Source organism: Zonotrichia leucophrys, chromosome 12 (genome assembly GCF_028769735.1).
Source record: "Zonotrichia leucophrys gambelii isolate GWCS_2022_RI chromosome 12, RI_Zleu_2.0, whole genome shotgun sequence".
Lineage (NCBI taxonomy): Eukaryota > Metazoa > Chordata > Aves > Passeriformes > Passerellidae > Zonotrichia > Zonotrichia leucophrys.
In genome coordinates, this window is record NC_088182.1 from 6,663,707 (window position 1) to 7,240,422 (window position 576,716).

The following is a 576,716-nucleotide window of genomic DNA, read 5'->3' on the forward strand; positions in this document are numbered from 1 at the left end:
CCTGGTGTTGTAACCTGGACCCATTATTTGTTGTTAAAAAAGCCACATCACAGATTCATTAAGGTTGGGAAAAAAACTCCAAAATCATTGAGCAAGAACAACCCAACACCACCATGTTCACCGCTCAAAGATATTCCCAAGAGCCTTATCCACACATTTTGAAATCTTCACCTGGTAAAAGCCAGCACAGCTCAGCTGAAATCCCTGCTGGGCCTCTGGCATACTGGGGGAGACTATCAACCTCAATGTATAAATAAATGTATAAATAACAGCCTTTTCTTAGAAGTTCACAGATCTTTCCATGTTTTCCAAAACAGACCTGTTAAGCTGGATAGGGGTATTGCTTACAGCAACCAATATGACTCTGTAGCTACAGGTTATTCTATAATATATAATTAATATGTACAGTTTAATTCATTGTCAGTGATTAAAAGCACAACAAATGTCTGTCAGCTCTGGTACAGCTGAGCTGTTCTTGTGCAGCAGGAGCTTGGGTAGCTCAGCAAATGGTAAAAAACTCATCCCAGCCTTTCTCCCTTCCCTGCTTGCTGCCTCTCCCCAGGGGTAACAGAACAAGTTTAGAGAAGAGACTCCATGCAGCAGAATTGCAGCACTCTGCACAGGCAGTTTGTCTACTAAAATCCCAGGCACAGTGCCTCTGTTCACAGAATGATTTTGCTGCTGGAAGCAACTCTTAAAAATTTGGTTCTCACTGCAGAGCATCTCTGCATCCCTGCAATGCACCCCAGTTTTAATGCAGTGCTGGAATTGGAACAGATGGGCAACAAAGAGGAGAAAAGGGTCTCTCAGGTGATGTTCCCCTCTGATGGACCCCTCACCAGCACCACAGAAAAGTGGCAGATCACATTTTCTAGGAAAGTCAGAGTTGGTACAAATTTCAGCAATAAATGCAAATGCAGCTTCCAAACCCTTTTGATTTTTCATATGGGCTCCAGAAGTCCAGTACACTTCGAGGCACGTGATTGAAAAAGAAAAAAGAAGTTGGGGGTTTTTTCTGCTTAGCCCAGTTGGAGTATGATTAACCATTTCTGACAAACCCACTGAGCTTGAGGGATGGAGCTACAAGTCTGTAAAATCTTGCTCCATTGCCATCTGGCCCTGCTGATTCCCCTCTCTGTGCCTGCTGCCCCTGGAAGCGGGGCCCGTGTGCTGACGTTGCTTTTGCGTCTCCAGAGCGGCTGAAGGTGACACCACCTGAAGCTCAGGGTGAGTGTCAGTGGCTCCCAGTTCCCTGGGCTCACCTGCAGTGCCCCTGCTTTGGCCAAGCTGAAGGTTTGTTACTGGGCTCCTCCAGACAGCTGTGCTGCCAGAGCCAGCCTGGCACACTGTCACTGTCACTTACAAAAATAATTCAATCTGATTGCTACGGTCTATTGCTACCACAAGTTTCTTCTGGAAAATCTCTCTTTTACCCCCTTTTTTTCTCCAGAAAGCCCTTGGCAAAACCCAGCCAGTGTTACCTTGGGATGGGCTGGTGTTAGCCTCCATTGCAAGGCCAAGGTTTGCATCACATACTTGGCTATGACTTGTGATGGTGGGAGCACAGCATCCTTCACATCCACGTTCCCCAGCAGACATGGAGGGCTCTCTAAGGTCCCTGCAACACCTGAAACACCCCAGCATGACAAAATGTTGGCCCAAAAACCATTAGAGCTGTGCAGGGAAGCTTCTAGCACACCTAAGGCTTGTTTTTCAGGAAGCCAAAGGCCACACAGCCTTGAACCTGGCAGATACATCATAATGAGATGAACAAAGCCTCTGCAGAAAGATCAGAAGTGTAAAGTTAGAAATATTCAGCAGCACTTTGTCTGGAAATTATCATCCACAGATAATCCCACATTTGCTAAAGGCCCAAGTGACTCTGGCATAGCCCAAAGCACTCAGTGGCTTTGAAAACCTAATTGCTTATGAAGGGAGGGACAGCATTGCTGAGTGGAGGGTTAATAAATTATTTCAGTTTGGCAAAGACCAACTGCTCCTGAGAAACAGACACATTTACCCTCACAATTTAACACCCCAAAAGTCCATGCCTGTGCAGTAGGGGGCTGGCAGCACCCACCTGGCTCTGCTGCTGTGCCCCTTCCCCAGCTCTCAGCTAGTCTGGGCTCCTGGGCTTTGAACTGCCCTGATATCTGATGAACTTTGCTCTTTCAGGCTAAAAAAAGCTCCCAGTTCCTTGCATTTACATACAATTGTGCTATTCTTGAAATCTAGGCTGTCCTCGTTCTCCTGAAGATTATCTGCCACCTATTAGATGGCCATCCTCCATGTCCAGAAAAGCTCATTAACTTAGAGCAATTCCAGAGGATTTTATTATTAAGATTATGCTTTTTTTCTTTTTTTTTTTATGCAATACACTTTTAACCTAGATCCTTAAAACTATTTAGGAATTCAGATCCGGTTTGAGTACAAAGGGGAGTCACTGGAGAGCTGGGGCCCCTTTCCAAAAGCATCCATGAGTTTGTCTGAATCTCTGAGGAGGGAAGAAAAATTTCAAAGTTCAAATGATTTGAATTTGCTGCCTCTGCCCATCAACAATGGACTCCAGTGTTGTGCTTTGTGTTAAAGCATCAGCTCCATCTGCAGCCAGGCTGCATCCTCACTGGGAGGAGCAGAGGAAGCCAGGTTACAGGCTTTGCCACCTATGGGACACTGGTCCTTAGGTCAGGGACCAAAGGCAGCTCCACCTTTCTGCTTCTTCACTTCTTGTTAAGGACCCAGCAAATTACCAGTTTCCTTGTTCTAGGCAAACCCAGTCAGTTGCTAAAGCATTCTCAGGAGAGTTTTCCCCTTGTAAAAGCAAATATTTATATCTGCTGTGCTCTTAGAGGCTCTGGATATGATCAACTCTTAAGGCAAGATTTAGCTGAAAGAGATGATTTATTAAAATGGATAAACAAAGCCCTGTGAAGCAAGTTAATTCAGTCTAAATAAAGCATTAAACTCTGAAGAGCACACATCAGATCACGGTATATATCTATATGTACATATCCCATGTGATTCCTGCAGGCAAAGCTCAGCCCTCTGGACTGGGATCCCAAATCAAGCCAGCCCTGAGCCATCAGGCCATGGACACATCAGCACATGCCCTGCTCTCTAACAAACCCAGCCAGGCAATCACTGCCACCCAAACACAGGGATCGCTTCAGCTGCCAGCCCTGCGTGTGCCCCGTGCCTCAGTTTCCCCATCTCCAAACCACCATAATCAGGCTTTGAACAACAAGAAGCTTAAAATCTGGGGTGAAGGAGGCTGGCAAAGGAGTTCTGATTTAAAGCAGTGGCTCAGGGTTTGAGCCTGCTTTGTTGGCACTGCATGCCAGCAATTTCTATGAGAGTTGTTTCCTCCCTTAGATCTTTGCTGCTACAGAGCTTTAGCTCTATAAAACTTGGGGTTTTTTCTTCTTTTCTGTAAGTTGGGCCTTAATTGTCAATTATCTGCTCATGAGAACGCTTTCATGGCTGATGCTGGAGCAGACTCAAGCAGTTTTTATTTTGGTACTTGGATTAATTAGCTTTATTGGAAGAGGGAGGCAGGGCAGGGATTCATTCTCGCTGCTCATCACATATTCATTATTTACATTTTTCGGTATCCCAAGTAACTTGGCACAGAAAACAAATAAATGAGGACTGAAACATACACAAAACATCTGGAGCTGCTGCAGTTCTGTAATTACCACTGCTCATTCACATTGCACAGAGTGCCTGTTGGAAAGGCCATTCATGTATTGGCCCAATGGAGATTTTTCCTGTCAGAGGCTTCCAATGAGCTCCCCCATCCTCCTGCCCCATCTGCCTGGCTTGGGTCTGACCTTGACTCCCCACCAAAAGCCAAAGCAGCAAAATTGCTCCTTGTTGAGAGCAGCAGCCTCTGGAGCTCCTGGCCCAGGACAGTAAACACAGCTGGGCACATTAGGGCTGCTGAATAATTTATGTGATGACTCTTCAAAATAGTAAATCCTGCTTCTTCAATCCACTCCATCCCTCATCACGTGCCTGCTGAGCAGTTTGGGAATATTTAGGAAGTTTTACTAAATTCATAGACTCCTGTAAGAAACAGTTTTAAAATGTTGAGTGAAACACTTGCATCTCACACTGCTCTCACAGGAGCAAAGGGGAGCCAGGGAGAGTCCCTGCAAAATCCTCGAGGCTTAGATGAAAATTTTCAAGATTTTGGTCCAAGAGATGTGATGTGTGGGGAACCTCAATAAGATCTTCCAAAAGTGGTGATGTGGCCCCAATCTGGGGTGGAGATGGCTCAGCTGACAGCACTGGTGGGGTCTGCCAGCCTGAAGGGAAAGGAAAAAAGGGAAAGGGAAAGGGAAAGGGAAAGGGAAAGGGAAAGGGAAAGGGAAAGGGAAAGGGAAAAGGGAAAAGGGAAAAGGAAAGGAAAAAAGGAAAGGGGAAGGAAAAAAGTGAAAGGGGAAGGAAAAAAGGGAAAGGGAAAGGAGAAAGGGAAAGGGAAAAAGGGAAAGAGAAAGGAAAAAAGGGAAAGGGAAAGGCAAAAGGGCAAAATAAATGGGAAAGAGGAAAGCAGAAAGGCAAAGGAGAAGAAGTGAAAGGGGAAGGGGAGAAGCTTTCTGCTCGCTGGGCACACAGCAAGGCAGCCCCTGGGCAGGAGCACCAGAGCAGCCTCCTCTCCCAACACTTGGCCTTCCAGCAGTTCATTTTGGAATTCACAGTGCTGGGAACAAATGTGCCTGGCTTCACAGCCTGGCCCAGTTGTGACAGTGGAGGGTTTTGCTAGAGGAGGCAAATCTTTGCATATTTATGAAGATAATTGTTTACGGCAAAGATACAAAGAGGAGAAGTTGATTTGGGATGCACAGAGAACTGGAGCAAACAAGCCTGGCTCCCCACAGGGCTCCATGCAGCCCCAGAGATCCCTGCCTTTAATGCTGGATTGTTAACAGCTGGGAGAGGGTGGGGAGAGCTTTTCTAGGGGGAAACAGGCAAAAATCTCCCAGTTTCACTTTCATAATTTGGAGTTTCAAACCAATGTTTATGACAATGTCATAATTGCTGAGCATCCACTGGGCTCAGGGAATAAAATTCCTTTTATTCATCTCCAATGTCAGGATTTGCAAGTGCAAGAGATTTTCAAGAGCTTTTCTCAGTCCCTGTTTGTATGCAAATCATGTTGTAACATTTCTTAGACTAAAAGACCTGATTTTTGCTGTCATCAGTCAAAGCATCTGTCAGCCTTGTCAGAAAAGAAAGACTTTGATTCTTTCAGGTCAAAACAAGCTAAAATTATTGCTAGAATATTGAGATTGCTTTAAGACATGAAGATTACAATGAAAATTGCTCAATTCTCATTTTTCCTTTCAGAGAAATTTAAATTTTGATTTTATTTCCACGTGCAATGCAATTTTTTTTTCACAGGTGCCAGTTTTAAAATCAGAGTTCAGTGTAATATTCTAGACCTCCATAATTGGGCAGGGAACAGTATTGGATTCAATCACATGTACAGGAGAAAACTGGGATGAGGAATGAAACAAGCTAAAGAATGGGAAAAAATAATAGAAAATTGAGTAGGAGTTAGTGCCAAGGCTTGAAGGCAAGATCAAACACTTCCAGAGATGCTGGAAGCACCAAGTGCTTGGGAAGAGGGTTCTCTCCAGGAGGTAAATCCTCTGTCCAGAGAGGATTGAGCCATTGTCCCTGCACATGTGGACCCCAGAAGATTGAGGTTTTGCTCATTATAACAACAAAAAGGGCTGCTTCAGCTGACCACTGCGACCACCTGAGCAAGCAGCCTCTGCCTGGCACTGAGCATCCACCTCCAGCACAGAAAACAGATGGATTTTCATTTACAGAGACACAAGGCTCTCTCTCCTGCCCATGCACACACAGACATCACAGCCTCCACCATTTACATGAGGAACTGTGAAGAAATAACATGTTATAATAACAGCATGGATATATCCCTCAAGCTCTGAATGATAAGGCAGTAATCATTTCACCAAAGTGAAGAAAGATTTCCCAGCACACTTTCCTAAAGATAAGCATGTTCTGGGAGCAGCATGATACCCTCTCCCCAGCAGCATGCACATTCTCCCAGAGCAATGATGTTCCCAAAAGCCACTACATTAACCTGTAGGCAGAACAGCCAGTTCCAAATCAGCTCCAGATGTGCTTCCATCTAGCAGCCCTGATAAACACCTTGCCTGTATTTTCATACTGCATTATTTATTCATGGAACCTTGGGAAATGAGGAGCCCTGGGAGCAGTGGGAGGACACTACAGACCCACAAAGTAATATTCCCTCTCACTGATGCATTACCAGCACTTTCCCAGCACAGGACTGTGCAAATGGATTGCCCACCAGCACCTTCCCAGGCCTCTGCCCACCTGCAGAGCACACACTTATTCTTCTCACAACACAGCACAAGGCACAGGAGGCATTTTCTCAACTTAACTTTCACCTGATTGCTAATTTCCTCCCTCAGTCTGTGTGTCTCTGTATTTCAGAAGCCTGAATTTCTGAGGTTTGTGGCTGGCTGGCTATCTGTCTATCTATCTATCTATCTATCTATCTATCTATCTATCTATCTATCTATCTATCTATCTATCTATCTATCTATCTATCTATCTATCTGTCAAATGCCACTGGCACCAGCAGGTTTGAACCTTTGGCTGGGCAAGCACTTGAGCACGAATGTGAATGGTCACTCCTGGGTGTGCAAACATGACTCTGCAAACATAGAATCTTAGAATGGTTTGGGGTGTAAAGGACCCCAAAGATCATCCAGTCCCACTTTCCCTGCCAGGGAACACCTCCCACCAGAGGCCCACATGGCCCATCCCACCCACACACAGCAAGGATGAACTGACAGCTGCAATCATGGGATAATATTTTGATGCTACAGAATTTTGCCCTTCTAAATTAAGCACATGAAGTGAGTAGCTGGTATAAAGTACAGCTGGATGTATGTTGGTGGAGATTATAAACTCCAATTTAAAATGGAGGGGGAAAAGCCCAATGGCTTTCCTTGACTTCACCCACATTTCCAAGGTCAGTCACCCAGTCCTGAATACCAGGAGGGAAAAGCAAACCTTTCCAACTGTTTTTGGAAAACTGAAACATTTAATGCCAAGGCCATTTGGTCCTTGTCTCCAACTCTGAGCTAAAAATATACTGATTTCTAAAAGGCTCAGGTGAGAAAAGAAAAGAGCATCTAAAGTTCTTTGAGGAAAAAAAAATACAAAGAAAAGGAGATACAAATCCCTGTGAGATTTTTACCTATTTCATACCACAGCTTCAATCCCATAATTAGGTCTCCTGTCACTTCACTTGATGCTCTGTCCCATTTATCTGCAACTTTTTGACCCTGTTTTCATATCTGGTAATATTTTTTTCCATTACCATTCTCAAAAGAAGACAAAAAAGATTTTCTTGACCTTCATTCTGATGACTGAAATATGTAAGAACTGTTTTAACTTTCAAAGGAGGTGATCATTGTGTCAGGGCAGGATATTTATAAAAAGTCGGAGATATATAAATATATATATGCAGATATATAGAGATAGATGATAGACAGACAGACAGATAGATAGGAGAGGGCAGTACTGGGTGCAAGTCTGATTTTTTTGGCAAACCACAAATGCAGGCAGTGGCTGCAGTGAAAAGCTGGGGCACAGAGGGCACCTGCTTATCTTGCAATTAAATCTCAGTCAGAATTTATTAACAGTGAAGGACCTTCCTGCCTGTGAAATGGTACAAGCTTCCAGACAAATCCAGGCAGTGAAACCATGTTCCCAAATGCCAGGTCTCAGAATAGATGAGCCTGATGTCAACTGCATCACCCTTTTATCTGTTTATTAAGTGAAGACAGAATATCTGTTGCATAAAAGCAAGCCAAGCCACCTGCTGCCAAGGAGCCACCTTCCCTCTGCCACAGACAAATGTCTTCACAGCTAATTTATGCTCAGACTGTACTTCATGTCACACTGTGCTTGCCAGATTTTGAAAGACCAGATTTCTCACTGCTACAACACAACCCCAAAAGGAGTTACTTCCTCCTCCTCCTCCTCCTCTGGGTATGAACACCCAGTGACAGCCACAGCTCCTTGGAGCAACTCCTGGCCAGGTCAGTGAGACCAGCCAGAGAGAACCTGCAAAAGGCAGGACCCAGAATCTTTGGGACAGAGATCTGGCGTAGCCAACCTTCCTGTGGCCGATCTCCTTTTACAAATGTACATCTCAAACATGTCTGTACTGTTCCCAACAGCTTCACCACTGGGGGTGGGTCCTGCTCCAGCCTCCAGCACCTGGCTTTGATCCCTCCCTGCAGCACAAAGGCCCAGCTGAGGCTGCTGTTCCTCCCACCCCAGCCCAGTGTCAGGCTGTGTGGCCGTGTCCCCCAGGAGGGATGAGCCAGCAGCAGCAGGAGCACTTCACCTGGCTTACAATCAGTCCTGGCATCTCCATGGCAACTCCAGCAGCTGCTCTATCCCTAATGGCTCCCAAGGAACCGCTGCACTCTCACAAGCAGCGGTTGCAATCAACTTCTGCCTTGGTCATCTCCAAGGGAGCAAGAGGATAATGCAGAAGAAATTATTAAGAGGCACTGAAAGCACTTTGAACAGTGTAATTGCCTCAACAATTCCTCTGGATTACAATTAGTCTGTTCCTTAGAATGCACAATATTTCTCTCAGCTTTTGTTCTGCTGCTGCTGCTCACTGCTGCCCTGTGCACATCCATGGAGAAGGCAGAAGGGGACTGTCTCAGTTTCAAGACAAATTTCAGGAGGAAATGCCCTGGAATCAGCATTTCCCTTAAGGAGAAAAGGCTTCAATATCTCTCTTGGCTGCTTCCCTTACACAGCAATGGTGGGCACAGCCAGGAGAGGGATGGAGAAGGAGCTGCCTTTACAGCTCACAGGGACAGCTGGTCCTGGTGCTCCTCTAGATGGCAAAAGGGGCTCTAGCAGGAACCTTGGAGCAGCAAGCTGGAATGGCAGAGCAAGAGGCAGCAGAAAGTCTGCAGCTGTACCCAGACTGAGGGACCTCCTGGCAGGCAGAGGGTAAAACAGCTCCAGGGTAGCAAAAAAACCCAGAGCAGCAGTAGAGGCATGGCAGAGACTGGGCAGCAACAGCCTGGCCCACAAACTCTTTCCAGGAACCCCAGCTCAGCTCCCATTTATTGCAGCAGCCCCAGAGCCAGACAGGATGGGGGCTGGGGCAGAGACAGAAACAAAACAAATCAAAACCAAAAAAAATTGTATGGCATAAGAAACCATCCCCAAGACGGGGGCTGAGTGGGATGTGCCATGTTCAAATGGGGTTACTCTACCAGGATGAGGTTTCACCATCAGAACATGACAGATCCCAAATGCAAGCATGGAAAATCCAAAATCGTTACCCTTCTGTGCCTTTCAGCTTCAGCATGTCAGGGGGAGAAGTGTTTGAAAACCTACTGGAGAGTTTTTTCAGTAAAAACACTAAAATCAGTCTCATTGTAAGACATAAAAGAGTTCTGACTTAAATTCTGCATGAAAGGCTCAGTTCTGCCCACAAAAGCACCTCAAATCCCCAACCAACATGCATTTTTCCAGAAATCTTTCACAGGTGGATGATCGTACTGCAGCAACACCCTGGGGATTTTACCTTTTCAGCTAAATGAAAAGTGTATTTTTTCCTCATGCAAAGCTGGCAGCTCTCCCCACAGGCCACAATGACACTGGAGTTTGCACCCAGTATTGGGGCAGGAATACACCTGACACCACCCAGGCACCCCAAGGGATGTCTCCCCTCACTGCTGGGGTGCATCCCTGAGGATCACTGGGCAGGATTTGGTTATCCATCACTGCTCAGGAGCCAAAAGCCATTTCTGCCTCATGGCCCACATCTTACTCACCCCCAGGCTCTGTGGTGGGAGTTCTCCCTGCCAGCTCCACACACCAGGATTTCAGAAAAAGCAAATTACGCTGGTTTTAGGGTTAACATGTTTGCATTCATATTCCAAGACTTGCTTTCACATCTATAACTCATTTTCCAGCATCTTCAAGCAAATTTCACACTGTTGGAAAAATGTCAAGGGTTTAATCTGATATGTGTGATACTTACTGATGCCACTAGGGAGGGAGATGATCGTATCTTCCACTTCCCATCATGTTTCTTGCAGGAGTGAAAACATGTCAGGAGAATTCACTGGGTTTCACTATACTTGGTACATGCAAATGAACACAAATCAAATTCTCTGAGGAGCACAGACAAATAACTTTGCATATAAAGAGACCCAAGCTTATTTGACTGAAAGCTTATCTGTTTTTTCCAGTTGCATGAGACAGTCTGAGGAAATGTGGCTTTGCCAATGAGCCTTGCCATGGCTGTGACCTGCATCAGAGAGCAGGACCTGAAGCTAGGACCAGCTCCCTGCAAGCCTCATGCTTTGCTTCAACTGGATTAAGAGAGGAATAAATACAGCAAGAAAAAGATGAAAACTCTAATGAATACATCAATACTGGGATTTTTGCTCAGATTAGTGTATTCCCTGCAATAACAGCAGGAAAAGATTCCTCCAAATCTGCAAGAAGTTCAGAGAGGGCTTCCACACACAGCAGAGAAGTCAGTGGCAATCTTATGCCACAAAACAAAACAAACAGAAAAAGCAAGCAGGAATGAATGTTCTTTCTGTTCTGGATTGGTTTGAAACCCAGAGTTTAAACCAAAGTGGCTGCAGACTGGAAGTGAATGGTTTGCAGAGCTGTGGTGGGGCTGGGCTCCCGTGGGGTGTCAGAGAGGGGTGGCAGGGCTGATTTGGGCACAGCTGCCCCGTGCTCTGGGCATGGTTACTGGATGAGCAGCCAGCCCACAGAGCCATGCAGGAGAGTTTGTGCCATGAAAACAGCTGAAGGATCTCAGCATGCCCAGTGCCAGAGGCAGCAGGGACATGCCACAGACTGCAGCCCCAGCTGCTCACACTGTGCTCAGGCAGCCAGGCTTGCACCACTTCACATCCCAGCAGAATGCAATGGCTCCAGTTAAGCCCTTTGCTGTGGCAAGTCCTTTTCTCCACTGAGAAAATACATGTTCTATTTTAAACCTTGAGATCTGGCAAACAGAGAAAAAGAAAAAAAGATTTAATATTTGAGTTTTGGTCCTAGCCTGACCACCTGCAAACCCAGGGCAGGGCAGGAGGCAGGGACAGGCACCAGCACCAAATGGTGGGGAGGACACCCATCACTGGATGTAGGGGACCAGGCACATCAAATGTCACCCAGGCTGTCCAATCCAATCCCCACATTGCTGCTGGCAGCCCTCATGGGCCTGGGGATTAAATTCAGCTATCACTAATGCATGGCATTATGCTGATACCCAAATATCAATCAATATTATTGACTTCAGTAAATTCTCCTCTGAGCTTATAACTGTAATTTAATTTTGCCCAGACCAAATTAGAAAAAGGAGGCTGCAGGAAAGCAATATTCCTACGGCTTCATTTCGGGAAGACATTTGGATCTCAGAAATAGGACTTGAAGTGTTTGTAGCAAGGAATATGCTTAATTAGATTCATGTCTGAGAAGTCCCCAGCTGTTCTGCAGACAAACAGAAATATCTGAAATTTCTTCCAGCTCTATGGAGACCAGAGATTGGCTTCTCTCCCTGTTGCCCCAGTCTGAGAGATTTGCACTTATGATTATTATCTGGTGCTGTTTCAGACAATACAAGATGCCACACAACCTCTGAGCACAGAGCAAATATTCCAGCATTTGTTTCATGATTACTTCCACTCTGTTCACTTCAGCATCTGAAATATTCTTTCCTTTTTTTTTTTTTTTTTTCATGTGAAAGGCTTTCTGGAAGTTGGACGTAACATACATTCATTATGAAATGAAAATACCTCATGTGTTCAGGATGGAAAAAAAAATCCCTAGCTTTCAAGAAAGCTTTGTGAGCTTATTAAAAACAAGAGTGCTTGCTATGCGTGTTATTCTGCCAAATGAAAAATTCCGTCCCTGCTTCTCAGGCTTGTAAGCTGCTTTGTGTGCTCAAGACATCTCTTTCCAGTGTCCAGCACATTTTCATCATTAGTCCAACTTGGAATAAAATATTAGCTGCCTTGTACCAACAGAAGGGACTGTAGGGCAGCCACACTTTGGCTCCATCTTCTTTGGAAAGGAATTCTGGAAAAGTCGCCAGTGACAATGCCCATGAAGCCCTCAGACTTTGGGAGCAGCCCCTGTGGCACAGGGAACCTTTATATCCAAACCCTGCATCTGGGGAGATGCTGAAACAGGAACTGTGCCAAAACCACAGCAGGCCATAAACACCAGAGCTCGAGAAAAGGCATGACTGCCTCCAAAATCCTCATCCCTGGGGCACTGTGGCAAGTCCAACCACACAGCGAAAGATGCAGTCTGGGAGCTTCAGTTCCAGATGCAATTTCCAGGCCCACCTCACCAGCCTGGCTACCTTCCCCTTCTCTTCCTTGTCACCCCTTTACTCAACCTTTACTCACCTTTTGCTCACCCTTTTTTTAGGGATCCCAACCCCACTCCTGGCTAATGCTTTGAGACAAATCTGTGGGGCATGGCGGGGGCTGGTCAATGTACATGTTGGTCCGCCACTCCTTCTTTCCTCTGATTTCTTCTGCTACCACTTGTACCTCCCCATAGCCCATCCAAGAACCCAGGCTGAGCTGGGAAGAGGTGTGGATAGACACTGTCAAACCAGGCAACCAGCCACTCACTGCCCATGGAGGAGCCCAGCTGGGCATCCTGGCACAACCAGCTGCCAGGCTGCTGGGTACAGCCCTGAGCATGGGGAATTTTGGGAATAGAGTCTTACCAAGGTTGTTCCAAGCAGCTGGGGCTGGATACACAGCAGAGCATGGGGACAGGAGAACACCAAACACCAGTGATCCTCAGGAAAGGGAGGTTAACCCCTTACTGCCAAGGGGGTGTCTCTGGTGAGGCACATCAGACAAGGAATGTTGCCTCAAACCCTGCTGCAGCTGGGCTGGATCTCACAGTGAGCAATCCACAGAGCAAGGACCAGACTGACAAAATGCATCTATGCACATCAGCTCCAGCAGCCAGTGGAACAGGTCAAGGAACTTAGCCAGCAATTCATCCCACATGACTGCAAAACCCTGCATTTCATCTGACTAAGGATGAGTAACAGCAAATACAAGGATGAACAAACATTTCAGGAGCTTTGAAGAGCTGCTCTCAGTAACCAGTAGCCACATTCATTATCCCACAGCCACCTGAAATGGGAGCTCTCAGTCTCCCTTGCTGCACTACAGGCCAAGTCCGTGCATTGGTCAGTGGTGCCATTTGGGCCATTGGTCAGTGGTGCCATTTGGGTGGCTGGGTTGGTAATTTGGGGCCATTCAGTGCTGAATCACTCACAGCTCATGTGCTGTGGAAGATCACACTCTCTCTGCAAGAGCTCTCTTTCCCCTAGTTCTTCATTCCCATTTATCTTACAAACAATTAAGGCTCTTTAAGAAGATAATCAGTTTGGACTTTGAAGCTTTTTTCTCTGATCTGCGCTTTTTCCTTAATATAACTTCAAATATTGTGGCATTCTGGATGTTTTCTCTTTCAGTAACAAGCTGCTAATTGTAATTAATTTTATCATGTGGAAATTCAAAAATCTGCTCTGGATGCATTCCTTTGAATTTAGTTAAAAGGTATTTTTTGAGCTGACAATCACTTTGACTGTAGCTTGTGAGAAAGAATCAAATTTTAAACTTACAGGAAAAGCTCATTTTACTGTAGGGCTGAGAATCCACTGTCCCAGAGCTCACTGGCATTGAGAGGTGCTAGTGAGAGCCAGAGCAAATATTTCTCTGGGCTTCCACTTTCAAGCAGTATGTTTTAGATTACACTTAAGTGGATTCAGGAGAGGAAACTGGGGGTGGTGAGTGGAAAGGATGCAAGTAGGTAAGAATGAAAGGAGGCAGCACATGGAAAATTGGAAGGAAACAGTCAACTAAAGAAAAAAAAGAGATGCACAGAAAGGGTGAGGAGGTACTGGCAGGATTGAGAGTAGATCATACAGAAAGCTCAGTTACACGTACCAGACTGAATAGATAGGGATAATAAGGAAATGTATGAGGCTAATATATCAAAGGATTGCTGCTGGGCACTTCAAAAATTGCTGTGAGTCACTAGAGGTGGGATGGAGAAAACAAGAAAAGGAGAATGAGCGAGAGAAAAACACCTAAATGATAATAACATTAAAAGAAATTGAAATATATATTGAACAGTATACAGTTCAAAATATTAAAAGTACATTATTTTCATGTTTGAACAAGTGTGCATCCTGTGCCCAGGAGGGAGTATGTGGCCAAACAGAGGCTGTGCCCAGTGGGGAGCTGGTGTTGGGGGACAGGGGCAGCAGGCAGCCAGGGCTCAGGTTCTGCACAAACCCACTGTGCCCACCCTCCTCTTCCATCCTGCCAGGAACCAAACCTGGCTCTGCTGCACTGTGGAACAGGGGTTACCTGGCACCAGGTGAAGTTAATCCTTTGTGTGAGTCCTTCTGGGGACATTGTATCCTCTTTCTTCCACCAGCCAGAAAAAGCTTCTCCTTTTGAGGATGGATGTCTCTGCCCTCCAGATCATTACCGTGGCAAATAGGTAGGATGCAATATATATTACAGCAACCTGCAGAACCCAAGCAGAGTTAGTGGGATATAAAGAAGTTATGAAAATAAAAAAAATTGTATTAAACATGAACTTCTCCACTCAGAGTCTCAAGTGGGCAAGAGCAATGGCTGCTTTGCAAAACAGCAACCGAGGGCAAGGCTGCTTCTAACTCTGGGGATAATTGTCATGGAAACTACAAGTAAAGTAGCACAAAACAGAAGTAGGTATGAAAAAGGTAGCTGAAAATAGCTCCTCTAAAATATTTCTTTGCAAAGGTTCTAGACATTAAAAGGCAACTGAATAAACAGCTTAGTAATTTTAGATGTTCTTGGAAAATGGATTTTAAAGGGGAAAATGGGGCAAACCACAGAACTGTGGCTCAGGGAACACTCCAGGAAAAAAAATCTCTGAGAGAAAAATGAGTGCAAGTATGACTCCTACAAGATTTACAATACACATACACAGATGTACAGACAGACAGATAAACTAATGCATGTGTGTGTGATTACACAGAGCACATATTTTTAAGTACATAGAGTGTGCATACAATATATATATGCACTATGGGGAAAAAATACTGAAAAGCAAAGGCAGCACAAATGAAATCCTTCCTGCATCCAACTGAAGACGAGAGGGTTTCTCAGAGGTTAACTTGACTGAAGGCCAAGGCCTTGAGCAGGAAGGCAAGTTGTCTGATGAGTTGGAGCAGTGTCTAAATGGCATCTGCCCAAGGATGGCTGTGACCAGAGCACACACAGAGAGGGTGAGATCCAGCACCAACAGCAGAATGGATTTGTGCCACAGAGCCTCCAGCCAGCAGGGAGGCAGCAGCAATTCCCAGCAAGCAGAGATGGCCACAAACCAGACACCTTCAACTCTGCTCAAAAAAGCAGCAAACTGCATTTCACAAAGTGCCTTTTCCTTGCTCCAAGGAACAGCTCCCTGTGCCAGACGGATGGTGGCACATCCAGGGATATTCTCCCAGCCAAAATTGCCAGTGCAAGGAGCTGCAAGCACAGGGGAAGGAGCAGGGGTGCCAGTCCAGAAAGTGGAGCAGCAGGTACAGCCTCATGTAATGGGGCTGGGAATGACAGGGCAGGATTCAGTGTGAACACAGAGGAAAGCAGGTGAGATGTGGAGGTACTGTCATGCAGGCCACAATAGAAAAACATTAAAGGGTGGTTTATGCACCTGGAGAGGAATGAATTGTTTTGTTACAGAGAAAAGTGTTAGCTGGAAGAAGCTAAGAAAAGCAGCAGAATATGTTACATCACTCAGCAATACTTGCTGCTGGCTGGGACCAGGATAATCCCACCCCACTTCTTGTGCCACACTGGAATAAACAGTGAATTAACCAGGAATAACTCTGCAACAGCAAATTCTATATATGCCCTAGTAAGTGTCAATCAGTGTGTTTCAGCAGGCAAAGACAAAAAGAGTTCAAGGTGAGTACCAGAGGTGTTCTGGGGCTCCGTTTGGGGCTGCTGGTGCTGTTGTTTGTTTGTTTGTTTGCCTTGTTATACACCTGCACACTAGTAAAGGACTGTTATTCCTTTACCTATATCTGAAAGTCTCTTAATTTCAAAGTTATTTGGAGGAAAGAGGGTCATATTTTCCATTTCAAGGGAGGCTCCCACCTTCCTTGGCAAACACCTGTCTTTCAAACCAAGACAGTTTGTCATATCCACACCATGTAAAATATAATGATCAGTAACTCAAGTGATACCCCAAAAGGAGGCAACAGCAGAACCATTCCATTCACCAGAGGTGATTGCTACTCCCAAGTGCAAGGAACTGGGAAAAAAAAAGGGTCCAGAGAGCAAAAGATGAGGAGAGGAAGGTCAAGGGAGAGGTGAAAGGAGAATGGAAATGGAGAGAAAAGCAATCCTAGCTAAGAGGCAATTCTAATCAGTCACAGAGAGATAGAATTCAACACAGCCCCAGCTGCAGAGCAGTGTGCTGTGGGGACAGGAGGAAAACTGCACAGCAGCAGAGCTGGATGCTGCAGCCATTCAGGGCTTTACAGGGCACGAACCAGGTCTTTATGAAATACCATAAAGCACAGGTTCCTTTACTTCTAAGAGGTTGCAACATAGAAAGATACCAAAAGGAATTAATTACATGGGATTTCTTGCTCAGTAATGTCAAGTCACAGCTCAGGAAGATTAAATATGCAACCAGAAGTCACCTCCATTGACGTAATGCCACTAATAACAGTAGCATTTATAGAGGGCTAAATCACACTTCCCTTGCTTAAGGCCTTTCTCTCTGACCTTTGAAGGCTTGATCTCAAGAAATGATGTAAATCATCTGGAGAGTTTTCTTCACCTCTACCGGGTGAAGGATATTCCTACTCAGTGAAAGCACAGTTAGTCTTGCAAATAAAAGAAAGAAATACACTGGAGGTATTTATCTTTCAGGGCACCCGAGTTCTCTGCTTCCCAAAGTCACTCTGTGCAATGGCAGAGCTCCTTCCATCAGCTGAGGAGGATCCTCTAGCACTGCACAGAGACAGACTCTCAATTCCAGATGGTTTGAATTTTCTGCTCACTTATTAAAACCAACATTAAACCTCCTAAAGTAACAATCCAGCTATTTTCACCAAAACTGAAGTTTCTCAGGCTAGCAACTTGCCCATTAGTAAAAGCAAAACATGTAGGGAGATCAGTGCCTGGGCAGGAGGGCACAGCACTGTGTGCACCCTGAAATCCCACTCACTCGGGGACTCAAAGGTGCCCTCAGGAGAAGGAAACAAGAGCACCTTCCACAGTTAAATCGGTGTTCAAGCCAATGGGCATTTTGCAGGTACTTTCCAAGTGTTCCAACAGTCTGCAGAAACAGCCAGAGCTAAATTCCCACATATTTTAGGGAAATGCCTTGTCCTGTGAACCAATCAGGATGTTCAGACTGTGGTCACTTCAACACTGGGTTTATTTTAGAACACAACACAATATTAAATCATCACACTATTGTTTGTGTCAAACACCCTCTGCCTTAATTAATAGATGTGAGCTTGGTTTGCTGTGAGATCTCAATAGAAATTGCACAACACTTCTCAGCCAAGTGCTTTTCCTTGCATGATGTGAAAATCACTTGTGTTATAAAGAGTGACAAAAAAGCCCCAAACAAAAAACCCCAGGCTGTGTGTTCGAAAAGAAGCTGTGGAAAATACATCAATATTTGCAATTACAGTGGCAGCTGCTGCTATGTGAGCAGTCAGGGATGAAAGCTGCTTTTCCATGGATCCCATACCCCTTCTCCCCACTACAGTGACACTCCCAGCTCTTCCTTCCTCTGCTCCTCACTCCTGTGTATTTCCCATCCCTCCATGCACCCTGCAATGGCCACACAGCAATCCTCCCTGCTGGTCACACACAGCAATCCTCCCTGCTGGTCACGCACAGCAATCTTCCCTGCTGGCCACATTCTCTAAACAGCAGCTGAGCAGAAGGCACAGGAATCCCCTCACTGCAGGATGAGGGCAGCATGGTGTGGGTTAGCAGAATGGCTAATCCTCCCAGTTTGGATCTGCCCTCCCTGATCTCCCCTAACTTCGAGGAATTGGATGTTACTGAGAGCTCATGACATTGATCAGATTTGGTTCAAGCTGACCGAGGGCTTCAAAGGCATTAGAGCACAGAAACACAGGCTGATGGCAGAGGGTGTAATCGCATGAGACTATTGCTTGAGAAAAAGAGGCTTAAAAAAATCATCAAAGGACAAAAGTCACCCTGGAACTGCAGGGAAGGCTGAGAGGGCTGAGCTAAGGAGGAAGAAAATGGAGTAGCTTCCCAAGTGACTGAAAGATTTCAAATTCCTTGCTCTTCATTTCAAATTACGTCAGTAAACTGATAACTATCACATCAACCCACCAACAACCTGAGGATTTAAACAAGGTTTTTGCCACCAGCACATATAAACCCCAGTGTATTCCAAACAGATGGTTTATTTAAAGATCACATTATATGTACTACAGTCAATATCCAGATTGTGTCAGGCCTGCTGAAAGGAAAAAGATATCATTTTAGGCATGTAAAACCCCTCCAGTTTGGACAGAGGCTGGGCAAGAGTAATCAGCTTCTTAAAAATATAATGAAAAAGCTGAAGTGTGTGTAATTACCAGTGAGAGGCATTGTAGCAAAGCAGATAAAGTTAATTATACAGTGCAGGAACATTTTCAGTTGATGTGGTAGTAATCACAGTCAACAGAGAAGTGCCCAACAGAAGGATCCATAGACAACAGCAGTAACCATGGGGTGAAAGTGTACTGCACAAATTACCTAAAAAACAAAGGCAGAACTGACACATAGCTGGAGCCACCAAATTAATGCAGAGTTGTTGATTTCTACACATAATAGGATACTTCAAACAGCAGCACACCTTACCCTGTGCATGGTACCCCTCTAAAACTGTCACATCAGTCGGAGGAGGTATCAATATTTGTGCTCCATGAGGGCCAGATCCAGCACCAGCCTGTGATAATATTGACACCATCTATCATGGGAAATACTAGGTGCTGTTGCTTTGTGTATGAAACAAATACATCAGTGGGTTGGTCTAGAGTATCTGTTTTCTGAAACGAAATTGATACTTAGGAGACAAGACCCAACAAACAGACCTCACTTTGATTTCAGGCTCGCAGGCTGCCATCTCCCATGGACCCTCCTTTCTGCATTTAACAGGCAAGATGGAACACAGGATCTGAAACAAAAGGTTCAAGCATAAAACATTTGTGTGTGTTTATATTTACAGATCTCCATCAATGTCACTGCAGTGTCTCCTGGTTTGATGCTGGGACAGACCCTGAGCAGGATTTCAGGATTTCACTTCCCTGTGCCAGCAGTGCTCTCTCCCACTGCCCATCCCAGCCATTTCCCCCAGGAGCTGTCACTTGCTGCTTGTCTTCATGGCACCAAATCCACTGGGTTCTCACCTGCTCAGAAAGAGCCTCTCCCCTGAGTTTTCCTGAGGCAATGGTGTTAAATATATCCAGCCCCAGGCAGCAGTGTGCCACCACCCTTCCCTGCACCCAGGGCTGCCAGAGGTGTGGAGCAAAGGAAGAGGCTCCTCCACTGCCCCTACCTGTCAGTTTGATTTCTCATGGCCATTACACATTAATAGCTTTGCAGATCTCTAAGTAACGATGCAGGAGCCTTCTCTTCCCAGGGTAATAAACTCCCCAACATGTCTGTTTGTTGGAACACCCTGACTCTAATGCTGCAAAAGACTTAATTTGGACACTATGTAAAATGTTGTCCTTCAAAACAAGAATTTACTGATTTGAAAACGTGCAAGGGAAGAAAAGACACTAATTGCTGTGAAACAAATAGTTGGCTGATCAGATGCAATTGGTAACACAGAAAGGATGACAAAAGAATATCAGAGAGGTTCAAGAGATGCAGAAATCCCACTCCAAGGCATTTTTCTAGCTGTTTTTATGCTGGTGCCAGGGCTTGTTTAACACCAGCCAGCCTGTGGAGCTGCACTAGCAGAGAGCTCGACCCTGTGCTTTTCACTCCCTGCTGACACAGACCGCAGTTTCTGAGAGCCAGACTGCCTGAGACAGCAGCCATACCTATGCCAACAATAATTACCTAGGAAAACAGGCAGCTTCTAGGAGCTTATTCAGAAGAAATCAATGCCTAACACTTGTATGCTTATACAGTGCCACTGTGAGTATTGCTGTCAACACTTCCACTACTGAAGGGCGAAGAATGAAGCCAGATGTGATTCAAGTGCCATCTTTTCCCAAGTTCAGTTAAACCAGCCCTGCAAATGAAACAAATGCACTGGCCTTGAAGATGCCTGAGGATGACAGCAAGGAATGAAAGCGTAATTGGTATTGCTGAGGTGAGCCTGCAGCTCACAGCATGGTGGCTGCACACAAAGAGCTTTTTGTTAGAGCATGGACAGGTCCAACAGCTCCCAGGGCCCTTCGTGCCTTCTACAATGGGAATTAAAGGCACTCAGCAGCACTTGGGCCCAATCCTGGCTCCTGCTGCACATCCTGATCTGCTGGCAGAGGATGCTCACAGTGCCAGGGTGGTCCCTGTCTCTGAAGCCTGGGAGAGCCAGGGAGGGCTGCAGGACCTCCTTGGAGAGGAAAGGGGAACACTCTGTGAGCTGCTGCTGGAAAGTGCCACATACCCTGAGTGATGGGAGCTTTTCCCTTTATGGGCTGGGAGAGAGGAGCCCCTGCACTCAGCAGGGCTGGACAAGCAGAGGGATCAGTGACAGACAATTCCCTGGCTCCTTTGATGACACTGGCAAGCAAAATACTCAGCTCCTGACACTGCCATAAGGGGTATATTATACATCCCTGCCAGCAGCAAAGTGGTGCCTGGCTGGACACAGGGGCTGCAAACCAGGCAGTGGCTGGGGAGGGGACACAGCAGGTTTTGGGTGGTCTGTGGCCCTGCAGAAGGCTGGCACTCCCCAAAAATTTCAGCCAACACTCAGCAATAGCAGGGCTTCACTTGGCACCGTGAAGGGGGAAAACAGCCCAGCAAAGCACTCAGAAGGCAGAGACACCGTGCAGCTCCTGCTCTGAAACACTGGCACCTTGTGGCAGCTCAGCCCCACACGGGCACGCTGTGTCTGACTGTCCTGCTGGGCACCGGGGTGGCCTGGGCACGGCTCCCAGAGCCAGGACACAAGCAGGAGCAACATCACACAGAGGCATAAAAAGGCACCTTGCTCTGAGTAGCATTTAGTAACTAACAGCTGGGGAAGGAGGAGATCTGGAAATCTGTAGTTGCACTTCCAGCCCTGTTTGTGGCCTCGCACAGCTACCAAAATGATAACCAGGAGGGTGGCATTGCTTGGGATGCCCGTGATCACTGCCTGGGGCACTGACCACACAAGATGTGTCCAAGCCAGGAAACTGCAAGGAGTAAACAAAGCTCTTGATGTGTGTGAACACCACCAGGGCAGTGTGGGGTCTGGACCCCACCTGCAGCACATCCACACTGTCACTCTTCAAGAAAGAGGTACCAGGGCCATCACGGGGCTCCTCACTGCCTGATGCATCTTGTAAGGAAGGAAACAATCATTTGAGATCCCTTTTTGAAAAAAAAAAAAAATTATTTGGATGCTTTTGAATGCTGTAAGGCCACGTTAAATTATGGTCACCACAAGGCCTTATTTCATCATTTAAATATTTGAGATATAAGTATTCTCCCTGAGGTTTTCTTTCACATTTAGTAGTGAATGTCACATGTGTGTACCCAGCTCGTTTTCTCCCTGTTACTGCTGAAATACACGTAAATATGAGAATATAGGCAAATATTTACAGGCAATAAATGCTGTGTGGGGTAATTAACTAGTGTTTTATATGGTTACAAACCAAAACACGACATTTCAGTAATAACTAAACCCAGGAAAATGAAAACTCAGTTCCCTTACTCTTCTCACACCTAGCAGCTTATTTTTTAGCTAATTAAAAAGTGGCAAATCCAGAAATGGGAGAACGAAGACATTTTTCTCCCACAGTACATAATGAATCTGTGGCTTTTACTGCCACAATAAGCTGAGGATTCCAAATCCAGCGAGGCTGACAGGGTGTGGGTGTTTCTGTGGACAGTGAGAATGGCCAGAGCTATAATGGTTACGAATGATGTGAATTTTGGAAGAGGGCAGACCTCCAGCTGTGGCTGCAAACCAATCTTTATTAGGGATTAGGAAAAGAGCTATGGTGACAGCCAGGTTATCTGCTTACAAGGGAGCTGCACATACTTTCCACCTTCCACCCGCGGCTGGAGGGACTGTCTGCAATAACTCTGTATTGGAACTGGTTCAATTTTTTCCATCTTCAATTTTTGTGAGCTAATCCCAGCTCAGCCACTCACACAAGCCACATTCACCCGTGTGTGCAATGCCTGAGCCCTTGGAACATCAGCCTTACTTAGCAGAAAAAACCCCAACCATCCTTTTCTTCCCAAACAAGGCATGCAAAGAATAAACAGCATTCCTTAGCTCCAGAGCACGCTGCCTAAGGAATAGAGCTGGGGACAAGATGTAGAAAAAAAACCCAACCAACCATGCAAGATGTCTAAAAGTGTCTGTCATAAATAAAACTAATTAACAGGCCTCTGAGCAAATGCAAAGGCCAAGAGGCAAAGAACATAAACACTGCTGCAAGAGATCAGCGTGCTGTTCCCTGCAAAGCATCACAGCCACCGCTCCTTGCGCAATCGATACAAAAGTGATTGTGGCTCCAAAAGAGAAACAGAAGACAAAGGAAAAACTGACTGCTCCTAAAGAAACAAAGGGACTGCCCAACTTAATACACAGTTTTTCCTTTGTTTATTCTAAAATACTGTAACTACAAGCCAATAAATGAAAGGGGGGGGGGGGGAAGTCAGAATCAATGTAAAAAATACTAGCACTTATCAAAAACACAGCAGGCAGTTGTTTCTTCCAGCCATCTCCTCAATAATTCATGCCCAATATACAGAAGCCAAGCTTGGGAATACACAGTGCCAAAACAGCCAAGGGAACTGTTTCTCCCATCACCCAGATGTAAAGCACAACTCCAAAATAGAGGCACCAGCCAAAAGCATTGTACTTAAACCCCAGTTCCAGCAAATAACACCAAAATGTGTCTGGAGGAGTTCAGCTGGACAGCAAGCATGGCCCAGGAGGTTGGGTGGGATCCTGCATCCCACAGGATAGCCCTGGGCACCCAAAAATGCCCTTTGCAGGAGCCAGGCACCCTGTGCCTGCCCAACCACCCAGCTGTGTTCCACTCCAAAAGCACCAACTCTGGTTTTATATCATTGCCAGCTTCCAAGGGAATACAGTGCGTGATACAGATAGAGCTGTAAGGATAAAAACAGGGTTTGGCTTCAGGTATCAACTGGGGATGAACCTCAAGGGCTCCACACACAGGGCCATGGAGGCACAGGCAATGTGCACCTGTAACATGTGGCACAGACGATTTGTGGGCAAGCCCTGATGAGAAGGGAGAGCAGGGCAGGGCCAGAGCCAGTGGGGACACATGGGGACCACCCAGCTCTTTTGCCACCATCTCCACTTGATGGAGGGAACATGCTCCAGCACTGGCAGTGCTGCGTGAGGTCAGGAAAGACAAATTCAAAGATATTTAATAAACAAATGGAGAAACATCAAGAAAAGCAAAATGAGAAGTAGATGAACACAGGCCAGAGTCAGATACGACTTCCACACCATCCTGGATGAACTACAGCTGAAACCAGGGCTGTTTAGGGCCCCCATTATTTGCCTTCTATTTGTTCTGAGCCACAAGCTCTGGTGTAACACATTTGAGCTCCTTTCTGAAACTACAAAGGCTACAAACCCACTTTTTCCTGTGACTCCTTCAGGGTCTGTGTCCTTCCCCTGTGCTCAAACACCAGAAACGCTCTTTCAGCCTTGAGGAGAGAAAACTGAGAGGATTCCTCATCGTCTGCCAGTGTCTGCAGGGAGGGTGCCAAGAAGGTGAGCCAGGCTCTACGCAGTGCTGCCAAGCAAGAGGACAAGTGACAATGGGCACCAAGTGATGCACAGGAGGATCCACCTGAAAATGAGGAAAAACTTTCCTGTGCAGTGACTGCACACAGGAACAGCTTGCCCAGAGGGCTGTGGAGTCTTCCTCACTGGAAACATTCCAGAAATGTCTGAACACAGCCCTGCACCATGTGCTGCTCTGGGATCACAGAATGGTTTTGGTTGGAAGGGCATTTTGAAGAACACCCAGTTCCAACCCTGGCCATGTGAAGGAACACCTTCCATTAGACCAGGAGCCCCTTCCAGCCTGGCTTTGGACACTTCCAGGGGTGGGGCAGCCACTTTCCCTGGGCAACCTATGGCTGTGGCTGTGATTTAGCGGCTGTTTCTGTGTTTGTTTGTGTCCCCATGTCGCTCTCTGTGTTTGTTGGTGTCCCCGTGTCGCCGTGTCCGTACCAGGCCCGTCCCGCCGCTCTCCGCCAGGGGCCGCCCATCTCCTCTGACCGCCGGGATCCTCCGCGCCGCCAGGGGGCGCCTCGCGGCGGAAGCACGGGGCCGCTTCCGCCGGTCGCGGCTGAGTCACTGGGCCGCGCCGCCTCCCGCTGCCCAGCGCTGCCCGTCCTGCCGAGCCCCGGCCCCGCGGCCCCCGTCCCGCCGCCGCCATGCCGCTGGAGAACCTGGAGGAGGAGGGGCTGCCCAAGAACCCCGACCTCCGCATCGCGCAGCTCCGCTTCCTGCTCAGCCTGCGGCCCCGCGCGCCCGACCCCGCCGCGCGCGACGAGCTGATGGCGGCGGTGCGGCTGCACAGTGAGTGGGGCTCGGGGGAGGCTCTGTGTGTGTGTGGGTCTGTCTGTCTGTCGGCCGGCCCCGGCTCCCACCGTGTGTCCGTGTGACCGCCCGTGCCCATCGGTCCGGTTGAGTACACGTTCCCCCTCAGTTCGGCATCGCTGTGACTCCCCCGGGGCAGCCCGAGGGCCCCGTCCCCAGTCCGAGCGCTCTTCCATCCTGCTGGGACTGCCAGAGCTGGAGCTGAGCTCCGCGGGCTGCTGTGCTCACAGCGGGATAGAGAGAATCACAGAACGTCCTGAGCTGGAAGGGACCCCCAAGGATCATCAAAGTCCAGCTCTTGGTCCCGCACAGGATGCTCCGCTCTGCCTGAGGGCATTGTCCAAGGGCTCCATGAGCTCTGCCCTGGGGAGCCTGTTCAGTGCCCAACCATTCTTTGGGGCAAGAACCTTCTCCTGATATCCACCTGAAACCTCCCCTGACACAGCTCCATGCTGTTTATTCAGCTCCTGTCAGGGGTTTCCAGAGAGCAGAGATCAGCTCCTGACCCTCCACTTGGTCTCATGAGGAAGTTTTAGACAACTTTGAGATCTCCCCTCAGTCTCCTCTGGGCTGAACACACCAAATTCCCTCAGCTTCTCCTTGTACACCCCTCCCAGACCCTTCATCATCTTCATCATCTTCATGTCCCTCCTTTGGATGCCTTTTAACAGTTTAATGTCTTTCTGGTATTGTGGTGCCCAAAACTGCCCCAGAACTAGAAGTGAGGCCACCCCAGCGCAAGGTACAGAAAGTGCAGATGAGGTCAGTGAAAGGAAGGCTTGCAGAAGCAGGGGCTGTGCTGTGTCTGGGTTCAGCAGGTACCTGGTCACAGAAGGGACATCTCTGGTGTTGACAGTCCTGTTGTCCTTTTAGGAACAAACACTCTCTCGTTGCAGCAGTGAACAGCAGAACCCTTCCTGCCTCTCTTTCAGACATGGCTCCATACTATGAAGCGCTGTGCAAGTCTCTGGAGTGGCAGATGGACACAGATCTGCTGAACAAAATGAAGAAAGCCAATGAGGAGGAGCTGAAACGTCTTGACAATGAATTAGAGGATGCAGAAAAGATCTTGGGGGAGAGCGAAATCCGGGATGCAATGATGGCCAAGGCTGAGTACCTGTGCAGGATTGGGGACAAGGTTGGTGACAGCAGAGGCTTTATGGACTCCTAGAAAACAGTGCATGGGAACCCTGCTAGCTGGGCAGGTCCCAGTGAGCACTGGGGGACTTGCAGAGCATTTTCTTTATGGCACAGGTCACACGTGGCTGGCAGAAAGGGGAAGGTCTTACTGAAATATAAATTATCTAGAAACAAAACAGTCCTTGAAAGAAATTTTTTTTCTTGACAATGAGAAAAGTTTGCAGACACCATTATTTACTTTCCTTACACTTTTAGACTTTTCCAAGCTATTTAGATTGTGCAGCTGAATTTCAAGTTACAGAGTAGATTTTCATAGTCTTTAGCTTTAAAAGATATGTGAGGAACAGCTTTTCTAACTTGATTTAAACTTGGATACATTAAGATTATTCAGAATGCATAATGTCAAAATTACAACTACCAGTGGGAGACAACACATGTTCTTACAACAGGTATTTTGTGAATGTTCTGGTTGCTTTTAACATTCTTACAGCAGCAAATTGTGTTTTGCCAGGAGGGAGCTCTGACTGCATTCCGCAAGACTTATGACAAAACTGTGGCCTTGGGACATCGCCTGGATATCGTGTTCTATCTGCTCAGGATTGGCTTGTTTTACATGGACAATGACCTCATCACTAGGAACATTGAAAAGGCAAAAAGGTACTGCTGGGGTTATTTGAGTGCAGTAAAGCATTTTGGAAACAAGCTGTAAAAAAAGAAATGGAAGAGAAATACTTTTTTGTCCAGAAATGACTGGGACTGGTTTGAGAGAGAATCAGTGATGGGTGGGTGTTACTTTGTTTTAGAGCACTTCTTGCTCCTGGATTTTTTAATGGGGCCAAGGGAAAGGTTAAGATTTTGTGGTGTCTGTTTTCTAGCAGCTGGCTCAATTTGTTTTTGCAGCCCAGCTCCCACTCCCTCTTGGGGTGTGGCTGCTCCCAGTGGCACCCAGCTGGCTGTGTAAAGAGGGAGCTTTTCCTTTTGGAGCAAGAGTGGCATGGTGTATTTTGGTGCCACTGGTTGCTTCACTGGTCTCTGTGCTCCCAGTTCCTGTAGAAAGCTGTGGTTCCATTCTCTCTGCTGCTGCCATGAGACACCAAGGCAGAGGAGGTTTCCACTTCTCTTGTTCCTTGGGCAGGGATAGTTTGTGTTGCCTTCTCAGCAGTTTTGTCTCATCCCTGCCCTTCTTACAGCCACACCAGCTTTGTGCAATCCTTAAAAAGAGGCAACCTGAATCTTTTTTTCTATGCTGCAGCTTTGATTTTAGCAGCAAAGGCAGTGGAAATCTGTTGCCACAGTCCAGGCTGACAGTAATATTTACCTATACGTCCACAGAGACTGTTGTCACAGCTGAAGAGGCTGTAAACTTTTCCTTTCAGCTGAAACTTGCACTGTGGAAAAGCCTCTGGCCTCTCCTGTCCCAAGGAAGCCACTTTCCAACACCAACTGTACAAAACCTGGGCTGTTTCAGCAAGCTCTAACATAAACCAAGTTATCACCTCTCTAATCTCATGGTATCAGTTGATTTGTACGTGTTTCATATAACTTATTACATGACACATTTACATGAGTAAATATTCTTTGTTCTATTTTAAGTCTAATAGAAGAAGGAGGAGACTGGGACAGAAGAAACCGTCTCAAGGTGTACCAGGGCCTTTACTGTGTAGCCATTCGGGACTTCAAACAAGCAGCAGAGCTGTTCCTTGATACAGTTTCCACATTTACCTCCTATGAACTGATGGATTACAAAACCTTTGTAACATACACTGTCTATGTCAGCATGATTGCCCTGGACAGGCCTGACCTGAGGGAGAAGGTAAGGGGAGCATGTGGAGCACTGCTGCAAGCTGACAGAGCCTTAACCTGTTCATCTGAAGGGGCTGGTGGTTAAAGATGTGTGTTTGTTTCAGGTGATTAAAGGAGCAGAGATCCTGGAAGCCTTGCACAGTTTGCCAGCTGTACGGCAGTACCTGTTCTCTCTCTATGAATGTCGTTATGCAGCCTTTTTCCAGTCCCTAGGTAAGGCTGGGTTCTGTCCCTCAGCACTGTTTCAGATCCTACACAACTTTTGTGGAGAAGTTACAGTCTAAAACTAGAGCTATGTGCAGAAAAAACAAACTATAGACATTTTTGACCTAAAATTTTCTGCTTTGATTTTTCAAACAAAGAAAGACAAATTTCTCATCCAATGAGCCTTGTGAAAGGCCACATCTGATTAGGTGAAAAAGCACTTTGAAAATGGCTTTGAAACACCATCTTACCTGAAGAGCCAGATCAGGAAAGATTTGGAAACTTTCTGTGTAAAAGGGTGACACCAAAGAAAAGCTCTTCAGAAAACCCTCATTCTTGCCAGTTCTTAGACTGCTTGTTTTTCTTCTGTGAGAGAATACAAGAAAATGAGATATTTAGAAAAATAAAGGAAGAGCCCTTGATTTTGTGGAAAACTAGGCCTGATGTTAAAGGGCAGCATCTTCCTATTGCCAGCCTCATCCCAATGAGAACCGATGCTGTGAAGGAAAAAAAATCACTTCAGTGCCTGGAAATCCTTGCAACTAATTTAATAGCTAGTAGCAGAAAATTAATGTTGTGTCCTTATACAGGTGTGGGTAACAATGTTTCCTGAAGGAGTTACATACCAAGTCTGCTTGTTACTCAGCTCTGCGGGCGGCAGGTCCTGCTCTTGCCTTCAGAGAGGTGGTCTCTCCCCATGAAAGAAGGATGCTGTGCATTTTTACAGGCTCCCATTAGCTCTGCCACAACATTGTTTGCATGTTCTTACACTCCTGATTGCAGAACTGATACAGATTACATGAGTTTACTTCTTTTAGTGCAGAATCCCTTTCATATCCTGAGGAATGCAAGAAAACAACATAGTTATGGTCACACTTAATAACTGGTGCCATGTCTTTCGTTTATATAACTGATATGTGACATTTCTTAGAAGTTATTGACTTATTTTATTTATTTTGCTTCTTTCTTTCTCTTCTCAGCTGTTGTAGAGCAGGAGATGAAGAAAGACTGGCTGTTTGCACCCCACTACCGATACTACGTGCGGGAAATGCGGATCCACGCCTACAGCCAGCTCCTCGAGTCCTACCGCTCCCTGACGCTAGGGTACATGGCAGAGGCCTTTGGAGTCAGTGTAGAATTCATAGATCAGTAAGTTCTTGGCCTTTCCCAGTTCACAGACATCTCCCTTTATACCCTTTAAATATTTATGGTGATCTCATTGTGAGGAAAAATCTTTGTTCGCTTGTATTCTAAATATGCCAAGTTACGTTTCTATGGAAGAGTGTGAGAAGCTGCTATTTTATATTAATTGTAATAATAATTTTTTTTATATTGCTGTATTTATTGACCTCCACATGCTATGGAACTTTAGATTTTAGACAGCTTCATTCACAGTTATGCAAAATCTGAGCTGTTCCAGCTTTGGGGATCTGCACATTTTTGTACTCTGCCAGTCTCCTTCTCTCATTTTGCTTGGTTTCTGTTATGTGGACAGGACCTGATGTTTTTCACTTAAATTAAGCATACTCTGCAGTTCCAATTTGAAATTATTTTCTAGAATAAAACCAGCAGATTTAGATCATGATAAGAACTAAGTGGTGAGTGAAGTAAGAAACTGACTTTTACTCTGTGTACATGAAGCACATTATTTTCAAATGTCTTCCAAAGAGTTATTCTTGTTTCAGAGAGGTTTCAGATTTTCTAACATAGAAAACTTACAGAAATATTAAAGTGCTTGAATTATTCAGAAATTAGTAAGTGTTTCAAGAGAAACCAAATACCATTTAACTCAAAAGTAATTTTCTTAAAGTCATTCTATGCTTATGTTTCCTGTAATTTATAATGATTTGTAACTTACCTTACTGTTGAGCATAGGAATATTTTCCTCTACCATCAGTGCTGTAGACCACCAGTTGATTAAAAAAACCAATAATAATAAAATTTTAAAAAGCATTAAAAAAATTAAATATTATTGAGATACTTTTCTAATTAATTGACTGGCATGAAGATATTTACCTCAGGATAAATTCCAAATAGCCGCTCTGCATTACTGCTGCCTTTGGATTTGAAGAGTAGTTGATACAAAGCTCAGTGATAAGTTTCACTAACTCAAGTACAACACTTTGGCCTGAGGAGAAAAAACTAAGAGGTTTTGTGTTCAGGTCACTAAAATGATTGTTTTTGTGTGGAATGTCCAAGCCTTAATAAGATGAGGATGCATAAGATACCGGATGAAGATCCATAGGCTGTTGCTTCAGAAATAGAGTGTGGTATAACAGCAGTTTCAGTGCTCTTAGGTCTACAAGGCCCTGGTGAAATTAACTTTTTTTAGAATTTAACTAACTTTTTTTCTTTATTTAGGGAGCTTTCAAGATTTATTGCAGCTGGGCGATTGCACTGCAAAATAGACAAAGTAAATGAGATTGTAGAAACAAACAGGTATGTAACAATTCCTGGAGGTTGTTTTTAACAGACCAGTTGAATTCTATATATTTTGATGACATTTACTACAGAAATGTTTAATGCTTTGGTATAAATCATATTCTCAGTTCTAACCCCCTGTTTTTTCCCCCATGATTCCTAGGCCTGATAGCAAGAATTGGCAGTACCAAGAAACCATCAAGAAAGGAGATTTGCTGCTAAACAGAATTCAGAAACTTTCCCGAGTAATTAATATGTAATTTTTTTAATGCAAGGGAATGCAAAATTTAGATGTTTAAAACATTTTGGAAGTAACCTATAAATATATTGCATAACTTGGTATACTGTAGGGAAAAAAATAACTAGCAAGAAAGGTAGTGTTTTTACTTTCCACTTCATTATGTACACACTGTTCTGTTCTGGTGTATGGAACCCAGTTCATTTATTAAATGTATGATACCGTTGGTGATCTCTTGTAATAGACTTTGTTCCTTTCCTTGCCTGTATATCAGTGTTCCATGTTGAACAGCAAAGCAGGCTCACTGCCTGTGAACACAGAGAGCTCATGGCCACTTCATGCTTGCTCTTTTAAGACTTTCATATTGGAATCAGAGGTGAAAACAATCAGTTGCATAGTATTAACATGATCAAAAGTTTTAGTGAAGAGTGCACCCTGTCCAGACAGGAGGGAGTCTTGCAATGAAGGGATTACAGCTTAAGGCAGAAGGAATAAGGATGCAAGTGATTGGGGTGAAGCAATGATACAGCCACAGAAACTGCAGGGCTAAAACTTTGGGAACAACTGGAACAGAAGTAGCCTCTCTCTTTAAACTACTTTTTTGCAAGCTGTTGAAAAGGAAGCCAGTATGTGAGCAAAGCATTACATTTGTAATTCCTGCCTGAGTTAGATCTGCAGATGTCAGTGATGGTGGGAGCTGTGGAAGGGCCTGCTGCAGTCTGGCAGAGCTGATCAGGTACTGCAGGGGTCACAGTTCCTTTCCTCCCAGCTGCTGGGGAATGAATGTGTCACTAGGCTGCTGCCATGCTGATGACACATGGTTGCTGCCTCCAGCAGCAGCTGCTGACCCTGCTGGCCTGCCTTGAGAGGCTTTCTCCCTCCTCCCAAAGAAGTCCTGTGAGTGAGTTCTGTGAGCTTTTGATGCCACTGCATTTGGAACATTTACAGCCTGTGTGCATTGCAGTTTCAGTGCTGGAAGGAACCCCAGCAGGTAGGTGTACCAAAGAGCAATCCTAGCATTTGGAAGCTACTGTGCCACAGACAGGACTTGGAATTTCCCCTGCCCAGCCCTCCCATTGCAAGGTCACAGAGGTCTCCTGTCCTGGAAGGGACCACTTCTATTTTCTGATGAACTCTTCTGAAACACAAAATACAACCCCATGATTCTGGGGTACTTTCACTACTTACTGGAAGCTGTTTTGGTTGTTTCCCCCTCCAAGAAGCAGCTATTTAGCCAGAGTTTAAAGATTTGCATTTCAGATAGTACCAATTAGAAAAAAATTATCATCTTTCTTCAGAGTTATAAACAAGAACTCTAGTTTACCATGTGTTCAGCTCTGAGTCTGTTTCCTGTGTTCACACAGATACCATTTCCTATTAAGTTTTAATTGATAAAACCCAATATTCAGACTTTTCAGACCTGCAATAAGCTCTCTTGTTTTTCTGTTCCTTGCCAGATAAGTAGAGCTAGCTAGGAAGGCTTTAATCAGTCTGACTTTTGGGAATATCTCCACCTTCCATAGGTGCAGGTGTGAAGCCTGTCAGAAAACCATACTGTCTTCATGCCTTCACTGACTTGAGGAATTTCTATTTAGTGCATAAATTTACCTTTCCAGCATATTTATACATGAAGTGACCTTAATTAACTGCATCAAAGTTTCCATTCAGCATATGTATTGCTATATATTTCTTTAATTGTAAATTAAAGGGAATAGAAACCTACTCAAGAAAAATCAGGCTAAAAGAGGCTTCATGTGTTCCAGAGAAATCCTGCTGCTCTCTTAGTGTAGGTAAGAGCAGCAGAAAAAAATGAAAATCCCTACTCTGTGTGGAAAAAAAAAGCATTGCTAAAGAGTTTTAGTGTTTTAAGATACTTGCAGAGCTATCAACCATTTTATCTTAACTGTGGCCATCATCCTGTGGGAGCCAAGCACTTCAGAATCTGATGTTCTCTGCTCAGGTGGGTGAAAAATAACGTTCCAAGCAGAAGTACACAATCCTACTACAGCAAAGACCCCAACTTGCCTGCACATTTCCTGGTGCCAGCCTACATCCTGTAAAAGAGGATCCAGGGAGAGCCTGGAGATCTTCTGGACAAAGATTTTTGTGCCACAGCCTGGTAGGAAAGAGTCACAGCAATTTTAGCTGAACCTTTTAAGGCTCTGTGCAGCAGTTCAGCCTGTAAGCCATGCCAAATAGTGGTGGGATAAAATAGTGGTGGAATAAAGGTGAAAGGCAGCACCTCCTGAATCCCACAGCTGGAGGCACACAGTTTAGCCAGCATGGCTGTTCACATTGTTCTCCTGAAAAAAAAAAAAAGGAATCTGATGCACAAGTTTTCCAAAGAGTAAGTAAATGCTGAGGGGTCCTGGGTGGTCAGACCTTGTGCTGATCAAGGGCATAATTTTGTCTATTCTGTTGTTTTAAAATGCCTTCTTCCATCTCTATGTCAAATCAGAAGCATTAGAATTTCTACTTCCTGAAGTAATTTCAAGTTGATTTTTACTATCCCGTGATCATGTTAGTTTTATATTCTGTTTATCTGATCTCATAATTTCCCTTTATTTAACTCTGATTGTGAGCAGCACTCCAGACACAGGCCTTCATGCCTTGCTTTTGACACCTTTCCATGGATTTATAGTCCACATGCCAAAGTTGTACATTCTCTCTTGTAATTTAAGCTTGGGCAGTTCCTTGAGCTAATGCCATTCTCCAATTTCGCTTTGCAAGGCTGACTTGACCCTCTCTACAAGATAGCCAGAACCAGACAGAGATTTCAAGCCTCAGCTTGAACTTCTCTCTGCAATTCATTCCCTGCATTAATGGTGGGAGAGCAGGTAGGCAGGGCAGGAGATGGGGTGGTTTAGGATTTGTTAGTAAAGCTCTGATAAAAAGCAGTGGAAATGTCATTTCTGTGCAGTTTCTGGCTCACCTGCCAACACCTGGTGCTTCTCTTGCTGAACACCGGGCTCCAGAGCTCAAGGTCCAGCCTTGCAGGCCAGGGACAGGGCACTGGCTTTAGGAAAAGTCACCTGTCGTGAACAGGAAAGGACTCAGGTGAAGGGAGGGACCTAAACTGCAAAATGGATAACAAAAAGCTCTCAGCATTGTCAGAGACCACCAAACCCAGGCAGCAACACAGTCCCTGCTGATGCTGAAAAAAACGTTTTTGTATCAATTTGGGCACAAATATCAACACCAGCTATTTCTCATAGGCTTGGACAAAGCTATTTAACTGCATTTCTCAAGCTGTTTTTCCTCCTTAGCAATAAAGTTTCAATCCACATTAGTTTGAACAAGTTCCTTAAAGGTTTTTGAAGTTTGTTGGGTCAGCAAAACCCCAGGCATATGCCACTTTTCCATGACAAAGCTCCCATGCTGCTTGTTAGGAACGAATCCAGCGGCTAACACAGCTCTGAGCCAACGCACTGAAAAAAGCATCCAGTCAAAAAAAAAAGTCCCACGGTGGATCCTACAAGCCACATGCGTTTGATTATTTGTTGCAGCAGAACGTGATAATAATGCACCAGCAGGAATTTGCATTTAAAAAAGCCAGGGCAAGCCCTGCTCTGGGTTGTGTTGGTAGTCGGTGTAAACAAGGCGCCCACGGAGCGGCGCTCCGGCCTTCGCAGAGCCCGAGGGCAGCCGGCCAACCCCGCACCCCGATCCGAGCTGCGAGCACAGCCAGGGACTGGCTGCAGCCTTTGAGCCCAGCGCTGCTCCGCCAGGGAGAGCCGAACAACCTCGGGCTCCCGGGACACAGCTCCCCAGCTTTGATACCAAATGCAAAGGGCACTGACAAGATGTACAGATACACAAACCCTACACACAGGGAACCTCTGACCCTGGGCTTTCATTGCATTGCATGCATTGGCAGTTTCCTACATCACCAAGTTACTGTCCCCAATATAAACTGGAGTATTTTCCTATGAGGCAGTCACTGATGGAGGGAAGCTTTTCCACCCGGTTCAGGGACATCTGTGCTTACTGAGTTCCACTTCAGCACCTGGTCAGAACCATTTTTCATCACTAACTCCTTCAGTGAGTGGAGTCACCAGGAGAGAGAAGCCAAGGAGCAGCTCTGCTCTGCCCCAGGGTCAGGGCTCCCTGCACTGCACTGCACCAAATGCAGCAAAGAAGGGGAGAGGGAGAACACTCCAATTCCACAGAGCCCCGAGAGCTCAGGGTTACATAGGGTGAATGCACTTTTCCCTTCCTTAACCTTGTCAGTTTTAGAGGACACTGAACCCCATATGAAATGCAGTAAAATGCAGAGTTATTCCTTCAGCGTTGGAGCAGAGTCACGAACCTGCCTGAACACGATGCCAAGCTCAGGGCTCTGCACTCCCACGCGCTCCGGGCTGTGGTCACTGCTACAGCTCTGCAGAACCAGCTGCAGCCCCAGCAGCTCGTGCAGGATGGCACAGGTGGTAAAAACTGATACTGGGAAGGAAAAGGATTTGCAAGAAGGCAAGACAAAAAAAGAAATTGAAATACTTAGTAGCACAAAGTAAACATGGAATTACTAGAGGTGCTTATTATAAAAAGATAAAGCAGAACTTGCCTGTTGTCTGAACCCTGTTGGTACCTTGCAGCATTTATTCTAAATATTAAGAAAAGCTTGTTTTAAGAGGGGAAAAAAACCAAAACAAAATAGAGACAGAATAAAGGAAGCTTTGCCACAGATGTCACTCTGAAGTCCTGTCCCAGTAACAAGAGCTTTACTGGTTTTACAAACTGCTCCGAAATCGCCCACAACACACGAGTCCCGAGTCACATGCAGAGAAAAGCTCTGCAGGAGTGCTTAACCTGCTGAATCCACACACTGGAACTTCAAACTGTGAAAACACAGAAGACACTTTTAGGAGGAAAAAAATCCAGGAAACACGACAACTCAACATAACCACATCTGGGGCTGTAGAGGCTGCTGCTCATTATTCTGATTAGAAAATAATATGAAGTGTGAACCTTAAGTAACAGAAGGTCCTTTGCACAGAAGGAAAATGCTGCAGAGGTGACACAGGCACTGCTCAAAGCCAGGTACCAGCCCCCTGTAGGACGGGAAGCTCTGAACCTACCGGGCTGACTCACGATGCTGAGGGACAGTGAGAGAATTTGACCACATCCAATTCTCTGAAATTAGTTCACATAGGCACCAATACAGATAATGTTTTCCTTTAATAGCGAAGGATTTTATAATGAAGCAGAAACATATAATATATTCCATGCAACCAACCTCATTTATTGAAAAGTCCTAATTTTATTGCCTTGTTTAGTAACATGTTTGTTCAACAAACTAATCTTTTTCATGAAGCAAAGCACAACTTTTTCTTATAAATAGTATAAATTATTTTATTTACAGAAACTTGTTACAAAACAAATAGACTATATATTTATTTTTCTTTTAAATATCCAAAGTAATTTTTCTATCCCATGACATTTGTTCATGTACTATACAGCAGCCAACACAGAGTTCAGCTGATCAGATGCTCTTGATTATGTATACAAATTATCAAACTATTCACACATTTTACACAGGAGATTGCTTTTAGAACCAGGCTCAACACCGAGCAAGATGCTTCCAAGGCCTACATTCACATTGACATTATGTAGTGCTCATTTCAAAATTATCTTTAAAACATAAAATATCTCGCACAAAAGGTAAAAATGATTATTTTCTGCTGAACAGTGAAACATTTAAGAATCTTTCTAAGCCCAATTCCCTCCTCCAGGACAGAATGAGTAAAAGACGAGAGATTCCTTGGCAAGAGAACTCTTACAGGAAGACAACTGCCTTAGAAATGTCATTTGGAAATCACATCTTTATTTTTTCATGGTTTAAGAGGTACTTACTAGGGTTTTTTTCTTTGTATTGGAATACCAACAATTTGGAACATTTTCTAAATTATTTGACTAATGAATATTGCTCCCCCCCTCCCCAAAATGAGTTAAATAAACTGCTGGTTAAAACCATATTTCAAACTCTTGGCATTATACTAAATATGAGTTATCAATGGGATTGTTCCAACAGAAGGTATTCAAATTAAAAGATTTTACAAAAGCTACCAGTATAATTTGCTTTCTTTTATCAACCCATCTCATTAATTTCAGATATATAGATATATGCATGTGTGTGTGTATATATACACACACACACATATATATTATATATAGGTGGAAAAAGCAAGCTCCAAAATTTCAACTGAACATTCAAGTCTTTTAAGGAGAAGCTGTCTAAACAGTCCAAGCTTAAAACTAGTTATATCAGGCACTTTCAGTTTTTCCGTTAGTTTGAAACCACATGAGACCCACACGGATGCGCACGCACACACACGCACACGAACACTAAAAAAAGAGAAGCAGTGTGTCACTTAGCTATGGATCTGCTGGGAGTCAGGCAACTGAGAAGCAATCAATGCCACACCAACCACGAGGGCTCCGGGCTCGGCATCCTCGGCGTGGATCCACCCACTCCCAGGACAGGGAAAAGGGACACAGCTTTCACAAAACGGAGGCATCCCTTACATTGCAAAGTAGGCATGTTAACTATTGGCTTGGCAGTGAACCACTTCAAATTATAAAAAGGTATTTGCTTTTTTTTTTTTAATTAATTAATAAATAAATACTAGATGATCTCAATTGTACCAAAACTGGATATAAGAAAAAAAGACCTGTGCAAAAATACATATTTAAATATGTACAATCAATTAACAAAATATGTCTTCTGAAATAGGGATACTTCAATATTTATAATAGAACAAGAAATTCCAAAATAAAGATACAAAAGTATGTTTTTTTTCTTGTATAATTCTTTGTTCATCATTGCAGCAATTTTTTAGGTTAAGAAAACTGCAGGAGTCATAACGAGAAGTTGGAAAGACTATAAAAACTGTATCTCTTAAATTAATACCAAAATCTGTCTAGAAACAACCCAGCCACTGCAAATTCAATTTTGCAAGGAAAATTAATTTTAAGCTTCCTTAATTATTTACAGTAAGAACTATGTGACAATAAAAGCTTCAGGAACAATGTTCTGCTTACAACCAAGATCTAAAACATAATATTTAGAGCAGGTCTAGGGCAGGCAGAATTTATGCTCGGATTCTTTGCTCCAGTGGCTCAAGCCCACATGGTGCAGGTGGCTGCACCCACTGGCTCTGGAGGAGCAGCCATCAGGAATTCACTTTGTACACATCTGCATGCTACTGAAGGAGCACAAATTTGCCATTTTGCTTTCAGATCAACAGAACCTTAAAAACCAGAGGACAGTTCAATCACAAACTTGTCAAATTTCTGTTTCCTTTTCCTTTGTTTCTACCAAGAGTCAAATTGCACTTGTGACTGATGCTATCCTGAAGTGGAAGCTCTGCCCCAGGGACTTTCATCAGAGCATGGATTTCTCTCCAAACGTGCAGGATTTAATACACTTGGATTTCTTTTTGAAGCAATTCACTTTGGTTCCTTTTACATTAAACCAATTGCAGTTCTAACAATCCTTTCAACAGGGCATCCTATTAAATACGAATCCTTTTGTTCCTGAAAAGTTGTCTACTGGTTTCTTTTTAAAGTTTGCATAATAAGAGTCTCTAGTACATTGCTTTCTCAGTGAGATCTTTTGTATCAATTCAAAGCTAAAGTGTCTGCATAGAGGCTTCTTGTTGTTTTGCTGTATAACAATGATTTCATAGGAAGTTCAGGAGAAACTGAAAGCATTGTTAGGTAAACAACTAAGCAACTGCTACTCAGAGTGGCTTTGGATTCCCTGATGTACTTACTACTTGCCACCACAACGGGGAGAAGGCTGGGCTACGTGAACAGCTGGACAGGCTCAGATTGTCTCTTCTCAGCAATAGCTGATGCCCCTTTAAGGCAGAAAATAAAAATCTTCTTCGTTAGGATTTCATCTTCCTTTGCTTTGCCCCCTTAATAAAAGTTTAGTCAGTTTTGAGCCTTTACCTGATGTTTAAAAACGTAACAAAAACATCCAGATGAGTCAAACCATAATACAATGAGCCCTTTGGCGGAATTCATTTTTGAGGTGTTTTGAAGCAAGACAAAATACTTCATAAAAATTGGCTGGGTTATATAAAACTGTAAAGCCTCCCATGCTCATAAAGCCTGGGTGGGTCTGGGATGACTGTGATGCACAAACCAGTGCTTCACAGTGAATTCTGCTGTCAAATTGGCATTTATTCCAGAATTTTGACTAAAAAACCCAAACTTACTGAGTGGTAGAAGACATCACACATCAACAATTTTGTTACACAAACAAGGCAGAAAGAAACTGACTTTTATGGTTGTTAAAAAATATTTAAATATTTTAAAAACTCATTTTTAAAAGGGCTAATTTTATCTGCTGGAAGAGGAAGACAAATCCAGCCTAATTTCATCAATACAGTTTTTCTTTTAAAAAAAACAAAGGCCTGTGGTATACAGTATAGGTCAATAAATAGGTTCTTTGGGCATAGAGTTTTAGAGGTTATTTGCCTTTGTCTGTTTGATATTTTTTGGAATTTTTAAAGAACAAAATTAACTTTTCTTCCACAATAAAATCTCATTCAAAAGAATAGAAAATAGGTTTTTTATCACACAAATACGGCATTTTTATACTTGTTTTCTGAGCAGTGGCCTCAAACAAGTTTTTCTGGTTTTGTTGGGTTTGTTTTGTTTTAAACTCCTGATAGCTTCTTATCCCAAATTACCTGCAAAAGGCTGGGCAAAACAGACTATTTTTTGAATTGTGCTATTTTTTATATTCCATTAAAGGAACATTGCTATAAAAACACTAAAGCCATATTCCCTTCTTGAGGGCTTCTTTCCATTGTGCCTCACACATTTTTCCCCTTGTCACGGGGTCCTCTCCATTGAGGGTGTCTGTCTGGTTAGCTATCACCTACAAAAGACACCATCAGTATAAAAATAAGTCCACAGTAATGTTTATTTCCCCCCAGAAAACATTCCTTTGCCCAGCCAAACTATGTCAAATAGTGGCAAGATGATGTACTCCTGTAAGGAAAATCTCACAGATTTGTAGCAAACAGTCCAGACCACTGTTAACACTGATAAGAGCAATTATGTGGCTGAACTTCATCCAGTGTCCATTTCTAGTATATTCACTGCTACAGACATGGCTTCAGGGAAATTCCTTGTTTAAGTGACAGTCCAGTAGATTTCCACACCTGAGGACCATGGGAAGTTGGGAAAACTCAAGGCATCTTGGAGTCCAGAAATCCAGATGGAGGTTTTGCTTGTAGTGAAAACTGTCCAGTTTGTTTCTCACCTTGGTGCCTTCAGCTATCAGGGACGGGCCTTTGGCTTGGGGGCAAGAAAAGAGAGAACCATCAGTGCAGGCACTGAAAACAAACTTATTTTGTGGCTAACAAGAGCAAATTTGGGGGAAAATCTCAGGCACAAAGCAACCTTGATAACCTGAGGTTGGTCTGTCTGAGACTTGAAAATCCTCAGCTAAACCTCTTCGAATTTGTAATGGTTTTAAGCATGCTTTCCTTCTTAGTTCACACAAATCATATTGCTTTTTTACTTATATTGCATAGTTGAAATAGTAATTATTACATAAGTCCAAAAATAAATTCAGCCATATGAAGGCTTTTTTTCTTAAGTAAACACACAAAAAGGTGAAAATCTTCCTCTGTGGCTGAAACTGAAAATTAAGAAACCACTCTCAAAAAGTTCTTACTGACCTCCTGGCTCTCCAGCTACAGTGATTTCAGTTTTTAGCAGCAGAGAAAACAAAGTTTCTTGGATTTTTAATCCTGAATGCACTACTTTTCCAGCGAGATTTGTTTCAAAAAAAAATCAAAACCCCAAACTAATTTTTAAAATGAGATCTTACATACTCATGAGATCTGCTTCCTTTATAGCATATCTATTTGCCTTACCAACTAAAAAGGTTTATTATCTGATTTATTACATTTAATCTCATTATTACTAAGAAGTTAGTCAATGACATCTTGGGATAATAGGCTTATTTTATCACAGTATCACAGTTCTGTTATCAGCATCATTATGTTCTACTTTGTAGAATATTTATTCCTGACAAAGAAACAAGGAGTCAGGCTGAGACACATAGCTCAGTTCCATGGCAGGCTGGCAAGATTATTTTTTAAAATTATGGTTTAAAAATAAGAGGAATGAATTTTATCTGAAAGCAATTCACAGGCAACAGCATCTAAGGAATTTGAAATATCCCATATAAAGTTTATTTCCTAAAGTATAGCTTTTTTATTCAGAACATTTATAAATATCTTGAATAAATGTACCATAAAAACACTGAAAATGAGTACTGGACAAAAAGAAGAACTACCTTTTACTCGAGCAGGATCTGCAACTGGCTATCTATTTAATATTAAAGAGAAGACATGAATTATAAGCATGTGAGGAGGCATTTCATGCTGGCTTAGTTTGAGACAAGACTTCCTACCTGATGAAACAGAGAATTGTTCATCAGTCCTTGCGTCCCTGGGATTGCACCAGTGTGTTTTGCATGAACATTGTTCACCGATGTCAATTTGGCAACTTTGTTTGATTTGCTGCTGCTGCTGTTGATGCTGCTTGAACCAGGTGAGCACTTTCTTTTCTTTCCTATTAATTTGTCAAGGGAAGTATGTGAATGTGAAAAACTGCTGTGTGAATTTACAGTCAGCTCACTAGACTGATGAACAAAGGGCCCTAAGGAGAGCGTGGAGTCGCTGCTGTTCATCATCACACTCATTCTCTTGATGGACTCTGCAGGGCTCCCGCTCGGAGGACCCCTCCCTGATTGGTCATGTTTGAGGCTAACAGAGTTAGCTTTGCTAGTCATACAGTTGAGGCCAACGCTGTGGGACGAAGCTGTCACTGAGGGATGATAGGAGGTCCCAGAGTTTCCAGAGTTAACCACACAGTTTTTTCTAAAGGACTCTGTGGAATGAGAAGGTGCGAGCAGTGCGGAACTGTTTTTACGCTTCTTTCCTGAGCCGCCGCTGCTACTGACGCTGCCGGTGCTGTTACAGGTGCCGCTGCCAGCAGGAGATTCCTTAGGTTTAAAAGATTTGCTGGATTTCATTTTCTGAGGTTTGCTGGCCATAGGTGAAGGAACAGAGGAAAGCACTGTAGGTGTTGAAGGGGAAGAAGACACTTGTCTTGATTGCATACTGCAGACGGGATCCACGGCACCCAGAGCAGCGGGGTTGGCGCTGAGCGTCGTCCCGTGGGATGGCACCGATTTGCTGCTCAGGGACACGCAGGAAGGAGACACCAACGCTGGCGATGACATAACCGTGGTGGGCAAGAGGAACCCTGCTGCACTGACCCCGTGCTGAGAGGCAGGCAGCAGGTTTGTCCGATGTGGGGCACGGACTGATGCTGTGGTACTGGATGCTGGAGGAATTTTCCTGCAGGTGAATAGAAAAAGAAAACTAAAACCTCACATAGCCACCATTCTTCAGACTAATACCCATATATACTAATAATGCTACCTGAAAATGGTTGTATCTTAGGGTTGATTAATGCCTCTGATTATATTAAACTGATAGTTAATTGTTGCAAAAAATATAAAGCACAAACCATCAACCTTCAGTTGGAACACAAGATTACTTTCTCTAACTAGAATCACAAGGGTTATATACTTCTACAAACACCAAGAAGAATAAGAACTCTTTCATTTCTACTCACTTCCACATCTGTGAATTCAGATGCTTCTCCAACATGAAGTCAAGTGCACATCGAATATGGTTCCACCGCTTGTCAAAGACGTAATAACCTCTTCCAATTTGCTGACTACCAAATGTGCAAAACTGAAAAGACATGATTTTTATTGGTGTTTTCTGCTTTCAGTGACAACTCTCTGAATAACAATTTGTTTATGATAAATATGATTTTAGATGTTTAAGTAGAGGATCAAAACATAAATTAGAGCTTTTATGTCTGTGGCCCAACAACTATTTAAAATTTTTGGCCTTGGTATATTGAGAATTTTCTTGTCTTCTGATGCACCCATACTTAATAGAAGAAGTCAAATTTAACTTTAATCAAATCCTTTGATTAAACAGAGAAGGTTAGCAGTATGTCTGTTTATGTATAAACATTATACACACAGACACATATTTATATAACATCTGCTTCTGAGGACCTACCAGCTATCAGCTAGAAGTCTGTTTCTGAAAAAAATATAATTTGACATCCAGGACAATAAATTTGCTTTTAGTTATACTAACTAACTTTTGTCAAAATTTAAATATTAAAATACCTTACTGCTATCTTTAACATGATGTTGGTAACTTGAGTAAAAAATGTATGTGGGTGTGGACAGGGGAGTCCAATAAGAAAATTGCACCAAAAAGACACTGTTTACTTATTCCAAAACCACAGCCCTTTAGAGCAGCTAGCAATTTCATCTTTAGTATGCTGGCATTTTGTTTTCTTTTAGACTGGGGAAGTGAGCTATGAACACATTTTTTTAGCATGTTTATTTTGTAACTAGTTAAACCTTCACTGCCTACTAGGCCACAAAATAATTTTCTCAAAATATAGGGAGGGGAAAAATAAAAAAGAAAAAAAAAAAGAAAAAAAGTATCACACACCTCACAGAAAACCACCCCTAAAACCCCAAAGTAACTTGTTTACACAATTAGAGCCAGAGACAAACTGAGGTTAACTTTGCAAACGTACAGCGGCTGGTTGAGGATGATGACCTGAATAATGACAATCCAGTTTTTCAACAGGCTCTTCTTTTTCATCACATTCTCCCTCATCACTGGATAACCGAGATGCTGGCTCAGCTGCAGGCAAGGGAGGGTGTGGGGACTCGTGGACAGAAGGAGACTCACTGGGGGCATTTCCACTGTGCTGGGCTGGACAGCCTGGAGGCCTGGCAAGGCAAGCAGTAACCAGGTGTTATTGAACCCAGTCCAGTTAAAAATTCCACCCTTTAAGTGCTTATTATTACTGAAAGAAACCTAAATTAAGAGATCCCTGGTGTTGTCCACCTTGTAACCTGCCAAGGGCAAGCACAGAGTATGGTGGTACCCCTGGAAAAGCAGCATTGCCCAACTGTTGCCCAACCACTTCCACTGATTGCAAGTCAGCTTTTACTACTCCAAACAGTAGTTTTACTACTCCCTCCTGACCAGGAGTTACCCTCAGCAGGTAACTGCTAATTGCAGACAGGCACCAGGCCTGCAGCAAACACACTGCCCCATCCAACAGATCAATATCACTCCCTTATCAAGCTCCCAGTGTTCATTTCATACCACTGCATCTGCAGATTTTCCTTACCTTGGAAGACTGGGGGGGTGAGGTTTGGGTTTATTAGGTAATAAAGGCTTTGATTCTGTAAGAGTAACTCCATGAGAATTTTGGTGCAGCTCCTGGGAAGTTTTAGTAGGTGAGGGATGTGGTTCCCTGAGAGGGGGCATCTGCTGATGATGATCCGAATGTCGAAGAAGTTCCTTTTCCCTGGTTTTGCTTTTGTGCTCAGCTAACAACACATCAAATCGTTTTCTTCGACCCTGTACAGCCCTCCGCTGGGTTAAGGAATGTGTCTGCAGAACCAGGAATAAATCATTAATCCCAGGCTATGACATTTGTGCAAGTCAAACACTCAAAACATGTGTAGAGAGCTCCAAAACAGAGAAAATCATCACAATCCTGGTTTAGTAAACAAATGGAAATATGACTTAGAAAACAAACTTTAAAATTGCTTGGTGGATGATTATATCCTTGTCTGATACAGAACAACTAGCCCAGCAATTTGGTAAAAGGCATCTTTCAAATTTCTTTTTAAAAACCAAACTGCCAAATTTTTAATAAGGTTAAGACTAGAACCAAAAACCGTTTTTTACATTGATATTTCAACTGCCAACTCCTGCAAAATCAAGAAGAGAAAATATTTACTTCCACTTAAAAAAATATTCAACAAAATAATGTTTAAAATCAGACTTCTAATGGGAGACCTGAAAAATATTTAGAAAAGTACTGTGCTGCCTCCTATAAACTAATATATTCCTTGAAAACTAATGTAATCAAATAGATATTGAGGAATTCAAAATATCCAGCAGAATCCAGAGTCAGGGAGGACTCAAAGTTGAGTGTCCTGAACACTACAGACAGTAAGATGTGTATGTGTATAAATGGCACCAATTCTAAGTAAGGTGAAGTAAATGGAAGCTATTTTTCTGAATTGTTAAATTCAGAGGTGTTCCATATACACACAATACCTTTTTAATATGGCACAAAGGATTTGATTTGGTTCTTTTTAGTAGGTAAAAATTTTTGTCACATAATTCAGACACAAATAGCAATTCCAAAAGTCATTTTATGAGTAGTATATTCTAAAGAATTCCTGAGAAATGTTTTTACTCTTTCTTTTTCACTTTTGATTTGCCTATATCTCTTGTAAAACCTTGCAGCTTTTCCCTCCTCTATTAGCAAAACAATTTCCTCCCCTCTGTAATTCCAAAAGGGCAATGTGTTCAAGTTCAGTTCCTCTGGCTCATTAGTGCCAGCTTCATGTACCTTTGTTCTGTAGGCGGTTTATTTACCAGACCTTTCCCAAACTGAGGGTAGAGCTGCTTTGCAGGAAAGGACTGAAATCTTTCACAAGTGCAGGAGATCTGGATTCTTGGTTCTTTGGGAGCAAGTGACAGCCCTGTGTCCCCCCAGGGTTTTGGAGCCAGAGGATCCATTTTGTCAGACTGAAAGTTTTTATGATTATTTAATTTAGAGTTTGACCTCTAGGTGTGCTCCATGGCTCTTTCAGGAGCTGGCTGCAGCAGTACAACCAGCAGCATTAGCATTTACACAAATTCCTACCAAGAACCTGCTGCAGACTGCTGGGGGGGAGAGGAAAGAGTGTGAGAAGGGAAGAGCTTGAATGATTTAAATCCTGCATTAGGAATATTTTCAATGCTTATGAGGAATTTTAAAATTCATGATCTACAACTGGAAGGTTACCCCAAAAAAGAGGAACACACTGCCCCTGCTACCTACATGTGGAGAGACAGTTTGCTCCATGTCAACACCCATGTTTGAAGGGTTTATACAAAAATACAAATCTCCAGGTTACTTTGAGAAATGCTTTCTGAATAAATAATTAACTGAACTTCAAAACCAATTTCTTTTTGGTTCTGAGCAACATGTTTTGAGAGGTACCACTTACAGTGGTAATTACTAACAGCAAAATATGCAGTTCTCTGTTTTTTATCATGTTTCCCAAGAATTTGAATAAAAGCTTCAGATAATCATATCCTGATTCAGATATCCTACCTTGCATGTTAAAGACCTAGTACAAGGTTTCCTGGTTTCCACATCAATGACACCACAGTATATATCAGGATCAAATTCTCTCTCTGTCAAAGACACAGTATTGAAAAGTTAGCAAAAGACATTTTCAAATACTAAGGTTTAGTTTCATCATAAAATTAATCATATTGGAAACTTCACAAATATGACACAGTACATATAAAAATGCACAATAAAAGTATACAAATGAATTTTTCTACACTCTCAGCAAGCTTATGGGGTGCTGAAATACAGATCTTAAGTCCACAAACACCTGTAAGTGTCCTCAAAGGAGGATTTGATGCTCCCTGTTAGGAGTAGAGATCACCATTATGGATTGTGGCAAACAAATGGTGGATTTTTGCTTGTTGGCTTTGATGTTAAGAACTTTTCTACCATTCTACTAATACTTACAATAATTGTGTTAAAAAGTGTAAAGAGCAGACTGAGTTTGCATTTTTCAGTTTATCAGGTGCTAGTTTTTCTGTTTTCTGTGTACATTTGGACCTTCCATATAGAAAGAAGGAAACTAAAATTTTTGGAGATAGTAAAAGAGTGTAATTTTAAAACTGTAAGAACTGACAGGCGTTTGAGATCTGTACAGGTTTCTGAAAGGAAAAGTCAATTTCAAGGTGTTTGTATCCTTAAAGTGTCTGTCAAATTATAGATATAAATTATAATATTTAAAAACTCTTACAACAATTTACAGTATTACAGGAGTTTTAAGTTACTTCTGGAACTTATTTCCCTATATATATTCTACTAAAAGAAATATAGCTAATAATAATTTTTAAAAATTACCTGACAATCTTTTATGTAAAAATTTCCTATTATTCGTATTTTCTTCAGGTTTCTTTTCCAAAAATGGAGGCACAGAGAGAAGACCTTTACCATTCAGTATCTGTCCAGGGGAAGGCAAGGGTGGCTTTGGTATTGAGGGACAATTAAGGCCAGTCTTTATTGAGGAACTCACAGTAGTAGAACAAGTTGGACCAACAGCAGCTTTCAGTTGGGCACCATCTATCTTTGGATGAATCTTTTCCACTTTGACAGATGGAGTCATACTGTTATTTATGAAAAACAAAGAGAGAAAAATTGGAAAAAAAATAAGCTAAAATATGTTATTATTTAACAACACTCTGATCTATTCCCAATATAATTGCAAACCTTCCTCCTACTATCTTTCTAATTTTCACATTTCTTATAATATCCATAATCTCTCCTATCCTTTTTTCCCTGACACTTCAGAGTGTCCAGGGATTTCAGAAACCATTACTTGCATTCATGGGCAGAGAGCATCACTGCAACCTGTCCAAAGCAACTGCAATAGACCCATTATGTCCAGTGAGAAATGCACCATTCTGTAGCAGTAAATTTTACCAGCATTGCTGGCATCTCACATGTGCAGGTTGAAAACCACCTGAATCAGAGGTAAAACTCCCTTATGATCAAAGTATGCAGATTACATCAAAGAATTAGGAGCCTCTAGTAAAATGACCTTTATTCCTGATGATTTAAGATGCAGCTTTGCAAGAGCTCTTCCTCAACACAGACATGAGCATTAACTATAATCTTTGACTAGGCTGTGGGAAAAGATCTGGAGGAGCTTAAAATTATTTTCTAAACCAAAAATACTTTGAAACAAAAGGCAGCTTTCTTGACATAGCAGTGTCTATGCAAGTAATGACATTTAACTCTCTTTCAAAAGGCACACTCACATTTTGTCATGGGGAACTTTGCTGTGCTGTACCGAATGCATTAACCTGTTGTTTCCGCTGATCTGCAGCTTGTCTTTGGGTGATTTCAACAACTTGGAATTTGATGATGATGCACTAGTACCTCCACTGGATGAACGACTGCTCCCACTTCCACTGCTACCTTTGTTTTTTGAAGGGAAAGATGAAATGAGGGGAAATACTGAAGAGGAGGGAGGAGTCAAAGGCGGCTTGCTGGAGGAGCTGTGTCTTCTTTCTGTAAGAGTGAAAAAGGGTTTTTAGCTCCCATATAGAAAGAATTTGTAAATACTTCATGTCATTTACTCCATTAGCATTTTTTCTTTATTGTCTTGGGAGGTTCCTGCCACACAGAGAGCATAGAGGATTCAAGCCTCTCTGTAACCCATGAGGTTCCACTCAAGGCTGGTCTCCAGAGGGTTATGGGAATCTCTCTGAGCTTTGGGAGCTGCACATCTCAGCCAGAAAAGCTTAGCTCTCCCTCCATCTCAAACAATCAGCTCTGGACCTCAGACACACAAAGCCAAGAGAGCCTTGTCCTCAGGCCAGGCAAGCTTAAATATCACATTCCCTTAAAGGATAAGAATTATCTGTAAGTATGTCTCCTAATTGTTAAAATGATATTGAATCCAACATTTTCACTTTTACTTCATGACAAACTTCTGGTATGATCTACCAGACCTCCAGTATGGAACACCTCTGAAAACATCAGCTCAAATATTGACCTACACTGGGCTTTTTGAGCATTCTTGGTTTTGTTTGGTTGGGTTTTCCCCTCTTGCTTCTATTTAGCAGCAGCACCACCAAAAGCAGCAATACTCTTCAGCAAAAACCTGAGTATCTGAATTAAGTGAGGTCAGGTTCCATCACTGGACATGTTTTTTAATTAACACCAAACCATGAAAACTTCTATGTTTCTAGCACCACTCCAGGTAAAACAGTGTCTGTTGTAAAGGTAGGTTTTTAGAACCATGAACTCTCAGAACACCTGGCAGCTCCCAGCTCTGCCTACACAGACCGTGTGCTCACTGACACACGGACACCTGTGATTCCTCGAGGATCTGTGTCATCAGCGCCTTCTTAAAAGACACGTCTGGCAATCAAGTAAATGAAAACCACAGTTCTAAGAGACAAGAAAGAGGCCTGTCAGGGGAGTGCAAAGGCAGTGGGAACACCTCTTTTGCAGCCAAGTATTGTTAGAGGTGCCCAAATCCACCACAGATCAATCTCAGGATCACCTTACAGATTTTGACTCGAGTGAACTGTGGAAGCAGCAGGCTACTCGTGAAGCTACAAATAGAGCCAAGAGTGACAGCCAAGTCCAGTGCAACCTGTGCAGAAGCCTGTGACCCTCTGGGAAATGTAAATTAGTACATCTGTGTTCTATGACCTATTTGGAAGTAGCACTTGAAATGTGTTCATTAGCTTAGAAAATAAAAGTAATGAATGAATACAGAGATTGGACTAAGAAAGAAAAGAAACCAACTCCTGTGTGTTTCTCTGTTTAACTGCAACAATGGGTGCAAACTACCTAACAAATCTTCTGCAAAATTTTGCAAAATACTCATCATTTCTGGATTGGTAATTACCAAGAAGTGGAGAACTCAAGTGTGAAATGCCCAACAAAAATACCAAACAATTCAGTAACTTATCATCCATCTCAAGGAACAACTGCTTTAAAATTGTAGTATTTAAAACAATTAGTTATCAAAATCATCCACTTCGTTTTCTAGAACAGCTGCCACTGAAGAGACTGTAAATGAAATATTTTAGCATATTTATGCTCTAGTAAATTCCTGTGCTTCTAGTATGACGCAGTGCTTATTGCCAAATGGCTTTTTATAGCAATGGCAAGAATCCCTGAGCAGCTCTGTTCAGTTACTATTTGAGAGTTCAGTGATGCTACACCCTGTGACATAATGAGAAACATTACTCAATGCTCTTCCACATTCTGTATATTTAGAAAATTAAAATCCAAGTGCTTATGACAGTTACAAATAAGCTCAAATAAGCCAGTGGATGACTAATGCAATCCTTGGGAGGTTGTTATGATGACGTTGTCTTTCTGAAGGAAGTGAGAGTATTACTTTCTTGAAAAAAACCTAGCAGATGAAAAGAAGAAGGGACTAGACTAAAACTGACAACCTCCTTGCATTCCATCAATTAGGAAGAAACTAGACAAAATAGTAATCCCAGCTATTTATCTGGATACTAGGAGTATTTCTCTTCTGGCAACTGCAAACTGAGATGCTACTGCTATTTGCACAAATGTTCATTCAACAGGCTCAACCAAGTGAGTGTTTAATTGAGTGTTTTAAATTGGTGATAACAAAAAAAAAAAAAAACCTAAGAGAACTAAGGCTGATCACACACAAGTTTACTGTCTACCTGTCAGAGAGGATTTCCATACACAGACACACACACCCAGAAAAAAATCCATCAAATTAACTTTTTTTAGAATTCTGGGACAGTTTCTGAAAGAGATATTGTAACACTGCAGGGCTGTGAAATCTTCACTTATCACTTCTGTGCATAACCACGACTTATGTTGTCTATCAACAAAATAAGAAGAATTTTCAGCTCATTTTTCATAACCTGGCTAGACCTACTTTTTTTGTTGACATACACACAAATTGAGGTAGGGCTGCTACTACAATTTGCTTATATTTAATGTTTCAGTCTTTTTATAACATTCATGGTTTTAAATGAAATCTACTTAAGAAGTGTTTTACAAACCATGTGAAGAGCACTGAAGTCTCATCTTAATAGAGAAACCCAATATTATTTTTGAAACCAGACGTGTTAAGAATTGCATATTTGATCTCATGAATATAGTTACAGACAGATTGCCACAGTTTTTACTGGAAAAATGACTACACAAACTGTCACTGAATAATCAAGACCACCATGCTTTTTATGCTAAGCATATTACAATAATAAATTCTACTAATCTTCTGCCAATTTAACATAGTTCCCATTTGTCATTAATTCTGTCTCAGCCCGAAAACATTTAAAAATATAACTATCTCCAGGTGTTCAGTTTTCAAATTTTAAAGGCTGCCAATCACATCCCTTCCCTTCACGTAACTCTTAAGAAGAAAACAATTTTTTAATGTCATGATTGCTTATATAGCAGATCAAAGTGATATTCCCATTTCTGCATCTGTGTATGATGATTCTAAACCCTACTTTAGGGGAAGGAGGGGTTTTATTGTTGTTGTTGGGTTTTTATGTTGATTTTTTTTTTTTGTTGGCTTGTTTTGCTTTTGAAATATCAGAAAAAAGTACGTTTTGGCTTTGGACAAAGAACTCAAAAGTATTCCTTGATGCCACAGCACTGGAAAGAATCTGATCTAAAATGACAGCTGTGTTCAACACTAAACTTTAACAGATAAACTCCTCCTTAAACACCTTTGCATTTATACAACAGGTTTGTGACACTGTGGAGAAGGGCTGGACAGAGTTAGAAAGCTGTGAAGAGAGATGGCATCCCATGTCTGCTCCATGACAGGCAACTGTTAACTATCAAGTTGGAAAAACACAGCATTTCTGTGCTATAGCTGAGCAAGTATCATATATGCATCAGGCCAAAGAACACAGGACTTCCTGATAAAATATAGATAAAATAGATAATATAGATCTCTTCCAGAGCTTAAAAAAAGCTTTACCTGGCCCTTAGTCTGGCTGCCAGTTTTCTACCAAAATCCTATTTTTCATTGTCTATTTCCTACTAAACATGTAGCAATCTCTGACAAAATGCAAAAAAGTAACCTGGAAGGGGCAGGGAAAAAAAAGATGGGGAAAAAAAGGAGAAAACTTTCCATTGTGTTTGGGTACTACTGCTTACTCTTCTATCAATGAGTAAACAGTTGGACTTACTGCGACTCATAACTTATTGCTATATTAAAAGACAATACCCTTTTATTTAAAAAAAATATTTTTTCATAAAATGCCACTTTGCTGCATGTTTACAAAAAAAAATTAATTTAAGAGTAATAATAATCTTAAAAATTTAAGACATTCCTCCCAGATTTATGCTTATTTCCAAAAAGCTAGCAAGTATTTTGTGCTGTTCATTCTCTCTGGGCATCAATTAATAGCTTTGGGCAGCAAATACAAGATGTACAGATCAAGTTTCATAAACCCATTTTTTTTTTACTGACTCCTTACATAAGTACTGGGCAAAAAGTCAAAGTGCCCTGTGTCAGTGCTGGTGCAGCTGCAGTACAAATGAAGCACACCCAGGAGCATACACATGAGTTTGGTTCAGCTAGACATGCTGGAACTTCAGTGAACATTCACAAAAAGTGTAACACAGGTTAAGAGTATTGTGTAAAGTGTTAGAGTACTCCTCAAACTATAGGATTAGATGTGTATATTGAAACAAAGCATAAAAAAGCCTTTATGCTTAAGTAATTGTTATTTCATGTCTGTATCACTAAATGCAAGCACAATAATCATGAAATTTAAACTTGTCCTTTATCATACTGAGCTACTGTGTGTCTTGTCATCTGAGAAATTTAGACAGGCATATCAAAACAAACATCTTCTACCTGAGGATAAAAAAACTTATTTTCTGTCAGCAAGAGTATTTCATCCCTAGAATAATGGAGAGCTAGCTGACTTGGAGAGCTAATTGCCTTTCTCCACGAAGCTCAGATCCATGACATGACAGCAGAGCACAGACACTGCTACGGAAGGGCACCTCAACATAGCTCTAGATTTTACTCAGTAAACAACTAAAATCTCCTTTGCAGCTCTAGGCCACCAGCACTCTGATCTCACCATGACAAAGATAAAACAAAAATTAGGTTCATGAGGATTTTGCAGGAGAAACTGGGAACTAAAATAATCACAGGCATGGCAGGCAAATTACTCCTCCTTTGCTGCCACCCTGGCAGTGTGCAGCTGCTTGGTCTGTGCAGGAGCTTGATCTGCTGCTCACTCACTTATTGCTGCTTCATTATCCTGCTCTAATCACGGGACCTAGATACCAAGGATTCTGCCTTAATCTTCCACTGATGTCCCTTTAATCATGCCATCAATTCTGTGCACACTCCAAGTCAGGATGAGGTCGCTCCAACTGGGGGGTGTTTGATCTTACACATTCAGCTGAACAGAGAGCAGCTGAACAAAGCCATCTTCACTTCAGCAAGAAGGTTACAAACCAGAATATTGATGGAGCCCAAGCAACCAGTATGACAGACCAACAAGGGCTGATGGGCACCAGTGCTATCTGTCATGTCCTGAGACGCTTTGTCTCACTGTTTCACAAAAAACCATTGGTTTGCATCTGGCAGCTGGTATTATTAGTTTATCAGTGTCAGCAAAACCACAAGAAGAAACCAAACTGTCAGTCACATACTCTTGTAGCACCGAGAAACAGCCATATATTATATCTTTTAAACAGATAATGGCCAAGCAATACTGAGGCAACCTTATGTCTTGCACTTCCTCACTTGAGAAATACTCAGCACAGTAAGTTTATAATTTTCCTTGACATTTATTTTGGAGAACTAAAATCTACTCACAAGTGATCACTGTGCAAAATATGTTCAATAAAGGTGTGTTGAATTATGCATAAGCAGGGTCAGTTTTGTTGCTGCCATTGAAGAAAAGAGAGAGAGAAATGGAAAGTGATCATCCTCACTAGTAAGACTCTGAATGCCAACTTCAGTACTTTGAAATATTTCAAAGAAGAGATAATTATGTAACTATAATTTAGGATAAATGATGATTTTGATGGTATAACTACAGCATAGCTGGGATGGGTTTTAATTCTCTAGTAACACACTACCTGGGCAGGAATGCCATCTCCTCTGTGATATCTGCTGCAAAATGGCCCCAAACCCAGCACACCTCCCCTTACAGCCAAGATTGCCACCACAGGAATGAGTGAGGAGCAGATTGCAAACACAGTTATTAGGAATATAACAATAAATTAATGTATTTCAATAAATAACCTTCAAATATCTCCCTTTCCCAACTGCTGCCTCTTCACAATCAGTTTTTAAATTTTTCCTTATTTGTTACTAATCCTTTCAAAACCCCCTTGTATTCAGCACAGAAGTAATTCTGTAATCAATTTCCACAGGATTTAAAATTCCTCTATATAAAATACATGGGTTTTCCCCTGAAGCATCAAGCACAGTGCCATCCCAAGCCTGCAGGTTTTTTGTGTTGTGTAGTGGCAAACTGGAATTAAGGACACTCCCATCAGCTTTGCTATTCAGAGCCCCCTCAGACCAGTAAAACTCTGGAGAACAGAGCGGGAAAACTGATAGAAGCAGGGCACAAAATTATTCATGGAGCAGAACCACAAGCAACAATGGAGCCAGGGAGACCAACTGTTGGAACATTTCCCCTCATCATGCAGAGAAGGATGTTCTCCTCATCCTCCTCGTTCAGGCAAACCCAAATGCAAGCCCTTTAACATCCAAGCCCAAACTTCTGGTACAGTTCCCCAATGAACTTGCCAAGAGGGGTGGTTGGTAACTGTCCTGTAAACCTGTTAGGCACTGAAATATAAATATGGCAGAGTTATTATGGAAGGACAGTAGAGTGTCTCAGATGGTAATGGGGCCATGGAGAGATTACAACATCCACACTATGAACACTAATCTCTGTAGCCTGTTGATGACACAACAATACCTGTCTGATTAAAAGGCAGGTATTGAGTCAGTAATTCTTCCACTATTAAAAAAAACAATTCTTATTTGAAATAAACTTCAGAAAAGCCACAGTGATGACAAACAAGAGCATCAAACAGACAGAGGTAAGCAGTACAGATCAGTAGTGCCTCAAGATGCACTGAGGGTCAGCTTTGACACTCTGGGTCAGCTTTCTCAAAAATACAAGACAACAGTTTTCCAGTTGCTTATGTTTACCCTGAATGACAATAAAGAAAAGGTTCAGTTTTTCAAAAAAGGTATAAAGCAAATTCCAAATAAATGCCTCACCCCAACACCATTGCAAAGTTTAATAAAAACTTTGGTAAACAAAGGATTAATAAAGAATGGTGTGTTAAAAGACGCAAATAAAAAAGGGAAGAACCACCAGCGAATTTCTGCTTTTCTCTCTCTCAGCCCACTCTCTACCCAGAAATTAGATTTCTATCTCTAACACCATGTTCTTCCTCTTCAGCATCAATAACGTTCCTGAGAAAACCTTATCACATATTATAATATTGTCATGACTTCAGATGAGCTCACCTATCCAAATGCCTGGCTGGCTTTCATCTTTCTAATGTTTCTATTCACACCAGAATGGGAATTAAATGTTTTCCCCTGTAGCTATTTCTTTACACCTAGCAAATTTTAAATGTTGTATGTTGACTGTCAGACTCAGTTCTGCTACAAAAGAAAAGGTGCTGACAATGAAAACTTGCTTAAAAGCTGTTAGTGAACCAAAATACAAAGGGGGCTACAGCTAACTCAAAGTTCTGAAGATGGGTATAAAAGAAAGGCCTTGAAATGGAAAGCTCTCCACACAAAAGAGATCAACAAGAGGGAATTGACTTTGTTTTGAGCCTGGAAATGGGAGGAAATATCATAGGGTGTACACGAAAATAGTGATGTCAGCTAAGGAAATCACATTCTTTGATTTTGTCACTAAGAAACTAGAGGATAAAAAGACACAGCACAAATATTTTTCTTATATACTGCATGACTAACTAGTGACATCCACTGCCATGATACGAGAGCTTTGTAAGATTAAAAACTAAAATATAAACATGTACGTGGCTATTTGAACTGGCCAACCTCAAAGCTCCTCTCTGCTGATGGAAGTGAGGAGGGAGCTCCCGGGGCTCTCTCTGATGTCACACCTGTGTCACCTACAGATGTGAAAACCCATGTGCTTCCCCTTGGCAAACGGGGGGTAGTGCCCACCTGCAGGAAAAACTCAAGAAACGAGAACAGCACAGGGTTCTGCCTGCACAGCCAGCAACTCTCTTTCTGTTCTGAGGTTTTAAGCACAAAATGTTTAACTCTTTCAAAATGGAAAAGAATGATGGGAAGCAAATCAGTGGTATTGCAATATTTTTCAAATTTCCAAAATTTGAAATCCCTTGAGATGAAAACACACAACTTGCAACATCAGTGGAAAGCAAATAACTTGGTTTCTTAAGTAAAATCCGTACAATACTTTACCCCAATTAAATGCATAGACATGGGAACATTAGTATTTAGTATCTGGGGTTTATGATTTAGTATTAATTTCTAAGTTTTACCCCATTTTTAGGCATTCGTAAGTTTCGAAGGATAAAAAAAAGATCATTGCTGCTTATTTCATTATCACTGATCGATCACAATTGGCATAAAACAACTGTTTTAATGTTTAAAAACACTGATCATGTTAAACTTTACACTAATTAAAAATTTACTGCAGCAAAATCCTAGGGAAATCACTAATACAGTCAAATGAGGGCACAGACCTACTGTGCCTGCACAATAGTGTCTTTCAAATTAAATATTACCAGTCTTTTCACACTTCCTTTTGAAAGAATGGAGCAATGCTGTAATTAGGATGTGCTAACTAAAATGTTTGTGCAGTTTAACCTTTTAAATGAAAAACATGACTGCACTTGACACATGCAGGCTGTGCCTGCATTTCCCATTTCCTCCGGAGCCCAGACCCTCCTGCCCACAGCCAGCCATCCGCAGTGTAACACCAGTGTGTTTGCCCTCTGATTTACAAATTACACGGGTGAGCACGCCCAGGAAAACAAGCTAAAATGAACACACTCTTACTAGTTTCTTTAATTAACATTTTGATTAACAGCCGCCAATTTATCTAAGGGGCTGACGGGACTGCAATCGGCTGTCTAATGTTTGACTGCTATTTTTTTCTCTTGCCAGTCTCCCCATCTGAGCTGTGGCTTTTGGGGATTTTCAGGTTTCAGCAGGGAATGAGCTCAAAGCAGCAGCGTCTGGCGCTGAGGGGCACTGCCCCTGCCCAGCCCGCAGCCCTGAGGATCACAGCTTCGGGCTTTGTTGTCACTGTCCGTGGCCAGCTCGCTGCCCGCCCGCTTCTGGAGCCGTGCCAGACGGCTCCGGTGACATTTCAGAAGGGCTCACGGGGCCGCTTGCAGTGTTTAATCCCTCGCTGTGGGATTTTCCACGCCGTGCACAGAGCTCGCCGAGGCCCGCGGCTCCGCAGGCAGCGCCACCGGACACATCCGGGCTGGCCATGGCACCTCCGGGCCGGCCTCGGGCACCCCCTGGCCACGGGAGCTCCGGGCTGGCCACGGGCACCCCGCGGCCACCATGCCCCCAGACCTCTGCCCAGCCCTGGCTTTACCCACAAACCTGCTGCCGGCCACTCTGGGGGTGGCATTGGCACCGGTCAGACACAGCCAGGCGCAGGCTCTGTGGATGCTCCTGTGATTCCCACCGAGAGCTGCCAGGCCTTGCCAGCGGCTCCAGGACAATTTCTCCAGAAACGTGCCTGTCCACCAGCCACCCCGGGGACACCCAGCACCCCCAGAGCTGCAGCTCCCTTGGGTATCCCTGCTCCGAGGGACAGTGTCTCTGCACCCAGGCAGAGACTCCTGCTGTGCTTTTCCAGCAGCAAAAATTCACTCCATTATTTACTAGCCTGAACTTCCAGATCAGTCTCCACATCCTAAGTCTCCATGCTCTGAGGTCTGACTGTCAAGGTCTGATTTCCACCCAAAGCCAGCACAGGGACAGTAAAATCTAATTTTTACCAAATGATTAATTTCTGGATCATTTCCTAAGTAATCACTTATAAAAATTATAGCATATCTGCTGACAAAAGGAATAGAGAAAACCAGTTTGTGGCTTTTGCTCTTATTTTAAGTAACCATAATCAAAGCTGAAATTTTTGGTTTTCCCTCACTTATCAAATTACACACAAATTCATTTTTAAAACCAAGCAAATTACTTTTTCACTAACATAAGAAGTTTGCCAAGAAGAGAGGCAGCTGGCTTGTACAAACACCTTTGTGTATTAGCATCAGTGTGTTATAATACTACTTTTCATCATTAAGAAGGTTTAAACAGAAGAAGAGAGTACCATTTCAGCAGACTGGGCTTTGTTAGGGTTGGGGTTTTTTTTCTTTATTTAAAGAAACTTGCAGAAACCTGGAGGTTACTGCTCCTATTACCAAGCTTAGAAATTAATACTAAATCCTAAACCACAGATACAAAATACTACCATTCCCATGTTTATGCACTCAGAATACTAGACAACAACCAGCTCCTCTGTGGCTACCAATTTCAAGAAGTTGACAGCTCATGTCACCTACCCATTAATTGTTAATGACAACTGAGAAATACAAAGACATTTCCTTGGATTATGCTGTTTTTAAAACACTACTTCTTCCACCACTAAAATTAGTACCAGAGGCATGTGTGTTTTTAGAGGATTTGTTTCTACCATACACCCCTCTACTTCACACCCATAATTAAAACTGGGTAAGTCTCCAACAGATTTTAGTGGTTCACAAAATTCTTGACTTCAAAATACTATGTGGGGAACCAGCACTGATGTATTTGTTAGAAACTAGAATTCTTAGTCTTTGATTTGGCTCATTCTTATTTTAGGGACAAGAGGGCAAGTAAGTTTTATTTTGTTGCTTGTTCCACAAATAAACTGACCAAGACCAGGCAATGTAATTCCCACATGGAACAATGCAGAAAGCTGTCTCCCTTCTGGGTAAGAGTGAGGACAAAGAACCCAACTGCTAAGAAACCCCAGCAGCTGGGCATCAAGGCAGGAGCTGGAATGGAAGGGAGAGGCATGACGGGACACTCACAGGGAGAGAGCAGCCTGGGCCCATGGGAAGGCACACAATGGCACAGAGAATACAATGGGATTTTTTTGCCTGCTTATGTTATAGCAGGAGTTTAGATGTCAACTGCCTCAATCCAGGCATTTTTACCTACTATTTTCCAATGTCTAAAGGCTTCTGAGTAACACTAAGCAGTAAATATGCACAAGGTTTCACCTTGAGATGGATTGTGCGTGTGGCACAGTGAAATCATGTGCTGCCAGTGTACTGTGACAAATGCAAAAGTAATTTTACTTAACGTAGTAAAAGCAACCCATTATGTAAGGCAATGAAATTACTAAGTTCTTTTCCTGGTACTAAATATTGCAAGAGGTTTTATTTTCTATCAACAGTACTTGGAGCCATTGAAAAAAATCCCCAAAGCATCAACAGCATTAGATTCAATATAAACACTCATACCATCAGTTAATACCTGAGTTCAGAAGGCTAAAATTAGCCCTGCAAGCTGTGATAATGCACTGTGCAGATCCATACACAAAGAACACCCACCTGCACACACAGGGAACGAGGCTGCAGAGAGGAGACTCCTACTCTGGCATCAGGACAGTGCAGGAGGGAAAGAAGCAGTTTGATATCAATCACTGCACAGAACCCAATTTCCAGGTCTTTGGAGTTACACAATCACCCAAGAAGGACAACTTGAACTGTGCCAAAACCATTGCAATGGAAGAAAGTTTGCTTCCTACCAGTCCAGATAAAGAACAGCATCAATCCCCTCTTTTTTTTATTTTCTCACTGAACACATGAAACACAAAAAGGTATTTATATAATTTGTGATGCTATCACTACACACACACATACAGCAGCTCCCTTTTATGAATGAGTACTGCAGAATGTCAAGGAACTGAAAACAAACAAACAAGAATAAAACTGGGGGAGTGGAGAGAATCCAAAAGTTGAAGTATCCTGCTTGTTTTGCCAGGAAAAGTCATTTTAAGAATAAAAATTTTCCAGCCAATCTTTTACTTGCATTACATTTCTTGTCTGGTTTTGTAAACCGAGATAAATGCAGGTCTATCACATCTCCTTCCATTTGTCTACATGCCAGTGTTCTGTATTTCAAAATTAGGCAGATTGTAGTAAAACTGAAGAGCTGGATTTGAGACAGTGCCCTCCCACCCCCTGCTGGGAGATGTTCTGAAGATACTGGTGTTTATCATTAACAATCAGAGCTGCATTCAGACAGCAAAGGTAGGACTTCTTGGTACTGGTACACAAGGAAAGCAGGAAGATCTTTGCTGGCTGGACACTATGAGCACATTCCAGCCCAGTCGTGCACTTATTAAATTGGCCAACAAAAAAAAAAAAAAAGGCAAAACACAACATGAAACCTGAAGCTCTGTCTGTGCACAGAGCAGGAGGTGCTGCAATGGGAGAGTGATGGCAAAACACACGGGACAAAGCCACAGACAACCAGGCTTCACTGTCTTCACCACATATTAAGAGTCACTTATCCTTTCTCAAAATTTAGCAAACTCAGGCACCGGTTTCACAACCACTTTAAACTGGCTGGTGCGAGCTAATACTGCCACAGGCAAAAAGCATTCCTGCCCTCTCCCCAGTCCTGACCACTCAGTCTGAGCCTCTGCACCATCTGCTCTGTCCACAACAAAGAGCAGAGCCATCCTCTCAAAGGCCTGACAGTGTCACAGACCAAATGCCTGCTTGTGCCAAAGCTGGCAGTGAACTGAGCGAGGACTAGCGAGAATTAAACTGTGACTTGATCCCAGGGACAGGGCTGCAGGCGTAAGAACTGGGCACAAAAACCAACTGGGTTGTGAGCTGCAGTAATGATAAGTTTGCCAGTGCCTAGAAGCTTTGAGGGGTACATAGAAAAAAATCAGACTTCCAAGGAATTTCATCTGATTGATATCAACAGTGCATAAGCTGGGCTTGCTTACACTACAGCCTGCTTATGTTTACATTTAGTACTGTCTAAGATGATTTTCTTGTAAATATTTTGCTTTAAAGAGATTGTTTGGTTACTGGCTACTATTATTATTCTTCCTGGAAGGAAGAGAATAATGGGCTTTGAGCCAACATCAAACATCTTAAAACTGATCAATTGAGCACTCCAGCGTGGTTACTTAGAAAATCAACTTTGCTCCTATAGGGGGTGCATGGAAAGAACCCCTCAATTTGCTATATGACACCACACAAGTCAGCCTTAGCAAAAGAACAGCAAAATCACAAAAAAAGTAGAGCTACTGCCTTGTTTCTGGAAAGGAGTGCTCTGAAGTACCAGCATTAATCAAATTCCCAGAACCTCTAGAACCACAAGGCAATGGATTCTGAAATACGTGGATTTTTTTCTCTAGCAGCTGGAGTGTTTTACATACTGCAGAACAAAACAAATATATTGGGCAAGATTACTGGTTTTGATGTTTTCTTTTCCAAGTGAGCAAGCTTAGAAGTTCCTCAGGTTTCAGAAAACTGGAGCGAGTCCAAAATAAAATAGATGACTGAGTACAGAGGAACAACTTGACAGGCTTGTTGGTGCACAATCAAGTGACAGCATTTTATGCCTTAGTATCAACTCCACTTACACAACATGCTTGTTTACACCAGAAAAACAAAATATAACTGCTACTCATGCAGCACAGAATAAAGGTTTCTATACAGAATTATGTCATTTCCAGGGACTAAAATTAGGAAAGGACATCGAGTCCATTAGATTTCAAGTGTACAGCCACAGCTATTGTGAATCTCTGCCACCTGGACAACTGGGACAGGGCAGAGGAAATAGCAAACAGTCCAGGAGCTCTGCAGGGCTTTCACCACATCCTAACTATCTGCCAACTCCAGCCTTCCTAGATATGTTCTTGTAATCACAGAAAAAGAAGATAAATATGGCCCTAAAGGTCAGTGCCATCCTCAGTCTGAATAGAGACAAATCCTACAGAGATACACACTTGGCACTGACCAGTTCCTACATGTCCTTCTCAGTCTGTGGCAAGCAAGATGTGAGCATCAAGCCTTGCAATACCACACACATGTATAAGTTTATATAATTTCTATGGCTATTAAAGCAGTGTCAGATATTTTTAGAAGCTAGCTGGTGGATTGCTTCGTGACCCACACAGTGACCTTTGGTCAAATAGTACATGTCACTGTGATGGGAGGGGACTGAACTGTGGCAGTTTTAAAACCTTCCCTCTGACCTTAGAGGCCAGCAGAGAGCCAGTGTGGCATCTTTCCAGGCATGTACATGGCTACATGTGGCTTGTCAGAGGCTGCAAGCCAAAAGGAAACTGAAGAAAATGAGTGCTAGCTAGTCCCATGCCAATGATGAGCAGGGCCAGAGCTTTTACAGAGTACTACAGGGCTTCTCATTATACTCTAGAAAAGTGAAAGAACTAAAAACAATTACTTCATGAAGCCCACCCTAATACAGTAGAAAACTAAAATGTTTAAGAACTCAGGTGACAACTTCAACCATACAGTAACAAAAGAAACACAGCCAATTTTCCTCTTAGCAAGGAGAAGAGCCATGAATTCCATGTGAGTACCATATGTACCATCACACAGTGATGAAGAGCTCTTAAAACTCCCAGTGTACATCACATAAAAATGACAGCTCCAACCCAGCTCTACAGATAATCTACAAACATCGGAAAGTTTTAGCCTCAAAGGTGGAAGGGTGCCCTGAAAGGGGCACACCTTCTCCCTAATGCACAGAATTCACCACAATGCTCCACAGAAACCAGGGCTTTTCCAAGAGCCAGACATGACAAACAGGTTCTTTGCAACCAGCAGGGTCAGACAGGGAGGACACAGCACAAAACCGCTCCTGGCCCGGCAGAGGGAGAAAATCCTGTGTGGTGAAAACGTAAGAAAAGAAAACACTTCCTTTCAGAAAGCTACTTCATACAGAATTGTGAATTAGAGGTTTTGTGACAATCTTGCCAAACAAGAAGGAAAAACTCAGTTATGTAGGAACTGCTTCAACCCTGCAGGAGCCTGGTCTAATTGCATCCTTTACAAAGCAGTGCAGAGGGAGAGTGTCATACCAACCTGGGCAACTTGTTATCAGGGGAAGAGAGAACAGAAAATAGGACAAGAATCTCTTGACAGTGGTCCTTCTTTCTCTAATGCAACTTGGTGAAACAAAGAGGATTGCTGCCTCTGTGGGCAGCAGCACTCTGACACAGCAGAACTTGCATAAGGCACAAATGTTTTTCCTGTATTTTTTTGGTATTGTTGAAAAGATTAACCTGCTTCCCAGCTGCACAACAACTGCAGGAATATATACACAAGTTAGAGTAAAAATAATTATTTTCAATACAAACACTACATTTCATATTTGTTTCATCAATAGGAGATAATAAGGTTTGGAAGTATTTTGGCTGTTACTGCCTGAGATAGCTAATGATGGCCTATTAGAGCATAATATTATGACAAACTTACATAAAATTACATATAATATTTATCCCTGTTTATTTTCTAAATTTAAAAAAGATATTTTTAATTGATCCATACTGTTAGAAGCTCTCACAGAGTTGGATAATGCAAGAGCTAACCAAAGACTGATACTGAAAAGCTGTTTGAATTACAGGTAGACTCAACACACCACTTAGAAATCTGAATTGCCTTCCAGGCCATTTACATTACTTGGATATAATTATTTAGTGTTAAACTGAATTAAGCCTAATGAGAAGCTTAAAAAGGTGGCATTAATTGTGTTATTTTGAAAGTGAATTTGACCCTGCAGTTAATAAATAACTTTTAAAAAAGCCATGTGGTTATTGATTGCTCTTCATCAATAAACTTACAGGTTTCATTGTATAGAAGGTGTTATACACTCCCTCTTCTGGTTATATCTTAAAAATACAGTTTCTAGACTTAAAGTGTATCATATGTTAGTTTTTAAGTGTATCATATTGCTTGGAAGACAAAAACCGTCAAGGCAGTATCATGTTTCTTTTTAAAAAGCCAGCAAACTGGTGATCAAAACCAAATAAATAACAGGTGAAAACTACTTGACACAATGCCCAACTAAAGTAAGTAGCAGCTACTTTTTAGCTGTGTCTAAAACCAAAATGTTATAGATTTCTTTTAATTTGGTAAGAAAAATATTGTCCCAAGTCTTTCTGAAAGCTTGACTCATGCCTAATGCCTGGTTACCATTCAGTGCACTATTGCTGTAGGTGAGAATGTAGATTTTAAAATGCTGCCTATTTTTCCAGAGGTGGAAGTTGAAGTTTCTGCAAAGCATTGTTTTTATGTTGGTCCAGCAGGGATAACTTTTTTCCACCTAGTACACTACACCTCATCTTCCCTGGGGGGGCATTCTTCTAATAGCAAAAGCTGCTGAAGGCTACACATACATCCTACTGTCTAAAAAATATTATTCACAGTATGGAAAATGAGAATTGTCGAATAACATTAAGAAGTCCAAACAGAAACAGTAAAGGCAATGCAAAAGAAACTAAAAGATGAACTATTAAAAGGTGCACACACATGCATGCATCCATCTCTTCCCTTGATGCTCAGTGCCTGATAAAGCCAGATCTGTCTCAAGCAGGACACATTCTTGTTGCCCTCAACCCCACCAAAATGTGCAAAATCCAAGAACATCACAGCATTACACAAACCACTTTAATAGTATTGCTGCCAAAACATTGAGAGAGGAAAAACTTGTGAAAAAGCTTTTGTTTGTTTTGCCCTGTTTAGCCTCTCCTCCTTTCTACCAGTTTTATCCCTTGTTACAGAGCAATAAAACCAGCACTGTACCTACTTCATTCTCCCTCCTCCAAGGTAATTTTGTCCTACCTTCCTTATTTAGCTTCCTCCTTATTGTCTTCATCTCTTTCTTTTTACATGTCTTTGACTCAAGTTCTTTGTTTTACATTTCCCTTTTTAGCTATTCCCCAGTGTCCTCTCTTTCCCCTCCTCGGACACACACACACAGACTGCAAACCACTTAATTCCAGCTGTGCTGAGGCAGCCCTGCTAAAGCTGGGCACCACTGCCCCAGGCAGCTACTGCAGAGCCAGCTGTACTGGGAGCACTGGAACCTTCACAAGAAGCAGTGTAAATGATGGTTGCTGATGGGATTTCCTATCTGACCTGTGAAATTGGGCTTGCAGAGAAAAAGAGACCATCCCAAACAGCAGTTCTTCAAGAGTCTGATGCTGGGATGAGAGGGCACAGTCTGTGCAACTGGAAACTATGTACTTCCATGGGGAGGGGGAAGGCAAAAAACCAACCAAAAATTATTTTCTTCGTGACAGTTCAATACTCAAAACAATTTTACAAGCTTCCCAGAATACTCCTCCCTGGAATCACAAAGCGCTGTGGTATTCACTGAGGTTTGCAGTTCTTGGAATAATCTACACAGTTCATGAGAACACACTTCTCCCCAAAAAACAAATGAGAAAGTCCTTATAAATAATTCATCTGCATGTGGTTAGCTTTTGAAATGAAACTACTACTAACCCCACCCTCCAACACTAAGTTTGTATCTCCATGACTCTGACACATTCCCATCTCTCCAGAAGAGCAGAAATCAGTCTTTGTTTTTTCTTCAACTCAGGCTTCTTCCGCCTCCCCAGCTCTTACACGGGTTGCAGCTCGGTTCTCCTGCACCCAGCTTGGGGCAGTGTGCCAGAGCCTGCGTGCCCATGGCTGCCCTCAGTGTGTGCCACCTCCCCTGGCTGAGCTCCAGCCCGGAGGAGTGGCCTAGGCGGCAGAAAGAACCCTTTTAGCTGAGAAGGAAACCTTCCAAGGATGTGGATCACGTAAGCTGATGCAGAGTGGCCTTCCCTGACCCTGCAGAAAGTCAGGAATGATGGCTGGGAAAGCTGTGTCCTGCTCGTGCTGTTTCCTCTCACAAAATGAGTTCTGAGTGATGAAATTCAACCTTAATTCTAGATTAAGTCCTCTCAGTGTCATTTTTTTGTCACGAAACAAGTCATTTTTAATTTGCAGACCTGATGCAACTATCCCACCTGGCTACCCTCAAAGTGAAGCTGTAGTCATATACACTCAATAGCAACTTTTTATTGGAATTACTTGTTCTCTTTAGATCTTATTCCAACCTATTGATCAGCATGCTTTCTCCCTCTTGCTGAACTCCTGTTTCTGTGATAGTGAACATGGCACTGCTTCTTCTTTTCCCACAAAGATAAATATTTGTTTTTCGTTCTTTCTTTCCACTTGTTCTTCCCCATCACCATTTGTTTTGAAAAGAGAGCAGTCAGTCCCAGTGTCCAAACAAATATCCAGCAAGGAGATCACTATAAAGGAGCAGGGTTCTCATGGAACCCTTGCATAATTTTGTATGTTAGACTAGTTTTAAATATTTTAACATTTCAGTAAGAATAGAATAGAAAAAATATACTGTCTCTTCAGCCAATATTAAACCAAAAGGATTTTTGCATCTAGGTCTTCTGCTATGGCAAAACAGCATAAAATTAATTTCACATTAACCAAAGGTAAGAAGAGCCTAAAGCACACCAATCATTTGCAGTTTGCAGTATTTTAGCACACACAGGGCTATCGAGAGAATAACATGAGTTACATGGTAAGCAGTAAACTGAATAATCAGTATCTCCTAAATCTGAAGCTGAACATCACCTTTTTTCTTAGCTGATACTTAAAAATTGCTTTGTCTTCAACCAGAGCTTGACAAACTCATGTACCCACAAAAAGGAGGAAGTTGTACTAGAAAACTGCCATCAGCTTCTCCAACAGACTCCCTGTGCTTTCATGCAATAAACAAAGACCACAGCCATTCTGTGTACAAAAATAATCTTCTGCATGTGAACAGTCTGTGATGATACAAGTAACCACAGCACCGAACTCCACCGCTCTGTAGAATCTGCATGGCACATTTGGTATTCAGCTAATGGCTTGGGGGTGCACATTTCAAAGCTCAAAGCATGTTTACAGAGTTTCTTTCCACATTATAATAATTTCTTATTTAATGATGTATTATTTAAAAATTACTAAATAGCCAGCTGAAACTTTTCCTTCTGAAACAAATCCTGTGCTGACCTCTGAGCACGTTCCCTGCTATATGCCAAGACAATTCTTGCAAAAGCTACAGAATTTCACAAATTTCTACTAGGAAATTAAACTAGTTGTTGCTGGACCCACAGATTAAGATCCAGCTGCTGGAACCTGGACTGTGTGGAGGACTGTGCATTTAAACAGAAGCTGCTAATGATAATTTGTTAAAACATATACATTAACCGGAGCCATAATATGCCAAATGCCACCTGTGCATGTTTGGCAATATGCTTGGCAGATTGCTCCAGCACAGCTGTGACACACAGAATATTCAGGTTTATTTTGGTTGTTACACTTCTACAGAAGATCACTGATACCCAAGAAAAATCTTACAATTTATAAAAAACCTTTTCACACTGCTTTAAAAAGACTTCAGTGAGCAGTGGACATTAATTACTGAAACAAATTGCTTGCTGCCAAAAGTATGCAGGCCACAATGAAGACTTATCCCTCCAAAATGAGGATGAGCTCAAGCAATCTCCCACGAGAAAAAAAAAACCCACAACACTCAAAAAAAATATCCCCAACCAACCCAAAAACCAAGCAACAACAACCCAGTCCTCAGGTCCAATGGCTTTGGAACAAGATTCAGTACATTCCTTTCTTTTCTTATCAGCTTCAAATGCTGCCTTGTACAGACACTTTATCTTTGACTTTGTAATCCATGAATTCATGCTAAACATGATCTCTTATTCTACTTTAAACACGCAATACATGCACAACAACTTAAAAACATTAAATATTGACAGATTTTTCAGAACAATTAGCTGCTGCCAAATTTAACAAAAACACAGTAGGACAAATTTATACTCAATTCATAGTGTGAGAAGAACTCAAACATTTAACACTGCAGGGACTGTAATACTTAAGTTATGTATCATACACATCCAAAACACATCAGCACACCAACTGAGATAGTTAACAGGTCATTTTTCTCAATTAAAATCACAAGTATCACGTGTTCTCTCTGAATCCAGACACTTAACACCAACACAAAAAAAACCCTTTAGGACTCTTGAAGCGGAGACCTGTAAATGAAAGGTGGGTGTGGGCCCTGGCTGGGGGAGGAAGGACCTCGGTTACACAATCAGATGAAGGAGAATCACTAAAGACCTCAAAATGACTCGGAGGATGGACCCGAGTGACCAGCAAACATCTCTTTCTCTACTGCCAGGATCTGCCCTCCAAGTAAAGGGTTGTGCGATGCTCTACTCCAATTCCACAACTTCCTAGAAACCACAACAGATGATGGGCATATCTGTACAGTAACCCTGCTTCTGATTCATACACTTCATGTTTAAACCTGCACTGATTGGAAACCAGAATGTTTAAGCAATTCCCCATCAGCTCTCAGGACAGCAGCAGCAGGCAAAGCTCCCGGTGGTTGCTCACCTTTGCCACTGTGCCAAACCCATGGAAGTTAATCAAAACACTTGACATAGCTTTTTAATGACTCAACAGCCCAACACTATCATCATCTCTTTCCAACATGTACTGTATTCATGGTTTTCACAATCACTACATGAGTCACAGGCACTCTCAGTGTAAGTTTTACAGGTATAGCCTTCATTATTATTGCTGAGAGTTTAACCCTACTTTGTATTCATGGAAACTAAGGCACAGAGGGGGAAAAAAACCTCTGGAAAAAAAAGACAAGTTAGAAGGAAGAAACCCCAGACATGTCTATGCTGATGCTACTTTCACACTGCTGAGCTCTCTCAGGCACAGAGCAGCCCAGCCAGGGCAGAGAAGCAGCTCTCATTAGCCAGGAGGCTGATAACCACAGGGAGATGAGATAAACCTGTGGAACAGCTGAAATGCCAACAAAAGGTCACACAGCCTGAAAACCACGGCACTTCAGGGCTTCCACGAACAACCTGAAATAACTGTCACCATGGCTTCCTCAAAGAGCAACCTTTGGGTGCAGCACAAGAACTGCATCCACCATGTCTTGGGGGAGGAAAGAGCAGAAATCAAAGGGAGACAGGCACATCCCGCTGTCCTGAGGAGTGTGACAGCTGGCACACCATCACCCAGGGTGTAGAGAAATACTCCTGGAGAAAAACACTTTCTGAGAATAGGTCATCAAGATAACTGATCCCAGGGGCTTCACCCACAAGACTCAGTGCCTGTACATTTTATCTTTTTTCCATCTTTCACCTCTGGACTGATCTTGACTCATCTAAGGAAGATGCTGATGCCATGAAAGCACAGCCATTCACAAAGCAGCAGCAGGGACAGGAGCAATAAAGGGCAGCCATCACTTGCCTGGCCCCCAAACGAAAACAGCTGTGATTTGACAGAACACAGGATTTGTCTTTAAACAACTTTTCTTTGGCTGGCTTGCTCCTGCCCCACCATGTCCCCAGCACTGCTGCCACCCTAAGCCAAGGGCCAAAGCCATTGGACTGCCCTGCAGGCCAGTTACTGTTCACAGGCTGGAAGGAATGCCACAAGCTGACTTCAGACATCTCATTATATTGGATTGCTCTAAAAACAAACCTGCACGTGGTGTTATGCATACCAGCTTTACGAATCAAGCATAGTACATATATCATAAATTATTAAAATGGAAATTCATAGCCCAGACATATGCTTCGATTGCCTAAACAAGTAGAATTTTATTTTACATTAGTATATCTTCTAGTCAAATGCATGAAATAGAAAAGAATCAGTTACATAAACAAATCTGTCATTTGTATCAATAAAGTATTTTACTGAAAAGGTTATATATTCTAATTAATAAGGTTACATTTGAATTATTTCTGACTACTTATGGTCCAGAGAAATAAGCCAGCATATGTCCTGCAAAGCACTTTCAGCCTACCTAGTTAAGTAGTTTATCACAAATATGCTTTGGAAGAAATTAATTAGCTCATTAGGTTTAACTAATAGTTTGTTTAGCTTTCCTCTGACAAAAGCGACATTTTAACAGAGCATATTCTACTACTTCAGAAAACAAAATTTCACATGACAAATTTCAAAGAACACCAAGTACAGCAACACACATCACCAGGAGCTATAGAATATTTTAAGAGATTAATACTTCTCAGGCAACATTTAAAAATAAAAGATCCTAAGAACATAACAGAAAGATACATTGATGGACTGCAACTTTTCAAATTTTTCAATTCCTGAAATCATATAATCAGTAAAAAACTTAATTCAGGGTGAACTGACTGTGATGAATCCAAAGAGTGCTTTACCTTTTTGTTATCATGATAACACACTTTTTGTTTTAAAATAACCATGTTTTGAGGACTTGAGCAATTTCCTTCTCCTGAGCTATACTGTTAAAAAAATTAGATCATTGTCTGGTAATCAATCACCTGCCATATTTATCAGCTTTTATATATTAATTTTCTAAATTAAGGGACAGCTGGGAAAGGATTTAAAAAATGGGAAGGCTGATAGAAGGCTTGGAGAGCTAGTGCTACACAAAATCACCAAGTCAGCCTCCTTACCTTTCTGAGGCTATTAGATTGGCAAACTAAGGTCCTTTAATGACGTTCACCCCACCCAAGCCTGTTTTTCTCATCAGAATGACCCCGCCTGTTTCCTCTGCACGCCACAGCCCACGCCAAGGCTCTTCATTGTTCAGAACAAGCTTAAGAAACACTAAGAATAACCTCATCATTTCTATCCACTTCTTCTACACTTCTAAAGTATGAATCTGCCACTGATGTAAGAGCTTGTATTAGAGAAATGTTCACATTTAGGGAATGGAAAATAATACTTCTATAAAATAATACAGAATGGAAATGTTATGTTAGTATTTATTATGACTTTAAAAAATACTTTCCATACCTTCATTTTGCAGTTCCCTGTTCGCTCTGTGCCTTTTAAATTGCAAACAGTGCTTACAAAAGAGCTGGAATTAACTTCACACAACAAGTCTAACAGCAGTCCAAGCAGCATTACAAGATGCCGTGTTTCCATGTCCACGCTCAAGACAATGCTGCACCTATTCAGCTCCTGAGCTGCTTCTGCCACCTGTCCACAGGGACAAACACAATGCTGCTTCCCACCAGACACCTGTTTGTCAGGCAGTGTTTGGGAATCACCTGCTTATTTCATAAAGACAACCTTGAGTGTCTGCAGCTATCCACAGCTCTCTGTCACTACAATATTACTGACCTCAAGAGGGAATATTCAATATGCCATCACTCAGAACTTGGTATCATCCAGTCCTCCCCCATAAATTTATTTTTAGCCATCAGAATCAGTTTAATATGATATTTTAGAAGGAGTTATTGGACATCTTAAGTTGATATTGTGACATGGGAGGAATCTCACTGGCAAGGGGTACACTTGCTCATGGCTAGTGGAAAGGCTTACAGCAACCAGAACAAGAAAGGCAAGAAAAGATGGCCTCTTCTTCTTCTGGCTCCCAACAGCTCTGGAGACTTAAATCCACAAAACCATGGGTTTAAAAAAAAATTATTAGTACAGCCATCCACAGAGTAACAAGCAAACTATTGAGAATTATGGCACAAAACCTATTCAGGTTATTTTCTGAGTCATGCTGTGTGACACAACTGCAGGATCCAGCAGCAAGGGTAGGGCTACATAATCCATAAGGCAATATAACAAAAAGCCAAGTTAGAGGGAGAAAGATAAGAAGTTCACCCTCTGCACAGCCCAGAAAGGCCCTTCTCCAGCCTTGAGGAAGCAGAATTGAGTATATCTTTTCTTCCCAAAGCACTGGATTTTATAAGGAGCACAAAAGGTTATCCTTTTCTCTCAACTCTAGAAGAGGTTCCCTGCCCATACCCAGCTTGTATCCTATAAACATCAAGCCATCCAGTAGGGGCACTGGCCTAGAGAAAAGAATGTACAAATACATGCACACATGGGGAGGAAGGATTAGTTCAGAGGATGCTTTGTCCATCATGTTTATTAGGAGTTGGTCAGAAAACTCCTCATGAATTTCTTAATAAACAAAAAGCTGAATTCTAAAAATCTTCTTATCCAAATATTTGCATTAAATTGTTTGTGGTTAATTTCTAGTCTTGAGAGGAGCATGGAAAAGCAGAACTGTCAACCACCCCCAGTCAGGCTTGGAGGAAGTAACCAAGCACTTGAACTGGCACAGCACTTCACATTTTCTCACTCCGCTCTAAACACTGGCCAACCAACAAAAAACAGCTTCCTTATATAGTTTATATACAAAACCACTGGACCAGTAAAACAAATACAAATTGATAATTCTGAAAATAAATAAATAAGCTTACTGGCTATTGGAAGCTTACTACATTTTATAAATTCTGCTGTAAGTTTAGCTTTCAGTTCTAGTTCACACTGTACCAGAACCCATGTAAAAATAATCTGTATAAATACACAAAGAGAAATGACACACAGAGACACAAACACACTACACATATTGGCTGTGAAATACACTAGATATGTCATTTTGAAACTGAACTGTAGCTATGCAGCATTTTAAGAAAACAAAAAACCAAAAAACAGATCTTTATGTAACTGCATTAAAATGTATATAAAATTATCAAATACAGGTTATGTTCTTTGACATTTTTTTATAATTTAATGATCTATTTACCATCTATTTAAAAAAAATTGCCAGGCTTAATCCTGATTTAACCTCACCCTTAATTATTAAAAATAGTTAAGCACTTACCATAATGTGATTGAAATGCCTGTGGTTTTACGACCTGATTACAGTGGTTACACATCACCAAATAGAAATCATCATGAGCCGGGCAAAGACCAAATATTGGCATATCTAAAAACAAAAAGACAAAATGGCATCTCTCAGCTGCTGACAATTATAGAAAAACAGTTTAATTACAGAGCCATGACACTAGTGTTGAAGCAAAATTTTAGAGACATTTGTATCAAATTTGAAAATGAGGAAAAAAGAGCATATAATGCAATAGATAATTTTGTGCTGGAGTATTACAAAAGCAAAAATCTTACTACAAAGATAAATGTAAAATGAGTGATTACTTGTAGAAAACATCTATTAGAAAACTGATTTAGGACTGATTATTTTATACCAGATGCAATAATGCAATAAAAAAAGACTGACTTCAATTGAGACAAACACAACATAAGAGGGGATGTTTTATGTATTCTGAAAAGGGCTTTGGATTTTATTCCAATGTCATTAAATGAATTCAAAAGTGAACTTCATTTGCTATTTAATTTTTTTAAACCATTTTAAACACACAGTCATTCACTGGGCAGAATTACATGCCTAATGGTTTTATTTGTTTAACAGTGCATTATAGTCCAGCCATCTGCTGCCAGAGATCCATGGAGCAGCTACACGGGAGACAGAACCAGAGATAACAGTATGTCAGAGCATGTGTGGATTGCAGAGATAACACACATACTTGGAGACTTTTACCAATAAAATTAGTTTCTGTATTCTTCCATTTTTCTGTATTCTGTATTCTTCAATTTTACTTTGAAGAATACAGTTTGTTAAGAATATATTTAACAGTTATAACTGCATTCAGAGACTACTGGAGCAATAAATTCAGCATTCACTACAAAACTTAAAGGTATATTACATTTATATAACTAAAAATGTTATTAAATCATTAAAAGACAAAAAATGGAACCTGCAAACATAATATGTGGCTATGGATCTGTAACACTATATAAAGGTTAAAAACTGATATAAGCAAACTTATTTTCTTATAAAAACCCTCAAGTAATAGATTTATCTTAATAGAAACAGAAAATAAGTTAAACTTGTTTACTCTTGTGCTAGAACTGACCCCAGAGTTTTGTTTTACAGCTACTAATTTGCCTGTGTATACTTTTAGCAACATCCACTGCTTTGTTCATTAACAGAACAGCAATTATGAAATAGAGTGTGCTTCACATTTAGTGTGCCATGATTCAAGGTAACTGCTCAGAGAAAGACACCATCAGCCCTGTCCACTTTGTTTCTCACAGACAGAGAATATATCCACACTAAAACTACTTCCAGAATTAGTATGTATCTTCAGCATAAAAAAATTCAATACTTTTATTTAGAAGACATAAGGTTTATCCCACATTTTCCACACATCTTACTAGTGCTACACAAAATTAATCATGACACCTGCAATAACAGCCCCAACTGGATTTTGCAGTTGGATGCAAATGCAATGACCAAAGACATCTAACTTGGCTGAGATCACAGTTACCCTCACCTAAATCACAGACACCTTTTCACAGCTGAGGTTACATCAAATTAACAAATCGTCTTGTTTGCACTTTAAGTAGCAACTCTTGCTTATTTATTTATATGATATTTGTTGAATAAAGCATGAAAACTTGTGACACACCCAACTACTGCAAGCCAGGAAAAATTAGTAAATATATGCTGAGGAAGGGAAAATACAGATAGGAATAATAAGCTTCTATTTTTCAATATCTACTTTCTGTGATGTAATATCAAGCTATGTATGAAAAGAAGTATAGGCTTAAATGTCATTGCTAATATTTCATGCAGGAGCATTCCCTTTGGGTATGCCCATGTATCAAAGTTTATACACACAAGCAAATACTCCAGGGTCACTTTCACCAAGAGCTGAGATGAATGGGACAGTGACAGCACGCACTGCCTGATATTTACATTGTTAACAGCCCACAGAGGCTGCTGCTGGGTGATGCCCTGACAACTGTAAATCCACACCCTGGAACCTGCTCCCATAGCTGTGCCTTTCACACTGTGCTGGATTCTCAGACTTCACACCAGCTTTACTGAATGCAGGGGGAATTGTTAACAGTGCAAGAATTGTTAACAGTGCGAGACAAAGCACTCCTTCAGACCAGTCAGAGACACCACATCCATGTGCCATCACTCTAAGAAACCTTCCATGAATATTTGCTGGCAATACAAAACTGTAATTTTAAATGGTAACTGAGACAAATTGACAGAAATTGATGTAAAAAAAAAAGGTGTTTTCCTAGTTCAGTTTGAGGATCCCAAGAAATCTGAATAATTTACAAAGGTCCTTTACACTGTGAAACACCTTCAGTTTTAAAATCTTAGCTCCAGGTGACAGAAAGCAATGACAGAATACCAGGAAATACACAAACTCACAAAGGACCATTCTAAGAGTAAAGCCACTTGACACATAGAAAAGAATTTGCTGCACACACCAAATCACAACCTGATTTCAAAGGAAGTCATGCACAAACTCCAGCCACTTCATACAAATCAATACAAAAGATCTTGTACCCCACAATGGTCTCCTACAGCACTGATATCAGAATAGCAACCAGTGAGAGAGTTGCAAAGGTAAGGGGCCTAAAAGTAATTTAACAATGGCTTTGAAACTGTAAGGAGTTTGACCCAACCAAGATTATTTAAGGCTACTGGAAGAGACCTAAGCCCCCACCTCCCAATCCAGGAGCCTCAATTTCAGGCAGGTAAGCTCTCACATCTTTAATGTGTCCCATGCTATTAGCTGAGCAGGGCAAGAGCAGGATTTAGGCAAATCTTACTTCTCTTTCTGTGTTCCAAAAGGACTAACAGCTATGTGGCACTGTTAGGAAGTGACAGATTAGACCATGAAAATTTTAGAGAACAACATACAGAAAAGTTCAACAAAACTTACACAGTAAGTATGTACCAGGAGTAGGTGATGGATGCCCAATTTTTCTGTCCCCTGTCAGCTACTTATGGAAGCTGAACTTATGGAAGTTCACATCTATTATGCAGTTGGTATTCTAACATCTAATACTTTACACCTGAGCCACTTCATGACATGCACATTCTCTATTTAGAAGTCTAATGAAGTTTCTGGTATTTCACCAGTGTCATCTCAATGCACTATTACTCTGGATTTGAAGATTACTTTTTGAAATACTTCACCTTGTAAAGCCTGTGCCTCTCAAGGAAGAGCCTGGCAACTGTGATTCATTTGTTCCTCTTTCAATGCTGGGCTCATTTAACTCTCTCCATCTGGGAATATTTTTCAAGGTCAAACTAAAAATTTAAATCAAGACCTCAAACTTTCAATGTATTTTCCAATAAATACAGTACTCATTGTATCAATATATAGACACTATTATAAGAGCTGTTAGTTACATTAATTCTATTAACACCAGAAAGAAGAACAACTTCATTTACCTCCATAATAGGAAGCCTCTGGACACTGATCTCCAGAATTCACTTCTCCTTTCAAATGTAACTGAATTTTTAGAAAAACAACTTTAAATGATGCATTACTGCACTCTTTACCAAGACCAGAACAAGCCCATGCCATACACAATTCTGAGATAACTGCATCAGTTGCTGAGCATGTAATAAGGAAAATGCTTCTTAATTGGAAAAGGTCAATGTAGCATCATTTTCTAACAAAAAAAGAAAAAGCAATAATGGATAATTTGGCACACTGTACATCAAGTAAAATGGAGCTCAGCATGCCTCATCTGGAAAGTTTTCTTACACTGATCTGCCATCTTTTCTTCTCTGAAACACATTGTGGAAACACACAAATGATTGAATAATTTCTTAGTATTTCTAGCATTCTCTTTCAGGACAGCTACACTGAAGAAACTCATGCTCATTAAAACTAACTGTGCCTGCATACTCTCAATCCCTCATTTCTATTACTTAATATCACACAAAACAGAACAGATAAAACAGGCTAAAACTACCTCAGAGAACAGGCCAGCAGCTTGCATTTAATTACCCATTAGATTTCAGTGACTACCACAGCTATCTATTTTAATTGGATTTTTCTTTTCTAACTCCCCAAATGTATCAAATTTCCTATAAATCTTGTATCTTTTCAGACTGGGACCATTGCACAGTCCATCTATCCTAGTATCTAATAAGACAACATCCCCTCTAGAAATGAAATTAAATATAATCAAAAAAAGTGAGGTTAAGATCCTCTCCAGGACAGCAACTGCTGGAGGAAAAGAGTAAAGGCAGCCTGTGTGCAGAGACCACAACAGCAGTTTCCTATTTGCCAGAAGTCTGCTTACTGCAATTCAAAGAAGGTGGAGAATGAAAACTGAATGAGAGGAAGAGAAAGCAAAACTACCAAGAGGTGAAAGGGCAAAGAACAAACTATCAAGGTTATGACAAAAGAATAGAAAGCTTGATTAAAAAAGGCAAAAGGAGTATGTAAAAGTTCTGCAGAAATGTTTTTAAGCCAGAGCATTGCTAATGCTCATTCTCCCATATCCATTCTCAGCATAAACATCTGCTTATTAAGATTAGTTTTAAAGTCCAAGCCTGATTTACAACAAAGATGTACAAAGATGTACATACTACTCACCACTAAGTGTAATTTGACAATGGACACTGTAGGCTGATGCCTGATGTGAACAGTAAAATGTTTTGGCTACAAAGATTCCACAGACCAGCATAACGTGCCTTCAGCACTACACCAACCTGGTTATACTTCCAGAAAAAGTTTAATCACTACAGTTAATATTAGATGCATTAAAATCATAATGCCCTACACTATTAAATTTATACTGACAGCTCAGATATAACTCCCAAATACAGAGTTTGTTTTTAGTGGAGTCTGATCCAAATCCACCTTAAGTAAATGCGCCAACTTTTATCAATTTACTAGGTTTTACATTAAGACATCAGGGAATTGTTTCAAGTACTATATAAGGAAATTGTAAATAGATCCCATTATTTTGAAATGTTGCCAAAATCTGGATTGTTTGAACTATTTACTTCACAGACCAAGTTTAAATTATGTCCACCAACATCTATCTTGAATACATTTGCTCTGCACTAGCTGGGTTTTGTCTTCTCATTAGGAGGTAATTAGTCTTGATCACACTAAGGTAAAAAATATTCCAGTACACCTTGTTTTAACTTAACTAGATCTCTTTCTCTACAGGACACTCACAGTAGAATTTTTATTTAAGACAACACAAATCTCCACTGACATCTGAGAAATTTTTGAAAAGGGTAAAAAACACCACAGTTGTAGTAACAAAGTAGTTGACATATTGCAGGAAAAGAAATTTTGTGATAACTCCCATAATTTGCTTGTAACACGTGTCTCAGGTACTGTCAGATCCTGATAAAGTAATAAAAATATTTACATTTTTTTATCCTTTATGGCTGTGGTGAACATGTCATTTAGTATGTGAAAGCAGACAAAACCTCCCAAATTACTATTTTTAAGAGCTTGTGATCTGAGGAAGAGGCACGAGGAGGGAGAAGAAAGGCAACTAACCAGCACTGAGGACCACATGAAACAGGCTGAACCAAAACCAGGCAAATTTCAGAGAGAAAGCTCAGCTCTTTTACCACCAGACTTGGAGTCAGCCCAAAAAATGAAACTTCTGCCAAGAAATCTGCACAGCAGGTAAGCAATAGATTCACTGCTGAATCTATTACTGACATTAAGTGTCAATACAAGTATTCTTCAGGCAGAAGGAGAATCTTGGCTGCAAACTGAGGCAGCTGCAAACAGCACTGGAATGTATCTTAACTCACCTGGTTATCTTAAGTAAAGCTCTCATCTATTTAAAGTAATACAGGTCCTCATTTTAACTGATATGAATGTTTCATTTAAAAAATTAAAGTGATCCAAGTTAGGTACTCAAAACTTCCTTTTTATACACAGATACTTCACTTTCTGCAGATAAACCATTATTTTCTAAACAATATCTTCCAAACTATTTTGGAGAAACACTCAAGTGCTTATCATTCATGAACAGATGTGGTTTTGTATACTTATCAATGCTGATGTAAAATTAAACTACTGCACTTTTTTTACTGTGTACCATGCAAGATGATAACAAAAGAAGAATATTTCTAAACACATATTGTGAACAAAATAACTAAACCCATACAGAAATTAGAGTGCTCTGGTTTACACAAGTTTGGAACCAAAGTAAGAGATTCTAGCAAAACATACTTCAGGGTATTCTGCAAAATTTCAAGTAATGAACACTTAGGTATTAATAGAACACAAGTATTTTATGAACCATATGTGCAGGCCTAACCAATTTGTGCCTGCAGAGAACATACATATAACCAAACGAACAAAATATGAAATGATCAAATCTACACCCAGAAACACTTTAAAAAAAAAAATCTCTCCCATAAGGTTTATGCTCATGTTGCCTCAGATACAAAACAGCCTTTTAATACAAAATAAAACAAACCAAATGCACATTCCCATATCTGAGCTGTTTCATTGAGCTGTTTCATTTAGGTTCAGAGGGAAGCACTGCTGAAGTATTTTCTTCAACATTACTCATCTTTAAAATTCCTTGCCAACTCCACTCTGTACATTAAATAACTTACATTTCCTGCACATACAGCTTTGGAAGTCCAGCTGCTTGAGGGGACATTTGAAAGGCAGAGCTCTCCTTGGGTTCTGAGCACAAGTGCATGAACTCTGTTTCACTGAGTAGTTGCTGATTGATCAGCTGAAGGAAGGAACAGCTGAAGACTTGATTAACTGTTTTGACTGTGTTTTCCACTTCAGCAAATACAGCAATTACCCAGCATTTTATTGAATCCTCAAACCTCAAAGTTTTGGCTCAGGGAAATGATTTTCAGTGCAAGACCAAAAAAGCCCACAATCTGGTTTAACTAGGCACAGGAGCCGCATTACAAGATTTGATCACTGTCATAAATCTCTACTGTTAGAACACTTGGTTCATCTCTAAAAGGGGTGTCCTCTCTGTCAGGTGTCCTTTCAAAACTCAGGTCAGCGTGCCTTTCCAAAGCTACAGCTCTCTAGATTTTACTTTGCTTTTCCCAAATTCAGATTGCCCTGCTGAAGGGGCAAAGGATGACCTACCTCTTTTCCAGAGGTGCAGCTGTGTTGCATTCCCAAATCCCCATCCCCTTGAGCTTCACCTCCAGCAGAAAGTTTGCTGCAGGAGCAACACTCCTCTGTGCACACACAGATCCAAACAGCCATCCTTGTGCAAGGCTGCAGGCACAGCCATTCCCCCAGAGCCCTTCCTCCCTCTCTCTCTGCCAGGATGCAGATTGAAACACTAAATTTTAGCTCTCTAAAATTTAACAGTTCTGGGAAATGTCTGTGTCTTTTACCCAAGGATAAAAACTGAGCAACAGATACCAAAGAGAAGTGTGTCATGCACACGTGCACCTGCAGCCTACTGCACAGCTGGGAGTTCTAATTTTAGGCTCCCAAGATTTCAATGTTCCTGTAATTATATATAAAGCATATTAAAGTAGACATCTAAGTATTCAGTTAAATTCTTTGTATATGAATTAATCTGCACACAATTTCTTTGAAAAAATCGAACACAAAGCGCATGTCAAATTCCTCATTCAAGCTATTAAACAGGTTTTCTAAGTTGATTGTACAGAATAATAAATAATTTCAGTGAAGAAGCTTACAGAAGATTGTCTGCAGAAAGACTGATGAGTAAATTTCTCAATGAAACACAAGTAGCATATTTTAATCTGAAAAGCTTTATAAGTCTCCCCACTCACATCGTATCCTGTTACATCAATTTTTCATCAGCAACTTGAATGAAGTCAGTCATCTGCAAAAACCATTCCCATTTGCTTTTTAATGAGTTTTCAGGCCTAAAGATATTTTTAATTTCTCCAACCAATTTGTATATTACACAAATGTTGAACACATAATTTGTCATGTAAGATATCTTCATTCAAAGTCATGCATTATTTTTAGTTGGCATGATCTCATAGTGCCACTGCTGTATTTTGGGAAAGCCAACAAACTATTATTTATATTTTTCTGTAAAAAAACCCAAACAATTCTAAAATAGCTTTAAGGAACCCTCAAAAATGAATTGAGTTTTGCAATTATGACACAAAAATGAAACTGAATTCAGGGAATAAAAACCCTATAATTTGAACAGTAAAATTAAAATCTGGACTAAGCTAATATGAAAGTGTACACAAAAACACTTCAATTATTATGCAGAAAACCTACCATGAGGGGGGAGAAAAGTTCTGGATAAGCCACTAGTCAAACAAAGCCTCAATTAAACTGAAATAAATCACCCATAGAATATTCTAAAATGTATCTTAAGTCACAGCCTGAAGCACACTGCAATTATGAATTGTTCTAACATCAACAGGTTTGGTATTTTTCTCCTGTTTCACACACAGCACTCCGTGTACTCTGCAGCAGCTGTACTTCTGGAGTAGGAAAAAGGAAGTTTGTTTTATTTAAACCTAAACTCACAGTTTACATAAAGCTGCAGAAGTATTTTGATACGACGTGACTGCAAGTGGTGAACATGTTCCAGGCTCCTCAGCCCCTCCCATCTCCTACCTAGGCATGCTTTTAATGGAAAACAAGCCTGGCACAAGTGTGGCACTTCTGCCACTTTCCAGTGTGCCTGTCCCCATCCAGCCCTGTGACTGGTGCTGCCTGTAACTCAGTAAGTGACTGAGCACAGCAGTGACAGCCACTGCCATTTACACATTTTCTTACTGGTGGGAGCTGGAGGAACACAACTGCTACATCTCTTGTGATAGAACACCCCAAAATTTAGCAAACATAAAGTTCACCTTTTTCCCTGCTACCTGGGACATGCACAGTGCTCATCTTTCCACCTCTTCCCTCTCTTCCCTGCTGGTCACAGCCCCAACTCCTGTGTGACAGCAGCAAGGTGTTAATTCCTTAATTGTGCAAAGACAACACATCTTCATGCAAAAAATACTCTGTCCACTTTTAACATCATGCACCTGATACCTGAGGGAGCAAATCAGCATATTTAAAAAAAAGAAAAAAGTAAGGAAAACAACACACAGGACCTGTCAACTGAATTGTATATCAATATTTTCTTTTATTAGGCAAGCCAACCACCTAAAACCACCCCACCCCTGCCACTCCCATTTTCTCCATGCACTGGAACATCCACCTCAAAAATAAGACTGTTTCAATCGTGCCTCATATAGCCATAAGGAAACTGATGCCTGTTGATTTTCACATACCAGCTTACACTTCCTCACTCCTCTCAATTTGGCAGGCACTATTAGTTTTTTCAGTAAAATTTACTTCCTTTGCTTTGCAGATTTACTGGGACTTGATTTGATACAATAAAAAAAATAAAAATAATGTAAGTTGCACAGCAACAGGCATATAAATGTACTATAACAAAAAAACTCCAACAGCACTGTGATAGTTAATAAGATCAGAAGTGTAAAATATAACAGTGTTTTTGTTGTTGCAGTGCAGTAAAAGAGCTAACTTGTTATATATTTGAACACACATGTAGTTACAGTATTTTGAACTTGGCTATTGCATAGTTTTAGACAAAGAAATATGACTATTTCAATTCTCTAGCTGAGGAACTGGTAAACCCTGAGTCTTTACATCTTACAGTTGATATATTCCAGCACATACAGAGCTACTGCCATCAGAGATTTCCTTCCAAGAGGGGACCCACCTGTGCAGAAGGGTTAGGCTTTAAATCTGTGCTAGCTGCCCTCTGACACACAGTTATATGAATTAAATAGGTAAGCAGGGAAGAAAAATCAGGCTACACATTCAAAGAATAAGGTCAGTAATTTCACTGCTGGTTATTTGTGATATAACACAAACACAGTTCAGCCTAAAAAATCTTTGTGGAAGTGCTTTTTTTATTGTTATGGAATTTTGAATTGTTTTAAAGAAGAAATTTACATTTTGCCTTTGCATGTCACCTCCCCTTTAGATTAAACCCATTGCTATCCATATTCCAAAATGTATTTCTTCATTGTTAGGAGATACTTGTTTTATTTTTGGAGCCTGTCTCCACAAAATCTTCCAAAATTCCATCTCCAAACATTACACACAAAATACATGATATATGTGTTACAGAGAAAGAAAAAGGAAAAAAAAAAAGACTTTGAAACCACTGGGTGAACAAATCTGCATGAGGTATTATTCTTCCATATCTGGCACTAGCTCTCCACTACTGAAATCACCAATTTCACTCTCCAACAGAAAGGGGTTGGGAAGGACTGCATCTTGTAGTATTTTTAAATTAAGATGTATTAAAAAATTAAGATCATTTAGATCATTATATACATGCAGAAGATCTGAAAGGACTGAACTGTTTTAAAGTAGTTTTTCTGCTCTTTCATGGTCTGGGCCTCTTTAACATAACCAGAACCACTTGTGATGTACACAGAAAGTAACACCTTCAGCAGAACACAATAAAAGGAAAGGAGAAAAGAATTTGCTCAGACTACTTAATGTTTTGATTTGGTTGGTTTGGTCCAACTGACATTTTTGACAGATACTTCTAAGACTACTTCCCTCCTCTGGTCTCTCTGCAGACAACAGTACTCATCACACTTGGGAAGAAAGTATTGGATATGTATGAATGGACCTAAACACACATTGGGAGGTGAAAAAAAGAATTTTTCTCCCTTTCTTAGGCCAGCTAGGGAGCAAAATGCTCTACTCTAAGAAAAAAGTAGTGAAATAGGCATCAGCTTTAATTTCTAGACATCTCATGTCAAAAAGGACATGAATCTGCATAAGGATGACTGTTGTGCTTCTTATATAATCAGGTTTATTGGTTTTAAGATTAGACATATTCAGAGCATGACTGTGCAATGAGACACAGGCAAGTGGTGTCCTGCTCCCCCAGGAAACCCCCAGACCTCAAGAGGTGCTCCTGATGCACTGTGTTACAAGATTGAGCCTATTTGCAAAGGGAAAATCACAGAAGACACATGGGGTCAGTATTAAGGAAAAGGCACAACAAAGAACACAGAGTTGGTATTTCAAAAACACCCAGAAAAAGACACTTCAGAGCACCATTTAACTGCCCCGGATGACTCAGGATGAAAACACTAAGATTAAATAGACAACAGAAAACTGAAAGGTAAACAGGATCCTTTGATATTTTAACAAATTTGTAGAGTTTACCACCCTCCAGTACACTGAAAACAAATAGAACATCCACCTTCCTGAAGCAGATAAAAGATAACCACTGCAAACATATCCAGGATAACAAAACCACGGTTTACAACAGAGGCAGCTCCTCTGCCAGGCACAGCAGTTGTGCACACACGATTTTCAGGACCTAGGCTGGGATCCTCAGCTCAGACTCACTGGGAGACTGAGGCAATCTCTACTGGTGCCTATCCAGGGTAGGCAGGAAGCCAAAGCTGCTGCTGCCAAACTTGTTGATCCAGTCCTCCCAGCCTGGCCCACAATGCACTGCTTTGGGTTTGGAAATGGCTCAAAAGCTTTTGCTTCCAGCAACAGCGTGGAGCACGTGGGGAAAAGTGCCAAAGGAGTCCAAGAAGGAGCACTGCCAGGCCACCATAACAGTGGGGACACCCCAAATGCTCCCGTGAGTCAGTGGCATCACCCCGGGCACGGCGGTGACAAACGACGCCACGCTCCCTGCACGGCCTCGCTCACCAAGTGCAGGAAAAGTCCTGAGGGGATTAAATTATAAATAAAACTGCTGATGCTGCACCTTACCATCATGTCTTCCTATTTCATAAGGAAGAGCACCATCTAGCCAGGCTGTGATTTTTGCCCTTTCCTGGGACAGGGCCCTTTCTTCACATTGTTGTGGCTATCCATGAGAATTTTGGATGGTGTCAGCAGGAGAACAGAATTGCACTGTTGCACAGAGAACCCTTTTTGCATCCCAAGCAGTTGTAAACAAGCCTCAGATGAGACATGTTGACAGCACAGTGAAGATTTTACTCCTGTGCTCTACTCTGAGGATAAAAATAGTATTCTTATCTCCAAAATATCAAGCTAACACTTCAGATCATTAAATTCAGGCCATAAAAACAAGAAAAGGAACTTATAAGTTTTATTCCAGCAAATGACACAGTGGTCAGTGTCCCTACATTTCAGGGCACAAGGTGGGAGTCAGGATGAACCAAAAGGAAACTTCCCAAACAAGGACTGATGCATTTAGGACTTCTCCAAACACCCCACAGAAACAGTGGTGCTGAAAGAGCCAGGCACAGTCAGCTGCTGTTAAAGCAGGTTCTGCAGAAGACATATCACACAAGGAGAGGGCTCTGTCCAGCCCAGATACAAACCAGAATCAAACTGTATCAGGCACAGCTCAGACATTGATATTTCCCCTAAAATCTCACAACACAATTGGTAGAAGAAGTCTTCCCTCAATCACTTGGCCACAAAAAGCCCCAGCCCTGTATTTAGGACAAGAATTATAAGCACATATTACACTGCCTTTGGTAGGTAACACAGATCTATTGAATTTGGCTCAAAACCTCTCCTCTATAAATTACAAACTACAACATGGAACAGAAGTTCCTTAAAAAGCAGGATTTCTAGACAGTTGATTTGATTAACACAACTTCACAGAAATGAAAAACAAATTTGCTTTTGGGAATTCATCTTTAAGTACTTCTATGATGCAAATGCCGCCTATCAGAAAATTAATTTAGGCCTTTCCTCTCAAATACTTTTATTTAGTACCAGTGAGAGAAGGACGACTGCCATCTCTCTTAGCTGAGCAGAACAGACACCTTCAAACACAGACTCTATGTTTAAAAAAAACCAAAGTATCTGAATATCTGTGTTGGTTTTGCACAGCCTGCTTTTTGGTACTGGGGGGCCACAGAGGTGGCCTCTGTGAGAAGCTGCTGGAAGCTGCCACCATGCCCAGCAGAGCCAGTCCCTGATGCTCTGAGGATGGACATGCTGCTGGCCAAAACTGGGCCAGTGACAGAGGCTGGTAACACCTCTGTGATAACAGATTGGAGAAGAAAATCAAAACAAAGTGGGACACAGTTTTTTCCTAGCCAGAGGAGAGGAGGAGGTGAGAACATGTGAGGGAACAACATGGAGACACCACAGGCAGTGAAGGAGGGGCAGGAGGTGCTCCAGGAGCCAGAGCTGAGATTCCTCTGCAGCCACGGTGAGACCATGGTGGGGCAGCTGAGCCCCTGCAGCCCCTGGGGATCCACAGGGATGCAGAGATCCACCCACAGCCCCTGGGGATCCATGGGGACACAGAGATCCAGCCCCAGCCCGAGGGGGAGCTGCCCATGCTGGAGTGGGTGGGTGCCTGGAGGAGGCTGGGATCCAGTGGGAGACCCCAGGCGGAGAGAGGGCCCTGCTGCCAGTCTGGAGCAGCCTGTCCTTGCAGGACTGCACCCCGTGGAAGGGTGACCCACACTGCAGCTGTTTGGGGAGGGCTGTGTGCCCCTGGGGGAATTCACATTGCTGCAGGTGCTGTGGGGCTGCTGCTGGTGAGAGTGGAGCCACACTGGAGAAGTTCACAGGGAACTGCCCCCCATGGGAGGGACCCCACGGCCTCACAGGGGAAGGACTCCTCTCCTGGAGCAGCAAAAGAAAACCTCAGTGATGAACTGACCAAACCCCCATGCTCTGTCCCCCTGTGCTGTTGGTGAGAAAGAGGAATGGCTGGGGGGAGAAAAAGTGTTTTAAGGACTTATTTTACTTCTCATTATCCTCCTGTGACTTTGTTAGTAATAAATTCACTTTGTCTCTCTAAGTTGAGCCTGTTTTGCCCTTAGAGTGTTTTCTCCTGGTCCTTATCTGAACTCATCAAGGGTTCATTAAATTTTTCTCTCCTCTGCCCAGCTGTGACAGGGGAGGGTGAGTGAGTGACTGTCATGGGTGCCTGGCATTGGGCCAGTGTCAAACCATGACACTATCCTAAATCCCAAAATTGTATTTGTTATAAACCGAAGCCTAGCAAAGCCTTCTAGTTGTCAGAGGCAAGTTAAACTCCTTTAATATATTAGAGTGGCTAGAGTCACTCTAATTGAACAGGAATGAAATAGGTGATTTTAACATTTCCTGGGAAAAGTGGAGAAATTCTTTGGAAAATGTATTATTTTGAAAAGTGCTTTCCAAATTATTTTATATGGCTGTCTCAATAATCCAACACCCACACTGCCTGACTATTGGGAACACCTTCTATTCCTTTGACATGCCCATCAAAAATACTGCCAGTTAACCCATATCTTTGCAGCATTTGAGGCTTCTGGATATTCCACACGAGTATAGATTTCTTCTGAAGGGATAGAAGGAGTATTTGGTATGGAACACATTTATGTATACTGTATAAATGATGCTTCTTTCTCTTTTTGGCATAATTTGTAACAGCCCTCCAGTAAAAAAGATAAATGATGCTGTAAGTCTTGTTCAGCATAGTAACACAAATTCAAATGGCATTTTCTCCAGTTCACAGAGTTACTGGGAACCACCTCAAGAATGTAAGAAAAACTTCCAATTTCTATTACCTGGCCTCCTGATATAACTAATTATAAAAAAGGAATTTTTTAAAAGAATACTAACTAATAATAATAACAACAACAACTAGTTTTTACTTATTTAGTTTTTACAATACACCACTTACAACCGGTCCTGATTTACACTGTGGTTATTCACTGACATGACACCTTTAACACTCAAAGATATCCAAGATACAAGATCTATTATGCTACACAGTCTTGTAGGCAGACATGCAAAAATCAGATGAGGTTCACTCTCAAAAGATACATAATTAAGCACAGTCCAATGGATTCTAGATTAAGGTTCTCCATTAAGCAGCCATCACCTTGTTTTGGAAACAACTTTACAGTTAGAACACAACTATTATTTCACAAGTGTTTCACTCAGCAGAGACAGGAGCTGCTTAATCCAGCATTACTAGGAGGAAAAAAAAAAAGATTGTAGAACCACACCCTAGGTGTAAACTGATACAGATTTTCCTCTGTAGTTTTGCCTGAAACAATAGCCAGAGGGTGTAATTTAGGATATATACACCTTGACAAAGCCGTGGCTGTAATATCTAGGGACTGACAATTAAATGTTTGCATAGTGCAGTACCTTTGGTGTCTGTGTGATGCGAGGTTGCAGTGAACACGGCTGTCTCCTCTCTCACCCAGTGAGCCCCACAACCTGGTCCTACACTGTCCTTCCAGTCACAACAAAAACTCTGCTGACTTCAGTGGCTCACAGCAAGACCTCACATCCCCAGGTAACACTTAATAAACCATGAGAATTCTCATTTTCCTACTCACAACATCTACTACACCACTTAGGCAGTCAATGAACAACACATAGACTGAAAGTTAAATTTATGAAGGGTAAAATACAGCAGAATTTAATGTCCATGGAAAGCAAACATCCAATTTACTGTGTATTTGTCAAAGGGCTTGATTTTCAAATTTAACTCTTTAAAGCCTCCACACTTCATTTTAAGGCAAGCTGCTGTAGGACTTCCAGGCAACTGTATCAGTGAGAAAGCATCCAACCAACTTGCTTGCAAAGAAAACAATGAGAGCTCTAGATTTCAGAACCAAAGCAATATGGACTTAACTTCAATTGCTCCCTACAGGATTTTAGTCCTTCAGCTCCTTTGTACATATTTTTTCAGTGCCAGTTGAGAAAGCTGCATTTTCTGTTGCATTACAGACAGCTGATGAAGATTCAAGTCCTGCTTAGCAACAGAAGGAAGAGCAGATCAAGAACACTGCATGTTTTCTGCCTGTTATAATCCCCCCAGCAGAAAAACAAGGCATAACCAATTATCCTTTTCCCCTTGTATCACCAATCAAGTTTATCTGTGGGCTATGCCAAAGCTATCAGAAGTGGAGAGCAGGGTGAGCTTGTAAATAAACCATCTTTCTCATTTGGAACATGTTACCACAAACCAGCTTATTCCACAGGGCTGATGGGCATGTGCACACACAACTAACTGAGCATTTGAGTATTTCTAATCTAGCTGAGCCAACAGCCCAGAGTATTTGCCATTTGCAACCCAGCAATCATGACTCCAAGCCATGTGGGAGCAGCTGCATGTGCAGTTTACTCTGATGAAGTCACATCCTGTCATACCCTGTCGTACCTGGGCTTCCCAGGGTGTCTGACCTGCCCCAGGAAGCAGTGTGAGAGCCACCTGCACCAGTCCTGGCTCACAGCTGCACACAGCCTGCACAAGCAGGGAAGGATTTTCACTGAGCAAAGCCTTCTAGCAGTGGGAACACAGATTACAATAAATTTATTGCCTTCTGTGACAACTGCTTTTATAATCATGCCACTTTGCTACATTAGACTTTGAATTCCCTTTGTCAGTTTAGCATTTGCTGCTAAAAAACTTGAAATGTAAGTACAAAGCTCTATTCATCTCTGTGCTGTCACCTACCTTGTAAGAATGCCTAGGAAATAGCACTGAATATTGTACATATGGGGAACTTCCACAGCAGTGGTTTATTTCATTCATTACACAGGAAGAGAAACAATTTTCAAGAGTCCTAGAGATTATTTAGAATAGTTAATTACAAGTCAAATATTACAATGGTTTGTGAAAGATGAAATCTTTTCTGTCTTGTAAGAGACAAGAGATCACACCTATCCCCAGACAACCTTCAGCAGCTCCAGCCACATAGCCAGGAGAGCTGTAAGAACTGGAGACATTCACTTTTATAGATCTGCTGCCATGGAAGAAATACCTTTTAAAATAGTTACCTTACAGAGAGTAATCTGCATCCTCTTAACCCAATTTATTTAAAAGTATCCTTCACTAAGCCTTTTTGTCTTTCCTGCTCTACTTAGATGACAAAGTTACCACCTTGTATTAAAGTCACATTTCTACATATTTATTACACTGTTCTTCTCACTGCATTTTTGTTGTTAAACATAGCACAGAAACACTACAAAAACCAATATTTAACTAAGTATTACCAAGACATCACCTCTTCTGCACAGGGATAACCCAGCTAATCATACATACCACTTAAGAAGGATTAGATAACAGTGAATTCCTGACTGTTATGTATGTGTACAGACAACCATTTCAAAAGGTTCTCATAAAAAAGAAAATATCCTGCCTCCTCACATATTATGGACAGATCAAGACAGTCTTGAGGCTGCCCTTGCAGCCAAAGTCCCCAAGGCCTTGCAACACCACACTAATATTATGGTGTTACCTAAAACCTGCCAAGTGTCTTTAAAACATATGAGATGACACAGTTCTAACTTGCAGTCTAACATCACAATATTCTATTTATAACACCTGACTCATCCCATCAGAAATAATTAAATATTGTAAACAGAACTTAGATTTAAAGGAAAAAAAGAACCAAGTAAAAAATTAGGGCCAATCACTGCAATTTCAGAAGCATCCTTTCAAATTGCATTTTTTTCAAGTAATCTCATAAAACCTCCACAATCTTCCTAAACAGTTCAATGCAATTTTAAAGTCTCCCTGTAATTGTTTTACGATAACCAGTCCACAAAACCTTAAAACAATTTGTGTAAATAGTCAATTAAAATGCAATGAAATGAAGAAGAGATTTATCTGATTACAGACTGTGATGAGCTATGCAGAATGTCAAAAAAGAAGCAAAGCACCTTGTACAGCTACCTTAAAAAATTTATTTCAAATTATTAAAAATTCTCACAAGTGTATTTGCAGGTAGTCAAGGATTACAGAGCCCTTTAAGCATCTCTCTGATATGATCTGACACAACAAAAAATCAACTCGACTAAGCACCTCCCAAGGCTGAATAAACACAAATTTAAATTTGAAATAAGATGCTGTCTCTTACTTGTATTTACAACTTAATATTGGAACAGAAGTTTCAGCAGTGCTTTAATTATTTATGGAACCTGCTGCTGGGAAAATTCTAGACCTTGGGTCTATGTGATAAAGATGCTTCTAGTGAGCCTCCCAGGCCTGGATTTCACTGCTCAGCCCTGCCCAGAAAGAGCTGAAGAAGAACAAGGGTTCATCACACGGCTCTTAGTACTGTCACAGCTCTGGTAACTTCCATTAATAGTAACTAATATAATCAAACCTCAAAGCTTCTGCTGAATGCCCTAGAGGTTCACAGAGCCTTTTTTATTTTATCCCCAAGATCTATGAGCTGTCAAAGACCAGAAGTTCAGCTGTTACCAGGTGACACAACGCTGAACAGAGTTTGCTCCCACCTGCTCTCCTGACTAATTCCTACTGTCACTAAACCTTCCAGAGTGCCTTCTGAAGGTGCCCACCAAAAAGTGACAATCTGCATTCCCACAGGAAACTCACTGCTTGCTTTATTAAGACAGAATATTCTAAAAGCTGTAAGACTGGTACTGTGCTACACCACCCCACAGCCAACACCAATTCTGACCTGGGACCCAAGTTACAGATGTTCTGTCATCTTCGTTCTCCTCTACTTTGTTGCCATTTAACTCTAAGATATGGTGGCACTACAAGTGAAGTGTTTGAAATAGACAGCAGCAAGGGATTCACCTCTCAAAGGATGTAACACACACAAAAATACCCAAACAAACTAAAAAAGGGCTGTGTAAATGAAAGAATGAGGTGCTTAAGCTCTAGTAAAGACACCATAGTTTCAGCATGCACTGAATACTCTTAAAAAAACACTCAATTTTAAATTGTCTAGCCAAATCTCTTTTTCTGTTCCCCATGCTTTTATTTTCCCATCTGAGATGCCATAGTTTCTTTTCTTATAATTTTAAGTATTTCAAAGTTATTTTATGAGTCAGTATAAGAATACAAGAGACTTTTATCCTAACCACTTCAAAAGGGTTGCACAAATTAATAAGTAATGGTGTATTTAATGATGATGTACATGGGTTGTATCTCTCTGACTCTCAAATACAGATTTGGGGGTGGGGATGGCTTGGTTTTAGGTTTCTTATTTTGGATTTTTTCCCCATGTTTTTGTTTTATTTAAAGGAACATACATGATAACCTTTAGCAATTGGTTGAGGGGAGCATCAAGAGTTCCTTGGTGGTGGGAGAGGGTTAGGCCCTCAGCCCCAAGAAACAACTTTGGTCCTCACTGTTTCTATCCACAGCTTCTCTACTCTTTGACAGAGCAAAATGAGCCAACCTGTTGTTAAATTTTGCAAGAAGCAACAGTTGTCTCTGCTGAAGCCTGTCAAAGTCACCACGCATGAACTCTACACTCACAGGCACAGTTCTATTTAGAGATGCTCTTTGCAACAATGGGCTAGAAAAATCCTTAAAAGCAAACTAAATTTGGCACAAGTTAGCAAGGATCTCCAGAAAAACCATTTCAAGCACTGATTATGAGGTTTGACATGAAAGAATAATTTTTTTTTCAAATCAAACAGTGTCAGGTACTACAGACACATCAAATTCCTTTTAAGATCTACTGCACCTCCAAGATGAACTGAGTGACTGAAAACATTTTGGCTGCATCTGATGGCACTTGCTCCCACTATCACAAAAGTCTGGAAGATGCACTTCAGCAAAGTTTCATTTTAAAATACAGGAAAAATGCATGAAGAGGATGAGATTTTCTGCCTTGCTGTTTTGGAATTCATCTACATATTACAATGCAACATGCTACCCTTGCTTCATCACAGCACAAGTGAGTGGCAGGGGATTCACACCTTCAGCTGCTTCACAGAGCAGTAAGTAATTAAGTGACTGCATGAGCCAAGAGATTCTGTCACATCAATTACATATGAAAATAACTAATGAGCACAATCGCTTCTAACATGTTCTTACCTTGATAGGATTGCTCAGCAGAAGAAGGTATCAGTATATAAAATCAAAGTAAAGTTTAAGGCTTATTTTAAAGTAAAATCTTCCCAACCCATTGGGTATCCCTCTCTCACTTCCATCTCCTGGGATTTTCCATACCAAGAGCAAGTCAAGTCCATTGGGCCCATACCTTATTCCTGCAGCTGATTTCTACATCAAAGCTCAGTGTGGACTGTTACTGTCTCAAAAAGCAACATATAGGAAAGTGTCCAGTCAGTTTCTCACTTTGATGAGGGTCAGTGAGGATCCCAGCAGGAAAGATTTAATATTATGTATTAGCAGAACAGAAAGCATGTAAGAGCAGTGAAAAAGAAACATGGAAGTACACAAAAACGGGGAGTTTGGGAAGCCTAAACTCAAATTCTAGTTCTTACTTCAATGTGAGCTTGGTTATGACAAGGAGGGTTAGATACAGAAAAAAACAAACATGTTGCCTGATCCCTGCGTAGAACTAACATCATTAACAGGTATTAAGGACTCATCAGGCTTCACAAACACTAAAATGCTCAGAGAGGAGCTGCCTGATCAGCACACAGAAAGCGCCAATGACAAAGGTGTGTCTGAAATCCTGCCTCTCTCCACTGCTTGCAAATATTGCCCTGGAATTACACAGTTACATCCTCCTTTATTCCTTTAAAATAGCATCCATCATTCTTTGCCTTTAAAGCTTAACAAAAGGAGAGGCTGGCAAATGTCAAAGCCCCTTTTCCAGTGTTACAAGAGGAACACTCACTCTTCATTCAGGAGACTCAAACTCAGCTGAAAGGCTGTGAGGTTGAAATCCACCTCTTACCATTAGGCATGCTGAGGATGAGGCCATTCCCACCAGGAGCTGCAGAGAGCAGCACATGGGAAAAGAAACAACCACCACCCATAGCCCAGTGGGGACACAGGCCAGTGGGAGCCTGACAATTGGTAAATAAAGAAAATGGTTCTTGGTTTTGAACCCAATTCTAATATGTGGGCAGTAAAGTCATGTTCCTTCTTCTGCTCCCTCTCCAGGCCATGAATATTTAATTATTTTATGCAAACTGGAAGAGTTGCAATGCAAGGTTAAATTAGCCTAAATAACCTTGAAATCCTGTTGTGAAGTTGGGCCTCAGAGTCAACTCCCAATCTGTAGAGAAATAACTTCCTTACACAAGGAGTTCTGTTGTTACTTGTATTTAAAATACTGTGGGGTACCACGACAAAAGTCTTGAGGTTAAAGTGGATTTCACAAAATTTATACTTTTGGTTCACCTTTCTCTGTTAAGAACCAAGGTTTAGAAAGTCCAATTACTATATAAATGTTTCTTCCTCAATTATGAATGCAAAATTTTTCCTGGGAAAATGAATAATTTCAGCATTTTCAAAGTTTTATTTGATAACACATACATATGCTGGCATGTTTGCTGCTCCCCTAGTTCCTTAAGTTAGGTTAATCTAAACTTAATTAATTCTATTTTAGCTCTATTTTGCAGCAGGCCAAGCTCCCTACAGGCCAGCTACAGGTATATGCCAAGTCAGTGTCTCATTCATATGTCATAAAGCAACCAAAATAAATAGACTTCTGGAAGCCTGACAGGGCTACTAAGTTTCACTTTTAATTCTCAAAGTATTTTATGAAATTCCTTCAACTCACAACCCTACAAATCATTCACATGGTTGGAGTCAGTGCAGAAAAGCTGTGTCTCAGTGATCAGCCTGCACAAAAACAGTTTCATGATCTCTCTCCAGTGGGAAAAAAATAGGATAGATTATTCTTTACCCTGCCAGCTAATCTTTAGAATCTGGAAACCTTAGATGCTTGCATTTTAAGAGGTAGAAATAAGAGCAAATGTTTGAAAATCCTTATTGGTAAAATCTTCACTAGGATAATGTGCATGTTTTATTGTTGTAGATGCTTTTTTAGCATTTGAATGATTTGCCTATTCAGAAAAATGAATTACATATCCAGCACAATGATTAGATTGGAACTTGGCAATGAAGTAATGAAGTGATTTTTCAAGTGCCTAAGAACTCACAGATACACTTAAGAAGATGACAAAACAACACAAGTGAATCTGCACGCTGCAGCAGATGCCTACTGCATATTTCTTCCATGCCCCTGACCACTGACTCTGACCCTAGAAACTGCACTTTCCAAATTTTACCAACACTGGGAATTGTACAAAAAATAGCCATTTTGATTCAGGCTCAACATGGATCAGTGCCTCCCAACTCTGCCAGCCTGTGCCACCTTGCTTTAGGTTTCATTTGCTGCCTGCAGCTCACCAGTCAGTAAGTGCTGAATCAGATCATCTCCTAAGGTCGCTGGCAAGTTCTGCTTCCCAGGACTGTAAACCATGTCTACAAACTCAGTCTTCCATTTCTACAGCATCAAATAAATGACTTGGGTCTAACTGCTCTAGTATTTAAAACAGCTGGGCCTGTTCTCTGACACACGTCGGAGGGAACCAAGAACCAACAATATTAAGAAAGGTTCTAAAACTTTCTCTGTTCTAAAACAATCATTAAACTAGAAAAACAAACAAACAAAAATTAACATAATAAATCACACTCATCGCTTCCTTTTTTCCACTGCCTGTTGGAAAGTAAATAATAATCTATAGCTTTCATTCATCATCTGCTTACAACTCCAAGTAGCATTGTTACTCTTGCAAGAAACTAGGCCGTAATGGGCTTTTGCTAATCACAGGTGAAAGGTCACTCTCATTTAGCAGAGTACCAAGCAATAAACATAACACAATGACATGACAGAGGAAGGGATTGGTATAGAAATACTGACATGGATCATACCAAGAATAAAAAATACTGTAACTCAAGAGAAGATTTTATCAGTGTTGGTCACAGAGCTTCCTTAGGACTATTTATAGTCTAAAGAAAAAAAAACAAACAACATATAGAAACACAGTAAGGACAAACTATGCCCTAACTCGTAGTTTTCAAAATATGTAATAATTTAATAATAATGCAAATAACACCAGTCACTGACAGGCCACCAGTCCTAAATCCAAACCGACAGGAAACTTTGACCCTTTCTCTTTCCCGTGCCTGCCCCTCTGCTAAGTAGTTATGAGGAAGAAAACTTCTTGCACTTTTCTTCAAGAATGAATTGCACTCACCTTCTCGGCAAAGTCGCATTGCTTCTCGGTTTCTCCCGTATTCCTTGAAACTTTCTTCTAATGCTGTTCCTAAAACCAAAAAGCCACAAGATTTCAATCCACGGAAAAGCCCGAGGGTAGGACTGAGCCCCGTTCGTGACCTGTAGCCCGTTCCCCCGTGGGCACCGTAAACACGGAGCGGAGGGGCCGAGGGCAGCTGGGCCCCGGAGCCGCTGTCAGCGCCGGGGATGCCTCACCTGCGGCGGGAGCTCCCCGCCCCACGGGCGGCTCAATCCAGGGCAGGAGGTGCCGGGCTCCGGGGACCGGCTCCGAGCCGCTCGCACCGTGTCCCGGATTACAGGAACTGGGGCAGGCGCTGCCCGCTCCGCGCCGCTCCCGAGCCCGCCCGGGGGGCGCGCACCGCACAACGAACTCGGCCGCGACCGCCGGGGGTGGGAACGGACCCGGGCTCCCCGCCGGGCCCGGCGCCCCGCCGTGCCGTCCCGGGGCACCCGCGGGCTGCGCCGGGCACGGCCGGGGGGAGGGGGGTGGGGGCGGCGGTGCTCGGCGGCCACTCACCGTCGTTCCCGTGAAGTTTAGCAGCATCGACCCAGTGGCTCCAGGGCTGCCCCAACATCGCCTCGGGGCTGGGCAGGGACCTGCGCTCCCCGACGGCCGCCATTGCCGCTGCGGTGGCGGCGGGGCCGGCGCCGCTCCCGCCTCCTCCGCCTCCTCCCTCGCCGTGGCGGGGCCGCCGCTGCCGCTGCCTGGCGGCCGCGCCGCGCTGCTCCCTCCTGACGTCACCCGCGGCCCGCGCCGACATTCTTTCCGCTGCTACAATGTAACGAGAAAAGTCAGCGGCCGCTTAAGGTGGCGCCCCGCTCTTAAGGCAGCGCCGCGGCGCTGTCAGCCCGCCCGCTCGCTCGGCTTCCTCCCCGCGGGGAACCTGCGGCCCTGCGGCGGTGCCGACTCACCTCTGCGGCGGCCCGGGGGGCAGCGCCCGGGTGCCCATTATTGTGCGGGGAGCGCTGCCTTCCTCTTCACCGTGTAGGTGAGGCGCGCTTGTGTTCGCGCTAACAAAGCGGCCGAAGGGAGCGGGGGCGAGCGGGGCTACGCCGCCTGCCAGGCGTACCCCGGCTCCATGGGCCGCCTCGCTACCTCGGCCCCGCGACCCTACAAAAACAACGGCCGCATCACAACCCCGCCTGGCACCCGCTGCCCCGGCCAGGGGGGCGGACCGGAGGGCGACGCGGCGGGCGGAGCCGGGCGGGCGCGCCCCGCCCTCAGCGCCGGTCCACCTTAAAGTCGGCGCCTCCTTAAAGGCAGCGGCGAGCAGGAAGCGCGCTCCGGGCGGGCGCGTCCCCGGCCCCCCCGGCTCCCTCCCGTCCGTCCCCTCCCTCCGCTCCCCGGTACACGGGGACACCGAGCGAGTTTCCTGCGCGCTGCTGCCCTCGCTATCCCGCAACCTGTCTCCCAGGGGGAGGGCTTTCTCATTCTCATTTCACGTTTCTTTTTTAAAACAGCTTTTTTTTTTTTCTGCCTCTTGCCTAAACTTTGCGATGACGTCGTGCCGTGTCAAAAGCGAGGATTACAGGATGCTGTCGTACCTGCTAACTCCAAGTAATAAAGTCTAAGCTTTGCAAAATCAAGCTCTTTGATTAAAGCTCCTGGGTTTAGAATTAATTTATCACAGAGTTTTCTCCACTAGAGTGTTCAAGTACCAATGTCAAACTATCAGGCCATGATCTGCAACGATTTCTGGCCACGCTTGATGCCACTGTCAGTAACAACATCCTCGAAGAACAGCTAAAAAATGTAAATCTGATGTGCTGCCTCCTCTACAGGTACTCGATGGCACTGTCAGTGGAACTGCTGACAGATCCCATACCTGTATTTGCAAAACCACACAACAGAAATCAGAACTGTAAATAAATTTGTTTAACCCACAGAGGTGCACATACACACAGGCTTAGCTAATTTTCATTTTCTATTTCAAGTGTGGGACTATACAAGCTAAAGATGTTTCTTTCCAAATTTATGCATATAAAAGATCTATAAATTCAAGCTCATCAGATGGAATAGCGTAGGCTGTAATTATAAGAATAGTTTCAGTGTTCCACCCAACTGATAATTTATGTCACACTCAGAATGTATCTCGTAAAATTGCAGACCTAATACAAGCAGCTAGCGTAATTTTTCTCTCCTCCTGATCAACTTGAAGTCTAAGTTAGCTCCTTCATAAAAGGCCAACACCATAAAATTTAGGTAAAGAGAGCAACACTGACTTCTACTGCAGACATTTGCAGCAGGATTAATTATCAAAGGCCATCAGCCTCTTGAGCTGGGCCCTGGAGTGTCAGACAGTTACACTGCCCTGCCTGTAGCTTCCCAAAATTCTTCATCTTAGCCTGAGAATGAATAAAGGTGTTCATGGAATAAAGATTAATGGAGTGTATTGTTTGAGTAATTTTCAAATAGCAAACTTATAATATAGAAAAACTACTTATAATTAAAGCTAAGAACATCATTGGAAGAAAAATGTCTGTCAAGTGCTAAACAGCTTCTGAACAGAACCTAATCTTTTTTGTGGTGTAGAAGCCAGACAGGAAAGAAGCCTATGCACGGTTTCTTTCAAGCTTAGTTCTTCAACAGTGCTTCACAAATGCAGTCTAAGATAGTGTCCATAGCTGAATGCAGACTCCAGGCATAGGATAAAGCAAGTTCCAGACAGATCTATATTCTCTGTGTCAAATATTCTCATTTATATTACAAACTTCATTCATGCAGCTTTCCTTTGTCCTGGAGTAAGTGGTCAGAAAGCTGCCTCAGCTGCAGTTTGAAAAAGAAACCTTGGTATGTCCAAGCGTCCATCAAATTCATAAAGGGTTTTTCTATTATTTACTTTACATAAATCATAAAGCAAATATAGTGACAAGTGACTAAACAGAGTCATAGAACACCATCACCTACCCTTTAACAGTGACAGAGTTGACCAAGGCAGAACAATTTCATGTTGACACATCATGTGGTTCTTTTCTTTAAACATTACCAATTGGCAAAAATTACATCAATTAACTAACTGCATTAACAAGCTAATAGATTATCAACTTCTTAGTTTCTAAAGCTGACACTGATCAAGTTACTCATAAGTGCCAGCCACACAGGTAAAAAAGCACACGCCACTGTTATTTCATACAGCTCTGATTATCTCCTTTATGGCTCTTCTCTGCTCTTTCAATTTGGCTGTTGCATTTTTAGCCTTCCTCTTTCACAGCTTTTCTTCTCTGCCTATATATTCCCACTCAAGATCTAATTCTGCAGCCTGGGCCTCGGGCTGTCCTTTAGTAAACCTTCCGCTGCTGCAGTATTTTCTCTCTGTGCCGTGAGTACATCAGTATTCCAGCAGAGGGAGGGAAGTGGCAGCACAAGGATCAGTTCATCAGTTCAAGTGCACAAGACCGATTAGTCAGACAGCAGGAATAGGGACAGATGAAAAACTGATTTTACAGGGACTGGAAGTGGCGAGAACTTTCTTTCCCCACAAAGTCATTAGGCTGAATACAATGTTTGGGCTCTTTAAAGCACACTAGTTCAATTTTCTTACATTGTTTCCATAATGCTGTAGATGGATGCATTGATTATTTTAAGTAAAAATAGGGAAACCCCTGAAAATCCATCATGTTAGAAGGAGATCAGAATTGAAAACACATGTACAAGCAGGAGACTTTAACAGAGGTGGCTGTTACAAATCTGAGACATCCGGTTAGAAGAGCTGTCATCCAAAGCTCCCTTGGTGGTCAGCAGAGAGGAAGGGATACTTCTGGGATCAGTTTGGTCCCTCCTGGTGCAAACCACTATTTGAAGAAGCCCTTCTCTTCCCACTGACCACAGAAGTAGCCATGGACAACCACACACATAAATTAGGCACCTGCATTAGACATCCAGAGTTCAGTGGGGTGAACCTGGCCAGGAGTGGGGAGAATATTCAAGTGTGTAAAACTACCTAGAAACCAATAATTCTCTTTTACACAGCAAAAAGTAGCTTGGAAATGCCCTTGGTTGGATCTAAGACTTATCTGAGGAAGTAAAATAGCCCAAGCAGTAGCGCTGGGACTGAGACAATGTGTGAAAAACCATGAACTGCTCATACCTGTGAATGAGAACAAGTATTTGGAGAACAGAGAGAAAGCACAAGGAGGAGTTAAGCTCAAAGAGAAAGTAGAGAAGGAAAAATATGAGGCAGGAAAACAGCAGAAAACAGTGGATGATATGATGTAGAGAAAACAGTCAAATAACGATGTGAAGAAAGCATAAACATATAACATATAACACAGCCTGCAAAAGCAAAGAAAGGAGACAAAAATAGGAAACAAAACATACAGAAAAGGAAAACTCACAGTTTTAAAGCTCACTAGGTAGATTTAACAATAGATTAAACATGGCTGGCAACACTATGATTAAATGTGTGCCTACAAACAGCATGCAACTGCTGAAAACTGCAGCGGATGGTGATTTCATGGCATGACACTGCAGGCATTTTTTCACCTGTACCAGCAGGTTTCATTCTTTTGCCAGGTGGTCCAGGAAAGCCATTCAAACAGGGAACACCTACTTCAGCTGTTCAGTTAGAATCTGTATGACAGCCTCTGTATAGGACCTGAGATATGACAACTCTTAACTGGAATGAAAAAGGAAGGATGAATCTGCAGCCGAACTCTTTCAAGAGCAGAAGTACAATGATACCACTCACCGATGATTTTCCACAATGGCAGTGAAAGGATGTGAGAGCTGAAGTGCAAAGGGAGAGACAGGGAGAATCCACAGGGCTGTCACTTTATCAGTACTCAGAAGAAAGGGAAATAGTGAATTCATAAAACATCTGTCAAGGAGAAGCTCTGATGGGGGGGCATTATGGCACTAAAAGAAATCAAGTAAGTTAATTCTAGCCAAAGATATGAAATAACCAAGAAGGGCATAAAAACTAAGAAGAAATGTCATTATTTGTTGGTAGGTGGGATTCAGGATGAAGTGACAACTCAAGAAGCTGACATGCTGAAGTCCTGACCCTCCCATCACCTCCTGCTGAAAACACTGGAATGGGGAGCACATTCTATGCATTTTAAAATGTATCTCCAGTATGAGAAATATAAGACTGTAATTGGGCAAGTATGGAAGCAAGAGATAAAAAGTTTACATAAATCAAAACATCCAGATGAAGACAGAACTACCTAGCCATACCAAACAGACCATTTAATTTAAGCCCCATTATGGCAAAATATTAATACACTAAGAAAAACACATTATGGTTATCTGTAGTTCACTCTGACACCCAGGAAATCAGCGACTTCTCCCTTTACAACTACACACAAGATTGTCATCCTGCAAAAATAATACTAATCATAAGCAGCACACAATAAAAAAAAAAAAAGAAATCATGCTAGTTTATTATCCTTTTTCTCATGGATCCTGGAGGTTGATGTGTATAATTTTATTTATGAGTAACACTTCAAAGGTGAAACTGGAGATGCTCAGAAGAATTGGAATACAGCTACTTTAAATGCTGGAATATAAATTATTGTGCATGTCTACTACAAACCACCTGTACCAGGGGAAAGAACAATATTATTAAGATTAGAGGAGTAACTTAAGGTATCCTTTTCTGAGAAGTAAGAACTGGGGAATGGAGGCTAATAAGTACATCTACAAATAATTCTGCATTAGGGTGAGAAAGCAACAGATGCACTTATAGGTTTATCCAAATATCACAATAACACTTTTGCATCCAAATTATCAAACAATGTTATTATGCATTAAGAACCTAGCAAAAGGCTACAACCACTTCCTTTAGTTAGAATAGAGGAGCACAGATCTTTGCCCTGCTTAATGACACCACATACTGTCAATTCTTGAAGGGAAATTTACAGAGAAAACGCTGTAGTGATACAAAGTTTCCAAGTGTTAAAGGTAAATTGGCAAAACTACACAAAATACACACAGTTAATGATCTGGAAATCAAACTAATGTTTACTAATTTTACATAAGGTATTGAAATTACCTTTTGAATTTGGAAATGTTAAAACTATTTCAGCAACCTAACGGTGCAGATGAATCATTTTAATCAGAGGAATCAAGCAGGTATGACCTTTCTGATTCTAATTTATACACAGAGAATATGATATTACAACTTAGAATTACTCAAGTACACATCTGTTCAGGCCAATTGCAACAAAACATTAGTGCTGGATTTCCATTTATTGAAACCAAAGCACTTGATGGGGACAATTTGGTACTACTGATCTGCTGGAACACAACTTCCATGCAAGGTTTCATAACCTTGCCAGGTTTCTTGTCAGTTTAAGACTCTGGGTCCAAGCACAGCTCACAGGACTTGAGTTTCTTGAAGGGAAGCTGCTGAGGCCCCACAACTTCTGATGTGCTTTAAACATCCAACCAAGGATCCTAAGAACCCTGGTACAAGGACATTCAAATTTAAACTTCCTTCTCATGTTTTGACTGCTGCCTGCTGATGCTTTGCTGATGCTACCTGCTCTGACCACATGCTTAGCAAGTTAACAACAAAATATTACACAAATTGGACATGGGCAGGTCTGTTGGACATGACAGGATGCACATGAGGGTGCTAAGAGAGTTAGTTTGAAAGGTCAGATGGGGACCATGAGATTGCCAGCAAACTGGCTAAACTGCTGTGCTCAAAGGGTGGGAATGGCTCAAAATCAAATGGCAATCAGCCACAAACAGAGCTCCTTGGGGATCAATATTGGGCTCATTCATATCCAATATATTTTAGAATTATCTGGATGATTGGAATAAATACATCTTCAAGTTTGCAGGTGACATAAAAACTTGGAAAACAAACAGATCCACCCAAAGTGTCCCAATGCATGGAGATTGTGACAGGCTGGAAGACTGAGCCACTTCAAGAGACACATTAAAAAACTGGACAGGGTCCAGCAGAAAGACAACAAAGTGATCAGAAGGTTGGAAAACTTTGTGAAAGAATTTAAAGGAATTGGGTTCATTCACCTAAAGAAGAGAAGATTCAGGTGAGATGTAATCACAGTCTTCCAAGAAGTACAAGATAATTACAGAGAAGATGGAGGTAACTCTCTTCACAAGGAACAAAGTGATAAGGCAAGAGGCAACAGGCACAGGTTGGTTCTGAAGTTCTGTCTAGATGCAACAACAAAATATTTACTGTGAGGACAATTTCATATTGGAACAGGCTGCCCAGAGAAATTGTGAACTTTCCCTTGACAAAAAGATTTAATCCTTAGCTTGACCAGGCTATGTCAAGATGATGTCCAGAGGATTGTTCCAATCTAGACTTTCCTAGGATTATATGAAGCCTGATAGATGTTGTGACCCTATTCAGTGACGAGGAAATAGAAAGAACAAAGCCAGTTTTTGCACCCAGACACTCTGGGCTCACTAAAACAGCCACATCTCAGGATGCTGGAAAATCCAGGGAAGCATTTTGCTATAACAACTTCAGGTATTACAGCTTCAAATGTTACATATTGCAAGATCCAGACAGTAACAAACATTCCTCACAGCCCTTGAGTCCAGGCTAACTCTGCCACTTAAACAAGCTCTGCAGGCCAGATCCATGCTAACCATAATGGCCCTTTCTGCTGCTGCAATCTATTTCAAAGTATATTAAAAGATGTTTTGCCCAGCAAATACTGGCCAGGCTGTAATAGTCTGGATTCTTCATATCTGTGCATAAGAGTGAAGTCTTTTTTTTCATGGAGTTAAGCAAAAATATACAAAATGGTGAAATGCACGTGATGATATAGAGTAAAGATAAATGTAAGGGAAACAGAGAAAGAAACAAATAATCTTTCAATGAATTAGCAGTACCTGATATAATAATCTGCACTAGCAGCCCTTCAGACAAAATTTCAATTTATTATCATAATTTTCTCTTTTTTCCAACATTCTGCAATGAACACTAGTCATGCAGAATAAACCCACTGTGTTAGGCAACTGTACAGTCTTATCTCAGATTACAATTCCACTTTCTCAACTTGTAAAATAATAGGACTGATGCAGGTGGTAGGCTATGGCATATGCCAGAGCCTAACAGCCTTCAAATGCTTTAACATATCATGGAAACACGTAAATAGAAAAAAATAATTATTCAGAAAAGGAAGATTACTTCTTCTAAAATATAAAAAATAAATAAATTTAAAATATTGATTCTACTATATTCCCCATCTGCCACAATTTACTTTTCCAAATCACCTAATTGATTGAAAGATACAATCCAGTTTAGTTTTATCTTTTAAGTTTGGCAGTTGCATGCCAAGTGGAACTCCTTCTGGGCTGACTGCAACATCACTTTATTTCCCACTGAAACACACATTAAACATCTGCATTTTAAAAAGTCTCCCCACTGCATCTGGTAACAGTACAGACTTGCTTTGCAACTATGCTAATATTCTGTTTTCTATGTTTCTCACATCTAGAGACTGAGAATCTTATGCTTAAGGAAAATATTTGGTTAAGCATGTCACAGTACCTTGAAAGTATGGTGAATCGCTGGGTTGATTTATCAATTGATCTTCATCTGTTCAGATTTTGGAAGCTTTTCCTAACTTGTACCTGATTAATTCTGAAAGAAAAGAAAAGGAAAAGAGTACAGCACTAAAACATTTGAAACCCCAACTCCGTTTCCTAATGATAAACGTGTCTATTTAAAAACGAATACGAACCATTTAATCAATTTTACAAAGAGAGTTTGTGCAATGGATTTCAAACTGAAAGGTAAGCAGGGAGCTGTTATGGTGTGTTCTGTCCAGGGGATCTCTAAATGGCAGCCTGACATTACCACAAAGGCATGCATCGGATGAAACCTCAATCTTCAGCCCAGTTACCGCACTCGCGCTGGCTCCCGCTGCCCAGGTTCCGAGCACGCGGCCGTGTCTGTAGCACAGAAATTACACTGGAAATACAACAATGCTGGGCTTTCTGCACAGGGCTTTTCTGAAATACAGCATGGCCCAACAACAGGGGCTCTCAGCATGCAGCCACTGACAGCTCAGCTTCACCACCATGCCACAGAACATGGAGAGGTAAAAATGATCCCTCACGTAATCAACATCAGGGACTGTCCCTGCACCACCGATGAAGAATTTAGAGAAATGTACAGAAGGAGGCCTTCCCACAAACAGCACCTCTATCATCTCAAGCTCAGGTTTTTAAGATCCTTTCATTCAATAAAATTAATGCTTATAAACTTGTTTATATAAACTAAACTTAATCCCAGTTTGCTTTAGTTTAGCATAAATCATTGCTAAGGCTAAACCAAAGCCCCATTAAAACTTAGAAAAAAGTTCTAACCAAAGCTAAACCAAATCAGCTAAAGCTAAACCAAAGCCCCATTAAAACTTAGAAAAAAGTTCAACTATTTTTGTGCACAGGTTATATTCAAGATCTATTAATTGATTTTTACAAGTGATTTGAAATAAAACTGGTGATTTTTTTTTCATCACTAAAAAGCCATGAAGATACATATAAATTAGCCAACCTAGAACAGGGACTGGATGACACTTCAGAGATAACTATTTTTTCCCCTTAAAGGACTAAAGTCCAGACAAGAGGAATGCAGTCCAAGAGGGCACCTGAGCTGTCCCCCAGCCTGTAGGGCTCTGCTCCAGTGGAAGGTGCCAAATGAAGCTTTTCCTGCCTTCTGGCTCTATCCTGTGGGAAGATGTCTGCCAACTAAGTTTGTATCTTTTAAGTCTTTTTATGCACTGAGGATAAACCCTTTTTTCATCTCTTCCTTTAAACTGCAGCAAAGCAGCTAACATTACCTTGACTGAGATCCTCTGGAGATATATTTACTATTTCTAAGATTGACTCTGCTCAGTGACATAGCTGATCTAAGAAGAACATCCTCACTTTCCAGTTACTGCATAAAATCCAAGTTACTTTCTAGTTACTGCATAAAATCCAATAAAATTCTAGTTACTACATAAAATCCAAATTTCTCTTGTTTTCAATGGACAAGACTTGAGAGCAAGTCCAATATTATTTTTTTTTCTCCCCTCTGCAGGCACTGTTTTGCTTTATGCTTAATAGACGTGATTCTCAGTAAATTTCTACCCTAGTAGAAGTCTCAGAAAATGTTTGTTACACATACAAATCTCACTGAATACTGCAGTATAAAACTTTCTGTTCAACTCCTGCTGCTGCTAACTAAGAAAATGCAATGCAGTGTTTACCAAGAATACTTTCTGTCCTTTAGTAGTTTAGGACAGGAGACTCTGAATTTATATGGATCATCCCCTTCCCAGCACATCATTCAAGGTTTAGCCTCAAAGTCCCAAGCCCTTCAAGAATATGACCTACCTGCTGTGGAAGTAATTCCACAAGTAATTTCCACAAAGGAAAATCCTCCTCCATCTCTAGCCCAATTTCCTTAGGGGATATGAGAGCTTTGCATGCAAAACATTCTTTCTTTTATCCTGATGTGTTACTTTTTTATAAAAGGCAAGTTCTGTTGCTTCATGAAAAAATGAAAACAAAAACTATAAAGCAGAAGACATCTCCAAAGACTTACAAATCTAGAAATAGGGTAGTAAAGAAATGGACAAGAGCGAAGGAAGGATCAGCAAAAATTTTATTCCTGTGTATGAAAGACCAGAGCATGCTATGCCACCACCTGTGAATTTTGCTGTAGGGATTACACCTGCAGTTGAGTTTGAAAGAAGTTAAAAGAGTAAGTCTCAAAAGAATAAACTGACAGCTTAATGACCCTTTAAAGAGAACTCTTTCCCTGGATAATGGGTGGCAGAGAACAGGAACGATTCTTGTTGAGAATTTACAGCAGGTCAATTACAACCACAACTGTCAGCAGAGTAACACAAGGAAGTCATGGGATGATTGAGAACAGGCCAGGTGGAGCTCTCTCCTTGGTACCCTGGAAAAGGGAGAGCTGGGTGAAAGGTGGAAAAATGACAAAAAAGCCAAAACAGCCATTCAGCAAAATGGAAAAAGGTCTGCATTTCCAAACCAGTGAAGCATTAAGTCTCTCTCATTGCCTGACTATCAAAGAAACTTGGACAAAATTGCTGTTTGATACTTTGAGGAGTTACTGATATGCAAGGCAGGGAACCACAGCCTGGCAGAGCAAAAGCTGTATACCTCAGCCAAAACTATATCCACACACATTACATATAATATAGGCAGTTACAATTACAAATGCATATTATTGATTTAAGGAGAGACACATTTACACAAAAATTATAATTGCAAATCAACTCATTAAAATAAAGAAAATGGAAATGTATGTGATGGAGCATCCCTAACTTTTGAAAGCATCAAAACTTATGCCTCAGCTATTGAAGGTCCTTTAACTCTGTTTCTTTTCAGATGCCAGAAATTTGGTGTAGAAAATTGCACCAAAAAATGTGCCAAAATTTTGGAACACTCTTTCCCCTATGTTACCTACTAAATATTCAAATTGAAGATAAAACACAAAGGCTATATTTATATAAGCAAAGCTGTGGACATGCAGGGTATAATCACACCCAGCTGTCAGTCTGGGGATGACCTCAGGAGGTCTCTGGCCCTCGGAGAGGCAGCAGCAGGAGGGTGTGCAGGGGCAGGAGCAGGGCAGCAGCAGCCCAGGGGCTGCTCTTGTGGCCAGCTGGCAACTCCAGGGCAAACCCCAGCAGCTGCCAGGCTAATCCTGCCTGTGCTGGACCCTGACTCTGAACCCCCCAGCTGCAGAATCCCAGGGGATCAAAGGTGGTACCAGAAGCACCAGGTGCAGAATTGGTCCTGCTTGTCTCTCCAGGAGACACAATGCTTCACATCTTCACAGACTGAGAAACAACTACCAGCCTCATTCAGAGATTAAATACCAAACTTCCATAAACACCAAGTGCAAAATTACAGCTTCTCAAGATTTCATGTATTTCCTATGTCTACCACTAGCAAGAGTTTCTCAGAATTACCTAAATATTTACTATTATTTGTGCAAACACAAATGCCACAGAATATTTGGTGTAAAATATAATAATGATACAAGTTATTCTGAAACTATTTCAAACATAGGTATCTTAATAATGAGAAAGATCAAACTTTAGTAACTAATCTTTCAGTTGCTACATAACTCATACCTTAATCAATGGAGAAGCAATAACACCATTTGGATAATTGACAAAAATTGCAAAATGATTATGCACAGCAAAGTGCACTTGATGGGTCTTAACTCTGACTACTGTAATTTTCCTTTGTCTAATGACAACAGGCAAAGACCAGCATTCATTATCTTCCTCAACAAATCATGTCATCACCGATTTTATCTTCCAACAATTTCTCTTTTAACTTAGAAGTCTTCTTCGGCAGCAAGATTAACAAAGTCGTAAGAACCCTTTGCATATTCCACTTCAACAATTTAAGTAAAATGACACAAAGCATTGAACAAAAAGGTAAAAAAATACCTCATTTCAGAAATAATGCAAGATTTTCTATAAGCAAGTATTTTGTCCTATATTTCAAAACACCCACATCTTGCAGTATTATTTATGCCACAATTTGTTTCAAAGTTCAATCCCTAAAACACATTATCTTCTTGCAGCAAACTAAGATAAATATGGACAGTTGGAATTATATTTATACATTTCTTTAAAAATTGTATTTATATATGTCTGTAGAGAAGAAAAAGATATGTTCTGCATTTTAAGCCACAGGAATATTTCATACCAATTACAACTTGTATTACATCAGAAACACAAACAATGAAAGCCTGGTAGCTAGCAGTAAGACACTGGACATCAGGATTTTCCATTTTTAAAACAAAACAAAAACCTGATTGCATAATTTAAAAGGGTGCATGAAGTAAAACAATAATGAAGTAAAAAAACTAAGAAAAATATACAAACATATAATATAAACATACTTTTATACAAACATATAATATAAACATACTTTTCAAGACAGAAAGGCACAGCTAATCAAGGCAATTGAGAGTACATGAATAATAGGATTTGCAAAATTTATTACTGAGCTTCTCTGTTAAAGGTAACATTATTCAAATGACACCGTCACAGTTATTGCAGATTAAGGATTTCAAATTAGCTTCTTGTGTATATCATTATTTTGAGTAGCTGCATTTTATCTGTCTAATTTTAAATTACTGCAGGCAGATGAAAGTCATCCTAAAATCTGACTCATAATTCAGGTACCATAGCACTAACCTGAACAGAGATGCTGGTTCCTACACAGGTACAACACTATTCCCAATGTAAACAAAGGACACTGGCATGCACCCCAGGCTAAGGATGTCAGCATTTTTCAGACACCTTTCTGACTGTTCCATTTTATGGTGATGCAATATGACCTACATTTTCAACGGCCAAAGAGAGACAGAGAGATAGAAAGGGAGGAGATAGAGAAAATAAAGACAGACAGACCTTTGCTGTCCTTATCCTCCACCAACTACAGCTTTAGCTGTCCCTCATGGGGGTAGTAATGGGCAAGAATAAAAGCAGAATAACCTTATCACAAATTCTGAATGAGAAGCTGAAAGATAGGCAAGTGTAAGAAACAGCAAGATTTTTTCCTACAATCCTGTGAACAAGTACATAGTGACACCCTCAATAGGAAAGAACAGCAGAATCAATAATTTTATGATCAATTGCCAGAACAAAGCTGTCTGCAATACAGATGCATATTTTACTACCTTGTATTTCCTCTCATGTTCCTACCACTTCATTTCCATGTATTCCCTTAAGATCTCGAACAAAACACAAAATAATCCTCATCATTATCATCATTTTTACAGGGAGAGGAATTGAGGAAGGAGTGATTTGCCTACAGTTACATACCAGGCCTAAGGCAGGCTTGGGAACACAAAGCATCACTCTTCATTATCTCTGTCCTCTGCAATCTATCAGGGACTGTGATACCTGTCACTCTAATATATAATCTTGACATAATACCAGAATTATCTCTATCTTGTATTTCTCGCACATGAACTTCACAGAGAAATCTGTACTAAATTATTATTAATAATCCTAACTCTCAGAAAGCTTTCCCTCACAAATGGTGGTCCATATTTCTCAGTCTGGCTCTGGAAATGCACTTGACTGAGCTGTAAAACTCAGCTCTGAAAATGTTAATGGTCTTTTTCATTAGAAACATGTGAAAATATAGAACTAATAAGATCTTTGGGTGGTTTTTTTTTGTGGTTTGGCTTTTTTATTATTTCTTTTCAAACATCTGTAGTTTTCCACAGTTAAAACTAGTATTTAATAAATTAAAAGCTTGTTGCTAAGTTTGTTTTAAGCAAAAATCAAGACATTTTAGTTTTTGGTTATTCTTCTTTAGGGCAAAAATATCCTGCAGAATATCTGCAAAGCACTTAGAGCTGGTAGTTAATACAATATGCAAAATAATAATATTTAATTTCTTTATGTTTAAAACTGAAAGCCAAAACATGATCTTAAGTATATCTCTGTACATCCAGAATTACTTCAGATATTTCCAAAGAGATTCTTGGGATTTGCACATAGATAAACAAGACTGTAATTTGGCATGGTATTTGAAACCAGAGATCAATAAAATGTATAGACTAATCCTAGGTTTGAACTGTGATTTTATGATAACAGCAGCTTTCTTATCAAGCAGCATTCATCTCATGAAGTGCAATCAGCCCTGCACAGCAAGGGGTGAGAAACTGTTGCTCATTTGCTTGAGTGCCTCTGCCTTTTCCAACAGCAACTTCCTATCAAAATGTTTAGCAGCGAGGAGTTAGGGAGGCAAACAGCACCTACACCAAGAGTGAGAAAGTAAAAACTTAAAGCCCATCCTATTTTATAGAGAAGAGACACGGAGAATCAAGGGACAGACAGCTACCAAATACGAGGGAAGGGAAATAACCTGTGTAATGATGGGGAAAAGCCTGGAAATTGAGAAAGGATGGACACTGCAAAGGGAGGATGGGATGCAGGGGGTAGGGTGAAAGACACAAGGTCTTAAGCAAGAAAGAGAATTATTTCTCCTTCAACACAGGCCTAAAAAAACTGTGGGGAAGTCCTCATTCAGTTAAATGAAATTACAATCACACATTTCTCCATTCCTATTATCCCTGACTGCACTTTGGTCAATCTATTTTACTCTTTTAAATTGAATTTAGTGAAAAACTGATATTTCTTCCATTATAAACAAACTTATTTCTGTTAATCTAGGACATACTTGTGCTGATATAAAAGAAATCTCTTCCATATTGTCAGCATTACTAAAGCTCTCCTTTGTGAATATTTCACTTCAGTATTTGCTATCATTTTTTTCCTTTTTTTTTCCTTTCTTCATAGTATCTCTGTCACAGTTCAGAAGGGAAAGAAGCAGAAGTGGCACTTTTATTGCTGTCCAACACCATAAAAATTTCAGCTGGAGAAGCCAGTCAGTGCAGGCACCAAGCCCAGCATCCATCCCAGAACGAAACTTCCCTTTGCCTACCAGTGACTGCCACCTAGAGCCAGAGTGCACCAAGCAGGACAGAAATCAATGTTACAGCAGCAACAGAAACGTCAGCCCCAGCCAAAAGAAAAATATAAACCAAGAACTCACACTCTAGAAAGTTACATCCAACTGGAAAGATTAAATCAGTTAGGTTTCTCTTCTTAACATGCCTTCTGAATAATGAGCATTTGGCTCATGTCTCCCTGTTTTTCTCTGAAAACTGGTATTTAGTTATACATTTTGAGTCACATATGTGGGAAAATATATATAAAATAGCACTATACTGCTTTTTAAGTACATCCTGTGTTTCAGTTTGTTTGCTAAAAAATGTGCTGGGCCACGCTAAGAAACTGACTACAGAATTTCATCATTAGTTGAAGATGCAATGGTGACATTTCAAAGACTTACCTGTATTAAATGCTGACAAGGCTTTAACATTCATGACATTAGTGATATTAATAAGACAAGAAATGTCTTTTTAGTGGCATCAAAGTTAATTAAAAACCCTAATATTTTCATTTTAAGAAATACACTCATACTCACCCAAATATACCAGTGGCTTGAATGTCTACAAAAGCCCACCCAAGCAAACAGCACTGCTGACACACTATAAGCTTAACACATATTTATAAACTGTATTAATTCATAGCTGCTTATTATACTGTATAAAATCATATCTTTTTCTAACTACTACTTATGTAACTATTAATAAGGTGCCTAATTCTCAAGCATTAGTCAAACAACCACTAGATACTCTTTAAGAGAATAAAAGGAAGGATTTTTTTGTTATCATTTACCTGGAGAATATAATAATTTGCATTTTAAAATATTCCCAGTAGCAGTTCCCTTCTCTGTGAATTATACACTGCTGCAAAGGCAAAGCTGTGTGAGTGTTAGCATATTCTTTAGCTATTAAAATAATTTATTAGCTATGACTAATAATGCCTTGTGAAGAAATCAGTTCTCCAGTTTCCTCACTCTGCTGCTCATGGACAGGCAGACTGGTAACAGAGCATTGGAAAAACAGAGGATTTCTTCTCACATTTATCATTCCATTAGATACACAACCTCCAGGTTAGACACTACCCCTCCTTTTACTGCTAGTCCCACTAAGAAATTAATTTTTCCCAAGGGGCTACATGTTCACAGATAAAATGAAATTAAATGGAATTACAAACCTCACTGTTGAACACAGCTACCTAAATATGAACTAAATGTCAAGCTGTAGTTACTGAAATCAACAGTTTGAGTGCAGCCAGCTGGAAAAATTGCTCATTCTGATCCACACTCAGGACATACTTTCCCCCACAAGGCACTCCACGAATCCCCATCATTTTTCCAAGCAGAATAACAATTCTGCAACTGGCCTAGATGCAACACTGCAGCAGAGAAGAATATTTAAACAGCAGGATGACAGGGACTCACTGTAGAATTGTCCTGGAGGACGACATGAAAGAACTGCCAAAAAACCCAAACCCGTTGAAAAACACAACATTTCCTTGACAACTACAGCTTTTCTTACAGATACAACAAATTCCACTTGAAATAGAACTGATGAACAGGTCACAGAGCTGGAGAATAGCTTTCAGCATGATCCTGTTAAAATGTCTCCAGTTAAGAGATCTGTTAACCAAAGGGGAGACAGAAGGAACCTCCAAAGGTCAGCCAGTCCATCCCTCAGCCCCAAGGCATGATAACTCAGCTACCTGGTGGGAACAATCCAAGCAATCAAACCTGTTCTCAAAGACCTGGGGCAATGGATAAGCCATTGTCCCACGGGTGATTATTCCATCCTTTCAATACTTCCACTAGAGAACTGTGTTTGTCTGTGATCAATCTTCATTGCTTGAATGTGACCTATTTATTTCTCCCCCTGCCACAGCCCCCTGCTTTGCAATGCCCTCCAACAGATCTGTGTTCTCACCCTCTGAGTCCCCTCTTTTTTATTTTTACTTGTAAGGAATTTTGCAAGGAATTGCATTCTTGTGGCAGACACACATTGTTTATGCATCGTGGTTTTTTTAAATCTTCAAGCACTGGCATCTCCACACCTCCTCTCTCCTAATTTCATTCAATACAGACCTGATGTCCTCCATGAGTGCACTTAATGAATACTTTATTTCAAAACTAAAGCAGATCAAGCAGACTTATTTCCACAAACTCAGAATCTTTAATATTACATAGATTTACTTTGTTTTTTTGTCTAAGGAAGTTTACAAAGCTCAGCTAAAACACAGCATGCACCCCTACTCTATGCAGTGATTTCACAGATAAGTAAAACAAATAAAAGCATAGATGATATTCCCATCACTTTAAAAATTCAAGTCTTGTTCATGAGTTAATAAAATGGCACTATTATGGTGTGAGCACGAATATAAAAAAGAGCTTGGCCCAATCACCCTGCAACAAAACTATGCAGTTCCCCATTGTTATCAGAGATGGTGCTCAAAGAACAGCTGTGAAAAACCAGAATCACAAAAAAATACTCATCAAATGGCAAGAAAAAGTCATAAATTGATCAGAAAGCTTCAAAGTAAATCTTCACAAAATATGACCACATGAAAGTAAGGTTTTTCTTTTATATATCCTCCAGTATTATATTTATGTGTGTAAAGTCTCAATAGTTATGTTTTCTCTTTTTGAAGTATTTCTTTTTCTAAGGCAAATATCACCCTTAAGCTTTAAATTCTCTGATGACAACAGACAACTGTATCTCATATCAACATTGCTCTGGATGAGACACTTGCCTGGGAAGATCTTTGACTCCAGAGATGATGGAATTTCCAATTGCTCCTCCCTCCTTTCCCAACCAAAGGATAATGGAGCATTGCCAAGTCTGGGCCCTGCTGACAATTGGATGAGCACAAACCATTCCTTTAACTGCACTCACACAGAGTTAAGGAGATATTTTCCTATTTCTTTGTAAAAAAAAATTACATTTTGTTGTGAATTGCTGTACATTTCTTAATCACAACACACAGAGATGTATCCTACCCACACCTCTCAGAAGGTGCCTGTGCCAGGGCTGCTACTTATTTTTCCCCAAGCCATGACAATTATTGCAGCTGCTTAAAAGACACCACCTGCACAGAAGCCAGCAGAGAACAACTGCTTTTCGAAGACAACTTAACTTTTAGAAGCCTTTGTAAAGAAGCAACACATTCTCATAGCATCCATCTCAAAAAGAAGATGCAGGGCAGCAATTTCACTGACTGCTATTAGCAGAAAGAGAAGAAAATGTAGGTTGCAAAATGGCTGTCTTAGAGTTGAAACCCTGTGCCAAATTTAGTAGGCTAGTCCTAGAAAGACTGGGAGACAATTGCAAACTAAGATTTGATAAGAACAATCCAGTCATTGGGAAATTTGTTACCTGTGTTATCATCATAAGTCTACACTAACATTTGAGAAGATGAGTAAGGTTCAAAATCCCTTCAAGGGCTTTTAAACATTTGAAAACAGCAGCTCTTGAGCTATTTCCTTCCATTTGTTTGATGACATGAACTACAGTTACAGTCAGTCATTCCTTGTGCAAGCCTTTCACATAACAACAGGATAGAAAAGCTCCACCAGAAAATCTGACAATAAATATCCTCCCATTCCAATCCAGGCAAAGTAACTGCAACTCAAGTGCAATTTGGGTACTTCTAAAAGTAAATTTCAAATTAATGACATTAAAAAAAATCTCATATGTTTCATTTTAATATACATGTGCACAATTTTATTTCAGGATATGTTATTGTTCCACACCATCCTAACTTTTTATATTTACACACACAGAGCAAAAACCACAAGCAGTTCTCAGAAATGCAAAAAAACCAAACCACCAACTCATAACTGCCAAAGTGACACTGGAATGAAAACTGAAGTGAAAATATTTACCATGAGCCACAAAATCACAGGTGCATACTTATTAATAGCATGGCTTTGTTTTACTCTAATCTCCTACAAGCCAATCTTTATTAATCTAAGTTATAACATCCAATTTTTCTGCCTTGCCTGTTTTATTAGTTCAATTCTCTCTGTGTATAATCAAAATTTAATTTTTTATTAAAAGAAAAGCAAAAGACAGGGGATCAAAAAGAACTCGTGATTTTCAAGCAGTCTGCACTAATGTTTTGCAAAAAAGAAAATGCAACAAGCAAATCTGAATAATTGTTTACAAAACATTTAAGGAAAAGTTACCTTGTAACCTGCTTGAAATAAAACATTGCAATAATAGATACATTGTTACCTAATTTCATAACTACTACTAAAAGAAATAACACTTTGGGCTTAATGTTTTGGGTACACGTATAACCACTTCCAAATCTCAAATGAAAATGTACATATATGTATACATACATATGGATACACATATACTTTATAGATAATGTATTTTGTGTCCAATTCCTCTGTTTCCTGATGTTTGACATTAGCTTGTCTATTTACCTTTTGTAACTCACCAAAACATTTTATGAAGCTGATTATTTTATTCCACAATTTGTTGGAGTTTTTCTTCCTGTTCTTTATACTTCTCAAGTTCAAATTCTATCCCTGATGGAAATAAAGTACAGAAACCACCAGAGAGGCACTTGTACATCTTTGAAAAGAACCTGACCTGCAATGCAAAAATTATCTTGATTGTTCTTTTCTTGCACTTCTGAAATTACTGGTTTGCTCTTATGAATTACTCCCTAAACACCTTAGTCCTCAGTCACTGGATATCTTTTGTGTTGGGTCTCACTGCTGTGTTCAGTCTATCATTCTGACAGCAACACCACCTCGTACTAGTCAACAGTCTGGTGATTACAAAATTCACTCTGATGGAAAGAATTACGGGCATTAATCCCCTCAGGAAGGAGGAGAGCTGGGTTGAAGTCTCCCACACATGTGGTGAACAGCCCAGCAGATAACAGCTCTGCTAATGATGAAAAGGGAACCAGAACCACCACCACCTCCTGGGTTTTGAAAGCAAAGATTGACCTTTGCTCCCTTTTTGAAAGAAAGGGCTTATGATCCTAATTTCAAGAGAGCATGAATCCAAAATGCTCCCTGGAGAAAGGTGCTTAGCCCTGGCAAGAGGCAGGATTTAAGCACATTCCTACTTCAGCTACTGCATAGAAAATGTGCAGATTCATCATCTCCTTCAAGCCTTTCTGGCTGGTATAATTTTAACAAAACACCAACAAACACTAAAGAATTTGGCTCCCCACCTTCATGGAAACATGACCCAACTGGCCTCAGGCAGACCAGCCTTCCCTTTTTGACCAGCCTGAGCCACAGCCTGGATCTGCCCCTCCTGGGTCTGACAGTCTCTGCTGGAAATGCCCAGTTATCCTCTCATCACATTTCCCTTGAAATATTTGTTTAAACCATCTGTTTAGACAGCATTTGAAGCAAGTTTAGAAGCTACATTTGGCACACCAGAAAGAGAAAGTGAAGAGAATGTGCCATCTTCCTAAGGTCACAACTTCATTTTAGGGTTTTACACTGTTTCCAGTCCTTATTGGGAGGCCAACAGTGGTCAGAAACAAAGTTCAGTGTTTTCACAGGATCATGGAATCACAGAGCCACAGAATATTATGAGCAGGAAGAAACCCATAAGGATCTATCTATCTAACCCAACTATCCCCCCTGTGCCTGAAAACATTGTCCTAACACTCCTTGGGCTCTGGCAGGTTTGGGGAGCCTGTTCCAGTGCCCAACCAGTACCCCCTGTATTTCATTCAACATTTTACAAACAAAAACCTGAGCAGGCATCACCCAAGCATGTAATCATGCCTCCAATTATTTCTATTTCTCTGCTCAGGCTTGTACCTCAGAAATTGGGGGTGAGAACGTGTGTCAGTGTATCATGTTCAATGCGAACAGTAAATTTTAGTTGTGTTTGAACATTACCCACTGGCAGAGTTTCTCTATTACAAGAAAAAAAACTATTAAATAATCCAAAGCAAAATATAAACCTCATTTAAAACAAGAAGCAGATGTTTATCAATAGACCTGATACCCTTTCTCCATCTCCTGAGACAGAAGCCTTTCTTTCAACATCTCCCCATGATGCAGCCAAGCTCAAAGCCTTGTAAAATTTCTCTGTCTTCTCTCGGTGTTCGGGACTGCTTTTAAAAAATAAAGAAAACAAACTTAACCAACCAATTTTTTTTAAACTTCAAAAAGCTGAGTCAGAAGCTGTGCAAGAGCTCTGATTCAGCTTTCTTAGCTGAGCCAAAGCATCCACGTGATGCAGAGAACACCGCTCTGGAGTCGGGCAGGAGCTCTTTCCAAAGGAGGAAATGCCTGGCTTCCCTCGCAAGTGTTGTGCAAAGTTTCCTCAGTAGCACTAACAGTTATTTATTTAAACTTGATACAAGTCAATATGATATTCACAGCTCTCTTATTGTTCATCCAATGTTTCAAACCACAGCTAAATAAAAATATTTACCATTTGGCCCCATGCCAGCGAAGACAAATTCTTCTAAGTCAGTGGTAAAACCTCATTAAACATCCACCTCTTCCTCTGAAAACCCTGGCACAGCACTGAGCACTAGCACAGCCATGAACTGAAGGACTGAGGAAGGAAAAAACAAAAATATGCTCTCTTTCCGTAGTAAAATAAAATAAAGCGAAAACATCCTACCAATAAATTAAGAGAATGCTAGAAAATTGACTAATCTTCTGAAAAAAACCTCCAAAATAATAAAGTCTGCTTTCTTACAAAACACATGAAACAGAATCCCAGAACAGCATGAAATGCCACCCCAAAATTACCTGAGTCTCTTTAAATCACAGAATGCAGACATCATGTGGGATCTCCGAGCCACTGCACAGGCAGTCTACAGTATTAATAATTTTTAAATTACAAGAAAATTCTAACCAGCTTATCTGTCCTGCAGTGACACAGAGTTTCTCGAGACACTTGTTAAAACACCTTGACTCTCTTGCTAAGTGGGAATCCCAGTCCCTGTGCCATGCACAGGGTGCCACTCCTGCTAATGCCACTGCTCCACCAGAGCCCCTTTTGGCACACACACACACAGGGCACACCTTCCTTGGCACCCCTGCACCTGAAAGCTCTGGCTCCTGCACTCAATACCTGCACTTCCAGTATCAAGAAATTTCAAGCTGAGTTTGACAAGCTTTAATAAATTAGTCACAGATCATCCTGAAATGTACAATAATTGATCCTCAAGCTTCATGCATATTCAGAAGGATCTGGATATGAAATTTGGAAAGCTGTTAGATAATTCCTGTGAAGATAGCTGAAAGAGGACAATATCAGAATGCCACCTGTGTAATTGAGATTAACTAAGACACAGAGCCCTTACTTAGGAAAAAAATATTTCAAAGGACCATGCAGCACTATTATTTTTTTACTAAAATAAGCTTTTCTCTCTTCAAGAGAAAATTACTAGTGATAAAATGTCTTTCTAATGAACAAAATATTTCCAGGACTAATATTTTTTAAGGTGCTTCCATCAAAACTTCTGGAATTTTACAAGCTTCTTCCAGTTACAAAATAAAAAAATAACAACTAAAACCAATACTGTAGACCACAACTTGTGGTTACACTATTATCTGAGAGGAGCCTGGATTTTAAAGTATGGGATTAACAGTACATTTAATCAATCTTGGTAACACAGGCAGTAGACAGCAAAATTGATTATTGTTCAGATAATAAAATGTTGCATTTTAAAATTATTGGTACTATCACTACAGTCACAACAAGTATTTTCACCCTCCCTTCTCCCATTCTGCTGTAACTCTATGAAAATGGGCTGGCTCTGCAGAAACACAAGAGTCCATGTCAGGAAAGCTTTCTACAAGGCTAAGAACCACTCACTACTTTTTATACCTCAATCACTGGGTTGAAATATTTCAGGTTTATCTGCCAAGAGTGACTATTTTAATATCTGCAGAATTAGACAGCCAGTGTCTTAGAATTTTTACAGAACAAGATGACAAGCTCTTGGAACACTGATGCTAATTTTCAGTAAATGCTGAGGCTACAAAAGACTGCAGAGAAAATAAAGCTCTAACATAATTTAAAATGAGAAAAGCAGTCTGATAGGTTAGCTTGGTATCAGTCTTGCACAGAATCCTGGTATATAATCTACAGAAAGATAAAGGATGGTGGTAAAAAGTAATGCTAAACATAGACTTACAGAAAATAGGTCTCACTAAATAAATTTGGTATGGCTTTCTGACAAGAATATAGGTTGGGCTGGATAAAAATACCCTGCAGTTTCTGACCTACTATACTTAGATCTCTGTAAGATTTGGTGCTACACAAAAGTCTGATTTAGAAGTTAGTCAACATGAAGAAAACCTGGAATCTAAAACCACCTCATAAATTATTAGGGAGGCTAAAGAAAAATATTTTAAATCCACCTTGTCAATAGTTAAAAGCTGTTTTCTCAGCTCTTAAAAATCATAGCTCATTATAGCCTGCAATACTATAAAAAGCTTCTTCCCCTTCAACTTTTTTTGTGGTTAGGAAAAAAATCATATACACACAGAGTTAAAGAAAAAGGGAGGAGGAATACAGTCACTTTAAACTTTTGCTCTCATAGATGGTTTCTCAGGAAAGAAAACTTCAGCACTAACAGATTTCCTCAACAAAAAAAACCATCAGTGCACTTAAAAGCCATATTTTCAGGAAAAACAAGTATACATATGAAAAATCAAAGCCAGTTGCACACACGTGTAACATCTTGCAGTACTAAACTTACCTAGGTTATACCTCTTGCATCCAGAGTCACCTGGAAACATTACAGAGGATCATTTAACACTTTTGACAAGGACAGATGTGCAACAAATTATTATGTATAAGCTGCTCCAGGGTCTTACCATATGGCACACATAAAAGAATTCAAGGAAAGAGGGAAAACTGTGACTTTTTAGCTTGGTTGAAAGCACACACAGGTACTTGTTCCAAAAGAGTTGGCACAGTCAGGTGCTATCCCCTGTGCAAGAAATTTTTCCTATTGTGTGAATCTCCACTACTGATGCTTTAGGGAAGGTCCAGAGCTACTCAGTGCTCCTGCTGGTCACTTGAAGGATTATCTGAAAGACTGCAGCTGATAGAATCTGCACAGGGTACCCAAAGTGGTGAAGGACAAATAAATAAGAGTAAGTCAATCCTCTTCCAGACATCTACACCATCCATCACGCTGAATTAATGGCAAAGACATGGCTTTGGGTATGCAGCCCAGTGCAACACCCGCCTCACATGAGAAACAAGGGTTGTTTCACACTTAAAGATGAGGAATTCTACTTGGAAATGGAGCAAAGCAAAACAAAAACTCCTAAGGCACAATGAATTCTCAAATGCATACAGGAACCCAGCAAGCTGGAACTGACTTCCCAAGCAAAAACATCCCATGGATATTCAATATGTCAAATGGAGCAGGAGAGAAAACAGGCTGTTACATCAATACCTGCCCTTAGTGAGATTCTTGATGATGTATTTACCAAGTTCTACTTGCATTCTAAAGGAGAAAAGTTAATGAACATTGGTGATGCCTGAAAGCTCTGTCTTAAAAAGAAAAATAATGGCTTTGTTCTCAAAGTTGTTCTTATGAGCTTAAGACCCAGAACAAAAAATTTCATAGAAGCTTGTAATTAGTAACACATGAAGAATGGAACAAAAGTCATTAAATATAATAAACTAGTCATATGTGCTGCTGTATTCTAAATTAATTACTCAAGGACTATCTATTTGTCATTCCAGAGACCTTAATAAGACTATCTGACCAAGAGTGGAATGATGAACAAAAAGTGAGAAAAGATTGTATTGGATTAAATGACAGAAAATTACAGAAGTTTTGAGATTATTAAATAAATAATTGTGGATTTTCACTGACAACAGTCTTCAGTTCTGACCAACTTCTCTGTGTGATAGCGCTCAGAAAATGGAAAGAGCTCAGAGAGGTGTAAGAAAAATATTAAGTCTTGATTAAATGGATGTTTCAAAATGCTTAAGACTTCCAAAAGGAAGTAAGTGGATAAAGAAGAAAGGCAGTAACTGCACAAAATTTGCATAGAGAAGTTCAGCTAGGTCTTCTCCTCACCCTTTAGCAAAATACTAGGTTGTACCATAGTGACCAAAGCCTTAAGAAAAACAAAGATTTTAGTCAAACCAACTAAATGGAACATATCAGAGTTCACAGAAGTGAGCACCTTCAGTACAGCTTACACAGTTCATGAATGCATGGCCCATTCTTTGGCCCAGACCTGGGTAACTGGATAGGTCGTTAGTTTTTCATATAAAATGCTATCACCCACCACGAGTACATAAAAATTCAAGAACAGAAGCCACTTATCCAAGTTTTCCATGTTGGAAACGCTTTATTCCTAAAAGTTCTGGCGGAGTTTTAATGACCACTCCCAGTAATGCTTCCCCACCAGCACCTTCCAAAGGGCCTGATCAGTTAGTTGCCTATTGAAGACAAAGTACCGACTTGAAACAATCTACAAATCCGTAAAGAGCTGTTATATGCCTCTATCCAGAACAAGAAAGCGCCTTTTAATCTCTCACAGCTCTAAAACCAGGAACTAACAGATTACAGCACATATTAACTTTGTTCTTTCCTCACCCTGATTTTCCCCACCACCCTAAAACTGTCCATGAGCAGTGCTAAGCAGAACAAGGCAGTGAGCCACTTAATTGTCCAAGTCAAAATAAAGAGGGAATAGAAAGGTGTCAGGCTCTGGTAACGCCTCAGCTACTGTGATATACACTGCAGTAACATTACCAGCACTGCCCAAGCATCCAAGCCTATGGACCAAAGGCCTCAAACTCAATACATGGGAACACCTTAATATCTCTTTTCTCCAGACGCCTCTAGGCACTTTTTCCAGCACCAGCTTAGTTTGCCAGGACAGGAAGAAACAACTATCGTTCCTATCTGCTGATCATGTCAAACTCACCAGGAAACATCAGAATAATTTTTGGCACACCCCAGGCCCTGCTGCTTGTCCTCCGAGCATCGAGTGGGGATGAGCCCAAGGGCAGCCAGGGGAGGCCAGCCCAGCTCCCTGACACCTGCACCATGGGCACATCCTCCACACCCTCATCGGGAAAAGGCATTGTGGAGGCAGTGCTCCCTCTCCATCACCCACAGGGGCTGGACAGCCACCACAGGGGACCCCACCGCCCCCACAGTGCCATGTCAATGACACCGGGCACCGAGACGGGACCATCCGCCTGCCCGCTGGGTCATGGCCAGCACGGCGGGACCGTCCGCCCGCTCCCCTGTGCCATCGCCACCATCGCCGCCGGCGCGACGGCACCGCCGCTGCCATGCGGGACCCTGCGAGGGGAGCTCGGCACCACCGAGACCGATAGTGACGGCACCCCGGGGAGGACACCCCGAGCCGGGGCCGTGGCGGGAGGGCAGGCGAGGCGCCCCCGACCCCGGCGGCCTCGATGGCGCGGGACCATGTGCCGGGGGCATGGCGGGGCGGCCGGGCGGGGGGCGGCGGGGCCGGTGCGGGTGGCGGGGGCGGGGAGGTGGAGCCTGGCTGCGGGACCGCCGCTTCCCTCCCCCGTCGGGCGCTCACCTGGCGGGGCCGCCCCTCGCCAGGGGGCCGGTTCCACGCGGGGCGCGGGGCTCGCCCGCCCGCCCTCCCCGGGCCGCGCGTCCGCCGCCCGCCGGCTCAGGCCCCAGCAGCCGCCGCCTCCCCCTCCATGGCCGCCGCTCTCGCCGGCTGCATTGTGGGAAGCTGACCTCACTCGCTGCTGCCGCCGCCCCGCCGGCTCCGGCACTCGCCGCCATGGGGGCCGTGACCGACGGTGAGACCTCCCTCCCTCCCTTTCTCCATCCTCCTCTCCTTCCTCCCGCCCCGCGCCGCGACCCCCGCCGGGGCTCCCCGCAGCGCCGCGCCCCCCGCCCGCCCTCCGGGGAGCGGCTGCCGCGGCGCCCGGGGCCGCTCACCCCGCAGACGGGCCTCCATCGCGGCCCCGGCCCCGCCGCCCTCCATGCTCCCCCGGCCCCGCGGCTCAGCGGATCCGCCCGCTCTGGCTCCGGGAATGGTTTCCTGAAGGGCCCGGAGAGGCCCGGGCGCGGCGCCGGGAGGCGGCGGCCATGGCGTGAGGGCTTAACGGGAGTTTTTCCCCAGATGAAGTTATCCGCAAGCGGCTGCTGATCGATGGCGATGGAGCTGGCGACGACAGGCGGATCAATTTGTTGGTGAAGAGTTTCATTAAGTGGTGTAATTCCGGATCTCAGGAGGAAGGGTATCTGTTGTTTTGCTTTGGTTTTTTAAGTCTTGGAACTGCTTAGCTTGCGTCTCAGTGGAAAGCAGGGCTCGATCCATTTGGAAGAGATCCGCGTTAAAATGCGCACAGCTGCTTTTCTTTGGCTCTGTGGTGTTTCCAGGAGCAGCGCCGAGGTCTGTGCTGGGAGAGGAGGGCTGCAGACGGGTCAGGAATCGCTGGGGGCTGCGGGCTGTGTCCTGAAATCTGCCAGCACCGCTCCAGTGCCCGCAGGATTGCTGTGCCTGCTGCGTGAGCCAGCCGGGAGTCCCGCTCTTATAACAGGATCATGACTCGGATATTTTAGTTGGCAGTTCTGCGTTTGTTCTGTTAGGGAAGGGAAATACTGCTGGTATTTCTGCTGCTGTCGTTTTCTCTCTCTCTCTTTTTTTTTTTTAATGTCTAAATTAGTAAGGTACGAGTGACAGCCTTCTGTGGGGTCTCTGTTAGTAATGGATAGAAATTCCCAGAGATCACAATATTACCAGTGTGTAGACAGAGAAGCACTGCTGTATTAAAATACTAATTTGGTGGCCACAGAACCAACCCGAGCTGGAAGATTTATAAGCTCTGGGTCAAACTGCTCACTGCTTTAACTTAACGCTGATAAGGACATGATGCTGCAATTAATGTGTACAGTGTTTCTAACTGCACTTCCAAAAAATTATACACTGAATCTTTGAAGTGTTTTCTTTATTGAATGATTGTTATTTAGCTGTCCCTTATGCTACATGAAGTTTTGTTTTCTTGCTCTATGAAGTTAGGAACTATTTTTATGCTGCTTGAGAGTAAATGTCTTGTCTGTTTTCAGATACAGCCAGTACCAACGAATGCTGAGTACTTTATCACAGTGTGAATTTTCAATGGGAAAGACTCTCCTGGTGTATGACATGAACCTGAGAGAGATGGAAAATTACGAAAAAATCTACAAGGATATAGGTAAATATGAGAAAACGTTAATGGTTTCTGTTTGACAGTTTCTCTTCTGAACAAGCTTAAGCCTGGTGAACATAATATATACATCTAATGAGTGGTTTGGAGGTTTCTTGAGATTTTTTTTTTTTCTTACTAGATAGAACTCATATGTGCTATAAGCATCTTGTAATTACATAGAATACATACAAACAAGAGCTTTTTAAACCTATTCATGTGTATATAGTTTTTAAGCTGATGGATCTAACAGCCATGTCACAAACAGCTCTTTTATAGTTCAGCAGAATAGCTTATTTACATGTACTGTTTGAATTCAATATAACTCTGTATCTTTCCTTTTTTTTTCCCTAAAGAAAATAGTATAGCTGCAGCCCATGAGAAGATCTCTGAATGCAAAAAACAAATCCTGCAAGCAAAAAGGATTCGAAAAAATCGCCAGGGTAAGGTGCCATATTTACAGTGGTGAACTTCATTGGTTTGTTATCTTTTAGAATACATTGTATTGGAAAATAGATTCTAGATTTTTGAACATGCAAGGCATCATGATTACTATACTCAGCCTGGTGGGTTCCACTGACTACTGAATGTTTTGGGTGGATGACACAGGCAGGATTGAACGAGATCTCAATGACATGCAGCATCAGGAAAACACCTTTCTGAACACCTGTTTTAAGAGGTGTATTTTTTCCCTACTTTTAAAATTGTATACCCATAAATCATTGAAACCTACAACACTCTAAAAGATGAGCAGTTGATTAGAAGCAAAAAATTGTTTTTTCATGATAAATGAAATGCCAAAAATTTCAGAAATATAATATGAAATGTTTTAAATACAACTGTTTGATCCATGCTGTGGATAACTTTGAACTCAACTGGAAATTAAAATAACCTTAACCAGTAGGAATATGGAGCTCTTACATCTTCACAAACATAGGTCTGAAGTGTTTGCTTTTTAATATGTTCTGTCCAGTCTGCAGCACAAATTTTTCCAGGTGAATGAAGTAGATGTCATCTGTATGGTCTTCCTATCAGGAAATGGCTGTGTTAGTTGCCTGTATAACCATAATATTATTCTTCATGTGTAATAATTTTTTTAAAAAAATGCATGCCGCATTTTATACTAAATTTTATGCTAAATATTTTTCTAAAAATCTTTAATGTTCGTGTGTAACATCAGCACCATTTTCTGTATATATACATTTGATTGTATCTAAATCCAATGTTTATGAATCAGACACAGAAGACTAAGTGTGCAGCAATGCAGAGCTATCTTAAGGTGTTTTGAAAAACATTAAAACAGTTTTTCAAGGAAAAAGAATCTGCCATTCTGTGATACCTGAGTTTGGGTTCTCGAATCCATATTTTAGAAGTATTTACATCAACTATTTAAATGTCTTTCAGAATATGATGCATTGGCCAAAGTCATACAGCATCACCCAGACAGACATGAAACACTGAAGTAAGTATAAAACTACACTAAATTATAATAGAGCAGTAAACTAGAAGTCACCAGATTTGACATTTCCTTGATTTCAGTTTGACTTTCCCTCATGTTTATATAATTTCTTTGACACAATAAAAACTTGTGTTTCTCTGTCTTTATGAGCTTTCCTTAATGTCCCATCCATATGGGTCAGAAGCATTGCTAATTGTTCTGTAGTTGAAATTTTTCCACTGAAAAATTAAGGTGAATAAGTGAACTGAGATGAAAATGCACATCTCAGAAAAGGGAGATTGTGGGAAGTCCTTTAACTTACACCAGCCAGATTCAGTGGTCACTCGAAATGCATAACACACAAGCAAGTAAAGTGGAATGAGAGAGAGCAGGAGAAAGCTCCTAGAGTTCTTTTTTATGTTTTCCTTCTGGTTGTTGTTCCTGCATGCCCAGTTATAAATGGCTCTGTGGTTTGCCACACATAACCTGCCCTGGCATGCAGGGCAGACCTACCTGTTGTCCAACTCGTCCTGTGTGTAACTCACAGTGCTGCTTGTCACATTCTGGGTTTGCATCACTGTCTGTGCTTTTGGGGCAGTTGTGGGGAGATTACTGAGCCATACAAACATTCTAGGACTTATTGCATCTATGAGTTTGTTGTTCTTAAACTGATTAAAGAGGTGGTGTGGAATTACTGTTCCCATATAAGTGCAGCTGTGCACTTATCCTCTTCCCACTTCCAGTGAAATTGCCAGGGGAGGCTGTCTTTTCATATTCCATAGCCTTTTATAGCAAATGGAAATGATTTGGTTATACTATTACCCTAACAATAGCATTTTTATAGCTATGAGCCACTGACAATATTTCACACATTTCTGTCTTGTATGTTGTTTTTCTGTGCCTTGATTTCATTACCCCAGCTTTGATTATTACAGGCAATTCTCATGAGGCTTGACTACTTCTTACTTCATTAGTCAGCATATGACATTTATCAAGTGAGACTTTAATAAAGAACTACCAAAAATGCAGTTTCTCAGATAAGTTAATTAAGAATAGAAATAACTAAATGAGAGAAGTTGTGACTGCCCAATCCCTGGAAATGTTCAAGGCCAGTTTGGATGGAGTTCTGAGCAGTGAAAGATGTCCCTCCCCATGGCAGGGGGTGTGAACTAGATGATCTTTATGGTCCTTTCCAACCCAAACTATTCTATAATTCTGTGATAAATGTTACTTTTTTATCTTAGAGGATGCTGGATTGTTTAGGTTTGGAGGGATTATTCTAAGCTTGCTTAACACATCCAAGCATAAGTTTCTTAAGCAGAGCTAGAAAGCATGGTAAGTTATAGCTGGTAAGGATGCAGTCTGTAGGAAAGTACACAGAAAATGATGCAATGAACCAAAGGCCACCCTTAATTCAGAACAGAGGAAGCCTCACTAACAATATCACACTTTTCATGGAACTCTTAATCACTGAAAACACTTGAGAAAACTTCTTGTGAGAAGAAACAGAAGGGTTTCTTGCAAGAGTTACATTTACAGCTTTTGCAGGTTATCTGGCACAATAGGACAAAGTTTAGAAAAATACTTTCTTTGTGCTCTTAAGAGTCTTTTTCTTGGAACAAGGAGTCATACAGCACAAAAGAACTGTTAACAGCTTAGTCACAAGTAGTGCACAGGAGCCAATTCAGGAAGTGATAGGAGCAGAAGTACTGAACAACACTGCCCACAGTGTAATTAGATGCTGTATCAGAAGAGCTGTTCAGAGAACCAAGAAATGACACAGTCTTACAAAAAGAGATATGAAGGTAAGAAGGCTAAGCAATGCTTCTCTGGAGTGTAAAGTAAAAGGAATAAAATTCCAGATGTAGCTTGGATATTACTAGGAAAAAAAAAAAAGTCTGTCCTCTCACAGTCTGCTACCTGACAGCACAGTGTAAACAGCAAGATTTGGGCAAATAGAAATTTTTCAGAAACTAGAAACCAGATGCTTCCAGAATCAGTGTATGAGCCTGTAAGCTGAAGAGAGGGGAAATGTCACACACAACTCTCAGGTATTCCCATTGAGGTACCAAGCATGCTTGCTCAAAAAAAGACAACACCCTCAGGTAGCACTAAAATAACCTTTTCCCATCCACAATAAGGTACTTGGGACTGGAGGGCTTTCTGTGGTTCCCTACCCAGACTAGCTGCAGCAGCTGTCAATGGCTTCAGGAAAAAAAGGTTGATTTCCTTGCTGACCCCTCTATGACTCTGCCTGCTAATTAATCAGGCTAATTAATCAGCCTCAATCCACTTCACCTTTAAATGAGCATTTTGCTGTAATTGCATGGTGCATAAATTATGATAGGCATTGGAAGTAGAAGGAGCAAACTGGGGGTTTGTCTGTAAGAGTTGGTGCTCCATTCTCATTTGAAAGGTATATTATGGTACCTGCTGTTCTTGGCCTCAAAAAGGGTCCATGGTGAGCTCAGGTGAGAGCAGAAAGTTCTTCCCCCAGAGTGTGATTGGGCACTGAACAGGCAACCAGGGAAGTGGTCACAGCAGCAATCCTGACAGAGGTCAAGGAGCATTTGGACAATGCTCTCAGGCACAGGGCATGACTCTTGGGGTATCCTGTGCAGGACCAGGACTTGGAGTTGATGTTCCTTGTGAGTCTGGCTCAGGATATTCTAAGATTGTATGAATCTGCTTCTTTGACTTGTATTGTAGGGTCAAGTAAATAACATGTTGTGTCAGGACTGAATTGTTACAAATGCCCAGGGTACAACTGTATTCCAGCTTGGAGGCCTAAGTTTTTGTAAATATTGTGAAATTACAAGTCTAGAACATAATAGTTTAAAATTACATGAAGTGACCTTACCTCTAAATAATTCCACTTGTTTTGTTTACATAAACAGTACATTTTAGAGTTCTTTCTCCTCTACTTAGAGCAAATCTGTTTTGCTAGAATTTTACAGAATTTTTTAAGAATACTCTGACAATCTCTTTTCAGGCAGCTGGAAGCTTTGGGAAAAGAACTGCAAAATCTTTCTCACATTAAAGAAAATGTTGAAGATAAGGTAAATTTTTCATAGAGATGGTTATATAATAATTTATTAGGAATACAATTAATGTAGAGTCTGCTATGGGTTGTTTGGCTGTATGTGCTCTCTGTTTCCTACAACATGTATTTTATCATTCCAGTTGGAGCTGAGAAGGAAGCAGTTCCATGTTCTCCTGAGCACCATCCATGAACTTCAGCAAACCCTGGAGAGTAAGTGCTGTTCTTTGGTAATAGATATAACTGGGTTGTGTTTTAGCAGATCAAAAGGAATCACAACTTCCAGCAGGGGGATGGCTCTGTGCAATTGAGGCTGGTGACCTCTTGCATTGGCAGAATTTTTTCCCAGTAGTAGTCCAGAGCCTGAGACTGCTCTGAGTTTTTTTTCCTCTACAAGCTACCCACTGTGCCATTTCCTGACTAGATTCAGGTTAATTTGTAGGCAGCAGAATTCTTTAAAATGTGAGGATGGAGAATAGCTTTTTGAGTTTTGGGTTTTTTTTGTTGGGTTTTTTTCCGTTTGTTTGTTTTTTTAACAGAAAGTGTTTCTTACAGAGAGTTATTCTTGTGCTGATTTCCAAATTTCATTTTATAATTCCTATTTCAGTAGTTTGGAACATGTCACTACTACCATGGTATCAATTGAGGCTTTACTAAAAAAATTTAAATACAAGGAAGGTAAATGACAACCTACTCAGACTATGAATCTGTGACAGAGCAGATAAAACTGTCAGACATCAGAGCTACATTCAGGAATTACTTGTACTCATCTTTTCTCATACAAATACTTAATATTTTCAAATCAGCACTAACTTTTTGTGCTTTTATATGTATAATATTGTTTTAAATATTTGCTGTGTAATTTCCCTGTCTTTCAAAGACAGAACAATTGGTACAGCTTCTGAGCATGACCTGATTAAATGCAGAGATGGCTCTAAGAGCAGACTTTCATTCTCTAAGGCCATCTAGATCTTCTTAAGCAGAATGAACTGTTAATCCTAGGTGCACTTTAGCAGAAGGTTATTGTTATTATGTGTTACTAACACTTGCTTAAGTATTACTCTTGAAAATGCATTTTCATGTGAATATATAGATCACTTTTCAGGGTTTTGTGAAGGAAGTAGCAGTTTAGTGAAAAGCACAGCTTCAGTATAAAATAAATCATTAGCAGACAAAGAGAAAGAAGGGGTTAGAAGCAATCTGGTATCATTTGCTTCAATTGACACTAGAATTTACCCCATATTTCCAGTAACAGCTGTTAGAGATAACATCCTTAAAAACTGGAGGATTATTTTGTTTGTTTGAACATAGCATTTTTTAGAATGAGATACTCAACTGCACATTTAAAGCAATCATAATAAAATATTTAAGTGGGACAAAGTTCTGCAATATAGTTTATATATGACCAACAGTTTGACTAACAGTAATATTGAATTTTAGATGATGAAAAACTTTCAGAAGCTGAGGAATCACAAGAAACTCAGATGGAAGCGGAGGCCAAGCAGTAGATGCCATCTGAAGACTGACAAATACTACTTAAAGTCCAAGTATCTTCACTTTCTGTTGTAATCAACAGTAAGAGAGATGGAGCTGGAAATAGTTTTCTCCTGCTTCTGTGAATTTTTATACAAAAATACATGTTTTGCATATGTTTCATGGGAAAAGAGTTGCAGATGTTTGCAGGCAGGCACTCAGTGTTAATCCACAAACTTTGTAATTTGTGACAAATATACTTTGTTTCACAAAGGATGAGGCTTTTACACCATACTTGTGAACTAAGGTGTTTGTAAAACTTTGCCAATAAAAGGTGTTTTCACAGATTTTCCTATTTTTAGTAGGGATTGAGCCTTATTATAAGGGCTTCTTTTCTTACATGGTATCAGACTGAGGGCAGTGCATCTTTTCATGAGTCCCAGTTGCCATACCCTGTTCTAGATGGGACCTAAATCTGAACTAAGTTGGCTCTTAGTTTTTTAAAATAGCTGCCATTTAGAACTTACTGTGACTAGACTAGAATTTGATAGTTTCGTATAAAATAAATTACTTCTATAGAATGAATGCTTGTTAGGGGTTATAAAAACTTAAAAATGATACTCTACTATCTTTAATTTTTTCCTCAAAGTGATGCAAAGAACTGCAATGATCCAAGCCTTGCTCTGCTGTATTTGTTGTACCATATCAATAGTCACATTTTGAAATGGCATGTTTAAAACTTCAATTTAAAAGCTTTGTTCTTGAAGAACCAGGAATCCAATTCCAGTATCATTTATAATCTGCTTCTGGATTTTATCTGTCAATTGACTATTATCAAAATACATCATAATTTCTGAAACAGATGGTGGAACCCTTCTTTTCTCATGAAAAACTGAAGCAGTAGAGAAATAATAATGATGTTAAAGAATCAGAGATACTTTTATTATTAGTAGGCAAAGTGGAATCTATCCATCCACCTGGATAGTTACTTCCCAACAGATTGCTGCGTGAGCACTCTGTTGGGAAGTAACAAAAGTTTCAACCTTCCCCAAAAGAGAAGAGAATGGAATATGCTCTATATTTTGTAAGGCAGGGAGGAAGGAGCAAGGGGCAGCAGTAGGTCATGTTCTGAAAACACTCACTAAATGGAGCCTTGCAGTGGTTTGGGTAAAGGAAAACACTTTGGCTCTCACTCAGACTGTGCCATAAGCATACCTGGTTCAGGTGAAATAACAAAGTTACATGGAACAGAGCTGCTGTCTCACTGGGTGACAGCTGAGGGGGATTTCCACAACTGAGACTTCAGACATTTATAAGCTAGATGCTGTGTAATTCCCACTCTCAGTGGATCTGGGTGGATTGGGCTGAGCAGACATATCTGAGCTTGCTTTGCTCACATTCCAAGTTTGCTGAAGGCAAGCCAGCTGAATAAGAAGTCACACAGCTTCAGTAGCACAGTGCAGCCCTGAACTAATAAGCTGTCAGAAGTCTTCTAGTTCACAGCTGGTCAGCTCAGAGCACAGGGAAGCTCAGCTTTGCCTGATGAGCCTGTGCAGACATGCACTGCTTCTCATGCACTATGAATTTGGCAGGTTGAGGGGTGGCTAAGCAAACAGCAGGCATTCAGTAGAAGTACACCATCAAAAAGTATTAACTGTACAGGGTTGTTCCCCTCACAACAACAGGGAATGGTAAAATATTTTGTAAAGCAGCAACACTAAATTATTGCCAAATCAGGGAGGAGTCATGAATATATGAATTATGAAGATCATAAGTGACAAGGACTCAAGGACAATTTTAAAGCATATTAATTTTTCTTTGTGGTTGAAATGGCCTCCATGAGCTGTCTGGACTGTATTTTGATGCAGTATTCACCAGTTAAAAACAGTCTCTGTAACAGTGAAAATCTCAAATTTTTCCATTCGTTGTTTTACATGATCCTTTGGAAATTACTTGGATCATCAAGTGTCTTATCTCAGAACTTGCACTGCTCTGTATAGAACCTGACCAGAAACATGGCAACACCTAAGTTTGTCCCTCTGGTAAGGAATATTTACAGAGAAATAAGAGTTGTACACAAGAGAAGCAATAGAAATGCATGGCAAAGGAATATATTCTACTTCAAATTACAACGATGCAATCTTGAAAATAAATTACTGCCCTGGAAAATCAAGTTGCCCTAGTGCAAGGTGGCAACAAGAAAGTGATGTCACCAGGCCAATCAAAGAAAAATGTAAAATCAATTCATTGCAAACACAGCCTCAGTTGAACACCCAAAATACTTGCTCCTATTTTTTCAGTATTTATACCTCTAACCTCTTGAACATTAGATTTGTACCAAAGCAGAAAACCAAATGGAATTCATATACCAGCCAGTATTTAACCTGCCTTCTAACCAAGACTCCAGAAGTTTTTTGTGTGCCATTTTTGCAGGGCACTGCACTGGTCACTGATGGTCACTGTTCCATCCCTGCCTAGAAAGCTCTGTTCTGTCATGCTGCTTACCTGCATTGACTCTAAATGTACATGTAAAAAAACCTAGGTACATCAATTCAGAATCTCAACAACCACACTATTTTAAAAAGCTGTTTCCTGGATTTATGATTTTCCTTGACTCTATCTAGGCTGAAAAATTTTTATATGCCTAAGTGGTCCATCTCAGTGCCCTTGTCATGTGGATGCAAAAACAGAAGGAGAAAGAATTGCTGAAGTGATAAACTGACATTTTCAGTGCCAGGACTTGTTTTTCTGTCCTGTCCAAAGAAGAGCAGCAGAGGGAGAGTGGAACATTGGACAGAATTGGCAGCTTGGGCAGGACTTGTTAAGACAGATTTACCATGCTTCATGAAGGGATGGAAGAAGGAGGAGAAAGGATGTCACCATGACACACTGTCAAATGATGGGATATCTCTGAAACCATGTGAATTTGAAGAAAGTTGCTGCCAGAAAAGAAAATTGAAAAAAAAAAACCAACAAAAATCCCAAAGATTTATGAGCTAGAAATTACGAGTTGAGATACTTGTAAGTTTTTCAGATGTCACAGCTGGCTTGTACCATGCTTTCCCACTCAAGGCTGAAGTGGGTTTCCTTTTCACTCGAGTTTAAAAAGCTAAGAAAAAAATTCAGAAATGCAGGCAAGTACAGTTAGTTCTGCTCTGGGAACCTGTGTGGCTTTTTCTTTCTAGCAGGGACACATCCAGTGTATGAATCACTTTACAGACCAATATGCAACAGACCCTGGGGAAAGCAAGTTAGCAACAGAGAAGTGCTCCACCTTTTGTGCTTCACTCCAGTTGTCAAACATGTGTTTGGGTTACCTCAGCCTTCATTTCCCAAGTCTGTTTTAATAAAGGTTGTTAGCACTGTTGCAGAATTCCCTCTGCTCATAGCCCAGGGCTACACAACACAGCTGTGTGTGGCTGGGCCCTGTGCAAAGGCTGCTGAAAGGCTGTTCCTGTGTGCTGGGCACTGCCACAGCAGCCACGAGGCAAAGCCAGATTTGGCTTTGGCTTGTGTCCACCCTGGCCTCGTGTGATTCACCTGTAGCTGGCAGCAAGAAAGTATCAAGCAGGAGCTGGCATGGCATGGCAGTGTGAGCTGTTCAGTGATGTGCCAGAGGCACTTGGGGAATGGGACACCAGGACATCCCAGCCAAGGAAGCTCAGCATCCTTGTTCCAAGGATATTCAAGAGCAATCCTAAAGCCAGGGATGCAGAGTGATGTGGACTTTGCCTGGGCTAGCAGAGTCCTGAAGGGAAGGATGAGGGGCTTACACCTCTGTGCCAGGTGAAATGATGGAGGGCTTGTTCAGTGGAAAGAGAGCTCTGGACCTGTCCTGGCTGCCCTGGTTGTGTTGGGCAGCCATTGCTGTCTGAGTGGCAGGAACTGGACTTAACCAAAGAACCCACGAGGCAGGAACTTGGGGACAGACTCGTGTCCCCACACTTGTTACATGTATGTCTGTGCAGCTTTTGTGAGGGGCACGAACCGCGCGGCTCGGGGGAGCGGCGGGCCGCGGTGCCGAGGCGGCGCTGCGGGGCGGGGCCGGCAGGGGGCAGCAGAGGCCGGGCTGGCCGGGCGCGGAGCCTCCCGCGATCCGCGCATCCCTCCGTGCATCCCATCCCATTCTTACCGGCCCGTTCCCGCGATCCGCGCATCCATACGTGCATCCATCCATACATCCCACCGGCCCGTTCCTGGGATCCGCGCATCCCATCGGCCCGTTCCCGGGATCCACGCATCCCATCGCATCCCATCCCACCGGCCCTTTCCCGGGATCCATGCATCCATCCGCACATGCATCCATCTATCGCACTGGCCCGTTCCTGGGATCCGCACATCCATCCGTGCATCCCATCCCATCCCACCCTGCCGGCCCGTTCCCGGGATCCGCGCATCCATCCGTGCATCCCATCCCATCCCACCAGGCCGTTCCTGGGATCCGTGCATCCCATCCCCCTGGTTCTTCCCTGGGATCCGTGCATCCCATCCCACTGGCCCTGTTCCCAGTGCTTCCCAGCCTTGTGAGCCCTTTGCAGACGTTTCCTTTTTCGTTTTGCTACTGTTTCCCAAGCACAGCCAGTCCTGCAACTGTCTGGAGGGGTTAAAACCCTGGAGAATCGTGGATTATCCTGAGTTGGAGGGACCCACAATGTTCACCGAGCCCAAGTCCTGGACACAGCCCCAAGAGGGTTTTCCCTGCTCTCCCCCACACTTCATTTTCACTGTGTTGTCTGAACTACCCTGATTCTCAAAGCCTCTCTCTAAGATGCCCCAGAACACATAAAACACTGCCAAGGAGCAGAAGGTGCAATCCCAAAACCTCCATTCCTTGGGATGCCACATGACACAACACAAGCATATCCAATACTTCATTTTCCTGCTGATTATGACAGATCCCAAACCCTCCACGCTGCCTCCCCCATGCAAGGGCTGGAGGAGCAGTCTGGCAGTGTTTGCAGCAGGAACAGAGCACCCTCTGGCATGCAAGATTCTGCTGCCTCAAACACATCCAGCCCCATCATCCTGAAACCAGGGCAAGAGTTGTTTCAGGATCATTACATACTGGTTTGCTCTGAATTTGCATCATCATAGAGAGAAACTTGGCAAAAGTTTGCTAAAAGCATTATAGAGCATGAGAGTTCCTAAAATATTTAACAGCAAAAAACTGGTGTTTTTAAATTGCTTTCACAATAAAGGGAAAATAAAAAGTAAACTACCTAAACAACATTTTTTTCATGTTGTGTCAGTTTGCTGACAATGAAAAGTCACCATGAAGAGAATTTAAAATGATGATTTATCTCCAAGGAGGAAAGGCGATGTGTCTTCTCAACACAAAATTTCATCAGAAGTGTATGCTGGAAATAACAGTGTGTGCTGCATGTAACAAATAGGCCCCACTAGGACCCCATTTGGAATAAAAAAAAAATATATAATTTATGATATGGCAGGGCAAACTGACTGTAGACACCTTCCTAAAGATTTACATAAAATATTACTACACTTAAATCTCATATGAGCCTAAATGAAATTCATATTTACATTTGCTGCACCAAAATCCTGTCCATGAGCTCCTATTTCAAACTGTGTATTTTCCCAAAAGTGCTTTATTGTTGCTAAAATCTCCCAAACAACACTAAGCTTTAAAGCTGAAAACAGAAACCTCTGGTAGATTACCAAACATAAAACAGAAATTTAGACACAAGACATGGAAACGACCACCACTGCCCAGTGCAGCTTCTCCCAGTTACATTAAGCAAATTTTAAATACCTAGTGGAAGTTCAGATGTGAGGATGTTTTAACTTGTATGAGAGAAAATATGGGGGAAAAAAATCTTGTGTTTTTTTTCTTAGTGCCTCTTGATATCAGTATCTTCTGACTCACTCTGCATGCATTCACAGAGAGCTTTCAGATCAATTCTTTTGCTCTGTTATTGTGGCTGCAAGAGATGGGAAGGATCACAGAGCTCTGGGGCCACCACACCACGTTATCAGTGTCCCCTGTGCCCAGCAAGGTGCAAAACTTCAGTGGGGACACCTCCTGCAGTGGGAGCACCCAGTACCTGCCACAGACCCATGAATCCCTGGGGTCAGAGACTGGTTATGCTGGGCTTGTCCCTTGCTGGCTAACACGTGCTGGTTGTTTTTCAAAGCCTGTGAGATTTCTGCCCTTCTGACATGGTGGCATGTCATGTTATTGAGGTGAATTGAGGAGTGATTGAAGGCAAACTGGTGGTTTTGATGACAGAAACCTTCCCTGGGAGACCTGTGCCTCAGTCAGATAAAATGTGAGCAGCAAAGCTATTTGCTGGTGTGTGACAGCAGCAGGGTTCACTGGAGGAATGAGAGAAATCCCGCACCTTGGGACTCGGCTTGTCAGGGGCACAAATTCATTCAATTTCTTATATAGAAAAACAGGTTCTTCCCAGCACTTCAGCCAGCCTTTCCCAGCCCACAGCACTCAAAGTGAAGGAAAGCTTTCCCCTGTGTGGGCAATGCCCCTGGGTGCCTTTGGTTGTGTACATGGGCACAGGGTGGCAGTGAGGGGGACAGGAACTGCCCTGGCCAGATGGGCACTGCTCTGCAGGACCTGTCTGAGCAGAGCAGCAGTGCTGAGGAGCTGGGGGAGCAGACAGGCACATTTGGGATGTGTTTGGGTTTGACTTGCAACCACTACACATTCAGGATGATGGTGTTAGAGTCAGCAAACCCCTCTTTGAACAGACAGCTTGTATTTGTATTTAGGTCGTGATTGTTTCTCTCCTTTTCTCTTCTTTACTGTCTAACCCACCAAATCTGCACTAAGCACATCAAGGGATGGCAAAGGATCTCAAGGCACATGGGGAAAACCCTTGTGTAATCTTGTTCCAATACAATAAATAGCCAGCATATTTACCAAATGTAGAGAGGTAAAAAGGGGATTTGGGCTCCACTGCATCATCTCTCAAGATGCAGGTAGAGACATTCTCTAAATTTGATAGGGCTAAACCAGACCCCAACCCTACAAGAACATCAGCTAACACTGTGCCATCCTACGGCAAATCAATGACAGAAAACTGTTCACCTTTATCTCAGGCCTCTCACACAATGCTAATTTGCTAGATATGATATAAGGGCTGCAGCCAGCACCCAACAAGCAAGTTTAAGGGAGGAAATCACATCTCCTGCAGTCTGAGTAAGGGGCTGTGCAGAAAATGGTGCAGGGAAGTTGCAAAACTATTCAGATTTAAAAAAAAAAAAAAAGTAAGAAAGAACAAAAACATCACAGCATATTTAGAGACCAAAATCCTGAGGGAAGCAGCAGGGTTGTTTGGCAGCACAGCATTTCCCTGCAGTTTGGGAGCAGGCTGGGCTGAGCAAGCTGAGCAAGCCCAGCCTTGATGACATAGCCAGGGACTGCAGGCTCTGCCCAGGGCTCCCTGCTCCCTCAGGCCCAGGCCTTGCCAGTGTTTACTTGGCCTGTGGATCCTTCTAAATCCAATGTCATAGGTTTTCAAGTGTGCCAGTTGCTGCTGCAGCCTGGTGCCAGCTGATAGATGGTTTACGCTACTAACAGCCTGAGGAGGGGAATTGCTAAAAAGCAGTGGGAATATTTACTTTCTCCTGCTAGTGCAAGTGGCAAGCAGAGGATTTCAGAACCCTTGTAACCTGCATGCAGTCAGCGGCAGACCAAGCCTGGCTGGGGGCAAACAGAAACCACGGGATACAGCGCCATAGGGAGAAGCAGCAGTGAGAACACAACAAATGCTCAGGGCACAGTGCTCAAAGACAGGCTGCAGCATCACACCACCGTGCTGCCTGCAGGGAGTGACCATGGGAGGGATGTCAGCAGCGGGCTTATTGTCTTGGAAGAGCAGAAAGGAAGCAAAAAGAAAGGAAAAGCAAAGCCAATTAACTGTGAGCTGATTGTCCATTCCTTGTTCCCTCTCCAGGACAGGCCCTGCAGCCTCTCTATGTGCATACATGCAGGCAATATGTGAACATTTCCAAACACACACATCCTCTGCACCTGGAAACCTTGCAGATTGCTGGATACACTGTGCAAAGCACATCTGAAAGCTTAAATTGATTAAATCAACACACATCTCAGTGACTCCCATTTTCTCTGACAGTAGCTCACAGCCTCACACCCATCACTACCACAGCTTCTCAATCCAGCCAGCCCAGAGTCCCCTCTGCTGCCTCCACTCCCACGCTCCCACCAACAATAGAAACACAGTAAATACTTGGCATTATTTGTCTTGACACTTGGGGAAGCACTGCGAAGTTCAGCTACCTTGCTATTTCACATTGCCCTGTTACCACCCCTCGTCAAACTTCCTCCTCCTGTTTGCTTTGCAATTGCTCATCCCTTGGGGGAGCAGCGGGAAGGAGACTGGGCACATGGAGCAGAGAGCTGCAATTTCACTGAGAAATAATAGCACCCGAGCAAAATGTACTGATTGCATGGATGCATCAGCGCAAATGAGACAAGAAACATTCCCAGTTGTGTTATTTCCAAATTGCTCCCTGCCAGTCTCAGTGCCTGTGATTAACCACGTCAGACTCAGCACCCCGGCCTTCTCCTGCTCATTAATTCCAGCAGCCGTCCCCGGGGCGTGAAATGGCAGCAGGTTTTGTTTGTTTGCTAAAAAGCTGTAAAGCTCCGTGGATGGTGGGCTCAAGCCAGCAAGACACTGAGTCACAGTGAGCTGTCTGTTCCCGGGGCTCCACAGCAGCTCCTGGTGTGCTCTCCAGCTCCCACCATTACTGTGTGGATGCTCCACATCCCCACATCCCCTCCTGCACCTGCTCCTCTTTGCCTTCCCTTGGCTCACAAGGAAAAGTAAGGTACCTAAACTGGACTTATAGGATCATGCAATTATTTCAGCTGAAAAGACTTTTTGGAGGTGTCTAGTCCCACCTCCTGCCCAGAGTAGAGCCAGGTTCATATTCAGGTGAGGTTGCTCTAAGCCTGAACCTGGGTATTTGAGTGTCCCCAGGGATGAAGGACCCACTGGCTTTATGGCTCCTGGTTCCAATATCCAACCATTGTGAAATTTTTTGGCCCCTAAGAGTACATGTCTGCTACTGCTCATTTAGACAAAGCATTGAACAGGTTTAAAAAGTTCCCTATTGATTGTGCTCTGGTTTTCCTTGTGGCACAATAAGAGATGAAGAGTTAGAGCTGCACATAAAACATGATCTGAGCTCTCAGGCAGTGTTATCATCTCCCTACCACCAGCGCAGCCACCCCAGCTTTTCAGCAGCCAAGGGAGAGATCAATCACAGGATTTATCATGTCAGATTCTACTCTCAGATCAGACTTCATGGCTGAAAACCTCACCCTGATGTTTTTCTCTCTGGAAGCAGTTTTTCCTGCAGAGTCACCTGCTGAGCACTCACACAGTGCACTCACACTCCCCTCACTAGCAGAGACACAATCAATGTATCCTTTCAATAATATTTTATTTTAAAATCTTGAAGAAAAATAATTACTCATGCTCCCTAGCAGAAAGGCAAAAAATTAGAGTGGTGAATGATATTGAAGCAATGCCTGTAATTAAGGAGCTGGCAGCATTTTAATTACAAACTAATATCTTCAGTGGCTGACAATCCAGCTGTTCAGCAGACCCAATAAAAGTGAGATTGCCAGTTCCAGAGTTACAGACCAGCAATTAAAGTTTTAGGGAGGTTTTCTGTACTTCTTGCTTATTAAGATGCATTTCTTGCTTGTTAAGGGCTTTGGGGAAATTTCAGTAAAGTCCTTATGTGAATGAGTAGTGAGCTTTCCTTTCACTTTCAATGATTCCTCTGTCACAACATTGGGTGGGGACATCCTGAGACCAGCAAATGTCTCACCAGGCTTTCCCCCATCACATTAAAGCCAGCTCAGTGCTGCTTTAACATTTTCCACCTTGAAATCTTTGGTCCAGCTATTACCTGGTATGACCAAGCAGCTTAGCTGAACCATTTTAGAGGGTACCTCAAGCACCAAGCACCAGTGGGGGTTTATTTAGTAATTACATAAAATTTAGAACTACATTTTAAGCACTGAAACATCATCAAGAAGAACAAGCCTAAGAACTCAGCAGTTTGCAATATTAAAAATACTGAATACAGGATGAAGCTTTATCACTTCCCCAGCTTCTGCTTCTGACCCACTGCAGAATGAAACTGTAGTTCAAACTGTATGTTTTTCTTCATTCAGGAATTTAGAGAAAGTGTTAAGGTGTTGTAGAAATGGAGTCCATCTGGGCTGTCCCTACAAGGATTCCCACTCTCCAAGGAGCCACCAGAGATGGTCCTGAGAGTGCAGGTAGCAGGCACCAGATGCTGCTGGCTGCTCCCAGGACACAGAGGTCACAGCAGGAACAGCTCATGGCAGCTGATTTACCTGCCTGCAGGGCAGGAGTGTGCAGCCCCTCCATCTCCTGGCACCCAGCATGATGGGCTGTGCTGTGTGCCTTGCACAGCCAGCCCTGCCCAGCCAGGACATGCCCCCTCCTCACCTCCCTGCCTGTTCAGCACAGCTCTCCAGTGAGGATCAGCTCACAGCTTTTCCCTCACCCCTCGCCTGGGGGCACCCAGGGATGCTCTCACTTCCCACTGGGATGCTCAGTGCATGGAAAATCCCCCTCTGGCACTGCTGAGAACACATTTCCACCCTGCAGGGCTGGCTCAAGGGAAGGGTCCCCACAGAGCTCAGCAGAGACAACCCCTGGGAATAAAAACCTGCTGAACGAGACCTGCTGTGGCTTAATTACACAGAATCAGTATTCCCAGCATCCCCAACACCAGGATGGGAAAATAAAGATGTGAGGCCTGTCAGGCAGGGAGTTTATCACAACACACCCAGTGCAGTGCAGGAGTCCCTCAGGTGGACGAGGCTCCTGCTGGCACCCACAGCCTCCCCCATGGGGCATCACACCCCCAGTGACCCCCACATCTGCAAGGGAAGAGCTGTGGTTAGCATCCAGGGGCATCAGCCTCAGCTACAGGAGCTGCTGGGCAGAAAGTTCATTCATCCAGCTCCTTCCCACCCCTCCTGACCCTGCAACTCTGCTTCCCCAGAGCTGCTGCCTTCCTGCCTGGCTGTGCCTGCCCTCCCTGAGCACTGCACCCCTTCCCCTCTGCCAGCTCCCTCACAAAGCAGAGGAACAAAGCTGTGCAAAGCTCTGCTGTTGCCCCAGTGCCTCAGCCTCCACAGGAACATGAAAAGGTGTTTTCCACAGGTGTCTGTGGTTTCCAAAGGGAAATGCAACCAAGATTCCTTAAAGAGTGGTAATCACGTTAGTGGAACTACCTTTACAAAGAGAGGATAAAATACATACATTCTAGACAAAAAGAAGATGCCACACAAATTGTTCCTGTATCAACAGCAAATGCTTTGTGCCTGCATACAAGCTCTAGTTAGCTCTGTCACACACGAAAAGAAGGATGCTGCAAGTTCTATGGACATAACCCCCACATTTCTTAGTGTACTACATTCTGAAGACATTAAGCCCAAGCCCAAGACACTAAACAGCAATAAAATCCCAGCCTTCACCCTTTGCAGTGAGTCTGTTCTCTACTAGCATCGGATGTCTCTGCAGCAAAGCTTGAAGGAAGATCTACACTGTAAAACTTCATTATAAGGTTTCAATAATATGAAAACAAAAATCCATGGCAAATGTTAGGGCTGACTGGTGTTCCGAGATGTAGTTATGCAAAATCTGCTGCCAGTTCAAATTAACATATCTCATAACTAGCCCTGGAAAAAAGAAGTGATCATCTGAGTGATGAACAAGCCCCAGTTTCTGTCCTTGCTCATGACCTGCCTCAAGGCTAATCCTCCCTCCTTCACCACAACTCCAAAGCTTGTGGAAAAGGTGTCAAATCATGGTTCATAAGGTTTCAGCAGGAAACAAAAGTGCTTTTTTATAGCTTAAATGTCACTAGTGCCTGCTAGAAGCCCACATTTGGAGTGCATTTGGTGCCTGCATTCTTCTGTGAAGGTGGGCAGACTCTGTCTCCCCCAGAAGAGCCCTGGGCTTATCTCTGTCTGGACAGTAGGTAACCTCACCTGGACCTGCTGTCCCTGTGCAGGGCTCAATGCTGACAGCACAGATCCTTTGTGTTTGGAATAAACTGCAGGATTTGGGAGGTACTGGGTGCTCTAACAGAGCCCATTTGGTGTTTGGGCTATCCAGCATAGAAAATCATGCTTTAAAACCAGAAGTTTAGAAAAATACTTTGAAATGTTGAAAACAGGTACTTTTTCTTCTAACTGGATAAAACCTCTTGGACCCTAAAGTTGCATCTTAAGAAGACTGATGGCAAACCCTGAAGCCATTCATTTGTTCTGCACATACACCTCTTTAGGCATCACGAGGTTCTTACTTATTTACTTCCATCTCTTTGCTCAGGCCCCTTATCTCATATTTTAAAAATAAAAATAACCAAGAATGAACCCTGTGAGAGGACTTGTTTTCCTCTCTGCACAGGGCTGCCTTGCAGCCTGCCCTGCCCTTGGCCACCTTCTCTGCACTCACATCTCAGCAGCACTGGGAGCAGAGCTCTTCCAGCCCTGCTGCCCAGGAGCAGCAGAGATCCTCAGCTCCAGGCACCCACCTGCTGCAGCCTGGCAGGTTCTGCCCTTGCTGAGTGATGCCTCACAGCCCTGAGTGTAAAAGAGCAGCAGAAACAGGAGAAAGATTGCTGCTCTTTGCTCATGCTGATTATGGGTGGCACTTTCAAACACAGTGTTAATGTCAGGAAAGCACATTTCTGTCCTGTATCTTCCCTTACTTATTCAGCACTCTTCTTAGGGTATAGGAGAGAGCAACTCCTACATGCAATTTATATATATCTGTAGATATGTGTGAGAAATTGTTAATAAAAAGAGGATGACAGTTGCCACGGGAAATGATGAATACATGCATATATACATTCACTCAAATATGCACCCTGAGCCTTTGAGACCTTTCAATCTCTTCAAGGAAATACTATTTAAAGAAGTGTGATGCCCCTCTGTTGGATCTCACCCCAACCAAGAGTTCAGCAGCAGAAAAGGGGGTGAACCTGAGTCTTCCTCAAGACTTCTGATATAAGAGAATATGTAAAAAAAAACCATGTAAAGAGAACATTTTGTGACATGGGTATGTGAATAAGTTGACTCCAAGTCAGCCCTAGCACAGCTGCTCTAATAAATATGCATTTACCTTCCAGTTACTGCAAGGTAGGACATGTGGAGGGATAACTATTTCTGTGACAGCTGTGTGCATCAGCTGTCCTCTCCTGTAGAGGAGAGTTGGTTTCACATCTTCCTCACTTTCACTGCAGCTAACAAAGGTATGAGGCAGCTCCACCTGAGAAATTACATTGAAAACCTTGGGCTTTCATGTTCTTCTAAAACCCCTATAATTGCTACATTAAAAATCAGTTTGGTGTAGAATGGTTCAATCAATCTGGCCCTGGGAAAACACAAAACAATAACTTGTACAAGCTGCAGAGCAGAGTCCTTATTAAAAAACTACATCAAAACCTGTGTCCAGTCCAGTCTATTCACATCATTGCTCTTGTTCTAACCATGCTCATAGACCAGAGAGTCCTGGTGGATTGGAGCTGCAGGAGGCAGAGCAGCAGATTGAAGAGGTTAGATGTATTTCTTTGTAAATGGGCCTGATGCTGTTCAAAGCCCCCATAAAAATTCAGCATGAAGATCTTCCTAAGCTCTGGGCCCTCATGAACATTCAGCCTTTAAGCAGATACAAAGAAAATTTTTCTCTGCCTCTCTCTGAATATATCCATCTCCTCAGAAGCAAGGGAAAGACTTTTATAGAGAACTTGATAAAATTCCTGAGACAGCTCATTAATTCCAGTCACTTCAGCAATGACTTCCCTGCCACTTGTGGCACTCAAAGAAGTTATAGATTGCCTTAGTAATAACAAATCCTATTCATTAGCCATGTCTCTGCACTTGCATATTAATATTTTCTGGCCTTGTTAAATATAGAAGCCTATTCTCTTCAATCTGTTTTTAACAGGCATTTTTCCCCTAAGGTTAGCCATGAAATAATTGATAATGATAGTCATCCCACCTCCAAAAATCTTGTGAAATTCCTTAAAAGGCCTCTTATTGCTGCTGGGGAGCTGGGGCAGGCCATCTGCATCTGTAGGTATCATAATTTTACCCCTATTTTGATGGGAAATTTAGACATTTTTGCACTGTCCCTTCTCCACTTTACAGAGACATAATTTAATCAGCAGAACTTTCGTCTCTATCAGATGTGTGCATCTAAACAGGATCCAGTGGTGGGAGCAGGAAATAATGACAAGCAGTGCAAGTGGAGGGCGTGAAGGGCTTTGCACAACCCCTAAACCTCTCTGGAGCTCCACTTCACACAGCACAACCCAAGCAGGCACCACTCACCACACAATCTCAGGATGGTTTGGGTGAAAAGGATCCTAAAACTCATCCAGCTTCAACCTCCCTGCCTTAGGCAGGCACACCTTTCACTAAACCAGGCTGCTCCAAGTCCCATCCAACTTGGACATGAACAATTCCAGGGATGAGGCAGCCACAAGTAACTCAAGATACTCTCAGGTAACTCAAAAGCAGAAAGGCTTGCCAGCAGAAGCAGTAAGTTGATATCAAAGTCTCTTCTACAGGGAAAAGTGAGTTGTTTTCACCTATTTGTCCAAAATGAGAGCTGGTTGAAACCTCTCAGCTGTGTTCTGTTGAGCAAAGCTTTTCATGTAGATGTTTTGAAGGACCTTGGAAAGAGGAGGTGTGCTGAAGGAAATATTGCTCTCTTGACAACAAAAAGCTTAAATCTTTGGAAGCCTCTGTGAAAATTATGCCTCTTGTGCTGTTAGTGTTAGATCATGAAATAGGAAATGGGATTTTTCAGCTCTTTTATCAGCTTCCAAGATTAGTAGCTTGGAAGAATCTGGCAATTTTAGAAATTCATCAAAAATATTTCCCTCTTGCACCTTAGATTAGATATAAAGGAAAAAAAAGGTTTTTTACTATGAGGGTAGTGACCCACTAGAACAGGTTACCCAGAGAAGCTATGGATGCCCACATAGCAAAATATTTAGGCAAAGTGGACACACAAAACCTTTGCCCTATTTTGAGTTAATTTGGCCATTCTGACAAGACTACAGGAAAAGAACTGAAGACAGAAGGGTTGCAGGGGAGCTCTCAATTATCAGGTGGCAGCCAAACCCTCCCCCTGTTACTGGCAGTGCACCATAAACCAGGAGCAGCTCAAACCCATGACTGTTGGTGTGGCAGAGCTTTCAATATTTATTATACTGAGGAGTTCCTGATGAACTCTTGCTGCTGTTTATAGCACAAGCCCAGGTATAGCTCATTTTTCAAGAATAGCTTTGGCAAGATATCAGTATCTGTTGCAGCCTTTTGACAGCTTATAAACATGGTTGAAAGTGCAGTGGAGTTCAGACAGCAGAGCAAATAATTTCCCAGAGTTATCCACCAGGGCAGAGCCCTCCCCATCTGAGCACCCATGGAGAAGGGAGCATTCCCACTGCTCAAGTTCCTGCAGAGTACTTGGATGAAGAAAAAAACCAAAAAGGCACTTTTTTCCCTTAAGAAAAAAAAAATCAGTTTTCTCTCCTCTACAGCCTTTAGTGATTTTCTGCATGCTAAAAATACACCAAAATTCCCAGTGCTCCTACACAGCACAATGGTGGCTGTCAAGCTGAGTCCCCAGGAGCCCACAGCTGTGAGCTGGAGCCCCGATGGTGATCATTGCACTCCAGCCTTTAATTCTGCACTGGTAGTGACTCACCTTCTGTCATCTGACTCAACACACAGCACAGCCATGACAAAAGTCCCTTTCCTGCTCTTTTGGGAGTCCTGCCCACCCTCAGTACCTGTGCCTGATTCACTCCATTCAGACTCTATTAACAATTAATCAGGTCCTCTGTGTTTTCTGAAGCTGGCCCCTCGTGGGGCTGCACAGACAGCTCTGGGACAGCAGAGTGAGACACAGCATCATTTAAATAATTTTAATAATTTAAACCATCTAAATCAGTGCTGACTTCAGTGCCAGAACAGCTGAACCTGCAGCCAGCAAATTTCACCACTAGGTTGATGCAAGACTGACATAAATGCAGTCACAAGTGTGATTCATCACTTTTAGAAGCTGATTTGCTGTGTTTTTCAAGAATCATGACACTCAGGCATATTTTACCAAGAAATCAATTACCTGCTAGCTATTACATGTAGCAGAGCAGGTTTCCAGGGATGTAAATGAGCATCACCTTGCTGGGGCCATGGCCAGCACCAAGCCCACCCCCACAAGCCAGGCAAGCAGTCTCCTATGGGGATGGATGGCAAAATATGAGCCTTGTACAGCTGACAGACATTTATGGAGGATAATTATGGAGATGCAAGTGTATCAGTTACTCTGACAGGTTAATGGTTTCTTTTTGATTACATGCATGGGCTCAGGGGTGACTGCAAATAATTTGCTTGTGTCTTTCCCAGGACAGGTCCCCAGATGTAGCTCATTCTGTGCCAGACAGCAGTCCATCAAGGATCTTTAAGCAAAATAAAGGCTGGGAACACCATCTGGGAAGTAAAACTCTGCCCAAGTGCCTTGTTGGCAAAAAACCTTCCTGGTTTATGGTGGAGTCCAGCCTGACCCAAGCCCATACATGGCTGGAAGCAAAGTGGATAATGCACAAAGCAGTTGGTGCCACAGGGTTTGGGTACACGGGTAAAGGAGGGAAAGGAGGAGAGATACCTGGGGAAGGGGGTGGCTTTGAGCAGGAGATTTATTTTTGCCTCTAACATACTGTTTTCAGAGTTTAAAAAACCCCAAACACAAATGCTCTTTTGTTTTTAACCTCATATATGAATACCTCATAGAATTACCTTGTCATTATATGGAATATAACAAGCACCTAGAACTGGAGGTCTGGTTTGCTTTATCAAGCTTTCAAGGTCACTGAGGAGTGAATTTATGAGGATGCAACTGAAGCTGCAGGTGTCAATGTATATGAAATGATGGTATCTGTAATGTGACATGAGGCCTTTCCACACAGGAATATTTTTTATGTTAACTCCTTTTTTGAAAAATCCCGTTTTGCAGATCCATCTCATTTTCCTATCCTTCACACCCATCAGCTGCATTTCACTGATGAAACTTCAATCCATTTCCAAGAAAGCTGGCCAAAGGAGCAGCTTCCACCACAGACACTACAGCTGTGTTACAGTGACCAATCATCATCCCCAAGCTCCCCATCCCCAGGAATTTCTTCTTTGCTGTCTGCAGTGAATGCTACTGAGGAAAAGGCAGCAGTGAGTTTTGAATTGGTGTCCAATCCCTTGTTTCTAGGAGTGGGATGAAAAGCTGGCTGCATTTCCAGAATGGTTGCTGACTCAATGAGTTTTTGCAGTGTCCTGTAACAATCCCACTGGCAAACATCATTCCCTACACTGGCACCATGAGTGCCTGGACATGTGGGAGTGCTAAACCTACACGGCTTCCGCTTCTCTTTTTTAACCTAAATGAGGATAAGGAAGCATAGCATGGAGAATCCCAGTTTTGCTGAGATTTAAGGCAAGAAAATCCCCCTTCATCCCCTGTTGCCTCCAGCAATCTCAACAAGAAATTGAGCTAATTTGTTTAGTGTCAGCTGTCCTTGCTCAGAAAGAAAATATTCTTTCAAGGCACACAATTACTACACATGGCACCCATAAACAATGCCATGTTTAGCAATTTGTAGCACTGAGCATTGAAAGGAATTTTATCTGATGGAGTTTGACAATTTTGTCCAGAAAAAAAAATCATTTCTGTAAGCTGCAAATAGTCTTTAATGGAAACAGATTTAAATACAAACTATAGTTCCTTCACACTGTGCTGTAAATCACAAGGGAGACATAATTCATTTGCAGCAGTTTTCAACAAGAAAACTTGGCAGTCTTTCAGCAAGTTTCATAATTGCTCTATTTTAAACTTCATCCTGAAAAGACTCAAGATAGCTTTTAGTTTTATTGAAAGGTTAATTTCACACCTACAGAAAAATACCAGCTTTCCATTAGACCTAACAGAGTGTTAAATGCAAAAATTACAGTCCCTTCCCTATGAATGTACGAAGTTTGTTGAATTTTTAACCCACCCTGATTTTCCATTCTTTCCTGGGGGAGCCAAGGCACAACAGGCACGGGGCTGCCTGGAGCACCAAGACCAAGAGCACCTGATCCCAAATCAGCCCTGGGCCAGAGCTGCAGAAATTTGGGTGCCAGCTGTGCACACCTGAGGAACACCCAGCACAGAAGGCAAAAGGGGACATTTCCCTGGGAGAAGGCTTGAAAAATACTAATTCTTCACAGATCTATGCCAAGCTGTCTCAAAAAGCACCACGGCATCTCTGGGCTCACCTTATTGCTGGGAAAGTACAAACAAGAAGAAAAGAAGAAATTTGCTCATTCCTCATCCCATCAGCTGTGTGTTCTGTTGGAGTGAAAAATGCCATTGGGAGCCAGTCTGCTCCCATGCTCATCTCCCACTGGAGGGGTGAGGTTAGGGCACAAACAGTGAAATAATTCTGGTGTCCTGTACATTTGGTGCAGCATCCCCTGTCACCAAGGCACACCAAGTCCCTCACTCATCCAGGCTGAGGCACTGTTTCCCTGGAGCCAATCCTGAAGAACCAGAGGAGTCCCAAGAGGACACTTTCCAGCATTACACCTTGATGTAATTATTTTGTGACCCAGCCTGAACTTCAGCCTCCCATGACTTGAGAAAGTCCCTGAAAATGCAATGCTTTAGGGGTTTTGTGTCTGGCAACCTGCACTTCCCCCAAACCAGCACTTCCCCCTCTCCTTCTCAGAATTTAAACACAGAGAGCATTTGCAACAGTAGTTTCAGCTACCCCTGATGGATGCAGACACCTCCTGGCTCCCAGAACCATCATTCCTCCATGCAACAAGTGCCTGTGTGAGCGTGAGCGTGCACAGTGCCGGAGGGGGCGGATGCAGGCAGAGAGGAGAGGGTTTGTGCTGCCCTGTGCACAAGGAAAACCATCAGGGAAAAGAATGGGGTTTGCCTCCAGGAAAACCATGATTCAGTCATTACCTTATGGGAGGGAAAAAGTCACACTGAATTTCATTTAGGTATTTTAAGTTCAGTCGCACCAGAAACAACTTGTCAAGGGAAAAGGGAGAGGATTAATTTATCCCAATGAATGCTGGTACCACGGCTCTGTGCAAGGTGTGCTTGTCACTGCACAGTGCTCCCTGTCATTGCTAGGGGCTCCTCCTGAGGAGCAAGGGGCAGAGGGACAGTTACCAGGGCTCAGAGATGACTGAGGTGCAGCACAGGCCACTGACACACACAGTTGGGATCAGTGTGTGGGCTGTTCCCTGAAGGCAAAGGATTAATGCAACAGAAGAAACAGGTTTATTGGCTGTGAGTTACAGCCTGCCTGCTTCTCTGTGGCAGGGCAGGGAGGTACAGGGGAGGCACCAGCACTGAAGCACCTTCTCCTCCAAAGCCCCTTCTCCAAGTCCATCTTGTTCAGAAACAACTCCCGGGCATTGTGCCATTGTGGCATTTTGGCAAAATTTCATTGCAAGCCTTAGATCCATAACCCCAAAGAAATAACTGAGGGCATGCAATGCTCCTCCCTGCAACAGCAAAGCCAACCTCAGCGTGGCAGAAAAAGCCAGGCCTGCAAACAGCTCACTCTGAATCCATCACCAGCAAGGGGATAGAGAAAACAGCTTGGAGAAGCAGCCTTCAGCCAGGTGTGGAGGCTGGGAGCAGCCAGTTCCTCCCAAGCTGTGCTCTGGGAGAGCTGGGGCCTTGCCTTTGTGAAGGCTGGGAAGTGAGGCACAGCCCTGATAAGGAACTGCCAGGCAAGAGAGTGATAACTGGGTTTCTTTAGCTGCTGGCATTCTTTTAAAAAAAGAGCTATAATTTCTCCCCACAATTATGAGAATGAATAAATTCAATGTCTTGGATTCTGTTGTCTAGAAACAGCAAGAAAAATGTAGCTTAAGGAAGAAGTACTTTCAAAAGTAAGGCTTCCTTTTAATATTTGCAAGTTATCAGCATTGCCAGGATCCTGGTAGCAGCAGGTGAGCTATCCTGCAGGAGATGGATGGGTAATTGCTGAACAAAGGCTCCTGCAGTTTGGCTGAGTTAGTGAAAAGTTCATGGAAAAAAGAAAACGTTCAGTCAATACTGAGAGCACCTCTGAAAGTCCCAGGTGAGCAGCATCCCTCATCCCAGAGGCAGATAACCTTTATATTCCTCTCTGGCATTCATTCTCCAGCCTTTAGAATTGCTGCTCTTCCAATCTTCCTCATGCAAATCATCACACTTCCCCTTTTTATGATATTCTAATTAAGAAAACTGTGATAACAGTAACTAATTATGTCCATAACACATTTTGAAGTGCTCTCTCCGCCTGTCAACACTCAGAATGGGAGTCTAAACTTTGGCAAGTGTCCCAGAGCCAAAAAAGGGTCTCGAGCAAGATGCCACTAACCTCCTGTCATTAATCTCAGATAAAGAAGTTCCTATGAACAACCAGCAACTCCTTTGCCATCAGACTTGGGGATCCTTGTTCAGCTTTTCTGCTACAGCTCAGTTACATTCTCCTAATCACTCACTCCGAGGCAGGCAGTCACATTTTTACTATCTGGTTTTCCTGAGCAAATGATAGTTGTGTGGAAGGATTGTGAATTAGGAGGAACTGCAAAGCAGGATTTTTTTTTCTTTTGGGAGATTCTGAACTGTGCCAATCCCTTAAAAAACAAACTACAGAGCAGGGGAAGGGAAGAGCTTCCCCAAATATGCACAAACTGGTCACGCTTTGTCACCTCAATGTTTTAGATGCAACATCTGTCTGAGAGCTGCTCAGTGCAGCACATCTGCACCAGAGGAAGCAGAGCCTGGGGAGCCCCTCTTGCTGTGGCCAGAGAGGAGAGCTCCCCAGAGTCCCAGGAGAAGTGAAGACAACGATTTTAAAGGTTGAGGGAATACAGTTTCATTTTAGGATCATGCAACAGCAAAGCTCTTGATCCCATTTAACAGCCTAAGAAAACAAACACACACACACACAACTCTAAATTTCAGAAGTTCCAGCAATGAGCAGGGACTCTCACACCTGCTTTGCTGGCCTTTACCAGAGAGGTGGTGGTCACAACACATTGTGGGAGGCACCTCAAGGTGTTGCCATCACAGAGCAGCTCCTCTACCTACAATTCCTTCACATCTTCCTCTACCAGCAAAATGCTGGAGCTGTGACTTCAGCCCCTCCTGACCAGTCCAAACTGGGACATCTGTCCCACCACAAAGCACTGCTGGCAGCTGGAGCCCTGCAGCACCTCTGCCTCCACAGGGGACCTTTGTGTTTAAAATGATGGCAAACAGATTCCTGTGTGTCAAATAGGGGGTTCAAGTTCCCCCTATAGCATCTCTGGCTAAAGATGTTTATACCATTTCCCTCCATGGTTAAAGTCCTGAGAAAAATCATTTAACACACTGGATTTCATACTGCTAAAAGAGATGTTTGAACTATTTGAATGGCACAGCCCTGGGCTGTACCTGCAACATCAAAGGAAACCCATTTTGACAACTAAAGGGTGAAATCTGCAGGTGTCTGGCTGTCTAGATGGTGGGCAGTGCCCCTCTAGGGAGTTTTAATATTTTGGCCATGTCACTCCTGCAAATTGCAGCTTTTTGCAGTGAGTAAATTGATTATGTAGATTCCTGTGGTCTATAGGACCCATGATGTGCACAGAAGGTGACATAAATACACATTGCAGTGCCAACAGCTTGTTTTATTTCAGTGCCTGACAGGTTACAACTGACATTGAAGGGAACACTGATGAGCAGCCACTTTGTGAGCCCTCCCTGTAAAAGGCAATTGCATCCATCAGTGGGACTGGTGGGACATTAGGTATTTCCTAATACCCAACCTAAACTCCCTGGTACAACTCGAGGCTGTTTCCTCTTGACCAGCCATTTTTCACCCAAGACAAGAGGCTGACCCCCATCTGTCCACAACCTCCTTTCAGAGAGCTTTGGAGAGAATAAAATTTCCCCTGAGCCTCCTTTTCGCCAGGCTGAACAAGGAGCAGTTATTTCCTGTTCGACTTCACACACACAATCATCTGTCATGGGAGATTTTTTATTCCTTTTATTCTATTCCATGGCAAAGCAAAAATAAAAATATTGCCAAGCTAGAACAGCAGCCCCATGTGAGCACAGCTGGTTACACTCTGCCCAAGGAGTTTACAGCATCACTGGTGGTGCTTCCCATGGGAGGATGGCAGTTTTTGGGGGTTAAACCATGGCTGGGCTCACAGGAACAGTTGGGCACAGCCAGCACCCTGCAAAGGTTGATTTGTTTCTACACAACACACCTGGAGGGGTTTCACCTGATCCCAGCAACAAGAACAGGAAAGACTCTGTGGAGTCTCTCTTAGGGTAATTTTGCACTAGAATGCAAGTATCTCCTAAAATAATGTTGTTGGGGGGCTATAGTGGCCTAACTGGGAAAAGCGAAGGAAAAATTAAAAGAAAAAAATCTAGGCTGCAAAAGAAATGTACTTAATGATTAAAAGAATCTAAAGAAAGAAAGAATTGTTTTCTCCTGCTGAAAAAACCAACTAACCAACCAAAAAATGCTTCAGAACCTTTTCATTTCACAGACAGAAATTATTGCCTTATATCTAGTGATCTCTGCTTCTTCTGAGGAACTGAAATTTTGCAGAATGAGACAACTCTGTGAATTCTCAGTTAATAGAAAAGCAAAATGTTTGGGGATAATTATTTTCTGGGAGTTTTAACCATACAATGGGGATGCAACACAGCATCTGCTCCTTTGGCAAACTCTTCCCTCACATTTGTTTTGGTATATCAACAGCTTTATTCATTATTAGGGATTATTCACATGCCAAGGAGAGATTGGCATTTCTGAGAGATGCTCACAAAATTGCCGTGAGTTTTAGCACATGCCTCCTTATTCAGTTTACACCAGAAATATGGCACCCACCATCCTCTTGTCCTTAAAAATATTTCTCTCATTCATCAGCGCATGGTTTAGATCAAAACCAGAAGGCAGGAACAATTCCAGTCAATGATCTGTGAGCAGTCCCTTGTCTGAAGCAGACACATCCAGAAGTGATGAGTTGTTGATCACTTAGATAAAAAAAACAACAAAACTAAACCAAACAAGGCTTTGTAAATTAACTGCTTATTGAGAAAGATGTAATTTGCAGCTCATCACCTGACTGGGTCAGCTCAGCCCCGGTTGCTGCTCCCACCTGGCTGGTGTTTGGCGCCTCTCCCCGAGCCCAGTGTGATGTGATGATGCTGCTCCCTGCCCAGGGTGTGCACACTGGAGGTGTTTCCCCAGCTTTGTGCACAGGGGGTTACAGAACAGGCAGAAAGATGATTAAACCATCGATAAAACCAGGCCCTGTCCCTGCTCTGCAATGAGCTGCCTTGAAATGTGGGTGTATCCTGGCACGGGTGCCCTGGAACTCTCCTGTCACAGCCAGAGGAAAATCCAGCTCCTCTGTACACAAACCCCTCCCTGCTGGGCCTTCAGGGCTGGGCAGGCACAGAGAGGTTTTGCCCAGCCATCACCCCAGTGCTGGCCAAAAGACAAGACAGCATCACTCTCTGTAGGAAAACCTGGCCAAAAACACAGAGCAGAAGATAGAACTCTTCCCAAGATAAGTGACTGAGCTCCATAAAAGCCAGAACTGATTCAGAAAAGGCAATGAGAGCCCCTCCATGAGCAAAGCACAGGGCTGGCCCCTTTCACACAAGGCCCCAGGAAGTGTAAACTGCCATAATCCTCTCCCAAGAATCCTTTTTAAGCCACAATTTCACAGACCTTTAAAAACCTGAATATTTTCATGCATATAAAGGCCTGCTTCACTCCCCTTGTAGGATAAGCCCAGTAACCAATAATCCCCACATGAGAAGGGTATCTGCTGGCTGCAGTATTCCCATTCCCAGGGATGCTGTGATATCTCAGGCATCTATGGATGGCCACAGCTCCAAGCTCAGCAAATTGTGCCAAGCTGCATCAGCTGTGCAATAATGTGCTCATTGCCCAGTGCAGCAGCTCAGCAGCTGCTCTACAGCCAATTGAGATGTCTCTGCCTCTGGCAGGGGAAAAAAGAAACCCTACAAAGGCACTGCTTGTGAGTTCCAGCCCAAGCACACAGTTATGTCAGGCCCCAAGCTAAATCACTGCAGGAAAGAGCAGTCTTCTCCCCCTGCACATACATTGCCATATCCTCTCCCTCTACTCACAGGATGCTCTGTTTGCATCCCTCAGCCCCAGGATGTTCCTTTTGCTGGGTGTCACCATTTAGCAAGCACAGCACACTCTCCCTTTCATTGGGTCAAGCACAGGAATTAACATTTATCAGCTCTCTCAGCCCACCTGAAGTATCTCTCCACGACTAAATAGGGAATCAAAGCTTTCTCCAGTTTGGATCACAGCCAGCTGCAGCATGGTGGTTTTTTCATCAGGCAGGCTTAAAGTCTGCATGGAACCCTGCAGGCAGGGCTGCCAAGAGCTGAGAGCCAGGGCAGAGCAGGAAAGATGCACATGCTGTTAGGGCTGTAGGGAAATCCCTGTGTTGATGACCACTGCTTTGCCTGCCAGTTGTTTACATTAAGGGACATTTACTCAGAGGAGGCTCCTTTTTGGAGCAATGTTTGCTACAATATCTGCACATGTGCTTTATGTTGTAAGCTGCTTTCAGCATTTTCTAGAAGACATCTTACCTGAGTTGCTTGAGGATACAATATTGCAAAGCCAAGGTTATTCATATTTATATTAGGAATCATTTACTCTTCAGAGGAAAATGTGCTACAGAGTCAAGGGAAAAAGTCATATATAAGGTGGGGGTAGAATCTGTTGTGCATGAGACACAGATTTCTGCAATGATTTAATTTAGTGAAATGTTGTACTTGAGTGTTTAAATTAGAAACCTGCTCTGAGCTGAGGAACTCTGATTAGACAAAGAGAACAGTAATCACTTGGAGCACTGCATGCAAGGGGCAAGCAGCCACTTAGAATCCCTAATTTGTAACTTATTTATGCACTGCAGAGCCCACACACCTTAATGGTTTAGATATTCTGCTTCATGCCAAATGACTCAACACTCCTCACGTGAGCAGACTGTCACTTGCAGTCAGGTCATTTATCTTTCAAAAAAGCAACAGAGCAGTCTTGTCCTCTCTGCTTGGAGGTCTCTTGAGACACAGGCATTTCAAGGTGGCTCCATTTCAATATGCATCATTTGAGAACCTGCTGTGGGCAAGCTCAACCAGGCAGGAAGCTGTAAAGGTGTTTTTCCATATGCAAGCCATGATTGTTATTTTATGCTGTGAAAGAACCAACACATCACTGAGCACAGTGACCAGGTGAGAGCTGCCTCTGGAAACACTGTAAAACCCAACAACAGACCCCTATTTCTATCATTGAGTGGTTTGGGTTGGAAAGGATATTAAAGATCACCCAGTTCCAGCCCACTTGCCATGGGCAGGGCACTGTCCACTAAATCACATTGCTCCAAGCCCCATCCAACCTGGTCTTGAGCACTTCCAAAGGTGGGACATCCACATCTCTGGGCAGCCTGTGCCAGCACCTCATCACCCTCACAGGAAAGAACTTCCTAATATTCTAAACCTACTCTTTCAGTCTAAAGCCATTCCCCCCTATCCTATCACTACATGTCCTTAAAATAGATTTTGTAAAATTAGGTATGTGTGGAAAGCCTGGGGCAGTGAGTTACCTGCTCAAATACATCAGGAACAAGGCAGTGTCTCCCCTTTGGACACTTTAACCTGGCTCTCAAACACAGTAACAGGAGCATGACTTGTCTTCAGATCCAGATCTCTCTGCGGCTGAATTGCAGATGTTGGAGCTGAGACCTTCTTTCCTCAGGCTCCAGCACTGGGCAATCAAAGCTGATGCTGGGAAGATGCACCTGGGCAGCCAGTGCAGGAGAATCACAGCCTGCAGCAGGCTCCAGGATGGGGTTCATCCTCCACAGCTTTAAAAGAAACCCTCTGGAAGGGAGGTTTGAGAGTCACATTCAATGTGGGCACCTCTGTCCTGGGCAGTGGAGAGCAGTCCCAGCATCCTGCACTTAATTCTCAAAAATAATTCCCCAGTCTTATCCAGGAAGGAGAGAAGTGAAAAGCTACAAACACCTTCCTGTGAGGCTGCACACACACTGCTGTTATCTTTATGGCAGTTTTCAGTGGCATCAGCACATCCCATGCTCAGCAGCACGGCTGAAATCAGTCATGTCTGGGATCAGCAGACAGATCCTTGCCTGCTGTCTTTGCTGGTACATTAGCACTTTTCACATTAATTCATCAAATTAAGAGCCCTGCAGTAAGCAAAGAAAACTTGCTGGGGAAAAAAAAAAAGCTTGTTAAATATTCCCCACACTTTTGTTTTGGATACTTCAACCAATAGCATCCCTACCCTGTGGTGCTGCACTCAAGAGTCTCTGGGACAGTCTGTGTGTGGGAAGCCATGGAATATTTTAGGCTGGAAGAGATCTCTACCCCTACTGAATCCAACCTCTAACCTAACACTGCTATGTTCACCATAAAATTACATCCCTAAGTGCCACATTCACATATTTTTTGCACACTGTCAGGAGTGGAAACTCCACCACTGCTCTGGGCAGTCTGTTCCAATGCCTGACCATCCTTCCAGTGAGGAAATATTTCCCAATAATCAGTCTAAATCTCCTCTGGAGCAACTTCAGGCTGTTTCCTCTTATTGTCACTTGTTACCTGGGAGAAGAGACTGACCCCCACCTGTCTGAGCCTCCTTTCAGGGAGCTGTAGAGAGCCAGAAGATCACCCTGAGCCTCCTTTTGTCCAGCTGAGCCCCCCCAGCTTCTCCTCATCAAATTTATGCTCCAGAGCCTTCCCCAGCTCCATCCCTTCTCTGAACACACTCCAGCCCCACAATGTCCTTCTTGTAGGAGCTCCAGCCCCACAATGTCCTTCTCTTGTAGTAAGGAGCCCAAAACTGAGCCAGGATTTGAGGTGTGCCCTCACCAGTGCCCAGGACAAGGGGACAGTCACTGCCCAGGTCTCACATGGCCACAGGACCAGGGCACCTCCTGAAATCAGGTCCTCACAGGGCATCTCCAGCACATCTGTTCTTGCCAAGATGAACCCTTTGTAGCTTTGAACTCTATTTCCAGACAGGCTCCTGACAGTCCCAGCCTCCCTTAGCTCCCCGGGGAACCATTAGCTAATGAATAATTGAAATACAGGGTTTGGAGCTGAGCACTTGCAGCTCCTGCAGCTGGGGAGGAGGTGTGGGTGTGTCTGGAGCAGGAGCTGATGCCTTCACTCGGTAATTGCCTCCAGCGAGAGGCAGGCAGGGCACAGCAGCGCATCACAGGCGAAATGGCAAAGCAGCCAGGCTCTGCTGTCATCGTGGCCCCCCTCCCTCCAAACTAATGGGCTGGATTAAACTGGAGGAGCTTGTGATGGAGAAAAGGGAAAAAAAGAGGAAAAGGGAAAAAAGAGAAAAGGAAAGGAAAAAAAAAAAACGGAAAAAAAAAAAAAAAAAAAAAAAAAAAAAAGGAAAGGGGGAAAAAAAAAAGAAAAGGGGGAAAAAAAAAGGGAGGGGGGGAAAAAAAGGGGAAAAAAAAAAACAGGGGGAGAAAAAAAAAAAGGAAAGGGGGAAAAAAAAAAGTGAAAGGGAAAAAAAGGGAAAAGGGGAAGAGAGGAAAAGGGGGAAAAACAAGAGAGGAAAAGGGGGAAAAACAGTGATGTGTGCCAGGAAAGTCCCAAACCCTCATGAAATATTTGGCACCCTTTGGGTTCTAACTAGCAAGAAAGGAGAGAATAGAAATATTAAGTTATGAATAAGACTGGCTTTGTACTCCTTACACTCTCACCGGCAGTAAAGCAGTCCTCAGCTCACAGATATTAAAAAAAGAAAAAAACCCCTATTTTTCAAGGATCTTCCACTACAGATCCCAGCCACAGCTGCCTGTGGTGGGCAACGACCCTGCTCTCATTAGCATCAATACCAGAGACAAGAGAAATGACAATTGTGAGATGAGGTCTAAGAGAGAGCTTACTAAAGGTTAGCAGACCAATCCTGCAAGCTGAGGAAAAGCTTTGTCAGAGGCAGCAGCAGCAGGGAGGGCCCAGGATGTCTCCTGGCAGAGGAAGGCTCTGTCACACCAGCAGAATGATTGCCTACTCCACTTAGCAGCATTTTAATGCCAAAGGGCTTTTAACAAAGCCCCTCTCCAAGGCACTTAAAGCTGCTAGGATGTCACAGGATGAGAAGGAGGATCTTTTAATGCATTAATAAATAGAGGGATAAAAAATCCCAAACCCCACAAGACTAGGAATAAGCCCCAGTTTTTCAACAGAAAAGGAATGTATCAAGTGATTTGTACTGCTCACTGCAGTCTCAAGTGGCCTAGAAAGTCATTCAGAAGCAAAATGAAGTTTTTAGGCGAGATAAAGTCAGAATAGTGAAAACTGGAAGAGGTTTCATGTGTTTATATGCACATAAAGATAGTTTATAAGTAGCATGTGTATCTTAGTGGTTATATATTGTACATATTACATATATATTATAGGTTGTGTATAGATAAGTCAAAATATATAATATACATTTTAAATCAATATATTTTATATACAAACACAGGTCTACATAATTTATTACCCCACCCCATTTTGTGCCACCTTTCCCTGGGCTCCAGGGCAGATGTGCAGGGAGGCAGCACAGCAGCTTGTGGGGCTCCATAGGAGAACATCAGCAGGAGCATCTTAGCAACAAGTGAAATACATTCCTTCAGAGCAAACCAAGGGCCTGGGAAGCCAAAGCCTCTCATTCCCCCCCGGGGCAGCCCCAGCACTCAGGGAGAGCCACCACAGCTCCAGAGGGCCCCTGAGGGCAGCGTTCACTCTCCAGTGGTTACAGACACCCGGGGGGCTGCAGCAATCGGGACACAACAATTTCAATCCATTTGCTTATTATCTACAGTTCAAGCTCTCCCCGTTGCATTGACAAACTGACTGCCAGCTCCAATCGATCTCAGGGCATCTCTTGGCCCCTGTAAGCTCCTGGTACCCACCAGGATGCACGCATCTAGCCAGGAATCTTGTTATGGAACAATTGCCAACAGCAAGATGCTCCCAGGTTGCAGCACAGCACACAGACAGATCAAGTGGCCTCCAGCTCAAGGGGACAGTCCTGCCTTTCCTAAGCTCTTGCTGCTTTTTTCTTTTTTTTTCCAAAGTAAAAACATCTTACTAGATGTGGCTTTATCAAGTGCTGTGTTAGTACCAGGCAACATACACAAAAAAAAAAAAAATCTCCCTGGATCTTTCTAAGGATAGCAGGATGAAGTTCTGTGCTCAAAACAGCTACACAACGGCACTAGGTCATGGACACCAACAACCTCCCCTCTCCACTTAACACCAGCATTTATTTTATGTTCTATTAACAGATATCTAGAGCAATGAGGTGTTTCACATACCTGTAAGGCAGGACAAAGCAGCTCTCCATGTGCTCAGCCTGGGAAGGCCACCACCCTGACCTCTCTCCCAAGAGCTCTGTAAATAAAGGGTGTTTTCCTTTTATCAGAACTCCTGAGCGGATTGAAAGATGTAGCAGCTGAGAGCTGCCAGTTAAACACCTGAGAGAGAACTGCTAAACACTTCTCAGGGCTAAAAAAAAGGAGAGAGCCAGAGCCAAAATGTTGTCCTGGGAAGGCTCTGGTTATAACAGGTGGGATGGGGGCAGCAGGTGTGTCCAGAGCTTGGCTGCTACCTATGAGAGCTACAAGCCAGTTTCCTCAGGAGTCCTGTGTTAGATGTTATGCATCAACAACATAAGGAAAAGGTCTCTTGTAGCCTTTTTTCAAATCCAAAGTTCACTGTCCTGTCACCTCAGCGGTCTCTTCACTCCCATCCCAGACCCTGCAGCACAAACCTCCCTCTGCTGCAGCCCTGGGCACTGCCTGCTTGTCCCAGGGCACCAGCAGACCCCAGACACCCACCCCAACACCCCCAGCCCCACTTTGCACCCACACACTGCCCAGGCTGGGGGCAGCTCAGAGCACCACTGCTGCTGCAGCATCCTGCACACAGCACAGCCTGGGAGCTGCTGCATGAATTCAGCTCCCTGAGGAAGAGCTTTCCTTTTGACCTCTGTCATCCTCTAACAGGGATAAGAAATCTGCAATTCTTCTGCAGTCTCCAGGGCTGGAATAGGTATTAGAGAAGAATTAAGCATTTCTCTTTAATTTGCTGTGCTTACCCACTCTTTCCTTCACATGTACTTGAGCACTCCCAGCATTGCTTGGCCTCAGGCTGCATTCAGCAGAAGGCTTTAGGTGCTCATTAATTAATGCTTAATTTGTGTGGGCCTCTGCTTACAATTCTTATGCAAATCCTTATCAAATTGCATTCTGGTTTCAGCTGAGCTGGATCCAAGCCCTAAAGAGCTAAAAGAGGAATGACAAATTGAGGAGTAAATGTGCAGGTAATAAAGCCTTTCCTGTCCTCAGAGGCTTTGCAGTAACCTTGGGTCATGTGTACTACAAGTATAAAATTAGAGGAGAAATAAAGAGTGCCTTAATGTTTGAGTCTTGCAGAATGTGCAAGAGCTGTTGTTGGAAAGCAACTACCAATAAACACTTACTGATGTGTTGGTTATTAATGTGACATTTTTATATAAATGCTTCTTTCCCTAGAAAGAAGATAGGTTTTTACCAGAAGAGGAAAAAATGAGTTTTTTCTGTATAGTTTAATCATTGTGTATGTTGCCTGGTACTAACACAGCATTTGATAAAGCCACATCTAGTAAGATCTGGTTTTAATTTGTGTTCTTTATTACAGTTTGTTGTAGCTGCCTAATTAAAATTTGTCAGGGAAGTAATCAGCCTTATTTCTGCAGTGAGATCAGTTTAATAAGAAAGCAATTTTGCAATTTGGTTTCATTAATTAATTAGGCAAAACACTATACAATCCACGTAGTGGTGTATAAACCCAGGGATGCCATGACACCAGCCACAATGTCCCAAGAAAAAAGGGAATTTACCTGTGGATATTCCGTGCCCAGTGTGGGTTTTGCCCCTGCCAGCTTCAGAGAAAAAAGCTGCCATTTAATGCTTAACTGAATGTGTCTGCTAGTGCAGGTTTTCTTCAGACAAACCTCAAAAGAGCATTATGTGGGATGGAGGAAGAACAACTGGATCAAGAAAAATTCACCAACAAATGGGTCAGCATCTGTACACAGACTTCCTCCAACTGTCCCAGGTGCCAAAGCAAACAAATCTCATACTCCTGGGAAAACAAATCAAAGAAATAGTGGGAAGGCTGTCTGGTGAACCATTGGAGGAGGAAGGGTCTCAGGGTTGGGTTGCAGATGTTTCTGCTTGTCCCTGCTATAAGAATACTTGCCCAGCTTCATTTTCCAAACTCAAGCAGAGACCTGGCATCCATCAGTTTGGATGCCAAATCCCAATGGCACAAATCCCAACACAACCCCCAGCACACAGAGGTCAGGTCTTGGCTGCCTGCTCTTCACACCACGTTCACTTCTGGGCTATCAGGCTCTGCCACCATGCTCCCACTTGCAGAGGCAGAGGAACCTGAGGATTCCATCAGCTCAGCTGCTGCTCTGCTCCTCGGCCCTTGCTGGGCTCTGCTCTGAGAAATCAATGCTGAACTCTCTGTGCTTCCAACAGGAGCAAGCAAGGAACAAAACAAAGCACAACAGCAGCATGTGAGCGAGCTCAGAGCCTGCTCCCTGAGGAGGCAGCCAGACATGCTGACTGCACCAGATCAGCTTCAAAGCCAGCAGCTGGGAGCGCTCAGGGCACAAACACTCTGAGTTAATAAAAGAGCATCTTCCACAGTCATGGTGCAAATTTCTGCCTCCTCGTAACTGGAGGAAGATGCTGGGGCTGCTCCGAGCATTTCCTCCTGCTTTCGAGCATCAGGTGGGACTTTCAAGGGCTGATGCAGATTGAGCCCCATTCACCTTGTTCAGAAACTCTTGCAGGAACTGTCCCAGTGCCTCAGCCTCTGGGAGGAGCCCAGTGCAGGCTGGAATCCAGCTCTGCTACCTCTGCTCACTTTGTTTTCCTGTGCCTCTGATTCCTTCCCTGCCATTTGAATATCTTTGCTATTGAGTTGTTCAGGAATTGCTTCTTACTTTGAATTTTCACTGTGCTTAGCACAAGGGGGCTTTTGATCCAAGCCAGGGACTCAGGATGTTGCTCACAACACACCAAATTGGGATAAAAAGGGTTTGCACATGATGAGATGACAAAGTGAATAAGGCTGATAAAAGGCTCTTAAGTCATTAATTCAAGTTATGCAAGATCTAGAAACATTTCAGCAACAACAAAAACTCTGTTAGAGCCTTAGCAATTTCAAAGAACTTTTTCTTAATTGGCTTCACAATATTTTTTCCTTTCAGTCTTTTTTTTTGGTGACAGAGGGATATTAGCAAATTTATGCTTCCAGCATCATCAGTGGCTCCCAAACAATCTTTTCAGGGCTGTGCTGTGTTTTCTTTGCCTGAGTAATGGGAAACCTGCCCAGACTCACATTCAGTCCATTTCATACCCCAGAAAAGGAGCATCAGCTGATATTTTAGGCTTTCACAAATCTACCTGGCCAAAAAACAGGGAGACAGGGAAAGTGACTGAGCAACACCAGGGACAGAGTATCAGTGTTAAAGTGTGATAGCAAGGTGGGTGATCCCACCCTGGGAGGCTGGATGGGCACCCATGGGAGCAGGCACCCTCCCAGCACTGGGACAGCAGGGGGATGCCCCCTGGGCGGACAGACAGACAGAACAGGACAGACAGAAACACTGCATGCTGGCTTTGTCACCTCTTGCCACAGGCTGCACGCTGCCTGTTCTTGCAGCCACCATCACAGCAGGGGCTTTGCTAATCAGAGGTTTAATTTGTAGTAGGATCAGTTGTGAATGTTTAGCCTCCAGAGCAAGCCTGCCCTGGCTGAGGTCCAAACCAGCACCTTACCTGCTGAGCTTCATTTCAAACCCCACCACATCCATCTGCATATCTTCTTTCAGCTCCATCCCACACTGCACAGAGACCTTCCTTCTCCAAACAATTGGCTGCTGGTCTTCTATTGTAGTCTTTCCTTCACATCAAAATCCATCACAAAACATCATCTTAGCCCCTGAAAACACTAAGAGCCTTTTTGTGTCAAAGACTTAAATCTCATTACTCAGCAGGCATTAATTTCCCTCTTTTAACACTAGAGGGTTTGATCCCTTCCTGTTAAAAATTTATCCACCAAAGCTAAATCATTCTTGTCTTCCCCTTTCTAGCCAAGGAAGAAGAAAAAAATTTAAAAGGCTCCAACATTTTGCTGGCTCATTTATCTTGGTAGATTCTTATTAAATCCTTACAGGGGCTGTTCTATTCCTGGGGCACGAGATTGTTTTTTGTGCCCTAAAGGGACACAGTGGGATAAATACTGGCTCTGAGTCAGGACTTTGTAGGTAGGAATCAAACCAAATATTAGGATGATGAGCATTAAATGCTTAGGCTCTGGCCCTAACCAATATCACTCAGTTCCAAAACAAACAATTTATTGGCCACCTTTGTTCCCACCATCCCTGGTCTGGATCACCTCTTATCTGGTTTCTGCTTTTCACATTTTCATGGCACAGCAGATTCAGCTGGCTGCCATGTTTGGGTCACTCCCCTGGTCGTACAAGCACAGCACTGCCAGGGATGCCCTGCAAATGCTGGACTTGAAATTCCTTCCATTGTGATCTGTAAATGAAGAAAGCAGTTGGAGGAGGAAATAAAACTAAACAAATGCTCCCTTCAGCAGGGTTAATGGTGGGGTGGAAACCACTCAGACTAAAATCAACCTTTACCTAAGACAGGAACAGATTTTGTGGTCATTGCCCATTGTGAAGCCCATCACTGGTGACCCCAGCTCAGGGGTGACAATCCCTGGGGTGGCTGGGAGAGCCCAGGGAGCTGGGCAGCCCTGACTCCAGGGAAGCTGCACATTTGGGCAGCTGCACATTTGGGCAGCTGTGTCTCCATCATTCCCCACACCACCACAGGGAGAGGATGGAGAGCCTGGGCTGCCTTTTCTGGCATCAAACTGGGCTGGGGGCTGCCCCCAGCAGGAGCCAGTCACCCAGTCTGCAAAGCACAAATGGAGGGGACACAAATCCCTGAGCACCAACTTCATGGAGTGTTTCAAGAGAGGAGTAAGTTCAGCCAGGTTTGGACACAACTTTATTCCATTTAAAAGGGACCAGCACAGGGAACCCAGGCACTCTGTGTGTACCTCACTCATGCTTTCCTCACATGCTGCCAGGCCATTTCTTCTTTAAAATCACAAATCATTTTGTGGTTTTCACATTTTTGATCTCCTGCAGCAGGTCAGACATCAGAGTGAGACTGACTAACAAGATCATGAAGTCTTCAAAATTAATTTTGTTCTCTGAGTCCTCATCCAAGGAAGAAATTATTTCCTGGTATTTTGGTTTGTTTTCTTGGCCCTATGGAGGATTTTAAATGAAAAAAAAAAAGGCATGAAATTCCTTCTTTATTGCATCACTAGAAAAAAAGAAAGACACCTACTTATGTAAATATTAATGTATTTTTTATTTTCCCATTCAGGTTGTTATGTCAACATTCATATTAGTTTTTCAAGAGAAATTCAAACAGAAATATTATTGTAGTCAGAAGGGAGAACAATCAGTCCTCAAAGTTTCCATCAGAATCCAGAATATATCTTTATGTCTAAAAGACACCTAATTATGACTGAAAATCTGACAATGATGATGATATAGCTGGTAACTGTTAAATAAAAAAGGGAGTCCTGTGTCCTGATAAAACTGGGAGGCGGAAACAACCAACCCTCTTAAATTTAATATTCAAATATATACAAATACATATTGTGAAGGTCTCAGAAACTGTTGATTTTACAAGCATAACTTTAATACTGCTACTCCTGGTCCTCTTGGGCATTTCTGTTGGAATGGATTATTAAAATTCTGTAACATATCTATTATTTATATTTCCTAACAAAAAAGCTTTGCTAGAGTTCCAGGTTAGTTTTTTAGCTTAATAATTTCCAAACCATCTCAGGATCCCGAGCTTAATTGCTTCCAGTAATATTTTCAATTCTTTTTCAATAAGGTGCCTAGTTTCTAATTTGGTGCCAATTTGCCCTCCCCAACCAGTCATGTGATTTCATTATTTTTGGAAGTAAAGGTATTACCTCTCTCATTTACTTATTTGAGTTCTTTTTTTATTAGTCCTATATAGCTTTTCCTACCACTTGATAATTGTTTTGGGTGGGGTTTTTTGGGTTTTTTTTTTTTTTTTTTGTTTTTTTTTTTTTTTTTTTTCAATTTATGGAGGGGAAATAAATCCCTGTGGGAAGTTGAAAGCCACAAGTGCTGCTGTGATGGTTTTTCACCACACCTTTCTGCCCCTGTCTCCCAGGAACCCCACCAGTGACAGCAGTGGACACAGAACATGGCTCTGCAGCACAGGGCTGGCCCCAGTGCTCTGGCAAACCACCAAACACCTCAATAAGTACCATGAGTTTCTTCTCTTCCTAAAACTAGCTTCTTGTTATCTTCCAAGGGTTTTAATTTAGTTGGTTGGTTGGGTTTTTTTTGGTTTTGGTTTTTTTTTTGCAATTGCCCTGTTTTCTTTAAACAAATCCAAGCAGCAATCAGCTGTGGTTTGTTGCTGCGCCCCTCCTTTGGCTCTGTGTTAGGCTCAATGTAAAGCAGCTCAGTCACAGAATGTTTGTACCAAACCCCTCAAGTGTCCCTTGGGATGACCCCATGGACTGAGTGATGCTGGCCAAGCTGCAGGAGAGAGCCTGAGCTGCCATTCCTGCACCCAGAGTGCCCAGGGCTGTCCCAGTGCCACCCAGCCAGCAGACCCCCTCACCTGGATGAAGTGCCAGAACTGGGATTGCAGTAAGCTCTTGGTTTCAGACTTGCTGAGCTTGCTCTCAGGGTCAGCATGGTTGTTATACACCAAAGCTGCTGTAGCAAAAGCCTTTTCAAGGTCTGAGCCTTTTCTTAGAGCTGGAGGGAGGAAAAGTTTATCAAAAAAAAAAAAAAAAGGCTTTTGAGATATAATTGAAAGGAATCTGTTAAAACCATCCAGGGTGGGTGGAAATCTGTGTAGTTTCATTAAAGTTAATGAGACTGAAACTGTTTATACCCACAGAGGATCTGGCCCAGATTTTATTTGGAATGGGCCAGCACCATGCCTCATATCCCATGCAATCACACCCTGAAGGGAGCTTTCCTTTAGAGCCAGGGCTGTGGCACAGCACGGGGCTCGGGACCCACCTGGCCTGTCCTGGGCATCCAGCAGGGACCTGCCACACCACGGGGACAGGCCATGGTGGCCATCCCCTGGATGCATTTGGAGCCCCAGAGACCTGCACCAGGGAAAACAGGGCCCCTTTGGGAGCATCCCTGTCTGAGCACCAGTGCTGCACCTCAGCATTATGGCAAACTTGGGATCTGGGCTGCATTCACCCCCCTTGTGCATGAGTCTGAAATACTGATGCTCACAGGGGTTATGCAGATGATTTATGCTGTGATTTTTTACGAAAAGACAGCACAGGGCACAGGGACCCATGAGACCCTCCTGACTTACACCAGCTGAGGATCTGCACGGCCTCTGCAAGCCCTGTGACATTGCCAGAACTTTCTGCACATGGGCTGTGAAGGACCTGAACCCCAAAGGGGCAGTGAAGGGCTCCCCTTACCTTTTATTGATGCCAGCTGCTTGGCAACGGGTACACTGGTGGTGAGAAAGCAGAGAGGCACAATTATCACTTGGTAAATTGTGTTGGGTATTGAGTTTCTCCATGAATGAGCTTGCTCATTTCTGTTTTATTTAATCACCTAGGAACTCAGGGCTTCCCAAGGGACAGTGTCTTTCCTTCACAGTGGAAAGGAAAATGGCCTCTACAAGAAGCACAAGAACATCACACAGCTTCTAATCCCTCACCTGAGTGAGTAGCCTGGAGTTGTAACTAAAGCTAATTATTAATTTTAAGTGAGGGACATTGCAACACACTCCATGTAATTTCTTCATGAACTTGAAAGAGGCCCCAGAGGTTTCTCAGTTTTATACCTATAACCAGGAAAGTGGAGAGGGGTCTGCCATCCCCTCCTCACCAATGCTGTCAGTTTGGAGCAGACACATAACTTTTATTTCCAGCAGGACTCACATTTGTGAGAATCACCCCCCTGCTTTCAATCAAAACCTAAAACCTGCTTACCTTGTGCTGAATTGCTGGAAACTAATTACAGAGCATGTGATAGAGACAAACACACCCAGATGATGAGTTTCCACACAAATGGCAGATCACCCAGATGCCACAACAAAGAGATGACTTACCCCTTGGGCATGCCTGCAGCAGCTGGAGGGCCTTTTTTGGCGGCAGCAGGAGCAGGCTGACTGACTGAGTACTGCTTCATACTGGGAACACTTGTTCTGCAGCCACACATCTCCAGGCCAGGCTGTTTGTGATCTCCAGGCAACAGGGTAATAGCAAGCAGGTGGATGGAAGCTCTGCCCCGTGGAAGCAGCCTGCTTGTAGCCATGCCTATCAATAATGCAAACACTACCTGGGAATCCTGGAGCCAGTGAAATACCCCGGTCTCCAGCAGGAAGGCACTGCTGGGCTGGCAAGCAGTGGGGCTTGAATTTCACAGGAGAATTTGACAGAAACAAACCCAACTCATAATGGAACCTGGATCCTCTCAGACCTGTGGGGTTGTAACTTTGCATCGGGAACAACTTTGACACTGCACCCACTCATCTATACAAATTATCATTTTAATGAGAAACATTCCTGCTGTGGGATAATGTAACTTGCCCCAAGCTATAAAGTGAGTTATTCCTGCAGCCAGAGCTGGAATCCAAGCATTTCCTAGCTCCTGATCCAGCGTTTATCCTAGGTGAGCACACTCCTACTCTAATACTTATTCTATTTCCCCATCACGGTGCAAAGAGCCCTGCTCTGCCTCCAAACCAGCTCCAAGGCAGCCCCAGCAGGGAGCCTGGGCTGTGCTTCCCACCCGAGCAGGGAGTGCTGCTTCCCCAAGCAGCTCGGAGCCATATGGCAGAGCAGGCGTGCATTAGAGGAACTGGAAGGGCTCCAGTGAACTTTGTTATTTATTGGCATGGATATTGCTATTAGAAAACACAGCTTGTCACACTGCCTAGCTCCACGCACGGGCTCCTCTCTGCGGATCCTTTGCCTAGAGGTGTCTAGACAGGATAACTTCAAGTTTAAAGACAAAGCAGGCAGTTTAATTCCAGGGTGGTCTCTTAATAGGTGGTGACTTCAGCTACCTCATCCAGCTCATCTTTCCTGGTGAAAGGATACAATACTGATGTTAAAACTGTCCATGATGAGACTTTATGTAACGGGACACACAAAGGAGACTGCAACAGATGGCCCAGAGAATTAAAATGTTTTCCTCATTTAGTAGAAGCTAAATTACTGAAGGCTAATGAATAAGGATGTTCACCACCTTACCGTTCCTGGATTTTAATTATCTTAAAAAGCATGGGAAAAGAGAACCTTTAATTTTCCATCTAAGAGTGTCATTACTCAAACAATTCAGAGCCTTTTTCTGAGAGGTTTAAGCTGTCTTAGATCTCTAGTGCATTCTTTAGGACTGGCTCATGAATAAAACAGAGCCTGTAATTGCAATGACGAAGCCAAAACACATATAATCAATGCTCATTATTCCATCAATTAACACACTAAAATTAAACAAGAATTCAGGCTTAGTAATCTGCCATCAGCTAAAAAAAAAAAAAAAAAAAAAAGAGAGAGTCTTGATATCATGTTGAAGTGATAATTCCCTTTCACATCTGTTGAACCATACAAGGAGGCATGAAAAGCCTTACATCCTGGTTAATATGTGGAATGGGGATGTTTGGTCTTAGCATCCAAGGTAAAAAATGAGAGTGAGAAACAGACTCAGTTTCCTGTTTATCAGTGGCAGGCAGTACTGTGAGCGGGCTGGCAAACCCAGCCCTCTGTGTTTTGGGATCTTTCCACTGCAGATCAGATTTCAGCTCACAGTTGTTTTAATCTCACCGACTTTTGAGGGCCTGAGCTCTAGAACAGGTGATTTGCTTTGCTGGGGTAGTAACAAGTTCAGACAAACCTGGGGTTCATTATCCCTCTAGGATTCACTAATTAACGTGTGCAGGAGCGTTTGTGCCTGACAGATAAGGGGTAGCATGAGGATAACCCTTGCCTTTGCAGATGATCAGCTTTGAAGATTGAGATTTTGGCTGTGCGTGTTGCTCGAGTATTCTGGTCAGCAAGGTGTGTGTGGAGCCAGGCCATCTGCTCTGTAGCTATTTTGGTACACACTATTTATGTTTGAAATATCCAGGTGCCTTTATTGGTCAATTTTTAGCATGTTTCACACGTTAACAATCCTGTCTGTGCAAATACGCAACCTGCCACTTCAAACTGCAAAATCCTTACAGGCAGTTCACTTAAAATAATTGCCACTGCAAAAAGCCACAGCCTCTGCCTCACTTTTGGTATTTTCCTGGAGACTTCCTCCTCCTTTTTTTAGGAAATGCTTTATGCATTTCAGAAGGCTGATATTGTGAAACGTGTGTGTGACAGAGTCCTGACTCCCTTAGAGATGACCTGGGTGGGGCAGGATCCCAGGGACACAGATAGGAGGGAATACCTGAAACAGGAGACACACTCTCACCTCCTGGCCTCTCAGGTTTCATTTCACCTTCAGCAGGTGCAGGAGAAGAGCTGCAAACATGCACCCAGGCAGGTAACAGCTTGAATTCTTCACCCAGGGCAGCTGTGGCTGTCCCATCCCTGGAAGTGTCCAGGGCCAGGTTGGACAGGGCTTGGAGCAGCTTGGGATAGTGGAAGGTGTCCCTGCCCATAGGAGGGAGGGTGGAACCAGATGAACTTTAATCCTGAAAATACTATTGCCAAGTAATTTTCACTCTGAGAATGTTTTATTATAGGATATTCAGATTTCAGAAAGGCAGCTATATTCTTAAAAACCTAGAATCTCATTAATGGGGGACAAAAGAATAAAAATGTAACAACAGGAAGTAAATGCAACAAACAGGATGTCTTCTCACTGAACTTATAAAATATCATATAGAAATGCTAAGGTCTTCATAATAAAGATAGATGTCAGTGACAAATGATGGGATAATCAGCACCAGATATACTAACAGCAAAATACAAATTCTTGCTGATGTTAGAGAATTCCAAAAGGAAAGCTCTTGGGTTTAGCAGAAGTAGGGAATAAAAAGAAATCCTAAAAAAGAATATTGAAGTTAGGGGAAAGCATGAGCTAAGTAGACCATCTATTCACATACATAACAAATTTTGACTAAAATCTTTCTTAAAACCAGTGGACAAAGGACTAAATGCTTGTGACATGATATGGCATAATGAGAAGAACTTATTTCAAAAAAGGATTAAATAATACAGTGGCACTTTTTAATCAGTAGCTCTTAATCTGTCTGTCATACTAACTGTGAAACTCTGGAGATATTGTCAGGAGCAGACTACAGGGAGGTGCAATGCATGTTGATGCCACTGCCTCTTATATCAGCACATCACAGTTTCAGCCAAGATTGATTCAGGGCTACAGCCTGGATTGCTCTTTCAGTTTGAGAGCCTATAAAGATTTGAAATAATTAACCTAATCAGGTCAGGCAATTGTAACATGAATTCATGCAACAAGAGCACAAACTTTCTCCAAGTCTTAGCCATCACTGAGGCTCTGTTATGTGCAGATCAATGGCCACAATGAAGGAGATCTGGTCATCGGGAAAAATATCACACACAAAAACCCCAACTCTATCCAGCCAGGGCAGAGCCCCGTGGGCTGTGTTTGCATCTGAACCCACCCTTGTCTCCCTGATGTGCTGGGCAGGAGGTAGAGCAGGCTCAGAGCCAGTGGTACCCAGGGCAGGGGATGCACTCTGCAGAGCTGGAGGGAGCATTGGTGCTCCAGAAGCAATGGGAGAAACCCAAACCAGCAGCTGAATGTGCCCCTTCCTTGGCCTCTGAGGCACCTGGAGAGACAGTCCTGTGCTCCCCCTCCCCACCACACTCACCAGAGGTACCTGCCTCTCCCCCATAGCTTCACACTTGATAATGCAAATGTGCTCCTAACTTGGGTACTGAGAAATGGGCTATAAAGAGAAACACATGGGAAAACAGGAGGGACAGCACAAAGATCAAGGAACATGTTTTTTCTCTCCCAGGCTGACCTAGTTATTCAACTAACTGGCAGAGATACTCTAATGATGAAGCAGGGAAGCAAGGAGGCTGCCAGCAGCAGTTTCACAAAGGATGCTTGAGTTTACTTTGTTATTTGTCTTAAATCCAGGTAACATCAAATACAGCCTTTTTCATAAGTTGCTCAACCCTTGGCTATGGAATCCCCATCCCCAGCAGAAATAAACTTTCAATTTCTCAGCAACTGCAAAAGGATGAGACTCAAATCTAGAGGAAGACAGAGGAAACATTCAGATACATTTTCTTACATAACACAGACAAGTGCATGCATCATTTTTGTTTTCACTTTTGCTGCTGCCATACTTTATTAACCTGAGAAGCTATGGATAGAGATTTTTCTTCCCTCCTAATTCAGAGTGAAGATTACAGTTCCTAAAGGATAACAACTGGCTCAACTGTTCTGTACAGCAGCCAGGAGCTGAGGTACCTGTAAATATATGGCCACCAGGGTAAAGCAAGGGCCAATCTTCCATTAAAATATGTGCCTCTTACACTACTTTTTGTTAACTCTTCCACCAGTTCTGCCCTTCATGAGAAACCCTTAGAACTGGAGTTACACAAATAGTACCCAAAATATGACATAAACTTAATTCTGTTCTAAGCCTTGTATCAAAAACTGCCCTTTCTCCAGGGCTGTGAACTCCAGAAAGCTGCAGTCCTGTGCTCACATGGTCACACAAGAATTTCATCTGGTTTGAAATGCAGGAATAAACCAAAGCAAAACCCATTTTCATCCCTCAGCATTGGATAGAAAAGTTTAGTAATGGGACCCTGCTGATTTGAGTGGAAAAGTTCATGAAGAGAAAGCTAGTTGATACAAGAACTATTTCTAGAGGAGAATCTTAGATATGGGAGCTCAGCTTGGGATATTCCTCATCAATTAATAGAAAGGGAATTTAGAAGAACAACAATAACAAAAAAAAAAAAAAAGGAAAAAAAGAGCAGAAGCAGGAATATGTGGGAGAAGGCATGAAGAGCACACATCCCATCACACCCCTTGCCACACATACAGGTTTCACTTTCTCCTGACCTGCCAATGTCTAATGTTTTTCCAAACTTAAAAGAAGAAAACCAACCAACCAAAAAAAACCACCTCCCCCAAACAAACAACCCCAAACCCCAAATAATCACATAAATCAAAAAAACCCAAACAAATTAACCAAGAGCCCAAATAATTAATTTAATTTTTTGTTAACCCAGAAAATTGTATTTTGCCCTCATTTGGAATATGAGAACATTTAGATATTCCAGTTTGTTTTCTCTACAACTCACACCTAGCTTTCCAGCAATCCTCAGAACTGGGATGGGTGGCACACTACTGGGCTAGTCCTACTGACAGTGGAAAGAGAGGTAAAGAGGCAGGCAGGTATTAAACTGCACACTTTTAATTTTTTTAAAAAACTTGTGATACTGATCTTTAATGACAGGTGTCTGCAGAAGTGTCGTACTCCACTGTACATTAACACAACCCCCATAAAAGTGTTGGAAAACAGTAAGAATATGACCAATAAGGTCAGGCATAGGAATAGTTATTTTTCTTTAATAGTTATCTTCATTATTTGGCAGTGACATTTCAATATTAACATACTCTGAAAACATGCATTGTATGCAATAACTTTATTAGGGTCAAATAGATATCACAATATAGATTCATCCACTGAGTAGCCATAAATTGGTTACAACAATCATAGAAGAGACTAAGCTGTTTTAAGCTAAGATGCTTTCAACATTACAGCTCATACAATAAGATTATATACTGATACACTTTGATCTAGAAATGCAGATGATCAGTTTTGATTAGTACATTGTGCTTCAGGCTTTCATTTGTGTCAATGCATCCCATATGCTGTAGTGAGGGAGGGCTGAATTTCCCAGGGAGGAATCCAAACAGGCTACAAGGCTGGCTCTGGCTCTTTCAGGACGAGTTCCTCTGAGCCTGGGTTATTTGGTCAATCCAGTTACATTCTCCATTAGCACCAAGCTAGCGCTCAGAGCAGCAATCTAACAGAGGGATATCTAACAATCTTGAAACAGCACGGACAGAAAGGTTTTCTTCCCATCAAAGGGCATAAAGGAATATTTATGCTTTGTAAGGTCACAACAATACGTGCGGTTTTCATGTTGCCATGTCAAGCAACAGGGCGTTTCCACATGATTTTGTGTACTGATATCTGCACCTCTGTTATCTTAGTTAAATAAATACCTTTGTAAACATATAACACAGTTACTTGGTCCTTATTCTCCACAGCTCACGTTAAAAGATTCACAAAACATCCATAGAAATAGTGATTTATAGAAGGAATACTTAGCTGAGTTAAATGGAATAAACATTGGTCAGGTACCATAGATACTACTGAATGCCATTTCAAGGAAAAACAGTTTAGTTACAAAGCATTCAGAACTTGGGTAAGCCATATATTCAACTCTGCAAAATATATAAAAGATGCATACTTCTTTTAAACAGACATTTAACAAAATGTAGTGGCAGAAGTCGAGAAGTTCCATTTACACAGTCCAGACATTTGGTAGTATGAAACTGCTTATCCATGCACTAAATTACAGATGGATGACTCAGTTAACTCAAATAATAGTAAAATCTTCTGAAACAAAAAGGTATGACCAAAACAAACTCTCTGAAGAGTCACAGACAGGCAGTTCTGAAAATTTAGGTGCAATGTTACATGCATGGATATACAGAATAATCTGTAGAAATCATAGTAAAACACTTCCGTTTTTCACCAAAATGCAGAAGGAAATTCAATTATATTATGCATATTAAATACTACAGACTTGAGGCTACAAAAAGCTTCTACCATCTTAACACATACAAAACTACCATAAAGTTATCTCTACAGTACCTACTACAACAGCAACTCCAGGTCACTGGCGAGGAGCACATCCCCTGTGTCTGGCTAGTCAGGGAAAGAAAGGCCAACTCCAGCCCCCTGGCCACCTCCCATCTGCCAAAGGAGGTGGGCTTAGACCTTCAATGGACATTAAACACTGTGTTGTAGTATGAATTTATGTAGAACCCTTAAAAATCTGGTGCCACTGAAACTTGAGACCTGTTAAACTCTCTACTTGCAAGGGATGCAAGAGCTTGCACTGCGTGAACCCTAAATTTGATTAGAGAAGGAGGTTGGCCCGCTCTGCCCATAGCTCTGGGACTGGCCATATTCACCCACCTGGCCATAGGAGCCTGGCTGGTTGTAGCCACCAGCTGGCCCATAGCTGTCTTGGTTGTAGCCACCTTGGTTGTAGCCCCCGGGCTGCTTCTCCATGGTGTCCGCAGCGTGCCGCTGGCCCGAGGAATGCCAGCCCGTCTCCTTAAACACAAACCAAATGTTGCCTGCCCACAGGATAAAGTTCAAGTAGCCAAAGACCTGGGTGGGAAGAAGAGGAGCTCGTCACCAGCAGCCACAATCTCACAGCTCAACCTAATGTAATGGTCCCCACCATAACACTGGGTCCTGGGGGAAGGCAAAGCTGCTCCCAACCTCTCCTTCCCAAGGACAAGAGGAAATGGCCTCAAGTTGTGCAAGAGGAGGCTCAGATTGGTTATAAGGAAAAATGTCTTCACTGAAACTATTGTCAAGCACTGGAACAGGCTGCCCAGGGAAGTGGTGGGGTCACCATCTGTGGGGTAAGTGTAGATGTGGCATCTGGGGATAGGTTTAGTGCTGGACTTGGCAGTGCTGGCTTAGTGGTTGGACTCCATAATCTTAGAGATCTTTGTGGTCGGACTCCATAATCTTAGAGATCTTTTCCAACCTAAATGATTCTCTGATTCTCCCAAAACCCACAGGAAAATTTTCTCAGCTTTGGAGCAAATTGCCAAATTCACCTCGCTTAGCTGTAGCTCACAAGGTGTCTGCTTTGCTTCTTGTTTTCAAAATAAAGGTCAAATTTTTAGAGCAAAAATTTTTTTTGCTTGAAAACATAATCTAGTTTAAAGAAAATGTGGAAAGATAAAATTGAAAGAAACTAATTAAAAAGAGAGCTCTTAATTGGTCAGGTGGCCTAGAGGGATTTTTTGTGTTTATTTTTTTTTAACATGCTGAAGTCCAATTTTATGTTGGTTTTTTGGAGGAATTTTAGAAGAATCTGTAAGGCACAAACACTTCCTTCTAAAGGAGCACACAGACCCCTTTGCAAAAGAGTTGCAGTGAGCAAGTTAAAAGCAGAGGGGCAACCAATGCCCTTGGACAGCCACTTTGCCTTTTCCCCATCCCAGCCCTGCACACTCACCCTGCTGCTGCTCCATGGCAGAGCTGCTCTGAGTCACAGCCTGCCTTTCCCTGCAGCAAGACTGCACTTCCAATTAAATCATGTCAGCTAACTGGTTTACACCAGTCAATTTAGGTCAATACACGGCTAAAAGATGAAAATACACTGCAAGGTAAGGGTGAACAGCAGCAATAAAAGTCACTTACAACCGAAGTGTTGAGGCTTGACATAACAGGGCTGCGAACAGGCAAGCATTTGTTGGACTGCTGTTTGCAGGCAGACATCAGCAGCAGCACTTCATCAGGGTCAGTTGCAACCTTTACATCTGACAGTCCTTTAGCCCAAGCAGATGAGCTCACTAGCCACAAGAATGAGAAGACCACTGTCACAATGAAATCCTAAAAGACAAATTAGTTAGAAGCATTATACTGGTGTGTCCATTGGAAAGGAAAAAAATATTAAAAATCACCAGAAAACTCAAAGCTTGTGTCAGAGGAGAGAAATACCAAGAGCTTGTTACTTAGTGGAAGGTTGTGTTACTGTCATCACCCACAGAGCTAATTTTCAGAAGTGCTTTACACGCTTATAGGGGCAGAGCCCCTGGGCTGACATTTGTACCAGAGGCCTTGAGGCAAGATTCCCACAAACACGTGGCTGGTACCCAGGATGCTGAGCTGCCTTGAAAATGTGGCAGTTCAGAGCACCAGGCTGATGCATTGGGATGAATTACAAAATACAGATGCCTGTAAAGAAGCTGGGCCCTCCTGAGAGCTGGGTCTTGCCCTGGGTACTCCTACAGACAGTCAGGGTGGGTTTCCAATAGGAAGTGTTTCTGTCTTAGGGAAAACCTGAAATTGGCTAATCCTCAGGTACCAGATGAGGAGTTTTCTCACCAGCCACAGGTAAGGCCAAATGTCCCTGCTGCATAAGCCATGCAGCCACTAATTACCATGAGTGAGCAAGTAAACAGCAACACTTGCCAAGCAGAGACTCCTCCCTGGCCTGGTAAAGCACTGGCTCCTAATTCCCATCCACGTGAAAAGAGGGGAGAAGGTGGGGTGGTCCCTCCAGGTTCCAGCAGCTCTGCTCTGATCCACTCTGCTCACTTTCCCCTTGAAAGACTCTCGGGAGCATGCACAGGCATAAACTTCTCCTTGTCTTAGCCAGAACAAGTGGCCAAGTGACACTGTTGTTGTGTGGGTTTGGGGGGAAAGGAGGGAGGAGGTGTGATTTTTCAAGCTTTCTTGTGTCTTGCTAAAACAGAAGAGCCTTTCTGCTGTCATATTTCATCCCATCTGTCAGCCCACAACAGATGGCAGAGGTGCCAAAGTCTAACATACCACTAACTGCATCGCTGCGTCTTGATATCCCACCTCCCGTGGGGCTGCTTCCCCTTCCCCCTTGCAAAATAAAGGTGTGCATGGAAGGGAGGGAAAACATTCATTAAGAACCCAGTGTTTCAGGTTGCTTCTCAGAGAAACAAGCAATCCCTAGGAAACACCATTCTCATGTACAGCACAGCTGACATTTGGGGAAGGAGCTCTCCATGGCACCCCAGGGGTGCAGGGCGTGAGCCCCGACATGATGGATGAGGCACCAGTCAATAAAGGGAGCCTTGAACAAAGGATGTCTCCACTGACGCAGATGGGATTAAATTAACTGTGCTTGGATGCTTTCCCAAAGGATACATCCTTCTCTTTTAACAATTTGCTTTCTGCAGGCCTGTGTCTGCCACCGAGCTCTGAGTTCCTCTGACCTCCCTCGTGCTGCCCAACTGGGCTCTCTCGAAGAGCGTGAAGCCCAGGAGCTGACAACTCCCTTAGCACCCAAAGAGTGGGCAGAGGCATATAGCCCAGAGTAATTCTTCTTCTCACGGAGATTTCCAGCAAAAGAAATTACTGTATCTCATATGTCTTAGCAGTGAATGAGAAAGAGATTCCTAGAGGCAACGGTTCAATTGCAAATGTTCCCTAAAAATTCCAGCTGGTAGAAACACGAGATGTCTGCTGAGCTGTGGATGATGATGGGAGATGCTCTTTATTTGCTGTGAGGTTTGACATGCTATCAACCCAGATGCCAAGCCCCCATGCAGCTTTGGACTGACACAAGAGATGGGGACACAGCAGAGTTTTGGGGAATATATTTTCCAAATGCTAAGCAACCCTCTCCCAATGCCACCACACTTGAAGCAAACTAAACCCAGCTCTGTAATCAGCGCACTGGCAGTGTCAATTAAAGAAATGCATAACAGCAGGTAGAAATTTGATGCAAACAGAGACAAACTGACTAAAACTAATGCAACACAGGAGATCAAACTTGCTAAAAAGAGAGAAATTTTAAAAGCAAGCAAAGTTCTTGAAGCAGGTGACAGCAGCAGGAGTACAGACCTGCTGTTGAGCTTACAGGCCCATGTTGGAGAGGCTCATTGCACAAATTACTGCATCTGCATGATGCAGTCTGATTGCTGGTATAGCCCATGTCCTGGGCTGTAAGTCCTAGATCATCCCATGGCACTGTGCAGCTGAGGGGATGGCCCTAAAGGCATTAAGTATTTCATGTTATTTCTCAGGTCTTGCCTTTCCCATCACACACCATGCTTCTCCTGACTTCCTCTGCTCCCCTGTGCCAGGGTGTTCACAAAGTCTAAAATCCTGCCCTCTGTGCTACAAACTCCCCTATTTCAGAGCAGGTCAGAGCCTTGGATAACGGGTTCTTGCTCCTGGGGTATCAGGATCAGCTCTTGTAGAGAGGACCTCCCAAAAACTGTAAAGTCTGGCTGGGTGCAAGAAACACACTGAACCAGAAGTGAAAGATGGCACAGTGGGACTCAAAGAGGAAACCATGCAGCCTGGCCAGCAGCTGGCCAAGGAGACAGGACAGAAAGGCTAATGGAACACTGGGATTTTTTCAGTAGGTGCTCTCATCAGGGCTACATGGCCGGACTCAGGCTTCTTCTGCCTCCTCTCTACAATGCAAGGATCAAAATGTATGATTCTGCATCTAGAGTGAACTTGCTTCTTCCTATTTGTGTTGAATCTTTGAGAACCTTCAGCTTTGGCTGGAACCTGAACCTCTCTTGTTTTCAAGTGGGTTTGCATTCCTGGCTGAACATTTTCACAGCTCTGGGTGGAACAGAGTTACAAGATAATGACATGCTGAAAATAAAAGTGAATTTCAAGCTAAGCTGTTCTGTGGCTTAATGTCTATCTGGGGAATTTCTCCTTGGTAATTAAGGCCAGAGTGCCTGCATACTGAAACATACTAAAACAAATCTTGCATTTCAATGTTTAATATCCCTATAGCATGGGTGAGTCTTTTTTTCCTTTGGAACAAAATAATTTTTTGTAGTTGCTCTCTTAAAATGATGTCCAGATCTCCTGAGTGTGTATTCTTGTATGATTACACCACACTCCTAATTACTAAGTTTCTCACTCAGATCTCAGCTGAGATACTTTGCTCTGCCTACAGATGCCTTTGGGAAAAAAGGAAAACACGAACATGTAAAGAAAGGCAAAAACTGAGATTGAAAATACTGAGAGTATACAAAGAGGGACTTTTTAAGATCCTGAAGTATGTGCAAAAACAAAAAAAAAATTCTCGCTGCCTTTTTCAAGTCGAAACTTGTTATTACTGAGTTTGCCAAAAATGTCTACTTGGAACAATTTTATACATTACACATTTTAGAATAGAACTGTGAAAACCTTTTCTTTTTATAACAATTGAAATATTTCTCCTTGCTATGAAGCTACTTACTGGTTTCTGCAAAATGTCCCTCTTTGAAAGGGGCAGTCACTTACAGTCACTTAAGCCTCCTGAGCAGAGTTTTGGATTGCCCAGTGTCTGGCATGACCTCACCCAGCCAAGAGCCTCACTCAGAAAGGGGACGTGCTTCATCTGTTCCAGGCTGGCCAGCGGCTTTGCCAGCCCCTGAGGGCTGTGACACACGTGTCCCTGCGTGCACTCTGTGCCCTGCTCTCCCTCCCAGCCAAGTCTGCCAGGATGGGCCTGGGCTGTCATGGCTGGAAACAGGCAGAGCCTCAGCTCTGGCCTGGCCAGAGCGCCCCTGGCATCCCTCCTGCCTCACAGAGCTGCAGCTGCTGCCTCGTAACTGGCTGCCATGCAGGGCTCATGCTACAGAACCTTTCCATTTGTGAAAACCCTGTCACACATTCACAGCCTCCAAGGGAGAAGCTCCTCAAACGCTGAGGTCCACAAACGCTCCTAGTCAGAGCCTGTCTGGCACTGCCAACAGGCTTCATGGCCAGCCACGCAGCAACAGAGGGAGATTTCTTTACCCAGCAGAGGCAAACCACTCAGGGGATTTGCTTTCACAGTCACAACCACCCTGAAATTGAAGAAGTACCCCAGCAAGAGGCAGAGGCCTGGTCCCAGCCGGGCAAGCGGCCAGCAGCAGATTGCCGCAGGCAGCAAACGCCTTCCCACGGTGGCATTTTAGCTCTTTTTTGGTTTGAACCAGGTCCCACCCCAGATTTTCTGCCGAATGAAGCTTTGAAAGAATTACATGCTTCTTGCAATAGTGTAAGGCCTTGCAAGCTTGCTTCACAGGGAAGTGCAGAGCCTTTTGGGAGGCACCAGCATGTACAGCAAGGTCACCCTGGCTCGTGCTTTAAAGGGAGATGACAAGAGCAGGCTGAAACAGCTCTTTGAAATGCAAAGAAATACTCAGGTTCTTCCTAATTTCATTTTTCAACTGTAAAGGATTCAGTCTTTTTTTTTATAGATGGCTCTTTATTCTTTTCCTGTCTGGTTTTTAGACAAGTGGACATTGGTGAGGAAGTACAACATTTAATCAAAGAGGTGTCCAAAGAACAGACCTGGGTGCACTTAACTCACTCAATCTGCAACATATGTAAGGAACCAAATGCCTTTCTGCATAATGTGATTATTCATGGGACTCCAGATGCAAAAGAAAGATCTCATCTTCTTAAGATATAAGCATCTTTATGCACCATAAGAATGAGATTAGCAAGTAATCACTATAAAAATGAAATATCTCTTTTCAGGGCTATATCAGTCACCTTTCTTGGCTGAATAATTGTATGCTTTTATATTAATTGACTGGAATATTAATGAAGTGATTTACATTTATACATGAATGCATGTGGTTCCTCATGGCCAAGCTATAACTTCCAGAGACAAACCTGAAGGCACCTAGGGTGTCAGCATGTGGATTTTCAATGGAACACATATGGGGTAAAGAAACCATAGGAAAAGTAAGAAGCCTGAGTGATGGGGACTGATACACATTGACTGTGACTATTCTTTCTTTTCTGAGAGACATATGGAAGCATCCTATCTCTGATCCCCTACAACTTCAGCACAGCTGGGTTGGTTACTCTCTGCTTGCAAGAAGCTCCAAATGCACAGACCTGAAGCAGAGCATCAACACAGGGGAAGGGGTTGGCAGCCCCAGGGTGCAGCTCATCTCTGCTCTCATCACAAAGCAGCAGTGCCTCCCCAGGTATGTGATGTCAAACATATGGGAACCAGCTTAGGTTGGTTTGGCCTGAGAGATGGGGATGTACTGAAAACTGTTGGCATTTTGTACATGGCATTCTTTAAAATCTAAGTCACCACCTCCAATTAATTTCTTTTACATTTTGTCTCTTGAGCACTAATCAGTCACTGGAGAAGCAGCCTTGCCCCCGTTGTACCCACCAAGGTGAGACCCAGCTCCTCACTGCACATGTGCACCAAGTGGGAGTTCACAGTGGAAAATCACAGCTGTGGTTTGCAGAGCTCAGAAACACACAGCATGTTTCTATGAGGTACTAATCCCTGGTAACCTCTCCTTGTTCCTTCAGAAACTGGGACTCCAAGGTCCTCTCTTAGGCTCTTCTGTCTGTATGAACCCCTCATGGAGCCAGCAAGGGAAGCAGAGGCTGAAGAGTGCAAGGACTCATCATTCCCTGTGGGAATGGGTGAGTAACACAACCAGGGCCCTGTGTGACCAAAAGGAAGACTTTTTCCCCCAAAACCTGACAGGCAACATTAGCAACAGAAATGGTTTGCTGCATAGTGAATAAACACACCCCTGCCAACCAAACAGGCAGGGAGCAGTTATCTGCTTCTCCCACTGGAAATATTTCCTTGCTATCATGCCTCACTCCACACTGAATGCTAAAATATTTTTCCAGTTAAAGTGATGCTTTGCTGAGATCTCAGCACATGCAGTTCATTTCCTTCTATCTGTATAAACAAAGTAATTTCAGTACTTGTGACTGAAATTTTCCCTGCAAGTTTCTTGTGACTTACTGGTCATTAAATTCCTTATAATCATATCTTCTGCACCCAGTCAGGCTTCTGCAATTTGGTAATGCATTGATGGTGACTGCCTGTGCAGGGGCCTTTTGAAAAATATTATAAAATTTCAAGTGAAAGGGGTTTTTTCCTCTCCCGACTTCTCCTGTCATACTCATTTTTCAAATCCTGAAAATTTGTCAGGAGAAAAAGGCAGTTCTGAGAGGGTGCTGCTTAAAGGCAGATGTCATCCCAGACTGAGAAAATACGAAGCCAAGAGGAAGTAAAAGGCTTAAAACAGGAATGGTTTTAACCATGAAATTGTGATCAGGCACTGCAGCAGAAGCAAGGATGGATGAAACTATCATCTTCAAACTCTTCACTAAGAGAGAAAAACTGGTAGTCTGGACAAGGTGCCTGATGCACTGATCCTGCCAGGTGATGAAACAGAGTGAGGGCTGCCCTGCCTCCTGCACCAACACGTGCTGCACCAGAGATTTCTGCAGCACTTTTCTTTGGAAGGAGCCATCTCAGGGATGAGACATACTCACACATCTGATCTGATACACGTCAGCTCAGAGCAGCATCTGCCTGGAGCTGGAGGACACATTGCCTGCCTCCTGCACAGAGCATGTGTCATCCCTTAGGTGAGCACTGCAGCCCTGAGAAGCTCCTTTTCACTCCATGTTTTCTTTTTCCTTGACCACTGAATTCCTCCTGGCTACAGCTGCCAGCCTTTTCTCCAACTGGGGCTCTGCATTTTCCCTACAGCTCCATTGCACAGAGAGACTCACACCTGTCCTCAGCCAGGCTGTGGTGCTGCAATCATTGCACTGGACAGTGTCCAGGAACACCAGCAAGGATGTGCTCCAGGCAAAAAATGGTTCTTTTTTTCTAAAAATGCCAAATAAAATGGAGCTTGCAATGCACAGGATTTGCAGAGCATTTGGCTGGGGAAGATGGGACTCTCCTCCTGTCAGGCATAACCTGACCACAACCCTCAGAACCACTCACCAGCAGGAGCTGCTTTTGCTGTAGGACGAACTCAAAAGCATCTTTATATTCTGAAAAAATAAGGTCATATAGCCTTGGTTTAAATACTGTGAAATTGCAAACAGAGGCTTTGGTGACAGACACTGGTTAAATTTAACCTGTAGATTCAATTACTATCCATTACACAGAACAAATTAAGTCAATGTGATGTTAATGCTGCAGCAGATTGTGCCATGCATCCTGTGACAGACACTGCAGCAGCTGTTTCAGAAAAGTCCTAGACAAAGGCAAGTGGCCACATCATGATGTGACACAATAATACCATTGTTTATCTTTCCTTTTTCTATTGCTACAGAGGATAATGTGGTTGGTCAAAAGCAAGAATTATTTTCTGCAAGAAAATTAAGATGGAAGAATTCTGTAACAAATCTTTTGATGAGACTTTGAAATGAGATCTTACTTGATACCAAGAAGAAACAAGGCACTATTTATTTACTCTTTAAATAAATAAAGGGGACCCCTTTATTTTGCCTGGATTTTATCTGCTTTTTGAGGATTTCCTTACATTTCCACACCATTTTCTAGGAAAGGTCCCAGTGTGTTGGTTTGGCACAGTCTGATTTTTGGTAGCAGGAGAGGACTACAGGGGTGGCTTCTGTGAGAAGCTGCTGGAAGCTTCCACGATGTCCAAGAGAGCCAATCTCTGATAATCTCCTCTTTCCTTTTTTCCCCACCAATGAAGCTCTGCTATCATAGGGCTGAGATCCTAATCCTGCTACCACTCAGCTACATGTTCATTATTTGTGTGATCATCATCACCGTGGGCATTGGGAGAGAAGCACAGGATTTCACAAGTACACACAGGACTAAACTCCTCCTGCATACAGCCTGCATTACCTTTGATGTTAAAACATTACATCACCATTAAGACAAAAAAGCAGGTGAATGCAGAGATGCTTTGGGCAGGACACCTGGATCTCCCACACCATGCCAAAACCACAACAACTGAGAAAGCAAGAGGTGAAGACCATGCCTGAAAACACTGGAAATGCTGCAAACACTTACAATTAAAGGCCCTCTGTTGTTCTCACGGTACTTGTTCTGGAAGAAGATGTAAACCACAGTGGCAGCCAGCGAGTAGAGGAAGGCGAAGACCGCGATGGTGACGAAGAACTCCGCCGAGGAGGAGAAGTCCCCGATCAAGGCGAGCGTCTCCCGGCGCTTGCCTTCACAAGTGGGAGCCTCAAAATTCACTTGATGCAACCTGGAAAACATCCCATGGAGCAGCAGGTGAAGCACAGAAAATGGGAGCTGTTATCTGAATAAAGGTGAATACATTTGCTCTGTCTTGTTCCCAATGCACATTGATCCCTGGGAATAACTGGTAGCTGTGGGCAGAGCCCTGCAAGTGCCAGGGTGAGACTGAGCACATGAACACATCTTTTAATCAATCCCAGAGAAAAGTTTATGTTCCAGTGGTTTGGTACAACCCTCCCCGTCCTCTCTGGGGTTTTGCCATGGCAACAACTGAAAAAGGATAACAGGAGAAACAATTTGATTCTCAGATTCTTACAGTCCAGGCAGCAGAAAACAGAGTCTTATCCTCAGTACTAAGCCCATGGGATACCCGTGTTTGGATGTTCACAATTCCTTGCATCAAATTGTCTGGTGCAGAGCTACCTGTGGCTGTTAGCCCATAGGGCTGCAAGCCACACAGTGCTTCTACATTAAAGGCTTTTAAAACCAATCCTGCAGCAGAAATACACAACTTGGATCAAAGAAAAAGTCTGCATGCCCTGGTTTAAGCAACCTAAGCTCTAACTTCATACTCATGACTGTTTATGAGTGACCGAACCAATAGATTAATAGTTCTGTCTGGAAGCTTCTGTGACAGACATTTTTCTGCGATAATTTTAATTTCTAATTAAAATTAGAAATTAAAAGAAAGAGGAAAAGAAAGAAAAAGAAAGAGGATCCATGGAGGGGTCTTTTGGCAGGTCCTGTTGCCTGGCTCAGATTTACCGTGGGGACATGGAGCCCAATGAGGAATCACGTTGTTCTGCCCTGCACAGGCTGAGTGAAGGGGACAAAGCCAGCAGCAATTAAAGAACTGATGATCTGGTGCTGAGAAAGGATTAGGCCTTCTGGGAGACATTCCTCTGCTCAAGGGCAATTAATGTGTGCAACAGCAAGCCAATGGGAGCAGCAGCCATAACTATATTTGGCTAAATAAAAAGTTAATTCCCCAGATGAAAACAAAGAACCCACAGCAGAAATCACAAGATGGATTAATGGTCATTGGAGGATTGGATGACTTTTTGCTTTTGCTGGTCCTGATTAAATGTACCCAAACATGTAGGCAGAACCTTTTCATCAGTGGTTGATGAATAACACCAGTTATTTGCTCCAGAGGTTTTATTCCCTGTCATTGTACTAGTGGTGGGATGAAAAGAAAAACCAAATCTGCCCAGACTGCAGAGATGAGCAGTGGCCGAATCACCTTTCCAGTGTAAAGCCAGCAAAGCCTGATGAAATCTGAACACGAGAGAGATCCTAAAGCCAGTGATGTTTCCTGACTTCACTGTCTTTACAGCAGTTTTCTTCCCCTCCCCAGGAGCCCTGAACACAGGCTGGACAGCACCTGGTGCTGCAAGCACAGCTCAAAGTCCTGTGCATACCAAAGAGGAAACTACTTAGGGAATACTTCTACCAAGATTCAGACTTGGAGTTGCTGCCCACCCCTGCCCCTCTGACTGTCCATTGTCAACACAGCCCAGTCTCATCATCACCACCAGCCTTCACAAAACATAGTAAAGCAACTGAGACCATGTTCATTTTCTATTCTCTGTTTTCCTGACTGCACCTTAGTTCTGAATCATAAGCCAGAAAAAAATATTCATATATTAACACCCCACTTGTACCTTCCCAGCAGTGCTTTTATGGCCAGGCACCTGTCAGGGATACGAGATCACAGAAACCTTCCTCCATCAAGTTATTTTTATTCACTTGCTTTTCCTTTTAGATTTCCTTGGTCTCTAAGAGGATGTGCAGTAATTGGTGCCTCTTGTGGCCACCTCACCTCTGTCAAAACAGCCGAGATCTCTGCTCTGCAAAGGGCCCCAAAATAGACCATGATTCAGACCTGGGAAGAGGAGCTGTGACAGGCAGGAGAAGTGAGGCAGTCAAGCCCTGCGGTGCTTAGGGTGGATGCTGACTGTACATGATACATCTGAAAAGTTTCTTTAAGGCAGGGGAGGATCACTGACAGAAAATCCACTTTCACTAATCAAAGCCTTTTTGATCTGGAATGGCATCTCCAAGAGAAAGCTCTGATTTTCCCCCACTGATGTTGCTGAGTCAGCCTTTCTGGGGGCAGGATGGCTTGGGGATGACTCACAAAACGTTAATTGCCTCCACCTCTCACTTTTGATACAATTCTACCTGTCTCTTACTTCCCCTGACTTACTCTTCTTTCATCTTCTCTTATCTCTGTTTACACTCCACCTTTTCCTTCAAGTCACCCTTGGCCAGTGTCCTCCTTCTGCTGCTTTTCCAATTTCCAGCACCACCCCTCCATTCCACCTTCGACTCTCCATTTTCTAAACAAAATCAGGAGCCCCAAGAGTGACCCTTTGCAATCACACCCTTTGCACTTTGTTAACATTTGTTAGGCTGCATTAACAGGAACGATTTTCACTGATTGATGGGCAATGCAAATAAGGAACACAACAGTAATGAATTTACTTAATTAGGGAAAACTTTCCCCCTGTAAGTTCCTCCAGGGTTTCTTTGGCCTTGTACTGCAGTGAGTATTGCTATTAATTCAGAAATAAAGCTCCTGGCTTTGGAATGTGACCTTGCATCCCACACTCAGCAGAGCTGCACTAAGGTCATCCTCGCTGCCCATGGTTACCAGCACCATCCTTTTGTTAACAGCAGCTGCCATGGCCAAGCCATCCAGGCCCAAATTCCCCCAAATTCACTTCAGTCTGGAGTAAGTCCACCAAAGGCACTCAAGTTTCACTGATGAAGTCACAGTAATTAAGGGCTTCTGAGGCTTCTTCCACCACTTGGCAAACCTTGCATTGCCGTGGGAAATATGATGACAAGACAGCTGTATTGTCTAGCTTGACAAGATCAAAGGAGGGCAGGAATGTTTTACAGTGAAAAAGGGGATTTTTTCATTGTTCCACAGCAGAGAAGAGCAGTTACATTTTCAGATGCTAATTACCCTTGCTCTGAAAAGAATACATGAAGCCAGACACATTGAACAAAGCTACAGCTGTTACATGTGCATGGGGGAGCAAAAGTTGTGCTCTCTCCATGTGAACATGAAGTTCCCTTTTCTTCCTGAATTTCCTCAGTACAACACTGAAGCCACAGCTTTCTTTTACTCATAGCTCTCCACTTTTTTTTGAGCAGCTTAATTCCCCTGATGATCCTTGAGCATGAAAATAGTCAGAGTCAACCTCCCCAAAGACCTGTCTCACTCCACCAGCAGAAGGGTGAGTGATCTAATATTGTCTGATTCACCCCTTTCAACAATGCACACAGGGCTTAAACTTGAAGCCAACAGAACACACAATTAACACAAGAATGTGCTCAAATGTTATTGATGAACCAGCATAGATTTCCTCTCATGGGCCTTGATCAGTGTGTGGATTAATAAATAACAGATAAATTTCTGCCTCCAAAATTCTCAATGGGGGTTAGTGTTTCTCCATTCCTTTAGCAGGATCTAGTGAGAAACAGGCAAAAAAAAAAAAAAAAAAAAGCCCTGTTTTGGCAGGTTGTCCTATTTTCTGAAAATAGCATCTTGTAATCCACCCTCCAACTTGTCTACAACATGCTGGAATAAAATCTGCAACACCCACACACGTGCTTGCAAAAACCCAGAGATCCATTATCTTTTCACTGGGCTCTATTTCCCCCCAACTTGTTTCTGGAACTCTAACTGTCAATTGTCTTTATTGTCTGCAAATCCCTGAGAGAAATAAATCACTAGAAATGACTTATTGCAGTAGTGCTTGTGGAGGGGTTTCTTGGGAAATGTTTATCTTGGCTGATAATCTCCAAAATGAGGGGAAAATGAAATTTCAAAATACAGTAGTGAAATGCTGACATGCACAGAGCCCCTCAGCAAGTCAAACTGCTCTGCTGAGGCACAAAAACGTGACAAAGGTTTACATCTTCCTTTCTCTGGGATACACAGTAAAGGCATTTCTTTTAGTTAGCCCTGGAAACACTGGAGTTCCCTCATTTCAGAGGACTGTGCTGGTGTGCTTTGACACCAGTGCCTCCAGCCAGCCAGTCCCTGGGCAGGTGTACTTTTTGAGGGACCAAATATGGATTTTTTCTGTAGGCTTAGTGGAAGAATACAAATAAATGGGAGCCTTTCCACACACAACAGAGCTCATCATTCCTGCAAAACTTCTCTAGAGATATTACCTACATTAAGAAAAACACTTTGAAAGTCATCTCTAATAGTCAGGTCAAAGCAGAAATCTGCCTGCAAATGAAAAATCTTTTCTTTAAGGTAACTGGGGTCCACTGACTCTTCCAACACTCTTCCCAGCCTTCTCTTCTCACTGCAAAGAACACTTTCCCCAGAGCTGTGCATTCCTGAATGTTTGGCATTAAATCCTGGCTATCTGCAATGCTGCTCACCCAGCAAAGAACAGATTTCCTTCCAGGCTTCAGGAGGATGGATGGAGTGAGCTCTGCATTCTCATCCTTCTCCTCCCCCCAGATCTGCTCTGCAGGGACAAAATCCTGAGTGGGGGGACCCTGCAGCATCAATACCATTACCCAGCAATTCCCATGGGATCTGAACTTTTGCACCCAGGAGCTGCTGAAGTTAGCGTCAGGAAGAAATCCTGTTAATACCACATTTGAACACCTTGGAGCCATTAATGCTGAAGTTCTCTCCAGCCTTTCAAAGTCAAATAGCTGAGATGTTATTCAAGCTCTGGACACTGTGGGGATGGGAGGGGGTTTGCCCCCCAGCAGGACAGCAGCTACCATGCATTGACTGCTCCCTGGCTCTTTTGCACCCTGTGCTATTCTGGTAAAATCAGAGGTTTTTACCCTTTTGCTAACAATGACAAGGCTGTTTCTCACCCCAAGCTGCTCTCCAACAGCTCTTTCCCTAATGAAGAAATTACCTGACTCAAGTATTCCCAACCCTTGCCTTTACATTGCACTCTGCCATGACACACATCTCAGCGCTGCCTGCACATACCACAGCCTTTCAAAACTGAGATGTTTATCCATCCTTCCTAACTATCCCAGCAGTTTTCCATACCTCACTCTAACAGCTGCCCCAAAAAACAGCACTCTTCCAGACTCCCCAGCACCCAAAGGTGCCTTCAGTACCCTCCTCCCCCACACAGCAGTAGCACATTCATTTCCACTGCATACCTGCCCCTAAAAATCTGTTCATTTTTATCTGGAGAATTTTGCAGAAAGCAAAATTAAAATTTGCCATCTGACTCAGCAATCCAAGCCTGGTTTTTTGTTTCTTTCCTTGCTAGAAGAAGAAGGGATAGAGTTGACTGATCAAAGAGTATTTGAAAATATTTCACTTTGAACTTCTGTCCGCTCAATAAATCCTCTCCATTTATTACCAAAAAATGAATTCCAAAGCCCACATCACTCTAGAATTATTCAACACTACCAGTCATTTCACACAAATACATATATCCTTGCAAACATTTATTTCTAGGTCCTATCCTGGACATTTGAACATCCTAAAGCTCTCCCCTTTGTCATAGATGATTTTAGTGGCTTATACTCATCCAAATCCATGTCCAGAGCAGCATGACCAAAACAAACCCCAGATGGTACTGCTGGGAAGCTAACCAGGAAAGCTGTAGCAACCTACACTCTTTTCTGGTTCATGTCCAGTCAAAATAATTAAAAATATTTCCCTCCTGATACTTTCAATTTCCTAGCTTGCCACGTTCCCAGCCCTCTACAGCACATAGCTGTGCTGCAGATGTTTGTCCAGCACTATTTCCCTACAGTTCTGGTTTATCAGGACAAGCTTCAGGCACAGCTGCTGTGCCAGCACACCACACTGTGTGCTGCCCTGGGACAGGGGCAATTCCCCCAGGGCAGGCAGCTCAGAGCAGGTTCACCACGACACCTGCCCAGAGCTGGGCACCTCATGGGTCCCTGCTCCATCCCTCTACCCCACATTTAATTTCTCCTGGTAAGACAGCGAGTCTGAGACCCTCTGAGGTGCTCAGGCCCCCAGGAAGAGAAGCTACACAACCCCTTTGAGGGTGGGTTCTGAAGGCACTGGAACAGGGACAGCGCTGGTGGTGGGCAGAAGGCAGCAGTGCCATACCCCAGCTTGAGATCCCCTGCAGGACCCACTCCCAGTGATTGTGTGCACAAAGCTCTTGGGAAACAGCCTGCACAACGTTCCTGGGGGAAGGAACATCTGGAGTGGTGCCAGCCCTGGGAAGGAGCCTCCCCAGGCTGTGCAGGAGTAGCAGGAGTGCAAACCCTACTACTCCATCGTAGCACCAAAAAGCCAACAAAAAGGCTCATTATAGAACACATGCTGCTGGGAGTGCTTGCTGAGCTGAGTGGGTGATCCCAACCCCACTTCCAAGCCTTTATCCAAGACCCAGATTTATCTCCCAAGATAATTTCACAGCTCTTCTCAGGAACACATGCTGTGCAAGCAGAGCACAGTGCTCAAAGACATGTTCCACCAGTCTGTACAGCCCAGATACCTTCTAGATTGGGCACTTGCATTATTTGTGGTACAGACTAGTGGCAATATACTCTGATTTCCCTTCACTGGGATATTTTCTTGGGACAAACTGCTTTCTAGTCTCTGGGAAACTTTGCTACTGTCTCTGAAGGAAGGTAACCCTTAATTATCTTTAAAAAAAGGCATCATGTTCATGGAACAAGGCAAATTACAGGACCTGGAAATGCCACTGGCATACATTTACATCACCATATAAATAAATATCCAGGGTTATCTGGTCCCATCATGATATCCTGGCTGAACCCATGGCTCTTATGTCCCTCCTGCTGCCTTCTCCTCTGAACAGACACAGGAAACAGCTTCCAAACTAAGAAGCTGCTGTCAGAGCCAAACAAAAGCTTCCATTTGGAGAAAGATCTACAGAAATCTAAACATCTACAGATGAAACATGAGCAGTAGAATCATAAAGAAAAGCCATTGAATATAATAAGACTATTCCTGAGAAGTGGATGTATCAAATCCCTGGGCAGTGTTTCTGCATGGAGCAGTGTGGGACTGCTGATCTGCAATTCCTGCAGCTGCTCATACCCCTCCAGTCCACCTCCCCTTCCACCATCCAATGGGCTATGAACTCCAGGGAAAAGAATTCCAAATTCTTGGGCATCACCTGGTGTTCAGCCAGACCCACCCGAAAGCACAAATGCTTCATCCTGTTACAAGCAGTGTCACACACATTTTCATCTAGATCTAGACCCTGAAAGCAGCAATTTCACCCCCCAGACCAACTGATACAAATACAAGAGCAATCACAGAAGATGCAGCAACATTTACTCCTTTGTGCTGTATTTCAATATTACTTTGTATTTAACTATAATTTTTCTCAAGTATATTGTCCTAATGTACCTACAGCAATCAAATTGAGTTCTCTGGAGAGTTTTATGGGATGACTCCAATGAAACTCCCATTCACAGCATGTACATTTGGAAGGATATGACAAATCCTTTCCTCAGGGAGCTGGTGGGCTGCAGCACAGGCTGAGCACACTTGTGGGTCTGGTGATGGACCTGCAGACAAAATTCCAGCACCTTCACACCTTGAATAGCCCAGGAGGTGTGAAACCACAGAGGACAGCACTGAGTAGGGATGGGATGCATGGGCTTGGATGCACATCCTCTCCAGAGTCTACTGAATGAAAAATATTCCATTTATCTCCTGGCAAATAAATTAATGTAGAATCCAGGTGTGAGAGGAGAACAAAGACATCCCATGCATCCCATCCCCTGCAGTCCTGGGGGAATCTTCATGACCCCTGCACAGCAAATGCACATTTTGGAGCAGGGAAAAGGGGAAGGGGATGTGTTTGATTGTCCCCCTGCTGGGTCACTATGTGCCATACAGGGATCAAATGCCAAACAAAGCAAAGCCAAAGGGTGGCTGCTTTGGTTGCTTCTGTACTGACAGCATGAAAATGTGCAAAAATAAATTTGCAAGGGAAGTTGCCTAAATTCTGACTTTTAGGAAAAGCCTTTGTGGCAGGCACAGATAAAACACTATCACTGCACAATACTGCAGAGACTATTCATGAATATATATTAAAAATTCAAATGGTGAAAAGCTGCAACAAATCCAAAATCAACTTCCACTTAGAGAACAAATTTGGCCTAAAAAATTAATGAAGAATTTTTCTGGCACTAAAATAGTGTTTAACATAAAATATAGCCCCTATGAAGAAAAATCAGTCAGTATGGACCATCCAAATTCAGGAAAAATCCAATTTTCAAGTGCCAAAAGAAAACCTCTACAATTTGCAAAGTTTCAAGAAGCTGTTCTTTCTTATCTGCAGCAGACAGCATCTCCAGAAGTTTCCTACCACTCTCCTTCCCCCTCCAGCTGTGTGCCCATGAGCTCTGTGTTCTTGCAAAGTTTGTACATGGACACCAGGACAAGAACTGACCAGTCTGAAGAGCTGTGACCAAGACAAGCCTCCTCTATGGCCCCAGTTCAACATTCAAGGATGTTTGTTCTGAGTTTTAAGGGATTAAAAGCTACAGAACACTGATGACAGCAGCAACTGAGATGACCTCAACATCTGGAGAAGTCATCTTGCCTGGACCCATCAGCTTGTCCTTGGTTAACAATTGTCCCTGCAATTAAATGGACACTTCATGGTTTTACAAATCTTCCTCCCCTGACCTCCTCAAGCCCTGAGTCCCTGCTGAGCTCTGAACAAGCAGAGGCTTTGCCACCCCTGGGCTGCAGCTTCTTGGCTGTTTACAAAGTAGTTTGACCCAGAAGCCATCCAGACCAGCCATGAAATTGTGGGGGTGGTGGGTGGTCTCTTGCTTCAACAACACAGTTGTGATGAGGACCGCATGCACAGGGTCAGCCCCAAAGAGAAGCTGAAGATGTGGCTTTATCAGATTTCTGGTAAATCTGATTTTATCAGATTTCTATAGATCTCATGCAGGAACAAAGGGTGACTTGAAGCATCTCTGATCCCTCACTTGTGAGGAAAGAACACTTGCCTTTATCCACAGTTCCAAAAGTGCAAACTGGCAGTAATGACCATTCTTTGCCAATCTTGAAGATTTCTACAAAGTGGCTTTTGAAGATTGTAACTGGGGTCAGGAGGAGGCTTTCAAAACTAGAGAAGTCACGAAGTCATCCATATTTGTATCTGTTTTAATCAAACCAGCAGTAGTTCCATCAAACTCTGACAATAGGAATTACACTGTACATTGTACTCATGGACAGTTACTGCAGACCACAGCTGTCCAAGTAAAAAAGCCCATTTTCTCTCATTTCCTTCCATTTTCTCTTTTTCTAAAGACAGTATTTCACAGTCAGTGTGGTCCTTGAAGACTTGTGGAAATTGGAGAACACTGATTTGCAGTTTTCAATTACTTCAGTGGTCTGTAGCCATGCACAAGCAAGCAAAAATCACATCAGGGCTCTGAACTATGGGATGCACTCTTTAATCACTACAGCCAGTTATAAAAATATGAAATATTTTTTCCTATTACAAACTATGCTCATTCAAAGCTGAAAAGAAAAGTACTTATTCTGCAGACCTGGATCACCTTTTCCCCAGCCCAGGAGACAATCTAAGAGCAAACAGCTCTAACTAAACCAACAGCTCATTGATCAGTGCTCAGCTTGGCTTTGCAAGCTCCATGTTCAGGCTGCTTCCAGACTTGCTTCAATACAGAGACTTGACCAAGGTTTCTGATGCCAGGGAAGTGCTGGGGCCGTACTTTAAATAGCTCACAAAGTTCTTGCATTCACATCAGAATGGCAGAAAATCTTTTAACTGGCTTTCCTTTGGGAGATTTTGAAAAATTGAGCTGCAGTTTTATGGATAGTCCTATAAATTACCATTTTTGTGTAAAAATCACAACTGAGAAAAAAGGTCTATTTCTTAGTTAAAAATATATCTTAATGCTTCAGTTTGCATTGTTAAGTCATATTAAATATGAAGATACTTTGTGAGGGTGTCACAATCACAGATATTTGTAACCTGAAGGATTTGCAGAATTTTACCCAGCAGGATGCAACATTATCTTCCTCATTCATACAATTTCCTCTTTCCACTAACAGCAGAAGTTCTGGTTAGGCAAATTATTCATTAAGAGGTCAAAACTAAGTATGCAAAGCACTGCTGAGGTCAGAGTTTGAAACAGTTGTGGAAAATAATTAAAGCCATGACTGAGCCCTCAGTGCCCATCCTACACAGCCAGTTTACATAAGAGGGATACTGGTGAAAATCTCCAGCTTAGCTGATGTATTACTGAACATTTTTCTCATCAGTTCAGCTGTTAACCCCAGATCTGTAGTGCCAGATGAGGCAGTCCCAGTTTGGCAAGAAAAGAGACTGCACTAATGCAGCTTTCACTATTGCAGATCCAGAGGGGCCACTGTGGCACATCTCATGGTCCTCTGAACTCCATCCAACCGTCCCTGCAACTCCTGCTTGTGCAAAATCTGCTTCTCAGAAGCACCAAGTTTTGTTCTAAGAAGTTCCAGGGTGGAGATTTATGCCTTCATTAAGCTGGAATGGGTCATGCAAAGTTTAACCAGCACCTCTCCCCTTCCCAGGAGCTCTGCCAGATCTGCCTGGGAACTGGGGATCTGCATTTTGGCACAGCTCACACCTGAAGCCAGTGCACAGCTCCTGCTGCCTTGCTTCTGCTCCTGTCTGTGCACAGGAGGTTTATGAGACCACAGCTTGGTTTTGCAGAAGGGGACTCTTCTGTAAGGTGAAGATATCCAAAATAAACCACAAACCTTAAGGAGTTCAGCTGACTTTGTGACTTTATTCTTTCCTATCTCCAACCTCCCAAGAAGTCTGGGAGCAGAGCCCACCACAGCTGCCTGGAAGTCAGCACTGCAGGCTACTGCTTAGTGGAATGAATTTCTATTTATCAGCAGCTCTCAGTCTCCCAGCCATTACAGACATTCATAATCTTTCAGCCAGAATGTTTTTCACTGAATTCTGAAGCAAGATTTACAAATGGATGGCAAAAAATAGAAAGATGGCACACACTGGAAGAGAAATGTGCTAACATTACCAGAGGCCTTTTCCAAAGAAAGATAGATGCAAAGCTCAAAAAGTTAGATGTTTTCTCCTTAATTATCATTTGTAGCTTCTAAGTAGGCAATTTAGATCTGGCTGTCATATTTCAAATGGAAGACTAGACTGCCCATAGCATGCAGATGAGGTGAACGCTTTCAAGGGTGCTCAATGGGAATGTCTTTATTCAAATGAGATGCTTAAAGTGAATGAAAAGCTCCCATAAAACATAATTTCCTTTTCCTTCAGAAGGAAGGACCACTTGAAGAGACAGCTTTACTAGCACACTGAAAAGATACTAATACGTGATTTAGAATAAAATGGAAAACATTTGTTTAGCTCACTGCTTGATACAAAGATGTGCAAAGACAAATTTTCATCAGGGTCTCATGTTAGCACCAGGAAATCCTACTCTGTCCTTCTGGTAACTGTGGCTCAGTGCTCCTAACATCTCTGCACACACTTCACCCAACCCCTGGCTTAGGTGACACTGTTTAAAATTTAACAATGTCATCCTCCAGGTCAATATTTTCCATGTAGCTTGCAGAATGAATGCCCCAAGAAAAGACCAGAGATGCTCCCAATTATTTCCCATGCATCATTCAACTTGGGGATAGACTCTGTATGTAGGCTTGGGTTAAAGCATCTCCAAAATCTACAGGCAAAGAGATTTTAGTCCAGGGTCTGCCTCAAGACTTAACTTAGGGGCTTGTATGGAGATGGTTCTCCATTCCCATTGCACTGCAGGTTCTACCAGCACAACATCTCTGCTCATGGGACTCCCATGAGCCACAGACCCCACCAGCATCACCCAGAGCCAGGCTCTGGCACAGCATTCCTGCCTGGAATGGACAGGGCACAACCACAAAGAGCCTCAGCACAGAGTCCTCTCCCAGCACATCATCACAAGAGCACTCTGAGGTGCAAAGGTTCATTTAAATCAGTAGTTGAAAATGCTTCAGTGCAACTCTACCAGTTGCAAGTAAAACATCAAGTTTGTGATAGGAATAATTAACTAGCAAAAATCTTCAGTACAGACTTGGCAAGTTAAGGAAACAAAAATACTTGCTTTTAGGAGGACTGGTGAAAAAGCATCTTAAAATAGTGAATAGCAGTAACAAGTATGTACCCAGTAGGTGTACTGTTCTACCACTTATTATCAAAGTAAGCCCAAGGAAAAACCAAGTACATGATAAAAATATTTCTGGGATCACAGAAAATAATAAACAAATAGGACCTTCACTAGGACTCTTATTATAGACAAAACATATTGCTTCAGGGCACTTGGATAAGTGACAAATCCAATCTGAAAGGGTGATGGACTGTGAGAGTAACAAATAATCCCAAGATACTAAATTTTTTTCCACCCCCTCAAAGAATCACTGCTTGGGTGAGGGTCAAGTTAATGAACATCCTAATGTGTGCCAAATTAGCAATAGACTCTGTATCAAGCACAGATCTTACTGCTAGAGAAAAACTGCTACTGTAGGGCCAGAGAAATAGATTCCTTATTTGAACTTGTCAAACTTCCAAAATGCATATACAGGTATCCATAGAATGGCTGCTTTGTGCTTTAAAACATGAGAGAGGAAGAAATGTTCTGTGATAAAACGAGAATCAGGCCAAAATGAGAAAAAAAACCCCTCAGGTGAATATTTATAACATCTTAATAAACATCAGATTAGGCATGTAAGAGTCTGGCAAGCTCTGTAGCAGAGTGTGGCAGAGCTCCAGGACACACTGTAGGAGGATATTAGGGTTTAGACTTCAGGTTAATTTCCACACTGCAGGGTGACTACAGGGTCATGGACATGAGCTGCAGGAAGCTTAAATGAATCAGAGTAAGTGTGGATGGGAAAGCATCCATCTCCTCTGCTGTTCCAGGAGAGATGGTGGAGCCAGATTTGGGGTCAATTACATCAATATTGGGGGGACTCAGTGGCTACTGCACCCCAGCAGCACGAGCTCAGAGCAGAAGCTCAGCTGGGAATGGCTCAGCTGGGAATGGCTCAGCCTCCTCATGCTCCTGACACAGCCACCCTGCACAGGCAGGGCTTTTCTCCCAGGGATCCTGCCTCCCAGCAGTGCTGAAGCACCACTGCACCAGGTCACTCCAGCAGGGGCTAGTTATTAGCACACTTTTATGCTTTTCCTCACTTCCCCCTTTTCAAAGGGCAAATTAACCCAGGTCCAGAACTAACTAAGAAAGTGATTCCAGCAGAAATGAGAAGCAGAACCTTGTGAGAAAGGTTTCTTTGGGTTTTCCTTTTGGTGCTCCCCAATTTCCTGCTACCAGAGTTACAACAGCAGTAAGACAACACAGGAGCCATGCATAACTTCCATAAAGCCATAACTTTAAATAAAACCAAGAAAAAATTAATCTTAATTTAAAGGTATGTTTCAAAACTTCCTATATAATTGTACTAATTATTTCTCTTGGACTAATTTTTATTTCTTGCTGGAGATTTTTGCAATTTGTAGGTTGGGGCTGAGAAAAATCTCAATAAGCAGGTGTGAAGATGCTCCTTTGTTTTGGGAGCATGTGGAGCTACCTGCTGTGGAGTGCAGTGCTGCTTCTGTGCATTCAAGACTGGCCTGGGGCCACACAAATCACCCCCACATCAGCCCTGGTTTTGCCCTCCTGCACCCTCCTATTCTTTAGCTCATGTGATTGGCCCCAGAAGCAGTGGTCACAAGTGCAATGCCCATCCTTTCAGTATGGAAAACTCCATCCCCATTCTGATCTTGCTTTAATAGGAATATTTTCGGGTTCCCTCAATCTCATTCCCAAAACACCCAAGCCTTCCTGCCTTGCCCAGCTGTCCTGTTCAGCCTTACCACTTTGTTTACCAGCTTAAAGCTCTTGACACTTGTCATCTATTGGCCAAGGTCTAGCAGTTCATTTTTTGGGAGAAGAAAATAAAGCCACAAATTCCCAGCAAGAGAAATGAAAGCAGCTGGTAGCACGACTTTCTTTGTTTCAAGTCATGCTGGAAGGTGCAGCTAATAAAAAAGCAGCACTCAGGTATTTTGACTGCTTCAGTGTCACTGCTGACAGCCCCAACAGCAGTGGGGTGTCAGATGCTCAGCAGCTTCTCTCCTTCCACCTACACCTCCCCCAGCTGACAGCCAATAATCGGGACTGTGAAGGCATTTGAAAGGAAAATGCCATGGGAAGATGGACCTGAATGCAAGACAACTGGTGGGAAATTCATCCTACCTAACAATGCCTACAAGCCCATGCGGGGAGATGAGCCTCAGCCTGAGGAGCACAGCCTTGATTAGAGAGCCTCAGCTTTTCTGAGCTGCCTTTTCCAAGCTTATTCACTGCTCTGAGATGTTACCTTTCCCAGCTAATCTCACTTCTGTTTTTAGAGCACCCCATCTCCATTCTGTGGAGAAAAGCAAAAATAGCAAACACACGAGAAAAGTCACAGGAATATTTGGATAAAACACTGAGATGACACCAAGTTCCAAAGTAGCAGATTTTCCAGGCACACATCTGCTGCCTCATGTAATCTCCACATCTCTGGACACTTCTTGCATATGCCTCAGGTTTGCAAACAAAATCCCAAATTGCACAAAATCTGAGTGTATTCATGCTTCTCCTGAATCAGCAAAGTGTCATCTCCCCTCTCACCTGCACATTTCAGGTGTGTTTGTACCACATTGCCAATCACCTCACTGTACATCCATCCCATCTGTGCATGCTGAGTTCAAGGGCCAGCTACAGCCCCAGCTGGATCCCTCCTGCAAATAAACCCTATTCTGCATCATCTCTGCAAGATGCTGGAATGTTACATTGCCCATCAATTACTTCCAGTTTTCTAATAATCAAAACTGTGGGAGATTGCAGATCCAACCACTTCCTTCTAGAAACAATGGCTGATGTGCCTGGTGGAACACCAGGAGACACTTCAGGGCTCCTTCTCTCTTTTTTATTAACTTTTACAATAAAATACTGTTTTATAATCACGCAAACTAAAAGCACTTCACTACAGGGTGTACTTGTAATGAATGTTGGAGAAATGACCTATTTGGAAGTGAATCAAATTACAAACTCATATAACTCAATTTTCAGGATCTCTCCTACGCATACTAAGCCGAAATGAAAACAAATGAAAACAAATATTCAAGCCAAAAAATAAACATTTGTAATACCAGGAAATGCAACTTTTTAGAGTAATAAATGTATGGCAAGCAAGAAGAACATTTGAAGGAATCAAATTCAGTTCCCACTGTTTGGAATTTGCTGTATCTTAGAACATGCTAAAGAAATAGATGCTTTCAAGTCTGGTCTGTGCATAGCAATCATAAGCAAAACAGCATGTGATTTCTCAAGGAAGAAAACTGATTTTAGAGTCATAGTGTACTAGACCTGAGATTGAATTATGCATTCTTTTCTTAATCATCTCAATTTCTTGAAGAAATCACTTATACAAAACTGAATGGTTTCTGCAATGGATTTGACATATCTAGAAAAAAGACTGTAGATGCTCTTTTGAAGCAGGATCTTAAATGGCAAGAACATTATTTATATTAGTACATATTATTATATATATATGTATAACTACACTACAGTTTTCAGATGTACCTAAAAACCATAAAAAACCCTATAAAAACTGTTTTCCTTAATCACTAAGTTTAAAGCATTCCGACACCAAGAGATGCAAACAGGCAATTAATAAAATTTTCAAAAAGCATTTAAAAAATTATGGTTCAAACTCATTTTGGCTTTTTCTTCCCTGTCCCTTGAAGCAACCATCTCAGATTCTTGTTACTGCAGTGGATGGAAAACCTCTTTCATTTCCAGCTGAAGTTAGTGGGTACACTACAGTTTTTCATCTTGGGATGATTCCCTTGGAGCAGCTATTTCATATCCTTGCTACTGCAATGGATGGGAAACCTCTCTCCTTTCCAGCTAAAGTTAATGGCTACACTACAGTTTTTCATCTTGAGATGGTTGTGTTGTTTCATTTTTCCTTGCCTCCCATTTTGCACTTCCCCAGCTCTCTTGGCCTCCCCAGGGCTCTGGAATCTGAGAATCATGAATTCTCCTCCACTGAGCTCCCATTCCCAGCAGCTCCATGGCTCCATCCACACCAGGTGGATAGCCAAATGAGTAGCCAAACTCATTCCTCTTGCACACCATAGGAAAGTTCTGGAGCCCCAGACTGGTGCTTGACTGAAATGTGCTGTAAGTGAAGGAGCCCCCGTGCAGCTGGGCCAGTCCAGCCCCAAAGTGCCTGCAGCCGGGGTTACCTGAAGGGGCTGGCAAAGGCTGTGCCAAAGCTGAGGTCACTCAGACTTACCTGAAGGAGTAGGCAAAGGCTGTGCCAATGCTGAGGTCACTCAGACTTACCTGAAGGAGTAGGCAAAGGCTGTGCCAATGCTGAGGTCACTCAGACTTACCTGAAGGGGTAGGCAAAGGCTGTGCCAATGCTGAGGTCACTCAGACTTACCTGAAGGGGTAGGCAAAGGCTATGTCAATGCTGAGGTCACTCAGACTTACCTGAAGGGGTAGGCAAAGGCTGTGCCAATGCTGAGGTCACTCAGACTTACCTGAAGGGGTAGGCAAAGGCTATGTCAATGCTGAGGTCACTCTCGGACTTGTTTGCACAGTCCACACTGAGGCGCAGCTCTCCAGAGTACCCGCCGCATGTTGCAAATGCAAAGATTGCAAAAAGCTGTCAAAAACAAACAATATTTTAATTTAGTTTTGTTTCAGCGACCACCATGAGCAGATTCATGCAGTAGCTCTAGCTCAGCCCCAAACTGATCCCCCTCAGGTCGGGTTATCCATCACTCCTTGCATTTAAAGCATTGCCATACATTATTCCTTACCCTTCCCAGAAGCACAGAGCCATGACACATGAAGCTCTGCTGCCACACAGACAGAGCCATCACCATTTGTCCATGGCAGCCATCTCAGCCCTTCCCTCCTGTCTTGAACCCTGTTTGGGATTCACAACCCAAGCAGTTATTTCAATCACCCCACTGACAGGTGAGATTGGATGAGAGGGATGGATATTGACTGAACATGATGAGTAATTCTTAACCCAAACAAAACAGTGGGAGAAGTATTTCAAAGGTGCAACCAGAAGTAGCAACAGCAGACCCAGACACTTCACACAGCCACCACTGTATTATGTGGCAAAACACAGACATGACCTGCCCCTCTCCCAGTTAATTTATGACTTTGACAAAACCCACATTGTTTGTTTTAATTACTTTTCCTAAATTACTACCATAATCTAAAGTGGACATAGAGGTGAAGTAAACTGACTGCAAAGCAGAAAGGAATTCCAGACTTTGGCTGGAGTCAGGCAAACTGGAAAGGAAAAAAGATCTTGTGTGGCTCTGATGCAAACCTATAACACATGTTAATCTTCCAGGAGAAAAATAATGAAGGAAGGAGTATGCAGGGCAGAGACACATCAGCTTTTATATCAAGGGTTCAAAGAACGGAATTGGTAGCAGGAATAAGTATCTTCAAACATCACTGATGTAGGCTTCCTTGGAAGACCCCAAGTAGAAGTGGGTACAGTTTATTTATGCAGTTGTAATTTAAATTAAAGGACAGGTTAGATTTTGTTGATTGCAGCACTATAGCCCTGAAGTATTCCATTAGTTTTAACAGCGTTACTGTGAGATCTACAGAAGGGCAGATCAGGGAAATGGCAAGCAAATGCCCAATCCCAGCCACAATTAAATAAGCTAAAATCAGGAACCCAGAAGAAACAGAGCGTTCACATCTGGGAAAGAAACCATGTTTTTGGACACTGAAAAATAATGCAGCAAGCAGATATAATGGCAAAATAACAGACTGAAAATATAATAAATAGAAAAACTAGATATTTTCTTGCTGCACAAGGCTTTGTAAAACATGCCATTAATCTTAGTTCTCCCAATTTGCAGCATAAACAAAGCCCCAAGTTTCACCAGCCTCCTTGGAATTCAGCTTTGCATGTTCCCCTTTTCCCCAGAGAGTGACAGATTATAGGGGTGACACCCAAGCACTGGGGCAGGGAGACCCTCCCAGGGTGCAGAGTGATGTGCTGAGCATGATGGAGCACAGGGAGTAACAGGAGAAGGATGCAAGTTTCCACCCTGCCACTCACTTCCAATGTGATCAGAGCATATCATACATGAAGGATAGATCTGCAAAGGTATTTAGGTACCTAATGACAAGAAAAACTAATAAAAACTTTGAATCAATTCTTCTTGCTGAGCTCCCTGCAAAAGAAGAAAGCTGAATTTCACTATGAATTGACTTGTTAAATATGTGCCACAAAATAAATGTTTTCACTGCAACTTAAATAGTGTTCCTTCATCCTAAATGAGACACTTCCTCTGTACACACAAGAAGTTTCTGCCCTTACAGGTAGCACAGCACTGAAAATCAGCATTAATCACCTCAGGTCAATTTGTGAAAACAAATATATTAAGGAGAACAGGAGAGAATGCTGACCTGCTTTCTGGCCTAATTAACAGAGTTGCAAATGCAAATGGTTTGCAGGTACATAGGCACAAAGATTAACAGTGATAAATAAAGAGGGAACTTGAAAGCCTGCAGTGTGAGACCTGCCATAAAGGAAGAGCCATCACCTCCCAGCCAACACTCTCAGCAAGGGGACAAGCAGAGGAAAGAGGTGCAACTGAACTGCATCTCCTTTAATCATGCATTAGAAATCACCATAATGGCTGTCATCATGTTTTTTCACCAAGGGCACAGAGCCATGCCAAAAACACAGCTCAGGCTATTCCTTCCTTCCTGGAAGTATCTCCTCCAGAATTCCCAGTTTTTCCTGTCCCCTGTTGAGAGCATCCAGCCTTTACTTTGGCCCCACAACCAGCTCTCACCCAGAAGCTTTTCAGCAAACCCCTCCATGCACAGCCAGCAGCTCCCAGCCTTACCCACTCTGCTCCCAGCACCAGGCAGCACCCACAGGGCAGGTGGGAAGGGAAAAAGGACAATGCAGACCTTTATACCAAACATCAGCTGCGCCTCAGCCAGCTCAAGCCTGGTTCCCTGCTGTGGCTGGATCAGCTGAAGGCTGGGATCACCCAGCTGCCAGCAATGCCCAGCCAGTCCCCACAGCTGCATGCTGAGGACACCAAGCACCTTTAGGAAGCATATTTATAATTTACATCACGGGAATGCAGAGTGAGGGCTGTAAATCAATGGTATTTCTCTGGGGTATCATGGTCAAGCAGCAGCATAACTCTTCTCCTACCTCTGCATTTCCCCTTCCCCCTACCCAAGTTGTGCTGCTTTATGCTGTCAGAGGAGTGCCCAGAGCAATAAGCCAAGAATTACTGGCTGGCTTTTTGTGCACACAGTAATTCTGTGGCCATTTCAGGAATACTGTAAACACCACTGTATTTTATTAGAGCAGGATTTGTGTAAAAGGCAGTTGTAAACCCCATAATGGGAGCTTTATGGGCCAGACTCAATAAAACCTCCATCTGCAAGATAATTTTATTGAATCGGGCTGCTCTGAAATTGAAAAGTTTATGGAGAAAGGGAAAGTGTTTCCCCATGTTCCTATTTACTCTTTGCCTATAAATCCACACTCAGCACCAGGCTATCTGCAAGTGTGCACACATCCAGCTTCTCCCCTTCACATGAGATAAATGTCTCCGTGCAGTTACCTCTGGTTATCCCATGGCTGCCCAGGCTCAGGGCTGACAGCCAGCCCTGCAGCAGGAATGGGAGGAATGTGGTGCCACTGAGGCAACAAATCCTTGCTGCCCTGGCTGTGCCAGGCTGCTCCTGCCCACAGGAGTGGGAGCAGGGCAAACCCTGCTTTCTCCTGTACTCCCATCCCTCTGCAGCTGCAGCTACTGCCTGGCCATTGTTATACACTGGGGAGGATGGTGCTGGGACCCTTGCAGGGAAATGGAAAATGTCTGTCCATCCCCAGCCTGGATAAGTGCTCCACATTCCATGTGGGATAACACACCAAGCATCCCCCAAATTCAGTGTGTGCTCTGGAAGCAGTTACCAACCCACCCAGTGAGGAACAGACCAAAGGAGGGACAGCAAGGAACATCATTTGTGCTTCTCAGCACAGACTGGAGCAATGCACATCTCACATGTCCAGGCTAGGCTGGCTGGAAGATCATCCTTCTTCCCCGTGGTCTCAGACACAATGCTGCCAAGGCAATGAGTTTCTGTAAAGTGATTAACACCATTCCCAGATCCTGTTACAATGATATTCCCTCTTTGACCTCCAGCCTTGGCCTGGACTACAGGTATATTTTTGTAAAGAAGTATTATCACACAATATAAATTAACCAACAGAAATTATGTTTGTTATGGTACTGTGCAACAATAAACCAGCCTTCCCTGTCAAATCAGACAAGCATGTTTTAAAGACCAGTTGGTTCCTTAGCACTTTGAGAAAAAATAGCAGTGTAATACCCAGCAGAGCACAACACTGCTTCTCACACCAGCTCAGGGCAGGGAAAGGTCCATCATATGATTTATGGGAGCACCTCCCCTCTTCTGCTGCCAGGTTTCAATGCAATGGCAGTGAATCCTGTCATTCAGCATTCAGGTGCTGTCATTTACCCAGGCTCAAGGCTGGCTCCTTCCTTTCCCAACCCAGCAGCCAGGGACTTGTGTGATGCCTTGAGGGAGCCCAAGCCCCAGCTGTGAATTAAACAGTTGGTGGTGCCTCAGCATGTGACCCTGGGCATCACTCATCCCACCATGGAAGGGAAAAACAGGATGATTTCATATCCCTTCTCCCTGTTTGGCTTTGTGACAATTCCCCTCAATGCCTGCTGAGCAACAGGCTCGCTCTGCACACCAGGGGAAGGCAGAACAGCTCCTGACAAGGCGAGTTGAAAGGCTTATGTGGAGCATGTTACAGCTGAAACATCCTGCTAGGAAGACAACACTGTCATTTAAAATTGATGAAACTTCCATAAAAACCACTTGCTTTCTGTGGGAGCACATCTGCCCTGTGCAGCAGCCTGAGGCAATTTGCTGGCTGACACAATGGAGCCGTGCTGGGGATGCACCCCAAAATTATCCTGCTGCAAAGGAGAGGACCTGCTCTGCCTGAGGGCTCCTGGGTGGGTCCTCCAGGAGGGAAAGATCTTGAAAACAAAGTGCTAGTCTTGCCTGGAGCTGTGGTGGCCAAAAACAGGCTGTGAGGGATGCAGTTCACTATGTAGGTTGGTCTCCAACGCTTTCTCTTGGCACCAAGGAAGGAAAATGGGAATGAACCTGCTGGATGCTTTCCCAAAGAGGTCCCCCCAGCCCCCTACTCCTACCCTAACACTGGAGAGCCAAGGGGAACTCCTGACACTCTGAAAGAGCAACGTGAAATATTCAAAACGCCTGCACTATTATTAGTCATTTTACATGTTCAGAGTGTTTTAAAAGCAGACCTATTTTTCTGGCATCATTTCTGGATCTGAGACCTCCCTTTCTCCATACCACCATAACAGAGACACTGCAAAACCTCTGCCAAATGTTGCATTGCCTGACACGTCCCACAGTGGCCAGGAGTGTGTGTGGAGAGAGGAGGGAGCTCATTGCTCTGGAGACGTCCCCCTGCAGCCGGCACCGCTCACCCAGCAGAGTGTCTCGTTAAACTGAGATTATTTATTTATAGGGCACAACCAGTAATTGAACATTATTATTAAGGCTGTAAAGGGAAGGGTTGAAGGCACTAAAGGACTGTACTGGAAACATTTACTGCAGAACTGATGGTCCAAAATATGTCACCAGTGAAGGATTAGGAAGCACTCTCTCTCCTGGGTCTCTGTTTCTTTTTTAAAATCTGGCATTTTTCCTGCACGAATCTGAGCTGCAGACTTCCTGGAATCACTTCTCCTACATGCAAGCCTTTGTGCACTGGAGATTATCAGATTATTGACTTTGGGACTCCTAATTATATCAACTTGACTGGTTGATGAATTGGAGGTGGAGAGCATTGCAACCAACGCAGTTCTTGGGTGGGGGGGTGACAACTAGCTGGAGTCATTTTCCTTCAGCAACTACACAGGGAGAAAGCTGAAATACATTCTGCTCCTGCTGAGAAACAAACCCTCAAGCCACAGTTCACTGATTGCTGGGATTTATAAATAAATATTATAAATAAACAGCGGCATTGCTAAGAGGCTCCTGTGCCAGCCCAGCCCAGGTCTGTGTGGAGTGAAAACCCCAGGGATGAGGGAGCAGCTCGAAGTTCATGAAGAACCACATATGCCACTGTCCTCCACCTGGAGGAGACCAATCTGCTCCACAACTTCCCCACAGGGCTGTGGGGTCTTCATGAGGCCATCTACAGCAGAAAACCTCTGTCTGGCATTTTAGAGCACTCACAAAAACCACCCCTTGATGCCACCAGCTGGATGGAAAGACCTGACCCCAGGGCAGGCAGGAACCCCACAGCATCCTGTGTTTGAAGCACAACACTTCATTTAATGCTTAGCTTTTTTTAATGAAAAAAACCAAAGCCCAATAACTTGATTTGATTCTTAATGGAAAGATTTATGGAAATGAAATTGGGGTATTTTTAGTGAGTAAAGATCATTTTATAATAACTTGGTTATACAATACTTTAATCCCAAGGAGACAATTTTCTCTCTTTTGCTTTGAAGAAAACCTTTATCTTTTCCATTCATCTTCCATTGATTATTCTAAAAATCCCATTTAGCTTCACCAAATAATGGTATGGTAGTCATTTCTCATTATATTTTAATAGAATAAAGCCCAACTGTATATGAGAGGATTAGATAGCCATTCGTTGGGGTAAAGAACACTGTTCCTCCAGATGGCCAGACAGAATCTGTGTAATGCCTTTCCTATTTATTAAGTTGGAAATGTAATGCAAGCTGTTTCATCCAGTATTTAATGGGTCAGCCACAAAGTTGAAAGCTAATGCTAAGGTTGGCAGCATGCATGGAAGAGTTAACAGGCAGAAAACAGAGGCACAGACAGAGCATCTCTTCTTGGACTCAGTGAAAAGCCTTGAAGTACAGAGATACTTACACAAGTAACCTACACAAGTACCTCTAACCATGAGTCAAAGGTTTGAGGTAAGCATTTACTGGGTCCCAAGGGTTTTTAAAATCTATTGTATAAATTGTTTTCAGCACATGAACATTGACACATTGATGATGTCTTCCATGGATCAAAGGACACCAACACATGCTGCAAACAGTTTTAGGGGTAATTACTGGGTGAACATGGCTTCATTTGGGATGTATCACAGACATACCTGCAGCCCTTTCCCCTCTGGCTGTAGAACAGCCTGGAAGTTCTGGCTCTTCCTCTGCAGCCTCCACAGCTTCCCCTTTGTGCCCTTTTCATTTAAGGACACGGGAGCACAAGTTGGACAGACATGTTTGGATTGTACATATAATCCCTGAATGACTCATGCTGTGACATATGTCACTGCAGCAGAGACGTGCTCCTTTTTGGGCCTGAGAGCTTTTCTAGTCCCAGACTTGCAGCAAAAATAAAAAATAAACAACCATGGCAGTCTCTACCAGGATCCACACTGTGACAGTGCCCAGAGCATCACAAGTGCCCAGAGTCCTGGAGAGCAGCCACTCCCACTCTGTGTCCCCTTCCACATGTGACCACCACAGGCAAAACCATGGAAAGCCACGGTGAGGTACAAGAGAGCTTTTCTAATAGGTCAAGTCAATTCTCATTTTACTAATAGAAAATGTGCAACAACCCACGAAATACTCAGGTTAATGCATAAATAGAACTCTGTTTCTGCTCCCTCCAGAAAACAACAGGTTTTGTGCAGACTTTACAGCCTGATTGTATGTGATTTATTGTGTAACAAGTGTAAACATTATAAAATAAAAAAGGTTGGATGGCTGCTCGTTTCCTCTTTTGCTTGGTGGGTTCAAAAGCATCTGGGCTTAAAATGGCCCATAATGTAATATAAATGCATACAGAGCAGGATCCAAGTTATTACTGAGTGGGATTTACTCCCTCTAATAAGCACAGGGATTTACATTACGGCTGAGTGACATGCACACATGGGAAGCACTCTGTGAAGGGAAAGTGCTCCTGAATTTGATGTCTTTAAAGCCTGGCTGGCCACCACAGGCACAGGGACTCAACCACAGCCAAGGCTGCACCACACTGCAGCACAATAGCGGGGACCACACACCCAGCTCTCACAGGCAGCGCTGTACTCAGTGTGCACAGCACCTGCCCTGGGCTGGGGCTGGGACAGGGCACCTCTCCCAGCCAGGGAGCCCAGCCCCATTCCCAGCTCTCCCAGCATCCCCACCAGGCACCACCGGTCCTTGGCAGCATTCCCTGATGGCTCCTGGAACTGCTCCCTCGCCTAATTTGTGCCTTCCCATTAGTCCTTTCCCAGCACTACTCCTGGGCCTGGGCTCCTGAGGAGAATTTTCCTGCTCTGGTGACAGATGCACATAGCAGAACTGAGAGGCTGGAGCACTCCTCTGACCAGAAAATGCTTTGGCAGCTGGGTCCCTGCAGCGTGGCACGGGCAGGGGGCTGCAACCAAACCCTCCCTGGGTCAGCCCTGACGGAAAATGATCATTACAGGAAGGGCTCTTGTCCTTCAATCACACTGTATTATTTATGACCTAATGATTGCCCATTGACTAGCAGGGATTATACATTCCTGAAGATCTTTCTGGGTGAATGAAAGGGCATTAACCTCATTATTATCACGTCCATGCTCATCAGAGGCCATTAGTAGCTTCCTCTCAGCTCCCTGGGCTCCAGTGCAACTCTCTGGTGTCATCTGCTGCCTGTCACCTGCTGTCCTACACGCCTGCCCTGGCTCTGTCTCCAAACATGGGCCCATTGCCTCATCTCAAACCAGTTTTGGATGGAAAAATCCACTGGAGCTGGCTTTGACCTCGACACCCACCTCTGTGCAAAAGGCTGGAATAAGAATTTGCTCCTGGCTAAATATCAGCCCACATGGTAAAAATAATTTATTTTTTAATAATTAAGATGATGGGCTATAAATGAACGTTTGCTTTGCTGAGCTCTGGGAATTCGCAGGGAACATTTTGAGCAAGAAAAATTTTTAAAATTAAAACCTCCCTCTCCTCTTCTTTTCTGCCACTCCTCTTATACTCTGTCCCCAGAGATGGTATTGCTCTCCTTCCCACACTTAAATCATAAAAAGCAACACCTAAACACAACATATTTAGGAAATGCTAACAACACTGTCCTTATCTCACTAGCTCTGAAACACTTCATCTGGACAGGTTAAGTTGTCCTGTTCCCCTGCATCTCCTGTTCCTGTTCTGCTTCACACCTCTTGCCTGTCTTCTTTTTATTCACACTCCTTAATTTGTGTTCCATGAAATCTGTACCCATACCACCTTCCAAACACAAAGAGAAAAAATTTTTCAAAAATCAGGTTCTTGCCTGAATGTTCTCCATTTCCTTCATGGTTCAAAATACTTAATTCTGAGATAATCAGTCATCCTTCCCTTTCTCTCAGCTGCCAGCAGCTGCTGCAAATCTTCTGTGCCACTTCCCAATGTACTTCAAATCCTCCCAGACCCCAGAAAAGAAACAGACACTTGTACAAAACCAATAATGCATCAATATGTTTTTGGCTGTTGCAATCTTTATATCTGCACTGCTGGAGATGAATACCCAGCTTTTTTTTTAATCTATAGACTCTGGCCTGTGGAATAAAGCCAGGACCACTAAAATAAGGAAGCAGAGAAAACACAAGCAGAATGGAAAAAGCAATTGAACATGCTATAAACTTAAAATCAGGTGAAAGCTAATTATGGCCATGCTCACTGAAAAGATAAGGACACAGTGAGGGAGATAGACTTATTAATTATTTGTGTTATGGTAGCACTTAGAAGCCCCAATCCTTTATCTGGGACTAGCTCTACTATACACTGCAAACACTTAGATGTATCTTTCGGTAGTGGTACAGAGTTTTAAGGAAAATGTGCAAATGTTCTCTTCCTTCACCTTCAGCAGCTTCTGGTTTGTTAATGCTTTTAAAGGAACCTGAATCCACCATCAGACTCATTCTGAGCAGCTCACAGGATGGTCTCACCAGTCAAATAACAAATAATTCAGCATGAAGGCAGCCTGCACTCTGGGCTGAGCTGGGCAAACCTCAGGAAACCTCCGAAAGTGGGCATGAGCTGCATCCACTGCCATCCTCATCCCCTGGCATGGGGGACAGGACTCTCACTGCTGCCAACAGAGACGTTTCATCCTCATTGACTCTGTGCAACTTTGATTGCTTTTCTAATTAAGATACATTTTATGGTAATCTACCAAGCCCCTTAGACTAAATCACTCACTTAATCTGTTGTTAGTGCCCATATGTTTACAGCTTTCCAGCCTGCTGCAGCATATTTGCTTTGCTACGGTGCCGGGGAGCTTGGGTGACAGATGAGGCACAGCAGAGCCCTTCAGGTGGCACAGGGCTCTGCCACCCACCCAGCCTGTGCAGGGACAGAGGGACAGACAGCCCTGGCACACACACAGCAGCCTGGAAAAGAGAGGAGAGGGAAGGCACAGCACTGCAGATGCCCCATGCTGATCACCTGTCTCTGTCGCCACAGATGAGCTTAGCACATCTTTCTCGTTTCCTTTTCTTTCCTCGCCTTTTTTCTTTTTTCCTCCAAAATAAGAGATGGCACACAACAGGGGAGGACTGCTGAAGAGTTTCACAGTACTGTCACGTCTCTGGCCTAAGAGCTCAGTTACCAGAGTTTCACTGCAGGTGCAAGGGCTCTTTGCAACCTTTTGGTCACATCTGCAAACTGAGGACAGGCAGAGCCAGACCCTCTGCACTGGACACTGAAGGAAATAAAGGCTGAGTGAGCTCCATGGCTCTACAGGGATTGTGCCCCCAGCCCCAGCATCACCTGCAGCCCAGACACACCCATGGGCCCTTCCAGCATCCTCAGGGCTGGCACAGAGAGGAGCTCCTGTCCCCTGGGCTCCCCAGCCACTCTGTCCCTGTGCGCAGACACAGCTGCAGCGCTGGCAGGCAGCAGCTCCATCTCTCATCTCACAGCAGCTCCTGCTCTGCCTCTGCATGGGGGAGCAGGGATGCACTGAGCAGAAGTGTGGCCCTTCCCTGTTCCCAATCCATGGCACAGCTCCCACATTCCTGCATCCCACAGTGGTACCTCAAGCCCAGGAGGACACAGAGACCCCAGCTCTGCTCAGACGAGCTGGGATGAGTCTCCAAACCACTACACAAAAATGAGCCAAATTCACAATGTTTGAAACTACTTCAGGGAAAGAGAGCCCACAAGCAAAATCAGGGAAGACCAAACTCCAGGTTAGTTGGTTGTTATCAGCCATCCTGTGTTCATAGAAAAATTCCCTGGAAAATAAATGTTCATATAGTTCTACAGGAACTCTTAATCAAGAGTAACATGAAGAATAAAGCACCACCTGCAATCAGCAGCACTGACAGGCAGCTGCCACCCAATATCAATACAAATACCTTTCCCCCTGCAGAGTTTCTATTGATCTGAACAGGATCAACAGAGGTCATTACATCCAAGGACCTGGCTAAAAAAGGAGTATCAGACATTCAGAAGGAGTCAGATATTTAAGAAACCAATTTTTTAAAGGGTTTATGGAATTTCTCTAGGAATTGTTTGAGCTGCTAGAGGAGCAGCCAGAAAGACAGGTCTCAAAGGAAATTAAACTCTTGGGATCCAAACAACCCTAAAATAACGTTTCAAACCCTGACACACCTCCTAGCAGGGGACAGTGATGTCTCCATCCCACTGGCACAAATCTCAAATTTTCAGTCCCAAGGCTTGCAAAGCACCATGCTGTGAACCTGTCCCTGCAGTTGCACCAAGCCCAGTTTGCACACCAGCCTGAAGTCATCTTGCAGAGTGGGTATCACACTCCTGGGGAGGTGATGGAGGCTGCTCCAAGGTCTGAGAGCTGAGGGTGGTTGGTGGTACTGGGCTGGGGAGCAGCTGCCCCAGACCTGCAACCACCAATTGGTGGAGATGAAAGATCACTGCACACTGCAGCATGAGGATGGGCAAAAGGACAGAGAGAAAACCCCATGGACACAGAGGATTTCAGTATGTATGACATGATGAGCAGGGCAAACTCTCCTGTCCCCCTGAGTTTGTGTCAGCCATACCCTGTAGAGATGTGGGGCAGATGAGATCATTTCTGCTCAGCCAGAAGCTCCTCTGCCAAGAGAAAGCCTTGCAGCAAAATACTTAACCACATTTTCACTCTGTGCCTTAAGTCCCCTGGCTGCTGGCAGCCTGCCCTCAGGGACAGGGATGAGACTTGCCCCTGCCTGCAGTCCAACCAGCCATTTCAAGCCACTTTTCCTGCTTCGAAGCTATTAGGATGAGATCAACTGCCTTCCTTAATAAACCACAACCTGGCTTCAGGACAGTCTGGCACCCCTGCTATGATGAGTTATATGGCACAGAAAAACCAGGCCTTTAGTTTTGCAGGCTAGGAGCAGGAGCTGTGCTTTTCAGCCCCCTCCCCTCCTGGGTCACTCAAACATGTTCTCTGACCATGGCCCTGCTCACCTCAAGGGCTGCACCGAGCCAGATACCAGGGCTGAGCAAAGTTAGAAATCCCAAAGTTGTCCTCAGGCAGGCAGGATCATGCTTAGAAAGTGTGTGAGATGTGCACTGCTCAAGCACCCATGCCCTCCACACCAGAGGACTAAAGGACTGACAAAAAGACAATTATTGTTGCGTACCTTGTTCTCTGACATGGTGGCACACAGCACATTTCATGTGCCACGTTTTCAGTGCCAAGCACACACATTCAATCCATGCAGCTGCTCTGAATATGTGTATGGTCCTTATGAAACAGCAATCACAAAAACACCAGAAAGCCTCTGAACTGAGTGCCCATTAACTCCATTTTCAGGAACAAAGCACATGGGCTCGCCTGTGGAGTGCCCTGGCTGCCTGTGGGATGCTGGGCACCAGCATCAGCTCAGCCAGGGCACAGACCCAGCAGAGCCCAGGAGCCACTGCTGGGGGGCACACCACCAAATATTCCCATCAGCTGCTCTTCAAGCAGGTGAGAAGGCACATGAACTATTACATTAAAAAAAAAAAAAGGACAGGGTGATGGATAATTAAAGCTGTCCAAAAGCAGTTAAAATGACTAAGCAGTTATTGCTAATCTGAAATTTCTCTCTGATTTTAGAAGAGTTTAGCCTGGGCTTACACAACATCCTTACCTTCTCCTGTGGGTTTAATAAACTCAGTTACAGCCTTCTAACATCTTATTAAAGTACACTTCATATATCTATTAGCATACCCTGGTGTCATGAGAGTAGCAGACTATTCTAGGTTTAATCTGTTGATTTTCTGAGCAGATACATACTCAAACATATTCTCATAGCAGCTCCAACTTGTGCTACAGCTGGAGTTCTTAAAGACTTCTGGAGCACCAAAGCTATTGATTCCCATGGATACGGCTCAAGTATGAGAGAACTGAAGTGTCAATAAATTAATCCGTATAATGCTGCAAACTCAAGTATTAGGTAGTCTGAAAGTATTAAAGCTATACATCTTGTTTTCCTCAGCCTATTACAGTCCCTGACTTGTGCTGCCTGGAAAGCTCACCAGGAGCTGTGATGGGAAGAGAGAAATAGCTGCACCTTGCTGTTATTCACAGGTAACAAGGAGGTCTCCAAGTTAACCAAGAGGGCTGGGGAATGAGGCTGCTGAGCTGTGAAAGCCAAGGCAGGGAGCAGAAAGTCAGAGCAACAGTCTATTGACCTGTACTAATCATGTTACACTGTGAAAAGCAAGCTATTTTCTTAATTAAAGGTTTTCTTTATTTCATTAACATATTTTGATGAGGAACATGTTGCTGCCAAGCTGTCATGCTTTAGATTGATCTAAGGTAATAGGCAGGCAGATTTCATACTTCAGCTTGATCAATATTAAATAGCTCTTACTGAATTTTTTTCTATCAAATATTGCAGCATTATTTTGGAGGCACCTTTGATTTAAAATGCCAGAAGGAACACAATAAATAAGAATTCCTTTTCCCTTTAATCATCATTGTTCATGTTTCTGCAGTAAAATGAAGTGCAAAACAAGTTTTCAAAGCAGGCATCCCTCTCTGCAAAGCCAAATACAAACTGAAAATATTTCAACGTATCTAAAAATCACAGAACAGTTTGGCTTATCATGAGACCACAAAGAAGCCAAGACTAAACACAATTTTGTGGGCTTCACAATTCCTGAAACACCCCACTTCTCCCCCAGCCAGTACAGTTACACAAATAAATAGAGATGCATATAACTTACCGGAGCAAATATCACCATACACATTTACAAAAGGATTTATAATCCAACTTGCGTCTCCTGAAATAAAGCAAGGTTTGTCTCATACTAAAAATAAAGGCTCCCAAAAGCTTCTCACAGGAGAGAGAGAGAGAGAGAGAGAGAGAGAGAGAGGGAGGGAGCAAGCGAGCATCAGCTCCTTGCCTCGCTTTTTATGAAGCAAATAAGGAGAGCAAGAAAATCAATGCTGAGAGAAAGTGAGATGATATACCAATCAGGCAGCAGCCTCAGACTTGTTTGCAGAGGGATGGCAAAATGCTCATATTATTAGACACTGACTACACACAGCCTGGGTGGAGAAACCATTTCCCCTCAGTGAGGGGCTGATTGCTTTGTGCTGGTGCAGGTACCACCGTGGTGGGCTGGAGATGCAGCCCCTTCCCACCCACAGCTGGTGCAGCATTGCCTTGGCACCCCGTGTGCTCCACAGAAAAGAACCAGCCCACAGTTTTGGGCTAAAGTTGAAAAAAGCCTGGAGAGCCTCCAAACTGTCATCGGAGCAGTGCTTCTTCATTGTGGGCTTTGGGGCTGTTTGGACTCTGTTGCATTTTGAGATGCCTTTCACTGCACCTCAGACAGCTGCCCTGCAGCTGCAGCAAGGAGCCCATGCAGAGAGGGGAAAAGACTCCTCAAGTCTCCCAGACCTTCATGTGGGCTGAGCTCACCTTGTGCTTGCACAGGACCAGACCTCCAAAGCATCCTCCTGGAATCTGAGCTTTTGTCCCTTTTTGTGTATCAGAGAAAACCAGTGGGAAACCCATGGGTTAGCCTGCACCAAGAGGGAAAATTTCTGTGCTCTTAACCCACCCAAACAAAACCTTTGCCATGCCACATGTGTCTTGGGAAGAGGAGGATGCATCAGGGCATGAGCTCAGGCACCTGTTTGTGATGCACCAGGGGCAGCCAAACATCACTTCTTTGGGAAGGTGCCACATTTGCTCCCCCCAGCAGCTACACAGACACAAACCCCTCACCTTGGCACAGCAAACTTCCTCACAAGAGGGCTTCAGGCCAGTCCCACATCTCCCTGCTCTGTGCTCAGGACATCAGCACGTTAAGAGCAGGAAGGGATCCATGGATCCCTCTTGGAAAGGTGTCAGCTCTGCACCTACCCATGCCCCAACACCACTCAGGGTAACCAAGACTAAACCACACTGTGCTGTTTACTGATCAGTGCTGAGCTGAGCACTGTTTTACCCTATTTTCTACCCACAGCATCAAACATTTGCAAATACATGCGACATAAGGCAGATTTCCCTTTTATTAGGAAACAGAAGTTACATGCTGGTATACAGATACACCTGTGAGGTGACAGCAGTTCTCTGCACTGCAAAATTGGAGCACAATTGCTTTTCCCCAGGGGCTTGTGATTCACAGCATATGCTGGAATTCACAGGGAAAATCCTGGGAAGACAAAAGCAAGGAGGCTGAATTCATCTGATAATAGAGTTTATCTGTGGGGGGCTGGCACTTCTAGCACAATCCAGGTGCAGAGGAGGCTCTGACAACCCTTTATGAGCCTTTCCCACAAGCAGGAGCTGCACAGCCAGGCTGACAGATGTCACTGCTGTGGATGTGGCCCTGTGTTTCCAGCAGACACAGCTTGGTGCTGGTGGATGCTGTAATGAGGAGATGCTGTGATGCTCAGAGAGTTCCTCAGGCTGGAGCACCGCTCTGCTGCATGGTGCATTTTAACACACACAAAAACGTTCACCAGCTACCTGCACACTGCCTGAGCCCCAGCCACAAAGATTAAACACCACAGTGACTCTGGTCTGCAGAGCTGGGCAGCATTTGCCTCCCCCTGCACTGGGAGCAGCCCTGTGAAGCCTCACCAATGCAGGCAGAGCTGCACGCTGCAGTCACGTTCACACTCCACGTGGTCAAAGGTGACCAAGGACCACACCAAACCCACCACTCACTGCATCAGCACAGTGATGCTGGCTCTCCCACAGCCCTGGGAGCTCCCATCCAGCCTGTGGGTGCACATGGGTGGAGGATGGCAGGAGGATACCCAGCTTGCCTCAGCTCCCCAGCTGCTGCTGCTCACTGCTCCTGGCCTTCTTCACTGCATTCAGCTCTCCAGCTGGCACCCAAATGTGCTGTATCTCGTGGTGAGCAGCCTCTTGCTGCAAGGTGTGAGAGTAAGTGAAATGCAAACACCTCTCGTTTCCTTTTCCAGTGAGAAAATTTATTTTCCCTCCCCACAGTTAACAACTGCTTACTCAAATTCACTAAAGTCTTCTGAAAACTTTGAAAAACATACATCAAGTCAGTTTTGCTGAGCTGAAAGCTGCCATGTCTCAGCCCTCTAAAATATGTGTGCACCTGGACACCTGTGTGGGATGCAGGGATGCAGCTTTAGCACAATGGGTTGCAGCAGAGGAGGACCTGTTCTGGCACACACCTCTTCCAAATAACACAGTAAAACAGATTCCACAGGATACAGAAACCAAGAGCTGCTTTTTTTCCCTAACTGGTAACACACCATGAGTGCTGTGGATCAGTTCTAACACTGCTGAAAAAATGAACGTGCTGGGGTTTGCTGACAAGGCAAAACACTAGTCAGGCTGCAGCAGACCCTGCAGCACTGCAGCCTGGTCCTTTCTCCAGCTTTATCAGATTCCTTTTCAAAAATTCATCTGATAAAGCTGGATGGGGCGCTCAGCATCACCAAGCACAAGAGGAGCTGCTGCCAACACCAGCACTGCTATGCCATGTCTCTGTGCTGTAATTTTTACTTCTTTTACTTTTTTACTTCTGAGTTAGGAATTTCAAAGCAAACTAAAAAACTCCTGGGATTTAAGCCCCAAACTACTTTAGGTACTACTGAAAAGCAATATACATCTAACAGATTTGCATCAACTTTGTGCAAAGTTCATGGCCAGTGCTGCTGAAAGGGATGCAGTGACACCAACAGCAGGACAGGCAGCAGCCTGGGGAGAGACTTGTCCCCAGATACAGCAGGGCTCAGGGGAGGCATCTGCATGAGGACAGCGCAGAATTACAGAGGCTGGAAAAGACCCCTGAGATCACTGAGCCCAATTAATGCAACACTGCCAAGTCCACCACTAAACCACATCCCTAAGCAGCACACACACATTGTTTGAACACTTCAGGGACAGAGGCTCCACCGCCTCTCTGGGCAGCCTACTCCAATGTTTGGCTACCCTTTCATTGAAAAAACTTTTCCTAATATCTGGTTCCCCACCACTCTTTGCTGTCTGTTCCCACCACACCCCAACCCAGCACAGAATATCCAACACCCACACAGGCACCAACTGCCCTTAGAGCCTCTCACTGCTCCACTGCTTTATTCTTAACATACTTGGTCACATTATCCCTGTTCATGCCTGCTCCCGTGTGTGTGTGCAGAGTTACAGACACCCTAAAATCCCACATTCACTGTGGAGATGGAGTTTCATCAGTCTAGTCATGAAGCACCCGAGTTGGAGCTTTTCCACATCAGGGTCCTCAGCCCTGCCCAAGGCTGGATTGCACCCTCTGCCCAGGTAAAGCCAGGATCAGGCAGCACCACCAAAGGCCCTTTGGACCATGCTACTGCTTTGGTGGCCACTCCACATTTGGAAAAGTTAATCAATAACATTAAAGTGTCCATCCCACCTGTGCTGCAGAGAAAGCATCCATCAAGGCAGCAATGGTGTCCAAGAAGGCTGGAGCCTGACAGAGGGGCTGGAGCCCCAGCTGGGAGAGGACAGCTCCTACCTGGAGCTGCTGCTGTGAGCCACCCACCAGCACAGGGAATATTAAGATAGGCTGCCCGTTTGCCAGCAGAGATTTTCACATTTCCCTCTCAATCTTTATTTAAATTTGGGAAGACAGAAAATTTACAAAGTCTGAGATCTATAACAGGAAACCATTTGTTTTTCTTGTGGAAATGGAACATTTCCTAATGAACTTCCCCTCCCCCTGTGCCACTCAGATCCGGATGCAAATATTGCTGCGAGTTTATCAATCTGGGCTTGTTTCACGCAGTTTGCAATGCTAATGAGTAAACCAATTTTGACATATTATGTAAGCCAGTTTCTGAAACAGAGATTCTTGGCAGGCCAAATGTAAACACAGACACCCTCTTGCATCCAATTTAAATGAGCATGTTGCTGAAAGCACTAAGGGCTTGATTCTGTTGACTTATTCCTGATTTACTCCAGTGGGAAAAAAAAAGGTGGGGGGGAAGAAGAGAAAGAAAACTAACAACAATACCCCTTCAATTCAATTCCTAGCGCAGCAGCAATTTGCAAAATGGATCTAATTTTTTAGCAAGGAAATGTGCTGGAATAAGCTAATCCAGGGTGGTGACTCGGGCACTGTGTGAGCATCAGCACAGCACACGCCTGAGAGCACACATGCCATTCCAGATGGAACTGAGGGGGGAGATGACAGCTCTGTTCTCCCTCATCCCCCCAAGCCAAAATTAGGTCCAGGTAGTGGCCCGTGGGTTGGACCAGTCCCAGAAGGTGACTCCTTCCAGCCTCTTGCTCTTCCAGCAGAGCACTGCAGAAGAATGATGCCTATGGGGGGAGCAGACACAGTCCAAGAGCAGCACCAGCTGCTTTGAACTGCCCCTCCCTCACATAAGGGCCAGCAGGAACCCAGAACACACAGGAATATCTGTTTCAGCACACACTAAAAGTCTAAACTTCACCACATGTCCACATGTCCAAGTGTCCACATGTCCAGGTGTCAAGACCCCACACACTACTCACTAGTACACCTGGCTCAATCTGGCAACAGGCCACAACACAGAAAGTCAGGCACTGATTAATGGATTATATCCACCTTTTAAACAATAGCACCAGGAAAACAGGCTGGAAGGTACCCACTTTGGATGGCAGACTGCAACAACCAGCAGAACAACTCCCAGTGACACAGGGATGAGCTGAAAGTCACAGGCTCAGAAGCAGGGGTAGAAAACAAAAAAGAGAGGGGATACATTTTTAAAAGCCCCTAAAAAAAAAAAAGCCTGTACCAGAGAGATGAATTTGATTTTAAAGTGAGGAAGGGCTGAAATCAAATCTTTAATTTGCACTTTTCCCAGCACCATCTGGAGCCCTTGCATCTGCCAAAAGCACGGCGCGTTTCTTCGACCAGGAGAACCAAACGGGGTGGAGGCAAACCTGGAGGTGGCCTCTGCCCTGCTACCAGCTCTGGGCACCTGCACAGTGCCTTAAAACTGAAACACATGTGTGAAGTTGAACTGTGATGCTCCTGCCATGACAGAGTAAAAGCAATAAAATCAGAGACACGCTGTGCTGTGAGGTCGAGTGTGCTGCCACAGAATGTATTTATTGAGAGTCAGAGATCCCACCAGGCTCCAGAGCTGCAAAACATCACCTCACATTAAATTCCCTGCACAACATCACAGCCAGGATACCATTTATCATACCTGGATCTTTTACATGACAAGGTAAAGGAGAGCAAAAGGAAGAATACTTTTAATCTCCAAGCAAATATCCCATCCTGAGCTTTCAGTGGTGAAAGCAAACCTGAGAGTTCCTCCCTTTGTGCTGTGCTGCACTTTCAAGCTATGATCATAAGCAGCCAAATGCCACACATTTGTTGGCTCATTAAGTTTCACCCTGAAAGTTTAACAACTGTGTATTTCTAAAGTAATTCACGTTTTTATGCCATAAGAGAAAACTTACTGCTGTCTAGACACAGAGGGGAAAAAAAAAAGGACAGTGCTTGAAAGGAGGGCAGCAGACAAGGAAGCACCACTTGGGATGTGAACAACAGGGACATGAGGTGCCTGTACAGCCCCAGCACTGCAGGGCTGTGGAAGAGCAGCAAACCTGGGAAGAGAAGATGTCCTGCAGATCTGAGGGACCTCACAGATTTTTGTGCAAGTCCAGCTCTTTGCCAGCCAACAAACACCCGCACTACCCACTCTGCCATCCCAGCACAGAGCCCAAGGTGGGAGAGAAGCCCAGAATCACATCACAGCATGGGCTCCCATCCCAGCAGGGAGATGAAGGCAGCAAGCAGCCAGTGCAGACTGATGTGCCATAGCACCTCCCTCCATCCCTCCTGCTTATCTACACCTGGCACATTACAGCAACAGACAGGTAAATGGGGATTTAATTCCTAACATCTCATTTTTTACTGCAATTTTAAATGATTTGGAATAATTCCTGTGGTTAGAAGCCCAACTGTTATTCAGAGTTAGTCAATTTGGAAAGCCCTCACTGTCCACTCAAGCATCGCCTGGATTCCTCATGCTCAGAAGAGTATTACTGCCATTCCCTCATTCCTAGTGCTTTCTGCATTTTGAAAGCATTTTCCCATTTCTACATGTCTTAAATACCAGATACTAAAACCATATAAAGAACAATCAGAAGGCCAAATGGATACTGACTGGATGATGAAAACAGCACGAAATAAAAGAAAATCAGGTTATTTTCTGGTGTAATTTTTATAGCTATTTAACAGGAAGAATGGAAAAATCTAATTACTGTCAACTGTAAGTTTTCAGCTACCCAGCCAGCAGCGCGCTGTTATTAAACTACTGTATAATTGCCTCTTTTACTCTGCTTCCCACAGAAGTTGTGTTATTTCACTCATAGTTAAACTCATAATATTGGCTTCATAACTAATCCTGTCAATCGAAATCCCCGGGGGCTGGTGCAAGGATAAAAATAGCGAGGAGTTGTTTCTTCCCTCAGCTTTTTTCAAAGGCCATTTCTGCAGGCACTGGGGCTGCAGCTGCCAAGGAGCCACCACTGCCCTGTGAGTGCTGCTCCTACAACCCAAAGGAGCACAGAGGGCAGGGACAGGTCCTTCCTGCAGGAGATTCGGTCCCTTGTGCTGTGTCCATCCCAGGAAAGGCCAACCCTGCCCATCTCTCCTTCCTGACCCAGGCAGCTCAATTGAGGTATTTGATGTTGCATAGTTGAACCTGACCTCCAAGCCCAGCTGTGACTGCCCACCCTGGTGCATCCTCCCAGCCCTGAGGTTGAGTGAGTCTAATAGTCTAAAAACACAGGTTTGCTCCTTCCCCAAACACCGGGACAGAGTCTCACATAAAAAACCCCACCAAGACACTCAGCTACCTTCTCAAGCATCAAAGATACACACTCAAATGTCTGTTGGGCTCCAGAATCCTAAAGGTCTCTTCCAGGCTAAATGATTCTGTACTTCTCAAAGATGAGTACAATTTGTCTATGGATTTATAGGAAACTATAAAAAGCACCAGATTTTCAGCCACCCAAATAGCTAAGCTCTGTCTGAAGCCTCACTTGTTTCCTGTACATCCTGGATTGATGTCCCTTGCTAGTTCATGGCATGGTCCTTTCCTGGAGATGGCACTGGATTTGCTGTAGAAGACACATCAGGGTCTCTCCTCCAGCATGTCCTTCCTTCCTTGTGGGATACTCCTCTTGCCCAGGACACAAAGGGCCCAAACTCACTGTCCAGCTCAGGTTTGGGACGAGGTGGTAGGGCTGAAGGGGTGAGGGAATACAGATTTGACCTCACACTCATCCCTACAATCTGTCTCTCTGGAGACAACAACCCTGTGCTGGGGTTGCTCCCTTGTGGGCACACACAGAAACTGCTGAGAGCTGGCAAGGAAAAGCTGGGAAACAGCACATTTCCCAAAGTGGTGTCCCAGAGGAAGGTGCCCATGCCAGGAGGGACCCAGTGCCAGGGCTCTGCGTGCACCTGGACCAGCTCCAGAGTCATCTCTCTTGCCTGGAGGAGCCTCTCCCTGTGCTGGGCTGACACACACAGACAAGAGCACATCAGCACACTCACTGCACCACCAGGTCCATGTGGGAATCAAGGGAGACTGGTTCATCTGAGGGGTTTTTCCTCCTGGGAGAACCAACACCCCACCTACTACAGCCAGAGATGGGGATACAGCATCCCAATCTTCACTCAGCCTGCTCCTGGAGCCATCCAACAACAGCAGTGTCCATCAACACAGGTGTGAGAGAAACAGAATACCAGTTTAAAAATGCGTAAAAAATAAAATTTCTCACCCTTTCTCCCACCCTACAGCAAGGATGGACCAGCCCCAGCACAATGTTCTGCAGCCACACAGGAAACTACTGCCTCCCATGCAAGGCTGAGACAACCTGACCAGAACTCCAGAGGGGCCTCAGGGTTAAAAATCCCTTGTGTGCCCTGTCAGAGCCCTCAGGGAAGCCAGCTCTTCCCTGAGCTGCATTACTCTGTTCTCCCCCATCACTAAACTTGCTTCACTTTAAGACAAGAAGATGGAAAAATAATTTTTGCCATTGCTTGGGCAGCCAAGCAGCACCACGGTGCTCCCAGGCAAACCAGGAGAGCCCCCACCACATCCAGCCTGGAGAGCCCTGGTGCTCCCAAGGGTTGGGGACTGCCTTGGCTGACAGAGCTGTCTGACAGACAGTAGAGATTTAAAATAAACATGGCCCAACACAGTGTTGGATTTCTCACCCATGGTGTTTGTGCAAATGAACCCTCAGGCTGACAGATCTCCCTACTCAGAGAGCTGCAAAGACACAGAGAAGCTGTGTTATGGCCAAAGTCACCCTGGTGGTGGCATTGTCAATGAGGTGCCACCTCCCTGGCAGCCAGCAGAGCCCACAGCCTCAGCTGTGCCAGGCATGGCAAGGACACAGGAGGGAAGCACCAACACACCAGGGCTGAAGCAAACCCACCAGTGTGACTGAGAACTGTCCCTGTGTCCAAGTACAGGAGGAGAACCAAGGATAAACAGGGTGAACTGAGGCTGCCAGGCACAGGAGCAGCAAAATCTCCTCTTGTTCCTACAAGTGTTCGTGATGGCACAGCACACAGAGGAGCTCATAGTGACAAAACAGATCTGCTGGCATGAGCCAGCCTGCCTCAGTGGAGGTGACAATGTGTATGTGCCCTCTCTGGATGCTCAGCCAGGTCCTCAAGGAGAACATGGCAAAGCAACCACTCTTATAAACACCTTCATATCAAGATCAATTTTCTTGGGGTCTGATTCTTCAAAGATTCAAAATGTGCCAGAGCTCCCAATCTTCCTTCATCTTTTCTTGACTATATTGCTTGTGGTGTGTCCATTTAAAATTGTCAACTCTTCATCCTCAAAGAAGAGGAATGAGAGTCCAGGCTGTCCTGTGATCCTCATGAAGTGACACTGTGTTTTGAGGAATTCCCATCAAACAGCAGGAGATCCTTCAGGATGAATCTGGAAGAGGAGAGCACAGGCTGTGTAAACAGTGGGTAAATCAAGGCCAGCCCAACTTTCCTATCTGCACAGTGACCCAAGCATGCAAGAAAATGTGTGCAGGGTCTCTGTATTCCCCAAATTAAAGTACTATGGAGGAAAATGTATTTCAATTGACTCATTGGTCAGGGAAATATGAAAAGGAAGAACATTACTGCTTCCATAAGTTCTAATTATCAGTGGATTTTAGATAGAAGAGCAAAGCATTCATCTTGCTACCTATTTTTCATTAAACATAGTTTAATCAAAGAAGCCATCAACTTTCCTAGATGGAAGTAATTAAGGAGAGCACAGGCTGTTGTGTTTGCAGTGGAGACAGGAGCCTTCCCCTTGGCAAATCATATGTTCCCAGATGCATCCAACCCACCAAAAGCTTCCAGCCAGCTGTTAGCCCAAGGCTTGTTCCCAGATGTGGGGCACTCTGCTGCTCCAGCAATCAACCCACCCACTGCTCCAGCTGGGATGTGCAAATCCCTCTCCCCTACATAACTGCATCCATTATGGGAACAAAACACAGCTGCTTCTGAGAAGGGCACACCACAGACCTGCCCCTGTGCCAGCACACAGGGGAGAGGAGATGTTTGTGTGAGCCCATCTCATTCTGCAAGACACTTGCACTCAGCTCTGTAATGGATGGACTTCTAGTCACACCTAAAGAAGTAGATGGTCCCTTGTAACACAACCAGGGACCATTGAAGAAACTCCACTTGGAGAACAAAGCTGAAGGAAAGCAAGGGTTGGGCCATGTGGTGAAAGGTTAAACTTCTCCAATTGATATCCCCAAAAGTGCAAGTGTGGGATGCTGTGCTGGGGGCATCCTCACTTCTGTCTGAGACACGCTGACTACTGTGTGTCATCAGGGTATCTCATATTGTCCCAATGCTCAAAAAAATCCGTCATACCCCTAACAGAAAGCAACACAGCCAATGCAAACACCAGGCAATGTCTTACCTGAATCACCATCAGCAAGGCTCTTCCAAACTCCAGCTTCAGGAAGGTCAGGGGCTGAGGTACTGTGTTTCCCCTGTGAACGAAGGTGAGTGGTGCATTTTTTGACTCACACTAGGCAGCCACACAAGTGCTTTAGGCTGAACTTCCCTGTGGCTTGCAGAAGAACCGTCCTTGTCCAACCAGCAGAGGTGCAAAACAGCTCACTGTCCTTGGGCTTTTGCACATTTTGTGTGCATAAGATTCAAATATTGGTTATTATTTTTTGAAATGAGAACCCCCCAGAAGCAGCACTTGGTTTACATGGAAGACAACATTCTCCTGCACCAGTCATTTCCATTAAAGTATTCCACAAAAGTCTGGGTGTTTAGAACATGCTTGTTGGCAATTTATGCAAATCTAGTCTACAAATAATCTTGACAAATAATGCTGAGAGTGAATTTGAGCTGAGGCTGTCTGAGATCACAGGTGTTGGTTAGGTTATCAGACACAGTGGGTGGCATGTTAATGTGTTCACGTCCTAACTAGTGGGTATAAGTGAGAGGCTTGATCTACAACTGAAAGAAAAAACTGAAAGAAAAATTGAATATAGAGCACAACAGATATTGCTGAACAGATTCGCATGTGGGCACTTGATTTATCACAATGCCTACATAAATATGTATGGAGCAACTGTTTCAGAGAGGCCCCATGCATGGACAAGCCTGTAAAATAAGTTTTCTGATCTAAATATTAAAATTGGCCCTTGGCAAGTAATATAAATAATAGTCTCTTACAAAATCACTGTTTCAATTAATTTTACTGGCATCACCTTTATCTGTGCAAGAAGGAGAGAGAAGCAGCAAACAGGCCTGAAAGCCAGCAAAATAAATTCAGAGTTAATTTCAAGAGGTCTGCTTGTCTCACAGTTCAGAAAATGCACCATGAGATGGAAAACAGGTTTAAGTCCCATCTCTGCCAGGGTCTAATTTCTCTCTGTAGAAAAGTAGGATGTATTTCTTGCAGCAAACACAAAGCATTTTCTCTAACTTCAACGAACAATCATTTTTTCTGAGCAGTTACATCAAACAACTTACATTTTTTTGCACACTCCAGTAGCTTTGTTTTACTGCAATTGTCTTTGTTTAAAAAAAATTCCAACAAAATAAAAAAGCAGCACCTTCCCCCTTCTTTAAACCTATTAGAAATGTCATTCACATTACCCTGTGGAAGTGAATTGAACTATTCCCAACAGCCACTCAAAAAATACATAATCACCATAATTACTGGTGGCATCTAATTAACATTCAGCTTCCTCTCTACAGCAGCTACAGCTGGACAATCCATTTATTTCAACCTAAAACTAATGCTCTCCTAATTATTTTCCATCTCACTGAGCATCCCACCTGTGCCCGTTTCCACTGGCGGCTCCGTCTGGCACAGCCTGGGTTGCTCAGCCTGGAGCAGCCTTGCTAACAACTGCCCCATGCAAACACAGGGACCTGCTCCCACTAATTACACAGCTCCTGGCTCTGCCAGCCTGCCTAACCAGCATTCACAGAAAAAGAAAAAAAAAGGAAAAAAAAAAAAAGACAAAGCAGCTGCAAAAGGCTGCAGCCACCCCAAGGGATGTTGTGCTCTGGGTTTGATAGGATGGGATAAAGGATGAATAAGCCCATAAAATGCACATGCCTTTGGTTTGATGCTGTGTGCTGTCTTCCAGAAGGGCATGGGGTCAGGGTGGGCACACCAATGGTCCAAAAGCCTGGCACATGCTGGTGCTGGTCTCCAGCCTGGGGAAAACCCTCTGCTGCCACCTTTGCTCTCCTTCCCTGGCCACTCTGTTGCAGCAACAGGAGCAAAACTGCTCAACCCAAATACTATTTTAAAAATAAAGACAGCTAGGGATTACACAGATATAGCAGCCTGCTTTTATGAACTGCCTGGCACCAGTCACTCTGAATAAAATGAAGTACATGCAAATCTCATGATACCTCAGTTGTCTCAATCTACTCCTAGCCCTTTCCACCCCCATATCACTCATCAGGCAACTTTTTAATTCACTTTCATTTTTCAGACATGCATCACCTCTTGTTAGGAAAAATAATGTCTTCTGTTGCCATCTAGATGAGCTCCCGCTCATTAGCTCTGTTTCTTTCCAAAACTCACCTAAAACTTATTTTCTTTTATGCTCGCTCCTCTCTCTCTTTGCTATTATGTTTCTACTTGTATTATTTCAGCCTGTAACGATTGTAGCACTCCTAGGAATGATGATCTGCAAAATTATCTTGTAATTGCATTCATATTTGAGCTTTCATCATTACAACTAAATACATAACGGGGGATGAGAAGGAAGCTGACAGTTACTGGGGGAAGCTCTTGGCTGAACTTCTCCTGAACTCAGGAATTACTAACGCCTCTTTCTTTCCCATCTCCCCCACGTTAATTTGTCAGCTCTAGGGTGAATCTCTGAAGGCACCAAGAGGCCTCTGCTCAGCATGGCCAGCTGGGTTCACAAAACCCACAGCGACAACAATGTTTACCCCCAGTCAAAGTGGGCAAGACAAGTTAATGATGTTAAAAATCAGGGGGGAGAAGGAAGGAGCTCAGACAGCACAATCCTGTAGATGTCACTTGCTTCAGACACCAAGGAGAAAAATACAGCAGGTCAAGAGAGGTCTTAAGAGTTGTCAGAGACGGCCTGAGTGTCAAGGGGAAAAATAAATCAGTGCATGCATATTGGAAGGTTATTTATGCAATGGTCAGGTGGTTATGGTTTTGATACCAAGGTAAGAACTCCAAGCACCAGTTAAGGTCAGAAATTCAGTATCTTCAGGCTGTGCACACAAATTTCTCCTGTCTTTGTCACCTGCTGAGCAGTAAAGTGCCTCCAAGTGGAATTGTCTAGACTTCCCCCAAAAATTTTCAATTCCACAAAAGATAACTTAATCTTGGCAGCTGATCTGTAAAACTTTTTAGATATGGCGATAGGGAGAGGACCAAATTTTATAAAAATGCCCTAGTTCTTATCAGTGCAAACCAAACTAAGATGCTTCAAAGAACTGAAGTCCCAGCATTTGCTAAACTCAAGAGCTGCCCATGTGCTTCCCTGGCTGTCCAGGAGCACTCAAGTTTGAAGGACTAACTGAAAACCAGTGCATTTTTCCTTGCAATTTTTCCAGAAAATAATTTAACAGAGTTAACACAAAGATCTCCAGCCAGCAGAACATTGCTCAGATTCCCTAGGTGAACATCTTACATCTCATTTACCTTCCTGGTGAAGCCCAGGGTTTTGGGCAGCTGGGCTCCCCACACCAGCCAGGCTCACACCTCCTGTTGCACATTATCTCTCCTGGAAGGAGCACTCAAAGCATCAGCAAGGAAAGAGCCCTTGCAAACCCCAGAGGTTCTCAACTGGCCCAGAAAAGGAGGAGGGATTCTCTGGCGTCTGGTTGCACATACACCATCTTTGCAAATACTCTCAGCAGGGGCTGTGTGGGACTTGGGAGGTTCTATTTATTTCCCCCCCCCCTTTTTTTTCCCATTTATTTTTCCATTTACTTTTACAAAACTTCCAGAAATGCAGATTCTTTGAAAGCTCACTATCCTACCCCATCAAACTGAGGCTGTCCAGCAGGTTCACAATGTATTTGTACCCCTTGTCATGTTGCAGGGTGCCAGCCACAACCAAATATACTTGAAGACAGGACTCACAGATGATAAAACAAGCATCTCCTTCAAACTAATAGCCCTCTCCAAAAGCCAAGCAGGTAGCAACTTATCACTTCCAACCTCAGCTAGCACTCACTTGCACTCCTAATTGCTTTTAGCCGCTTCTTGAGGCAATTAACTCCATACCCACCCCCTGACACCTTCTCACTCCACAAAGCAGCTCCCAGTCCACAGGGCTCTGTATTTGGATCTCCAGCTTCTGCCTTTATTCCCTTTCCTCTGCAGGGCTCTGCATGTGTTTGTGTCTGGGCATGTGTTTTCTCACCCTGATGAATTCATTATTTATGGGGCTGAAAGAGCAAAGCTGCTGAAATCATTTAGCTCTTCTGCATGCCTCCCAAAGGCATAACAAACATAATGGGAAAGCAAATATCAGGCTAAGCTGGGTTGTTTGGGGGAGAGCACAGAAATGAGCGTGGGGGTGCTGTGCAGCAGGTATGCCAATATTTGCCATGCTTTCCTGCCTGGCATGGGTCTAATCCCTCCTGTCCTGTTCCAGCTGCTCGTGGGGATGCCCAGAGCAGCCTGGACCAGCACAGCTCAGTGTGCTCCAAGGGATGCTCTGTGTTCCCAGGCTGACTGACGTGTTCAGCTTTACCAGATCTGGCAAATGGCACTAGAGGGCAGAGCTGTTTACCCTCAGCAAATCTGAGACAAGGGAGAAAACCCAGTACTTTCAGGCAGCTCCTGAATTCTCCAACACCAAAAGCCCATTAATACACAAAAGCCACCAAAGATATTTCCACTCAGAGGGACAAGCACAGGCATTAATGAGCCAACTGAGAGCCGGCAGCTCCTGCTCTGTCTTTACTAAGCCTGCAGACCTGGAGGGGTGTGAGAGCCTCTTGCCAAGGCAGCAGCAGCTCTGCCTGGGCCTGCCCTGGCTCTCTGCATTCCAGGGTGCACAGGGCAATACAAATAACACAGGTCCCTCGACAGCAGTGGCGGGTAACAAAGCCTCTTCTCTTCCCATCACTGATGCAGATAAAAAGGCTTTACCCATCAGGAAGCTTTGATCACAGAGTCCAGAGATCATGGACCACGCTGACACTCTGCTGCCCAGGCTTGCTGCTAAGCATCTCAACAGATGGAAAGTGCTTCCAAGCAAGTGAAACCTTCAAGGTTATAGCTTTTGTTCTGAGCAGATGACCAGAGGCTGAGAGAACCCCTGTAGGTGGGCAAACAGAACTGCTTGAATGCACATCTACCCCAGGAACCACAGGATTTACATTCCAGAGAGCACCTCCAACAGCCACCACTGCATCTCCTGGACCTCAGCTCACTGCACTTGGCTCAGGAGGGATGGGAGGGACTGTAATTCCCAAAATTGGCACTCTTGTGCTGTTACATGCAGAGGTTTTTGGATGGTATACATTTGCTAACTTCAACAGACTCTTCCACAGCGTCCCTGATACTGAGAGCTGCCTTGGATGAGGATTATGGCCACATGAACCCCACTCCAAACCACTCATAAATCCTTTCCTTATTATTTTCCCAGTGCACACAGTGTGCTTTTCTTTATTATTATCAAGATCAGTCATCCTGCAGGCCTGTTCACTGTTGAGTAGGGAAGCAAAGGAGTCTTGCCCCAGAAAGTCACTGTTCCTTGCACAGTCTAAGGAACCTGTTCATGAAGGACCACACTGTGTTATAGCCCAGCTCTGCTGCCAATGAGGGTACTTCACAACAAAATCTCTTGAGAGGGGGAGGAAAATATCTGCAAAATACAACTCAGAGCACAGGGCATTAATGGCTTGGGCAACAGCTTAGAATAATGTTGGCTATCTTAATAGCCTGAAAAAAAGTTCTATTAATATTTAAAGAGAATAAGGAAATAATACTGGTTTCAGGTCTCAGTCACATTTTGTCCCTTGCCACAACCACTTTATTCCACATCTTTTCCTCCTGGGCACACCCTGCATCTTCTTCTTTGCAGAGGAAAGGCACTGCATTGTCTTATTTTTGTGCAGAATTTGATTTCAGAGTAAGTCATCATTGCAAAGAGGGTTGAAAGGACCCTCAGAGCAGAGGCCAGGCAGCTCTATCTATTCTGGCAGATGTTTATCTAACTTCTGACTCCCAGTGACTGCAACTCCACAACTTCCTGGGGCAAAACTACCCCAGTGCTTCTCCATCTGCTTCTTAAAATTGCATATCCCTTAATAGCATGTCTTCTTCTCCCAACCAGCACAGACAAGAAAACTGCCCATTTCAACTGACAATCCCCTTGTATCTGCATATCCAGATAGTTAACAAACTGATTTTCTTCTATTATGAAAGTATTTTTAAGGAATACAAGCTTTAATAAACAGCACATTCTATATGAAAGAAAATTAAGTCGCTTTATTCCTAATCTAACTAATTAATTCTTTTCTTAAAATATTTGCATAGTTTTGTTTAATTTTGTAGACACCTAAAATTGAGACTGAGGTCAAAGAGACAGATTTCACCAGATACAATAGGTTTTACAGAGCTCTGCAAAGTTCTACCATTGCCTGAAGAGGTTTTAATTCAGGAAAGACCTTTACACTTCCAGCCTGCCAGTTTCAGTTAAGACTAATAATCACACTTGTAAATGGGCTGCTGGCTCTGTGATTTTACCTGGACTGTGATTTTAACACCCAGTTTAGAGGTCACATCTTGTTGTTCACACTGGACAATTTTGGGCTAGGTTTAGAGATGTTTTATGAGCCAGGTCACTTCCAGTATGTCTTGGTTTGACACTGGCCAAATATCAGGCACCCATGAAAGCTGTTTGCTCACCATATCTTGCTCTCAGCTGGGCAAAGAACAGGGAAAAAAATTACAAAGTGCTCATGAGTTGAGATGAGGACTGGGAAAAAACACTCTAAGGGCAAAAAAGGTTATAATATAATATAATATAATATAATATAATATAATATAATATAATATAATATAATATAATATAATATAATATAATATAATATAATATAATATAATATAATATAATATAATATAATATAATATAATTTTATGTTATATTACGTTATATTACGTTATATTACGTTATATTACGTTATATTATATTTTAAGCCAATCACATAGTATTAGTATAGTATTTTATTCAAATTTGCTTCTGTTCTTTCTAACTAGAGTTTTATGGCTTCTCCATACATGGACTCTCAGTGACAAAATTCAGTAATATTCTACAGTACGTTATTTCAAACATACACAAGTTTAAACAAGGCTCTGTAGACAATGAGAGGTGCCAAAATGATTGCTTTCACTCAGCTGATTTATGAACAAAACCAATTGCATTGAAAGCAAATGGAAGTCAGACTCTGCCCACAATTTTACATGCATTAAGTGCTGGGAGGTGATGGGGAAAATGGACCATTAGCACACGATTTCTGAAATAACCACAACACTGCAAAATTAGATGATTCTGACCCTGTGGTGAGCAACAGTTTTCTCCAGAGCCTTTTTTTTTGCTCATCAGTTGCCTCTTCTGCAGATCCACCTTGTTCTCCCCAGGCTTCTCATTAACTCTGGTCCCAGTTTGGGGCTTGTGGAGATGGAGCCAGCCTGAGCTTCCCACAGGAGGGTCAGGGTGGATGTGTCAGCTGGGGCATGTGTTTTGGAGCAGGTGGAATTTAAAAAAAAAAAAAAAAAAAGAGCAAAGGCTGACACTTCCACAGAGCTTACAGCACAAATAGCTCAACAGTTATTTAGCAATCTTGTCATTGCAGGCAAAGTTACAGCTGAGTCCCGATGGTGCTTGGATTTTAAAGCTCAATCTTTGTAAACACATTGGCTGAATTAAGGATAAAGGCAGTGGGAGGCTTTTCCCCTGAAAAGAGCAGAAAACAGTTTGTCTTGAAAAAATTAATCAGAAAAAACATGCCTGTGTTTAAACAATTATTTCCAAAATTTTGGAAGGGATTTCATCTCCCCTGGAACTCAACATTACATTTGGGTTAACAAGCACCAGAAGTAAAACCAATTAAAATTTTACAGTCAGTGAGGACAGAACCAACAGGGTATAACAGCCTTCCAGATTTTCATTGATATGGTGATGAAACACAAATATTTATGAGCTGAACACTGCCTCCAATATCATTCAGAAAGAGTCCTTTTAGTGCTGCAAAACTTTTCAGAATTACAAGAGAGGAGACTCACAACAGATAAACTCTTCACCCCAGCTCACCCTGAAAGCACTTTATCACCACATGTACCTCTTCTTTATCACTGTTAGACAAAGGAGAATGAAAATGTGAGACAGGATAATGCTGCTCATAAAAAAAACAAGAATGAAAAATCTGGAGATAATTAGAATTGATGGATCAAACTCATGCCATGCTGATTTTTGCCTTTTTATTTTATATATTCTCTGCATTCTTTACACATATATTTGTGGCCTATTGCTGTGTTACTGGCTAGTTTTTCCAGTAGTTTTTCATGCTCTTTCCATAGGCAAAAAGATAAAACATGTTCCAAGGGCCTTTATCCTATCTTGGTTCTCTCTTCCATATCTCTCTCTTGGTTCTGGCTACCAAGGTTGAGAACAGCTTTTCAAAACCCTTTTTCACGAAAAAAGTACAGCCATTACCAAGGTGGGGGCTCCAGAAAAGGGCTGAACCAGACAGAAGGGGGAATTACCTCATCACCTGTGCTTCTAATTGGGAATTCTTGTCAATTATGCTTATTTGCTAAATTTATAGAATTGTGTTCACCCTGTGTGGGTGGGCTTTTGTGGACATTTTCCATGTCTGCCCCTGGAGGCCTCAAACCTTTATATTACCTTCTATATTAATATTATCTTGAAAGTGTGTGTTAATTTATAGGTTCCTAAGGCATCAAACTACTGCACACAATTATGCAACAGAAAGCCTTATTTACATCATAGCATCGAGGGTGGTGCATTATTAAAAGGAAAAGCCTTGAGCTCCTGACAGAAGGACAGAAGTTCTCCTCATTCACAGCCAAGGCACAAGAAGGAACTGCTTGCCAGCACCTCACAAAGTCTGTGACCCAAATCTGGACTGCCCAGATTTCTCAGTGGAGGTCCAGCATCATGAACAATCCTCCCTATCACAGGGAGGCTGGAAGAAATGCCCTGACAGTGCAAATTCATGCAGGAAAATTAAACCTACCTCATCAAGAAAACATTCCTCTGTGTCTGTGAAATGTACAATTCCATAGCAAGAGGAATTTGTCTCATCTCATAAATGTCACACACATGCCTCACACTGTTCTTCAGTGTTTTACCTCAGCAGTGTGCTGGAACCTGGAGAGCAATGTGACAATCACAGCACAGCACAAAGCACTCACCCAAGGGCACCTTCCACAGGGCAAATGGGGTCTGCCCAAGGCTCCACCTCAGAGATGGAATGATCTCCATCTCCTCCCTCTCAGAGATCACCTGTGCCAGGTGACACTTATGGAAAGGGGAGGAGAGAGTGAGAAGCCAGGACTGGTCAATATACAAATGCAGGAAAAACTCTGCAATAGGTACAAGTGGTACATTCTTGTCTGAGATGATGCAGGACTTGGCTTTTTTTTTCCTGCTCAGGTCATTTCCTTCTCCATACAGAAGAAGAAGGTAGGTGCTGCAACCTCTAGAAAATACAAGCAAGACACTTCATCTTAAACTAAGGGAAGGAGATTCCAGCTTGACCCAAAGGGAAGAACTGAAGGTTACTTGTGATATATAACAAAAAATATCCTTTACAATTGCTGTACTGCTTTGCCCATTTATCAGGTTGCAGTTTTGTTCTACTTTCATAAATCAGAATTTGTTATCAAGCACATTATTTTGTGTATCTATCTGGGTGGCAGATAAACTGAAGACTGAAGTGTGTCACAAAGCCACACCTCACCTCTGGGGTGTTAACCTGAGCATCCCCTCAGCCCACACCAACCCACAGGTGCCAGACAGCAACAGCAGGATGCACAGGCAACGTAAGGGGTGCAGCACTTGGGAGAGGAATAGGAGCTTTCTGATCATCAGCAGTGAGAAGAAAACTCATTTGACGCGCTCCAGGAGAGAAGGGAGTGCACCTGAAAAGCCAGGGAGTTTGTCACAGTTGCTTAAACAAACACGGAACAGAAAACATGCTTTGCTCCAAATTCCACTGTAAGCGACCACCATTTGTGCACTCCCTGAGAAAACAGAATAAAATGCTTTTAATAACTATGAAGACTGAAATGAAACTATACAGAACAATGTCAAAACACAGGTAACAAGGAAAAAATATTTTCAATTATATTTCCTTTAACCTGAATTGATGTAGAACATCCAGGGGCAAGTTTCCCAAGGTGTGAGTGTGGGTTCACACACAGGACTCCTGCATCTCCCCAGGTGCTGTTCTGCCAGTCCAGCCATGAAAAGCTGGCAATGCAGAGAGGCACCTACCATGAAAAGCCCAGGAAGGTGGAACAGTGGCAGGGAGTTCTGCAGAGCAAACCTGTGGCAGCTGGGATGCAGATGGTGTCATGCTACCTGCCAGACCAGGGGCATGCTGCACCTTCCCTGCCAGCACCCCCCTGTACCTGCTGGGGAGAGGAGCACCAAGTGAGGAACACCAGAATGATGCTTTCCTTGTGATGGACTCCAGATGGGGCTTCTTAGGTACCTTCTTTAACTCACTGCTGACTTTTGTGACTCTCACAATGTGCACAGCATGAGGTGCTTTTGGCACACGCACAGATAGCTGGGTGTGGGATAATTTGCTGTGCCCAGAAATGTCACTGTTCATCTCTTGACAGCAGCTGATTTTGCATTGTTCCCCTGGCACTGAAAACAACTGGGTAACAGAATAGCTTGGAACACCAAGGAGCACAGAAGGGAAGTCTATTAAAAGCAAGGGGAGTCTCCTAAGTGAGTTACAAAGCTGCAGCCACTGCAGAGCCCATGAAGGACAGACAGTAAAGTTCATTAAAGAGCTCTCAGCAAACATTCCTTGTGTCAATTCCACTCCAGAGTTATCCTCCAGCTTCCAACTATGCTGCCTGTACACCTGGTTCTTCTATTCAACTTCATCACAAGTAGGTTTTTATATGCAAAATTTATGCAAGCAAATGCTATTTTGGCAAATTCTTTTGTCAGCATTTTTATGACAACAGATACATACATAATATAATGACTATGGCTCACTGAAGAAAAAAGCCAGCACTTCTAAGAAAATCAGATTTAGGAAAGAATATTGTGATCTGGAATAACTGTCAGTATTTTTATAAAATTATTCATTGTTTCCTTCGCTGGTGAAATTTATTGCAAATAAACATAAACAAGACAGAATTAAGGAGAAGCAGATAAGTTTCTTAGGAACCTGCAGACACCCCCTTGAACTTTCCCTGCCATTCTCACTCCATCAGGGTATGCAGGGAAAGCAGGGCTCTGTCACAAGCTTGTATAGTGCATGACCAGCACCAAAGCTGTTTGGAAGCTCTCCAAGGCCCTGATTCACCATCACATACTTCTGTAGCACATTGAGCTGTGCATTTGTTATCTTGGAGCTTTGAGGTAAATAACATTTCCTATCTGGCTAAATAAAATAACATTACTGCTTCAAAAGGCTTCACGTCAAGGGCTCCTGCAGCCCTCCAGGGCTCTGTCTCTATTTCTCTTTAGGGTGGCAAAATAAGGCCAGATATCTGGTTTTTAAATTTGTTTGCTTTAGTTCTTTTTCCATATATTCCATAACCTGTTGATCTGTGTAATGCAGATTACAGACTCTGCTGACACATAAAAGCAGCTACTTGCTTGGTTAAAAAAGTCAGAATCAAGGTTGTCCATGTCACAGACAAAAATGCAACATCTTTCCTTAAAAATATTTCAAATTAATTAAAATACTGACTTTCGTCAACCTGGTGGTGCTGCATGAGCTGTTCAAGCTGAGAGATGCTTTATGAAAAATACATCCAGTGTTTGGAGTCCTCCATCCACATGGCATAATCACATGACCTGGAAAAGTCTCTGCAATTATGATCCCATCACTCTTCCCCCTAATATGTAAGGAAAAAGAACTAACACTTTGTAATTTGCTTTTGTCAAGATTTTATGGGATCCAAAATGAATAAAGCTACCTGGGCAAAATCAGGAAACTCCCATTCAAAATAAGATCAATTGCCAAGGTGACCCAGCTGCAGCAATGCACAGGGAAACACAAACCAGAGAAGGAAATAACAGTTCTCCCTGTGTTCCATCTTCCTGACATGTGTGCCTGGAAGGCCATCTTCCAAACAAAAATTGGGACAAACTGACAATTAAGCACAGGGTTTTAGATCTTCATATTCCATCTGAATAATACTGTATAGAAACAAGTGGCAGTGCTAACAAGTTTCAGTACTTAGTATTTTCACTTTTATTGAGATGAAGCATTAAAAAGAAATCTCTAATACAGATTCAGAACAGTTCCAAAATATTTACAGCAATTCCAACAATGACCCATGGATTACAACAGATACACTTGGCCAGTGTATCATTAAAAAAGCCACCTAGAGTGGAAAATGTTGCTGTCTAGAAGCCAGATGAGCTCAAAAAGACATCTCTAAGTGTTTAGATCAGGAATGCTTTTTATTGACTCTTTCTGGCAGGTATACACATACTTGACCTTGACTAGAACCAGTGGTCATCTTCATCCATGCACAGGCTGAGCTGATCACACACTATTATAAATGCGTATATGTAAAAAAATCAAAGAAAAACAAAACAAATGCCACATTTACCTTATGTTTTTATATATAGATAGATATATAACTATTACCCTGGACTTTACTAAATAAGCTTATACCAGGATATGCCTCCCCACTGGCCTCAGCACCACTACAACTACACAAGAAGTTATGCACTTAATAAACACGGTTTCACTGCTGTGCAGAAAACAGCACTACACACAAAAATGGACACACATCTATTTTCAGCCCACCAGAATAAACAAAAAGATATGTAAAGAACTGGGAAACAGGGAGATAATGAGCTGTCACAGCGAGTAACAGTTTGGCACCAGTGGTGCAGCTCTGAACAGTCACAGTTACCAAATAATAATGTTTACTTCAGCATTTCTGTCAAGATCAACTTGATGCCTCAGGCAGTTTGGGAAAGAATCACTTAGTCAACAAGAAAAATCCAAATTCGATTGGAGGAAACTAATTAAACTGAGCATGAAATTCTTCCAAAATATTAAACTATGTCTGAAAAGACACCTTAGCACAACTGAACTGACAGGATTTTGGAAAAGTCTCCACTTCTATGATTTTTAAAACACTGGGATCTTAGGCTATCCAAGAAACGTGTTTTATAGTTTGTCTCTTGCAATAAAGTAATCACTGGGAAAGGATAGCAGGAATATTACCTTCCTGAGAGCCCTTTCATGTTGTTCCTCTGACATAATGACAGAGTGTGCAAGGGTGTGCCCAAATGTGCAAGAGTGTGCCCTGCTGTGCAAGAGTGTGCCAGGGTGTGCCCAGGATTTTTCTCCTGGGAAGCTGAGAAGGCTCAGAGAAAAGGAAAACAATAGTTATCTCATTTGCTTTTCCTGTGTTGTGCTCATGGACTGTGTTTGGAGATTGTATTCCCACAGGTGATTGTTCCATTGGATTTGGTGTGAGTTGTTTTGACTCTCTGGCCAATTGGTGCAAAGCTGTGTTGGGACTCTGGAAAGAGTCACAAGTTTTCATTATTATCTTTTTAGCATTCAGTAAGTGACCCTTCTGTATTTTTCAGTATAGTATAGTATAGTATTAGTATAGTATTAGTATAGTATAGTATAGTATAGTATAGTATAGTATTCTTTAATGTAATATAGTATTATAAAGGAATAAATTTGCCTTCTGATAACACAGAGTCAGATTCATCATTCCTGCCTTCATCAGGGATCCCTGCAAATACAATAGTTTTCTTCCAAGTTAGACTCTGGCAAGTACAGAGGGTATAGATTAATGCAAGCATGCTATTATATTATTTTTAATTGGTTCCCTGTGTAAGATGGTCCATATACTCACCAGTGATACAAAACCTAAGAATTCTGATATGTAGAAATGGCACTTATTTTCTCCAAAGTATACCAGATAGAAGCCAGTTGCACTTGAGCTCTGTTACAGTCTGCTCTTCCCAAAATTTCTCATCCTTTACAAATAACACAATCCAGGCCATGTGAGACGGGGGGATCTGCAGAATTCAAGCAGAATTCAAGGCAAAGGCAGAGATGGTGTCAGGGACAGGATCCTGCCTGTGCAGGAGCCACAGCAGAATTAGGATGCTCCTGCCTGTGCACACAATTGGCTCTCACACATTAAACAACGGGTTTAATCCCTGCAAAACCTCGGGAAACACCGACGTGAGCATCCTGCCCTTGACAGAAAACAGCGTTAATGCTGCAGCAGCCCCTTCGCAGGGCAGGGACGGAATCTGGGTCAGGCGGAGCCGGGCTTGGCCAGCGCCCGCCACCAGGTGTCACCAACTTCTTGGTGAACGCGGATCGGATCCCAAAATGCGGCTCTGCCAGCCTGTGTATCACTCACGGGGACACTGTCACATGTGCCACCCATACAAGCAGAAAAGACCGGCACTTTCCCCTCCAAACCGCATGTTGTTTGTCTCTGCTCCCGTTCAGGTGTCTCTGGTTTAATCCCCTGGGTTTACAGTCACTCTGTCTCCTTTCTGTCACCTTACAGAAAAACAGAACCCAACCCAACTATTGGGTTTAAACCCTGTTCCCATGAAGGATGTGGGGGCTTGAGGGTGCCATATGCTGACTCTGAACAAGGAGACCCAAGCCTGCCCCAGCCCACAGGGAAACCTACCATTCCACCACTTGCTTTGCTATCCAAAAACAACCCACTGAGCAGCTATGGTCTAGATTTCCAGAGGGAAAATGGTTTGGGACAACCCCACAATTTCAGCTGAAGAGCAGGTAGCTCCCAGATGTCTAAAACAAGGTATAAGACATGAAAGTTGAGAAGTATCTTGGAAAAAGGTAAGTGACAACCATGAAAAGCACTGCTACTTATCCTGATGTCCAAGCAAAAGGTGCTGCCCAGAAAGTGGGAGCAACAGAAATACAACCTACTGAGATGGGGACTACCATCTTTCCAGTCCCATATCTTTATGTACACGCATGACATTTAACAAACAATATAAGAACTAGAGAGAAAGAATGAGTTACTAATACTTCTGCATCAGATGCAGAACTTTTGAAAAAAAACCCAAAACAATGTTATCACAGGAAACAATCTATCCCAGGCTCCCAGTGAAATGTCATGCACGGAGCAGGGATCCACAAAACCAGCACCCAGTACCAGCACTGGGAATGCTGCCACTGTACTCAGTGCCTACAGACATTGCCACACTTTGAAGATGATCAACGAGGAAATATTCTTGCAGCATCTGGACACTGCCTCAGCATATGAAAGACACTCCCGGAGGGACTCCAAACTCTCTGTTTATTCTGATTTGAGCTGCCATGCTGCAAATGTCTCTAACTGGGAACAGACCTTCTTCACTGGTCGATAAGCCCCAGGTCCTTCCATGAAGCAAGCAAAGCCCTGCTGAATGAAAAAATTCAGTGGCCTTGAAGCCTTCAGAATCATATGAAAATCAGGGCTTTCTGTTCCTCTTCTCTATCCCTCTGATTATCCATCCCCATGCCAGAGCCTTGTCAAACACCTCAGAACTCATAGCATCCATCTGGCAGGTCCTCATGTCATCCTATTCTTTCAGATTGTCACTGTAATGTCAACTGAAGGCACCATCACAGCACACACTATCCATTAGGGTCAAAGAGGATGTTCTCCTTATCTTCCTATAAATTAATCCCTGGAATCTGATTATTTTTTTGTTTTTTTCAGATTAGGCCTTGCAGATGCTGAACTCAAGAGACAGACACAAACCCAGAACTGTTTTACTCTGCCATCAAGGCATCACTTTACATGGCATCCATATCAGGAATATTTTCTCTTTTGATAGCCACCAAAGCCCCATATCAAGTTTAGTTAAAATCATCACACCAAAGCTGCAAGAAATGCTTCAAGATTTTCAATTGCATCTAAAAATCTGTAAATTTTCAATTCAAAGGGAAGCAGTAAGTAAGAGTGCCTCCAATCTGTATTGATTTCAATGATGTTATGTAAATTTGCAGACCAACCTTGCCTAATAGCAATGAAAAATCTCCAGAGTATTGTACAAAATATCAAAAAACCCTTGTAATCTGGGACAGTGAAGATTTTCACAGTCTGAAAAGCAGAGGTGCTACCTGTGGTTTTAGGGCAGGCATATGAGCTGAACTGTTCTAGCGAGATCTTCAATAATAAGTGACCTTGGTGTGTTTAGTACATTGACATTACAAACCTCTCCCCTCTCTCTGGTTCTCTGCAGAGTCACACAGATGCTGTATTCTTCACAAGGATTCTGCTGTGAAAAACGTAAAGCACCCCAGAAATGCCCAGTGAGTGGGGCAGAAATGCCCCAGGTTTGGTCCTGCTCCCACCATGGACCAGGGCAGCAGCTTCTGCACAAAGCCAGGATCAGCCCTTTGCACAGGGAGCCTCAGAAAGGGCTGAGCCATTTTCCCCAGAAGGCATCTCCTCCTCTGACAGTGCTGGCTCAAACAAGCAAAGAGGGCTTGTGCTCTGCCTTGATTCTGCATCTCATTATCCCACTCTTCACAGTGAGCAGATGTGAGGGAGCTTTGCACTTTTTGGAGCATTGCTGCATCCAGACCAGATAGAAAATACTGCACAACACCAGAGAACTGCCCAAATACATCAAAGTGCTATATGCTCTTATCCCTTAACCTACTGGCTTAACCTGGAAGGAATTCCAGACCTCCTCCTCAGGAACCTGGATTAAATTCCCAGCTCAGGCACCCATTTCTTGCATAAGCAAACAGCAGCCTTTCCTGCCCCTTGCTTTCATGCAGGAAACAGAGGTGGTGAGTGTTTCTATAAAGCAGGGAGGATGCTTGGCAGCCCTTATAACAAGCCACATTTCAATACAGCAAAGGGTGAAGTGAAGTTAGTGCCTAACACACACTAAAGGGTTTTAATTGTGTTTTTATCAATGGTGAGGCACTGCAAGTCAAGAGCTGTGACAATATACCCTAAATCATACAGGATTACCACATTGTGTCAAACAAACATATAATTAAGCAGCTTTAATATGTTAACAGTTTGGAACCAGATTAGTGTTGTATTAGGCTAATAGAGTTGGTCCCCATTAATCCAGATGAATTGCTCAACTCTGTTTACTTGGATTTTTTTTCCCCAGAAATTTAAAAACATAAATCTAATTCTCAGCAGAATGTGCACATGCTGTAGGGTGGGATGAATTAATCAAGATATCTGGGCACATGGAAAAACCAAGTGCAGCTTAACTGGTTCAACCACACAATGAAGAACTAAACACTCTAATCCCCTGTGATGAGATTTTTGTACCACAAGAAAAGACAATGTGTCTGGGCCCCGAGCAAGGTGCTGAGGCACCTCTCCACATTTGCAGATGGCCCTGAGTACTGTGTGGCTCCACACAGCCCCAGGACCAGTACTGGTGTCCATGATGCAGAAACATTCCGCAGAGGTAATGATGCCTTTGTACACAAAATGCAGGGATGCAAGGCACAGATGCATGTAAAACCTGCTGCCCAGCTTCCCTGGGCTACCCAAGCTTTAAATACAGAACTTTAGGGATCCCACACATTTTTCATGGCAGCAGTGCTGGGATGCCTGCACATGTCCATGATGCATGATCCCAGATGCAGGGCTCACTCTACAGCCAGGTCAGAAAGGGTCTGGATGATTCCCATTCAAAGCTTACTCTTAAGAATGCAAGGAGGCATCCAGACAAAAAGAAATGTGAACAGTGGGGCATGGAGGGCAACCAAGGCCAGCCCATATTGCTCATGACCTGTACTGATGAGATTTAATCCAGCCTCATCTAGTGCAGCCTACTACTGGCACCAGCAGCAGAGTGAAATCTTGTGACATTACGGTTTGGTTCAGATGCCAAACTCAGAGGTGACAATTCAAACCCAGACACTTCAAAGTCACTCCTACATGAGCTCTCTGCTTAATTTCTGTATGTGTGCATGCACCTGTACGAGTAAATACATACATCTTCTCCCTACATACACATAAAAAATACATAATGGATCACAGAATGGCTTGGGTTGAAAGGCACCTTAAAGATCTAGTTCCCCTTCCCTGGGCAGGGATGTCAGCCATCAGATCTATTTATAGATGTATCCTATACTGCAGCAGGGCAATGGCAAGATTTTACTTCTTAACTCAATATGGCTAAGGCAAAACACACACATTAAAGATGCAATTTCTTTTCAGCCAACCCTGTATTGCTTTATAACCTCAAAACATGGACTAGATTTACACAAAATCAATGTCTACTTGTCTTAGACTGATCAATTGTCACATTTTTCTATATCCATGCAAACAATTCATTTTAACAGTCAATTTAGGCTAATAAACAAGGCAGTTTCTAGGAAGACAAATTCCATTACTGTCTACATTCTAGGTATCACTCAGCCAGCAAGAGGGATTTGATTTACATTGCACGAGTATTGGGGAGTCACCCAAGCACCCATAAAACAACTACACACATAGAGGCTGAGCTCCAAACAATTAATTAATCATGCTCATTCCAAGACAAATCCTCTGGTGCAGAGGGCAGGATGCTGTAGTCACAAGATATGTGGACACCAAGCTTTTATTCAAAATGTTATTCTCAGTAGAGAGTACCAGGCCTTGATTTACAACACATAAATCCTAGTTCACAGTGTTTATGCTACTGGGGACAAAACGTTTCCTTAGAAATATTGCTGGGAAAATGTCAAGCAATGAGTTATCTGTGATAGAATGACATGGAGACGACAGGTTTTTGCTGAGAGTAAATGGCAAAATACAGAATGCAAAAAGGTTTGGACAGCACTGCTTCTTCTGAAGTCTGAAGCTCAGCACACAACACTAAAATGAAAACCCACTTGCATCTGTTCCATTTACCATGGAGTCATAAGCAGCAGTCAGATATTTTTTATTTGCCATCAACTAGTTATTGACGTGTAGCTCAATAAAATGAAAATATTTTATAGCAGAGATTTCATCAAGCATCCTCATACTACCAGAGCACAACACTATGCCAGAGCAATATGGTTTAACACTTCTCTTCACATTTATTGGTATTTAAAACATGCAGCAGTAAATGACACAAAGACCCATGACCACCAACACTTATCTTCAAGGGCGGCTTCAGAAACATTTGCAGCTCTGCCCCTCCTCCCCACACACTCTGACATTCTGATGGCCACTCTGACATTCTGATGGCCAGGCTTGTTCTCCCATTGATACAACACAAGTACTGAACACAGAGCTCCACATGGGCATGTTCCCCCAAGGGACAAGAGGCTCCTCTCCATTTGGGAGCACACCTTTGGTGGGGTGCACTCACTCCTGTCCCCTCTGCCCTGCAGCTCATACACAGGTGCCTGCTCCTTCTGAGGAAAAGAGCAGCATGTTTTTTGGAGCCTCTGTGAGGAGGCTCTGTGCAAACCTGTACTCTCCAAAACCTGGCATTTCTTCCAAGATCACCTTGTGCACCCTGTTTCATGCCAAGAGCTGCCAGCCTGACCTGTGCCCCTTCCTTACCCTTCCAGCTGCAATGAGGAGCCTGCACAGAGCCAAGGCTGCAGAGCTGCTGCCTCCTCACTTCTGTCTTTGCATTCAAATGTCTCCACATTTCTTCACTCTTCAGCAGATAAAGCCACATGTCCCACTGGGACTGTGACAGTGACATCAGCCACATCATTCTGAAGGCTCCTGTCAGTGGGGTTAGTGGTGGGAGATACTCCTGAGAATTCTCCCGAATGCTGTTGGGACAGCAGAAGGTCCATCCTCCCCTCCCACCAACAAGACAGCAGCTGCCTGAGCCCCAAGAGGAACTGCCATTGACTCTCAAAATATACTGGTCTATACTAGCCCTTTCCTTTTTATTAAAACTGAAATAATGTATTAAACTATGCAGCTGGAAAGTGCCAAAAGTGCCAAAGAACTATTACTGCGCATGTGTGCTTTTCCCTTAAAGCTTTGATTTGTCCCACATAATTGTAGACAGGAAGGATGACATGTTCTCTACAGAAATTTATTACATTGTCAAAATCCATGCTCTGAGTTTTCAAAATGAACAGTTTTGCTTGAAAAATACTGTGTTACAAAATTTATACACACATGAGAAAGACAGCGTAACGCATCAAAATCAAAGCACTTCAGTTGACCAGATCTGAGTTTTGGGGTGTTGGTATCTTTTTCAAGGCAAACAGACTTTCAAGATTTAAACATTCCTTCCTGACTCAAAACAGACAAAATTTTGGCAGTCTTGCCTTTTTTCAGTGAGACGTGAAGGCTGTTTCACACGTGGCTCTGCCAAGCATCACTGAGGCAGAAATTACACTCATGTGTGAGGAGAGGGCAGATTTCTCTCCTCCCATGGCACACACTCTGAGACAGCCCCCTGAGAACATGGTGGTGGCCACACAGGGGAGAGCCCAGCTGTGGCAATCAGGGCCCCATCCCATCCCATCCCATCCCATCCCATCCCATCCCATCCCATCCCATCCCATCCCATCCCATCCCATCCCATCCCATCCCATCCTCCTGTGTCCTCCTGGCTCTCAGAGGGCTGGAAGCACCACGAGGGTCACAAGCACCATGAGGGTCAAGCACAGCACCAGAACTCTCATCAATCCCTTTCTTTTCTCACAAATTTGCCTTTGCTTCTCTTCTCCCCTCCATGCTAGCAGAGAAGCTTTGTGCTCCCAAAGGCTGCAGTTCTCTGAGGGTGCCTGCAGCCACACCAAGTTGGCTCATTAGCTCAAACAGCTGTTTTCCCCTTCATGCATCTAAACAGCAGAGTTATTTTTAAGTGTGCAAATTACACCTGAAAAACCTCTTTTGTCTCTCTCTCTCTCAGCAGTTTCTCATCACACCAGCACTTTTCTGTACCTTTCCCTGCTCTCAGAAAATTTAAAATCCAACACCAGGCAGGACAGTTCTCCTTGGCCACCTCTTCTGCTATTTTTGCAAGCTGTGACCCAACCATAAATGTGTATTTTCACAAATAATGCTTAACCTCCAAGAATGCAGAATATTTCAGCCTTTTCAGTGTGGCTGCTAACAGATTTATCACCTTCATCTGTTACCTGGCCCATGACACTCAAGATTGATGCAGTTTGTTGTACATTGAGAAGCAGACCATGGTGAAGATGGGTTTTCCCCAGAAATCAGCCTTCTAGCAGCATGCAGGAGAAAGGAAACACAAGGACACCTGACAACCACCCTGCTGTCTCCAGAGAGCCAGGCGTGGGTGTCCATCACATTCCAGCATCCAAATGGCTCAATTCCCAAGGGGACACCAAAAGCCCTTACAAAATTCACCACAAACTTCACAGTCTTCATGCTCAGCTGGAAAAATGGGGTTTTTTTTTCTCATAAGCTTTTCCTTCTGCACTTGAATCACTGTGGTGCCCCTGGAGCCAGGATGCTCCTCACAATAGGATCATGAAACCCACAGCCAAATATTTTATCCCACAAAGAGGCAGAGGTTGTGGCCACCATCCCCTGCCCAACCTCCCCTCTTTGGCACAATTGTTTGAGTATAATGAGACTTTAAGTCATTGCTTTTACGACTCACCACTTTCAAAAAAATCAGATGGCATCTTGTTTTGGTTTTGTGTTCTGGGAAGAAGGAGGGAAGCTCTGATGTTGCCAAAATTAAAAAAAAAAATCAACCACATAAAACCCCCCATATTTGCTTATCAATATCAGTAGCTTGAACTAGCATTTTATTTGTGTTTGTATACAGTGACAACATTCAGGTGAGACCAATAATAAAGTATTAAGTGTCACAGGTTCAGAAGTAATGTTTTCTAGGTAAAAAGCATTTATGAAGAAAAATCAGCATCACAATTCCATTCATACTCAAATGTGAGGAAATGAGTTGGCACAACCGACAGCTCCATCTTTTTGACATATTTGTACTTTGCTTTTAAAAAGTAATGCAAACACAAAGCAAAAATGTTCAACACAGAGGATAAAGAAACACAGGATCTGTGTGTCTCCCACTCCCCACAGCTGGAGGTGACACATTCCCTCAAACATGGTATTTATCTTGGCATTTCTAAATTATTCACTGTTATTACTAATTTTTTTTTCCTAAATACATGCCAAAGTATTACTTCCCAAATTACCAGCCTCTATTGTTAGTTACCTGCAATTTTCCATCTCCTGTTCAAGTCAGGGCAGTCACATGAAACTAAAGGCCGAAGCGTGAGGGAGTTTGCCCATGAAATCCATGGCCTTGAGGGTGCCACAGCTCCAGGACTTCTCCAAAAACACACTGTGAGAGCTGCTGCCCAAACAAAAGGAGCTGAGATCAAAGGGAGAGGAAGGGAAACCAAATCATGGGGCTGCTGCTTCCCAGGGACTGTCCAGAAGAGGTGGGTGAGCTGCTCTGGCCCTTGAATGACCAATTCCCACTTTCTCCCACCACCCCAAAAGCAGGTTTTATGAGGAATTCACCACCTTGCACATGGCTACAGCCTCTGCAGAACATGTTGTTTAAACAAGGGACAATTGTTTGGCATTTGTGAGAAATGTGGCCAAGCCCCTTAAGAAAATGCTGTTTGGAATCATGCTGATGCATCATCCTCTTGCCACAGTATTTTTAGAGATATCTGTAACTATCTTTACAGGGTAGGAAAAAAAAAATCCCACTTTGGCCACCATGGGCACATGTCAAGGGAAAGCAACCACACAGGCACCATAATATGATGAATATGCAGCAAGTGCTGGTTCCCTTTTGCTGTAAAACAGAGGGAGCAGACACACAGAGCATTTGGATCCAGATCTTCTTCCTCCAGGTACTGACTTTAAACACTTTGCAACAGCTAAAGCAGCACAAGGATTCCACATTCAGTTCTGAACTTCTCTCTAACCTTTGTGGTGGCATTAGCATAAGGCAAGGAGACATATTTTGACTCCCATCTGTGCAAATCCTCCCCGTGCTGCAGAATCAACATTCTGTCAACCAATTATTTTATGCTGTATCACAGCACCGGGGTGTGGGGGGGAGAGATGAGGGGGAATCATCACACCTACAATCAAAAGAGCAAGGTTTTGCAACATAGCATGTACTAAAGATGTCTGTCTTAAGTCAAACTAGCAGCCATATTTTATTCAAGAAGCATGTAAACAAATCTGGCACATTCATTATAAAAAAATTGTGTACCTAGCATGTTCATCACATTTCAGATATTCCATTCCTCCCTCCCCACTGAGCTCCATGGAGACAAGTCAATCAGAGTTAACCATCTGGTAATCCTTAGCCCAGGCTGTGCAGCTGCTACCTACCATTTTTAATCAGGGCTATGTCTTCCATTCATGCTAAATAGGAGGCATGAACAGCTGCTTGGCCAACACTTTCAAGCAAGCACTCTCTCTCTCTCTCTTTAGTATTCCTGGCTTCTCTTCCTTTCAGCTTTACATTTTGCCCATGTTTTATGAGTATTCACTTTAAAAAAAAAAGTAATTGTGAAACAAGAGGAAAATGCTTCTGGTCATTAAATCTTTAGAGAGTATATCTGCTCTAAACAAGTTCCTGGGGGACACAGAGTCCATCACAGTCTCTGATTTTAGAAAATAAAAATTATCGTGTCCATGGAAATACCTTTTTTGTTTTTTGTTTTTAACCTACAGATCCCTGCAGAATGGTTCTCCATTGCACATTTCAGGTGGAGAAGCTTTAAGCATGTGGGAGGTAAGATAAATTTAAATGAAGAATATATGGATTAATTTTTAAAGTGGGCACAGTAATTCCCTAGCTTAGGGAAGGTTTCCTGCAAGCTTTCCTGTATCCCAGCACCCCAGCAGAAGCCTCCCTGACTCCAGGAGATGCAGGGGAAGGGCACGTGCCAAAATCACCCCCAAATCAGGCTGTCTCACCTCCCTTGCTCAGTTCCAGAGGATATGCTTCCCTGTGAACATTGCCTTAAGCTCCTCCCATCATCCAAAACACTTTGGGAATTATTTTTGTAGGAAATCCAACTGAATGGCAACCAAATCTTTTCCAGAGATCAAAATGCTCCAGCACAGCAGTATCTCAGCTGCAACTGCTCCAAAAAGCAGCGTGTGTCCTGCCCAGGTGATGGGTACCAGCCCAGCTCCATGCTGGGCACACACACTCATCCCTCATTCCCTGCCTTGGATGCGTCCACAGCCATGACTGTAAATCTCTTACCACAGAAACAGGAGAAAAATAAACTCCAATCCACTGCCAGTGGCAGATTTGCTGCAAAGTCAGGGAGATGGGTCATGACCATGGTGATGCCACCTGGTAGGAATGACTCAGAGAGCACTGGTACCTGGCCCAGAAAGATTTCCTGGATTTTGTGGGGGCAGACCCCAAGGTTGGTTTAGGCCAACTCCTCCAGCATAGATGCTTCTGTAGAACATGTTTTTACATGTTTTTTTCCTGAAATCCTTCAGCCATGAGATGTTTTACATATATACTGGTCTTCCAGAAAAGTAGAATCTTGGGAACATGGAAATCACCCATTGCCTCCATACTCTGTGCAACGATAGTCACAATTTATACCCCAGCAGTGTTAGAGAATGTTTTAACCCTGCAGAACATCGTTACTTGCTCCACCTACCAACAGACAAAACCAACATAAAGATCATACTGAAAATAATAATGATAATTTAAAAAAAAATCCATAATGATATAGATGTTAGAAAACATGGTCTTTATTAATGACATGTCACTGGGGATGTAAAATTTTGCATGGCATAATCAATTAGTTTTCCTGAACAGAAAATAAACAGAGGATATTTTCAGTACACAAGAGTGCATAAGGGTTAATGCAATCATGCATTCCTCCGAGCCCACCATGAATTCAGCATTTAACTTCCATGAATTTGCCACAAGTAAAAAAACCAAAGAAATAAGTTATATGACAGGATGGTGTTTCATCTTGTGGAGGGAAAATTCCTCCAAAACACAAACATGTCAGAGCAAATTTTAAGAGAAAAATAGCCTAGAATTATGGTAGAAGGACCCTGTGAAAAAATAGCTCTAGGATAATGAGTGCCATCAAATCGATAAGGTCCACTTCTCCTTATGGCCTCTATACACATATACACAGAAAATTACTGCAAACATTCTGCTTTAATGGCATTTTAGTTTTTCATCAGAGATAAAAACAGCCTTTGCTGTATCTAAATGTGCAGGCTCACTTCAACTCTTGCAGCAATCAGAGTGAATTGGAAGAATAAAATATTCTATGTTAGCCCTTCTGGGAAGACTTATTTCAACCAAAAAAATCCTCCTCATGAGTGATGGACCAATGCATGTACATCCCTAGGCAATGATCAGGCAGTGAAAATGGGGCAAGAGAGGTGTGGAAAAAGACAGACAGTGAAAAGCACAAGTGCAGATGATTTCTTGACTGGAAAAATAATGCATAAAAGAGTGGAACAGTACTCTGCCACAAACCAACCCAATTAAAGTGGAGCCATGGGCTGTACATATTAAACTGGCCTTTGCTGTCTTCTCCTTGTAGGTGAATATTCCTAGTCTGCAAATCCTGTATATGTTCTCAGATAACCTCTGATGCACCCTCCCCCTTGTGCATCCTTCCACGCTACAGAAGTGCATACAATTTAAATTTAGGATACAAAACACAGTAAAAGCCAATCACAAATTTACATACACTAACCAAAGGTGGCACCAAACTGGAGGAGTATTAAAAACCATGAGAGACATCTCATTTTATGGCACTTGCTCTGATTGTGCCAGCTGCTCTACGGGCAACACTGAGAACAGCAATGCACTTCCAGAGGTCATGATGAGGCAGAAACTCAGGCTCAGCAACTCTTACACAAACTAGCACAAGCCAAAACAGTGCAGGAAACACCTTCTGTGACTGAAGTGAAGCTCAAGAGATGTCCTCAGTCACTGTAATGTTACAAAGCCAAGCTTTAAAGCCAAAACACTCTTATGAATTATCCTAAGCAGCAATGCTCGTGCTGGCCAGTGGTTGTTGCTTCTGATGACTGCTACAAAAAAAGGGACGTATTTTCTGACCTGGAACCATTTCCTCCCCCAAGCCCTTGACTTCACTGCTACAAAATGAGGCAAGGGATGAAGTAGCCCTTTACCCAGCCAGGGATGTCTCCTGCAATTGGGAAAAGCTCATGGCACTCAAACCCCTTGACAGGCAAGTGAAATTAGTGAAGTACCATTAATCCTCACAGCAATTAATTCACTATGGAGCAAGCCCTGGACAGACACACATCCACCACTGCAAAGATTCAGAATGGCTCTGTGCTTTCACACTTGCACACAATGTGCACCCCTACCCCACATTTTAAAAAGTCCAGTGTGCTAATACAGGATGTGCTGGGATGCTGAGCCCCAAACCCATGCAATGAGGGGTTTAGTTGTGGAAGGGTTTGGATTTAATAATCCAACAGATTTTTGGCATAAAGTAATACCTTCTCTTTGATAAAAATCCAATTTCTACAGAACATGGTCACAATAAAGATTGCATTCCTCCCCTAGATTTACTCCCCAGAAACCCCAGCCAATTCTCAACCTGCCAGATGTGAGCTGTAATAATGGCGGTGGTGGTGATGATTTTGTTTTCTCCCCTCCCCACCAAGTATACTAGTTATGAAACAGACTGAAAGACTGAAAGGGAATTTCAGCATCTTTAATTCAGAAAACAGAATGAACTAGAAATCTGGAAAAATAACTTGTGACTAATATGCAGATTTTATCAGCTTGTAGATCGGAAGCCACAGTTTGCTGGAAGTTGACTCCTTTTCTCCTAATTTGCCTCAGATGAAAAAGGCACTTGTGTTCTCTCTCTAAGTGAATACTTGAATACTTCACCTCAATGCCTTTTGCAGCATATGCTCAAGCTTGCAGTTACTATTGATAGAATGGGAAAGAATGACAATTCTCAAGATTTCATAAAAATTCTTCTTAACCCAAATAGCTGCAGAATTTAATTTATAATTCAGATATTTACACTCAAAAATCAGTCCTGAAACCTTCTCTTGCAACACTCCTACCATAGATGGAATTTAATTTTAATAAAAGCTGCAAGGATGTGTGTTCAGACTGTGGCCTCACCAGAGCCTGTCATGAAAGGTGGTGATGACCATAGAACAGTAGAAGTGTTCAGACTATTTTAGGCCAAATGCCCAGTGGGATATCTGAAAACTGCTAATTTGGAAGAGGATAGACACATAATTTTAGAGTGGGAAGTGTGCTCTGTGGTCATTAGCTGAAATCCTGGGAACATCCACGTGATGAGCAGAGGAAGCTGCTTTAGCTGGAGGGCAGAGACTGGGGGAGCAAAGTCTCACAAGGGAAGAACAACCAAGCTCCTGTGTCCAGCATTTTTTGAACCCACCAGTCCCAGTGCTGAGGCACCATAAGGTGAAGTCATCAATCATAATCTGCAAAAGGGGCAAAAACCTCTCTCATACAGATTACTCCTGCAGGATCAGACTCTTAACCACACCACAGGTTTGTGCAGCAGTGGAATCCTTGGTTTTCTCCATCCTAAAACCCACACACGTCAGAGGGTCTGTGACAGGAGGGACGTGCCCTTACAGACCACTACCCCTGTCTCAGGTGTCAGGGCAGCTCTGGGAGTTTGGAGGAGAAACCAAAGGAGATGGTGCATCTGGAACCTGCTCTGTTCCTCCCCTCTGACCCCACAGCCACACCTCAGGAGAGGAGATGGACAACAATGTACAATGCCCATTTCCCTGTGTTTCTACTGCTCTGACTGGAGAATTTGCGAAGGCAATTCTACTAAAAATTGGTAACTATGCCAAGCTTTGACCCATCAGTGTACAACAGAATACAACTCTGATTTTCATGCTCTTAGGCATGCAATAAACTAAAGGCACCACAACTAGGAGGTACATGCAGATAACTGTAGGAATGCCCTTGGTACAGTTCAGGACTACAACTGTGAATTACATCTGGAAACAAAATGTCCATTTCCTAGTTTTTTTCCTAAAACATCATGGTATTGATAGAGGCAGGTACAGGAGCTCACACAATCTCTTAGACAAGCGACTAAAGCTAACAAAATACGTATGCCTGGGTAAGCAACATGATACTGTCATTTAGCTAACAGCCCTACAAATGAGAATCTAACACTAAAAATGTATTCCTGAGGGGTGTGAAGATACATGAACTCCTTGATGCTCTTCACAATCCATTATCAGCTACATAATGGCAGGCCATAATACCCAAATCCTCAGCATCAAAGATCAAAGTCATGATATGCAGCCATAATCAATTTTAATTATAACAATCACCCTGTGAACAGGTCAGGAGCTAATTGGATCAATAACTGAATTTCCAACAAGTGAAACAAGCTGCATATTCAGCAGCCCATGGCCACAGAAAGAGTGTGTTCTCAGCATTATTGGGCAAGATCACTGAAATTGGCTGGGGCTGCAGATCCCAGCACTGCCAGCCCTCTGCATCCCAAAGGCTCACTGCAAAGGGCAAGCCTTTCAGAGTGGCTGCACAGCTACGTACCCACCACGGAGGTCTTCATTATAATCGATATTTGAAGCATAAAACATTCAACAGCAGGATATTTTAACTCCTAAAACCAGTCAATTATGTTTGCTGAATTAGCCTGTGTGATTGAGTTGGTGAGTGCACTGAAGGAATAAGAGTGAAACAAAAGCTCTGTTTAAAATAGGTCGCTCCTTTAGAAAATTTTGTAATTACACACTGCAAACACATTTGCATGTTCAATGAGTAGTACATGTTTCTTGTGATGAGAGAGCCTGGAAGAGCTTAATCAAAGTCTAGCTTATCAGCAAAGGCTAATTGGCTTCCATAGCACATCATCCATCAGAATCTAGCATTAGTGCAAGCTTCGCCAACCATTAGTTGGCAGAAAATCCCAATTTATTTTGATAACAGAGGTCTTACCTCCAGGGGTTTCCATGACCACATAATCAGGTGGTGCATCAGTGGCCCAGCCCATGCCCTCCAGTCAGCATCACCCAGTTAATCAACTCAACAGCCAGGGAAGATGGGAACCGACCATGATGCAGAGTAATTTGGGAAGAAAGAAAGGTACAAGGGTGATAGATAATGAGTTGGAATCCTTTTCTTTTAAGAAAGAGTGCAAGATAGAAACTAATTAATAAACTGCCATGAGTTAAGCAACCCAAATAGGCAAAATAATGATGGACTGAAGTTTTCCCTACAGCAAGCTGTCATCTCAGTTTGTGAACTGTGAGGCTGATTTCCCCAGCGTTATGCAAAGAAATGGCCCTTTTTTCTTGTATTTAGACTTCATACTTCAGCTACTGAGTCTTCTTTACACTAAGTTGGGTTTGCAGGCGAGGAATAAACCCAAGCCTTCTATTCCTGGGTGTGATCTGCCTATGCAAAAATCTGGAATTATTTTAGGGAAGCACATCTTAGTACTTCCAGACTTGTATTTCCACCACCACAACACATGACTACAAATGACAAAATCTAAAGAAAGTCAGACCTTAAGGAAGGCAGAGGCTGAAGATTCATTTATTAATGTAACACTTCATCTGAAATCATCTTACATCTGTGTCACAGCTTGAAATTCTTCTAATCAACCTAGTAGAAAGTATCACAAGATGCTATTGGCTTGGTGCAAGACAACAGCAAGGAGATAGAGCCAGAATTTCCTGCCATTCCAAACCTTGTATGCAGGAAACATTATTGCCATTTCAATCCAGTGACTAATTCAAGGGTGAAGAATCAGGTCCTGCCAGGATCACCTGTAATCATCTTGTGGCTGCAGCCAAATTCTGCCTGATTTGGAGTCTCACACCGTGATCAAAAAGGCAATGGGACAGCTCTGTATTACAGATTCATCAGTACAGCACTTATTACTGAGAACCTGGGCTAATTAGCACTGCCTCACTGGCAGCATACACTGAGATCCAACCCATCCCCTCCCCATGGCACTGCCTGGTGCTGGGCTGGTCCTGCAGCTCACCCAGAGCTGGCCAAGCCCTGCTGGGGTGAAATGGGCACAAGCCCCAATTGCGCTCGTCATTCACATCACCCAGCTACAAAACTCAACTGCAACGGTTAAACACAAGCAAAACAACCTCATTTTGTGCTTCAGAAGGCCAACTGAGAGTCCTCTCACCATCCATAAATCCAAGAGCAAGACCTGGGCGATTAGGACCGCGTGTTTCCTAGGTGATAAGCCTTTCATTTTTCTGAAAGACATTTGAAATAGAGCATAGGAAGATTAATCCTCCCCAGAGAAGGGAGAGTTCACTGACTAATTTCTCTTGCATTTAGATGTAATAATTAGGCCTATTGATTCTTCTGCTTTGTTCTTTACCATTATAATGAAATAATTAAGACAACTTCAAGGAAGTACTTGAAAGCTCATTTCACTTTGTCTTCTCAAACGTGGGCCACCTAACACTTACGTGCACACTCAAAGGGAAAAGCAAAGGTGGACTCTTGCCTTATTTATCTCCATAATTCATCAGGCATCAACTTCAGGCAGCAAAGTGCTGCCTCAGGCTGCACTCCATTTGCTGCCTATCATGACTATGAACAGCAACACAAATGAGATCCATCTGGTGCAACCAGGACACACATTGCTCTGCTAAGCTCTCACAGCAGCTTGTTATCAAGGGGGACTGGAGGGAGGCTGACCCCCTCCAAGAGTTATGAAGAAAAAGAAAGCAATGCTTGTAATTCCCCCTGAAGAGCCTCATGGTAGCGTTCTTACAAAACATTACGCAAATGTTATTTCCAGTTCAAATTTTTTTTAGGATTCTTGGAAGATAATGGTAAAGTGTCTACACTGAAGAGCACTCATGATCTCTCCAATCTCTCAGAGAGCAGCACAAGCAGGTTTTTCAAGCACAAGTATGACACTATCCATGAAGGACTCAGTCTTTGCATCCACAGGAGGAAAATGTTGCACAAATGGTTTGGGGGCTTCCTGGTGGTGCTCAGGGATGTAAAGCTTGGCTGAATGGATCAGGGTCTGAGCAGTGTGCACTGTGCACATCTGCATGGCTACTCAGGGAGTGCTGAAACTGGCACAATTATGAGAAGGATGAATGAAGATATTAAACATGCAAAAAGTTCTGAGAAAAGCCACTTAAACTGAAAAGGATTTTCTCATTTCTAATTCAACATTACTAATTCAGCTGATAAGAGTTCTCTGATCTCTCCAGCATGCCTCAGATTTAAACAATTTTAGGCATTTTTGTATTAAATAGCCTTTCAAATATTAATCTTGTAAAAACAGAGGGAAATGCATATGCATTTTAAAACATGTTTGCTTCACGAATACCACTAAAGCAGGCTGATACAAAACCATGGTCTCACTACCCCTGAGGGGCAAAGGCAATGACTGAAAAGAAAGAGCTCACTCCTCCAAAATGCAGATATGCTGCCCTGGAATATGACACCACATGTGTTAGATGGGGATGAGTGTTTGGGTCCAAAGAGAGCACAGAACTTTCCAGCAGTGGGGCATTCACTGCAGATGCGATTGAGCACTGGAGTATCCTGGCCCAGAATTGACATCGCAGACTTCTCCAATTGACATCACAGACTTCTCCACATTTTGCTCCTCATGCAAAGCCCACCCAGCCCCTCGTGGCTGATGTAGCTCTGGCACAGTGTGAGCTGTTAATGTTTAATAGGCCTCTCCTGCACCCAGTGGTCACTGTGACAGCAGGGAACCAATGTTTATGATTCAACACTTCAAACAGAAATCTTAGATGCGGCTACCTCTCAACAGGAGGAAACATCTGAAGAATGTGTTTTTCTGATATTTTTACTTCCTGAGAAATGAAGGGTGCTTTCTGTATGACTCACATCCATGTTTTTTCACTTGCGATATTTTTAAACTCTATGAGATCCAGCACTGATTGGAATGCAAAAAGTGTGACTTTCCTCCCGTCCTACCCCAAAGGGCCTTTCAGCCAGGGACAGGTGACAGCAGGAACTGGGAGCAGGTCATCTCCAGGTTTACAATGGGGGCAGAAAGCTTAAAAGAAACAGCTTTAGAATTGATGAATGTCAGCCATATGTGAAAGCTTAAAGGTTTGATGAAAAAGAAGTACACAGACTTCTTTCCTATGAGAACATAATGTGTATTTGAAAACAAACAGAAAAACTCATCCAGAATAAAGGCTCCTTTCTCTCCTCTCCAGCCAAAAATATCCTTACAGTGTAGATGAGAGATAAATTTTTTAAAAAATTCAGTTAATTAAATACATAATTCAAAGAGATATCCTCATGACAAGTGATCCAATGCAGACTGTTTACATGAATTTCCTCTCACTGCACATTCCTTCCCAAATTCTGCATGCTTATATTAGGGCATCATGGAGAAACCCACACCTGTCCTAGCTGCACCCAGACTGCAGATATAAATTGTCCAGTCCTCAAAGAATCAAAATATGTAAATGATAAGAGTTTCAATGCTTTGACACTGCTCCCCAGAGTCCAGCTTCTCTTTCAGCTTGGAGAAGGCTGAAGGGCTCCTTGCTGGACCAAGGCTCACCATAAAATCTCGTTGGCTGGGCTAAAATGTCTTTAGCATCAGGCCAATGTAAATGCTGCCCTTCTTTAAGTACAGTTTATTTCCTTTAAAACCCCATTCAAGAGACCTAAATGCCAGCCTCAAGCTCAGACACAAGTAAGCATTCAAAGGAAATTCACGGGCAAGGTTTTGCTCTGGGCAGAAAGATTTTGCTAATGGTTTCACAAAACTTTTTTTTTCTCCACAGGAGCAAAAAAGCAGAAGAAAGTTGAGGCAGAAGAACCATACAAGCAGTCAGAACAGCAATAAAACCTGGAAACTCAAAGGTAAGAAAGGGGTTTCTGCCCAGTCAGGGGGCAGGTGGCTGCAGATGCTCACAGGATGCACACCAGGCTCCTCGGTACTGCCAGTGTGAATAAATAAGAGTGAATCACCAAATCATCTGAAGAAACTCCTTTTAAAAGGAATAACCTGCCAAGGACTGAAAACCTGACTAATGATTAAGATCAAAAGGGGTAACATCAACACAGAAACCTATTCAGTCTACACAAAAATGTCTCCAGCTCTCCAAGTGACAGGGAACACACTGTTTGCTTAGCAGCAACACAGAGCTGTACAAAATACAGAGTTTAAATGCATTTCCATTCAGATAAGTTATCTCTTCCCCTCCCCACCAGCAGCTTTTAAAAGATTCATCTTGAACTTACAGCACTGGAGGGTTTTTTCTTCTCAGATTTTTAATTCACTGGCACCACAAAGACCTTTAGCAATTTACAGTGTGAAGAGCACTTTCTCCTCAGACTGCCCTGCTTTGAGTCGGTTTGTACAGTGGTTACCTCATTACTTACATTGCATTACACAGGGGCAAATGCAGCAGGCACTGCTCTCTGCAGCAGATGTGCCCCAGGCCAGCACCAGCCAGATGTTTCCAGGGCCCCACATCAGGAGCAGGAGCTGGGCTGCTTTACCCCAGCTGCCCTCTTACCTTCCTTCCAGCCTGAAAGTAAATCAGAGTAACTGCAGAGGACACAGCCACACCAGCAGGCTACTCTAATCAAAGTGTTGCAATTAGCAAAATAAAACAAAAACAAAAACAACAAACCAAACAGAAAAAAAACCGAACAACAACAAACCACCAAGCCAGCAAACCAAAAACCCCAAACCTATTGGAGACACCATAACTGGGAGACACCCAAATTCTGCTGAACTGCAGAAGGAACACTAGAGGAACCAGAATATATTTCTTCCTGCCTGTTGTCATGATGGTCTCAGCTGTTTGTCCTCCTGTAAGTCAGAGGGATGCAAGCCAGGTTCCTCAAACTCTCATGCCAAACTCCCTCCATGTAGTTTTGGTGATAGTTCCATCAGGGGTAGAACAAAATATTAAAGGTTTAGCAACTGTGACCAACCAATACACAAAGTTTTCGCCCTGCCACTCATTTACTGACAACAAAATGGCACCTGGGCCAGAAAATCCCACGGGTTTTCTTTAGACATGTTCAAAGCAGAGCATTCCCACATCTTCTTGCCTGATTGCTGCTTCTGTGAGATGTCTCTTTCATAAACACTTCCCATCTCTACATGCTCTACATTGGCTTTAAATATCACAGATAAATACAGGTGGTAAAAATCAGAATAGACTGCACGAATCTCACCTTCCTCTTTGAAGGCACCTGTGCTTTCTTGGTGGGGTAGTGAGCTGCTGCAATGCCAGGAGGCCAGTCCATAGGAATACGTGACCACTATATGTGGCATGTAGAATCTGATTTTTCTGCATACCACCATATGGAACAGAATCTCAGCGGCATCAAACGTTTACCTAAACTCCATTAATGTCTTCTGCAAGCCAATATTTATAGCATACACACCAGTAGCTGCTGTCAGAGTGTGTATAAATGTTAAACTGAACTGTTAAAGAAACATAATGACAGATGTAGAGATGCTGAAGAGTGCAATCTATTCTAATTTATGATAATTTATTTCCATCATCTGGAGCCCTATTCAGAAGAGAAAGCTGAATGCATCCCAAAGCGCATCATGGGGTGGAGTGTAAAAATCCCCAGAAAAAAAAATAAAAATTCTCTTTTAAACGAAGCAAGAATACTCTTGTCCTAAAACCCAGGACATGCTTAGCAATCTTTCTGTGCAGAAGCAATACAGATGTGGGGTACTCAAGCCCTGCCTCTTGGCAGCCCAGTGACACACGGGTTTCAGTGCAATTTGGGAATAGCTGGGAACTGTTTGTCCCATGAGAGATGTCTGATCACTGCTGAGTCACTACTTTTGGGGGACTGAGCTGCACAATGAACATTTATGAGCTCTGTCAGAGCCCCTCCAGCTGCACGAACAAAGCTGCACCCATGGGTGGCCAGCACTAATGAGCACACAAATTTGAAGAGGGAAAAAGCCATTTTTAGAAATGACTGAACTATGCCATGGTGAGCTGCATGGCAGAAAGAGCTTTTCAATTTGATTTCTCAGCAACACAAGCTGTGCTGGATCAGTTCTGCCATGAGACCCGAATTCCATCTCCATCATTCTGCTGTGAAAGCCATGGTGGAGAGGATGAAAAAAAGAGAAAAGACAAAAAAGCAGTGACAGCATTGGTCCCTGCAGTGGGGACCACCGCTGGGACATGGGCAAGGAGCTGATTTTCATGGCATCATCCCTGCCTGGGAAGCAGCAGTGGCAGGAGGCTCGTACCCCGTGGCACAGCCAGCATCCCCTGCATATGTCAGCGCACTGTGGAGCCAGCTCCTGCTGCCTGCCAGGGCCTCACAATCTGGACAGGCACAGATTCTGTGCTGGAACAGGCGCCCTCTCACCGAGCTGCCTGCCACGAGTGACAGGCTGCCACCGCAGCCCCGGGACCACGCAGCAAAACACGGGGGCTCGGGAGTGCTGCTGATCTGCTGAGGGGACTGGGCTGCCCTGCACAGCTCTGAACAACTCCACAGTCAGCCAGAAAAAGGGCAAGGCACACAGTACATGCATAGTCTACAGCACCAGCGTGCACTCGTGGACTTACACATCAGATGACAATTTTCAACAATTTTCAGATTATAATTTTCTGCATTTTAGACTCACTTGTTGTTTCCCAAAAGAGTTGTCATCTCTCAAAAAAAAAAAAAAATCTTGAGTTTTCTAAGTGCCAGTGCTAAGTGCTTGCAACATCTACCCTGGGAACACCAGCGCTGTGCCTTCAGTGAGTTTGGGTTGGCTTCTCACTCTGTGCCTGCTCTGGAAATCAGGTGCCACAGCCAGACCAAATCATTCCAATGGGCAAAAGGGTCCCATCACTGACTCCTCCAGAACTGAGCCTGGGGCACCTCAGTGAGGTGTGCAGAGGAGGAGAATACAACCATTTCTGTAGAGAGTATCTCTTTATAGAAATATTTTGTCTTGAAATATTGTAGTTTCTGTCACAAATATTTCTCCATTCATGATCTCACCAAAGCCCTAGTTTTGAAAGGAAATTGAGATTAAGAATTATTTTTCCCTCACATAAATGAGATTTCTTTTCCCAAAGCAGCTCTACCAATGACTCCCTTTGATGTAGCAATGACAGCTTCTTCACTGACATTTTAGGTACAACCCAAATCACAGAGGACAAATACTCCACATGATCCTTAATCACCTGCCCCAGCCTATAATCCACAAGGAAACTCCTTCCAATACCTTTCCTGCTGCTCTGTGCCTGGCTGCAAGGAAAGCCAGCTGCCTGCCAAATGCTCCCAAACTGGGCACTTGGCTGGGATTAATCGATGGATGTGCCCAATATACAACACACAGCATTGCTTCTGCCCTCTGACTGAAAAATCAAAGTTTATTAATTATTCCACCTGAAATTAAATTCCTTTCACAATAAAATCTTCATTCTTGGCATCAACCCTCTCAATGAGTAATTCCATCATTCTTGTAGCACCGCTCACAGAAGATTAAAAAATGGAGTGAATATGTTTAGAGAGAAACTCTACTGAGGCACACTTGTGAGTAATCCCTCTGTCCACATGCCCGTGGGTCACCACTTGGAAAAGGCAGCCTGCAATGCACTCAGCACTTGGCAGTGAGCAGCTTTTGCACTTTTATCCACCCTCAAATGCATCCTTGCATCTGCGTGAAAGATTAGAACAAAATGCTGCAACGACAAAACAGCACGCACCATGTGCATCAGCTCACCAAGATCAAAGGCACACAGCAGCAAAGAATTTAATTAAAATGTTAAAATTAAACAGGAAGGCATCCATTGTTTAATTTTTTGGCAGGCATCTCCTTTCAAACCGGGTCCCAATTCCATCCCAGCATGCTGACTGCCCCTGGAGATGGCAATCCGGAGAGCCCTGCCGGATTTATCAGCCGCTGAATTCGGCGGTGGGGGAATCCCACGCTTGCTTTGGCTTTCAAGCACAGTCCCTAAAAACCACTAAGAGAAACTGAAACTCAGCTTCAAAGGATAATTGTTGCTATATACATATTGTGCAGTAATAAGCCAATTTCCAGTATCAAGCCTAAGCCCCCTGGGCTGGGCACAAGATACACCCAAGAGCATCATTCCCCTTTCAGTCCCAGCAGGGAGGCATGACCTTGCCATGTTCAACCACTTCCCTCCATACAAAGGCTGTTTGAAATGGGGCAAAAAGCTGATGCAAAGTGGTGTTTTGTGTGCAACATGACCTTTGTGTGGGGAGTAGGGGCACACAACAATGGGGTTTTAGACTTGCATGCATGCAGATGGGGGCCTTGTCTTGTTTGGTTTTGCTTTGAGCATACCTCCAGCACACAGCCAGGGAGTAGATTATTCTGAAAATAGTTCAAGCAATGCTCAAGTTTGCTTGTTCAATAACTGTAAGATATTTCATGGCTTCCTGGGGTATTTTGGGCTGAATGCTTAAGGCAGCCATAGACCATACAGCCCACCTCAGGGAGGCTGAACCAAGAAGCCAGATGTCTCCTTGGTTTTTGGGAACCTAGAAAGGAAGATTTTGCTACTTCTTTAATACTGTTGGGGATGCTAGAGAGGCTTTTCACCTAATATGAAGACTGTCAGATGCAGTGTCAAACATGGGGCCCCAACACAAGCACCCAACATGTACATGACAAAGGATTTGAGCTGGGGCTTATCACTTCTAGGCAAACATACTTTGTATTTGCATCACCTGAGAAATTACACAGGAGGGCAGAGCATTAACATCAGGAAAAGAGAAGACTGAGGACAAACACAATAAACTTCTCTTAGAAATTCAAAGAGCTGCTATAGAGCTGTTACTATAAATTCCTGATGTATCAATGATCTTGCTGATGTTGGTTAGCATTTCATTTTGAAATCTTCTGGGCAGAATTTCACCCTCAATACTTCAGAGTTTTGAGTACTTCTGGTGAATATTCAGTCAGGCTGTTCACAGCAGGCTCTGGTACTTCTCATAGAATAAAGATCAAGTTGACAGGTTGGGACTTTTGCAAGAGTCAAATCAGATTTATTTCTGACAGCAGGTCTGAGATTGTTCATCTCTCCACTGAAAATGGATAAAACTTCATTAAAATCTTCCTGCTTCAGTTTTTCTCCTGCTTCCTTAACACTACCTCCCTCCTGCACATTTTAGTGACTAGGATGGGGTCTTCTTATCAAGGTGCGTTCTCCAATCCAGCAAAAGCTCCCTGTGTCATGTCTGAGCACTGAAAACATCCTCACCAGCTTCTGCCTTGCAATGGCCCTGCCAAACTGGGCTGAACATCTGCACCAGCACTGATCCAGGCCCTGGAGCCCCAGAGCTCCCCACAGTGTTTGTCCCAAGCCTCAGGCTGCAGCACTTGCTGCTCCCCACAGTACTTGTTCAGCAGCTCCCACAGGCTCTGCCTCTAACACAGCCTTCTCCCAGATGCTAAGGCATTCTGGAAAAGGCACAGACAGAACAGCTTGCTCAGAGAAACACAATTATCCCTCCATTAGAACATTAGGGAAAAAAAACAAAAAAGGAAAGGTAAAACAATAAAGGGCAATGAGCACATTACTTCAGCTTTTCCTGGGTCATGCCCCTACCCCTCTGCTTTAAGGGCCAAAGCTGACATTCATCCTGTGAGACCTTTCTTCTTTGCTCTCAACACTGAGGTTCATAACATTTGCTTCATGCCACAGATGGCTGCTCATCTGGAAAACCCTCTCTCCTTAGGGGCCACACCAGTCTAATCCTCTGCTGATCCTCCTCCCCTGGCAGCATTATGAAAATGCTTCACCACAGCAGAGCCCAGGCTGTCCAACACAAGACTCTGCTCCCTCCCACCACAACCAACCTCTGAGCCTGACCCACAGGAGCTCTCTCTCCCTACACCATCCATTCCAGCTGAGCACTTGTGTGCTCAAATGAGTGCAAATGCCCCATCCAAAAATCTGGAGCATGCACTCAGGGATGTGCCTGCATCTATAGGCTGCTAATGACACAACACCTAGTACTTTTGTTTATATAAAATATTCTTAGAGAATGCTTCCTTGCTTCAATAAATATTATATATCAAAGCCTTTCAATGACATAAATTAAATCTACAATTATAATAATTGGAATTCCCATAATTTTATGTGATTTAGGACTTCCCTTAAGAATGGGAAGCACTATTAGCTTTTATAACTGAGTGAAGTATTCAGAATGGGAAGACAATGCTCCCAGACACAAACCTGAGAAGTCTCTATCACAACCAGAAGATAAAACTGTGCAAATTAAAGGAAAAGCTTACAGTTTGCCTATATTCAGTATTCTTTTGCTTTTGCCAAAAAGCAAGCAAGCTGTCACCTTAGCAACAATGTCACACTTTGCAGCCCATATGCCACTTTGAACAAACACCTTAAACACAGCATCTCCACACTGTATATATATGCCTTTCTGTAATGTTCTAAACAGCACTCTGTAGACTCCCCTGGGAGTAAAATCCATGAAGACCCCTCTGGCAGCTGCTGGGCTGGACAGACAGCCAGCCAAGTGGTGTTTTCCACACTGCACCCCAGGCCCATACTACAAAGCATTTTTACTCAGTGCCCAAGGGGAAAGCTGGGCTTGCAGAGGTGCAGCTTTGTCTTCCAGAGCCAGTCCTGTGCAGAGCCCAGGGTCACCTCTGTCTGCCTCTCCTCTTCCCCTGCTCAGGACAAGGTCCCGTCCCCCGGAGCAGAATGGAGAACTTCACCAAGCAACACCTCCTGCCCCTTGGGACCACACACAGTGCCATGAATGCAGGTTAAACTAGAGACCTGAGCATCCAAATGATAAAAAGGGCTTTATCAGAAGCATCTCCAAGCCTGTCCTCTCCCAACTGCAACATCTGAATCCAGAGATGTCAACATGCAGGGCTTTTACCCGGAGCTCCAATTATGCAGATGCTGATTTACAGGAGTGATGACTGAAACATCGCCCTCATAAAAATTGTCAAGGAGACTTTGCCGGGTTTGTCTAATAGCAGAACCCTCTATCTGCACACATCTTATTGCTAGTTTGAAAGTCAGATCATTTTTGTTCTTCTTTTCATAGAAACCTGGTTTGCATATATAATCAAATTTAGCATTAATGAGTCTCTTTTCTCATCTTCTATTCCTAATGCTTCAAACAGCCACGCTTGGATAAGAGCAGCCATTGAAATGGCCTGCCATGAGATTTCACCAGTTTCTCCCAGGAACTTCCACAACAGCAGCATGAAACTCCAAAAAGTTCTGCTCCTTGAGCCCTGTCTCTCAACCATATGAGCTAATCCTACATAATTATTTTATACCAGGTCACACTCTGGGCTGTTTGAGAAACATCAGGATTTAAATGAACTATTAGCTGACCTTTTAAAATCAGCTCTTCCGTGATCGCAGCATGGTCCTAAAATGGAAAATGGTAGGCATTTTCCAGATGAAGGATGTCATTTATTTGCAATGTGGTCGGGCACTGCTGACCTTTTCTCTTCCCCTGTATCAGCATTTGTACCGTTTTAACAGCAACTTGCTGATAAGCACAGTTCTCAGTTTCCAACCAGATATGCATGCAGATAATGATGGATGTGAACAGCAAAGCAGTCAGCTCTCTGCAGACTGCATAAAACACGGGACCACAAGGCAGATTTCCTGTTCTTTCAGTTCTGTTCTGGGTTTTCAAGAGCTCCCATCTTTTTCTGCTACCTTGATCTAAAACCGTATCTTTTATCAAAGCCAGAGGTCTCAGAATCATGAGACTCACAGTAGTTGAGATTTTAGGACCACAAGGTAGGCACTGCCAGTGCTTGTGCTGCCTTGATGCCAGTCCCACTGGCAGAGTGACATTTGGCTTCCACATCTGCTTCAGTGAGACTACAAAAACCTCTCAGATCCTTCCTGTTGCACACCTGATGTCTAACAGCAAAATCCACTTCGTGGACTCTTCCTAATAAAAATAACTCGTCTGACAGAGTTCCCTGCCTGCAGATTACCCCAATAAGTCCTCAGAGTTGCAGGCCCAAAGCCAAGGACAAACGAAGCCTGTTCCCAGGGCTCAGGGCTCCTGGATGCTCACACATCTTGTTGGTTCATCGTGGCAATTTTTGCCTGCCCAGAGCTGCAGTGTATTTTGCATGCATTATGCTAAGCTGCCTATAAGAAATCATCCAATTAATGACAGCTTACAGAGAAGGGTTAGTTACACGGTAATTACCTTTCTAATATTAAAATACCATAGAAATGGATTTACATTTCTTGATTTAGTGGCACATGTTTTACTGACCTGACAATACACATACAAGACCATTGAGGCAGCAACTGGGACCCAGTTCACAAGAACAGCTAAGTACTTACATCCCCAGGCGGACATCAAAAGACTTGGTAATACATTTTTAACATGTGTATGTGCTTCTTACACAGCAAGATGGATGGACCCAGCACTAAATGCAACATCTGATCCTGGCATTGTATAAGCAAAATCACCAGGCAATAAGAAATATTTCTATTTTTAAAGGCTTTTCTTTCAATAAAGGCTTTTCTTCTCTATGTTCTTTCAATGCAGAGAAGATCAAATACTCAACTCTTCCACTCTGCATCCATGAGGAGCATTAAGCTTCAGCAAGATAAACCTGCTCCACCAACTTAGTGTCTGCCCATACCAGAGTAGCCAGCAGCCTTCTGGTTAAGCAAAAACCAAACACATATATGCAAATATGATGAAGAGTCTCAAACAGCTATAAAACATCTCAGGCCAATAATACATTAGACAGACCAAACTACTAATCACACATGCTTCATGGAAGCATTACATTCTTATTTCTTTCCCGTTTATTTTCAGCATCTCAAGATATCTAGGCTTTTCTGGGGCACACTTGAAAGCATGCATCTACTTATGTCCATTCATATGCATGCAAATATAATCCAACAAAAGCACTCCACGGCCAGATGAGCAATCAGCACTAGGACAAAAGACAAGACTTATTATCAGTCTTTCAAGATTCAGCTTCCCTCTGCCTTCTGAACACACATCTGTGTGCAAGGCAGGAGGTGCTAACCCTTTCAGAATCTATACCATCAAAGCAAGCTTGACAACAGCCTGGCCTTTCTCCTGGCTCACCAGTCAAGTGATCACAGCGTGGAGGCAAAGCAAGGTTAGCTCAGTCCATGTGCACCACACACAGATTTTTCAAACAATCTTCATCCAATTCCCCCCAGAGATTTGTTGTCCGATGTTTTGGAACTCTTTGGAACATCCCATGGAGATGCTCATGAGCAGCAATGAAAGTCAGTCATGCAAGGCCTGCAATGTATTTTTTTTTTTTTTGCATAAAGGCAAGAAATAAAACAACTCAGACACGTTTGAGTTCCCTGAACATCCTAACATTCACTTCCAAGTTGTCCTATTAAGAAAAGCCATAGTGTCCACAAAATTTGTCCTGTAACATAAATGATTCACAAGTACCCTGATAAAAGCTGCACTGGCTTACACAAAGTTGCAGCCTGGCCTTTGTGCCAAAAATACCCCCTGCCCATTGTAATCCAGACACAGCTGCAAGTTGGTGGAGATGGGAGCTCCCTGCAAGGTATTTTAAAACACCAACCTATAGAAAACCATCAAGGCAATCACAGCATCTCCTGACTGGCACAACGGTGGAGTTTCTGCATCCTGCTATTTATGGAGGAATACAGGAAAGACATTATGGACATTTATGGAGGAACACAGAGAAAGACATTATGGACGGCACTGCAGCTCTTGTTACTTTACAGGAAATCGACAAGTATCAGGTTGCTTTGGGTTTGCAGAAGGAAAGTTGTTTGTTGTAATTCACAATGTAATTAAACATACACACCCACACACCACACCACCACCCATGCCCCCTCTGGCCCCCACAGCCTAGGGATACAAAGTTCCCATTTGTACAAAAATATTTTTCCAGTAACAGCCCGAGTACAGCAGGTAGCTCCTATACCCATCACATTGCCTTGCTTTTAACTTAATTTCCTCTTCTAGGGCTCCAGAGAGGCAGCAAGTGCAAAACAAATAGACCGAAAGTGACAAACTTGCTGGTCTTGCTCACTTTTTGCAGACCCCAATAAAAGCAGTCTAAACACATCCAGAGAGTCACAGGACTGAAATTAATCCAGGGAGATGAATGAAGGTATTTCTTCTCTTCCTTCCTTCCTTATTCATTATTGTCAGGTGCACGAATAAGAGAGTTATTTTTCAAATGAAGTTGTAAGAGTGTTTGTGACATTGCTACTGGTTGTAGTGCCACAGTGGATTATCTGAGAAATAAGCTTCAGAAGAACATTCTTCTCATGCAAAGATCTGTGGAGTAACAGCCAAGGGACTGAAGATGAGCAAGAACAAATACAGCTTTTATACAGCTCTTCCCTGCCCCCAGCACATGCCATGAGTTGACTCAAGCTGGAAACACCCAGGCCTCACCCAGTGCAGCTGTGTGCATTTTTCCAAGTTCATATTTGTGATCCACATGCTTTATTGCCAAGGTAGAGTTCAAAAAATGCAACTCTTGCATAATTGCTACAAGTTGGTTTCTTGGTTTTTCTTCCTCTTAACCTTTCCCAGGCCTGAGCCAGTGTTGTTTCTTAATGGCTTCTAAATGCAATTTCTTAAAATTGATTTAAAAAGATTAAAATAAGATTACAGTGTACATAGGAAATACAAATGAAAACAAATTACAGTGCTATGAATATTCAGAAGAATCAGCCTTATCTCAGCAGCTTCTCTCTGGGTGTTAGGTGACCATCAAAGTAGGAAATTGAGAACGTCAGATAAGGTCCCTGTTCCTCGGGACAGAAGTCCATGTCTGAGCCAGATGACAGGAAAACTAAAATCTGCATACCTGAAGATTAATTCTGCAGCAGTTACAGTTTCCCATCTGAGGAACCCCCAAGCTATTTCAGTTGCCTCCAGACCCACAAATGTGTGCACCCACAAACACAGGGATTTCAGCAGCAGTGGTTCAGGAATAAAGGATGTGCTCACCCCAGAGCCACTGTGAGCCACCCCAAACAACGAGAGTGAGAATTCAAGGCTGGGCTGCATGGACAAGCTGAGGACATTTTCAGGCTGCACCACCTCCACCCTCGCAGCCTTCCCAAGGAACTCCCACAGCTCTGCCATCTGTGCTGCAGCACCACAGAGCCTCCCCCCCAGGCACGAGAGCCACCCAACGCCCAGCACCACTGCGTCACCAGCCGGGCCATGAACTTTATTCCCTGGCAGATGCAATCTAGGACTCAAGTGGGAGGTGATAAGGGTGTAATTTAACTGCTCTGATCAAGTGCAACAAGGTCTGTGAGGCTGCTGGGGGACATGGGAGGGGACACAGAATTGACTGGAGCATTTGGTCTTTTGAGTGTTTAAGGTTTAAAATTATGGCTAGGCTGATAAAAGGGGTCTGAGGGAGAGGTGGACAGTTAGCTGGGACTGGAAATGGTAGAGAGAGGTGGACAGCAGTTTGGAGGCATGGTGAGAAGAGAAGAAAGATGGGAGAGTAAGATTAATTGAATAGAGATGGAATTCCAGTAATCCAAAAAGCCTTTCAAGTATATTAAAAAAAAAAATAAGGACTTCCACACTGTGAAATACCATAAACTAAACAGTGCTTAATTCTACTTACACATACATGTCAAATGGATAGAAAGTAACTTCTCAGATCATCTTAAATGTTACCACACTCTGCACCCTTTTCCTGTACTCCCTTATTTGCCAAGGGCTGTCCCACTCTGGCCGTGTCAGAGAGCTCCGTGCACACACGGCCGCGTGTGCTGCTGTGTACACACACAGGCAACGTGCACTTGCAGCAGCCAGAGCAGCTCCACTTGTGCCTTCCAACCGTGACAAAGGCAGCTTTTATATTTGGCTGTTGGAAGAAGTTACAGACCCAGGAAAGTGCCAAGAGAAGAGTTCCCACTCGCTGTCCCAAGGATGCCAACACACTGGCTGGGGCGGGGACAATTTTCCCGATGGATGGCACAGCCCATGCCCATCAGCCCAGAGTCCTCCCCAGCAGGGCTCGCTTCCCAAGCCCCATCAGACATAGCCTCATCAGGCAGGCAGCCAAAAGGCCACGCTCCCAGCAGCTATTTGCCATAGAACAGCTTTGCTCCTGTTCTTCTGCCCCGCAGTGAGCGCTGCAGAGTGGCTGAAGCACCCTCAGACCAGCACCTGGGGCTCAGCCCTGCATGTCCTAACTTCTCCTTGAGGCAGGAGCAGCAGGGCTGGGTGGGTTTGCAGAGCTCTGGGCAAAGAACACGAGGGACCTTGTCCATCCACTGCCATGTGCAGGTGACCCACTCTGGGGCCACCCTGTCCAGGGCTGTGGCCCCACCACATCACCACTGCCCAACTCCACAGGACCTGATGCTTCAAGGTGCCCAGCGGGGAAGAGGAGCTGCTTCTGGTGAGCAGGGACAGAGTCTGGGGTGAGCAGCTGCCCCCAGCACACCAAAACACCCCCTCAGAGGCACCCTGGCCGGGCTGCACGTTGCAGGTGCCAACATGTGGATAAACACACCCGCACAGGGATGCGCCCCCCAAAATACACGCCTTACATAATTCCCCAGCCAGTCGGCGTTAGGGGAATGTGATTAATCCTCCATGACATGTTCTGAACTTTCCGTTCAGAGAGGCTCTCTGCTCCCGCAGACCTACCGGCGATGGATGTCATTTGACCTGCAGACTTCACTACGAATGAGCATCAGAGCAACACACAGTGACATTGCTCCGCACACCAATTATCTGCCTCCTTCCCCGCTCGGCCCAGAGACAAGTTTGCTAAACGCATAACGAGGATTTTATTTTCCTCGCTGCTTTTTTTTTTTTTTTTTAATTCGTTTACAGCCAGCACACGGATAGCGGGGGGGTCACCCACAAACCCAGCGCTGTAGGACGCGAGTCCCCGTCCCCATCCCCCGTGTCCCCGTCCCTCCGCCCGGCCCAGCTCCCACCTGTTCCGCCGTGCGCGCACTTCGGCCACAGCCCCCCCAAACCCCTCCGAGCGCGGCACTCACCCACTCGAGCACCCTGAGGAAGGCCAGCGGCTCCTTCACCACGCGGAAAGTGCCGGCGGAGGCGAGCTGCGGGCAGGGAGAGACGGAGAGAGGGGTCAGCCCCGCGCCCGCTCCGCGCTGCCCGCGGCGCAGCCCGCCCGCCCCTCACCCGCGGCGCCCCGCGTACCTGGTCCACCGCCTCCATGGCGCCGCAGCCCCGCGGAGCGGAGCCGAGCGGAGCCCAGCGGAGCCTCCCGCCCGCCGCCAGCCGGGATGCGCGGCGCTGCCCCCGCGCAGGCCGGGCGGAGCAGCCGGGCGGGGCCCGCGCCCCCCGCGCCGCCCCGCGGAGCCGCCCCGGCCCCGGCCCCCGCCCGCTGCCCCCAACGGGCCGCCCCGGCCGCCGCCGCTCCCGCGCTTCCGATAGCCGCGTTGGCCTTCTGGGAATCTGCGTTAATTTTTTGTTGTTTTGTTTTTTAAATTTTTATTTCTGGAGGAAAGCATCAGGAATTTTTTTGTTTTTGTTTTTGTTTTTTTTTTTTTTAAAGAGAGAAAACAAACTGCCTCCTGAGCGCGCGCACATAACTATTAATATTTAAGGGATGGCCCCCCCTGCCCTGCGTGCTTCCATCCTCCCAGCCCCTCCCGGGACGGACTCGCTCTTCTCCCCCGCGGCCGCAGGGTTGCAGCTCTGCGCTCTCAGCCCTCGCTCCCTCCCGCTTTTTCGAGCATTTCCTTGACAGCAGAACAGCGATTTCTGCCTTGCTGTTGTCCTGGCCTCATTTCCCAGCAGAGCCTTAACAGTTCTAATGCATCCCGGGTGGCACAGCCCGGCAGGAATGGAGGTTCCCTGTGTCCATCCACGCTCTCCGACAGCATTCCCAGCTCCCTGTGGCATTTAAACAGCACTGCGAGGATTTTGCGATGGAGCAAATTCCTGCCCCAGTAAGGGCTCGGGACACAAATCTATCAACCCGTTTAAGAGCACAACAACCTCTAAACTGAGACCCCGAATCTGCAAATATTTGCACATCCAACTTCCCTGCCACCCTGATAACCAGTTGTGCCACCAGAAGGACACCAGTGCTCAAATAGGATTTCGGCCATAAGTAGGTCAGAGATGTGCCTAAAAAATACCTGAAGCTTTTATTCCCTGGAAGGAATCGGCCATCTGCAAAAGTTGAATAAGTCAATTAGTTTTGACCAAACTGCATCTCTATTATGAAATCCCCAAACAATAATCTAAATGCACTCTTGGAGTAAACAAGATGGGGAGGAGGGGGGTGGGATGGGAGTCAGGAAAAGATTAATTTATGAAGTTTCTACTGGAACTTGAGGCCGTCGATTTTGTGTCAAAATCACAGATCTGGAACAAACTCAGCTGAAGTCTGGCAGCAGTGGGAGTGGGTCCAGATTTTTAAAAATTTAAATAAATTTTTTTTAACCATACCAAAACAGCTTTCAGGTCAGAATTACATTTAATTTTTTTTTCAATTAAAAATTCTTGCATTTTCTGTACTCCTTTTTACCCTTGGAGGAAAAAAAAAGGAAAAGAAAATGGATAATTTGCCTTACTAAATATTATCAGATATGCTTTTATTTATTTATTTATATAACATCCTCTAGGAAGTATGAAACACTTCTCAGCAATTCTAGGAACTGCCTGCTGGCGGCCCAGTGCTGTGGGAGGCAGAGTCCCCTCACGGAGGCAGAAGGACAGAGCATCCATAAATCTCCAAGATGCACAAGCAGGCAGGGATGCACAATCATCATTCTGACTTCCAGCCAGAACTTCTCCCACTGGTACAGAGATGCAGAGCCAGGTCACTGCAAGCCACCTGCCTCCAGTTCTCATGCCTGAAGAAGAAATTATCATGGAATATCCTGTGTTGGAAGCGACCCACAAGGATCATTGAGTGTGAATTAGCCTGGTCCCCAAGAGTAGCAGGGTAACCATTCTCCCTCCTGCAGGGATTTTCAGCTCTGGTGTCTGGTATTCCCACCAACAAAGCCCTTGGCTGTGGGAAGTTTCATCACTTGCTGTTTACTGTGACTCTCATGTGCTGTTTCCTTTAATAGGTTTCTTTCATGGAGAGACTTACAGCTGTGGATGTATTGAAACAGTTCAAAAACCTCCTGAGAGATTGAAAAAAAATGCTGAAACATTTAGTAAAGGCATAACTTAGCAGTAGAGTGGGGAAGATGTTAAGAATATTTTTTTTCTTTAATTTTATCAGTCGTGTATTGGAAAAAAAAAATCTGCCCCATCTCCATTGACTGCCACAGAGAACTGGAAGCCTAATTCACTAACCCTTTATTAATTACCTCCAATTAGAACCCTGAGATTTTAGTAGCACTTGAACTTCAATTTTCAAAAATTGTCAAAAAAGGAAAACAAATGAAAATGCTCCTAAAACCTTTACTACTGGGATGATTTCCCCCACTGTTCTCTAGGTCAGCACACTTGGGTTTTCAGCAGATACAGGAGCTCCCTCATGATGTTTTGGGGGGATTTTTCTCATTCCCTCTCCACCATTCCAGCTGTGTTTCACTTGGTGCTCCTCAGTGCTTGGCCATCCTCACCTCAGCTCCCCCACTGGCTGGAAATCCTTGCAGAACCACGGCAGGAACGTATAAACCAGAGTTTATAGCCAATGCTCAGTGCCTCTTCTTGCCATTATGAACTCTTCCAGATGGCTGTTAGCATTTGTTCTTGGGTATGGCTGAGTGTCTCTGGCTTTCACAGCTGCTGTCTCTATCCCAGTCAGCTCAGAGGTAAGAGCTCCTCCATGCCAGTTCTTGAGCATCCTAGTACAAACCTTGCTCTGAAAATGACATTAAAGCTCCATGCTTTTTGAGCCCACCTGATAAAACACACTCTGAAATGCATGTTCAGGTTACAGCCATGGTAATTTTGCAATTATTGATGGTACAGCACAAAGCTGTACCCCAGGACACTACATTATCTTCACTCTGCTCACACCTGGATGGCTGGGATTGGCATGCATGAATCAATAAAAGCCAGAGAGGTGCAGGTACAAATCTCCCTGATGAATGAAAAATAGGCTGGAAAGTCTCTGAGTATTTCACAGGCACAGGATCTCACACACAGGAGGCTCCTGCCCTTTCCTTTCCTTGGAAAGGCTCCAGCAGTGCTCTAAGGGGAAGCAGCCATGCCAGTCCTGCTGGGGGCCAAAGTGTTCCCTGGGACACTGGTGGAGCTTTAGTGCTCATCAAAAAAATTAATTTAATTGGCCCAAGTCCTAATAGGGCAAGTTTAAAAGCTAAAGTCCTAATTTCAGGATTAGCATTTTGTTCTGCTACAGGCAGTGATTTCTTTCTTGTTTCTAGGAAGCACATACCTTGATTTTTCATTTGAGTAGAAGGTGGGAAGCTTCCCTGGTTAATTGCAAGTGTGAAAACTGCATCTGTTAGATGTTATTTGACAGTAGGAAAAGCTTCAATATGTACCTATTCCTCATTTCCACCTTGGAAAGGTTTTTCTCAAAGGGCTTTGCCAAGAGATGTGTGTTAGACTTCTCCCAGGCTGCCTGAACCTGTGTTCTCATAAATAATTTCCTACAGTGTGGTCTAAGCAGCAGACCAAGTGAATTCAGGCTTTTGCTGCACACCCATGGACTGCAGACCACATGGGGCTGGAAAGCAGCAGATCCATGGAAGCATGACTGTGCCAGCACATGAATCTGGATCAAATTTTCCCTGTGGGAATGGAGAAATAGCCATGCAGGATGGGGATGCTAACTTAAGGGATGGTGGTTCTCCTGGCCCTGCCCAGGACTGCAGCATGCCAGCCTCAAGGGGCTGGAAAGGACACTGAGGCTTTGTTTAACTGGGGATGCCTTTGATTTAAATCTTACTTCCACCTGCTGATGTGGAAAGGGTGAGGGTAATCTCTTGTTCTCCTAGGCTGGACATTGAATGTCAGCCAGGTGTATCTGCACACAGGTGTGTGCACAAAGGGGAAATAGTAGGAAAAGTGTCTTTCCCTGCATGTGGCAGAGCACAAAGCCTACAAGCCATGGGTCATCCAAGCTGCAGCAGCAAGGGCCAGATGGTGGGGTCACCCAGTTTGAAGCGAATTGAAGGCAACTGGTGATAGCACCAGTGCAATTTTTTTGTGAGCAGTTGGGTGTGGAAATGAGGTCTCGCACACGCGCTAGGAGGACCATATGGCACTTAGCACACCAGATTTCCCAGCTCCAGCCAGGCCTCAGTCTCACACTCTACCTGTCACTCTTCTCGAGATCCACACTCTCCAGGGTCACTTCATCCTCTCGGGGTCTCCATCAAATTTGTTTGCAATACATTATCTCCTAGAGAGGAGAGCTTGGTGCCATCTCTTGGATCTTTCTGTTCTTTTTAAATCTCTCAGTTATTTGATTAGGTTTCAATAGCTTCCCCTTGGGGCTGTATTCTGCATTAGGGAGCTTTTCACCTTTTCCTGGCACAGAGTTCACTCATCCATCCCAAAGCCAATTGCCAGTCATTTCATGGCTTGGCTTCACTTTTTTGGTATGTTCACTCTCAAATTTAATGACAGAAGAGCAACAAAATATGAAGCCTTGGGATAGCCAAGAATTGCCTTCCATGTGGCCAGGAACCACATATGGTGATCCATGGGAGAGACCAGACTCTTAGGTCCCAGCCAGGTCCTGTAGCACAATTTCTAACACCCCTAAGCTCCCTCCCCCACTGCATTTTCAAATCCTAGGTGTACAGTCCTGGCTATAAATAATCCTTATTAAACCTAATTCCCCAGGGAATCTCATTTCTCAGTTTTCCCTGTGTGCAGATGATAGGGCCAAGCATGGACATCAATCCCCCCTCACTGTATACTAAGGTAAACAACTTGAAATGCCACAGGACTGCAGAATATTCTATCCTCAGAAGCTGAATAAAGTCTGCATACAGAAACCCATATGTGCTTGTTTCAGAGCAAAATAGCTTGGAAAAAAAGTGCACATCTCAATGTGTTGCCAGACAATAACAAGTCTTCAGGATTCAAATCAGCAGAGCAATGAGGCTATTGCTCATTATAAAGCTAAAGGTACAAAAGTGCTTTTGAAAGGAGCTTTGTTGAATCAGCATTTGTTTTTCTAGCAATGTGCACAATTTCTTTAAACAGGGTTATTTTCAGAGTATGGCATGAAAATAATTACGGAGCACTTTCTAAAGGTTCAGTGATTAAGGCAAGAGCAGGCAGCTGTTTGGCTGCACAGCTGATGTTGACCAAAAGTATCATGTCTACAAGTAAAACTATCTTGGTAAGATTTCTAGAACTAACACAAGGCTTGCAACTATTTCTCTCCTGATCTCTAAGAATAGATGCAGAAATAATCTTTAGTTTTTCTTTTTGGATTTCAGTTATATATAAATTATATTATTGAAATCAAGTTTTCCTTAGTCTAAAAGGTTTGCCTGACTTGGCTGCAACCTTTGTTCCATGTACAAAAGGCAATCCTGATTTGATTTTAAAAAACTAATCAGTCATTTTTCTTTTCCTTCCTAACCTTTCACTGCCATCCTGTCTTGTCATTTTTGATCCTGGCTTCCAGAGCACATTGTCTGGCTTTAATCAAAAGCATTCTGTAATTAGGTTCCAGATAATTTATCTTTAACTATTGAAAGGGAAAAAAAATAACCTTGCTTCATGGTGAGACCCAGCTAAGTTTCAAAGGGGTAACTTCATAAATATATCACTGGCAACTGGCAAATTTGTCCCTTAAAATCATCAGATATAATTTGTCCTGGGCACATTGAGGGTGATTTTATACACAGGAACATGGAGAGCACAAATGAGCATGAGAAGCACTGCTGCAGTCATATTCCGTCTCTCCCCAAAAACCTGTGTCTGGAGCTCTGGAAGGGACACTGTCAGGGCTGGGATCCTTCAAATCTGACCTACTTTTCCATTTCATCCTTTACCAAAGCAAATGTTTAAGTGCTAGATTTTTTCTCTTTTTTTTTCCTTAAAGGAAGAGGGGGAAATGTCAGAGCACAGGCTCCAAGGAAGAGCTGCAGCCACCAGAGCTGCTTTGGGTTAAGCACAGAGGAAGGGGCTTGTTCCACCTCCTGCATGGGGATGGTGCCCTCAGCTGTCCCAGCCCCATGAGGGAGCTGTCCCCATGCTGTGCCCTGCCCCAGTGCCCATTTAGGGCACAAGAGCAACAACAAAACCCTAACCCACCTTGCTGCTGGTTTGCATGAGAAAAATCTCTTTTCAGGATAAGGAATTAGAGGGTCAGGAATAGCCAGGAGGTGGGGAGGACTCACTCTGCCAGCTGCAGGATTGAAGGAGAAATGCCACAGACCCAAACCTGGCTCTTCAATAGTGGCACAAAGCACATTCAGCACTTGCATCCTTAAGGAGGGATGAGGTGGGCATCCTGCTTACACATCTCTGCATCCAGCAGGTATCTCACCTGTCCTTTCCCTTTAGGGGAGCATTTATTTTCCTCATTTATTTACCTCCCTCAGTCTGGATTAAAGCTTTGACAGCGTGGTAGGTGCAAATCTCCTGTAACACAACATGGAAAATACAAACTCACCAAGATCCCCAAATTCACACCAGCACAGCCCTGCAACTTGGAAGGTGTTTTTCACAGCTGGCTGTGTAAGACTGCTAATAAAAATGCAAAGGAGAGGAAACACCCCAAACACCATCACTCTCCAGGGATACCCATCCAAATCCCTGTGCACCCACAGCCTGGAGTCAGGAGCTGGAGCCCCATCACTTCAGAGAACAACAGCTCCTTCTCCTTAAAACTGCTGCTTGCTGGTCTGAGCTCTCGCACAAACCATGAGGGGAAAATTCAGCCAGGGAAAATTCAAATTCACATCATCCATTGCAGAGGGTGCCCCAAGCACAGGGCTGCAGGTGAGGCCAGGCTGGGAGGCAAAGCATCAGCTGGTGTGCAGCCCAGGCAAGGAGGATGCTCCAAATCAGATCAAAACACTCAGCAGGTTCCACTGGTGAAAGCCTGGGTGTGCAAGGCATTAAAGACAGTGACATGTTCCTGTCCAAGGCACCTGATTAGTATTTTATGGAGGAGCTCCAAGCACAGCACCAGCTCCTGTCATCTGCAATAGAATTTCAAGAAACTTTTAGGAAATGAGCAGTTCTCTACATCCTGCTTTTGGGGATCAGAAACATAAAATGAACTACACAAGTGTAAATTATGGGAAAGCAAGAATCTCCAGCCCCCAAAAACTGCCTGTAACATCCCTGAACATCAGCCCCCACTCCTGCCCTCCTTGCAGGCAATTCACACATTATCTTTGCTTTCCTCACACTGACTGCAGTTTTCCCAAGTGCTTTCTCAGGCTCTGGGGTTGAGCAAGAAGCAGTATTGTAAACTTCCAGGTTTTAATAAGGTGGTCTCTGCATCTAATTGGAAATTTTGCTAACCATTTGTCAGCATGTGTTGAAGTAATTTTTGGTAACACCTCAAAACAGGAGCTTACTAATGTCATAAAATAAACTTTTTATAATGATAGATAATTTAAAAAATTATCTGGGGACCTTCCTTTCCATAAAAATGAATATAATAACCCTTTCTCAAGCTAAATATTATCTGAATTTCCTTCAGATTTGCAATCTGGCTAAAGCTGTTGTACAAGTCATGCTGGTTGCGGACATGCTATTTATAGCAATGTTGAGAACACTGAAATCCATTCTCTGCTCCCAGGATAGTGTGTTTTTTAAATTGTTTTTCACCAAATTGGAACTAATAAAAAATAAATTAAAATATCAAGGCATTTTTTAGGCTTCATAGAAAGATGAAAGTACAAAAAAAAAAAAAAAAAAGTGAAAAAAAGTGCACCTTTTTCCTGGTCATTTCAACAACCTTTTGAATTCACTTTGCCTTGCAAGGCACTCACAGGGAGGAGTGCAGATCACCCAGCACAGAACCAACCAGCTCTTCCCAGCCCAAATTGTGCTGCACTCAAGTCTAATTCCCCACCAAGGACTTCACATCATCCTCACAGGTGCCCACAAAAGCGGAGCAGATATTGGATCCTCACCATTAGTGAAACCCTGGTCAGGCTCTCCTCTGCCCCAAGGACACTGTGAAAGGGGAAAGGTCCTGCTCTCAATTTGTTTCTGAGGTAGTTTAGTCAATACTCCTAAAATTATGCTTTTATGGCTGTAAAACACAGCCAGCCATGGTATTATTCCTACTTACCAAGCAACACTCAGTATTCATAAGGATAAATTATTGTTCCTATCTGGTTAGAAACACCCTTTGTCCAACCACCCATCAGTCCCTGATGCTGCAGAGAAGATGATGTTGGTTTTGTTTTGAAGAACTCAGACCCCAAAACTTTGTTGGAAAGTGAAACATCAGGAGACCCTGCAGGACAGAGAGCAAGCAGGGACTACCAACACAAAACCCCCAGTGAGAGGGTGTTACCAAACAGAAGAAGCAGCATGAAATATGAAGTGAAAAATATGGATGGAAAAATAACAAAGGGGAATTTAAAACTCAGAGATATAAGCAAAACAGTAATTAAAAAGAAAGCAGACACAGCCCATCACAAAAATCCCAAATAGCTGCAGTTGAGCAGAGGTAGAGAGGGCTGTGCTGGAGAAAGGGATTGAGTTTGTTCCTCTCAAAGCTGTGTTAAGACAATCAGCAAGGGCTGGGAAAAGCTCTGGATAGCCCCCAGCAGGACTACTGCCTGTTTTTGGAGGGGGGATAGGAGGGGTAAATGGAGCTCAGTGTAAGGCAGCAGTGGGTTATGCACAGAGCTGTTCCTAAGTCTGGGTAGAACTGCTGAGTGTTTCCTAGTTTGGTCACCTTTACAGCTATGTGCCTCCCAAGAAACATGAATTTTTATTTTCTTGCTGAAGGTTTCTTAGAAATGGCAAAAATCTTGAGATTTGAGACCTTAAAAAAGGAGTAGCAGAAGGGAATTGTGCAGGATCCTTCTTTCTGTTCTCCTGCTTGTATGTTATCACCTCTTGTCTCTCTTCCTCACACTCTGGATTTTGACTACATTTCCTGCTTCAGTTTTCATAAATATTTGAAGTCCTTCAAGGACATTTCTTCAGGTGCAGAGGGAGCTGGGGGCTATGGCAGCTTTCACAGAGTCATTCTGGGGGATGGAAAGCAAAGGCTTGAGTCTGTGAAATTACTTATCTGGGAGAAATGCTCTCAGACTGTCTGAGAGCATTTGCTAGGCCTATAGAAGACTGGAAGGCTGGAGAGGGAAATAAAAAAAGTTCTTTTACCCCCAGGCTATTGTCAACAAAAGGCAGTGCAGTGATACTGCACTGCTTTTCCCCAAATCTGCCCTGGCAGGAGCAACTTCTAGAGTCTGATCTTTATGAAGACCATAGAGTTTATTCAATGACCTCTGTATGCCAGAATTTCCTGGAGAGGCTGGAGATCTGTAGAAATTCTCCATGTGGGCACAGAGAATCACAGAATGATTTGGGTTGGAAGTGACCTCCTGACTCCAGCAGCTGTCACTGGTGTGAGAAGGAGCCCTGTGAAATGGTGGCTGTGCAGTGAGAGTTTAGTTGTGGGCTTTTGGTTCAAACCTGAAACCAGGTCTGGCTGAGTGGGCTCCTGATAGAGGGGGGCTCTTGGGAGAGTGTTAAGATCCCCTACTGAAATGTAGGCTGTCTTATGGTTTCTCTCTGATAGTGCTGGTAGTGTTTAGACTGAAAGCTCAATTGTGTTTTGACAACATCTTTTCCTGGTGTGATGGAGAGGAACATACCCAAAATCTGTCTTGTTATGCCCAGACTCGTTCCCTAGCAGTATTTAATATTCTAGGTTTGGATGCTCTATAAATAAAGCAAAAGCCTCATGAGTCTCTGTGGGACAGTCTCTTTCCTCTCCTCCTGATTTTAGCACAGGAACACTGGAAATTCAAAAACCAAGCATGTGCATGAGAAAAGTGGAGTGTGGCACCCAGCATGTTCTACTCCTCAGTCCTGCTGTGGTCCTGAGGGGGATCAGATTGGGGAGAGGCAGTGACTGATGGTTCCAGGCTCTGTTTGTATCATATGACAGAGGGATGAGATGCCACATGGAATGAAGGGAAATAAGAACAAATTCTGAGGAATTTGTTAAAACAAGGAATTTCTAATCTTATAATATTTATGAGGTCTTAACCAGAGTGGATGAATATATGTATGTATAAAAGTACCTGATCCAGTTCTCTTGTGCTGAAGGAAAGGATTTTAAAAATCTATCATGGGCAGGTAAGAGATTGAAGGAGCAAAGGGCAGGACTTCCCCAGCTGAAGGGCTGATCTTCCTCACAATTTTTATTCATTCTTGGAGACTTTGAGCCCTCAGGACCAGGGCCAGCTACATCTCAGAAGAGAAAATCACAGTATTTACCATGAAAATGTTGATATTAGATGTTTTATTGTGACTTATTGGTTTAAAACCAGGGCCATATCTACAGTGTCATACTAAACACACTATCAACTCAAATAATTGGATTAATTTGAAAATATAAGGTCAGGTGATTTAAATGCTTCTCAAAAAGTATTGAATAACACTTTTTTTTCTCCCTTTGATGGGAAAGCAGGGTGAAAGCTCTTTTTATCTCACTGTAAAATTTCTATTGCCACAACCAACCATATCACTGAATGAAGAATGCAATTAAGCCACTGGATGAACAAAAACAGAACAACATTTTTTTGTTTTTAAAGGGTATTTTATTTTTGTTACACCCCTTACCAGCAATGAAAACTATGTGCACATAACAGCAGGAAAACAGATTTTAGGACGATTTTCACAGGTCCAAGCAGGACATTTAGTGCAAAATCTGCTTCATGTGAATATGAGAGTTGCAGGGTTTGGGGTGGTTTAGTTGTCATTCATCTAATTCTTTTACACCAATTCACTTTGTTATGAGGAAATCCATGTTTGTTTTATAAAAGCAAAACATTTAGGTCATGGGGGGAAAGCATAAATTGACAGCTATCGATAAGCAATAAACATTTCAGTAATACATGTTAATATTAATGAATTTCGTATTTTAATGTGGTACTTCTCTGGTATTTGAGCTATTTTTTTCTAGCCTATGCAATTCAGTTGAAATATAATTCTAATTCACAAAACAACAGTTCATTCTCAACTCTCACCTATACAAAAGCCTTTTTACACCTTTTCAGTAAACCAAAAAGGGCCTAAAACTAAGATTACTTTGCTGGCACAACATGAAGAGTGAAGTATGAGTGAGAATCCGACCCCTTACCTAAAATATATCAAAAAGGAAACCTACCTGTTTCCCATGGTGACAGGATCATTTTTGCCTGTAATGGCCTAATTATATGGATATTTACGTGTTCATCTAAGTTTGCAAGAAAGAAGTTCAAAGTGAAAATCAGAGGACCCTAAATATTTTAATAATATTACTATTTTTTGTTTGTTTTGTTGGGCAATTTGTCACAGAGGATATTATTTAGTCAAACTAACTCTATATTGCCATCATAATGCCTTGACATTCTTGGCTGCACACAATGGAGTTATCATCTCCATTGCTTGTGCCAGAGCCAGAGGCACAAGGGGGCTTTCGTCCACCTCTGGTTTTGAAATTCTTAATGGGTTTGGGATAGCAAATACCAAATTTAAAAAGAAATCAAAAAACAAACCAAAACCAAAACAACAGTGTCCAGATACTGCTAAAAGGATTAGGGTGAGAAAGCTGTTGGCCAAAGGCTTTAGATGTGTGGTGTGAACCCTGGAGAGAAGGCTCTTGAAACCACAATTTTGAGCAGAGCCCTGGTGTCCGGTGTGTAACCTGCCCCTCTTCTCACGTCCATTCCTGGTGTGCTTTGTGCAGGGCTGTGGTGTGTGTCAAGAGTGTGAAAAGTGCATATTATCTGGCCCTACACGGATACTTACTATTTGTATTTTGTTGTATTGGTCAGTAGCGCTGTGTTAACATTTTAATAGTATGGTAAATGTAGTTTTGTAGTTAAAAGGTAACTTTTGTAGTTAAAATAGGAACTATGAATGTGGGATATTTTTTAAAGAAAGGAATGAGGTACTCGAGGCAGATAGCAGCCACAGGACACCTAAATCCTTCAGAGAAAGAGAGTTTATTGATCTCTTATCAGAAGAAACTAACTTCTTCCCACCTTGCTCAGACATGAAGATGCCGTTTAGGATTAAGAGGAAGAAGTTGACACTGACCAGGCAGAATCCTGTGTTTGAATGGAATTTATGCATCATGTATAAGATGCATGAATATGCAACAGGCCATTGCTTTTAAGGGTTAATCCTTTGTTAACGTGTGTCCTTTTTCAGGCTTATATTGCCCAGAAAAGGTACCTGGACCTCCATAACTCTTTGTTTCTATTGTCTCATATTGTCCAAATTACTATTACTCCAATTATTTTGCTATTTTTATAACCATTTCATTAACTATTTTTAAATTTTACTATTAAACTATTTTAAAACTATTTTTGATTTTACTATTAAACTTTTAAAATTTTAAAAACAAGTGATCGGCATTTTTCACAGAGGTTGGGGCAGGCCCAATTTCTGCCTGGGGATGAGGAATTCCTTTGCTGGTGCATCCATTCCAGCACGAGGTGAGGCACTGAATGCACCCGGCGCTGCACTGCTGCAGCACCAATGCATCCCTGTGGAAGGGGCTAGCAGGGGGCCTGTTAGCTAAAGGAGCAAGAAGTAAGAAGAAGAAGAAGCTGATAAGGAGCTTTCTCCAAGGCCGTAACCAAGGAGATCGAGAGAAGGAAGATAAGAGCATTTTGCAGCTGGATGAAGCGGTTTTAGAAAGTTAGGTGGAGTCAGAGTAACTTTTCACCAAAGGCATGATATTGAATTATTGTGGCCAATAGCTAAGGTAGAAGAAGGGTAAACAACTGGAAAGTGTATAAAAGATCGGCCATTTTCATTAATAAACTGTTGCCAAGTGTTACCAACTGAGACTGCTTGTGGTCTCTGCTTTATGTCGTGACCGCCTCGACTGCGACACGTCCCCCTGGCCCGGGGATGCTGCAGCTCCCACCCGGGGCCGCCTGCAGCCGGGCTCGGGCTCCTTGTGATCCCACACGGAGCTAAATGTGGAACAAGCCCTCTGAGATCAGCGGTGCTTCCCTGCACAAAGCTCTGTGCGAGAGGCGGATTATCCCAGACCAGATGTCACTTTCTGCAGCCTCTGCGGCGCCGGCACACAGCGGGTTTGGTTTGACTGCCTGCACCTTCCAAGCTGCTCTTTTGGCCCTTCCCTTCTCCTCAGCTTCACCGTGAGGATCCAGGAGAGCCAGCTAGCATTTATTGTTTGTCCATGTTATTTTTTCAGGAGCTCAGTTTTTTGTTTCTAAACAGAGGTTCTGGCACTGTAAAAAATGTTTTGCTAAAATAAAGCTTAGAATTATCACAGTCAAATTTAGGATACACAGGGATCAATAGTTTATACAGTCTTAGGGGATGAAATCTTTCATTTCATTAAAAAAACCCTGGAACTGTTCCTCAAGTGATCACAGTTCTAAAATATCTCTAAGTATTTCAAGGCTTGTGATTAAATAATATTTGTCAGCACCAGAGCATGCATAACAGGCCCTTTTAATCTCTCAGCCAAATATGATCATTGTTTTTCATCTCCCATTCCTTTCTGGCCACACATAAACTATTTTCTCCTATTAAACAGAGTTTTCAACAGCACCAAACCACCCTGAAGTCCCGTGTTCCTCCCTGGCATGTCTCTGCCTATGAGTAAACAAGCTTCATACTGTCCAAAGCCGCTCTCTGGGCAATCCATCTTTCCTTCCACAATGAAGAAAAACCTTGCCTGGTTCTCATGAGCACATGATTTCCAAAGCTTATTGCATTTAACTCAGAGTGAAGCAGAGACAGGGTTTATTACTTGTATTGGAGAGTAATTTACCCTCTTGGTCATGTGTTAGAATCTCTGGGACTGGAGAAAAAACCACTTTGTTTGAAAGCTTTGCTAAGAAAACCAGCCCATATTGGATGTTTAGCAGATTTGACATTTGATTTTCTTCATAGGTAATTGTATTGTTGCTGAGGGAGAAGAAATGGTTCTGTAAGGGCTTCTGTGCAGACCAGAATGCATTTTCTTGTGCAGGAGCCCTTGAATTTGCACAGTTAAAAGCTTCTCCTGAACATCTATGCAGTCAGACCCTGTCATGTACATTACTGTGAAGAAAGTGAAAGAGAGAAGGTGATCCAAACACGACTAGATTTGGAGATTGCAAATCATTGCACACCATTGGTCCCACTCTAATCTGCAGCAGAGCGTCAGGACCTCTGTTTTTTGGAGGCTTAGAAGAACAAAGCACCTGCATATTCCAATGAACTCCTTTTGCTTTGGATTCAGGCATAGAAAGACATCAAAATAATGCCAAGGATAGCAAGTGGCTAAAATAGATATAATTTTTCATTGTGCAGATTCCTTAATGAAACTATGCATATGCTTTCTCAAATACATGTTATAGCTATGACATGAAAAGCTCTCTTTGGAGCTATTTTGTGCAGGTGGACTAATTTGGGAAGAGAGAAATGGAGAAGACATCTGTGCTCCATTACATAGCTTGAGTTTAATTTTGAACAGAGAGAAACAGAGCAGAGGAGTATGAGAAACAGGCTTCACTCTTTAAAATTGTTAGAAGTTTAATAGGTGATAAAAGGGACAGTAACAGCACTGGGTGGTAGCCATAGTCAGAGGCACACTAGTTAACCATGACAATTCTTCTTATATACTGTTTTTATTGATCAAGTACATATTTATAAAAATTATATGTATTCAAACATTTTATTGAACTCTTTTCCATGTTGCAGGAATTCTTTAGCTTGGTTTGACCTCTGATCCACCCTTTTAGGGCATGTGCAGTAATGTGGATTGTTTTTTTGAGAGCTGTGTGTCACTTCTTTACAACAGCCTCTGTTCCATGGTTTCAGTTATTGATCCAGGTGAGAGTTATTGATAGTCAAAGGGTCAATGGCAGGAATCCTTATCAAGTCCATGTCTTGAATACTATCTGACCATGCAGATAGTTTTAGCTATTTCCACAAGTACTTTAAATCAACATTAGCTATTTCACAAACATTTCGGAGCTATTATCATTGTTGTCAGTTAGTTACAAAAATAAACGCATTAGTTATTATTTCACAATTACAGCTACTTCTGTAAGGTTAAGATTATAATGCACAACACAAAGCATCCATTTTAATATTTTGTGAAAGCCAAAACTATAATGTATGTTTATCACACTGTTTACAAACCAAAATACAATCTATAAATGGTGTTCTGAGAATACAAGCTACACAGTGCCAGGGCATTGGTCACAAAAAGCTGACAAATTATACTATATCAAAAGCAGTTAAAAGTGATTACAAATTGTACTATATCAAAATCATTGTGATTAATAATAATTTGCAAAAGCCAATATATAATAGTGAAAGCCAACAATTACATAGTTATTTATAACAGGAGGGTGCTCTTCTCTATAGCTGGAGTTTACGTCTGGGGAGAGACAGACAGAGGTTTTTTCCTTGAAAGCTCATACCTGTTTTGCCACCTGAAAAGGGCACCTTTTGCCCTTGTTTCTCCAAACCTTTCTGTACCCTGATCGTGCATAACCTTGAGGGCAAAGGAGCAGGAATATCTGACATTCTCCTCCAGCATGTGTTGCATTTCACAGCAGGAGTTTAATGCCTTGCCATAATATTTTTCTATAACACAGCATGCAAGTCAAAATTCCCGGTACTTTCAATTACTGGACACCTGAGTGAGGAAACTGCCACTGATGGGATTAGCAGTGGTGCAGGGCTCGTGGCACGCAGTGACCAGAGAGGACCTTGGAGCAGCTCCAGGAGCTGTTTCTGCACAGGAGCAGGGCTGTGCAGGGAGTGAGGGGTGGCCAGAGGCCTGCCCCTCATACCAGAGTGAGCTGAGCAGCTGTGGTTGCTGTTTGCAGCAGAGATGGAGTATTGGATGCTGTAGGAGTGTGAGAGCAGCTCCAGAAACTATTGCTGGTGGCAACAGGAGAAATGCTCATGAATTTCCTGGGGGCAGGGCTGGGTCTCTGATTCCCTGCATATTTCAAGCCAGATATTTCATCTTCAAGCTGCCACTGAAGGAGACAACCTCTGTTGTCTCTTGTGCTTACAGACACAGCAGCATGATGTCTCATCTGATGTGATAATGTGCTGCTGGTTCTGGGAGCTGCAGCACATTTCCATCCGTGACATCGCACCATGTAAATGTCAGGCTGCACCAGCCATGGCATTCCTCTGGAATCATTGTGCATGCCATGATATGGAACTATGAACAGCAACCCAATTATCCCTTATTCAAGATAAATGGTGTGATTATAATGACCACAGATAACAAGAGGTATCAAAAGGCAGAGCACCAGACAGATCACACAGTCCAGGCTCTGGCTTCGTTTGGATGGGAGTGTGGTTTGTGTTTCCTCATTTCAGGGCATGGTTTGAAGCTCAGAGAAAAAATAATCCTTTAGATAGGCTGATGCTTTAGTACTCTGGATTTAAGAATGAGGACTGATAGTACAGGTGAATATACCCTGGAGCATCACAAGGAAAAGCAGCTCACCTGAGACAGGAAGGACAGAAATATCTGACTGCCACCTCTGAGGCTGTGGAGCCCCAGCTATGGTTTGGGTATTTTGATTTGTCTTTCAGACAAAAGTTAGGTGATAACTGGTGCAATGAGTTCCCAAGGGGAGCAGTGAGGGCTCTGAGATGTGGAGGGGAGACAGAAAGGAGGAAAATTGCAACCCACTTGCTTCATATTTCTCAGGGCATAACCACCAGAGGAGGTAAAAAGCTTCTGCAGCCTTCAGTTCCTTATCTTCAATCAAAACACAATCCAAAGACATTTTTATTACAGTAAAAAAGAATCAAAACCAGTATCAGAGTGCTATAAGATATAAAAGGAAAAAAAAAGTGATGGATACCCACAGTCAGTAACTGGCCTCCAACAGATAATCTCAACCTGCTACACAATTTACAGTGGTCAGCACCAAACAAAATTATGCAAGTAATGTGTTTTGAAAATCAGTTTCACTGGGAGGATGCAGAGATCTCACAGCTGAGGGGCAGCAGAGCTGCCATGCATCAGCATTTTTTCCTAAAACTCCCCAGTGCCAAGCTGCTGCTGGCTACCCTTAGGTAGTTGGATGCCTTAGGGGTTTCACTGTAATTACTGGTCTACAATCTGTGTTCAGGAAAGCTGTGATTCTAAGAAGTCTATAAAGTTTTCTGATTCCTTAGTCCTGTGTTAGGCAGTAGCAGGTGGCTTGGGCTGTGCATTACATTTACAGGCATTCCCAGGCTGCTCTTCAAAGGTTCTTTTGCACCTCTTTCTTCCATTTGCCTGTTACAAAAATGAAGGTTTCATGGCTAACAATCTGAGGTGGAATAACTCACTCCTGGTTCACCAGAGAACAGTCTGAACTCATAATCTCACAGTAGGAACAGTTATGCCCCTGTGTTTAGTAAGTGGGGCACTTCTTGTTATTGCTCTGTGCGTAGAAATATCCTCTCAGATGCAAAACCTGAATTCCCTCACAACAAAATTCAGCAATCAAGAGTTTGACTAGCTCCTAGTGCTTCCAAAATGAATGGCATAATTAAATGATTTAAAGCCTGCTGTAATCAGGAGTGCACAGTCAATGAATATTCAAGCTGTTCTCATTGTTAGGGATGATAAAGATACATCTCCTCTTTAGGTGGGTTATTATTTATTGTCTAAAGAGTCATCCAGAAGATGGTGCCACAGTTCTGCCTGTGAAATGAACGCCAGCCCAGAAAAGAGTCCTTGCACAGAAGATAATGTTTCATTGAAATTTAAGAGCAAACTTATTTTCAGGGGCAGTTCAGTGCTCTAAACCTGACATTAAATCCGTGTTAAGTCTCTTATTGAAAACTAGGGCAATGTATCTTCATCGCTTTTGCTCTGTGTCACTCCAGGCAAGGTCAGCCAGCACAGCAAGGAAGGAGAAAACTGCTCCCATCTCCCCATTCCCTTCTGCAAAATGGAGAGATCTTTGGGAATTTGTTAAACTGCTTGTTCTGGGTAGCAGCAAGACATCAAAAATGATAAATAAGATGAGGACAAAATAAGCTTTGTTCTGAATGCTTCACGAGGCTTCAGTGGCAGTAGGAAGCGCAGCATTAAATAAAGGCTGTGGTTGTTTCTGTTTGTTAAGGAAGGACAGCATTTCTGAGGCTCTGTGTCACTGAAGAAAATTATGAGGTCAAGCCTGTAGGTCCTTGTAATGAGATTAAATAATCTGATTTCCATTTCACAAAGTTCTGCACTAGCATAGAAGGAGAAAATGAAAACTGAGATTGGTACGAAGCAAAATCTCTGCTCCTACCTAAAGCAGGCATTTAATTTTTTCTTCCATTACAATTTTCTGTTGTCTGAGGTCTCTTCTCTGTAGCTCAACCAATTTGTCATCCGATTAGTCTGATGAAGCATAGAGAAGTCATTTGAACTGTAAATTTTCTGCAGGCAAAATAAAATGCAAACAAGAAGAGCTTCCTGTGCCTGCCAAAGTGATGATACTCAGAATACAAATAAGAAAAAGCCATGCTGACAGCATAAGCTATTTTTATATTCTGTCACTGGCTCCCGGGCATGGCAGTTTGAACAGGACCGCATCTGTATTCCCAAACCCAAATAAACCATGTAGTCTTAAGTGAAGTTCTTGTCTTGCAGAATAGCTCTTTAATCATAGTGAAAGGATCCATTGCAGGAAGGATGAATCATGATGTTGATTCACACTCAAGCTGTACGTTTGCCGTTTGGATTAACCCGGACACAACAGCTCCAGAGAGGAGGGTTTCCTGCTGCTGACAGGAGACGTGCAGGAGGAGCCAGCAGGGACTTCTGTGCTGGCAGCAGGGGCTGATGACACTTCACAACTGTGCTTCAGTCCTGGACCTTTCAGGAGCCAACGTCATGACCTGGCTCTGTGTGGTGGCTGGGCACAGACACATGAGCGAGTTCAGGGTGTGGGTCCCCCACCATCCTCCCACAGTGACACCCCAGCCTCCCCAGGGTGGCTGGGTTTGTCACCCAAAGGTCACCCTGAAGGGCAAATACTCACAAGAGGACAGCCCCCACGTCCTCACTGGCATGACAGGGATGGGAGAGATGCTCGGCTGGGGCTGTCCTTTCCCACAGCCTCAGCAGCTCCCAGCTTCACTCTCACGTGGCTCCTCTCTGAAAAGCAGCTGTGGCCTCATTCCCTTCTATAAAACCTACAGCATTTAGAAAACACAAGCTCTTTCTCAGCACCCTTCCACTGCTGAATTGTTGTACAAACATACTTCACGTACTCATTACCTGCCAGGATGCACTTAACAGCTCTGGCTAATTGCAACAACATCTTGCTTTTATAATCTCTTTGACAGTGCTGGACCCCAAAGTGTTTTGGGAGGTCAGTAGCATTAGCAACAGGCAAGATTTCCCACAGCAAGTGGAGCTGAAAGGAGCACTAATAGGACTGTAGCTAGCAAATGGACCGTGCAGTGACACAAAGGCCTCAATCCTCAAAGTTCTTCCTAAATAATCCTCTGGAAGATATTAGAGGAGCAACAGGAGACTTTTATGCTGCAAAGGACCTGCTGCTTATGAATTTCTGGAAAGTAGTCTGACTTTCTCTAGATAAGCATCACAGGGGAACTTCTGCCAAGCCAGGGAGTGTTTTACTATCCAGGCACTATTCATTCAACACACTACAATATTAGTTAAGTAATTCTCTCCTGAATTAGAAAATTACTTTGATCTCTACGACAAATATCTCTGTAAAGCCAGGAACTTGCCTGGATTCACACAGCCATTCCCACAGCACTTTGCCCTTCAGGAAACCATTCTCTGCTTCAGCAGAGCTTGGAGCAACTTCCTTCCCACTGGGGCAGCTTCCTTCCCACTGGGGCTGAATTTGGCAGTCAATCACCCTGGGTGAAACCCCCTGTTCAGTTACACTGGGGGTAATAACCAAGCCTGCCACCAAATTTAAAGTAGTTCTTACCTTAACTGGGAGTAGTGGCTGAAGGCTTTGCTTCTCCCTGGCATTTGCTGGGCTCACTGCTCAGCAGCTGCTTGGGCCATGTGGTTTTCTGGCACGTGGGGGTTGTTCACTCTGTGATCAGCACCCTGGCCCTGCTGCAGGGATGATTGATGATTGATTGATGATTGATTGATGATTGATCAGAGCCACGGCTGCCTTCCCACCCACACTCGCTGCCAGGCCCCTTCAGGAGAGAGACACTGTGCTGCCATGCTCTGCTTTGATGAGAGAGCACAGCAGAACACACAGCAGGATGAGTCCATCAGGCTCTTCACAGCTTTGGCTGTGACTCCATCCCCACTTTGCTTCTGAGCAGCTGAGCTTGGTCAGGGATGCTCCCAGTGTGTCCCTAAACCAGAAGTTCCCTGGCAAAATGCCTCTCATCCTGGACGCCCAGGGTGGGTATCAGCCTGTATGGAAAAGACTCAGAAAAGCCTTGCCTGGAGAGGATGTGAAAGGGGCAAGACATAAATCCTGGGTGAGCGACCCATACCTGGGGCCTGTAACACCAGTGATCTCCCAGGCCCCAGAAACCTTCAAAAACCATAAAATGTAAATAACTCCCATGCAGATTTCTGAGAGAATGGAGCTTTTTGGTAGGAAAGAAATTGATCACTGGATTTTATTTTATTTTTTATCAGCCATTTTTCTGCAGGAAGAGGTGACATTGGGAGTTAGGCAGATCCTTTCTGGTGCTGGGGACTGGAAGGTGCTGCACTAGGAGATGTCAGTGTTGTGGTGGCTTAGCCTGCATGCAATGAGGGCTTGTGGGAGAGCTCTGAACTGTAAATCCACTTGCTGAAATCCACCTGACTCAGGCTTGAAAGAAAGGAAGGAAAAATACTACCCAGATTATTAGCATTGACTTTTGCCTTTTTCATTAGGACTTCTCCCTGCAGGAGAAAAAAATGAAGGCAGAGCTAATGTCATGGATAAAATTGCAGCCCAAACCTGATTTTCATGCTCTATTTATTACAGCAGATCAGAGGTTTTGTATGAGATCCTTGGGAATGTAAAGAACAGTGAGTTTGTTAGACCAAAGCAGCAGTTGCATATTTCTCCTGCCTCAACACAAAACTCAGCTGTTTTCTCAACCTGACCTTGGTCCTCACACAAAATGAGAAGAAGGGAATGAAGGTCCTTGTTGCTGGCTGGGGATTGACCCCAAATGCCCCACACAGTCAGGAGTGGCTGGCCTGGAGAGCTGCTGCTTTCCCTGCTCTGGAGGAGGAGGCACCGCCCCAGGTGCTGCAAGAGGAATTTTTTGGTGTTCAGGTGCCCTCTCAGCACCTTCCCTTTTTGCCCAAAAGCACCCAGAAATAGAGCCCTGCCTCCTCTCTCCAGAGAAGTGCTTTCCCCAGCACTGCTATTGTTTTTTTTTTTGGCTGCTATTTCAGCTGCGTGGTAATTCACTGGTGCAGCAGTTAGGAGCACAAATCCACTCATTTTCTCTTTCTGGGATCCATCTGGGTGCCTTGGGGGTGTTAGAAATCCTCTAGCAGGAATTTAAACCAGAAATCCCAGCTCCCAGTGAGAGGGCTGTGTTTCTAGCCCAAGCTTTGCCTTTCAGGGAAAATGGCCCCACTTATCAAGTTATCTGTGAGAATGACTAGGCCTCATGCCAGGAACGCTATCGGCTGCCTGCTGAATTACTCACTATTCAGTGACCTTTCAGCAGATTATTGGAATTATTTTGAATTTCAATGGGGGATGCTGGAGCCTCCTTGCTTTCAGGCCGGCTCTCTGCCCTCGATTAAATCTCTGAGCTGCCAGCACAGGCTACTGTGTCCAAGGCAATGGGAATGGTTCTGGCTGTGTGGCTCATGTGATGGCTTTCCATGTGTGGGATCCATCAGAAAAGCTGTGCTCTGAATCCAAAAGCAGCAAGTCTGTCAAGATCAATGTTCATCAAAAGTGAGGTTTTGGTTTTCGGCAGCAGAGGTGCAGGGTGTTCTTGTGGGACACCTCATGCTGAGGTAGATGCAAAGGAGCTGATCTTTTCTAGAGGGGGTCTGAATGTAAATTCATTTACACAGAAGAAGGAGGGTGAGATTGATATTTCCTTGCATGAATATAACAGAAGGTGAGGAGGAGAGAAAATAATTAACAGATTCAATCACAGAATTGCTTTCAAGGCTCTTCAGAGGTACTAGAGAAAGAAAATACCTAACTAGTGGGAAGACTTTGAGTGTCCTGATGGTATTAACAAATGGCCCCAGATTGGGTTTGAAACATGGACCTCTAGTTAGAGAGGAGGCTGCTTTCCCAGCAGGACTGATCCCTTCTAACCATGCCAAGAAGGCATTATATTGTTGATGGATCAGCATGTGGAGGAGGGAAGAGAAGGACTGTGAGTTGTGGTTTGTGAACCCTTCCAGCAAGAACTGCTGGAAACTTCCTCCTGTGCAAGTCTCATGACTTTCTCATGACTTTCTCAAGCCTTTCTCATGACTTTCTGTCCCATGAAGATTTCATGTGTGCTCTTGAAGCTATGCTGCAAAGATTTGCTAGCAGCAGCTCTCTGCTCTTCCCTACCTGTACAGGCAGCATTAGAAAGCAGGATGTCAAGCATCTCAACTATTGATTGATGACAAGTCCCAGGATTCATAATCCAGAACAACCCTTCAGTGCCAGTGACAGCATCATTTCATACCCACTTACTGCTGTGACAGTGTTCAAGAGCTGAAATACACACTGGAGGTTTTGAAGCCTGTACTTCATGTGATGGGAAATACATCTAATAATCCAAAATTCATTTTGCACTGGGCTTCCAAGAGTGGGAAAACTGTGTTTGCAGTGTTGCCCTTGTGTCCCTGCTTGGGCTGGGCTGGGGTGAGGGTCAGGAAATGGGGTAATTTGCAGCCTTTATTGGCACTAAAGCCAGCCTTTCCCAAAACAGTTTAATTTGTAACCCACTTATGCAGGACATAGGATAGTTGTACACCCATTTTTGTGAGAGGAGACACATACTGTAATCATTGCTACATTTCTAAGAATTACACCACATAATTGCATGTATATTACACTACAGCCCCACAAACCTGGCAACACGTTCAGGGAAGAACAGCTGTTATAAAAGTCGGGAAAAAAATAATTAGTACTTATATTAACTGAACTTATTAATGCAAATCAAGTGAGTGTTTCTTATGTTTGCCATTGAGCAAGTGCAACCATTTAAATCGAGGCTGTTACTGGTGTCCAGGAGCCTTTTCGTTCGCCAAAGAGCATAACTCTGGCTGTGACAGGGCAGCAGGAAAATACATAAATATTTAATGCTAAAGTGCACGCAATTGAGCTGCGTTTCGCTGCAATTTGCTCAGCTGCCACTTGATGGGGCCGAACGTCTCCTTTTGCGGCAGGAGCCGCTCGCTGCCCGCGAGCCGGGGGTGCTCGGGGAGCGCTGGGACCGGGACAGGGACGGGGCTGGTGGTGGCAAACAGGGATCATTGAAACCATCTCCACACTGGGTCTGTCATGCCTTCCCAAATCTCACAGTGCTTCCCTAGCCTCCTTCTGTGCTATTTCATGGCTGCACATAAATTTGCTCTCTAAATCCTTCTGCTTTGCCCAAGGAAAAAGGGGCAGCTTTTCCCCATCCTGCTGCTGACAGCAAAGGGCTGGTGTGGAGTTGTGACAGTGGTCACAGGGGTCTTAGGATGAGGGAAGAGATGAGGATTTGACTCCATATTTCAGAAGGCTTGATTTATTATTTTATGATGTATATGACATTAAAACTACACTAAAAGGAATAGAAGAAAAAATTCTCATCAGAAGGGTAGGCTAAGAATAGAAAAGAATGAATCACCAAAGGTCTGTGGCTCAGACTGAGAGAGAGCCAGCTGTGCCATGATTGGCCATTAATTCCAAATATCCACATGAGACCAATCACAGATCCACCTGTTGCATTCCACAGCAGCAGATAATCACTGCTTACATTTTGTTTCTGAGGCCTCTCAGCTTCTCAGAACAGAAAAATCCTAAGGAAGGATTTTTAATGAAAAGATGTCTGCGACATGGAGCATCTGGCTCTTTTGGACAGTGTCTGTGCACAGGTGGGTATAGGCTTGCAGGCTATTGCAGTTCCACGCTCCAGAGTTACCAGGCAGTGCAGCATTCCTGGTCTGCCTGAGGATGAGGTCTCCAAACTTCCCATTCATTACTTGGCATCACTTTTGGAGCACAGCACTCAGTGTGGCCAACATCACCATCTTAATGCTCTGCTGTTGGTAAAGAAACTCCTGGTATTGCACAAACATGGCATGCTGGCAGGCAAAGCAGTGGTGCTAAATTGCATCAACTCTGAGGATGAGTTTAAACACAGAGCTTTTTTTATAACACCAGAAGCATCTCTGCGTGGTAACTCAGAGATTGCAGCTCATTACCAGCCCATGGGAGGAACAAGGCAGGATGGCAACAGCACCCCTGGGCCAAGGGACAGCAGCTGGTGAGGGAAGGGTTAATCAAAGGCTTTTTCCTCCCCTATTTGATCACAGCTACTTGCAGACCTGTGCTTCTAATTGCTTTCACCAAAGTTTATTACTTTGAGTTACTCAACAGCAAGTTGTGACCTTTTCATGGGCAGATGGTGATAGAAAAAGGGGGAACAGTTCTAAACTAAATCAGGAGAGATTTAGATTAGATGGTACAAGGAAATTCTTTACAGTGAATGTGATGAGGCTCTGGCATAGGCTGCCCAGAGAAGCTGAGGATGTCCCCCATTCCCTGAATTGTTCAAGGCCAGCTTGGACAGGGCTTGGAGCAACTTGGTCTAGTGGAAGGTGTCCCTACCCATGGCAGAGGGGTTGGAACAAAAAGAGCCTTAAGGTTCCTCCTAACCCAAAAAACTCCATGATTATGTGATTCTCTGACTCCATATCTCTTTCAGACAAATACAAAGTTGATTTGTAATGCAAGTGAAATATGGCATGTTTAACAGATTTGTACATCCACAAATTGCTTTGTGATGGTGTCCCCAGGAGATATTATTTGTTATGATAGTTAAGACATGATTATGTGCAAACTGGATTATGATTTCTAAAAGTTAGTTAAATGTGAGAAACCAGCTTCTTTTTAGCACAACAGCAGGCTAAAGAGACAGTAAGGTGCTGTTCCTCAAAGAGCAGTGCAGGCTGGAGCCTGCTCCATGTATTCACTGCCTTTCAAAACAGTGTATGGTTTATGAAGTTTAACAAAGAAAGAAAACTTGAGGCATTTTCACCTCAAAGAAAATCTCACCACCAGGGAATAAATATGGAACATAAATAAGTAGAATCAAAACACCAGGTAATGCTTTTAATGAGCATTCTGCTCTAAGTCAAGAGCATATTCTGTGGAACGGTTTGCTCTCCATCTATCTGCTGCTAACAGGCTGAGGAACATAAACTATGTATGATGAAAATGGGAACCAAAGATGTAGCAGCAGAGAGTGCCTTGTAATCCTAACATGGATCTAATGGGACACTGGTGAGCCCTGATCTCAAACAAAGATGTCCTGAGTGGGGATATTGTGGTGCTGGGGGTGTAAGTAAAAGCTCCGTGAAAACTCAGCTGCTTTTGCCACTCCAAACAAAGTCTGAGTACAGTGTTTAAGGGAAGGACCTTGCCCAGAAGCCCCAGCTGTAAGTGGCACAGTGCCACTGGGACCTGCCTAGCTCAGAGCACAGCTCTGCCTCAGCAGGCGCTGTGGTTGGTGACAAGCAGGGTGGCACAGAGGGGCACAGCGTGGCATGCCACCTCCCTTGGCCCCACCAGCACAGCTCTGCATGGTGCTGACACCTGAAAGCTTTGCTGTCATGGGACTGTGTGTCCAACAGAGAGGTCCCTGGCAGTTTGGGGTGCAGGGGTGAGTGGGAGATTGGGATAACTAGCCAAAATAAGCAGTTGTACATTAAGTACAAAGAGCAATGCTCGATTAACTTTCTAGGGCAGAGAGATTGCTGCAGCTGCAGGGGAAGGGTGAGTGCCTCTTGCAGACACCTCAGTCCCACCCCAGCGATGGGGACCCTTCAAGCCTGCAGATGCCCACCGTGTTGGCAGCTGGGACCCCCCCTCTGTTGTGCAGGTCCCTCTGTGCCTCCCTCCCTTCAGAGCTGGGGCTAAGAGGGGAAAATCCCCACAGGGGGATCAGCAGGGCTGTATGCTCACATTCAGCTACAAGAGCACTGCCTGGGGCTTCCAAAAGCCAAAACCCCTGCATGGTGATGCTCCTTCCTCCTCACACTCCTCCTCAGCAGCTAGCAGCTGCCATGGGCTGGGTGCTGCCTCTGGGAAGAGCAGGGATGCAGGGAATGAGGCTGGATGGTGCTGCCAGCAGGGCTGGAGAGGCTCTTATCAGTGCAGCACAGAACCAGCCATACATATTCATTTTATCCCCAGTCATTTTGATTTTCTCTGTGCTGGAGAGAGCTAGCAGGGGACCCCACTTTGAAAGGAAATCTTAATAATAATCTTTTTCCAGTTCTTCTGCCTTTGCCTCAGAAACAAAGGATTATTTTACATATTTTACACAATTTTCTTGGTAGTATAACTGAGGCTGACATGGAAATTAAGACATTTTGAAAAGTAGCTGGTCCTGTGTTATTCCAGGTCTCTGACTGGCTTATAATGCTCTCGGGCAGCACACCCAAGATTGTAGGGGTCTGTGGAGGGCAGATTTTTATGAGAGCAAATCTCAGGCACATTCCATTGAGGGTAACTTGAGCTCTTTCAGCGTGTTTAAGGAAAAAGGAGTACAATGAAAAAATGAATATTGTACTCCATTTGGAGTACAATTCATTTGTGGCCTTTTAGTTTGTTTTAATTTTGATGTGTTATTGAGGTATGCAGGTGTTCAACAAGCTTAAGTGGGGAGTTTCACAGGAGAAGATTTGTTATGCAATAACCCACATTCAGGCACATTTGGGCTCTTCAACAGCACAGAGCAATCTATAATGAAGCTCACATGTTCAGGGAAGGACCAACATTATCTTTGACCTGTGACTTCTCTGCTTCTTTGCATTTTCATGTCCCAAAACTCTCTGAATTGGTTCTTCACATGTTGTTGTTGTTCTCCAGAGTTGTTGGGAAGTTATTTAAATTGTTGCTGTCTCTTTCTTGACAGATCTCAAGACCAGCATATTTTCATATCAAACATTCCAGTACAAACAGAAGACAACTCAGAAATACTGAAATACCACCCCAAGAAATCTGCAGGGATTTAGGAAGCAAATAGACAGACATGGAGCTCCAATGAGCCCCAGCCATATGAGCTGTGACATGTGAAAGACAACTGAAGGGAACTTGGGAAGAAGCATTAAAAATACTCCAAGAAATTATGAGGATGTCTGGGATGATAAGAGCTGCTTGGAAGGGTAATAAAAATGAGATCTATTATAATGAGATATGGGAGAGAGGAGCAGTTTGCCCATTGCTGCTGGCACTGCTGAGCAATGCTGGGCCTTGTCCCAGCCCCTGTGACACTGAGACACCCAGCACCTTCACATGGTGACAACCAAGGGTGTAGATCAGGGCAGGAGTTTATGTAACACAGGATCACACAGCACCCGAGGGGACTTTTCAAACCCAAGGGGACTTTGCCACCTGTCACCAGTGTCTAGGAGAAACATTCCCCCCTGAGTGGATGATTGCGCTTGACATGATGGAGGTGTGACAGCTTCATGTGTGAACAGCACCAGCCTGGCTGCATCTTTGAAAGGCTGATACAATGGGTGCATCTTGGGAACTATCTGAGAAGAAAAGGAGAAAAGATAAAGGTGTTATTAAGGCACTTCAGTATTTTTACACATAACAAATATCTTAGAAGGTTCCCGCTCTTACACATTTTCAGGAAATGTTTTGAGGAGAAGTAGAGATTAAATATGACAGCAGGTGAAAAAGCTCTTTTTCTAGCATTAATTTAGCAGTGTAGTAAGCCTCAAGATGTGCAGGAGAGGGATTTAGCTCATGAAAACCGTGGGTTTAAGCAGGGAGCAGTTTCAGAGAGATGCGGCCGGAGCCATGAGCAGCCTGGCATGGGCAGGACCCAGGCTGTGCCCTCCCTGTCCCCGCAGTGTCACAGGCTGGGAGTGTCCCTGTCCCTGTCCTTGCAGTGTCACACGCTGGGAGCTGCTGCCAGCTCAGTTGTGCTGTTCCTCCTGCCTGCCCCTGCAGGATGCTCTGGAGCAGACAGCCCAGCCCTACAAAATTAACAGCGAGCCGGAGTGGTGGTTTCTCATAGAACAGGCAGAGAAGAGGGCAAAAGGAGGCACAGCTGTAATGAACTGCTCCACTCCCTCTCCTGGCTGCTCTGATGCAGACTTGGTGCCAGCAATCCTCCTCCTGTGTCCCATGGCCCGCAGCATGCCTGGGTGACAGGAGAGGTGGGGACAGCCACTAGCAGAGCTGGGGCTGCTTCTGGGAGGTGCCAGATGCTGCTGAAATCCCAAAAACTGAATGTACAGGCAGGAGTGTGTCACAGACATCTTTTCATGAAAATCCTTTCCTTAAGATTTTTTCCTCCTGAGAAGCTGAGGGGCCTCAGGAACAAATGTAAATAATGATTATCTGCTGGTGTGGAATGCAACAGGTGCATTTGTGATTGGTCTCTCGTGCTTGTTGGCAATTAATGGCCAATCACAGTAAGCTGGCTTGGACAGAGAGTCTGGGACAGCTGCCTTTGTTATCATTCTTTTCTATTCTTAGCCGGCCTTCTGATGAGAACTTTTTCTTCTATTCTTTTAGTATAGTTTTAATGTAGTATATATCATAAAATAATAAATCAAGCCTTCTGAAATATGGAGTCAACATTCTCCTCTCTTCCCTCATTTGAAAACCCCTGTGAACACGGTCACAGGAGTGGCAGCAAAGCAAGAGTGGGCAGGAGATGGTCTGGGAGAGCAGAGGCTCCTTGTGTGAGGGTGCTGGTAGTTTTTTCTTATACCTCTCTGCTTTTTTCCCCTCGAAGTGCATTTTTTTAATGCTTCATATTCTTAAAATTTACGATGGTGGGATAGCTGCTATTTATGAACAGAGAGTGCTGCTGATTTAGGTTTAAAAATTCACCATCAGTTTCATGACATTTTAAGGATTCTGCAGTTACATCAGGTGATTAAAATGTACAGGGCTCCTCTCAGACTTGCTCTGTGCTCTCTTTTCCCACAACCTGTGAAAGAGCCAAGACAATCTTCAGGGTCTATGAAAAGATTATGCAGCCTCTTCACAAGCCTGCAGGTGCAAATGAGCCCGATCCACCTGAAAGCCTGACAGGATGCTCACCCTCATTTGCAAGCAGAGATCGCCAGCATTAGCAGCATTTCAGAAGCCCAGGGCACAGCAGATGCCTGGTAATCTTCAGGAAAAGACAAAATGTCTTCCAGAGGCTGATTTTCACTGCCCAGCTCTGAGTTTGCATCTTCCTGGGAGAAAGGATTTGGTGCCTGAAGGGTTTGGGTGCCAGACGAGAGCTCTGGTGATGCTCTCAGGTTTGCACAGTCTGCACCTCCCTGCTGGCAGCTGCCACATCCCCAAAAGCAGCAAATCTGGCTGCTTATTATCTCTGCCTTAATCACCCTGGGACATGAGTGGCATTACTGATATCCATGCACCCAGATGGCTCCCAGCCCGTCCCTGGCTCCCTGCTGGAGCTGCTTTCTCAGACCAACTGGCTGCACTGGGCATTATCTCAGAGACACAGGAGAACCAGAAAACACGCCAGACACTGTCCAGAACTAAATAAATGCCCAGGCTGTAAGGTGCTGGAGCCCAGGCAAGACCTGCCCTTCCTGGCAATAATGTTTGGGTGGGGCTTCAAGTGCAATAATTACTAGAACTCGGGGATTTTTATTCCAGAAGCACATTTTGCGAGTGATTGAGACTCTCTACAACCTGATTCCTATTTTATTTTTTTATCTGAAACAGCAGTGAGGGAGGAAGGTGTGTGAGAGTTTGGAGTGTGTCACTGGGGCTGGGCACTGGGACACTGCTCCCTGTCCCTGCCCTGAGCTCAGCACACAGCCTGTCTCCAGAGATTCCCATCTGATGGACCACACTCCTTTGTCAATCCAAGGCAGGGCAGGGAGTCTCACACAGGGCAGAGCTGAGCAGATGGGGGATCTTGCATCACCTGAATGTCAGGGGAAATGTAAGATTATCTGTCTTAAAACACACAAACTTCATTCTCTTCAGTGTTCTACCCAGCCCTTGTGAGCAAGGGATGCTTTGGGAGCACCCTGGATTCAAATGAAAATCTCTTTGTTCTCACAGTTATTATACATTATATATTATGTTATAATATATACTGTTATATATTATATTATGCTAATATTATAATAGTATATTATAATATATACTGCTATATATTATATATGTTATATATTATATATTATGTTATAATATATAACTGTTCTCACAGTTATTATACATTATATATTATGTTATATATAATAACACAGTTGTGATATTTTTGGCCCTAGTTTCTGTGCAAATGTACATTTTGCAATCTATTTTATCGGTAGATGCTTTTATTTTGCAATAACTACTCCTGTTGCAATTTTCAAACCACTTGTAAAAATTGTGAAGCACAGCTCCTCACTCCAAAGATTCCCACCCATTCAGGCTTCTTATTGAGTTCTTCTTTTTCTGAATTATGAAGTCTCCCAGCTTCCACAAGTCTCTCTGCATTTACTTTATGTATTTTAAGACTTCCTAGTTACAGTAACATTATCTCATATTTCAAGTTCTGCTCACACAGCTATTAAGATTGCCATTAGCATCTGGACCACCTTTATGTTGCTGTGGAGGTTTCCTGGCTCCTTCTGCCTTGCTTTGAAAACAGAAACCCTACATAAAACAGGGTATTTTCCTAATTGACAGATGACAGCTCCCCTCTCTGTCTCTTAGCTTTGTATCAATTTGCTCACTGATTTGTTTATTTTTTTTTTTTCTGTTAATTATCTTATGAGCTCTTCCAATAATGGAGGTCCCCATTATGGAGGTGTATTTTGCCAGTGCTGAGGATGAGGACACAAATTTTGCCCTGCAGGTAAAGCTCATCCTCCTTCATTTTTGTCAGGGCTGTGCCTGCTGCTGCCTGAGGCCGGAGGAGTGGAATAATTGTCTCTAAAGTCCCTTCAAACCCAAACAATTCTATGGCTCTGTGATCTACCCAAAGTAGACTCAAATGCCCCACATCCAAACATGCTTCACCTCATTTTCTTTAGGTGGAAAATGTAATAATTTTTGTATGGGTATAAGGGGAAAGAAAAAGACAACGTTGCAGAAGATATTAAGATATTGGCTGAAAATTAGCACCTAATTTTAAAAAATGCAGGGTTTTTGAGTGGTCTTTAAATTTAAAATATATTTGAGGAAGAGGGACCATCATTTTTCAAAAGGGCCATAATTTCCATCCCAAGAAACATGTACATCAGCAAAATATCCTGAAAACATAGGAAACTATGCAATACAACAAAACCTTCATGTTTTCTAAAATATTTGCATTTTGACTCTACACTTCTGTAAATGACTTGCTCTTAGATTTCCTTTTGTATAAGCTATGCACAGCACATATTACAAATATTAGAGGCTCTAGATAAACGATCTTTGTGCTTTTTCCCCAGAGATGGCACCTGTCACACCCGGACATCCAATAGAACAGGTTGACAGGGGAGGGTGCTCCTGGCCAGAGGGGAGCAGCAGCTGCCTGGGGCAGAGCCCTGCAGAGCCCTGGTGCTCTCAGGGCAGCTGAGCTCAGCCCTGTCAGAGCCAGCGCCGTGGGGATATTGCAGCACATCTCAGGAATATGTTAGATATTTCCAGGAGATGTCTAGCCCCATGCACAGACCACAAAATTACAAGCATTCAGCTCCCAAACTTTGTTAAAAAGTTTCTTAAAATCCGTCTGCAGCATCGTGCCATTCGATGTAATTAAGGACTGTGCTGTGCACAGAGGTAAGTGCTCAGATCAAAGCTGCAGATACTTATTTTTTTTGTTCCAAACAGCAGCATCTACAGCTCCTTTAGTCACTCCATCTTTATTCAATAGGCAAAGCCTTGGCTGCCACTATTTGATAAATTAAGGGGCAAGTTGGGGGCCGAGGGGTCAGTGTGTATCTCCAAATATTCAAACAACCATAATGGTAAGAGGGTTGATAATTACAGAAACTCAGTAAATTAACTAGCAAAGAACAAAATACAGCTTATATACCCTCTGGCTAAGAAGGTAAAGTGCATTTTTAATTATGACAAACTTTACATTTGTTGTTATCTATTGTTATACTATTTATCTCCTTTAAAGTATAATTTTGATACCTCAGCCATGGTCAGAATCCAATGTGCTCTGAAGAGGTTATATTTTAAGTCCCTGACATTCAGGATATTTCCTGCTGTCTTGATTCTGTCAAGGCAGAAGTGAAGCTAATTGGGAAAAGGTCCACATGAGTGTATGGATGAGAGTGAAATGCAAATGTGAGGATTCCAGGTACATATTAATACACAACATCCTTCCTAATATCATCTCAAGTGCTTGCAGAAGGTGTTCCCATGAGGTCCCTGGGGTGTTCTGGGCAGCAAGACTCTCCCCACGGGCAGTGGGGCAGAGCTGGGTGCATTCCTGTGCTGGAGCTTTGTCCCTCGTGATGCCCACACACAAGAGTGGGAGCATGGAGCAGCCTGAATAAGAACTGGGCAAAAACTGGGTCTCCCTGTGTGTTGTGCACACACCTCTGTCACCCCAAAAACAGGCAGATGGGAACAGAGCAGCCCCTCTCATGCTGACTGTAAGTGGGGGACTTCTGTGCTCTGCCTGTGCAGCAGCCCCGAGTAAAGGGATCCCTTTCCCTTTCCCTTTCCCTTTCCCTTTCCCTTTCCCTTTCCCTTTCCCTTTCCCTTTCCCTTTCCCTGGCCTTGTCCCTGTCCTTTTCCCTTTCCTTGTCCCTGTCCCTTTCCCTGTCCTTTTCTTTGTCCCTGTCCCTGTCCCTCCCCTGCCCCTGTCAGCAGCTTTTGCCTGCGAGTGCCTTTCTGCCTGCTGGACCCTCATCAGCATGTGTCACCATAATTAACAAACGTGATTAAGAAGTGCAGAAGTGCTGGTGTTGCACCTTGTCACTATGGCAGCATTTTCTTTTCTCACTTGGTGTTATGAGCTAATAATTAAAGCTTTAAATTTTTAGCAGCTTCATGTAATTTAGGACAAATTTTTCGTGGCGCTCCCTGATGTTCTCTTTGTCCTCATGGTACCTAGCTCAGGCTGCTGCCACACCAATCAGTAGTGGGTTTTTTGTTAATTACTGCATCTTAAAATGAAAATTAGGTTTAAAATTATATTACATAGAAACAAACTTATGTTCAACATACTTTTCAGGCTAATAGGAATGGATAAAAGAGAAACCTGTCCTGCTCATTTCTGGTTTTACAAAGGTTTTGTAAGTTGTTTTCATAGAAACATAGAACAACCCAGGGCACCTTCTTGGATTATCTGGCCCAGCTTTTATTCTTTAATACAGATCATAAACCAAAGAGCTTGCAATCTTTCACAATATTTTACTTTTCAGACAGTATGTGGACAAGGAATAAAAATTGGTTAAAATAATTATTTACAACAATAAATAGTCTTAGATCCTACATGGATGCAAAACTGTAAATAAAGCTCACAAGAAGTGAGAGTTTTGGGGCTCTCATTTAAGACATGACTTTAGGGAGAGTGAAGGGAAGTGAATAAAACAAACTGGGTCACAAGGGGATCCAGAATGCTGCTTCACCTGAACTTAAAAAACATAGTGATTGTTACACTGGGCCACAGAAAAATGAGTGTATTACTGCCAGAAAAGAAGTCAGTTGATTCAGGTGCAGTAAAATATTTCAGCCTAATTTATTTACAGGTGAGTACAGTCATGGACAAATATTAGAGTATTAGAAGGCCAAAATGAATTAGCTAAGGAAGCCTTCCAAGATCCAGAAATCAACTTTTGCTGCAGCAATAACCTTTTTTAAAGAAAAAAAGCCAGTAGCCCCCATGGCCCAAGGGGCTGCTGTGGATCAGTCACTTAGCAGGAGCCTGCACTTTGTCATTTTGTCAGATATGAGTCTGCTCTTCCCTCAGGTGGCACCCCTGACAAAGGGGTTTATTATCTGCTGCAGTCTGATTAAAACAGATGACAGAGTACTGCACAGGACCTTGTGGACTTTAACTTGAATTTAATTGTGGATTTTCCCAGAGTAGAGTCTGGTGGCAAATATTGCCACAGGTCTCTTTTGTGGCAGATGTTTGCAATCAAGCACTCAACCAGCCCCTCATCAGCCAGGCCTGCACACTGCAGCCACATTTTTGTGCTACTCCATCAGCTCACCCAGCTTCAGCCTTCATCTCCAGATGCCCTGGTCTGGAATAGTTTACTTGCAACGTAAGCCCAAGTTGCCCATGAGGTACAAGGTAGCTTCATGCATAGAGAATTAGGGGAAAAGATCCCCTTTCTTCTGCAAGTGTGTGCTTTTGAAAGCCCAGGATGGTCTGAAATGCTCATCCAGTTTTGAACAGCAACGTCAACATCTGGCTCATTTTCTGGGAGTTGTTGCCCAGTGAGGATCAGTGAAAGCCTCCATTTATTATCATGATGTCAGTAATGTGCCTCATCCATGCTCTTTGCCAACAGCTCCAGCAATTTTCACAGCATCAGCTGCTTGCTTGGGGTAAGGGAGGATTGTGGGAGTGCAAACCCTTGGGACCTTGGTGACACCTGAGGGATCCAGAGCCTGGGAGCGGAGAGAAAATTTTCATCAGCAAAGGTAATTGTGGCCCTCTTACATGAAAAATAACTTTTATATTAGCACATGCCCTGCAATCTCATGTAAAATCTACTGTAAGCTCATGGATAAGCATAGAGCTGGTGCCTGCAAAACCATGAAGTCACCAGGTTTGGGACACTGACATTCCTCTTTCCAGTGACCAGTGACTGCAATTTTTGGCAAGCTTTTGAGCTGCTGTCAGAACCACCTTGCACAAGGGAAGGGAGAAAATCCAGTCATGGTCTGGATCTGGTGGCACTGCCAAACCCAGCTCTGTGACAGCACCGAGACTGAGGACTCAACCTTACATAAAATTTTTACAATCCAACTAAACCCCTCACCCCACTCCATTTTGTATAGAAACCACAGAGTGCTTCAGCTTGGCCTTCACATCTTTGCTCCCCTCCCCAGCAGGGCCCAGAGCCAAAAAGCAAAAGATAGATCAAATCTATCATGGCCAGACGGATTTTCTCAGATGTGGTGAGTTTTGCAAGGGAAATTGGGACTGGGAGAGAAAATAAGACAGGAAAGGCTCTGAAGGCTGCAGGACCAGGCTCATCATTCAGGATGGCTTGGCACAGACCTCACTGGGTTAACAGGCATTAAAATGGCCTTCACTCCATTAAAAGGCACAGCCTAATTCCTGCTCTACAGCTTTCCTTACAGACTGTTAGTCCTTTGTTCTCAGCTAACATTGTTCTAAATACTGTGTTTTGCAGGGGCTTTTTATGAAGCTGCTTCAGTAACCTAGTTTGAGTTTAAAATAACCTTATTAGTAACACCTTAATTATAAGTAGCCTTCCTACATATGATTAGACTTCAAGGCATTGCTTCAGCTTTAGGTAATCTTCACAGTGGTTGTTTGAGGCAGGTGCTGACTGCAGTATTTTGAGACAATTCTGTTAAAAATGGAGCTGATGCAACAAAAATTTGTTGATTCTTAGGCCTGGCGCCTGCTCAGTTTTTACTGGCATGAGGACCATTCTCTGCACTTCAGTCCATCAGAAGCTCTTTTGGGATTTAAATCTGGGGGAGTTTACCTTTCCAAACTGATGTTCAGATATTGACATCCTCCCCCAGCTGTGAGCCGGCTTTCCTCCGTGCCAGAATTTAATTTGAATTCCCTGGAGGCAAAACTCAGATAAGGAATAATGAGCTTTGTGATTCATTGCTCTTGTGCGTGGAGGGGAAAACACCAGAGCAGAGGGCCCAGAAACAGCACCACAGAATGTAACTACCCCAGCAATTATGGGGGATTAACAGGCCCAGCTACACTGGGAAGCACACACTTATTTTCATCCATTTGCTCTTCAATGCCTTTGTGATGGCCTTTACTAACAAAAAAACCTTATTGCATCTCTGAGTACTTCTCAGGAAAGCTGGCACAATACAGGAGCTGAAGGTATTTGCTGCAAGTGCAGAAGCATTTGGGATTTTCCTACCTTTTGCTTGATCAATTCTCATCCGTTTTAATTCCTCTAATCGCCTCCTGGAACTTTGCCACCAGCCACTGTGGGAGCTGGACCGCAGTGTGACTCACCCCATGCTTATAGGGAGGGAAATGAGTGGACAAAGTGATTCCCATTGATGAAAGACAGGAAGTTTTCTCCATCTCCTGGCATTTTCCAAGCTTTTATCCAAATGGAAACATTCTTGGCTTGTCAAGCTGAAAGCAGAATCAGCTCAGGACCAGTGAGTTAATACATTTTTGCTAAAGAGAAATACTTTTTAAAACACTTTTGCATGGAGAAGAATAAGGTGATAAACTACATGGACTTGGAGGAGGAATGTTTTTTCAAAATGAAAATAAAAGTTGAGATTTGTTCAAACGCAGTACTGCAGTGTCTACAGAGCCATCTTGTCATTATTTTTGTTAGGAAAGCTTTTTTATTGCAGGGTCCAGTTTTACTGAATCACTTGAAGAAAATCCCAGCATGATTTGGCTGGTCTTTGTCCCCATTGAGTTTAACAAGAGATGTCACAGACATCACAAAAAGATTTGTGAAAATCTTTTCTTAAGATTTTTTCTCTCCCGATAACTGAGAGGCCTCAGAAACAAAATGTAAACAATGGTTGTCTGCTGCTGTGGAATGCCTCAGGTTTGTCTGTGATTGGGCCATCTTGAATGTTTACAATAAATGGCCAACCACAGACCAGATAGCTTGGAGTCTCTGTTATTCTTTTCTCTTCTTAGTTTAGCCAGCCTTCTGAGAGATGAACCTTTCCATTTCTATTTAGTATAGTTATAATGCAATATATATATATATATATAATAAAATGATAAATCAAGCCTTCTGGACATAGAGTCAACATTCTCGTCTCTTGCCTCATCCAAGAACCCCTGTCAACACTGTCACAAAGAGATAAAATGAGAGGACAAACAGGGAGGGGACAGGTGGGGGCACCTTGCCAGGGCCTCTGGAACCTGGCCCACTCTCACTTCCAAACGTGGCTCCTCCACCCCATAGCATTTGCTATGAATTGAAAATTACCCCAGAAGTAGAGAACCAAATGCTTTGCTTGAGGGCATCATCACTGCAACACTCACACTGATGGGAGCTGGCATTGCCCCTCATGCACCCCAGCCTTGGCATGGCAGAGCCCCTCCAATCTCAGTGCCTGGAGGGAGGCAAGGCTGTGCCTGCCAGAAGGTGACCCTCTCCCAGAGAGGAGCTGCTTTTTGCAGGCAGGTCCTGTTCTATACCTTCAGAAAAGCTTATGCTGAATGCGTCACGGCGCTTAAAAACAGAATATGGCACCATGACTCATTCCATATAAACCTGTTAGTCCTAAACACAAAGCCATGCTTAAAATTGTTTGCTGGGAAGTTTATTTCGCATCTCACAGAGCTGAGGAAATGTCACAGTTCTGCATAACCCACTGTTTTGTGCATTAAGTTTTTCTTTGTTTTGCTCCGCTGGTAAATTAAAATGGAAAATACCTGCAGGAGATCCAGCAATTTTAATTGTGCCATGGATTGTTGAGTGCATTGGAAGTCTGACCTCTGAGACTAGCAGTAATATCAATGAACTGACCCTCTTTGAAACCCCTATTAGCTCTGCATTCTAATTCTTGAGTGGTTTCTGTAAAATGAAGATTACAGCCCCCCATATGGCTTAAAGCAGATGCTTTTGTTGTAGCCAAACATCTCAAAGGCTTACAAAGGTGGGTTAGCACTGAGGTTTTCTGAGAAATTGAGTAGTCATGGAGTGAAGGCAGGATCTGAGAAGCCAGGCTGTTCTCTCTGATCAGAAAAAGTTGCGTTTGTTTGCTTACAAAGGAAGAGTGAGGGGACAGTGCTTCACCTTGAAACATTCACCCACAGCTTCTACACAAATGAGAGGTCATCCATCTCTCCCACCAATACCCTGAATGGCATCTGGGAACCCCTGGGAAATGCAACCAAGGGGCCCATGAAGGACTTCTTACCAGAGTGAAGTAGTGACAGCACAAAGGGAAATGCACTAAACTGAACAAAGGTAGGTTTGGACTGGTCATTAGGAAAAGTCTTTCCTGTGAGCATGGTGAGGCACTGTAACAGGATGTCCAGAGAACCTGTGGCTGGGAGTGCTGAAATCCAGATTGGATTGGGTTTGGAGCAACCTGATCTAGAGGAAGGTGTGCCTACCCATAGCAGGGGGATTTGAGCTGGGTGCATTTCATATCTCTTCCAGCACAAACCATTTTACAATTCTGTGATTGTATGACAGTTTTGGTTTTAGGACAAGAAACCTGCTCCTCCTTGCAGGAAGTGACCTCTAATTTCTTCTACATGAGAGACATGAGGATTTTCTGCTCCAAACACAGGGCTTATGGGAACAAAAAGGCAAAGCAGATTTGCCAACATGGACATTCTGTAAAGGAGTGTGCCCCTGCTCACTGTCAAAACCTCCCTCATCTTGCACAGTGATAGTTTTGATGCTCTGACTCTCCAGGTGCAGCAAGAAGAGGGATGGAGGGACATTCCCATCCTGCATCTTCTGGCAGCATCACCCAGGGACCTGATGTCCCACCAAAAGCTGCAGAGCTGATGCTCGAGGCAGAAAACCCAGAGAGCCTCTGTTGGGAGAGAAATTGCCATTAGACATGCATAGAGAAAAAACATTAATTTAAAGAGAAAATGAAATTAAACAGAAATTTAGAAATGTGGGAGATGGCTGGCTGTCTCACCAGGAAATTACTGTCCCCTAATGCAGTTAAGCAGCCAGAGCCCAGGGCAGCTGGGCAGATTGCCCAGAGCACGGCACATTTGTAAAGATGGATGCTCTGGATGAGTCTGAGCAGTGGAAGGGGCAACATGAGCAGGCACATTTGGACAGTGCTGAGTGCTCAGGGGTGGCACACACCTCCACAACATCAGAGCAGTCTCCTGTTCATTTGCAGCCTGGTGGGAGGGGGCTGATGTTCAGCACCAGCAGTGAGCCCTGCACAGCCCAGGGGCCCTGAGGAACAACAGTTCTGTCTGTGCTACACAGCTGCCACCTCCCTGCAGTGCTGTTCAGGCCTGGGTGTGCCTGGGGCTGTCTCTGAGGACAGACACAAGTTCAGGATGGGTTCCCCTCTGCAAACATCTCTGCAGTGACCACCCTCACCCTCTTTGCCCCTGCCTGTTTGCTCCAGTTGGCACTTTCGGGGCCCTCACCTGGTGTCCATCCTCTGTGCTTTATCCTGTGCCATGTCTCCAGGGAAAAGGCTCTAAATTAGTTTCTCCCAGCCCAAGGAGCTGTCCTAAGGGAACACTTTGCCAGGTTCATACTCCTCCTCTTGGGCAGCAGGCACCATCTAACCCAAGCCTCACACCAACCCTCTCTGCATCATCCTCCAGCTCTCCAGCAGTTTTAGCTTTGAAGTCTCCCAATGGAGTGCAGCTACTGAAAGAGAAGAACTCCCCCCACTCTTTCCTTGTAAGGCTGAAAATGTTGAAAGCGCTGGAGAGAGGGCACAAAAAAGCCTATGAATGGAAATGTCCATAAAGAGAAAGAAATTAATAATAAAAAAAAAGGATTCGGCTTTGTTCATCATAATTTGCAGCACAGTCTAAGCTCCGAACATCTCCAAGGACAAATTAGTGTTAGTGACAACTCTCAGGAACAGGGAATAAAGTGTGTAATTGAAAGCAGTGTCATCTTCTGCACAGTTAAAGAACAGAGCAGTTAACTCAGATGGTAAAAAAATGTCAGCTCAAATATCTTGTCCTTTTCATCTGTAGGTTGTTTAATGCTTATTTCCTATAGGAAACAGCAGGCAATTGTGAAAAAGTCTTCCAAGACTTTTTCAAGCTTTCTGTAATGTTAGAATATATCTCATCAGCTTTCAGCTGTGTTCATATTTATGCTATTAATCCCTCTTAAATACCAGTTTTAACACAAATTTCAGAAGCTGAAATTAATTAGACATTTGTGTAGATGATATCTTAGGTTTTCGTGCTGAAGATCTGAGAACTTTAATATCACATACTGTACTATGAGAAACAGCAGAAACCTAATAATTCAACTGCATAGTAAACATGATGGAAAGGAGCAGAAAACATTGAATCCTTAACACAGCTCCTCTGGAAGTGTTACAGACTGCCTTAAACATGTGGGCAAGGAGGTGAGCATTTGGCAGCTTCTTTATATGAGTTAAAGCACAAGATGGTAAATTATGCATTTCAAGATCCAGAGGAATCAATGAAAACATCTTCCTAAGAACCCTTAATTGTCACAATTTCCTGTTTCCTGTCTTTTGCCTGTTCTCACAAAATAGATCTTTATGCCAGCCTTATCTTTGGTGGAAATTTGGGTTTATCATACATTTGCAGAGTTCATAGTGGCAGGCAATTAGTGAAAGAGCTTGGGCAGAGGCCATCAGTATTGCATTGCTTGATTACAAAAAGCATCAGCAGCCGGTAGTGAGCTATCCTGCTATTGGCAGGGGTAATTTAGTGCATCCCTGTTCCTCTGCAAAACTGTACATGTCCTCCGTTATCACTGGGTAAGATCACTGTGGGCAGAAACTTGGGGCATGGTTTAAAAAGTGAATATAAAACCATGTGAGACCGTGGCACTTTTCCAAGAGATAAACCTTAGATATTGCTGGCTCCCTGGATTTGGTACAACAGAGCTAATTCCTTCAGGTCTTTACAGAAATCAATGAGATAATTTCAGAAGTATTATTTGACCAATTATTTACTCTAATTAAAATATTTTTTAAGATCAACAAGCTCTTTAGGCCATATTGCACTTGCAGAAGTGAGGACATCACTTTGTAGCCCTGTGTGATCACTATTTGTAGGGAGAGTGGCTTTGTCTTTTCAGTGTCAATGTCTATGTCTAATTTTCTTGATTTATTTATTTTGTAAGGCAAATTTTCTCCCTCTACCTCTGCTGCTGTTTATTATTTCCAAATTAACGGGGTGTTTATCCATACTGCCCATCCTGGTGACAAAATCTTTCCTTCCATATTGCAAAACGGTTTTTCTCTCTACCAGCCTAAGATTTGCTTGTGTTGTGTGTCTATCACAATAAAGAGCACCATAAATTAACACAGCTCTGACTAGATTCAATTCAGAGGAAAGGCCCCAAAAGGCCACCTTAAGAACACAGGCTGACTGTGATTCTTGTAAGATATTTTGTGTTTTCATTTAGCTTGGCTTCAGCAGCTGAGGCAGTGAACGTGGGAATCTCAGGGGACACTGGTCAGGTTCTCAGCTCCGAAGAATATTCTGAGGTTTGTTTTCATTCTAAATGGAAAAATACCCAGATGGAAAACAAGCTAAATTTTTCCTGTAAACATAGTTGTTTTGGTTTTATTTTATTTGAGAACATGGGAGCATTTCTTTTCATTAGTACAAGATCGTGTTGTTGTGATACAGAACTGCATTTTGTTTCAATAACATGAAAAAGCTATAGTCTAGTATTTATCCTATTATTACAGCTGATATTCTACTCTACCAAGGTCTCAGTGAAACAGTTCTGAACTATTATGAAATAAAGCATTTTTACACAATTTAAAAAAAAAGTAAATCAAAATTATTCACTTCAAATTTCAAAACTTCATCTGAAGCCACTCTCCTTTAAAAGAGCATTTCTAATCAGAAACCAGCTACTTTGGAATTATTTATTAGCCTAAAAATACAACCTTTTTTGGCAAATACAGCCTAGAGGAAGGGAGCCACATTCCCAAAGTCTTTCTTCTACTACATCTGCTGTGGAGAAATCCAGCCCTGAGCTGAGGATAAGTGGTGGCTCAGGAGCTGCAGGTCCTGTTCCATGCTGGGGCTGCACCCACACTGCAGAAATATCCCATGTGGCCCCAGCTCTGCAATGAAGGACAGAATGGTTTGGAAATTAATAATGAGGTCCAATCTAATAGAAAAGATTATCTTTACCTTTGGAAAGGTTAACATCCCAGCTCAGCTGATGACCTTCAAGATCCATGGTGGGAAGTTCAACAGCTCCAAGGATCATTACATAAATTATCTTTCCCAAGTGCGGAAAAATCACTACAGTTAACACAGTTTAGTGGTTAAATTTACTTTATTGTATTTCACACAGCCCTATTTACACTTTAAGGATGCTTTGTTTCTGTCTATTAGAATACACATTGATTATTTCAGTCACAGTGTACTGCAGAGGCTCTTGCAGGACTATTTACAGAAAGCCCAGGTGTCCTGGAGGATGCTCTGTACTGCTGCACCTGAGAGACTGAATTTTATAATAGTTAATAAAAGCAAGACAAACATGGAAAATGGCATGCAAACAGCCAGTAGCCAGTCTATGCTAAAGGTTTATTTTCTAAGCATTCATGTGAGGGATTCATGTAATATTTCAAGGTCCCAGAGAAGGACAAGAGGTCACTCCCTGCTTTTTGAACCCCCAAAAGGTAGACTGGCCATGGCAGAATTCCTATTGAAATCCATAGTACTAATATGGATTTGAATAATTCCTTTGCAAAGTGCAGAAGATGGCGATTCATGCCCATAATCAGCATGGAAGCTCAGCTTTCTGGAGGGTGTAAAAATATCTGAGTGGGGACAACCCACAGAAGCTACTTTGCTAAATGAAAATGGAATTTAAAAAAAGAACTATTCTGAAGGATCCTGCCTACAAAAATAAATCCCATGTAGGAAGCGGCAATGACAGAAAAATCAAAATTGTCACAGATGACTCTTCCGCACTGTCAACACTAAAAAGCACTTGGAAAAAGGAACCCTCAGCTCAGCTCCCAAATCTTCTCTGGAAATAGCAACCACAGTAAATTTTAATAACTGCACTGATTGCATGGGAGAAAGCAAAAGCAAGAACTTTTCCCAAAGCTGTTGTTTTAGGTTTGTTTCTAAGCCCAAAGTGTTCAGAAACAAACCTAAGACAACAGCTTATTTCTTTATCTCTTTATTTCTTTATTATCTTTATACCTCCATCAGCATGCAGGTCAGACCCTGAGAGGTGCTGCATCTGTCAAGGCACCTATTCCTAGGGACAAACTAGGAAATAGGGTGAGGATAACCATTGTGATGTGCCCTGAGCAGCACTGATTCTTGCATAACCTGTCTGAGCTGGGAAATGGAACCCTACAGGAGCAGACAGTTTTCATTTATGGATATTGTAAGTAAAAATATTAGGGGACTCTGATCCTCCAAATTAGCACTCCATATGTTTTACTGGTTGGTTTTTTGGGGTTTTTTTGGTTTTTTTTTGGTGGGGTATTAATAATTTTGCAAAAATTCCCTGATGCTGCCAGGCTTGTTCCCTTGTACAAAACACCATTGGTTGTCAGGTTATCACAGGGGCTTGGGCCTGCTTCCCAAAGAATACAGTCTCACAAATATGATGCCAAATATTTTTAGAGTTTCCCTTGCTATTACCCTTGTTTGCACCACACTACAGAATGTTACAACCCCAAGCAGGAGGAGCCCATAAATCCCCTCCTCTCCCACCCACAAAAAGCACTATTCTGTGGCACTGCCTGGAATACAGCACCAAGCTGCAGAAAACATTCTGGAGATCAAGTACTTCTGAAAAAATTCCCTTCCAGACCACTGCAGATGAAAAGGAGGAAAAAAGGATGAGAGATTTGGGTGACCTCAGAGGGGTTGGTGCTGTCTTTCTCACAGCCATCACTGTGATAGAGAATGTTCATGCAAATTTCTGCTGGTTCTGGGGATGAACGACTCACATGATTGAGAGCATGAGAAAGGTTTGAAAATAAATCCCCTCGTATATAGGCTTTTAACACTTAAAAAAATATCCTCAGAGCTTTATCTAGAGCAAGCCATCATGCAATGATCACAAGGTAATGACCACTCTGCTCTTCCTTTCTGCATCCCTGGCCTGTGTGACCAGCCATGTCCAGAGTGCAGCAGCATGCATCAGGCCCCAGGACAGCAAAGCATCAGCTCTGACTCTTAAATCTTATCATTAGTGGGACATAGGCAGCTGCTTAAGCACTTTATGGGAATAGATTTCAGCAGAAATTTAAATGCTGTGCTCCAGCAAGACATAAATATTTCTGAAGCAAATCAATGAATTTTTCCTTTCTTTATGCACATGCATAAAATGTGAACCTGAGGGTACTTTCCTAGTCTAAGTTCCTATTCTAAGTAAATTCCTATTTGTTCCACACTCAGCTCCTGCCAGATATTTTCCATGTCTCTTGTACTAAGAGGAATAACAGGCTCAGTTTTAGCATTTTTAACCAAATTATTCTGGCAGGCATAATGGAGCACATGCTGCTTATGGCACATGGAGAAATAGGTACATAGGGCCCATTAAAATATCACTTTGCCGCAGAGAGTCTAATAAAATAATACAAGTGGAGAAATTAGAATCATTAATCTGTCTCTAGGTCGAGACTTTTATCAGTCTGGAAAGGAAGGTCTCTGAATTATGAAGCTTTCAGGAATGCACCCAGCTAATAATAAATCTGCTCTCTTCCATCTGTTTTTAAGCCCAACAGTTTGTTGGGTATACAACAGGCACCATTGGTGCAGAAGGGGCTTTGTCAGCATTACCATTATTAAATCCTGTTTTCAGAGTTTTATATCTTGCCCGTGAATATTTGCTCTAGGCTCAGAGTTGATATTTAAAGTGTCACCTAAGAGGAGATTAATTCTCGAACAGTATTTTCAAATATGTAGAGTTAGGAGTTTTGAAAGATGCATAAAAATAAAGGGAATTGGAAATTGACAGGTTGCAATGCTTCTCCTAGTAGCGAATATTTTCTGCCCCTGGGGAACCATCTAGTTTTGTTTTTATGTAAGGCATAGACTTTGCTCTGGCTCATCAAGGGCTTGACTGAAACCAGATCATTCACGCCCGATGAGACTGTGCTGGGGGTACGGCTGGCTGGATGTGACTGATTTCCACAAGGCATCACTCCACATGAGCTCTAGCTCAAACTTCCTGCCCAATAAAGGCTGTGCAGAAAATGCTCCATGGGCCAGGATGGCTCCAGCACAGACTGCCCAGCCCTGGCTGTGGCAGCAGGGAGAGGGCAGCACCATGGGCAGCATCATGGGCAGCTCCATGGTCAGCACCATGGGCAGTCCCATGGGCAGCAGCATGGGCAGCACAATGGGCAGCACCATGGGCAGCAGCATGGGCAGCACTGGGGCAGCACTGGGGCAGCACCATGGGCAGCACCATGGGCAGCAGACTGAAGGTAAAAGCCACATGAGAGATTGGTGTCAGGCATCTGTGCCTGGCACAGGATGGAGGAGAAAGGATCAGCTGCAGCTCAGTCCTGTTCCATGGCATGTGTGTGCTTCTGCTCATAACTTGAGACCTCACCCTGGGAAGCCTCTGTGTCAACATTCCTTACCATGGGTCTCTGGCCTCCACCTGCACTTTTTCTGCCCCCAAAGTATAAAATCAGGGATCTCAAATACCATGTCCTGTGAGGCACCAGCAATTAACATTTCTGATGTATGCAGAAAGGTCCTTCAAGCATCCAGTTGATCCTGCATGCTCTAAGATAAGTGTTAATTTTTCCCTCTAATAAAGCTTGGATGGTCAGACACAGCTCCCGCTTCCACAGGTGATTTATACACTGATGTCCTTAAACAAAGGAGAATGTTTCTCTTTAAACTGCACAGCTCCATGGGAGACTGATGCTGATGCAGCACCTCAGAGGGACATTGCCACACTGCTCTTGGTGACTGCAGGAAAATCAAGGGTTTTTTCATCCTCCCTGCCTCACTTGTCCCTCCTCTGTCTTTCACTGTCTCATGACACAGCCTGGACTCTCACAACACACTTGCTGGATATTTCTGCTTTCTAACATTGCCTTCTTGCCCCAAATGCGTCTCTAATTGTTTTTCTGGATATGAATTTAAATCCACCCTTTAGCAGTTCTTTATGAGGAGCTCTCATGCCTCCCACAGTAGTGTATTCATTTTGTGTTTTACTCTTGCTCAGGAATGAACTAACTCAGCCAAGGCCAGTCTAAATCACAAACTAATTTTTTCTCTAGTGGGCATTTAAACTTTAAAAAAAGCAGAATGATTGTAAAGCTGTTTCAAGCCAAGTGTCTGGCAGACATGGCATTTGTCACGAGGGAGACAAGGGCCATCAATCCAACTAAATTGCTGTGTCTATACAAAATTCTTGGCCATAATCAGGCATTGGAAAAAAACAGAAAACAAGCACAAATTTCAAGCTTCATACCCTCAGCCTTGCAGGAGCAAAACTAGGAAATTTCTTGTTGTGCCTTTCCCTCTGCCATTTTGGGATGTGTGCTGTTGGCAGAGGTGAACATTTGCTACAGCCCATGGTGCACACAGGGAGGAGCTTTACCTCTATCCAGCCACCTGCAAGGGGCAAGGAGGGACCCCAGAACCATCAGGGAGGTGTCACTTGGTGGCTCTGCACAGCCAGAAGGGTCAGGAGTCCATTTGCAAAATTGTGGCACGGTACCCCAGAAAGAGTTCATCTCTAGAGATCTTCTGGCCCAAAGAGAGGATGATGGTGAGGAAGGAGATGCAGGAGGCAGGACTGTGGAGCTGACTCAGGTTTCCTGAGCTGCAGCCATGAAAAACTCCCCATCTGTATGTCTTACAGGTCCTAGGAAATGTGCTGCTCTGCCTTCCTCTTCCAAGTGATCATTACTTGTAAGGCATGCTGGTCCAAAAGGCCAAATGTTTCCAGCCAAAACAAACCCAGTGCTGCTTCCCTGCAGCCTGCCCTGACAGGAGCTCAGGAAAGCTTCTCTGTGATAGTGAAAATGGATTGTTCACCTCAGTGCACCAGAACTGGGGTGCAGAGATCATCCAATGATTATGAGGCTATTCTGTGTTTAAATCCCTCTGATAGGAAAAAAAAAAATCCTTCTTCCTCAAACAGTGCTATAAGGACTCTGACTAAACCCCACCATTTCACATTTCCCCAACATCTCCCTCTCCTGTGCTGGGCTCTGTGAGTGGACCAGCTCACAGCAGAGGTTTTTGTGCAAAATGCCTCTGTGCAAGGGAATATGCAGCAGGGGCATGCAGGCACCCTCCAGCCAAAATGTCCATGCCAGATACAGTCAGATACTTTAGTAAAGCCATTTTATTAGAAGCTTTCCTTACATACCTTGCAGTAAGCCTGTGCTAGATTTGTACTTTGCAAGACAATGTACTGGCTCTGTCCATCTTTGCTGGCCAGACTGCTCCCAGGGGGACAGGGCACTTCTGCTGCTGCTGCAGAGTCCTGTACAAGGCTGCTCTGATGAGTTGTTCTCCAAATCATGTTTTATAAATGGCTTGTGGAGTATGGCTCCTGATGGCTTTTTCCTTCTGTTCCCTTGCCTTGCTGAATAACAGTATGTAATTTCATTTTAGTCAGGCTTACTCTGCTTCTACACATTTGCTTTCTCTTTTTTCAATGTCTGAAGTAGTCAGGGAGATTAGATTAGGGTTACTTTGAACATTATTCAGAGAATTCCAGCTGTGTCCAGCCTTCTGCTTTTGTTTTATGTCTCATCCCTATCCTCTCCTTCAAACTGCCAATCTGATTTTTAATTGATATCAATAGTTTCCTTACACCTACTTCGTAAATCACACTCCCTTTGTGGAACACTGTCTCATGCTTCTCTGCAATCATGATGGATGATGTCCTCTATCCCACACCTCTCCAGCAACGCCCCGATGTGCTCAGAGAAGTCAACCACATTTGTCAGACAGAAGCTTTCCTGCATGAATGCAGCAGTCACTCAGAAGTCTTGGTTATTACCTGCTCCAAGCTTGGAGGGCATCTCTCCTGCTGTACATTAGCTCTCTTTGGGGTGTCTGATATGCATCATTTCATGCAGCTCCATTTTTCAGATGGTGGAAAAACAAACAAGGTGAGCACTTGGAAGGACAGGGTTCTTTGAAAAGAAAACATCAACAAACACCCAGGTGCCAAATGTTGCTTTTACTATTCCCAGCAGAGACAAATTACCATTCTGCTCACCCAAACTGTCCTTTTCATCTAGAGGATTTGCACATGAGCATCTCACCAGCACTAGTGACAATGTGTTCCCCAGAAATTGTGCAACACAGGAGAGATGAGCAATTGAGTGTGGGAAGGACATTTGCTGGACAAGATCCTGAGCAGCACTCTGTGCTGGCCCTCAGGCCCCAGGAGATGCTGTTGTCAAGGAATCCTACTGGCCACCAGCAGGCAAATGGTTAAAACCACCTCCAAGATGACAAACAGCAGAGCTGGAAACCTCAAAAGCCCTGCAATCTGTGGGCTTGCAGATTCTCCTTCTCACATGCTTGGTTGGGTTACAGTCTGAGTGATGGTGCATTTCCATGTAGAAATCACTGTAGACATTAGAAGTGCCATCTGTGTCCTCGTGTGACAACTGTCCCTTGTCAGAGCCCTTCCCACCGGTACTTCCTCAAACAACCCCTGTCACTTACATGGTCCTTGCCCCCTGGAAACAGTTATCATAACCGCTCAGGAAGTTTGGACAGAAATTTTGTCTTGCCATGTTTTTCTTCTCCTTTTCCCTCACAGAAGAAGCAGATTTGAGCCACTAGCAGTTATCATAATTTAGTTTCAGTATATTTCATATCCTGAAGTATATTAAAAAACAGCTTCCAGTTGCCCATCTGGCAGGCTCACTTTCACTCCATCAGCAGGTTGGTTTAAGTGATCAGGTAGGATGAGGTCAGAGAAAGCCAACGCAGTGCATTCTGTGCCTTCCTTCCCTTCTATCTCCCCCAGGAAGGCAGCTGAACACCCACAGCTCAGAGCCTGCTGCCTGCTGCCTGAGCCCTGAAATTCTGCCTTCCCCATATGCTTCCCAGACACCCAAGGTGGGCACAAATTAATGTGTGGAACAGGTAGTTTCACATGACTGCTGGGAGCAGTTAGTTTGGGAACAGAAGTGCATTTTATTGACAGATAACAAATTGAATTTTAATGGAAAACAAATGGTGAGAACTGTCTCTGCCACAGCAGTCTCACAAAGAGACTTTTGACCTTCTAAATAAGTGCTGGTTGATTCTCTGCATTAAACCAGCTAATCACCAAGGAGCAACTGTTTTATACCCAATCCCCATGGAGCATCTTGTCCCTTATCTGGATGGATGTCACACTCCTCTGACAGACAGAGAACCTTTGGACAAGCTCATGTATTTTTTTAGCTCTCATCAAGTGAGCAAAAATAAAAGACCAATTAAATGAAGAGGTCTAGTGGAAATTTTAATCTTCTCTATTCTAAATGATGATGGATGGTAGTGAGGGATATGTGGGAGAGAAGATCCCTGTGCTGTGTCTGTTGTTATGAGCAGTTGTGGGTTAACAAAATGTTTATCTGGTATAAAGCTCAGCACTTTGCAGGACCAACCAACAAGACCAAACATGTTTCAGCTTTTCCTTCTCTGCAGTGAAAGTGTTTCAACTTTTCATCCTTCTGTGTCCAATTGATTTTCTGTCCTGTGGTATCTTTCTCTCTCATTTACAACACAGGGAAAAGCAGTATTAAGCAACAGTTTCAATATCTGTGTCCAGTGCCATTCTGAGCCTGCTTTTCAAAAGCCCTTGTTGGCTCAGGGGTTTGTGGAGGTGCTTACTGAAATCATTTGTAAGGTTTTAAAATTGAGCATTTAATGCTATGTAGAAAGTTATATGCTTCCTCCTTGCCAAAAGCACCCCACTTTCACAAATTTGCTAAAGCTGACAAAATTTCTTTTAAGTCAGCAACTTTTAGCATACAAAGGAGTGCTGTCCCACCTTTTGATCCAAGTCCTGAATGGATATTTTGGTGACATCCCAGTTACTGTGGTCGCATTCTAGTGACCTTGTGAAAATCAAATGCATTGGTGCACATTTCCTCCAAGAGAAATCCCAGCTGGTGATTCTCTGATGGCTGAGTAACAACTGAGGAGGGCCCTGTAAGGAGGGCACTGCAGATATTGCTGTGGCAGAAAGACTGAGCAAAGCAAGGCACTGAAATAAACAACCTAGGCAGACACAAAATGGGTGGCAAAGCTGATTCGTTACATAGGAGATCTGCACAGGAATATTCAAGCAATGAAAATTAATTCAGAATTTGAAATGTAGACAGACTCTTTCCAAAATGACATGAAAAGATTACCATCACTGTGTGTAAAGGCAACACATTCCTGCACCCAAGCAGAAACCTCAATGGCAGAAATGGCTCAAGTTCCTAGAAAAGCAAAGATGAGAAAAAAAGTCTGACGAACTGAAGACAACAATGTGAAGTGCCAGATGAAGTGTTCAACAGAACTGCAACATGCAAGAGAAAGCGTGCTACATGAGGCATTAGCCCACTTAAAAACAATCAGATGGAAGATTTTCAAATTTCTAGGGCTGGGTTTGGGGGTAGGGTTGCTCATTGAGCCTGTGAGGCTGCATATCACCTTAATGATGGAGTTTGTTCAGCAGAAATGTCAGAGACTTGCTGGGGAGAGCTAAGATGTGCATAACTTAGCAATGATCTTACACAAAGATTTTCACTTCAATGATTCACCAAAAACCCTCTAGACAGCTACAAAATATGAAACTTTAAACAATCTTCACTGTTACTGCTGCCATTAGCATAGAAAATTTAAAGCAAATGTTAGTTATTCATTCAGATGTAGGCAAGAGGGCGCCTGGTACGTGGTGCAGTGCTGGGACCACCATATGCTGAGGTTCCCTGAGACAAGGTATTTACACTGAGACCTTTTCATTTTCAGAAAAATCCAAAAATCTGTCATGCTCAGGATCTGGGTGAGGAAGGACAAGTCTATTTGTCCAAGCTTAGGGGTTTAAAATACCTCTCACGTGGCAGGTTCTGGCCTGGGATGCTGGAGTGGGATTCAGCATGTTTGAAAGAACAATCTATTCCAAGTGCAAAACATGAGGCAATAATGCTAAAAACTGCATAAATCCTGGATAAACAGAACTTTCTGGAAAGAGCAGATTTTACTTAGCAACCACAATCTCCTCTTTCATGATTCTTCTTGAAAAAATTGCCAATGAACAATGAGCAAAGTCAGTATCATTATCTCCTGAGTCAAGGTTTCCAGATGTTCTGCTCTGTACAATGCCCTGTCCCTCCTTCTTCACTGCTGCAGGCTTTCAACAAATTGTGGTGGGTTTCCATAATTTTCTTCAATGCTTGCCCAACTGCAAAGCCTTCCATCAGTATCCCCTTCCAGGATTTTGTTCTAGGGGGCAATTGCTTCTGGTATGACTCTCTCTGCAAACAAGTCCCCTGTTTTGGCTGCCCTGACCCATCCATGCCACTGCAGAATGGCAGACCAGGCAGGCAGTGAGGGAAGGGCTCATTCACCATCCCTGGCTCCTCACCTGCAGCATGCATGGTGCTGCAGAGAGCCCAGGAAGCTCATCCCTTTTTCACAACCCCAGAGCAGATTCTTCTTCCAGTACTCTTTCCTTGTGACATAACAATTCTGTGCTGAATAGCAAGGGCATTAAGTTTAATAACCATTGGACAGCTCATAAAAATATAAGCCAAGTCACGAGCTGGGAGTGGGGCAGCTGGGCCTGGATTTAATGCCTCAGCCCAAGGAAGTTAATTTGCCATTATCTCAGTGCAGCACCCGGGTGCCTCTGTTTGATGCAGCCCCAGAGTGAGCTGCTCGTTCCAGTGACTGCTCAGGGCACCTCTGCAAGCTGCTCTGGCGCTGACATCCCCATTCCACATAAACTGCTCCCACTCCAGCCTGCTGATGGCAAGAAGACCCTCTTGAGCCTTTTGAGTAACTGACTGAGACTAACGGGAAGACAGAGCTGCCAGCAGAGGGCTGCAGGGAAACGCTGCCCGGTGCCAGTGCCAGTTCTGTGCCTCTGTGCACTCAGGAGCAGCAGCTGGCACACATCTGGCGTGACAGAGGCAATAGCACCTGCAGGTGCAGCTGGGGCTGCAGTGGGTGCATGGGGGCTGCCCCAAACCCATGGTCCTGCTGCAGCTCTCTGAGGTCGCTGCATGTCTTGTTTCTCATCTGCTCTCTTGGAGAACAGACCCAGTCCCCAAAGAAAGCAGACTCACATCCAGGCAAGGCTCTTGCTTCCTTAGGGAACTGATACCAGCCTCAGAGGCTGCAGGGCAGGAAAACATCTTCACTATCCATTCAGTAAGTCACGCTCTTTGCATTTTAAAAAATTCGGAGAAAATCTTCTTTGCTTGAGGAGGGGAAGGGTGGATAACAATTGTTCCATTGCTTGGCAGGACACCACTGATTCCCTTCTCCTAGCTCACAGCAGGAACCAGGCCAAAGGGAGAGAAGCCTGTTTGTTGATTCCATAGCTTCTGTGTTATTTTTTTCCAAATTAAGCAGAATGTTTTCTTTGGAAGTTCTGTTCTCTTTACACAGAATAACAGCTTAACAGCATTGCATTCTTCCAAGAAAAGAAGTATTGAGAGCTCTATTTTAAGCCTCAGACCAACAAGCTGGTAGGACCTATGAGTAAGATAAACCTTTCTCGGGAAGCCAAACCACTGAACTGTACATCATAATACCTGAACACAGAAACCCAAGATTTTAGGGGGATATTAACTAGAGACTCAATAAAATTATTTGTGTTTCATGAAAAGCACTATTTCTCTCTAACTATACAACTGATGTGCTGTGCATGATGGTGTGACAGGGGAGGAATGGCAGAGCACCAACAAATGATTTATTATCTCTAATTACAAAAATAGAGGAGTGGGAAGCTCCAAGAGTCCTGTATGCATCTGGCACAAGCCCCAGTGTTTACAAGCTGCAGGACACACTTGGGGTCTTGACACAAAAGGGGGTTTCCAGTGGGAGAAGGACCAGTACAGACCATTTTTGGACAATTCCACACATATTTACAAAGATTCTGTAAATGCTCAGCTTTACTTGCAAAGGTAGTGTTTGCATCTTGTATTCTAAGCTCCTGTAAAATTGACTGCAGAAATGAGTGCTTGCTGTGCACAACGACTTTGACTCTTTCCACCATCAAGCAAGTTATCAGGAGCACTATTAAACAAAATTGTCTCCAGAATTTTGTGTTTAAATTTGTGATGAACTACCAGAACTGAAAAGATCATTTAGCAGGAAAGCACACAGATGGGTTTTGCCAAGTCAGGTAATGTTTCTGGCCTTGGGCAGAAAAGCTTCTGCAGAAATGAAATGCTTAACAATGCCCAAATGGCATTCACCTCTGCAATGCTGAATGTGCTTCAGAGCTGGATTTGTGTGCAATTCTGAGTTAATCATGTTATCTCAAGAATATGGTATATTGCAAAGAAAAGAAATCCAACAACTTTATAATGCCCATCAGCTACTTATGTTAGGCTAAAAATCTACATTTATGTAGTTACTTACTATTGCTTTACTAATACTTCTCTGAATTTTATCCTTTCTACCTCACTCTGGACATATGGCAGCTTGTGAATACACTGCATTGCTTGGATAGCCCCGATGACTAACATCCTAATTCAGATGAAAGGGAAAAATAAATAAAAAGATAACCTGCAATTAACTCAGTAATGTGAATGCTCTGTGTCTGAAAGACTGCAAGTGGGGTTTCTGCTCATCCCAGAATCTGTGGAGTCCTTAGAACTGATGATACAATGAGCAGCACAGTGACCTTTCCATACAAAGAGTTAGAGAAATATTTTTGAAAACTGGTAGCTAAATTTCTGTTCCTAAATTGATTCCCAGGCATCTGAATATTAAGATATGGCATGCAAAAAGCAGTAACCAGAGCAGATTTTCCCCTGCTGACTGATTACTGCCCCAAAGATATCTGTAGGTAAATTCCATGTATTCATAACTGTAGATTTTTTAATATGTGATTATCAATTGTCTGTGGGTCCAGACTGAATGCCAAACATTCCTAGGGCATTCCTGCATCGCCCACATTGAATGACTACAGGTTTTTAATCTGAAGATGTTTAACTGCATATTCAATATAAATTTAAGGGTCTGATTGCATGCATGTTCTGTTGTTTTATTCCCCCTGTGCTGGGGACCCTGACACACAACAGCTTCTGAGATTCAGAAACAACCAGTTACTCTTAGCCTGTAGAAAATAAGAAATGAAAAGACATTTTTGTAATCTCTGTGAAAAAAATCTGACACTGACTGGCCAAAATTGTGCTTTAAATTACACTGTTTTGGGAGTCCTGTCATGCTTCAGTCAAATGCCCCAGAACAGAGCAGGCAGAAGTGGATAAGCCACAATATTGAATGATGGCTGGGATTTAAGGAAAACATTCCCCATGGGCTTACATTTCTCATCCCATGGATGAAGAGGAGCTTAGAGCAGCAGAGGGACTCCTGCTCCCTGCCTTGGGTTCCTGATCTCTGCAGGGCAGGAATGAGTCACTCCCTGTATCACTGAAAAATTGGGCATTTCTGTAAACTCGATGGTGTTCAGACAACTGTGTGTATTTACTCATTTCTTCCCTCCTGGCTCACAATAGGGCTGAAAAAAACCCATGAGAAAGCTTTTCCATTGTAGGTGTCTTACTGCAATTGCAGAAGTTTTCTCTGAGATTTTGTATCAAATTTTTCGAATTTCAAATTAGAGTTAAATCTGAACATGAATTATGTGATTTAATTATAATATACATAATTTTACATATATTACCTGGAATAAACATATATATTCCCTAGAAATAAGTTTTCACATGTTAAACTGTTTTTGGGAGTGGACCAGTTCTGCTCAAAACAGAGGAAAAAAGTGCCTGGAAGTGTCCAAATATTTTGGTGCTGATGTTTGCTGTGCAGTACAAAATCCTGAACTTCACCCTACAAGCTTCAGCTTCATTCAATTAAAATTAAATAGTGGTTGATCCTGAAATGGAATGCTTTCAATAACCTAAATCATTAAACAAAACAATTGGCCTAGTTTCACCAAGACTTATGGCCAGGTATTGATATTTAGTCCCAAGTTTTGCAATTGTATTTATGTAATGAATATTTATATAGAATTATAAATGCATAAATATATATCCATGGATATATATATCCTTATATATATGGATGATATATATGATGCCAAGGCCACATCTGGCAGGTGCAGCTGTGAAGAAGAGGTGGTGATTGCTGCAGCTGGTCCCACTGTCCTGCTCCACTCCAAGCAGAAGGATGGGGTGTTCCAGGCTGTGCCTGGCATACATGAGCTCCCAGACATTCATCTCCGTGCCCACAGTCACTGGGGTGTGCTCAGGAAATTAAATGGTACAGAAACAATGCATCTGGGTAAAATAAAAATGTTTACACTTAATGAGCCACATCTTTTTTTGTGAAGTACAAGACGAGGAACACAATGGTGAAGGCATTTCAGGCTTTGGCAGGAATCGAAATGAGAGGAAAGGAGGAAAACAGGATGGAGGTAAGGGAACAATATCCAGAATAGGGAAGAGCTTGCCAGTTTCCACCAAGGGTAACAGGGGAAGTGAGAGATTTTCATTAATGGGAGATGCTTTTTCAATTTTAACAAACCTTCTAATGATAATTGTAGACTTGCTGTATTTATAGAGACACAGTCTGTCTGTAGACAATAGCATCATCTACCAAGTCCTTCTGCCATGATACAATTTCAGCCATTATCTTCCATGCTTTCATTAAAATATGAAAGGACATAAGCAATACATGGCAAAATAATTTCCCAGTAGTAGGAGGGGAGGATCAGAATTAACTGGAGCTTAGGAGAGCCAAAAGAAATACTGAAGGACATATCAGTAAGAAAGGGAGGCAGAGCTGTGCTCACACAAATTCCTGCTGTCAGCACGGGCTAGTGCTTATGGGAATGATCAAAGATGGGAAAAAAGAAGAAAGGACTAAAAACCTACAAGATTAATGTTTCAGAGAATAACACACAGTGCACTAAGGGATCCTGTCTGCAATGTTCATGCTCAGCCAGGGAAGATTCCCATATAATCCTTTTCCTTAGTCTTCTCCAACAAACACCTTGGTAAATTAAAAAGCTGGACCTTTTAAAATCCTGTGCTCAGCAGAATTAGTCAAGTGCTTCCTGTTTGGATTTATGGAGTAAGATGAGACACAAATTCCAGATTTCAGCCCAAAAGACCATAGCAGATGCTAATCACGTGGCTGATTCCTGAGCCAAATTCTTGAGTTTTACAGAAGTGCACATTCCTGGTTATGACTAAACTATTTTTAGACCACTATTACAAAAGATGCTAAAAATAATGAGTTTTTCCCATTCTTATGTAATTTTCTTTAGTCACTTGATATTGGTGAGGTCAAAAAAGGCTTGAGAATGTTGACTTTAAGGAATTTCTGCCAAAAACTGATACCCTCATGTGCTTTCAAATGCCAAAGACTCAAAAAATTAGTAGGAATTATAGAAAAAAGTATCTTATACCCAAATTGTCAGTCTTGCATTTCCACTGGCACACCAGAAAATTTTCCATGGATCCTGGATATTCTTTCCAAAGCTCAGTCTCCTGACTATCTCAGAGTTGTAAACCAGACCATCATTAAAAGGCACTTTAGTCTTGGCTGTGATTTTTATAGTGCAAAAAGCATTTGGATGATCAATTTGCATGAAATAAGTCATTGAAAATATGGCAATTTCAGCCTCAGAGCTGTATTGGAAATTCACTGCAGATGATGAACACTGGTAAAAACGTGTCTGGAGAGGTGAGCTCTATATCCAGCTACCTTAGGGCCCACAGGGTTTTCTTTTTCTGCTTGTGGTTTTATTTTTTAATGTCCTGTGACAGAAGCATCATAATGTCTTGGCTCCAGCCAGCCAGAACACATCTCCAAATCTTCTCCCTTCTGTTTGCCTAAAGAAGCCTCCCCCACTCTCCAAAACATAAATCATTGTTCTGGAGAAAAGCCACCCAAAAAATGTCACCACACATTGAAATATGTGACACTTTGCTTACTTTGTAATGTCATTGAAAATAAAGGGAAATAGTTTGCCATTAACTTTCTATGTGCTTACAGCTTATCTAAAATATTTTTCAGTAGCAAGGAAAGCTCAAAGGCATTTTCTCTCTCTGGAAAGTAGTAATATGAATAATTTCATAGAGATTACGTCTGACAGCATTGAAATTGATTTTCTAGCTCAGACATGTAAATGTTTTCATGTTCCCTGAGTGATCCCACATATGTGTGGTGGTCTCTTTTGGAATGTTGAATATTTACTGCTGATACCTGGAAGAACATGCAGCAAGTGATGAGAAGAATCCCTTTGATGGGGAAAAAGGAGAGGCAGAATGAAAACTGCCCTGTTTAGGTGAAGTGGCTCTAGACTTTTATTGTGTCACATCCACTGCAGCAGAATGAGGCAGAGTCTCACATCCTCCAGGAGAGCTGGGCAGGTTTCCCTGCAGTCCCCATCAGATCTATGGACGTTTCTCTGCAGTCCAGCATCGTGTGCCACGTTCCACTGATGTCATTCATCACCTGCCCTTCAAGGAGGTTATCTAATGATAGTGCTTCCCTTGATATCCCCGACGGTCACAGGAGAGGACTCCTGGTCTTAATTCTTCAAGAATTGGTTAAAAATAGCAACAGTGTTACAAGAACAGGCAGGAAGACTGTGGGAGATCTTACAGAGAATTGCTAATCAACATCTGCAGTTTCATATCTCAGTTTTTGAGACTGAATTCACAGTGAAAGATTTGATGGTCAAGTTAAGGAAGTTATGAGATGAGTATTTTCTACTTTCTGCACATTTTAAGAACTTGTGGAATTAACTTTCTGTATAATTTTTTCTCTCTCAAAAGTTGTGATTCAAAGCTAGCTGACATTTCCATTTCTATTTAGCATTTGTCCACTTCATCATTCTTCAGTTTGCATTTTTATAAAGCTACCAGAGGAGGCTACTCAAAATGAAAACTAACTCATGTTCTTTCTTTACTAAGACAAAAACTTTAAAAGGAATCTAAGCACAGAAAGTGAATGCTTTATTAGGGGATGACATTTCTGAGCAGTGAATAATGATCCTTGCAGCTATGACTTAACTCTCATGAGAGGAAAGCTCTAGCTGCCAGTTCACTGCTGCTGTAATCCAGAATTTTGTGGCCCCATGGACCACTCAGCAAATACATATTGTTTTTGTTGTCTTGTCCATAGAGGTAAAGGGTTTCTTCATTTGATCCTTTTCTTCCTCCAGCCCTGCAAAGGCACCTGGGGTGGGTACAAAGCAGAGCACAGGGGGAAGGTGGACAGAAGAAAGATGTAAATGCAGATACACCTATTTGAATGCACAGTTGTAATATTACAGCTATCAGTTGATTACTTTGTTTTATATGAATTTAAATATGTGAAAAATAGTTTCCTACAGTGCTTTTGTACAGTGATGTGCTGAGGTACTCTGGGCTGAGAGAAAAGGTCTGGATCACAGGGAATTGCCACTGTGGAGTGAATGTAAATGCTCATGTAATCTGAAAAGAGCAGAATGTTTTTCCAGGGCATGAGTGTGTCAGAGTGCCAGTGCTCCTGAGGCTGCCAGGGGCAAGGCAAAGGCAGCAGCAGTTCTTTCCCTTCTCTTTCTGGTCTGAGCATGGAAAATCTCAGACAGAAGATTCAGCATTTGCTTTCTGCTTCCTCCCCAATGCTGTGGGCACCAGGCTGGCCCTGCCAGCTCGCCAGCAGCACCATGTGGTTCCTTCTTTAGGGCTGGGAGCCTCAGGCCAAGGACTCACCCACACCATCCCCTGCTTGGCTGCCTCAGCCTTGCCAAAATAACCATTTAAGCTGAGAAAAGCTGCAATGGGTGGCATTTCCTCTACCCACTGCAGGATGAAAACCACCCTTCCATCCTCCCTACCTCCTGCATCATTTGTTTTAAATTCCTAAGTGATCTCTTTTTCTTCCTCTGTGTTTTCCTTCCTTGGCTCCCTTGTGCAGGGATTGTAATGTTACACAAGCAGCAGCAGCCGTCTGCCTCGGGGCAGCTCACCGTAACCCAGATGTGTCACATGAAAGGAGAAGTTGGGCTTATGACACTCAAGAAATGCTTCTGCCTATGTCTAAAAACAAAACCAACAAACCTTCCCAGCTTCATCCTGATAGCAGAGCTCAGAGTAATCCCTGCACAGGTCTCTGAGCTGCTGAATGAAAAGGATTCCTGTTGCTGTTTTAGGGAGGATTTTCTAACAAGTTTTGGGTAATTAGGAAGAAATTTGGAAACTACAGCACCTGGAAGATTGATGCATCACTGCATCCCACTCCAAACCCCAGCACCAGGCACCAAGACTTGATCACATATAAATTGCTCAGTCATCAATCTAAACTGATTTTGGTCAAAGCCCCTATCAAAATATTTGTAGGGCTTGATCCATGTTTTCTCATACAAGAGAGTTCTAATTATGCCACTGTGTATGGAAACCCATTTCCATGTCCCAACCAAACCAGAAATACTGAGGAAATACCAGTCATTCTGACATGTGTATCCCAAGGCACTTGGAAATTCAGGCATTATATATATGGTACAATATATAATCCAGGACGAAAAAAACCCAGAAGTGTAATACAAAAGCAAAAGAAACATCAAAATACTTTGTAACATAAGCCAATAAAATGAAAATCTGGCCAAAACTCCCTTGAAATAAGGGAGTCTTCTCATCAATATAGTGAATAAGCTTTTAACCAGACTATAAGTGAACCTCTGTGGCTGATGGATGTCAGAAATAGGTTTCCTAATGAGAACATTTGGGCAAAAATAAATCCAGCTTAAAAATACTTTCCCATTATTAACTCTTCCATGCCACTGTGCAATGTAAACAAGTATTTCTGCTCTTTAATAAGTATTTGACATGAAGTTACAAGCAACTTTTAAGGAAAATATGTCATCACAAGCTCAGTTTTGCATGTCACTGTAAGTTATTTCTCACCTTAGATAATGACTTTTGATCCTGCTAGCCTGTGAGTATAACAGGCAGATCATACTCTGAGGACATATCTCCTTAAAAATAAATAAATTCCAAAAAAGGTCCATCTTTATTATGTGGTAGGGGATTCTTGGTATGCACAACAAAAATTCCAGGTTTAAATGACCACACATGGCACTATAATTCTGGTCATATTCAGATCCCTTTGCTGGTGGCATTCATAGTGCAGATAAGAATGACTGACAATTATTATATTTCATGTAACTATAATATCAGCAAATATATTCTTTCAGCTTCTTATTTCCTGATATCATAATCAGTGGTGTCACCATGAATTTGCATGCACAAAACCACTTTCAATGCCATTCAGTTTCTCAAACATAAAAAACTCCTTGAGTCTCTCAAGCTGCCAGTGTGCAGGGGATCTTTAGTCATGCCCTCCAATTTATTTCCCTGCACAATTTAATTCCCAATCTTATTGCTCCATACATTTCCTAAGGATCAAGGCAAGGAGACTACAGCTGACAGGCAAAGAGAAAAGCTCTGAAGTCACCAGGCACAAAGGTGACACACAGATGATGCCTGTGCTCTGACATCCTGCAGTCATCCATCTCTCAGTCCATTACAAAATGGTTCTGCTTCACTTTGCTCTCAGGACCAGGGGACACAGAGCACATGACAAAAATGGATGAGAACTTGATTTCCACAAAGCTGGGGGATACCAGGGCAACCTTAAAGGCTTGTGATTAAAAAAAATTCTTCAGACAGGACATAACCCTCCTTTGAGTGTTTCAGCCTCTAAATTGGTGCTTGGTTGCTCCAGTAAGAGAAAGGAAAAATAAGTGTATGAAATGTGCCTCTAAGTGACATATATGTTCCTAGAAGAATCTGTGAGAAAATTGGCTAGAATTATCTTCAAATTCTGCAGTGCTGTCACACATCATGGCACGGCATGGCTGACCTGACCCACAGGCAGAAAAGCCTCTTCAGAGCTTTGCCAATAATTTCAGGCTGAGGATGATAAAAAGCAGAGAAGGATGAGTTCCACTGTCTCTTGACAGACCTGAGTCATTCACTTGGCTCCCTCAGCCAGGAAGGAGAGGTGTTACACAAAGAGTTTGGTTTTTACATGGAGCTTGGGGCTTTATTTAGCTCAGAAAGACACACTCTGCCCTTGCTTGGTCTGTCAGCAGGATGTGGTGGTGGGTGGACAGGCTGAGGCTCTGACCAGGAGCAGGTCAGCTGGGATCCCCACAATACAGCACACCAGCCCTCCCTACACACAGGCTTTATCTGAGGCAGTTTGCTTCCCATTTTCAGAGGGCTGAGGGGGTCTGTGTGCGCCAAGGGCAGCACCAGGCTGGCACTGGCTGTCTGAGCAGGAGACCACAACTGGGAGAGATAAGGCATTGGTGTGGCAGGAGGCTTGTCAGCTAGGGACTCTCCAGAGACTGCACGACTTCTAGGACCCAGTCCAAGAACTCCAGGAATCAGAAAATCAGCTAAACAAGATTGTGAAACATTATCTGAAACTCCCTGGCAACAATTCAGTGGTGTCCCCTATTGCAGTGACTTGATGAGGGTTCCTCAGGGTGAGAGAGATGGACGAGAGTCTCGGTTCATGATCAGAAGGCTGGATTTATTAATATATGATATATATTACATTATAACTATACTAAAAGGAGTAGAGAGAGAAGTTGCAGAAGCTGCTAAGCTAAGAATAGCATAGGAAAGAATGAATAACAAAGTTCTGTGTCCAGCAGAAAGCAAGGACAAACTCTCCCGTGAGTGGTCAGCAAATCCAAACACTCACAGAAAACCAATCACAGATGCACCTGTTACTATTCCATATCAGCAGATAATTATTGTTTACATTTTTCTTCTGGGGCCCCAGCTTCCCAGAAAGGACAAATCCTAAATGAAAGGATTTTATGAAAAAATGTCTGTGACAGTCCCCTTCACTCTGTGCCATCAGTTCTAAAGGGCTATCCTTCCAGTCCTCAAAAAGCTAGAGAAATGCATTTCATCATGCATGTCACTGGGGAGTTCAGGGAAAGCTGATGTATTAATGAGACTATCCAGATGTTTAATCTATGACTTCTACAGCCTTGGGATGGAAACAGAGCTATAATATTTCCTCCCTTGCCTTTTGTTTGTGTTTAGGGTTTTTTTGCCTTTTTATCAAAAGAGAGCTACTTGAGCATCACTTGTTAGAAAGAGAAGAATCTTGCATTCAGTTACCACTTCACCATTATTTCACAAAGTACAGGTTTACAATGTATCCCCCAGTGATTGCACCAGCCCTATAACAAAAGCTGTGTGGTTAGGTAAGATAAGAAAGGGCTAGGATTAAATATCTCTTTAATTCTGATCTTAAAATAAAAGCTATATGAGTGAAGAAAGAGAACAGTGTCATTTGACTTTAAACCTGAGACATTCATGACTCAGTGAAGTCCCTTTGACTTTATGTATTGGCATTTAAATAATAGCAATGTTAAACCAAAATATTTACCCAGCAGAAACTGAGCAAAGAGCCCAAGCCATTCAGCAAGATATTGGCTAATGCATCCATTTAATCCCTATTTGTTCAGTCCAGCCCTGTGGGAAGCCCTTTGTGTCTGTATGGGGGTTTTAAGTCCTCCATTCCCGTTTTATCTCTGGAGCTGTGGTGAGGCAATCTTGCCCACATTGCCCTGAAGGACTGCTGGCACTGAAGGGCTCTGGGAAGAGCTCCATGACTTTGCCCAGGTTTTACATTAAAGTCTCCTTTATCTGTGGAGAGGAGAGGGGCTTGGCTGGCCTGCTCTGCTGTGCTCTGGGGCCATGAAGGATCTGCAGCCACATCCAAAGTTCAGTAGCTGGTTTATTTGTCCTGCCATGCTAATGGCTTGCCTTGACACCAGCACAATTTACTTACAATTATTTCTATGGAAAAAGTGGAATGGTTGATAAATCAAAAGAGGAATTGTTTTAGCTTGGGCACCTTCATTCTGTGCAGTTTCCAGCTGCTCAGCAGTTTATTATTTTGCATTTTAACCTTTACATCCCTCTTCAGATACCATTGCATCCAAAAGGAAATGCTTTGAAAGAACTTGCAGACTAAGCTGGGTGAAAGGCTTTAAGTAATGTAAAGCTGTTAAAGAACAAAGAGTTCATTATGTAGGTTTAAAACTGTTCATTTATTTGCAAGCAGATTGTTATAGAAAAATCTGCCAAAGTACATTCAAATATGTCAGTGCCTGAGTAGCCCTTACGGGGGAGGGTTTTTGTTTTTGTTTTAACATTGCATCAGTAAAGCAATCCCAAGCAACCCATAAATGCAACAAGATTCCTAAGTGCTCTCACCAGATTGAAATTTGGAAATGCAGACTGATGCTGATAGAATGGGAAATGAAAGAATTATAATGCATAACACACATTTGATTTTACTTATGAAGCATTGTTTTTTTTTTCCTGGGATAAACAGACAATTTCAGCTATTTATTTACAATGTAAATATTTACAAACTGGTAGCTATGAATCAGGCTGTTGTTATTTCACTGTCTTTAGCATCTGATCAGTTCAAGGGGTGCTCTGTTCTAGATATGAAGCAAAGCTGAGTTCTTTACTACCCTGAATATGTATTCAGTTGAATAAAATTTTGTGTTACATACAGCAAAAAATGGGTCGGAAGCTGCCTATTGCCATGAGTTTCTGAAATTTTCTTCTATGGCAAAATGTCAGAAGTTGGGTACAGTAACAGATTCAGATACTGGCACAGCAGGCAGGATTTGGGACAGACCCATGGCTGAGGTAGATCAGGCTGTTCCCTTGGTGGCCCCACGCTCCCCAAGGAGAACAACTCCAAAGGTTCCTGTTCTAGAGACAGCACAGATCAGGACTAATAGTTTAATATTTACTTGTAATTTTGTTGCTGCAAGCAGCCACTAGTTGTGCATTAGGTAACCTGCTTTCTCTGCAACTTTATCATCTATTAGGCACTTCTCTAGATTAATATTTATCATTACTGCTGTGTTTTCTAGTGGTTATTGATTTTGCTGTGCTTATTTTGTGCATTATGAATTTCAGTATATTAGCTTCTGGGGCTGGACTAGGCAAGGTCTAGCATGACTGTGAGCTGCACGTTTTTCAAATGCTGTCACACTTTGCTGTGCCTTTGAGGGTCTTTGAGGGCTGAGAAAGTTCCTGCCCTAAGGTCAGTTTGTGGCAGCCAAGACAGACACCAGAAGGGATGATGGATTCTCTGCCCAAGAGACAAAAGCATCCCACTTTGCACAGATGCTGACCACAGGAACAAATGACCAGCACATGTAATGATGGGACCAAGAGCCCCAGCCCTGGCTGCACACCCTGAGAGTGACCCTGCAGATGATCACTGTTGGGTGACACAGCTGTTTGCAACAGGAATTTCTTTGAGCATTTTTCTGGCAGCAAAATAAGGACAGGGCTGATGAGCACTTGGCTGGGCTTTGGTAACATCATTGCCCCTTCCAAAGAGTATCACACTCCTGCTCCTGAGCTGCCACTTCCAGCCTATTGCAGGCTCAGCCAGGCTGGGTATCCATGGCCTATGATCAGACAAGTGTGCCATTTGTACTCTATTTGTATTTTCTCCATCATCAATACATGGAAGAATAAATAGATCTGTCAGTTAGTTTCAGAGTGGAAAACATTTTGTTCCAGCACCTTTCCTTCCTTAAGGAGATTAGAATAGGTATATTATTTTTATTCAGTGTGTGAGGTTACAAGACAAATTAAAATAATAGCCTGTTCCAAATGAGATTGCAATACATGGTTTGGGTTTATTTAATTTGATTTCTATGACTGGAATATTAAATTTATTTGACTAGTCACATACGTAACAAGGCAGTGAATTATTCACAGAAAAGTTTGAATTGCAGTTAATTTAGCCTCCTGCAAACCCCAGTGAAATGAATGTGACTCAGGGTCTGGAGAGCTGCCCAGAGACCCAGGTTTAGGTTTTCTGGGCTGTTTGTCTGCAACCTAAAGAATCTGGTGGTTCAGGGCCCTGAGTGTACCTGGTTCAGGTACGATCACCTGATGTGAAATTGAGCTAATCCCAAAGGGAATTATCCTGCCTCCCAGAATTATGCAGTTACTGGGTGTGGTTAGCTTTTGGCTGAATAAACTCTCCAAAATAGCATCTTGTGTATCAACATGCTCTCAGTGCTTTTAGAAGTTAAAAGCAGCAGATGCTCAGCTCTGCTGAAAATTGAAGTGGTTTTATCCTCCACCCAGACAGTCCAGTAAAAACAGCTCCTTGTGGTAACAGAGCCAGATTTCAGTGCTCTGGGAGAAGCCAAGCCCCTCCTGCTCCTGCCTGATCCATCCCACTCCAGCTTTCCCCTGCGCCGACGGCATTGCCAGACCCTCCGGTTTTGTTGTGTTACACAGGAAAGTGAAAAATGAAGCAGTCAAGTTTTGCAGCTCTAATTTTAGCAGTACTTTCACAGTTACTATTGTGTTAGAACTCCACATGACACAAAGAAATCTAGTAGGTCAGCAGCTCGAAAATAGAGTCTAATTTTATATTTCGGCAAGTTATATAAGCATTTGCTAATCACTTTTCTTAATAGAACCTGCCTTTTCTCTAAAGCAAGATAAATCTTTCTCCCAGAAGAGAAAAACTCACACAGTGCTTGAAAGGTCCCTTAAAACCAGAATTACTCAGTATTGCCCTTTCCAAAGAAGATTTCCAAGAAATTTTCACAGGCCACATCAGTATTTAAAAATAAAATCAAGTGTTATGTTTGAAAACATAGTGAGAAATGTGTTGGGTTTTAAGTAGCACAAGATGATAACATTAGCACCACTGCTAACAAAATCTCTGAAGCATTTGTAAGGACCCAACCAAATAACCAGGGAGTTTTTGTTTTCTGCATTTCATGCTGTAAAAGTAATTTGACTGTCTTTTTCTGGTGATTTCAATGGAGCTGAACCTATAATCAATTTGCCAGCTATAAAGGGGAAGTAAACATTTTTTAAAACCTTTGTTTTTTTCACTCTATGTGAATAACTAGTGGAATTGTTTTTGGACAATATGTTGAATTCTGTGATACATCTTCAGCCAATGGGGAAAATACCCCTCAGGACAGTGAGATGCCTGCTCCTGGCTGGAGGGTGGAGCTACAGACTTTACATTACTCAGTGTGGCAGGATGGGAAAGGTGCAAATCTCTTTTTTCCTTTGTGAGAGATCAAGCCAGGCAGAGCAGGAGGGTGATCATGGGATGGCTGGGCACAGCAAGCTGCACTTCTGTACACATTGATGGTATGGATGCCATGACAAACACAAGTTGTCGTTTCATTTAATAGTAAAGGTAAATTTATAGATTATAAAGAACCAACTGCTTAAGAATGATTAATCAATTCATTTTACATTAGAGTTTAACAACTCAAAAGCTTGTTTTGACATCACAGTTAATAGTTACCTATATTGCAGGCTATTGATAGCCTAAATAACCATCAATAGCAGACACTTGCTGCCTGGCTGTGCTTTCAGCTACAGGATTTAGCTTCAAGCTACAGGATGAGCAACATGCTCAGCAAGACAGCTTTCATCCAACATTAGTATTTTTCTTGCAGGAGATCTTCATTAACTGTCTGCTCATTGCAAAATACAGGCAGAGGTTGCTGAATGCTGCCTTCTGCAGTGGCCCTGTGAAGCAGGACAGGTTTTCTTTCTAGCTCAATATTTCTGTTGCGTGCAGGCTTGGCTGAGCAAAAATGTTGTTCTCCTCCCTTTGTAGCTCTACTATCATTAGGGACTTTCAAATCCTTGCACCACTGCTGACTAATCTGGCTGCCTTCACTTGTTTTATAGATTTCTCTCTTTCTTCGAGGTTTCTGGGTTTATTTAATTAAACATCTTTGTTCGTTTGTTCTGCTTGATAATTAAGTCCTTTTATTTTAACCAACTTTCTTCAAACAGAGAATTCATATGCATGAAGGACAGCTCCCAGAAGTGAGGAAAGGAAGCTACTGAGTGCTTTGGCCACAGTGCCAGCAATGAAAAACAGAGTTTTTGATTGACTTGCAGATACCCTTTAGGAGTCATCAACTAAGGAAAAACTCTTAAAACAGTGAAAAAAAATTCTATCCAGGCCTTCATTTCAGCTAATGCCTTATTTATAGAGATAAATGACATTATTGCTATACCTTCACCTTTTTCAGAGAGAAAAACTGCCTTTTCCAGAACATCCCAGTTTTTCTCATTCTTTCATTAGGTCGGCCTTTCCTTCTCCAAGAGCTCTTTAGTCTGTGCTCCCTTATGTCTGTGGAGCTGATATTCCCTAGCAGAGCTCTGTGGTCATGGACTTATCTGCCTTCATCTGAAAATGAAATTTTCACAACAAACTACACACAATAAACAGACCTCAGTATCTGAATAGATATTTCTGGTTACCACTATCAGAGTCCATCCTTCATTAATGCAAAACTTTTCAATATCTTGCTGGCTGGAGAAGGGTTTAAAATGAGTCTGAGCAATAGTTAATCTTCTCCTAAGGTCTCCAGACCTACTGTGGGAGTCCTCATTGGAATTCAGCCTGCATCCATCATTTAATTTCCTAAGCAGATGAAGCATGGTGGTTTCTGACCTGCCTGGCTCTGGAGCCCTCATTGCAACAACATCCTGGGCATAAAAAAAAGAATAATGCCTGTGAGATCTTTTTCAGCCTAATACATTTTTACTAGAACTAATAAAACATGAGCAGTTTAATAGATGAAGACCTACTAATTAGCTGAAAAATATCTAGGTGGCAGTGGTGGTAAAACTATTCACATTTCCCCTTTTTGTCCTTAGCATTATTGGTGTAGCTGTGCATCACCCCCAAACAGAGGTCAGGAAAACAAGTATGGCTCCTGCAGGCAACGATTTTAGCTGAATATGTAAAGGTTCTCTGTGGTTTATGGTTTTCTGGGAAATATTTGTATCAGTGTTATTTTTACCACACCAAGTACACAGAAAATATGAGCAATAACAGGCATCACATTGAGGATGCAAAAATGAACTTCAATTCATGCTTACCACAGATGACAAAGAGAATTTATGAAGAAGACCTCTGATTTATAGTGAACAATTCTGTCCTTGGGAAAGTGGAGAATTAATAATATTCAGAGAAACTCTACACATTTAAACCCGTGGTGATATAAATCAATGTACAGGGCTGCAGATCCAGAGGGGAAGACCTGCAGGGAAGAAGCAGGTCAGACAGCTTCAAATTCACAGCCACAGCTAAATCTAGCAGGGTCTGCAAATCAGAAGAGATTCATGACCTAAACCCTACAGGAATACCACCAACAGCTGGGATGTAGCAAGTGAGTCTGCATTCCTTCTCCCTTGCCATGGATAGCCTGGCAAATTAGCCTACATTTGGGACTACAGCTGTGACACAATCCATGTTGGGGAAATGAAGCAGGCTAGGAAGTAGTTCAAATATTCTCTTCTGCAAATCATAATTTTTAAAGAGTTTTTTATTTAATTCTTTACATTTTACCTCCTTTCTCCCTCCACCTCTTCCTTTTTCCATTCTCAAATTTGTTCCTTATTAAACACATATAAAATCTTGCCTTCATAAAAACCTTAACACCTTTTCATACAATTTGTAATATTTTTTTCAACCCTGAAAATGGAAAGTTAGTATTGCATGCTTTGTGGTGCTTTATAATGCCAAGCTGGCCTGATGAATCTCTACGTCACGGAGTAACACTGAAACCAAACCAGACTACACTCAGGAAATTACACCCAGTGGGGAGATTGTTGTTTGACAGGAGTTAAATGAATTACTGCCATGGTTTGTGCTTGTCCTATAAAGCAGTTACTGGGATCCCTGTGCACACACCATGTCAGTTCAGTGACACAGCAGGGACATGCTTGTCTTGGGTGTTGACTGGGGAGCTGGGGCCAGTCCTGCCCTGCTGAGCTCCAGCACACTCTGGGAACTCAGGACACCCCTGAGTGTGCCAACAGGGGTGATATGGGGTGAGGAACACGTGCTTTGCCCAAACCCAGCTGGGAACTCAGGACACCCCTCCCATGGCGCCACCCGTGCCAACAGGGGTGACCTAAGGTGAGGAACAAGAGCTTTGCCCAAACCCAGCTGTGCAGGGAGGTTTGACTTCATGAGGATCTGGGGGAAGGGGGTCTGAATTCCCAGCTGGGCTCAGCATTCCCTGTACTTCATGGATGGTTCATCACCTGCCAAGGCCTCACCCCTCAGACTGGGGGAGCATGGTTTTCTGGTCACTGCTTCAGCAAGATGCAGAGCACGTTCAGACTCCATGAGAATGGGGGTTCTGTGCTGGGCATCAGGCACCTGCCCACTGGCAGCATGGGAGGATGCAAAGGACAGGGAAGATGATGAAGGTGATGTCTGCAGACTTTTTACTGTTCCTGGTGAATTCTGTGATGCATCACTGCTATCTCACTCCACCCTAGCAAGGCTGGGAAAACATGGAAAAACCACATTCACTGGAGATTGGAAAACACTTTTAATTGTTTTTTTTTAAGAAGAATGTTCATTGCCATAGTCCAGCTTGTGATAGAAAATATGGCAGTATTTCTGGATGATCAACATGGCTTTTTGCACATTCCTGATGAGCAGAAAGCCCAAGACCATAGTGCAAGAACTGCCTTAAATTCACAAAGTCAAATTGTTTCATGTTTGTGTTTGGAGAAGTAGAGCACTAAGTGCTTTATTTCAATAGGGAAGCTAAGTTTACATTCAGGTATTTCAATGATAAAAATATTTTATTATACAATATGATTAAATTTTTACTTATGAAACTCTTCCTTCACATCTCATCATCTCTTTTACCTCTTTTGTAATTCAAGCTCTCAGCTCACAGTCCTCTGGGAAATGTTATATGGTTGTTTTTTTTTTTAAACAGGGAAAACTCTTTAAAAACCATTCTGCCTCCCCTTCTTCAAGGCTTACCTGTAACTGATATAAATAGAGGTATAATTAGACATTAAAAAATCAACACATTAAGCTTCTTAATTAATTATGATTTGCCTATTGATTTAATGTCCTCGTAAATTATTCTGCAGAGATGAGATTGCCTTTTCCAGACATAATTGCATTGTCTATCCTATAGAGGCTTTCCAAAGAGTTCTGTAAAGCTGAAGGCGTTTATTAATTGTAATAACAAGCAATGCACTAAACAGGCATTTGCGTTGTCCTTTCTTGCTCATAACTTCCCAATCTGCCAGCAATTTACAAAATCCCTTGAACTGCCTATTTGCACCTCAGGCTTTTTTTTTTTTAAAAAAAAACCCTAACTATAAATGCCTTGAAAATCAGGTATGTAGACTTCTAAATCATATTCCAAACACCTTTTGTATCTCACAATGTTAAGTGCAGGATTTTGGCTCCAATGTTTTCATAACTCAGGGCATAGGTTCAATAAGTTAGATCACCCATAGCTACCCATAGCTATCTAAAAACATCACTACTGTATTTTAGGCTATTTCCCAATGCCTCAGGAAATAAACAGGCCTGAATATCCCCATTCAGAGGGCAACAATATTCCTGGGAGCACGCACATAGCATCCACCAATGAAGACTGCTAATCTACAGAGCATATATTTCTGCTACCTGATACTGCACAGGCTTTTTCGATGAGTGATTAACTTTAAATAGCTTGATAATCAAGAGCAGATTAGGAGGGAGTGGGATCAGTTGACTTCTCTTCTCTTCTCTTCTCACCTTTCCCCCTCCTCAATTTCAAGATTTTGTAGGTTTGCTGAACCCTTTGCTTCTTTCAGCTGATCCCTTCTGCATCCACAGTGTTATCTTAGCAGGAAAATCCTCCTCCTCACATCCTCCTCCTTTTTCTTTGTAATGTTCAGAAACCACAGTCGTGGGCAGGACTCATTGCACTGAGGTTCGTGGGCATTTTCTGTGGTCTGAGTTATTTCTGAAATGAATTATCTTATCAGTTCTTTTTGACAGGATTTGTTGTGTGCGTGCTGAAAGAAAACAAAGAGCAAAGGCTTTGAACCTTTAGAGAGAAGTAAAAATGGTTCAAGTGCAGGTAACACCCCTGTGGCAGATAGAACCTCCCCACTATTCTCCCACACTTTGGAACAGCTCTTCCTCTGGCACCTGCCTTCTCTCAAATTGCTCTGCAAGACGTGCAAATGTTATTTTCCTTTCTGCTGTCAGCTCTTTTCTCCACATCATCTACTACTTCAAATAACGCTTTGAAATAGGAACTCTGATGTCTGCTTTCAGATGAAAAATGACAATCCCTGGGTAACGTGTTCAAGCACATTGATGGGGAAGCTGTAATTTCAGGATAGCATCTTTCCCTCTACAGTCATGAGATTTATTGCAGTTGAATGGAACAACTGAGAAGTAATTTCTTACTCAGAAGTTTCAATAGATACGCAAGGAAATGCCCTGATAGTCCATTGAGAATCTACATTAGATGTTAATTTGTATGAGTGCTTTCATAGCAGTGTAACTGCCTTCATCCTGGCATGAAAAGATACCTTCATGAGCACATTTTTCAAAGAAATCTCAGAGTGTTACTTTATTTCATTTTTGTTTTGTAAGATCTGATAACTTCCCTTCTCTAAGGTAAACTAATGTGTTCAAAACTATAGCTTTCTATTCAGCCTTGTGGATTTCCCTAACTTTTCACCTAGGTCTAACTCTTTTCAAATTTCTTGAAAGAAGCTTATGACAAAGAAATTATGCCCAAAGAGTATGCAGGTTTTTCGCTGTTTAGAAATATAAATTTTCTCTTGAGAGGCCATGATCAGCCAGTTGATTTTGCTGAAGAGATGATTGTCACAGAGATAAAGCTCCATGGCACACAGGACACAATGAAAGTGCTGGCAGCCCTTGAACATGGTGCCATTTATGCCAGACTTACGATAAATGTTCTGAAAAACACTTCCAGTTATTTTAATTTATTTTTTCTCTGCATCCCTGAACTCTGATCACTTGCAAATTGAAGTGCTCTTAAAAACTTTAAGTACTCCATTAATTTTAAATTGCTGTAACTCTGCAAGCCCAGAAACCCAAAGCACTCTTGAAAATTTGTAGTGCTGCAATTACTTCGAATCACTCCAAAAATGTGGGTTCAAAATCCATTTTGTGTGTTTATTTTTTTTGTGTGTGTGTTCTTATTTTCTCTCACAGTGCAACAAACACAGCGGAGACACAAATTCTTCAGCCCACTAGGAAAAACTCACAGCATTCTAACAACAAGCCTTCATCCAAATTGTTAAAATAAAAAAGGAGCAACTTTGAGAAAACTTAATAATGCACAAGGATTGTCAGAAAATGTGCGTGTTCACACTCTGCTATCCACACTAAATCTTAGATGGAGGTGTCTAAAGCAGAAGTTAGTTTGAGATGAGCACCTCAAGAGATTGGCCAGTGCACTGAGCTGGCTGGGAGCTGTAAATATTCCTTAGTACATATGTACCAGACACCTCCTGTGTGGGAGCTCCATCCCCCAGTGCACATCAGGCTCCTGGGCTGCTCTGACCATGAAGACCCCACCTTTCCCCCCTGTCCCTGAGGATTTGTGCTCCCCCACAAACTCCTGCTTCCTCAGCACAGCCAGGGTGGTGCTCAGGAGGAGCCTGCACACAAGCTGCTTTCAGCTAATATCTCGTCAAAAGGAAATAGCCTTTTGGCAAGGCGTGGGAGGAGCAGCACAGCGCTGCCTCCACTGAGGACAAATCGCTGTGATCTTCAGCTGCTGGAGCAGAGTTGGGGATGACTAATATGTAATAAAGCAGCACAACAGGTTTGGCCCCCTGATAAAGCCTTTGATATCAGTGGTGGCAACTGACAGAGGGAACTAAGAAATGCTTCACATGCTCAGATGAAGCTGTCTGAATAAATAGAAACTTTAAACAGACTTTTCCTCAGAAACATGATGTGAAATAATAGCTGTGCTGGAAAGCTTTTGGGGATCTCTGTTAAATAATTTGTTTTCCCAGAAATTTTTAAATTAAAAAGATAATTCAGTCACAAAAATAAATTATTCAACAGCTTTAAAAACTATAAATAAAGCATCTGATCATTACTTACAAGAAACAGTATCAAGTATTTAGGTTTTCCTTCTTTCTAAAGTAACTGTTTCCATCACAAGTTTGTGGCCTCCCATGCGGCTGAGCAATTGTCCTGGTTTGGAATGGGAGGAAATTCAGGCAATGAAACACTTCCATCTTCAGTCAAAGTAACCATCCTACTTTTGCAACTCTTCCTGTCATAGGTAAGTCTGCTGCTGAGGAGGTCTCAACTTTTAGACTCTGATCTCTCTGTTATGGTCAGTTGGGGGTGGGGAATTAAAATTCCAAAAACCATTTTTCATCTCTGGGAAGGTTTTCACTTTTGGGACCTCAGAATCCTTGGTTGCCTTTGGCACAGCCTAAATTACATGAACACATGACTTTGAGCCTGTGTGTCCTGCAGTGTCCCCATGGCTGTGACGAGGAAAGGATGTGCCATCAGAGGACTTTCTGGGAAACCCTGCATGGGATGGCATGGACCTACCAAAATGCCATTTAGCCAGGGTTTTGTTTTTGGAGGGATCAGCAGCAGTGAGGTAAGAGCATTGAGAGCTGGGTCCATGCATTTTTTTGTTGCTACTTCCTTATTAATGCCATATAATCAGTCAGCCCACAAGTGATTAATAATGGCTCTTATTGCCCTTTTCCTCCTCCATCCTCTCCCTGGCAGATGCACCAGCTTAGACTACTTTTGCTGATCACCATTGTACACTCCAAGACAGTGAGAGTGTCACCTCTGCATGGGTCTTGTCCCCTCAGTGCCTGGCTCTGTTTTGGCACCCAGCATGAGAGCTGCTCAGAGGGAAATGTATCCTAAAACACTTTAGCCATCATCACTGGCTAATAACCTAAAATCCATCATTACTGTATGGAAGCTAAATGAAGAATCATTACATGTGCCAGCTATTAAGTGATGCATGACGAGGTGCTTCAGCAGTTGATCATGGAAGAGACAAAACTACTCTATGAAACACAGTGGAAGGGGAAAGACAGAAGAATTAGTCTACATTAAACTAAGCTCTTTCCAAGAGATGAGACACTGAAGTAACTTTCAAAAAAGAAAACCATTGGATTGTGTTGGAATAAAATAGAGGTCTTGGTTCAATAGATAGAATCCTCTCTGATAGTAGTGGCTGCAGTCTCAAGCTGTGCCATCACTCTAATAAAAGATGCTGTTTTCCAGTGCAAAGCCTGATGAAAACATTTTCACTGTCAGTGGATCCACTTCAGCACTTAGGAGCATGCTGCAGCAGCCAGCAGCCTCCCACTGCACAGTGCTTCAGAAACAATTGTCTCAGGCTCCCCTGTATTAGTCCTTTAGCCACTTTATAACTAATTGCCCCTCCTCAGACCCAGCTCTCCCTCTCAGAAACTGATCTTATGGGCACAGATCCACCACATCCTCATTCTTGCCAAGCACAAGTGCCCCAATCCCTTTTAGCACTGTCTTCACCTATAACTAAAAAAAATGTGTGTGGTTTTGTCATGTTTGCCTAAGCAGAACACCTGCCCCTGCACCAGGGACCTCTCCTGTCCACTGCTCATTCCTGTCCCACCACGGGTCAGTGGCTAGCCAGATCTGACAGGGTGTTGTGTCATTTTCTCCAGGTACCAGTAAAACTGCCTGCCTTGAGACCAAGCAGTGATTTCTGTGGAGATTCCACTTGATACATGCCCACATTAACTGGTCTTTGAGAGGTAATTGTTTAGCTCATATTTAATTCACTTTGTGTGCTGTGTTGATTTTGTACTGAACTGGCTTCTTGAACATCATGTGGTGGAATACCAAGTCAAACATTTTACAGAGGCTTAAATCAACCCTATTCCCTTTATTAAGCAAAATTGTAATCTCATTATATTAAAAAAAAATCTAGTCAATTTTAGAAGACCTATTCTTGTTGGTGGGCATGAATGATATTATCCCTTCCTATTTCTTAATTTCTGCAGTTGTTTCTCATTGTCTGGAATCCATTATCTCCACAGGATCAGAACTCAGCAGGCGTACAAACCATCCAACTTTCTCTTAAATAGCATCTTTTCTTCTCCTATTGTAATTTTGCCAGTACTCCATGATCACTGCAAAACCAGCATTAGCAGGCCAGAAAAAAAATGTGTAAGTTCTCCTCAAAACACTTCTTTGCTAATTATTTACACTTCTGATTTGGAGAGGCTGAGTAATTGCAACTGTTGCTTGCTATCCCCTGGACTTCTGCTGTTATGCAAATTGTTGTTCCATCATCTGGTGGGAATGCACCATTTGTGGTTATTTTTCTCCTAGATTCAGAACAGGAATATTTGTTCGTTAAAAACATTTGCCTTTCTGCATAATTGTTGTCATTTCTATAATTTCAATATGGTAATAGTCCAAAGACATAATTTAGTTTATCTTCATCCCTAATACATTTTAAAGACTTCCTTACTGCTCTTTTCTCTCTAACTGTAGCCTGTTTCTTGTAATATTTGCATTTGCTTATCTAATTTTTCCAGTTTCTAATATCCAAATCACAGTAATTGCAACATTCCCTTTTTCTGTTTGTTTTCCATTTGGATGCAAACATTGCTCTTCTCATTGTTTCTCTGAGATGTTCCCTTTCTGCAACCATCTCAGGTATTCTTTGCCAGCAGAGGGACCAGGGCTCTCCAAGGCTTTGGCTGCAACAGCCTCCAAATGTATTTATGTGTCTTCTGTTGTGTTTCAAAGTTTGCCCTGGTGCATCATTGTTTTGCACTGGGAATCTGACTTTTCCAAAGTACCAAATGGATGTGTGACTGAGAATTTTTCCCCACTTACCATGAATAATGATCAACTGTTGATCTTGGGCCCCTGGAGGAACATCTCTATTCTTCAGTTAATTCATCCCTTCTGAGAGCAAATAGTATCTAGTTGGATCTCACTTGTTTTTGCATTAGCTGAAATAAACTCTAGAGATTTGGGATGCTGACAGGTGCACAGAAATACCTGAGTTCAGGCAGCCCTCCCTAGGCATTTTCTCACTTCCACTTCCATCAGAGGTGTACCCTGAGCTGCACACATTTGCTGGGCTGGGAGAATAAGTGAGAATAAGCACTCCTGTGAGCAGCAGATTATTCCTCAAAAGAGGGCATCCCACAACTTCCGTTTCTCATTGCTGGGATAATCAGTTCAGGGATTTCTGATTTTTGCTTTTCTACATGGCGTTAGTTTATCAGTTGATAAGCATTTTCTGCTGGATAGGCAGCACATTTTCTTGATTATTTCTGTTTCTGCCTTTAGGTAACAGACTCAGATAATAAGAGGACATCCTGTGGGTATCTTTAAGGGTATGAGTCTGGCCCAGCTTCTGCAGTCAGAGCCTGTGATATTCACAGTGGCAGAATTTTGAAAGAGGGAAAAAGGTTGACAGGAAACTCTTGATGCAAGTGATGATGGCATGTTGTTTTCCCTCAGGAAGTGTTCACCTCCACGGTGGCTCAATCAAGAAATGGGTGAGATGAGTGAAGAAAGCTGGCAGGACATACAGGGTGTTGGATGGCTATCCTGGGCTGCTGCCTTTCCCAGATCACCTGGGCTGCAGGTCTGGGACTGAGTGTGTGTGGAAGTGTTGGCATCTGAACATCTCTCTGGGATGGCACCTCTCTCACTCCTCAGCCAGACTCTGGAGACTTGTACTAATCACACAGTGCCAGACTTGAGAAAACTCTCTTTGTAATCACCTTCTCAAATACAAGTACTCTAGTTTTCCTGTGCATTTCTCAAACAAAGAGCTCTCAATGCAAAATTCAGCTCATCTGGATAGTATGTGAGTTGGTCCCACGCTCTTATGGGGGTTTCAGCAGAAGACAAAGGCCAGCAAGCCATGAAGGAAGCAACCTCCTGTGTGATGAAGATACCTTTCTTTGCATTTTGCTCAAATAGTTTCAAACTATTCGAGCAAAATGAAAAAAAGAAAATTCTTGATCAGTTTCCTTCACAGTGTACAGACTTAATCTTGAAAAAAAAATCACACTGGGTTATGAATGAATGGAGAATAACATGTTATATTCCTGAGAAATTTTAGTCCTCCAGCATATGACTACACACTTGGATAACTGCTTGTTCTTCATGGTAGCCAAATCATTAGTTCTCCACTTATTTATGTCACCAGGTTGTAATTATTTTCTGGTAATACACTTGTGTGCAGCTTTGTATAAATACAAAATAGAAAAGTAGCCCCCGTGCTAGGAATTTACAGTTCAAATAACACAGAAAATAGTGCCACTGAAACAAACATAGAATCGTCATGGTGGGCTCAATTTACACAGTTGGCCATCAGATCAGGTTGCTATCAGATACAATACAACTAAATCACAAGTGTCAACTCTGACTGTTCACATCAAAATTATTATAGAAAGTCACTCATTTAATGAAAAAAACTCAAAAGCAGAATTTGGGTTAAGTGTAATTGAATTTAAAAAAAAAAAAAATCTCCTAGAGCAAACCCTTGATAACATGTTCCTTATCTTATACACCAGTCCATGCACTTCCCAACCACTGACCTTCTCAGGAATTCTAATTTTTCTCTTTTTACTCCAAAAACTTTCATATAGCAGCCCATAGTTTGCACTCAGCAGTTCTGGGCATGTTCTCTGCAGTGACCCACTACCAGGTGACAGGCTTTTCACAGTATCCAGGGAGGAGGAAGAAACCACATTTCCAAAGCACATGGCACTCTGCATATGTAGCATCAAGGCTCTTCCCAACAGGCTTTTATAGGTAGCCATTTGTTGGACATTTGCATTCTTTAGATGATACCAGGATCCAAAATCTCCTTTTCTACAGAGAGCAAGTAACTGAACAGCATCTCCAGGATACCACTCACAATGATGACCTCTACATGCACAGCAAAATTGATTAAATGCACACTTACTTCCCTGCAGTTTCAGCAAGGCCAGCAGGTCAATCACATTAATATCAGATACTCTGTTTTATTGGAGAAGTCTTGTGGAAATAAATGTCAGCATGGCTGCAGTCCAAAAATTTAAAGATTCACTGGTGGAGTCAAACATAAGTGGATCTTACCTTGCAGTTTGACAAAGTTTCTTCCTTTGATATTTCTCCCTAGGTACCTGAAGCTATGGATGCAATACAGGACATGCCCTATACCTGGGAGAAACGTTAGGATAACTTATATTAGAACAACACAGAAGCAAATGAAATTCAGTTATTTGGTTGCATTACTCCCTTGACATTTGAGACATTATTATAGACATCTCCATTTGTCGTGTGGGCTCCCTTCAGGGCTGAGGAGACAAATCCAGACTGCTAAGACAGGAACTATCAGACACCTTGAAGGTACCTGCCATAAAAGGGGATTGACCATAGTTTGAAAAAGCCCATTGTGCTGCCATCTCTGCAAAAGATGGTTCTTGTTTGTAAGGAACCTGCAGTTTCAGTGATAGATGGCTTGAAGGGTGCTCGAGCAGATCTCACAGGAATGCCATGGCCCATCAGCCCTTTCACTCCTCTTTTTGCAAACTCCTGTCTGATGCTTCCTCCATCATTTCCCCGTGTTCCATGATGGGTGTCACTGCAGCCTTACCATGTGCCCACATGGGCTGGAGACCTGGAAGCAGCAGAGCTTGAGGATCTTCTGCTCTGCTTTATTCAGCCTACAGCCTTGCCTCCCATACTGCCTGCAAATCCCCAAAACTCCAGATTTTAAAGTTTGCAGAGCAGTATGTTAACAACACACCACACATTCAATTGTGCAACTTCAAATATCAGAGTGCTATAGAACAAGGTGGAAATTAAAGGGAAAGAAAAGGTCAATGTTTCAGCAGTCCTGTCCTCTTCTGCCCCACCATCACACAGGCAATGGGACACTGAGTCTGTGCAACCCATCAAAAAATTCAATTATCTGCTGAAGCCAGTGAAATGACCAAGACACAATGCTACAAGCAGAGGAGTGTTTGTATGACTGGCAACCATTCAGTAAATTTCATGTATTATTTACTTGTATTCATCCTTGTCAAATTAAATTAGATTTCAAAATGCTTGGAAACATTGGACAAATGCCCTTTATCATTAAAGGAAGATTCATTATCTGTGTGGCATTATTAAACTTGTATCTTATGCCCTTTTTAGTACCATTTTTTCCTAATTACCCAAAGCTTTTTGGCACCAAGAGCACTAATGAAATATCTAAAGGGCTGCAATCTAGCAATATTTTGTTAAAATAGGAAAGGCTTGGATCTATTCTTAAAGGCAAAAAATGAAGAATAATGGCAGATCTTTGAAGAATATACATTGTATTTGCATTTTCAGAGATTGGCTCATACCTTGATTACTGACTGGGTCCCTTGCTTACTCTTAGAGATGGGGTGAATGTGTCTGTTCAAAGAGACTTGCCAAAGTCCCTGTGGGACCTGTAAATCACAGGCAGCAGCAACTGTGCTTTTTTTTTGTGCCTTTGGGTCTCAGAAATGTTTCTGGCCTCAGCTGTTTTCATGACCAGCCAAGTGCCACACATCCATTTTAAACATTGCCCTGCGTCCAGTCCTGTGCATCTGAGCCTGCTGCATGTGGGGGTTTACAGGCAAGCAGAGAATATTTAAAAAACACCTTTCCTCAATAAACACCCTCCATGTGGCAGTGGTTTTGAGGTGGTTTCCTGGGAAGCCCTGCCCCCCCAGTGCAGACACAATGCTCTGCTGATGGGACCAGGAGCAGCAGCTCCTCAGCCATGAATTATCATGGGAAATTAGGTAGTAAGAGACAAACCAATTATGGATGCTGTGACATATGCCCTCAGAGGGCTTCATCAGCTGCAGCAGCATTTACCTAGTCCTCCACTTTGTATTTCAGAGGGCAAAAGGGCAGCAAACATTAAGGAAAGTGGCCCTCTGAGAGATTTCTCTCTTTCTCATCTACAACTGTGACACTTTTAACAGATGAAGGACAATAAGAAGGCAAGAAATAAACATGACACCTTTATTGGTTTGGATATTTTTAGACAGAGAAACATGTTATTTAATAGGTACAAAATATTATAGAAAAGAAAGGTGTCTTTGCACTGCTATAGAGCTTTCCATAAAACAGTGCAAGGAAGTCAGGCAAGAATTTGATGAACAATTCTGAGCTTGGCATTTTTGGTACTTCAGTATAATTTATTGCCTCTTAAGTGGCTTGACCAGACTCTGCACAAGTTAATTCAGGGAAGTATATGATGGTGTTGCCTAGCAGAAAATGGCACAATGAAATGGGAGCCAAAGGCCAAAAAGACAGCACAAAATGTTTAATAAAGACAATATTCAGCAAGCTGTGTAGGTACACCAGCTTCCTCCACTCTGCAGGGTTTTTCAAAAGGACTGGAGCTCCTGAATTAAGGCATTGCTGAGTGCAAGCATGTTCAGTCAGGAATTACTGGGTGAGATTCAGTTTTGGAGGCTGCAGTCAGCCTCAATAACTCATTCTCATCACTTGTGGGTGAAAAACCACTTGATTGTGTCCTTTGATTTCAGCTTGGGTAGTGTCAGTGCAGGGCAGAGCAGGTTGGACACCTTCCTCACTCTCTGCAGGGAGGTGTCCCTGCCCCTGGATTTCTGACTACATAGGAGCACGTTCAAGCTTCTGCACAATGGTGGAGCAGGCTCTGGGGTTTTCCTTACTGTCTGTGGCCTCTGACACCTTTTTGCACTGACACAACCACATGGAATGGCAGTGGGATCCTCCAAGGAAAAAGCACAGCACGAAGCCTGCTCAGGAACAGCTTGTCTGGGTGATAAAACTGCAGGTTCCTGTGATGGCTGGGGAGCCAGCAGGCAGTTTTGTAGTTATAGTTATCCCCAGTGAAGAGTTCTTTACCTCCCACTGTGCTTCAAGCTACAGGGTTTAACTGATATTAGCCTTTTCCCAGCTGTTTGAAATCTAGTGAGTAGTGTTGCTTTTCTTCTCCCCTCTGCCACTGCTCGCCTCCCTGATGGGAATATTTTGGCTGTCTTCCCATCTAAAGATGTGTTTGGAAATTTGGATGAGTCCAGGGAGTGAATTGTCTCTTTCATTGTCTCTTTCTAGTGCAAACACCACTAGAGTTATTTGCCTTCATAGTTATTTCTATCTCCACATAATGATTGTAGAACACCAACCTGCCCTCAGCAGTGGTTCTAAATGTCCTATGGCTGGTCCTCCTCATCATGAGCTGTTGCCCGTGGTTTTCACTTGGTGTTTTTGCTAGCAATGATTCCACAACTATTCACAGAGGTTTGCTGTCTCTCCAGATGCTGCCTGGGCACCAAGCAGAGGCTGCCAGGTGTGCAGCAGACATGGCAGGGGCAGCACAGCACACGTACAACACAGAGGGTGTATGACACTGAGAACATGCAGCACCAGGCAGGTACACCTCAGTGTACTTACAACAGTGTGCAGGTACACACAGTGCAGCCAGCACACTGCACATGCCACCATGGTACACACAAATTGTGGTGCATGCTTCAGAGTTCTGCTCAAGACTAAGGCAGTAAGATGTTCCTGTGAATCACAGAAACTATGATACAGGAGAAATATTTTTAATAAGTGATCTGACCATTTTTATAATTTATTTAAAAGTAATAGTGTCCTATGATCATTACAAAGAATGTAATATTTTTTGGTAATAGGCACTAAGGCAGTTCTGTAGCAGTTTTACTGTCATTATTATTCACTTAACCACCACTTACATTTAGAGATATTAATTTGTTTATGTGTATGTACATATACAGTGCTTGATATCACTCCAGGATCAAGTTTCTTAGAGAAGGAGAAAATTTTGCATCTAAGATACTGCTAGCCACAAAAATACTTGGGGAGTAATGGGAAATGCAAATGCTGCACAGATGCTTGGAAGGGATCCAAACAAATGCTTTTAAAACCTACATCAAACCTTCCTCTTCTGTTGCTGCTGCTGTGTGGTATCATGTTCAGAGATGTCAAATTACTTAGAAGGATGAAATCTGTGCAACTCAGCACCTTTCCCATCAGTAAATTAGAGAATCAAAGTGGAATTAAACTATTAGAGGAGGTATTCATGGTGTGAAGAGGCATTAATATGCTTTTAAGGGACAAATTCAACCAGCAGTTGCTTTAGCAGCTTGTAAAATGTGCAGTGTGAGCACAGCCGCAGACCTCTCGCTGCTGAGCAAAATCACTTTCTCTATGCAAACTTTGGGAGCTTTATCATTTTTAAGCTTACCAGGGCTGCATTTGGGATGCATTTCTCCATGAGACTGGGTGAAAATATCCCCAATTAGGGCACGTGGTTGCAAAGAGGGATTTTATAAGACACAGCTTTGTGGGTTGCCTTGCCTGAGAAGGCAGAGCCCGTAGTGGGAAGGGTGAGGTTGGCAGCAGAGCTGTGCCTGGGGCATCAGTCGGCCCCCAGAGTCAGCCCCTCATCCAAGCTGTTTGCTTACAGCAGGAGAAGAGGAAAAAATCAAGCATTGCTCTCCTTTCCAAAGTCACCTCAGGTCTCCTGATGGCAGCAGCCCCCACAAGGAATCCAAAAGTACAAGGCTCTTCAGGTTTACATTGTAGTGCTCTGGTGCTGTGCTTCTAACTCATCTATCACACTTGTAGCAGAGACATTGCAATAGCAGGGGATTCCAAGCAGGAGGCATGAGATTGAGTTTTTTTATTTTTATTTATTACATCCAGATAAAGTCTTTTTTTTTTTTTCTTCCCCAGAATTGGTGATGAATTGGTTAAAAGCAGTTTTCAACCTCTCTGAATCTGTGGGAGCCTAAAACTTTCCCAGGGGAACCCATCAAGAATTTCCCATGGAACCTGACAGTGGCATTGTCCTGGTGAATAATTTTAAAATTATCCTTTGGAATGGACAGAGAAATATCTCAGAGAAAAGTCAACCAAACCCAGCAATTCCTGAACAGCTCAGGAGGGGACACAAGGCTTCTCTTCCCAATGGGTCATTGAGTGTCAAGATGATCACCATCATTTCCAAAAGAATCATGGGAGAAACAGCCCCTTTCTAGGTCTGGGAGTTTTCAGTTTGAGTAAATCCCCCAGTCCCTGCCTCTGCAAACTCATTTGCTCCTGCCGGTCCTGGCCAAGCTTCCAGATGGGACACACAATGGGCTGGATGTTATTTCATCCTATCCCGAAGGCAGCAGCAAAGTCCTTATGAACAGCCTCAAGTCAGCTTACCAAGTCTGAGCCAGTCCCTTGCTGAATCAATAGCAGAGGAATTTCTAAGCATTGTGAGCCACAGCTGTACCACTGGCGAGGACACTTGGCCACACCCGAGCAGTGTCCCCAGGAAGCAAGGAACAGCCAGCTGGTATTTGTGTCAAATTGTTGATATGTAAGCAGGGAGCATGCTGTGCATTTAAATCACTTTCACACTAAATTTGGAACAGAAATCATTAAATATTTATTCTGTGCCCAAAATACTGCTCAAGCGCCCTACTTACTGATATTACATATTAATTCACGTAGATTTTGCAGTACTGATAATGCATTTATTTTAAAATGGTGACTCTGAGGTATTTGTCATGATTGGGATATTTAATAAAAGGAGAGATTCATGGCCCCAGAGGAAGCCCATCCAGTCGCTTCTGTAAATCAAAGTGGCTCATGTGAAAGGAAATACAAAGGTTCATAATTACCAAGAAAAAAACACTAGCTGTAAGTTATTAGTGATGGGTTGAAGACCAGTAAAATCAGATCTTCCAGAACAAAGATACTTAAAAGCCTAATAGAAATTTAGAATTATTTACTTAGCAGGAGGACTGCTGTATGTTCAGTGATGTAATCACACAGCTAGAGTATAATTGCTACAAATCAATTGCTCCTTTCCCTGGGTATGAAAGGTTCAGGTTCTCCTGAAATATGAGAACTGGTTGAAAAACTTAAAAATAACTAAACAGATGTCCCTTGAGTTGCAGTGTCCCCAGGGATGGCAATCAGGCATTGACTGGCAGCAGCAATCCAGCCCAGGTTTTGTAGGAGCCCTGTGCATGCTGGAATAGATCAGCTGCAATTATTTCCAGGCTCTGGGCGAGCAGAATAGGGTGCATTTGATAAATTGCCCATGGTCCTCCTATCTGCAATAAGACTCAGTCATTTTTAATTACAGACGCCTTGAAAGCTGGGAGCCAGTGCTGACTGGGCAGCAAAATATTGCTACAATCCTCTCAATAGGGTTTGGAAAAGGATTTCAGTGCTGAACCTGACACGGATGTGATGCTGCCAGTCTGGCCAGAAAGTGGAGATAAACAGCTCACTTGTGGATTTTGCTGAGTAGCTGCAGACATGGAGAGAGTCTGGTCTCTTTCAGGGCCTGCAGGGTCAGGCTAATTTGTTGTTATTTATTTTCACACCTGGTATAATAAACCCTAGGAGGAGGCTAAAAAAGACCAAAACCAGTGTCAGGACCAAGGGCATCCTCCATGGCAAGCAGGATTTGCCCAGGCCCATGGAGGAGAGCAGGGGGCACAGAGCAGGTAGTATGCTTCCGATCACTATTAAATTTCCCCATTCTCTGCTTTGTGTTATCAAAGAAGGCAATCAACCTTTCCCCCTCTGTCCCTGCCCTGCCCTGCCTCTTACAGTACACCCCCCTTCTCTCCCTGCAGTATTTGCTCTCGCAGTGCCCTGAGCAGTGACAGGTGCCTGGAAGAAACCCATCACGTGGATCATTATGAGCATCAGCCTCCAGGCACAGGAGGCACCAAAGCCAATGTGCTGCTGTCTCCTTCCCAAAGAAGGACTGCAGGAGGCAGAGGCTTGAGAGGCAGCAACGCTGCCTGTGGAGGCCAGGGCTGCTTCAAAGGCAGCCAACAGCACCCCCCACACAGCTGCAACTGCGGCGTATCTAAATCCAGTTACAGGGTGGAATAAGCACTCCTACCTCAGCACACAGGGCTATTTCTGACTCCAGAACCTGGATGCCGTGGGAAGTCTCATTTTCCTGCAGATGCTTATTAGGTCTGGAGAGCAGAACCTGGCACCTGCAAAGGAGGGAGAAGAGAGAGAATGATGGCTCAACAGACTTTTTCAAGAGACTGAAAAGCCTTTCCAAAGCGTCTTCAAATACACTATCCAGAAATAGATTAAGAGGTTATCTTATTGCAAACTGCAGTTTACCAGCAGCACAGGTAGAAAGGGTAACTCCAGCTTTTCAATGCCCTGCCAGTCCCCAGTAGGCAGCTACCACTGCACAGGACACTGTTCCCACTGTGAGAGACTGACCCTCAGCTGGCTGGAATTCTCCCTTTCAGGAGGCAGTTTGCTGAAGAAAGGAAACTTGCTATAAATGCCCTGTGTGCAGGGCAAGGAGCAGACTGAGCATTGATAAGAGGAATGCTGAACTGAAGCACCCCAGCTCTTGCACCATCTGCAGCAGTTGAGTATCCCACGGTGCCTCCCTCCCCATCCCACACTTCCCTGATGTCAAGGATTAAGTAGAGCCAGCAGCTCTGGCTGGCCTGTGCTTTGCTCCTGCCATAGCCCTGGTGCAGCCAGGATCCCAAAGTAAATATTAGCTGAGTGTGCATGAACAGGTGAAAAGAGCAACAGTTTAAGCCACTCTGTTTGGGAGACTGAGAAATCTATATAACACTGTTACCAAGAAACAAGGATTGCTTCCTCTGCTATTTTAGGAAACAGTGAAACAAATGGAGCCTGGGACACACCAGGATTTCTATTTCCACTCTGTAAATGAGTGTTATTACCAAGAGGCAGTGTTTTCCAGTGGCACTCTGTAGCCAGACTCTATTCATGCCTGAATCAAAGGATGTGCTGGTCGAACCTGCCCACTCACACACTCCCATTATCCAGTTCTTTAAAGTGCCCTGTTGCAAGGTGCAAACTGTCTAGTCCCTCACAGTATGTGCCCAAGGATGTGACAGCAAGTCCTCAGGAGAAGGTACCATTTACTTGGCACCACCTGTTGCACAGCCTAAGACAGGCTGGCCCTCGGCAGCTCCTTTGCTTCCTTTTTCAGTTGCTGCTGAAATTTCTCATCTTTATGAGCTGTAAGATATTTTTAAGGAGTCTTTGCCACCTATTTTTCCTCTTTTTTCCCTTTCATTTTCACGTGATACTGTACAGAACTCAGAATTGTATCGCAAAATTGCTTTTCTAAAGCAAGATGTACAGCCAAGCCAAACTTTTTTAATGTTTTGATGGCATATTGCCAAAGGGCCAAATTTGCAGTAGATGACATCCAGAAGAACAAATTATCTCTGATGCTGGACTCCTATAAACACCAAGAATAGCAGCCAGCTGGCACCCTGTGATTCCTGGGGGGCTGGCACTGGGCAGCCCTGTCAAAAATCAGGAGCTGCTCTGCAGTCAGTCTCAAAGAGAGGGTGAATCCTAGCTGGAGTCTCTGTACACCCCTCCAGAGATGTTTTCTGATCCATACCCAGCATACTGCATATATAAGACAAAACATCTCAGGCTCATTAAAACAGCGCCATCTGAGCTGGAACAGGGATAGGAGCTAGTGGGTGCAGTTGGTGACTGGCAAGAGAAGCAGACAGTGCCCCAGCACCAGAGTCTGCACTCTCACTTTGCTTCCAAATCTCTTGTTCAGTGCAGGTGATTTGCAAATGACCTCATGTTCCAGCAGGAGAGGTTTAGAGTGGGTATTAAGGAAACATTTCTTCACTGAAAGTGCCATCAGGCATTTGAATAGGCTGCCCAAGGAAGAGGTGGAATCACTATCCCTGGAAGTGTTCAAAAGGTGTGTGGATGTGGCCCTTGGGGACATGATTCAGTGGTGAACATGGCAGTGTTGGCTTAATGGTTGGTCCTTTGAGCCCTAAGATTCTATCATATTCCATGGCCACAGGGAACCTCAGAGGAGGCTAAACAGCCCAAGAGATGGGTCTTCCTCTTTCCTCTTCTAGACAGTCCCAGCAATTCCCTGCCATCAGTGCACAGAGATTTTACAAAAGCATTAATTGCTTCCAGCTTTCATAAATATTCTGGTTTAGGCCTTTAACCAGGATTAATAAAAAGTGTGGGTTTGTTTGGTTTTCATGCAAATGCAAGTCTCCCTGAGGGAGATATTCTGTTAAACTCTCCCAAATGGCTGCTTTAAGCAGAGTTCACTCCTTCTGAGGGTTTCTCCCAAGCCTTGGGTCCTGCCTGCTTGCTTGCACAGGCAGTGAGTGCCACTGTACGCAGTGCCACTACATAGCAAGTCTCTTCCCAAAGCCAAGGCCTCTGCTTCAGCTCTGCTTTTCTTTGCAGTAATTTCCACAAATCATTATCTATACTGATTTCCTCTGTCTAATGGAAAAAATCTGGAGAGAGATACAATTGCTACAGTAGTGATTTTTCTAATATCAGCTGGTTCTTCCCTCTAACACTGTATAAAAATGGAAAGAAATTTGAAACATTTCACAAAATACTTTTACTATTCTTCATCCAACTCTGCTTTTGATATGAAAGGTCACCTGGAATCTCCTTTACTCAGGTGATGTGACTCCAGCCATGAGAGGTGGGAAGCATTTCACCCTCAGCAGGGGACTGGTGTGTGTGTATTTGCTGTTTCTTGTTTGTAGTGCAAACAGGCACAGAGGTGGAGTATTCCCACACGGTGAGTATTGCCCCTTACCGGAACTTGCAAGAGAGCTGGTAATGCAGGTACTTTGGATCTCATTTAGTAATTATTCTGGAAAGTGTTTTAGCAGATGCAATTAACTCATGATGCTGGGAACAAATATGTAGGGGCAGATTTTTAAAACCTCCTGGAGCCTGTTCCAAAGTGATAAGCTAGAAAGGACCATGGGGTTTGCAGCTGTGTTTCATCTTGAAAATGAACTTAGCCATCCAACATTAGCCATCCTTTTAACCCAAAGAGCCTTTGTTTTAAGCATCCTGAGAAAATAGCAATAAAAACCAATATAACATCAAAAATTACTTCGCTAATGCTCCTATTTATCTACATTTACCCACTCATGATGGGTAATTACACAAGTACCCACCGTGAAATAATACCACTGGAAGTTAGCCACACATAATTTTCATGATCACTCTACTGCTTCCCTTCCTGCACAATTCCTTCCAGACACTGCCTTGCAATAAGATGCAAACAACTGCAAGTGAGAGATGTTTTAGAGGAAGCTGCATACATGTCTCTGGAAAAATATGGCACTTGGAAAGAGAAGGGAAGAGGCCTGAGAATTTTTGACCTGACTCTTTCCTTTACTCAGTAAAAAGCATGAATGTTCTTACTGTACATTCAAATATAGTCACTGTGAAAATGTGGATGTGTGAATTAAGGAAATAAAGTGTTGATCACATTGACTGTGATAGGTCCCTGCTTCTCTGGACCAGCAAAACTTCCAAATGAACCATACCTCAATATTCAGTCAGGCCTTTCAAAACATAACCAAGTTCAAAGTTCTCTAAGTGAGCCAAATCTCACCCACTAAAGGACAAATATATTTCTGAAGGCTCTTAAAAAAGAACATGCATGTTTTTTTGGTGGTTGTATGTATCTATCTTACATCAATTAATTTAAGGAATCTTTTCTGACAATCTGTCAGAAAAGTCAATTTGTCTTTATAGTCAGATACTCAATGTCTGTGATGTTCCTACCAGCAAAAGTTATTTCTGTCATCCCCAGCTGCTTTCCTCTAGTGAATACACCTCTGCAGAGTTACTGCAACAATCAGAGCAATCACCACAGAAAACCTCTCATAAAGAATGGTCCAATTTTCCTCTGATCATCTGACAGAGCTTTGTTGCTGTTTTGTCCAGGAGAGGGAAGACAGAGAGCTGCAGCTCCGGAACATCTGCCTCCTCAGCTATGAGGGAGAGCACCTGCTGCCTCATGTCACAGATTTTTTTTCCATTCTCCTATAGAATAAATGACATTTCTTTATTGAAAATCCCAAAGACTTCTGCTTTCTCCTCTGTTGTGTGATCACCTATAGATAATATCATCATATGCACTGATGTAATTTATTCATTTTTTTTCTGCATTGGCACAACTGGACTCAGGACAAGGATTTTTTTTTTCCTGATGGATACTATAAATATGGCATCAATCAAAAGAAAGAAATGCAAAACTAAAAGACAACTAAAAAAATAAGTGAACATTGCTGAGGAAGAGACTTTTGAGACGTCCCATCACCCTTGTGGTCGTTATCCTTGCATTAGCAATGTTAGGGGCCAAATGCCACTAGCAGGTGACCTGTCCCCTAGCAGTACAACCACACACCTTGGGTGAGCAGGGTTATTTGCATTACAGCAATGATATGCTACTTCTAGTTGTTTGTCTGGGAAAAATAAATAGGGAGGCATGAAATTAAATAAGACTGAGAAAGGCTGAGAGGGGCTGGAAAGTCTTTTCCCAACTGCAGCTTGGACAGGTCCTTTCAATGAGAAGCACACAGAAAACTTTGTTTGCAGGAACTTTACAATTTTGTTCTTCCACACAGAGAGTTTGTCATCCCCAGGTCTTCCCACATTGCTGGCATGACGGCAAGGTGATGTGCAAAATGCCACAGCTCTAGCAGATAATGCTGATAGAAATGGGGAAAGCCATTTTGCACTCACTACACCAATATTTCAGCCACTTCTCATGGCTTTTGGAAATGTAGGACCCAGAAGTTTTTCCAGACTCATCTGCTACTCTGAGCTTTTAATTAGAAGTAGGTAAGAAGCTCAGAAAGCCCAGCTGTTGTGAAAATGCTGGAACACATCGTGAGAAGCAGTGCCTATCTCCTCTCCCGCAAGCTATTCTCACAGCCCCATCACCATGAGCCAATGTTTATCTATTCTCCCTAAATATTTATTAACATGAATTAACAGGTGGCAGGTATTTTGACATTTAGAAAAGAAGCACTGCTAATTGAGCAGAAAAACAAAACCTTGAAAACACCCACCGACCACAAATACACAAATACATGTAAATGAAGTCTCAATCAGATCTGAAAATCACCAAAAACTAAACCATTGCATACACGATGTCTTCACTGACTCATCCCTCAGAGAGCCTCCTGAAGTTCTCAGCTTGCCCCAGGTAATCTTCAAAGCAGAACACCACGATATCATTACACATGTAATAATTAGTGACTTCGATGGAACCTTTACCAGCAATATCACTTTTCAATTAAGACTTTTAGCGGCACCGAGGTGCAAGAAGAGCTGCTCGGTGGAAAACAAATGCTGTGAGCCTCAGGTCTGCAGGGATTCATGTGGCTCAAGATGCTGCGAGGACACAGTGTGGGGCTGTGGGGGCACCAGGGGCACAGCAGGGACATTGGAGTCCGTGGGGACATTGGTGTCCGTGGGGACATTGAGGGCACAGCAGTGTCTGTGTGTCGTTGTGGAGGTTCCGAGAAGACAGTGGGCTCTCTGGGGACACCACGGTGCCCGTGCGGAGCTGCGGGGACGCTGAGGACACAGCGGTGCCTGTGTGGGGCTGTGGGGACGCTGAGGACACCGCGATGCCTGTGTGGGGGCACCAGGGCACACGCTCAGCACCCCGCACCTCTGGGACCCCCGCGGCCATGGCGGCGGCTCCGCCCTCACCGGGCATGCGCGGGGCCCGCTCGCCGCTCGCTCCCCTCGCCCCGCGCGTGCAGCACCGCGGCCAGCGCCCGCGCGCACGGGGCGGGGCGGGGTTGGGCGGGGGCGCGCGCGGGCGCGGCGGCGCGCGGAGCCGGAGCCGGGCACGGGCACGGCGGCGCCGAGCGGAGCGCAGCCCAGCGCGGTCCGGAGCTCGCCCGGCTGAGCCCAGCCGGAGCCGCCGCGATGTTGGACCCGTCGTCCAGCGAGGAGGAGTCGGAGGAGCTGGTGGAGGAGGAGAGCGGCAAGGAGCCGCTGGCGCCCGCCGCGGCGCGGCTCTCGCCCAGCCGCCCCGGCGAGGGCCCGGGCGGCGGCGGCGGCGGCGGTGCCGGCGGCGGTGGGAGCGCCGGGGGGCTGCAGCCCGGCGGGCGCGGCAGCAGCGCGGCGCGGCCCGCCAGCCCCAGCCCCTCGGTGGCCAGCGAGAAGGAGAAGGATGAGCTGGAGCGGCTGCAGCGGGAGGAGGAGGAGAGGAAGAAGAAGCTGCAGCTCTACGTCTTCGTCATGCGCTGCATCGCCTACCCCTTCAACGCCAAGCAGCCCACCGACATGGCCCGCCGGCAGCAGAAGGTACCGGCCGTGCGCTGCCCTGCCCGGCTCTGCCCTGCCGGCCGGGCTCTGCCTCTCCTCTCCATCACCCGCCCACCTTTGGCTGCTCCCTGCCATCCATCCTGCCCCCTTCTTACCCACCCGCTGTTGCCTTACCCCTGTGCCCGCTCTCCAGATCCCCTTCTGTCCGCATCCCTGCCCACTCCTCTCCTCTCCCACCGCTGCCGGGCCTGCAGCTCCCCGGGCACCCCAAGGGCACTCCCGGCTCAGGGCACCTTGGGCCCACGCGGTGCGCGGTGCTGGCAGCAGCCCTGCCTCGGGGCCCGGGGCACCCCCTGTCACCCCCCGTGCTGCTCCCCGACACGCTCTCCCACACAGAGCCGGTGACATACATCGTTGCTTCTAGTTACGCAACGTCGGGATTCGGGAAGTTTGGGATGTTGGCCTCTAAAGGTTGTCGAAAGGAGAGAAGTGGGTTATATTGATGGAAAAAGCCAGGCACGTGCTGTTGCCTCTTGCAAAGGGACTCCACAACTCCATGCTTACTGCAAAGTTTGCTTAACTGGGAGTGCTGGCACTGACTTGGGGAGTTGCATGAGTCTCATTTCAACTTCTTGCAAGTGTTTATGTTTGGCGAGCTCCCCGAGACCGCCTTCCCGGCGGAATGCATCAGCAGAGGTTTGCGGTGAGGTCTCTGCCACAGTCCTCACTGTCCTCCCCCAGTGTGTCACCACAGCAGGGCCGTGTGCTGCTCCAGGCAGAGGCTGGGCAGAGTGCTTCACCTGGGCTCCCATCTCCAGGAGCTGTCCTGGAGCTTGTTTCTCCTCTGAGGCACAAGCTCATGGGCCAGGGCAGAAATTAAGTTTCTTCTGGATCTGGACACAGGCATCTTTCAGTCAAATGTAGCCAACTTTTTCCCTGTGGCAGCCAGAGTTGAGTCTGTGATGTAATGTAGCTCTCTGAACAACTGGCTGATTTTTTGTCACCATTTTCAATTGAGTTTCTTAGACTGCAGTTTTAGCCTTGATCCTGTTCTGTGTTCACAAATGACCTTTACAATTCAGGCAGACTCCTGGATGTATTGATGCAAACGACATTCAGTTCTGCTACACCACAGGACTATTATTAGTCATTGCAACATACGGAGGTAGGAAAGTGTATCCGTACTGTATCATGTAGTTTAAAAGCAATATAGGACAATCTGTTGCTGGAAGCTTGAGTGATCTGCTTTTGTTTGCTGAGCAAAGTACATAGCTGAAATTATAGCCAGGTTTGGAGTTTCTTTTATCTGTTCTTTTTGCCTACAATGCTTTTCAACAGATTGTGAATTTCCAAAGTAGTTTTGGCTTTTGTTTCCCCGTGCAACTTCTTTGTGTTAAAGAGAGATGATGAAACTTACATTATTGTTAGTTAGTTTCACTGAAATACAAACAAGTAAGTCCTTTAACTGTTTCTCACATAGAAGTGAACTGAAGGTGAAACTTACATTACTGTTAGTTTCACTGAAATAAAACCAAGTCAGTCCTGCAATTGTTTCTCACATAAAAGTGAACTGAAATTGACAAGTAGTTTATCCAAAGGAGCGTGCAGCATCTTAGCAGTTCAGAGAAGAGTGGCTGGGAAGGACAGTTTATAGTCCCTGAAATCAAAATAGTGCACTGTGAAAGGACAGAAGGGAGAGGAAAAGGTGGGGAATAAAGTGCAGGTGAAACAAAGAAATGAGGAGTAATGAGAAAAATTACAAAATGGCAGCAATATTCAAGGTTATGTGGAAGTTACACAGGATCTTGGGAAGAAATAATCCGTTCTCTGTGAAATGAAGAACATAGGGAAACACAGAAACAAGTTCTGGCTTATTAACATAGCTAAAATAGGTGTGTCTTGGGGGCTGACCCTCTCCCCTCAAACTTAGCAGTGAAATGGAATTGGGAAAGCTAAATTTACCATGATAACACATGTCAAATTGAATTTACCTTTAAAAGGTGAATTAATTCTAGTTTTTTGTTTTCTCTATATCCCTATATTCAGTTGGCATGCTGGGAGTAGATCCTTGCCCTTTTTTCTTTGCCATGACTCCTGTTGAAGTCAATTAAAGGACTACCAGAGCCTGGAGTTTGTTGATGAACTTCATGTGCTCCTCTGCTTTGCTTTCCTAACACATCCCTCTGTGTGTAAGGAATGTTCCTTCCTCTCTGGCTGGAGGGAGACCAGAGGGTGAAGGTGAGAGACCTGATCCCTCTAGAGCACCTTGCTTTAGCTGCAGTGTATTGGTTGGGTCTTCAGTAATGATGAAAGTGTCAGGTGCTCAGCACTCACCAAAGTGGAACAAATGCATTTTGTTTCTTAGGGGAAAGGTGAGAGAAAACTGGATTTTGGTCCTGCTCTAATGGGGGCTCTTGGGTCAGTTTGCTCATTGGCAGAGGTGGAATAAACTGCTTCCTTTCCCATGTGCCATTTGCCTCTCCACCTTCACAGTCTGCAGTTTGCCAGGGAATTGTTTCATCTTTGAAGAAATAGGGAGCAGAGTATTGTTATTTGCAGTCTCCAGGCTGGTGAGCAGGACCACACTCCCTCCTTTCCCAGTGGTGCTGGACACAGAGGCTGCAGGGGCTGCTGCTTGATCCCCTGCATGTGCAGGGCCCTGGAGATGCCAGGCCTGACCCTGCCCATCTGCCCATGGACAGGGTGTCTGGGAGCCCACTGGGGCCCTGCCCAGCTGAGGGGGCCTGGCTCCACACCCACGTCAGGGAGGTGCCACCACAGAGGTGTCTGGGCAGACCTGTGCAGCAGTGACTGCTGGGGACCTGTCCCCAGCCCTGCTCAGCAGGTTCTGCCCAGTGCTGGAAGGAGAAGGATGAGGTTTGGCTTCACTGGACTCACAGCTGTAGAATGGGAGATGCTGTGACCCCGAGCACAACCCAGGCAGGTGACAATGGCTTGGCAGGTGAAGCTGCTGCCCTGCAGAGTGGGTTCCTGTCTGGGGTATCTGCTAACAGCCAGCCCCTCCCCACCACAGCTGAGATGGACTGTGTTGCAGTCAGCCCCTGCCAGGCTCCCAGAGCCCAGGCAGTATCTAGTAGCTTCACCTTCTTAGCAATTTCCTCAGATAAGAAAGAGTTGATTTTGTTGTGTTGTGGCCGCAGCACTGAAGTTCCTGCCTGGGCTGTGGATCCCTGTTCCTCCCCTGAGGTGTGTAATCCTCCCTGCTTGTTCCTGCAGTGCTGTGTCAGAGCTGGCTGGTGCCCTGGGGGCTGGGAACACACTGGGAACACACTGGCACAGCGGGCACCAGTTGTGCAGCCACACAGGCATGTGTAGTGCTCAGGAGCTGGAAAATGCAGCCTGGTATTCTGCAGCACCCATGAACCCCCCTGGAATAAAGGGAACTGTGTAGTTAAGGTGCTGCTGTTGCACCACAAAGGTAATTACCTGCTGTTTGATAAATTAGAATGTATGAGAGCAAAGAGAGCAGCGGAAATGTGTGAATGGATGGTGTAGCTGGGTACTTACTGCATGTGGGCATGACAGCTCTGCTTGTTTACACCAGCAGTAAGATCCATGTTTCAGATTTTCAGATTAATTTAAGCAGATGCCACTCAGAACTGGTATTTTTCTAATTCTGACACCCCAGAAACTTCAGCAACAGAGGAAAAGCTGTTTTTTAGATGAGTGTGTTCAGGTCTACACCTCTGCTTTGGGTTTATTTTGATGTTTATGGGGTAAAGCTCCACTTGAGTAGCTACACATCTATGATGTCTACCTGTAAGTTCCTCTATTTAAATCTCACTAGCAGTATTTCCTAAGGAAAAAGAAAAAAGGCTTATTAGATACCTGCCTGTGTTGTCTTTGCTTCCACTTCGTTTTCTTTTTTAAGCCACCACTGAATTCCAGGCACATTAGAGATGCAGACAATGGTCTGCAAGATACTCATCCCTGTAAGGCTTGGTGAAAATAGGGAGATTTCATTTTTATTTCTACCCCAGATGGGAGGAAGGTGCAGTGTGTGGGCAGCCATTACTAGACACTGAGGAATCTGAGCAAGAGACCAACTGAATGAGGAGAAAAACCTCCCATCAGAGCTTACAATATTGCTGGATATGGAAGGCTCCAGCCTCATGATGCAGCTCAGGAGGAAAGGGGCTTTGCCAGCTCCATGGCTCCCAGAACAATGTGTTTTATTACTGCAGATGGCACTGAGCTTGGTAATTGCCTGCCCAGGATGTGTGTGGTCTTTTCTCTAGATCATGCTGCTTTGTTGGAAGTAGAGTGGAGACGACCAGCCGTGCTTGGTGCCTCTTCCCACTTGTTCCCAGCTGTCTGAAGCCTTTGGGAAGACAGCTCAGCCAGCAGCCTAGGGATGTTGGATAAGGTGTGTGTCTGTAGTGGTGCAAACCAAGCATCCTTGGATGTGGGTTGCACCTTTTGCTAAATATCTCTGCAGCACAGCAATCAAAAGGCACAGCATAGCCCTGGAATTGGTGTTTGCTCCTTCAAAATAGCATAAACTGAAAACACTTGTTGGGAAAGGGGCAGCAGGAAGAACTTTTTAGGAGATAAAATGAGGAGAGCACATTAGGTCAGACATTGTTGCAGCCGTGGTTGCCACTGCCTGTTTTCCTTCCTGCAGAACAAGGGAGCAGGCAGGCAGGAGAGTAAATCAGTTCCCAGTGGGATAAATGCAGGATGAAAAAAGTTCCAGATTTGCTGCAGATTACCAGGGCTACTCCTGGGAGAAGAGGCTCATGATTTGGGTCCCTGTGTAAGCCTGTGGGATGACGTCAGGTGCATTAGCCAAATTCTCAGTCAAATTCAGCAAAGCGCTTAAGCTTGTGCTTTGCTGAATGGTGATTGATTTAAGCACAGTGCTTAATGCAGAACAGGTGTGAGGGGTCAGAAACTGTTCAATTGGTTACAATGCATCTTAAAATACTGAATTCCTGCCATTTCAGCAGGCTCACAGATGCTACAACAGTTAGGACACAGTAAAGCTAGTGCAGCCTTCCAAATAACACATCTTCCTTGTCATGGGTTGGATTGTTACTCTCATGCCATACTTACACAAGTTCTCTCATAAAAGCACCAGCACACTGTTCTTCTGGGACAGACTGAACTCAGGTGGTGTTGGGACTTGTTTTAGCAGTTTTCTGCTGGAGGAATTTGTTTTTGTGATCAGATTCTGCTCTGCTGGTCCCAAGAAACCTTTGGAGATTTTTGGTTTTCTCAGCTCTGCAGGGCAGGAGGGGTAAAGATGATGCTCTGCTTGTTTTCTGTCTGTCCCTCAGTTGCTGTCTAGTCCTGTTAAGAAGCAGCTGCAAGGTCCAGGCAGCTCTCAAGCATGAGCTGTACCTCATGCACAGTTCTGTAGTTGCAGCAAAGCTTGCAGGAATATTATTAGTGCTATGCCTGTGCAAACCTGGAGGAGTAGTTAGGGGCTGGCTTCACCCCTCAGATGGCTCAATGTGGGCACAGGCCACTGCCACCATCAAATGAGGGCTGTGTGTGTGGCTGGGCTCTGGTCTGGGGCTGTGCCCAGCTCTGTGCCAACCCTGCAGTGAAGGTGAGCCTGTCTGCAGAGCATCACCATGGCAAGGAAGATCTGGCACATCTGAGATGCTGTGCTGCTTAGCAGTGTGGACTGCAGAATGTGATTATTGCTCTCAAGTTGTCTGGAATCTGCAGAAAACAGTTGTTTTCAGTTAAAACACTTATAATTTATTTTGCCAGTGTCTTATCTTAATTTAATTTTAGGAGATATTAAATATTTGTCATACTTTGGCTATTTATATACTTGCAGTTTATTGGATTGTGAAGTGGGTAATTAAATAGGCTGTGAGCTTGGTATTTGGCTGTTGTAAAATTTTGCAGTTCCTGATCCATAGCCTGACATTTCAATTATTGTGGGTGGCACCTCTTGGGCCAGAGATGCTACTAACTGTGAGTGGAGAAGACTTATCTGATCATGCAGCTCCAAGCCCTACTACAGCCCATTGTTTCAAAAGGTGTAATTTATGGCCTTGCTTTGCATAGTCTAGACACTCTCCCTGAAGCGCTTTGCCTCTTGCACAACTTGTAATTTTTCTGCTGAATGGTGACTCACTTGCTCTCCATTTACCTATGTGGAAAGTGGTCGGCAAGTCATTTCCCTATGCAATTTTTTGTTAGCTGGAGAAATATTTAATTTGTTTTTAGTTTATTTAGCAGTAGCAGCCCAGCCATCACAGCTCTGCTACTAGCAGTGTATATATACAAACCCCAGAGCTGCTGGCAGTGCTGTAGTCCAGAGTGGTACAAGGTAAACATTCTCTTTCTGTTTCATGATGTAAACTTGATCAGTATGTTAAGACCAATCAATACAGTATGATCAATAAAGCTGTTGCTTGGAGAGTATTGATGTGAATCCAGCTAGTGGCTTCAGCAGTGCCAGGGTTTCACCCCCAAAATGATCTCTAGAAATCAGATATTTTAGTGTGCCTTTGAGCATTAAGACTAATTAAAACAGTAGAGTTCCCTTAAAACAGCAGACAAAGGGACTTGCCCTGGTGATGACCAGCTCTTCTCCATTTGTCACCCAGGAGGGTGGGTGGGGTTTGATGGATGGCCCCTCAAAGGTGTTCCCTTCCTGAAAATAGAACAGGCTGAGGTCCAAGGGAAGGTGCCACCTCCCTGCCCAGCTCTTTTAGAGTGTGGTGCAGGACAATCAGAATTGTTTCCTCACATTGGATGCTCCTTATGCAAGTGGCACCACCAGCTCCCAGTGGGTCAGAACTGGGCCACCCTTCTTGGAGGGGATGCTCCAAGGTCCAGCAGCCTCTTCATGAGGATGGGTGAGGGGAGATGTGAGAGATGGAAGGTTCCTGGGGAGCTCCCCTGTGTCATTACCAGGGAGGTGCTGACAAAAATACACAGAGCATCCTAGCCTGGCACTTGCTTAGGAAGAAGTTATTTGTGGGTACAGGATATTTGGGTTGCTTCAACCAGGTTTTCCTCTGAATTGTGTGGGCTTCATTTTTAAGACAGGACATAAAGTGCAGTTGCTGAGTGTTTGATGTTAACCTTTTGAAATTGTTGTTTGAAAAGGTGCTTTTAGTGATAATATTTGGTATTGTTTGTCTGTGATTCAGGCTGATAAAGTCAGACATTTTCTAGAATTTAAACACCTGAGTCAAAGTGTCATGCAAATATTTATTCATCTTGGGGTAAGTCGTGCTGTGTTTGTAGTTGTTATAGTTCAAAACCTGTCTGTCTACTTCACAGTAAGGTTGGGAGCTTGGACTTTTAGTAGTGTCAGGTACATAGTAACCCTCATGGGTGTCTCCCCATACCTAAATGTTAATATTTGATGAAGAAACAATGAAATCTGGATTTTGTCATGGTTTTTAGTGACGGTGTTGTGGTGTTTATCTTTGGGGATTGGCAATGCAATGTGCACATCTTGAAGGAACCTCACTGACTTTGGTAGGACTTTGGGCTGATGCCACAATGCATTTGTGTAATACCCTGACAAACAGGGCTGATGGTCCAGCACTGCCTTTTGTGACCTCGTGTGCTGAATTAGGGTGACATTCACACAAAGGCAGGGCTTTCAGACTTTCTAAAGTGAAGAATCTTCAAATCTAGCTTTGTCTGTAGACCCTCTGCAGACCACCTTCTACTCCCTTTTTGGGGTGGGATTTAGATCCACACTTGATGATTTAGGTTTAGTATTTATGAGCTGTTTCTGATCCTGTACAAGCATGGAGCAGAGTGGCCCTGTCCCTGCAAGTCTATCACTCACTGTATGTCTTCAGCCAGGTGATGAATTTTGGGGGGAAAAATTCAATAAACTTTTTGGCAGTGGAAAAGAAGTATTTGTTTAGGATGTTGTTGTTGCCTGAGGCACTTCTGCAGGAGAAAGAGGTCTCGTATCCAGAGCAGCTGCAGCACTGCAGTGTGCACAGGCTCAGTTCAGTCTCTTGGAGCAGGGATAAAAGGGGGTGATTTGGCTCCCAGTTGCCTGTCTGGCACAGGGGTGGACAGTAATAGGGAGGAAAGGCTGTTTTCCAGGCACACACCTTGAGGAGCTACTGATAGAAGAAGCTATTTGTTAATAATTGTCCTCTTGAAACAGTCTCACAGGTTGCCTTGTAAAGAGCAGTGTCTGCTCCAGCATTTGAATTTGATTTCTAGCATTTGCATTTGATCCTGAGAACCTGTTGAGCTGGAGAGGATGGCAGTGGGAGTTTGGAGATTCTCTAAGTTTGTAGCAGCCACTGATGTCTGTTACTTGCAGTGTGCTTCAATTGATGAGGTTTGTGGAGCTGGCTGACTCCTCTGGGATGCCATTCTCCCTTTCCTGGGGAATTTAAGTTACCAAGGCACATGATGCTAAGTTGGCATTGCCCTGAGGTGCAGAAGGCTTCAATCCTGTTGAAGGGTTTTGCTGCTTTGAGCACCCCAATATATGACCACAACCCACAAGTTTTTCCCCACCTCCACTTGGCAGGGGAGCAGCCCCATGCTTTCCTCAGAGCCCCTCAGAGAGAGACAGTGATTTACCTTTGTTGGTAGGGACATGGGTGTGTGCATGAGAGTCATTTCAGAGCCTGGAGTGTCACAGCCAACAAACAGACTCTGGTTGGCACTGGAGAGGACAAGGTGCCTGGCTGGTGGGATAAAGGGACTTGGCTGTTAGAGGGAAAATAGACCAGTAATACTAAATACAGCTCCCTGATGTTGGGTCTGCAAGAAGGCACTTACCCATCTGATTTCCAGTTGGTGCTTTGCTTGGAAACGAACTCTTATCCCAAGGAGTGATTTGGGGGAGCCCTGTCTAGCCAGTTGGCCAAGTGAACCTGAATACTGCAAAGACACTTTGGGAAGAAATTTCTGGGCTTGCTCTGGCCAGCCTTGACAGTGACTAGTACAAGTGGCTGTGGAAGGGAGAAGCTGCTCCATGAACAGCAGATGCAACCTGTGTTCCACTCAGTGCTCCCCTCAGGTGCCCCTATCCCTGTCTGATGGGTGTGGGCTGGGAGGGAAGGAGCATTTAGATGTTATGTTTTAGGCACAGAAAATATGGGATGATTTGGGAACAATTATTTGCAGCAATCCAAAAGTTCTGTTGGACTGCTGCTGATGCTGTAGTTTTTGCAGGAGTTTTTGTAGGGGCTGTAGTTTTTGCAAGGAGGTGGTTTCACTTTGCCTGATGTGGTGTTGCAGGGGGTCAGCTCCTCCCACACCTCAGCAGCATAGAATTTAGGCAGCTGGAAAGTGATGTGAGTATCACATAAGCAGAACATCAAGCAAAAGGCAATTTTCTTCTGAGATGCCAAACACCTTTTCCTAATTCAGCAAGAGGGTAGAAATGCTCTGCATGTTGCATGTGACGAGTTTGCTTTTATTGTCACCACCTTCCTTCCTTCCCAGCGGACTGCTCCCATTCTCCTTGCATCCAGAGATGATGACAGACTCGTCTCTGCCTCGGGAGGAAGCTAATGGGGTGACGCAGCAGGAGCCAGCTGCCTTGCTACCTGCATGGTGACACTGCAAGGGGGAAGGAAGGCCGCAGCCAGCACTTCTTCAGCCATGGGCCAGGCTGCATGACCTGTGCACGCTGCAAAAACCAGCTCTGTGCCTCGACCCTGGCTCTGCAGGCCACCCTCTGCCAGTGAGAGCTCCAGGCAGAAGCCATCTGCTGCTGTTACGTGGAGATGCTCTGAGCTGCATGGGGTTGGTTTTTGGTGCATAGCAAAGAGCTAGCTGGAGTTAGGACTGCAGAGACTTTGTGTGTGCTCAGTCATTTGTGAGGGCAGAGCAGCTCCCAAACGTGAATCTATGCCGATGCTCTGCATTGGGAAAGAACAGGGAGCTGGGAAGGGCACGAGACCCGCTGAAGGACTTTGGAGTTGGGAAGTTTCAGCTTTGCCCCCTCCCTTTATCAGGTGTTTGCTGCTTTAGTCTGCAAACATTCCTCCTCTGGAAGGGTACCTGTGAAGGAGCTGGGGCAGTGAGGAGGGATTGCTGGCAGTTCTCAGGTGTGACTGTGTTTTCCTTTTCCATCTCCCATTTGCTCTGCATCAGATATGCCCAGGGCTATGCAGAGATGATGGGGAATAATACTCTTCTAGCCTCTAGCTGTCTCAAGAGAGAGCTGGTGTCCTCAAAAGCCTTGACTTGATCATGCAGTGGTGGATTATGTTAGCCAAGGCTCTGCCTGGTATGATTTCTACTTGTTTATGGGCTCCTGGACTTAAGAGGTACCTTCTACTCTAAAAGATGTTGGTTGTAATTCTGAAAAAGACTCTCATGGGTTTTATCTGCTCCAAGAGCTACTTCTTTCCCAGAATCTCTCATGACACATTCCTGCAGAGCCTGAGCCACATGCCCAGCAGGGAGAGCAGCAGTTGGTGCACTTGTTCCAGCCTCACTGGTGTAGGGAGGGAAGGCTGGGCAGGAAGGGCATCAGAGAGCCTGTTTTTTCAACTGTGAGCTGGCTGCTTGTGTCAGCTATGTGAGCCATGGGCATCCCCTGGAGGGCTGCAGCAGCCTAGGAGGGAGTTGTGAGCAGAGCAGAGTGGTGGAGTGTGCCTGAGGCACAGGTAGGGAACAGAAGCAACATGCCAGTAGTAAGGTTGGAGGATAGAGGAAGTGAATTTGACACTGGAATTACACTTTCAAACTTCTGATTTTGCTTGTTTTTAAGTGCTGTTACAAGTGCAAGTGCTTGTGCAAAGGTTGTGAACTGAGCAGGATGGGGTCTCCACGGGCATTGTTAGATTTTTCCATCAATAGTGGAAGCCACTGAAGTGCCTGGACTCCTGTGCTGGCTGATATAAAATGGATGTTTCCTTCTAAGGCTGCATTGCACCCCTGCTGCTGAACTTTTATTTGGAGTTCCTCAAACTATGACCTCTGAAGCCCCTATGGCAAAGCTCCTGCTTGATATATATTTCATGCAGCAGGATGTCAGCAATAGAAATTCTTCCTGTAATTTCATCTCTCTGTAAACTCCCTTTTCTCAGCTTCTGTTGCATGCCAAAATATTCCTTTCTGCACAGAAGTCACCCCAAAAGTGAATCAGATCCTGCTGAGCAGGACAGTCTTCCCACTACCTATTTATAGTGCATGCAATTACCCTCCATGCATCTCGGAATTCTAATTGCCTTTTTATTGCTGTTTGTAGTGTGTTAAAGGTTTTTGAATGCTCATGCCTTGTGTTCTCATTAGCTCTATTTATTCCTCCTTTGGCTCCCTTCCTCAACCTCATCAAATTTAGCATCTTCATGCCTTCAGGGCCTTGGACAGCTCTGCCACTTCTGACTTCTCCCATGTCCTTGCTTGTGTTGCTGCTGCAGATGCTTTGTGTTCCCCAGTCTCGGTCTGACGTGCTCTTGGGACCTGTCTCGTGGAAGGGGCTCTGTGCGGGCTGTGGTGCCCTGCCGTGGTCCCTTTGCTGGGCAGGGGGCCTCGGGGAAGGTGCCTCAGTGTGTCTGAGGCAGCTGTCCTACATCAAACAGGGCTGTTCAGCGTGGTGAGGCTGCCCAGGCAGTTAGGGGCAAGTACATGATTTCCAAATGGGGAGCAATGGTCAAGAGTCTGGGAATTGCAGCTGGTAATAGGGACTGGGAGTTGGTAAGCCATGTGAGAGGCAGGTGCTCTGGCCTGGGGTCCCCTGCATGGATTTGTTTTGTCAGGGTGGCACCAGAGCTGTTGTGCCACCAGTGGTCCCCTTGTGACGAGACCCTTCTGTAAAGCCACAGTCTCTTGGGCTGGGGGCACATACAACTGGTATCACTGAGATTGCTTTTTTAGAGCTTTGTGTGTATCCTGTACCAGTTTTCACCTGATGGGCTTGTGCAGCACCTGGCACCCTGGTGGGTCACTGGGAACGAGCAGAAGCCTCTGTTTGTCTCGTATAGCTTCTTGAGTGCAAAGTCCTTTATTGTGTTGTTTGCTTTATGTTTTAGCCTTGTTGTGTGGCATTTCCATGGCTCAGATTAATTTAATTATCCCCCGAGGTGCTTGCTTGCTCACAGTTGTCCAGGACTTTATTGCCCTCCTCTTGTGTATTGAGGAGCCCACACAAATCTGAATCATCAGTAAATGTAATCACGGTGTTTGATGTTTGTTCTTCCAAGTCCGTGATATATACAATGAATGAAACTGGTCTTAATACCCATCTGTGCCTCCCCTTTCAGCACTTCTTATGTTCCAACATGCTTATTTGCTGTGTACAGCCCTGCCACTCTGTCCTACCAGCATTCATATTGACCAAAGGAATTAATGTTTTATGTAAAATTGTATCAAAATTCTCACCCTATAGGTAATTTATGGCCAGAGCTTGCTATCAGCAACTCTAGCATGTCTGCTAAGCACAGTGTGTGCTCAGGGAGGGCTGAGCTCAGTAGCCTGCAGTGCTCTGCGTGTTGGGGCTGAGGATGGGTGAGTGCTCCGTGCTGCCAGCCAGCATTCGGTGTCCCTGCCTGCGGCTGGTCCCAGCCTCCGACATGGTGGCACTTGTGACATGGCTGTGCAGCGTCACTCCAGGCTGGCATCCTCAGCTGTGGGCTCTGCCTGAGTGGGAGGGTTCATTAGCCAACAAGAGAGTTACTGGACTGGAACAGCCTGGAGCTCCTTGGTCTCAGCGGGAGTTTGCTGTTTCAGGTTCCTTGTGAAAGGTGAAAGCAAAGGCAGAGCTTGGCAGTTTGGGCACTGACTGGGGGCTTGAGTTTGAGCCAGGTTACAGGCTCTGCTCACTTCTTCACAGACTCACACAATTATCCAGATCTTTCTCAAGCTGTTATCAATAAGGTGGTGAAAATATTACTCCTGGAAGACAGAGCTTGTGAGGTGCTGGGTGAATTGCTTCGTGCAGGATGCAGGTCTGGGGGAGGACTGGGGCTGGACCCAGTGAGAGTGGCTGTGCTGTAGCTCAGACACACTCAGACACTGAACACCAGGGGCTGCCCCTTCCGTGACTTGCTGTGTCCTCCAAGCAGCTTTTACAGCTGCTCCCTCTTAAAATAAGACAGTTAATAGTCTTGCATAATTCATGCTTACAAGTTGTACACATTTGATGATAGAAGGAGCCGATGTTTCATTTACACACATGGGGCTTCATATAGATCGTAACAGCTCTGTGCACAGCAGACGTGCACCCTTTCCTGCTGTTTGTGTTTGGGCAGGTGGACAGCAGCCTGCCTGCTGTTTCCATAGGCAGGGCAGTGCCTGGCTTGCCTGCAGCCTGCTCCTCTGACATTTCCTGAGCTTGTCACAGGAGCTGCCCTCCTTCAGGAGGGAGAATTGCAGTGTAATGCAGAGGCAGGACAGGAAAATCTTCATCCTTATTGCTCTCAAACCCCAGCTGCTGTATGAAAAGGAAGCAGTCTGGAGTCCTGAGCCTAGTTTTGCATTGCTGGGAGTCCGTGGAGCGAGGCTCTGCTCCAGATGGGCTCTCTGGGGATGCATATGGATGTGCTCTGGCTGCCCTTGCTTGGGGCGCTCTCGGTGCACAACGCGGCCTTCAGATGTTCGTGCTCTGGTGAGGGCTCAGGCTTCAGGGACAACCAACTGTGACTAGCAGGACACGGGCATTTTAACTCCAGTAGCAGCTCAGCTGCCCTCTGTTAAAGCCCACACATTCAGGAGCAGAGCAAGACCTCTGATTCTTTCCTCTCAGCCAAGGGCATGAGAGCCAGTGGCCAGCCAGAAGCAGCTGCCTTGCTGTTGGGTTGCTGCAGGTTTGGGAGGGAGTTACAGCTGCTCCAGTAGTGTGGAAAATCATCTCCATTTATCCCTGGTGTTATGCCTCGGTGATGTCAGAGGGTCTCTTTACATTGCATATGTATTCAGACTAAGCAAGTCGCAGTAGTGATTTTTTCCTATTAAAATTCAATGATGGAATATGACACTTAAAAGTGATTTATTTTTTTCTTTAGCCAGTTGTTTCATTTGCTGTATAACCTTCATGCTAATGGTAATAATCTTTCCTTGCTGTGACTCAGGGGAATGGATTTGCCTTTTGAATTTGTTTTTTTTACCTAGACAGAATCTTTGTGGTAGTTTGTTGGTTTTTTTGGTTTTTTTTAACAGCTCTGATTACTTGCTTTGCAATGCTGTGACCTATATTCAAGGTGAAACTTGTGATAAATATTTGCTTTGGGAAAAGAGGAGCAACCATGCTTTTGAGAAGATTAAGGCCTGTCAGGCAGCAATCCTCATTTCAATTAGACATCAAAATGCAAATCACCCAGACTTCAAAGTATGTCAAGGTGAGAGCAGAAAGGACTTTAATACATTCTGAGATTAAGTTGAAATCCTTGAGCACTTTAATTGTTCTTGGTTAGTTACGCTGTCTAGGAATGGTGTGGGGATAAGTTACAGCTGTGCAAGGAAGCCCTTCAAAGATATATTTAGTCCCAGGATTTCAGGGGCTGGAGGAGGGATTGGCTCACCTGGATGCTTGGGAGACTTTGCTGTGTTTGAAAGGCTGAATGACAGAGCCTGGGCAGTGGGAAGACTGAAGTATTTTTTAATTTCTGCTTGAAGAGATTAGCTATGGTTTTATGAAATGTAAATGAAATTCCTACTCTTCATTCTCTTTTTCTTGTATCTCCTTCTGAATTCTCAAGCAAACATTAATGAAAAATTTGGGTTAAGAATCAGCAAAAAAAACCAGCTTGTCCCTGTTGAAACCATGGGTACAAGGTCGTAGCTGTTTATGTAACAAATCTCAGGATTCAAAAAATGTCCTTGGTGTCATCTTGTGCAATTTTTCAGAGGTGTTTATGGAGTCACAGTACTGCTTTGCACCAAAAATTTTAGCCATACACTGTAATTGTGCATTGTGCACCTCTTTGTATCCAGTTTGAATGATCACTCTTTGTAGATATTACACAGAAGCCTAATGAAAAAAATAGCAAAAAAGCAAATTATACATCTATCTTATTTAAAAAAAAACCTAGAAGGAAGACTCTGCACTAGAAAAACTTCTGTAGACAGACTCTCTGAGAGTGGTTTTCAGAGCTGAACCTTGTGTGAAGAGCATTTTCAGGCACCTCACATCACCCCCTTCCCAAGGGAGCCAAGCAGCCAGTGAATCCCCATGGCTCCCTGGGCCCCGTGGGGCTTGGGGCTCTCTGTGCAAGGCAGCTCTGGGCATTGCTCTTGGGAGTTGCTGGGCCTTGGTAAGTCAGCAGAGGTGGGAAGGGCTACAAACAGGGAGGCAGAGGCAAAGAAACAACCTCCTGCATCATGCAGGCTACTGCTGAATCACTGCTTATGCTGTTTCTGTACCTGCTGACTTGATGCATGGAAATAGGGTACCTCTATTTTTAGTTCTTACCTTGTGCATTCATGCACATGCACACTGAAATTATACTTTTTGTGATGGGAGCAGTTTCTTGCCTACACAGGGAAAGTATTTCAGAGCTGTGGCACAGTAATGATTCCCAATTTCTTCCCTTCCTAAATTCATCTGCACAAGGAGAGAGCGAGGGAGAGCTGCTTGCTCTCTGTAGTAGTACAGGATGCCCTGAGTGCCTTGAAGCTGCTGCTGCAATCGATGCCATCCAGACATGGTCCTGCCCCACTGCCTTTCTGGCAGCAGAATTACAGCTGCCAAATTTTATTCCATACCCTGCTGGCTTCCTTTACCCTCTCCTTTGGAGCTTATTTGATACCTAAATAGGATTTATCAACTATTGCAGCAGGACCACAGTGTTTTGGTTTGTTGCTGTCAGTTTTTAATCTGTGATTTATTTTGCCCCTGTTGATGCTAGTGGAGCAATATTCAGCTCTATCAGCAGAGGAAAAGGTCCCAAGATGAAACCAGCACATTTGTTTTGGCAAGAGTTGTGTGTTGGCTGTTACCTGCTGCTGCATTAATTGTGCTGTGAAAACAGGCACCACTTTTGAAATAATTTAGATATAAATTACCAATATGAGCTGGGATGTTGAGGTGAGGGAGAGCAGTGACTTGTCAGTACCAAAAAATGACTGTTTGCAGTGGGGGCAAGATCTGGTTTATTTTGTTTATACTGCAGGAAGCCAGTGGTTGCAGGTGGAATATTCCAGTGAAAACAAAGCTTTCTCATTCTAGTGCATTGGGATTGACAGTGGCATTTTGGGAAGAGAAGAAATAAAAAGTGCTCTGCTTTTAAATGGCTCTGTCATTCATGTATCAGCAGCTTTATGACACTGTCTGTCCTCAGCTGCTGTGACTTCAGAAGCTGAGATTCCCCAGAGCTGATGAGATTATTTGACTCAGTGATATTCTTTAGAAAATGCATTATTCCTTCCCTGGTATCCTGCTGGTGCACAGGGTGCTGGTCCCTGCCACCAGAAAGCCTAGGAGGGAGTGCTGCCGATGCTAAAATGAGTAAAGTTGTGCATACAGTGACAGAAAACTGGTCCAAGTACTGTGTCCCATGTAAGAAGTGTGACAAAAGGCTTGTCAGAATTCTGCCTTAAATTCCTGTGTCCAAAACCTTAAGGTTTGTACTTGGCAACCATGAGGTTTTTCCAACTGCTTTCTTTGATTTGCTCTCAGGAGAAGGTAGCAGGGGAATAGCTGCTGCTCTTGAATACTGGGTGAAGTTTGGCATCACCTGGGTGGGAATTGTGCCTTTGACCTAAAGGTCTCTGTAGCCTTGGTTTCTGGAAAGTCTGGATGCTAAACTGTCATCTCCCAGCAGGTCTCATGTCTTAAAGCACTTGCAGCAGACCCTGTGGCAGCCTTGCTTTCCTTAGCAAGCTTATTCAGAGTCTCAGTATCCAGAAATTAGTGTTGCCTCCAATTTCAGATCCATATCTTAAATAACCTTTTACTGCACTGTGAGAGTTTGGTCTGGCCAGCAAGAATGACTTAGTGATTCTGGTACTCATTCTGGCCCAGTGATGCCTGATGTCTTCTGGGTCCTTTGTGCCCTTCATCCTTACAGAGCCTTGGCACCCACACCCAGCAGAGAATGGTGTCCTTGTGAAACCCTTGCTGGTCCAGTTTCTGTCCTTGTTTCAGGGATATCAGGAATGAAGCAGTTGCTTGCATCACTGCAGAGTAATTTTCTGCCTCTGGAGCCACGCACAGAGCTGCAGCACGTTCACTCCTCGCTGCACACACAGCCCTGGCTCTTCCTGGTGTGAAAAGCCTGCTGAATTGTTTTAAAATGTCACAGCAGGAAAGAGCTTTATTTCTTGTTCTCCATCATTTATGTCAGCCCAACTTGTGAGCTGTTTGCCAGAAGCACGTGCATGGGTGTAAATGCACTGGCTTTACATGGACCTGTTCTCTGTGTGTTTGTGGCTGCCCTGCTGAGAAGCATCACCAGCCAGTGCTGGAAAACTCCTGTGACAAAAGAGGGAAGAAAGGGAAGAGGAGAGCTGAGGAGAGGTGGGGGGAAAGTGCTCCTCTTGAAGCAGAAACACCATTTGCTTCTGCTTCATCTTCCTATCAAGAGACAAGGAGGGCCTTTGGACTGTGCAAGGACACTTCCCCCAGTAGATGGGAATAAGGAAGACCAAGGGCTACCCAAGAGTAGCTGTTTAGAAACAGATCCATGGTACCTCTTGGGTTTGGGGGGAGAAACGCTGGAGGTTTGGGCACTTTTTTTCTGGACCTCAAACTGGACTGCAAATATTTTCTACCCAAATATGTTCAAAGCTAAGCCTTATGAGGCTGAAATGGTGTGCAAGCAGCCCCAGCTCTCCCTGAGGCTTCAATTTTCAGGATTATTCAGAGATTTGCAAATTAGAAAGGTGCTGAAACCAGTTGCCTTGAGCTTCAGTGCAAAAGCATTTGATGGTATGTGGCATCTTGCAGATCAGTTCCCAGGCACCATCCCCTGTTGGTGGTACTTTTCCATCCCTGATGCTGTCTGTGGCCAGAGCTCTCTGCTTGGCTTGTAGCCACGCTCTGGAAGGCACAGAGGAACCCAGGCAAGGGGAAGAGGCTGAGCACAACCTGTGCAGGGAAGGTGCTCCCAAATCCCTGCTGGCTGCCAGCTCTTTGTTCACTGTGCCCAGGGAGACGCCAGTGACTGTGCCAGGGATGCTGGGTGTGGGGTATGGGATGTCTCTAAGGACACCTGAGCAGACAGCTTGGAGATCAGTACCTTGTTAGAGCAAAGCCATGTGCCTGCCTTGCCTCTCTGCTCTCTAATTGCTGCCTCAGTGCTCCCTCTCTGCATCCAGTAAGCAAGCTGCTGGATAGTTAATTACTGCTCTGCTCTGAGTGCTGTATTATACTCCATTCTGTCAATACTAATTGTTTTATAGAAATATGAAGTACCTCTTCCCCTTTCCTCCAAGGACTTTGAGATGCAATGTGGGCTTTAATGATGTCATTCTCCCTTCTGTCCACTGTGAGCAGGAAAGTATCTCCCATTTTCAGTGGGCACTTAGGGCTCTGCTTTTGGGGTCTGTTCCTGTGCCATTCCAAAAAAGCTCTTTCCTTGCCCTGGTACCTTTGGTGCTGTGTATTTATAGCTAATCAATTGCAACCCAAGATTAGACCTATGATTATCAATTGTCCTGATGAATTCAGGCAGTGCTTCATTACATTGTTCCCTTCCTGGGTGAGGTTTCTTCTTTTTTCTTTTCAGCCTTTGGTTTAATAAATAGGTGCAAAAGAATAAGTAGCTTAAGCAGGGGTTTTAGGTGGTCATCTACTGAGAATGTACACTGTAGTGTGTAAGGATAGAACATAAGGAAAATTCCCCCTTTCAGGCATGAAAATTGTCAGCTTTTGGCATTCAGTTGCATCTCCATGTACTTGCACTGAACCAGGTGGTCAAGGTGGCAACCACTGGTGAGGGTTCTTTGCAGGGGGATTTGTAATTTTGAGTGTGTTTTTATTATTGCCCTGGAGTAAACACCAAATAAACCTACATTCATTCATAATTAAAGAAAAGTAAATTTAAATGTGCCCCTCATGTGTTGAGCTTCAGGTGTGTTTGTAGTGACTGATGTTTTGGGGCTGTGCTCTGGTTCTCTTTGCCTCACTGGAGGTTTTGTTGTTAGCTTTTAATCATTAGCAGCATTGCACAGAGCAGGATAAATTCCCAGGTGAGCACCTGTGATCTGTGCTCTCTGTCATGCAGAGATGAAACAGGAGAGCAGGGAAGAGCTCTCTGCCTGGCTGTGGGAAAGGCCCTGCCAGTGGGATGCTCCAGACCTGATCCTGACTGCTCTCATACCTACACCTTCCTGCAGAAGCCTCAGAAATGAGATATGGGTGTGCCTGAGGGCGCTGCTGTGATTTTAACAGAGATGGGGAGGATCTGTTGGCAGAAGGGTGGATGACAGAGTCCTGTTCTCAGTGGGCTGTGGAGGATGAGAAGTGTTTTAGCCCTTCACTACACAGCACCTTCTGCCCAGCATGTGCCTCTGTGTTGCACGTCCTGGAGCTCAGATCAGGGCTTCATCTGCTGTCAACTGGTTACACCAAGCAAAAGGAGGATGGCTGGATGCAAGGCTTGATGGTATTCCTCTGTCTTCCCAGGGGATTCACAGAGCAGACCATACTTAATTAGACTTGCTTTTATACTTAATTAGAGTCGCTTTCAGAAAACAGTGCAACTTCTGGTGCTATCAGCGCTTTTCAATGGCAAACACGGGAGGGCAGGCAGCACGGAGGAATTGCAGACCCACAGGGCCAGAAATACTCAGGCTGAGAGGCAGGAGTGCTGATCCATGAGCTGAATGGTGCAGAATGACTGCTGGCTGCTCCCACAGGCATGGCACAGGGCTGGACTGCTGGACATGCTCAGTGCAGCCTTGTCAGGCTGAGGAATCCTTGCTGAAGGTCTGAAACTGCTGTACCCAGGCTGAGATTACATGGCTGTCAGTGCAAGCTGTGAACTGGGAGGTGACACAGCTTTTTCTTTAGAGGAGAGGTTTTTTGCATATTGTGTGGGATTTATAAACAAAACTTACTCCAATACAGGCTGAATCTTTCCTGTATTCTATTAAAATAGAGGGGAGCAGGAGGCAAAAATTAGCCTTTTAGACTTAATCCCTGTCTTCTTCCTCATCTGTATTGAGCTCTGAGGGTGTTTGTCACCAGAGATTTGTTGTTTGGTTTGGAATTCCTGTACAAGGACTTTCCATCTCAGCTGAGCACTCTCAGTGCTTTCTCTGCTGTTCCTCTCCACAAATATTCAGTGAAGTTTGATGTGCTGCTGATGTCATCTGCAGGACATTCTGTTCTGTGGTTTTAAAATGCATCCCAATTTCAAACCTGCTCCATTGGGCTTAAGAAAGCCTGTGCTGCTGCCCTTGCTGTCACATCACCCAGGCTTTGGAAGCCTGTGTGTTAACTGGTCTCTGAAAACAGTTTCCTGCTTCTCAGCAACAAATGTGATTATGGTTACACTGGGGAATGGAAGCATGAGAAGCCACATTGTTGCATTAAAGGTCAAGTTGAGTTGATTTTTAATCCTTTGACAGCAGCAGCCTCCTCTTTTTTACACATGTGAGTTCATGTGTGTCTGCCAAGGGATAGCTTAGAGATGGAGTACCAGGTAGGCCAGGCTTTGCTTCTGGAACTTGTCTGGGGAAAAGAGGCAGTAACATCTTGGCTCTTTGTTGTGTTTTAAGAGAAGAGCCGGGTGCTGCTGTGTCTCAGTGGTACCCAGTGGTGCTGCTTTGTGCCTGCCATCAGTGGGACTGGGGAGCCCCAGCTGCATGCTGGGGAGCAGTGGTGGCTCCTTGCTGTGTGACACCAGCACCTGGAAACCAGCACAGGCTGCACTGGGAATGGGACCAGTTTCCAGGCTGTGCCTGGAATTAAAAGAAGAAAATTTCTAACTAGGAATTTTCTAAATTTTCTAAAAGGAAATTTTCTAAAAGGAGAAAATTTCTATACATCCCCCTGTGGCATGGGGATGTATATTGTGGGAGGGTGTGGGATACCATGTTGCAGGTGAAGGAGCTCCCACACACGTACCCAGGGATATGCAGCAGCTTGGGATGTCACTGATGATGTTTGTCACCTTAATATTCATCTCCTGTGTTTGCAAATCTTGGTGTGAGCTGCAGATTCTTCTGTTAGTATTTTGGGGCAATTTCCTTCAGTTCCTGATTAAAATGCATGTGTTTTTCCTCATTTAAAAATATCATCTGTATCAAAAAGCTAATGATCACAATACCTGGCTTCCTTTTCCCCAACAAAGATGACAGCAGTGATATAAATCATTCTGTTGCTGATTATAAAATTGCTACCTTCAGGCATGTCTTTATTTTAGGGTTGGATTTTTTGGCTGCCACAATTTACAAGAGAAAGACAGTTAGAAATTTTCTCCTTTTAATATGTAGTTTTCACAACTCTCAAGTCTCTTTATCATGTCAAACTGCTTTGGCTGCCAGGCTGGAAAAAGCAGAAGATTAAAGTGCCTTTTTTTTTTTTTTTCTTTTTTTTTAACATGCAGCTGTGCATATGAGTATATGGTGACTTTTCTGACATAAGATAAAGTCATAAAGATTTCCTGGGGGGCTTTTGCATTGCTCTGCTGTTGTGGTCCTTGCTGCAGTAGACAGTGAATGATCTTTCCTTGGGACTTTTTTCTTGTCTGATTTGAGCCTCAGTTACCTTCCTCTGGTTCCTGTATGGTTATTGTGGGACCACAAACCTTCCTAGCACTGAGGTGCATCAGCTCCACCATGTGCAAAGTCCTGCTGAGAATTTGGATTTTAGTTGCTAGTTTATGAAGTGAAATCTTAAAGGGATTTTAATGCAGCATTGTATGGAAACACTGAGATTTGTTTGTTTTATTGCTGGGTTAGTTTGTGTTTTTGTTTTTTTTAATTTTAGGTGGGTTTTTTTTTCCTCCCACCTCTGTGGGGAGATGTAAATGCCTGTCTGGAGAAGTCAGGAGCTGCAGAGACTTATCTGAAATGCCAGCACCATCTGACCACCTCCCAAACAGCCCGGCTCTGTGCTTGCTGGATGACGACAGCAAACCCCATGAAGGGTTGTGCTTGTATTTAATTCTGCATTACAATCCCTTTAATCTAGGATTATATCCAGTTGTTTTCTTCATGCAGGGTGTATGCTGTCAGATAAAAGCAGTAGCATCTGGGAGGAGAAAAACTGCTTCAACAGGGGCTGGAAACCTTGAGTATCGGCAGGTGCTTTTATCAGAAACATAAACCTGTCTCACAAAAACTGCCCAGGCAGGTGCAGGGGCTGACAGGACCCTCCAGCTCTGATAGATTAAGACCCTGGGAAGGCAACTGGTTGCAAATGAAACAGTAATTGCTTTCCCCTCACTGAATGAAATCTTCTCTGAGGCGATTACACAGATTAAAGCTTCCCACTGCAATGTACCAGAATAAATATAGCCTGTGCCTCTTGCGGGGGCTGCTGCAGAGCAGCACTGGCTGCAGGATGCCTCTTGTGAGGTATGGCAGGGCAGCTGGAGGGAAGGGGAGAAATCCTGTAAAAAATAGGGCTGGAAGGACCTGGGCTATCTGAACATCTTCCTCTCTTAAAGCTGGATTGATCATGCCCAGGTTGTTCCTGGTGACACTTTTCCAGCTGGTCCACTGGGAATGTGCGGACATGAGTTCCTGGGTCAGCTCCTCCTGTGCATCTGCGTCCTTACTGGGACAGGGCTTTTTCTCCAGTATCAGACTGACTCCCTTGCTGTAACACATAATTGTAATTTCTTGTCATGAATGTGAGTGGGAATGAGTTATTTTAATTTTTTTTCAGCAGATTTTTTCCATACTTTGAGAATCTTGTCCTCAAAGCCTTCCTGAGGGAGCTGGTTGTTTCTTACAGCCCTACCCTGGGCTCACATTTGTTGCCTTGCTCCTGCTCCCCTTCTCAGGGGTTTCCTGGGTGATCAGTGCCACCAAGGTGCCCTTTCCCTGCACTGTGTGAGCACTTAGTGCACCCCCAGCCATGCACTTTGCATGTAAAGTTAAGCCATTACCCTAAATAACAGATGCATTTTACCAATCTGATAATTGGTGGTACCTTTGACCAAGGTGCAAGGGAGAATTTGCCATGCTTACACAAAATCATTTTCCTTTTTTTATCACAGCATGATTTAACTACCTGGTGCTGTTAGTGGTGTTTGATTAGGTTGCATGCTATATAATTTTAAGTACAGTGTGTGTGGTAGTTGCATAACACAAATTAAAGTCTGAAATACAGGAGTTGTATATGTGAAAGTCGTACAGATCTTTTCCACTCTAATTAGCTTCTTTCCAGAAAAAAAGAAAAAAAAGGCATCAAAAAATGCAGTTCACTTCAGTGTGTAGTAGAAGATGAAGCCTTGTGTGGGCTGGAGCAGTGCCACATGATGGAGCATCATTTTGGGTTGTACAGAGCTGTGTCTCTTCCCTGCAGCACTGAGCTCCTGTGAAGAATCTGGATTTTCCTGAGGCATTTGGCAAACCTGAGGGCAGCAAGTGCACAGGGTATGGTGGGAGGAGTTGCTGTCTCTCTTCATTGTGCCCAGCTTGTCCAAACCCTCTTGGCACAAGCTTGGGCTCCCCTTCCAGAGCTCAGCATCAATCCCTGCCCAGGGGACACAGACTTGTGTCCTTGGCACAGCCCTCTGAAGGGGACTGCTCCTGGCTTACCATCTGAAATTATTCGAGCTATGAGTACCTTGGTGCTAGGCCTGGTAGGATTTTCTGTTATTTTCATTTGCACCAAATGGTACAGGGAGGCCACAAGACTCAGGTTATCAGCACAGAAACAGGCCCTGGAGCTGACCTGGGTGTGAGTGGGACAAGGCAGGTGCCTGAGTAGCCCAGGCTTCTGCAGAGGCATTTGCAGCCAGAGGGATTTGAGTGAGCTGTGGGCAAATACTCAGAAGTGCTTTGAGTTGTGACAGTGATTGTGGCACCATCACCTCCTATCAAATGAATCAGCAGGAAAGAAGTCTTTCTTTGGCCCAAGGCTAGTTAGTTTAATTAAAGGTCTGTTGGTCTTGCGGAATTTTGATGTTGTCAGCTAAGCTGGTTCCTTAAATGATGTAATGTTGTTATGCCTATTTTTCCTCGAATCTAAATTTCTGTGGCATAAGTAACAGGATGAAATGATCTGTTGCTGTCTGTGGAGAGCTGATGAGAAACGAGTGGTGGAGGTGGTGGGTAGGCACTTAGAACTGGCAGGGGATCTGCTGGGAGACCTGATGGTTTTGCTGCAAATTGTAGGTGCCAAGGCTGTGCCAGCGACTCGCCCCGTGTGGCACACTGGGGAGATGGCCACCACCAGCTCAGCACCTGCTTATTAAAATAACCTTGACATCCAGTTTATCCATTCTCAGGGGATTGTGATTTGTATCTGGCTTTTTCTCTAATTAATAAAAATCTATTTTCATATCTTGGGGATGAATTTTCTCTAGGCCTTTGCCTATCCAAAAAATCTTCAATAACTTGAAGTGATGCTTTTAATGATGGCCTTTTCTCTCGATCTGAACTGCTGGACCCTAGCAGGGACCAAAACAACATCCTTAAATTTTAAGCCCTTGTTCTTCCATGCATGCAGATTTCTCATGGCCCACCTTTTGATTTTTGTTATGTCATCTTCTGATCCCAAGCCCTGGTTATTCCAAAGCTATACTTTCTTATACTTATACTATCTTATGTTTCCACTGGAGATAGAAATGCTTTTCAGTCTCCATCCTAAGGACCCTGGTGGTTGTTGGCAGTGGCTGTTCATGAGTAGCTGCCAGAAATGCTGCAGTGTCTACCTGGTTCCCTCAAGCTTGCTGCTGAGGACTGTGACCCACAGCCACGGGGACCCTGGAGTGGGGTTTGGCTTGTGCCATTGCTGGCACTTCACTGGGATTTGTGCTGCTCCACTGCCCCATCCCAGCTGAGATCCAGCCCTTCTTTGCAGCCTGAGCTCTTTTCTCATGCTCACAGCCGTGAACATTTGCCTGGTGCAGCTGCTGGGACTGACTTAATGCAGTTCTGTACTCATCAAAGGCACTCATCAGACTGGAGGCTTTTTGGCTTCCTGGCTGCTTCTGTCAGTAGTTCCTATTAACACTAATGGAAATCACACTCTTGGCATCAGCAGCACAGCACCCCCTGTGCTGTGCTCTGCTGTCTGACAGGAGTGAAATTGTGGGGGTAATTCCTTCTGCATCACACAGAGATTTTACTGCAAGGGGTCTTGCTGTCACTTCATAAGTACTGTGCCAGCTTAATGTTTTGTTATTTTCTTTCTTGGAAAGAGCCTGTAAAGCTGAGGAGTGTGGTGGTGGTTAATGCTGGTTCTCAGGCACCAAGAATAAGGAAAGAAAAGTATTTTTTTGAATTCCAGCCTTTGACACAGTGCTTCAGAGGCTTTTCCTGTGGCCCTCCATAGCTACAGGGTATGTTGTTTTCTCTTCAGCAGCAGCCCCTGAGCAGGAAATGCAGCCTCTGTCACATACCCAAATGTCAGCCTGTAGGCAAAGAGGCTTTGTGCAGAGCTTAGCAGAGGGCCCAGCTACCAGCCCCATTCAGAAATCTCCTTGGTCTCCCAAACAGGCTGAGGGGTGCCTTGCTCTTACTGACTCATGTTGTTCAGGCTCTGGGTTGCTCAGATAAGCATCTTTATTCTATCATGTTCTTGCTGTTAGCCTCCAATGTGGCAAAGGCTTCTGTCTGTCTTTGTTGTTTTTTTTTTTTCCTGATGTTATCTTCAGTTTCTTTGCTTCTCCATTGTACCAGGAGGAATTGGGATTTGCTTTGCATGTTTAAAGCACATTTCTGTAAAAAACGTCTAAGGAATTAATCAGAAAGCTCAAAAATAGTGCATGGTTTGTAAAGAAGTAGTCACAGTTCAAAAGATTAAAGGAAATAAAAATTTCTATTTGCCACCTAAATTTAAGGGGAGCTTAAGTGTATCCTGGGAGATAACATCAGAGAGAAAAGTGAAATTGCAAAGACAGACATCAACCAGGAGTGACTTGTGCTGAGCAGTTCTGCATTCAGGTTTGGGGAACTTTGCTCCTGGTAAACACTTGGGCTTTTAGGCAGTGAAGGCAAAAGTATTTTCTCCAGGCCTGGAGCTGATGGGCAGGAATTTTGAAGTTCTCAAGTGACTTCTATTGCCAGCTTCCCTCGCATTTTTTTCCAATATTTCCTGGTGAGGAAGATTTTATTGCTGATTTTGTTTGCTACAACATGCACAATGTGTGACTTCCCAAGCCCACAGCCAGGTTTCAGCTGGAGCCTGGCAGATTTCTCTGCTGCGTGGGTCAAGCCAAGAGCTGAAACCTGGCTGGAAATGAGTTGGAGGTGGAACAAACTTTCCCACCAGTTTGTCCTTCTCTCGTCAGTGTGGGCAGGATACTTGCCCACTCAAGAAACCATTGTGTGTAAAACTCTGAAGTTTGGAAACTGCAGACAAGGAGGGGCTGGATGGCAGAGTATCATTGGCATTGCTGGAGAAAGCCCTGCCAGTGTGGAATGAAAGGGAGCAGGCTTGTTTGTGCTGCTTTTGGCATTTCCCCTTTGTGCACGCCCCAGCCTGGCCCAGCTTTCTTGGTCACAGTTCAGCCTGATCCCTCTTCATGATGTTTGAGGCCAGAGGAGCTGCATGAGCCAGTGCAGCTGGTACCTGGCATCCCCTGCCTCGACCTGCACGCCCCGTGGGCTCCCTGCCCACCTTCCAGCATGCCTACTGCCTCATTCAGCTGCCAGGGAAGCTGATCCAGGCTGCTGGTGTTCCAGAGGGCTGGGAAAGCATTTGTCTCTGAGACAGCTGTCAATCAGGGCTGCCTGTTGTGGAGCAGGCTGTGTGGGCCCCCTCTGCAGCGTGTGTCATGCCAGAGGAGAAGCCATCGCTGCCTGTGCTGGTGCTGGCCCAGCAATCAGCACCAGGAGTGAAACTCCAAGCTCCTTTCATTCCAATATTTTGGGGCATTTTCAGGTAAGTGACTGCATTCCCACATCCTGAGTTCTACAGCTTTTCTTTGAGCAATATTTAAGATTGGTGTTTTTCCTTCAAATTTCTGTGGGTACCTGTTATCTCTAATTCTTCAGCGTGGGCTGAGGCTTCTAATAGGAATATTTGAGTTAAAAAAAAAAAAAGGCAATCCATGCTGTAGGCTGAGGTGAGGTGGGATTGTCTGTGCATGTACAGCGTACTGTGAGATCTGTTTTATGGGATCAGAGTAGTGTGGAGTAGTGTGGCCCAGCTGTCACCAAGCTCTGGGATCTGCCACTTGCACAGACCTGTGTTTCCAGGACAGAGCTCACTCCTCACACTTATTGGGAGGAGGAAAATGAGAGTATTGATTCAATGCATTGTCCTCAATTGTGGAGCTTATTTTCCCTTTTTTTTTAATGATTTTGGCTGTTATGGTTTCAGTGATCTCTTGCAGGGCTTCTAGAAGCAGAAGGGAAGCTCCAGGATAGAGAATGCTGAAGGCAAATGCTAGCACAGCTGTCTTTTACAAAGAATAATTTTATTTTGTCTTTTTCTGTATGCCCACATGTTTTTCTGCTCCTACAAGCACTCCTCTGAAATTATATACTTCAGTTCTGCAGTAGCTTTGCTGCTTTTTGGGAGGGGCTTCAACTTGAACTCTTAATGTATAGGCAAACTCATTACCTGATGTAGCAACAGGCAATTCTTCCCTCCTGCTCTTTGGGACTGTGTTCTGCACCCTTTGTGCACAGCCTGCTCTCCTCCCTCCTCCTGGATCTTTTAGCCACTGTAAGGTAGTGTAAGACACATAGGAAATCTGGATTTGGAGCTTGGACAGCATATTCTGGGGGTGTGTTGAAGAGGATATTTACTCCATCTGTTACATCCCCTTCTGCTGCAGGTCAGTGCTCTTGTGGCATCAGCTTGCAATTCTTCTGCACAACCCACAGCAAATGAGGAGCAGAGACAGCTCATCTGATGGGGAGAGGGTAGCAGGGGGCTCTGACCCTCCCAGCAGAAATGCACAGAGCTCATCATTCACTCAAAGGCCTTAAAATTATTCTGCCTCAAGCCCAAAGCAGAAAAATGAATCTTTCTTCTTTCAGAGACAGCCTGCAATACACTACACTTCACAGGAATCCTTAAAACAGCTTTCCTGGCTTAAATGAGAGTTTTTAATGTGTAGGCATGTGTTTTTGGAGAGGATTTTTATGTAGGGCCATGTGTAACTGCATTGTTGAAAATTGCCAGACTTTAGAGAGTTAATGTACTGAGGCATTACAGCAGTGGTACCAAACTTACTCGTTTGGGTTTGTTAGGAAAGCTGGATCTTTCAAACTATTATCTCTAACCTTTGGCCCAAAAAAGCCCCACAGGCTATTGGAGGCACAGAAAAAGGTGCTTTTTAGGTGGTTTGGGGTTTTGTTTGTTTGTTTGTTTATTTTGTTTTTTACATCCAGTTTACCCGTGCTGTGTCTCCAGGCTGATGGGAAGGTGTTTGGATCAGACCAGGTCTGGCTGCATTGCTGTCTGTGTCCCAGAGCCAACAGGAAGGATTTGTGCACTTGGGTGCTGCTGCTGCTGGGGCTGGGTGGTTGGTGCTGGGTCACACCAGGCAGCTTTGGGGGGATGTTCTTTAGCTCTAATTAAACTTGGCAGGAGGTAAAAGGCAAAAGACAGCCAGCGTGCTGGCCAGAGGCACCAAGGGCAGAGGGCTGCTTGCTCAGGGAGCCAGGATGTCCCTCTTGCCTCAGCCAGGTCCCCAGGGATGATGCAGTCATGGCTGTGGTGTTGATTCTCTCTTTCCACCAGTGGGGTTTGCATGGGGAAGGTCCCAGTGCCAAGCTGTGCCCAGCTCAGGTGCTCACCCCTGTCCTTGCACTGCTTCCCCAGGGCATCTCCCTGGGTTGCAAGGCTCAGACTGATCACTGCACACTCCAGAGCCTGTCAGCCAGCAAATGGCCTTTCCCTTATCTTGAAAGCCTTCATGCCTAATTTCATGCAAGCAGCTAATTGTCCCTTTGCAGATGCCAGTGTGGGCCCTACCCACACTGCACACAGGCTGTGCGTGTGCCATGACTGCCCCAGCTGGGTTTCATTTATGCTCACAGCCTAAAGCTGAGAAAAGGTCACTGCTTCCTCCAGCTTTCCCTGTCAAGTGAATGTGCTCCAAGCCTGGAAATCTGAGCACTCACTTGCACGAAACCACCCTTGGGGCTGTGTCCCCATGGGGCTTCCATCCCATCTCTGTGATGCCTCAGATAATTTGCAAGATTTGCCCCTTTGTTTTCAGACTCCTGACAGAAACTGGCTCCAAAGACTAGAACTGTGGGAAACTAATTGGATAATTTCAGCAGTGCCTTTATTTAAATAATAGTAAATCACCCCAGTGGAATGATGCTATTGCAGATGAATTTCCCAGATTTCTTTGAGGGAGCAGACAGACATTCTCAGCTATTCCAAGTACATCCCAGCCATCCTGTGAAGGTATATTCCCATGTTTCTGCCTGGTGGTGGGCATGGAAAGTTGAAATACTGTTTTCTTGCAGTAGTTTGTTGCTTCAGAACAAACTACCTTTAACTAAACTTTCTCCTCCATCTCCAAACAACATGCCCTTGTAAAATCTGATATTACTCACTTTAGCAGGAAATGTGAGGTGGAGGAGGACGTGCACTACAGTTTCACACCTTTTCTCTTGTTTTTCTATCTAGAAACAAATTCTGTTCTGGCTTGACTGATTGATTGAACCTTTTTCAAGTGCTGTCTGAAGGAGACAGCTTCTACTGGATCAGAGATGTATTTGGCTCTTACACAGATTTTCTTAAAATCTGGAGTGTTTTCTTTCTTTTTGTTTGTTTCTTGGAACTCATGGCAGATGCACAGAATAAGGGAAGATTTCAAACACGACAGGCTGTACTTAGCCAGAGCCATGGTGTGTAGTAGGTCACGTCTCTTAGTGGGCTGCTTTGAAAATGTGCTTTCTTTGGAAAGGAAATATTGCTCAGACCTGCATCTGCTTCCTCATCTGCTCCAGCAGCCCAATTTCATGTTGATTCAGACAGAAGCCCTCTGGTTTGGGGGCTGGTGGTTTCCTCAGCTCTTGGCAGGGGCAGCGTGGGCATATGGGGTGCCCACAGCAGGGCTCACCATTTCAGCCTTGTCTGCCTGGGAGCTCCTCTTCATTTCTTGCCATCTTGTTCATTCCCATCAAAGACATTCCCTCCCCTGCTAACTCTGCCAGGCTGAAACCAGCATTTTCACAGAGGCTGGGACGCACCAGGAGTCCTTGATTCTCCATTCATTTGTCTGCCACTTCAGCTCAGTAAGAACTGTTTTTAAAATAGCTTGTGACACGGAGGAGAGGCAGAGTTTAATGATGAAAATGATGCAAAAATAACACCAGTGATGGTAGATGTGCTTTTTTTTACCTTAAAAAAGAATAGAGAGAAGCCTGGGTTTCTTGTTTGGACATCTGAAGTGTCGGTAGGAGATCTTTTAGTTCTGATTGTTTAATATTTTTAAGTCAGCATGAACAGCTGTATACATTAACCAGGAAAGATGATTGGCTTCTGCAGTCTGTAAGGTCTGCCTGGAATAGGAACACAGAGATGGAAATAGTACAAATAGTGATTTAAAAGTGTCTCTAAATGTAGCTTGCTTTTCTTCTTGGTTATGCACCATCCTAGTCTGTGAGAGGCTCTCAATCTTTTCATCCATGTAGCCACTTCTGGAGAGAAACTAATGGGAAATGCAGCACAGAGGGATCAGACAAATGGGCTTGTTGGACAGCAAGGATGTGCCTGAATTCCAGAATCCCCAGCACAGACCATCTTTTGTTCCCACCTTGTCCCTCACCCCTATTTGTGGATCAGTTAGTTTATGGATATGTAACTGTCCTTAGATTGTGCTTGGGATCTCCAAACCCACGATATGCTGGGCCATTAAGTGTTAATAATTAAGTTAATTATTATGGATGATTATTAAGTAACCCCAGTTAGGGGGACTGATCTTCAGAGTGCTGAACTGACCAAATAACACTGGCCCAGGTGGTGCAAAGAGGTTCTGTGCTCTTAGTTACTCCTCAGGAGGGGCTGGCAGTGTTCCTGGTCAAAGGGGTACTGGCCACACTGATCAGCAGTGTAAAATCACTACCTGTATACAATTCTTTCTTTTGGGTACCAGGGAATTGTTTTTGAATGCTCCCTTGTAGCACTTGTAAGAGATTTTGCACTTTTTCTTTTATTATCAAATAAATTCAGTATCAGCTATCTATTGCAGGTGATTGAATGAGAGGTTTTGCATACCTGCGATGGTGACAGATCAGGAGGCTTAGGGCTTTGCAGCCATTGGGAAATAGATGTGTAATATCCATACCCAAACTGTCTTTTTTACTTCCTTTCCGTCAGGCTCTGAACATTGAAGTTCTGGAACTTGTCCTCAGAATATTCTGAAATAAATATAAATTCTAGTAGGATCATAGCCCAGGCTGTTCCTGACTTTTCCAAGGGCCTGGACATGGCTGTCTCATGGAGAAGGACCTGTGATAATTCTCCAGCTTCCCACCTCCCTCCTCCACTGCAGCACACCAAGGTCTTGAGGCATAAAAGGATGGGAGGTAACGTCTCAGAAGCTGTGTCACATTAACACAGGCTTCCATAGACCATGTGTTGTTTTCCATCCAACAGAAAAACAGGAGAGAAAATTTTACTTTCCAAGACTGCCTGTGATGTTCCAGAGGAGAAGGGAGATCTTCCCTCGATCCCTTTTCCTGGGCTGAGCATTTTTTGAGGTCTCAGAGCAGCAATGCACTGTATGTACCACATGTACTGCACTAGTGGAGTGAAAGGGCAAAGCCAAACCATGTCTGTTGCATTTACAGAGAGTTCCTACAGCAGTCAGAGCAAACATGTCTCAGAGTGCCCCTCTGGCCAGGCCCTTGCTAGTGGGGTTTGCTGGAGCAGGCTGTGTAATGGTTCTGTTAGTGGCCCTCAGGACTTGAAGTTAATCAGACAGGGACTGGGACTGAATAAGAAAAGTATTTGAGTCAGGGAGAGGAGGAGGAGATAATCCAGCTGTAGAATCCAGCCTGGGAGTAAAGAGATTTTTGGGCACCCAAAGGGGCCTCCAGTGTTGGGGAACTTTTCTTGTCCCTCTGCCCATTCTACACAGCCTCCATTCTATCTGTCTCCTGGATTTATTTCCTAGCTGTATTTCTGCTAGTGTTTTTATGGGTTTGTTTTTTCTGTTTTATTAACAGAGCAGCTGCACTTTTACCACAGGCAGCATGACGCTGGGCTTTCTGCTGAAAGCTGCCACATCACCATGATGTGTTTTACCCAGCAGAGCTCACCAGGCAAGGTTCCCGGCACAGTAGAAGCCACCAGGGAGGTTCCTCAGAGCAGAAATCACCCCTCAGCCCATCCTCAGTCACTGGCCTAGTATTTCATCATTGCTATTTCTTGTTTCTGTTTTGTGCTGGCTTCTCTATTCTTCTAAGATCAAAGTCATATTTTTATTAGCAGTAAAAAAGTAGGGGCCTGTATCTGTTTGATCATATGCAGAAAGATACCCAGCAGGGCTAGCTTACTCTGTTGGATCTGTCACAAACTCACTCTGCTAATGGCCTGCTTAGGTAAAATAAGATCAAAAGGTGGAAAAAGTTCCAAGTTTTCTGTGCTCTTGTCAGGTGGCTCCATCTTGGGGTTACTTGCCAGCACATCAGCTGCAGAGGAGGGACCAGCCAGGAGGAGACACACAGGAAAAAGAAACTTGCAGGCAGGAGCAGAATTTCCTGATTGGAATCACATCTGAGCCACCTGGTCTAGTGGGAGGGATGCCTGCCCATGACAGAGGGGGTGGAACTGAATGATCTTTGAGGTCCCTTCCAACCCAAACAATTCTGTGATTCTGTGATGTTAATGGAAAAGGGGACCCTTTGCAGGGGAGAGATGCAAGGGTGGTGTGTGAATGTTGGATGGATACCCCTGGTACAAACAAAGACAGCAAGTGAGGCAGGCTGTGGCAAGGTATCTTTTGATGTACCTGCCTCTGGGCTTGCTCTGTGGTGGCAGGTTGAAAAAGGAAGGTGTAGCTTGGAAAGCACAAGGGGAAAGTCATCATGGCAAGGTCCAGTCCCAAATCCTGGGTTTGCTTTCCTTTTTTAGCATTGTGCACTGCAGCGTTTCAGAAAGTAGGAGCAGCCATAATAGCATTTTAGGTCTTTCATGTATGTCAAAGTGTGCCTAGCTGGCAGAGTGAATCATAGAAAAGAAATATACTCAGGGTTTGAGAGGATAAAAAAACACATCCATGTATTCCAGAGAGCAACTCGGAGCCTGTGCTTTGTCTCTCCAATAAATCTGCTACTGGATGTAGTCTGGGACAGTGGAAAAAGGAGATCTGCACTGCTTGATCTAGAGCCTCTGTGTCTGCAGCTGGCTTAACCAAAGGGATTGATGTTCTGCTTTCCCATACTTATGCAGCAATTCTTGAGCCTCTTTACAGGAGAAATGTTCCAGCAAGTGCCAAAATCATTTAACACTCTCTGCTTGTTCTTCAAGGCTGCTGGAGTTTGCTCATAATAACAGAGGTAGTGAGAGGTCCTGGCAGGGGCTGGAGCTGGTGCTGTGGGGAGGCAGGCTGGGTGCTTGCTCTGTGGCTGGGCAGAAGAAGGGGCTTTCTTCCTCTGGAGGCTGCTCTAGTGGGTTTTCTGTCCCCTTTGGTCACATTGCTGAAGCAGATATTTACCCTTAGGTTGGGAAATACTGTTCTTGTGTTCTTGGGCTGCTCAAGTGAGAGGCTGGTTCAGTCTCTGACCTCCAAATCAGTGCTGTGCTGGTGTGTAAGGACCCAGGAGCTGTTTGCATTGTTTGTGCTCAAACCCTGATCTCTGAGCACAGGGCAGGTGAGCAGGTAGAAGCGTTTCTCCCAGAGGATCCCCATGGCTCTGACCCATCCCCAACATCACAGGTGGGCTGAGCAGACAGGGCATGAGCTGCTCCAGGCAGGAATTGCGTGTGCTCTTCACTGCCCACGTGTGCAAACCCAGCCATGGTCGTGATGCAGTCATTTTCTCTGCCACAAATCAGCTGGACACCTCTTCTGAGAGAGGAGTAGGTGACACTAGGGTGGCTTGCCAGGACCATGCCTTTTTCTTGTTTGCCACTCACAAAGGATGATGTGGCTGGAGAGTGGGTGGCCAATGTGGATTCATCAGGGTCTGTAAAGCACTGGACCAAGGGAGAGGCAGCAAATCAAGCACCCACAAAGAGGGAATTGCACAGGCAGCAGGAAAACAGTGGGTGTGTGCACAGTGATCTGCATATGGTCAGACTGTAAGGTATCCCTGGAAGGATGCATGGTGGCTATCAGGAACCAAAGCACAAGAAGCTCTTTCTGGTAAAAAGTATTAAATTTCTCTGAAACAACCAGAAAAGGCACTGTTAGGTGGCTGGGAACAGTTTCCTGAGACTGCCAATTAACACTGGTTGTGTATGTGAGCAGTGAAAAGCAGCAGTGTTCAGCTGTTTGCAGAGCAGCCACATCTGCTCAGGAGAGTTTGCAATTAAAACCCCAAATGGTGGGGCTGTGAGTCACCCCACCTGTGGCCCTCTCTTGTAGCAGGGAAATCAGCATCAGCAGAGGGACAACCTGATACATTCTCCTAGTGCAAAATAACCTGATTTTTTCTTTCTAGTCTCATGCCCATTGCTGGTGCCTCTGGCCTCTCTCCTGAGACCAGTGCTTGTCTGCTCTGGCCTCCTCCCTCCTCCTTCCCTCCCACATTGCTGGTGTTGTAACTGGTTTCCTGGCTGTAAAAGCAGCAATGATGAGAGATGCTCATTTGGTTGGTTTAGATTTTTCCTAAATCACCTGGTGCTGAGGAGTAATGAAATATTTATTACATGTTACAAAACCAAACCCAGAGCAACAGCACAGTGAGCAGTTAAATATTCCTCCTTCTTTCCCTGCAGTGGTCCCTGAGCAGCAGGTGCCCTAAGCAGGAAGAGCTCAGTGCTGCTCATGGCTGTCTGCTGCTGGGCTTTCTGGGCAAAAGGCAGAGGGGCTTCCCCTGGGAGTTACCTGCAGTCCTTCCCCTGGGAGTTACCTGCAGTCCTCAGCTGAAATGATTCCTCTGGGACAGGGATGATGCTGAAGGGCTGAGCCATTAGGGATGTGTTGCAGTGCTGTGGTGCACCCTCGTGTCCTGCCTGCAGGAAAGAGCCCTCAGTGGGATGTGCAGTGTGCAAGGGCTTTGTGAGGCATCAGTGCACTGAAACATTCAGTCCTTGATCAGAGGTGTTCAAGTGTGGCAGTGAAGGAGGTCACTTCTCAAACATAGGGTGCCTTTCACTTGGGAACATCCTTCCACAGAGCCCAAATCTGATTGATTTCAGCAGCCTCACATTGATGGACAAGGCTTTATTAGCAGGTTAGAGTATCTGTACAGGTGTGAATGTGCTATGCTGCAGCTTGCTGCTTAATGACAGATTCAGGAATAGGCAATCTAGGATGGCCCTTCATTCCAAATCTTCTGTTGGTTATGGTAGCTGTAGCATAATGGAGGTTGCAGGAGAGTTCTAGAAGTCCCTGGCCCAATTTCCCTGTTCAAAGCCGGACTCCCTCCCAAACCAGATAATTTTCATGCAGTCAGGCTGTGGAAATTTGCAAGGCTGGAGATGCTACAGTCTCCCTGGGCCCATTTTGGTGATGTACTTATTCCTATTCCTATATGCTGAGACTCAGCAAAGCATTCTGGAGAGAGGATGGCTCAGTGAGACACATTGCTGTGTATAACTTTGTTCAGGGAAGTTTTCTGTGGCAAACAGCTCCTCTGCAGTGCTTGTGCTTCCCTGGTGTAGGTGAAGGAGGCTGGAGATGATGTGCAGAGATGGTGCCAGCTGTTCACTGGCTGGAACACTTTGGAGAAGGTGCCATGGCTCCCTGCATTCACGTTTGCACTTGGCTCTGAGTCAGACTGAGTATGTGCAAAAATAACACAGAGCAAGAAAGCTGCTGGTGAATGTTTGTCCCAAAGATGCTGATGTGCTGTTTGCTGGGATCTGCATCAAGCAAATTCATTTGGTTGCCTCTGTGATTTGCTTGTGGCAGGTGGGTCTTTGGTCAGGTCTCTAAATTCTGCTGGGCATGTGGTTTTTCTTAACAAATTAGACCAAGAAGGTAGCAATCATGTGGGTCCCATGTCTAGTCACTGGTGAGCTCTTCCCATAATGTTATCTGTTATGGGAAAGACATCTGCCAAGCTTCTTTTAGAAAACCATGCAATCCACAAAGGATGCCAGCCCAAAAGCTCCATGGGTGCTGTGCCTGGTCCCTGTGCCAGGAGTTCACTCAGCTCATTACAGCTTTTAATATGCCTGTGTATATCTGGCAACCTAAATCCTCCCAGACAGGTAAAAGTCTAGAAAACACTCTGCTGCATAAGCACATCACAGTATTAACTTGTGAGAGTTCTCTTGGATCCAGAGTGCTGTGTTCTGTGATCCCTCTAGAATGCAGAAATGACTATTTGTTTTTTAATGGCTCACACATGGGAAGCAGTTGTAATGGGGACATCAGAGAGGTTTGGAAAAGTGAGGGAAGGTAAACAGAATTAACCTCTTGAATCCACCAGTTCTCCTGTTTACTCCCAGCTCTCCTGTGTGATGGCACTTGGATTGGTTTGCATGGGAGGCAGCAAGGCTGTGCCCCCAACATCCACAGCCCTGCTGGGCTTGCAGCCTAACAGGGTGCCTGCCACAGCTGGGGTGAAGGCTGTGGTGTTGTACTGATGTCCTTCCAAGTGGAAATAATTCTGCTGTTCTCTGCTATTTGTGAACACCCTGTGGAAGGTAACTGTGAGTGGCCTTACTGGATCTGCAGAAGCTGTTGGCTTGCTTTATGTGGATTTCTAGCTTATCACTGGTGCCTCTAATTACAGGAGATAAAATAACACCCATGCCTTTAAAGCACTTAAGCTTCCAGTTGAGTGTTCAGGGCACGTGCTCTTTTAAGCCTGTGGCTGAGTTAGTGGCATCACTTGGCACTGCCAAGGCTCTGGAGAGTGATTCTGGTGCTGAGACTGCCCCCCTGCCTTGCTCCAGCCTGTGCTGGGACGTGCAGCCTCCCAGCTGCCCCAAAAGTGCTTCTGGGATTTGGCAGCAATGCCTGATGGGGAAGGAAAGAGGCATAAAATAGGAGGTGAAGTGTGTTGGACACATTTGGTTGACCTGCAGGTTTGGTCTCCTCTGCTCCCTTGTGGTGTGGCTTTCTGCACCAGGTGTTTGCTGCTGTGCTGCAGAAGCTGAGTTTAATATGACAGCAGTTCAGTTGTATCTCAGATGAGCTGCCTCCTTGATACCACCCCTCACAGTGGCACTGCCATGGGTCAATGCCCACTGCTGCCTCCTGCTCTGGTGAGGGTGTCAGACTGAGGGTCCTGTGAGCTGAGGAATGGACTGTGCTGCAGCCAGGTGTGATCAGACAGGATCTCCTTTTCCCTGGATGGGGAACATGCTGGCATACAGCTTGGCTGAGGAGGAGGCAGCTGACACTCTCCTAGAGACAGATCTGATGATTCATTTCCACAGCCCCCAGGAGCTTGCGTGTGAGCTGCGTATTGGGAATTTCTAGGAATTTCAAGGAGCATCATTCCTTCTGAAGGTAGCCCATTCAGTACTGAGGAAGGAGGATAGAATACTGCTGCTAGATGGCATTATAGGAATTGAACAAACAAGGACTTTTGGGGGTTGTCCTAAGAAATAACCTGACTGCAAAAATGTAATAAATATGCCACGCATGTTGTTAAAATCCCAAATGAAAAGCCTCTTGGCTGAGAGTAGCTGTGCTCTTAGTATGTCTTTCTGTGTGCCTCAGCAGCAGATTTCAAGATTACCTGTAGTTTTTCCTGTTTCTTTTCTTGTTTTTTTTCAAGCATCTGTTGCCCTGTAATTTCTTCCTGACATTCACAATGCTTGCTAATACAAAACTGTCAATACATTTAATTAACATCTTGCCTTTTGCTTCTTCAAGATAATTAAATGATTAATAAAAACAGACCTAGCACCTTCCCACAGGTGTCCTTGTTCACTGCATTGTCTCTGGTTCCTCTTATCATTGACCCAGTTTTCAATTCCATCAGCTCAGATGGGTTTGGAGCCTGTTGTGCATGTTGCCCAAGGGCCTAGGGTGCTGTTGGCAAACACCCCAAAGGGGTTTTGGTGCCTGACATGGCAGATAGGATCTAATTTTTGATCCTAAGAATCTGCCATCCTAAAAGCTTTAAGCTTTTGTCAATGCTTTTCCTCTGGGCTCATGGCTTGAGGCTGAGGTGGGTCAGGCTAAGGGATGGTCCTTACTGCAGCCCTGTGATGCTGAGCTTTGTTGCACATGTCAGACCCTCTGAAGTCTGGGCTGGACTTTGGGGGTGGGTTTGACCCACCTTTGCAGCACCCTCGAGATGGTGAAGGCTGTTCCATGTTTTCTAAAGCAGAGCATAGCAAGTCTCCTTTTGTCACTTTGATGAACACTTCTCCATTAGCAGCTGGATAATCCCAGATTATCACATCAAATTGCTATTGCTCACTCACCCCCCTCAGCGTGGTGCTGAGGCATTAATTACCAGTGTTCATGATGTTCACTACTGCAGTCCCCAAACACCCCACACAGCACATCATGATTGTAGCTGCAGTGATATTTATCCCTGCATTTTCCAAGTGGTCCCTCTCCTGCTTTTTATCACTAGTGGTGTTTACCAGGTGTCATTATGCTCTAGTTGTTAGAATCTCTGCAGGTTTTTTTTATACTTTATTCAAAGCCATTTAGACACTTAAAACCATTAATTTTATCATTCTCTTCCATTCTAATGGGATAGTTTCTTCCACTGGCATACAAATGAGGAAAAAAGACACTTCTCTAGACTTTTTGGTCACCAATAAATACCTATCCTAATTCTTACTGCTCTCCTTTCCCTTTAAGTTTGAAGTTGTAATATACACTTATTGTTTGCTTCCTTTTGTCAAAATTAATTTTTATCCCTGAATGTGAGGTAACCCCACAGTAAACCAGCCCCAGCTACATTTCAATCCCCGCAGTTTTCCAGCATGAGTGTTGTCTACATCTTAAGATGTTAGACTGGCATTGCTGATGCATTACTTACGTGCCTGCTGTGACTTTGTCTGCATTGTAAACTGAAGAGGTGGGGTTTTATCTATCTCTGGTTTTAAATTGACAGGTAAATTGAAAATATAATGGCATGTTATCTTACAAGGCTGGAATAAACCTTGTAAACTTTCTATAGATGTCACTGTGACAGAATTAGAATTGTAAGTTATACAGGTTATACAAGTTATTCCTGGACAGGAAGTGTTTTGAGCAGCAAAGAGACAGCAGAGAAAGTCCTTGCTAGGAAAAGGAGAACAGGTTTGCTCTCATAGGATTTCAACATTAAATTCTTTCACCACTGGTTTTGACTGATGTTTTGTATGTGAAAAGCCAAAAGAAATGAACAAAATGAGCAAGGAGAAAAACAAAAATCAAACAAAACCCAAAAGCTAGCTTACAAGGCTTTCCATTTGGTATGAAACCTCAGCTTCTAAAGGGGAGGAGAGGCTGAGTGGGAAGGGGTTGCACCAAAACAGATTCTTGCAAGCACTCACACAGCAGCTTGCTTTTGAATTGAGTATACCTGAAGTAGTAAAAGTCTTGTGTATATTATCTGGTGGCAGAGTTGTTTAGAAATGATGCTTAGGGTGAATTCAGGTGCTTGTGATGCATAAATGCATGTTATAAACACCCCAATAAGGTACTGCAAATCAATTACTGAGTTTTTCCCCTTGACATAAACCTTTTTTGACAAATCTTCTTCTTTTGGCATGTTTTACAGATAAGTAAGCAGCAGCTCCAGACAATCAAAGATCGTTTCCAGGCCTTTCTCAATGGAGAAACCCAGATTGTGGCAGATGAAGCATTTATAAATGCTGTCCAGAGCTACTATGAGGTAAGGAGAGGCAATGCAATGCTCTTATGAATCCCTGTCTTCCTCCCTATTCACAGATGGGCTCGAATTCTGAATTAATGGTTTGTCCATTATCACACAGTATGGAGCAAAGGCAAATGCAAAGTGGCTTCTGTCTGATGTCTGGTACATCACAATGTTTGGGATGTTCAGGGTTTGAATGTAAACCATGGAACAACCATAGCAACCCCCAAGCCATGGTGTTTCCTTATAGGGGAAGACTGCCTTCTTTAGAGCTGAAAAAGAATTTCCTGATACTTTTGAACCGTGTATTTTAAAACAGGGAAGATGGCAAAACAGTAAAATCAATGTCATGTGCTCCATGTGAAAAATACCAAGAGAAATCTGGGCAGCACATTCAGTTCTTGCAGAAGCTTTTGCATTGTGTCCAACTGACTTTGGGATTTTCAGCATGAGTCTTGTCTTTTCTCTTTGGCCTAACAAGTGCTGCAAAGCAAAGGGGGAGTGAGGAGGATGTGCATCTATGAAACTAGATGATACTAGAGAACATGAAACATTGTTCATAATTGTGCAAAAGAATAATTATGCATATCTGTCTTTTTGCATCTCTTTGTATGCAGCCCATAATGCTGCCTGTTCTATCTCTGCTTGGAAGGCAAGAGTTTCTGGTTTTGAAGGAAATCGGTGCTTGTCTTTTCTATGAGGAGTGTTGTTTATTGTTTTGCTAGCCTTTCTGCAAACCACTTCTCTTTCTCCCTAGAGCTATTCTGTCATTGAAGGTGAAGATTTTGAATTGCCTACATAAAATATTTCTCTAGAAGTGCAATCTAAGAGGGGACCAAAATCAGATACTAAAACTGAAGAGAATTGTAACTCTATAGGATATGACAGCAGCTGCTTCTGTGTAAGGAAAGCACAAATTATCTCTGGATTGACTCTGTTGAACCAGTCTAGTAGTTCCTGCTACATCATTCTCTGTACAGGAAGGAAGCCAAGAGTCATTTACATCTTTTATCAGAAAAGAAATTGCCAAGGGATCATCACAGCTTCACTGAACATGTGCTCTCAAAGAAAGTTTTCAAGATAGAGTGAGCTGTGTTTTAGGATGCAAGAGCAGCATAATCTGTTCAGATAAGATTACTGGGCAGGAAAAGGAAACTGCTTAAAACCAGGCAAAATATACACCCCTGTTCCATTGCTGGTCTGGCTGATTGTTGTCAGCTTCAGAAGTCCTGTGCTGTATAAATGCTCCAAGTTACCAAACTGAAAAAGAGCAGTAGATTAGAACTAGATGTACACAGGCCCATGTTCTCAAGTAGACCCTCCACTGGCTCTGTCCTGCTTAAAACAGGCCACATGAAGTGTAATGCATTACTCTATGTCCTTTAGCACAACTTTCTTTTTCTTCTTTTTAGCTGTTGGTCTCCTTTAATTGATGGCTGTGTGCTGCAGTGGCACAAGGCAAAGCCTTGCCACAGAAAGCATCTGCCCCTCAATGCCTGAGCAGTGTTCTCTGCTGAGAGTGATCTCCCTTCTTCTCTGCAGAGATGTGCCCCCCTTGGTTGATTCATTGTGCAAATCACTCTGCTTATCTCAGCTCCTGCAAATCTCAGTTTTATTCAATTAACTGTCCTTCTGCTGGGTGCTATCTAGAAATCAGCATTGACTGATTTATAAATCTGCAAAATGGCTTGGAAAACACACAGCTGAAACTGGTAATCTCTGTGCAGGACATGGCTGATGTTTCTAAAAGGTCCACGTATTAATGGTGCAGGATAAGTTCATTACCTGGGAATGATTGGGTTTTTTGCAGAGAAAAAAAGATAAGGGTGACATTGTAGGTCAGAAATGCATTTGCTGTTGCCCTGAATGTGTTTGCATGGCCACATTTTGCTGTTAATTCTGGCTGTCAGGGTAAGCATGTGGTTGTCAGTCTCAGGCTAGTTCACAGGCTGCTATCAAATTAAAGAATTGAGTGATCTGCTGCTGCTCTGCAAAGCAGCGCTGTGCCTGCAGGAATGCTGCAGACCCGTGTGCACAGACAGGCCCAGCATACTCCAACACACTGCAGGGGAGCTTTTCTCAGCTCCTTTGACTTCTAATGAGTAAAGCTTTGTCTGTCACCAGCACATTTTGCAGCAGTCACTTCAGTGCATGTGATAGAAGCGCTTCATTAGCCCCATTTCCACTCTGCTGTGGAAGACAGAGACACAGTGGCATGGTGGGCTCATCTGTGGGTGTGGCAGGAGGTGCCTGACCCAGCTCCTGGAGGTCAGTTCCCTTCTGCAAGATTTGCTGTGTGCACCTATGCTAGAATTTTGTTCTAGGCAATGCTTGGCTCCTGGCAACTCTTCTAAGCTATCCTACAGCCAGGCAATTCACCTGGTGTTTTATACAGAAAACAGGACAGAACACTTTTTTTTTCCTTATTTTAAATCTTCCTATTTCATGATTTCTGCTGCTTTGTGTCTGGCTGGTGCTCCCTGTGCCTGCCTCCTCCCTGCCAGTGCAGCCTTCTTTTCCTCTGCTGGCTGCTGCTCCACACCCAGGGAGGAAGAATCAGGGCTGAGGGAATATGGGGAGCCAGATCCCACTGCTGAGGATGCTGGAGGTGAGAACCATGGATAACAACAGCCCTGGTAGGTATGGGAAGTGATTAGCACTGTCACACAGGTTCAGGCCTGGGCACCTGGCATGGATGAGGGGACATGGGAGCCCAGGATGTTGCAGTGGGGAAGGTCACTGTGACCTCCCATCATTTCCTGCAGTCAGTGTGCTAATAATTGCCTTGGTTGCATCAGGAGCTTGGCTCTCACCCATTACTTGAAAGCACCTGCACACACCTGGGGCATTATCACTCATATTTAATCTCCACAAGGAAATGAAGCACATGCTGCTGTTGTTTAAGCATGGACTGAAGAGGTTGCTGGTGGCATTCTGCCTGTCTTGTCTGCAGGGAGTGAGAGCTCCCATGGTGATACTGGAAGGAAATGGCTCAGCTCTTCCTCAGCATCATTTTTGGTCTGGTCCTTGGACAAAACCCACTGCTACTGCCAAGACATGCCTGCGCCATCAAGCATCTGGGAACATGGAGTACGATATTGCTGAATGGTATATAAAAAATAAATCTGTCACGTCCTTAGGTCATCCTCAAGCTCTTTAATTATTGAGAGCTGACAGATACACCCCTGTGAGGGCACAGCTTCTTCCCAAGCTGCTGTATTCATCAGTTCTCAGCATTATTAATAAAACAGCAGTTTTCTTACTAGATATTGTTTGCTCTTCTCTGTTCAGGGCTTGGGAGAGGAGAGCCAACACAAAATCCCTTTGACTCTCTAACCCTTCAGCTCTGTGTTGCTCTCAGGACATCTGTGGTCTGTGGGAGTCTGTCATGTTTTGACCCTTTTGCTGCTCTTGCAGTGGGAAGAACATCTTTATGAAATGTCTTCTCCCTCCCTTTCTCCTGCTGTCTGTGCCCTGCATCTCTGCAAAGGTTCAAGCCGTGCTGAACCATCTTGAACTTCCCATTCCTGTGTCAGCAGGGCAGACAGCAAGAATCTCCTCTGGTGTAGTAGAGTTAGGCTGCAAACCTGGTCCTTGAAGAGGTTTTTCAGGGGCCTGGCCACCAGAATAAATCCAGTGTAGTATTGTTGGCTTCAGTAAGATGACTCTGCTCCCTCTAACACGGCAGAACATGGTTAGGTGAATGTAGTTGTGCAAGAACTTCCTTATTAAAACATCAGATGGAACAAAATAAAATCCTGCTTTCCCAAAGTGGACTTATGTATCTGGTGAGGTGTGACCATAACATCACATCAAGTCCTAATTGCATCAAAATATTTCATTGTAGTGAAGGCAAAGCAGAAACTTCACCTGATTCCATTATGCTTAACAAAGTTCAGCCAAAACCTCTGACAACACGTGGCAGTAGAGTGAGGAGTTGGAAAATGTCCTGGCAGTCAATCAGCAGCTCCCCAGCAGCAAAACCACCTCTTGTGGTGCTTAAGGGGGATTTTTTCCAGCTGCAACCATTTGAAACCCCCCTTTTTTTCGCAGGTGTTCCTGAAGAGCGACCGCGTTGCCAGGATGGTGCAGAGCGGGGGCTGCTCGGCGAACGACTCCCGGGAGGTCTTCAAGAAGCACATCGAGAAAAGAGTGCGCAGCCTGCCCGAGATCGATGGCCTCAGCAAGGAGACAGTGCTGAGCTCCTGGATGGCAAAGTTTGATGCCATTTACCGTGGGGAGGAGGATCCCCGCAAGCAGCAGGCCAGGATGACAGCCAGCGCTGCCTCGGAGCTCATCCTCAGCAAGGAGCAGCTCTATGAGATGTTCCAGAACATTTTGGGGATCAAGAAGTTTGAGCATCAGCTTCTGTATAATGCATGTCAGGTAAGGTGGGAATGGAAGAGGGCTTTTTGGGGAAGGCTTGCCATGCTGTTATGAACTGGAAACTTTGTGTCTGACCAGACTCTTTTGGAGAGAACTTCTACCAAGAAAGAGGGGGTTGGTTTATGGTGGGACTTCTGCACTGCCAGTGTTGTTCTGGCTATCCAAGTGGGCCTCCTTCTCTTGCTCATTTTCTTGCTCGATTCCATAGGATTGCTGAGATGGGAAAATTTTATTCCTCAGCTCTGTATCTGAGTGAGTAGGGCTCTGGGGTGGTTAAGTGGGCTGTTTGCCTGTGGCTTGTTTGCCCATCCTGTGTCACATCACCAGTCTGAATGACAGAGGTTCTTACAGCCTGAGGTATCAGTCTCAGAGTCCCTGGGGTGGTGGCTTATGCAGACTTGCTCAGTGAGGTTATACAGGTTCTCCCTAAGTAGAGGGAGCTCTGTGATCCCTGCATGCCTGTGGTGGAAGGAAGGACCATCCCAAAACCCTGTGGCCTCAGGATAGCTCTGCTTGCACTTGGAAACCTTTCCCATTCCTCTCTTTCTACCCCAGAAGGGCCAGTTCTCCAGAGTTGCAGGCCAGGACTCTGCAGTGCTGCTTGTGTTTCCAGAGCTCTTGCTGAGGGCTGTCAGTGGCTATCCAGACTGCTGGTGACCCAGATTACAGCCCCCTGCTATTGGATATAAATATCACAGTGGGATAAAGGATGCCAGAGTCACAGAGAGTAAGGTGTGGAAAGTTTTTGGAGGAGGAGCAGACAACAGTCTTTTCCCTGTAATATTAGGCTTCAGCTTCTTATTGAAATGAATGCATTTGAGACCAATTCTGTCTGTCTTCTGTCTAGACATTTCCAATTTTTTTTAAGACACAGAGAATTATGTTTGATCTGGTTTTACCCCTGTAAAGAGCCTTAGTTATCTTGCATTTGTTGTTCTTCATCTCAAACCTTAATGGCAGAGTGGGGAGAGGATAATAAATGTCCCTGAGTAATATATCTTCATAGCAAAAACTGCAGTGGCCCTCATGAATTTTGTTTACACAGATTTTGTGCCTCCATCCTCTGTTGGAAGAATTCTTTAAAATCAAAACCATAATGTTTTCAGTGATGTGTCAAGAACTGAGTCAGTTCTGCTGTGTTTTGGTTTATTTTTTGACTCAAACCAACTCCAGCCCTGTGTCTGTCTGACCTGTGCTTTGCTAAGGACCAGGGTGAGCGTGTGTGTGATCCTTCCCTCCTGGTTTGTGCTTCCCACTGAGGCAGAAAACAGTGTTTGATCACAGCTGCCCTGCTCTGTGGTCTCTGCTCGTTAGAATCTTTCTGGCTGACACTGTGAACCCAGAGGCTGCTCCCTGCAAATTGCCCTGTTGCATCAAGCAATCTTTTTCCTGCATGAGTCCTGGTTTTTATCCTGGAGGATTTAATTCTGGGTCTTTTCTAATACTTGAAGGGAGTAAACCTGTAATTTAAGCTTTTACAGGAAGACATAATTTCTGATGACAGCTAGAATTAGCATGGAAGTTACTCTGTTTTTAATACCTGGATAGTGAGGATTAGCTATGCAGAAGGGAAAGCCCTTTGTGCAATGCATTTATCAGAAAGCTGCAGGGTCAGCAGTCACTGAGCAGCTGGGTGTTTTCCTGGGATGCAGTGGCAGTGGTTAAAGTGCTGTGGGTGGGATCCTGCCCCTTAGGGAGCAGGTCACTGCTGCTCCCTCTCCCTCTGCAGAGCAGCCAGGGAAACCACAGGTTTTACTCTGAGAACCCTTTTTTGGATGCTACCTGTGGTCATGTCATCCAGGCTGTACCAGCAGGGTCTTTGGAGCTCTCTGGCCAGCAGCAGATGCTTTGTATTTCTCTCTGGCCGTGAAGCACAGAAATTGCTGTTCACCATTACTCTTTCTGCAGGGACTCATCCACTGCTTGCAGCCAGTCTGTTGGGGGTAGTTACGAGCTTCTCACTGGTAATTTGGTATGGTATAAGCTACTCTTTTTTTGACCTGTGCTTGTCTGCCATGCTTGGGAGGAATTGGGAAAAGCAGCCTCTTCCTTGGCCGGCTGTGTGAATGCCATCACTCTCTCCAGTGTGGCAGCACAGTGCTGTTCATGCAGTTTATCAGTCAGTCACCTGTGGTTAGAAAAGCAAAGCCCATTGTCTTCTGTGGAGGGGCTGGCTGGTCTGTGCTCTTCCTTGCCTTGGTGTGCAGGCTGAAATTGCCCAGAGGCTGTGCAAGGAGACAAGGGGTGGCAAGGCTTTGCCTTGTTGTCCTCCTAGTTGTCTTCTGTTTGATACTGAGAGCCCCAAACACTGCTGGTACTTCTGTGGTCTGAAAGTAGATGCTTTTCTCTACAGCCTCCTGTTACATCACACTAATTGCATAATGATTGCATCACTGGGACTGCATTTCCATTCACTTCTGAGATAATATTTTGTTTGTGCAGAAGGAGGATGATTTTTAAAGAGATTTTTTAATACAGTAGCCCCAGGGAGCATGAGATAAGTGTATTCTTAATGTGATAGCAGTGATTTAGCAGGATCTGAGATAGCAGTTATTGATAGCAAGGTATTAATGCAGTTGGAAAGGCTTTTAGGAAACAAAGATGGGAAGTGGTGTTGTAGCAGCATAGTTGTGAAGATTACAGTGTTGTTAAGCACAAACTCTGACTAGAACATTTTAAATAATACACGAGTCTTGCACTCTTTGCATAACACATGCCACGTGGTTTGGTGTTTCTGGTCCACTGGAGTCAGCATGGGAATTGAGCATCTCTGGCTCCAGCAGCAAGCTCCTCTGCTCTGTGAGAGGCGGTGGAGGGAGAAATGTGTTTCAGTCTGGTTTTTCTGGTCCAGAACCTGTTGGCAAGACTTAAATTTAGCTCTTCTGCTTTGTAATTAACCTGTGGCTGTGGAAGAGTACAAGAAGAGCTGTTTTCTGTACGTGTTGGGCAATTTCAAACTTGGGTTCTTGCTGCAGTTGGCATTTCCTAGGGTACTCTATTTCCTGCTGACCTTCATGATGGCTGAATTCAGAACATCTCTGAAATCAGGCTGTGGTGTTCTCCCTGTCTTGTTCTTTCCCAGCCGTAGGGCAGTGATTTACTTTTCTGTCTCAAGCTGTGTTTGGAAGTCATTTTTAGCTACAGTGAGAAGAGCCAGAGCTGGTACAGTGCTGTTCAGTTAATCCTGCAGCAGGAGCAGATGTTCAGATCTGTCTGTGATGAGCTGTGCAAGTCCATCCTCCTGCTTCAGAGGAAGAGTGGGCTCTCCCTGCAGAACTGCCTGAACTCTCAGGATTCACAGTCAGACTTTCTCTGCATTCCCAGGCCTGAAGTGTCCCATATACTGTGACAGAATAACCTGTCCTAAGCATAATTCCCTTAGATGTAAGGTTTGAAAGCAAATAACTAACTATAGGCATGTCTGACCTGCTGAGTGGTGCTAATACATGGTCGTGGTTTTTCAGCATCTATTTCTGTCCATCCATGTAGAAGGCAAGAGAAGTGTGCATGTGTGGGTGGGCTGCAGCACACACCAGGTGTCATTGCTGTCTGGCTATTTCATGTAAAGGCATAAAGACATCTCACCAGTGCAATTGGAGTTGTTTCATAAGTTTTGGGGCCCTGTGATTTTAACTAGGAAACATTTCAACCCAAATTTTCTCAAATGGAGCTGGCTTAAAACTAGAATTCACTGTTTTGACATTTATTTTCGCAGCTGAATTAGGACACTATGTCCAAAGGCTGACATTTCTCACATAGCAGAAAGTTCCCCTGCCAAAATAAACTAACTCAAGTGTTTGATTTTAGCTCAAGTCAGTATTAGAAATGATTTGCTGAGGTGGTGTCCTGCCTTCTGCCCCTCTCTCATCTCTGCAGTTCATGTGGTTCTGCCCAACATGGTTTCTTCACTTGCTCTGGTGTGTTGAGCCCCTCACGTGCCCATCCCATGCCCAGCATGTGTCAATCATGTGCCTGGCACACAGTCACAGGACCATCCTGTACCCAGCGTGTGCCAAACACGTGGCATGAGCTGACTTTGCTGACTTAGCTCAAAGTTGGAGACATCTCCTGAAAAATACTTCCTAAATCCGTTCTGTTAGCAGAGAAGCTGTAGTGGTACTTGGAAACTGCAGCCCAAGTAGGGGCAGAAACTCATGTGAGGCACTGTGACGGCTCAGACAGTGAGATGAAGGCTAAGGTCACCTCCGAATAAATGGTTGATTTGCGTGTATCCTCCCCAGACCAGGTATTTAATTTGGTTTGTTGTGATGAGGAATTCCCAGCCATGCCTTGCAATGAGGAGTGAGTCCAGGTTTGTTGTGCACAGCATGGAGTTACCTGTCTGTGCACATCCCTGTCCCTTCAGTTCAGGGCCTCAGGTTAGGATCAGATCCCTCCCTTCTGCTCCCTGTTTAAGGAACACAAAGCAATTCCTTTTTATTCTAGCTTCATCTTGAAGCTCAGTGTTTATTAAATATGTATCTGCAGTTTTGAGCATTTAAGCACTAACTCTGGCTGTAATGCCCCTTTGAAAGGGTGGGAGAGCTTGGACCCCAGAGCCCCCTACAAACAGCCTGTCCTGGGAATGGTGAGAACCAATGAGCCTCCATGGGCTCCTCTCTCCCAGGCTGGATGCATGTGCCATGGACAACCAGCAGCTTTGGCCAGCACTGCTCTCCCCCTTGAAAATCCCCAGGGCATCAGCCTTACCCTGTGGCTTTTCCTCCTCTCTTTCACTATTTGAAACTCCTTTTGATTGCTCCACCTATTTTCACTCTGTAAGCATCATCCCCACCCCACCCTCTCCCCACCACTTAAAACAAAACCACGACTAATAAAAATGGGTTAAAGTGGTTTAGAGATGATAAAAAGCCTCAAACCCCATAAAGCATCACGGTCTGTTTTCAGTAATTCTGTATTTATTTCCATGGAAACAGAAATGGCAGCCTGGAGCCTTCTGCAGGGTTGTAATTACTCCTGCAGCTGCTGCAGCTTCCTGTCAGGGCCAAGCAGCTCCCAGAGCCTGCCGTGGTTTTGTGCCCAGTGGGAAACTGGAAAAGGAAAAGCTCTGGGAAGTGAATGAAATCTTCCCTGTCGTAACAGCACAACGTAGATACTCACGTGGTCCTGTGGGGAGGAGGAGCAGCTGCCCTTCTCCATCAGCTCAGCCTGCAATGTGTTGTAGAATGATTTTTTGGCATGGAGAGGGACAGTGCAGTGTCAGGGGTGAGGGTGGTGCCTGGCTCTGCTGGACCCTCGGTTGCCAGGTGCATCCTTTGGGAGGGGTTTGCTGATGGAGGCTACCCAGGAGCTGCAGAGAGGTGCCATGATTGTGCCACAGGAACAGTGACTCTATGTGGTTCCTATGTGGGATGCATCGTTTCATATCTGTAATTTGGAGCAGGAGGGGTGGTTGAGATGGGACATCTGCCAGCTCCAGCATCCAGTGAAACCTCAGCCAGTTGAAAGGACATGACAGGGCAGTGACCAGGGTGGCCCTGCCAGCCCAGCAGTGCTGCTGCCTTTTGGGGAGGACAATGCAGAGACCACTTTCTGCCAGGGTGGGACCCCAGCTGTCATCATGCAGTGTCTGATTTGCACAGACATGTGGGGACCTACATGTGCACCCATTAGCTGTAGGATCAGCTTATGTTATGTGCTGTTATGGACTTAGAGAGCAATCTTGGCCCCTGTAATTAAATTTAAAGCAAATTAGCTCTTCTATTAAACAAAATAAATCTGATGTAGCCTAATGCTGTATTCTCCAGCTATGGCTGATCAATCGCTCCTGCAAAGAGCAGGCAAATGCTGCTGAGCAGATGGTCTTGGCTGAGGCATGGTCAATTAAACTAATTAAAGATGCTTTCATTTAATCAGAGGGTGTTTTAACCCTGTTAGCTGCCAGTTGGGGATGTGTTTTCGTGTACTAGGAACTTCCAGTTCTGGCCTTTCTATGGATTTCTGGTTTTCAGTCCCTTTACAGAAACCAGGCCAGTGTGCATCTAAAGAGCATATATCTAGCAGAGAGATTATAATGTCATGCAACAATAGTGAAGACTTGCAGAGAATTCAGTTGTTTCCTTCTAACACTAACCAGAGATGTTTATTAGCCTGAAGAACTCTTCTGCAGTGAATCCTTCCCACCCTACTTCCTTCCTTCCCTCTGGGTTTAGGGGTGAGGCTGCCTCTCCACAGCCTAGACAAGTGTCACTTGTTCCACCAAAACCAGCAGTGACTTGTCATGGTGTATTATTTAGGGGACTGAAAATGGTTTCAGCATCCAGACAGGTTCTGGTGTGGAGAAGCAGCCTCTTATTTCAGCTCTCTGCTATCATGCAAAACATCTTGGTTACTGGGAGCCGCTCTTCCTAGGGATTCTGGAGATAGGTTTAATTCATTACGTGCTGCAGGAGTCCACAAGGACTCCTCTGAGCTGAAGCCTTGTTTTCAGATTCTGTGATTTGTCACAACTGGGCACCCTCACCATTTCCTGTCCCCTGCCTTGCTGTAAGGGGTGACACCACCTGCCAGCAGGGTGAGAGCCACCAAGAGAGCTCGTTAGTGTCATGGAAGATCATGCCAAACATGCTCAAGAAGCAGCAGTGGAGCAGAATCATGGATGCAGCCCAGGAGTGACCCCTCGCTGGCTGCACAAAGGGCTGCAGCATGCCAGGACCCCCTTCCTCTGCCTTTCCACCTGCTTGTACGCATTAAATTACAAACAGTTGGACTTTATCCAGAGGCCATGTGGACAACTCCTACTTCAGCATCATGAATCCCTGCAGGTACATTAGGGCTAAAATCAGGGTGATTTTCAAGATGCTCATCCTTTGTGAAATGATAAAAACTCTTTTTACCCTCATCTAATTAACAAAGTGTTTTTGTGGTGTTGTATCAGCGGAACGTTCCTTGTTGTCTGTGTGGACTGATTAATTTTTGCAGTTTGAGGCTTAAATTACCATCAAGATATCTCTTTCATTTATTTTTGTTTCAGTTGGCCCATGAGTAGTTTTCATCATCTGCATTCATGCTGCAAGGGAATGCATAAAAAATAACCATGGTTACCTTATAAAACATCATATTGATGACTTGACTTTTCCAGCTTACCTTAGCCCTTTTATATAAGGACTGCTGTTTCTTTTCTTTCATTGAAAATATAGTTGTTGGCATGACTTTTCTGCTTCTTAGCCAGATATTTGGACTTTTTCCCCAGATCAGGAGCATAATTTCAAATCAATATTTATTAATACAATTTTGTTTCCCTACCATAACCTTGCATTCTGAAAAGAGGAATTGAGTTGTGAATTCCTGGCTCTAGGTAGGAGAGACTGGTGAAAGTATGAAGGATTGAACTCGCTGATGTGTTGATCTGCTGCCACTTGCAGCAGAGGTCTCTGGGAAGGGAAACACTTGGATCCTGAGATACCAACTGGGATAGAGAGCTGTTCTGGTGTCTGCTGCCTCTGCAAGTGCCTGCCTGCTTCCACCTCTGAGCAAAGAGAGGGTTGGGAAGATGAACCTTCCTGGCACAGCTGTGCAGGGAGATGCTGAAGTGGCGGGGAAGGTTTTGCAAAAGCTTGAGAAATGGGAGAGTCCTTGAGCATCACTAAGTGTGACAACATTGGGGAATTACAGCTTGAAACTATTTCAGTGGAGAGGAGATTTGGGGTGGCACAAAGTACAGACTCCAGAGGTGTTACCTATATTGGTTTTGGGAGAGGGTAGACTGAGAAATGGGGGAGCAAAAAAAAGTGGACAAGAAGTTGCTGATTTAGAAAAAAACACTTTGCACTGAAAAACCCAATGATCCCATGGAGTATGTTGCCACTGTGCAGGGTGTCCAGCCTCAAAACACCTGGTGGGTCTGCCTGAGGAGAAGCCAAGCCAAATGGTGTCCATTACAGGGGGGAGGGAGTGATAGCTAAATGTGCTGCATAAAAATTAAATGTTTATTGCTAATCTCTCCTCAAAAAACCAAAAAAAACCCCAAACCAACAAAAAATTAACCTGATGGGCCAGAGCTCAGTTTCTGAATTGGCTTCCATGGGATCTGGTTCCAAGGTTTCCAGAGGTGGGACTTGGCTCTCAAAATGCTGCCTTTATTTTGAGCAATCTCTCTTGCTTCTCTAAGTTTGAATTCCGTGCAAGCCACTCTGCACAAAAACCAGTTTCTCAACGTGGAGAAACATTGTGGACTGTGTCTTGTTAGGGAAGGAAAATGTCACTCCTCCTGTTTGTCTTTCCCTCAACCAGAGATGATGAGCAGAAGACATGACAAAGAAATGCCCCCACTGGCCCCTTTTGGAGAACGTAATCTTCTTTTTTCTCTGAGCAGCATTTGTTCCCTGCAGTACATGTTCCTGTCAATCAGCCCAGGAGGCCTTGGGAGACAGAAGGGGTGTTATCCAGACCTCTCTCTCTTTAAGCAAGGAACTGCTAGCTGCAAAAGAACCCATATGTGATGCTTATCTTAAGGAAGGCTGGAATACTTAATAAGACATAACTGGTGCATGACCCTGCTCTATGTTAATGCCTCTCTTTCTCTTCCTCTTCCTTTTAACTGGAAATACAATGGAGCCGCTAGAATTTAATTCTGCACGTAGGTCTTTAAATCTAATTTGAATTCCACATGAAAATCTCAATGCTTTGCAGCACTTCAATCCTTGCTCATGTATTTTATCAGTGATTACCTTCCTGGGGAACTTTTAATGCCTATCTCAGGAGCAAAATGGAAAGATACAGTCATGGTGGGGTTATACATGGTCATGCTGGCTTGTGCCAGAGCTCCAGGGGCTTCATTTCAGCAATGTCTTGTCAGAGAGCCTGGGCTGGTTCCCACTGAGCTGTGCTAGCCTAAGGTTACACACTATTATTTTGGTTTTCTTTTTATCATGTTATATAGAGAGATCATTCTTCTGACATACATCATCCACTAAGGGAATATTTTGAAAGTTCTACATTAATATTTTACTAGGTTTTCTCTAATCTTATTTCTGTAAGATGTGGTTTCCTCAAGGCTGCTTCTTTGCAGTCCATATTGTGTTCAGATTTCCGGAAAAGGGAGTTATTTTAAAAAAAGGGAAAAAAAAATTATTCACCAGTCCTTTCCTTCACTCCTTACATTTCATTGTATAGGCCACCAGTGTTCCATGCAATTTGAAAACTGTATCTTGTCACAGCTTGGGATGTGATAGTGTAATTTTAATTTAGAAGAAACTTTGGGAGTGGAATGGATCAGGCCATAGAAAGTACTTCATGAATATAAAATACAGCTGAGTTAATCTTCCAGTTTTCATCTAAAAAGTACCAAATTAAAAAGAGAATAGGTATATTTCTTAGCAGAAATGAGATGCCAAGAATTTTCTTCAAAAGGATATCAAAGCAGGCACATATTTGTTCCCACTGAGCTGACTATAAATTGGGAAATGATCAACAAAGTAGATTTCATGCATTTCAAAGGCTCAGCCTCAGTATTCCTAACTTACATAACCTGCTCCTTACCTCAGTTTCAGTGCTGAGTTTTCATATTCAATACACTACATTTTTTTCTGGAACATCTGATTCTACTCATGTTTGTGAGAAATTAGAGTGCAAGTTCAATAGGGAATTGGATGCAACACAAATTCAAATACAATTTCTCATGTATTTAAAAGGCCTATGGTAGCCTTTATCATGTAAAAACTGTGTTGGCCTCCATAGCACAGATTTTGTTGTATAATGCAGGCAAGCAGTGATGTTTCCTAACAGCAGTGATCTGTGCATGTGTTTTTCAAGTGTTGTAGCCAGCCTTTGATCCAATTTTTTTGTCGCTGACAGAGAACAGTAAGAACATGGGGAGGTGATAGTGCAATATTATTTGTCGTGGAGTCTTTGTAGAAGCACTGATAGCTGTGACAGGGAAGTGAGTGGAGTTTCCATGAGCTCTGAGTGCTGGTGGCCCAGGAGAGCACAGCATGGGGTGGAGGTTGGAGTCTGAACCCTCTTTGCCCCAACCACAGCCAGGTTCCAGCACCCTGTGGGCTTTGTTGGAACCAGGGTTGCCTGCTTGTGTGCTCAGGCTTGAGCCTTAACATTCCTCAGATGTGCACAGGAGGAGACAGCTAAAATTATAGGCATTTCCTACAATAAATGAGAACAAAGAACAAGTGCATAATTTTGCTGTCCACTTCTGAACGTGCTGCATGGGGAATGATGTTTGCAGTTCAAAAGGTGCTGGGGAGTAAGCAGGCACAGTGACAGACAGTGGCCACAGGTCAGGCACCCTGACTTTGCCCAAGTTTAGTTTTGGTTAAGTTCCTGCTCATTCCCATGGGTGCAGCTCATTTCTGCATCTTGCCTGACTGCTGCCTGTGTGTGCAGCTGGACTGACTGCAGCACCAAACTGCACATCTCCAGTCATCATTAGTCCACAGGAAGGGAAACTGGGCAAGGTGTACACTGATGGTATTTTGTAAGGTATCAGAAATCAGAATCAAAATATTAAGTCACCAACCAAGGTGGGAGACCTTGGAAGATAGCACAAATAACAGTGGGATGCTGGAAGGAGTGTTAGGCTTTAATCCTTAGCAGAAGGAGCATCAGTGATGAGTTCTCTTTTTCCCAGGCTGAGGACCACGAGTTGTTGTCTTCTGTGGAGAGTTTTGCTAAATATAACTATCTTATTTCGTGACCTAGTTAAGTCCAAACCTGACAAAGAGAGAGCCTTTTGGGTGTTTTAAACTATAAAATTCTAATAGCGGAGTAATTAAATGGTCTTGTATTTCTTCTCAACACCAGTCGTTTATCATGCTGATATTTCTGCCAGTTTGTTGGAGAGCTGGTGTTGTGCAACATTGGTGGGATGAGCTGCAGGCATGTGTTGGGCTGCCAGTGCCAGGAGTCTCGTGCACCAGGACTGACAAAATAGCTGCAAAACAGAGATGTTGTCCATGGAGAAATTATTGACATAATAATTTTATTAAGCACCATGATGCCTGTTAGGTCTGATGAGAATGCCATTTGCCAAGTGTAGCATTTTATTTTGTATTTTAAAATCACATTAAAACCCAGTGCTCTTTATTTCTGATGCAGGGTGTAATGTCAGCAACAGTTCCTCATCATGGTACTCACCATCCCCTCATAGCTTGAAGTTTTATTCCCTTCCCATGCATATCCAAATTCTTACTGTCAACACTGGCAGATAGTGATAAGACAAGAAGGGGCAATTTTAAAGTAAAAGAGTAGAGCGTTAGATTAGGTATTAGGAAGAAATTTTTTAACATGAGGGTGGTGACACACTGGCATAAATTGCCCAGAGTTTTGCTCAGGGCAAAACTTCAGATTACTGAAGCTTTCAAGGCCAGGTTGAATGGGGCTTAGGGCAATCTGGTCTAGTGGGAGGTGTCCCTGCCCATGGCAGAAAGGGTTGGAAAAAGATGGTCTGTATATTCCCTTTCAAACCAAACCATTCTATTATTCTGTATTTCTACAAAAAATGTAAAATATCAAGTAGTCATTTTCATTGACCTTCTAACTCTGCTCTCCATTGACCTTTCTGCTTATAGATTTTCTCTTTATTTGCCCTTTTTTCTCCCTAACAGTGGATTTTGGCTGGGAACAGTTGTGCTCAGATGGTTAGGTATCATTTGAGTGTAAATTAGCTGAAGGAGCTGTGGCTGCCACTGTCAAAATGATTCCAAAATAACTTTGTGTGGGAGAGTGATGGTCAGACAAGAGAAGCGTGGTTTGGTCTGCTTGAGGGGAATGGAGTTAGAGGGGATGATGCCAGTTAGATTAATAGAAGAGAAATTCACTCTTAAATACTGGCTTATATTAGAGATCCTTCAGGTTACAGTGGCCCCTCATGGGTGTGCAGCAGCAGCAGTATTTGGAAAAGGGTCTGTTCCCATGAACATCTGCAGTATTTGAGATGAGGAACAGGAGTTTCTTTGGGGCTGGTACCACAACTTTTCTCTGGGAAGTCCCTGCTGACAGCATGGTCCTGGCAAAGCAGGAGAAGAAAACTGGACATGGGTTTTGCTACTGGTTTGGCTCACTGATGAGCTGTTTTTCTCCCCAGGGCTACCAGCAGAGTTTTGGTACTGGTTTGGCTCAGTGATGAGCTGCTGTTCTCCCCAGGGGTACCAGCAGAGTTTTGGTACTGGTTTGGCTCAGTGATGAGCTGCTGTTCTCCCCAGGGGTACCAGCAGAGTTTTGGTACTGGTTTGGCTCAGTGATGAGCTGCTGTTCTCCCCAGGGGTACCAGCTGCAGCCCTGCTGCTCCCCCAGCCCTGCCTGCTCAGTGCTGGGAGGTGACTCTGCTCCTTTCACATGCAGCCCTTTGCCCAGCTGTGTAACTCCTGATCCCTTTATTAACAGTCAACAAAGGCAATTATTCAGGGTCATTGATTGGCCATTTTGTTCTGGTTTTATGTATGGCAACTGCAGAGCAGCTGAGGATGTCTGGCAGGCAGTAGAAGTTTTACTTCTGTCAATTAAAATAGCCAAATATATGTTCAGTGAGATCATTTGGATCATTACGCTTTCCTATCATAATGCCAGTTGCAGTTTCATCCATTGTATGGATTAAAAAAAAAGCATCATCAATGGAAGAAATAATATCTATTTCTGTCCTAAATATAGGAGTAGAAATGCTGTCGTTGTAACATCAGATTATGAGCCTGATCTGAGCTTTGTCATTAGTGATCTTGAGAAAACCTGATATGTTTCAAAATAAGAATAGTTCTCTGGTTGATGACAATCAAAATACATTTTGTTTAACCAGATCAGTGGTTATCACCACCCTGTGAAGCACCATATGAACCACTGCCAGGCAGGAACTCCCCTTGGTATCTCTACCTTATATTTTGTCTCGTCTGCAGTTGGGGTAGCAATAGAGCAGGGGATGATGGAGGGAAGGCAGTGCAGTGTGCAAGGGCAGGACAGCCAGCACATCTGTGTCCCTGAGGCATCCTGCCATACCAGCATGCCACAGCAGAGTAGAATCTCTCTCCACTGCTGCCTGAATTTACTCAATGCAAGTTATCAGCCAAAAGTAAACCTCTCCTGTTCAAAGACAAAGAGTTCATAAGAATCTTTAATAACAAAACTCTCCCTGTGCAGAGGCTGCTGGGAAGGGGTTCAGGAGAGCAGAGGAAAAGAAAAATGGGTCAAATAAAATTCTGCTGAAAAAGGAGTAAATCCTCATTGATAGCATGAAATTGGATGTAACTCTAAACTCTGCTGGACATGAATTGGTCCCTGCCAGTGTGAGCCCTGGAGAAAGGAAGGGCAGCTGGCAGCAAGTAACAGCAAGGGATGGTCTCAGAAAAATTCACCAAGCAAGCCAGAGTTCAGCTTGGAGCAGGAGCATTTCCTTTTGACAGTGCCATTGGCTGTCTGCTGCAGGCTGCAGTGATTCCTTCCTTAAGATGAAGCAAAACTCCTCACTCTGGTCTGGTGGCAGTAACCTGTGTGGAGAGCTTTCCCAGCTGCTCTGGGATGCTCTGGAAAACCCTGGGGAGGGTGTGTGGACACAGCTGAACTGGATATGGGGCCAGCCCCACCTTCCTAGCAGTTTGAAACCACTGTGATGCCCTTGCTTTTCTCAGGATGCAAACCTGTAACCTTCAAGAGAACCTCTACCAAAATTTAGAGGAAAATCAGCTCCTTTTTTCATCCATACTCCCCCTTTTTTTCTGTCTTTTTTTTTCTGCTTCAAAAGAGGCCCTGGAGAGGACTTAAAGGTAAAACAAGCAATGAGGAAGTACAAGCTGTCATAAATAGTGTAAAACAAGAGTCAGACTTTGCAGTAAGGTAACAAGGTACCTGAGAAAGTGGTGACAGAGTTCTGAAAGGTTTTCAAAGCTTGTGTCTGATTGATGCCTTGTGGGCATCAGCTAAGGATTCTCAGGACATTGGTGGGCAAGGAAAACAGGATGCAGCCACCGCCTCAGTGGGTGTGCTGAGGTGTCCAACCATGGTGCCAAGCCTTTGGCATGTGTGAAGGTACCCCAGGAAACATTCTGAGAAACTCTTGTCTTCCTATAGGGCAGAAAAAAAACCTCTCATATACCCCAATCTGGAATCTGTGTTGGAAAGGTCTTGAGAGTTACGTGAAGGGATAAGGAAGAACTAAAAGTTTGACTCACCTGGGGAAATGGTCCAAGTAATTTGTTTGCAGATGTGTTGCAGCAATGTTTAACTGTCCATGTACAGGAGCAGTAAAACTGGGATCAAAGCAGTCACTCTTGGCTGCCACTGATAGTCAGGGTTGAGAGAGCTGGGCAAAGGTTGTGACAATTTTTCTCTCACCTGAAGGATACACTGGATCCTTTTCTATCAGATATGCATACATTTAAATGGAAGCTCAGGCCTTAACATAGCAATTGTATGCTCAATTTTTACTAGAGATTGCACAGGAAGGGGCAAGTGGTTAATTTTAGGCTGGGAATCCATCCCATGACTGGGCAGGTTTTGGACACCGTGAGTGTTATTGCTGAATATAGAATCAGTTATTTAACTGAACTTTGTCTGTGCTGGTTATTTCCTTTTAGTCTGCAATGGAAGTTGTGGTGAGCTCTGAAAAAGAGTCTTGCAGCCAGGCAGATTGGAGCTGTTCCCTGGGCACCTGCAGCCAAAAGCCTTTGCTGTGGAGCTGCCCGTGTTGGGAAGCAGGGCTGGCATGCATGGAGCACTTGGTGCTGCATGGCAGTGAGGATGAGGTGATGGCAGATGAGGGGACACTGCTTTGCCAGATGAAGTTTGTTACAAATTCCCATCTGCTCAGAAGCAGAAGCTATAAGGTTTGTGCTTGTACAAGTAATTATTTGTTATACATTTTTAAACATGAAATCTAGTCCAAACGGCAAATATTTTTAGCGTGTGTCATTGTGCAGTTAAGAAGGCTGCCAGCAGCATAAACCAGAATAACTCTGCGTGGTGCTGGGGCTGGCATGGGATTTTCTGCTTTGCCCATTTTCTCTTCCCCACTCTTGGGGACTTGTTCTCTCAGCTGGGCTCCTGCTCACATGAGCCAGCGTCTTGAAGAGCCAGCTGCTTTGTCACCCCCTCCATTCATGTTACCTGTGATGGAAAGCACATCTGGCACAGCTGGGAGGTGTTTGCCTGGGTGTGAAAATGTTCTGGAAGAAATGGGACAGGATTGCTGCTTTTCCTCCCAGTGGAATATGAAGAGGCAGTCTTACATCTCTTAATTTTCAGCAAATGTACTCTGTGCAGTGAGCCTGCACATGGTTTATAATGTAGGCACATTTGGGCTGAATGAAGCATTTTTTTCAGGTTTTTAAGGAACTGCTTGAATTGTTTCAGCAGTGTTTTACCCTCCACTCTAAATTCCACTAAAAATGAGTGGGAGAATTGGATTTAAGATGGATCTGAGCATTTTAGAAACAGGACAGCTTAGGTTTTTAAGGTTGCATAAAAATTCAGGGAGGAAACCTGTCTGAAGATGAATGTTTTTGACAGGGTGGAATCTGTTGTGGATTTTGCTCAGCCTGTGAGCCAAGTAATTTTGTTACTCCCTCAGCTCTCATGCAAGGTCACAGCATAAACCTCAGTTGATTCCTTTGCCCCTGCAAAGCAGCACAGGGAGGTACCAGAGCATTTCCCAGCTTTGCTGGTTCCCAGCAAGAGCTCCCTTGTTTTCATCCACCTGTCTTGACAGTTTTCTCAGCATTTGGGCCATCAGTCCTGTCAGAGCTGCTTTTCCCTGTTGTTTTTCCCTATAATTTCTCTGAGAAAAGAGGGGGATGCAGAGGGTGTGCAGCAGGGACAGCCGTCTGACCCCATGGGTTGCACACATGCATCATTTCTTTTCTAGTGCCCTGAGCACTGCTCTGCTGCCCTTGATTTCCATAGATCCTTGATTAATTATAAGAAAGAGAGGGGAAGGGATTCAGCTGTAGGTTCCATATGTGTCTATTCCCATGGGTTTATTGCTGGTAACATCTGGTGGTACCTTCATTTGAAGTGTGAGTGCAATTTTTACCAGGTTACAGAGCAGAATGCAAAAAAAAAAAAAAAAAGCCGAATTCCATGAGAATGCTTTAAGAGTGACTTTTCTCTTTAATCTCTTCATTGATGTTTTTCATAATTTCTAAAAAGAACTGCAGCAGCTGGCTGACATGAGCAGGTACTGGTGCTGCAGACCTGCAGTCATGGTCTGTGTCACATCTGGATTCCAGCTGTATATTTTGCACTTAAGTCTTTTCTGCATATAAAGGGCATTGTCCTTGGTGAAAGCTTAAAGGGAAGATTGAGGGTAGGCTCAGATGAAATGGGATCAGAGAGCAGGCTATCACCTTATTTTCTCAGAATGCTGCCACACAGAAAGCACTGGGGGACTTCAACAATAGCAGAGACTGTAATGCCATCCTCTGAGTGTCCAGTATATTTTTCCTAACTCTCTAAGCAAAAGCCTCATGCCCTGTTAGTAATTTCAAAGGAAAGAGGTCATGCCTTGCTGAATGTAGTTTGAAATAAGCCACATTTCCTCAGAAAGCAGGAGATGACAGTGTTTCTGGCAGAGGAGCTGTCTGGAAGAGTCACTGTGCAGCTACACCTGGGCCTGACCCACCACCCAGCACATGTCTCATCCTTAAATCCATGATCATGAGAGTCTGCTGCAGAGGACTGTGCCATCCTTGCTGGCATCCCAGCCCTGTCCTTCAGCCTGCCCAAGGGGTTCAAGGGTGGTGGGTGCTGCTCCCTCTTCTCCAGCTGTGTTGTATCCTGGCATGTGCTGAGGGCTGAGGTAGTCCAGCCTGGGCTGGGATGGATGTGTTGGGCAATTAGTGTTTTACTTGGCTTTAAATACAAAGAATAATTAGTGAAGCAGTGTGAAAAAGAGCTCTTCAACCACTGGGGATGGCTCTGGCTGGAGGCTCTATCCCCACTGAGCTCTAGGGAAAGATAATTGAGAGGCAGTGGGTGAAGCCCAGAGTGGGACTGGGGGAAAGCTGCTGCTGGTGCTGTCATGAGCACAGTGCACAACCACCAGGACAACACTGCTCTGTTTCCCCAGGTCCAGGTCCCCCCATGCCCAGGGTGCTGGGATCCTCATCACACACAGCCCCTGTGAACCCCTGGGAGCCCAGGGATGCAGGCACTGCTCCAAAATGCTCCCCAGCAGCCTGGCTGCTGCATTCTCATGGGGCTCCGGTGTCCACCTTGGCTAGGGCGGACAGACAGACACCTGGGGGAGGTGGACAGATGGACACCCCATACCTCTGCTCCAGCTGGAGCAGGTTGTAGGCAAACAACCCTCCTGCACACACGGGGACAGCAGAGCAGCTTGAAAGCTTCAGGTAATAATATTTCACATGGAGAAGGCTGTTAATGACAGGGGATGTGATTGACTGCCTTTTCTGCTGCTGCTGTATTAGCTGTACTTAAATCAGCTCACTTTAACTGCAGTTATATTTAATGCTCTCTGTGTACACGGCTGAATTTTTAGATTGTTAATTTTCAATTGCAAATTGTTTAATTATGTCTGAACTTTTCATAAATATTTGGAATGTGAGTTAATATTTTCTATTACATGCAATACATGGTCTGGAAAAAACTGATTGTTCTTTGTGCTGTGCACTGGGTCTGCCAGTGTCCTCAAAGCCTCAGTGCTCTCTTATCTGCAGTTTCTTGCCTTCACAGCTGATGTGTCAGAAATTGAGGTCTGTAGCTGGTGCTGTGTGTGTGTTATGGTCAGGAAAGCCATTTAGGATTCATTTGGCTCCCTGACAAGAAGAAAAGGAAATGTTTGTTGTCTGCAGTGTGGTAACGTGGTGAAGTCTGGAGGCTCATGACACTACATGTGTGTATTATTGCTGTGGTCTCAGAGCCTGCTCTGAGCACCAATATGAGATCTGGAAGGCAGTGGTTCTAAGACTAGGAGGACTTTTTAGGGTGTTCAAACCCCAGGGCCCCAAAAGCTCGTCCCTGTTTGCCCATCCTCCTCTGCCCAGGCAGGGCTGCATGCAGGGCCATGGTTTGAGCTGATCAGAGCAAAGCCAGTGCAGGCCTGGGAGCAGCAGTGCCACACTCTGTGCAGAGGGAGCTGAGCTGTCCAGCCATGAGGCAGGAGCTGCTGCTGCCAGGCTGAAACATCTTATTCTGTATTTTTATAGTGTCTGTACACAGAAATTATTTATCGTACATTTAATATGGACAAATAACAGCATTTTCTCTATTGTGTAGATGGTTTGCTGGGCTGCCTGTCCCTGCCAGTAAGGGGACAAGGATAGTGCACCCCATGGGAGGACTTGCCCCACCTGCTAAGCTCTCCCCACACCTGGTACCTTGTGCTGCATTCCCCCTCCTCTCAACTTACAGAAGCACTGCTCTTAAAAGCATCACATTTTTGCTCCCTGTGTTTGTTTCTTCATAGTTATGCCTCTTGCTGCTTTTCTGTGTCTCCTTCCATTCTTCTCACATCCTTGATCCTTAATGCAGGTGCCAGAGCACCTCACAAGGGTATTATGTGAGGTTAGATCCCACATGACAGCTCTCAGCTCCACCTGGCCCTTCTCAGAGATGCCAGACATCCATTTTGTGCTACTGGCTCTTCAGGGGCAGAATAGGTCCTGTTGGAGGGGTTTCAGGCAGTAAGAGAGGTGGTGGATGTTCCCAATTAGTGAAGCTAGGATTCCAATCCATATTTCTTTTTTCAGGTTTTTTTTTCATGTTGTTGAATGCTATGATTTAAAAAAGAGGTGGCTTTTCAGAAATGCAGTGATAGATTAGATAGGATTGGTATGGCTAAGGATTGATACTGCTTCTGTTCAAAACCAGGGGATTCTCTCTGTGGTACACTTCTCTGAAACCTTTGAGTGATTCAGAGCACAGATGTTTAGGCACTGCTCTAAGAAAAGCGAGGAATTGACCTTTTAATTAGCACAATATAGTAATTTAGCATAGCAATACTGATTGCTTATTAATCATGTATAGTTGTTGTTGTTATGTATTGATCAAAGGGACTTGGAGATGTGATGTTTCTGCTCTGGATTTTGATAAGCTGATACCAATTAGTGAGCAGCATATTAGGTGCCTGTCAGAGGGACTAAAATAGCTGCATCTGCAGGGGAAGGCAGTTTGCTTGCTTGCTGTAGGAAGGGGTCTGATGGTGACCTATACAGAGATTTCTGGAGAAGTGTGATCCTACTCACAGGTGGGACCAGCAGCTTCAGCTCCCACCTCCACCACAGCATGCCATCCACTGAGAACATGTAGAACCTCTTTATGTGCTGGAAATTTGCTGCTTAGAGGTTTAATTCTCCTGGCTGCTTTCTCCCTGACCTCATGGGAAAGTTTGCTGCATCAAAGCAGTGTGAAAGACATCAGCCTGTTCAGGAGGTTGGTGTTGGTCTCTTTAGAGCTCTGACTGTGATAAATCTAAGCTTCACAAATACAAAACTGAACTGTAATGAACAGGACTTCAATCTTTGCTGTCCTGGTCCTTGAAAAGTGGGAGTCATAAACTTCTCTTTCCATTCCCTCTCCCTTTTTTTCTGCTGATTTAGCATATGATAGAACCTAAACGTTGCTGTTTCATGGCCAGTTTCTTCTTTGCCAGTTTTTTGTTCAGAGCTTTCTGCAGAAAAACAATTATTGCATAGACACCATTGGAGATGTTCCCACATCTTATTCTGTCACATTTAATCCTGCTGAGTGTCAGGGTACTGCAGCTTTGCTGGACTAGGTCCTCATGCAAGTTGCTTTAGCTCCAAAAGCCAAAGCCTGTTTTGAATTAAGTGATGAATGTGTCTACCATTAAGCTTTTAATCAAAGATGAGGATTTGAGGATATGTAGATCCTTCTTCCATCATGGATTGGGATGAATTAATTACAGCTGATTCTAGCTTTAAAAGTTACTTGGAACTCAGTAGTAGTTTATTGCCATATCTAGGAAATTCAGGTGATTATCTTTGCATTAACTGATGGGAAATTCAGCCTATGATAAGGAAACACAGACAAGTTAAATGTACCTCAGGCAGCATTGACCAGCCAGTGCTCCAGTTTCTGTGATGGTGCCATAGCTCATTGTATCTGCCCACATGCCTCCAAGCATCCTTATGCAATGCCATAAGAAGATGGCATTAAGGCATGCTCAGAGGTCAGAGCCTTGGACAGCTTTAGTTTTCAATCCCTTTCAGTGGCGTACACCTTGCACGGATGATCTTGCAGAGGGATTTGCAGGGTTCAAAAGTTCCCTGGCCACAGATGGAAAGGGCGTGCCTTCCCAGTGGATGTGCTCTGCCATCCCTTTTCTTAACAGCTTGCAAAACATTTCCAAAGGCAGGCAGCACTTTTTTCTTCCCCTTCCTGTTTTGCTGAATCTGTTTTCTCATTTACCTTGATTCATCATTGCACATAAATCTGGAGGTATCTTTGCTCAATCTGCTGGAAAGAAGCATGCTGGGTTTGCTTGTCTCAGCTTTCCTCAGCCCCACGGAGCTGCCTTGCAAAGCTGTGCAGAGCTGTGGTGGTAGGCAGGCTGGGAACTGAGAGGGAATGGAGAAATATCATCTTTTCCTGCACTGGATCCAGGCCTGGCACCTGCCTGCCCTTGCCATGGCACCAGCTCATGCTGGGTGATCCATCAGCACTCTCAGATGAGCAGTGAGTACCACGCTCTGGTGGAAAATCATCTCAGTTCATGGCATAAACAGCTGTCTAAGACAGCACTCAGGCCATGGTGAATCCAAGGGTGAAGCTCTTGACCTCTCCTGGTGGAGCAGGGATGGTCCCAGCATCCACAGGCAGATGTAATGGGTGAGAGCCTGCACAGCCCTGGTGGCTGCTGAGGCACAGAGATGAGTTGCAGCACTCTGAGACTCACACTGAGGCAGGGAGAGGCTGCTCTACATCGCAGGGAATGCTTTCACCAAGGAATCTAGTGCAGCCCTAAAGTTTGTGAAGCATGAAATAAGATTTCTCTTTAAGAGAGAACCATCAGCCCTTACTGAATTATCCAAGTTCTTTCTATTGTTTTAAATCACCCTCCCAGGACCCCCTGAGTGCTCTCATGCAGAAGGCATTCATTAGATAACCTAGGAGTTTGCTGGGATGGCAGGAGCTATCCCAGCACCTCTCCACAGCAAACAGCAACTGTGCAGCCCTTACTGAATTATGGAAATGACTGAATCGCTGCAGTGTAGCCTGTTTTACCTACACATGAGCAAAATAAGGTAATCTCCTCCCCAGAGGAGGGGCTTTGTCACATTTTGGGGTGCAGAGCAGAGCAGTCTGTAACATTGACATGGAGCATATGTGTGCACATGGTGCCACTCTGTCCTGCCTCATTGCACTTTATCTCCTAAAACAGCAGCTTTGTGGTAAGAAACCACGGGCATCCCTGCCATGAGTCACTTTGGAGGCCATGTTTCTTTCAGATGGAGCACTCCATGATGCTGTTGCCACATGTTGTGAGTACTCCTGGACTGACAGATTCATTATTAATTGATGTGGCTTATGAATTTTTCAGTGTTTTCTCACACTGTGCATCACAAAATGAAACCACCTTTTATGAGACAAAGATCTCTCCTAAAGCCCTACATCAAAGCTGCAAAATTGTCACCCATATTGTGATCTTGTTTAGCCTTCACCACGAGCATGTTTGCTTTGAAATACTTAATCAACCATTTGCTGAGCTACAGAGCTCCTGGCATGTTAAAGGATGAGTGTCCTGAAACTTTCTCTTTGAGGCATTTGGCACCTATAACCATGCACAGCATATGCATTTGGCTGCATTAATTATTTTAGGAGAAATTAAGCTAGGCTTAGAAAAGGTTTGAGTAGACACCTGCCTTGCAATGCCTGAAGTGCTGGTCAGTTTTGTGTTCCACTTAAAACCTAATCTACACATGGTTTTTAATTTTTATTCTTTTGCTTTAGAGCTGTTACACCAATGTAGGTAATCTCTGCAGGGCAGGCAGAGAGAACTAATGTGGTTGTGGGTAGACGTACGAAAACATCTAATTTACCAGCAGGCAGTTGGGTAATGATCAGTTGAGAATTACGAATTATGTAAATCATGTATTTGTGGCGTGCTGCTGAAGAAAAGCCCAGTGCATATGACAAATCATGTATATACTGAAATCTATAATACTTTTCACATTTAATTGACTGGGGCAACCTTATGATTTATATCTTTGCTTTATTCACAGCACACACATAACATAGTCATAATGCAGAACGAAACTAATTCATTTTCTCTTTGACTTCTTAAATCATTTATGTATTTGGCTGTCAAGTACTTGAATATAAAGTGGGCATGCATGTGGCAGATAATAAATAGCTGATTCTCTACTTAAGAAATTGAGTTTTAATGATATTAAGGTCTGTGTTGCCTTACTTGGTCTTGCTTAGATGGTATGCCTCACATTTGCACCTTTCCTTATTTCACAAGCAAAGTATATTTTATAGGTACCATCATTACTCTCTTAATGGCTCTATATAGTGTTATGGCTGTGTAAAATGTACTCTGCTTGCTCTGATGGCAGCAGGAGCCTTTCTCAGGCACAGGAGTCCTTCCCAGGCACAGCAGGAGACAGTGACTGAGCTGTTGGGCTGCTGCCCTTAGTCACAAGAGATCTGCTGGAAGGTGCCAGGAGGACAGGCAGGGGCTGTCTCATTAGTACCATTCTGTAGACAACAAGAAGAAAATGTTATTTTGGCTACTACAGACTACGATTGCTTTCCCAAAGATCAGTTTTTGTCATGGAGCTATCATGCAGAATCATTGAAATAACAGCCTGGAAAGATTTTTTGTTTCTTTTAAGTAACAGGTGACTTGGCTTGGCATTGCTGCTTAGTCTTGGGAAGCACAGCCCTGGAAAGCAATACCTGACCCACTCAACCACAGCCACAGAGACTGCCTAGGCTGCTTGTTGACTCCTAAGAAAAATCATCTTCTGCAGTCAGATCTTTCCTGGACACCTGTAGCATCACTGGAAAACATCTGCACCATCAAGATAGTGCAGAAAGCATGAGGCAGTTTGGCGGCTCATTGTCATACTGCAAAATCAACCCTCCTCCACAGCAGCATCCTCAATTTCTAAATTTAGCTCCTGAGTTATTTTGGGTAGTGTGTGATTAACCTCAATTACTGTAGCTCAGATAGAATTCAAATAATGCTCCCTCTTTCAGAATTCCAAAGAAATGGAAATCTGGCTCTGTACATTTCCTACCCTTAATGAAGCAGCTCCAAGAGGTGCTTCCAGAGGTGCAGGAAAGTTGTGTGGTACATTTGTTCATGGAGAAACTAACAGGGGCAGCTGATCCTGAAAGGTGCTGGTAATCCATGGCTCTGTGCTGGTGCTGGGATCAGGAATATAAAGATGAACCACTCCAGCAGGTTATGTTGTGCAGCTGGTGTGAATGAAGCTGTTGAAGGTTCAATGGATTTGGATCACAGTCAGGACACTTTGTAGTTTTCCTGAATTAAAGCCATAACAAAGGCTTTCAAAAGCTAATCAAAAATGTACTTTCCATCAATCTTAGCCATAGTCATTGTTGGCTCTCTGGACAATCCGTGGTGAAGCAGCGTGTGACAGAGGAGGAGATGCCATGGAGAGCAATGGGTCAGAGGCAACGTGGGGTTCATCTGATCCAGTGAGCACCAACAGATGAGCTCATCATTCATCAGGCTGAGAATCAGAACTTTAGTCATCACTGTAGCTGTAACTTTCCAGACTGCCTCAGGGTGAGGATGCTCAGCCCCAGGAGGCAGCAGGGCAGGCATCAGAAACTGTCTTGGGTTGGTGAACTTTGTGTTTGTCCTTAGTGGGAGCTTCTGTTCCAGAATGTGGCCCCTCACCACTCACTCTGTCTGATCAGCCTGAAGAACTGAAGTGCTCCTAAAGATGTTGCATAGGTTAATTTTTCACCTTGATTTGCCTTTTGTTTTTCTACAGCTGGACAACCCTGATGAGCAAGCAGCACAGATCAGACGCGAGTTAGATGGACGTCTCCAAATGGCAGAACAAATTGCCAAGGTAAAAACAAAAGTCAGCTGTCATTAATAACATCTTCATTTAGGAGTGTACAAGGAGTTTGATGCAGCTCCCAGGTCCTGTCATTCTCTTACAAGTTTCTTCTCACAATAATTAGTGGTTAAAAGTGATCGGATTATTAGCTGCAAACAAACAAAATGAAGCTGTTCTGATGGAGGAGAATGTCCTGATGAGCTGGGAGAGTTTAGGTTCCTGAAAAATCCCTTGTGAATCCTCAGAGGTGTCACATTTCTATGTAGACAATAAGGTGGATAATCATGTGGAAAAAAGGAGCCAGGAATCATCCTAATGGGATTTGTGTTTTTTGCTGGGCTGATAGGAGCCACAATTTCCTGCCTGTAGGGAAATGCTGCTTCAATAAAGGTCCTTCAGATGTATTGTCCCAAAGAAGCTCACACTGTGCATGATAGCAGTCACTGCCCCCTGCAGACCTTGCTGCTGTTTGGAGACCTCCAGACAGCTTTGATAACCAGGCACTCAGCTGATCTCCCTGGAGACCCTTTTGGAAGGAGCCATCTCCCACAGAGCAAATCACACCCCCACACAGTGGCCTCCAATGGACCATAGATGATGGAGAGGATCCTGTTGACATCAGCATGGCCAAGTTTTCTCCTTGCCTCTAATCAGATGCTCTGAGTCACTGATAAAGCCCTAATGGGGCTGAAGTCATTTGGAATGATCTATCTGGCTGTTCTTGATAATCAAGAAACCATTACTACAAGGCAAAAAAAAATCTAATCACAGAGACAAGCTCAGTCTAGGGGCCTGCCTTTCAGCAGCAGTTCTCCCAGCACTGAGCTGGGCCCAAATTAGGGTTTTTTATAAGATAGGTAATATCAGAGCTGTTTGCAACCACACTGATATGCCTGGATGTGAAAAGCAGAGCATATTGATTTATAGTCAGGCGTTGAAAATGGTGCTGGTGGAGCCTGCACAGCTCCTCCTCACGAACACCTCTGTTAAACATCTGCTGCTGTTTTGTTTTTGGGGACATAGGCTCTGAATTTCCCCTCTTCACTGATAAAATCAGTGAGATGGCCAAGGACCACATGGCCATTCAATGGTGCAGCAAAACAGCAAACTCACTGGAGCTCTTTTGTTCAGCATTTGGCCCTTTGCCATTTCATTATTGTCAAGAAAACCTACAGTATTTATTTGCAGTGAAATGTCAGCCTCTGCACTGAGCACGGCTGCTCTGGTTCTGAGATAGGTAGACAGGCCCTGAGAAAAAGATTGCCTGGTTTTGTTATTTCATTTTCTCTTTATGGTATGTAGAACAACAATATGCATGATTCAGTAGCAGCCAACAGAAGCTGCAGCATCATGAATTATTTTTTTGCAAATGAGAATTTTCCATTTCCATTCTTCCCCCAAGGATGGACACGGCTGGCCATCCAAGAGAGAGTCAGGGGGAAATTCCTCAACATAACCTGACATATTTCTGTGTTGAATTCAACCTTCAAAATGCGGCAGTGCAGCTTGGAGGGTGGTTTATAGTAAAAGGGACTTACCTGGGTTTCAGTTGGCAGCCAGGGATATTTAATCTCCATCATGGTACTGCAGCAGACTTTCCTTTCAGAATGTCAGGTCCCGCCAGCATTTGCCTGCAAGAAACCTTGTTCGTTCAGATCCATGAATACCATATTTTGGAGGCATGTAAATGACCTTTTGAATCTTCTTCTGTAGCCTCCTTTCTGGGCAAGGCTGCTTTCCCTGTAACAGAGGGCAGGTTCACAATTCAGCTCAGTGAAAGGATAGCATTTCCATTTTTATCTCCAATTTGCAGCTTTTAATACAAATTTGCTGCATAGGGAGGCTTACAGTGCTTGTGAAACCAACACTGAGCTGTCTGTCTTGGAGATTCCATGCTCGAGGCAAATTAATACCTCGTTGTTAAATTAAGAAATTCACACTAGGACATTTGCACTTCAGAGGCAGCAAAGGCTGTGGAGTCTTACGGGACCAGTGGCTCTGCAAGGCTTCATCTGAGCTGTGGTGTGACCTTGAACGAGGCACTGTTGTGCCAGCTTTCCTGCCTCTGCATGCCAGGACACAGCTGTGGGTGTTTTTGCCCTCCCCTGTGCCCAGGAGAGTGCAGCTCAGCCCAGCACTAGGGCAGTGCTAGGCAGGGTTCCCCACTGAGCCCAGCTCCATCGAAGCACATCAGCGGCCTTGGAGCCAGGCAGCTTGAGGATCACACTCTGTGGCAAGCAGATGTTTTAGAGCTCAATCTGGACAGGCGTTTCAGTCTGTGTGTTGTACTTTTCCAGCAGCTAAATAGAGCAGCATTACAGCTGAGAGCTTAGTGATGCCAAGGCAGACGTATATTTTTCTCTGCAGTGGCAAGTGCTCTGCTGTCCTGTGGTGCCTTTTCCCCCTCCCAGTCACCTGGCTTCAAGGACAAGGAGGAGCACGTGTAGGAGCAAGTAAATGAGACCTGGTGGTGATATTGGAGTGATATGTCTGCCTGGGGCTGGAGCCACTCTGCTCCAGCCTGCTGGACAGATCATTCCTCAGTATCCTACCTCTGCCTGTCTCCATGCTTGTGCCTCTCCCTGTTCCTGATCCTCTCTCTGCTCCCAGTGCATGGGGAGGTGACTGATGCCCTTTCTTGCTGTTGTCTGCATCTGTTGATAATTTCTTACTCCAGACTTCCCCCAGCTTTATCTGCAGTCTGATGGGTGACTTCAGACCATCTCTGCATCTCTGCATTTCCAACATCAGTTAAACAGTCCCAGTTAAACTGTTATGCATAACTTCAAACTACATTTTTAGTCCTAATATAAGTTGCTGGTGGCACACAGTGAAATGTCCCAGTCCTTGCTGCTCTGCTGAAGAGATTTGTGAGGGCAGTGCCAAAATTGCAGTCCCTAGAGAGATGGATGACAGCAGGGTAAAAAAGCAATAATGTCTGAACATCATTGCTGCAGCAGTAGTTCTCAAAATCTATGAAACAGTTGTTTGTTTTTCTTTTTCCTAGGGGTGGCTTGCAACTTATATAATGCACAAACAATACAGGAGGCTGATTAGGTAGTTTATTTTACTGTAGGTCTAATTTACAGGAGGGAATTGCTTCCCAAGATTGAGGCTGGAAACAGATGGCCATACTTCAGCTGTTTGGTGTGAGTGCTGCTGTGAGCTCTGCTTGTAGTGGGTATGATCTTATGGACTGATGCAAAAACTAGTGCAGAGGAGAACTCTTTCAGCAAGCCTGATGGCAGTCTTCTAGAAGAAACATGACCTTATTTTCTTCTCTAGCATACATTTTACAAATGGCTTTTTACAATGTTGTGAATTGCCTACCAAGACTGTTTGCACATCAGCCTTGTGTTCCCTGGCTGCAGCTGCTGCCTCTCTGTCTTACACCTTGCACAGTGCTTGTAACCCACTGAGAGACATTTGAATCCTGAGCAGATTCAGGCCATGGGAGAGGTTGTCAGAAGATGCAGGGCTCAGGCTGGTGATGGGCAGCAGTTCAAAGCTGAGAATATAAATTAGGGAACATCATATTTTGCTCTCACTGTCACCCTTGGTTTTAGAGTTTAAATTTCCCGTTGACAGCAAGCAGCACTGGAAAGTCTCACAGTGAAAAGTTGTCTTCTTGGGGGGAGGCTCAGGCCTTGGCAAGTAGTGGAAAGGATGTTTTACTTCTTCTTCCAGTTAGGACCAAACATTCCTGCCCACACATGGCTGGTTTTCTCCCTTTGGGCTCCTTTCACAGCTAGAAACCTGATGAAGCAACTGCTCAGAAGTGTTTTAAAAAGAGCTGGCACAACTGGGAGACTGAAAAACAGATTTGTTACTGTCAGCATCCTCTGAATCCTTAGTAAATTGCTGTTGGTCACAAAGTTCAGTTGAGATCTGGCCTGGAGTGTTTGTAATTGAGGAAAATGCCATCCATAGGAAAAAGCCCATTTGCAGATAAAGTCAGTGAAATGCAAGTGCATGCAAGATACAGGAAAGTTGGACAAGTACCAAGTAGTAATTCTGTGAGAAACTAGCAATAATGTTTCTACATTACTCAGGGGGAAGCTGTAATTTGTCATCTGGTTTGTAGGAACTCCCTGCTCACAAATCTCTGCAGATGCTCTGGGGGGATTCTCCCAGTGCAACAAGTGGCTGTTGATTGTTACAAACATTCATTCTGTTGTGCTTGTTTCCAAATCCAAGGAGCGCAAGTTTCCCAAGTTCGTGTCCAAAGAAATGGAGAACATGTACATCGAGGAGCTGAAGTCATCTGTCAATCTCCTGATGGCCAACTTGGAGAGCATGCCTGTGTCTAAAGGAGGCTCTGAGTTCAAGCTGCAGAAGCTGAAACGTAGCCACAACACCTCAATAATTGACATGGGAGAGGAAAATGAGAACCAGCTCTCCAAGTCAGACGTCGTGCTGTCATTCTCCCTGGAGGTAAGCTACACGCACACAGCAGTGTGCACAGTTCATGGGAGTGAAAAATACAGCAGCCAACTTCTGCTCAGGTCAAATTTAGGTTAGGTGGAGAGGGGTGAGTAGAAATCACTCTCTGTTTACTGGAAGCTTTGCCTGTGATTAAACACTATGTCCTTTCTGGTGTCTCAGCACCTTGTTGGAACAATCTGTGTGATGTGCACTGTCTGGCATTTTGTGGTGATGTATATCAAATGGCTCAGAAATCTGCACCATTAACTGATCTCATCATGTAGTTTGTTACTGAGTGTAGCCCAGTAACCCTGAGCCTGCATTGTCCCCAAAACCATTACAATCATGCAACACTGTAAATATCAGCATCCTTAACTATTGCCAGCTTGAGGGCTTGCTGCATTTCCCTGCGAGAATTGCTTCCTCTTTGAAGAATTGTGAAAAATCCCTGGGTTTGAATTCACCCAACAGATTGGTTTTCAGTTTGTGTGGATATCCTGTGCTGTGCTGGGTTGCTCTGTGCTCTCTGTTGCATGCTGCCTTTCTGCTCAGTGCTGTGTTGAGCAGTTTGTCTGTGCAGCCCGGGGAAGGCAGGATGCTGCTGCTGCCTCAGTCCTGGAGCAGTGTTGCTCTGTAGCTGTTTTCAGCCAACTCAGTTGTTTTGTGCAAACACATTTGTGGTCTATTTGTGGGCATATTTACTTCAAGGAGTCATCAGCTCACCCCTACAGAATTGTTGTTGTCTGTCAATGAGTGGGTTTATGTTACATTGTCAAAACAACTACCAGGATGGAGTCAAAAACGTAGGATGAGGAAAAATCAGAAAATTTTGTTTTTGTGTAGTTTCCTGTTTATTTCTCTTCCTAGGGAGTCTCTTGTTATACATATCATGTTAATGCAAAACTTAACAACCCTGGTTGTCCAGTTTCAGAATTTAACTCATTAAGTGTCTGAAGCCATTTTTATAATATTCAGTTCAGTCTTATTTAAAACTAGGGCTGTGAACCCAGAGGTGGTGCCTTCAAGAGCAGCATCAAATGAGGCTGACTTCTAAGCACTGTGTGTGGAGGAGCAGGGAGCTATCAAAAAGCAGCAGCCCCCTGTTGCAGAAGCTGTGCAGTGTGTGCAGCTGTGTGTGAAGGGCCACCCCTACAGCAGGGTGTCACAAATGCTCTGCTCCAGCTGAACCCCATCTGGTGGGAAGCCAAAGCCCAGTGAAGCACTGACTCAGGAGCTGGCAGGTCTGGGCACTGCTCAGTGCACAAAACTCCTGCTGCAACAAAGCTTTTACCAAAAATGGGCTCTCATTAGAGGGATTGTGCAGCTCTGTGTGCCAGGGACAGGATCCTCAGCTCCAGACAGATCAGACGACCTGAGGAGAGGAATTTTAAACCCCTGTGTATATACTACATAAATAGCTGTAATAGAACATGAACAAAAACTCCCACAGTGATTCTTGTAGAAATGTTTAAGGTATGTGGTTAATGGGATTAATCACCTTTAAAAAGAAGGGAAAAAAATTAATTACCTGCAAGAAACTTAGGTGGGGATTTCTTAATTAGGAAGATTTTCTATAAGCAAGATGAAGGAAGTTGGTTTTGGCTTTGTTTTGATTTTTTGTTTTATTTTTTGGGTGTTGTGGGGGGGGGTGTTTCGGGTTTTTTGTGGGGTTTTTTTGTTTTTTTTTACCAGAGCTATAGAGTGGACAGGAGGCAGCAGTTTTAAACTGAAAAAGGGTAGATCTATATTGAGTATAAGAGAGAAAATGGTTTTGATGAGGGTGGTAGGACACTGGAACAGGGAACAAATGGGACATAGGTGTTTCATGCTTGGAGTTTTTGAAGATCAGGTTGGATGGAACTCTGAGTAACCTGATCTACTGAAAGATGTCCAAGCCTCAGCATGGGGATTGGATCAGACGGTCTTCAAATGCCAACCCCAAACCATTTTATATTAATATCAATATAATGGAAATTAATATGGAAAAGGTGCTTTTGGCACAAGCTGAGTAGTTGCGTGCTTTTTTTTTTCCCTGGATTTCACATATTAAGGCATTTCTAGATGGAGCAGGACTACATCTGTGAAGCCCATCTCCTGAAGCTTGGGTACCCAAGGGTTTCAGAGAGCCCATGTGCAGTCAGATAGAATCCTGGTCTCCATACTGACCTGGCTGGTGCCACAGTCCCCCCTCAGCCTGGGCAGTGCCACCATCCCTGCCTGCTGCCCCTGAGAGCATCCAGCAGCACTGGAGGACCCCAGCCCTGGCTGACCCCATGGGCTGAGCAGCCCCAGCAGGTGTGAAGGATGAAATGAATCAATCTTTTGATTGCTGCCCCTCTAACCTTTCTCCTCCTCTGCCTGCAGGTTGTCATCATGGAGGTGCAGGGGCTGAAGTCGCTGGCCCCCAACCGCATCGTGTACTGCACCATGGAGGTGGAAGGGGGGGAGAAGCTGCAGACAGACCAGGCTGAAGCCTCAAAGCCAACGTAAGCCTTGCTTTGCTCTTTGCTCTCCCCAGCACACTGCTCTGCCCTGTCTCTGCTCTGCTGAGTCACTGCACATGGCTCTGCATGCTGAGGGCAGAGGGGACTCTCAGAGGCAGAGGAGAAGCATTCCTTCCTTCCACACATGCAGAGTGCTGTCCTGCAGCTAAAAGTGGCACATAAGCCCTGACTGAGGGGAATGAAGTGTTAATGAGAGGCTTATGTCTCGTGTAGCCATAGAGAGATAAATTTGTGCCTACACATAAGTGCTTTACTAAATAGGGATGGAGTTAAGCATGTGCTTAGATAAGTACTTGCCTGAGTGTCCATCTGAACTGGTGCCATCAGGTACAGGTACATTATCCTGTCCTCACTGTCAGGGTTTTGGCAGTCCTACAGGAGAGAGAACAGCTGGCAGGGACACAGTCTGGCAGCCAGAGGTGGAAGAGAGAATCTGGGAAAAGTTTCAAATTACTCAGTTAAAGCTTTATCTGAGACCTCTCTGGCCCAATCCTATTCAAGGGCAGAGTCTTGTTCTGTCCTCTTTGACCTCGTCCCCAAATCCTCACTTTTGACCCCATACTTTCTTTTGTCTTACGTGGATGTTGTCAAGCACCTACCAGTAGTGATTGGCCTTTGCTATTTGGAAGGCTTATTTCCTTTCCAATTTGTGGGATTAGTTAACTTGAAACACTCTGGCAGTGTTGAGGCAGTGTTTCTCTGGATGACTGCAGAGATTTCATACTTAAGTTAAATTCTCAATGTGGTTCCTGACAGTGGAGAATTGCTGAGGTGGTGTGAAGCCTCCTCCAGGAGTGGGGAGCAGTGCTGTTGTGCTCATATCCCATTCCTCATGGCCAGTCCTTAGACATATTTTGCCAGGAGCTTCCCAAGCTCATGGAAGGAAATCCAGAACCCCTGGCTGCAGGACTGGCAATGCACAAGCACTGCAGCAGCTCAGGAGCAGTGGGTGAGACCAGGACAGGCTGCCTTCCCTCTGTCACTGTCCTCTCACAGAGGCACAGAAACCGCTGGTGCCTCATGGCCTGTGCTGCACCAGAGCAGCAGGAATCTGCAGGAAGCTGTTCAAAAACAATATTCCCAATCAGGGAAAGTGCTGCAGCCTGGCTGGCTTTTCAAAATGCTTTGAAATCTGCTTTAGAGAAGGAAGGAAGAGAGCTGAGCTTAGAGCAAAATTTCCATGAGAACTTACAATTGTCACTATTTTAGGTATTCTTATTGCTTCAGTGGAGAAAGTTGGGCTCTATTTAGGGGAAATTGCTACTATTCATACTGAAAAAGCACATTTCTCCTGGGTTGCATGTACTTGTTTAGATTGATCCGTTCATTCCACCTTTGCTCACAGGATCTGCCCTTCCATGCACAGGTCTTCTTACTGCAAGATGCAGGATCATTTCTATGAGAATTGCTTTGAAAATAAGACCTGCAGGAGTGAACTCTTTAATTGAGTGGGTCTTTTTATTATAATTAAATGTGCAGTGTCTGGGCATGAAGCCATCAGCCCTCAAGAAAATGCAGCCAGCACTGAGTGCTGTGGTGTGATAAAAGTCATGCAAGTCCATCACACTCATCCTCTCTCTGCACTGGCTTCCTTCAGAGGTGTGAGCCAGGCTTCAAGACTTCTGGATTGCTCCAGCACTTGGGCTAATACTTATGGAAGTGGTTTAGAAGGGGAGTAGGTTTAATAGTTGAATTTCAAGAGTGTCCTAAGGCCTTTTCTTTCCAGAACCAAAGACCAGCCAAGCTGAGGCTCTAAAATAACCTTCCCAGAAACCAGAGGCCATCACAAAAAGCCTGTCCTCCTTTCCTCTCTGCATTGGAGATGTTTCTTGCACCTTGCCTCCCTCCCAGGCACAGCAGCAGAGATACAGGATACCAAAGCTCTGTGAAAACGATTTACTGCACCTAAGTTCTCTTGAGAAGGAAAGAGAGAATGAATCAGATGTGACATGTTTGTCATCTTGCTTAATACAAGACTTGAAGGCCCCCAGGTGCTCTGGTGATGAGCAGTGATAGAAACAGCTCAGAGAAGGTTTTGGCGAATTTTTGAGCAGTGCTGCCTTAGAAACAAAGGATTTATGGCAATGCAAAACAGCCTTTGGAGGTGTTAGTTTGGATGCTGACATCAGTCTCACTGAGGTCATTCACACTGTACTTGCTTCTGTGCTTTTTGTAATAAGCAAACCACCCCTAGAGAAAGGAAGCAGCTCAGTGCAAGCATGAGGGAGTGCTCACTGCCCAGCATCCCAGGATTTGTGTGCTTTGGCAGGGATGTGCCTGGCCTGGGGGTGAGGAACACTTGGGGATTGTGAGCCTCAGCACTATGAAACTGTAAACACTGAAGCAAGTTACCTCTGTACACCCCAGAAGTTTTATGTCTCAGAGGCTCAAAAAGTGTGGGTTAAGCACCTGTGCTCAGAATATGCAGTGAATGCAGATCTGGAATCAGGCAGCATTTTTTAACTGCCAACCTTGAAACTGAGTGAAATTCAGCTTTGCCATTGTCTGGAGGCTCTACAGGCTACAGAAGGCTAAATTTCTCATAAGCATCAGGGGAGAAAAATTACATTTGAACAGTAAGATTCACTGGAAGACTTTACTTTTCTATGACAGCCCCATGTCCTGGGGTGGAGAGTGTTAGGGGCCCCTCAGCCTTGTAGGAGATCTTTCACCTAACTCATGGGGTTGTTCACTTTCACCTCATGTGTCCTTGAAATGCCAGCCCTCAGCTGGAGCACCCAGTCACAGCACACTGGGGATGGTGGCTGCTCTTCAGCTCAGTGCCAGGCCAAGGGTTCCAGCCTAGCTTCCACATCTCTAATGACAAATGGCAGTTCACCAGCCAGGGAAGGATTTCCAAAACCACTGGTCTAGGTCTGTGTGAGATTCTTCTTTCATCTTTCTAGTGCAAAACTGGCAGTTTTTGAGAAGAAAGCATCTGAGTGACTTTGGAGCTTGAATCTCATTTGCAGATCTGGAGAGAGGCAGGGCAGCAGCAGGGTTAGCAGCCCTCATACCCAGCCATCAGATGAGTTGTGTGCAAGGAGTGTGGGTTTTGGGACAACAGTAAACACTGGCCTTCTATTTCTTCTCAGGCTTCATGTTGGATTCCTGACATTTTAAGCCCAATCCCTTCATGTGAGGATTATCTGCCTCAGCACAGATGCAGGGGATGGCACAGTTCTAGAGAAAGCCAGACCTGAAATAGAAAAGTTCATTTCAGATCAAGCTTGCAGTGTTTTATTGGTGGTGATTTTAATAAGTTGTGTAAGAAAAAGCTTTTGTGTATTACGCCCTAACACGCAGATGCCTCTAAAAGATATCTCAAATCCCAGTGTGAGAAGGATTTTACTGTTTTTTGTGCTGGAACTGCATTCTTGCAGATGTTTGTGGGGTTTGTACCTCTCTCCCCTTCCCTGTGTGCTGGCCTGTGGTCTGTCCTCTGTTGTCTCCTAAATGCCCTTCAGGAGCTGTGTCAGTGGTGCTGCTGTTTGTGCAGCCTGGGAACAGGGTTGTCAAGGGGTTTGGGAATAGCACAAAAGATCCAGCCACAATCCCCCTGTCCTGAAGTCTCCAGAGAAACTGCTGGATATATTTAAACAGTGACCTGTGCTTGTGGCAGTGCTCATGGTCAGCATCTCACAGCGCCTTTCTCTGATGTGAGCAGAACAAAAGAAAACAGAACCAAACAACAGCCAGGACCTATGTACTTGTGAATAAAAGCTACAGATTCTGGAGTTATTTTGGCACCCAGATAAGTCTCATTCTCTCCTCTTGTCACAGTAGTGAAAATTGGGTGTCCCTGCATTGAACTGAGCTGAATGATTTGGGGTAAAAGCAGTAAATACTGGTGGGGGAAGAATCTGGCCAACCTGTCTGTGCATTTGGCATGCCAGGAAGGGACAGAGGTGGGGGCTGCTCCTCTGGAAGTGTTTTCATTTTGAGGTTATCTATCCCCCTTGCAGAGCAGTCTCTTCAGTCCTAGTGCAAGGGTGCAGTAGCTCAGAGAATGAGAGGTGAGGCTGGAGCTTGTTTTCTTTGCATTGCTTGGGATTTTTTCCCATGTAGTTTTCTTCTGTGTGTGCTGTAGGGCAGTGCTGGAGAAAGGACACTCAGTGACTCTCATCTGACTGCATGCCACGTCTTACATTTGTCATGACCAAGGGCTTGAGCCTTGTGCCCTTTCCAGAAATTCACTCTTGATAAAGTAATGTCTTTGGTAAACTTCTAAACCTCTCCCATCTCCTTTCCCTTAGCCACCTCCCTAGGAGACAGAGGTGTCTGGTTTTATCTTTGTGCTGGCTCTGATGCTGCTCCCTGATGTGTTTCAAGGTGCTCTGACAGCTCTGCTGCTTCTCTCTGCTCTGACAGGCTGCCCTTGTTCAGATCCCTGCACCAAGCTTATCACTCAGCCAGAGTTTTTGTTGCAAATTAGTGTGCCACATCCATCAGAGCCCTCTGTCTGACCATGAGGTGGGACAGGACCTGCACAGCATCCTTGTCCAGTGCTGTGGACACTGTTTAGTCCCCTTCACCTTCTGGGAGATGGGCACTGAGCAGCAAAGGGAGAAGCCCTCTGGGAAAGGAGGCTGGCAAGCAGGGATGCTTTCTCTGTCTGCAGAAGGGGAAAATCTGGTCTTTTCATTCAGGAATCCCCTGCCTCAGGCCAGGGAGTTTGAAATGCTGCCCAGTGGCTTTGCACAGAGAGGGCTGTGATGGGAGCGTTCTGTTGCAGTCAGTGTTTTGCTGCTGCAGTTTCTTGGGAGATGCTGTGAACACTCCCCTGTGGTAAAATGAGAAAACTCCTTCTGAGATGCATAAATTTTAAATATTCCGTATAATTAATCTGACTCTGCTAAACCAAAGGGGTTTATGTTGATATAAATGAGAGTAGAGTTTAATTCTTGATGTGCATCCCTCAGTGCAGCTGTTGTTGCCAGGCCTGGTAGGTCTCTTCCAGACATGGCAAAGCTCAGGAACAGGCCCTGTGTGGCTACACAATTTTAAGCAGACATTCATATTTAGGTTTGCATGCTTAGCTAAGCCCTGTGTAAGCAAAATTCATGATGCTGGGTAAAAAACAAAGCAAAAGGAAATTTTAGGAAATAGCTGCTTCTTCTTGCCTTTTTTACTCCTCCTCACTCATCTAATTGGCTTCAGCATTAAATATAAGCTGTCTTAATTACCCACACTGATTGGATTGCTTTTCCAGTCACATTGCTTCATTTCACAGCTGTGCAGATGTTTGCAGCTCTTTCTCCTTAGGAAATCTCTGGGAGCCTTAGGAATGTGTCAAAGCAGGTGACTGGGTACAGCAAACATCAGACACCATTGTTTGTGGGGTGCAGTCCTTGCTCCTGTGGTGAGGCTCTGAGCAGAGGGTCAGTCTGCCCCAAGGCATCTGTTGGGGAAATGTCTTCCAGGAGAGGCTCCAGCTTTGGTCTCTGTGAGCATGGTGCAGATGCCCTGAGCCCACAGTGCTGCTGGGCTAGGAGGTGAAAATGACAGGGACAGGAGCTTCAGGGTAGCTGCTCTTAGCCCCTGTGTCTAAGGCTGGAGGGTACAAAGTGGTGTCCAAATCCCTGACACAAGTTTTCTTCACTTGCAGCTACTTAGCATGCCTAGGAGAGAGTTTTCTGATGAGACTGTGCATGACTTTGCACCTGAAGGGTTCTGCTGTTAGCTTGGTTTCACCTGCTCTTCAACTCCCCTTTCGTGTGACAATATTTCCATAATGCTCCTGAGATTTATGCTGTGATGTTCCCATTTCTGAAAGTGGAGGCTGTGGACAAGTCATTAAGCACAGCAAAAACTGCAATAAAAAGTTATTACCCAAGTGCAAGTATGTGATCTATTATGGGAAGTCTTTGTGCCCTTTTTAATTAGGAATTCTGAACCTTTCCTGATGCTCCTTCATAGCTGTTCTGCAGGATTGGTTCTTACCCAGCTCAGCCACTGTAGAACAAAAAATTCTGCTTTAGATTAAGCAGCTGAGTTTTTCTCCAGAATAAAGGCAGGATCCTGTAGGGATTCCTGAGTGTCACCCAGACAGCCACACTGCTGTGGAGGAACCTCCTGGGCTGCCATGGAATACTCTGCTGGGGCTCTGGATAGTGATCCCAGGTGGAACCCTGTTCCCAAAGGTGTCGTGTTCAGTCCCTGCTCTCCTGTGCCACACTAGAAGCTGTGTTGAAGAATAATGTTTCTTTACACTTACCCCTTGTACTTGGTTTCTTCCAGTATCAAGTAAGTGCAAGCTCTGCCTGTGTTTTCCCTGGCTTTCAGGGCACACATAGCATTGCTTTCACATGGATTCTCTGGTGTCTAGTAAGGGTTGAGCTCATGCACCTTCCCTTTCACAGATGAATGTCTTGCTTTTCTCGCCAGCTGTCTAATTTCTTGAGTGTTCCTATGCACTTGGGAATTATGTATTCCTGTGATAGCACATACATTCAAATTTAAGTATTCCAGAAGGTGTGATGCTGCCCAAGGCGATTTTCATCGACACCCGTCTGCTCCATCACTCCTGTGCCTGCAGCCTTAAATGGGGATAGGAAAAACCAAAAGGACATTGAAATGAGACTGAGACTCCGTGATCTGAAACAGTGCTTCATTAAGGGGAGGACTGCAGAATGCAGGGTCTGGGATACATTCAGTCGTGGTGTTTATTGCTCATAGTTGGTGTTCTTAAAAAAAAAAAGCCATGCCTTAGTGTAAGTTCAGCACATCATTTAAAAAAAAATAAGCCATTGCCTGAGTGTAAGTTCAGCACATCATTTGCCAGTGGAGAGGCAGGTGATGAGGCAAGTGAAAGGGCCCAGTTGTTGGTTTATTTATTAAGTGCTGTGTACAAGTAGTGCACATTATTATTTAATGAGGGGTGCTGCTATTGCTGCAAAGCAGAGTAGGGAGATAGAGGACATGCTTTAAAGAATTGGTACTGTGCCTGCTCCTGTCTGGACAAAGCTCTGGAATGGTGAAATGAGAAGACCAACCTTGATAGTGATTTTTCAACATTTTAGGTGCCCTTTCTGTGATATTAAGGTAGAGTGTGCTGGCTTTGTGAATGTGCTGCATCTCCCAACAAACCACAGACTAAGTATAAAACCCCTTAAAGGGAGCAACCTGCTGTTGTCACTATGTGGAGAAAGCTGCTCATGGAGAGAGGAGCTTGCAGATGGCTGGATGAGCATCACCTGCTGGAATTGTCCACTCATCCCCACTGACCCAGGAGACGCTAGTGTGAACTTTGCTTCTAGTGGTCAGAAGTTGGGCAAGGCAAACCCAGGTGTCTGGCTAGATTTGAGCTTCCTGTCCTGGATCCTGGCTTAGAAAAGTATAGGACAGCAAAAATGGGAGTGATGGCACAACAAGATATGGTCTCACACTTCTTGTTCTTCCTTTTAGCTGATTTTGGAAGGGTGCCTGTCCCATTCCACTGTAAAAGGGGGAGTCAGGAAGCCCCTATAAGAATATAACATATATTGGGGCGAAAATAAAAATCAGACTGGTCTCTCTCAGTACCTTGAGTTGTTTTCTGCTGTTTGCATTTAGAAAATATTTCACTGCTTTCTGCTAAGTTTTATAAAGGAGGGTCTAGACTATGTTAGCACAAACCAGTAACCTGTATTTTCAGGCAGAGGATTTCTTTCTCCTTCTCCACGATCTGTGTTTGTGAGATACTAAGTTTCTGTAAATCTGGCAGGCTTTATTAAATACAAAACCATGACCAGGCCTTAACCAATGGCAGTCCTCAGCAGATGTATTTTCTTTCAGGGTGACAAGATCAGATAGGAGAGATGAATCATATTTGGTCATTCTGTGGAGTGAGCAGCTCTGTGGCTGGGTCAGGGGAGCATCTTTGGCCAAAGGAAACTTTGATTAGCAAGTGTGTGGCATTGAAGTCACCCTATCCAAGAAGTGGTCACAGCCACAGACAGTAAATGTACACAGGCAATTAATGAATGAAGCTGTAAACTCCTGCTGTATCCAAAGCACATACAGTGATGGAGTACATACAGTAGGCAGCCCTTGTAAAAGCAATTTTTCTTTCAGTTCAGACCTCCCGGTAAAACAGTACTGGGCTTTCACTTCCATTTCCCCCTGCTGAGTTTTTCTTCTCTAGTTGTGATAGTATTAAACAAGAGCACAGGGCGTTTGAAAAGCAGTCATCATTTAAATCATGGAAAGTAATCATGCAACTTTTTTTTTCTTTTTTTAAATTTTCCCTGTGAATACCCAAAATATTGTGGTGAATAGCACTGCCACAATTTTGCATCCAAACCAGCTGAGGGATTTCTGCAGCAGAGTCCAGGCTGGGGTACCGTGGTCTGGGAGGGGTGTGTGGTCCTGGGCTGGGTGCAGGCATAGTGGAGGGACATCTCTGGGGCAGGAATGCCATCTCGTGGCCATAAATAGCTATTATGTGATTTTACATCCACCTCCCATCCCTTCTTCCTTCCTCATGACACTTCCCCAGTGTATCAGTCATTCTCAGGAAACACAAGTCAAGCAGTATTTTCTGCATAGCAAAGATCATCCCTTTTTGGGTTCCTAAAGCTGTGCTGTCGGCCTCAGCAGCTCCTCTTGGCTGCAGTGCCCCGTGCTGGCACTGGAACGGGATCCACGGGGATTGTGTGTGAGCCACAAGCAGATCAAGAGCAGACCTTTGCAGGCTTTGCTTTGCTGCAGTCTCTGTCAGCTTTGCCCTCATCCTTCTGTGCCTTGCACACTCAGGCACAGATGTGATCTCTCCCAGCCATATTTCCCTCTCAGCCGGCGGTGCAGGGCTGCCGTAGCCAGTCTGAGGATGTGGGAGTTGCAGCTCCTGGAGGGAGAGATGGTCTGGTACTGCTGTCTGCATGATGTTAAGCAAGATGGTGCCTGTGTGTGTGACACATACATTGTGTCTCAGAGCTGTGGAAACAGAAAAGGACAGACCATGAAGTGCTGGAGGGTGGAACACCTCCTTAGCTGCTGTAGAAGGAGCCCAGTTCTTAGTGACACACTGTCTCTGCTCACCTATTGAAAAACAGCATAGTGCTTTCTGCAGTGGTGTTTTGGGGAAAATAAATGCCCTTTTTGTAAGCAAAATATTTACCAGAGATGTTCTGTTTTAGCAGAGGGAGTGTTCCATGCTTGGCCATGGGAAACGATGGATTCACTCAGAGCATCCTTGGGTTATCCCATCAGAGCAGACATCAGTGCTGCATGCAGAGCCAGGGCCTCACTCGGTGTTCGGCTGCAGGGAAGGCAGGTACAGCCACCTCTGCCAGCCAGTGCCTGCAGGAATGCTGATTTATCAGCACCTGCACGGGAGCTGCATCGGTGGAAGCGTGTTTTAAATCACTGCAAAGTCTGTGCAGGAGAGTCTGGGAGGAATCAAATCTGTTTGTGCTGTCACTCCCACTTCAGCTCAGCTTGTTCCGAGGGGATGGGACTGAAAGGCTGTTCTGGCAGCTGAAAGGGAGGGGAGGAAACAAATGTAAACAAAAATAGGCTGTGTTGTCAATCTGTGTCTGATGTCTTTGGTTATCCTGTTTTGAAGGTGAGTAAACACATCAAAGTTTTACCGTGGGAGGAATCCCAGAGGAGGCTCAGCAGCCCTGAGTATCAAGATGTATTATGGATGCAAACCTTTCTCGGTGCATTTCTGCAGGCAGAATGGAAAGGTGCCTTTCTTAGCACCTGAGTGGTATTTCCTAGCCCAGGATGTTTTTGCATGAGCAATGTATATGCATCTATATGTGTTCTTTGAGATTTTAATTTCAGCTCTTTTTTGTGAATCTGCAGCAGTCACCTCCAGCACACCCTTATAGCAGTGGAAAGACAGGGCCCTCTATGTCAGGCATCACTTCATCTGCTTGCTGCCTCTAAATTGGGATGAGGCAAATTAAGGCCTAACTCTACTGATTTAATTAGATCTCTCCTTATTGCAGTAGCAGGAGCACAAAGCAGGTGACTGAGGCACATTTACACAGTAGTACAGTCCCCTAAATTTGTGGGTTTTCAACTGAGGTTTGCAGTCCTGCTGTAGGAAGTCACAAACTAGTTTGTAGCTGTCCCAGACTGGCATTTGTTCATGGCATTCTCCTGCTGGAACAGAGTTGTGTGTGGAGTTGTCTGTGCATCCCACAGGTCTCCAGGTGTGTGACCCAGCCTGTGAGCTTTCTTGGAGTGCCTAAAAAATGCCAGAATTCTTCTGTGCCTTTGGGCTTTTTCAAATCCCAAAGACACAAACGAAAAATCTATTATCCATTTCTATTACGCACAAGAGCTGCAAAGAGTACGTATTTTCTCAAAGGCTTTGGGATGCCCTGCTTCTGTTTATTATGGATTTGTGACCCAGCTGGTGCAGGTGTGAGCACCTGCCTCTGCCACGTGTCACAGACACATCTGTTCTGCCACATCCCTGCCAGTTCAGTGCCTCACCTGCACTGCTTCCTACAAGGAGCTGTCAGCTCTTCCAGCCTCTGCTTGTGAAAGGATCACCATTGTCTAGTTTATGGTGTTCCTGGAAGTTCCCAAGCTCTCTTTTCATTTAAAAAATGGATATTTTCATCCCAGTGGGATTAATGCCATGCCTGCATGAGGTTTTGCTGTTGACCTGAGTGAGTCTGTCTGTGCTCAGTTATAATGAACTATTGCCTCCATGTATGGGCAAGGGAAGTTCAGGTAGATCACTGACAATTGTGGTCATCAACCTCTAGTTCATGTTTTTGAATGGCTGGTATAGATAAAGCATTAGAGAATATAGTAAAAAGCTATCCTGTGTGCTTCTTCATATATAGTTAACTGTTAAAGATACTTTAAACCTGTTTATTTTCCTCCTCACCTGTGTCTCTAGGAATATGTAGAAAAGAAACACAGCTTAGCATTACATTAGAGGAAAAGGGGCACTTCTCCATCAGCTGCATGAAGGTAGGTTAGCTCAGTGCCTGGTGTGCTTCTGCTCTAACTCTGTTTTTCCCAGTGCTCTAGCATGGGCATACATGATTTATGGCCCAAGATTTAAAGGTCTCTTATGGGAGGGGAGGAGTGTGCTAAAGTAATAAAGCCATCATTTTTTAGACAGGATTTCTGGGAGAACTGTACTGAGACTGTATGTAGCATTTCAGTCTCCAGTAATGCACTCTAGGGATCTGAACTCTCCATCCTCAGAGCAGGATCCAGATCCAGCAGGGACCATGACTGGGCACCACAGTAAGGTGAGAAACCAAGGCTGGATTAAAAGCATCACAGCACACAAGGTGAAGCAGTCACCAAGCCCAGGCAGTGTCTGTCAGGCTGTCTGTGCTGCCCTCTTGATGAACTTCCCTTCACCAGCCAGCTCACTTTGGAGACCTAGCTACAAGTACACCAGGAGGGACACAGACATGTCAGAAGACGAGAGATGAGGGTTGTAAATGAAGAGAAATGCATGAAGCACAACCCTCTCCACCAGCCCTGCACAAGGGAGGGAGGTAGCCAGGCTGGCCAGTCATGGCATCCTCACCAGATCCCATTCTGACAGTAGAGGACACCAAGGGAGGCTGAAGTGCCCTTCCAACTGTTGTCCCAAACATGGTCACATACAATAATGCCTTTCAGCTGGACTCTCTGCCCTTGCACACAGCCAGCAGGCTGTGCAGGAGGGCAGGTGATGCTGCTGCTGGTTTTGGTGACCCTGCAGGGATGGAAGCAGCTGCCTGCCGTGCCCTGCCTTCCCAAGGACATGTTCCTGTCTTGGGAGGGCAGGCACTGCTGCTGAATCGGTTAATTTGGGAAAACTATACTGAGCAGGTGGCTCAGTAAACTCCTGCAAATCTGGCCAACAGGTAGGAATATTATTCTGCATGGCTTTTTTACTGAAGTGCTGAATTTATGGGAACAAGGCAGAAGGGCAGCATCTCTGGCAGAGAAGATTGTCCCAGGAAACTGCTGTGGCCAGTGAGCATCATGGTCAACACCTGGAGTAAGCCCACTGAGGGGACAGCATAGCTCTCCTTTAGTACACATTTTCACTTTCATTTTCTTATTTTCTTATGTTTATTCCATGCATTTTCTGATTTTTAATGTTTATTCCATGCAGGGATAAAAGATACCCTGTGGTAATTTTGAAGCCCATGAGAAGTGGTCATAGATGATGTTTAAATGTCCCCCCTGTAGAAAGCACATGGCTCTGCAGCTGCTCCCCTGTTAGCCTGGTTAGCAGGGCTGATTCATGGCCCAGCAATGCAGCCCAGTTGCACTTGTTCATTATTTATATAAATCACGGGCATCAGTGTTCTGCCTACATCAAGTTACAAGAGCATTGATGGAAGAAGGGTGACTCTTTTAAATTAGGCAGGGGCTGAGCAGACTTGCTGGAGAGCACAGTATATTAATGTAAGAGTTTAATGAATTTTCCTGGATATTAAATGTGTATGTTCACTTATAGGAAGGTCACAGGTGCTAAAATTTCCCTTAGAGGAACTTGCATACTTGAATTGAACAGAAATTACTACATCAGTGTCTCTCAAGGACAGCTGAGAAAATTGTAGGTCACATAAGCAGGATATTGTGAAGAAAAGCAGTTGAAGTCAGAGACCCTCCTGCCTGGTTTCATGTGATACATGAGTGCAGTCAGGACAGGGATCTTTACAGGATTTTTCTCAAGCCTTATTCATATCCCAAATAGTATTTCAATCATGAATTTTAGCTGAAGTGGTGAACACTTAGCAGTGCCACAGTGTTTTAATTTTTTTGTCTTTTTAGCTATATGGTGAGTAAGTTTTTAATTGCTATATCTGCATTTTAGAAGCCCTCAGCCCCACAGCCAAAGATCAGTAAAGCCCTGCACTTCCATGGGGTGATGACAGTTGTTTCTGCAGTGACCTTATGGCAGGAAAGGGTAAGAGCTTGGTTACAGCATCAAGGGGAGGAGAGTGGTCTTACAGATTTGGGCCATAAATTGGGAAGGGCTGAATAGCATCAACCTGAAGGTTTTAAGATCAGCAGTCCAAGACAGCTGAGAGCAGCTAGGTCTGAGCAGCCTGGCACCTGCATTGGCAATGGCATCACAGCCCCTCGTGTGTGAGTGAGGGCAGTGTCTGTGACAGCTCCTGAAATCACACAGGTGAGCCCATCCTTCCAGTGCTCCATGAGGCTGGGGAGGTAATGGGAGACAAGAGCTGACCTCTGTTACTTGTTGGCCACTCACACCCTCTGGATATGTGTCATTTTTTGTTCCATTCAGGATAAAATCGCAGCACTTCAGGCTGTTTGGTCAGTAACTGTGATGGCACCTCTAGGTGAATCTGTAGACACAAAGTCTACAGTCATGATCTCCTTATTATGCTTGTAAAAGGTAAAACAAGGGCCAGCATCTGTCAAGTTAGCCCCTGGGGCATATCTCAACCTTTGGCACTTTGCAGCCAGAAGAGTTTAGCTGCTTATCCTAAGTTTGAATCCTAAATAAGAAACCCTGGAGACAAAAGTAGATCCTGGTGAGAGCACTGGAACAGCAAGATGCCATAAATAGGGCCATGATTCTAGTAAATTCTCTGTGCACAGCAGCATTTCTTTATCAGTTCCAGACTTTGGGATGCCCTGGCCAATAAGAAATGCTGAGCTAAGGGGTTCAGGCAGGATTCAGATAGTTAATACTGTCCTGATTGAGGAAGTACTGCTAGGATTGTTCTGCCGGTGTACTTTTTGTGGTGTTTGTACATCCATATGTATCCATCTGTATGTGTGTGTCCTTTTGGCCAGATGACATTTGTCTGTCTGCCTTTGCAGATGTTTTATTGCTTTGAGGTGTCAGCATGAGATCTGTGATAGGGGGACAAAATAGCATGGCTACTTCATGGCATTTGTCCACAATGGATCCCAGTGCACTTTCCCAACAAATGAACTCCTGCAGTGATAACCTGCTTAATGATTAAATATGGAAATGAAACCATTCCACTGTTAGTCCCTCAGAAGATGCTAATACCTAGCTACTGTCCAGAGATAATTTTCTGAACAATAATTTAATACACAGCCCAGATAAACTGGGTACTCAGATTGAATACAAATGATGTTTCAGTGGCTTGAATTATGGCCTTATGCTGAGCATCACTATGGCAACTAATGACATCACCACAGGCTCCAACCAGCACAAAACTCAACTTTTGATGGTCTCCATTTGTTGGCGCAGATCTTTTCAGGGCTTTTGGGGGTATGAATATGTAAGCACCAGTGTTGTCAAGGGTTTGCTATGTATGTTTGCTGTCATTTGAAACATTTATTCTCTTTGTGGTTAATGTTGTTCCCATGAAGGAAACCTAATGAAAATTACTGTTTGTATTTGGTTAGTAACATTTGTTGATAACATATGGTCTGGGAATGCTTCAGCAAATAAGAGCTTTTTAATAGTAAACAGAGATACGAGTTCTATAAAGCAGATGCTGTCAAAATACACAGTGGAAGGTTGGATATTTTCTTACTTTTGCCTCTTACCCAAAGCAAGATAATCTTTCTACTTTCCCTCCTGGTGACAACGCAGTTTTTTGAGCGAAAACATAACCTGTGACCTGAATCTGTGATTAGAAAATTAAGTTGTTTCTTGCTTCTCACCCTTGAAATATTTTTTAGGTAATTGATGGCTCACACATGAAAAAGATATTATGTAAAGGACCTGACTGGACCTCTAGTGCTATAGATAATTTAAGCCAAACCTCTGCTGTCTGGCACTGGTGGAGGTTTGATGCATCATTATAAAAGACGAAAGATGTGAAACAGGGACACCAGAAGAGGAAGCTTCAGAGCAAAGGTGCTGAAGAACCCAAGTTTGTTAATCAGCTCTGTGCTGAACATGCTCATCTACTGAGCTCAGTTGGACAAGAATTGCTCAGTGGGGAGCAACGCATAAACCCATACTCCTGGAGCACAAGGAGAAGTGAATTACTTTTACTGATTATTTCCCAAATGCTAAACCTGCTGCTTTTTGTTCATCTTTGAGGAATATCTAGTCACTGGACCATGTCTTCTGAGCCTTTTCAAGGGAATTACCTTTCTTTAACTGAGGATCTAGTTTGAGGACAGCCTAAAGTGAGAAAGTGTCATTAACAGAGTGAGGGGGAATAGAAGTGGTTTGTGAGTTGTGGTGTAATCATCTGGCTTACAGCATTCTGGGTTGCAGTGTGGGTTCCACCACATCACCCAGAGGTGTTGCTCATGGCACGCTCTTGGCAGGGTCCCACATGGAATGAGTTCATGTTTTCTCTGCATTTGGGCAAATTGTGATTGCAGAAACTTGTAGATATCCTCTAGAGACATTGTGTCTAGAGGCTGTGGATAATTCAGCCTCCATAGCACTCCTTTCCAAGCCAGGGAATGACTCAGAGAGTACAAATAGTAGACAGTGGTTGATGGTGTAGTTGCAGAGGTGGCATCTTCCTGGCCACTGCAATCCCACCCACAAGGAGCTGGTGTCCTGCTCTGTAGCCCTAGCAAACTAGGATTACTCCAGATATAATGGCTTGGATTTAAACTTGGATTGGGCTGAGACTTGGAAAGCAACCCAGGTTAAGTTGCAGTTTCTTCAGAAAAAGCAAACCTCACTCTCAGCCTGGAAAGCAGAGGTTAATTAGCCAAGAAAGGAGGACAGGCATGAGTGATTACAGAGATCCTGGGTGCGGATGTCTTCAATCCTCTGCTTCTCTTGTGACTGCATAGGCTGGCACTGCAGAAGACATTGTTCTTTCTAACTAAGAAAATTCTCTCAAACTTGGTTTCGTGCTGCTCCCAGATGCTCTCTTTATTTCCCCAAAGGATCATCATGGGTTTTCCAAACATCTGTCCCACATTTCCCAAATAAGATAATTAATGCCCTTGTCGCTCACAAACCCAACCACTTCAGCTTGTGTCAGACACTTTTTAGGTTAACTCTTTCATGCCTGAGCAGTGTTGCAGCTGAGCTGAACACCTCTCTGTCCTTCTTTTCACAGCTGGGGCACCCAAGGAGACTTCACGACAACCCATGCACTTCCTGCAGTGAAGGTGAAGCTGTTCACAGAGAGCACAGGAGTGCTGGCTCTGGAGGACAAAGAGCTTGGGAGGGTAAGGAGATTTTGAGTTTAATAATGTTTCCTTCTGGCCCTGCTTTTCTAGAGAAATCTCTCCCCTACAGAAATATCTTTGGAGCACAACATGCTCTGCTTTTTTGCCAAGCTTCAGGAGGGGGAAAGAAAGCGAGCTCTGCACTGCTGGAGAGGAGTGCATCTCGCATGCTGTCTTTGTTGTGAGTTTTTAATGGCAGCATTTCAGCTGGCTGTGCCTGCTCTGAGCAAAGGCAGAGGATCTTGTGTGCAATATTGGCAGCCCGGAAAGCCTCAAAGGTTGCTTGCGGAAATGGACATTCCTGAGGCAGAAAAGGGGATTATGCTGAAGCAAAAGAGGGGATTTAAGTTTGGCAAGGGACTGTGAAGTTTCTCTCATATCTGCTGAGCAGCCGGTGCACGGTTTGAGCTTTTGAAAGCACTGACTGCAGTACTCCTGCAAAAGGCTTGGAGCCCTGGCTTCCCTGGGGGTGATGGTGGCTGAGCTGGTGGCTTCAGTGGGGCTGGACTGGGAGTGAAACATGAGGATTCATTGCTCCCATCAATAGTGTTAACAGCAAAGAGCTCAGATTCCCGGGGTATTGGCCACAGAGCAAATCTTCCCATCTCTGCCCCTTGTCTGTGGTCCCTAATGCAATGCCCTGGCACCGATGGCCCTTGATCACTGCAGCCCACAGCTCCAGCATATCTGAGGATGGCACTTTCCTATGGCTTTGGGGCACTTCAGTTGTCCCCATGGATCTTGTGCAGCTGTTTAATTTGTGTTGGCCCCAGGCAGAAGTGGCAGCAAACTCCTTGCCATGCCTTCCTCAGCTTCTCAGGCTGAGATCAGTGTGATGATGACTCCATGAAAATCAGTTGGGGGTAAGAGGACTTGGCACCTCCTGTTGTGGCTCAGCATGACCCAGGTGATCTCCAGGGGCAGCCTGGGCTCTGTCTGCCCAGCCCTGCAGCACTCCATCCTGTCTGTATGGCTATGGCCAAGAAATCCATGGCCAGGAAAGCCACTGATCCTGTTGCAAGCCCAAGAATTATATTTCCAGTTATGGACTAACCTGTTGGGGTGTTTCTTGCTAACTCCATGACTGTTTGTGCCTTGACAAGGAAGAGTCTCTGTTCATTCAACAATTTTCCTAATTAACATGGTTTTGTGTTAATCCTGTTCATAAAAGTTTAAAACATTCTCCCAGGACCTAGTGAGCTGTTGATTTAAATTTATAGCTTTATTGTGGAGAATGCTGTGTGCAATTTTGTCTCATGTAATTCATGTTCATTTTAATTATTTGTGTTTTCATGTTCATGAAGTATCCTTTGTTCTTGCACTTGAGAGAGAGAAAAGCAAAGCTACCCCCTCTTTTCCCCTCTCAACCTTCTCTTCAAAGGCAGTCACAGCCCCTTCAGACTTTCTCATCCACACCTTGATCCTTCCTTTCTCCCTGTCCTCCTTTTTTGACAAAGAGGATGACCCCTCTAAGCTGCAGTACTACAGCTGAAAACCTACAATTGTTTTGCTGCACAGCATCATAATATTTTCAGGATTATTTTCAAAACCTCCTACTTCAAACAGCCTGGCACCCTGCCTTTATCCACTGTGGCATGCTGAGAAGAGCTTTTCACCCAGCCAGCCGCGCTGCCATTCAGGGATTTTCCCCTGAGTGGTTACACTCAGTGCAGCCCCTCTTGCTTTGTGAGCCTTGTTTCCACTGGCAGCCATGAGCACTGCTGACTTTGCTGGTCTTGGGAAGCAATTAGCTGTGCATGTTGTTCTGAGAAAGATGTCAGCACCCAAAGCAACCCCTCTTGCCCTGAAAGGCTGATGAGCCAGCCCTACCAATGTGCTTTAATTCCCAGTCCAGCAGGAAACCATCCCTCAGCCCTGAGTTTCTGCAGGCTGAAGGACACAGGCCAGCAGTGGCAAGTGTGGGGAGCTGGCAGAGATTCCCCCTGGCCCATGGCCACCAGTGCTTTCAGTCGGCCAGACTTCAAAGGGACGCTCGGTGTACCCGGAGCGGCCGAAGGATGACGCGTGTCTGCTCAGGCTGCATCAAGATTTCTTCTTTAAATTATAATGAAACCGGGAGTGTGTTAAGCCCCTGGTGTAGCTGTTGGAGTGGGCAGGAACCTGCCTGCATGGAGAGAGGAGGAAAGCAGGTTTTATACACAAAACACCCCTGCTCAGCCACCCTTTGAGCAGTGGCTTTGTGCTCTGCCAGGCGGGTACAAAGCCCACTTTCTATTGCCAGTGCTGAGCTGGCAAGCGGCCGCCACTCCTCAGCTCACCACTTTTATCCAGGGGAGAACTGGAAAATGCTCCCAAGCCCTGCACTGCTGAATGGGCAGCTGAAGGCATGGGAATACATCCTGACCCTATTGAAGCCAATGGCAAGGCTCCCATGGATTTCAGCCATGCCAGTGCTTCATCTACTGAGGGCAAGGAGGGGAAGAGCTGTGAATTGCAGCACCACTGAGAAAAGTTTTTGTCTTTTGTTGATAAAAGAGTTAGAAATCAAAGCAGAGAGCATCCCAAACACACAGAATGGCTGCTCCCTCACTAAGAGATGCAACTTAGCACAGGTGGATGTTCTTGCATGACCTGGCACTGGGGTTCCTTGGATGCTGCTCAGAGCTTGGGTCTGTCATGGTTCTAACACCCCCTGCCTCAAGGAGAACTCATTTCTCATCTTCAGGATTTGCTTGAATGTGTTTTCTTCCAAGAGTGATGCAGCACAGACTGGTGTTGCTCAGTTATCTGTGTGACTAATAACTGCTTCAGATTCCTCACGGAGAAAGCAATTCAATAAAAGAAGAGATAAATAACATTAATGGATAAGGGTAAAGTTGAGGATCTACTGATGTATACCACAGGCTTTAGAGGAGGCAATAAAATAAGTTTTACAGTAATTCATGAGAGGATAATAGATCAATGACATTTTGGTGGAAAACAGCCCCTAGATTGTTGAATCAGCAGCAAAGTTGAAGAGCAGAGGAATACAAGATTATAGTCTGGGCTGGAGTTTGGCAGGAGCATAGACTAAGCATGAGCAAGAAATGAGTGATGGCAGCACACCAGTTAATGAGGGTGAATGCTGCCATTTGTAAGAATTGTGAAACAATTTGTTTGCGTAAAGATTAATGAATTTAAAGAAGATTCATCTCACTACAGCACAGTGGAAACTTGAATTAATTTGTACCAGGCAAAGTCACCTCTGAGAGTGAAGGGGAGCAGGTGTAGGTGGGAGGGGATTATGCCACCTCAGAGGAAATGTGGAAATACCAGGAGAAGATGGTGGATGTGGTGTTGTCCTAGGGGAATGCTCTGTATCTTACTCTCCAGGGAGCTGCTCTGCTTTGTAGAGGTAATGAATGAGTGGGAAAAGCACAGCTATGATCAGGAAAGACTATTCACCTCTTGGAGCTTTCAGTTTCTTTGAGCCATTGGTGTTCATGTGCAGTCACTGGTGTTGAATGGATGTGCTGCAGCTGGAGATCCTCCCAGCATTTCCTGCTGCATGAAATGGAAGCAGAGTCCTGCAGCCACTCATGTCATGACATGGGATGCAGATTTTATCTGCTGTCATAGCACAGTCAGATGTACCCTCCTGAAATGACAGGAACTGATCATGCAGCTCTGCCTGCACAGCCCTGTGTGCTGACTGAGGACCCAAAGAATATATGAACGAATCTCAAAATAACAAGCTGTACTTTAAAAAAGCAATAAAAAGCCATCCTCATTGATGTGAATAGGCATATCCAGACTGACTTCTAGGACAAAACTAGGTCATCTGAAGTATTTTTGTTACACATTATTAATGTTCCCCGTTAAACCCCATTTTATGAATAATTTTTCCCTTTAACATTATTTGTTTTAATTCTTACAGGTTGTTCTCCACCCTACTCCCAACAGCCCAAAGCAGTCAGAGTGGCACAAAATGACTGTTTCCAAAAACTGCCCTGATCAAGACCTGAAGATCAAGCTTGCTGTGCGAATGGATAAGCCTCAAAACATGAAGCACTCTGGGTAAACATTTGTCTCAACCTAAAGTCATTTTGTTTTGAATGTGCATTAGGAAATTTTGCTTTTTAAGGTTCTCAAAGAGAAACTCTTTTTCTCAAGTTCACAGGAGGTGAAGCAGAAAGATACATATAAAAATGGCATTATTTCAGTCATTTACAGTGCACTTTCCATATTTTAGCATAGTCTTTTTTAATGCATATGAGCCAAACAGTTTAAATTTTAAACAGTTTTCCTCATGGGAAATTATGTTTTTTCCTGTGAGAAATGATAGATGAACTGTCCAACTCTCTTACTGAGAATAATATATTTTTTTAAGTTATTCTGTGTCTCCCTGTATTGATTTCTCAAAATCAGAATCTAAATCTACTAACATTTGATCTACCTATAAAACTCTGAGGTTTATACCTCTTGCTACCAGAACTGAGATTATCTTTCTGTTGATGTTAGCAGCAATAGCCAAAAGGATATTTATTACCTTCGTCTTGGACTAGCCAAGGACTCAAAGCCCACATCAGCATGACTTGGAGTTTTGTGATTTAAACATTCACCAAGTGTATGCTAGATCGCTTCTGGCATAAGGAACCCCTTGCATAACCAAAAATGAAATATTTTTTGTATTTATTGAGCCAGAACTGAAGTAATTATAATGATACATAAAACATATTAATGCTGAATAATATCCTTATGTTTATTATTAGCCTGGTGCTGCCACTAGTTTTGCCAGTGTTTGTGTTATAGTGTCACAGTGGCCAATTCATCACAGAGATTAAATGCTTATTTTGACATTAATTTTTAAAGTTAATTCTTCCTTTGTAGAAAACAGTAAATTCACTCCTCCTCAGAGATTATTCAGTTTGCTTGAATTATCTGTAGCCAAGCAATTTCTTGGATTTCATCTTAGAGCTGCTCAGTGAAGTGCCCTGGTTTAGTCAGTCCAGAGGATATTGAGGTCCTGTGTGCTGGGTTTGATGTAGGAAATGTCCCTCTGTTTGACAGCTCCCCTCAGCAAAATGGTTTTATGAAGGCTAAAGAAGATTTTGGATTTCTCTCCCTTAATTCTTCTGCTGCAAATGCATTCTTCACCCATCCAACCATGTTGTAGCTATTCACTGACACTAAAGAGCTTCAAATCCTGAGCAAGTTGTGAAAGACAAAAGGAAAGAGAGAATTAATACTGTGTTACATTAAGGGTCTGTAAGATTTTTATGTCACTTTCTTTTCAGGTAATCTGTTCAGGCTAGAAATAAACCCATTCATGAATGCTGTTGAGCTTGAGAGTCTTGTAATTGCTCCTTCTTGTGCATTAACTTCAGTTTCTAAGTGTAAACAGAATATAATGAAAAGCAAGAGAACAAATTAACACTTGTGTGCTGAATTCACCTGTTCTTTTCTCCTAGGTATTTATGGGCCATTGGTAAAAATGTTTGGAAGAGATGGAAGAAACGATTCTTTGTCCTGGTCCAGGTAACAGATGTAACTAGAAGTGATCTTAAATCACAACATGAAGTACTTGAGTCTGTCCTCTGGCCATTTTCAGTGCCATGTGATTGATGCTGAGTTGTGGTTCTGTGCAGGGTGGCTGTTAATCATGGATTCTTTTCTAAATGTATGGGTGTTCTCAAGGATATCCCAGTTGCAGACTTCTAGCCTTGAGTTTCCAGATGCACTTGAATGCTTGATAAAATGGAGAATCAATTTTAATAAGGAATTAATGAGGCGAGGAAGAAGCTCAGTCTGTCTTGGTTGGAGGTCCTGGGGCTCTCTTTTGAACCTCCAGGTTAAATTTGGAGCCCATTTGAATCTACAGAAGTTTTATCACTAGCTATGTCAGAATCAGCATCAAATCATTCTTGACATCTATCTTGCCTTCACATTTATTACTGCTTCTCATTGTCTGCAGCTCTCACTGATCATTTTGCAGTCATCGTTTTGCAGTGTCTTCCTTTTTCCCTTTTTTCTTGTTTTCACTTTTTGCCCTCCCTGTCGTTAGACCTGTACATTTGACCACTCTAAAGAATGGAAAGAGGAAACAAGGAAACAGGCAGATGTCCTCTGTAACCTAGAAAGGTTCTGCTCAGTACTTTGTGTGTTAGATCTTCCCTCACCTTCCAAGGACAGGTGAAACCACTGCATTGGCCACAGAAATGTGTGGCCCCAGTGGGAGTGATCCATCTTCACACCAACCTGAGGAAGTCACAGAGTCCTCTTGGGTCCATCTCTCTCCTCTCTGGACTCTCTTGGTGTGTTGTCTCCAAGTGTAAGGAATAAAACCTTGGTTCAGGGTTTTCTATGAAAGCAACACAGAGATGCTCTGATAAAATAACATTGGATCCAACTGAGATCTTGTGACCAGAGATCCAAACTGATCAGCTCAGAGTGTAAAACCCTGCTGCTGATGAGGCAGATGGCAGGTCTGCTGTAGAGGGGCAAAGTGTAGGAACAGACGTGGTATAAACCAGGTGCACCAGACTCCACATTTGGAGCATGCTTGTTTATGTGCTGTCCCGTGCTGGTGAGGAGAGGAGTCCAAGCAGTCCCTCTTCCACCTTAGACACCTGATTTACCTGTCCTAAATCACCTGGGGTAAGCTGGTTCCTTTGTTTTGTGTTAGTTATTGCTCCAAGTTCAGCTGTCTCAATAGGAAGCTTAATTGTATTCAATCCCCTTTTAGCCATCATGACTGGCTTCCATAGCATGAAACTGTGGGGGAGATAAGGAAATCCAACCTTGGGAAGTACAGGAGATTTAGGATGTGTGGGAGCCATGTAAGTAGGAGGCTATTTGGAGAGACTCATTGAGTACCTAGTCCCATAACCAAGTATGATCAGCAGAGGCAGTTAAAGTGCTCATTTTGTACTCCATGTGGGGTCAAAATGACCACAGAGAGGGGGAGGTAGTGTGGACCAGCCACAGGGCACGCCTCTATCTGCCTTTCCCTTTTGGGAACATTTTATACTGACCCTGTTCTTTGGCAGAGATTGGAGGATTGCTTTTCTCTGTATGTTTCCTTTATAATTTTCTGAAATGAAGTTAGAAGTGCTATGGCAGTCCATGGTCACCTGTAGTGCAACTGGTATTGCTTTTCCCTGAGAGACAATTCAGTCCTGTTAGACAAAGTTCTCAGTTCTTTTTTTCCCTGTGAAGAGGGATGCTCCAAAGCAGAGTCATTTTTCCCAACCTCATTTCTCCCATAAGTAATTCTATTGATATTCTTCTGTGCAAGGGTTTGCAGGTTTGGACTTGTCTCTCAGAGCCTTCTGGCCTTTCAGTGTGGTTACAGTTGCTTCTCTGGTTTTTAGCTGCTATAAATTCTTCAGCTTGCTGTGGAATTGAAGCTCTCAGAGTTATTCCATGTTTTCTCATGTTACTAGGTCTGTATTCGTCAGTTGGCATATCAGAGCAGGATTTGGCCAGAAAAGCAATTCATTTGAATAAGATGAGCAGACTTTTGCCCCCAGAGAGTCTCTGTAGCCCACCTCAGAAATTCCAGCTGCCACTGCAGCTTCTCTGTTATGTTACCGTTTGCTCAACATTTGGTGCAATGTAAAGTGTTCTGCCGTACATCAAATATAAACAAGAAACACTCTCTATGCAGTCCCTCAGATGTAGTTTGAGCATATTGAACATGTCAGCAGGCAATAAAGATGGAATAAAAATACTTTGCTGTCCGTATGTTTGTCATTTGCTTTTCATGCAATGCAAAGGATGGGTGCTGATACGAACAGGGATTGGCAGTAAAGGTGTTGATGTCCAGGATGCTCTGAACTCTGCTAAACCACAGGCAGAAAATAACCCCTGCAGGAAGGTGAGCTGGCTCTTGTTACAGAGAGTGGACAAGGAGCAGCCCCTCTTTCAGGAGCTTCATCCACACCAGCCTCCTGCCTGCACCAGAGTTGAGAGATAGAGCCCAAAGCATAAAGTCCATTTGACATATAGTGGTCTGGTCAGTCCCTGACACTGCCAGGAGGGCAAGGCTGTTTGGAGGAGTAACTAAATATTTCCTTTCTGATCCCTTGTCTTTGTCCCTTACCTGTAGCATCTTCTATTGCTACAGCATCTCCTGTTGCTTGCAGAATAACCTCCCCCTCATGGTCTTGTGCTCTTTGCCTCTTTCCTCGTTTCAGATGGACACAGCCTTGATTCCTTCAGTGCCATTGGGTGGTACCACTCTGTCTTCTGGTACCAGTGGTTAAGAAATTCGTGGTAATAAATACTCAAACTCTTCATAACTATTTAAACAAGGCACAAAAGTGCCAAACTGCATGGGTGGCACCAAGGAGGAAGGTGTTGATGGCAGTTTGTCTCTTTTGTGTCAGTGAAGCCTTGCCGCCAAAAACGGAGGCTTTGCGCACGTATGGAGAAAAAGCAGCTCTGCTGGGAGCGCTTCCACTGCTACTTGGCTTGTGTTAAGCCCTGGAGAGAAGGGGAAAGGAGCAATAACTTCCTTGTAATTTGGGTGGAATAATCCCTCGCACCTTCTGTGTCTGTGTAACTGCAAGGGTTATACAGGAGTGAAGTGATTTGTTTGGGTGTAGTGGCTGCGATCAGCTCCTTTGTGTCATTTCTAGACCTGAGCCTCAACTCTCCAGCACCTGCCTTGCTGGGTGGGCTTGGCTCAGCCCCTCAAGGAATGGCATGGCATGGCTGGCAGGGCAAGGGTGTGTGCTCCTCCAGCACTGATCTGTGCATTAAGAGGGGTTAGTTTTCCCTTCCGAATGAATCGCAGTCCTCTCTGTACACTGCCCACCCTTCTCATAGACACCCTTTGAGATGAGCAGCAGAAGAGCAGAATACTGATTAGATGTAAATTACATGGCAGAGACTCGTTACTTGCCTAATTTTAAATCCTGAGATATGCAGTGTGAAAATGATGGCAGAATATGGCCCTGAGCTTGGATGGAAATGGTCCGCAGCATCACAAGCGAGGAAAATGCTTCGTAAAGGCAGCAGTAATGCCAGTGGCAGTGGTAAGCAAAAGCAATTAAGCTATTTAGGGCAAAGTTCTCTGTGACTGGTTAGGAAAGAAAATGTACATCCATTTCAGATGTTGTAAGTGTTTCCTGAGTTGCTGTATCAGCTGCTTGAGCACAGCACACAAATTTCAGCCAGTTTGCCAATTAGACCCTCATGCAGAAGCTGGGATTTTTGATAGCTGGCAGAGCTTGTATTAATTCTTTGCAAGGTCTGATGTGCTGTACTGGCAATAACACCATGGTTGGTTATGGTGGGTTTGCTGGCTTTGCAATAGGAAATTTCTTACAATGATTTTTAAGGGCAAGTGAATTAATTACACTGAGATTTCAGACTGAATCTGTTCATCTCTTATCATAACCCCATTTCAGTGCTCTGGCAGCATATGGGAAGTAACACTCCATGGTACCTGGATGACATGTCTGCTGAGTAGCTTGAAGCAGTTTTCAGCTGATTGTGTCTGATGGTGTTTGCAGAATGTTGCTGGAACCAGATCAACTCTCTGCAGATTAAAACCAGTTGCAGTGTCTACGCCTGGATCTATTGTTCTAGTGACAGACTCCCTAAACTCAGTATAATTTAGACTAATAGTGACAGTCCTTGCTTTTAGCAAAACTCAGCTGACTTGGGATAAAATGAAATGAAGTAAGAGTTCAGTAACTCTGAATATCACCCCAAAATTGAAAATAATTCAGCAGAATTGCAGTGTGGTACACCAGCAGTCCTAGACCGTGGTCTTCAAGCCAAGGTGAATGATCCATAGCTGGTTCCCATAATCATATTAAATCGTGTTTTCTCTTAGACCCTTGCTGAGAACTAGGCATAGATAGTGATTCTTGTAAAATCTGGTGTGATGATACATACAAAATATCTGGAAACTGCTGGTTAAACTGATGCCACAGCTAGTTACACCTGCCTGCAGTAGGTCCTGCACATCCTGCCCAGACTCACAGAGGATGAATTCCCACCACAGCCCTGCCCAGGAGAGCACACACATCTCCTGATTGAAGACAGGAGCTGGGACAACTGTTTTGTGCAGTTTTTAGAGCTGAATGGATATGCTGAGATGTGAAAACTGCTGTTTTCATATTTTTTTCTTAAAGCTAGGTGTTTTCCTCTGCTCATTTTTGTCAGGAAAGGGCTTGGGAGGCAACGTACAGCTGCAACCAGAGGACAAGAGTCTCCCATCAAAGTGGAAAGCTGTATTACAGCTGGCAGTATCTTCGCACAGTTTCTCTCCCTTGGGACAAAATGCATGCTGTTAATTTAGAAAAGGTCCATTAAAGAATTTAACCCAAGTAGGGTGGTGTTGTGTCAACAGTAAAAAAGGGGGAGCAAATGACTGAGCTCAGAGTGTGAGGCATGACAATTAACAGGTTTGAGCAGGATCCTGGGGAAAGCAGTGCTCGCTAGAGCAGGAGTCTCTGGTGGAGAAACCAGGACAAAGTCAGAACTGGTTAATGCATATCTGCTGTATTTATTAATCAGTTGGATTATATAGCTGGTGACAGAATATGGTCAAGTGCCAAGAAAGTCAGATTTAATTTAGCAGCCTGGGAATAGTGAACTTTGGCATTTGTCTCCTGCTGTCTGCTTCCCCTTTACTGAAATTCTTTGTCTTTTCCCCCACCTTTTTTTTCCCTTATGTTCTTTTGTCTCAAATTATTTCTCAAAGTGTTTTCCCCTCTTTGTAATGAACCAACCAGGGGTGCCTTGGATTAGTTCCCTTCTTTTACTTTCTCTCAGTTCAGCTTCCTTAGATGCTCCTTTCCTGGCTGTCATCAAGTCCCTGGATGAAATCCCAGCTGCTTTGTGAATTTGTCCCTCACTGGGCAGAGATTTCTCCTCTGTCTTCCTTCAGTTTCCTCTCTGTATCTGTGTTTTTTCCAATTACTCAAACCATTCATCTTGCCCATCCCATCTGCTCGCTCGCTCTCATACTCAGCTATGGTTCAGAGTGAACTCAGCAGGCTGTAAGATTAATTTCTGCTATTAACTGTTTCACTTGTCTGGCCACTTCTGAGCTTTACAGAAAGCAGGCTCTGTAAAGCACAATATTTTGGAGGACTGGTGAAAGGCAAGTGCAGTCTTCTCTTGACCCTACAGTGTTGTTCTGCAGCAAAGCACAACTGTGACATACTGAGCTTTCTAGAATCTCATTTTCTTGGGCTTGGCTTTGCCACTGCTTGTAAAAGGAAGGAGCCACATGGCACTGGTAGCCATGGCACCAGCTTCTCTCTGACCCCAAGCAGTAAATGCTCCAGGCAGCAGGAGAGGGCACCCAGGCTGGTCTGCCAGTCCTTGAAGTCAGTGGCTTGAGTTGTTTAGATGCAGGCACTCTGCATGGCACAGGTGGCACCTCTTCCAGAGGCCATCATTAGCTTTGTCCTCTCTCCAGCCTGATCCTTGGCTTGCTCCTGCCAGCAAGCTCAATTCCTGAACTTGGGCTTCTGAGCTGTGTGAGTAGAGAAGAAGTAGAATGTGAACCTGGATGAGCCCTGGCTTGCTGCCTATTACAGACCCACCTGCAGGTTTCTCTTGAAGGTCTCTTCTAATAACAATGTTCTTTCAAGGAAATCCTGTGCATTCTAACAGGAGAGATCAGTCTGCTTTGCCTCTGTCCCAGGATGGCTCCACCAGAGCCTACTGTCTACACCTGTCATTTATAACCTTTAACATACAAGCACTGAAATGCCCTTTTCCCTACATTGCCACTGTGTTGCTATGATTGTCTTATTGATAAGGCAGAAGAATATTTTCTGGATCCAAAGAGGAGTGAAATTACTTGTATATGAAGAAGCCCAAAATTCAGACCTCATGTTCAGGGTCAGAGAACAACAGCTGAACTACTGAATGAATTACCTGTTGCTATGGACCATACAGGAAAAGCAAAAAAGCATTAGTGGTATTAAGGTTCTCAATAAATGTCAGCACAGGTTAGCACTGACTTATTTCAGGAATTGCATTTATCATGCAGTCCGTGAAGTTCAGGCTGTCTAACGCAGAGAAATCGAATCCTTACCGCTCAGACGAGATCTCTAGGATTTTCCCGTAAATAAAGCACATTCCGGAGTTTCTCCAGGAGGTGGCAGCAACATACTGCAAGTAGGACTGAATGAACGCCGCAGGAGTCTGAATGTTGTGCTGAGGGGCACTGGGTTATTTTTAGATTCCTTCGTGTTAATCTTTTTAATTTTTGTGTTGCCCATACGATGGTAGGCATGCAAAGTTCAGAACAGGGAATATGCACTGGTGTGCTCCTGCTATTGGTCTGCTACTTGTCAATCTTCCGTCAGTGCTGGTAGTTTTAAGGAGGATGCAAGATGCTTAAAGCATCGCTTTTAGTCTTACTCCCACAAATGTGTTAATGATAGAGTTTATTCTTAGGTGGCTTTTGGAGCTGTTCCTGGAGGAAGGCTCGGTGCAGGCAGGGCTGCTGGAGCAGGCTGGCAGCGAGCAGAAGCCCATAGAGGGCAGCAGTAAACCGAGTGGTGTCTGAGGAATGCTGTGCCAATAGACGGGTCCCCCGACTTCAATCAATTACATTTTATTAGTGAGAGATGCCACTAAAATAAGTGTTGCTTGCATCTTTGTAGCCGAGCAATTTGACTGCAAACCCCTCAGCCCATCCATGCTCCCATCTTTCAGGATCTCTCCCAGCTTCCAAAAAATGACAAGCGCAATTCATTGCCACCCACCAGAGTTTTAAAGTTTCTTCCAGAGGTCAAGAAAATGTCCAGACGAATAAAATTACGTCAGGCGTCCAGGATGTGACACAACCTTAACAAAGTCATTTGAAATCATTTGACAGTAAATTTCCCTGTGAGTTCCTCGCCCGGGGCACGGAGAATCCTCTCCTCCGCTGGCTGGATGAGCTCCTTGCCGGCCGTGCGGATCGCGGCGCGCCGGGAACGCGCGGGGCTGATGCGGCCTGATGGGCTCCTACGGGCGATCCCGAGCCCCGCTCAGCCCCGCAGCTGAGCCGGCTTCCGTCAAGAGCCTGACATTGAATGTATCGTGTCATGCAGATGGTACCTCAGAGGAGTGAGAGCTGCCATTTACAGCACTGATGACAACAACTGCCGAGATCAGTGGCATCTTAAGATTGCTTTAATATGACTGGCACCTAGCAATTTAGCTCACATTGTTTGTGACAGGGTGTCACTCTTGCACTTGTCTGGGGATGAATGATAGAGGGTTTTAAGCCGTAGAGCTTCCTCTTTTGGAGGAAATTAAACCGCTGTATGTACTGATGCGGAGAATGAGGTGCGTGCTGCAGGAGGGTGTGCTAAGAGAGGGCTTTGCAAAAGCCTGGTAAGAAGTTGAGTCTGTCTCTTTCTCTAATGGGTAATGATCATCCAAATTACCCCGCCATCCCCCGTCCCTGCAAACGCCCTGTAAGCGCTTTGGATTGCCTTGTGGTGGTCACCCGGTGCCATCTTAGGTTTGTGGTTTTCCTCAGGTTAGTCAATATACATTTGCTATGTGCAGCTACCGGGAGAAAAAAGCAGAACCTCAAGAGCTGCTGCAGCTCGACGGATACACTGTGGACTACACCGACCCGCAGCCAGGTACAGGTGGCAGCTCCCTCACCACTCCAAAGGGGCTCCCCTCTCTTCCTCTCCCTGCCTGCTGCTGAACTCTGACCAGCGTTATTCTAAATATGTTTGTGTTTATATTGATCATTAGCAATGCATGGCTTTACTATAAACAGATCTAAGGGACAGAGCTAGGAGTTGCACCAGAGGAGGGAAGGACTCATCTCTTCTGGGGAGCCTAAGTGAATTAGACACTTAAATCCCAATGGAATTTTATTGTGACCTGAATGCTCAAATTGAGTAATGGTTCTAACCTGTGCCTTCAGATTATATTCCCTAAATAAAAGGCTAGCAGCTATGCTTGTCTTTGTTGTGGGAGCATTTTTGCCTGCCCCATTCTCACTAGGATGGATGTCAGTGCATGGAAGGGGCAGGGACAGAAAGCCCCTGGTACCTGGAGGTGCCTGTTGGTGGCTGAGACCCTTATTCAAGTGGACAAGCACTGTTTTTCTTTTATTTCAGTGGGACAGCTTGCTAAGCATGGCGATCCTCACCATGCCCTGGGTAATGGTGTCCCCAGAGGAGATGAGAAAAGATATAGTAGGTTGTTTATTCCCTTAATTCTCATATCAGGGAGATGGGAGGATGAGTGCCAAAGCAGGGCAAAGATAGAAATAAGGATATCACCCAAGGACCTTTTTCTGCAGTGTGAGCACTGATGCTTTCAGACTAATGGGGAACCTCCCTCTCAAACCCCATTTTTAATTGGGCTCCAGTGGTGCCCACATGGAACTTGCACAGATGGAGCTGTAGGGTGAGAGAAACAATTAATCCAAGTGTGTTGGGGCATGTTTTAGTAATTGGCTTACCTGGGGACCTGTGGGCTGTGTTGCAGGAGAGGGGACTGAATTGGGGGCAGCATGGGACTGGGTAAAGAAACACCCAAGCAGTGGTGGGGTGGGAAACAGGGGGAGATCTCCTGGCTGGCCTCAAAGTCTGTGAAACTACATTGTCACTTCCTTTCCTGCCAGGTTTGGATGGTGGCAGAACATTCTTCAACGCTGTGAAGGAAGGAGACACGGTGATTTTTGCGAGTGACGATGAGCAGGACCGAATCCTGTGGGTCCAAGCCATGTACAGAGCCACTGGCCAGTCTCACAAACCTGTGCCACCTACCCAAGTGCAAAAGCTAAATGCTAAAGGAGGAAATGTACCCCAGATAGACGCTCCAATCTCTCAATTTTGTAAGTAAATAAGTTCTCCTAGACAGCCAAAGTCTTTGATGGAAAGATTTTCTGCACTGATGTAAATCAATATTCACACATGTGTTTCTGATTTCAAAACAAAATGTTCTTTCATTATTATAAAGCTTCTTTTTACATCAGTAGATCTAGAAGCAGTTAACCTGTGTATTTGACAGAACCAAACCCAAGAAACAAAATTCCTTGGGGAACTTGTCAATGGGTATTTTAAAGTGCAATACTTGATGGAGGAGAGAGACTGGGATCTGAGAGCCTGAAACCCACCTTGCCTTCCACAGACATGTGTTTTACCCCCACACAATAAATTGCACACCCAGATCAGAGCAATTCATTAGCACCATTAGCTGTCTGTCAAATGCATCATGTGCTCAAAACTACAGGTGCAAATCTTGCAAGTATGAAATGCACACACAAAAAGAGGTCTCCTGTTGAATATTCAACTGTAGGAAAACATATGGTATTTTTAACAGGTTGCTTTGCAGGCCAGTTAGATGTGAATTTAAAGCAATCATCTTTTAAGCTGTAGCTATGCTGCATGTCCTATGCAGTTACACACACTTTGCTTCATCTGAAATTTAGAGCAATTTCTTTTCTCTTACAAATCTAATTTGATTATAAACCACATAAATGCCTCTTCACTCATTTTTCTTGAAGGTCTCCATCATCTGCAGCCCCTTTATTATGTAACATACAGCTTTTCTTGATAGTTTCAACAAAATTTAAGAATTATTATCATTGAATATAAGTAAAATAAGGAAAAGTGGTAAATATTAAAGAATTCTTCTGATTAAAATAGATTTCAGCTTTTTAAAATAGTCTCTGTAAAGCAGTTATGGAGTATATTGTTGTAAGGAACTCAGAAAATCTGAGCTTTCCTTATCAATAGCATTTGACCATCTTCTTCATGTCAGTATTTATAGAAAGTAACAGTACAAGACATACAGCTGTATTACCAGTGCTACAGCAGAAAACCTCTGCTTGCTGCTTTTTAATTTTTTTGTGTCTTCCACATGCCTCTGTGTTTTGGCCTCCCTTCTGCTTTGCCTTGCTGCTGCTGCAAGTGAAACGTGGTGTGATGCAGTGTGGTAACCTATAGTCAGTGTTTTCATTTCAGTGATCCTCATCCCCTTCGTTGCAGTCACTGACTTTGGGAGTGCAAGGTGTAAACAACTAGGGTTGGCAAGGAAGAATAGTTCTTAGAAAGCCAAAATGGGAGGTGGGAACTGGCCTCTTGCAAGTGGGACATTTTCTGACTGTGATAAGCCTCTAGGCCTGGCTGAGCCTAGAGCATTGTGCTGACCTGAGAGCATTCCCAGGGATTTATGTCCCTCTGCCCAGAATGTTTAATCAGAATTCGCAGAAGTAGCAGGTACAGGTCCTTCTACTGCTGCTTTTTCATATGCTAAAAGCCTTCAAAGCATAGCAAGGCGGAGTAACAGAGGGATTCTGCCCATGGCTCCCTCTCCTAAAAAGTGATGCTGAAGGCTGCTCCTAGTTGTGGGGTTGGTGCACTGGAATGCACTCCTGTCCATCCCAGCATGATCCCTGCAGAGTAGGATCAGAGCAGAGAACATCAAACTGAGGAAACACCTTTCCTTCCACTCTTCTCCCATCCCTGCACACATCAAGCTCGGAGAATTTTTCCACTGGGTAAATTCCTGATATTTACAGAGTTTTCAGTTCACCAGACCAGTATGAGGGGTCAGGTGAGGTGTTGCTTTCTAAGACACATCATAAGCAAAATCTGCCAGGATTTTGAGGAGGAAAAGGCATTGCCCAGGGCTGTGGACACTTGGGTGTATGATTTGCTTGCGCAGCCAATCCCTGTGTTTGTGGGAGAGCTGAACCTCTCTGCTTAGGGTACCTGGGGTGGAGAAGGGACAGCTGGCTTGTCCTAAACCTTGCCACGGATCAGGGAAGTCAGTGACTGGGCCCAGGAGTCAACTCTGCATCTGCACAGCCCAGCATGTCCATCAGAGCCTTGTGCTGCTTGTGGTCCTCCAGACTCAGTCTGACTGTGCTCAGAGCTATAGACGTGCCACAGGCTTGACCTTGTTTTTGCATCTCGCTCACTTGCCAGGAGGCAGGGCTCCCTCATCCTTGCTTCTGGTGAAAACAGCCAAGATTTCACCCCCTGGGCCCTCCAGGGCATTCGAGGGAGTCAGGATCTGACCTCAGTTTCTCTCACTTGTTCTGATGCCAGTACCAGCTCCAAATCTGGATCATTTTACTTTTTATAACACCACCACCCTCTTTCCATCCACAATGTCTTTTTCTGTAAGTTGCACAGCATCAGTCTCCCATTTTTGCTGCAAGAGCTCGAAAACCCTCTTGGATGTGTTGTGCCAAAGCCTGGGAGAGAGAGACTAGTTGGCTCATCAGTCCATCAGTGTGATGACTTAATACTTGAGCATCTTCTGGGCTACTGTGTTTTGTCCTTGGTTTTCCTTCCTCCTCCCCCTTTTGATCTAGATCCCTCTGACAGGTCTTTGTGCACATCCTACAAGAGGAGGAGGGCAACATGCCATAATACACCTTCATCTCAACAGGAAAGGCTGCTCATTTTTCATATTTCAGCATGTATACATGGCAGTGCTCATTGCAAAAGTCATAGGGCACAACAGTTAAATGATCCCGAGCAACAGTGAGTCATGCATGCCACATATGGGGAGTCCTAAATGCACAAATGCATATCTCAGCTCCTTCAGTCTTGAAATCCGAACATACCAAGTATTGCATTTTTAAAAGGGTCTAGGTTTGTTATTGGTTTTGTATTGGCTTGGGTGTTTTGGTTTGGGGTTTGGGTTGTGCTTTTTTGTTGTTTTTTTGCCTGCGGAAAGGTAAGGACTTCTGTGAGACATTTTATTCTTGTACGTTTATCTCTATACCTGTCATATTTTTTATTTTCTTTGTGCTTATTAGAGGCTATGGTGAATGAGGATGTGCAAAGAAGTAAATGTTAAGCCATTTGACGAGTAACTGTTGTTACAGCTTCCATGTCGTAGCAGTCCGAGACGGCTCATGCGCATGCATGCACACGCACAGAAAATCCAGCCCTCCGAGCCTGGCATGGAGCTGTCTGTGGCACAGAAACTTGGGAAGCACATATCTTGCTGTTTGGGAAACTTGGGAGAAATAGTAAATTCCATTTGGCTCCCGCCTCTTTTGACTCAGTAAATATAAAGTTTGAGCAGCACTCAAATTCTCATCTGCAGTTCGATGGCAGCACTTGACTTAGAAGTACACAGACAGCTCCGAACCAGGGTGGAGTTTATTTTATTTGCAGTTTAAGTACTGAAAAAATAGATCCTGCTATTCATTAATTTTTGTATGACTTACAGTTCCTTTTACGTGGGTGAACAATACCTGTTAGAGTGAAAAGTTTTGCTTCTTTTGTTTTGCTACAATTTCAAAGAAAAACTCCATTTACACAAAGCTGTGCTTTTCTCCAGTGTTCGCATTATAAAAGAAAAAACCCCAAACTGTTCTTGTTTACTGTTGAAATCATTCACAGTATTATAGTCAATAATGCTGCCAATACATATTACACCTTTTGGCAATATTTAAGCTTCATAAAAGTGGTCACTTGTCTGAAAGCACCAATCTTTGTTCTGTGTTAGTGATGTATCAAAGAAAATTCCCAAACGTGCTCAACATTTTTTTTTCTTGAAACCCTTTTTTTTTAACATGAAAGATTGGTCTGTACTTGTTTTACGTATCATTTGTGGTTATATTTAGTTTGCAATGTCTGTTTATATTTAATAACTGTTAATCACACCATATACAATGAGTTGGATGTTTTGAGAATTTGTGATGATTTGTTCCCCCATAATAAGTAGCGAGGTTTATTGAGCTGCTTGAGAAATTTTCAGCTATAAGTGGTTTTCTTTTTGGTTGGTTTGATTTTCTTTTAAGTTTCTTTTTCATTCTTTGCTTGAACCCAAATATTTAGCTGCTAGGTTAGGGCTCCTGTCTGCTTTCCTGAGCCTTGTTGCTAGTCTTTATGTTATTCTGGTTTGTTCCTTCTTACCCTGCTAACTTCTAGCTGGACTCAAGGGTAAGTGCTTCCCTGTAGCTAGCACAGCTCAGATAATCAGACTAGATTATCTGACATATGCAATGTGCTTTTTTTTTTCTCTTAAATCTTTCTCATGTTTAGATTTTGTAGTACAAACTTTCCATGTTATTTTCCTGAATTGAGATTTGAAATGTAAGTTTCCATACTGAAATTGGGATGCATGTGATGTTTGCATAATTGCCTTCTCTCCCTGGCTTTCACATTGGCATCAAGTGATCCTCTTAGTAAAGCCAATCATTAACATTTCTATTTTTCATTCCAAGATGTAAATAGTAATTAACATCACAATAAAACTGTAAATAATACCTTCTTTTGTTTCATGGAAATTACATCTAGTTGACTGCTTCCTGCCTGAAAACAGATCATTTTGCACTCTGACAATATCCTTTCTCTCCGTGCCGATGATTAGCTTGGTGCAGCGCACCAGAGTGCAGGGCTAACCATGGACACCTCAAAGCATAGAAAGGTAGGGCAGGAGACCCCAAGAGACCCAGAGAAGGTGCAGGACTCCAGAGGAGGCCCCCAGAAACCCCTCCACACATGCCCTGTGAAAAGAGCCCTGAATCATCGAGGTTAGATTAGCTCCTCTCCCATTAACTCGGCAGGGAATGATTTCAGCAGCCAGTGGCAGCTCTCTGGGTCACCCTGCATTTGGAGATGCTGGCCTTCTCTGACTTAAATGCATTTCTCATGGTGCTGCTGTTTCCCCAAATTATTATTAATTATTGTTTTAGCATGGGTCTCAGTCACCAATCAAAGCAGTGCTATTCAAAAAATAAACCAGGGGAATTGCTATTTTACTTTTTCCCACTGGTATACCTACTTTGCAAAAGATAAAAGCCCAGACCTGTGCTGTAAGAGAGCTTTTCCTCAGTTTGTTCAGTCCTAAACACACCCAGTAAAAATCCTTTATTGGTGTTAAAGTCTTCTGTAATATCTGGTGAGTGCCTGCTTTCCTTAGGAGGGAATAGCATCAGTGGGTCATGAGAGCTGGCAAATATGTATCCGGAGTATCTGAATGCAATTATGAGAAGGAACAGGCGGTGTCATCCCTCTTGGCCATCAACAAGACTCCTTTTTTCCTTCCTCCTCCTTTTATTTCTTTTTTCTTCTTTTTTCCTATGTGTGAGTATGTGCGTGTGTGTACAAATATCCCCCTGGGTAGCAGGCAGAATTCCTTCTCAGCAGACACTTTCTTTTTTCTTTCTTTATTTTGTTTTCTAAATGTTTGGATTTCCAAAGATAATTCTTATCAGACTTTACTGCAACAAAAAAAAACAACCCACAAAAGTTTAATTTCAATGAAATACAGATTTTTGCCACTTTGAAAGAAAGAAAGAAAGAGTGAATGAATGAACGAATGAATGAACCTGGGTTTGGCAACATTACATGTATTTGCACTACAATGCATCGCTATCTTATTAGATTATTAGTTTTGTGCTTTAATTGCTTTACTTTTTTAGATAGTTAAAGATATCATGAGAACGCTGCTGTGTCTTCTGTATTGTCAACTTGCAGATGCTTCATTGCAGGAATGCAGAATTAAAATGTTAAATCAGTCTCATAACCTGCATGAATTTAAAACTAGCCTGTAAATCTCTTTTACATTCTTAAGAAGCCTGGAACTAACTTATGAAATACAAATTCACAGGTTTCTGCAGCCATCCAATTCAAAATATTTTAAGTAGTTATAAAGATGCTGTGAAACAATGTTTTATATTATAAATAGCTGTTCTAAAACTGTGTTTTTAACTTGCCACACAAGGAATTATGTAAGTGCATACTACAAATTCTTATTCATCTAACTGCCAATCCTTAGACAACTTAGATTGCAATTCAGTGCCTGGTGTGTCTGGTGATTTACAGGAGCATTCATAACAATTTATTAAAATTCTAACTGAAGCAGAAAAGAATTTGTTTGCAGCAGGGAAAGAGCCATAAGCCACCGGAATAAACAGCCCATTATATTTAAACCTGTCTTCTAACATGCAATAATATGAAGGGGAAAGAAAGAGCTCTTGGCTCTGCAGCTGAGAGGCAAATTGAGACTCCTGCAGCAGCCACAGCTCCGCACAGGGAGTGGGTTTGGGGAGCAGGTTTGGGGAGGAGGTTTGGGGAGCAGGTTTGCAGAGCCCTGAGCACACACACATCACTTCTCAGAGGTAGCAATGCCACAGTGCACAGTGAGGAGGGGATGTGGGAAGTCACCAACCCAGCACTGCCAGCAGTTCAATCCACCTGGCATTTTAATCCAGGTACAGGGATTCAGTGTTTCTCCCTCCAGAACATCAGTATTTGCTAGTGAAGTCTCTTGCTCCACACAGGCAAACAAAATGGGGTTTTCAGGCACTTCCTTGGGTATTTCTTTAACAAGTCACAGCCCAAACGTGTCCGTGAGCAGGAGTTGCCCCTCAAGGCAGGCAGTGGGTTGCAGTGGGCACTCCATGAGCCACCTGCCGTGGTGCATTGCTGGCCAGGCTGGAAAAGTTCTCCCACTTTGCCCAGCCAGGCCAGCAAAGACTTTTCTAGAAATATCTGTAAATGAATAGCTGCCATCAATCATTGTCATTCCTTTATTTCATGTCTCCTGATGAGGTTGACTAGTGTCATTGTTTGTTACTGTCCAAACCACATCTTCATTCTTGTAATGTCAAGCAGATATGACAAGCACACATTTTCCAGATGAGTAAGATACAAAGTCACCTTTTAATTTACAGTTGTTTGGGTTTTTGTTTGTTTGGTGGATTTTTATTTTCTTGCAACAGGGAAATGTGTTGTAAAATTTACTAGATTTTCAGTTGCCTTTGGTTCTAAAACAAAGTCACTCATTAATGAAAAGAAACAAATCTGGAGTAAGAAATTCTTACAATAAAATGGCTACCTAAAGCCTTTTATAACAAGAATTCTTTTATGGAGCTTGTCCCCCGCTATTAACTTCACTGCTCTCAAAGCAAAATCTGCCAATATTATTGCTGGAGCAAAAGAAATGCAGAGAGCAGGGAAATACATTTAAGAAAAAAAAAAGAGATTTGACTGGTTTGTCTCTTCCTTTTAAATAACAGATAGATAAAGAGAAATACAGCCCTCAGAGAACCAAATAGTGGGACAGTCCTTTGGTTTCCTTGATTCTTGTTACTGTGAAATCTTTGTGTTCCTGACACTGGCAGATTTTTAAGATTCTGATTTCAAACACATGTAGAGAGGGTGTGTGTGACAGGGTCCAGTTAATGGAGTCAGCACAAAATGCAAACTGGATAAAAATGGACAAAATAAACCCAGCAGTATTAAACAAGGCAGTAATGCAGGGGACCAAATGTTATATAAAAGGCCAAAGTCTGCAGTTTTGCAGAAGAAAGGTTTGTGGAGCCTGTGCTGGCCATGTCCCTCCACTGGCAGCCTCCCTCCTGAGACCACCATCGAACACCTTTCAGCTGCAGTTGTGTGCAGCTTGTCTAAATATGTAAGATAACTTTTGTGGGCCTGCAGCAGCATTTCAGCTGGGGCCCCGAACAAAGAACACCAGCGAGCTTGGCACGGCACCTTGGGAAGGGATTGCAAATTACTGGAGCATCATATAACTTTCTTTCTTCGGTTTCTCCTTCCTTTTTAGCTAGAATAACAGAGCAGGGTCAAAAAAGCAGCTGTATTTGACTGAAACAATTAATTTAAAGTACTTAAAAATTTGCTGTACAGTTTGGGTGTGAACATTAGCAATTCTTGTTTTGTACTTTAAAGTCACATTCAGACTGTATAGGCCGTTTTGAAAGAAGATGGATTATACATAAAATTTATTTCATATGCAGATGTTGGCATTCTTGTAAATTGCAGATATTTGTCTGAAGCAGAGTATAATATATTTAGAGCTGTTATTTTCTTTTTTTGTGTTGCCTACGAAGTTTAATGTTTTTGGTATAATTTGATTAATGAATTTCATTTTTAAAAGTGAGCCCATTGGAAAAATCAAATGCAAAAATAATTGCAAAGTGTATGGGATGTTTATTTAGAATAATTAAGGGAAGATGAGTTTAGTATAGGATTGACTTCTTTAACCTGCTCCTTATTTTTAAGAATTTTGGCCCCAATTAACCATCTGGCCCACAGCTGATATTCCAATTAAAAGAAATACACATTTGTATTACCATTCTCCATAGACATCTCCTGTTCCCATTGTGACAGCTGTGTCCCCTGGGTGGGTGATGTGCACCCACCCAGCCCTGCATCTCTGCTGGTGCAAAATGGTTTGGCCATGCAAGAGCTGCAGTGCTGGGCTGTGCAGGGAGAGCTGCAGCTGCTCATCCTCCTTCCCATGGCAGAAATCTACATTTTAAATCACTGACTGAGCAGAAGTCATGTGCATAATGCTTTTCTGGTCACTTGAGCTCGCACAGTGCCATGTCTGATGTCTCTCTCTTCATGTGGTTGTTCTGATGAGGAGAGATTTGGGGCAAATGAGCTTTCGAGCAGGCACCCAACGGAAGATGTGGCTTCAAAGTGTTTAATGAAAGTAAAATTGCCCCTGATTATGGCCAGTTGTGAAGGACATTTAATCACTGTGTCTGTTCTCACGCTTGTCAGGGAAGTGTCTGTGCCCCTGCCTTGGGCAGGGTGATTGTAAAAAGCCCAGCCAGACCCTCAGCTCTGTGGAAGCCAGCGGCGCTTCAGTCGCTTCCCACCAGCAGAAGGTCTGCTCTGTGCCCACCTTGCTTAGAGAATGTAATATGGGAAAAAGCTTATTAGTCTGGAATAAAAAATACTCATTTCAAACATGCTTTCTAGCACATATGCTCAAAAAGGTTCACCAGCTAAAGGGCTAGAGGACTCTTCCAATTTCCAGCTGATTTACTCGGCTCTCAGAGCCTCGTTGGCTGAGCAGGAGGATTGACAGTGTATCAGGGCTCCTAATTGAAAAGTAATAAAATCTCTGAGCAAAACTGGCAAATGAAGGCCTCCAGCCAATTTGTCAGCTTGCAGTCAACTCCGAGGAGCCGGGCAGAGCAGCAAGCCATTAAAAATAGTCTGATAATAGCTGCTAAAACATTTTCCGGGCACCGGGGATGGAATGAAAACAGCACAGCCGAACTCTTTGGGAGTGAATGCAATCAAATCCATCTTGGCCCAAAGGGACAGAGACAATGGGGCAGAAAGCTGTCAAAACAGACAGGAGCCAGTCTGTGCTGCAGGCCACAGGGCTGGGTGGGCTTCACATCCCATGGCCAGGGAGGCTGCAGAGGTGCCATGGAGGTGATGTGCTCCCCAGGGAGGTTGTTCCCATCCCCTGAGCCAGCCCTTGTGCTGCCACCTCACTCAGCACCATCGGCAGCTGCTTCTGCCCTGGTGCTGAATGCACAGCAGGGAGAGGGAGGGGTTTGGGTCCTGGGAGAGAGGCAGGGATAGGAGTCAGCAGGGCCCCAGCACATACAGGGGAGCAGACCCTCAAAAATTAATCCTCTGTAGGAAAAACATCAGTGTTTATTCAGTGGGGTTGTAGTGAGGAAAATTGCCAGCTACAGCTGAATTAAGTATTGCTAGCAGCTAATTGAAATGTTACATGTTTCAATTTGTCTGATTTCTTTCCAGTGAGTGATGTTATTTATACAGTTTGTATATAGATAACGACAGACTATACAGAAAATGTAAAGATTGCTACCAATGATCATTACTATGTGAGAGCACTGACACAAATGAGGTATTTGGAAAGACATACCATCCTTCACGGCTAAATATTGAATAGAAAAACATATATCAAAGAACATTCTCACTCTCATTTAAAACTTTTTTTTTCTTTTTAATTAAGGATTTTTGGGGGTTTTTTTTCTGGTAAAGAGGGATTTTGTTTTAAAACAAATACAGTTACCATATACTCCTGCTGCGGAAAACTGCATTTTTGTGTCCTTTCAGCCACATTGTTTCAAGGCCACCCAGTTCCCCTAGGAGGCTATAAACAGGGGAAGGATTTAAATCCTATTTTCTTTGTCGAGGATTTGGCAAGAACCCATATAGTAGGAAGCTGAGCACAGACAAAACCAAGTGAAAGGTGTCCTTTAATTCCCCAGCGGCTGCTAGAACAAAACCTGCTCCCAGCGGGGTCCTGGCTGGCCGCACCCAGGCTGGCTTGGAGGCTTCATTTCAACTGCTGAATTCGGTGTAGTTTAGTTAACCATGTTGAGATTAATTAATTAGCCCCTAGGAGTTAGTGCCCATAAACGTCACCCAAAGCAGAGAAGTGTGAATACGTTGAGGCTGTTAATTCACCCAAAAATGGCAGCTTGTAATCTAGGCAGAGGAAATTCAGTCTCTCCATCGGGATGACTGGCAGCTCCGACGCTCTGTCGGGTTACTGCCTCTGTGACAACAAACTACATATCAATTTAACTTCTTAGCAATGCTTAAAAGAGCATCTTTTTATTTCAGTGAGGTAGCATTTAAAGTTGCTGTTAGGAAAAAAAAATTGCCGTGGGGAAGACAAACATTGGCATTTGGAGAAAGAACAACGTAACTGGTGTGATACCTAGAAAACCTAGTAAATGTAGAGGGAAAAAGCTGTAACTTCATTAGAATGGCAGAATCTATTACAATTAACCACAACTATCTAAATAGGAGCTAATTTACTCATGTGAGCCAAAATTCTGTTAACTCATAGCCTATTGTAAGATGCAGAGTGAATTCGTACGTTTGTGTTCTGGTTTTAAGTACAGAATAAATGCACTATAATGAGCAGTTGACAAGATGTTAATTCTAAAATCTTTTGCCTAGATACAATAATATAGTCCATAACTGATGCAAGTTGACAATGGGAGTGAAGTGTACTGTATAGCCTGCAAAGAGAAAACTTAATGGCAATGGAGGGAAGAGGAGATACTTGGCTTTCATGCTTCATACTGTATATTTTTTTCTGTTATATTTGTCAACTAAAATGTCTTATATCTCTCTAAATGGTGTCTTTCTCTATATGTATAAATGAACAGATGCAGATAGAGCTCAAAAGCATGGCATGGATGAATTTATCTCTTCCAATCCCTGTAACTTTGACCACGCTTCACTCTTTGAGATGGTTCAGCGCCTCACTTTGGACCACAGACTTAATGATTCCTATTCTTGTCTGGCAAGTATATTCTTTGGTCTCTAGTGATATAAACATCAAGCAGCAAAGTCAAAGCTAGTGCGACTGGGGGCTAATCCCCCTGTTGCTGGAAGATTGACTTCTGTTTACACCAGGTTTGAATTTGGCCCAGAGGTATTTTCTTTTGAGAGGCTGCCTGCAGTGATCTGACTGCTGTTCTTCTCCAGTCGCACTGTCTTTATCATTTCTGTTTGCAATGTTTAAAATGTTTCTTCCTGCAAAGAGAAACTCCAGTGTGGGAATGTGAAGTAGAGAGCAGTGTTTTGCAGCCTCCTGCACTGCCTTCCAGAGTCTTCTGGATGAAAGAACAGGGAAAAGATGACTGTCTGGTACCACCTCCCATGTCAATGGAGTCCCACCAGGAATAACTGTGGCCCAGCTTTGTGTCTCTTTATGAGCAGGGGTCCCAAGCAGGTAACAGATGGGACTGTGTGGATAACTGCAGTGCCGCTGCAGTCTATCCATGCTCAATAGTTGCATGCCCATCCTGAGTACTCCCATGAGCAGCAGTTGCAGTTCTTTGCCCACTCTAGGACAGTGGCACTGAGATGTTCCAGGACAGCTTGTAGCCTTTGGCTGGGGTGCAGTGCTTGGGGGCTCTTATGTCCTATAAGGGCTTAAATAACAAATAACCAATGAACAATTAATTTTTAGCAGTCTCAGTGAGGAGGATGAAGAGGCTCTTAGTTTTTGAGAAAACAACAGGATGAGTCCTTTCTAGAGCGTCCTGAAACAGAGGACATGTCCTGAACATGGCATGGGACAGGTTCTGACCTGCTGCCCTCCTACTGTTGCACGGGGTGGCAACTGGGGTGTCATGGTGGGCTCCTTCAGCAGAAAGACCACGCTGTGCCAAGGGCCTTTGCCAGCTGTGCAGTCCCTGCAGCTCCTGAGTGCCTTGCTGTTAAAAGCAGCAGCCTGGGAACACAGCTGAGCAGTTGGCAAGGAGGCTGTCAGTCTCAAATCCTCCCCGCCATGTCCTCCTCCACCATGGTGCTCCTCTCCCTGCCCTGCTCCTTGTACCACACAAAAGGGCCAATCTCCTCTGAAGGACTGAGGTCCAGTAAATGCCACTAGCAGTAATGAATTGTCACCCTCCTAAGGAGAGGCAGGGCTAGGAGGAACAGTTGTGGACATCCCCTGAGGTAAGGATGTGGTGGGGGAAGGCTGCACTTTACCTGCAGATACCCAAGTGGTACAAGTAGGCTTGGTGGGAGCATTGTCAGACCTGCAGCAGGTTCCTCACTGGTTCCATCAAGGTCCTTGCTCTGGCAGGCAGTGAGTTTGGCATGCAGCTTCTGCTCCCCACGCATGGCTGACCCTAGGAAGACCATCCCCATCCATGCATGTTTGAGAGGTTGGCTTGCTGCTGGTTTGTCTCTGTGCAGTCTTGGGCCTGGTGAGAAAGCTGTGGCCGTTGAACTAAACTCATGGAGAGGTGAGAGGCCATCACTGAAAATGATTAACAATGTTTTTCTTCAAGAAACCCACCAGCCGCACTTCTGCTTGTTATGGAGATGTTTAGGCCCTTGCTAGAAGCTACCAGAGCGGTGGAGCTCCCCTCAGCACCAAGACTCATCCTCTTCAGAGTGGAGCATCACCAATTAACCATCTTCTTTCAAATCACCCATTGCAGTGTTGTAAGGAACAGAATAATGGCCTGTGTTCACCTATGCTTGGTTTCACGTGCTTCTTGACTTACTTTGCCATGTTTTTGTCCTGATGATGGTGTAAAAACAGAGCGCCCTCAAAAACTGCAAAGAGCTCCCACTATTCTTGCTGTGCCTTTGGAATGTTGGTGATAGCACTGTGCTGAGTTGGCTGGAGGAGCTGTGAGCCCGTGGTAAGCCTGCTCTGTCCACTGTGTGCCACTGGGCGATTCTTACTCCCTACAGGACATTCCGTGCAAGGTCCCACAGAGTTTTGCCTCTTGTTGTTTTCAAATGTGGACATGGAGGTGCCAGGGAAGACTTAACCCTGGCACAGAGGATAACTCAGCATTGCTTCCTTTCTGTGGAACCAGGTTAAACAACACTATTGTGAGCCCAGTCGCGGGCAGAGCCAGGCATCCCTAGGAAAACAAACAGCCTGGCTGACTCATCCCAGCCATGGCAGAAGTGATGTTTACTGGCAGAGAGCTCTGTGCTGGGGAGGGGGAAGAACACTTTCTGCAGAGCTTGCACAGGGGTCTTGCCCATCATCTACAAATTGCTAATACTGTCACACTCAGAGGATTTCCTGGACTTTTAAGAAGAGTATTTAGCTGTTCCAGCTTAGTATGGACCCTACATATGCGTGGGTCTTCATTCTTTCACTTGGACGTGTGTGTTCTTTCTGAAACTGCCCTCCAGCTCTTCCCAAGACTCCCCTACCCACTGCCAGCATCCAGCTCACACAGCCATCTCTCTGCTGGAGCTGTATTGCCCATGATGTGTCAGCATTCGTGTGATTTGTATTATACAGCACAGCACGTACCACAGGAAGGTCTTCAGAGTACCCACCCTGAGATGATGTGAAGGAGGCAGGTTAAGAGATCCATGAAGCAGGCTACCAAGATTAAATTCTCTTAGATTTCCTATGATAAATGGGAAAATTCAGCTACTGAAATGTGTAATTTCCCTGACAAACTCTGGTTTTCTCCAAAGTTGCATTTGCCTTTAGACAACTGGCCTACGTGTCAAGAGACCTGACCAAGCCTTGTTTTTCCCAGCTCCAGAGCTCCCCTGGCATTCCCTGCTGGTGCCTGGGATGTGTCTCCTTATCAGAGCAGTTCAGCCTGTTGAACAGTCAGTGGAGCTCCTTGTGCTCTGTGCCCTTTCTCCATTGTCCCCTCCAGGTGTCCTTATGTCATTGGAGACAATCTGTGAGGCCACACTGAGCTGCACCTATCTGCACTGGGGACAGACACCCCATGTGTGGCAGCTGCATTTGCCAGGCTGGCTGGGTGTCAGCTTGTTGGGCCAAGCAAATCTTCATCAAGAGCCAGAATCTGCCTGAAGATGTTGGGATCTCTTTGAATACTGCTTTTCATCAAACCTTGGGGGTTTATCTAGGGCTGTGGGGAGCAGCATTTAGTTGCTCCACTGGATCCCCATTCAGCAGCAAGTGTTTTATTTCCTACCTCTGCCATGCAAGTGAGGACCTCCTGGTCCTCCTGGGGCTCTGGATCTGCTGCCTGTGCTCTCCTGAGGTCTGGGGCTCATCACTGAACCTCTGATCTCTGCTCATGCTTCCCCTCATGGCACCATGGCAGCGATTATGGGTGTTTACCATCTTCCCTTCTGTTCTCCTGAGAACATCACAGACCCCAGCTCAGGGGAGCAATGTGGCATGCTCCAGATCGCTGGGTTCAGCCTCTGCTTCCTTTGCCTCAGACTCTGATACTTGACTCCAGTGAAATCAGTGCCAGCCTTCCCATCACTGTCAGTAGAGCCAAGATTTCACCCCATAGGGAGAAATGAGTTCTTTCTTTGTACTAGGTGAATATAACAATTTCAACTGCACTTCTACCCCTATATCCAAAAACAGAGCAATCATGGCATTTCCATATTTTTACTGTGCCTGATCACCAAAGACACGAGAGACAAGAGATGGTCTAAGGATGTAACAAACAGGCAACATAAAGAACTCCAGAATCAAGCATAATGCCACCAACCAAAAAGCAGACAAAAATACCATCAAAAGTGGTGAAGGCAAATATACCCCTCCCAAAAAATAGCCTTCCAGAGGGCTGTCCCATCTGCATTGTTCTGTGTCTTCATTTTGAAATGTGCACTTCTAGTGATCCCAGCACTGTAGCTACTCCCTATATCTATCATTTTCCCCTCATTATTTTAATTCTTTTCTCAATCTGTTTTGGAGTTGGCCCAATAAGGATGAGCAAATCCTTCTCTATGTCTTTGAGCTCTTAATTGATATTTCTTCAACTCTTTTCAAAGCAGCTATTTTGGCATCTAGAAAAGATTTGGTGTCATCTGAGTGGTAGAAAATATATTTTAATCTTTCACAGCAGTGTTGTTTCTAAGATGTAGCATTTGGGGTAACAGATGGGGTGGCAAAGAAGTTGCCTATAGGGGCAGTGCTCTGCCTCAACTACTCTCCCGCCCGCTGCAGGAACTTTTCAATTAAACGATGAAAGATTTTGCAGCTTGATGCATTCCAGAGCTGCGTCTTAGCAATTGTTTAGCACCCAAATTTCCATGTAAATATTGACGATTTTGCAGCGTTTGAAAAGCAATCTACGAGATTATTCCTGTTCTCGTTAGCCCCTCTCCTGAAGGCAGAGGCACGCTCCACTTCGGCTGTCCCAGGACCTTCACCAGAGCCATCCCCTTGCAGGGAAGGGCGTCCTCCTTGGGAGTCTGGACGTTGCACCACAAGCCTTGTGTCAGCAGCCCCTCAGGGTGATACAAAGAGATGGTCTGAGCTTCCTGGATGTGTAAAGGAATCCTGCTCTTCAGCTGAGCTCCCCTTGTTTCGGTGCCAAGGAGCTGGGCGATGTCAGAGCGTGTCGCCAGCAGCACGCAATAAGGACAATGGAAACGTCCCTGTCTGATACTGCAGAATTGCCTTTCTCCATCTGCAGGACGTTCCTACCTGCCAGATGCAAGAGAAGTCATTTTTCAGTGTAATCCTCTGTCCTCTTCCCCCAGATCAATCTTCCTGCTCCTGGCCAAATGTGCAATCCCATCCCCAGAATGAGACTACTGTTTCACACTGTTTAAATAACCAAACCTTGTCATCTCTTAAAGGTGTCTTTTTCTTCCTTTGTATATTTTTGCTAGGCACTGACATGAACTGGCCTAACTTTTCAGCATTTTAAATGACATTTCCCTTTAATGGTAGCATAATATATTTTTGTTAATAGTTGCACTGAGTATATGCTGTGTTTGAGTGATGATGTGCAGACTGTATTGTTTGAGTGACCTCTCTCCTTTTTCCTTAATGTGGCCTTAGGTTTGTATTTCTTTTTATTAGAACAGTTGACCACTACACCTCCAAGTGTGATAGCCTTTGTATTTAATAACTTATATTTAAAATCAAGTCTCTTTATTTCTAAACAGGGCTGGTTTAGTCCTGGCCAGGTCTTTGTGCTAGATGAGTATTGTGCACGTAATGGAGTGAGAGGCTGTCACAGACATCTCTGCTACCTCAGAGATTTGCTAGAGCGCGCAGAAAATGGAGCTATGATTGACCCCACCTTACTTCACTACAGCTTTGCCTTTTGTGCATCACATGTTCATGGCAACAGGTAAGGAATTCTTCTTGGCTAGCAGTGCCCTGCCAACAAGAGATGACTTTGTCAAATACAGGTTTCCTTGGATAATGCACAACAGTCCCCAATTTGTTTTCACAGTGGATGTTTGGCAGCAGCACTTCTAGTGGCATAGTCGGTTTGTTTGTTTGTTTCATTGCTTGTTTAATGTAAGCAGTAAAAATGCACATAGAGGATCCAGAAATGAAGGTTTTTAACTTACTTGCCCAGGCACTTGCTAAGATGCAGTTCTGAACAAGATGCAGTTGTAGTCCCTGTGACTGTCACGGGTTGAATAAATGGAAGTAAATGATACACTGTGCTGATTTAATTGCTGTGCGAGAGGATCTGACAAGTTGGAGCAGTGAAATTTTCAGCAGTATCAAACTTCAGTGCTCAGAAGGGCTTTAAGCCCTTGGGCACCCATGGCTCATTTAAAGACCACGTGACATCAGTTCAGAAATTGCTTAGACATAACTGGAAATTTTATCTTGCTCTGTTACAAAGCAATTTCAGTTTCAGAAGAAGACAGTTCCTTTCTCTCAAATGTGACAAACCTTTGATGGGAGGAACTGGAGCTGTTTATTTTGTTGACAGCTGTAGCATCTATTGCAGCTTCTTTTTCTGCTTTTTTCTGTTAATGTTTATTGTATATTTTGAGATATCACTTTGTATCTTACATATGTTGTTGAAGAAAGGATTGTTAAGAAATAATTAGGTGTTTTCATATACCTCTGGTAAATACCACCCTGAATTACGACATGCATTGCCCAGGTTTCACGTTGCAAGGCTGTCGCTTGCTTTTGTAGTTACTTTCATACATCTTGTCATGGAAACCAAGTTTTGCTTCCTTAGTTTCTTTTTTAGTTCTGACTTTCCGTTGCTCATTCGTTCTTTCTTTGCCAATTGTTATGTGATTTCAGTTGTTTCCTTTCAGCTTAATTTCCTTTTGTTTTATTTTGAGGTTTTTCATGCTTTCTTCTTATTTCTTTCACTTTTGCTGCCGGCCTTGCCCCCCACATTTCAATCATTCCCCCAAGCCAACTCATGGCAGAATTACTTGGTGGGTCACAGCCAAGTGCAGACGGTGAGGGGGGCAAAGCCTCTGCCGCTGAAACGGAGACAAAAAAGGATTCCAAAAAGGAGTCCAAAAAAAAGAAGGAGCCCAAAACCCAGCCGAATCCAGAGCCGAAAAGGTAAGCAAAAGTGTGCAGTGCACAGGAGTGTGTTGCACAGGGCTCCTCAGTCACTGAGCACACTGGGCAGCTGCACCCCCCTGGCTCAGGGAGACCTGACTCCAGCATTTGGGTCACACGCTCTTCTGGGAGCTGGATAGCATTTGGGCACCCAAGTCCCACAGGGGATCAGAGACTGAGGTTTTTAGGTGTGTGTTTAGAAGATGGCTTACATGGTGATGGGGATGGGACCAGCCAGTGAAAGTGGCTGCCCCATTGCTCTTTGTCCTAAGCAGGACTCAGCAGACAGCTGGTTTGGGAACAGGACTTGGCTCAAAGCCCATCTGGCCCATAACAGAGAGGAGGTGGGATGCTCATCACAGCTACCCCATGTACCTCTGCACAGAGTCCAGCACAGCCAGAGCTGAAGCTTTCTCTTCATCAGAGTTGGTGGCAGGAGGTATGTGATGGTATGGACCAAGGTGACAACCTCCCATTCCCTCTCCACGGGGCTGAAGAATTGTGAGCTTGGGAAAATGTCATGCTTTCAAGCCAGTCCCATGCTGTTCAGCTGTCTGGGTCTGTGTGTGGCTGCTGCACTGTATGAGGACCTGTTGGGCACTGTCAGAGGGACAATTTAGCCATGGATGGGCTATTCCAGTCACTCATTTAAAATATTCCAAGAAAGGAATGAGGTGTCTTGCTGTGACTTAGTTGTCTTTAGCTGACAGTTGACTTCGCATCCGAAAGCTGAAGGTTCATGTTCCTTCTTGGTCTGTGCCGTCTCTCTGTTGCCTGGGGACTGCGGGAGGCTCTGTGTGGGAGCTGCAAGGCTGCAGCATTGCGCGTTCCCACCAAGGGCAGGCTCTGCTTAACACCCAACAGTTTGCTATGGAGTCTGCGGGGTGCAGCGTCTGGCTTTTGCTACCAGAAGGTCACAGAAAGGGACCACAGGAGGTCTTGGAGGGAAACGTGGCTGCTTATCTCTGTGTCTACTCTAAGCAATCTGAATATCTGAGTGGAAGAGTCACGATTTCTTTTCAGAGAGCTGTTGAGGCCACATGCATCATGCATTTGCGAGCTGGCTGGCAGAGAGCTATGGAAAGCCAGTATTTACCCATGCAGTCCTTACTGGCAGTTGTGATGTGTGTAAAGCCATGCTCGCTTTAGCTCTGTCCCTCCCTCCCACCTGCTGTGTCCATACATTGCTCATTGCCTTATGACTGGCCCTGCTCTCCCCAGGAAACTTACAGCTCGAGGCAGAGCTGAAACTTTCTATGTAAAAGTTGTCAAGGTGGCAGATCTGCCCCAGGACCCAGCACAGTACCCAAGAGAACATCTTGGAGTGGCCATATATTGCACTGTTGTTGGGATGCAGTGGTCTGGGAAAGACTGAGTTACAAGACATTTTTGTGTTTAACAAAGGCTTCTTTTTCCATCAAATCTGAAAAAGTGTTGATTTTCTTCATAAAGAAGAGTTCCTTCACTTTTAGACAGTAAACACCCCTGAATGGGTGGTTTAGCTTTCCCCAGGATGAAGTTGGCTGTCAGACAGAATATGCCACCCAGTAATGAAGGTCGAGCAGGGAGATAATTTCATGTGGCTATCAATCTCCTGTATTAGCAGCAGACAGTGATGGAGCTGAGGTGGGCTGTCTGTTTGTATCGTGTTTGCATAAGGTCAGGCAGCGAGACAACAGTCGCTCGCAGTCAGCGGGAAGTGCAGGCAGGCTGTGGATGCTGAGGACAGCCTGAAGGTCAAGGCTGACAGGATGACAGGTGTCAGTGTGGGGATGATGCCTCCTCGCCCGGCCGGCCCCCGCCTCGGCAGCGCTGCCGCGCGCAGCCAGGACGGGAGCAGGAAGGCTGCTGCTGGAAATGCAGCCCCAGCTTGGGGCTGGCCCTGCGGCTGCAGCAGGTGAAGTGGTCAAAATGGGGTTTTGTGAACAGTTTGGAGCCCTGTTGGCTTACATGTCAGAGTTTGGTCTCCCCACTCCTTTGGGCTCATGTATCTTATTGAGACCCCTGACATGACCTCTCCATACCAAGGCTGTAAGTCACTGCTATTTGGATGAAAGCCCACATAATTTTTCTTTTAATTTCATCTTTTTCACAAGTAGAAATGGAGTTAAAGGTAAATTACTTGCCCTAAGTTTCACCTCCTGAGACACCTGACTATGCAAGTGCAGGGTATGAGGAAAACAGGGACCAGCAAGAGCAATATCCACACAGTTTACTGTCCTCGGGTACTTGCTCTTCGCTGTGACTGAGGAATTCAACAATTTTTAATTGTTGTGGTCACTCATTATTTGATAATGGAGTTTTGTCCACTTGGTATCACAGGATGCCTTTTGCAAAGACATATCATTATGAAAAAAACATTATTTCTGATGTATTTACACAGGTGACAGATAGTAAAGACACAGAATTATCCAGACTTCCAACAACACATATCATATGTTTATTGATGTATCTTTGGTACCACCACTATCTTGCTTTTCTTTATCAATAGTCCTCCAGAGAACTAGCAGAGGCAAGAGCAGGAATGGTTTTGAAAAGACATTGTGATTTGGAATAAAACTGTGAAAGGGTTTATATGGCCACCAAGATCCTTCCCCACCTTTTCCCTCTCCCTGTTTTCACTGTCCTCATGTCAGAGGGCTGTGGCAGTACTGCCAGTGTTGTTTGACACACAGAGAAGTGATGTGTTAGAGGAGCCTCACTTCTTCCCTGTCTGCACATGACAGAAGTATTGTGGAACAAAATTTGAGGAGCTCAGCTCTTCCGGGTTGAAAGTTAGTGCCTAAATCTTGAGCAGTAGCTCCTGTCCCTTGCAAGGAAGTGGCTTTCAGGAATGGCCTTGGTTTCACTTGTGCTTTTTTTTTTTTTTTTTTAGACATAGAATAGCATTATTTATAAATGTTAAAGTTAGCACCATGAAAAACTCTTTTTGTGCTTGTTAATCCTAAACTTTTAAAAATCAGACTTAAATATTGATCATTTGTATGCTAAGTATTAGCGGACTGAGTTTATCAAAATCAGGGGCTGGACTGAATTCCCTCCAGTCTAATAACAACCAAGTACCATAATCTTCTGCAAGTTATTCAATGACTATTTACCTAGGGTTCAAGCAGCTACAAGTCTCCTTGTTAATTAATTTGGTATATTAGTGATTTCCCTTTCTTGTGTAAACTGTATTTTACAGTCTCAAATTTGTTTTCAAGAAAAAACAATTTTGTTAACTAATGTTACCATTAGCTTTCATTACTGTTTTTACAACTCAGTAGAAATATGCTATTGTCATAAACCTTCAGGAATTGAAAACTCTATGTGACATACCTGCAATTTTTTCCATTGAATTGTTATTACATATCTGGTCTGTTTCACATAAAGATTTCCACACAGCAAGTTGAAACAACAGAAATGCAGGATTATTTCTTTCCCTTAAGCAGTAAGTACACTTTATCACGATATCTTCGTGTGCTCTGTGTTGGGTTTCTCGTTCAGGTGCCCTGCCCTGGCTGCAGTAAGGCAGGTTCAGGCTGGCAGGGTGTGATGCCCCGCCCTGTTGTGTCCATGTCCCATCCAGCACCGCAGTGACACAGCAGGTGCTCCCTGTGCTGTCTGTCGGATGGGATGCTCTGCCTGTGCTGAAGGGCTGGCTTGGCAGCCACCAGCAGGTCACCAGCTCCGTGCAGGAGGCTGACACGATCCATCACACTGGGTGTGGGATGGCAGGGCTCAGAACCCACCCGGCGCAGTGTGTCAGGGGTGCGGATGGCACATGAGAACCGATGAGCTGTGACTTGGCTCGGCGCTGCGGCGTGGAGGAGAGCCCGAGCGAAGGGAAGGCAGGAGTTGGGAGATTAAAGGGTTCCCATGCTCAGCAGCACCTCACGGGCAGCTGGGGCAGCCCCCAGGAGCGCTGGGGTGAGCAAAGGGCTTCTCACCGACCTTTCCCACACGGTGTGAGTCCCCAGAAGAAAGGGGAGATGGGGGAAAATCCATGTTTGCTGAATACACTTTTTTCCTAGGGGTGTAGGCAGGTGGGCTCTTTCAGGTCTGGTCTGCTGGGGGAGATGTGAGAGGCAGCCGTGATCCTGCCCACATCCCCAGAGCCCGTCCTCGTGCAACCGGTGGGACTGAGCAGGCAACTCCTCCCGCGAGGATGCTGCGAAAGCCTCTCCTGACACATGCCGTCCAAGGCACTAATCATCGATGTTTACTGTATAGCTCATATGTGCTGCACCTGGCAACCAGCAAGGGAGCTGAAGGCAGCACGTGTTTTATATTTGAGTTGTTACTTAAAAAATCAAATTATTTGCATCAGTTTTTGACATTGTTTTTTTTCCCTTGGCTCTGCATGCCAGGGCTCACAGTGCGTGCAAAGATCTGTTTGCTACGTGTAAGCAATATTTTCCCCAGTTAAAAAAAAAAAAAGTGTAGACAAGTTAAACATAAAAGGTGTAAAAGATGATATGTCTTTTCATTTAGAAGCCGACGTGGTATTTCATGGAGGCTTATGTCAAAGAGATTAACGCGCTGGAGCTATACTGTATATTTATAATTGCATACAAATGCATGCTATTGCTTCATATATTAGTCTTTGTTAAAAAATCATTTTGATATATTTGTTTTAGCAGCATAACTAGCCCTGGGGGCACCGGGTATAATTAGAAAAGGGCATGGGGGGAGGCGGGACTTGTAGAATAAAGCAGTGGCCTTAGGATCACAGGTCCTAATTATAATTTATAATTAACCCCAGAATTTGCACAAACCATCTAAGCTAAACAAGGACTATCATTTTTGCTGTTTAAATTGCAACCCTTTTTTTTTAATTTCACCACCTGCTTTGTTGATGTTGTTGTTTTTGTGGTTTAAAACTTAAAAACATGGGGGGATTAGGAAAGTGGCATTTAAAACTTTTCATATGAAATATTTACTGTGGGAATTTACTAGTTTAGAGCCAACACAGTGAATCTGCAGCAGAAGGAGTGATCTGAAACTTGTTTACTTATAATTAAAAATCTCGTTAGTTATTTTTCTTGCCTTTTTTGCCCTTCTGCTTCCCTCTCTGCCCACAGCTTCTGCCGTACACCTCAAGTACCCGTGAGCAGGAGCTATAGAGAATTGGATGGAATTGTCTCCACACAGATGGAGACAGTAATGTTGTTTGTCCAACTGAATTCATAGACCCAAACCCATTTCATCCCTTGTGCATTTGTATATACCATGTACATCCAAAACTTCCGTTCCACCCTTTTGCTCTCCTCTCACTTATCACTGCTTCAGTGCAATAGTGATGTGGTTGTGGATTGTGTGTGAGAACATCAGTTTCTGCAGCTTAGAGAGATGCTGCTCGCTGGTGGAGTTGGTGCTTCTGTACATGAGATTTAGATCAAATAGCTAGTATCAAAGTTGAGCTAGAGACCTTTGCTGAAAACAAAATTGCCAATAAGCGTCAGAATGAGCTGTGCAGCTTGAGCTTCTCCTGGGGATTTTTTCAGCCCCATCAGCCATGTACCGAAATTGTCTAGAGCACAGAAGTGAATCTTAAATTACAGTGATGCTAAGCTATATACCCTTTGTGTTCTTGCAAAAGGGAAAATAAATATGTTCCCTCAGAAAGATTATATTTTCAAAGTATATTTGACTTGAATATTTAATTAGGTTTCAAAATTATCGAGCTAATAAATTAAGTGGAAGGCTTTGGGTAGTGTTTTTCCAGTTCTATCTATATCCTGCATTTGTCACTAATTAATGAGTTTCTAATGCTTCAGCTTCTGGGAAGATGAGCAACAAAGATTAACATAACTAGTAAATCCAAAGATGTGCAACTGGGTTATAGTATTTGAAATTTGACAAAAACATCGGAAGTATTATTATTTGTGACATGGCTCAAGATGGGGGATTGTGAGGAAAGCAAAGATGACAGAACTGGTGCTAACCACTGTGACAACAACTTGAAAAGCAGCCGACATGACATCTTTCCTATCATGCTGCCGAAAATGTCAACTTTGTGAAGGACAGTGAGAAAATGGTTTGCCGAAAATCTGAAAGGTAGATTCAAGAGATGCTCATCATGTCAGATGCAATATAGTCCACAGCTGGGTGAGAAAGGGAGTCCTTGCCATGGTGATGGCTCTCGCTTGGCAGGCCCTTCCAGACATCCACACTGCTCCAAAAATGGCTACAGCTGACCTGTAGATTGTCTCAAGTTTGCATGAGACGTGAGAGTGGCTTGTGCTTACACCCAGTGTGGAGGGACCGGTGGCCAGAGCCACTGGGTTTGTGTCCTCCTGGCTCACAGGAAAGGGGAAGCCCAAAGGATTAAGCTTTCATTGTGTGTGTGTGTGTGTGTGTGTGTGTGACTTAGGGGTTTGGTTGGCATCCCTTCAGATGTTGTGACTTGGGCAAAAGCCACATTGGCCAGAGGTTTTCTCTCCAGAGCCCACCCTTTGTCTTTGTGTGGGTCAGTGATGCTTCCAGCCCAGCAGGACACACCTGGTGCCGTCAGCTCAGCCTGTGCTGGGTGTCCACCATGAGCTGTTACATGGTGAGTGCTCTGAGTGCAGTGAGAGGCTGAGATTCATGTGGGAGGCTGCGACCCAGCCCGAGCTGTCAGATCCTGCCATTAAATCTCACCAGTTGAGGTTATTGACCTAGCAAAGGGTGACACAATTTTCAGACCATTTCCAGTCCCACAGCAAATCACTGCCAGGGCAGGCAGCTTTTACTGCCTCGTTTGTCAGTGCTGATACAATTAACCCAGTGACACTCTGAGCTGTTGTGGGTACAGGGCAAGGACCAAATGCCAAAAGTCAAATGAGGGCTTCAACCCTGCGCCTTAATATATGGCATTTATTGTGGTCTGCCTTGAATTATCTCTCTCTGCCTGGGAGCAAACCAGGCACTGTGAGGTGCACAGCATTACAAAAGGCATGGACATCTCTATCTGAATATTAAATATTTTATGGAACTTTGGAATAAATTATATTAAGAATGTTAAGACATTAATTTTTGTTCAATATCTAATTTGGGTTTTTTTGTGGCTTGCTCATTTTTTCAAAATAACTGGTACTAATTAGTTACTAATGAGACCAGATCCATACTTCCAAAATTGTTTATGAAATGTGTTCCCCAACTGAGACATTTTATCCAAGTTTCAGCCTAAATCTTTTTTTCCTGTTTTTTTCCTTAATACACAACTGAATTTGGCAAATAATCAAAGAAAGATTCTGATTAAATGCTGTTTAACTTTAAATACATGCCCTGGTATTCAAGTATTTTTCTGTGTCCATGCTGCAAGTTTTATTTAATGTATATTTAGCTTTAAAATTTTGCAGTAAATATCATCTACGGTTTGCAAGTTCCTCTTCCCAAATGTTTTAATGGTTTATTCACCTGTGTTGGAATATCAGAGTTCATATTTATGATATTAAGAGCTTAGTAAATGTAGGGTCGAGGAGAAGTGATTGCACAGATTTTATCGATTTTAATTTTTTATAGAGTTTTTTTTCTTTTTAAGTTTAGGGCCTTTGATTTTTTAAGAGGAAAATAAAGCCAACCAATTAACCCCTGACAGGAGGTTCATTAGAAGCTTTGTAATCCCTTGCCAAGTCTTTTGTAAAGCCAAACCAGTCTAGTACTGCGGATTTATGCAGCTTAAGCTGAACACTGGGGGAGGCCTTTAAGTAAGAACATTTGTTCAATTTTAAGATGTCTTACATTACCTCAAGATTGCCTGTGCCAGCAGAGTTGCCCAGGAGCAGACAAATGCTGAGACTTTGCTCTGCAGCGATGGAAGCAGAGCCAATGATTGTGTGCCTGGCCGATGCCTTTGGTGGATGGGTGGATCAGACTCGCTCCCTCCTCCTGCCTGGGATGCTCTGCACGGCAGGTTTTGCCGTGTGGGTGTGGGGGAGAAGGAGGGGATTGGGCGTGTTGGCACCAGCAGAGGTGCAGGACAGAATGGCACAGGGATCAGGGCATTATCCAGCCCCCAGGAAGAGCCTCAGCGGGGATTGTCTGCTCACTGTGCTCCGTGAAAGATGAGAAATGCCCCAAGGCAGCAGGACCTGGGTGTCTCACAACACACTCCTGTGCACTCCTCAAATAGAGGGGCATCAAGTAGTCTGAGAAAATTTGAGATAAATTGCATAATGTGTTCGTTTTTATAAATTAAAATTAAACTACTGAAGAGGCATTGCATTTCCAATGCAAAATGCATGTCACTCTTCAGGCACTTTTCAGCAGAATATATTGAAGATGGTTCACTTCAAGAAACCTCTATAATGGGGTGATTCAGCAGCTAGGAAAGAGTGCAGAATTTTATATTCTGTTTATATCCATGTCATTGATATTCTTTTGTACTGTGAATTGTGTTAAATTAGCAGCTGAATTTTTCTGAAGAAATTCAGACCCTATTTTGCCAGCAACCGGCTCAATCCTGACATGAGAGCTGGCACTGCACTCCCTGCATATACCTCTATTTTGAGAGAAATCTGCTTTTCCCAACTTCTTTAATAATAAAAATAAAGGGGTGGGGGGGTATCCACATCTAGGTTATCACTGTGAGAGAAAATACTTGTCTATTTGTTTATTTTTTATACTTTGGCAGCGGTGCTGCTGCAGCCGCCCCTCTGTCGGCATGGCACATCCTCTGTCCTGGGTGTCACAGTTGCTGAGGGTCCTTTTGGAAAGGACAGTGTGCTGTGGGATGAGGTCCCAGGGTGCTGAGGTGGAGTCTGAGTCATTGTGGCGTTTCTCCTGCAGGCCTGACGGGATAGGAACGGTGACTGTGGACGAGAAAGAGCGTTTCGAAGAGATCAAGGAGCGGCTCCGGGTGCTGCTGGAGAATCAGATCACACATTTCAGGTAAAGGCACAGAGCCCAGGCTGAATGCGAGAAGAATGATTTCCTCACAGCTCTCTCCTATAAGCAGCAAAGCCAAAAGGCAGGTTTTGAATGCACACAGGAATTTTGCATAAGTGACACAGACCTACACAGGGCAGTGAAGCATGTTTATAGCTGCCGTGTGATTTTAAATATATATCCTTTAAAGGATATTTCAAACCATCTTGCTCCCATAGGCATGGTAAAGCTGTGGATTTTGTCTAAAATATAACAACAAAAAATCTCTTATCCTTATCCTCTTCTCTGTTCATCTCTGCTCAGTTATAACCCATTTACCTTCTCCCTAGAGTTGACAGGCAGGGCTTTCTGCGGGGATGTCACAGTATGGAAAGATACCCCCCAAAAAAAGGGATGAATGGCCCCCAGCACACTGGGCAGGTCAGGCAGGCTGTGCACATTCACACAGATGGGTGATGTGCATTACCTACACCCTGATGCATTGTCAGGTCTCTAGCTGGAAATAAATATCTCTTCCATAGGGTCTTTTTTTCCCCCATTTTTAGAAGAAGATGGTATTATCTCTCCAAGGAGATCTAAAAACTCTCCAGGTAACACCCAGATTTAAGAAACTGCTAAAACTCTCAGCTTATTACTAACCCATATTCTCTTTTGCTGCCTTAGCATACACCAACAAAGCCTTTCAGGAAGTTACCCTATAGAAAGACTGCTCATTCCAGGCAGAGACTAGAGAATTGCTTGGACAGACTTAGAAAGGTATCTTTATGGCTCAGGAAAGGTTTTCATGTGCACTTGGTCTAATGCTAAGATGATGTGCTTTTTCTAGGTACTGCTTCCCATTTGGCCGTCCAGAGGGTGCACTGAAAGCCACTCTGTCACTGCTGGAAAGGGTAAGCACAGAAACAGCAGAGAGTAATTAAAATTACCTGTTCTCATATATCCTTCTATCTCAAAAAGCTTGAGGAGCTGTTGGCTTTGCATAGGACATGTAATTAATGACATCTTACACTGAAATGTGGGGCTTAGGTGGGGTTGGTGTCTCCTGCCTCAGCTAAAAGGCAGATGTGTAACCTGACCACTAAGGGCACAATATTCTGTGTCTGTGTTGTCAGGTAAGGGTGAGGGGTCTGCCTGGCAAAGGTTCACATCACAGACCCTTGGCAGCAATTCCTGGCTGCTGCCTGGTGATATTCCCATCTTGAGGCAGACTTGTTCCCTCTGGATGTATAAAACCTGCTCACCATGATCCTCCTCCCCATCCCCACTCCAACATCCTTCCCACCTCTGCTAACCTACAGTGTGGCCAAGTCCAGACCCAAACCCAAGTCAGTCAGTGGTACTTGGGAAGGGCAAAACATTGCTTGGCACTGGGCAAGTTGTGACAGATCTTAATGTCATACTCTAAAAAATCAACACAGACTTCAGGGTGTAAATACAGAAGGGGAATAAAACAGTCCCACATCTTAGGCTGGCCAAGGTGACCTTGCAGTGAGTCCTGTGATTGTTCACATGCCCTGAGAGCCACACAGCACTAGCATAGGAATGGCTGTTTGTGCTGGGCTTGGAGAAAAGCAGTTCTGTGTGCCACAACAAATCAGATTTTCTTGTGTCAAGGTTCTGATGAAAGACATAGTTACTCCGGTCCCTCAAGAGGAGGTAAAAACAGTCATCCGTAAATGCTTGGAGCAAGCAGCTCTAGTCAATTATACTCGACTATCAGAGTATGCCAAAATTGAAGGTAAGGCTCTTTCTTTCTGAAATTAAAATTTTTCTTATGTTTCTAGGTGGCAACTTAGGTGGCTGGGAGCTCTTTAAAAAAAGCTCATTTGCTATTTACTCTCTTGTCGGTAAAGCTGTTGTGATTCAGAATCTTTTCTGTGGTGTTGGCTTCGGAAGCAGTTAAGAATGGAAGCTATGCAAATCATTTCTTTTTCTGGAAAGGAGAGAGGAAACAGTTAAAAAGAGCTGTAGCTTTTTTTTCCTTTGATCGTTAGTGCATTTGGCCAGTGGTGTAGTATTCAGACTCACGTCGTGGTTTTAAAAAACAAATTGAAAAATACTTGGGATGTCATCTTTACAGCTGAAGGTATACTGCAGCTAATTGCTTGTGACACTTCAGGAGACAAATGAAAAATAAAAGGCTGAAAAACTGTTTAATCTATGTTTAATCATTTGTAGCCAATTTAAAATGTCTTTTTTTCTGGGTGTGTTTCATTGTGTTTGCAGTTTGCATTGCAGTCATTGATCAGTGATCCCATACTTGCATCGGATTTCTTTCTTGTCACTCTGAATCTGGCAAAGCTGACATTTTTGACCTTTTAAGTTATGGGAGAATAATAACCAGTGACCAGAGACACATGTAGCCATCAAAAAGACATTTTAAAGTTTGCTGGAGGATATGTGTTACTGAAAGTCTATGATTCAGTCGTTCTTTATATGTTATCAGTTTATGTTGGTACTTTGTTGGCTGCTCTTCCCGACTTCAAACTCCCACCCAACTTTTTCCAAGTTCCCAATTACTTAAACCTGTGTGTTCCAGATGAATGGTATGTTCTGACTCTGGGTTTCTGTCATGTGTGGTGTGAAGCTTTCCCACAGCCAAGATTACTGTTGTATGCCTATAGGACAATATTGAGAGGAGAAAAAAAAACCCAAACTAAAACTGCCTCTGATTTGTTCTTTGTTCTTGTTTACATGAAAAATTGGGTTGTTATTATATGGCAAATTGTCCAGGTTCTGTACATGACATGTCCTCTCTTTTTCCATTTTTTTTCTGTCTAATGATGCAAATTGTGTACCAGTGGTAATGAATTCATTGTTATGCATCCAGTGAGAAACACTTAAGAATTGGGCACTAAAAGGATGTTTATCAACTCTTGACTTGGTAATGAGTGACAAAAATAGAGAAGGAATGAAGGTTTCATAAGCACTGTATTATCAGGCAATTTATCCAAGTACTCAACTTCAGAGGATACTTTAATTGGTGTATTCTGTAAAATGCAATGTTTAAATATATTTGACAAGAATGGAGAAGGATTGAGAATCAAAAACAGCTTTTCTGTTGATGGATGCTTCTACCCAGGGCTGGCTCCCTTAGGTTCTCTGTATAAATATCACTAACTCGTTGGTAAGATTTGCTCTCTTCTTTCAGATAAATCTATGCAAAAACAAACTTTATGATCTGTAAGTAAAAATGCATTCATTTCCAAAGTAGAACAGTTAGTGTGTATTTTTCCTTTTGTGCCTCAATTCTTCTTGGTTGTGTTAATTATCTGCCCTCTCTTTTTGCACTGTGACTTTTAGGTCTGGGAATACTTTGAAGCAACAAACCTATTTTTTTTTCCAGCTGCCTTTTCAGGGAAATAGTTCATTCCACACTATCTGCTCTCTTCTGCTTTTCTCCTCCTTTATCTGTGATTGGCCACAGCCACTTTTTGATGCTATTTCTACAAAAGTGGTTGTAACACCAATTTCCAAGCATGCTGGGATTGTTAATTTGAACAACCCAACATCCGCCAGCTGCATGCATCAGGTTTTCTCTCATGAGCATAGTCCACTGCATATTCAAATACTTCCTTAGAAGAGCAAATGACAAGTTTACCTTGGTGAGACACATTCCTGTTCACTGGACATGGCTTTGAAATCTTGCTTTTGGGTGACATTTGAATAGCCACGTATAAAACACTTTTGTCAGAAATGCAGAACCAAATCAGTGGCAGCAGTGCTTAAGGCTATGCTTATGAAGAAATACCTGTGAAAGCCTTAGATACTGAAGGCTGAAATCCTTAGTATCTTGGAGCCTTAAACCAATGAAAATCTATTTCCCTCTATTCATGATGTTTTGATCATTATATTCTTGCAAACAGTTCAGAGCAAACCTCTAGAGTCATGGTCACAGCCTCTCTTGTGACTCATGGGCATGCTGAATGGTTAATCCAGTAGATCTCAAATTTTAACCCTCCTTTTTATTTTTCTTTCTTTTTTTTTTTTTCTTCTTTTTATCCTGTGTGTATCCCAAAATACTCTGTGGCTTTCCTTTTAACCTGATATGAAGTTTTCCTCTGACCTATAGCCTGTAACCTCTTTACCTCTGACCTAAGCCTCTTGCATGCCCAAATCCTCTTTTATAGGGAAAAAGAGAGAAATGTATGAGCATCCTGTCTTCTGCTTGGCCTCTCAAGTGATGGATTTAACCATTCGTGAGTACCTACCACCCTCCTCTCCATGCTGTCCTCACTTTCTCTGTTCTCATTACCTCAAGAAAGTCCAGATCCAAACCAACTCACTCTCCTTGCTTCAAGTCTTTTAGCATTGGCTTGTCTGTTGCTTCTGTCTGTGAAACCCAGTGTGAGAAGTCCAGTCACTTTCTATCAGCCTAAACCAGGTTAGACAATTAACCCATCTGTTTGTGACAAACTCAGACTGTCTGTAAGTTTTTTCAGTTCTTCTTTATGTCCGTGACCTGAATGCATTTTTACTTTGCTTCTGTGTAACCCCAGTTTGTAAAGTGCTTGTCACTGGTACACAATCAAAAGGTAGCAGCTACATTGTGGAGAAGTGAGCTAGAGGTCAGATAAAGGACACTTGGAAAAAGCCATCCCTTTGCCTGCGTACAAAATCTTTACCCAATCCTGTGTATAAGATGGTGTAAGGCTGTCCTTTCTCTGTACATCAGATCTGAATGTCTCCTGTCTGTTAGCTCTCAGCGAAAGGATGCACTCTACTTGCTCTCCTCCTCGATTTTTTTACTCACTCCTTTGCACCGAGCTCTGGAGGGGACACCCCGACCCTGCTGTCACTCGGAGACCCCCTCTGTGTCCTCAGAGCTCTCCCTCTCTGGTTTTCTATTTGTGCAGCGTTTTCTCTCCATGAAAGGAGCTTCCTTTGGTAACCCCACGCTCGGGGGGCGGGGGGCGAGACGGGGCGACTTTTCTTTTTTTCAAATGTCATATATCACGCATAACTGGGGGGCTGTGCGGTCCACTTGCTCATTAATCCTGCATATCTGTTCTTGTTTCTCTCTTTTCTCTCCTTGTTGCTTTCTCTCTTTCATATAGAGAATCAAAAGGACGCAGGTGAACAATTGTATATGCATTATAAATTGTTAGGACTGTTGAGTTATATTTATTTTGTTTTCTATTTTCATAGCTCCTTAAGATATGTACTCCTTCAGGCTGAAAATGGAGATGCATTGATACTTAAGGAGTTAATTTGTGCTGTCTACATAATCTCCTTTTCCTCCTTTCATAGAATAGAGTGTAGATTAAAAATACCCTGTAGAGATGTAGTACCTTCTTAGGAGACAGTTGTAGAGGAGAATCTAGTCTTTGTAAAGAGAAGGTTTCTTGTTTTTCTAAAGAACTGCAGCTCATTTTGGGTGAAAAAATGTTGGTGATTTGGCCATTAATTTTCCACACCTAACAAGCACATTTATAAGTAAACTAACGTTCATTTTTGGTTTTCATACCTTCTGTTTTCTGCCCTGATGGGAGGACTGGGTTTTTCTTTATTTCTTTATTTCTATTTATTTGTTAATGTGTAACAAACAATCTGGTGGGACAGAAGTCGTGTTTGTCTCTCGTTTATAACCTGTGGTGACATGTAACAAGGCAAAGGCTCAGCTCAAGTGCACATCTCTGCAAAAGGGATGGTGGAGCTCTGCAGCCCCTCTTCTCGTTTCTGTTGTATCCCAGAGTCCTAGTTCCAAAGTCCTTGAAACTTGAACTGTTCATTTCTTTTTGTGAGTAGATTGTTCTGTTTTGTGGGGAAAAAGAAAGGATCTGGTTGATTTCAGCTCTATTTGCACAGGGAAATTGCTTTAGAAGAGCACTACAAGAGGTTGGGGCAGGCTCTGACTTCCCCAGACTCCTCACTCAAATTTGGCCCATAATCTATTGCCTCATAGTAAAATGAATTGTAAATAACAAGCAATATTTAGAAAATGCAGACTAATTTTTTCTTACATTTATGAAAGGTGCAAAATAAACAAAAGTAAATAGAACAGTCCCAATTATTGCCATTAACTGTAAAAATCAGAGTGAGCACAGGCTGTTGTGCATTAAGCACAGTAACTGCATGGAGCATCGTGCTTGTTGCAACAACCTCTCACATGCCTGCAGTTTAGAAGTTCAGAGTGACATTCCCATGGCCCAGCTTGTTTAAAAATAACCTGTTTCTTCCCAATGCTTGGAGCAAATAGAAGGGCACAGGGAGATGTGACTCCACTGCTTTGCGCCCACAAATCTCCCTTGGTTTTAAATAAAAAATTTTCAGGCAAGATCAGCAGGACTCACTTGAAAATGGTTCCTCAGCTTAAGTGAAGTCAAAAGTGACTGGGGTTTGGCCTAACTTTTTTATTTTGCCAGAAGCAAGAATAAAAATAATACCCTGAAAACAACTTCTTAAACACACAAGTGTTACCCTTTAGTTCTCCTTTCTCCTGAGAAATGTGTAGTCTCTTGTCTTGCATTAAAATATTGAAATAGAACATTAAACAGGGAATTGTGCTAAAAGAATTTAAAATAAATTACTTTAATTATTAATCAGACAAAGCTACAAACATTCAGATTAATAATTGTAACCTTTTAATAAGTGTTTGTTTATGTAGGTCAGAAATACATAATTATTTTAGAAAATAATAACTTCTCCATCCCTTATGCACATGAGCACAAGTGCCACTTTGCACTGCTGGAGTTGGGTACGGGCAGCTTCAGAGGTGGTGCCAGCCAAGGCAGAGTTGTCAGTTTGACAATTGATTGTGTTTGGTGTAAGACTGGGGAGCGAGTTCAGTTTTCAGGCTGAAAAATTCTCATATTGCAATTTAGGTTTGGTCTCTGTAAGGAGAGGTTTCTCGTGGTGGTGCTGAGTTGGTGCACAGAGATGAGCAGTGAAGGAGACAGATCTCACCTCGGTGCTTAGTGCCAGGGTGTGGGTGGCAGAGCAGTGGAACATCTCATGGAAAATAGCTGGAGAGCAGAGGGACCTACTGAAGTCCTACTGCTCTGTCCCCAAGGCAAATTGAGCTATCCAAAAATACCAGGTTTCTGCTTGTCCAGCAGCAGCTCCATCCCCTGTGCAGGGAAGGAGTCTGCCAAGGCACCACACCTCACCGTGCTGCAGGGCTGCACACACTGTCCTGGCACACACACTGTGTGGCACCCCCTGTGTTCCCTGGGTGGGCTCCTGGGCAAGCTCAGCCTCACTTGAAAGCACACCCAGTGGTGATGCCAGGTGGCTGTGAAGCTGGAACCCGCTCAGTTCAGGGGTCAGTGCTGCCCACGGGGCACTGAGGGGCAGCTACAGTGCCTGTTCAGAGGCAGACATCCCCCAGGTGCCTGTGTCAGGCTGGGTGCCCCATAGGAGAGGGGCTGAGCAGGGCAGCTTGGGCTGCACCAGCCCGAGCTGGCAGCAGCCATGGAGCATCTTGGTGGTGCACTGGCCCCAGCAGGCATGATAAACGCCCTGCACTGAGGCAGCAGGTGCAGGAGAGTTTGGTTTCAGACTAGAGCAGCACAGCAGGTTGTGAAGGAGCAGTGGCATTTTCCAAGGCAGTCATACTGGCCCTTGTCACAGCCCCATGCTCACTTTACGTCACTCGCCTTCCCTATTTCTGGATCTCAGCCTGGGAAGCTCTGTGCACGTATCTGGAGCTCAACTGAGGAGCTGAGTTGCCTGTCAGTTGACCAGGTCCTGTGTGATCTGTCAGCCCAGCCCCTGCTAGCCAATCACTCCAGAATCTGTGATAAATCACAAAGCTTAGAAAGTAAAAAAAAATTACATTGTTTGAGTAAATAAAAATGTAAAATATATGAAAATATCAATCTTTGTGTGCAGGAGTGGAGGCTGAAGTCATTAATAAACCCTATACTTTCACTCAGGCATAACTATAACCTCTATCCATGTGTGCTGAAATGCTGCTTTATTTGTTTCATTCCTTGAAGTGGCACTGGGCTGTGTTTAACAAAGAATCGTTACGCAGCTTTCAGGATTTCCTCTTGACTTTTCAAAGGCAGTGTCTAAAGCAGTAGAAAGTTATTGCAAGAGCTTCAGAAATTCAGAGATCTGCATTCTGACATTTTCTTTCTATGGGTCTCCCACAAACTGTGGGAGCGACTTGCTGCCTGGGGCATGAGACACAATTCAGATAGGCACAAATTCTTCCCTAGGCTCAATAATCATTACAAAATCAGGAGAACAGTTCTCTCTTCAGTATGTTGAGGTTTTGAGGTGAACTGGCATCTCTTTCTGAATTAAAAAAAAAATCTGTTATTTTTTCTTTCCTTTAAAATAAACCATCTTAAATTTTGAGAGAAAAAATACCATCACTGAAATCCCTTTCAGATGCACACAAATTAATTTCATGAGCATAATAAAAGGCTGCCCTGCCTTGTCTGTGGCTAAGTCCATTATGCTTTATAGTTGTCTTGAAAACAGCAGCTTTTTGTATCATTTTGATTATTGGCTCACAAATGAATACACACATAACACTTGGATGCTAAAGCCTTTGGCAAGGGTCATATACTTTTAATTATTATGAGGAAATAATTGAATCAGTGGCTATGCTTCTAAAAAATATGAAAAGTCAATAATATTCTTCTTCTATTGCAAGTGTAATTCTTAATATTGCTGATGATTTAGTAACCCATGTAGCAGAAATCACAGTGCTGAGGTAGAAATACGTAGTTTGAAAATTTTCCAGTCTGTAAAGAGCCATACAAAATGAATTGTGTGCAATATTTATACCAATGTAGCACAGATTTATCAGTATACCTGTTATTGCAGGCTGAAAATCATTGCAAGCACAAACACCGAATTCTTCAAGTAATTGAGCTTCTGCAAGTATTTATGTGTCAGTATAATGCAGAAGCATAAAAACCTTTAGAAGAGTTTGTCCAGGAAAGCACTTTGTCAGGCAGTAAGAATTTGCTCCTGATTTCAGTGAGAAAGGTGTTTAAATCTTACTCCTCTGACACACATGAGCAGCAAGTACAAGACCATTTCTGATACTAAACTGGGCTGTAGTGAGGGATCAGAGAGGAAAAGGACAGGGAAAAATGAAAAGCCAAAGTGAAACAAAACCTGCCACACGCTGCAGCTGATCACGAGCAAGTGCATTAAAACCCATCCAGCCTCACACATCTCCCTTGCTCTGAGTGGGAGCTGAGCCACCCCTGAAAGGGACCTCACATGTCACCTCTGAGACCTGGACCTAGAGAAGTGTGTGAGCTCTAGTGCCTCATAGTGCATGGCTGTCACAACCCCATTTCTGTTTAAATTCACAGAGGTAATTATTCCCTTCCCTTAGCCAGACCTTAATCTTTTAAATTTTCATGCGATAAAGAGACAACAAAGAGAAGCATGAGTTGGGGCACATGGGTGTTCAGTGCCCACAGGAACAGAGAGAACTCTTCCCCTCCTTCACCTCCAGGTGGTTCTGCAGCCGTCATGCAAGAGCCTTGAATTTGGGTCTGAAAAACTAAAATGTGTGAAAAGAGCTGAATATTTGTGCAGATTGGGCCAGATCAGAATTATATCAAGAGTTTGTTGCTTAGCCTGCTCTAGTGCCTTGTGGGAGCTTGTTTCCAAGAGTGGGGGGATGCCAGGAGCAGGGTAAGGTGCTGGAGGGGTCTCTCACAGGCCCCCCAGAGAAGTGAGAGCCACCCTGGGGCACTGTGCTGACAACTGCACAGCGGGAGCCTCCTCCAAGCTGTTCTGTACGCGCTGCACCAGCGACTCGTGAAGATGCTGCTGCATCTCTTGCCTTTTCCTCCTCCTCTTTCTCTATTAATGACTTTTCCCTAGGACAGAAAACACTTGTGCTAATCAGGCCCGTTCAACACTCTGGAGTCTGGATGTCTGTGAAGCCTAGGAGCTATTTTTGGATGGGTAGCTGTTAGGGATGCAGGGGCTGGACTCCACATTTAAGGATGCTTGAGGGCTGCAGTGCTGACGTGTGCAATGGGGTGAAACTCAGATTCCTTTCACCTTGGCTTTGGCACTCTTGGGAAGAGCTCTCTCTCTTTGACACCCCCAACTTTGCCACCCAACAGACTCCCCTGGTTCCCACCCTGTGGTTGTCAGACATGGGTGGGAGAAGATGTGCAATTCCCTCTCCCCACCATCCCTTCCCATCCAGGGACCTTGGCACAAACTGATCTCCATAGCAATGGGCAGTAAAATACTCTTCCTACATTTTCATGTCAAGCTCAGGGGCAATCAGTGAGTAGCCAAATTGAATTCTTGCTTATGTTTTAAAGCAGAGTGAAAGTCATTAGGCCAATGCCCAAAAAAGCAGTTATTTTTGTCACTTGAGGCTGAGAGGTTTGTTTCTGGGGATAAAGTCACCCTTGGTAAATGTTGAACAATGATCAGGATTACTCCAGAGATGAATGAATAGATTTGCTTTTCCTGTTGTAAGAAAACAAGGAAAAGAAAGAAAGAAAGACAGTAGCTTGAATCTGAGAGTCTGAATTAATCATTACACAGCTTAGAAGACTAAAAATGAGTGTGTGTGAGTGTGTGTGTGCATGTGTGTGCATTGTATGTGATTTTATGTATGTGTGTGTGTATGTATGTGTATCTATCCCTGTGTATGGAGAGGGGCACCAACCTAACTCACACTCCTTAATGGTTTACTCGAATATTCTTTATTATACTTTGATAAGTGTTGTAGTTCTGTGAGAAATAAAAGCAATCAGAAATCTCCTTTACACAAGCCAACTGAATTTTTTTTCCCCCACTGGAAAATGCAAGCAAAATGGCAAGGACTTTTGGCAATAGAATGTCCAGATAAATATGCCAGATTCCTTGCAAATGGCATGATTAAAAATAGTCACAATGCTGCTAAAAACTGTTATTAAAAGGAATGGAAACTATTGTGTTAATATATTCACAGCATATAATTTATTCTCTGGGTGTATGTAAAAGGAAAGGCTATTTTCTTTGAATTTTTCCTATGCTGATATTGTAAACTATATGACAGATGGGTCAAGTCCTGATTGCAGTATTCTAACATTTGGAATAGCAAGTAACATATTTGATAGAGCTGGCAAGTTTTTATATATGATTCAACCCAGAATATAAAAGCCACTAGAATTCCAAGTTGAAAATAATTAAATGAGCTGGAAACGATCAGGAACCACACATTTTTAAGTGACAGATTTTTTTACATGTTTAAATTGCACAAGAATATTTTATAGCTCCCTTTAACCAACAGTGACGTTTAATTCTAAAATGTGTAATTGATATTTGCAAAGCAATTAATTCCTATGGCTCATTATTCTATTGCTAAACGTGCCTAAGCATTGGGGAGCTGACTTCAAGTTGTGTTTTTTAGTTCACCTTTTCTGAATTCCAGAGTTTTAACTGAATTAACCCATCTCAGTCTCCTGGTGTGACTGCACTAAGTGTGGTTTCATACTTGCATTGAATTTTTAGCTTTCTGATTGCACGGTGCTGTAGGACGTTCGAATCTGCTGACTTCTAGAATACATGTTGTCAAATGGTGTCATTACCGTGTAATACCCCAAATACCGATAAGCAAAAACCCAGCAGCTTATTCCATTTGTATTTGATCATTTCTGCTTATGTTCCTTTTGAAACTCCCATCTTTTTTGTCACTGTTTATGAAGTCATTTGTCTCTTTACTTTTGGCGTCTCTCTCTCCGTCACGCACCACCAGCCCGTCCGCCCAAGCCGAAGCCGCCGGCTGGGCCACCATCATCTCCTCAAACGCAGACTAACATGATAGATCATATGCTCAAAGGCATGGCCAAACAGCCGCCAAGTACTGTAATAGTCTTCCTTTCTTTTATTCAGTGGTTTCCTAGTCTAGCAGCCGCTCGTGTAGCCGTAGAAAGCTAGTCCTCATATGCAGCTTGGTACATACAAAACACCTAGCGCGACGTGGTAGGCTTTAGAGATCTAGAGGTAGCATTTATTTCAAAATGTCCACATTTTTTTGTCTAGCAATGTCTGACATATGCAACATTTTCAAATATCAACGTCAGCACAAAATAACATTGTTGTTGCATAACATTTTGCATGGAAACTATAAATATGTATGAGCTTTACATGATGTTGGATGAAATGTTTGATAAGTATATCGTATACGTTTCATGTAACTGTCAGTGCTCCAGCTATCTTAGCAGAATATTCTGATGTATAGTAACTTAACCAGGGAAATATTTAAAATAAGAAGGAAAAAAATTAAGATTGACATCTGCTGGCTGCCAAAGTTATATAAGCATCAATATTTTCTTTAAAGACAGCATCTTTGAGCAGTTGTTCTTATTAACACTTTTGTCTTTTAGTTATATTTGAGAGCAGATCAATGTTGCAAATGAGAATGGGCCTGATGCTGCACTGATCAATGGAAAAGCTTCCCATTGGCTTTGGAGGTGCAGAAACAACCAGATCTTACTGAGGGACCTGTCTTTGGGCTCCTTTTGCAAAACGAAATGCTTTCTACTTCTAGTAGCCATTGAGGTGCTGGATAGTGTAGGACAGAGACTGGGGAGTTAACCAGAAGCTTTCCAATTTCAGTATTTTCTCAGTAAATTATATTAAAGGGAACCTCGATTTTTTTTTTGTTTTGTTTTGCTTTGCTTTGTTTGTTTCCAATAATGCAAGAAAAAGCAGCAAAACTGGAGAAGAAACACCCAAGGCCCTTGTCTGTGCCATAAATCAGTAAAACTATAGAGTTCATTTGCATGGTGCTTTACCATCCCTCAGCCAAGCTAAGCCCCTACAGGGCCAGACTACAGCTTGCTGAGCTCCTCCAAAAACCAGCCACATTTGGGACTGTCCTGAAACTTATGGCTTTCCTTTTCATGGGAACTGTGTAACCTGTAAACAGGCATTCAGGGAAAACTAGGGACTGGCAAGACTTTGGTGGGGAGAATGAAGTCCTGTAAGCTCCCTGAGCCTTCAGCAAGGCAGCGGTTTCTCCCTGGGTTATCCAGTCCAGCAGAACAGGCCGCCTTGTGCAACCTCAAGCTTCTGCCCCACCAGCAAACAAGACCGAACACTAGGAAAAAAACCAGGGTGTGTGGAAGGCTGGAGTGAGATGCCCTGTGAGTACTTGGCCTGTTGGCAAATGGATCCCAAGGGGCAGATCTCCCACTCCTGCTCCAAACAACCATCCCAGGGAGAGTTTGCCCACCCCAGGGCACTGAGCTGCCCTTTGATACCATGGAGAGGCCAAAACACCTATGGATGCAGAGGTATGGAGTGGCTGTGTAGCGAAATGCCTCTCTTTGCCCTTGCTGCTCAGGAGAGCTGGGACTGGGAGCTGGGTGTGAGCCAGAGAGACATGTCTGTGGTCAGCTCTGTGGAAGCTGTCCTGCAGGGAAGTTGTGGCTATTTTCTTTTCCTCTACGTTATTTCTAATGAAATGCTTTAAATGTTCCGTATTGTTAGCACCTCATATTTTTAATATGTTATTAATAATATGAATTACCTGGAAGAATATAATTTAATTATTTTTTAGAGTTTTCAGAAAACACTGCAAAAGGACTCAAAATAGGTAAACACCAAGCTCCAGGATTTAAACTCTTTGGTTTGTTTTGCGGGGTTTTTGTTTTAAAGTTGTGTCTCTTTTCCCATATAAATCTTACCCATGACTGTGGGATTTACCACTTTTCACTCCGTCCAGCATGCATAATTCCTGACCCTTGTGGAGTTAAATCCTGGAGCAAGACAGACCTGCGAGTTTTGCTTTTAGAAGCAGGTGACATTTAAATTGCTCGAGTCTGACAATTTATTACAAGTGCAGACAGATTTGTTTGAATTGATCTTCTTAAAAGAATTTTTAAATGATATAGATATGATTCCTATAATAGCATCATCTAGATTGAAGGATACATATTGTTCATACATTAGTGGCCAGATGCTGTCTTTAGGGAATGTGATGTTCTTATTTGAGCTAATAAAGTGCCACCATAAAGCAAACCAACTCTGACAGTATTGTGAAATTTGGAGCTGGAGCACTGTATTTTCATAGTATAATAACGAATGTGGCTTTCTGGTTTGCTCAGTACTAATTATATAAGCATTTAACATATGCATGAAAAGATCTTTTAAGCTGCAGAATATTATGGGATTTTTTTTTTAACCTCTAAAATAACTCACTGTTCATCTAGCTTTTCACCCTGCCTTCCTTTTAACTTGAGTTCTTGTACTACAGAGAATGTAGGCCGGTTAGTCACACCAGCTAAAAAGTTAGAAGACACAATACGTCTGGCAGAGTTGGTAATTGAAGTCCTACAGCAAAACGAAGAGCACCACGCAGAGGTGAGCAGTGTCCCCGGCGAGGTCGTGTCCCCACAGGTCTCCCACAGGATCCGGTGGGGGCTTTGTATATTTGTGTGATGTCTGCCCAGCTGGTGCTGGTTATCTTTTTTAAAAGCTGCAAGTACACTGGAGTACGATGGAGGCAAGGTGCACTTCAGGAGGAATGTGTTTGCAGAGGGGAGGGAGGGCTAAAGGGTGAATTAACTGAGTTGTGCTCTCCTTGATGTCAGTCTGCAGCATTTCTGACAGGGCCAGTCTGGCCAAAATATTCACCACCAACTACCTGCAAGAGCAAGCCCATCCACTTTCCAGAAAGGTTGTATTTCCAAATCCTGAGCTGTGCTGTGTGCCCCCAGCCAGCATGAGCGGGGTCCCTGCCGCAGCTGCTGCTCCTGCTGTCCGGAGGGAGCAAGGAAAACTGCAACAAAACAGAACCATTCTCCTTTCTGCCCCTTTCTGAGAATCCAGGTTGTTTCCAGGGATCCCCCTGGGCCTCTCCAGTACATGATTAACTCACCTGGTTTCCTGTTGGCCTCTTCTGCCTTGGTTTATTGGTAATACCTCAATGACTAGTCACAGAGGTTAGGATGAACTATGCTCTGTTACTCATTGTCTGGGTTATCTAAAGCCTAATACAACCAACTCCTAACTCTTTGAAGCACCTTAACAGAAAGATTTGTGTATTAAAACCACTGAAACCATGTCATAGTCAGATATACACCAGAAAATCGAGAGGCTTGATCCTGGAAACATTTGGTCCCACAGGCAGCTGGCATGGCTGGCTGTAGTCCTGCTCGCAGCACGTCAGGACATTTCTCCCTGAGCAGGTGATGTTGCATACCCATGTAAGTATTTGCAGGATTGAGCCTTGAGTTCTCTGTAAATCTGGTGCTCTTGAATGCGTATTGAAAAGTTAATAATTTTAAAATTCGGAGTGAACAGTTATTGTTTATGACTGTAGGTATTGTTGCACTCTTTCACTATTTTCTCTTTTCCTTCCCATTGGTATATATATAGATATAGATATACTCACAGTATGTTTCATTAAGAGCATTTGATAAATAATTTCACAATCACCTAAAAATCATTCCAGTGTGTATTAAATATGCAGTATAGTTTTACTTATTGATAATACACAGCAATCCACAAAACCCAACTAACGCCTGATTACATATTTAAATTTCCTCCCTGTTTTTCTACTGTTCATTCAATCTTGGATGATCCTGGCAGGGGAAAGAGGTATGTGACTAAACCGAATGAAACGAGTCACTCCTGTCATATTCCGTGCATGCCCTCTCAGTGCCATGTTTCCTACTGGGATTTTACCCTGGTTGCCCTCGCTTCCGTAACTTTGACCGAGGAATGTAACAGCAACTTTGGGTCGGCTGCTGGCAGAGCTGGTGGCCTGACACAGGAGGGTAAATGTGGCATAGCAGTCCAGTCCATGCATGCAGCAATGGGTATATTTTACGAGCGCTGCAGTTACATCCCAACACAACCCTACCTGCCTGGACTCGCTCCTCAGCCTGTTGTTACCTGTCGTTTGCATTCACCCCACCTCTAGTACACTGTGGTGGAGATGGACTAAGTACTACACGAGTGCCTAGAATGGTAGTGGTCTTCCTCTGGTTTTGTCTGTATGTGCCTTGTACTGGATATACAGTATTTATATGTAGAGAGAGAATATATGGGGTGAAGAGTGAAATAAACCTCCTTTTTACTAAAGCAAGGGGTGCTTGAGAGCACTATGCTTGTGCAAAAACTGTTCTATTCCACTCCTCACCAGCACAGGCTGGATGTATAACCAGCTGGGAAGGAGCTGTTTTTTAAAACACAGCTTATTTTGAAAAGAGGAAGCAGTTGCAGGACCAGTCACACTCAGCCAGCCATGCTGCCAGGATCCTCACATGATGAGGAAGGCTCAGAACTGTTCTCCAGCATCTTTTGTGTCACAAGGTTTTGATTAGAGACAGAAGGTTAATGCCAAGACAGATAGGAGGCATCCCCATCCCTTGTTCTGAACGGGGACTTGGAAGCATGAAATCCATCTCTCTCCAGAAGCCCAGCACACTCTCAGTGCATTTTGAATCCCTGTCCTGAGGGTGGCTGTGGCATTTCAGCAGTGCACAGGCAGCTGGCCAGCTCTCTGCACACTTTGAATTGCACCCAGGGAAGGGAGAGAAGAGGCTGGGTGGTTTATCACTGATTTTTATTATGTGTTGTAGCTACATTATACTGTCACTGTGCAATGAGCATTGCTGAGGTATTACACTTTATTTTTCCCCCTGTATAATTCCAGGTGACTTTTTTTATATGTTGTCACTCACCTGGAGAAGGCTTGACCTGTGAGGTGTGACTCTTTGGTCTACTTCGGTTATTCAGTAGAAAATTGCACTGCTTACTGCAGAAATGCCTTACTTTACTGAAAAGCAATAGTTTTTGCAATTAACATATGCCCCTTTTTTCCCCATGTGGACATCCAGGCAGACTCCCTAATGAAAATGTAGAAAATAATACTCAGAGCATGTTCAAAAACCATTACAAGAGGAGTATCGTGTTTAGTCAGTCGGGTTTGTCTTACCCATGAGAGGGAAGCAACACAGCACAGGCAGAAATAGCAGAATCTGTGTGCCTATGTCTGTAATCTGGGAGCAGGAGGTCTCTGGCATTCTATCATCTCTCCCATCAGATGTCTCCTAGCTCCCTTTCCCTTCCTCTGGATGACTGATGACAAATGCCAGGGGCAATGCCATTCACCTGTTTTTAAATTTGTGTTTTCTCTCTCTATGTATACATATGTGTATATGTATATATGTATCTTAACTCCTTGAGGTCATACATATATACATGTGTATCCATGTGTAAAATATACAGTAATAGGTGTGTTTGGCTAGAAAGCACACTTTTTCCCCCTTTACATTATTATTTAAGCAAAGCAGGTAAGTAGATGGTAAATAAATGAAATTTTACCATCTTGAAAAAGGTTTTCTAAGTATGGTGTTACCAATCCTACTTACAGAAATTAGGGAGGAGGTTGAGGATCCTGACAGAAGTTTGAGAATTACGGAGTTAAAATTTGACTTTTCAAGCAAAAGGAAAACTGCTACTGATTTGGGCATAATTTTTTTCCACCAATGATCATATGCTTTTCTTTTTTTAAAATAGCTCTTTTTTTCCTTTTTCATGAAAGCAGGTTCTTATTGCAGGACTCTGAAGTGTTTATATTGGGATTTGTTACAGAAAATGTTCTTTGGCCTCCCCTCTTTTCCCTTCCCCCCAAATGCCGGTTGCCATCGTAGGGGTCACTCCATGCCCGCAGACCCAGGGCAGTGTTGGGTGGGTGCCAGCATGGCAGGCTCTGGGCAGGCAGAGGCACAGCCAGAGAAACCACATGAGAGCAAGGACAGCTCCCACAGCCCCCCTGCAAACCACAGCCAGGCCTTGCTGAGACAAGAGGACCCTGCACAGCCCCACTGCTCAGCAGGGCTCCTTTCCCACCCACCTTCGTGAGCAGGTTGGAGCACACCTGCCTCTTGATGGTTTTGGTTCTTCCATGGTCTCTCAGAGGTTTGATGCCTCCCAGCATGGCCCTCACTGCCATCCAGCCCTGTGCCTGGCTGGACACCAGCACCAAAGGTGGAGAAGTGCTGAAGAGCACTGCCCCACACCTCAGCCCCACACAGGCTCCCTCACCTTGGTTTGACTTTCCCAGAGTGACAGCTCTGCAGGCACCCAGGGCCACTGTCACCACTACCACTGTACCCTGAGCATCCCCAAGCAGGAGATGATGCAGCAGAGCTGGGCAGCTTCCTCCATGGGCCTGAAGCTGAGGACAGCCTGCAGACAAAGGACTCTGCTGTAGCCACCTTGTCCCCAAGCCATGACCACTGGGACACTCACCTGCTGGTGTTGCTGCTTCAGGCATGGGCAGACACTGAAGCTGTGCCTTCATCTTCACCCCCATTGTAAGGCAGGCCCAATACTAAGATTAGTTTAAGGGTCATGTGGTTATTTTGGTTCTTTGTTTTACATCTTGGATGTGCTCTGGGAAGAGAATGCTGAGTGCAGTGCCCAATCTATCCATGCCTTCACATCCATTTTGTATCAACTCATGGAATAACAGCAGGGCAGTGTCAGTCTGCTTTATATTTTAAAGGATTGAAGGAGTGGAAATAGTTCCAAAGACCCCCTGCCACTGTCACTGGCAGCTGAGAAGCTGAGCCAAAACAGGAAAAATTATGGCAGTAACCTGTTTTGGAGGTGCTGTTCCCTCTCCATGACCAGGTGCACCAGTAGCTGGAATTGTGCTGTGCACATCAGTGAATCAGAACTGAGCCCTGAGTGAAAGCCCATTCTGCTTATTCATGTCTGCTAAAACATGCAAAAAATGCCCCTCCCTGACTGGCAATTCCTCTTCAAACTGATTCCTCCATTCCCAATGCCTTCAGTTTCATCTCCACTCTTGTGCTCAAGCTAAAGGTTTCTTTTTCTTGCCAAGTGCCGCAAAGCTGTTCCTGAGCTCCTTTAAGTCACTGAGTAATTTCCTATCACTTCCAAATGACAGCACATGGTCCTGTGGACAGCTCTTCTCATATTGCATGTTCCCAGCCAGAAGTGACTACTGAACACGCATGCATGCATTTGCAGCATTCACATCTGAGCCATGTATGATGTGAATGCCACCTCAGAGAGCCCGCACAGTGAATTTTAAGGACCCATGTGCATGAGAATGAGTTACCTCACTGATACTTTTTGGTTTTCAAGTTTAGACATATGTTTTTCCTGCCTCTGTGAAAATATAGGCTTGCCGTAGATTATTTTTTTTTTTTTACCCTGGCATGTTGATAGTAGAGCTTTGTAATGGGTTCCTAATCAGCAGCATCATGAAGGTGGTAGTGTTAGATAATGATGTAAAATGAACAGTGCTGTAATAACTTTTACTGGTAATGTTTGAAATATCTTGAAAACAGGGTGTGAATGATTTAGGGCAGAGTTTAATGTCTCAGGCTTCTAGTTTTTCAAGACAAACGCAAGTATTGAATCCAAGTAGAATTTAAGGTATTGAAAAAACACGTCAGAAAACCCACAAGCACAGTGAAGAAACTCCCAAATTTCTGTACTTTAGAAATAAGAATTAGTTGATTTTTTTTCCTGATAATTAGCATCATTAATGAAGTCATTTATTGTAAATTGAACAGATGAAACCTTCTCTGCTATGTTACAGCTGCATGCCTTTACAGTGGAGCTCTGAAGAGACCCTCTACAAGAAAGCTTTGTGTTAGAACAGCAGTGCCTAATTCTGTGATTAGCACTGCCCGTGCAGGCTAGCACTCAAAGCACTGTTCTCTTTACAATAAAGATAGTTTCCATGAGATGCTTTTTTTATTTTTTTTTTTTAAATTTGTGGCCTAACATCTTTCCCTGCGCTTTATTAGAACTAATACACACCTTTATTATCTTTTTCTGCCAACTCTGAAGGCCTTTGCTTGGTGGTCAGACCTGATGGTAGAGCACGCGGAGACGTTCCTGTCGCTGTTTGCGGTGGATATGGACGCAGCGCTAGAGGTGCAGCCCCCAGACACCTGGGACAGCTTCCCGCTCTTTCAGCTCATTAACGATTCCCTCCGTAGTGACTGTATGTATTCTGCATTCTGATCATTCCCTTTCCAGTGGGCTGCTCAGGTTACTGATCATGCTTTCAGCCTCTTCTTGCTGCACTGAGAACTGAGATGGGTGGAGATTTACAGATTTACAAACTCCTTTAGCACCAGCTTTTATTGCATTGCTACTAGAAAAAATCACACCCCTTAAATCACTGAAGTCAAAGGTGGGAAGTTGAATTTTATTTTGCTTCATCTTCTCAAGTCTCTTGGTAATGGCTGCCTGATAAGCAGGGAATTAGGTACCCTGTATCTGTCATTAAATGTGTGTATTGTTTTAAACGTGTGTACTGCATTTATTTAGCATGGAGTAAGCCAGTCCTTGCTTTAAGATTTTATTGAAGGAAGGAAAATACTAAAATAAACGGAAGCAGAAGTAGTTCAGAAGAACAGTGCTTTGTGAAATAAGACAATTCTCCAAAGCACTTGGGCCCATGCTTTCAAAACCCATGTTTTGAATTTGGCACTTTCCTGGGTAGTCCAAACCTCCCTGGGGAGCTGGTGGCAAAATTGGCATTGCCTTAGCTAGGTCCTAGACCAGGACCCCAGCTAGCTTTCTAAGACTATGTGAAAAAAGCCAGGGACTCATCCTTAGAAAGCAAGCTCCAGCATCATGGTACTGAGCAACCAAAGAAGAAATTATTTTCCCACCTGCTAAAGCCATAATGTTTGCCATGCTGCGTTTCTTACACTGGTTTTATTCACAGGAAGTGATAATGTATTTGTAAGTTTGACATTAATAGAAAAGAAGGTTCATTGTCTGTTTATTTGTTTGGAGTTAGAAGTCATTCCTGCTGTCTGTGTCATGAACTCTGGCTCCTGTTATGTTCTTGAAGTTTTCCTGTTCACTGACAAATTCATTGTTTGATGAAGTGCCACGCTGTTGTTTGTTACAGAGGTTGTAGTAACAGTAGTGTCTTACTATACTTTTATTTATCTATTCTAGATAATTTGTGCAATGGAAAATTCCACAAACACCTCCAAGACCTGTTTGCTCCACTTGTTGTTAGATATGTCGATCTGATGGAGTCCTCAATTGCACAGTCAATTCACAGGGGCTTTGAGCGGGAGTCATGGGAGCCAGTAAAGTAAGGAAACCTCCTTTGATACAATCGGAATTTGGGTGCAAATGGATGGAGATTCATATAGAGGTGAATTAGCAAACATTAGACTGGACATGCAGAAAATGCTTTAAAAGTTCTAGTTTAATGCTGTAAATAGGAGGCCTGATCTCTTCAGGATTTTCAGGTTAATGAGGGAAATGGTATTGGCTTTTTGAAATGCATCGCTGCCTCAGTTTGAACCGTGTGCCTTTGAACAGGGAAGCATGAAAATGGGAAAACCTTCTTAACTGCCATGGCTTTTTGGAACCCATTCTAAAAGGCCTTTTCCAATGCTGCTTTTGAACTCACATAGCTCCTTTTCAGAACAAAAAAAATCTCGCTTCACTGTGTTCAGTTCCAGCCCTATAACCCCTGTGAGTCATTGCTGTATTTATTCTCAACACTCATTTTTTCCACCCACCCTGTGGGGGGGATACTGCAGTGTGCGCCTCTGGCATCAGCCCCATGGCTGGTGGCTGCACATGTCCCCATGTCCAGGGCAGCTCTGCCAGTCCCAGCTCCTCTGCCTGTAGGATTAGACGTGCAGAAACCAAAGTGAAACATGGGCAAGATGACTCAAGCATAATGATTTCTTACATTTGGAAAGCTAGGAGTTTACCAGCAAGAAACTGGGAGCCTGAGAAAAACCCAAATTGAACTCAAGAGCTGGTGAATGATAAAAATGTGACATGTGCTTTGGATTACTGTTGTTATTTCACAGGTTTTGAAGCATTGCTGAACCCTGTCATGCTTGCTCTATAAAGCCAAGTCAGATCCTACAAATGGAAATAGCTAACTTTTCCTTCTAATAAAGATACTAAAAGAGAAAGATGGACCCTTTGCAAGTGACATGAGTCTGGCAGTGCCTCAGACCATTAACTGGGACCAGGTGACCTCTGGAGAGACTCTTCCTTGCTTTTTTTGTCATTCTCTGAGGAAAGTGAAATGGCACCGCACTCTCAGAGGTTGCTGTATAAAAGAACGTGTGGTCTTTCAGGGCTTTTCACACCAAATATGTTCCGTTTACAAGGAAAAGAGATTTTGTTCAGCAGCCAGCCTCCCATATGCAACCTGGAGTCTGAGTACCCAGGTTTTTTCCTTTCTTTCTTGTGCATCCTCAGCATCCGTAAGGATTCTGCCTGCCAAATCTCGGGCTTTTTCTTGACACCTGATCATCCCCTCTGTTTTGAGTGGGGTTAAGTGGCTGGCATTCAGGAGCCTCTCTCACTTTCCATTTGCTGTCTTTGGTCTGCAGGCTAACAGGATTAAAGATCCTAAAAAATCTTGTTTCAAATAAGCAGATGTGACCCAGAAAACATACAAGAAATAGATCTTTCGAGTAGGAGAATGCCATTTTTACAGCCACTCCTTCAAGCAGAATTGCACTTCGAAGTTAGCATTAACTTCAGTTTCAGAGCTCTGCTTTAGTAAAAAATATGTATTTCCTTGTCTGTTATGAAACAGAGGCAGTTAACTCTGTGTACCTGTCCACCTGGGTCAAGCATTCAATAAATAAATCATTCTGCTTTTTTTTTCTTTTATCAGAACCTGTCATCTTTTTGCTTGTTAATGACTTCAAGGAGTTAACTATAGATGTCCATAAGTACTTGGATGTGCTGCTTGCCTGTCAAAATGCTTTGTCCCTGGGTATGCCAGCATCTATCATTTCCAAGTTATCTCTGATAGTTATAAAAGATCTTTTCTTAGTTCTCTTGTGATGGTTATTCCCTTCTGGAGTTCTAGTTACAGTGTGCTTTGAGCATTGCATCTCCCACCAAAAGCCCAGGATGGACTCTTTCTCTTATAGACTTGGGTATATAAAAGATTTCTTCCAGCAGGAAAGTGGGTGCTTTCCATGAGAAGCTTCTGTCCATCTGGTGAAAAGATGCACCATGGTTTTTTTTTCACGTGTTGATATTTTGTTCTTATGTCTCGCACACAAAAGTGTGAGTTGCAAAGCTGGCTCAATGTGATGTGGCCCGGTGAAGGGAGGCACCAGTGAGTGCCAGAGGGTGGCACATACAGTGCAAAGGAAAAAAGGAGTGTCATTCTTAGGATCTTATGACATTTTTCATGTGCTGTTCAGAACTAAATGTTAAGGCATCTTCATCTTTGCCTCCTGGGCAGACCACCTGCTCCTCTTTGTCTGATCGACAGGGAACTTGCAGAAAAATTCAGGTTAGAGACTTATTCTGTTTGACTTGCCCTCCTGTATCTACTCTCTTCTCACCCCACATATCCATACTGTAGCACAGTTGAATTTGTGGCCATGGATTCTCAAATAGTTCAGAGCAGCAAATTCCCAACCAAATTGTGACCTTCTATTGACACCTCTCCAGCAGAGCTTTTTTGGAAATCGGGAACACTGCAGAATGTTCTTCCACAGCTTTCCTCTACTTTGGAGATAGACCTTCAAGTTGGCCAGCAAAGACAGATCATCAAAGCTGGCCGTTCCACCAGGTTTCTTGTTGTCCTGGATCTCTACAGTGCATTATGAGAAGGAAATCTCATTATCTCCTCTTAACCAAGAAATTATTCCACAACACAGAATCTTTTGAAAGGGTTTCTCTGTACTTGTGTTTGCAGTCAAGGCTGAAATATGTAGCCCTCCATAACCTGACCAGATGGCAGTTTGCAAGCATGTATTTCTTCTATTTTCATTGCTGAATACTCTGCACCTTATGCTCTGAGGAGTTAGGTATAGAAATCACAGTGAGAGAGAGATACTGTTAAGTATTGAAAAAAATGGTGGGGGGAAAGCATGGACGTTGTGTGCTCATGAGGGCTCTGTAATCTGCCTCTGCAGAGCTGCTGAATTTGCAGGGGGTCCGTGCCCTATAGCTAGAGCAGCTGGTGCGCTTGTGTGAATCCACGCAGAGAAATGTGGAACACTTGTCCTTCGCACAGTCATCCAAGTATGCAGGATGCAGAGTAGGTCTGTTCTCTGGTGAGTTGAGAGGTCTTGGAAAAGTAGGGTTTGCAATGGGGTTTTTTTCATGCTAGCTTCTCGGAGAGTGCTGATTTATCTCGCAGCCAGCTGACACGTATGTGTGTGTGTCTCTGTGTGTGTGTCTGTGTTGAAAGATCTTTTTGAGCAAATGCTAAAGCTCATGCAATGACAATCAATTTCAATGGCTTGACTAGGACATTACTCATTGACCCAGGGCTCTCTACCGCTCTGTAGTCCTGGCTTTAGCATCTATTAATTGCTCACTAACCCTTTGCAGATTATTTATAAATGTATCATTAATATAAATGTCAGAACTTGAACAATATGATTATACTAATCATTTTATAAGGTTGTACAACTACAGAATGATAGTGAAAAATGTTTCCCCTTAAAAGAAGCACCGCTGTAGTGAAAGTGAGTATTTTTGTTACTATTCTGGGTGTCAGTCAGGAAGAGCACAGATTTGACTGCCTACTTCACTACCAAGCTCTTTGCTTCACATCAAGGCTTTTGTGAAAAGATTTGCTCTTGAGCATTTGCTCAGCCTCGACAGTGAGGTTTCAAGTGTTTATAGTGATGGAAGAAACAGGCATTTGCGTCCTCCATCACTAAATCATTTCAGGCATCCTGTAGGAACTGAGCATTTAGGTGTGGCCAAGGGTCTCGTTCAGCTCTATTCTTAACCCAGGAGACAGCTCAGTAAAACTACTGTGATTTTTCTGCCCTCCTTTCACTATGGGAGCAGTCGCGGTGCAACTGGACGTGTTCCATCCAGTGCTGCGGTACAGTGTGAGCACTGGGAGGGTGTGAAGGGGTGCACTGCCAGTCTGTTTGCACTGAGAACTTCCCAGCAGACAGTCCAGGTGAGGGCATTTCCACAGCTCACACACACAAACAGGGCTGAAGCAGAAGACACCAGGAAAACAAGCAGTGCAGCTCCAGAGCTTGTGTCTCTCATCAATCGTATCAGGATCCAGTCCTGAAGCTGAGTCGTCTTAAATCAGACAGCCCTCATCTTGTTGATGCAAATGCCCACATTCCCTGCCTGATGGCTGAGGTTATATTTAGCCATCTATATTAAATAGGCATGGCTGGCTTCTAGAAACCGTTTCTCATCTTGGACCTGTATTTTTATGGTCTGAACAATTGCAGGCTTCATGGAACATTTGTTGGTAATATTAATCATTTTTTAGAGGTCTCACTGCAACTGTTAGTCAGATAATTAGATCAGTTGAACCTGAAAAACTGTGCATGTCAATTCAGGAGAATATTTTTTTTACATTAGTTACTGTATGTTAACATAATATACTCCATTATTTTGCTGTTTTGTTTTGTTTTAAAAGTACTAACTTATTCTTGCAACATATTCTTGCATCAGCAAAATAATGTGTTGTATAAAAGAAATATGTTTCCGTGTGAATATAGTATACTGTTTACTCTAGAAGTCATATTTTATTAATACAGTGTTTTTATTAATATAACACTGTCACTTCTTGAATTTTAATATTAAAACCAAAGGTCCTCTGATTTATGTATTTACCATCTGGCTAAGTTATTTAAGTTGCTTTTCCTTATACATTTATATGTTGTCCACCTCTTGCTATTTCTTTATTTATTCCATATCAGTATCTAACCACATGCACTGCCATTTCTGAAGATTTAACACTCTCTCAATCACTATGTAGTCTATGTCTCATTCAATAGTCATATCATCTTAGCAGCAGATACAGTATGAATGGAAACAATGGACAGCTTTGTGGCAGTAGTGAATTCTCCTCTTTGCCTGAAACAGAGAACACACAGATAGCAGGAATTTAAATCTGCTAAAAATCATAGAAATAATTAGAAATCAGAGCATAGTGATGAGGCTTTTTTCACTGGAAAAAAACTTTGATTTGTGATTTTCCTCTTCAACAAGGGATTTTATTCACAAAGAATGAAGTCTGTTCCCTAACATTCACCAGCAATGACAAGCTGAGCTCTTGCAGAGATGTGGTTCACATCGTCTGATGCGCTAGGAAACATTTATTCAGGCAGCTCAATTCCACTGCTTTGGGGGTTGATATATAAAACTTGCAGTAAGAAATGAAGTGCTAAATATGTCTCAGGGAAGTTACTAGGATTTTAATATGCCTTGAAAGACATAGTGTATAATTTGATAGTTTCACAGGAAGCCAGATAATGATGTCTGTAAAGTAACTCATTTAATCCAGGGAAATGGGAGAGACCTCCAAAGGTGCCATATCCTGGTGCAGTCTCAGAGCAGGCAAGTTTGGATGCTGAAGCAGTGCCTGTGTGCATCAATAGGAAAGTTTTCAGCAGCTTCAGCAGTGCAGGGTGAAGCTGAAATTCCTGAATTTCTAATTCCGTTTTCACTGAGTCCAAGTAACAATCTGGTGAAAACGCATCTGGTTTTGCTCCTCACATGGGACTGTTAAACCACCTGTGGGTTGTGTACCAGGGGGTCAGACAGTGTTCCTGGGAGAGGGCAGAAATGAGACATTGTTCTGAAACTGGCCTCTCTTCTGAGAGTCAGGTAATATGTGAGTTGGGTAATTGAGTTCTGTGTTTTGCTGATTCCCAGACCTCCTGATGTTTTAATTTTACATGTAGAATATAACTGTGATGATATACTCATTAAAACAGAATTAGACCAATTGCAACATCTGGAGACTTAGTACAGTGAAATATGTCAGGGTGCATTCCAAACTTTGGGCATGCAGTGCTGTTACATGCACCTTGTTCCAGGAGAGAATCTTGCACTAAATCAACACAGCTGTCCACTTTTTAAAGATCTCTATTTGCATAACAGTTACACATCTGAAAATACAGATTGAAGTCATGATGCCCAATTACACATGCTTTATACTAACCTTTGAATATCTTAATCACCTCATGGCCCCCTTTCAGCCATGAAACAGTCACATACTAGTCCTGGATTCATTTACAAAGTGCAGATTATGCACAGTGCACAAATAGTGGGGCTGGGCAATCCTTTGTTTTGCACCCAGGAATGCAAGGGAGGATCAGGGCACTGTCTTCACAGAGGAAGAACCTTGTAGTTCACTATCTCATCACTCCAGATTAGCCCATCTTTATTTGTGGAGGGTCTAAGACAGAGAGCTTTTGCAGCAAAATTGCAACTCCATTGAGCTTGGTAGTGAGAAAAACTCTTATGGCTGGAATTCCAGACTCTCTCTTTATTATTTCAAATTCCACTCCCTTAGCAGATCTCGTAGTTTAGCACTTCCATTGAGCCTGTGTGTGCAAGAACTGAGACTCTTCCTTAAAAGAGAGATGTTTTGGAAGAAAAGCTGCTCTCTGCACTTTGAAATGGTATCAGGACTTGAAGGTGCAGTTATTTTCACAGGTGTTTAAATTCTCTGTCTATTTTTCCCTTTGCAATTCTTCTTTTCATTCCGATTTGCTTTTTTCTTGAAGGAATTTGAATTTTATAGCAGACTGAAAACTCAATACATAAACTTTCATACTCATGCTTCTTTCTGAAATGTTTTGCTTTAGTTTTTTAACTGTCCTCATGCTGTGAACTTTGCAGATTTGTTTCTGAGTGTCATGTGCTTCTGCTACATCGGCATTGTCACTGTTATGGTATTTTTTCTTTCTGTCTGTTTCTTCCACAGGAGTTTAACAAGTAATCTGCCCAATGTGAATCTACCAAATGTGAATCTCCCTAAAGTACCAAATCTACCAGTTAACATCCCACTAGGCATCCCACAAATGCCTAGCTTTTCTGCACCGTCATGGATGGCTGCTATTTATGATTCTGAGTGTGTATTCAGTTCAAATTAGATCTCATTTAAATTTAAAGTAATCTTGGCATGGATATGTATTGTTTGTTTCTGTGCATTACATAAAACTTTAAAGAGTGATACAGTTAATTAGATGTTTTCTGAATGAGACACTAGTGAATTTCTGGCATGTGTATTTTGAGGGTTTTTTTTGTATAAACCTTGAAAATTTGTCTCAACTCCCACTGAGAGTTTGAGCAAGTATCTTGCTTTACAAAATAGCTGTCAACAATGGGGTATGGTCTGAATAACATACAAACCACAGAACTCACAATGTGACATTATGTGTCTCAGCAAAGAGTTTTGTCCAAAAGAGAAGATTAATCAATTTCAATGCCAGTCAACCAATTTCTGTGGACCAGATGTAGATCTAAAAATGAATTTTATTTAATGTGAGCTCTGCAATTCCCAGATAATTTTTGTCTTGACTTTGGTGAAGCAGTCTAAGAAAGAGGAGCACCCTGTAACAGTTTTCCTTCACGTTGGGGTATGATCCCGAGAGCAATTAAAGCTCCATAGCCTTCATTGCTGCCCAAATAATGCCATGACCAACTAAAGAAAGAGATTTTCAATGTGATTTTTAGATTGTGGCTTGGAAAATAGTGTCAAAGCAGTCACTCTGTAGGAGCCTTGAGCTCTGTGCTTCCTGCCTGAGAGTCCCAGGGTGCATGTGTGAAGCTCAGGGGAAACATACCACAAATCCTCAGCACTCCTCAGGATTAGGCAAGTTCTCTTACGGGAGATTTCTCACTGAGCAATGTGGAAGGTGATACCCAGTGGGCTCAACCCAAATCTCATCATTTGAGGTAGCTCATCTCCCAAGATGTCCTATCATGGGAACTGCTATTTGTCCATTTTCCTTCTAAAGTCCTAGAGAGTTATTTAGGGTTGGCATAGGCTGGTCTCAGACAGCACTGTGGTGCTTTACCTCTGTCCTCTCACTTAAAAGATAAAACTGAAGAACTCACCCCACAATCTTCTGTTCCCTTGTACTGAAACACCCTCAATTACATCTACACCTGGAGTCCACCAGAATGCCTCTGCCATTAGTCTGGCACAGGCAGGATTGCAGAGCACTGGTAATGAATGAAAGCAAAGAAAACACTGATGTGAGATCTTTTTAAATAGATTTAAAACCTTTTAAAATATTAGCATGGTTGTTTATGTTTCAAAGCCATACAACTCATATTCATGCTAAGATAGTTATTTTAAAGGCTAGCTTAGGCAGTTGTCTGTAAAGAGTACTTGAAAGTTTTAATCTTGCTCTGTGCATGCTTTGTGGTATTGCCCTTGAAAAGATAAGAATCATGTAATGACAGAAAATTGGATCATCCCTCTGAAAATGCTTGAGCATCAATGGTATATTGCAAGCTGCCGGCGTGATTAGAGTAATTGTGGTGCTCACAAGCAAAATCCAAACAGTGCATTTTGGAAATGAATATAATATATTGTTTACTTGGATGGAGCCCTAATCAAAAGTGAGAAAAAGACTGAGAATAATTCTTCAAAAATTTTGAAACCAAATGCATGTCATAATATTGCTGTAGTAAATACCAATTATTGTATTTGTACACATTAAATCACTTCAAATGTAAATCCATGCAGTTCCAAAACTGGGTTTAGACTGTTAAAGCTTGCTTACACCCAAGCACAGGTTTGAACTAAAAACTCTTGGTAGATGAACATGTGAGCCTGTTGTCCAAATTGGTCCCCTGGCAAAAGCAAATGCCTGATTCTTTATCTTTTCACCTCCCTGGTTCCCTTTTACTCACCCTTCCCCTCCATCAAGGACATGTTACCTGTTGCTTAGTGTCAGATACGTTTCTCCTACAACCAAGACTGTTCATTCTTTATCTTGTTGACTCTGCTAGCCCAGGCTCCCTCAGGACCCCTCTGGCATGTTGGGACTACAGTTCTCACCTGGGAGTAGCCCTGTTTGCATTAGTTCCCAGCTCCTCTAGCATTAACTCAATGCAGCTGGCATCTGTCACAATAGAAACACCCTCCCTCATCTGTTTCTATAGATGATGTCAGCACAAGTGGTAATGCATGGTGTGTTAAATATCTTATAAATTACTGTGTTAGCATTAGTGGTATGCGAGGAGGGGGTTGAAACTCTTGAAGCTCCCTTGGTAATTGTTCTGGAAAAAAAAAAAGTGAGGGTGAAGAAGAGAGGGAGAGAAGAGGGTTATAGATGCATAAATTTCTGTGCACAAACAGAGTGCAATCCAGTCCTGTATTTTTATTCTGTAAGTGGAGGTTTGAGATATAATTATACTGTGAAAAGAGCTGGTGTAGCTACACACTGCAGGACTAAAGACTTCCATCTGGGCAGGGGTGTGGGTACAAGAATATATGCTTGGGAAAGAAATTGAGAATTTTGTGGCAGACCAAAGTTGTTGCAAAATAAATTTTTAAAAATGTAAATTTGTTGTCCTGTAATTGCCTTTGCAAAGAAAAAGCTGCAGCAATAAATCCTGCTGAAACTCCTGGATATGAGATGTACCCTTAGCTCAATTGACTTACCCCAATTTTTTTTCAGCTATTCAAGAGATAAAGTGTGTCCTCGCTCACCACTTGTTAGCACTGTCCCTTACCTGGAAACGGGGCCACACTGGGGGGACAAGGCAAACTCAAGATATAATTTGGTGGGGGGAGAATTGCATGAAACCCTAAATCTTAATAACTGCATACAGCCTAGTATGGCAGTTATTATTGATCAAGGATTTTCTCCCACAATTTCTGGCCTTAATTTTTAATAATCACATATGTTAATGTGGTTATTAACTAAGGCTGATTTTTACCATACACACGTTCTTCCCGTTAATGTGTGTAACTCATGATGTTGTCTTACTCATCTGGTCTGGAAAGTTTTGTGGGTGATGACAGCAAGGTAGATTAGGCAACTGTATGGTAAAACTCAAAATCCTGATGGTGGAGATGGCCAGCGTTGTCCTGTGTATGAAACTGCTGTCTGCCTTACACTTGTTGCAGGAATGGTCTCCACATCAGGTTGCCAAGACCCCGATGCCACTTCTGACTTTTGTTCTCATTTTGCCCTGCCAGCAATGGATCAGGCACCTCAGAAGATATGTTCTGGAAACTTGATGCCCTACAGACCTTCATTCGGGATTTGCACTGGCCTGAGGAGGAGTTTGGGAAACACCTGGAGCAGCGCTTGAAGCTGATGGCGAGTGACATGATCGAGTCCTGTGTGAAAAGGTGGGTGCCCATGAGGGAGCCTGGCATGGTTCTCACAGGAATCAAAGCTATTCCACCTTAAAACTGGAATTCACCCCATTGCTGTGAGTTGTGGACTCTCCCAAGCAGGCACTTGTCTGTTGAGACTGAGTGCTTATTCCCAGTAAGGCAATAAATCACCCATTCTTCTGGGCTTTGTAGGTAAATTACTTATTTTCAGTGCTGCACGTGAGGTCAGATCTTTGTAAATGCAGGTTGGTGTGATGATGCTGACTGCTGAAGGTATAGCCATAAGAAAAATCTCAGCACCCACCTAAAAAGCACAGATACATGAAAAAAATCAAGAAAAAATTATTTAAAAAGTGGGATAATGTGTTGCTTGGCACACAGGTTTCACGTCTGCCGTTGATTGGGAAAAGCTGTTGTATCATCAGCCACATTATAGCATAGTTACCTGCAGATCTTCCAAAACAGAGATATCTTTAAGCAACTTTTAGACATACTGGCAGCTGTCATTTTGAAAGCAAAATATTGAAGTTAAATTTCCAACTTCTCCACTGCAATTTATGTCCATTTGCATCAGAGATAACGAGGCAAGAAGAAAAAATGAACTTGGTATTTCTTTGTGCAAAAATTCATAGACAAAGAGATGAACCAGAGAAAAAATGGATGCCAAATATAGCCAGTACATGCTAATATTAACTGCAGTGAGTGATGTGGCTGTCCTGTACCACACTTTCCTGGCCGCTCTGCAAGTCTGAGTGTAGCATTTATTTTCAGTACAATCCTCACTAGCCTGGATGTGCAGTATCAGCACAGGGGAAGGCACATTCAATCCCTGAGATGCAGGCAGGAAGGCAGATAGCTCGAGGCTTGTTCTCTCACCATTCTGGAATAAACCCTAGTGCATTTTAAGTGCAATGAGATGTGTTGCATTTAATATCTTTGACATAGAGCAATTTATTACAGCAGCCCATCTTTGGTCCTGTGTCTGGCACAAACACTGAGCTTTAGTTGTCTTTCAGTTGTCAGACTGTGTTTTAGGAGAAAACCCAGTGATGGAGCTCTGCTCTCTTCTCAGCTCTAGCACCACTAGCAAAACTTATTTTCTCTTTTTTCTTTTTTTCATTTGGAATTAAGGCCCTTTTGCTGTCCCTACAGCACAGTTATAGCTGCAATGATCTGTAAAAATCAGAACAAGTTAGCTCAGCTGAGATAACTGGGAAAAATAAGCAAATTTCCAGGTACATCTAGAGAAGAGCTTGTGTGCCTGGAAGCCAGGTGGTTTTTTTCCCTGGTTTGCCTCAACCTTTCTACAAATGTGTTGCCCCTCTGTAAAAACCTGGCCCAGCTTGTATTGGTACAACTATATATAATGGTTGTGAGCATAAGTAAGTAGGAACATGCTCCTTTCCATGAGGAGATGGAAAATCCCAGTCTCCTTGGGTCCTTTCAGTAATTATCAACATTCTAGTCCCCGAGTCCAGGCTAAATCTGGCACTGGTAATTAAATCAGTTCAAATGCCATTGCTGATGTAAACCAATATGCTGCCTTCCCTATTTATATCACCTGCAAACAGGGCCTGGCTAAGGTTTCTTTAGCAATTTCAGTTTGACACAACATTTTTCTTCGCGTCTGTCTCTGAACTGTTGAATCCATGGAGGAGCCACTCTGCCTTCCACACTGGGTTGTATTTCAGGGCTGTCAGGAAAGCAGCCCTTGCAAGGAAGGCCTGTTCACTAATAAATCCAGGCAGAAGGACCTACATACCAGCTCAGATCTGATCCCCAGAACGGGAGCTTCACATTCGTAAATGAGTTTTCATTTGCATAACCCTTGGGGGATCATTTAAGTTCAGAATTATTCCTGAGCTGCAGCTGATATTATTTGTTATTTCTAAATTGAAGCTCCTATGTTAATTTATTGGCAGATTCTGTGTGATGTGATAATTGTTCTGTGTTAGGTTAGATTAGTGAAGTACCTCTGGAATATGAAGAGGGGCTCTGAAAAAAGGCAAGGCAATGCCCACCACACTGGAAAGCATTCCCTTGTTAGACTCACAAATGCCTTGGCATTTAAAATATGACATAGGATCAGATTTTGTAGGTTTTGGCCTAACAAAGGTTTTGGTGTCTCATGGCTTGTTACTGACAGGGATGTCAGATGTGATCTCAGTGAAACCTCAGGAGAACAGGGAGGTGTGTGATGCAGGTGTGTTCATGTGCACATGCCTGTGCCTCTGCATGCTTTGCAGATACAATCTGGTGAATGTGTGTGGTGCAGGGAAACCACTTCTGTGAACTCACAAGGCGATTAAGAACTTCCAGTGAGCAAATACTATCATATCACTATAAATGCAATGATCTGGCAGTGTCCTTTCAGTCAAGCAGTGAAGGAGTTTCTGTTATTTGTGGTTGCTGCCAGGGAGCGATAGGAGCTTCAGTGCAGCAGGGTGTGGTTATCAATCAGCTAATGCAACCAAATTAAAGGTGTGCATTGACACTGCTGTTTGTAACATCATCACACTGTTTATCAAGCATAAGAGAGTCACAGTTTCCCTGAAACTGTTGAACACTTTATAAATAATGTGTATTCTGGAAAGGGGGTTTCTTTTTAAACAGGAAAATCATTTTTAGAAAAAACACATTTGTAACAATTGCACTATGGCACTCCCAGCAGCATTCAGCTTTCTGGCTCTCAGACTCCTCTCAGTATTGTTTCAAATTATTATTGTCTTAGTATTTTTAAAAGCAACTGAAACATCTTCTTCTACTTTCCTTCACAGAACAAGGATTGCGTTTGAAGTAAAACTGCAGAAAACCAGCCGATCAACAGATTTCCGAGTCCCTCAATCAATATGCACCATGTTTAATGTCATGGTGGATGCCAAAGCTCAGTCTACAAAGCTTTGCAGTATGGAAATGGGCCAAGAGGTAAAAATGCAGGTTCTTCCTTTCACAGCTTTTAAAGGCAATGTCATGAAATTTCCTGTCTCCTGTTGTGCTCGTTTCAGAGACGTTGTATCGTTTGTGGATTTAGCCTTCCATAGAGAGTGTGCAGATGAATGTACAGGGGGTTGCTCTCAAATCTAATGAATAGAAACATTCGGAATCCCTGTCACTTAGGAGTGGCTTTTTGCAAGGACTGTGGTATGCATACGGTATCTCTCAAGCTTGGTTGTTGCATGATGACCATACAAATTGAGTCATTAACTGCACCTTGGAGCCAGGTGTCAGCAACACACTTTCTGTGTATGGCTATTTTCTGTAGACAAACATAAGGAAAACAGAACTGCCAAGTTGTTGCTGTGATGCATGTAAGGAAAAAAAAAAACTACAAAAATAAGAACTTCCAAAAGTAGATTGAAATTCCGGCTGCTTTGCCTTCCTCGAGTACTGGCTGTAATCAGCTCACTTGATCATTCTGGATTTCCAGGTTCATAATGACTCAAGTTCCCAAATAACAAACCTGTTTTAATTAATTGCTGACTTTTATTTTCTTCTGAAGTCATAGTTGCAGGTTGAAGTTTCTGTGAATTGACCTATGAATTAGAAAGACATGGCAAATTGGAATGAATTAAATGCATCAGAATGCTCATTTTGCTCCAGTGACTTCAAGCCAAATTGAATATTCATATACCAGTGTAGAATAAATTCACAAATACTGTTTGGCTCACCTAGTCCGCTGCTTGTCAGCATTTCCTAGATAAGCCTTTTCACTACAGCTTTCCATGGTCAGATTTTGCAGTGAATCATTGCTAGTTGTTCCGGTGTTTTTTCAGTTGTTCACTTCAATTTGTTCCTCTGAAAGAACTTGCTCCAAAGGCCCCTGGATGTTGCAGGGCTCTCTGCCCTGATGTCAGTGGTGTTTGGATCAGATTCAGCTGTTCTTTTTATTTTCCTTATACATATTTCAGTTCTGACATTTTATTTGTGACATGCACCTTGTAAGAGATTTCATACTGCCCATCATCAGGTCTTCCCTTGTCCTCCAGGTCAGCTGGAGCAGATCTTGAGTGGGCTTTTTTTGTCCATGTCTGGACATGAACTTCTCTACCATTTTCTGTTCCATATTCATACCCATGTGTCTCCCCAAATCATGTTTGTGATGTTCCCCACTGCAAAACAGGATCAAACCCTTATACTGGCACAGTCCCTGGGGACAGGGAGATCTTGGAGATCATGAAGACAGGGGAGGCTCATTGCATTCATTAAACTGTCAGGTGAAGTATTCAGATGGCCCAAGACTGATCACATCAGCTCTGTGCCCAGGTATTGTGTGACCATTCACTCACTGCATCTTTCCATGCTGACTTGTGATGATGCTCCCTGATTGCCACAGTTTCCTCCAAATTCTGAGCATCAGTCCCACTGCAGGTTCAGCCTGACTCAGACTGCAGTTGACAGGGGAGGAGGTGGCTGTGTGGTTGCTCCTGAGCTGCAGACGGGGTCAGCTGCAAATCTGCCTGGGCCACTTCCATCAGGTGTTTGGTGCAGCAGCTCCGAGACAGCTGAACCCCTGTGGCAAGCAGCAGTTGCTGGGACATGAGGTTTTTAACAAATAGCTAAACTAATGGAGCCTGTAAAGCAGACATAAATTATTGGTGCATAGGTTACCATTTAGGGCTGCAGTATTTTATACACCCTCCCTTTTACTCTTTTTTTTTTCTTTTAAGTAGTGTTACTACCTCCCCTTCCATTCACTTGTGCCACTCTCTGTTTTGACTATCTCCATCTCCTCTTCTTGAAGCTGTCTAAACCTGTGTGCCAAGGTGGTCAGGCTGAGGGGGATTCAAGTTCCCATGTAGATCTGTCATTACAACCTGGGAGATGAGGACAAAATGTCACCCTGCCTCTTCCAGTCTCACTGGAAGTGATGAGGCAGTTGGAAATGCAGCAGAGGCATGGGAGCCTGGGTTTCCAGCCTGTGTCCTTCTCAGTAATATGGGAGCTGGGTCTGTGCCTCACTGAGTCCCTTTGTCCCCCCATCTCTGGTGTGTAGCAGCTGCACAGGTCAGCAAGGGGAGGAATGGACAGACAGGGAGGGACAGAAACTCACTGATGGGACCATCCATCAGTGCCTCAGTTGGCACATGGCTCCTCCAGCCCGTGTCCCTGTGCAGACAGTTCAATGGCAGCAAAAAGGGCTCACACTGCCCACCACAGAGCTCAGGCAAGGCCTTTGGCCCAGACCTAACCAGAGATGACATTTTTGTTAGAAACAAACCACACATTTTTCTGACAGTTCAGTCTGGGCAGAGACTCTTTTGGCACCTTCCTTGCCTAGACCTGACCTTGCTCTGTGGCTTCCCTCCCACCCCAAAGGCCTTCCCTTCCACACTACCTTCAGCCACACTCACTTTAGCAGATACTGGAATGCGTTTTGCGAGCATTACCCTGTGAAACAAACACCCATCATTTCATTCCATTTCCTTGTCTCTAAAGGCAGCTGTTAAAACATTTGGTAAACATACTTTACCATCTTAAATATTTATTTTTCCTCTGAATTTTTAATACATCTAAGGGGATAAATGTATGTATTAAATGTTTCTCAGTTGGTCTAGTATGTTTCTATTTAATATCTAAGGTCAGATGGTCCTTAGAGAAATACAACATACACACAATCTGTTACATGACAAGGCAAGATACTCATCACATAAAGTCAAGTTGAATCATTGTAGTGCACTGATTATGGATTGTAATAATTGAGCTAATAGAAAGCTATGATGAACTTGATCGAGAGTGGGGGCTGTGCTGGGTAAAGCAAACCAGCTCTGTGATCTTTAACCTTGAGTATTTCCATGAGGAATGTAGAAGGAGCTGTTGGAATTGCTGGTTTTGCGAGCCAGGCATCTGTAGCAGCACCAGGCGCTCGCTTTCCAAACCGCCGCCGTCTCTGACCTGTCCTGGCCAAGGCTCCCTTTCCCGAGGTGGAGCTGGGGCTGTGGCTCTGGTGGCACAGGGTGCACATGGCTGTGGCTGCCTGGGGCAGGCCCTGTCCTGCATGGTCACTGCCAGGGCACCGGGGCTCCCTCTGCCCTGGGGATTGCGGCTGCGATGGGAATGAGCACTCAGGGTGCTGCTACACCACCTCGGTGCATGCACAGGCTCCTGTCCTGCTCTCAGAGCTGTGGTTTTATTCCATTGGGGCTCTTATTTGCTTTTGAAACAAGCTTGTTATTGAACATGCATCAGTCAGTGCATTTCACAGTGAATTGCTTTGCACATAGCTAGTCATGATTGAATTCAAACTCATGACTTACATGATGAAAGCAGTTAGCTGAATACTTGTTTGCAAAGTTTTACACACACAGAAAATGCAGTTGCAGAAGGAAAACAATATGAGAGAGACACCCCAATATATGCACAACCCCTTCTCCATTTCCCTTAGGAAGTCCTGGCTGTGTCTGCCAAGCACATCAGCAGCTTCTACCTGTACCAAGCTGTTACAGGTCCCTGTCGCCCCACAGCTTCATTCCAGCTGTGCTGGGAAAGGCCAGGTCAATCCTGGGAGCTGATATGGCCTAGCTCTGCATTAAAGATTAATAATAACTATGATCCCATGAGGGACTTGTGTATGTCTTGACCTGCAAAGCAGGACATGGAATGGGAGCTGCCAATGCAAGTTTCACCTGCTTGTTCGTGTATGTTTCCCCCGCGTGGGCCCAGCAGATCGCAGCCTGTGGCGTGGCGGTGCCGGTTTGTCCTCGTGCCCAGGTGAGGCTCTGAGTGCCCCCAGCCAGGCCTTGGGCTGGTGCTGTGCCATGTCCCCTGCCCTGGCCCTGCTGCCCCAGTGAGGGCTGTGTGGCTGCCCCGAGGCTGAACCCTGCCTGTGGACAGCCGGTTCCCTTCCTCTTTGGAGCCAAAAACTGCAAGAGAGTGCCAGGTGTCAGCTACAATCCGGTCCCTTCCCGCTGTTTTACTGCCACCAAATCCTACAGGTAGCGATCTCTGGCATTTCAGCGAAAGGAGGTTTTGACCCCATTTCATTTTCCATTGCTTATTGTTTCTGTGCATGATGCTGCTGTTCTCATACGTCTCTTTTTTTAAAAGATTTTGGTTTATTTATTGTTTATCTTCATATGTTCTTTTTCCTGTCTTTTGCACTTTCCTCTTTATTTCTGTCCCCAATCATCTGAAAAGTTTGCAAAAGAGTGGGTAAGTGTGTCCTACTTTTATTTTCTTTTTCCCAAATTCCTATATTAATGTTACTGCCATAGAAAAAAATCCCCAAACTGTAGAGCAGTTCAGAGTACCAGTCAGACACTGAGACCAGCAGCTAGCATTTGTAAAGCCCTCACAGTCTTCCTTCCCAAAGTCTGATTAGTATTTAAAGCAGATTTGTCTCTTTCAATGTGATTTGATGTTAACATTTTAAAACAATATTAATGCCAAGTGGTAATGAATATAGTGACTAGCACCAGTGCTTGAAATGTTTGACTGAAAAATCAAATGTTTTGTGTTGGAAAGCAGTCATAATCAGTATTTTCTCAGTCCATTGAAAATAAGAATATACTGTATGTTTTCACTAATTAAATCTTGTATTGGAAACAGGTCTTTTCTAAATTAGTAGAAGACTGTATTTTAGTACCTATTCTAGCCATATTGCAGCTGATTGCATCAGAGCTCCCAAGCTAAGCAAGGTTTGGCGTGTGCAGAAATTGGGTTGGAGACTCAGAAACGCTGGTGCTGCAGGCACAGCCCTTGGTCAGCCAGTGCTGAGCCACTGCCGCGGGATCCGCCACTGCCCGGGGCTCAGGGCTGCACTGCCTGCTGCCTTTTGCATGGGACAAAAGGGCTCCTCGTGGTTTGTTGGGTGGTTTTTAAATCTATCTCACAGTACAAAACAGCAAAGCATTGGAATGAGTGGTTAACTTGAGCCATGTGCCTGCTGAACCCGGGATAACACAGGTTCAGCTGCTTTGCTGCAGTGGGTGGGAAGGTTGCTGCACCATTCCCAGTGGTTGAGCCAACTGCAAGCTCTCCTGGAGCAGCACACCCTCCCCATTTCCATGCTGAGGGCTGGGAGGTTTGTGGTGCCCTTGGAAGGGGCTGCCTGTTCCCCTCCTGCAGCAGTTGTATCCCACTGTCTGCTGCAATCCATGTGCCAGGACAGGACAATGCCCACAGAAGTGGAGCAAAGGGATTCAGAATCTGTAGGAGCACGGGGTGCTGGTTCTCACAGGGATGGTGGAGGCTCCCCTCTGACATCCACACATGGCTCCCAGAGCTGCGGGCACTCACAACAGGGCAGGGTTTGCCCATGCTTCAAAACTGATGCAGGATTCTCCTGAACTCAAGGTCTCTCCTACAAGTGTAAGTAGTCACTGGCCACTGCAGTGGGGCCCAGGGTAATAAGCTGCATAATTCTTTGGTTTAATACTATTTATTGTGGCTTACCAAGGGAAGAGACTGACAAGTGTAGAGCTGTTGGCTGTGATCAATGCTAATATTTTCCTCCCCCTCTCCTTTTATTTTTCTTTAGCACCAGTACCATTCAAAAATAGATGAACTAATTGAGGAAACCGTCAAAGAAATGATAACACTCCTAGTGGCAAAGGTAACCCTCGGATTCAGGTGAAGTGATTCACTGTTAACGTTGCATCTTTAATATGTGCATTTCCATTAAAATGTGACACATTAGGATGTTGAATTGGCTTCTTGTTTCTCACAGGCAGGATCATACATCTCCCAGTCCTTTCATGGTGACTCTTTGTTGATAAGGAGCTGCATGAGACGTAGTACTCTGCTAGCAGGATTGCCATAGTGGGCCAGAAGTGGCTTTAAGGAATGGGTGTGAGGCTAATGGGGTAACAGCCCATGGTCAGCATCACCCCACAGCACTAGGGTGGCTGCAGTCAGGGGGTGGCACTGCTAAATGCTGCTGCAGAGCCATTGGGGTGGCATGCAGAGGTGGTCACCACTCCTACGCACGAGGTTGTGTGGACAAAATAGCTCATCTTGTGCAAGATCACCATATGCTCTTCTAAGAAATTAATTTAGAGATGACAGTAGTGGGAAATACATTCCAAAATGTCAGGTTTAATTGTTTGGAAATTGTTTTTCATCGGAGTCAGCTTCTGTAGCTTAGCTGCCAGCATTCCCCTTGGGTGGTTGTGTAGGTCTGGTGTGCTGTGCTAACACGGAGGGGAATTGGTATGTAAGGAGAAAGATGGTGGGGTGTGTTTTCCTCTAGTTTCAAACTTTCTGAGAACAAGTCATCCCTATTATACAGTGGAGACCTTTAAACATAATCCGCCAACATATGCCAGTTCAATTCTTCTGCAAGAATACCCAGCTAGCTGCGTGCTTGCCACTGCATCCTGGGAGCAGGAGCCACAGCCTTCCCCAGCCAGAGAGGCTCTGCTGGATTCCCCACACACTGCCCCCTCCTCCTGTCCCTGCACCACCCAGGACACTGAGGGGTGATTCCCAGTCAGCAAGGGGTGCACCATAGCACCCAAAAGGAAGCACTCCTTTCTCCCCACTCCCTGCCCACTGTGCTCAGGGAGAGGTGGTCCATTTCTTTGGCAATGCTGATAGGTGCACGGGTTCTTTTGAAGGTGATGCAGATTTTTACACCCTTGTCCAACTATTAAAAATAATTGCAGTATTTTTTGTCTTTTAGTTTGTCACCATTTTGGAAGGAGTCTTGGCCAAACTGTCTAGATATGATGAAGGGACTTTGTTTTCTTCATTCCTGTCATTTACTGTAAGTACAGACTATATTTCCTTTCTTTTTATTTTTTTTATTTTTTTCTGAGTTGTAACCTCCTGCTCTCCCAGCTACCTAATAATTCTTCCATTTTGTGATGTTAGATCACTGTAACTCCCACATGAATAGATAAACAACCTATATGCAGATGTACAGTACATAAACATCCAGGATGCACAGAGAAAAGCCATCTCCATCCATCCTTCAGCTTGGTGAAGTTTATTCTGTAGAGGATACATATGAAGATGAAAAAAAAAACATTGCATTGTACATGCAATTAGCTTCATTGTCACTTCACATGGCAGGTGTGTTCCTCTCAGTCTTCTGGCTGTAACAGTGACCATTAAATAGTAAACAGCAAAATGTGTTTCTAAAAGAGAACAAGGTAGGGGAAATGCCATGAGGTCACAAAGCACAAGGTGCTTCTAATGCCACATTTCTCCATAACACTGAAGAACCAATTCACAGCTCACCACATATTTCCTAGCAAGGTATAGGATTAGACCAATATCTGTGCAAAACTGGCCTCAGTATCCAGCAATGGTTTAACAATCAGAGCTGTATTCCAGAAAAGTGTTGTGACAGCTTCTTAGGATGAACACATGGCAGCTGATTTCCAAAGGTCTTCTGAAAATGCATGTGCCAGAAAGTTTACAGGAGTGTCTCTGTGCAAGGAGGACTTCACTTTTCTCGGCTCACAGACACTTGTGCACATGAATGTCTGTGGCTGGGCTGCTTGGAAAGTTGTGTTCACATTTCACACCCTGGTCCTTTTGCCTTCCTGTGCAGCCTCTCCTGCACCGACTTGTTCACAGAGACTGGGCAAGAGGCAGAAGGCACTGCTCTGCAAACTGGGAAGGCTTTCCAAAATCTCATTTTGGAGTTGTCTTAGTTCCTTGCAAATGTCTGCTGTTTGCTACTCTTGGGCCCTTTTGCTGAGTTTGAGGCAGTTTGTAGAATCCATCTGGAAATGGAGATGGATTTAGGAAGGCTTAACAGCAGAGGCAAGAAACTGCTCTTGGCAGCTTTGTATACACAGTCTGGCAGCTTATCTGAACCACCGTGGGGTTCAAACTAAGCATTCTGCCTTTTCAGGTGTGCTGGAGGCACTTTGTTCTTCAGAGAAGAGAGGAAGGGAGGGTGTTCCATTCACTGCCCCGCAGTGCAGCTCGTCTGCCTGGATAAACCCTGTGAGGTTACAGCCCCAGGGCTGTGCTCACCCCTGCTCGAGGGGATGCAGGGTATGGATACCTGGATACCTTCCCTCATTCCAGTGCTGTGGAGGGTTAGGAAATGCTTGTGTGCCAGCAGCAGAGGATGTGGAGGCGGCAGCTTTCCAGGCATCGGAAGCACCGGCATCAGCCCGTGTAGACAGTGTAGTGTGCAGCCCTTCCTTCCCCGTGAATCCAAGCTGTTCCTCGCTGGTGCTGCACTGCTCCCACCACATCCCACTGTTTACACTGCCGAGTGCTGCTCCCTTTGATTGCTGAGCAAAGCCCTGGCGGCACCTGGGCTCTGGGCACCCGTCAGGACCAGCATATGGGTGCATAGGGTTCAGGCATCCTCTCTGCTGCTCCTCGGACATTACTGACAGTTAACTGCCCCAGCAGCAGCAAAACAGGCTGTCCCACCCCAACAGCCCCACAGCCTTCAAACGTGGTCCCAAAGCCTGGATTTCATGAGTTTTCAGTCAGGAAGGGATGTGTATCCAAATAGCTGCTGTGCGTGGTGTGTGCATGTCTCAGGAAAGTGTTGGTCCCTCGCCCACAGCAAGTGGGCTGGGTACACGACAGAAGAGCAGGATTGCTCCTTCCTGACAAAGGGATGTCTCTCGCTTTGGCCCCCATATTTGCTGGGAGCCACTGGGAGAGGGGGCTGAGGAGCAGCCCTGACCCCTTTGGCACTGGGCTTAGCAAGTCTCCTCTCCCTGCAGTAGTAATGTGACTTTCTGTGTTTAGTCTTTGCAGTGATAAATACAGAATCTCTCTCTCTTGTTACAGCATGCTTGCACCACCTCCCACGTTTTCCCTGTCTGAACAAATACAACAAAGTGTGATGGTCCAAGCCACTGAGCTCCAGAAAGCATTAGTCTCCCACCCCCTTCCACCAACTTCTTTCATCGCGTGTTTTCCAGGCGCTCTGCAAGTGACATGTACTCGGGGGTCTTGTGACAGACAGTTTTATCACCTAGTAGGATATCCTCATTTCCAATTCTTGCCTCGAAATTCAAGATAAAATTAATGCATCTGTTGTCCTAATAAATTCTCACTAGCCACTTCTCCTTGCAGAGCACTTTGAGAGGAAAACACCCTTCTAAATTTGGCCAGACTTTTTTTTTTCTGTTTGTTGCTACATTTGAGTGCATCTTGGCGGCAGCAGCCCAGGCCCTGGCTGGGTGTCTGCATGTGCAGATCCACTGACTCACAGGAATGCCAGCTGCTAAAATTCCCTGTAATCTGGATGGCCTCTGTAGGCAGAGCTTTACACCTGTGGTAATTATAACCAAAGATTCCATGCTACCCAAGGGAGACAGAAGTAAAAGATCTTATTTTTGTTCTGCGCAAAATTTGTATGGTAAACTGAGATGTTTCATGGCAAAGTCACATACTTTGTGAAAAACGGCAGCCTAGCAAAAATCACACAACATCCGGCAGTTTGGAAATTTCACTAAATGTAGCCAAATCTGACTTTAAAGAAAAACAAGTAATTATTCTGATTAAAGGAGAGTGGGCAGAAGAAGCAGCTCAGTTTTTTTGTGGGTGGAGGGAGGAGATCGCAGGAAGCTGAGTTATTCTTGTCGCCTCTTGGCTTTGGAGAAGGTAGTTTGAAAGTGGCGCTAAGCTGGACCCAAGAGTGCTAAATCCACACTCAGCTGGCAGGTTTGCTTCTGCCTGGCTTCGTGCTCCATGTGATATTTGAAGGTACAGGTGTAGCCCTGAGGAAGGACCCTATCTTGAGTTCTGCAGGCTGTTGAGCCACATCATTTTCCAGGCTTTTCTCCTGGCTGTTGGGCTTTGCTGCTCAGACAAACTGCTGGTTTGGTGCTCGCATGGGCACCCTGCCTGCGTGGGTGTGCCATGACTGCCTGCTCTCCTGGAGCTGCATCCACTGGATGGGCTCCAGCTGCCTTCACACACGGGGGCTGAGGCTCCTCCGCTCCCATTCCGCAGCAGCAAGGGATAGCACTTCACCACCTCCCCAGAAAGTTGTGAGGATAAATGCAGAGACAGGGCAAGGTGTCCAGCCAGCCGGCTGGAAACAGGAATACCTGGAGACAACACAAGTGTTTGCTCTGGTGCTGGTTTTGCTGTCTCCTTCGTACACTCATGTGCTGGGACGTGCCCCGTCCCCCTGCAGCCTCTCTGGCAGGCAGAGCTGGGGTCACACTGCAGCAGCAGGCGCTCGGTGCCCTCCTCCTGCCCTTCCCTCTGTTCTTGCCCCCCGGCTCGGCAGCCTGGGCGCTGCCAATGCTCGCCGCGTTCACCTCGGCAATTACCACCAGTCTGGTCTTTTGTATCGCCTCATTGTGCTTAATTATGCACCCCCCACACACACCATATGAGTGCTTCCACCCACTCTCACATTCTGTCTCACACATACATTCATTCTCTCATTCGGGACACATAATTTATTCATCCCAAGATGCAACTGTGTGCGTGTTATATTTAGGCTGTTTTAATGGTAGCTTTAGAAATATTTAAAAGCAGGTGAGCTTTTACACCCAAACAAAGATGGCCGGCAACGCTTACCCTAATTAAAAGCAGAAGCGTTGTGGAAAATCCCAGCCATCCTCTTTCTAGACACTGTGCCTTATGCTACAGTGGGAAAAAGGTCTCTGTGGCCAGCTGGGCACTGCTCAGTTGGAAGAGTTGGCCCTGACGTCAGGGGCCACCCCGCCTCCCGCGCCAGGCAATGTGCACCCTGCTGCATGGAAAATCACAGACAAAGTCAGTGCAGGGTCTTGCAGATCACACCAGCTTGTGATGACACCCCAGAGTGCAGTGTCCATCTCTGATACCTTCTCTCCAACGGTATCTTCTCAAAAAGGAGGAAAATCAGGGGAAAATGAGGTAGCTGTTCAGTCTGGGAAGCAGAAAAGCTTCAGAGCACTTCTGCGTAGCATGGCATGAGCACACTGCCCCAACATGGTCTGCAAGCTCTTGCCAGCGTCAGGGCCAGCAACAAGAGGGAGAATAATAATTTTTGGTTTGAATTCACTGCTGTGGGGGAGGAACAAGTGAGTGCAGGAGAGGCTGCAGGTGAAGGCAACAAGGATGAATTTTAAAATGTGAACACATCTTTCCAACCAGCCCAGCCACAGACATGTGCAAAACTTCTCAGAAAACCTTCAGGCCAGCAAAGCATCACAGGATGGGTTGGAAGGGACTTTGAAAATCATCTTGTTCCAACCTTTCTGCCACAGGCAAGGACACCTTCCACTATCCATGTGACTCAAAGCCTCATCCAGCCTGGTCTTGACAATGTCCCAGGAGGGAAGCCCGCTGTGGGCAGGACAATGGGGAGGGAGCAAAATTAGGGTCCTTTCTTGTGTCTAGGTTGGTGCAGGTCCCTGCCAGCCTCACCATGCCGTCATGGCCCCACTCCAGGGAAGCTGGCATTGCTCCTGGGATACAGCTCCCAGCAGGAGAGACATGCAGAGCCTTGGGAGACACGTGGCATCAGGTGGAGAGCGAGGCCTCCGAAGAAAATAACGATGTCTTCTTACGAACCCCATCTTCCCCCGCTCGCTGAAGTAGAAGCACAACTCCCACACTATCATCTGCTGCTATTAGAGCTTTAGCAGCAGTAAAGTTACCTCTCCAAAAAAAAAAACAACAACAAAAATACCACCGTTTGAGACAGGAAAGTGAGTTTCATCACCCTTTTCAACCTACTCAGCGTTATGTTGTCCCAAGTCTTGGCTGGAGATGGTCTTAGAGAGTTTGAAGAAAAAAACAGAGACCTGAAAAGGTACTGGTGGTGTTAACTCTCTTCTTGTTCCTTTTACAGGTGAAGGCTGCTTCCAAATACGTGGATGTACCCGTAAGCACAATTTAAACAACTTCTGTCATAGTAATTTGCATTGTGCTTTGGTTTATGGCATGTGTAGCAACCCACATTATGCATTAACAGCCAAGATTGAGCCATGGGCCTTCATACTTCTAACATTTGAACTGGAAAGGATATCTCCATTATGTTAATAATGAGCAGTTACCCTCTTATGGAGACCTAAGAGGCTGTTTAGGCAACAATTTGCAGATGGTGTCAAAAAGGTACCATATTTATGCAATTGGCTTGAATCACATTTGAAAAAAAAAAATAGGAGCAGTGCATTCTGTTGATTCTTCATTTGGACTTGTACAAATACAGTATAATTTCCAAACAAAAAGTCCAGACATGTTAGAACTGAGCCAACACACATCTAACACATTAGCTAATCTATTTTATTTTTGTTCTTCTAATTGTTGGTTTATTTTACTCTTTTGGAAAATGACTTTTTTATTACTTTGGGGAAATGGCGATGAGCTACCAACATGTGTTTGGGAAATTGTTAATGAAAATAATTTTTTCCATTTTTCTGTAATTGGTATAGGGAAACTGTACATCGTCTCCTCTAATTAGACCTTGATTCATAAGGAAAAGAGCCCTTAATGTTCTTAGACAGAGCACTTAACTTGCCAGAAATTTACATTTAAATTAAGTTGAAGTGTAATATATGAATGTTGGCTGGAATAAGGGGTTACTGTAACATTTACAGGCAGAAAGATCCTGAGCAAATGCAAATGCAGAAAAATAGATCTTAATATACAACACCAGTTCCTGCACCCAGTTAGAGGGCCATGGAAACCAAGAGTAACTCAGTTGAGTCTGATGATGTGTGTGTATAATGTGTGTATATTTGGTGCAGGTGTATTGTTCTGCATGTTCTCATATGGCAATATGATAAATTTATCAGACATCTTGGACCACATCATCTGCATTTGGTTTTTTTCAGCCCTTTGGCCCAACCTAAATGTTGCCTACAAAATTATCATATCTTGAGCCTAGCATGGAAAAGACAAACTCTTGAACATTAAGAGGTGTTGCTTGGTTTAAAATACCCCAGTGCAGATCTTGGCATCCTGTTCTCTTGGAGTAATAAAAGCAAGATTTTGAGAGCCTTGGGAAGAAAAACTCAGAATTTATTTCTTGCCCTGAAAATGTGGAGACCCTTCAGATGAAATGTCCTAGTTGTTTCAGTGCATCTTAAATATTTAGTCATCAGAAATTCGAACACAGAACAGTTATTTTAAGTAAATTCTAGGGCAAAGCATGGCCCTCTCTGAGGCCTCTATGTTCTGAAAGTAAAGCATCTCCAGGGAAGTGGTCTTAGTAAAATGCTGTGTAACCCTTTCAAGCTTTTCCAAAGGCTTTGTACCTTGGACAGCCTTGGGAGGTCTGCAGCAGGGTCTGCTTCTCTCCTCAAAGCAACACAGATGCTCCAGTTTTTTGTGTAAATCAGATCAGAAATCTTTCACCTGGGTTAGTTTTCAGTTGTTTCCCCACTTGTCCCCTGGAAATGAAACCATATTACAGAGGCTTTCTTGACAGCCTCAACATTTTTAATGAACTGCACCACCAGCCCCACAGAGCTCCAGACCTGTGCAGAGGCCACCCCATGGTCTGTGAGCCACTGCCTTTCCAGGGGAAGGAGAAATAAAAACCTGTTCAGCTGGAGGACAGAGGGGAAATCCTGATGTTGAACAGAAACCCACCACTTAAATTTAATTCTGCAAATGTTAGTTAAGTCTAATTCTGTTGCAATTGTCTTTGTACAAACCAATCCATCTAATCCTGCCTTGGAAGGGGCACGATCAGCAGACTGAAAATTGCTTGAAAGTGTAACACTTGACTACTGCCACGTTTGTGTTGTCCTCATTGTTTTTCAAATTAATACCTTGTCATTGTTGCAGTAGGTGTTAAGAAATGTCACTGCCTTCCCAAGGGCCAAGCACTGGCCCTTTGCTTGATAATTGTTTGCTTTGTATTAAAAAACTCCCTTCCTACTGCTTTCCAAACTGTCCTCATTTTCACCCTGGAAATTACATGGATGTGTTAACTAACTTCAATTTACAGCGGCTGACAATCGTATCTTGCAGAGAAATGATACTCTGTGATCTGAGGTAAATCACAGTAATGGAAACTAATGACACTAGTTATTAACAAACTTACAATGTGCCACACAAATTTAAGGTTTTGTGGCAGCTCTTGTAATGATTCGTGTTACCATATTTTAATGGGTTTCATTTGAGGTAAGTTTGAATCCAATATAACAAGCAATGTGAACTCAAACAAGATTTTTTTTTTAAGTATTTTACATCCAGCTGCTTCAGTTCCCGTTTGATTTAAAGCAATGCTGTTATCCCCAAAATCTCGCATGCTTGATTTTACTCTTTAAAGATCAGTTAAATCCTGCAGAGAGCTGTAGCAATGTGACATCAGGTAAGTGTTCATCAGGTAAGGAAAGGGCGAACTGCAGGAGGACCAGCAGGAGATGGAGGAGAAGGAAAAGCAGTGATGAGGCTGCACAGAGAAGCTGCTCCCTGCGTCACTATTCATGTTTCTCTCTCTCTCTCTTCTTCTCTCCTCCATGCAGAAGCCAGGAATGGATGTTGCTGATGCCTATGTGACATTTGTCCGCCACTCTCAGGATGTCCTGCGTGATAAGGTCAATGAGGAGATGTATATAGAAAGGTTATTTGATGTAAGTAAATGCCCTCTCCTCCTTGGACACCAAGCAGGAGAGACCCAAAATGTGACAAAATAAGACAGGAGGATAAGTCACATTTTGAGAAAATTTATTGGTTACAGCTTTAAAAATAAATCTTTCCCTTCTTTCTGACTAAGGCTCGTATCTGCTCTCTGCCTGCTTTAAATCTCTACTCTAGTCTACTGTGTCCTAGTCTGTGTGTGGATTTTAAAAACCAGTATCTTCTAAGAGAGCTCTTTAATATGTGTAAATTTCTCTGTATCAGAACATCTCAGTCATAGCTCTCACTGTTCAAATTTGAGCCAGGTTTTTGGCAGATGTGTTTGCTAAGGACCAACTCTTCTGCATGTTTTGCATTGTTTCATTGACAAGCACTCCAAATATGACAGCAAATTTAACATACTAAACTTTAATTTTAAAAGCTAATCAAGACAGAGCTGATTATGAATGGGCTTTAGTATAAAGGAGGACCATGTTGTGGTGTCTGCCACCAAAGGTAAATTTGAAACGTGGTCTCCTTGATGAAGATGGCTGGTAGGAACTGACCCAGATGTTCATAGCTAATTTTCAGTTGGACAAGATCAGTTTGTTGGACTGTGAGAGAACAGTGACCTGTGATGCCTGAGATTTTTAGGTTTGGATGCATGTCAAAAGTATCTCTGTTTCTGTTGCTCTTGTTTTGTCACAGCCTTTCTGTCCTTGTAGCTGTTCTATAGTAAAGGTTTTCTGTTGATGACCAGACTGCAGCATTACTGTTTCAGTCTCTCTAGGATATTTGTCCGTATCTCAATTTCTGTTTGAAGCAGCTTCTTTCCCTACTGTCCTTCCTTCCATCCCTCAGCAGTGCCATGTCTCAGTCTCCTGGCTCTGGAACTCTAACAGCCTTCTGTGCTTTCTCTCTACTCACTCTTTTGCTTTCTCAGTGTGCAGGGAAATCTGCTTTTTCCCCAGCCAACCTCTTCCTTCACTCAATACTTCTCTTTCGGCACATTACCTGTCCCTCAAAAACCTCTTCTTCCTTTACAATTCCCACTCTCTCTTTTCCCCATAACTTACCAGATTAAAATGGAACTTATCTCTCATGTCAAATGTTTTATCACATTATATCAAGTGGCATGAATTAAGAGTCAAATAATCTTGCTGTGTACATCTACTAGCATGACCCATATCCACTGAGAATGCCTCATTCATGCACAGAGCACAGCAGTGCCTCCCCAGGCTCGGCTCTGGGGAGAGTTTGCAGCGTGAGCACCAGACAGCAAATCACCCATCAAGCAGGCATGGGGAGAAAAAACAAAACATGAAACAAAAGACTGTCGCTTCCATCTGCAGCGGGCCTGCGAGTGCATTGCTCGTTTGTGTTGAAATTTATTCCACGAGCAGTTAAATTTCCAGAGCTCATCTGGACTGTTCTTTTCAATGCCCACACTGCCTTTTCCCTCATCCTTTCCCTATGATTCACAGTTGGTGTGTTTGTACCGATTTGGGCCATTATTTCCAATTTTCAAAAGGCTGTAATTATCACAAATATTGATTTCAGTTTGATCCACTCATACTTGGTTTTACCAAGCCATATTTTAAACAAATTAACAGTTGACATGAACTAAAAAGCAAAAGAGCAGCTACCGTGGTGGAAAGCAAAAAATGCAAAACCCTTCTTTCCCTCCCTGCCTTCCTCAAGTCTCCCTGATCCATGTGGAATTAAATAATCAAAGATGGGGTTTTTCCATTGCTCTGCCTGTTCTGACTTACACTGGCTGCAGGTGGGAATTGCAGCATGTGGGAGCTGTTCCCATTCCTGTTCCCATCCCAGTGGGACAGAGTTGGGATCTGATGCTGCTGGCATGTTTGCATGTGTCTCATGTGTGTGAGTGTGTGCCCATGAGCAGGGCGAGCTGTGGGGTGGTTGCTTTGCAAGGAGGGAATGGATTGTGCTGGCTCCTGTTTTCAGCTCCCATCAAGGCTCAGGAGCTCCTGGTGGATCAGCACCAGCACAGGGTTTACAAAGGAGTCACCAGACCCCATTTAAGTTGGTGCTGTGTTCACCCATTTTTGGGTAAAGGCAGAAACAAGTGCTTAACACTATTATTGACCTCAGAAAGAGCCCTGCAGCCTTTTGCCACTCTCACCTAACCCAGCAAAGCAGCATGGTCACAGGATCTTTAAACTCCTTTGACCTTATTTTCCAAGGACATTTTAGGTACTAACTACCTCTTTAATAAAAAAGATAAGAGGAATAATCAAAAATGGTATTTATGATAGTAAGTTAGAGTTGGACCTCATTTTGTTCCTTCTTCCCCCAGCATGATAGAGGAACAATCCTCTTAGCTGCAGTTTGTCTAGGCAATGAGATTATTAACACTTTCACAGCCAGGTCCTCAGCTGGTTTAGTGCAGTGGTGCTGGCCTGCCCCGGCCAAACCTCAGTCCAGTTTAGGCTGTTGCATGACAATAGGGGCAGCAGTGGCAGCAAACAGCTTAAACCTGCCTGCAGGCAAGTCCTGTGCACCCAGTGGGGTCCCAGTAAAGACACTCACAGTGTGGGCTACATCCCCTTTCTGCACAGCCCTGGGCAGGGCAGGAGCAGAGGTGCACAGTGCAAGGTTGTCTATTGCACGTTTGGTGGGGTTTGAACTCCTGGGATACCCCTAATCCCCACACTTCCCTGCAATCCTGCCCTGTGTTCCCATTTATTCCCCATTTGTTTCCTCCCCTGAATGGAGGCTGCAGAGTGTGTTACGCCATGTCCCCAGAGATGCTGGGCTAATATGTCTTTCCTTAGTATTTGCCATGATTTCTTAGCTCAGAAACCATTTCTCTTCCCCTGCATTGCCTGACTTGCTCATGCCTGCAGAACAGGGCTCTGCTCTTTGGGAGATACTGGTGTTTGTGGCAGATTATTGTTATATTTCTGTGTGGTCTCTGAGTTAATCCTCTTAATTCTGCAAATTAGTCAGGATGGGTTTTCCCCCCTCCCTGAAATAGAGTCATCTTAATTTTAAAAATCTGTATTCTTGGGATCATTGAATGAACAGATTGATCGTGGAGTTCTGCTGGTAATCAAAACCTAACTAGCTTTTTGGCAGTGCTGTTTACTGCAGAGTAACATGACTTATTTACTTGGCCTGGTTCACTAATTTGATAACATTTAAAGCTAAAACACTGTAATAAGGCCCATTGGTAGAGAGCAGTGGTAACAGAGGAGTTTCAGAATAGCATCATAGCATTCTGTCCCTGCACTCCTATGCCTGGCTGGGTGCTTTGGGATTTAAAACCTATGGTACTTTGCACACAATGCAGAAGGATCACAAACTATGTGTGGTGCCTGACAGGAAGGATATTTTATCACTTTTTGCCCAGAGAGGGGAGCAGAGTTGACATACAGAATGGAACTTTTTATAGGAACAATGAAGCAGAAGCAGGTGGGTGTATCTTAAACATGGGAAAATATCTTCAGAGTGATCTTGAGTCTTTAGACCAATCCTGCAAAATTCAGGTCCTCTTTGTCTTAGGTCACTCAGAACTTCATGAGATCAGAGTTTATACATCTGTCATTTTGTCTGAAGGCAGTGGGAGTTTTACTTGTGAGGGTTGTGCCCTTTGACAGAAGTTATTTCTAGATCCATATATGTGTGTATATCTTTACAAACACCCTTGGATACTCACAGTATAGGTCTCAACCCGTCGCAACATATGTGATCCAGAAAGTCTATGATTGACTAGTAGATAGTGTGAATGCCAACCTTGCTTCCACATAAATTGGTAAACACTAATGTAAAACATAGGGTGACTATTTCCTCCCCAGCCACAGTGAGTAGCACATACACAAAAGGCTACTGAGCTCTGGGTGAGCTCCCCGAGATCCTGCGAATTCCAGCATCCCGATGCAGTCCCTGAATAGCGCAGATGGCATTTTCCTCTCTGATGATTAATTCAATATCTTACCCAAAAAAACAAAAACATGCTTTTGATATGAGGGATCAAAACACCAAGAGAAGCTCCTAAGATTGAGAGGACCTAAAAAAAAATTAATTTATTTTTTTCCTCCTTGTACTTCTTGAAGACACCAGCCTGAGTAGAAGATAAGGATTAAAACAGATGTGCTTAGTGCTAGTTCATCTGCTTAAATCTAGCAGTCTCTGAGATCAGTGATTAAAAAGCCATCTCTAACTTTGATGAAATCTACTGCAATGGTAATTCTGTGTCTCTGATCGCTGTCTTATGGGCCTCATGTCTGCCTAAACCGGACATAAAAAACATTTCACTGGAGATGATACATGGATTATATGGGTCAATTATACACTTAATCTGCCTTCTGGAGATTAAGGGTGCATGGATTGACCCTGCGTATTTGGCTTGTCCTTGGCAGTTATCAGATCAGGAAGGTTGCCTTTACCAAAAAGTCTGGTAAGAACTTAATCACGCAGTGATACTGCCCGCCGAGGTGGCAGCAGCCAGGGTGCTGCGTGCAGGAGCAGTTTCACCACTTCCCTGGCACCGAGAGCCTTCAGCTCCCTCGCTCTGTGTCACAGCCGGGACAGCAGACGGAGAACGCGCTCCGGAAACGAGGGATGAGCCTGTTCTTCTCTGCAAGGCAGAAACGGCTCCTGGTCTTGATGGCAGGGTGGGATGAGCAAGGTCTGGCAGGTGTAGGGAGGCAGTGAGGAAACAAAGGTTTGCTCTGCCCTCAGCTGTCCTCAGTGCAGGGGAACAGTCACTCCAGGTCCTCTCATCAGCTAGAGCAGCCAGCATCTCCTTCCCACCACCTTCAGGGAGGCAAAAGCCCCTGGCTGAGGCTCCAGCCTCCTGTCCTGTCCCTCAGGCTCAGCTGAGTTTGCCTTTTAGGAAGCCCCAGTGATATCCCAAGGCAGATGTTGCATCTGGTGGATTTTGATGGATTTGGGGTTTCTTCCCTCATGCCAGGAGCCCAGCAGGAGTGCTGGGGACATGGTGCAGGACAGTTCTCATGTTTCCAAAGCAGGCTGCCCTTGCTGGTATCTGACTTCTAAATATCAGAGATAATAAGGATGCAGGACACTGTGTGAGTCTCAAGAATTCAGCAGAATCCTTATACACACTTCCAGGAGCCTGAGTAAGCATTTGTCACTGGAGGATCCACAGGCAGCTCAGCATATGTTTCAGTACCTACACGTTAGAGCCTGATAGCACACCTGAGTATACTGAAAAAATTCAAACCACAGCTAGATCAGTTAATTCAGCAAGTCCTCTGCAGACACTGAGGAATTAGCTTATCCTTAAAATCAAAGCTTTTGCCCTTAGCAGGGTTACTCACTTGAATTTTGGCAGCTCCTTCAAGGCATGCTTGCAGGATCATGGCATTTCTTGCTAGACCGTAAGCCTTGCATGGCACAATCAAATGCCAAAACAGAGCCCTTCCCATCCTCCCCTCTCCTTCCCCTCTCCAATCTCAAAAGCCTGGTTGTGAGTCAGTGGAGCCACTCACTGTGAGTTAGAATTACTCACAGGAGGCCGGGTTGCAGGATCAGGGGAAGAGCGGATATCAGGCTGCGCGCTGGGCTCCCATCTCGGAGCTGCTTGTAGCCACACTCACCACTCTCTCTTAGACAGACAACAACCTGTTTCCCTCCCACGCAGCTAGACTGCTCATTAGGGCACTAACTCTCTCCCACTCCCATCCTGATATGGCCTCCATGGAGCTATTTCTTCTGCCTTGTTTTTTGCTTTTTTTTTCCCCTCTCTCCCCTTCCAGAGGGAGTTGCGAAACAAAGACAATGAGGCACATTGATCTCAAGGGAGCTCAGCTCCCTTTTCCCTCTCTGTGCATCTTTGGAGGAGCCAAAGCCATGCAGCTTTTGCTGCCCTTTGCTGGCTTGGCAAAGCTCAGACCTGGACCTGGAGTTGATCTCACTGCAGGACTTTTGCTGGGAAAAAACACAAAAGTGTGGTGGTTGTTGTCAGTATAGCTTCTAGGGGACAAATTCTCTTTGTCCAGAGGGGGCATAGAGTGCACTGTCCTTCTGCAGCCTCTTTTCCTCCCCATGTGCCCTCTTGGAGTCACAGGGGAGTGGGGAGAAGAGCTTAGCACTGACACCACTCCTGAGAGGCAGCCCTTGTCCTCTGATATTCCCCTCTGTTAGCTTCACACAGCCCAGGCATGCACTGGGCACATGGCCTCCGGGCTCCCCCTCAGCAAGGCTTCTTTCCTGAAGTGCTCATTTAAGTAGGCTCCATTTAATTTATTTTAGGGAGAGTCTTAATAAAATAAATCCTAGATCTGTCACTGGATTTTACATGCTTGAAAGGGGTTTTTTCCCCTCCTAAATGTCTTTATCAGAACAGCTTTTCGTGTTCCAGTAGACATTTGGTTGAAGACAGTTAATTTGATTTCTTTTCCAGAGGAGATTTTCCATTAATCATTCTAAGAAGGCAGACTGATTGCTCCGTTACGTTAAGGTCAGCATAGGCTTGCTAACATCATCTGCACCGTGCTTTTGAGCGTCAGAGATTTGTGTTTTGGGGCTGGCACTGAGTGAAAGATCATTTATAGATGCGAGTAGCCACGGTTTTGGGGAAGCAGGAGCATGGAATTCTGCATCCAGAGAGAGCCTTTTCCTGAGCAGCCTCTGGCCAGGAGCTCTCTGTTTAAAACTGCGGATGAGTTACGCGGTGCACTTTGCCTTATGGCTAAGTTTAAGAGGCTGTATTGGAGCTCCCATCCTGTGGGCAATCAGGGAGGAGAGCTGGAGGTGTCCGTGTCCCAGCTGGGCGCTGGAGGTGTCTGTGTCCCAGCTGTGTGCGAGGGCGTGGGAAGGGCCGGGATGTGCCGGTGCCCGCAGGTGTGCGGGGCTGACCCCATCCCAGGGGCCGGGCTGTGCTCCCTCCCTGCGGGCTCCGCAAAGAGCCTTTGCCCGAAGCAGCTCCCGGTGCAGGGCAGAGCCCCTGAGCTCACAATGACGAATTGTCTGATTTCCAGCAGCGCCTTCAATCCGTCTTTTCCTTTTCTCCCCCTGCATCCCGGCCGCACACAATTGCTGCTCAGCCCGCGGCAGCCAGCGGTGCGTGCCAGATTAGCCGTCCCAGGTCATTTTGTTTCTCTTGATCTGCGGCTCTTTCCTTTCCCGGTGCTCCCTTAAGCCTGGCCCTGGATGTATGATATCAGCATTCAAAAATGCCTGCTGGGACTCGGGCAGGGAGCGCACTGCAGCCGGTGTTAACCCCAGGAAGGAGAGAGACCAGGGGAGCTGCTGCAATCAGGGCCCAGATGTACAGGCAGCCTCCAGCTACTTTTTTGGAATTTGCAGGCTATAAAAGAAGCAGATAAAGTTTATCAAGTCCCACTTCATGACAGCTTCCAATTTAAACTGATAACAAGTGTAATGAAAGTATTCTATAGCATGCATTGCTGTGCATCTTACTGAACAACTGTGCACCCAGTTTTATCATCACTGCCTCACACTAACAGGGCTCTGGAATCAGGACAGAAAAATAGCAGTTGTGTGGATATTGTGTTTTACTAGGCTGCTTTATATAGAAACTCAGATTTTAACATGTCAACTTCATTTCTTTTTTGAAAAATGGAAATAAGCAGAGAATATTTTATAAGTTAAAAATGTATTTGAGAACAAGCATCCATACAGAAGTGGTTTTCTGTTTGTGCGCCTTTATAGGTTTTTATGCAGAAGCTCTTTCATTTAGGAGAAGAGAAGTCTGCAAATTCCTGCAAAGCAGCAGGTTTTCGGGGATTTAATTTGGCAGTTCCTAGTGAATGCTGTGCACTTTGCAGAGCTGTATCTGCAGTGAAGCAGAGAGAGCTCAGCACCCAGAGCCCACCTGGTGGTGTGCCCAGGCCCTGTGTGCAGGGATATGGGATGCTCCATGCCAGCACAGCCTGGAAAGGCAGGGCTTCCAGTTCAGGGCTTCATGTAGCCAGGACAGGCTTTATCCATTACCTAAAAGGGGCATTTTCTGGAGGTGTAATTCAGTGTATAAACAGGATTAGGACCATCCAGTCTCAGAGAGGAAACGAGGCACCTGCTGAGGCACTCAGCCTGCAAACCTGACAGGTTTAAGCCTGGGATGTCCCTGGTTTGAGGACATTGTGGATGGGAGAGAAGTTTGGGGTGGCAGCCTGCTTCCTTCCCAGATCACCGTGGGCACCAACTCCTGCACCCCCTGCCATGGAGCAGTAGTTGTTTGCCCAGGGGTCTCCCCTGCAGTTTTCTCTGCCTGCTGCCCTCCATCCAGCCCTGACCAGCACACAGCCTGGCAGCTCTGCTCTCCTCAGAGCAGCAGCAGCACGTGGCTGGGATGGGTTCAGAGATGACCTATGCTTGGGCTGGCATTGGTATTCTCTCAGCAAACCCCAGCAGATTGGGACCAGGACATCCCTGGCTGTAGGAAGAGAGGTGCCAGCAGTGCAGTTGCTTTTTCTGTGAGATTCTCCCCAGGGCAGAAGGGGAGTCATTGGCACATTCACCCATCACTTCTGCCAGGGATGTGAGTGTATGGCTCTTTGCTAAGTGGAGACTTCGGTGTCTGGCTAGCAGAGCAGACCACCCTGACGTGTGGCTGGGGGCCACCTGAATGAGCAAAAGGCATCAGAGTTGTTCCTCCCCCCGGAAGGAGCAGCAGTGTTGCAGATCCCTCTCTGGCTGTGGCCCTGCTGTGGGAAGCCTTTGCCTGTGTGCTGAGAGTGCACGGATTGCCTGCAGAGCCACTGAGGGTCGGCACAGACAAACCTGCACCCTCTGTGGCGTGTGGAGTCACAGCTGACAGGACAAGTGCAGGTGTCACTGTTGGTGCAGCACCGAGAGCAGGGGCTATGAGGGGTGAGCTTCTTGGGCACATGTGTTTGTTGGGGACCTTGGCCCCACCAACACAAAAGATATTGATCCCTCCTGCCCTCTCTGAAAATGAAGAAAACTTTGGATTAATAACAGGGAGAAATTTGCAGCAAGAGCCATGCAGATTGGGCTGTGCCCCTCTGGAGAGCAGGGAATTTGTGCGATCCCACCAGCACAGGCAGCACCCCGGGAGCCCCGGCCGACCTGGCGGGTCCAAGCCGCAGGCAGTGAAGGGTGAGGCGGCAGCCTGAGCCCGCCCCGAGGCGAGCTCCTGAGCAGTGGGTGCTCCCAGGTGCCATATGTACTGCAAAGAGCGTGCGGCACTTCCCCGCGCCCGGCTCCGCGCCGCGCTCGCTCCCAGCGCTCTTCCCTGCTGCAAGGCAGAGCTCTTGCGCGATTCAAAGTTGTTTTGTGGTTTATTTTTGGGAAGGGGGGGGGGGGAAGAAATAATGTAATTCGGTGATGCCATTTGCATCCTAGACAGATGATGAGTTGCTCTGGCTAGCAGCTTAACCCTATTAGGCAACGTTAGGGACTGTGACTTTATTAAATAATAATACAAATTATTTTCATATCGAGACCCTTTGACTTTGTAACTTCCTCGTATTGGTACGTTGTCAACAAGAATGAGATTTCGTAGTTAAGGAATATAAAATAGAGTAAAAGGCATCCAGAATTCACAGCTCTGGGGTGGATGTTGAAGAACACGCTGTGTGTACTCGCAGTGATAGCATTATAGTGGTACATAAAATACCAGGGAAAAAAAGTACTTTTGCTTCAGTAGTAGCTGTGAGTGTCACCTGGGAGACTCCAGACTTATTCTACAAGGCTTTGGTAGAACAAGGTCAAAATTTTGTTAAAAAAAAAAAAAAAAGACCCCAAGGTTTCGGGGGTTTTTATCGAATTGCTAGCACTTTGCCAGATCTCTAGAATTTACTGTGGAGTTTTACAGAGAGGCTTAGTTCTGAAGAAGAGGGGCATGTTGCCTGCTGTGAGGAGCGCTCGCCCAGAGCCCTGCTGAGCACAGCTAACAGGGGCTTTGCTCACAGGGGTGAGGTGCAGGCGTGGGGTGCCCAGTTTGGCCAAGGGGTCATGAATCCCAAACACTGACAGTTCCTAAATATACCAAGGCAAAGACCCTGCAGAGAAGTTAAATTAGTACACTGCAAACTGTCACCAGAGCTTAGATTTATTTTCTGAAAGATACTTTCCAAAGGGTCTGAATTTGGGGTGAATCACCTTTCTACCAGCAACCTGAGGGCTGCCTGAAGCCCTCCCAGCGCTCTGCTCCATGGAGCTACACCAACAGACCCACTTTTGATGTTGGCTTTTCATACCTAACTTAAAGAATTATGTGCCCCAGAAAAGCTGCCTAATGACCGGACAGCATTATTATCTGGCATGCAGCAGCGTAGCAGGACGATAACTATTTATTTACTCTTTGTGGATAATGTTCTGTTATTTTCTAGTCTTTGGCAATAGCAAGAGAGCATCTGATATATACAATATTGGTGTGTATCCAATTGTTTGTGAACATCCCAAGTTTTGAAACATGGTTGTGAGAGAGGAATATAAGCTTAAGCTTGAAAGGCTAAAAAGCAGAAAGCCCCACACGTAAATGCTATTATACACTTAATGAGGCAGGGTTTAAAAAAAAAATCAGCCACACAAGTTGGTTTTATCAAAGAAAATGTATAAATAACAACCAGTGATTCAGAGTGCCTCACAAAAGGAAAAGCAGGGACGGGAAGCTAGCACTTCACTTGTGGCATTCAGATAATTCTATTTACTACACTAATCTTTTGGGCTTAGCAATTGACAATCAATATATTATTATCAACAAGCGTTAATGCAAACAAAAAGCTTCTATTTCTTTTTTTAACTGCGTTCCCCTAAGTCCCTTAAATTTAATTAAAACCAGACAGCTCTCCTTCTAGTACAAATTAGAGTTAAAATCATATTAAATATTTGTTCCACGGGAAAACAAAAGTGTCAGCTTGTGCTACCAGGTTTGGCTGTTTCTTTTTTCCTCCTTTTTTTTTTTTTTTTTTTTTTTTTTTTTTACACACAGAGGGGAAAAAAAAATACCAGCTACTCAAAGTTAAAATAAAGTCTCTCTCCCTCCCTCCCCGTCTCCCAAGACTACTGTCTATAACATGTTGTTCCTTATAGAAAGTGGGATATGGTGGCATTTGCTTGATTAACTTGCTCGACAAAAGTGACAGCTGCTGTGGGTGCATGTAGCTAAGCTGCACAGCGCAGTTCCGCCTTTGTACATCTGTCAGCAAAAAAGGAGGAATAAAGAGTGAAAAGAGACAAATTGGTCCCAAAAGGCAATCCATTCAACTCAGGAGGTTTGCTCTATTCAAGCACTCGCTGGGAATCTCAAGTGCTAGGTAGCTTATTCAATTTCATTCATTCTTTAGAATGAGCCCTCAAGTGTTTAATTTCTTATTCTGTTGAATAAAAGGGGAGCTTTTTTTTTTTATTGGAAGCATTAATTGTAAGACTAGCTGATCAATGCCTGCAATATTAACTCATTGCTTATTTTATGGTTAGCTGTGTGCTCCGAGAGCCACAGCCGCTAAACTTATTTCTGTAACGTGGGCAGTATGACACCAATTTCTGTGCTTCTGGAAAACCTGGGCACTCACAGCAAGGTCGTTCTCAGTGCCCTGAGCCCTGTGCCCTGCCCAGCTTGGGGGAATGGCCCAAATCCTTGGCAGGTGTAAATCGAAAGAGCCTCTGGGTCATTATTGGTGCCACCCATGGCTGCGGCCAGGACACGGCCGAGCCAGATGCTCTGTGCCTGGGGCTCAGCCCTGAGCCCCTGCAGCCTTGGCCCTCTGTGCTGGAGGAGGTTTTACAGCTCCAAATGCTGAGCAGCCTTTGGGTGGTTCTTTGGTCCCCAGTGAAGGGCAGGGCAGGGGAGCCCTTCTGCAGGGCTCTGTGGAGTAACACCCAGAGCACAGGGTGGGTTTTGTTGAGTAGAGCAAGGAAAGGTGATGAGAGGATGGGATGGGGTTTGCTGCATGGACAGGTCTCTGTTTGCCCTCCAGAAAACGTATGCTTGAGGGGAGAGCTGTGCCTCTTCTTTCTTCATTGTGTGGCAGAAGGTCCATCTCAGTCTCCTCATTGACACTGGGGACCAGAATGGTGTTTGTGCTTGAGTGCCTGTGGCTTTTCATCCTCCTCCAGGGCCACTGCCACATATCTTAACTGAAGCTTTTCAGACACACTTGTGTCACCAAGGCCCTGTCCCTGCTCTGTCCCCACTCTCCCAGCCTGGGGCACAGCACATCTGCTGCAGCAACACAAAACTCACATTTCCAGAACAGCCTGAAAAACAGCTGGGCTCAGCTCTGCCAGCCTGGCCAGGACCTTGCTAGCAGTGCTTGGGAGCAGGGCAAGAGTCACTGCCCTCATCCACACCCAGCATCCCAGCAGAGCTGGCCATTGGAAAAAGGATTGCATAAGCTGCTCTGTGTGTTCGTGCTGGGAACTTCTGTTTATTTCTGATGGACAGGAGTAGGAACTGCATTGGCTCTGAGGCACCATGCTTTGGGCTTACCATCTTTACCAGGTTTTTGGAACAGCAATGACTGCCTGGAACCAAGAGCGAAAGAAACATTGAGGGAAGGTGGAGAGGAGAACTTTGGTGGCCACAGAAGACTGACTGGACAAGAATGATCCTTCAATGACTGCCATAGGGAGATCTGGCTTTGGGTTGCAGGGCTGCAGGCAGTTCTGGTGTACACACCTGGCTGTGCTGCTGGGCACACTGAGAGTGCAGGAAGGGACACAGTGTCTGGGGCTGGCAGGCTGCTCCTGGAGAGCTCTGCTCCCACTCTCCACACCAGTCCCCTCCAGCACTGGCAGCTGTGTGCACAGGACAGTGCCCCAGCCCTGCTGTCCCTGCGCTGCTGGGGCTGCATCCCTCCCTTCCCCGTGGGGATGGCACCTGCTCAGGGGAGGTGGCTGCCATGAGTGCATGTGACAACACCAAATACCCAGTTTGATCTCAGGGCCACCCAGGGCTGGATGGACACGGCTCTGTCAGCTGTCCCCTACTGTCAGCAGCTGTAAATCATCACAGCCCCACTCTGCCTTCCCCCAGCTGAGCTTTTGGCCTGTTGGACAGGGATGGGCAAATACCAGAAACAAAGAGTTGGTAATTTTATCTTTTTTTCTTTTTTCCTGACTGATAGATCACTTTGAGCTGTTGCTTGAGAGCGGGTCCAGTTTTCCTTTGGGAAGTAAAACTCACAGCCAGCCTTTTTCCTCTTTCCCTTCCCACCTCTGTGGCCCCCTCACTTCGTGCTGGCCAGCTCAGGGATGCTGTGGTGGCGTCCGCCCAGCATCCAGTTCCTCATCTTTGAAACACCTTGAATTCAAGAGTTCATTTCAAAGCTGCCTTTCAGCATTTCAAAACAAGCCCATGTCCTGGACAAAGAGAGGGAGCCAGCCAGCGTTGGGAGCCTCTTTGTGCAGTGTGTGTCACAGTTTTAAATAGATTTGCCCTGCTTGGATTGGTTCTGGTTGGAAAGCGAGTACTGAAATGAGAGGTCATAGGGGAGAGTTACTATGGTAATTGAGTAGTATCACCAGTAGTTTTGCTCTTATGAGCATTAAAGCACATAATAATAGACAAACAACAGTGGTTAAAGCAAGCAGGTAGGATTACTATGTTCTTTTGTCAGAAGTATATAATGTCTTGTAGTCAGTTTTAAAGACTTCTCAACCCCAAATCCACCCAGCAGTCACCTGCTGAGTAATTTTGTATGCCTAATCTCTAGCCCTTAACTACAAGCTTTCTGCTAATTTGAGGCAAATGGGTATTTTTGACACTAAATAGGGCAGTAAAGAATCCCTGACCTAGAAAAACTCCGTTCCAAGGCACTGAGAGCAGAAAAATATTCTTTCAGCATCCTTGTGAGACCTTTGGAATGACATAAAATAGCTTTGACTAAACTGTGCTGCAGCCTTCGATTAATGGTTTGCAGAAACTTGCTGAACATCCCTACTACAACTTCCCCCATAAAACTTGTCACTTCAGATTGCCATCAGCCACCACAACAATAATCATTTCATGCCTATTGCTAATTGCAAGCACAGCTGAGGCTCAGCAGGGTGCTCTTGCACAGTCCCAGGCCTTTATACCAGCCTCAATCTGTTGTATGGCACTTGTTCACACACAAAAAAACTACCAGTAAAGGCAGAAAGAGGCAGAGTCACAGGTTCCTTGTAATCCCTCTGCTACCCTGCTGACAACCCAGCCCTATAAGCATTCCTGGTTTTGTCCCACTCTTTACAAAAGCTGAAGTGACCTTAAGCTACTAGTATGTAAGCTTTTGAATGAAGAATACAGCTCCTTCAGGTGCCTTAAGAAGCAGTGTTGCATCTGGCTTACGAGATTCTGTTTGCAGCACTCCTGGGGTGAGCTGTGGCTTCCTGTAACATGTAAAATATGAGTGTGAACTCAATGTTCATGGCAAGGAACAGGAGGTCATGCTTCCATTCAGCTCACACCAAAGAGAACGGGGCTTTGCAGATGTTCCTGGGTGTGTGTAATGACACCACCTCCCAGAAAGCACAGGAGCCCAGCACAGGGCTGGGTTTTGATAAAATGTGCCACATTCAGTGTGCTACTTGCAGATTTATTCATACCAATTTCTACAATTTATGTATTCAGAGACAAACTTGCTATTTCAGGAACTTATTGATCATGTTTTTGCATTCAAAAAAAAAAAAAAGAAGGCAGAGGGCTGGGGAACAAGTAAGCTTATTGCTCAGGCTGGTTGGGGTGTTGGATGGGCAGCCATGGAAGTGCAGCTTTTGTAATGCTCCAGCTCCTGTAATGCCCATCCTGGTGCATCCCAGCTGGCCCATGGCTCCCCTCATCCCCCCAGCAATGAGAGTTGCTCTGAAAGACGGGAAAACAGGAAAAGAAACCTGAAAGAGGGTTTGAATTCCTGTCTGTACAAATACAGTACCTGCTTGCAGTGGCTGGGCTCTGATAGTGTCTGCATTTCCTCTGCTGGGGCTGGCTCATGGTGTGCAGCCATGGGGCTGTGGTTTGCCTCTGCCAGAGCCCTGTGCCCCTCCCTGCTGGAGGAGTGGTACCCACCATGCACCCTGTGCCCCCAGACTGAGTGTAAATTGTCCCCTGGGTGAGGGACAGGGATGCCAGCAGCGCCAGTAATGTGTGTGTACTACAGTGAGTTACACGTGGGGTTTTGTTCATGGGCCTGGACCATCAGGGGGGTCTGTTCATTCTTTACAAGCAGGCATGAGAAGTTTTTTGCAGAAAATATATTTATGGTATTTACTTTGTTGTGCCAATGAAATGTGCCTGAAATGTGTTGCAAGCCCCTTGTCAGAGCCCAAAGTTCAGTATTTGGGCTGTGGCCTGTGCACCTTGTCTTTGGGGACAAGCCACGAGGCTGGAGCTGGATCCCAGAGGGGACCCTGTGTCCCCAGCATGAAGCCCACTGGCCCTGAGGGCATGGCAGAGCCCCTTGGGGACAGCAAGGTGGCCAGTGTCCCCACAGGACCACTCTGTGCTCTTTTGTCTGAGGTGAATACGTTTCTGTTTGGGAACATTTGGCTTTTTTGTTGTTTTTTTAATAATATAGTCATATGCAAATGTTATCTTCTTTGGTAGGTTAGTCATGAATCAGAGGGCTTATGCGTCTTATAGCACATCAACACTAGCGAGAGCTAAAGGGAACATTTAATTTATGGGCTAACTTATTTTTATGAATATGCAGGGCTGAAATTCAGCAGTTGGTGTGTGCTCTATGAAGTGACGTGACGGTTTTGTGTATCAAGATCAATGAATTAGACTTTGTCTTTTCCTCATAAAGCAGAAAGTCTTGGGAGTGAGTTGGCTTTGAGAAAGAGAGCTCCTTTCATGCCGCCGAGCGCTGAGCCCTTGTCAGCCGCCGCGCGAGAGGAGAGGGCTGCAATTCACATTTGCTTCCAAGGAGTTTGCATCTCCCCAGAACCCAGAGTGTTTGAAGTGCCCTCCAGAAACGCAGAAAAGCATTTCTTTTGGCTTGCTCGGAAGGTCTCACAGCAGCAAAGTCACCTTGCCAATACGATCCGGGCAGAGGTTAGAATTTCTGTTTGGGATCACATTGCCCTGTGGGCGTGTGTGGCGTGGGACAGACAGAAATGGCAGGACCTGCCCCTGCCAGGGACTTCTCATCTCATGTGGAGTTGACACAAACACCCAGCAGATCGCTCTGTGGAAGCTGGGAGGCGGCAGGGGAAGGGAGGGGGCGTGTGTGTAACACATGGTTGTGCCCTTACCTCTGGGGGCTCCGATCTGAAGAGGTGGCAGAAGGGGAAGGAGGTGTTTGGCTGACCTGGGCGTCCATGTGCCAGCACAGCCCTGGGTCACAGCTAGTGTCACCCAAGAGCATGACTCAGTTAAGCACTGATTGCAGAAAAGCAGCTTTATGAACATTAACAGTTTCCCTGTTTTGCCCACGTGGGTCTGCAGCATTTCCTGGGAGCCCAGGCAGATCCCCCAGTGGCAGCACTTGCTCTGTGCCACCCAACCACCAGCTGGCTGTTGGCTGCCCTGGGTCCATGTACCTGGGACCCTCAGGGGGTATCCAGGGACACTCTGACTTCTCAGACCAGTCTGAGGCATTGGGAGCTATGAAGCCCCACCAGACCCTCCTGTGCTCATCAGATCCACACCAGCTGCCCAGCTCACTTCACTCACTGTTCAACCCCAGTCTGATGCCAGCACCTCAGGTGACAGCTGAGAGCTCCTGCTTGCCAGTCTCAATTAGTCTCAACCAAGCTCTTGCCAGCTTTCTGTCCTGGAGAGGAAGGGTCAGCAGAATCTCTGCCACAAGTTACACAAGGTGTAAGCATTGAGCATGAGGTCACCACATGCCATTTCTTCAGTGACTCTTTCATCTCCTTATTTGCTCCATTTTTTAAAGAGGTGGTGTAGAAATTAAAGTAGAGGAGCATCATTGGAGCTGGGGGGAAAACTCTTCCCCATGCAGCTCCTGGGTGTGCTGCCACTCAGCTCAGAGATGGATATTGAACACACATTTTTGTGGTGCAGGGCTGGTTTAGTTTAGACTTATTTGTTTGCTTTGGTGAGCCTCATGCCACCTTGTGGGTGCCAGTGTCAAAGGATGGAGGGAAGCAAATCACTGGCAAGTTTTGCAATTATAGAATGTTCAGTTGTTTCTGTTCCCCTGCTGCACCAGCAGCAGGACAGGGCATGTTCTGTGTGAGAGACCCCGGCCCAAGGGGGCACTGAGGGGGGCACCAAGACCTGACTTGGACTGGTGCAAAGTTTCAGCCTTGTTGGGAGGCAGCTGCATCCCAGACTATGGATGGTGCTCTCTCAGGATCTTCATAAACTGGTGAAGTTTCTTTAGTATTTTAACTGGTTCTAGATTAATTGCAGCTGGTCTGCAGTATGGGCTTTGATCTCTGTGTGTAAAAGAGGTCACGAGAAGGGTGCAGCTGTGCATACAGAGGTGTGATGGGTTTTTACCTGCTTTGTAACCACCCCTTGTGCTGAGCCCGATGGGGAGGTTTTGTGGCTCCCCACCCACGCCCCAGCCCCTGCTTTTCCTCCTCTCAAGGGCTCACTGCTCATCTGTGGGCATCAGACATGCCACAGCCCACCAGAGCTGTCCTGCACTGCAGGCTGCTGCCACACTGCTGCGAGCCCTTTGCACACACAACAGCACAATTTCAGCCCCTGGAGGGGCCCTGTGAGTTCAGCAGCTTGAAACAAGCTGATTTCTTTGCTGCTTTTCCATCTCTCATAACTGTGAGGATGAAACCAAAGCACTTCCCAGACAGCCTGGGCAGGCACCCACCCATAGGTGCTTACACCAGCATCCTTCCCCCCAGCCAAACCTTTCCCTGCATGAGCCTCCCCTCTGTTCACTCTCAGGGTCCCAGACCCATCCTGTGGCTGTTTATGATTGAATTTGAAGATGGTAAGTAACCTGAGTGTGGGACCAACATCCTTAAAGGCAGGACTGTGTTCTCACTGTGGGGGAAACAGGTTAAAAACATAGCTCAAGCCAAACACAGATCACTGCTGGCAAGTGCCATCAATGGCAAAATCAGATTACAAGGCACTACTGGTGGCCTTTACCCTCCTAATAAGTTTATTTTGTTGTTATTGTTGTTAAAATTTAAAAGCCCATGCATGGAAATTCTGTGTAAGAGCAGATGCCAGTCTCCCCTGTCACTCTATGGACCCCATGAGCAGGCTGGCAGGAGGGTGTGAGCCTCAAAGGTGGCTGTGAGGGGGTGCTGGGGGCACAGGTGTCGCTCAGAGCCCCGTGTGGGTGCTGGAGAAGCCGTGTCTCTCTTGCAGCAATGGTACACCAGCTCCATGAGTGTTGTGTGCACTTGGCTGACAGACCGCATGGACCTGCAGCTCCACATCTACCAGCTGAAAACCCTCATCAGGATAGTCAAGGTAAGCACCCAGGCTGTTCCCAGTGCCCCTCGCTGTCTGGAGGAGCCTTTGTGTGCTCCTGCATTTGTGTGGCACGTGCTCTGTCACTGCAGATAAATGAAGGATTCATTAATATTCTTTTAAAGAATTAAGATAGCTCTGTCTATTGCAGGTAGCACTGGATAAACAGGAACTTTAAATGCAGAGAGATGTAAAATACAGGTGTGCAAATAAGAACAAATTTATTGCATTAAAAACAAAAACCAAACTCTCTTGTTATTTGACCTTACCTGTACAGTAAGTGCACCAAAATTAGCCTTTTTGTGGACAAATTCACTGAGCACAAATTCACTGATCACACCTGTGAGCTCTGGTGTTAAAATGGGTTAAATCAACCCAAAAGTTTTTAATGCTGTTTTGCTAGAAACATTTAAGCCCAACTATGGCTCGTGATTATTGTCAGAATGCAAATGAGATTGTTCTCATAGTTAATTGAAGTTGTTTCTTTTACAATGGATGTATATAATCAACTCTAAGAGATCACAAAGGTGAGATAACATACCCTGAAAGTAGCATTTTTTTTCTTTAAGTGCACGTGTATGTGTATATCTGTGTGTGTGTGTGCCTTGGACTAATGATAATTATTTCAGTGTGAAATCACAGTGGTTTACATGAAATAATAAGATCACAGAAGGGGGTAAATATATTTTTGATCATTTTAGGTTCTATCTAATGCTTTTTGGTCTAGTATTTTATAATGTTTATGGTCTTGTGTGCAGTGAACACATTGAAGGCATGAATAAATTAAAACTGAAATGTATTAAATGTGCTTTTCATAACTGAAAACAACAGGCACAGACAGATTATTCCTACTTGTCAGCTAGCTGAGGAAAGCTTTTTTTCCTTGTGCTTTATTTATACCAATATTACATTCAGAAGCAGCTATAACAAACCCAAGGACTTTCTGAAATAGCAGAACAGTAAATAGTTTCTATGCAGAGCACAGAACAGAATTAAATGAACAACGAGACCAGAGTTTTATCTCACAGAGTTGAGAAGGGTTTTAAGCATAAATTCAAATAAGAGATATTAATTGTAATAACAAGGGAAGTATGGGAACCATGGAAATACAATTCCAGATTGAGGTGAAGAAAGGGAGATTTAAGAAACATGTGCCCTATGCTTATATTTATACCTCAATAATTTCGTCCAGTGTCCTGGACTTAGTTTATTTAATCCCTATACTGTAGGTAGGATTGTTTAATATGGAGCATTCCAGGAATGTGTAATCATGTCTGTGGGTACAGGGGATAAGCATCCTGCTGCCTGAAGAGAAATGACTGACATTAGAGGCAGGATGAACACATCCAGGAGCCAGGGAGGTCAGGTGGAGCAGAGCCTTACATTGCTTCGATGTCTTTTTAGACACAGCCCCCCTATGCAAAACAGTGCTGGTCTGAAGCTGCCCAGCCCACAAAGGCAGGGCTGGAGTCACAGAGCTGTAATTTGTTGCCCAAGGCACCCTAAGGGAGGGTGCAGTGGCCAGCAGAGATGCTGCTGTGGCCTCTGCGCTTCCCGGGTGATACAAATTGTCCCCAGGGCTGGGGTTTCCCTGGTATCCCAGCCTCTCCCATTGTTGGCCCCAAACCCGCAGCACTGGGCACAGGCTGACTCGTGCAGGGGAGCTGGTGTTGGCCCTGACCTCTCCCTGTGTCTGTGCTGTAGAAAACGTACCGAGATTTCCGATTGCAAGGCGTGCTGGACTCCACCCTGAACAGCAAAACCTACGAGACCATCCGGAACCGGCTGACCGTGGAGGAGGCCACGGCGTCCGTCAGCGAGGGCGGGGGGCTCCAGGGCATCACCATGAAGGACAGCGATGAGGAGGATGAGGAGGATGACTAGGGCAGCTGGGGGTCGCCTGGTATCCGTGCATGTACCTCGTCTGTAACTCAGTTAGCCACATTAGGAATTTTTATGTCAGCTCTAAATGCCCATGAGAAGTTTACCAATACAAATGCCATGTTAGCTGTGTGGTAATAAGATTAGCACCTCTCTTTGATTCATCAGTTTCCTAATTTCATATCTATATGTTCATAAGCAATATGGAGCACCATTGTTTAATACTGTTAATGGAAAAACTACATAGAAAACATCCTAGGTGTGTCCCTGTTATTAAAGTTTAAACAATGCTTCATTAATGTACTGTATATACATTGATGGTAAATTGTTGTGAAGATGAGTGACTCGAGTCCTTTCATTTCTTTCTCTTCTGTGGATGCCAACTGCTTAAAATTAATTAAAAAAAAAACAGCTTTGTTTTTAAAAGAAAAACCAGGCAATTACAAATGATTTTTTTGTTCTCTCTCTGTTCATTTAAAAACCAGAAAACAAACAAACCCAGACAGCCGTTTGAATCATTCTGCATCCTTGTTAAAGTACCAGGCTCTTCCCTTCAATATGCAGTTAACTCCATAGAGACTACATCCCAGAGGATTAGTCATTCTAATTGCCACACCAGATTAATCCTATCATTATGGATATATCATGCCACATTACAAGTCCAAAGCAGTTGTTTTATGTTGACGTTTGCTCCTCTAAATGTTACATTTTTGTTTAAATTTCAAATAACCGTGTATGTACAAAGACAACTTTAATTACAATCTTAGACTCTACAAATGTGTTTATAATAATATATTGAATATTTATTTCGGTAGATTGTAACCATAATTTACAATTCCTCTGTTTCACAATGGTTTTTATATATGTCATGTACATTGCATTTTGACCAGTAACTGCATGTCCATCAGTTCCTTCTCCAGAGCTTTTACTTTCTGTGTAAAATAGTGATCCATCTTGCTTTTTTTGCCTTATACAAGCCGACAGTTGTAAAAGTGTGAGAACTGTGGCTTCTCAATAAATAACTATTCAGATGTCCTAATAATAAATTATGGAGTCTTTTTATGTCTGCCTTAGAAAAAAAACCAAACTAAGCTGAGATGTAAGAGCCCCAACCTCACAGAATAAAGGCATTTTCTTTTCTCATGGGTGTTCTTTAGTTTATTAATTAAGAAGATGGTTTCCTGATTTGCTCCCCAAGGTCAGGATTGGGAACACACTGTCTGTTCCCCAGGTACAAGAGCATTTCTGCTATGACCACCACAGCTGTCTCCACCAGTATCTGCACTCTGTGTCTTGTGATTTATCCCTTGACATCTAATTGATGTCTGCTCTGGTTCAGCCCCAGTTATTATTTGGCCATCAGCCTTACCCAACACTTATCCTCCTTCAAAAGGCCCCAGTTTGTAATTTAACTTCTCCCAAAGCAGCCTTAGTGCAGCAGGGCAGAGACAAACCCTGAGATGAAATTAAATAGAAGTCTGGTTTGATGGAACACGTTTAATGGGAGCACACTTGAACTGGCTGCCCAGGGAGGTCATGGATACCCCATCTCTGAAAATGTTCATGGTCAGGGGCTCTGAGCAGCCTGGTTTAGTGGAAGGTATCCCTACCCATGACAGGGGGTTGGAAGTAGATCATATTTAAGGTCCTTTCCAACCCAATCCACTCTGTGATCCTCTGTTAGACTGAGAGTTTTCTTAGAGGTTTTGCAGTCCCTCCCTCCCATGAGCTGATTCACACCAGAACTGCTAGCCCAGGTCTCAGTCATTTGAGAGCAGCAGAAGAACTGGTGTGCTTTGCCCCCAGACACAGCAACCTGTGGCCAGCCTGGGGAACCAGGACAAATCCCTCACAAATAAATGATGAGCAAATGGGAAAATGTCCTTCCTGGATGAGCCTTCCTGACATAATGAACAATTAAACCATCTTCCAGAGCCCAAAAAACATGAGACCCACCCTGGACATATGGGAAGAGATTAGGATTTGGATTTTTGGGTCCCTTCCCTCTGTGTCAGTTTAGCATCTGCTGTGGAGGTGCCATGCAGCCCCACCTGCATGGCCACACCCCACACATTCAGCATCCACCTTTCCCAGGTGTCTGGGAACACCACCCCCTTGGAAGAGGGGCATTAGCAGGGGCTTCACTTCAGGAGTGGGTGGTGGATGTGCACATTTAGCACCACTGACATGTTGAGAAGCCATCTGATGCACCAGAATAGACTAATTTTGAGCCCTGACTGTAGCCCAGCAGACTTGATACTTGTCTTGCTCTGTGCTGCTGGTAGAGGGAAGCACTGCCAGAAAAAGCTACTTCTGAGGACTTAGGCAGGAATTTGGCTTTGTGACCACAGACACGGGAAGCTTTTCCCTCTCTTACCCACCTCTACAGTGCAACTGCTTGGTCCTGGGTCCTCCTACTGGGAGCTGGGATAGTAATTGAGATTTTAAGTCATACTCAAGTCTATCAAAACCTGTTCAGATGCCTCTGCGGGTCTGTCACTGGCATGTACACAAAAATTATTAATTCCTTGACCTTATTTTGCTTGGAGCCTTCAATCCCACCCTGAAGCCCTCCCAGGACTTCCCTGTTAAAGCAAGTCTCACAAGATCTAAAGCAAGGAACAAACTGCAAGCAGCACCTGGTCCTTTCTAGGGGGTTGAGACCCACTTGAGACCCACACAAATACTGCTGCACACGTGAGTTCATGAACTCTTTATCCTCTCCCTTAGATGCCTTTTGTGAAGGACAACAGCTCCAAGAGGAAGCCCTAGGAAAGCCTTACTGGGCTGGTCACCTGGCTGGTAGCAAAGAGCACTGAAGGACATGGAAATTTATAGCTCTGCTGGCACTCAGGCAGAGCAGAGCTGGAGAAACAGCTTGATTCTGCTCTGGAAATGTCTCCCTTTTTTTTTTTTTTTTTTTTTTAAACACAAAATATTTATTGGATAAAAACACAGCCCACTTCCACCTGCCACCTTTCAAAATAGTGAGCCCTGCTCAGTTTTTTGAATGAGAGAGTGTGGGTGCAGCCTTGAGGAGATGCTCCCTGGCTGTGCATTGCTAGCACACGTCGGTACCTCCCTAAAGCAGCAGTGATTGGACACCCTCAGCTGAGTGCCTCTGTCATGAGCAGTGACCCCATGGCCTGTGACAGCTTTTTGTGACCTCAAACCCCAAAAAGGCACCCCAGAAATTCCACAGACCTGAGGCTTGACCACAGAACAGGGAAGCATTAGCCAACTCACTATTTTTAAGACATTTGGACCCAAAAGATGAGCTTCAAGGTTATGTACTTTAGTGTAAGCAGGGGGAAGACCTTACAGCATTGCTGCAAAGCAGGATTGAACCTCCCACTCCACAGCCTGCAGCCTGTGGCTGAGCAAAGGAGTGCAGTGCCCCTGATCCCACTGCCTTTAACCTGCACGTGGCCAGGCTGTGCTGGCAGTCCAACCCTCCCCTAAATGAGTGATCTGTGGTGCAGGAGTGGGAAGAGCCAACTTGGGTCAACCCTGAAGAAATGTCAAATACAAAATGGTTTGGTTTTACCTGAAAAATATTAATTTTTCAGGGAGGTTTGAATCCCTCCTGGCCACACACTACAGTCTGGACACGGCTCAGCTCCTGCAGAGCAAAGCTACACTTTGGGCAGCACCTATGAGATATGGATAGATGAGAGCACTGGCAAAGGTGGCAAAGATCTGCTGCTGGTTCACTTCAGCCCATTGCTGTGATGGAACGAGCTCCAGCAGTCAAAGGACTTGGTGCCAGTACAACTGCACCTAGATGAAGAATCTGCCTGTGCAGTTATGTCAATCAGTTTTGGGAAAAGAGGAAAATTTCATTCTTCTGCCAGCAAAATTTTAAATGATAGATCAGGCCAAAACTTCTCTCATATTTACAGGGAAGTCCAGCGAAAATATCCTTTTTTTGACAGACTTACTTAAAGCATGTGGCATGGAGACTGAAAATGCTATCAACTATTTGACTGACAAGTGTCAGCAGCTGTTCATCCAATTTGTTTTATATTTCACCAACTAACAGATTCTTTCCCCTCTGCTGTAATGCATTTCTTCTGGCCCATAGGCATCTTAGAAATTGCTTTTCTGCCTTTCTAGTGACCAAAACGTCAAAAATATTAGAAGACAATTTGTGTTCAGAAGCATAAACAGGCATGCAACAAAGCAAAGATGATTTTGCCAACATTCAGGCTGTGTTATTTTTTAAAAAGTCACAGCAAACCTAAGGCAAAAATTATTTCTCTAAGCTTTAAAAGAAAAAGCTAATGCAAACAAAGCACATGATAAATCTGCACAGGTTAAAACATCAATACCAAAGGGAAAAAAGCTGCTGTTTAATGGGCAACCAAAATGCAGCTGAGCTCTATGTCCACCTCTGCACTTCGGCTGTGGAGTTGAGAACTCTGCACTTCCATCACCAGTATTTGTTCAAAAACCTGTTCCATGTTGCCAGGATTCAACAAAGCCACTGTTGTATCAAACCAAGCTTGGCTGGGAGAGTCCTTTGAGCCATTCACAAAACCCAGCCTTCTCCATCTTATGTCTAGCCCTGCTTTCAGAACTCTTTGATCCTGACTGCATATAATGTAATTATTGCAGTTTTCACCCATCATGAACTTGCTGGACTAAAAAAAGCCTGTGTGACACCTCTCTCTGGTGAGCTGCATTCCATGATATTTCCTTTGATCAAACAAGTTTAGGCTTTCAAGCTAAACCTGAAGTGATATTTTCCTCAGCCTTTCTGAAAGATACATATTCCATTTCAAGTCATAAATCCGCATTTGTTGTAACTATGCAAAATATGGGAGAAAAAAAGTGCAGAGATTATATGCAATCTGCCAGCAGAGTTGTGTGCCATGAGGAAAATGCCTCACAGGTCAAAACAAAGAAAAACACTGAGCAACAAATTAGTTGCAGGCAGTAGCTAATATGGAGATCAAAAGATTAAAATCAACATACAACGATGAAATCACTGGAATAATAGGAGCACTTAAGAAGATTAAGTCAATAACAGAGTCCAGTGCTACGAAAATAAGGTTTTGATTATACTGTAAAATTTTATATTGGGAGAGCAAAAGTAATTACAGCCATGACATGCTTCGCTATCCCCGCCTTAGACCATCTTGGCTCATTTCCTATGCAAGGAATACAGTTGTTGAAATAAACAGAAATGTTATGACTCAAGTGCTCGATTCAAAAACAAACCAGGTGGTCAGATCAGATTGGGGACTGTCAAGATGGGGTCTGTAAAATCAGGACTTGTTGCAGATCCTGGAGGATATGACAGCTGGGGGGAGCAAAGGCCACACGTTCAGGACTGGCTTTCTGCACAGAGAGCTCCACCAGCAGCTGATGTCGGGGCTGTCCCAGGCTGTCAGCTGGAGAGGAGAAGCACGCACTGCAAGGGAGGTAGGAGGAGATAAATAGCTCAAAGACTGGTGGAGAACGTGGTGGTGATGAACTCTGGTGACAGGAGAGGTATTTTCTATCCAGCTAAACAGGCAAAGATTGAGGGTTTGGTTTTACGTCAGAGGCAGAGACGTGGCAGCCTCCGAGCCCATCCAGACCCTCACAGCAGGGACAGGAATATCTCCCATAGCCAGGTTCAGCAGCTCTGGGAGTCAGCCAATGGGGATGGGAAGGGTGACCCACCAGGGGCAGCTAATGCTCACCATGACAGACCTACCTTGATGATGTATCAGCAGGAATTGATGAGCCAGTTTCCCTCCAGCACAAACTGGCCATGGCCATGGAACCCAGCAGCCTCATCCACGCACTGTGGGACCAAAGCCCTAGAGCTCCATGGAGAAACAGCTACCCTGGTCTCCACCCAAGAACTCTGAGAGCTCCTGGTGGGTTCTGCAGTGCTCTGTGTTTGGTGAGGAAGGGCTGAAGCAGCTCCTCTGTGCCCCAGGGCTGATGACTTGCCCTGGCTTTTTGCACAATTGTTTTTTCAATTGCACCATCTCCAGCCCCACCCCAAAAATCACAATCTAGACTCATAATTAAATCAAATAAATAAATTCTCATCTATTTTTACATAATTTGTGGGTGTTCTTGAACACTCAGGAAATACTTGGGTTGTGCACTGAAGTTTTTTTCCTCCAGTAACGAGGTCTGGTTTTTTTAGTCTGGGCTCTCATTGTTGGGGGGATTTTTAGTGGCTTTTCTAGATCATGTCTTCATGAATCAACCCATTTCTTGTGCCCAAGCAGCACAGCAACACTTTCACTTGTCAATCTGGGAGCCTTGCCAGGCTGTCTCTGCCTTAGCCACCATGAGGGACAGGGATGCTGCAGTCCAGCCTGTCCCACACTCCCCAGGGCAAGGGGACAAGGTGCTGCCACCTCCACACCATGGAGACCATGGGGTCCAGCTGTGCAGCAGGTAAGAACATCTGTGACAACAGTTCAAAAAACGGCAAATACAATCGCAAACAACCTGGTGTGGCACAGCCAGAAAGACTGGACAGCACTGAGTGAGGAGTGAGTGGGAAAATGACAGTGGAAAGATTGGTATTGGAAGGATTCTTTCTCTGTTCGATTTTCTTCATTGAAAAAGGAAGTAATTTTGAAAATGAGATGTTTTTCTATCTCATTAAGGGGAGAATAATTCAAAACACGTGGAGTTTGTCCCACTTACTTTTTTGGCCTTCCTTCTTTCAAGCAAAAAAAAGGGAAGGAATAGGAACATGAAACTGAAGTGGGCTTCTACCCATTTTCACTGTTTTTTGTTCCTTTTCCTGAAACGTTTTCAGTAGGAAAGTGAGAACAAGGCCATCCCCCCATTATATTCTCCTTCTCTACTTCCTCCCACCTTTTCTCCTAAATAGAAAATAAGGGGAAAAAACCCCTACAAACCCAGAAAAACTTAAAAGCTCCCACTCCGTCAAAAAAAAAAAAAAAGTCCAACATTTCAAAACATTAGGAAGGAACATCTTTCAGTTTCAGTGTTCAGAAACGAAAGGCAGCATTGCTCCATTACTGCAATGCGAAGGATGATATTCCTGACAATGAAGATGGAGAAGAGCAGCTCACCCTTTCAACAATTTCCTCCTTGCATTACTGGGCAGGTTGGCTTTGGACATGGTGTGGATTCCAAGGACTGCTCACCTGCGTTGTGGGACCAGACCAGTCTGACACCAGAGCTCGGTTTCCCCCGGGATGTCTCTCTCTGCTCCTCACAGGCAGGCAGGCAGCGTTTTTGGGGCATAAAGCCTGGCTGGGATCGAGCCGTTAGTTACCATTCCTGTTGACAGGCAAACTAGAATAGGCTCTGGCTCACTTTCTCCGAGCTGCGGAAGGAGGAATGAGCCGGGAAAAGAGTTCATTCAATTGCTTCTGTTTGGCAGCTCTGCAGGACTCTCCGCACAGACAGAAAGAGATGTGGCAAGTAAGGAGTTGCCATTTTTAGAATTACATAAGCCCATTTGATTGCCATCGAGGCACTCTGTGCAGCTCCTGCCACGGTGCCCTGCCGGTTGCTTTGCAGTGGGACTGGATTGCAAACGGTTTTAGAAGCAGGTCAGATACCAGCTTTTAAAATTGGATTCAGGTTGAAAATGTCGATGTTACTCCTGCCATCACTGACAACATAGACCAGTACAGCCATGCAAAGACTCTGAGCCAGTTTGCTTCCAACATCCCACTAACCACACTTCCTCTGGAACCTCTACAGTGCTCCAAAAACTTAGCTCCCCAATTAAAAAAAAAAAAATCTAAAAATATAAAATAAAATTATCTGCCTATAGTTAAGCAGCAACGTACATAACTCAACAAGAAGGAATGAAAAAATACCTTGGGAGGGTCTCAAAGCCACTGCTCCATCCAAGGTGGCCTTGCCAGACACCATCCCTGCCCCGGTGTGGCAGTGTCCGTAGGGTGACAGGGAAGCAGGGTCACCCCAATGCTCTGGGTCCTGCAGAACAGGATGGACTGCCCGTGGGAACTGAGGCACACAGAGCTGCAGGGGCACTGCTCCCTTGGACCAAGTATCGCAGTTTCAAAGGAATAACCTGAAAGATTCACATGGATAACAACCCTCACTTCACCTCTGCCCCAAACTTTGCTATCCTGACTTCTCTGTTCGTTGCTCATTAATTTGTCCAGTCTCTGACCACTGCAAACTCACTTGCGGCCAAACACGTTGGGAGCACCCCTGGGCCGACCCTTCGAGGTTGAAATCGCTGCCTTGCAGGGAGAGAGACCCAAACCCAGCACGGTGGGGCCAGGGCCGGGCAGCACCGCAGCCCAGCCCTTCTCCCAGCCCGACCCCGGGCCCCTCCGGCGCACCCTTGCACGAAGCGGCAAAGCCGCAGGAAAAAGCTGTTCCCCCACCCTGGCTCACAAAGACAGCCCCATCCAAATTGCCTGGGCCGGCGGCTCACCCGGCAGTCCATCACCTTCTAGTAAAAAATAATAGGGAACAGAATTGGGCAAAAAAGTATTTAGAAAAACACCTATAAAAAGCAAAGCAGCATGGAAATCAAAGCCACCATTTCGGGGAGACTGAAGCATAATGCTAATAACTTTCGGCAGCTTCCACTGCGGAGTTTAAGCAGCTGCCAAGTTAAATAACTAGGAGGATCCTAAGTTATCTCCCAGTGGACCAGAAATGCCCAGCGCCGGCTGCCCGGGCGGAGGGGCCCGACGGACGATGAGCCGGGCCCTGCGCTCCCGCCCGCCCGGGACCGGCCCGGGACAGTCTCCGGGATCCCCTCACGGAGTGGGGCCGGCGGTGGAGGGGAGAAAGGGGAACCCCCGCCGGTTTTCGATGTCAGCGCCCGGGGAGGGTTTGGGGCCGGGGCCGCCGGGCGCGGACGGGACCCCCGAGGGCAGCGGGGCTGGAGGAGCCCCGGGTGACCCGGAGTGTCCCACATGGGCCCGGCCCGGCCCGCCCGGGCACCGCACTCGTTTATCTGGGGAGGCAGCGGCGTAAAAACAACCGCAGGAGCGATCGCGTCCGCAATGGGAGCGTCTCCGCGGCGTGCGCCTTCTGGGGAAAAATCCGCAAACCATTTCTCCCTCCAAATGTCGGGGGTGAAGGATTAAAGCCCCACGGGAGAGCTGCCTCCACGGCGGAGGCGGAACGCGGGGCCGAGCCCGGAGCCCGCTGCGCGCCCGACGTGCGGAGGCTTCTGCCCCCCAAAGCCGGGCAGGGCCGCTGGGCCCCCCAGAGCCACCCCAGAGCCACCCCCAGAGCCAGCCCGGCCCTCCCGCCCGGCTCTCCGGGAGCACCGGGGCTCGGGCTCGGCGCTGGGCAGGCGGCGGGGCCGGGGCAGCTGGCTCAAAGTCAGTCAGTTGTAATATGCTCGCCGGAACGGCAGAAGTCGAATCGATAGAGACGGCCTCCAGCTGTGCCTAAACCTGCGATTTCAATTAAAATACTGAGCTCTGATGCCCGGGTCTTAGCTGGGATCTCAACGCCCTGATGCGTGAGGCGTGCGGCACCCGGCTTGGAGCTGGCCGGGAGGCAGCGGCACGGCCCGAGCGGGTGCCCGGCCTCGGGATGCGGGAAGGCGGCAGCCCCGGGACTCGGCGAGGGCCCCCCTGGCTCCCCTCGCCCCCAGGAGCCCCGAGGCCTGCGGGACCCGCTGCCCCGAGCAGGGCGGTGGGTGCCCAGCAGCGAGCCGCCAGCTGTCCCCTTGGCCGGGGAAGGAGGGAAAGAGGGAGAGACCCGGCTCAGCAAACACCCCGGCAAGGACGAGGGCGGCTCGGGGAAGCTGGCAGCGAGCTCCCGGTCCCGGCTCCGCAGCCCTTCTTTTATCCTGCCCGAAATCATCTCGTTTACAGAAAATATTTGTTTGCACTATTAGTTGGTACTGGAGTTAATTACTCAACGTGTGAGCGGGGAGTAATATGGATAAAAGCAGCCCCAGTGTTTATTGTGTGGGTGAGCTGTTTGAGCGGTGCTTGAATAAACTGCAATTAGGGTTAGATAGAGATTAATTAACATGTGAGTGGCAAGGTGTAAAATAGTTCCCAACCCTCCACTCAGTATAATCTGCAGGCGAGGAAAAGAAGTTTGTGGAGGCTAATTAAATACTTCGCTAAAGCCGGCTAGCCCCGGCAGCGAGCGGAGCCCAGCCCAGCCCAGCGCCGCCTGCCCGCTCCCGCTGCCCGGAGGAGGCGCGGGCTGGGCGGGCACCGCGGCTCGGGCTCTGCGAGCCTCCCGGGGCTCAGCCGGGCTCTCCCGCAGCCCAGACACCGGGCACGGCTCCTGCGGCTCCCCGCGGCCCGTCCCAGCCTCTCCCCGGGAGCGGGACGGTTCGGTCGCTCCCCGCACGCTGACCCGGCGGATCCGGGCGGGCAGCGCTGGGCGGGATCCAGCACCTGATGGATGCTCCAGGCGGGTTAACCCCGGGGCTGGGCGCTCCCCTCCGCCCGCAGGCAGCCCGGGACGGCCGCCGCTTTTAAAGTTTGTTTCTGGAGCGTGTTGTGGTTCGCAGGTGAAAAAGCCTGTCTGCAAACAGCCGCCGGCGAGCTGTCCCGGCGGGGAGAGGAGGCGCGGCTTTGTCAGCGCCGCACAAAACCCCCGAATTCCTCTAAACTTTCTTAGACGCGCGAGGGAGGGGGAAAAATATATATATAGGGGCCTTTTCATTGCTTGCTTTACCTCTGGCCAGGCTCAATCTAAACCCTTCGCTCCCCTCCTCTCCCCCGGATAATCCTCCCCTTTATTTTAGAAACACACAAAACCAGGTTCCACGCAGCGCTATAGTGGCTACAAGTGAAAGAGAATTGAGCGCCCTGAATCGCCGGGGGAAAATTGGTTCGGCTGAATAGCCCCGGCGAGGGACGGGGCGGCTAATCAGAGCCCGGGGGGTGCTGCCCTGCAGCCGGGCCCCCCCAAACAGGTGTACGCGGGACTCTCTCAATTACCGCGTCTTCGCATGTGAGGGTTCTGCAAATCCTCCCCTCCCGCATCACGGTGTTTTAATTAGAGAGAGGAAGGAAAGATACCCCGGCATCCAGGCGCTATAATGTAGCGTCGCCTGTTTGGGGGGGGCGGGGGGGAAAGGGGGAAGAAGAAAGTGCTGGGGGCAGTGGGGAGGGGGGGCAGGACAAGGGCTACAAGGGCAGGGGAGAGTCGCCGGGTGCCCCCGGGGCAGCGGACACCTTTAGGGGGTGACAACTTGCAGAACTTCCCTTTGCTGAACACGGGTCCTTTTCATTATTATTTTTGTAAATTTTTTTTCAGCAGCGAATTCGAGTCCTGGACATGACTCCCTCCGCATTTATTTAAGGCTAATCACCAGTTACCCTGAGAGGGGAGAGGGCTGGAATTAAACTTAGTTTAATTAACATTAATACACTGTCCTAATTAATGGGTTGGCTATTAATTTATACATGCTGGAGAGGCTCGCAGATAAGTGACAATTTATTAATTATCTTCCAGCTCGGTTGCAACGGAGCTGATTGCAGATGGGTTGCCAAAATAACTCGAGCATGGTTGCGTGGTAGTTGCTTTAGAAAAAAAAATCATTCTCCCCCTTCTTAAAAAAAAAAAAAAAAAAGGAAGAAGAAGAAAAAAAAAATCCTCACGCTCATTCGGAGTGGCTCTTCTAACCCCAGCAAGAACTGGAGCACTCTTTTCCACCCAACTTGTGAATCGCACTTGCCTTCTAATTTGCCACATGCAAAACGATTCCTCTGCTTTGCAAGTTGCTTTTTAAGAAGGGAGAGAGAGAGGAAAAACCCAGCTCGCACACGAGCGATTTGTGCGTCTTAAACTGGAAGGAAATTGTGCGTGGAGAGGGGGGGCTCGTCTTCCTCTCTCTGCCCCAACCCACCGCGCTCCAGCCCGGCGCCTCGGCTTGGGGAAGATCCATGGTGGCATCCCCATGTCATTCTGCTCAAAGTGACTTCATATGATGTCAGCTTTAAATGTTCGAGACCGTGATCTGACGCTCAGGAAGATGTTTGCTATCAAAATGTGACTGCGGCCACGCTGCGCTGCTTGGATGAGTCTCGCCGGAGCTGGGCAAAGGTAAGCGGTCCCAAGGCGAGCCCCGCCGCCCCTCGCCGTGCCCCCCGCCCCTGCTCCCGCATTTCCCGCACCGTGGCCATCGCTGGGGCTCGGCTGGGTGGCATTGGACTGGGGAAGGTTTTTCTTTTTCTTTCCCTTTTTTTTTTTTCTTTTTTAAATACTAACAAGGTCTAGCTTGCATGTTACTTTAGCGTGTTCCGCTTAATGAGCAGTAATCTGGTACCCTACGTGCCATTGTTCTTGAATATGTTCATTTGAATGTAAATAGGGAGGGGGTGCCGGTGGGGGGTGGGGTGGGGGGAGAACAAGGTGCTTATTAAATTGATTTGTCTCCTGGCTTTTCTGGAATGCAGAGCCGAGCGCGGGAGCGAGTCGCTGCTCACACCAAGTTCCCGCACGGCGGAGCGACATGGCGAGCCCGGGGTCGCTGGAGACGGTCATGCCTTCCTCCTGCCCCCGGCACGACGGCAGAGCCGCCACCGCTAACCCCTCCAAGACCCTGGCCTTCTCCATCGAGCGGATCATGGCAAAGACGTCGGAGCCCAAGCCGGCCTTCGAGGAGCGGCACGGCGGGCCGGGGCCGGAGCCAGGCAAGAAGCCGCTGAGCCTGTGCTCGCCCCTGCCCTGCGTGATCCCCATCCCGCCTCTGGGCTACGAGCTGCCCTCCAAGACTCTCAACTACTCGGAGCTGTGGAAGAGCAGCCTGCGGGGCGGCGCGGGGCTCTGCAAAGCCAACTGCGGCGTGTGCTGCAAGGCAGAGCTCGCCCTGGGCCAGCCCAGCGGCCGGCTCATCAAGCCGCAGGTCATCCACCAGGCAGGGGCCGTTCCGGCCGCCCCCCGCTCCCTCTACTACTTCAACTACCTGGACGCCGCGTACCACCCGGCCGACCTCCTGCACGGACAGCTCTTCCCGGCCGGCCTGCTGGGCGCCCCGTCGCCGGGGGGGCTCTCGGCCCACCAGAAGCTTTTCCTGCTGGAGAACGCCAAGCTGGCGGGGCTGGCGGCCGAGAAGCTGCCGCCGCCGCCTCCCTTCGCCCACAAGGAGCGGCTGCCGGGACACCTGGACCAGGTGATGAAGGAGGCGGCGGCGGCGGAGCGCGGCGGCCCCCCCAAGGGCCACGCCAAGATGGGGGGCGGCGGCGGCGGGGCGGCGGAGGGCAAGCCCAAAAACTTTACCTGCGAGGTCTGCGGCAAGGTAAGGGGGGCGCCGGCATCGGGCGGGGGAACCGGGGGCGGTGGCGGCGGCGGGGCCGTGCCTGACCTCGCCTTCCCGGCGCTTCCCCGCAGGTGTTCAACGCGCACTACAACCTCACCCGCCACATGCCGGTGCACACGGGGGCCCGGCCTTTCGTCTGCAAAGTCTGCGGGAAGGGCTTCCGCCAGGCCAGCACCCTGTGCCGGCACAAAATCATCCACACGCAGGTAGGTGGGGGGCGGCCGGGTTGCGGGAGGCGGCGGCCGCCCCTGCTCTCCGCGCAGCCCCCACTGACGGGCCTCTCGCACCCTGGTGCAGGAGAAACCCCACAAGTGCAACCAGTGCGGAAAGGCGTTCAACAGGAGCTCCACGCTCAACACCCACATCCGCATCCACGCCGGCTACAAGCCCTTCGTCTGCGAGTTCTGCGGCAAGGGCTTCCACCAGAAAGGTGAGCTGAGCCGGGACGCGCCGGGCCCCTCGCCCATCATTAGCGGGGATTAAACGCAGCGAGCCCTGCCCGGCTGGGGAAAGCGAGGGGCGCGGGCAGATCCGCCGCCGCTCCCAATTACTTTCCCTCTAAGCTGGGCCGCATCGCCGGGCAGTGCTGACGGTTCCCCCTAAATGCTTTTTAAATGAAAGGTGCCGGGCCTTGGTCCTAATCCAGAGCCCTCCGTTTGCCGCGGGTCACCGGGCTGACCCTGCCTCTCATTTGTGCCGTGCCAGTTGCGCGCTGCTCCGCGCTGACGAGGACCGAGTTTGACAAGTGGGACGGGGGTGCGGGTGGAGACACTTCCTAAAGCCCCCCTTACCTGTGCACCGTGCGGCCCGGGCACCCTCGGGTAACCCCCTTTTCCATCTTTTTCCTCTTTCGCAGGCAACTACAAGAACCACAAGCTGACCCACAGCGGAGAGAAGCAGTACAAGTGCACCATTTGCAACAAAGCCTTCCACCAGATCTATAACTTGACTTTCCACATGCACACCCACAATGACAAGAAGCCCTTTACGTGTGTCACTTGCGGGAAAGGATTTTGCAGAA

At 44.1% G+C, this 576,716-nt stretch overlaps 7 protein-coding genes and 2 long non-coding RNA genes across 25 annotated transcripts in view; 4 read left to right on the forward strand and 5 right to left on the reverse strand.

The window, feature by feature from the left end:
- The first annotated feature begins 24,651 nt into the window (after positions 1 to 24,651).
- On the forward strand, positions 24,652 to 30,955 carry PSMD6 (proteasome 26S subunit, non-ATPase 6). The gene is made up of 8 exons (XM_064723850.1): positions 24,652 to 24,897; positions 25,851 to 26,056; positions 26,570 to 26,715; positions 27,652 to 27,871; positions 27,966 to 28,074; positions 29,046 to 29,214; positions 30,427 to 30,504; positions 30,650 to 30,955. The coding sequence occupies exons 1-8, from the start codon at positions 24,753 to 24,755 to the stop codon at positions 30,744 to 30,746; spliced, it is 1,170 nt and encodes a 389-aa protein (XP_064579920.1). The 5' UTR covers positions 24,652 to 24,752; the 3' UTR covers positions 30,747 to 30,955.
- A 4,990-nt stretch (positions 30,956 to 35,945) lies between these two features.
- Positions 35,946 to 122,653, reverse strand: ATXN7 (ataxin 7). 3 transcript variants are annotated; one of them, XM_064723771.1, is made up of 13 exons: positions 122,514 to 122,653; positions 103,649 to 103,741; positions 95,686 to 95,940; positions 95,128 to 95,196; positions 72,204 to 72,308; positions 47,722 to 47,974; positions 46,805 to 47,067; positions 45,989 to 46,071; positions 44,000 to 44,265; positions 43,394 to 43,592; positions 42,398 to 42,519; positions 41,166 to 42,117; positions 35,946 to 40,039 (listed from the first exon to the last, which is right to left on the reverse strand). In XM_064723771.1, the coding sequence occupies exons 3-13, from the start codon at positions 95,927 to 95,929 to the stop codon at positions 40,022 to 40,024; spliced, it is 2,574 nt and encodes an 857-aa protein (XP_064579841.1). In that variant the 5' UTR covers positions 95,930 to 95,940; positions 103,649 to 103,741; positions 122,514 to 122,653; the 3' UTR covers positions 35,946 to 40,021. The 3 variants fall into 3 exon arrangements, with proteins under 3 accessions (XP_064579841.1, XP_064579840.1, XP_064579842.1); XM_064723770.1 differs by lacking the exon at positions 122,514 to 122,653 and adding an exon at positions 122,140 to 122,256; XM_064723772.1 differs by lacking the exons at positions 103,649 to 103,741; positions 122,514 to 122,653 and adding an exon at positions 96,081 to 96,284.
- Positions 122,199 to 130,575, forward strand: THOC7 (THO complex subunit 7). 2 transcript variants are annotated; one of them, XM_064723773.1, is made up of 8 exons: positions 122,199 to 122,371; positions 122,698 to 122,815; positions 123,645 to 123,772; positions 124,120 to 124,206; positions 125,168 to 125,225; positions 128,194 to 128,260; positions 128,385 to 128,454; positions 129,682 to 130,575. In XM_064723773.1, the coding sequence occupies exons 1-8, from the start codon at positions 122,353 to 122,355 to the stop codon at positions 129,747 to 129,749; spliced, it is 615 nt and encodes a 204-aa protein (XP_064579843.1). In that variant the 5' UTR covers positions 122,199 to 122,352; the 3' UTR covers positions 129,750 to 130,575. The 2 variants fall into 2 exon arrangements, with proteins under 2 accessions (XP_064579843.1, XP_064579844.1); XM_064723774.1 differs by lacking the exon at positions 122,698 to 122,815 and having other exon boundaries at positions 122,237 to 122,371.
- LOC135453096 (uncharacterized) lies at positions 122,812 to 160,082 on the reverse strand. The gene is made up of 4 exons (XR_010441770.1): positions 160,012 to 160,082; positions 159,230 to 159,305; positions 124,685 to 124,791; positions 122,812 to 123,160 (listed from the first exon to the last, which is right to left on the reverse strand). It is a non-coding gene; the product is annotated as an uncharacterized LOC135453096 (long non-coding RNA).
- Positions 160,083 to 163,981: 3,899 nt separating this feature from the next.
- On the reverse strand, positions 163,982 to 167,402 carry SNTN (sentan, cilia apical structure protein). Its single transcript, XM_064724037.1, has 4 exons — positions 167,147 to 167,402; positions 166,509 to 166,543; positions 165,674 to 165,813; positions 163,982 to 164,262 (listed from the first exon to the last, which is right to left on the reverse strand). The coding sequence occupies exons 1-4, from the start codon at positions 167,350 to 167,352 to the stop codon at positions 164,104 to 164,106; spliced, it is 540 nt and encodes a 179-aa protein (XP_064580107.1). The 5' UTR covers positions 167,353 to 167,402; the 3' UTR covers positions 163,982 to 164,103.
- A 5,266-nt stretch (positions 167,403 to 172,668) lies between these two features.
- Positions 172,669 to 270,421, reverse strand: SYNPR (synaptoporin). Of its 2 annotated transcripts, XM_064724057.1 has the most exons (6): positions 270,268 to 270,421; positions 270,102 to 270,167; positions 200,408 to 200,532; positions 183,615 to 183,813; positions 175,502 to 175,693; positions 172,669 to 174,451 (listed from the first exon to the last, which is right to left on the reverse strand). In XM_064724057.1, the coding sequence occupies exons 1-6, from the start codon at positions 270,283 to 270,285 to the stop codon at positions 174,185 to 174,187; spliced, it is 867 nt and encodes a 288-aa protein (XP_064580127.1). In that variant the 5' UTR covers positions 270,286 to 270,421; the 3' UTR covers positions 172,669 to 174,184. The 2 variants fall into 2 exon arrangements, with proteins under 2 accessions (XP_064580127.1, XP_064580126.1); XM_064724056.1 differs by lacking the exons at positions 270,102 to 270,167; positions 270,268 to 270,421 and adding an exon at positions 214,136 to 214,483.
- Positions 270,422 to 360,880: 90,459 nt separating this feature from the next.
- On the forward strand, positions 360,881 to 563,616 carry CADPS (calcium dependent secretion activator). 13 transcript variants are annotated; one of them, XM_064723732.1, is made up of 32 exons: positions 360,882 to 361,350; positions 401,074 to 401,187; positions 405,223 to 405,555; positions 429,465 to 429,545; positions 433,734 to 433,970; positions 436,326 to 436,447; positions 452,416 to 452,527; positions 456,405 to 456,544; positions 457,939 to 458,005; positions 465,975 to 466,083; positions 467,082 to 467,294; positions 471,358 to 471,369; positions 478,356 to 478,492; positions 483,574 to 483,761; positions 493,715 to 493,816; positions 494,640 to 494,703; positions 495,428 to 495,551; positions 497,944 to 498,012; positions 498,871 to 498,888; positions 507,999 to 508,105; positions 513,584 to 513,740; positions 514,712 to 514,853; positions 521,460 to 521,606; positions 524,694 to 524,849; positions 527,615 to 527,762; positions 531,972 to 531,986; positions 533,314 to 533,388; positions 534,457 to 534,540; positions 539,554 to 539,586; positions 542,180 to 542,287; positions 560,488 to 560,592; positions 562,297 to 563,616. In XM_064723732.1, exons 1-32 carry the CDS (start codon positions 360,970 to 360,972, stop codon positions 562,474 to 562,476), a joined length of 4,080 nt encoding a protein of 1,359 aa, XP_064579802.1. In that variant the 5' UTR covers positions 360,882 to 360,969; the 3' UTR covers positions 562,477 to 563,616. The 13 variants fall into 13 exon arrangements, with proteins under 13 accessions (XP_064579811.1, XP_064579812.1, XP_064579815.1 ...); XM_064723741.1 differs by lacking the exon at positions 521,460 to 521,606 and having other exon boundaries at positions 360,881 to 361,350; XM_064723734.1 differs by lacking the exon at positions 531,972 to 531,986.
- On the reverse strand, positions 519,087 to 523,525 carry LOC135453082 (uncharacterized). The gene is made up of 3 exons (XR_010441766.1): positions 523,427 to 523,525; positions 522,596 to 522,703; positions 519,087 to 519,601 (listed from the first exon to the last, which is right to left on the reverse strand). It is a non-coding gene; the product is annotated as an uncharacterized LOC135453082 (long non-coding RNA).
- A 10,034-nt stretch (positions 563,617 to 573,650) lies between the features above and the next one.
- Positions 573,651 to 576,716, forward strand: part of FEZF2 (FEZ family zinc finger 2) — a 5,923-nt gene continuing 2,857 nt past the window's right edge. Inside the window, exons 1-5 of the mRNA XM_064724385.1 lie at positions 573,651 to 574,479; positions 574,833 to 575,674; positions 575,767 to 575,901; positions 575,993 to 576,125; positions 576,552 to 576,716. The exon at positions 576,552 to 576,716 is cut by the window's right edge and continues 2,857 nt beyond it. Of these exons, the coding sequence (XP_064580455.1) occupies positions 574,889 to 575,674; positions 575,767 to 575,901; positions 575,993 to 576,125; positions 576,552 to 576,716 (1,219 nt within the window). The 5' untranslated portion in view covers positions 573,651 to 574,479; positions 574,833 to 574,888. The remainder of the gene's footprint in view (positions 574,480 to 574,832; positions 575,675 to 575,766; positions 575,902 to 575,992; positions 576,126 to 576,551) is intronic.

Bases quoted from the DNA above. Each gene is read 5' to 3' on its own strand.
- PSMD6 (XM_064723850.1), top strand. From the start codon at position 24,753: ATGCCGCTGGAGAACCTGGAGGAGGAGGGGCTGCCCAAGAACCCCGAC. The intron at 28,075-29,045 runs GTAAGGCTGGGT...TTCTCTTCTCAG, and splicing joins AGCCTTTTTCCAGTCCCTAG to CTGTTGTAGAGCAGGAGATG. The intron at 29,215-30,426 runs GTAAGTTCTTGG...TTCTTTATTTAG, and splicing joins AGTGTAGAATTCATAGATCA to GGAGCTTTCAAGATTTATTG.
- ATXN7 (XM_064723771.1), bottom strand. From the start codon at position 95,929: ATGTCGGCGCGGGCCGCGGGTGACGTCAGGAGGGAGCAGCGCGGCGCG. The intron at 95,197-95,685 runs GTGAGTGGCCGC...TTTTGGTTTTAG, and splicing joins TAAACTTCACGGGAACGACG to GAACAGCATTAGAAGAAAGT. The intron at 44,266-45,988 runs GTAGGATATCTG...CTGGTTCTGCAG, and splicing joins CTAGGTCTTTAACATGCAAG to ACACATTCCTTAACCCAGCG.
- THOC7 (XM_064723773.1), top strand. The intron at 125,226-128,193 runs GTAAGTATAAAA...ATCTCTTTTCAG, and splicing joins GACAGACATGAAACACTGAA to GCAGCTGGAAGCTTTGGGAA. The intron at 128,455-129,681 runs GTAAGTGCTGTT...ATTGAATTTTAG, and splicing joins ACTTCAGCAAACCCTGGAGA to ATGATGAAAAACTTTCAGAA.
- SNTN (XM_064724037.1), bottom strand. From the start codon at position 167,352: ATGGCTACAAGCAGGCTGCTTCCACGGGGCAGAGCTTCCATCCACCTG. The intron at 166,544-167,146 runs GTAAGTCATCTC...TCTCACCACCAG, and splicing joins GCTGCAGGCATGCCCAAGGG to TGTACCCGTTGCCAAGCAGC. The intron at 165,814-166,508 runs GTAAGGGGAGCC...TCCTCCCTCCAG, and splicing joins GCAGCTGGCATCAATAAAAG to CTCTAAGAAAAGGCTCAGAC.
- SYNPR (XM_064724057.1), bottom strand. The intron at 200,533-270,101 runs GTGAGTGCCGCG...TGTTTTTGACAG, and splicing joins TCCTCAGGGTGCTCGAGTGG to CTTTTTGCAATCTTTGCATT. The intron at 175,694-183,614 runs GTAAGTGTTTGC...TTTGTCTTTTAG, and splicing joins ACAACAGAGGGCCTTTAATT to GATTTCATTGTGACAGTGGT.
- CADPS (XM_064723732.1), top strand. From the start codon at position 360,970: ATGTTGGACCCGTCGTCCAGCGAGGAGGAGTCGGAGGAGCTGGTGGAG. The intron at 405,556-429,464 runs GTAAGGTGGGAA...GTTTTTCTACAG, and splicing joins TTCTGTATAATGCATGTCAG to CTGGACAACCCTGATGAGCA. The intron at 534,541-539,553 runs GTAAGTACAGAC...TTCCTTTTACAG, and splicing joins CTTCATTCCTGTCATTTACT to GTGAAGGCTGCTTCCAAATA.